This window comes from Symphodus melops (assembly GCF_947650265.1).
Source record: "Symphodus melops genome assembly, chromosome: 19".
In the NCBI taxonomy this organism is placed as follows: Eukaryota; Metazoa; Chordata; class Actinopteri; order Labriformes; family Labridae; genus Symphodus; species Symphodus melops.
This window is the reverse complement of record NC_136709.1, coordinates 6,413,721-6,943,050: the sequence shown is the minus strand read 5'-3', so window position 1 is coordinate 6,943,050 and position 529,330 is coordinate 6,413,721. Positions and strand designations below refer to the sequence as shown.

The following is a 529,330-nucleotide window of genomic DNA, read 5'->3' as shown; positions in this document are numbered from 1 at the left end:
CAAGTTGTTGTGAAAAATAAAGTCTATAGTGTAGTATGCTTCTGATGCGAGTTCACAGCACACGTTCACTGCACGTAATCCACGCACGCTGTCCTAAACACAGCTACACTAAAAACAGCTACTTTATTCTCTAAATTAGAGCCCTTTAGTGGTGAGGAACATACAGAAAATTCATGTGCTTATTCTACAGCCCTTATCGGACAAGGTGAAGTGTTAATTTACAAAAAAAAAAAAGATTTAACCTGCAAATATGCTATTTAATCCGAAGCTCAAACCCCGGTGTGCAATGTCGTCTCTGGGAATTGAAGTTTCCTCACTTGTGACATCGGTGAGGAATAGTGAGCTGTCCGCCACAGTCGGAGCAGGTAAGTCCAAGGGAGGCTAGGTGCAATACGGGCCTCATGTCCCCTTTGGCGTCCACACACACACACACCTATACGGGTAAAGGTGATTTAGGAGGACTATTTTTTCAAACCAGTTTTCTGCCACATTAGACAGTCCCCCCTTTCCACTTGTGCTAGAAAGATGTAGTAAATCTTGGAAAATCTTGTTTGAGCTATACAACAAGAATCTCACTTCAAAATATAAGAAAACACATCAGAACTCAACATATAAGAACCTGACACCATGGTGTATTAAGAGAACAACGATAATGAGGTACTTAGCTCCGCCCACTGTGATTAGCAGGCCAAAATGTATTATAAGGACCATAGCCATACACATACACGTAAGTCCTGTGTAGTAAAGGGTCAAACATGGATAAATGGAACATTAAACACACACACGTGGACTGTATGAGACAGTGCCTTCACTCCAGTATTAGAGCAACAGAGTCTAGTCTGGAGTTTTCTGCTGGGTTCTTTGTCCTTCTTTTAGCTATATGCTGGGTTCTTGGTCCTTTTAGTTTTCTGCTGGGTTCTTTGTCCTTATTTTAGCTATATACTGGGTTCTTTTTGTCTCATGTACATTTATTCTATATAAGCATGTCTCATGTTAATGTTTACTGCACAGGTTTAATCTGGAATTATCTTTACTCTTGTGTAAAGCACTTTGAATTGCCTTGTTGTTGTAATGTGCTATATAAATAAACTTACCTTGCCTTAATCACATAGGGGCTGCTAAATCTTGTTTGGGGGATTGTTGTATACAGAGGGGAGGGGGACAGTGGGTGTGTATTGTAACTAATGTCTTTTGTCCTGCCTGTCTGTATACTGCTACTGGATGCCTTGAATTTCCCTCGGGATCAATAAAGTATCTATCCATCTACCTATCTATCCATCTATCTATCTATCTGGACACAGACACAGATTAAACAGACACAGGTGGACTATGTGAAAAAGTGCCTTCTCTCAAGTTTTAGAGCAACAGAATCTATACTATTTGTGACGAAAATGTAAATAAATGGCAAAATTAAATTATGTATGTTTACACGTGTCTGACTTGAGAAAAGAGTAAAACAAAAATGCCTTCTCAAAGAACTTTAATCCTGGTCAAGTAAGAAAACTAATACAAAGAGCTGAAAATAATTAAAAAAAATTCAACAATCCCAGGATCCTGGATCCAGCATCTTTGAAATTCAAATGCAATTAAAATGGACAGGGTCATGTCAGAAAAACAAAGCTTAACTTCTTAAATGTAATGTCACAACTGACAGACAGCAACATTTCCTGAACATTTTATCTGGGATTTTCTTTTCTTTTAAAGGTCACGCCTCGACTCCTCACAAAGTCTCTGATGTTCAGAATTGAGCGACCGGCCAGGGCAGGATCCTCTGCCTCCTTACATTGCTGGCATTCAATCCCAGTTGCCGTTCCCAGTTTTGCCGTTTTGATGTGTTCTGCAAAATGCTTCATTACTGCGGCAACCTCCATGGGAGACCATGGTCTTTTTTTTGCTCTTCAAGCGCTTTCCAATGAAACTAAAAAAAAGACAAAACAAATCATCAATGAAAACAAACTCGAACAAAAACATTTTTAAAGTGAGGAAATTTGTGTTACGTAATTTAAATACTTATTGTAACAATGTTTCTTGGCTATAAATCATGTATTTGATGGAACATCTGTTTATTCCCCTTTTAAAATGTGCATTCATAAAGAACAAGAATTAGTGGTATGCAGTTTAGGAGAATTGAGTATGTGGTTTGCAGAGATGGTTAATTTCTGCCAATGCTAAAGAGCTCTATTTTGTCTCTTGCTTGGTAAGGTTGGTTGATTAGATGACTGAATTCTGAAGAAAAGACATTTTGGCAAATTAAAAATGTATTCATTTAAAAAAACCTTCCACCTCATGCTGGTCCCTACCCTCATTTTCCAGTGAATGAGATCCTGCTCAGCACCTTCACACTGACTCAACCATAAGATGTTTCTCTACAGGTGCAGCATCAGCATAATTTGACTATGATCCAACTGCCATAGGAATGATCTGGAGTCATTGCATAAAATAACTTGGTGTTTAGTGACTTTTGTGTGTAGCAGCATTTACCAGATTGTTAATTTGCTTTCTTTTTTTTTTGCAGGGTTCTTTGTGGTTCCCAGCTGCACTTTCAGATTGCACTAAAAAGGAGAGAAAAAGATAAAAAAAACAAAACAATGGTCAACAATAAGGATTAGGTTTCTTAAATACTGTGAAGTAGAAGATGATCCTCTATGGGGTCAAGCAACTAATGGACCATTTAAATTATAAATTTAGTCTTTGTTAGGTGAAATCCACATTAACGGCCTGGACTTATCGTTCACAGTGACACATATGGATGCATGCTATGTCCAGCGCAACTACAGCTTCTAGCAAAATACATGGAGCTGAATTATGCACTTAAATAAGACTCCAGTGGTGAGTGGAAAGTTGACCAGCTAATTCAGTTTCCGCAAAACGAGGTTAAGAGCAGAGAGATAGAGCACTACCACAGAGCAAACCAGGAGACAATTTACCAAATAATAAATTCTGTAGTAGATCACCACACCCTGTTCCCCTCCCTTTGAAGTGACATGAATAGACATGAGCCCTTGTGTGTCAAATCCAGTGGTCATTCAGCGTACTTTACAAGCTGACAATCTGGCATTGTATTCTGAGTTAGTGTCAAATAAGATAACTGAAAACGTTCTCTTAGCCTTAGAGAGATTTGTAACCAGGCAAGGACTGTGTAATTCAGGTAATGCTGAGACATTTGAAAGAGCAGACCAAGATCTGAAAGAGCTGAGGAGGTCACTCAAAGGATAAGAGCTTAAAGAGTTCTTCACTGACAAGGGCATCTGGACATTTAAAGAGCTGTTGTTTATCAGGGGGTGATGTGGATAAACAGTTCAAGATTTTTGTGTGCTTTAAATAAGCTGAAAAGTAAAGTTAAAATATGGTTTAAGTTAAAATATTTAAATTTACCACTAAAATTACTACTGTACTCTACCATCCACATCACTTGAAATGAAGCTCACGTGCCTCCCAATAATCTCAATTGTTGCTGTGACAACTAAATTGAAATAAGTGAAGGAGGTCTGAATGCACTGCATTATTTCATAACCTAAAAACAATCAAAAGGTGACATTAGACAGGAGAGCAAACCTTGTGATAATGGTGCAGACGTGCCTGGAGGTTCCTCGACAGGTTGCCTATCCATCAGCAGTCTTGCAGAACCTTTATTCAAATGTAATATACTCCATTAAATACATACACACAAATACAAGATGAGTAGAAATATTACAGAAGGACTTTGGTTAACTTGCCATGTGCAAATAATGAGATATCTAATGTTTCTTTGCCTCGTCCACTGAAACGTTCAATGAAATTCAAAAATCAAATTGGCATACTACACCCATCGCCATCTTTACATGTGACCTCATATTAACCCACCTGTAAAATGCAAACCAACTGTGTGCAGTCTGTTTGCACAAACAGTCAATTGCAGATCAGGGGCCTGTACTAAGAAGCGAGTTCAACATATCCAGGGTCTCTTTGGGTTATCTGGCTTCACTAACTCTGACATCAGAGATCGTGATCATGAGTCCTACGATGCCAGTTATCAACCTGATCCGTCAACCCAGGGTTGCCAAGAGCGTGTTCACGTAAAAGGGGCGGAGTTAGCGTCATTCAACCTATCACAATCATCACCGCGTCTGGTGTCAGCAGATCATATCTACAAACATATTTACAAAAACTGCCACCTATATTAACAATATAAATACTTTAAGACAAACAGCCTCCCAAGAGACACAGCTGTAGGAACAAATGCAGGAAGGACAAAAAAAAAGAAGGGAAATCTGTGAATAAAAACGCACCCATTGTTAGTTCACCTTAGAACTGACTACCGTATTTTCCGTACTATAAAAGCCTTTAATTTTCTCAAAAAACAGTGTGCCTTATAATCCAGAGCACCTTTTATATGGATTACGGTAATTCTGGTTGTTATGACTACCGTAGTAAGGAGCGTGGAGTGATACACATGTGCTTCACCTTAACATTACAGTGTGTGTTTATAAAGACCCCAAAATGGCACCAAGAAACACGCTTACGACGCGGACTTCAAACTCAAAGCTATCAGTCACGACATCAGATTGTGTTTTTTTAAGTGTTACAACAGAACAAGGCTGGGAGTCAATGTGAATACGGTACGCTCATTAACATTTGAACAATGTTTATTGTGAATGTGTTTAATAAAGTTTGACTGATTTGTTTTATTTTGCTTAATGCGCCTTATAGTCCGGTGCGCTTTATAGATAAAAGTTTGAAAATAGACCATTCATTTACAGTGCACCTTATAATCCAGTGCGCCCTATAGTGCGGAAAACACGGTATAATAATTCCTGTTTCTGGTCTGAACTGAATGTGTTGCTCTGACTCTTTAAAGTGGAGAGGAGAAAAGGTTTTAAAAGTTATATTTAAACTGCAGCTCTGACCATCACAAACAGAGCAGCATGGAGAAATTAAACTTTAATGAAAATACAAAGCCACAAGAAAATATTTATAATGGTTCATCTTCAATTCAAATATTTTCAGTCTCTGTTAAAGGATATCAGTGAAACATAATCATTAACTAAACGGACTATAGTCTAATGTAAAATCATGCGGGACACATGAAGTGTCCTCCCTCCTCTCCATCAGCTCCGGGAGCTCAACGATCTAAAGATCTAATTGGTCAGTGGGCGGAGCTTCTCACAGTTTGATCTCTTATCTCCAACATAACCTGCTCCAGAGCAGGTCAGGTGTTCAGCATCAGTTACCGTAGTGATATACCCAGGTAAAAAGTAATCGACCCTCATAGGATTGAAAACCCAGGGTTAACCCTGAAGTTACCTCGCTAAGCTCAAATACTGCTTCGTAGTGAGATCTAAGTCTAGCAGGCCCTTACTGTTTTCTTGTATTTTAGATAACATTAAAGAGCATATTGCAGGTTACATTTTTTTGTAAATTAACACTTCACATTGTCTGATAATGGTTACAGAATAAGTACATTATTTTTATCACATTATGTTCTTCAACACTAAAGGGATCTAATCTAAGAGGAGAAAGTAGCTGTCTTTAGCATAACTGTTTAGAGCAAGCTTTTTTTTCTTCTTTCAACAACGCGCCATATGATGTTACATAAGGGAGTCGCGCTCTGTCACTCTGTTTTGATCGGCTTTATGTGTACGTGCATGAATGAATGAATGAAGCCTTTGGGGGGGGGGGGGGGGGGAGATTTGTCTTGCACCGAGAGCAAAAAATACTATACAAACATTCAGGCATGTTCGATTATAGTTTGGAATTTGAGCGGCACACATTCGGGCACATAGTGTACGTGTGTTTTGGATGAATTATTCCCACAACCTCAGAAACAATCGAACAGACACGTTGAATATTTCGGCATCAGGCCCAAAAGAGTCTCCTTATTAATGATTTAAATCTCTGGGTGTTTAACATAAAACAGGCTATACACAGACAAGCATTTACCGTAATGATTTGATCTGCTGGAATCCTGTTATATTCTCTAGTTTGCACGTAATAGACATCAGTCTGTATTAATATATGTAGTCATACGATTTATTATAAATCTAACTCTCTTGCAAGCGAGTGTGCACAATGGGGAAAAAATGAAACATGCAGTTTGGTAAAAGAAACAAGCTTTACATCTGTCAGTCCTCTATCCCATTAAAAGTTTTACACTTTTTATGTAAGTGCAAAAGCAAATGTATTAAACTGTGTTGTGTGTGCGCACTGTTGTGCATGCTTGTGTGGATTATGTTCAGTGGACGTGCGCTATGAACTCACATCAGGAGCAGCCTGTACCATAGACTTTATTTTCTATAAAATAAAGTCTCTCTCTCTCTTTTCAATTTATCGAATGTGATTACAAACTTTACATATGCTGATGTGAACACAGCACTCGCCCATATATGGCGAGCTGACACCTGTCACTCAGCAGGACGCCTGCTCCGGGTCTCTCCTCACACCACAGCTTCTCTCCTGAGGCCGTTATTCCTCTAATCCTGCCTGTTTCTGCTCTCTATCACATCTAACAGGTTCAGAATAATAAACCAGCGGACCATTATAAGTAACGTCCTCTGTATTGACGGGAGTGACACTCGGATCCATGATTTTCAACGTTAAACAGATGGGGATTCAGCAGGACTCCCTTATGTTACGTCACAGACGAATGTGGAAGTAAAGAGCAAAGACTAAAACGTCTCCAGGAGACCCTGTGGGTTATTCATTTCTGAATGTCTTTCAAAATAGTATTGGTAATGTATTTTCCTATGATTAGTTGACTTTTGTCTTCAACCTGCAATATGCTCATTAACATTTCCTCAATTTGTGTCTGAAATACAAGAAAACAGTAAGAGATTACACAGTTACTTACTTGCAAGTGAAATTACAATTGGTTAGGGATACATCATAGCAAGTACTTAAGAAGTTAAAAGTCTAACCATCTGGTGACAAATACATGCCTGGTGCTTCCTCAACAGGTTTTGTCATTCTTTTCATTTCTGTGGAATTTGTAATATAATTAATCGTGTGATTTCATGAAACAATATTGAATTATTTTATTTTTTTCAAAATCACCCTTTACTTACCAGTCTGTGAATATATGAGATTTCCTTCATCGACCCCTCTCTCAACATCAAATCCCGTCTCAGCATCAGACCCCTCTCAGCATCGACGCCCATCTCAGCATCAACCTCACTGTCTTCACTTGAATTGGTCAACTGTAGGTTATCTAAGAAAATAAATGGCATTACCTTGATGAATAATGAGATTCAAATGCTACATATGTCTGCTCCATTTTAAAACAAACATTTGCTAGGAACAGTGGCATATATGCCAATAATGGCATTACCTTCAATTTCAATCTCCTCTAGCGTTTTGCCTTGAAGGTTTTTGAGAGCCTTTCTCCATTGCAATCAGGAGTTTAGAAATTTTCGCCAGCTGGGTAGTTGCCTCTGGCAGTCTGTAATACTCCCGCTGAACGCGTATATTGTGGCCAAGGAAGTCCGCAACCTGGTCTAACTCATGATCCTTCAGGTTCAAGATCCGAGACAAAGTTGCAACATGTTTGCGTAGTTGTGTTGACCTCAGGAACTCAGGGTTTTCAGCCCCACATTCACTTGCATAGAGCCTTAAACAGTCCTGTCCTCTGTAGGGAGTGAGACAATGAGGTCTGGCAAACAAACTGGTTTTCTGCCAGAACACCACAGTCTTTTCGTTTCTCTATTAGGACTGTTATGGCTTTCACCATGTCTGGTGGCAGTAACACTGCCACTTTACGGCCCCTTTTACCCCTCAACTCAACACTGCTGAAGTGTTCACAAAGGTGCAGTTCAAATGGTGTCAGTCCAACAGCGACATCCTTGTGCAGGGCACTTGTGTCTCTCTCCAGAAAGCCATTCAGCGTCATCTTTGAAATTTCTCCGCCATGGTGGCTTTACTAAGTTCACTATATGATTTTGTTGAACTGTGGTCTTCCAAGTTCTTCAATGCTTGTTCGGTAGTCTTCTCCAAATGTCTATGAAGACGCTGAACATCCTCCGTGAAAGGAAGAGTGGAAGGCTTGTTGAATTGGCGCTCATTCAGTGTAGTTAAAGCGGTGTGGGAGATGAGTTCAGACCACTTTGTAGAATAGAGGGTTTTGAAACACTGCGTTGACTTAATCAGGTTACTGTCTTGTGCCATTAGTGCTCTGCAATGTAAAATGTCACTGACTTTCTGCAGTGAGTGACCCAACTTTAATGCAAGACTTGGAGTGCGGTAGCAGTGCTTTTCATCATCGTAACCAGACACTTTCTTGACAGCTTTGATCACCACATCAAAATTTACAGGTCTCACAGCATCCTCAAGAGTAAGTATTGAGAATTCCTTGCGAAGCATAAGCAGTAGTCTTCCACTTTCTCTGAGTGTCTGGCGAATAGTCAAATTTGGTGGGATCCTGTCCATGTTTATTAAAAAATGACTGGGCCAGCTGAAGAATAGAGAAGTCACTTCGCACAGTAGCAGTAATCTCATCATCCCTCATGGTGGCTAAAATCTTCCAAACACCTGGGGATATTTGCTGACATAGAGCTGACTCATTCATGGAGGCCAAAGACAAGACTCTTGTTCTTCCAATCTCTGAAACTGGTTTAGAAGAACACTTCCTGACATGTCGCCACAGATCTCTTTTAAGATATAGTGCCTGGCAGTACATGCAGTGAATATAGTCTTTTGCATTGTATTTTGTCTTTGCTGTGCGTCTTATTTTTAGCGTTCCAACTCCACTGGCTAAGACCTCTGAATTATGCTTGTGGTTTCCTTTGTTGCGTAGCTTTATAAGCATTTTCTCACGTTGTTTGGACTTTCTGGAAAGACTTAAAACTTGAGCAACATCTGCATGTGTTTTCTCGTGAATTTTTAGGTGACATGTAAACTTTGTCTGTAGTTTTCCACAAATGAAGCAGTAGGTTCTATTTCTAAGAAAGGTGGGAGTGGCTGTGACCTTTTCAGCACCAGCATCAGTGCTATCAACTATTACGCCTTCAGCATCAGCATTTCCTGTTTCGGCAGTGACTCCACATCTTCTGATAATGGTTCTGCAGCTTCAGAAACTGTCTCTCTCTCTTCCTCTACAAATCTTTCTTTGTGGTGTCTTCTCTTATGTGAAGCAGACTTGCTGGTGGACACCTCATAATTCTGTAATTCTGAATGTCTGTGATGGATTTTTAAAGGCTCCTCTATGCTGTCCCATGAGCTGTTTGAATCAGCTGCGGAATCAGGCACATACTCTTCTTCTGAGGATGCCACCTCACTTGAACTTTGTTCTTTACAGACCTAATAATGATCAAAGAAATACAATTATATTTTGTGTACTTGGACAGCATTTCACTGAGAATAATTCTACTAAACCACTTACCTCTTTCAGAGGTTCAGTGATCACATTGTGCTTTACATAGCAACTGTTGTGCCAGGACCCGTAGCAAACTAGACAGAGAAAATTAAGAATTAATAAAGGCAGAGAGTTAATAATGTCATGGTAAGTACTTAAAAAGTAAGTGCAGCTGCAAATGGCTCATCTCAAACATATAGCAAAGTTACACATGGAACTGTTTTTAGAAAGCGTTCCTGTGGCATAATGTTTAAAAGATATGTTGTTTCAAAAAATTACCTTGACACCTCACACCTGACCATTTCAGAGGTGCAAAGGATCCTCCACATACAAGACATTTTTCTAAACTTGACATTTCTTCAGGCATTAGTTCATGATCACAGTCCTGTAGACCAAAGGTGAAATCAAAAGATAAGAATTTGATCATAACTGACATTTGTGTGGTGTAGAATATCAAAACCAATGAATTGTTTGTATTCTGTTCATCTTTGTTAATGAGTAAGACATGAAAAATACATTATTCCTGTTTTGAAACTCTTAAATCTACATGTCAAACTTTTTACAATTTATAATTCAGAGGAAAAAATATACGGGTATAGAAAACCACAGCCTGTTCTTCAACAGTACAAATGATGACAAATGTTTAAAAACAAACAAAAAACCCACAAATCTACACTCAAAAGGGACTAATATAAAGGCAATTTATACAGTCATGAACATATGGTGACAGTCCATCAAGGATATTGTTAAACTGTATGGGGTCATTTTGCAGGGAGTCATCACAACATTTCTAAAAAAGTGATGGAAGAAATATAAGCATCAAAAACATCTGAGAATTCTGATCTTCAGAAGACTAAACTGGACCTCCTAAAGTCTGAACCTGACATGGTGAGGATTACACAGGACCTGTATGTCTGATTACTACTTAATATCATTTTCATGAGTTGAGACTTCTACTGTAAAGATATTGGAGATCAAAATTACCTCTGGCATGATGACTGCTAAGGAACCGCTGGCTTCCATGTCAGCAACCTGACACAACACCTCTTTGGAAATCTGAAATGGAAAGAACAATCACTGAATATGAGTTTGTTTCTAATGAACTAAACTAACAGACCTCCTAAAGTCTGAACCTGACATGCTGAGGATTACACAAGACCTGTATGTCTGAATACTACTTAGGATAGGATACTACATTATTAATTCAGGTGTTACAGCAGCAACAGTGCAGAATCAAAACAAGTCAAAAGTTAAAAAAAAAAAAAAAAAAAAAAAAGGAGTCAAAAACAGAGTTAAAAATTAAAACCGCAAGCGGTGATGAAGGGACCGAAGCACCCCGCGCATGTCGGCGCGTGTCGCGACTGCGAGAGTGCGGCCGCGGGAGTGCAGCCGCGACACGTGGCCAAGCAGCAGGCCTTACAGTCATCGAAGGTTAAAAAATAGGAGTGTGCCGAGACGTCAAAGTTTGATGCCACGCCGTGGCCACGCCCTTTGACGAAATAACGTGCGGAGCACAACGAGAGATCTTCAACATGTCCAGAACACACTGACACTGAGTTCACGATGATCGGATAAACGCTGTTGTAGGAGTTCGTTCAAATAGCTAACCTGTGAAAAAGGAATTTCAGCCATTTTTCTTGCATTAAAAAAAATATAGCGGACTTCCTGTTTGGTTATGACTATGGGCGTAAGAGGCTTTTATGTATCTCCTGACATGCCCAAAGAGTATAAAAAATCCCATGCATGTAGGACAAAGAAAACTCTATGGGGAGGCCATTTTTAAGATTTCTTGGGGGCGCCACTGAGTCATTTAGCCACGCCCCCTTATTATAACAACATGACAAGTTTTATTTTTCTACAGGGATCATGTGTCTGATGTTTGGTGACTCTACACCTATATTAAGACCCATAACAAACTACTTCCTGTTTGTGACGAACAACGCGTCCGTATGACCACGCCCTTTGAAGAAATAACGTGCAGAGCACAACGAGAGATCTTCAACATGTCTAGAACACACTAAGATTGAGTTTGCGATGATCGGATAAACGCTTTTGGAGGAGTTCGTTCAGATAGCTAACCTGTAAACCGCGAATTTCAGCCATTCAAAAAAAATATGGCGGACTTCCTGTTGGGTTTTGACCATGGGTGTAAGAGGATTTTATGTAGCACCTGACATGCCCAATGAGCATAAAAAATCCCATGCATGTAGGACAAAGAAACCTCTATGGGGAGGCCATTTTTAAGATTTCATGGGGGCGCCACTGAGTCATGTAGCCACGCCCACTTTTTGTGCAAACATGTCTAGTTTCATTTTTCCACTGGGATCATGTGTGATGTTTGATGAATGTATGATTATATTAAGGCCCGTAACAAACTACTTCCTGTTTGTGACGAACAACGCATCCGTAAGACCACGCCCTTTGACGAAATAACGTGCGGAGCACAACGAGAGATCTTCAACATGTCAAGAACAAGCAGATAATTTGCGTCCATCGGATAAACACTTTTGGAGGAGTTCGTTCAAATAGCTAACCTGTGAAACGCGAGTTTTCGCCACTGAAAAAAAATATGGCGGACTTCCTGTTTGGCTTTCACTATGGGCGTAAGAGGATTTTATGTGAGATCTCGCATGCTTAATGTACCTAAAAATTGTCGTGCACGTACGATGAAAAAACCTCAATGGGGAGGCCCTTTTGAAAATTTGAAGGGGGCGCCACTGAGTCATCTTGCGAAATTTTTTTACGAAATGACAAGAATATCAAATTTTTCGCCAGACCCGATGATGTTGGAGATTTTGATGAGTTTTCATTCACGTTCAAGCCGTCAAAAATGGCTCAAAAGAGGCGGAACAAAAAAAAAAAAAAAAGAAGAAGAAGAATTAAAACCGCAAGCGGTGATGAAGGGACCGAAGCACCCCACGCATGTCGGCGCGTGTCGCGACCGCGAGAGTGCGACCGCGGGACTACAGTCGCGACACGTGGCCAAGCAGCAGCCCTTACAGTCATCGAAGGTTAAAAAATTGGAGTGCGCTGAGACATCAAAGTTTGATGGTACGCCGTGGCCACGCCCCTTGACGAAATAACGTGCGGAGCACAACGAGAGATCTTCAACATGTCTAGAACACACTAAGATTGAGTTTGCGATGATCGGATAAACGCTTTTGGAGGAGTTCGTTCAGATAGCTAACCTGTAAACCGCGAATTTCAGCCATTCAAAAAAAATATGGCGGACTTCCTGTTGGGTTTTGACCATGGGTGTAAGAGGATTTTATGTAGCACCTGACATGCCCAATGAGCATAAAAAATCCCATGCATGTAGGACAAAGAAACCTCTATGGGGAGGCCATTTTTAAGATTTCATGGGGGCGCCACTGAGTCATTTAGCCACGCCCACCTATCATAACAACATGACAAGTTTAATTTTTCTACAGGGATCATGTGTCTGATGTTTGGTGACTCTACACCTATATTAAGACCCATAACAAACTACTTCTTGTTTGTGACGAACAACGCGTCCGTATGACCACGACCTTTGAGGAAATAACGTGCAGAGCACAACTATAGATCTTCAACATGTCTAGAACACACAGACCTTGACGTTGTGTCAATCGGCTATAGGCTTTTGTAGGAGTTCGTTCAAATAGGTAACCTTTAAAACGCGAATTTTCGCAATTAAAAAAAAATATGGCGGACTTCCGGTTTAGTTTTGACTATGTGTGCAAGAGGATTTATTGTAGTTCCTGACACTATTAACATACAAAAAAATTGTCATGTATGTAAGAGAAAAAACCCTCTATGGGGAGGCCTTTCAGAAAGCTAAAATAGGGGTGGACCGAGACATCAATGTTTGATGGTACGCCATCGCCACGCCCTTAAACGAAATAACGTGCGGAGCACAACGAGAGATCTTCAACATGTCTAGAACATAATGACACTGAGTTTAGGATGATCGGATAAACGCTGTTGTAGGAGTTCGTTCAAATAGGTAACCTGTGAAAAAGGAATTTTAGCCATTTTTATTGCATTCAAAAAAAATTGGCGGACTTCCTGTTTGGTTATGACTATAGGTGTAAGAGGATTTTATGTAGGACCGGACATGCCCAATGAGCATAAAAAAATTCATGCTCGTAGGACCATAAAACCTCAATGGGGAGGCCTTTTTGAAAATTTCAAGGGGGCGCCACTGAGTCATTTAGCCACGCCCACTTTTTATGCCAGCATGTCTAAGTTTTATTTTTCCATTGGGATCATGTGTGTGATGTTTGATGAATGTATGACTATATTAAGGCCCGTAACAAACTACTTCCTGTTTGTGACGAACAACGCGTTCGTATGACCACGCCCTTTGAGGAAATAACGTGCAGAGCACAACGAGAGATCTTCAACATATCGAGAACACACTGACATTCTCATTGTATCAATCGGATAATTGCTTTTGGAGGAGTTCGTTCAAATAGCTAACCTATGAAACGCGAATTTTCGCCATTGAAAAGAAATATGGCGGACTTCCTGTTTGGTTTTGACTATGGGTGTAAGAGGATTTTATGTGAGATCTCGCATGCAGAATGTGCCTAAAAATTGTCGTGCACGTACGATGAAAAAACCTCAATGAGGAGGCCCTTTTGAAAATTTGAAGGGGGCGCCACTGAGTCATTTTGCGAATTGTTTTTACGAAATGATGAGAATATCAAATTTTTCGCCAGACCCGATGACGTTGGAGATTTTGATGAGTTTTCATTCACGTTCAAGCCGTCAAAAGTGGCGTCAAACTGACGGACCGAAAAAAAAAAAAAAAAAATCATTTGAAGAATTAAAACCGCAAGCGGTGATGAAGGGACCGAAGCACCCCGCGCATGTCGGCGCGTGTCGCGACCGCGAGAGTGCGACCGCGGGAGTGCAGCCGCGACACGAGGCCAAGCAGCAGGCCTTACAGTCATCGAAGGTTAAAAAATTGGAGTGAGCCGAGACATCAAAGTTTGATGGTACGCCGTGGCCACGCCCCTTGACGAAATAACGTGCGGAGCACAACGAGAGATCTTCAACATGTCTAGAACACACTAAGATTGAGTTTGCGATGATCGGATAAACGCTTTTGGAGGAGTTCGTTCAGATAGCTAACCTGTAAACCGCGAATTTCAGCCATTCAAAAAAAAATATGGCAGACTTCCTGTTGGGTTTTGACCATAGGTGTAAGAGGATTTTATGTAGCTCCTGACATGCCCAATGAGCATAAAAAATCCCATGCATGTAGGACAAAGAAACCTCTATGGGGAGGCCATTTTTAAGATTTCTTGGGGGCGCCACTGAGTCATTTAGCCACGCCCACTTATCATAACAACATGACAAGTTTAAGTTTTCTACAGGGATCATGTGTATCTTGTTTCATGACTCTACGCCTATATTAAGACCCATAACAAACTACTTCCTGTTTGTGATGAACAACGCGTCCGTATGACCACGACCTTTGAGGAAATAACGTGCAGAGCACAACGAGAGATCTTCAACATGTCTAGAACACACAGACCATGACATTTTGTCAATCAGATAAACGCTTTTATAGGAGTTCGTTCAAATAGGTAACCTGTAAAAAAGGAATTTCAGCCATTTGTCTTGCATTGAAAAAAATATGGCAGACTTCCTGTTTGGGTATGACCATTGGTGTAAGAGGCTTTTATGTAGGTCCTGACATGCCCAATGAGCATAAAAAAATTCATGCACGTCGGTCAAAAAAACCTCAATGGGGAGGAGTTTTTTAAAATTTCAAGAGGGCGCCACTGAGTCATTTAGCCACGCCCACTTTTTATACCAAAATGTGTAGTTTAATTTTTCAACTGGGATCATGTGTATGATGTTTGGTGACTCTACGCCTATATTAAGGCCCATAACAAAATACTTCCTGTTTGTGACGAACAACGCGTCCGTATGACCACGCCCTTTGAGGAAATAACGTGCAGAGCACAACGAGAGATCTTCAACAGGTCGAGAACATACTGACATTCTCATTGTGTCAATCGGATAATTGCTTTTGGAGGAGTTCGTTCAAATAGCTAACCTGTGAAAAAGGAATTTTAGCCATTGAAAAAAATATGGCGGACTTCCTGTTGGGTTTTGACCATGGGTGTAAGAGGATTTTATGTAGGTCCTGACATGCCCAATGAGCATAAAAAATCTCATGCATGTAGGACAAAGAAACCTCAATGGGGAGGCCATTTTTAAGATTTCAAGGGGGCGCCACTGAGTCATTTAGCCACGCCCACTTATTATAACAACATGACAAGTTTAATTTTTCTACTGGGATCATGTGTCTGATGTTTGATGAATGTATGACTAAATTAAGCCCCATAACAACCTACTTCCTGTTTGTGAAGAACAACGCGTCCATATGACCACGCCCTTTGACGAAATAACATACGGAGCACAACGAGAGATCTTGAATATGTCGAGAACACACTGACATTCTCATTGTGTCAATCGGATAATTGCTTTTGGAGGAGTTTGTTCAAATAGCTAACCTGTGAAACGCGAATTTTTGCCATTCAAAAAAAATATGGCGCACTTCCTGTTTGGTTTTGACTATGTGTGCAAGAGGATTTTTTGTAGGTCCTGCCATGGTTAACATACAAAAAAATTGTCATGCATGTAAAAGAAAAAAACCTCTATGGGGAGGCCTTTCAGAAAGGTAAAATAGAGGTGCGCTGAGACATCAATGTTTGATGGTACGCCATGGCCACGCCCTTAAACGAAATAACGTGCGGAGCACAACGAGAGATCTTGAACATGTCTAAAATACACTGACATTGAGTTTACGATGATCGGATAAACGCTGTTGGAGGAGTTCGTTCAAATAGCTAACCTGTGAAAAAGGAATTTCAGCCATTTTTGTTGCATTCAAAAAAATATGGCGGACTTCCTGTTTGGTTATGACGATGGGTGTGAGAGGATTTTATGTAGCTCCTGACATGCTTAAGGAGCATAAAAAAATTCATGCACGTAGGACAAAAAAACCTCTATGGGGAGGCCTTTTTGAAAATTTCAAGGTGGCGCCACTGAGTCATTTAGCCACGCCCACTTTTTATGCCAACATGTCTAGTTTTATTTTTCCACTGGGATCATGTGTGTGATGTTTGATGAATCTATGACTATATTAAGGCCCGTAACAAACTACTTCCTGTTTGTGACGAACAACGCGTCCGTATGACCACGCCCTTTGAGGAAATAACGTGCAGAGCACAACGAGAGATCTTCAACATGTCGAGAACACACTGACATTCTCATTGTGTCAATCGGATAATTGCTTTTGGAGGAGTTCGTTCAAATAGCTAACCTGTGAAACGCGAATTTTCGCCATTGAAAAAAAATATGGCGGACTTCCTGTTTGGTTTTGACTATGGGTGTAAGAGGATTTTATGTGAGATCTCGCATGCTGAATGTGTCTAAAAATTTTCGTGCACGTACGATGAAAAAACCTCAATGGGGAGGCCCTTTTGAAAATTTGAAGGGGGCGCCACTGAGTCATTTTGCGAATTTCTACTAGAAATGACGAGAATATCAAATTTTTCGCCAGACCTGATGAAGTTGGAGATTTTGATGAGTTTTCATTCACGTTCAAGCCGTCAAAAATGGCTCCAAAGAGGCGGAACAAAAAAATAATAAAAATAATTAAAACCGCAAGCGGTGATGAAGGGACCGAAGCACCCCACGCATGTCGGCGCGTGTCGCGACCGCGGGAGTGCAGCCGCGACACGAGGCCAAGCAGCAGGCCTTACAGTCATCGAAGGTTAAAAAATTGGAGTGAGCCGAGACTTCAAAGTTTGATGGTATGCGTGGCCACGCCCTTTGACAAAATAACGTGCGGAGCACAACGAGAGATCTTCAACATGTCTAGAACACACTAAGATTGAGTTTACGATGATCGGATAAACGCTTTTGGAGGAGTTCGTTCAAATAGCTAACATGTCAAACGCGAATTTTCGCCATTAAAAAAAAAAATGGCGGACTTCCTGTTTAGTTTTGACTATGTGTCCAAGAGGATTTATTGTAGTTCCTGACACTATTAACATACAAAAAAATTGTCATGCATGTCAGAGAAAAAAACCTCTATGGGGAGGCCTTTCAGAAAGGAAAAATAGGGGTGCGCTGAGACATCAATGTTTGATGGTACACCATCGCCACGCCCTTAAATTATATAACGTGCGGAGCACAACGAGAGATCTTCAACATGTCTAGAATACACTGACACTGAGTTTACGATGATCGGATAAACGCTGTTGGAGGAATTCGTTCAAACAGCTAACCTGTGAAAAAGGAATTTCGGCCATTTTTGTTGCATTCAAAAAAATATCGCGGACTTTCTGTGTGGTTATGATGATGGGGGTCAGAGGCTTTTCTGTAGCTCCTGACATGCTTAATGAGCATAAAAAATTGTGTGTATGTAGGACAAAGAAACCTCAATGGGGAGGCCTTTTTGAAAATTTCAAGGGGGCGCCACTGAGTCATTTAGCCACGCCCACTTATTAAAACAACATGACAAGTTTAGATTTTCTACTGGGATCATGCGTGTTGTTTTTGATGACTCTACGCCTATATTAAGCAGTGTCACAAACTACTTCCTGTTTGTGACGAACAACGCGTCCGTATGACCACGCCCTTTGAGGAAAAAACGTGCAGAGCACAACGAGAGATCTTCAACATGTCGAGAACACACTGAAATTCTCATTGTGTCAATCGGATAATGGCTTTTGGAGGAGTTCGTTCAAATAGCTAACCTGTGAAACGCGAATTTTCGACATTGAAAGAAAATATGGCGGACTTCCTGTTCGGTTTTCAATATGGGTGTAAGAGGATTTTATGTGAGATCTTGCATGCTTAACGTGCATAAAAATGTTCATGCACGTACGATGAAGAAACCTCAATGGGGAGGCCCTTTTGAAAATTTCAAGGGGGCGCCACTGAGTCATATAGCCACGCCCACTTTTTGTGCCAAGATGTCTAGTTTTATTTTTCCACTGGGATCATGTGTGTGATGTTTGATGAATGTGTGACTATATTAAGGCTCGTAACAAACTACTTCCTGTTTGTGACGAACAACGCGTCCGTATGACCACGACCTTTGAGGAAATAACGTGCGGAGCACAACGAGAGATCTTCAACATGTCTAGAATACACTGACACTGAGTTTACGATGATCGGATAAACGCTGTTGTAGGAGTTCGTTCAAATAGCTAACCTGTGAAACGTGAATTTCGGCCATTTTTGTTGCATTCAAAAAAATATGGCGGACTTCCTGTTTGGTTATGACTATAGGTGTAAGTGGATTTTATGTAGCTCCTGACATGCCCAATGAGCATAAAAAAATTTGTGTATGTAGGACAAAAAAACCTCAATGGGGAGGCGTTTTTGAAAATTTCAAGGGGGCACCACTGAGTAAATTAGCCACGCCCACTTTTTATGCCAACATGTCTAGTTTTATTTTTCCACTGGGATCATGTGTATGATGTTTGATGAATGTATGACTATATTGAGGCCCGTAACAAACTACTTCCTGTTTGTGACGAACAACGTGTCCGTATGACCACGCCCTTTGAGGAAATAACGTGCAGAGCACAACGAGAGATCTTCAACATGTCGAGAACACACTGACATTTTCATTGTGTCAATCAGATAATTGCTTTTGGAGGAGTTTGTTCAAATTGCTAACCTGTAAAACGCGAATTTTCTTCCTTGAAAAAAAATATGGCGGACTTCCTGTTTGGTTTTGACTATGGGCGTAAGAGGATTTTATGTGAGATCTCGCATGCTTAATGTGCCTAAAAATGTTCATGCACGTACGATGAAAAAACCTCAATGGGGAGGCCCTTTTGAAAATTTGAAGGGGGCGCCACTGAGTCATTTTGTGATTTTTTTTTACGAAATGACGAAAATATCAAATTTTTCGCCAGACCCGATGACGTTGGAGATTTTCATGAGTTTTCATTCACGTTCAAGCCTTCAAAAGTGGCTCCAAAGAGACGGACCGGAGAAAAAAATAAAAAATAATAATCATTTGAAAAACAATAGGGTCCTTCGCACTGGTCAGTGCTTCGGTCCCTAATAATCATTAGGGTTACAATAGGGTCCTTCGCACTGGTCAGTGCTTCGGTCCCTAACAATAGGGTCCTTCGCACTGGTCAGTGCTTCGGTCCCTAAAAATAATAATCGTAAGGATTACAATAGGGTCCTTCGCACTGGTCAGTGCTTCGGTCCCTAATCATTAAAACCGCAAGCGGTGATGAAGGGACCGAAGCACCCCACGCATGTCGACGCGTGTCGCGACCGCGAGAGTGCGACCGCGGGAGTGCAGCCACGACACGTGGAAAAGCAGCAGGCCTTACAGTCATCGAAAGTTAAAAACTTGGAGTGCGCCGAGACATTAAAGTTTGATGCCACGCCGTGGCCACGCCCTTTGACGAAATAACGTGTGTAGCACAACGAGAGACCTTCAACATGTCTAGAACACACTGAGATTGAGTTTGCGATGATCGAATAAACGCTTTTGGAGGAGTTCGTTCAGATGGCTAACCTGTGAACCGCGAATTTAAGCCATTCAAAAAAATTATGGCGGACTTCCTGTTGGGTTTTGACCATGGGTGTAAGAGGATTTTATGTAGCTCCTGACATGACCAATGAGCATTAAAAATCTCATGCATGTAGGACAAGGAAACCCCAATGGGGAGGCCAATTGTAAAATTTCATGGGGGCGCCACTGAGTCATTTAGCCACGCCCACTTACTATAACAACATGACAAGTTTAATTTTTCTACTGGGATCATGCGTGTGATGTTTGATGAATGTATGACTATATTAAGGCCCATAACAAACTACTTCCTATTTGTGAAGAACAACGCGTCCATATGACCACGCCCTTTGACAAAATAACGTGCGGAGCACAGCGAGAGATCTTCAACATGTCGAGAACACACTGACATTCTCATTGTGTCAATCGGATAATTGCTTTTGGAGGAGTTCGTTCAAATAGCTAACCTGTGAAACGCAAATTTTCGCCATTAAAAAAAAATATGGCGGACTTCCTGTTTAGTATTGACTATGGGTGTAAGAGGATTTTGTGTAGGTCCTGACATTATGAATGTACAAAAAAATGTCATGCATGTAAAAGAAAAAAACCTCTATGGGGAGGCCTTTCAGAAAGGTAAAATATGGGTGCGCCGAGACATCAATGTTTGATGGTACGCCATCGCCACGCCCTTAAACGAAATAACGTGCAGAGCACAACGAGAGATCTTCAACATGTCTAGAATACACTGACACTGAGTTTACGATGATCGGATAAACGCTGTTGGAGGAGTTCGTTCAAATAGCTAACCTGTGAAAAAGGAATTTCGGCCATTTTTGTTGCATTCAAAAAAATATGGCGGACTTCCTGTTTGGTTATGACCATGGGTGTGAGAGGATTTTATGTTGCTCCTGACATGCTTAAGGAGCATAAAAAAATTCATGCACGTAGGACAAAAAAACCTCTATGGGGAGGCCTTTTTGAAAATTTCAAGGTGGCGCCACTGAGTCATTTAGCCATGCCCACTTTTTATGCCAACATGTCTAGCTTTATTTTTCCATTGGGATCATTTGTGTGATGTTTGATGAATGTATGACTATATTAAGGCCCGGAACAAACTACTTACTGTTTGTGACGAACAACGCATCCGTAAGACCACGCCCTTTGAGGAAATAACTTGCAGAGCACAACGAGAGATCTTCAACATGTTGAGAACACACTGACATTCTCATTGTGTCAATCGGAGAATTGCTTTTGGAGGAGTTCATTCAAATAGCTAGCCTTTGAAACGCGAATTTTCGCCATAGAAAAAAAAATGGCGGACTTCCTGTTTGGTTTTGACTATGGGTGTAAGAGGATTTTAAGTGAGATCTCGCATGCCTAATGTGCCTAAAAATTTTCATGCACGTACAATGAAAAAACCTCAATGGGGAGGCCCTTTTGAAAATTTGAAGGGGGCGCCACTGAGTCATTTTGCGAATTTTTTTTACGAAATGACGAGAATATCAAATTTTTCACCAGACCCGATGACATTAGAGATTTTGGTGAGTTTTCATTCACGTTCAAGCCGTCAAAAATGGCTCCGAAGTGGCGGAAGGAAAAAAAAAAAAAAAATCTTAAGGAAAACAATAGGGTCCTTCGCACTGGTCAGTGCTTCGGTCCCTAATTAGGGTTACAATAGGGTCCTTCGCACTGGTCAGTGCTTCGGTCCCTTAATATAGACTAGCCTGATGGCTGTACAACAGCTTTTTACGCATCATTTAACCATGTTACTTAACATCATTTTCATGAGTTCAGACTTGTACTGTAAAGATATTGGAGATCAAAATTACCTCTGGCATGATGACTGCTAAGGAACCGCTGGCTTCCATGTCAGCAGCCTGACACGACACCTCTTTGGAAATCTGAAATGGAAAGAACAATCACTGAATATGAGTTTGTGTCTAATGTACTAAACTAACAGACCTAAAGTCTGAACCTGACATGCTGAGGATTACACAGGACCTATGTGTCTGTTTGATTCTAAATTTGACTTTAATCTTCCAATGTACTAAACTAACAGACTTCCTAAAGTCTGAACCTGACATGGTGAGGATTACACTGGACCTGTGTGTCTGTTTGATTCTAAATGTAACTTTAATCTTCCAATGCACTAAACTAACAGACCTCCTAAAGTCTGACCCTGACATGGTGAGGATAACACAGGACCTGTACGTCTGATTACTACTTAAACATCATTTTCATGAGTTCAGACTTCTACTGTAAAGATATTGGAGATCAAAATTACCTCTGGCATGATGACTGCTAAGGAACCGCTGGCTTCCATGTCAGCAGCCTGACACGACACCTCTTTGGAAATCTGAAATGGAAAGAACAATCACTGAATACGAGTTTGTTTCTGATGAACTAAACTAACAGACCTCCTAAAGTCTGAACCTGACATGCTGAGGATTACACAGGACCTGTATGTCTGAATACTACTTAGGATAGGATACTACTTTATTAATTCAGGTGTTACAGCAGCAGCAGTGCAGAATCAAAACAAGTCAAAATTAAAAAAAAAAAAGAAGTCAAAAACCGAGTTAAAAATAATAAACAAATACAATTCCAGGTAATGGCGGGGGGTATATACAGAGGACTATAGTGTGGACTCAACAGGATAATTCTGTGTAGTGAATAGCATGTTATAGTGAAGAATTTAAAGTGACATTGATCAAAAGGTTAAGTAAAAGTATATACAGTGATAACTATAATAAATATAGTGCAGTTTGACAAGAGTATATAGTTATGACAATATAGGAGTATAATGTAATAAAGTAATATATAATATAGATAGTATAGATATAATATAATAAAGGTAACAATAACATTGTAATAATAATATAGTATACTATATACTGTATATAAAGAGAATATATATAAATACAGACTAGCCTGATGGCTGTACAACAGCATTTTACGCATCATTTAACCATTTTACTTAACATTTTCATGAGTTCAGACTTGTACTGTAAAGATATTGGAGATCAAAATTACCTCTGGCATGATGACTGCTAAGGAACCGCTGGCTTCCATGTCAGCAGCCTGACACGACACCTCTTTGGAAATCTGAAATGGAAAGAACAATCACTGAATACGAGTTTGTTTCTGATGAACTAAACTAACAGACCTAAAGTCTGAACCTGACATGCTGAGGATTACACAGGGCCTGTGTGTCTGTTTGATTCTAAATGTAACTTTAATCTTCCAATGTACTAAACTAAAAGACCTCCTAAAGTCTGAACCTGACATGGTGAGGATTACACAGGACCTGTATGTCTGATTGATTCTAAATGTAACTTTATTCTTTCAATGTACTAAACTAACAGACCTCCTAAAGTCTGAACCTGACATGGTGAGGATTACACAGGACCTGTATGTCTGATTACTACTTAAACATAATTTTCATGAGTTCAGACTTGTACTGTAAAGATATTGGAGATCAAAATTACCTCTGGCATGATGACTGCTAAGGAACCGCTGGCTTCCATGTCAGCAGCCTGACACGACACCTCTTTGGAAATCTGAAATGGAAAGAACAATCACTGAATATGAGTTTGTGTCTATACTATATACTGTATATAAAGAGAATATATATAAATATAGACTAGCCTGATGGCTGTACAACAGCATTTTACGCATCATTTAACCATGTTACTTAACATCATTTTCATGAGTTCAGACTTGTACTGTAAAGATATTGGAGATCAAAATTACCTCTGGAATTTGATTCTAAATGTAACTTTAGTCTTCCAATGTACTAAACTAACAGACCTCCTAAAGTCTGAACCTGACATGGTGAGGATTACACAGGACCTGTGTGTATGTATGATTCTAAATGTAACTTTAATCTTCCAATGCACTAAACTAACAGACCTCCTAAAGTCTGACCCTGACATGGTGAGGATAACACAGGACCTGTACGTCTGATTACTACTTAAACATCATTTTCATGAGTTCAGACTTCTACTGTAAAGATATTGGAGATCAAAATTACCTCTGGCATGATGACTGCTAAGGAACCGCTGGCTTCCATGTCAGCAGCCTGACACGACACCTCTTTGGAAATCTGAAATGGAAAGAACAATCACTGAATACGAGTTTGTTTCTGATGAACTAAACTAACAGACCTCCTAAAGTCTGAACCTGACATGCTGAGGATTACACAGGACCTGTATGTCTGAATACTACTTAGGATAGGATACTACTTTATTAATTCAGGTGTTACAGCAGCAGCAGTGCAGAATCAAAACAAGTCAAAATTAAAAAAAAAAAAGAAGTCAAAAACCGAGTTAAAAATAATAAACAAATACAATTCCAGGTAATGGCGGGGGGTATATACAGAGGACTATAGTGTGGACTCAACAGGATAATTCTGTGTAGTGAATAGCATGTTATAGTGAAGAATTTAAAGTGACATTGATCAAAAGGTTAAGTAAAAGTATATACAGTGATAACTATAATAAATATAGTGCAGTTTGACAAGAGTATATAGTTATGACAATATAGGAGTATAATGTAATAAAGTAATATATAATATAGATAGTATAGATATAATATAATAAAGGTAACAATAACATTGTAATAATAATATAGTATACTATATACTGTATATAAAGAGAATATATATAAATACAGACTAGCCTGATGGCTGTACAACAGCATTTTACGCATCATTTAACCATTTTACTTAACATTTTCATGAGTTCAGACTTGTACTGTAAAGATATTGGAGATCAAAATTACCTCTGGCATGATGACTGCTAAGGAACCGCTGGCTTCCATGTCAGCAGCCTGACACGACACCTCTTTGGAAATCTGAAATGGAAAGAACAATCACTGAATATGAGTTTGTGTCTAATGTACTAAACTAACAGACCTAAAGTCTGAACCTGACATGCTGAGGATTACACAGGGCCTGTGTGTCTGTTTGATTCTAAATGTAACTTTAATCTTCCAATGTACTAAACTAAAAGACCTCCTAAAGTCTGAACCTGACATGGTGAGGATTACACAGGACCTGTATGTCTGATTGATTCTAAATGTAACTTTATTCTTTCAATGTACTAAACTAACAGACCTCCTAAAGTCTGAACCTGACATGGTGAGGATTACACAGGACCTGTATGTCTGATTACTACTTAAACATAATTTTCATGAGTTCAGACTTGTACTGTAAAGATATTGGAGATCAAAATTACCTCTGGCATGATGACTGCTAAGGAACCGCTGGCTTCCATGTCAGCAGCCTGACACGACACCTCTTTGGAAATCTGAAATGGAAAGAACAATCACTGAATATGAGTTTGTGTCTATACTATATACTGTATATAAAGAGAATATATATAAATATAGACTAGCCTGATGGCTGTACAACAGCATTTTACGCATCATTTAACCATGTTACTTAACATCATTTTCATGAGTTCAGACTTGTACTGTAAAGATATTGGAGATCAAAATTACCTCTGGAATTTGATTCTAAATGTAACTTTAGTCTTCCAATGTACTAAACTAACAGACCTCCTAAAGTCTGAACCTGACATGGTGAGGATTACACAGGACCTGTGTGTATGTATGATTCTAAATGTAATTTTCATCCTACTTTATATTCATAAATATCGTGTCCACAGAAATCTATTGTCATAGTTTCTAACATTTTGAATAGGATTGAACAAAAAAAAATCTGCTCTCATTAGCACTCTGCTATTTCTGAATACCTGTCTTCTCCATGGCCACTTGAAATCACCGTAATTGTAAGTGATTTCTTCCCCTGGAGAAATATCCCTCAGTGCAAATAAACGCAGATGGGGTCTTCCATCCACTGTTGTAACTTTCATTTTGCTGTTTGGCTTCTTTTCCTCATCATTAACCAGCCTCCCTAATGATCCGTCCTCTCTGGCAGCATCGACACTAAAATATCAAGTTTAACATAACATTTATACCTTGTACTGTAAGGGAAGCATTGAACATATTCATGTCAGCATGTCGGAAAATATCCCTCCAACAATTCAAAATATTCATCAAACAGTAAAAATGTCAATACTTGGCACTGTATTTCATGATTTAAATTATTTTAACTGACAAGGCAGGCAAAGTTTGCATCTCTGTGTTCGGATACACATTTAGAAAATACACCTGAAGACAGATACATACCATAACTTCTGTCTGTTGAACTTGAAATCAAACATGAAAACCTTCAGTGCGTCATGGTAGACTTTTACCCTGTTTTCTTGTTCTTTTTTGGTAATGACTTCCCCTCTGTACTCAACAAGTTTTGGACTTCTTGTTGCTCTCCTTGGCCTGGCTGCTGCCATCTCCTGCAAAGATCAGGTGTTAGTGACAACAACACATTGCTGTAAACAATGTGAGAGACAGATAAAACACATACACACATTATATATTGGGTAGAGGAAAAAATAATAATTTCAAATGTGACTATTCATTTGTCTATCTATGTATAATCTATTCTGGTAGTTATATAATTGATAACCTAATGTTATTTAATGTCTATATGCTGTATCAGTTAAGTAACTTTCTATGTCCCATGTCACTAAACGTTTAAACCCCCAAAAAAAAAAAAACGGATGATTTTTAAGCAGCAAAAAGTTTGGCATACAAACTTGACATTACTTGGGCATGTTTGCATCGCCTAAAATGGCGCTCACGTGAGCAGAGAGTGCACGTGGCGTGAAGGCAGGGATTAAAGTAAAAAAAAAAAAAAAAAAAATGTTTTGACTTAAATTTTTTTTGGCATGCCCAACCCACATGGTGTGCATTATATAGTGCTTTAACAGTAGCCCACTACATCCAAAGTGCTTTCTCAAGCGGCTGCCACATAGGCACCTGCACGCATGCGATAAATCAGAATGACTATTAGAGATCTTTCAGCTCACAGAACCAATTACCTAAACTTCAGCATCAGTGACAGAAACAAAAACCAAACACCTAAACACAGACACTAAATGGTGACAATGTCTCAAAATGAAGGAACACTACACCAAATCCTCTTTCTAAAGAAAATCAAGTTCAAAATAAGAAGTTCTCCTCTCTGCCTGATCATCCCCTGCCTTTCTTGCTGCAGCAAATAACTTGATTGACGCTGCCTCTTAAAAACTATGTTACATCGTTCCTCCGATTCATTTATATGCCGTTCTAAAAAATAGAACAAACGAAACCAAATAAAATAGTGCATTCAAAGTGTACCGTTGATGCCTGAAAGTTTTCCTGCGATGTACCTTCGCGGACATATTGCATGTGCAGCGGGCAGGTCTTTAAAACTTTGTGCCTCTGCTACACTGACTAGCATGCTCGCTAATTACAACCATAAATATATGATAACGAGCTAAACTGTCGTAAATCAGATGCGTGAGTGCATCCGAACGTCATCAAGTAGCCTATATCAGTTTGCTTAATCACATGACAATGTTTATAGAAGTGCTATGTATAAAAGGTTTTGTATGGGTCTTACCTTCTTCTCCACATGGTCAGCAGGATGAAGCGTGTTCAATCAAGTCAAAGTCTCACCTGAATTTACAGGACTGTACCAAATTCATGGAAGAGGAGGGGGTACAAGGAAAGGATGAGAATTCTTTTCTTTCTTCTAAAGAGCAGATCGATTTAGTCAAGAACAAGAAAAAAACGTGAGAATGATATTTTGTTATTTTAATTCAACCTTTCAAAAATAAATAGTTTATCATACATTTAGCTTTTACTAGAGGCAGCAGTCAAATGGTATCTCCCACCAGCAATCTTTTATCTGTTGCCAGCATTATAAAGGCAGATTCAAGTACAATATAAAGTAAAATAAAATTATATTAGGGATAATCAGACATAATTTAAACACATTTTAAATTCTAATAATATGATATACACTTTACATGAAAGGTATAAATGAATAAAACCTTGCCATGATTTTGGCATGGCTCAGTATGTGACATTTTAAAAAGGTAGTCAACACTGGAGCATCCAATTTAGTATTTTATTTAAAAATATATTTTAAAATAAACAAATAAAACCCCTGAAAAAACTAAAGGATGTGGAGACCCAGTAAAACAGAACAAATGGTATGTTAACACTCAAGCAGCAGTAGAAGGTCTTGAGCAGTTTAGCACGTTACTTGAGTGACCGCAGAAAGTAGATGCACAGGGGGGCTTAGTAGGTTTTTCTCTAGGCTTGAGGGACTCGCGTCCTGATGCAGCTACATACCTGGGCTCACAAACCCTGGTTTGTGTGTTACGCTATTTTATACAAGATAGATAGATACTTTATTGATCCTGAGGGAAATTCAAACAACTGGACAAACATTTAAATGTATTTAATTACCTAATTTGTTATGCATTTCAACATAAATATGGCGATGGCTGACTGATGATACTGATAAACAAAAATCAAAATCCCACAGACAAAAACGTACCCCTGCTAAATTCATCCCTGCTGAAGTTGTTCATCTGTATTGGTTCCAAATTACAAAGATGGGAATAAAAGCAGGGTTGAAGAACATCACCTGCTAAGAACCAAATGTGGGTACATTTTTTGATTTGGAGTATATTTCAGAACCCAGCAGACCTTTTTCAAAAAGATCCATGGCTGCAGTTTTGTTTTTGGTGCATTTGCCATGATGAATATGCAATTTGGGGCATTTCTGCTGTGAGCAAAATACTGGGAGAAGATGATGTAAATGTTTCTTTTCGTAGGCACAGTGCAATCGGCCAAGCCAGGAATGTTTGCAGTCTTTCATTTTGCATCTTTATTCAACACGTTTAAAAAAGATGTGCAATCCACCTGCAAAAAAGATCACTTCTTTTATTGTGATGAGGAGGACAGATGCTAGTAATGGGCACAGCAGTTCTTTAAAAAGTACTGAATCACTTGAATCAGTTCATCAAAAAGATTTGTTCACAAGATTTGCTCACCCAATCATTTAGTGCTTGGCGAAGCCCTGGTTCCCTATCGCCCTAATCGCAGTATACGCTCTTGAAAAATGAACACAATCAAGTCTGTGGGTTTGGGTGGGATCGTGGGTGGGTATCCTTATCTTTCAGTTATTGTAAATTTTAAAGGAGATTTGTTGCCACAGCTGTGTGATTTGTGACTGTATTGAAAAGATGAAAAGCAAACATTTCTATTTTTTGCGTTACCCTTTTTTCCTTGAGCCTCACTGCATAACCCTTCCCTCTGAACTGATACAAGGAGGAAGTATTCATGAAAGTGAGTCGTACATGTATCACTGTGTGAGCTTTATTAATATAGACTATATTCATATGGCATGAAGCAGAAATGACCTTGTTCATATGAAATAAGATGTTACAGAGCTGATAAGGCACAGCTCAGCTCATGACAAGTGTGCATGGTTCATTCACAGTGTCTCAATACACTCAGAAGCGTGCAGATGCCATGGCTATCTCCCCTCTCCAGTTGTCAGACATAAAAGCAAGAAAATCAGGCTTCTCCAAATTGTAATCCATCTCAGGCCCAACCTGCTCAAGGATATGCATCACAGGGTGAAACAACACATGAACTTGAAAGATTATTTCTCTCAACAGAGGCAGTAAATGCTATAGGCTTAGTATGCATGGTTTTGCGCCGAACTTAACAGGGCATTCACAGTTCCAATGACCCTACATTTACACGAGAGACAGATCTTACTGGGATCAACTGTACTGGCTGTGCACAGACCACTCTGGCTCACCATGAGTTGGACTGGCTTCTTCACCCCACTGTTCACCTGCTGGTTGAAATCCACTATGTTTGCCTCCATTTCTCCACAATCCCTACACTCAACATTTACTAATCTGCTCAAGTAGAAGCCTCTACTGCTGTCTTAACTTTATTTACATTTTTAAGTTTTTAAGCTCCCCTAGAACAATCAGATCTTACTGTACAATGCATCTTATGTGCCAACTAAGGTTGGATATTGGTTACGTTTTATCCGATACAGTACCTACAGTGTATTTTTTAAATGGTTCTGGTGCATAAATGGTTCTTGAACCGGTACTTAAAAAATTAAAATGCACACTTTGGGTTAGTCTAAAATCAATACCATTTACTTCCAGGGCCAAATAGAAAACAACAGCAAGTTAAATCTTTAAACATTATAAATGCAAGTAACACCAGATCGTTTATGTCAAAACCGGTGCCAAATTGGTACTGCGTTTCGATAACCAATCCTAGTGCCAATGTCCTGTAAAATACATCAATGGTTAAAATGAGTAAAAGAAGTTCTGAGGCCCTTTGCGCGCAAACAGGTACTGAGAGTCACCTACTTAGCAAAGGAGGCTGTCACTAATGTGGCCCAGGCCCCCACGGAGGTTTACTATACTGCGTGCATAGTGACTTCTGGCACTATGCACATTCAAGATGCATTAAGTGTGTCCACACCTGTATTTAAAGCTGTCCACTTGTGATCCAGTCTCAAAAAATGAATGTTAACACCTCCAAACAGAGGCTTTGTGTTTCATTTCTCATGTTGATCTTACCCATTCAAAGCCTGGTTTATACTTCAGTTTCATGTCAATGCATAGGTTATGCCGTAGCCTAGACTCTGTCATGAACCGTTTGGGCTTCAGTGTCTCTCCTTCTCTTGTTTGGTCGCGATGCCATTTGACCACCGGGCAAATGGTGGGGATCACTGCGCGAAACAGTGGACATATGATGCTATCAGGTAAACCAATCACAGCGCGTTGCCTTGACATGTAGTTACAGCGGCGAAGGTGAAGACAGACATGTTGTGTTGATTTGATGCAGAAGTATAAACCAGGCTTCAACCTGTAACTTGAGCATTAGCTGTAAAATCCAATTGATAGAAGTTTCAACGGTTAGGTTTAGGCATATAACGTATTGGTTAAGGTTAGACAAAAGGTTGGATTTAGGCTCCCAACTAACCTTTATAAAATCTCCAGTTTTTTAGCATAGAGAGTAATCACATTGCTTACTCATCCTGTGTAAATAGCCGCACGTGAATTAGAAAGACAGTGTAAGAATTATCAGGACCTTCCAGTAGACAACCAATCAGAGGCTAGTAATCACATTGCTTACTCATCCTGTGTAAATAGCCGCACGTGAATTAGAAGGACAGTGTAAGAATTAACAGGACCTTCCGGGCAGACAGCCAATCAGTGGCTCAGAATAATACACACTGTGTGAATATTCATGAGGCCTGCAATTACAAGAACCCAGTTCAGCGTCATGTCTCCTTTGGCGTCTGTCGTTCCATTCACTCCTCTTCAAGTCTATGCAGTCCTTGATGACAGAGCCTTCGCCTGGCGGAGCGTTGGGTGGCGGTGTCCTCCAGCTGGGTTGGATTTAACACACACACACACACACACACACACACACACACACACACACACACACACACACACACACACACACACACACACACACACACACACACACACACACACACACACACACACACACACACACACACACACACACACACACACACACACACACACACACACACACACACACACACACACACACACACACACACACACACACACACACACACACACACACACACACACACACACACACACACACACACACACACACACACACACACACACACACACACACACACGAGCTGTTAAAACTTCCCAAACTTACACAGTCAAACCTGAAGCATTCACATTCTCTTCACTAAAATTTTATATTAAGACTTTGATATATGTCCTCCATGACAGAGCCTTCGCCTGGCGTTAGTTCAGCTGTGACATGACACCAGGGAGTCCCCCATGAATCATTATCTGTGCGTGTGAGAGAGAGAGAGCAAAGCCTGTGCAAATGCAGCACTGATGTCGATTTGTTTTTTTTCCTGATCCAGCCCAGTGGTCAAGTTGTTGTGAAAAATAAAGTCTATAGTGTAGTATGCTCCTGATGCGAGTTCACAGCACAAGTCCACTGCACGTAATCCACGCACGCTGTCCTAAACACAGCTACACTAAAAACAGCTACTTTATTCTCTAAATTAGAGCCCTTTAGTGGTGAGGAACATACAGAAAATTCATGTGCTTATTCTACAGCCCTTATCGGACAAGGTGAAGTGTTAATTTACAAAAAAAATAAGATTTAACCTGCAAATATGTTATTTAATCCGAAGCTCAAACCCCGGTGTGCAATGTCGTCTCTGGGAATTGAAGTTTCCTCACTTGTGACATCGGTGAGGAATAGTGAGCTGTCCGCCACAGTCAGAGCAGGTAAGTCCAAGGGAGGCTAGGTGCAATACATGTCTGCTTTGGCGTCCGTCGTTCCACTCACTCCTCTTCAAGTCTATGCAGTCCTTGATGACAGAGCCTTCGCCTGGCGGAGCGTTGGGTGGCGGTGTCCTCCAGCTGGGTTGGATTTAACACACACACACACACACACACACACACACACACACACACACACACACACACACACACACACACACACACACACACACACACACACACACACACACACACACACACACACACACACACACACACACACACACACACACACACACACACACACACACACACACACACACACACACACACACACACACACACAGTTGAGCTGTTAAAACTTCCCAAACTTACACATTCAAACCTGAAGCATTCACATTCTCTTCACTAAAATTTTATATTAAGACTTTGATATATGTCCTCCATGACAGAGCCTTCGCCTGGCGTTAGTTCAGCTGTGACATGACACCAGGGAGTCCCCCATGAATCATTATCTGTGCGTGTGAGAGAGAGCGAGAAAGAGCAAAGCCTGTGCAAATGCAGCACTGATGTCTATTTTTTTTTTTATTCCTGATGCACCCCAGTGGTCAAGTTGTTGTGAAAAATAAAGTCTATAGTAGGGATGTCCGATAATATCGGCCGATATTGACTAAAAAATGTAATATTTGGAAATATCGGTATCGGATTTTTACAACCGATATTGGAACCGATATTGGAATTTCCGAGTCTGCATGAACGCAGCATGGGACGTTTATGGGCGCGCGCTTGATGACGTTAAACAACAACATATTGTAACGGTTCATGTTGTAAAGTCAGTAGTTGATAATGTGTCATAATTCCGATTATGTGGAGAGTCAGTGAATGCACCAGCGAGAACGTGTTGAGTGGCTGTATGAGAGAGTTGGATTGTTACGGCAAGTTATGTGTTCTCTGCTTTAAACGGCGTGGTCACGGCCGACAGTGACCGGGTTATTAAAAGTTGTTATTTGAACGCTCTCGTCGTCCTTTAACGTCCGTACGGACGCTACAATATACAACACGCTGGACTCGTGGCTAACAAGTTAGCTCACCCGGTGAATGAGGTGTCCGTGGTTTGGAACTATTTCCAAGTGTCAACTACGGATAATGAATTTGCAATGACTGCAAAGCGTCAGTTATGCGAGGAGGAAACAAGGTGTCTTCCTTTAATACATCATTTAATAACCCATGTCAAGAAGAATCACGCGGAGTTGCATGGTACATTTGCGCAGCAAAGTGATGAAAAGAAGCAACAGCTGAAACCGAAGAAAACCACACAGAGAATGAAGTTGCAGCTCAAGCACCTACAAGCGAGACAGCGCAGGTGAGTAATTGATTAACTTAATCATCAAACTAAATTTAATCTGCTGTGCTGAGTGCGTCACATTAAAAATATACATTACATACAATGAATACAATAACCATTTGGCAGTCAGTGCTTCAAAGAAAAATAAATAATAGAAATTCTATTAAAGAAATGGAGGAATTCTATTATACATTTATTCCCTGTCTCTCTTTTTTATTCTTTCTTTAGGTGCATGCATACCTAGGAGAAGCCATCCCCTCGAAAGGATGCCCTTTGGAGTACTGGAGGCATCAGGAGAGAGGATTTTGTTACTCTCAAAAGAGATTGAGCCCAGTTTGAGTATATTATTTGACAAGTTATAGCCAGTCATTCATTGACTATGTTTGTTTACAACTAATGGACTGAAGATATGCCTCTTCCTTTTTTTTTATATTGTCTGTGGTGTTGTTTGAGGCTGTTTGTTGTTGAGGTTTCTCTCTAACACTACATAAATATGGCACTTTTTCCCATAATTTAAGTTGTTCTCTTATTTTTCTCAGTGTGTACATTTGGAAAGCCATGTTTCATTCACATATGCATCCAGTGGGGCATCACAGCAAAATTAGGCATAATGTGTTAATTCCACAGGAGATATTTTATGTTGTTGTTACCTAACAGTTTTGATGTAAAAAGCCTGCATATATCGGTATCGTTGATATCGGTATCGGAAATTAAGAGTTGGACAATATCGGAATATCGGTAGAAAAGCCAATATCGAGCATGCCTAGTCTATAGTGTAGTATGCTCCTGATGCGAGTTCACAGCGCACGTCCACTGAACATAATCCACGCACGCCGTCCTAAACACAGCTACACTAAAAACATCTACTTTATTCTCTAAATTAGAGCCCTTTACTGGTGAGGAACATACAGAAAATTAATGTGCTTATTCTACAGCCCTTATCGGACAAGGTGAAGTGTTAATTTACAACAAAAAAAAGATTTAACCTGCAATATGCTATTTAATCCGAAGCTTTAAATAAGTGCATATGAAAATTTACTGAAAAGTCGAAATTTGACTGAAAAGTGCGAGCACTTTTTTTTTTTTTTAAAGGTTTCCATTTAATGTATGACAGAGACACCAAATCAATGGCAGAATACATCACTACACAGGATTCAACTGTTGACTGGATTGCAGAGTTGCATCCTGTGTAATGATGTATTCTACCATTGACATTAAATGGAAAACTTTAAATAAAGATTTTAAAAAAAAGCACTCGTACTTTTTAGTCAAATATTTGTGTAACCTTTGAACATTGAGCAATATGATTTTCAAACATTTTTTAGCTCACCAAATTTTGTTTAGTTGTAGTAATGCCACACTAACATGGTGTGATGAATTAAAACATAATTTTAAACCAAGCTTTTGAACTACCACATTTTTGTAGTTTTATATGAATATAAAAAATCTGTGGAGTATTCAAATCTCGAAAACCCCAAAACTCGCAGAAACAACAGGAAACTGTTCAAAACAAAAGCCTGACTAAATCTTTAGTATCCTTTTGCACTTTCACGCTGAGCTGCTGTGATTCGATTTTTAACATAATACTTAACAGCCCTCCAGGTTCTTGTCTTCAGCTCTTGCAGTGATGTCTCCATGCAATCCAAACAGTCTGCTTTACCAGGAACTTTCCCCGAGTCTATGAACACCTTTAGTGTTTTTTCCACTGCACAAACTTCAACAGGTGTCCACATCCTCTTCTTTGAGGTTTCTATGACAGGAAGACAGAAAAAAGACAATTAGATCTATAGACCCCATTGCTAGTCTCACTCAAACTCATTCAACAAATTCACATTGTCTTAACGTAAGATTTCAATGACCAACCAGCTTTAATAGTTGATCAGATGTGTAATTACATCAAGCAATGTCCTGAAAGCTGATATTTTGATAGAAACTAAAATGGACTACATCACCAGTTGTACTGACTGATGTGGTACTAAACCAATTACGTATTTGTTTTGGTGTTTTTCTACAAATGCACCAATTAAAGTTACTATTCAAAGTAACAAGCATACAGCAGCGACATCTGTTTAAACTGAGCCAGGTATAGAAGATCATTTTAGCTCGTTTATCTTGTTTTCCATGTCCAATCTTTCATTTCTTTCTTTGCTTTTACATAAAAGCATCATACAGGATAAGAAATGTACCAACTACAACTTGTTTTAATAATGCTAAAAATAAAATTCAATTGCCTCATTAAAAATGTTATTTAGCAAATTTTGGAATACTAACACATGATTATATTAATTTTTCTGCTTTTGTAAAATAAAGTTACAAACAAGTAGCAAGAGGGAGGGCAAAATGTCAGTTAGTGTATAAAATACCTTCTTCATGAACATCAGTGATGGATGTCAAAGTCTGTATCTTTGGTGCAGAAGGGCCTGCTGAAAATAATGCAGAAAGGCAGCACTGTTATTTTGTGAATGTTAACTTAGTGCTGTGTCGCATACTGGTGTCCACGTTATATCATCGGCCCACTTCATGACAGTATGAATTTTCAGAACAGCGGTATAACGTCATTTCTCATATTATTCACCTTCCGGGCGTAGGGTATTTAGCTCCCGTTGCTCTTTTCGCACCGCCTGTTATACAGTTGTGTGGCCGGGTTTTCCATCAACTGCATACCTTCCTTACATCGCGTCATTAACAAGATATGTGTTAGATGTTCGTTCGTCTGTCGTCTCTCTTCACTGGGGCGCTTGACTCTTGGGTAAGTAACAGCAATAAATCTCTGTGATTCAAACGCCAAAACTTTATGAATATCACTGTTGTCCCTGCACAGACGTGAACGTGAAAACGCAGTATTTATTCAGCTCTCTCTGTCACAGCTAATAGCTGACTGTCAGTCACAAACGGATGAAAGAACTCGACTATACGGTTCAAATCTGTCAGATTCTTGTTTACTGAGTGACACACAGCCCCTCCCTTTGCAGAGTGACAGACTGACAGCAGGAGAGGAGGACTCTGAACACCTTAAAAGGTGTAACATGAATATGATTTATTTTATTGGAATAAATTAATATAAGCCCCAAAACATCTTATTATGGATAGTGATGGGCAGGGAGAACGATTAGATTAATTACCAAACTACTGGTTTAACCAAATCATGAAAAAAATAATGTAATAATGTTAAAAAAATACCGTGATACAATTTTTTTTTTTGCCATACCATCCAGCACTATGTTAACTTTTCCTAAAGTTTATCAAGTTATGATATTTAAAAAGTAGCATGCACAGCTTGAGTGTGAAATACCTTTCTCAAAATCATCCTCATCTAGCTGGACACACTGCTGCCTTCTTGGTGTAGAGGATGCTGTTAAAATAACAAACAATAACTCAATCCTTGTCTTTTTTTTATTTTTCAGTGTACATTAACGAGGAAAGAATGACATGTGTAGTTGGTTAGTAGGTGACCTAATGGTGTGGCATTATGAAGTTACCAATAATGCTGTCTTAATGTTCTTTAACCACATGCATCTCCCTCCTTGCCCCTCCATAAAGAAAGACATACAGCACCATGTACTGTACAGGGCACTTGCCCAGAAGAAAGACTTAAAATGTAAAAATCACCTGTCGATTGACTGCTGAAAGATGAGTCCTTGTCTGTCTCCACGTCTGAGACCTCACTGTCCACCGCTTCCAGAACTTTTTCTGAAAAACAGGGTTCAAAAGTGTGAAAAAACAAACATCTCCTCTAAGAGAAATATGACTGTAAACTGAATAAATGTCTTTACCGTTTGGATTTATTTGGATTTGGTCCAGGCTCATTCCCTTGAAATCTGATAGGCGTCCTTGTTCAAGCGTGCACAGGACTTTGCTGACTTTAGCAAACTCCAGAGTTCCTTCAGGTAGTCGATAATACTGTCTATGAACCCGAATGTCATGGCCAAGAAAATTTGCAAGCACATCCATCTCATGATCCTTCAGGTTCAGGACCGTGGACAGTGTGGAGATCTGCTTCCTCAGCTTGGTTGAGGAAAGAGTTTCAGGATGTTTGGCTCGACATTCCTTTGCAATCTGTCTGTCAATCTGAACCTCATTATTATGTGCACGATTTCCTTTGTTTCTTAACAAGTCCAAATGCAATTTCCGTTCTTTTGAGTCCACCGGAAACATTTTTGCTTGTGCCACAGCTGGTTCATTGCTGTGTTTGTGCATCAAGTGTCGTGCCATTTTATGGCAGTGCACAGGACAGTACAGACAGTAGTGCTTTTTATTGTAAACTCGAGCACCATCTTTCTTTTTCTGGAGCTTCAAAACAGACATTTCCAGAGCTTGTTTCACTTGAGAGTCCACTCTCTGCTCTCCCATCATCCTTAGCAGATAACCTGCTGGACACAGTCTTTCTGCAGTAAGTCCTCTTTGACGTCTTTTTTCTCTTCAGTTTCAGCGGTGAAATCTCAATTCTAAGATCATCTGATCCGTCTGAACTGCTTTTCTTTGCTGAGTCTTTTGATGGATGGTATTCATCCCCACTAGTCTCAATGCAGCTTAAAGAGGTGTCCGAGTTAGCAGGCGCCCCAGAGATTGGGTTAGGGTTAATTAATTCTTCAGTGAGCTGAAAATATAAATACAATACATGCTAAATTTTGTACCAAAACAATAACCAGTCATAAAACGTCTATGAGTCCACTGCCAAACTTGACAGTCAAACTTTGAGTCAGTGTTAAGTATTACCGTCAGAGTATCAACAGCAAAGAGGTTAAATAGAGGATAATACAAAATATTCAGTATGTAAACTTACAAATATGGAATCAGTTCTTTCCAGTGTTGGAAGTTCTGGGTCAGCACTGAGAGCAGAGCTCGAGCTTTCAGGAGTGAATATCTCTGTACTGTTACCACTGTTGAAGCTTGTTTCCTTTGTTGGAAAAATAGTAATACAAACCACAGTCAAAATTGGCCACCATAATACACAGAAAGGTGATATAACACAATTAGATCCTTTGATTAACATACTGTTCTAACTTTAAAAGCAAGAAGTTTTCATCAAGTTAGCGTCAAATTAAATGTCAGGGGCTGCAGTCGGCCAGACCCAGTTTAATGGCAGTCTGAGGACCTGGCTGTACTTAGGATGTAAACAAAACAGACTTCTGATTAGTTTATAAGAATCAATAACTGACAGCGCAGAATTTTTAAGACAATGTGTTCAAGGCCCCTTCACACAAGGCATAAGTGTCTCTATTCATATAAATGCAGCTGCACATCCACTGTGCTACGATATGTTGTATGTTCTAATTTCCTGGTGGGTTGCTGCTGATTTATAACAATAACTGTTGAATACGTACCAAACTGTTGAAAGGTGCTAGATGTTCAGGAGAAGGTTCTGATGCAGCCTGCTCCTCTGCCTCCTCCTCTTCATAAGGCTTCATCACGAAGGGCTAAAGAGGTAGAGCACACAGAAGTTACTGCTACAGTTTCTGATGTTGTGTTACACGAGGTAAGAAGAACATCTGATTGCTGTCTGTACACACACAGTGAGATAGCATCATGGTGGAATGGTTTGGTGCTGATACAATGAACTAGGGCTGAACATTAGGATGTGGTGCAGAGATCGAGATGACAGAGTCACTGCCACGGTAAAAACCACTGACTTAGATAGTTACACATTTGATTCAAATTCCAATTCTGCAACCTAAATCAAGGAAATCCTGATAGACTCTATTGATTCATTTCTTAAACACATGGTAGGTTGGTGCTGTACTTGTGTATACATTGGGGGGGTTGAGAGGATTTCTATAAAAATGTATTCTGATACAGTTACTAGTTAAAAAATTTAATCAGTAATGTAATCCAAGTACCATAATATTAAAGTAATGTAACTTGATTACTTTCAATTACTTTGGATTTTTCCAATATAGAATAAGCTAATAAAATCAAAAGAAACTAAATATCAATAAAATGACTAATGTTTGTGTATTCTGTAAGACAGCTGAACAATGTAAGCTTGTAAAAGAAATTGAGAAAACCAAGGTTAGGCAGTAGTTTATAGTCCTACAATGAAAATGTTCAAGTCTTGACCACATTGTTCAGTCTATTAAGCAAAAAGTAAACTGCTTCTTTTACATGACAGACACAATATGCTCAGTTTTAGTTCACAGTATGGATTAAGAGCTCCCATAATGCTGTTTTAAACGCACAGTGTTCACCTGCTACATTTTCAACAAAAAATGTCAAAAAAATGAAGGATAATGAACATCATAATGTAAATTCAGAAAGTGGGCCTTTTCCCAAAGAAGCTGCAATGGTAGTATTGTATGCCGTGGTTAGCATTGCTTTCCCGGGTTTGTATTTGACACGCAAACGATACATAAATGTAAATGTTTATGTACGTGAGAGAAACTTTGCCAGTGGTGGGTGTGTGGTGTGGGATTTTCACATTGATGTGAATGCATAGGCACCAACTTTAATTACAGGCAAATCAGCGCTATTGTTTAACAAAACAATCCATCCCAACCCCACACACCATATCAGCATCACAGGTCAATATCACAGGTTTTAAGTGAAAAAGATATACCGTAAATTCCAGACTATAAGCCGCTACTTTTTGGTCATGTTTTTAACACTGCGGCTTTTAAAACGATGCGGCTTATTTATGGATTTTTCTTGGGGGAGAATGAGCTTGTGCCGCAATAACATTTGACCTCGTCACATCGGATCTTAATATCAGTCATTTTGCGCTTCATGCATGCACCCTCATCATGGAAAACACACAGAGAAATGCATATGATGCAGCTTTCAAGTTAAAGGCAATCGACCTGGCTGTCAAAGAAGCTAATAGAGCTGCTGCACGTAAAGTTGACACTGAGGCTTCGTATTTGCGGATGTTACCGGTAGTATGTATTTAATTAAAAGTTGAAAAAATGTTTTTATGTCACGTCTTTCTGTGCAAATAGCTCTGTTATAACGTGGACACCTGCGGCTTATAATCAAGTGCGGCTTATATATGTACAAATACATTTTTTTACTTATTTTTAGCCGGTGCGGCTTATATCCAGGTGCGCTCAATAGTTCGGAATTTACGGTATATCATAAAATGTATTAAAATTGTAATCCTGCAAAATAATCCCAAATTTACTAAATGTCATTGTCATCTGATGTTATTTTTCTGTAACTGTAGCAGAATACAGTTACCTTTTTTATTGTATCATAATCGCATAACGTTGTTACATGTATTCCGTTACTCCCCGAGGCCGATCATGCATTATGTGTGTGGAGTGGACTTCCTTGAGCTTACTGAGCTGTTGGAGGCTGGCACTAACTCGGATGTCTTATCCTGTGGTGACGTACAGTCCCTTTCGTGGTATTGCAGTCATGAGGACTAAAATATAGACACCTGCATGACCTAAAAAAATAACACACAACTAAAACATATTGTGTAAGAGGCCCTCTGAAATAAGTTAGAGTCATTACACAATATCAAGCTTTCAAATGTTTGCATGAACAATTTTCCCCTATGTCTACTATCTACCACAGACAGGTGCGAGGAATTATACAATTATGCAATTTCTACCATAATATAAATGACCTAAAAAAATGCAGGGCTGGTGATATTCTAAATTTTCTTTTCTGGCAACAACTGAGTACAGTTTGCTTGCGTTCTTACTTTCATGCGACATCAATATTATATCAGATGTGAATAACAAAGACCAATCATCTTTACCTCGGTTTGGTGATCCACATACTCCATGTACTTGGATAACCATTTATCATGATCTCTCAAACGCTGTAAGCGTGCAGAAAACCTGGATAGAGTACTCTGTCTGCAGGACATAAAAACAACAACAAAACAGTCAGGGAGTGCAGGTACATTTTTACTGGAGTTATGTCACTGGTCTGATGCAGCTGACAAGCTGCTTTGTTTACATCACATGCACATTAATTTGCACATTAACACAGCAGACTGAGGGTATCTGCTGTTAGCTACACACACAGACTGTGTTGGCTTGTTTCGTGCAGGTAACAAGCCGTCTGGGCTGCTGTCAAAACAGACTGCGTGGAAGGCAGTATATCTTGCGAACTGGATCCTTTTATTTCTTTACAGACAAGGTGAAAAGTATGGCACAAGACCAGAAGGGAACATAAACACAAAACACCATCGTCTCCTATATTTCCCATAAACCATTGTGCTTAAAGGAGCATGCTCATGCACATGGCTAGACTGTATGTAAACGGCCAAAATACACCTGATGCGTTTCCGGTGCTGCTCCGTTGTCTAACTTGGTTTCAATTAAAGTCAATGTGAACTCACACTGGATCCGCTCCATCACGGTCAGAACACCGTGACGGCGCGTCAGCAGTTTCACACAGCACACTATCAATAAATATTATACCTTATCCTTACTGAAGAGGTACTACTGCCAGTTTCAATTGAATAATTTAGGTGCCAGAGCTTAGCTCCAGACTCCCACTTTAACCCCTGGAAATGTCAGCGCAAAAATGTAATTTATCAGAAAAAATTTACAAACATTGTTGACTTTCTAGCTACTATAGAAATGAGTGAGGTCTTAGCAGCTAACGCGCTAGCCACAATGCTAATCGTTATTTCTAGCTAATATAAAAACTAGCGAGCTCTTAGCAGCTAACACGCTAGCCAAAATGCTCATTATTATTAATAATTTATGTGACAAAAACTGTAAACTTACTTAGTTTTCCCGTGTGTTAATGTTTGCTGTGTCCAACCGTCTCTCTCCAACCTGACTGACCTCCTCACTTTCCGTTATGTTGTGTGAGTCGGGGAGGGGCATAGGTCAGATGGGGACTGCGCATGTCAGGAAGTGTGTCCGACCCCCCTGTCATTGCATCATTAAAACAAACTAGAAATAAAATATTTCAGATAATTATCCTACAATATAACTTAATTAAGCTGTGCTGATGTCATCATCCTGTTTAGAAAATAAAATTATGATCCTGTCTGTTTTACAAACCCACAATGTCACTCTGAGCGGGGGATGGGCCGCGATTTTTGGGGACCGCAAAAATCTGGAAGTGTGTGTCAAGTTTATCATATTTACTGTGTCGAATCATAGACTGTAAAAATAATGGACGGGACAAGGTCCCCTGTGGAGTGAAGCTTTTATTTTTAGAGCTCCCGCTACTGACTGGCTGCAGTATAGGTCATAAACCCCGCCTCCTCAATGATAACAAACGGGATGTGGGACAAATTGTTAAGTTAAAATACTCGTCACATAATTTTTTTCCAGACGTAAACTCTGCTGTGATCATTAGATAGTATCACCCTTCATGGTGTTCAAGTGCTCATTTTTCTGTGAAGTTTGTTTTAAATAAGTTATTTGAGGTTAAAAAACGGGATTTTACGTCATACATGGCGATGATTGACAGCCGCGGATCTTGCGTAGCGCTCTTGGTAAATAAGTAGTTACGTCGTGAAGCTTTTCTGTTCAGTATTTTCGTGTTTTTTGAGCTGGTGAAAGCTGTTTTTTCTGCAAAAACTAATGTCACGGACCTGTGGACTCTAACGCATCTTTGCAGTTTTTACGGTAATTAATAAAGTTTGATTTATGTGTCATTGCTTAAAGTGTTATGAGCGAGCTAACATATTAGCAGTCTAAGCTAGGTTACTTATCAGGTATGATTTATCTTTTTATTTTACTTTTTAACATGAGAAAACCTAATAACTGACATGTTGTGTTTCTTGATATTGTTATATCGTTTTTGTGAGTGGAATTGTATTTACAACTGAAGTGTATTTTACATGCGACATACTATAATATGAATAAGTATGTGAAGTGTAAGTATACTGCTGTAATATGTGAGCTGTTGGTGAAACAAATGGTGTTCTTAAGGTTAGAGATTTGTTAGCATCAAAGACAATGAAGGGGTCTATTTGGGGTCATTCCTTAAGACTGTGAAAGATAAACAATTTAGTATTGAAATGAGAACAGACACTTAGGATACATTAGGGGAGAAGTTAACCTCATGGTGACCTGTGTAACCTTTGAAGTCATATGTCCTGAGGAACCACAGGGGGTGCAGGACTGTAGGAGATGCACACCTGAATGATCAAAGCCTAAATGAAGTCGTAAATGTCCTGATGTTGTTGACCAATGCTGCATAACTAGGGTCTTTTCTTTGTTCGAGAGGGATCACAATTGGCTGGTGACTCTCCCAGGTAACATGGCTAACCTGGACTGATGCTGTTTTTGTAAATACATTTCTTACAATACAAGCAAGTCAGTGTCAGCGGATATTTCTTCATCATCTACACATCATCGTCAAGGAGGGGACTTGAGAAACTACACAACCAAAACATCGTAATTAAAATCAGCTCATAGATGCCGTTCATTGACTGTACAGTTATGTTTCAGTAATCTGGCCTGTATAATTACTGATGTGTACATGTTTACAGTCTGTGTAAAGAGTGTGTTATACAGACATTAACACGTCACCATGCAGCCTGATATTTATAATACTGTATAATGAGGTAGAATATTTCTCTAGATATCAGGATAAAACAAAAGTAAGCTCTGATTTAATATAACTTCTGTCTGATTTAAGAGACTAACAGAAACGTGAACGCAAACAATCAGCGGTAGTGTAATATAATATTAACCGAGCATCATGCTGCTTAAACCTGCCAAATATTCAGCATGAGCTTACACACACACAGTACCAATCCAATAATCACAAGTTGATCATGTTGTACATTTAATGACGCTTATTAATAAATTGTGTTATAACTTGACAAAACCTGACACAGACTACAAAAACAGGCTGCTTGTTATGGTGGTTAGGAGACAGACAGGCTCAATAAAAGAAGGCATAAAGATCACGTTTCTCCCAAAATTATGTATTAATGTTTTTTTATTTTGCATCTATAATCATTAATGAAGATTTTATGTATTTTAATAGGTATTTCTCTCTCTCTCTCTCTCTCTCTGAGTGGATGTGCTGAGAGTTGGTGTGTGAGAGCGTGTGGAGCTCTTGAGTGAGTGTTACGCTAATGTGTCTTATCTATGTGTTAGATGTTGTATTGGGTGTTTGTTTATTATTAGTGTGTGAGATTGGTTAGTTTAGTTGCGGGTGTGTTTTTTGCCGACCAGTTTTGCTGGTCGGCGTGTTGCGGTGTGTTTGCACGTGTTGAGGAAATGGGGGTTGAATTTGCAGGTTGAACGAGAAAGCACGGCGTAAAGATCGCCGGTGCTTCTCGTTATTCAGTGAATGAATGCACTTTGGCTGTTGCTGAGATAGTGGGCCCGCAGAGTGTTAAATCTGCGGCCCGGATGAATGGAGCGGTGGTGCTGTTTTTAGACAGCTTAGAAAAGGCGAACACGGTGATAGAACAAGGAGTGGTGTTAAATGACACGTTCGTTCCCGTGTCGTCTCTGTCGCTGCCTTCTAGGAAGGTTATTATATCGAACTGTCCGCCGTTTATTTCTGATGACTTTCTACAAAGAGAGTTATCAAGACATGGGAAACTCGTCTCTCCCATTAAGAAGCTGCCGTCGGGTTGTAAAGCCCCTCAGCTCAGTCATGTGGTCTCACACAGACGTCAGGTCTTCATGATCTTAATTAAAAGAAACGGGGAGCTTAACCTTGTTTTTACCCTGACAGTGGAGGACTTTGATTATGTGATTTATGTCACTTCAGAAAATATGAAGTGTCTACACTGTAACAGGGAGGGGCATCTGATTAGAACATGTCCTTATAGAGATAAATCTGAAGGATCCAGTGCAGGTGGGACACAGACAGGTGAGCAGACACAGGGTGGAGGAGATAAGGAGCAGACAGGTGAGGAGACACAGGGTGGAGGAGGAAAGGAACAGATGAGTGAGGAGATACAGAGTGGAGGAGGTAATGAACAGACAGGTGAGGAGGTACAGAGTGGAGGAGGAAGGGAACAGATGAGTGAGGAGACACAGAGTGGAGGAGGAAAGGAACAGACAGGTGAGGAGATGGGCAGAGAAGGTAGAGAATGGGCCAAGTGTTGAAACAGAGCAACAGGCAGCAGGCAAAGTGAGGAGCTGCACTGAGACTGCAGAGGAGGAGATGAAGGAGGAAGAGTCCTCTATTCGTACTCGCTCCAAAAGGAAATTAAAGAATGGTGACAGTTTTTCGCAAGAAGGAACGAAAAGAATAGCAAAAAAAGCAAAAGGAAAAACAGTAAAAACATCAAAAGAATCTGATCCAAGTTCAGAGGTCAGTGCTGATGAGGAGTCTCTTGTTACTGACAGTGAAACACATGAAAATAGATTCTCACAGAGACAGAAAAACAAACGAGAATACAGTGCAGGAAAAATCAAACTGTTTCTACAGACAACAAAGAATAGGTGGAGGGTTAAAGTAGAAAACTACTTCTCGGACAAAAGACTCTTCTCTGAGGCAGCCAGAGATCTCGTTAGAGATAAAGGCAGAGGAACCTTCACTGATCAGGAGACACATAGACTAAGAAAGCTGTTGCCTAAACTGAGAAAACAACTGTTTGTGAAAGCTGCTGCTCCTGCTTCTGCTGCTTCTCCTGCTCCTGCTGCTGCTGCTCCTGCTGCTGTTACTACTGCTTCTCCTGCTCCTGCTGCTTCTCCTGCTGCTGCTGCTGTTGCTACTACTGCTTCTCCTGCTGTTGCTACTACTGCTTCTCCTGCTGCTGCTGCTTCTCCTGCTGCTGCTGCTGCTGCTGCTGTTGCTACTGCTGATACTGCTGCTGCTGCTGCTACTACTACTGCTGCTGCTGTTGGTGATGATGAAGAAAAAGGAATTGTTGATGACAACGAGGATTATTAGGATATTGATGATGATGATGAAACCACAGAATTCTAGTTTATCTGTCAAAAAGTCTTCAAACGTCCCCTGCCTTCATGTCCTTAAATGAAGAGCTGGAGAGTGTGGTGTGCTGCAGTGAGTTCTACTGCAGCGTCTGGGTCCTTTTCTGCCGGCTCATCTTCTGTGCTCTCTGCTTGGACAAACTCTGTAGGAGTGACTATGTTGTCCACACTGTCTCTTGCCTGCTGTGCTGCTGGATCACCTGCACCAGAGGCAGCTTGTCCCTGCCTCGATCCCGATGGGTTAACACTAAGATCTGGGACCAGATCATAGAGAGGCCACTGATTGAGGACAATGTACTTTACAAGACCTTCTTTTTTAAATGAACTCCTCCAAAGAGTCCAGCAGGTTACATTGAATCAACAGTATATATGAACAGGGCAAGTCCTGGAAGCTAGCTTACCGTGATGTGAAATGTTCACTCTGTTTTTGTCTGTGTGTATGTGAAAGGGTTATTTATTTATTTTTATTTATTTATTTTGTTATTTTATTTTGAAATGTGGTTTTTCTAGAGTGTGCCAAGTAAAGAACAGTACATTTATTGTAAATTACTGAGGAAAGTACTGATTGAACTCGTGCAGCTCTATGGCAGCTTTCTAAAGAGCATCTTTGAATATTACTTCATATTGAAGTTAAGTGTCATCACCATGTGTGAATAAAGTTTTTTTTATAAAAAAATCTCTCTCTCTCTCTCTCTCTCTCTCTCTCTCTCTCTCTCTCTCTCTCTCCCAGCTCGTGGACAGCGGTCTGATGCAAAACAGTGGGCCGAGTGTTGCGCCTGAGCCACAGAGGACGCAGCTCGCATCTCCTGGGCAATGTTTGACAATTCATTCAAAAGATGAACGGAAGAAAAGAGAGGCTGTTTAATACCGAGGTTTTTCTTATAAGCCACATTTTCTTTTTGTTATATATAGATTATTCTGCCATAACTTTAAAATACTGTGCATTCATTTGCCTCTTTCAAACCTGTATAACCCACAAAAACCTTACATACTACCTCCATCTAACTGAAGAATCAAGTGAAAGAAAGTAGCTTAAAATACCACACTATGTTTTAAGCACAATCTGTATTTGTTAAAGTTACAAGACTAGTGTTACATTTCATGTGATTAAATAAAATATAATAATGTAATTGCCTTCTCAGTCGTGTCTGTATCATACCACTCTACTGTCTTTATGTGCATGCTGTCTATAACACTAACCTGCATTAAATGTGAAGCACTTGAGTGTTAAAGTACTTATCTCCCAGCTGTGACTTCTGTCATTGCCCTACAAGAACATGAGACATTCTATGTTTTTACAGCTTAAAACAGGAGAGAAAAGGTTTAAATCAATAACTATTTTATTTGATTTATAACACATTGGCTGAACGGTGGTTCAGTTATAAAAGTGAGGAGGTTACTGGTTTGAATCCCTGTCTGACAGGAGTCTCTCTGTGAGGAGTTTGCATGCTCTCTTCCTTCCACAGTCCAAAGGTGTTCACCGAGAGGAGAACCAAGTAAGGGAGACCATCAGGTGAGCTGGCAGGGGTATATATGCATCAGGAATCTTTCTTCTTCCTTGTGTCTAAAATGAGGATAATAAAAAACAATGAGATAAACATCTTAGACAAGGAAAAGAACCAGAGAAAAGGTCCATACGAACAGAAACCTTAATGAAACAGATTCATTTACCAACTCCACAGTTATGCACAGAAACACATGTACTCAATTTTTGTGTAAATGTACATAGAACTGAAGTAACTACTGACAGCCGATATAACTTTAGTACTATGTGCACCACTACTTTCCATCATATAACATATTTTCACCAGTATATGTTAGGTTTTTTCTCTCCATACATCAATGTAGGAGTTGATATCTGTAAAATCCACCTATTAAAGTCAAACCTATGATATGGATTGGCATATGTCTGCTCATATACAATAATTATTTCTGTAAGAGATTCTAATATTAATTTGATCTAATGAATATTATTGTAGCCAAAAATATTGATCAAGATTGCTCGTGAACCTTCTCAATTTACAACTGCTGCTATTCAGTGACTGTTGGTATCACATCTGGATGTTACAACTTTCCGAGCAAACCTGTTAAAAAAATACCTCTAGATCGATTGCTGCCAATAGAAAAAATGTCATCTCCCTACAGAGTCTTCCAAAATGTAGAATCCTCTTCACATGAATGAGTCTCTTATAGAAGTATACACTGCGTTTTCAGTCCTTAACAAAATAAGAAAGTAGCCTTTCGGTTTGTGTTGTCCTTTAGACTACTGACATTTAAAGAAGAAAAGGAAATCTCTGACTTTAACTGAAACATAAATTGTATGTTTAGTTTTTTCCAATAGTTTGTTTTGAACAATAAGAACCAATCTCTTTATAGGTGTTCAGAACTAAGATGTTCCTCTGGAACAAAACATCATTCCCTCATCTCACTTATTTAATGTCTAATATCAGGATCCATCCATCCATTTTCTACCTCTTATCCAGGGCCGGGTCGCAGGGCAGCAGCCTCAGCAGAGACGCCTGGACATCCCTCGCCCCTGAAGAAATTCTGGGCAGAGGAATCCGTCTCTTCCGGTAGGACCCCGAGGCGCTCTCAGGCCAGCCGAGAAAAGTAGTCTCTCCAGCATGGCCTAGGTCTACACCAAGGCCTTCTCCCAGAGAGAGGCGTCCAGGGGGCATCCCGAACAGATGCTCGAGCCACCTCAACTGACTCTGGTGAGGGTAGGAATGAAGATCGGCTGGTAAATTGAGGTCTTCGACTTCTTTCAGCTTAGCTCCTTCTTCACCACGATAAACTGATACAGCGACCACGACTGCGGACGCTGCACCGATCAGCCTGTCAATGTCATGTTACATCCTCCCCCTACTTGTGAAAGACCCCAAGATACTCAAACATCCCACCTGGGCAAGGACTCCTCATCGACCCAATGCGCACCAGGAACAGTTCCGACATACTGCTGGCAATGTGAACCAGGCTCCTGCTCTGGTCATACAGGGAGCGGACCGCCCTTAGCAAAGAACCCTGGACCCCATACTCTCGGAGCATGCCCAACAGAACGCCATGGGGGACACGGTTGAACGCCTACTCCAGATGGGCAAACTCCCATGAACCCTCGAGCACCTGATGGAGGTATAGAGCTGGTCCAGTGTTCCTTGGCTGGGACGAAAACTGCATTGTTCCTCTTGGATCTGAGGTTCGACTAACAGCCGGATCCTCCTCTCCAGTACCCTAGAATAGACTTTTTCTCAGGGAGGCTGAGGAGTAGTTTCCACATTTCTACATCATTTCAGGAGAACTGCCCCAGAAATCCTCCTGATCTGGATGTTCACATGTGCACCTCACAGTGGGGGACTATATTTCCAGGATCACGACAAGGTTGGTAGTGATTAGTATCAGAATCGTTTTTTATTGCCAAGTACATTTACATAGACAGTACAAACATATTGAACTCATTGTCATTGAGGGCTGCATGAGTATGACACGTTAAGAAATGTTGGAATCTTTTTTTTGGTAGTGCTTTCAAACACTAATGTAGCTATTTTAGACTTACAAAATCAGATTTTCCAAGAAATGCAGTAAATTAACTATTGGAATGGGTGATGATCAGTTAGACGACTTTATTTACTGTAATAGTACAGAGCAGAATTCAGAACATGCTATAGCTAGTCCACACCCTCAAAGTTAAAAGAGCACAAGACAACTTACATTAAGCTTACATGTTTCTTCAAAATGATAACTAGTGTAGGACATATGGGTGTAAAGAAAAAACAGTCAGACGCAGCAATGTTTTAAAAGTTCTTTTTAAACAACATTATCACATGTAAATGTTATCTATCATCAACCAATTTGTAAGACATTCTTATAAATCAACCTCAACCTGGAAATACAGAATAAAAGTAGATTAACAAGTTAATTAAGACACTGTGACACTAGTTGGCTGAGTAAAGAACAGTAAGGCACATAAGCCATCCATGAAAAAGGTAGTTCCAACATTTAAATAACAAATTTCACCCATTTACAACTATAGTTGTTATAGCATAAAAAATAAAAATAACATTGCCAGAATATAACGGTACATCATTTCAGAAGCCTTATAAATGTAACATGGAGGAATCCAAATAAAGATAATTGAAACAAAGTGCTGGGCATTATTGAACTTGGACCAGTTTTATGTTTGCTTCTTTACATTATTTATATGTAATATACTTCATGACGTTAGTTGATTTTTATGTAAAAAATAAACACTTGACTTAGTTTTGTATTGAGTTACAACGCAGGATTGAAGAATTGAATTATTCAAGTAAACTCAATTTATTTAGGTTGATCTAAAGACTCATGAGTTCAAAGGTGGATTTTGTTACTTTTAGCACGCTCAACTTTATGAGAAGTTCCCCCACGTATTATGGATATATATATATATATATATTTTTTTTTTTTAAATTGTGCTGTTAAGGCAGTGCTTTTGTATCACACCATTTTAAAAGCATTAAAGCTGATAGAATAGTGACTTTCTTTCTGAGATAGCTGTCTCAGTCACCAAGATGTCCCTTCTTATTTTCAATAAGGAAAGATAAAGAGGACTGCAGCTACTTCTATAAGACATAAATGTACTAATTTATTTAAAAAAAACAACAAAAAAACCAAACAAAAGTTGCAAGCAATCCAGAAAGCAAAAGCACACTAATTATAGGATACACTATTTAACATATATTTGACATACATCTGTACTATTAAAGATACAAAACAATAAAAATAAAAAATAATGTAAAAACAATCAAATAGATAAGTACAATGAGAATTTGCACATGCACCACAAAATTCATTATCCCAGCGGTTCTCAATTCATCTAGCCTCAGGACCCAACACCAACTCTGTGAAAAATTGCGACCCAAATTTTTGATATTTTTTCGACCAATCACATTTATTAACCTAAAAACTGTGCAGTTTGGACCTCAATCCTCTGCTTCTGTCACAAAAGACATGTGACAGAAGCAAAAAAAAAGAACAAAACAAACATTTCTAAAAATACTTTTTTTCCCCACAAGTTTTTTTTCAGGCACACATTCACGACCCACCTCTGGGTGCATGTGTTGCACCAGTTGCGAACCACTGACATAGATCATAGGTGGTCCCCACCCCACCTACTGTACCGTTCTTTTCAACTCAAACAAAAAAAGTCTCATCCTCATCACACACACAAACGTTCAAGATGTAAACACTGTACAGAGCTGTCTTTCACCACAACCACAGGCACTGTGACGATGAAATGAAATGTGAAAAGTGGCCACAGATAACAATACAATCCATTCCCCTCTAAACAAACCTCATGCAGCACCAACCAAGGTTGGTTGGTGCTGCATGACATTCTGTCTCAATCAGGGGTGCATTTTATAACTATGGTTGTAGGTTTGTCAGGGGCTCTTGCTGTTATTTTTTTTTTTACCAGTTAACTTATTCATAAAGTGAAATTATAAGGCAAAGGATGCTGTATGTTCAGCTTTACTGAATAGCACCAGATTGGTAGAAGTGGGTAAAATGTTTTTCTTTTTCTTTTAGCATTTTAGCTTTACTGCAAAATACCAGTATTTTGCAAAATACCAGTATTTTGCATAAAAATGATAATCGAGAGATACGTTTTCTTTGAAGTTGGAAGTTTTCTATTTCACAGAGGATGGACTCCATCCACAAAGCTCCATCACACCACATTTACAACTACAAACTTTAATATAAAGCATATGTCAATATGTCAGTAATGCGACATTCCTTTTTTTACTATTTGTTAAATAACATTATGCTGATTGTACCTCTAAAAACAATACTAAACTGAACTATATTGTCAGTTAGTTAAAATGTCACAGACTAAAGTGGCTTGACTTATTTTCATAAACTGTGTTTCAGAAAATGGTGTGGTTGTATGCTTTGGCAGTGCAGTATAGACTGGATTCATTACATTGTAGTAATTTGGGCCTCTATCCAACATAAAAAATAAATACAATTTTCAAACATGCCTTCTAATGCGAATGATCATTTATATGAATTGGCAGGAGACACATTTTGATCTCGTAGAGTTACCTTGAGATAACGCCTGTTATGAATTGACGCTATATAAATAAAGATTGATTGATTGATTGATTGACCTTATAAGCTTAAAACTGTGACATTTGCATCATGTCAATAAAACCCTATCTATACATTTTGATTTGACTTGTTTAATAAACATATTCACTGCATTAAGGTATTTGCATATTTTTGTTTCCAGCCCCCAAAACAGAAATAATTTGGACCAATGACTAATAAGTTTGGTGCATGAGCAGTGATCATAAAAAAGCGAAAAGTGACTATAAATGCTCATTGCCCAAATTAGTTGTTTAAGCCACACCCATGACCTACGGAACTGACATCTGAAACATTACCCACATTAAAACAGTGATAACTACATGGCGCTAAAAATATCGACGCCTCTCATGTGAAACAAATATTTATGTATACACTTTAATTTTCCTAGGTCTAGATTCTAAATAACAACTTCCCTTTAACCTGTTTAGAATATATTGCACACAAGCAGAAGAGGGTCATTTTTCAACGGCCTAAGGAGGAGTTGTAGTTTTTTCTGATCTGAATCAAAATTTCAGTTGCTAAGTAGTCATTTTAGTACCGTAAATTCCGGACTATTGAGCGCACCTGGATATAAGCCGCACCGGCTAAAAATAAGTAAAAAATGTATTTGTACATATATAAGCCGCACTTGATTATAAGCCGCAGGTGTCCACGTTATAACAAGAGCTATTTACACAGAAAGACGTGACACATTTTTTTAAAACATTTAATTAAATACGTAGGCTACCGGTAACATCCGCAAATACGAAGCCTAGCCGACGGTGTCTGTAACACTGCTGATGAAAAAGATGACCGTAATATATTTCACAAGAAAAAGTCCATCCATTCACTGACTCGGAATGACTTCATTACTCACTTCCTCAGTCTCTTTTTCGTTGTCGCTGTCAGTTTCAACTTTACGTGCAAGCAGCTCTATTAGCTTCTTTGACAGCCGGCTCGATCGCCTTTAACTTGAAAGCTGCATCATATGCATTTCTCCGTGTGGTTTCCATGATGATGGTGCGTGCATGAAGCGCAAAATGACTGATATTAAGATCCGACGTGACGAGGACAAATGTTTTTGCGGCACAAGCTCATTGTCCCCGAAGAAAAATCCATAAATAAGACGCACCGGAGTAGAAGCCGCAGTGCTCGAAGTGTGAGAAAAAAGTAGCGGCTTATAGTCTGGAGTTTACGGTAAGTAATTTTCTTGGTCAGAACTGAATCTTGGCAGCAGTCCCAGCTCAACCAGTTGAACAAAGTTTTCGTAATAGAAACTTGGAAGATTGTTGTAGGGCTGTCAGTTAAATAAAGAACATCACATCCAAAAAACTGTAAGTCATACGCAACGCCAACATGGACAACTCAACGTCCCAGTGGTTCTCAACTTGTCTAGCCTCAGGACCCACCACCAACACCTATGTGAAAAATTGCGACCCAAATTTTTGAAATTTTTCCAACCAATCAGATTTATTCATTGAAAAACTATGCAGTTTGGACCTCAGTCTGTACAAAACATGTGAAAGAAGAAAGAATCTGAAAATAAAATAAATGTTTAAAAACACTTCTAAGACTTTTTTACTAAAATTTTGTTCCAGACCCACTGAAAATGGCTCTGGGTCCTGACCCACCAGTTGAAAACCACCTTGCCTATCCCAATGGCACAACTGCTTGACTATTTCAAAAAAAACTGCTCTGAGCAGTTATCCTATTCAAATCATTCTCTTAATTTTCGTTTACTAGGACTTCAACAAACTGTGCCAGCGGCAAACCTGCTGTCCTTTAGATTCCTTCATCTGACTCCAGTGGGCTAGCTCTTCCTCTCCAGAGCTGTTGAGTCCAAGCGAAATCCAGCCAATCATTTCCTTGCGCTTCATGCTGCGCTTGTTGTAGACAGAAAAGATGAGAGTGACATCCGACAGTTGGAAAAGAGCTACCTGGAAGATGAACGTCTCTTTGTAAGTTGGGTTGGGCTGACCCCGACAGATGGATGTCTTACACTTGGACATCTCGTGGCCCATGGAGTTAAGCAAGGTTAGTTTAACAAATGTATCTGAGAAAGAAACATGCAAAGAAGACAATTAGTTTGTTTTTTTGTGGACAGGCAACTGATTTTAGTAATGGAGCATTAGTGCAAAATCCTTGTTCATTTAGTGTATCATCTTTGAAATAAGCATTACACCTGGCTGCAGACACATTATCCCCACAGCATGTTCCTTGTTTAATTAATGTAACTTAAGTAATGTTCAAGATAAAGAAACTGTATGAAGAAGAAAGTGATTTTTTCTTTTTCTTTTTTTTTAAAGATTTTTTTGGACAGAGGCGGAAATCAGGGAGAGAGAGTGGGTAGAGACATGCGGGAGGGCTGAACCAGTGTGTGAACTATGGCCTTGATACATGGGGACATGCACACTGCCGCTGTGCAGCGCCCCCAGAAGAAAGTGATTTTTATTATAAAACACAAAACAGCTAAAAGTGCTCCTGATAAAAGAGTGAGAATCCAAGAGTGGTCAGGTTTCAAAAGTCTTGCTGCGATGTATCCACTAAAGGTCTAAAATAGAGTATGGGATGATTGAAGATCAAAATGAAGAGAAGCAGTTCAACCTACTTCTGCCTGGGCATTAAGGACGTCATTCTTTTAAAGCAGATCATGACATTACAATATATTATCAGAAAAGTGCTGCAGGAGCTATTGTTTTCTCTGACTTTATCAACTGGCATGTATCTCTTTTACATTTGCAACAGTTTTTTGACAAAGGGCATATTGAAAATGTCTGTGATTGAAAGTTAAAACAATACAAGACTAGAAATTTTAATTTATGCTTCACGGGAAGGGTATAAACTTTTTACAGAATTGATTGCTTTATTGATTCACAAAAGTCAAGCAAAAGCAATGTTTTCATGGTTGGATATAATATTCGAATTTTCTAAAGCCTGGCTCAAACTGTGCGATTTTTCCCTGATTGTATAAAAGTCGGGGTGACATGTCAGCTCACACTGTACAACGATCGTTTACAACTCACGACTAGACCTTAACCTTACTGTACGACCCGATTGTGGGGCACAACCTGAGAGCTCACACTGTACGAGTGTAGTCTGGACAGGTATTTAACAATTGTTAATACATTTGTATTTAAAACTCCAACAGACTCTAGGATAGGATATAGGAATAGTTAACACAATCATAAATATATGTGGACAATGTTTCAGAAAAGTGCTGCAGTGATAATCTGTGCCGTCCTATGAACCGCAACCTAAACAAAATAAGGCGGCATATATGGACCTGCAGGTGACTGCGCATCACAAAAGACAGTGGGTTTGTGCATTTTGCAGAGAGAGGTTACATAATATTCGTTACACTATATCACAGGTGTCAAACTCCAGTCCTGGAGGGCCAGCTTCCTCAGACTTTTAGATGTCTCCCTGCTCTAACACACCTGCTTTAAAACAATGTGTTGTCATCAAGCTCTGCAGAAGCCTGATAACGAGTCACTCATTGGATTCAGCTGCGTCCAAGCAGGGAGACATCTAACAGTCTGAGGAAGCCGGCTCTCCAGGACTTATAGTTTGACACCCCTGCACTATATCAACAGGAAGACAGTCATATATTCTGTTCATCTAAGAAGTCCTTGTGTGTCATGTGTTAAGTGAAGAACTTGTTCGATCTTGCTGATGTCACAGAGGATGATGTAGGGCAGGGGTACTAAAATACAAATCTTAAAGGGCCAAAAAGATTTTTTATTGATTTATTGAGGTTGGTCAGGCCACATGCAATAATACTAATATTCAATACAAATTTTCCTTTTCATTCAAAATGACAACAAAAATACAAACATAAAATACAAAAATAAAATGCAATTTCCATTTTTGTTGTTGTGTCACAGGGCCGGATTTACTAAAGGTCCTAAAACATGTCCAAACTTAATACCACCCGCAAGAAATTTGCTATCTGCTCTACTAACAGCGTACAGTGAGTATTATGTCTTTCACATGAGCAAAACAACATTGGACAAGATTGTCCATTTAGTACCTTTGCCTTAATGAATATGCAATATGGGGCGTTTCTGCCCTAGCGTGCAAAATTCTGGGACGAGAAAATGCAAAGAAGTTAACGCATTGTGATTTTACTGTAGCAAATATGGCAGAAATTGTGGTGATTGTGACTGAATTTAACACCTTTAAAAGAAAGGTGATAACCCAGGAACCCAGCGTTACGCACAACAGGCTGAGGTTATTGTAGTTAGGAGGAGACATAGGCTCAATAAAAGAAGGTATAAAGATTGTTTTTCCCCCACCATCTTAACATGTTTCGAATAACAGAAAAATTAAAGGGATGCATTTATTTTCTATTTCAATTCAACAAAGATAAACTCCATACATTAACTAATATAACTGAACATGCACAGCATCTGCCTTCAAAAGAATTTCAACATTACCCATTAAGTCTTCCTATTTCCCTCTTTTCGGCAATATTTCCATTCAAACTGGGCACTTGCTTTTTCTTAGGGTGTGCGTCTCTCTGGTGCGCTCCTCTCCCTATCGCTCTCATCTCCTCACTCTACAACCCCCTGCTTCTGCACTGTGGGAGGGTTGGGTTGGGGGACCTTACCACCCTTCTCTCCACTGGCTCTCTATAAAATCTAGAATAGAATTTAAAATCCTTCTTCTAACCTACAAAGCTCTAAACGGCCTTTCTTGAAGAGTTAATTGTACCGTAATTGTACCATTCAGAACATTACACTCCCAGAATGCAGACCTGCTTGTGGTACCTACAGTCTCTAAATGTACTATGGGTGGTGGAGCCTTCAGTTATCAGGCACCGCTCCTTGGAATCGTATACCAGTCGGGGTCCGGGAGGCAGACACACTAGGTACTTTCAAGAATAGACTTAAAACTTTTCTTTTTCATAAATGTTATAGTTAGGGCTGGCTTAGGTATAGACCAGCTCATAGTTATGCTGCCATAAGCCTAGACTAGCGGGGGAACTGGCACCAGGAACTCTTATCTCTTATCTCTGAGTAGCTGTGACGTCCTGACGTACTACGGTGAGCGTATTGCATCATCACTTCCTGTTGTGTCTCGCTCTATCGCTACTACCGATCGATAGCTCGGTAGCTAAAGCTAGATTGTTTATCCTGTGTATTTTCTTACATTTTGTCTCCATTCACTGCACACTCTGAGTAATCGAAATAATCACCAAGCACCCCTGCTAGCTATCTATAGATCTTTTGTTTGCGTTAAACTACGTACTCTCAGGCTAACTTAGCAGTTAGCTTCTCCTACTATGGCTTCTCTCCCTGCCTCTCCCTCTCCTGCTCTCTCTTGTTCTGTGTGCCAGATGTCTAGTTACTCCTCGTCCTCCTTTACTGATAAAGGTATCTGTATTAAATGTAGTTTATTTATAGCTTTGGAGGCGAGGGTGTCTGAGTTAGAGAGCAGGCTCCGCACCTTTGAGTCAGAGTCATCTTATGCAGCAGCAGTTAGCCAGCCTTCTGTAGCCGGTGCGGGCCGACATAGTGTTAAATCTCCCCCGGTAGCTCCCGAGCAGCCGGGAGGCAGTGGCTGGGTTACTGTCCGAGGGAGGCATAGTCACAAAACGAGGCTCACGACTCCCCACCAACCACTTCATGTTTCAAACACATTTTCCCCACTCAGCGACGCACCCGCTGAGACAAAAACTCTGATAATTGGAGACTCCATAGTCAGAAACGTGAAGTTAGCGAAGTCAGCGGGCATAGTTAGGTGTATACCCGGGGCCAGAGCGGGCGACATCATGGCTCACTTAAAGCTGCTGACAAAGACTAAACGTAGATTTGATAAAATTGTAATTCATGTCGGCACAAATGACTCCCGACTTCGCCAGTCGGAAATTACTAAAGTTAATGTGGAGTCGGTGTGTAGTTTTGCTAAGACGATGTCGGACTCCGTAGTTTTCTTTGGTCCTCTCCCTAATTTGACCAGTGATGACATGTATAGCCGCATGTCTTCATTCAACCGCTGGCTATCGAGGTGGTGTCCAGTAAACGATGTGGGCTTCATAGATAACTGGCAGTCCTTTTGGGGAAAGCCTGGTCTGCTAGCTAGAGATGGCATCCATCCTACTCTGGTTGGTGCAGCTCTATTATCTAGAAACGTAGCAGAGTTTATTAGTCCCAAACCCTGACAACTCATCAGAGTTCAGACCAGGATGCAGAGCTGCAGTCTTACACACTTCTCTGCGCTTCCTTTAGATCTGTTTACCTGCCACTATAGCTGTCCTTGTGACTGTAAATCTAACTGTAACTCAGTTAGATCTTCTTATAGCTGTAACCCCACTTATACTATAGATACTGTGTCTGTTCTCCGCCCCAGACCTGTCATAGGCAATTCCAGCCTCAATAAAAGAGGCGTAAATCATCAAAATTTAGTCAAAATCAAAACTACAAATACGATTTGGCAAAAAAATCTAACAATTAAATGCGGCTTACTAAACATTAGATCCCTAGCATCTAAATCTCTCCTGGTAAATGAGCTAATATCAGAGAATCATATTGATCTACTTTGTTTAACTGAAACCTGGCTTTCTCAGGATGAATATGTTAGTTTAAATGAATCCACCCCTCCCAGTCATTTGAATGCTCATATAGCTCGAGACACTGGTCGAGGTGGTGGAGTAGCAGCTATTTTTAATTCTGGTCTTATAATCAATCCTCGACCAAAGCTGAATTATACCTCTTTTGAAAGTCTTGCACTCAGTCTTTCACATCCAGTCTCTAGAACTTTTCAGCCAGTTCTAGTTGTTATAGTTTACCGCCCTCCTGGCCCATATTCAGAATTTCTATCTGAATTTGCAGAATTTCTATCACACATAGTTCTTAGCAGTGATAGAATAATTGTTGTAGGTGATTTCAATATCCATGTGGATGTTGTTAATGACAGTCTTAGCATGGCTTTCATGTCTCTATTGGACTCTATTGGCTTCACCCAGGGTGTAAACAAACCTACCCATCGATTTAACCACACCCTGGATCTTGTTTTAGCTTATGGTATTGAAATTAACAGTCTGTCGGTTTTTCTGGAAAATTCTCTGATATCAGACCATTTCCTAATAACTTTTGATTTCTTTTTACCAACCTTAACTCCTCTTAATAAAAAAGTGCTCTCTAGAAATTTAAATGATAATGTTGTAGCTAAATTTAAGGATGCTATTTCAGCTGCCTTTGTTTCTGTTCCATCCCCTAACCTAGTTGAAAACTCCTATAACCACTTTAGTCCCTCTCAGCTAGATCAGTTTGTAGATAGTGCGGTGGATTCACTTAGAGTTACTCTGGATTCAATCGCTCCCCTAAAACAGAAGCCAATCAAACGACAGAGATCAGCTCCATGGTACAATTTAGAAACCCGTACTCTAAAACTAACGTCACGTAAATGTGAAAGAATTTGGCGCTCCACCAAAACGATAGAATCTCGTTTAATTTGGCAAGATAGTCATAATCGATATATGAAAGCTCTACGGCAGGCCCGCACGGCCTATTACTCGTCTCTTATCGAAGAAAATAAAAACAACCCTAGATACCTCTTCAGCACTGTAGCCAGGCTGACAGAGAGTCATAGTTCATTTGAGCCATCTATTCCTTTAGCCCTTAGCAGTAATGATTTCATGAGCTTTTTTAATGATAAAATTCTAAACATTAGAGACAAAATTAGCAACTTACTACCTTTACTTAGTGCAGATTCCTCCTATATTTTCGATTCGGCAGAAACGGCTCCAAATTCTGATACTAACCTCGATTGTTTTTTTCCAATTAACCTCGCAGAACTAAATTCGATTATTTCTGCGTCTAAACCGTCAACTTGTCTTTTAGATCCAATCCCAACCAAGTTGTTTAAGGAAGTCTTTCCTCTAGTTAGCAGCTCCATACTAGATATGATCAATATATCTTTAGCAGCAGGTTATGTACCCCAGTCATTTAAAGTAGCTGTAATTAAACCGCTCCTTAAAAAGCCTACTCTTGATTCAGGAACTCTAGCTAACTATAGACCTATATCTAACCTTCCTTTTATCTCCAAGATCTTAGAGAAAGTGGTAGCTAATCAGTTGTGTGATTTTCTCCACAACAACAGCTTGTTTGAGGAGTTCCAGTCGGGATTTAGAGCTTACCATAGCACTGAGACTGCACTTGTTAGAGTAACAAATGATCTTCTGTTAGCCTCAGACAGGGGACTTCTATCTGTGCTTGTCCTGTTAGATCTTAGTGCTGCTTTTGATACAATTGACCATCAGATTCTGTTACAGAGACTAGAACAATTGCTTGGAGTTACAGGGACTGCTCTAAGTTGGTTTAGATCCTATTTGTCAGATAGATCTCAGTTTGTGCATGTTCATGATGAGTCCTCTTTGTACACCAAAGTTAGCCATGGAGTGCCTCAAGGATCAGTGCTTGGTCCGATTTTATTTACATTATATATGCTTCCTCTAGGTAGTATTATGAGAAAACACTCCATGAACTTTCATTGCTATGCAGACGATACTCAGCTCTACATAGCAATGAAGCCAGAAGACGCCAACCAGCTTCGTAAACTAGAAGCCTGCGTCAAGGACATCAGGACCTGGATGACCAGAAACTTCTTACTGCTCAACTCAGACAAGACTGAAGTTATAGTGATTGGTCCTAAGAACCTTAGAGAGACTTTCTCTGCCGATATGACGGCCCTTAGTAGTATTAGTGTAGCCTCCAGTACCACTGTTAGGAACCTAGGAGTTCTGTTTGATCAGGATATGTCCTTTGATTCCTACATTAAACAAATTTCAAGGACAGCTTATTTTCACCTTCGTAATATCTCTAAGATCAGGCAGATCCTGTCACAACATGATGCTGAAAAATTAGTTCATGCATTTGTTACCTCCAGGTTGGATTACTGTAATTCTATTTTAGCAGGGTGCTATGGTAAATCTCTAAAGACCCTCCAACTCGTCCAAAACGCTGCAGCTCGTGTTCTTACTAGAACGAGGAAAAGGGACCACATTACTCCTGTATTGGCTTCTCTCCATTGGCTCCCTATAAAATCTAGAATAGAATTTAAAATCCTTCTGCTCACCTACAAAGCTCTAAACGGTCAGGCACCATCGTATCTTAAAGAGTTAATTGTACCGTACTATCCATCAAGAACATTACGTTCCCAGAATGCAGGCCTGCTTGTGGTGCCTATAGTCTCTAAAAGTACTATGGGAGGTAGAGCCTTTAGTTATCAGGCACCGCTCCTTTGGAATCGTCTACCAGTCGGGGTCCGGGAGGCAGACACACTAGGTACTTTTAAGAATAGACTTAAAACTTTTATTTTTGATAAATCTTATAGTTAGGGCTGGCTTAGGACCAGCTCATAGTTATGCTGCTATAGGCTTAGACTACCGGGGGAACTGGCACCAGGATCTCTTATCTCTCTCTCCCTCTTTCTCTCCCAGCTTTCTCACCTTATAGTAATAAGATATGTCTATAGTGACAAGCAGTAGCTTGTCACTATCTTTTGTATTCTAACCTCTCCTTTTGAGCTCTCTTAGGTTCCTTGAGCTCTCTTAGGTTCCTTGGGACTGTTGGTGAGGATGGCCTGCCCAAACAACCCCCCCCCCCCCTCCCCCTGAGGATGGCCTGCCCAGACCCCCCCCCCCCCAACCTATCCCATCCTATTCTTCTTTCTGCATCTTGTCCCATCTCCCCCATCCCATTTTCAAGCCCAGCACAGTTTAGCAGATGGCTGTTCCGTCATGAGCCCGGGTCTGCTGAAGATTTCTGCCTGTTAAAAGGAAGTTTTTTCTTGCCACGCCATGACGGATTAAGCTGGGCTCTTGTAACATAGCCATAAGTAAGGTCCTTTACCTGCTTTTTGTAAACATAACAATGAGCATGGTCTTGTTACCTGCCCTTTTGTTAATGTTAACAGACAAACAGTAAGGTCCTTTACCTGCTTTTGTAAAGTGTCTTGAGATAACGCCTGTTATGAATTGACGCTATATAAATAAAGATTGATTGATTGATTGATTGATCTCTCTTTCCCTCTTTCTCTCTCTCTTCTCTGCTTTCGTATCTTATTTCTGCTTGTCACTATCTTTATATTCAAGTTACTAACCTCTCCTTTTTCTGGGAGCTCCTGAACTCTCTTAGGTTCCTCGGGACTGTTGATGAGGATGGCCTGCCCCCTCCCCATCCTATCCTTCTTTCTGCATCTTATCCCATCTCCCCCATTCCATTTCAAGCCCAGCGTAGTTTAGCAGATGGCTGTTCCGTCATGAGCCCGGGTCTGCTTAAGATTTCTGCCTGTTACAGAGAAGTTTTTTCTTGCCACGCTGTTGAGGTTAAGCTGGGCTCTTGTAATATAGCAATAAGTAAGGTCCTTTACCTGCTTTTTGTAAACATAACGATGAGCATGGTCTTGTTACCTGCTCTTTTGTTCATTTTAACAGACAAAGAGTAAAGCCCTTTACCTGTTTTTTTGTAAAGTGTCTCGAGATAACGCCTGTTATGAATTGATGCTATACAAGTAAAGATTGATGTATTGATTGACAACTGCTTATTCAATACCTCCTGCAAGGGCATTTATGTCCGATCAGACACAGCGCTGGCCAGCTGTCTGGTGTGCAACAATTGACCGAGTGGTACCACAAGGCGGACTCATTTTGATTCTACTCCAAAGTAAGAGCATTCCAACAGCGATGTTAGGAGCAAAGATGGTCGTGTCTGTTAAGCTTCTAACTCCCTTTCCCCATCATCCATAGTCTACACTTTTGACCTTAACTAAATTAATACGTTTTATCGGACGAACGTTAGACCATGATACCATACTTCAACTAGTTGAAAAGCAATGTATAATTTCTTTTGTTCACCTTCGTTAAATATATCAGTTACTGTTGTTTAGACGTATTTGTAACGAAACATAACGTATTTTATCCATGTTTGTTTAAAACTTGAATCATTGTCGTTTTTTTTGTTAGTTGTGTGTTAGAGTTTTGGGAAATCCCTTTGTGTGTCGCCGCCGCCAACTGTCAGCTTAAAGAGTGATGTTGTCAGGCTTATGACGCGTTAGTCAGCTGTGGGGATTCCCTACATGAGCTGAATCTTTAACGTCAGCCAACATTTAAGTTCCTGTTCTACCGATTGTTGCCGCTGTGCACAGTGTTATGCTTAAGCAGTTGCCACTGTGCAACAAGTAATTTTTATATAGGCCTTTTCTAAGTCGCTTTTGTTTGCGAGATTCTGAATAAAAGTAAGGTTTAGCCGGGAAACACAAACTATGAGTCTCTAGTTTAATCTCGTCACTGCACGGAAACCCCATCATTAGTTCACAAAGTAGTTAATTGTGAACTTTTAAAACGCAATTCGTTGCGGGGGACATTTGGACGTTCCTCTCAGAGAAGCAGGATCCATCGCTGCTTCGACAGCTGATCGTCTGCGTTAATTATATGCATGTTGAGAACTAAGGTGTTAGCCACAGAGCTAACTGAGCCAGAGTCATCAGGACTCTTCTCCTTCGTGATATTAGACCCTTAAAGAGTACTTTAAGTCACTACTTCCCCTAGCGGTGGCCATAGTAACTGTTGTTGACCACCTCCCTGGTCCAGTTTGAGCAAGAGCTCCATCTTGTGGCTGCTTTGAATAACTATGATTACCCAAAGTTGACTACTGAATGACTTTGATGACTGACTGTCCTGACCACATAGGCTTGTGAGTTCCTTTATTCCCATTGGATGGGTGCTTGATTAAATCAGTTTGAAAATGTAATGATTCATTTCTCCCTGTGAATGCCAGCAACTTTAATTACATATATATATAAATAATGAAAGGATTAATGTTAATTAGCATTTAGTCAAAATAATATAAATCGATAACATAACATAACATAAATCTGAAGAGAAGACTAATTTAATTTAACCTAGTACCCTCTCTTATCTGTTTTGTCAGAAATATATATATATATTAATATATATGTATATTAATATATATATATATATATATATTAATATACATATATATATTAATCTGAAGAGAAGACTAATTTAATTTAGCCTAGTACCCTCTCTTGTCTGTTTTGTCTCTGACAAAAGATCGTTATTTTAAGATCATTAAGATCATTATTTTGACTAAATGCTAATTAACATTAATCCTCAATTTCTCCAAACTTTAGTCTAACGTTAATAATTAGGGTTAGGTGTTCAGTCTTATGTTAGATTTAAAATGTCCTAGTACCAACTTTGAATTTAAGTAATACTCCAATTTGCTGGGTGATATTGTCCATAGTTTTATCCTGACAATTTTCTGTTACTTGGTGACAATCAACACCCCAATGAACTTAGACTTTAACACAACAGTTGTTTGAGTCACCTAAATCCTAAGATTAAGATTTTATGATCTCTTAGTATTGAATTTCCAAATAAATTCAAACTAGAATTCAATTTTAATCCAGGTTTGATCACCACTCTAGAGATTTCCTCAATAAATCCTTTCATTTAGTTTTTATTTTTCTCATCAAAGGTGCCTGCTAATCAGTAACTAATACTGTAACTGCCTGTTGTTTAGAACTATTAGCTCAAACTGACAATTGACAAAACCAGAACTATTAGTATGCCTCTGGATTGTCAACCATTCTTTTTTTTTTTTTTTAAAGGTTTATTTTTGGCCTTTTTGCCTTTATTGATAGGACAGTGGATAGAGTCGGAAACAGGGAGAGAGTGGGGAGAGACATGCGGGAAGGTGGCCACAGGCCGGACGCGAACCCGGGCCGCCCGCGCGAGGAGCAAAGCCTCGCAACATGGTACGCGCGCTGCCGCTGCGCTATCGGCGCCACGATTGTCAACCATTCTTAATCTTGTTCAATTAATTTAATTCGATCCTTAATACTAGACTTACGGTAAATCCTAGTTTAGTTTAGTTATAATTCGATTTAAAATTTCAATTTGAAACTTTAATCTAATTGGATTTAGGTTTTTTTCCCCTCTTCAACGACTTTCATTCAAAATGTTTATTTTAAACTTTTATTTTATTCTTTTCTTTTACTTATTTTTTATTATTATTTTTCAGTTTTTTCCCTTCTTTCCTTTCTTAATCTGGTTGACAGTTGACAAAAACTAAACATGGAGGCCGCCGACAGCGCACCTCAAGCTAGCATCAGTGACCCGATGGATCCTTTAGAGACTGTTTTGATGGACCTAACTGGATGACCCAAGGGGTAATTAGGTAATAAGGCTAGTTTTGAGACTAGAATGTATCTCAAAGACCTTGAGTACCACCTACAAAAATTTCCAGGTGCTACAACTGACGACAGACTGTATTTGATCAGGATGATGTCCAACTGTGTTATCGGCAGTTTTATCAAATGTCAGCCTGACCAGGAGTGACTACAAGTTGCTTTGACAGACGTTGATAGACGAATACTCCGACAACATCCATCCAACAGGGTTGGCTGTTGCTCTTGCAGTCAGAAAGGACAGAGGTGAGTCTCCTCAGCTGTACTACAGGCGCTTACTTCAAGCTTACTTCGGTCCTAAAAACCAACCCGAGATGGAGGAAGACGTGAACTTTAAAGTACTTTTTTTCAAAACCTCCATCCCACAACTCGCCATCAGATGATGGCGAGTTGTAGTATGGAGGTGTCGCTGCTTGTCGGCGCACCCTCACCAGTCAACAACTGTGTGAGCTTGCCTTAAGAGGCTTTGCTAAACACTGACAAGTCTCTGCCAAAAAGCCTGATACAAAAGACATGCCCTCGAACTTGAAAGAGCAACAGAAGGTGTTCGCTAAAGTCCTTCAAGGTCAAAGGAAAGGTCACTCAAAGATCACAAACCTTTCTGACCAGTGAAGGCAGGAGGGTTAAACCAAACCCTGGGTTTCGTAGCAATTACCACCAATCAGAATCAAATCGTTACTTCCCTGACACCCATCGACCCAAGTTTCCACCCACACAGTGGAACAATCGGGACAACCAGGACACTCGTGACAGTAGAGCCCAAGAGTGGCATCAGAGCTACCACTCTTGACCGAGGGATCAATCGCGTAACCAAAGGGTCCGAAACAAGTTTCTCAATAACCAAATGAGTGGAAATGATCATTTAAACCCTCTGTAGACTTGTGAGAATGGCATGAAAGACCCTTTAACCACAATTTTTTTCAGAAAAAGAGGTAGAAGCGCTAAAAAAAATTCCTAAAACAACAAGCAGAAAAGAATAAGAAAGCTAACCTCCTTGCAGACATGTTGGGAGACCCTGAAGCGTAGAGGAGGACGACCTCTATCGAAATGGTATTGACAGCCCGGGTATGGTAGAAACTTCCATTGATCTTGAAACCCTAAAACCAGAGGACAAACCAGCCAGTGCAGTCTTGGTAGTCAGTGCTAATCCCACAAACAACTCCACCGACAGTGCTCTTGAAGTCATCCAAGGTTGTAGTAGGATTGACTGGTTTTAAAGTTGGGAGTCAAGTCTGACAAAGAAAAAAATACATTTAAACAAAATATAGTCAACCTGCACAAAAATAATAAAGCCAGAGCCAGGAATAATTAATGAACAACAAAAACAGTCACCAACACAAACAACTCAGCAATACAATATTCATAAGAAACAATTTATATTGCCGATGTAACTCCAGCCAACCAAGACGGCTCAACGCGGACTTAAAAAAAACGCTTTTATATTACACAGTCACCTTCTCCTCCTCAACTGTTTTTTTCTCTCCACTCACTCCCTACTCCGTCAAAGAGGACTGGCACCTATACTAATGCCTTCCTGGAGGACGGATCCCAATTTCCGTGGGGATCGGTGGATTATTTCCCATTAGATACTGACATGAATGTGGGTGGATGACAGGGAAAGCCAGGAATGGAGGTGTGTTTTTCTGTCAAGATGTGTAGTGATGTGATTTTGACATTTATGGCCGCGACAAGGTGAACCACCATTCCAACAGTTCTTGTGTCATCTGATCGAAAAGAGAAGCATGCAAGTTCTACCTGTCAAATGTCCTTGAAAACAAGGTTGAATATGAAGCCCTCCTTGATACAGCGACAGATGTCACCTTGATGTCATTTGCACTCTTCAACAAGGTAAGTAAGATAGCCCATCAGTCCAGAAGGGAATTGAAACTTCAGTCCTGTGTAATGAACATCCAACCTTACTCAAATGGTAATACAACCATTAAACCATTAGTGATTCATCCGGTCTATGTGTCTCCACTCAGTTCCATCCCTCTACTTGTCAGCAAGGACCTGCTCAACCGCTTTGAGCCGCTCATTGACTTCAAACGCTCGAAAATCTGGGCCCAGGTTCGCAGTTTTTTGCCTGTATCTCTTCCTGGACAAAATGCTCTCCATCATGGACAACACACACCACCCTCTGCACAGCAACTTCACCGGGCAGAGGAGCATGTTCAGTGACAGACTGCTGTCACAGTTGTGCTCCACGGACAGACTCAAGAACTCTTTTGTCCCCCTGGCCATAAGACTGTACAACACTTCACTGTCACGGCAGGGAAGAAGCACACAGTGAACCCTGGACTCATTTTTCACTTTTTTTCTCACTCCTCATCTGCACTGCTGAGCTCAGAGTCAGCCCCCAGTGGACACTTTAATGCATATTGATAGTCACCTTACTGAGCACTGGTCACTTTAATGATAATCACCCTAATCATGTCTGCTTTCATCCTACTGTTGTGGTATGCTACATCTGTAATGGTTGACATGATCACTCTAACTAGGTCAAGTTTCACTCTATTGTCTTTGACACTTAATGCTAATCTGCTCCTCAATAGTTGGGTACTTTAATGGCAATCACCCTAAGCACTCCTGTGTATTGTATTGTAACTAATGTCTTGTGTCCTGCCTGTCTGTATACTGCTACTGGATGCCTTGAATTTCCCTCGGGATCAATAAAGTATCCATCCATCCATCCATCCATCCATCCATCCTCCTACCACCACGGCTCACTGTTTCACTCTTGAGAGTGAGGTAGGCACACTTAATAGCCAACACGGTCTGCAGCCGCTGAAGCTGGCAACGACCTTGGCACGAACACAGACACCTATTCGAAAAGCGGACGGTCCCCATCTGACAACCTCGCTCAACGAGATAACTTCCTCTGTACTTTTTCCAACCTCACTGGGACAGACGAATACTTGTCCGATAGTGACCCCAGGCATCCACCTCAAAAACACACATGTCGAAGATGTGGCCTTGACTCTCTGGGCTGATCAAACTGCATTAGTCAAGAGTTGTTCAACTCTTTGACACTAACCCTGATATCCTATTCTATTCAGGTGTCTAAAGTCTTCCTCTCCAACCCCATTCACGAGCGACCATAACCTCTGCCTTGAAGGTGTGTTGGAATCACTGAGAGCTAAGTCATAACTTCCTGGTCGTTCCCAACCTCCCTCACCCAGCTTTCATAGGCAGTGACCTCCTTGTTAGGCTAGATGTACAAGTCAAGACCATTAACAACACGCTGTGGTCCTATAAAACTGTTGGAGACAACACGGCCCCAGCTCTTGATAACCTAAAATTGGGTCAGTCCATTGCAGAAGTATGTCAGGTGGCCAACGCATTTCACGTGGTCATACCGGCATATACGACAAACCTCCATAAGATTGAACATCGGACTGGGGCAACATTGACCCCACTCACAGGTGTTCATTCAACAGTCATTGCTCTTCTTTCACTTGGGCCTACCATTCAAGCCACTCCCTTGATGGATCTATGCTCCAAATCCACACACCTGCTGGTAAAAAATGATTACTGTACAGAATATACTGATCCCCAAGTCCACCCCACTGGGCTGGCTGATCAGTACAAAATTTTATGACTTTGAGCTGAGAATTCCGGTGATAGGAGATATACCTCCACCGTTACTTTCCGGCAACAACGACGAAAACGTCTTCCCTGCTGTAAAACTAACCCAAGACACGGTCTGCCAGGTTGATCTTGCTGACAGTACACAAATGGTTCTCCAAACAGTCCATGTCATGTCAGTTGACTCAGTTGACCCGACCCAGACACGTATCTTGAGGCAGAGCCATCATGGTCAACTTCGGACACACCTGTACCAACCAACGTGATTTTAAAACCCAAGTGGATCAGGTGGTGGTGGAAGTGGACGCTCTACAGTCAGACAAAGAACGCGAACAACTTTGCGGCATTCTGCCCAAATATGAAAAGTCGTTTGCAAAAGACTCATTTGATTGTGGGCTCAACAATTCAGTACGCATCCCAATGCCACCTGCTGTTCCTCCTACGTTCGTACGCCAATACAACATACCCTTAGCATCGTATGAACCAGTGCAGGACATTATTGATAACCTTGCATGGGCATCATTCGACCGTGCAATAGCACATACTCAGTGCCCGGTGCTTAAAACAAACGGCATGTGGCGACTGACTATTGGAAGTTAAACCAACCACTTCCCCTGTCCAGGTGGCCGATGGCACAACTGAATCGGGAACTTCCAAAGATTAAAGACGCCAAATACTTCTCGTCCATGGACATTATGTCTGGGTTCTGGACCATTCCTGTCCATGTGGCAGACCAGCTGGCCTTCACCTTTGCAAGCCGACAATACACTTTCACAAGATGTAGGCGACTGATCACGTGCTCTACCAATTTACCAGTGCCGGAGCCAAAATATCTCTGTTCATATGTCAATGGTGTAAGACAAAGGTAAACTATGTGGGACTTCTAGTCGACTCAAATGCCGTAGAATCACAGACAAGTAGGGTGCAGGGAATTATGAACATCAAAACTCCAACTAACATCTCTGAGCTATGCAGTTTCTAAAATGTGTGCAACTACTCCCGCCAGTTCATACCCGACTACGCAGACATCGCAAAACCACTCAGTGATCTGTTAAAGAAAGAATCCCCTTTCACATTTGACGAACCTCAAAAAGAGGCCATGCAATCTCTGAAACAGCGACTATGCACAGTTCCTTGTCTGGGCTACTCAGACTACCAGAAAGAATTCCATCTTGAAATTGGATTCTCTAGCCATTGTCTAAGTGCAGGACTTTATCAAGTCCATGACTCAGACGAATGGGTAGTTGCATACGCCAGCAAAACCCTAGCCCCACCTGAGATTAAATACACAGACTGTGAAAAAGCTCTGTTGGCCACAGTCTGGGCCATAAAACACTTCTCCAACTATCTTTAAGGCCAAAAGGTGATCTTTGAAACCAATCACCAACCAGTCACCTTCCTTAACAGCCAACGATTTAGAGACGGAGTAGTGACAAACTCTCGAGTCGCATCTTGGTTGACGACCCTGCAAAGTTTTGACATGGAGGGGCGTTATTCTCAAAATCGCAAAACGCCCCTTGGCATGGAACTTGCAGCATGAGATGAGATGAGATGAGATTCAACTTTATTGTCATTACACATATACAAGTATAGTGCAACGAAATGAGGTTGAAGCTGGAGACACGTTCAACAGCCATCCCGTTGATGTGAATGGGGTTGTGCGTGCTTCCCTTTTCTCTCCTGAAGTCCACGATGAGCTCCTTCGTCTTGCTGGTGTTGAGAAGCAGGTTGTTGTCAGCGCACCAGGTGGCCAGATGCTGTATCTCCTCCCTGTAGGCTGTGTCATCGTTGTTGCTGATGAGGCCAATCACCGCTGTATCGTCCGCAAACTTGATGATGGTGTTGGATCCATGTACAGGTCTGCAGTCGTGGGTGAAGAGGGAGTAGAGGAATGGGCTCAGCACACAGCCCTGTGGTACGCCTGTGTTGAGTGTGATGGTGGAGGAGCAGGTGTGTCCTGACCTAACATACTGGGGTCTGTTGGTCAGAAAGTCCATTATCCAGTGACGGAGGGAGGTGTTGAAGCCCAGGTCTCCAAGTTTAGTGTTCAACTTGGAGGGGATGACAGTGTTGAATGCTGAGCTGAAATCAACAAACAGCATTCGTGCGTATGTGTTGTTATTGTCCAGATGTGTGAGCATAGAGTGCAGCGCAGTGGAGACTGCATCCTCTGTACTCCTATTGCTGCGGTAGGCAAACTGGTATGGGTCCAGTGTGGGTGGGAGGCAGATTTTCATGTGTGCTAGGACCAGTCGCTCAAAGCACTTCATAATTATGGGTGTGAGTGCTGTAGCGCGGTAGTCATTCAGGCCTGTCGGGCTGGAGTGTTTCGGCACAGGGACAATGGAGGTGGCTTTGAAGCATGCTGGCACAGCTGCTTGGGTGAGGGACAGGTTGAAGATGTCCGTAAAAACCCCAGTGAGCTGCTCCGCACATGCTCTAAGCACGTGCCCAGGGGTGCCGTCTGGACCAGCAGCCTTTCGGACGTTGATCCGGCTCAGTGCAGCGTGGACGTCTGTGGTGGTGAATGAGAGGCCTGGATGCCCTGCCACATGCGTCTGGGGTCGGAGTTGGAGAAGTGTTCCTCTACCTTCAGCTTGTAGCAGTGCTTGGCCTTGATGATGCCCCTCCTCAGGTTTGCCCTGGACACGCTGTAGGCCATTGCATCACCTGATCTAAAGGCGGTGTTGCGGGCCTTCAGCAGGAGACGCACCTCCTTGTTCATCCATGGCTTCTGGTTTGGGTACGTGGTGATCTGCTTCCATGTTGTCACACTGTCGATGGTGGTGTTGATATAATCCAGCACAGAAGAAGTGTAGGTGTCTGTGTGAGAGCCCAAGATAGCCTGAGAGGCAAACATACTCCAGTCTGTGTGATGGAACTTGTCCTGAAGTACAGAGTCTGTCCCCGCTGGCCACACTTTAATTGTTGTCAGTGATATCTTCACACGTTGGATGAGTGGGGAGTACTTGGGGATGAGGAACAAAGAAAGGTGGTCTGACTGTCCCAGGTGGGGGAGGGGGGTCGTGGTGTAGGCTCCTGCAATGTTAGTGTAAACATGATCCAGAGTTTTGTTTCCTCTTGTATTGCAGGAAACATGCTGGTGAAATTTAGGGAGCACTGTCTTTAAGTTCGAGTGATTAAAATCACCTGCAACTATAAATGCAGCCTCCGGGTGAGCAGTCTGTTGTTTACTGATGGCTGTGTAAAGTTCCTTCATAGCAGCTTTTGCATCTGCATCGGGGGGGATGTAAGCTGCAGTTACAATAGTGGAGCTGAGCTCCCTTGGCTGATAGAAAGGTCCACATTTAATCATGAGAAACTCAATGTTGACTGAGCAGTGTCTCCCAATAATGACAGAGTCTGTACACCAAGTTTTGTTGATATAAATGCACAGTCCTCCTCCTCTGGTCTTACCGGAGTCCTCTGCTGTTCTGTCTGCCCGGAGTGTGTGGCGACCGGCTAGCTTGATAGCATCGTCCGGTACTCCATTGTTTAGCCATGTTTCTGTGAAGATCATGACATTACAGTCCATAAGTCTCTTGCTGTGCATGATGCGAAGTCGTAACTCGTCCATCTTGTTCATCAAAGACCGCACATTAGCGAGGAAAATGCTGGGTAACGGGAGACGGTGCAGTGTTAGCTTTAGCTTAGCTCTTATACCTCTGCGCTTCCCCCGCCTTTGTTTATGGTCTCGACGCCGCCTGCGAGCACTTCCGCCCGGCCGGGTGGAGTGCGTAGCCTCGGGTGTTTTGGCGATCTCGGGGATGAGTCGAAGATTGTTGATTGGATCGTCAGGGAGATGTATTCCAATATCCAAAAGTTCCTGTCTGGTGTAGGATGTTAAGGCGAGGCTGTTCCGTACGAACAAGCCCGAAATTAACAGGATAATTACTGCAAAATTGCAAATCTGAGAGAGACGCTGGGCCTCGCGATGCGCTCGCGCCGCCATCTTGGTCATCAACAATGCCAACAATGTTCTGAAGAGTCCCTATCAGAATCATTCTTGCCACCTGACACTGTACCCCCTGAACCATCAAACCACCATTACTTTGACCCCTGTCTAAATGTCTGTCTGTGTGGACATGGTCACAGCATGTGGATGGATGCTCATTCCACCATGAAACTCAAGTTAAATCAGGGGTAGGGGTTCTGTGGGTCCACGACACTCCATGCAAACCACAATGTTATCAACTTGGGTCACAATTGTCCCAATATGCCGAAATTGCAGCAATCCTGATAACCTTGCAATTAGCACATGAGAAAAACGTCAAACATCTGCACTGACTAACTATGCTCGTTTGAGTTTCACCTCCCACTTACCATTGTGGATAAAACATGGCTTCATGACTTCAAACTGCAAACCGGTCAAACACAAGGAACTTTTCATGGCATGCAAACATGTGCGATATGCAAATCTACTGGAAAAAGGTCAGGGGTCACTCCTGGTACAGACAAGGATCTAAACGACCGGGCAGACAAACTGGCCAAACAAGGCGGCATCATCGGCACACTCTGGCAGTTTTACGAAAATTCGGTTCACGCCCAAATCCACGATTTGTGTTGTTACACATTCACGCACGGCAACAACATCAAATTTTCAACAACCGTCTCCAGTTTCAGCCTCGGTTTCACCTGCCTTTGCCATTTCAGACCTCTTGACGCTGCAATATGACGATTCATCTGTTCGTGCTATAGTCTTATTCCTTTCGGATGCTTCCCCTCCGTGGACGATTTTGACTCCAACAACAATTTAGCGTTCCTTTTTCGGGCCCGTGCCTCTTTCAAAGTCATCAGTGGTCTACTTGTACATGTCTCTGACACACTCTCCGCATCTGCATTTGTGGTGCCTCAGAGCCTAAGAGGGGTGATGCTAACTCATGCCCATGACTCCCCTTGCGCAGGCCACAGAGGCATCAAAGCCACCCTGAAGTCATTACAGGAAGTTGCCTACTGACCATACATGCAGAAGGATGTGTCGGACTACATCAATGGTTGCTTGGTCTGCTGTCAGTTCCAACTAGCAAACACTCTCCACCGAGCACCACTACAGCGATGAGGTGTCTCCTTCCCCTGGTCAAAATCCACCAGAGGCAACAAATCCTTCCTCACAGTGGTATGTGGTGAATACCAAATGGGTAGAATGCTTACCTGCACCAAATTACAGTTCAAACCACCGCCTACCTCTTGATGAATCTTCTCAAGGTTCGGCCTGACAAGCAGAGTTAACTCAGGCAGAGGCACACACTTCACTGCCGAGGTTATGCAGCAGCTATGGCAGCTGGGTGTGAAAGCTAACTTTCACATCAGTTACCGTCCACAGTCATCAGGAAAGGTGGAATGGACTAACCAAACAGTGGTGAACATCCTAAGAAAGTACGTGTCCTCAAATCACAAGGATTGGGATATTAAACTTCCCCTTGTCTTCATGGCCATCAGGGCGACACCCCATGAGTCAACCAGACTCTCACCCTTCAAGCTGATGAAAGGGAGGCAGATGACCCTGCCCCTTCATCTGCTCTATCAACCAGGTGAGGCCAACATCGCCATGGCCTACACCACACATCAGTACATGACTGACTTACACGAACACTTAAGTGCCACCTTCGTTTTTGCCCAGAAAAGTCTGGACAAGAGTGCAGAAGGACGCAAAGCCGACTATGACAAAAAGACATCTTATGATAAACTCCAAGTGGGAGATAAGGTGTGGTGTTACATTTTTGCTCAACTGACAGGGAACGACAAACAGAACTCTGGAAAACCTGGTCGTAACTTCCTTCCTCATTGGGCCGGTCCTTACGTCATCACAGAGGACCTCTCCCCTGTGGTGTATGAGCTCTAGATGCCCTCCAAAAACCCTTCCAGTGACTGGAAGTCTCACCAGTTGGGCTGGAATGAGCTGGATGAGGAAGGTGATCAGGCATGCTGAGGCAGATGTGACTCACAGGTTTAAACAATTGCAGAGATTCACGGTATCTCAAAATGAACAGCTGGGACAAACTAAGAGGTCAAAAAGGTTTATTGGAGCCCTACTGGCTGCCACAGCCGTAGGCTCTCTGTTTAGCATCAGACAAACAGACTCTTTCAATGCAGTCACCCTGGCAACCGACAAACGTCATACAGTATTAATGAGTTAGATGCGGAAATCCCTGAAATTGAATAACAATTACACCTACAGCAACAGGAGCTCCAAACCATTGGAGAAATCGTTAAGGGAACAGTCTTGATAGTAAACGCACACAGTCTCACTTTAAATCGAACAATCAAGGCCGTGGACGCACTTCTATCGGTAATGCAGGTGGATTACGCTCACACACAACTCATAAATATGCTAATGACAGACATGTTGAGAGAGATTGGGTCATCAGTGGATAGTCTGGCTATAGGTCAGATTCCCCCATATCTTGTCCCTCTCTCTCTGGTACAAAACCTCCTAGCTAGTGCCACTAAAGAAGCTGTCACACGCCATCAGGCCCATCTAGCCTACACACTGGTAGTGCTCTTCCCCTTTATCTAAACCCGGAAAATGGAGAAGAAGTCTTCCTCATTAACCTTCCCATCATAGCTTTAGATAACATTTATCGGCTCAAGAATGTGGTGAACCTGGCACCTAATCTGCCCATGTGCACCCTCACCAAAGAAATCCATTACCTTTGTCCCAGCAAGCCATTTGTCCATGACAGTACTAATGGAATATGTGGACTTAAGCCCATGATGGCAGACACCCGTTGTCCCACAACCGCCACCTCTCGATCCCAGGTTACCACCACTCAAATTGAGATTGTAGGTGACAGATAGCTGATGAAGACTCCATTTAAGATAGCCACTCTTACTTAACAGCAGGACACCACCACCCAGGGTCCCCTACCAGATGAAACGTTATGTATCAGCGTACCTGAGAATGTCATCTTACATATCGATAATATGGCCATATACTACATAAACTCTGAACAATATGAGAGCGACATCTGGATAAAAAATGTAGATCTATGTGTGGGCAATCAACCGGTGTTATGATGAATGTGGCCGAGGTTATAAATGACGTATGTGGCGCAGGGGAAAGGAGGAGGATCAGACTGCCGCGGGGGAAAAGCGCCAGGAAAACTCTGCTGCAGCTGATGTTCTGTTCATAGTCTATGATTTAAATGTATTGGATAATAAAAGAACAGAGCGATGAAACACTAGGGAAAGTGTCTGAAAGATAGACTAAAGACTACCTCCGCGTCTTATATCAAAGAAGTAGGCAATAGAAACAAACAAGAACACTGTGCTGCTAACCAAACAATTATTTCCCTTAATGCGCAAGGCAACGGGAGCCTTTTATGTCCAAAAAGCCGTACGATTTTTAGAGCTGGGTCGGACTGAGGTCTGGTTGCTTTCACACCTCAAACGAACCATACCAGGGTTCATTTGGAAGCGAACCGAGACCACCTCTTTGGCTGGGTCTCGGTCCGGCTGTTTGGTGCGCACCTGAGTTTGATGGTTTGTATTCACACCAACTCAAAAGATCCGCACCTGGGTTTTGGTTCGTTTCAAGCGAACCAAACAAGTTAGGTGTGAATACACCCTAAGAAACCATCCTTCCATTGATCAATTATTCTTAGGCAAAGTCAACCATCATATTTTGCTTTACGCAGACGACATTGTTTTGTTCCTCTCCCACGCTGAAGAATCCCTCCCTCCCCTACTTGAACTTATTTACACTTTTGGAACATTATCGGGCTACACAATAAACTGGGATAAGAGTGAATTTATGCCCCTGACAGGAGACCTGAACTCAGACTTCCTTAAAAACCTGCCTTTTCGCATTGTCACAGACAAAATCAAGTAGTTAGGAGTTGTTGTCCCTAAAGACCCTAAACTAAATTATAAACTGAATTATTTGAACATGATTGAGATTCTTAAATCCAATATTGAGACCTGGAGGCTGCTTCCGCTGTCTAATTAAGATGATGGCACTCACCAGGTTTACCTATTTCAGAACTTACCTATATTTTTGCCTAAGGCATTATTCAAGCTATTGGATTCTTTGATCTTGCCTTTCGTATGGGGTTTCAAGGCACATCATATTTCAAAAAAGCATATCACTAAGCTCAAATCTGCAAGAGGCCTTGGTCTCCATGACTTTCGGTACTATTATTGGACTGCAAACTCTAGAGCACTAATATATTGGAAAGATGCTTATCCAGGTAGCCACGACCCCTTCATGGATAGCAATTGAACAGGATCGATATAATGGAGCTAAATATGTGCCAGAACAGATAAACTTGTGAATTTGTTTTGAGATGTCGTAGAAAGCAGTTTGAGAATGTGAAGATATAAAATTGCAACTTGCATATCCAAATGTTCTGTTGTGAAAGAAAATCACACACACATGAACTAAATTTGTGGTAAACAAATAGACATTACAACTAAAAAATGCAATAAAAAATTCTTCAGGTGTTTTTATTTTATTTGCAAGTTCACATTTTCTCCACAAGTTCATCAATCTTCTGTGTAACCTCAACTTCGTAGCTACAACTTCACAAGTTCACTTCCGCGGGTCGCAAATCTCATCAGACAAGTACACAAATTTTGGCACATTCTTGCTGCGTTATTTGTGCCAAAAGTCACGTGAGGAGGGGCGTCTCCAGCGATGGCTCAACCAATCAGAACGGAGAATAGAACTCCTCGATTCCAGATCATAGACTGTATCAGTAAGGTGGAGAAAATGGTAGGCAAATATCTTTATCATCCAAACAGCGTTAATAGTCTGTGTGCACCACAACTTGCATTTGTTCAGCTCTTGATAGTTTTAATAACTTTAATCAAACATTTAACGGAATGTGACTATTTGTCATTTAAAAACGAGTTGAGCGAACAGAGCTAGCGTTAGTGAAATGTTTGAACAGCATTGAAAGAAGTTGCTGCATGATTGAATCTGGTTTAATCTGACTGGAAATGACTTGTAACAGTTTCTGTGTCTGTTGTAGATCATCGGTCCATCATTCAGTGTGGTTGAAAGCTGCACAACACGCTGCAGTCTGTTTCACTGGGACCTGAATGAAACCACACACACATGAAATATTCATCTGGAGGTCCACGGCAAACATGCCTTTCTATTCAAAGGTTAGTATGTGTGTGCCTATATACAACATAGTGTATGTGTGTTTATTATTCATTGTTTGTCACTGCCATTTTTGTTGCTTGATATGCCAATAATCATCATTATAATCTTAATTATGAAGCACGTTGAAAATCACAAGTTTACAAGGTGATTTGAAAAGTCAAACTAACAGGTGAATGAAAAGCAAGGAGCAGATCACAGCCCTACTCTTCTTCTGTTGTACCACTGAGTCTTAAAATGAAACTATTGGAGTTCATTAAAGTTAGAGGAGCGCATTACTCATGTGGGGTAGGGTTAGGGTTAAGTAAAGACTGCCATTACTGGAGATGTAGTAGTCCTTTTTGATTTAAAGCTTCACCTTATGATGTTTTAAGTTCAATAAAAACTAAATGATGCTTAAATAACAGAAATGAATATCATGAGCAACAGTACATGGCTTGATTAAAGGTGCTGGGAAAGGTGAAAATGTTTAAAACTGTCACGATGTAGCAGGCAGGAAACAGGAGAGGAGGACCCAATTGCAGAAAATAAAGATTTATTTAACAAAAAGCAGCCTCAAAATCAAAAGGCAAAAACACAAAACAAAAACTTACTCCACACAAAATCCGAAAGGCAAGGAACAAACGATCAATGACAGACTACAACTACTCACGACAAAAGACAAGACAATGAACCGACAAGAAACTGAGGCAAACCCAGAGACTAAATAGACAAGGGGTAATCAGACGCAGGTAAGCCTAACGAGACATGTGAGGAACATCAGGGTAATCACAAAGGCGGGAAACACAAGGAACAAAGAACACAAGACAAGAACACTGAGGACAAGTACAAAGTAAAACCTAACACTGACACCACCACCAAAACCAGATCTACAAAATAAAACAGGAAACACTAAAGACTACACTTAAAACACAAGACAGGAAATAAACTAACAGGCAACATAGGAGGACACAGGGAAACACACTCAAGACTAAAGTAAACAAGACTATGAAACATTAAAGTACACAAGGGAAACAATCCACACTAGGAAACAAATAACACTAAGGACAGAATGAAAACTAAAACTAGAAGAACACAGAGACAAAACCAAACCATGACATAAAACATGTTTTAGATGTCATTGTTTAAGGTCAAGATTTCCCTTGTTTTTATTTTTGAAGCTGAGCATGCCTGTCCTTTTAAAGGCAGAGGAGTAAGTCGAGCCTCTGTAAGGTGACGGCTGGCTTGAAGAAGAAGTGGAGACAAGAAGTGGTAGTATTTAATGCTTCTTACCCAAAAGAGATGTCCTTTCTGTGGAGTATTCAAACAAGCAGTGTGTAATTTTGCTAAATTCGTAATCATAATTAAGATTATGATAATGATGATTATTGGCATATAGGTAAACAAATCAAGCGACAAAAATGGCAGTGACAAACAATGAATAATAAACACACATACACTATGTTGTATATAGGCACACACATACTAACCTTTGAATAGAAAGGCATGTTAGCCGTGGACTTCCAGATGAATATTTCATTCAGGTCCCAGTGAAACAGACTGCAGCGTGTTGTGCAGCTTTCAACCACATTGAATGATGGACCGATGATCTACAACAGACACAGAAACTGTTACAAGTGATTTCCAGTCAGATTAAACCAGATTCAATCATGCAGCAACTTCTTTCAATGCTGTTCTTTAGACTTTTTTAGACTTTTTATTTTATTGTCCCCGAGGGGAAATTCTTTTCCACAGTGTACAGTTTTAAGGGCAGCACGCCGACAGACGCTGTTCAAAGATTTCACTGAATATTTTCACTGAACGGCTGAAACAACGTTAGACTTTTTCCCCTGTATTACAAACTTTAACCCTTTAAAAACTCAAATACCTCACCTGTAAATCTGTAAAATCTCTCTACAAAATGTTTAATAAAGCCCATAATAGACAGTATGCTGACAGGAATAAAGTTCATCCTTCATGAAAACATATGAAGCTAACGCTAGCTCTGTTCGCTCAACTCGTTTTTAAATGACAAATAGTCACATTCAGTTAAATGTTTGATTAAAGTTATTACAACTATCAAGAGCTTTCTAAAGAATCTAGAATTTCTGAAATTGCTGTGCACCAAGTCCACTGACATGGCAACAAAATGAAGACAACACCTGTGAATCTGCAGGAATGCATCTGCAGGTTTAACAACATCAGTTACACAACTAGAGTCAGAGTAACAAGTTGTGGTGCACACAGACTATTAACGCTGTTTGGATGAAAAAGATATTCGCCTTCCGTTTTCTCGAGCTTACTGATACAGTCTATGATCTGGAGTCGAGGAGTTCTATTCTCCGTTCAGATCGGTTGAGCCATCGCTGGAGACGCCCCCTCCTCACGTGACTTTTGGCACAAATAACGCAGCAAGAATTATTCTCAAACTCATCTAAGTACATTTATTTTCAAGTCTGTCACCAAGACACTAAGACAAGCCTCAATTTAAGACAGTTTATCCGATTATGCCAGCTAGGTATGATCTAATAAAGGTAAACAAATGGTCTTGATTGTAATATTTTTATTTGTAAAACTTGAGTTAAAAAGAAAAAAAAATACAAAATTAAAAAGTGGTGATAAAGGGCCCGAAGTACCCCTGCATTTTGGGGTGTGTTGCAACGGGGAGAGTGCGGCTGCGGGAGTGCAACCGCGACACGTGGCCAAGCCACAGGCTTTGGGTGGGCATGGGCTAAGAGTGGGCTTCGTTGTTGGGCCCCACATTGCCAGTAGGTGGGCAACAGACCCTGTCAACACACCCATGTGGAGCCCATGTGGGTCAGATATGGGCTGGTGAATGGGCCCCATCTGAGTCTCGGTTAATTTTGTCCGGGGGTTCCATGGTGGCCCCATGTGGGCAAGCCCAGATGGGCTCAAGGTGGGCATTAAATAGGCCCAAGCTTAGACCCACATGGGCGACCCAGGTTTCTCCCACCTGGGGCCCAAACTAGCTGGGCCCCATGTGGGCTTATTATGGGTCCCTGATGGTGCCCATAAGGGTAGTAACCATTATTATTATGGGCAAACAAAGGCTCTTTTTACACACTCATGCAATACAGTTATTGTGTTATGCCAACATCACGTGACACCTCTGATGAAGGCTGCAGAAGCAAAGTCAATCAATCAATCTTAATTTGTATAGCATCAATTCATAACAGGTGTTATCTCGAGACACTTTACAAAGAAGCAGGTAAAAGACCTTACTCTTTGTCTGTTAAAATTAACAAAAGAGCAGGTAACAAGCCCATGCTCATCATTATGTTTCCAAAATGCAGGTAAAGGACCTTACTTATTGCTATATTACAAGAGCCCAGCTTAATCCGTGGCAAGAAAAAACTTCCCTTTAACAGGCTTAAAATCTTCAGCAGACCCAGGCTCATGATAGAACAGCCATCTGCTAAACTGTGCTGGGCTTGAAAATGGGATGGGGGAGATGGGACGAAGGATAGGATGGGGGGGGGGGGGGGGGGGGGGGGTAGTTTGGGCAGCCGAAACTTGTCAGGTAAACAAAAAATGTTTGGCCTTTACAGACAAACCTTATTATAAAATAATTCTAGCTAACCCGGCATCCATAAAACAGTCAGCTTATCGCATAAATCCAGAGATCATGAGGTCAATGGAGCTTCCCCTGCCTTCTAGATACGAAGTCTGACGGCGTCCAAGATTTTGTACCAATTTCCGTAAGGTAAATTCGGTAACAGTACCAGATGCCGATCCCTTGCCACTGATTGATGATTGCATCGATGAGATTGGCCCTGCAAAGTTCATCACTAAGTTGGATATGTTAAAAGGCTACTGGCAGGTTCCATTAACCCGATGAGCATCTGATATTTCTGCCTTTGTAATGCCAGACAGTTTCCTCCAATACACCATCATGCCTTTTGGCATGTGTAATGCCCCTGCTACCTTTCAGTGGTTGATCCATCAGGTACTGGGTGACATTGCTAACTGCAAGGCATACCTGCCAGCCACCATGCTACATTGGTTGAAGTTTTTAAGCGTCTTTCTGCTGCATTGCTAACCCTTAACCTAGCAAAATGTGAATTCGGAAAAGGTTCTGTGCTCTATCTAGGTCAGCAGGTCGGTTATGGTCACATTCATCCTGCAGAAGCAAAGATCGAAGCTCCTGCTTTATTTCCAGTACCGACCACAAGGAGAGAGCTGCGCTGCTTCCTCAGGATGACAGGGTACTATTGCCAGTTCTGCAGGAACTTTTCAACTGTGGCAGCCCCACTAACAGCACTGACCATCCCACTGAAACCTTTTGTTTGGTCTGGTGAGTGTCAACACACCTTTGAATGCTTTAAAGGTCTATTGTGTTGCGCTTCTATTCTATCTGCTCCAATTTTTTCCAAAAGCTTCAAACTTGAAATTGATGCCAGTGGGACTGGAGTTGGGGCTGTTCTTGTGCAAGAGAATGATCAAGGCATTGATCACCCAGTGAGTTATATCTCATGCAAATTCAACAGGTATCAACTCACATGTTTCTCTCTGTGCAGGTCAATTTAGAAGGGCTGCACCTGGTAACCTGATTGCTGCTCAGACTAGAAGAGGCGTCTTATAAAACTCTCTGCTGCCAGACTACCTGGGTGCTCTCTGCTGTCAGATTTGTTGGAATCTCTCTGCTGTCAAACTTGCTGTGATCACTATACTACAGACTTACTGTGATAAACCCCAGTGAGCCAGGCGACTTCAGACCAATCGCTCTGACATCCCACGTTATGAAGACCTTCGAATGGCTGCTGCTCCAACACCTCAGACCCCAGGTCCAACACGCACAGGATCCCCTGCAGTTTGCATACCAGGCAAAGGTGGGCGTGGACGATGCCATCCTCTATCTTCTACACAGGGCTTACTCTCATCTGGACAAAGGGAGCAGCGTGATGAGAATCATGTTCTTTGATTTCTCAAGTGCTTTCGACACCATCCATCCCCTCCTACTGAGAGACAAGCTGACCGAGATGAGGGTGGACTCGCACCTGGTGAGGTGGATCACGGACTACCTCACAGAGAGACCACAGTACGTCAGACTGAAGGACACTGTTGTCAGCAGCACCGGAGCACCACAGGGGACCGTGCTCTCCCCTGTCCTGTTCACCCTGTACACCTCCGACTTCCAGTATAACTCTGAGCTCTGCCACATGCAGAAATACTCGGACGACACTGCGATAGTTGCTTGTGTCAGGGATGGACAGGAGGAGGAGTACAGGAGCCTGATCGAGGACTTTGTTACGTGGTGCAGTGACAACCATCTGCAGCTAAACGCCTCCAAGACCAAGGAGATGGTGGTGGACTTCCGAAGGAACAAACCACATCTAGAACCTGTTTCCATCGGGGGGGTCGACGTGGAGGTGGTCAGGACCTACGGGTACCTGGGGCTGCAGCTGGATGACAAGCTGGACTGGTCGCCTAACATGGACACTACCTGCAGGAAGGGACAGAGCCGTCTGTACTTCCTGAGAAGGCTGGGGTCCTTCAACATCTGCAAAAAGCTGCTGCAGATGTTCTACCAGTCTGTGGTGTCCAGCGTCTTCTTCTACGCAGTGGTGTGCTGGGGAGGAAGCTGCAAGAAGAGGGACGCAGCACGCCTGGACAGACTGGTGAAGAGGGCCGGCTCTGTGGTGGGCACAGAGCTGGACTCACTGGTGACAGTGGTAGAGAGGAGGTCTCTGGACAAAATGCTCTCCATCATGGACAACACACACCACCCTCTGCACAGCACCTTCACCGGTCAGTGGAGCACTGCTGTCACAGTCGTGCTCCACGGACAGGCTCAAGAACTCTTTTGTCCCCCTGGCCATCAGATTGTACAACACTTCACTGCCACGGCAGGGAAGAAGCACACGGTGAAACCTGGACTCTTTTTTTCACTTTTTCTCATTCCTCATCTGCACTGCTGACCTCAGAGTCAGCCCCCAGTTGGAAACTTTAATGCATATTGATAGTCACCTTACTGAGCACTGGTCACTTTAAAGATAATCACCCTAATCATGTCTGGCTTCATCCTACTGTTGTGTTTAGCTACATCTGTAATGGTTGACATGATCACCCTAATTAGGTCAAGTTTCACTCTATTGTCTTCAACACTAATGCTAATCTGCTCCTCAATAGTTGGGTACTTTAATGATGATAATCACCCTAATCACTCCTGGTTTCACCATATTGTCTTGGACACTTAATGCTAATCACTGCTCCTTTATGTTGGTGAGCCAATTTACATTCCTGCATTGACTGTTTAACGACTGTACTCACACCTCTGGCACTATCTCAAACACCTCTGTACATGCACATGTAACTAGTTTCTAGAAGGCCAGCACTTTGTTTCTAAGGTCCCTTAACTGTTTACAGGTCTCTTTTAACCAACACATGTTTTTCTCTCCTCACAGGTTATGTACATTATGCTATATAAGTTTTAAGTGTAATTGCTAATGCTAACTGCAAAGGTTTAACATATAATTATGTTTACTCTTAGTCACATAGGGGCTGCTAAATCTTGTTTGGGGGATTATTGTATACAGAGGGGAGGGGGGACAGCGGGTGTGTATTGTAACTAATGTCTTGTGTCCTGCCTGTCTGTATACTGCTACTGGATGCCTTGAATTTCCTTCGGGATCAATAAAGTATGTATGTATGTATGTATGTATGTATGTATGTATGTATGTATGTATGTATGTATGTATGTATCTATCTATCTATCTATCTATCTATCTATCTATCTATCTATCTATCTATCTATCTATCTATCTATCTATCTATCTATCTATCTATCTATCTATCTATCTATCTATCTATCTATCTATCTATCTATCTGATAAATATTTTTGTTTGTCAAAGGTTTGTGGTGAGGCTGGGCGAGGTAAGTTGGGGTACCCATACACTCCTGAACTTACGTCATTATCTTTGTTAGATTCACTAGGTAAGGGTGGTTTGTGCCACACCTGTATTTATTCTCAAGACTTTTTTAGAGATGGAAGTTAGGTGTTTGTTTTTTGGATTCTATTAATTTAGATAGAAGACTAGTTATTTGGTCCTGTTTTGTTTTGATAAATGTATTTAGCACAACTACATTGTCCAATTCTCACCCTCTCCTCATTGTTTCTTCGTTGGTTTTGATTGAAATAAACATTTTCTTTTCATTACAATTATTCTTTGGATTTGTCGTTTTCTTTTTGATTGTCATTTGCAGCTCTGTAGGTTACAGGGAATAAAATAAAATAAAACATGCTCATTTCCACTGTTTGCCATTTAAAAAGAAATAATGTGCAACACTGAATGATGGTGTCATCCAATCAAACCAATCTGTGCAAGCATTTCACGACTCAGTTTAAACATTAAAAGGCTTCCAGGCATCACTGACACTGACAAAAAATACAAGACACAGGTTTCAGAGAGTGGCTAAAGGGCTGCATGCAAAACAAGACATACTGTGTACATACACAAATTAGGGTAGCAGGATTTAACAACAAGCCACTATCTTCATGGATTGCATGTAGGTTGTCTGAAAGAGAGCCCGTGGGAAATTGCTATGTTTTTTAAATCTTTCGACAAGAAATGTTGTATTTGTACAAACTCTACATTTGGGAACCCATAAAAAAGAATGTTTTTTGTAATGGGTTTGGGGAGAAGATGGGTACTATTGTCATATGTTGGCTACATATGAATATGAAGCCAGGAAACTGTTAGTAAAAAAACTAGAAAAGGAGGAAATAACTTTATTTAAATCATGCAAAACTGAAGTGTAAACATGTTAAGCTGCATTTAACAAGGGATATGTTGCACATTATATTTTGGCAGCCAGGAAATTAGCAGAGATTCGAGTAATATTGTTCCCCATAGAATCAGTACAGCTGTTCGCACCTATTTCTAGTCTTAAAGCTCTTGATCTTCTCAAGACCACTTTCCTGACTAACAGCAACACCCAGTGACTCTTATCATTAGCTAGTATTCTCGTTCGTTTTTGGTTGCTACATCCTTTCCTTATTACTTATAAATCATTATTTTTAGAAGTTACTTGAAAACGAGACACAGATCCGAATTAATCAGATCAAATAGAGGACGTATATCTAATAGTTATACAAGATAAATCTCAAGTGTCAAGCAATATAAAATGCTTTGAATAATTGACTATATCCATGGAGATAGTATGAAAATACAAATGATATAACAGTAGACCACACTATATGCCAGAGACAGAGACTCACCTCTGATAATATAAACCTGTCCACCTATCAAGTGTTTTAGACAACAGAATAGCCCATCTGACAACAGGGATTGGACAGCAGTAAAAAAACAAAACAATGGATCAAGATGTTAAGAATGTTTAAGGCTGAGATCATTTTATGTGCAGACGTAACAGAACGTGCGGGAAAATGGAATCAGAAGGTTGAAAGGAAACAGCACAAGGTTCAACAAGGTTGAACTTTTTTTCCCGTTTGAACTTGCTGTATTGATCCCCTTCAAAATTATTGAGGAGGCTAACCAGGATATATAGGGAGCAAGCCAAGGATCAAACCAAAAGGGAAATGAGACACAGCTGTGATAAATGAGAGGATCTCAAATATCTCCATTATATTTTCATTTGCAACTGAGTCAGAGATAAACTATGGATAGTTTGTACCCTCTCAGGAATAAACAAAATTATGTTTGTTAATTATGTTAACTATGTTAATTAATTTCTTTCACACCAAAATTAATCCTACTTTTTTTATACAGGACAGTCTTTATGTTTTTAATTCCCATTTAAAATTACTTTCAATGATTTGGGAATGTAGGTCTGTGGAAATAAAAGAAAAGCCAGTGGTCTGGATGGCTGACTATTGTGTGAAAGAAGGAAAATCTACATCTATAGAAGTTTGTTCGAGAGGAACTTTATCAGTTCCTGTAGAAGCTACTCAAGTTTTGATCTCATGATGTATTGAAGGCTATCAAGACCCCTATGCACAGGCTAAATGGGCCTCATTCACCAATATCTTTGTAAAAAAAAATTATTAATTTGTTTTTGGGAAAATTAGGAAAACAGAATATGTTCTTAAATTACTGAATTGGGTTAGGGTTAGCCCTAACCCTTTTTATCTCCTTGATTCATAAGTTGCTGTGTGAGGACAGTAATGGCTACACAGGAAGAAAAATAGATGCTTGTGATGCAATAAATATAACTAATGTATGTGAATTGAAGTGTCATCTGTATGTTATTTAATTTGAAAGACCATAAAAAACATTTGATAAATATTGTATTAACCCATTTAGGCCAAAGGCCACCTCAAAAAATAGCCTCTAAAACCTATGTATCATTTGAAAATAACCTCCTAAAACCTAAGAAATTTCAGAAAAAACTAAGCATAATTCCAACATTCCAAAAATATTTCTCTCAACCTTCGCAACAGATAGAGACAAATACAATTAAAATCACTTTAGAGGATAAACCATTGACTTTAAATTACTACCTTTGCACTAAAGATTATGCCTTTTTAAAATCCTCAATAAATAACAATAAAGACAACAATATGTAACAATTTTGCATCAAGTCTTAAAGGTAGAATTACACCAGCATCTCATCCAGTCTTAAAGTGACAGTATAAACGTGCAAGCTTCGCATCTGGTCTAAATGGGTTAATTATGAAACAAAACACTGTACTGTAAACAATTGTACATTAAAATTAAAGGCAATAACCAGTCATTTTGCCGAACTCTGTCAGCACTCAGATGTGCTTAAGAGTACTCTTAAGGCCCTGACACACTAATGGACACGTCGCCTGTTGGAAAGCGTAGTTTTTGCGATGTGTCCAGCTCAGTCGCTACTCGCTGGTCCCAGTTGGCTTTTCTTTGACCGATTCCACAATTCCACGTTTAAGTGGAATTGGCTGTTCAGCTAAGTGAAACGGGAGCCAGCGCACAAGAAAAAAACAAGAAGCTCCTCTTGTGTGCTTGTTCCACTATTTAATGACCGAGGGTTGACAACGCCAATTCCTTTTTTATATTTTTTCATCATACTCAACTCAAAGCATATAGGAGTACCTGTATTACGAGGACAGAGTGAAAGTGGTGAGAAAATGCTCCTCTCGTATTATTATTATTATTGTTATTGTTATTATTATTTATCTGCATTCTTCCCTTTTTAGGATTGAATATTACAGACTACCGCCGTCTGCTGGCCTTGAAAGCTATTGCTTCTCATTCATGCACACGTGGTTGTAGTATTTGCAGTGTGTTCGAGTGCAACTTTATTTTAGATTTTTTTATTTTTGGCCTTTTTCGCCTTTATTATAGAGATAGGAAGGTGGATAGAGGGAAAGGAGCTACAGGCCGGACGCCAACCCGGGCCGCCCATGCGAGGACCACAGCGCTGCCGCTGCGCCACCAGTGCCCCGACGAGTGCAACGTTTTGGCCATGACAAAAGGCGTTTTGTGCCGATGCAACAGGCGGCCTTCGTCACCACTAGTTCTTTGCCATCTGCTTAATGTGTCAGGGCCTTTAAGTCTTCCTTATTTCTCTTCTTACCGAAGAACAAATCCCACATGAGAAAATATTGTATTTTACTTTTAAAAAGTATCTAGGGTGGATTTAAGAACAATTAGTTCTTAAGAACAGTTGGTGAATGAAGCCCAATGAAGCTCTTATCTGAAACAAGCTCAAAAGGATTTCGACATTTCTTTTCTCTTTTGGCAAGTAACAAAGTTAAAAACGTTGAAAAATACTTACTGGGTGGCTTGTTGGCAGCCAGATTTTTAAAATGGATACCTTTGATGACCTCAACAGAGAGACGTCCTGTCGTGGCATTGTACACCAGGCCAACAAGGATCTCTGGTGTGGAAATCTGACTAATTGACTGGAATGATGAGGCGCTTTCACTGCATGTCATATCTGAAAGGCTGACCTGCGATTCACCACCCTAAAAATGTTTGAAGACAAACAGAACATTGTTTACTGAAATATGTTTTGGTCATTGTACCATTGGTTTGTGAAATATTTCGATATCTAGCCCCACAGTCAGAAAACATCACAGTAACGTGAAGGCTGAAACTTCTGCAACCTTTGTCCATTTTGGTTTTTTTTTATTATTCTTTATAATTGACATTTTTTGAAATTATATTTTATGTATTGGTTATTGCTTCTCATATTCTATTTTATTCAATTAACTTGGTTAAATGTTTTTGCACCAACACACGAAGACAAATTCCTTGTATATGTAAATGTATTTGGCAATAAACAAACGATTCAGATTCTGATTAATTGTATTCATTATTATATTCTTTTCTCTTATAATATTCAAACAATTTCAATAACCAGTTTTTTTTTTAATTTAACATCTATTTAAACAACATTTTTATCGTCATAAAAGGAAAATAAAATAATTTCAATAATTGTAGCATGAAAAATGTTCTCTTGGGACGCTATATATTACAAAAGAGCAGGTTTGATGTATCCAAATCATTTTAAAAAATGTACTGCTGAATTGCATATAATTAGGTATTTCAAAAGGACTTGAAAGACAGAATCAACTTGTTCCGACTTACCAGAAGAACACAGCATGGGTCTAATATGACAGGCACGGACATTCTGCCCTGAAGGTTGAGCTTGGTGAGGTAAAAGACCTTTTCGCCGAGCACCTTCTCTTTTTTCATCCGCTGCAAACTATAAAGACGGAATCGGATGGCATAATTGCTTATCATCTCCGACTCCACATGGCTAAATCTGAAGGTCTCTGTGAAGATTGGGCACGGACCTCTCTGGATTCCTGTCCATGCCCTCTGCTTCTTGGTTGGCAGCAGCACGAGATGGACCTTCCAAGAGATGTTTCCAGTGTGTCGAAGGGAAGGAAGGTCAGATACTGCCATGATGGTGACTGCTAGCTGCTGGTCCTTAGATTCATAATCAAACACAACATCCAACGTGCCATATTTTGCAAGTGGATCTAGATCATAAGCTTTTGATAGCTGAGCGGCTGATCCACGGGCTGACAAGTCCTAAAGAAAACAAGGAGATGTTCAATGTTTATTATACACCAAAATATACATTTCTAGTTATATCTTTTATCACTATTCTGTAGTAACCTCTGGACTGAGGACAGCTGTACTGTCACTTGGTACATCCTCCTCATATCCCTTGTTAAGGTAACTTGCAGTCTCATGGCCTTCGCTGCCTTCACTTTGGCATTTGACAAAGGACAAATGGGGACTTCCACTGGTGAAAGATAGATAACACTTAGCATCTCCCAGGTCCGACAGTGTACAGGACATCCTGGGCGATCCATTCTCATCCTGATAAGGAGGTGGCTGAAGCTCATCCAACGGAGGGGTTTGTCTCATCCTCTGGATGCAGTTGGCTGTTGTAGGTAGAAACGTCAGAAAAGTGATAAATTATGAAAAGTTCACACATTTTGTTGTTAGAAAATAAAGCCTTTTGACTTCATTGAATTGTTTATTGTTTAAGTACGATTACAAGTCAAGATTCACAAACCTTGATTTGACCAAGAAGACCACAAAATGTTGTTCATACTAATGACTACAGTTCCTAGATGAAGACTTAACATGCAGACCATTTTTGTGCACCCTTTATCAAACACTAGTTGCCAGTGCAATGTTCTTGAAACATCTCATTATTCATTTGATAGGTATCATGACCATACATATACATACGCACACTTTTAATTACCCAGAATAATTACAATAACATACAAAGTAGAAAACAAACAAACAAAAACAAATATATCACAATATTAAGAGTCCCACCTTTCCTCAGGGTAATATGAGGAAACTTACAAAAATGTTAATTGCTATGCAGATGATGCTCACACGTAACAATGACAATTGATGAAACTAATCAGCTATGTAAACTAGAAACGTGCCTTTAGTGACATTAGGACATGGATGACTTGTATTACTACTTAACTCAGACAAGACTGAAGTAACTGTGCTTAGCCCTAAAACTTCAGACCTTAAAAGAGACTTTTTCTAATTTCTAATAGTTTCACATGCATAAGTATATCAATGTCCCTGCCCTCCCCATCATAAATATGTAAAGGTAAATAATTTGTGTCTTTATAGACACGCCCCTCAGCCTATGGAGGGCGCACAAAAATTAAGTTAGAAATAAAAAGAAAAATAAACTCAATTCAATTCGGCTCCTACACACCATACATTCATTTTGATATCGATTGTTTCAGATTCACATTAACGCAGGTTACATCATATATTTTAGGTCCATCTCTTATCAGGTTTAAAGGAGTGGTTACCAGCGGTCGGTAAATTTCTGAAGTTGTACATTAACGCATACAAGGAATTTGTCTTGGTATATTGGGAAATAAAGCCAAAATTGTAAGAAATTAAATAGAAAACATGTCCAATATAAAGAATGATATATTGATTTTTTTTATTATTGTTTTTTTTCAAAAGGTATAAATTTAAGTTTAAAATTACAAAAGATTGCATGTAAGAAATGTAGTGATATTCTACATCCTCATTTTATGACCATTAATGTTTGAAAGCAATAACTACATTTTCAAGTTGATCATTCAAAATTTTTGTAAGAAAGAGTTTTTTTTTTATCATTATTTTTTTTTATCTAGTTCAATCACTGAGGAGGACCTCCTTAAGGCCATCGAACCGACAACAACACCTTGCTGTAGAACCGACTTCAACCTGAGGTGCTAAGGCAGCTCCGGACCACGGAACTCTCGGGTGAACCCGAACAAAAGGGTGTTGCGGAAAATAATCATTAATATTACGTTAAATGGATTAACAAACCTCGTAAGAAGAAGGGCACCACCTGGCTCACCAGGAACAAAACTTATTGATTATGAAATCAATAAGTTATGGAAAGTTATGAAAATCGATAAGTGTATTTCTTTATTAATTTCTTTAAATCAGTCTCAAATTCTTTGGTCAGGAGTTACACAAAACGTTCAACCACCAATAATCAATACGAAACACTTCTGAATTTTATACGTGATTACTTTAATGAATAATAATGAACAAAGAAAACAGAATAACGGAACGATACCCAATGCGTCAGATATGCAGAACACCCAGAGATAACAAATATTATTTGTAACTAATCCAGCATGGCACAGTGTTTAAAGTCTGTCTAACCAGATTATTGATTAAATTCGGAAAAATTATTGAACGGCAAAAAGAGAGAAAAAGGGGAGTTGGATTAAACTGAAGTGAGAGTGGGACTTAATCGTGAGCACGCATGACACGCATTTCTCTGTATTGACAACAAGCTGTAGAGCGTCTTACTTGTTGCAGACCCAACGAACTCGCCGAGTTGGTACTGGAGTAAGGAAGCGGGTATTGGAAGTTCCGTCTCCGATCACTGCAGTCCTGAATTACCGCAATAATTCTGGTCGTGTTCTGTTGTTAACGGGTCTTCAGAAATGTGCCGGCGCGTCCGCTCTGTCCCACGGAACTCAGGATATTGTCCAAAGTTTGACGATAAACTTATCGTCCACTTTTTGAAAAACAGGCAAATGTCCAAAAATCGATAGAAACAATTCTATTAAATTGCTCTTTCCCGAGCATCGATAGAATGTTTCTTAGCTGGTGACTATTGAGAAAAAACTGGAAGCGTTCAAGTCCTTAAAAGAAAAATGATAACTCGAAAATTTAAAGTTAGAAAACAGAAGAAAAATGCTGTTTTCAAAGTTCCGTCCTGGCTACAAAGTTCCGATGGAGTATAAAACAAGGAAAAATACGTGAAGGATCCAACAGGTAAAAGAGCAGAGAATACAAAAGAAGGGGCAAAAGAAGAGCGAGAAACGTGCGCGTTTCAGTTTAAAAAGCACCTAAGATGATACACGCCCCTCCGCTGACGCGAGTTTTAGGGGAGGGACGAGTCAAAAAAAACAAAAACTCGTACTTCGTTAGAAGTTAATAAAATCTGAATTAGCCATTTTAACACTACACCATACTGGAGCATTACTACTAATTTTGGATAAAAATAACAATGTATCGTTATAACCTTTAAAATGAATCCAAACACGGACTATCATTGAATTGTGACATATGTAGAGTTCGCCAACTTCCATTGATAGTTTCAATAAACAATGAGACAACATATAGAGACATTAAAATGAAAAGGAACATAGTATTAATCCCGAATGCAACATTTAAACGACCAAGATTAAGGTACTGTTTATTTACGAAAACATTGATTTAAAGGAACCGCTAGATGGCGGTAGCGGTCCATGAGAATCCTTGAGTTGCAGCAGGGGGATTATACATTGACATGATTCTTTTTGTAACTTTACGGGAGATTACCCGTTTTGAGTACGGTTTGGACGAGGAAGTTTATAAACATGTGTGTAGAAAGATTCTTGACCTAAAAATGGAAAATACATGTTAGTTGATATACATTTGAATCATGAAAACATCTGGTCCCTTTCTTTTTATTGGGTTCAACCAAAAGTTAGGAATTCCTGTGGGTTAGAGGGGGTCATGTAAATCAGGTGAAAGTGTTATCTTAAAGTCATTTAAATTTATGACCCAAAAAGGAGGAACTGGTTTCAGCCAGGGTTCAGACGGGGGTTGTGTATTAGAGTCTTTGATGATGTTGTCCTTTAAAATCCACAAGGTGAGAAGGTTCTTTAAGATGGAAAGTGGTGAGCATCTGTGACAGATTGCCGTGTCGGAAAACAGGGTAGAGAGTCATAAAAATGTTGATTTAAGTCAGCACAGATGGTGAGTGTGAGCAGACTCGAAGACTCCAGTGGAGGCCCTTTTGTGACTTTGGATAGATAAGGGATTATTCGTAACAAGGGCATCGTCAGAACTCTGTGTTACCAATTGCCGAAATCGTCCTGATTCTACCAACAGTAAGAATGTTCATGTCACAGCTGGTGTTACTAGCATAGAGAATAGTGTCTTGGAAACACCTGCGATCGAAACTCTCTTTCTCATAATTGATAGTTTACCCTTTTTGTGTCTAACCAAGGTATAGTCCGTATTTGACGAACGTTGTACAACCATACCATACTCAACTCATTAGAATACCAGTTAAAATTTTCCGTGTTCACCTACCTCAATTATATTAATTATTGTAGTTTTAGACATCACATTCATAGTATTTTTTATTTGTGTCACTATTATGTTCCTGTTCACTTTTCTTTCATTAAATTCTGCACATAAAATTCAGAAGTTGGTCTGTGGGATTTTCTAATTCTAAACTGCTCCAGAATTCATGATTCACATTTGAGATTGATTGATTCATCACCAATATAGTTTTCTAATGGAATATAGTCTTCCATTAGATTGGAAGTGGTGCTATTTTTCGAGCTTTGTTAAATATTCATATTTAACAATTCATTTTCGGTACAAAGCTAAAGTCTGAATCTCGGAAACAGAAGACATATATTTGTTGTTTTTAGTTCTCTCTCTGTGTGATACATGCATAGAGTGAGTTTTAACTTCTAAACTATTGCTATACAAACAAAGCAGACTTTGTTTTTCTCACCCCAGAGCTAATGCAGCTTTAGCCACCCAAAACATCACAGACTCATGAAATAAACTGGATCACATATCACTGGACTCTCCCAAATTCATCTTGGGCCACCGACCTCCACCCCAGACTTTCGAAGCTGTGAACTTTGTTATCTACCCCCCCCCCCCCCCCTTAAGCCTGCACTAGCCTCACTCCCTAATGCTGTTTACTGTTTATTAGGGCCTGAATCACTGACAAGTGCGAAGGACCCTATTGGAATCCAAAAGATAATTCGGACTCGAAGCACTGACAAGTGCAAAGGAAACGAAACAAAACGAAAATACAAAAATTATTTTTTCACCAGACCCAATGAACAGGTGAGTTTTCATTCATGTTCCGGCACTCAAAAAAGGCAGCGAAGTCACGGAAGGATAAAAACCCTCCTAAAGGTTCCTTTGCACTGTCAGTGCTTCAGCCCCTAAATATAACGCTTCTGTACTCAATAAATGTATGCTAAAAAGAAAATCGAGTCATCAATCAAAATAGATAAACATACCAGTGTCTGCTGAGGCTTCGCTGCTGTAGCCATCGTAATTAGCAGTAACAGGGCTGTACTTGTGCCGACAATGCCAGCTGAAACGATCTGAATGTTTCTCATTAGCAGCTGGCTTGGCTCCTCCTCTGTGGCCTTGAGAACGGCTTACAGCTTCTTGATACTGAGCCATTACTTCATCGTCACTATCCGAAGATGAGCCCTGAAGATCAGCATCGATGGCCTTGCCTGTTCAGGTTGAAGACAGTTAGGTTGGCTACTGTGTAAAACACTTAAACCCTTTGATCTGTTTACATACACATGCACTTCACAGCTGGATATTTTCGAAAAGGCAGGGAAAAGGCTTAAGTTGTGACCAGCTAATGTTGATAACAAACAATGTTCAAAGGCTAGAGCCTTTTAACCTGTATGAACAGCAGCTCTGGAAGACAGGAAAATCTCGAAGAAACAGAAGAGACTGGAATGCCTCAATTTCCAAGCATTCCTCAAGGTTTGTCTCTTATTATTTTGATAACGAGTAAAGGATACCTGGATTCTGCAGCCTTTATTGGAGGACATCTCGGGGGAAAAATGGCCCTGGCATGACACAACCCAGGAGATAGTTTGTGTCCCACTCCTCCATGCCTTTTATGCACAATCTTTGTCATATTCACTGGCATTTTTATCTTTTCCGCCATTCCACTTTATCACTTGCTTGTCAAGAGATGCTTTTGGCTGGTATTTTTCTAATCTATCACAGCCCCTTTAAGATTTTCGCACAATGACAGCCATTTGCCGGTTTTCTTTTCTACCATTTCTTTGTTCACCATTTAATGCATCCGGATGAGAGCAAGCACTGCTGAAAGCTTCACTATACCTCCAGGAAAATAACACTGAAAGAACTCTCCCCCATCACACGAATACAAATTTTGCTCTGCATGCATGAGCATAGTTATATATATATATATATATATATATATATATATATACACACACACACACACACACACACACAGATATATATTTATATATATAGACCGTATTATCCCCTGAGGTGATCAGATGATAGCATCTGATCACCTCAGGGGACTGTGCTCTTCCCTGTCTTGTTTACTCTGTATACCTCTGACTTCTAGTCTGAGTTTATTTTTCTAGGGCACTCGAGCCAAAGGAGAGATGAACCTTGGTAGAGGTCCCTATCTGTTCCCTAAGCTCCAAAACACGTATACATAAATGCATGACTTACTTTGTGACTCTGTTTTTTTCCTGAATTCATCAAGGCACTGAAGTCTTCCTGAGTTCTCCACTGCCAACTTGTTATTGAGGTACCAGAAGAGGAGAGTCATGAGCATGATGAAGAGTCCGATTGTAGTCAGAAAACCAAGCACCTCTGGAGACACTGTAATAAAGACATGCAGTATAAGTGAGATTATTAGTTGTTGGATATTTTTAATATTAGCAAACTGTTGCACACTATGGCTTTACTGTGCCATTCCCTCTCTGGCCATTACGGCCCACGGTCACATTGCATCAGGACTAACTGTGCCTGAGCACGATTTTGCACATAACATCGTAATACAGCACATGCAAGTTTTATGTTATTGGTCAGTAATCAGTGGTAGCTAATCAGTTGTGTGAGTTTCTCCACAACAACAGCTTGTTAGAGGAGTTTCAGTCGGGATTTAGAGTTAACCATAGCACTGAGACTGCACTAGTTAGAGAAACAAATGATCTTCTGTTAGCCTCTGATAGGGGACCTCTATCTGTGCTTGTCCTGTTAGATCTTAGTGCTGCTTTTGACACGATTGACCATCAGATTCTGTTACAGAGACTAGAACAATTGCTTGGAGTTACAGGGACTGCTTTAAGTTGGTTTAGATCCTATTTATCAGACAGATCTCAGTTTGTGCATGTTCATGATGAGTCAAAGTTAGTCAAAGACACCAAAGTTAGCCATGGAGTGCCTCAAGGATCAGTGCTTGGACCGATTCTATTTACATTATATATGCTTCCTCTAGGTAGTATTATGAGAAAACACTCCATAAACTTTCATTGCTATGCAGACGATACTCAGCTCTACATATCAATGAAGCCAGTAGACACCAATCAGCTTCGTAAATTAGAAGCCTGCCTCAAGGACATTAGGTCCTGGGTGACCAGAAACTTCTTGCTGCTCAATTTGGACAAGACTGAAGTTATAGTGATTGGACCTAAGAACCTTAGAGACTTTCTCTGCCGATATAACGGCCCTTAGTAGTATCAGCGTAGCCTCTAGTACCACTGTTAAGAATTTAGGAGTTCTGTTTGATCAGGATGTCCTTTGATTCCTACATTAAACAAATTTCAAGGACAGCTTATTTTCACCTTCGTAATATCTCTAAGATCAGGCAGATCCTGTCACAAAATGATGCTGAAAAACTAGTTCATGCATTTGTTACCTCCAGATTGGATTACTGTAATTCTGTTTTAGCAGGGTGCTATGGTAAATCTCTAAAGAACCTTCAGCTCGTCCAAAACGCTGCAGCTCGTGTTCTTACTAGAACTAGGAAAAGGAACCACATTACTCCTGTATTGGCTTCTCTCCACTGGCTCCCTATAAAATCTAGAATAGAATTTAACATCCTTCTTCTCACTTACAAAACTCTAAACGGTCAGGCACCATACTTTCTTAAAGAGTTAATTGTACCGTACTATCCATCAAGAACATTACACTCCCAGAATTCAGGCCTGCTCGTGGTGCATATAGTCTCTAAAAGTACTGTGGGAGGTACAATTCCAAAGGAGCGGTGCCTGATAACTAAAGAGTTATCAGGCACCGCTCCTTTGGAATTGTAGTGTATTTTACATGCAACATAATGTAATATAAATAAGTGTAAATGTGCTGCTGAAACATGTGAGCTATTGGTGGGACAAATGGTGTTCTTAAAGTTAGAGATTGGTTTAACATCAAAGACAATGTAGGGGTCTATTTATGGGGACATTCCTTAAGATTGTAAAAGAGAAACTATTTAGTATTGAAATGAGAACAGACACTTAGGCTATATTGGGGGAGATAAGAAGTCACCTTATGGTGACCTGTGTAACCTTTGAAGCCAGATGTCCTGAGGAACCACAGGGGGTGCAGGACTGTAGGAGAGGCACACCTGAATGATCAAAGCCTAAATTAAGTCGTAAATGTTCTGATGTTGTTGACCAATGCTGTATAAATACTAGGGTCTTTTCTTTGTTCGAGAGGATCACATTTGGCTAGTGACTCTCCCAGGTAACATGACTAACCTGGACTGATGCTGTTTCTTGACTTTGTAAATAAATGTCTTACATTACAAGCAAGTCAGTGTCAGCGGATATTTCTTCATCATCTACACATCATCGTCAAAGGAGGAGAACTTAAGAAACTACAGAATCGTCTACCAGTCGGGGTCCGGGAGGCAGACACACTAGGTACTTTTAAGAATAGACTTAAAACTTTTCTTTATGATAAATCTTATAGTTAGGGCTGACTTAGGACCAGCTCATAGTTATGCTGCTATAGGCCTAGACTAGCGGGGGAACTGGAACCAGGATTTCTTATCTCTCTCTCCCTCTTTCTCTCCCAGCTTTATATTCTAACTTCTCCTTTTTCTGGGAGCTCCTGAGCTCTCTTAGGTTCCTTGGGACTGTTGATGAGGATGGCCTGCCCAAACAACCGCCCCCCCCCCCCCCCCCCCAAACCTAACCTACTCTTCTTTCTGCATCTTGTCCCATCTCCCCCATCCCATTTCAAGCCCAGCAGTTTAGCAGATGGCTGTTTCGCCATGAGCCCGGTTCTGCTGAAGATTTCTGCCTGTTAAAAGGACGTTTTTCTTGCCATGCCATGACGGCTTAAGCTGGGCTCTTGCAATATAGCCATAAGTAAGGTCCTTTACCTGCTTTTTGTAAACATAACAATGATCATGGTCTTGTTACCTGCTCTTTTGTTCATTTTAACAGACAAATAGTAAAGCCCTTTACCTGTTTTTTGTGTGTCTCGAGATAACACCTGTTATGAATTGATGCTATACAAATAAAGATTGATTGAAGATTGATTGAGAGAAGCATGCAGCTACTTTACTCACTTTGCAGCTTATTTGAATCACTTAAATCAGCTACAACTGTAAACTAATTAAAAAAATAAAAGAGATGTGTGGTCAAGCCTTTGTCCGGACATCGGAGAACAACACAAAGAACATGACAGCTACTTTGTGACTTGTTTCTTCATAATTAAGGCTGTCAGCTTTACCCGCATGCTCTTGCATGAAGTGTTCCATGCCCAAGCACACCTCTCAGAAGTGAGGCAAAGCCAAGGAAGTGTACTGTGTCTGAGGTCACATTGGCTATACGAACTACACTCTAGGGTTGAAGCGTGCTTAGGCATGGTACGGGTTGCCAGTGTGACTGCATCCTTAGTTGAGAAGTAAGACCAAGGCCAACATGACTGTAGCTTTGATCTAACACAAACTCTAATGCTTATAATTGTGATTCTCAAAATGAAGACAACTCACACTTTACTGATTTGATAATCCCGGTTCTCATCCAACCTCTACACTCTATTAGAATATCTTAGAAGGTGGAAGTATCAGAAGCACACAAAACTCAACGCTATGATGTTTTTTTTATTTTTATTTTTTTAACAAATGACATTGACATGTATTTTTTTAGGGCTGGGTTTGTGTTTATGCTTTCTGTGCACATATAACCAGAGGGAGAGAAGGGGAAAAGAAAAAGTAAAATAAATAAATATATAACAATTAATAATAATTAAATATTATAAATTAAAAAATAAACAAACAAATCTCATAATTATAAACTTACAACAGTTGAAAATATATATGACAAATATAAGAACAATATTGTCATAGCCCTGTTCTGCCTCTCAGTACTTTTCCATTCAGACTGCCTCCCTCTCACTCTACCAGTCAGCCACACCCTCCTCATCAGCTCACCTGCTCTCTCAGCTGCAGCTCATCAGTAATTAGGCAACTACATAAGCTGCTGCTTCAAACTTTTTCATTGCCAGATCGTGATCACATCCATGCCTGTCCTTCCAGTGTTTTCCCTTGGTCTGATCAATCAGTAACAATAGTAACAAGTAATAAATTACAACATTAATACTAATAATGGTATGTAGGAAATACAAGCAACAAGGTTTTCTAAATAAAAGAAATCTAAACGGTTGTGTGGATAAACTTATGGAAGTCATTAAATCAAGGACGTCGCCCAGCATGGCGGAGCCAGGGCCCCACCCTGGAGCCAGGCCTGGGGTTAGGGCCTGCAGGAGAGCGCCTGGTGGACGGGCTGTAGCCCGTCAGGCCCGGCCAGGTCCAGACCGAAAGGACGCCAGTCCTCTTGTGGACTCACCATCCACAGAGGAAGCCGTAGGGGCCGGACACAGCTTTGGTACATGGAATGTCACCTCACTGGGTGGGAAGGAGCCTGAGCTGGTGCGGGATGTTGAGAGGTACTGGCTAGATTTAGTTGGGCTCACCTTCATGCACTGCTTGGGCTCTGGAACCCAACTCCTCGAGAGGGGCTGGACTTCACTTCTCTGGAGTTGTACGCAGTGAGAGGTGGCAGGCTGAGATAGGGGACAGGTCTCTCACTGTCATCTCGGCCTACGGCCTGAAAGGCAGTGCGGAGTATCCGGCTTTCTTGGAGTCCCTGGGAGGGGTACTGGACAGTGCTCCAACTGGGGACTCCATGGGGGACTTCAACGCTCACATGGGCAATGACAGTGAGACTTGGAGGGGGGTGATTGGGATGATCGGCCTCCCTGATCTGAATCTGAGTGGTGTTCTGTTATTGGACTAATGTGCCAGTCAATTTGTCCATAACAAAGACCATGTTCGAGCACAGGGATGTCCATAAGAGCACGTGGCACCAGGACTCCCTAGGCCGGACGTCGATGATAGACTTTGTGGTCGTGTCATATGACCTCAGCCCGGAGGTCATATGGGACGTGGCGCGCAATGACAATCACGTGATGTCATTGATTGGTAAAATGTTTGTTTTTAAAATATATCAACAGAAATGTTGCTGTCCTATGAATAAAATGTTCATTTAAAAGGGTAAGTCAGTGGTGAGGCATCCACAGGGATGTACACGGTTAAAAACCCATTCATTTGTGAGAAAATGCCTGTGTTAAGAAAAATTATGTAAATCATAATGCCCGGTGGGAGGGGCATTTTGTTTAAAAAGAAGGCTGCTTGAGACCTTCGGGTCAGTTCTCTCCAAGTTACAGAGAAGGTAACAGCTTCAGGAGAAAGTTGTTCAATACTCATGTGGGAGTTTTGTTTTCTTGTCTGGGTCAACGCTGCACTTGAATCAAACCAACATAAACATTTCTTGTGCCTGTAAGTTTTTAAAGTTTGAATAAAGTGATTTCCTCCTCCACTCCAAACCGTAACTAGAAAATTTGCATTTCCCTGCAGAAAATGCGTGTGAATGCTTCCTGCTGAAATGTTGCAGAAACACTGCTGAATGAAGAAGAACTAGCAGAAGTAGAGGAAAACACACAGAAAAGTAGAACAAGAAGTCGAAGAAAGTACAAGTATCTGTACGAGAACAGAAATTGTGCTAGAATAAGAAAATGTAGTAAAAGAAGAAGTGGAAGCAGAAAAAGAAGTACAAGCAGAAAAACAAGACGTAGAAGAAGAGGAAATAGCAGAAAAAACAGTAGTGAAATTAGTACAAGAAATAAAAGTATCCCTACAAGAACAAGAAATACTGATAAAGAAAATGTAGTAAAAGTCGTGGAAGCAGAAAATGTAGAAAAAGCAGAAGAATGAAGAAGTAAATGAGAAAGCAAAGCATTTACAGTATAAAGTTCAATGCATGTGTGTGCATGTGTGGGGGAGGGTGTTTGTGTGTGTAACTGCAATCAAGAGTACCGTAAATCCCAGACTATTGAGTGCACCTGGATATAAGCCGCACCGGCTAAGAATAAGTAAAAAAAATGATTAGTACATATCTAAGCCGCACTTGATTATTAGCCGCAGGTGTCCACGTTATAACAGAGCTATTTGCACAGAAAGACGTGACATAAAAACATTTGTTTAACTTTTAATTAAATACGTACTACCGGTAACATCCGCAAATACGAAGCCTAGTGGAAATCCTTGATGGAACAGTGTCTGTAACACGGCTGATGAAAAGGATTACCGTAATACATTTCACAAGATAAAGTCCATCCATTCACTGACTCGGAATGACTTCATTACTCACTTCCTCAGTGTCTTTTTCGTTGTCGCTATCAGTTGCAACTTTACGTGCAGCAGCTCTATTAGCTTCTTTGACAGCCAGCTCGATCGCCTTTAACTTTCACTCTATTGTCTTCAACACTAATGCTAATCTGCTCCTCAATAGTTGGGTACTTTAATGATGATAATCACCCTAATCACTCCTGGTTTCACCATATTGTCTTGGACACTTAATGCTAATCACTGCTCCTTTATGTTGGTGAGCCAATTTACATTCCCGCATTGACTGTTTAACGACTGTACTCACACCTCTGTACATGCACATGCAACTAGTTTCTAGAAGGCCAGCACTTTGTTTCTAAGGTCCCTTAACTGTTTATAGGTCTCTTTTAACCAACACATGTTTTTCTCTCCTCACAGGTTATGTACATTATGCTATATAAGTTTTAAGTCTAATTGCTAATGCCAACTGCACAGGTTTAACCTTTACTCTTAGTCACATAGGGGCTGCTAAATCTTGTTTGGGGGATTATTGTATACAGAGGGGAGGGGGGACAGCGGGTGTGTATTGTAACTAATGTCTTGTGTCCTGCCTGTCTGTATACTGCTACTGGATGCCTTGAATTTCCCTCGGGATCAATAAAGTATCTATCTATCTATCTATCTATCTGTCTATCTGTCTATCTGTCTATCTATCTATCTATCTATCTATCTATCTATCTTGAAAGCTGCATCATATGTATTTCTCCGTGTGTTTTCCATGATGAGGGTGCGTGCATGAAGCGCAAAATGACTGATATTAAGATCCGATGTGACGAGGACAAATGTTTTTGCGGCACAAGCTCATTGTCCCCCAAGAAAAATCCATAAATAAGCCGCACCACAGTAGAAGCCGCAGTGCTCTAAGTGTGAGAAAAAAAAGTAGGGGCTTATAGTCCGGAATTTACGGTAACTGCAGTCAGCTGGGGGGGGGCGAAAAGTCTCCCTATTCAGTGCTTATTTTAAGGGGTAAAATGAAGAGTTGGAGTGCTTATTTTAAGGGGTAAAATGAAGAGTTGGTGGCTGAATGATGATTTTATGAGCAAGAGGAGAAGTAGCTGAAAGCGTTGATGTAATTTTTATGTCTGGGATCCAAGAAATGTCGGAACTACAGCGATGTAAAAACGGAGACATTTTTTTTGTCGTGAGACATGTATCGTTTCGTTTTAACATTGTCTTGAATGGAGAGATTTTTGGACCACCTGCCGCTTTGAAGCTCACAGTGTCCAAACCGTTGCTCCGTTTGTCCTGAAATTTGAATGTGAGCGAGAGGACAAGTTTTCCTACGTGAGGGTAAATTTAGTCATGTGGTGTGAAAATTGTGGTCGCTAGAGCAATTTGTTCGGGAGATTGTGAAAATATCTGAAAACTCAGCCTCACTCTAAAGACGACGTCACTCACTCTAGCTGGGAACCTCCCACCACATACACACCCATTGAAAAACGGGGAAGAGAGCAAAAAACATCACCAAACATTTGGAGGTATAGTTTAAAAAGTATACAAGATAGCAAAACAATGTAAATGTAGTAAAAGTAGTGGAGAAACGTGTGAACGTTTTAAAGTAAAAATGAAGTCTCTACGTGAAACACAGCAAAAGTTATAAGGCTGAGAAGAAGGTGGAAAAGTTTAAACGTTTCCCATTCATTTCAATGGGGCAGAATTTTGTGGAAAAAGTGAAATAACTTAAAAAGTAAAAGTAGTACAAACGTGAAAAGATATAGCCATCATGTCCCGAAGAAGCCGCACAATATGATAGTTGAACAGTGAAAGTAGCACAAACGGTGCAAAAGTAGAAGCGAAGCCAAAAACGTACGGAAGTGGGAGAATAATAAGTATAAAGAACTGGATAACAATAGTGTGAATGCTTGAAGCATTAACTAAAAGGATGTTTTTTTGGGGGGAGTGATTTTTCTAAGCTGTGAAACACACAAGCAGGAAGAAAGCCTTAGATTTATGTTCTGAGTCCTGATGCCCAGACCCCAGTTACATACAGAAATCTGCACTCGATTGATAACAAGAATCAAATCATTAGCATTACATTGCGTCTCTTGTTTAAACTGAATGGGCTATCAACCGAAGCTCGCCCTGCCTCCACTTTCTCACACATTTTCAGACTACGCGTTTCTGTCTCTCAGTTGGCTGCTGAGTAAAAAAACAAGACACACATGTAATCAAGCAGTAAAATAACACTGCTTCATTCTTTTGTGAGGAATTTTGGATTTAATTAGAATTATGTTTTACATTCAAATATCATTCAGTATCCTGCATTTAAATGAGACCCTCAGTGTGTCTAAGTGCCTGCAGATGCAGAATCGTGCAAAGACAGACCTGCCCCTTGAAAGCAAACCAGCAAACAGAATCAAAGTTTCTACAGATGCATTAAGCATGGTGTCAAGCACACATCCTGTACAGATGGACTCAAATCATGAGCGTTTCAGTGCATCTTTTTGTCCAAACGTAGTGATCCATCGTAACAGCTCCCTGGACCACTCAGTCACTCTGTAAGGGCAAACATTCAGCACACAGAGACACAAAACCTGTAACAGAGATTTGACCCATGCACAGATAATCCCCATCTCAATGATAAATACAACTTTATAAGGAAATTTGTAAAATAACTGAGCAGTTTCTAAGCCCAACCATGGTCACTGCGCCGCTGATCATGTGCCATGACGCAGGCTGGAGCCGCGCGTGCTACTGTACATCACAATAAATAAACTCAGGATACTGCTGTGTCATAATGTACATTACATGTACATAGTGTGAGAGCTTCACCAAAACGGTAGAGATTAGGCTGCCCGTGTTGACTATGAGTGGATTTATTTATCCGCACGTCGGTGAAAGTGATATGTGCGTTTAGACCCAAAAACAACAATTTTAACAACCTATTTTAAGGACATTTAAACAATGCTCATCAAATAGTACACATGTAAAAGGTTTGCACATTAAAGTTATTGTTATTCCAGTTATTGTGCAATAGATAAGTAATGAAAACATTTAATGTCATAGAGAAAGTCATATAGAATATATTTAATATGACTTTGTGCAGCAACTGATGTAATTCAGGATTCACCAATCTGAGTCTGAGTTACCTAAATTCAGCTCAATAATACTGTAGGCTGATGTGTTGTTGTGAGGTAAGAGCCATCTACTGGTGACACCCTACAATTACATACACTGGCATTTACAGTGTAATGCAGGGGTGCCAAATACGTCAATCGTGATCTACCAGTCGATCGCGAAGGCAGTGTGGGTAGATCGCAAAGCATTATAAAGTAGACGTCAGCCTATCGTCTGTCCTCACTGTGAAAAAAAAAAACCGGCTCAGCGCTCTGCGCCTCCATATTTTCCCCTTAAGTTTCCTTTCATTAAAACCAAAAGTAAAGATGGTTGTGATATGACTGTATTTGCTGAATGAATATTAAAATATGTAACGTAGTGTTAAAAGGCTGCATCAATCAAGTTATCATTTGTTGCAGCAAGAAAGGCAGAGGATCATCAGGCAAAGAGGAGGAAAGGTGAGAACTGTAATAAGCTCAGAGAATGAGAAACATAGTGAAGGAGCCTACAGATGAAACAGATAAAAAATAGAGATGTAAATGTAGCCTAAGCTGGAAAACAAAAGGACATGCAATGAATCAGAATATTTCAAGGCCATGTTCAGTCACAGTGAATTATCCATCAAGAATATTATTTGGATGGATAAGTAATAATGTGACTAAACATGGCATTACAGTTAAAGTAATCAGTAAGCATGACTCAGTAGTATAATTGGACTTTTGATTATAAAAATTCAACAGAGGATGAAACAGGAGAGAGACATGAAGACCAGGACCCAGCCACCTACAAAGACCAGAGTCTCTCTCTCTCTCTCTCTCTCCATAACCTATACCAAACACTTAATATACAGATACAGAGCTAAATTATAAATAAATATATGTTTTTCTTTTCTTTTTTTTTGTAATCAACTTTTAATTTATTTATTAATTTTCAAACAATAGAACACCAACAATACAAACCAAATACACTGGACGCACAGAACAACCCTCCCCATCCCACCTCCCCAACTCCCATGGAGCACACAGACCAACATAGAAATGTTTGCAAAATCAAAGCAATTGAATAGAATAAAGTAATAAACAGGATTCCAAGTCAGACATACAGTGCTACCACAGATGCGCCTCAGAAGTCACGACAACGATGACTTGACATCCTCTACAGCTTTTTTCCACAACTCCAATGTTCGTGGCTCAGAATTGTTAATGCGAGCCGATGACCAGTCCAGGTAGACCACCTCAAAGAAAGGTTGTAGCCAATGTTTTATTGATAACTGGTGTGGTGGAAGCCACTTTAAAACTATAATTTTTTTCGCTGCCGTCATGCCAGCCAACCAGAGTTTACGTTTTACCTTAGTGATCTGGAACCTGGAGTCATCATTTAAAAGGAGTAGTGCCAGTTCCAGGGGGAGTTTCCTCCCTATCAGATCAGACACCTTATCCACAACTTTAACCCAGAACCTTTGCACATCGGGACACTCCCACAAGACATGCATTAATGTATCCAGAACACCCTAATTACAGAATGTGCAGTAGGGATTGGGGGCCAAGCCCATCAGATGCCTCTTACGTGGAGTTAAGTAGGTCCTATGACAGATTTTGTAGTGGATTAACTGGTGATTTGGATTTTTAGATGATCGAAAGACATTTCCCCATACAGCATCCCAATCAATGGTCTCTGTTCCTAGATGTATATCTGCCTCCCATGAACTGCCTGTGGATGATTCTGTAGGGGCGTATGACATGAGATTATTATAAATATAGGAGACTACTTTCTTTTGAGGAGCTCTCTTCATCAGTAATATTAAAGGGTGAGTCCTCAATTCAGCCCCCCAAGGCACCTTGAGTGAATTAAGTGCTGACCTTACTCTGAAATAGAGGAACTGCGAGCTTCTTGGAATACCAAAGTGGGACATTAGATCAGGAAAATCCATAGGCGCTGCGTTTAGCTACCAATCGGGCACTAAAGTCAGAAAAATAAGCATTTTCTTACCCTCATACGAGAGTTGCCGTTTCTGTATCGCCAGCTTAAGTACACGTTCCCTCTCCTGATAACGGTGAAAGCACAGAATGAAAGGTCGGGGACGTCCATCAGGGCTCGGCTTGGCCACTAAAGCTCTGTGACATTTCTCCAGCTCCGGTGGTTCCGTAAAACTTTCGTCGTTCAGCATTTTCATCAGAAGCTCAGACATAAATTTCTGGGGACACTGTCCCCGCTCGCTGTCCTCAGCAACACCGAGGACCCTCAGATTCAAACGCCTCTGCCTGTTTTCATATCCATCCAGCGTATCTTTTAGACCTTCGTTTTCTTTGGCGAGGGCCTATATTAGGTAGATCATTTTGACTTGGTCATTTTATAAGTAACTCCCATGCCAAAAAAGTGTGAGCACCCCTGGTGTAATGTATGCAAAGAGGTGGCTCTCTCTTTTCCTGCTACTTGATGCCTTGAATTTCCCTCTGGATCAATAAAGTATCTAGATCTCTCTCTCGCTCTCTAAGTGGCTGGAAACCAGCTTACAGGCTACTGCCCTGGAGGGGAAAATCCTGGTGGCTGGAAATGTATATTGCTTGTTTTTTGGCTTATTTCCATCGACCTAGTTGCTTGTTTATCTCATGAGATCTGCAAACACTGATCAGCTCCGGAGCTAAGACACAGCTGGGAGGCCGCAAAGCAAACCCAGTAGAAGCACACAGTGAATAAAGTGAAACCTATCAACTCCGCCTCCGGAACGGAAACGGACCGAACACACATATGGTGGAAGTTGAGCAATAGGCTTCTTAGCACAAAAATGAAATTACCTAATGACAGTTTCCCATTGCGGTGCTTGGAATGGGTGTTAGAATGCGGGCACTTTTAAAGCAGGCTATGCATGATCTGAGCAGCAGCATATGGATCAACAGCAGCAGAGTTTCAGCACAGAGCCTTCATAACCGCTTTGTCATCTTTTGCATGCAGCTGAAGTTTTATTTCTTTTGTCCTTTTTTCAACGTCATATTTTAAAAAACATGGACTACCAAACGAATGCCGATTACGAGGGATGTAAAGATTAATCGTGACACAGTTAAAAATCATTTCAAAGTTGCCACGGTTCATGTCGATACTTTAAAAAATGTATTTATGTTGTATATCCACTATACTTTCGTATTGCAACTAATAATGGAAGAACACGAGACCAGGGAAGTTGCACTTAGCGTGTATTACTTTTTTCCTCAGGACTGAATACCATGACAAAAGAAGGGGGCGTGACGTTATCTTAGAAGGGACAAACTTAGGCTGTCAATACACAACATATTCTTCCCCCTCTACTTTTGGTGTTCCCTTAACAAAAGCAAAACATTTAACTATCACAGAATCTTCTCTTAAAGGTCTCTGCTTCAAAGGCACTCTTTTCAATTATGTAACAGTCCTTATCAACTGGATATCTTGTTTTTATAATTAACTTTTAACAACTTCAATGGCTATAGAACTTTTGCCTGAACTGGGGAAAGAGGGTAGACTACCTCAATTCCCAGACTGAACCCTGATGATTATTCTGCCCCAATGTGAAGAGGACTACAACAACAGTCTATCAGGAGGTCATCTGACTCTTCTAGGGAAAGTACAACCTGTAGGTAAGTCAGTTACACTGTCTCTTGGTGGTGACTGTACAAGTCCTGGTACAGGAGAAGTGATGTCAGGTGTAAGCACCTGAACAGGTCTGGGACAGTGTCCATTCCTGAAGGTTGCATCTGGGGTGTTTCTGGTGATGGGTGCACCTCCTGGTAGGTTTCCAGCTCTGGAACAAGGGATGTGGCTGAGATGAGTCATCACAGGAACCAGAAGTGCGGAGCAATTGATCATTGTGTCTTCTCCAGATGAGATGATCACTGGCTTCTACTGTACACAGGACCTGTTTTTGCAACCACTGTTGCAGGCATCCACTTTATCCCTTTGGTGTAATTCCAGGAAAGCACACTGTCTCCAGCTGTGAAATTCCGAAACTTTGCTTTTGTTCTTCTCTCCACTTGAGCTCTCTGTTGAAGGTGCACAACATCTTTTGTCTTTTGAGGTCTCAGGAGGTCAAGTCGAGTGCGGAGCTGTCTCTTGAGCATAGCCAAGGCAGTAGACACCTTGGTGGTAGCATGAGGTGAGTTTCTGTAAGACAACAGGAAAGCACTGAGGTGCCTGTTGAGAGACTGTGTGCCGTGAGATGGTCTGTACAAATCCTTCAGTGAGCCCATTTGTAGGCTGGGTGATACGGTGCAGACTTGATGTGCTGAATGCCGTTCTCCTCCATGAATGTCTCAAACTCTTCAGACACGATTTGTGGGCCGTTATCACTAACAAGCTGTTGTGGCAGACCGAAACGGCTGAAAATAGACCTTAGCTCTTCGATGGTTCTCTCTAAAGAGGTGCACTTTATGACGATAACCTCAGGCCATTTGCTGTGGCCGTCGACTAGGACTAAAAACATGTGGTTCTCTAATGGTCCAGCAAAGTCTATATGGACTCTTTGCCACGGTTCTTCTGGCCAGTCCCACGGGTGTCAATACACAACAATTTATTTGTAGGAAGAAAGCCCACTATTTTCTAATCACAGTGTCGAACTCAGGAACTTTGAGGAGGGATACAGTATATTGAAGCACCATCTGGTGTTGGGTTTGTGAGGGGTGATTTTGTTTCATGTCAAAGTTATTGGAGCATGGTCACATATGACTATGGGGTGGATCTTTGTAGCTGAAATATTAGATACTGTTGAAAGATCCCAGACGATTCACCTCACCACACCGGTCTGAAGCAAGGGAGACTGCTCATCGTCAACAGCTGAAAGCTCGGCTGACACTTTTACCCTCTCACAGGAGAATTTCCACTCAAGCTGAGTTCAGGCTGAATTTAGCTAATCACGAAAGTCATATTTTAACTTTTATAAACCTTATCATAAAAAGTTGATATGTATTACATGCATAAAGTGTACTTATAACATTGTAAGGAGTGTTATATTATGATGTGTTAGAATAGTTGGCGGTCATAAAACCGCTTGTGTAAGTGCAGGCTGTAAATCTTATTGGGGGTACTGGACTGCCCACCTAGTGGGGTGTGTACAAGTGCCCTGTTAGAGATGAGAAACACACATATAACCATATATGTCTTGTTTTGCTACATTATTTTTGACGTAACCCAGAATGAATATTGAAATTTTCATGACGTAAATGTTGAGAGTCAACTATAGTAAATAGGAGGGAAGCACAAGCTTCTCTCGCTGGTTCGGTCTTCCTTTTTGGGACATGACTTTTGCTCTACACTTGTTCTGCACCTGTGATCAACTGATTTATATTCTCTTTTATTTAGCTCTAGTCACTCACTGTGAGAATAGCACTCTTTTGTAGGATTTGTATTATTTTGTAAGCTCTGTTTTTAATCAATTGTGTTATTATAAAATAAAAGGAAACCTTCCATTGTAAGGACTTTCCAACAAAAAACCTTTTCCTTTTAGATCTTATATTTTTCTCTTGTTGGACCACGACGGACCAAAGGGATAGAAGACTAAGGTAAAAATCTTTTTGTCCCCATTGTTCCAATACCAGAGAGGAAAACAGACTGGGGAGGGACACTCCGCTTTAAAGTGGTTAGGACCCACTAGGGTGTGAGAGACCCAAGGAGAGTCCCCTTCAGGCAACGGCTGCGAAGGAGGCCTTTCCAGTATTAACAGCCTATGATCTGACCATAGAGGGGAATGACTTCAAAACTGTAATAACTCAATAACTGTATTTCTTTAACCGCTCCTAATAACCAATAGTGATGTTCTAGTTCAAGGCAGCAGCGAAATCTTTATGAAAGGCAGTTATTGGTCCTCCTGACGAGATTCACACTCGGCCCAGACCAAGCAATCAAAGTGAGGCAGGGTGGAGGTTTCAAGGTCAAGTAGTAAATAAGAGCAACAAACTAGGATATTAAAATAATTCCTAAAACTGCCAACTGCTTAGCCGAGATCCCCGCGCTCTCGCAACAATACTATTGAATTGCTGGTGAAAAAAAGGTCAATGCATGAGAAAGATGGGTCAACCGGTAAAAAAGTGTATTGTCTTGTAGATGGATATTGCAGCTGTCAACTATCAACTGTTGAAAGATCACAGACAATTCACCTCACCACACCGGCCAGAAACAAGTGAGACTGCTCACTGTCAACAGCTGAAAGCTCGGCTGACACTTTTACCCCCTCAGGAGAATTTCCACTCAAGCTGAGTTCAGGCTGAACTTAGCTAATCACAAGTCTTACTTTAACTTGCATAAACCTTATCATGAAAAGTTGATGTATTACATGCATAATGTGTACTTATAATATATTAATGAGTGTTATATTATTATTATGTGCTGGAATAGTTGGTGGTCATAAAACTGCTTGAGGAGAGCAAGCTGTAAAGAATTATTGGGCGTTATGAGCTGCTCACATAGTGGGGTACGCAGGAATGCCCTGCTAGGAAAAGGGGAGTTTCCTGCAGCTGACTGAGACACACCCAGATAACCATATATGTTTTGTTTATGCTACATACTGTTTGAAGTAACACAAAATGTAAACTGGAACTTTCCATGACATAGATGTTGAGTCTGCCACAGTATATAAGAGGGATGCACAGGCTTCTCTTTTTCTTGTCTTTGTGGTTTACACTTGTTCTGCACCTGTGCGCTAGATTTTTTTTTTATAATTACTTAGCCCTAGTCACTCATTGTGAGAATAGCACTCCTTTGTAGGATTTGTATTATTTTGTAAGCTCTGTTTTTCATCAATTGTGTTATTATAAAATAAAAGGAAACCTTCCATTGTAAGGACTTTCCAACAAAAACCCTCTCCTTTTAGATCTTATATTTTTCTTTTGTTGGACCACGACGGACCAAAGGGATAGAGGACTATCCCTATTGTTCCAATACCAGAGAGGAAACATAGACTGGGGCAGGGACACTCCGCTGTAAAGTGGTTAGGACCCACTAGGGTGTGAGAGACCCAAGGAGAGTCCCCTCCAGGTAATGGCTGCGAAGGAGGCCTTTCCAGTAGTAACAGCCTATGATCTGACCATAGATGGGAATGACTTTAAAACTGTAATAACTCAATAACTTTAAAGGTATAGAAGCTGAATAAACTTGTGTTGGGGTTTTCTCACGGTGGCACCATTATGTAGGGACCTTCCACGGGGCAACATTATGTTGGGGTTTTATGATGTAACATTTAGTTGTCGAATTAAATTAAATAATTAAGTTTACTTAATTATTAAAATAAATCAATAATTATTATTAAACTGAGTTTAATAAACCTTGGGGCACCACCCTGTAAACAGGGAACAACCAAAATATTACAAATTCAGTCTCAAATTATTTAATTAAATACCAATATCATTAATAATTAATAATCTGTATTTAATTGAAGGTGTGAAATCCGAACACAAACCCTTTCACCCAGCCTAAGTCACAATGCAAATACACAGTAATCACAAACAACTGCTCTTTAAATTATAACAGAATTTATTTAACAAAGAAACATCAAGTTAATCAATGAAACTCAATCAAACAAACAACTATTATAAACTAAACTACAGGTAACAAACAAAAACAAACAAGCGTGGCACGTGTGTGTGTGTGTGTGTGTGTGTGTGTGTGTGCGTGTTTCTGTGAGAGTGAGTGAGTGAGAGAGAGAGAGAGAGAAAAATCAAAATGGCAGCGCGACCACGTTGTGATGGCGGAATCAGAACACAGGTCTCCTAACCTGGTCTATTGTCTAGAGACGGAGTCAAACTCTGTCTCTACCTGATCTATGTTTCTGCAGCGTCTGGAAAGCCACAGATCTCTATGTGTGTGCGTCTGCCGAAAGGTGCGTATGTGCGTAAAGGGAGAGAGTGGGAGAGAAAAGAGCGCACCTCGAAAGCTCAATCTCAACCTGGAACTCACGCACAACTCAGAGCATAGTTAACTTCACTTACCAGAAGCCAGTGGCCGGATTTGTATCAGACGGCGTTCACACTAGTCTTTCTGATAATGAGTCTATTACTCGGTTATGACGCGAGAGTTCACAGAGAAACACACGGGACGCAGCGGCCCAAATAAAGAAAACAAAAGAGGTTTTACTCTCACACAGTGGTCAAACACCAAGCAAATATTATCACCGTTTCACAATAATAACTCAGTTATTAAACACACTCTCTATATCTAACTGCCCAGACCTAGCTAAGCCTCACTTGTAACCGTTTGTCCGCGGTTGATGAAGGAAGAAAAGGGGTCCTGGAACGGCCTTTCGCCATCCTCCTGCAGTTGTATGGTGATGGCAGCGCGTCCCAGAGGGTGAGCAGTTCCGTGGTATCCTCCGTCGAGCGAGGTGATCTCCGTGGATGTCCTTTCTTTAAAGGACGGAACGAGACGTAATCCTTACGATCTCTCTCAATACCGTTTTAATACGGGAGAAATAAGACGCTCTTCTTAGAGATGCGTTCAAATGGATGATCTAAGCTCGGAATTTAGGATGTCAGTATGCTTCAAGGCCTTGGGTTAGCTGCGCGCCAAAACTTTTGAACAAAGAGAAGCGTGCTGTGGAAACAGGAAGCAGAGTTGTTGTCCTCGGACGTCGCCAGACGACGTATGAGAGAGGGAGAACACTAGTTGTCCTGGGATTTTATCCCTCCCAAACTTCACACCTATGTGTTAGGTGTGGCAAAGCATTCTGGGAGTACCTGCAAGGCATGCTGGGATAAAGAGTCTTTTGTCCTGTTCTCCAAACGTACACAGCCTGAACTTTGTCATCCTGGCTGGACCCAACACTAGGATATTAAAATAATTCCTAAAAAAGCCAACTACTTAGCCGAGATCCCCGTGCTCTCGCAACACAACTTAAGTCATTCATGAACTGTTCAATTGTTACTGTAGGGTCAGTGCTTGGTCCCCTTGTCTTCTCCAAATCCACCACCTTTCTTGGCGCAATAATCCAGTCTGATAGTACTGCGATGCCCAACCTCTCAAAGAATGAGCTCCTTGTCACCCAGCCAGTCCCCCACAAACATCACAAACCCATGATGTCACGGACCACTGTCTCATTGAAGCAAGCACAATCGCCCCTCAGACTGACGGTAGCATTCCAAGTACGGTAAAACAAAACAAAGCCAAACAACTAACCAATAATGAGAAAGCAGATCCGCCGACCAATCAGATCCAACGTGGCACACATGGGGGGAGGGGCACCCCCCTTTTTTTGTGGGGGATTCTGAGCATTAGAAAAACAGGCAGATGAGAGAGCCTTCATGGAGCGGCAGTACATGAAAACAACTCTATTCTAACAAGCAATTCTGAACGCACTTTAGCAGACAAATTAATTACATATATAAACCCCAAAAAGGGCATAATATGGGACCTTTAAGAAAAAAAAAATGAAGACCAAACTCATTCATCACCACCCATACACTTCAGAATTATGATAGATTAATACATTTTTCATTTTTAATGAAATAGAAAAAAGTTCAGAATTCAGAATTCCTCTTATAATTGTTTATACAGATTTCTTTCCCACTTACTTCCCACTACTTTTAATTATCTATGTATAGTAAGCATGCTACTACTACACTGTTTATATTTTCACCAGGCTTTGATAGATTGGAACTTGATTTGAGATGTACTCAGAGAAGATCTCTGCAATCATGGCTTCTAAAATCCATCTTTTTTGCTTTAAATTTAGCATTTTGAGTCCCCTTTGCTACCAGCACTCTTTATATTTCCAATGTTAATCAATAAATCAATTTGCAATGCAATACGTCTGATTTATATAACCCGACCCAAATTATATAAAATATTGAGTCATCAAATTAGAATTTGCCACAGTAATTATGGTTTCGATGCATCTCTTTTTATCTGGACCAACTTTCTAGGGATCACAAGAGAGGGATTTTTTTCCCTTTTCCCTGTTTCTACTTTTTTTTAAATTTCTTTTAACTTTCTGTTGCAGAAAGAGCTTTAGGTTCTAGGTTTTTTTTTTTTAGCTTTCTTAAATAGCAGGTTTTTGAACAGTAGGTGCTCCAGCTACGTTTTAAAACTACAAAAACTACTTCTGTTTTTGTCCGTATTGGTGAATAAAAAAAATAATGCAAGTACAGTACATAGTCTGTCTGTGGCTTATGAATGGAGACGTGACCCTGGTGCAGTCCTGCACAGTTAGAGCCCCAGCAGAGAGCTTCCCTCCATTTGTCTTTCACAGAACTTGATGCAGTGGGAAAAAGTGAGACACAGAGAAAGAGCAAGATGTTGTATGGACTCGGGATGCCAATTTATGGTCATCTCTGTACTCGATTACTCGAGTACTCGCAGATTTTTATTTGCATGATTATTTTTTTATCATGACATAAACATCCAGTAAATAATAATGAATATTTAAACAGTATGAAAGTGATTTTAGCAGGGTATAAAATATAAAAATATAGATATTGCACAGTATGAATGTGATTTTAGCAGTATATGAGATATAAAAATAAATAAATATTGCACTGTATGTAATGTAATTTTCGCAGGATATAAAAAAAAGAAATATTTTCACAGTATGAAAAATGTAGAACTACAACAAGATATACGATATAAATATTGCATCAAATGAGATGTAAACTGTAGCAGAGATAAAATAAATATAGCACAGTATGAAGTAAACTATAGTGAAAAAAATATACAATAAGTATTGCACAGTGTGGGGTAAATTATTAAATAAATAAACATTCCAGTCTGAAATGTAGAGTATTGCGCATTCCAGTAGTGTTTGAGGGTGTGTGGTAGAGGTAGGATGGTCAACGCATGTCCAGGTTCAGTGTGGTTATGGCTCTGGGGAAGAAGCTGGGCCTTCTTGGTGATCTCCACGATGTTCGGGGTCAAGGAGAGGTCAGCCGAGATGAGGGTTCCCAGGAACTTGAAGGTCTGGACCATCTCTACACAAACACCGTTGATGTAGAGGGGAGCTGGGTCTGCGCGGTGCTTCCTGAAGTCGTGGATGATTTCTTTCGTCTTTGTGGCATTCAGTGTCAGGTTGTTCGCTGAACACCATGTCGTCAACTTCAGGATCTCATCCCTGTAAGCAGACTCATCTCCCTTTGAGATTAGTCCAACCACAGTGGTGTCGTCTGCAAACTTGACGATGGTATTTCCAGGGTGGGTTGGGCTACAGTCATGAGTGTAGAGGAGTACAGTAGTGGGCTCAGTACACACCCCTGTGGAGAGCCGGTACTGAGTGTGTGGAGGAGACGTTTTTGCCAAGTTTAACAGTTTGTGAGGAAATCCATGAGCAGTTGTGGGGGTGGAGGCCTAAGTCTGACAGTTTCCTGACCAGAATGTCCGGGATGATTGTGTTGAAGGCTGAGCTGAGCCGATGAAGAGTAGTCTCACATAGCTCCCCTGGTGTTCCAGGTGGCTCAGCGCAGTATGGAGAGCTATGGCTATGGCGTCCTCTGTGGATCTGTTTGCTCTATAAGCAAATTGGTATGGATCGAAGGTCTGAGGAAGGCTGTCCTTGATGTGGTGAAGAACCAGCCTCTCGAAGCACTTCATGATGACCGGTGTTAGAGCAACTGGACGGTAGTCGTTGAGGCTGTCCGTGGATGATTTCTTGGGCACGGGGATGATTGTAGCTGTCTTCAGGCAGGATGGGATGGTGGCTTGAGACAAGGAAAGGTTGAAGATGTAGGTAAAGACTTGTGAGAGCTGGTCTGCACAGGCCTTTGAGCACCTTCACTGGTATCCCGTCTGGGCCAGCTGCCTTCCTGGGGTTTACTGCTCTTAGCACCCGTCTCACTTCATGTTCCTGTACAGTCATTGTGACGGTGCTGGGTGCTAGTGGCTGCGAAGGTGGTGTGGGGCTCAGTTTTCTCAAACCTTGAGAAGAAGCAGTTCAGCTCCTCTGCCAGCGAGGCGTCTGGGTTCCCAGGAGTGATGTTGCAGCCCCTGAGGTTTGTGATGTGCTGTATGCCTTGCCACACCTGTCGTGGGTTGTTATCAGAGAGGTAGTGCTTTATCCTCCTTCTGTAGGCCGACATAGCATCCTTGATTCCTCTCCTCAGGTCTGCTCTGGAGGCACTGTACAGCTCACCGTCACCTGACCTGAAGGCAGCGTCGTGCTTCCTAAGCACCATTCAGACCTGGCTGGTCATCCAGGGTTTCTGGTTGGGAAAAACCTGGACGCTTTTTTCCACAGTGACATTCCCAATGCAGTACTTGATGTAGGACAGTACTGCTTCTGTGTACTCTGCCAGGTCCTGGTGTTCAAATACATCCCACTGAGTGTTTGCAAAGCAGTCCTGTAGCTGAGAGAGAGCGTCATCCGGCCAGGTTGTAACAGTCTTTGTGAGGGGTGTAGTTCTCCTCCTGAGAGGGGTGTATGCCGGGGTAACTCAACAACTTTATTTATAAAGCACTTTAAACAGCCATAGCTGTGACAAAGTGCTGTACATACATTAAGAGCACAAAACATAAGTAAAACACTAACAGGGTTAAAACAATAAAAACAATATAAAATACTAAAACAGAACAGAGTCTCATGCTAGGTTGAAAGCCAAAGAATAAAAATGTGTTTTAAGATTAGTTTTAAAAATGGATAGTGAGGGGGCGTGTCTTTTGTGCAGTGGGAGATCGTTCCAGAGTTTGGGACCGGCAGTAGAAAAAGCCCTATCCCCTCTGAGCTTCTGCTTAGGCCTCGGCACATCCCGGAGCAGCTGGTCAGCTGACCTGAGTCACCAGGCAGGAGCGTAGGGATGGAGCAGCTCAGAGAGGCAAGGTGGGGCGAGATCATTTAAAGATTTAAAAACAAATCAAAAAATATTAAAATGAACTCTGTAGTGCACAGGCAGCCAGTGGAGGGAAGCCAGAATGGGAGTAATGTGCTCCGGTGAGGAGGCGAGCAGCAGCGTTCTGGACTAACTGGAGACGTGAGGGAGGACTGGCTGACTCCAAAGTAAAGTGCGTTGCAGTAATCCAACCGAGATGTAATGAAGACATGGATTACTGTTTCAAAGTGCTTGTGCAAAAGAAAGGGCTTCACCTTTGCCAGCCGCCTTAGGTGAAAGAAGCTGGACTTAAGAACTGCACTAATTTGCCGATCCAATTTAAAATCACTGTCCATCTGAAAGCCCAGGTTTGAGACTGTCGGCTTCATATAGTGTGCCAAAGGGCCCAAGTCAACAGGGGGGGTTTCAAGAGAGCCACTCAGGCCAAACACCATTACTTCAGTTTTGTTTTCATTAAATGTTAAAAAGTTCAGAGACATCCAGGCCTTAATGTCTTCAAGACAAAGATCGCACAAAAAGGGAGAGCTGTGAGCCGCTGCGTCCGTGCGCGCCGCCATTTTGGATCGACATATGTACGACATATGTACTTCGTACTGTGTTGCTTAACACTCTCACAGACCAGCCTTTTACCTGTTGTTCTCCATGATGGTAGCTTGTACTCCGGCTCAACAAAGACCTTGTGGTCTATAAAACTTAATGGATATCTCCAGTTACCTGAAGGCTCGCTCTTGTGGGCGTTGTCAACTTGGTGTTCAGTTCGATCAGTGGGAGTGGCCTGCAGCGCGGTGCATTCTGGGATTGTAGTATTTGATTCAAATGAGTTTAAAATAGCTTTTTAAAACTGCTTTTTCTCAGTCAAGAAGGCACCAAATAAACAAAATAGTTGACATTTCTGCAACATAAATGATCAAATTTCACTACATACTCACGTTTTAATGTGGAGTGAAGTATCCCTTTAACATGTTAATTTCACCATTATAGGCTAAGTGCGCAGAGTTGGAAACACTGATAGGACAGTTGGCTAGTGTTGGGGTTTTCAGGAGCGAATACCTGACCAACGGTTAGGTTGGGTTTTATGATGTAAACTTTAGTTAATAAATAAGTTTATTTAATTATTAATATAAATCAATAATTGTTATTAAACTGAGTTTAATAATACCTCGGAGCACCACCCTGTAAACAGGGAACAACCGAAATATTACAAATATCAGTCTCAAAATTACTTAATTAAATACCAATATCATTAATAATTAACAATTGAAGGTGTGAAATTCGAACACAAAGCCTTTTCACCCAGCCTAAGTCACAATGCAAATACACAGTAATAAAAACCACTGCTCTTTAAATTAGAACAGAATTTATTTAAAAAAGAAACATCAAGTTAATCAATGAAACAACTGTTATAAACTAAACTACAGAGACAAACATAAACAAACAAGCGTGACGTGCGTGCGTTTCTTTGAGAGTGAGAATTTGATCTATCAAAATGGCAGCATGACCACTGTGGTCACGTGACGGTGGTTACTGAACACAGGTCTCCCAACCTGGTCTATTGTCTAGATCCCGAGTTAAACTCTGTCTCTACCATATCTGTTTCTGCGGCGTCTGAAAAGCCACAGATCTGTGTGTGTGTGTCTGCCGAATGGTGCGTGTCTGCATAAAAGAAGGAGAGAGAGAGAGAGAGAACAGCACACCTTGAGAGCACAATCGCAGCCTGGAACTCACGCACAACTCAGAGCATAGTTTACTTCACCGCCAGAAGCCAGTGGCCGAATTTGTATTTGACTGCGTTCACTCTCGTCTTTCTGATAATGAGTTCTATTACCCGGTTATGACGCTAGAGTTCACAGAGAAACACACGGGATGCAGCGGCCCAAATAAAGAAAACAAAAGAGAAACCCAAAACGCAGTGGTCAAATACCGAGCAAATATCACAGTTTCACAATAGTAACTGAGTTATTAAACACACTCTCTAGATGTAACTGCGCAGACCTATAGCTAAGCCTCACTTGTAACTTCTTTTGTCCGCGGTTGATGAAAGAAGCAAAAAGGGTCCTTTGCTGGGACGGTCTTCAGTCGTCTCCGTGCAGTTGAATGGTGATGGCGGCGCATCCAAGGGGTTGAGCATGGGCCGTGGTGTCCTCCATTGAGCGAGGTGATCTCGGTGGATGTCCTTTCTTTACAGGACGGAACGAGACGTAATCTTTACGATCTCTCTCAATACCGTTTTAATACGGGAGAAATAAGACGCTCTTTGTGGAGATGCGTTCAAATGGATGATCTGAGCTCGGAAATCAGGATGTTGGTATGCTGCCTTGGTTTAGCTGCGCGCCAAAACTTTTAAACAAAGAGATGAGTGCTGTGAAACATGATGCAGAGGAGTATCTCCGGACGTCTCCAGACAACATGTGAAAGAGAGTGAACAATGGGAGACAACCGGTTTCATCTCTCCCAAACTTCACACCTATGTGTTAGGTGTGGCAAAGCATTCTGGGAGTACCTGCAAGGCATGCTGGGATTAAGAGTCTTTTGTCATAGTTCTCCAAAGGGACACAGTCTAAACTTTGTCATCCTGGCTGGACCCAACACTAGCAACACTTACTACTGGCCTGCAGCTCACTCAGGGTCCACACCATAGACTGTTCATATTATTTATAATACGGTCCACATTAAGAATGGTTTGGGATGTTTGATCATTTCTTTTCTCCAGCGTGTTTATAATTGGGTCATATTGTGTCAACAGTGAAGGGTCGTTGGTGTTGCAGATTTAGCTGCACTCTTCTTTGGTACAGTTAACAGAACTTGTTACTCGCTTTTGTTGGACTGTAAACATCCAAAATGTCTCCAGACTCCTTGTTAGGCATCCTCGTCATCTTGTAGACAGTATTTTCTTGTTTCTGTTTTGAGCTGGTAGGCTCATCACTTTCTTAAAGGCAGGGTAGGTAATTTCCAAAAACCAGCATGGTTTTGAAAGTAGCATCCTCTCTGTTCTCTATATTCATTCACTCCCTCCCCTCTGTGCTCCCTCAATTGCCGCACCCCTCACTTACATGCACAAGTGCCAGTCGTCCAGAAGTGGACCAATGGACCAACGAACCAACTCATGTTTGAGTGTAGGCTCATTCATGCATGGGGTAAAGAGGCTTGATTGGTTTAACATGGTCGAGTGCCGACATTTGTTGAAGCTTTTATGTGTTTACAACTGCGACAAATGACAGATTTTTTCGTTTCTTATTCAGAGCATATGAATTATTAATTACTATCAGGACCAAAAGACAATTTCAACCAAAGTATTTAAAACTATCTGGAGAAAATTACCTACCTTACCTTTAAGTGATGCTAACGCTAATTTCAGCTGTGTTTTAATTCAGCTACCCTATCCCTGCAACATGACTACAGTACGTCAGACTAAAAGACAGCAGCACAGAGCGCCATAGGGGACTGTGCTCTCCCCCGTCTTGTTCACTCTGAATAACTCTGACCAGTATAACTCCAAGCTCTGCCACATGCAGAAATACTCGGACAACACTGTGATAGTTGGATGTGTCAGGGATGGACAGGGGGAGGAGTACAGGAGCCTGAGTGAGAACTTTGTGACATGGTGCAGTTCTAAACATCTGCAGCTAAACACCTCCAAGATCAAGGAAAATGGTAGTGGACTTCTGAAGGTACAGCCAGATCTACAATCTGTTTCCATTGGGGGGATCGGCATGAAGGTGGTTAGGACCTATGGGTATGCAGTTGGATGACAAGGTGGACTGGTCACCAAACATAGACACTACATGCAGGTGAGGGACAGAAATGTGTGTACTTCCTGAGAAAGCTGGTGTCTTTCTACATCTGCAAAAAGCTGCTGCAGTTCTTCGCGGTGGTATGCTGGGGAGGAAGCTGCAAGAAGAGGGGCGCAGCATGGCTGGACAGGCTGGTGAGGAGGGCGGGTCTGTGGTGGGTACAGAGCTGGACTCAATGGTGAAAGTGGCAGAGAAGAGGACTCTGGACAAAATACTCTCCATCATGGAAAACACCCACTACCCTCTGCACAACACCTTCACCAGGCAGAGGAGCATGTTCAGTGTCAGACTGCTGTCACAATCGTGCTTCACAGACAGAGTCAAGAACTCTTTCGTCCCCTTGGCCATATGACTGTATAACATCTCACTGTCAAGGCAGGAGAAAAGCACACAGTGACTCCAAGACTTCATTTTCCTTTTATGCATATCTGACAAATTTATTTTTGCACCGAGTTTGGACATTTAATGACAACAGAGAGAGAAGTATAGCTGCATCTACATCAAACACGCTCACAACTAATCTTTTAATCCCAAGTTACAAATGATCTACTTCTAGCCTCAGACAGGACTTCTCTTTGTGCTCGTCTTGTTAGATCTTAGTGCTGCATTTGACACAATTGACCATTACACACCTATTACAGAGACTGCTTTAGGTGGTTAAAATCCCAGTTCTCAGTATGTACATCAATGATAAGTCCTCTATGAACACCAAAGTTAGTAATGGAGTGCCACAAGGTTAAGTGCTGGGACCGATATTTCTTTTCATTTCATATGCTTCCTCCACATTATCAGGAAACCCTCTTTCGTTGTTATGCAGATGATGGTCAGCAGTGTTTTCCATACACAGACGATCTGGGCCCAAGTATATTTCCTCTTTTTATTTAAAGGGATACTTCGCCCGTTGAAACATTATTCTGTAGTGAAACACTTTTTTTGTGAACTTTTTCTGAATGGGAAAATTGGACCACCTGAGCAGCACCTGAATGCAGCATTATTTTTGGACATTGACAACAACACTTGATTCCGATATTTCTTCCAGAAGGAATTGGCATCTTGGAAATTCAGAAAACAAACTCTATATCTGTGTCCAAAGGCAAACAGTGATAGCACTGACACCACCAGTCCACCCAAGTTCGACTTGGCCCGGTGTCTTTATCTCACAGCCGCAGACCTGTCTGTCCACAGAAGCTGCCTCGAGGCTCGTAGAGAAAGCCACGAATATCCGATTCGAGCACAAGACCTTCAAAATCTCCTTCATTCATATCATTTTGAAGTTGAAACTCATAACTAAACATGCTAAAGTATTCAAATTTTGTGATATGGTCCCTCATAGTAAAATGTTTCACATACTAAAATATGATACTTATTGTACGACCATGTGGTGAGATATTAAGCGTTTTATTTTCAATGCTAATAAGTTTGTAACACTTAGCCTAAGAAAAATAATGTCCACACAGTCTGATCTTCAAATGCAACTGACTGTTTGCCATGCTGCAACCTATGGTCAATTCAGAACTTCATCATATATAACTTGTTACTTTTATTAGTACTGTAGGCAAAACACTTTCGATTTCGCAAAATATTTGATCAAACTTCACCAAATTTAGAAAGTTATGTTATGATTACATTTTTTTTTTGAACTCTTTATTTAGACTTTTTCAGTTTAACATAGAACATTATCTGAGACACGATCAGTGGTGCGAGAAAGAAAAAGAAAAAAAAACACAAACAAAAACCAAACATGTTGCATACATAAATATTGCTGGATATGATGCAAATATACATCAAACATACATTACACATTGCAGTAATAAAGAAAAACAAACAGAAAAACATACAGACATAAAAAATAAAAAATACAATAAATCAATTAAATAAATAAATAGATTCACTCCATATCAGGGCCCGTTTTTATTACTTAAGGAACCACCTCAACAACCCAAATAGTTCACAATATCAGGTATTTTCTGACCATGCTCCACCTCCGATCAAAAAGCTCCATTTTCAGCTGTAGTGATGCAGTCATTCTTTCCATAAGATACACCTGTCTCAACCTTTGCTTCCATTCAGCCACAGTTGGTGATTTAACCTTCTTCCAGTTTGCTGTTATATTTTTCTTGGCAACTAATAATAAAATATGCAGAACATATCTTTGTTCAGCAGTGAAAAGGTCGACCGGTATGACACTAAGTAAGTAAAACAGTACATTTGAAGGGATTTCTCTTTTCATAATTTTCGTCTTTAATATTTTTCCAGTACTCAAAAATAACTGGACAGTCCCAGAATATGTGCGTATGATCTCCTGTTTTACCACATTGTCTCCAGCACAGAGCTGCTGAGGGATCTTTAACAAAATTTGAAATAGCCAAAGGAGTATGAAAAAATCTGGTTTTGAGTTTCCAGTCGAATTCCCTCCACTGCTGACTGTTGATACCTTTATGACTGCTGTTACAAAGTTTGTCCCAAAGTTCATCTTGTATTATTGTATTAGATTCCAATTCCCACTTTACCTTAATATTATAAGTATTCTCACAAAAGTCTGATGAAAGTCTTTTGTAGAGATGGGAGACATGTTTACTTAATGGAAGACGTTTTTCCAAGATTGTAATAAAATATAGTTCTATACTATTTGGGGTTTTGCCAATTCGTTCTTTTTCTTTATGATTTGTAATGTAGTGCCTAATTTGCAAATATCTATAGAAATCATTTGAGGGAAGGTCAAATTGTTCCTGAAGTTGGGTAAAGGACTTTAAGTGTGTTTCTTCAAATAACTGGTTAAAAATAATGAGACCTTTAGCTGCCCATCTCCTAAAGCCATGATCTGAAATGGAAGGTGGAAAATCAACATTGCCCACTATGGGCATAGCTCGAGACATTGATCCACTGTCTTTAAGCATCTTTTTAACTTCTGCCCAAACCTTTATAGTATGTTTTATCCATTCATTTCCAATCCTCATTTTATTGACATGTTTCAAATCCAAAAAAGGCAGGACAGATAACGGTGCACCTTTAACTTCACCTTGTTCTATTTGGGTCCACTTTGCTTCCTCGTCTCCGCTGATCCAGGTCACAATCGCTGCGAGCTGAGCTGCCCAGTAATAAAATTTCAAATTCGACAATGCCAGACCTCCTTTATTTTTAGTCAAATAAAGTATTTTCAGTCTAATTCTGGGTCTCTTGTGTTGCCATATAAATTGAGATATTAATTTGTTTAACATGGTAAAAATGAAAACTGGAACTCTTATGGGCAGCGATTGGAATAAAAACAGGAGACGAGGAAGCAGATTCATCCTTATGGTTTCGACTCTGCCAAACAGAGACAGGGGGAGGACTTCCCAGCGGTTCAGATCGCTCCTTACTTGTATAATTAGCTTATTATAGTTTGCTTCAAATAGTTTTGTGTTTTTAAGTGTTATAATAATTCCTAGGTACCTAAATCCTTGTTTAGCCCAGTGAAATGACACTATGTTGTTAAGTTGATTTGGCCACACTCCTGATATCATCATTGCCTCTGATTTATTCTGATTAATTCTATATCCGGAAATGTCTCCATACTCTTTTAAACACTGCATGAGTCGAGGTATTGAAGTAAGAGGGTGTTTTATAAAGAGCAAGATGTCGTCCGCAAATAAAGACATTTTAGGAATTCTCCCCCCACCGTCCTCAACCCCCTCAATCTGAACGTCCTGCCGTATGGCCTCCGCCAGAGGCTCGATGCTAAGAGCAAAGAGGACGGGGGACAGAGAATCTCCCTGTCTTACTCCTCTCTCTATGTCGAAAAAATCTGAACAATGCCCATTTACTCTAATTTTTGATTTGGGATTCTTGTATAGCAACCGAAACCAACTAGCAAATTTTTGACCAAATCCCATCTCAATAAGTGTTTGTTCTAGAAATTGCCAATCTACCTGGTCAAATGCTTTCTCAGCATCTAAGCTGAGAAGCATTGACGCTTGTGTATCTTTTGCCATAAGTGACTGCAGGTTTAATGCTCTCCTGATATTATTTGTCCCATGACGGCCTGATATGAACCCTGTTTGATCTGGATTTATTAGTTTCTTAATGTATTTTTGTATTCTAGTTGCCAAAATGGATGTTAATATTTTGTAGTCCACACATAAGAGACTTATAGGGCGATAACTAGAACACAGCAGCGGATTTTTCCCTTCCGATTATTAGGGACCGAAGCACTGACCAGTGCGAAGGACCCTATTGTTTTTCAAATGATTATTAGGGACCGAAGCACTGACCAGTGCGAAGGACCCTATTGTAACCCTAATGATTATTTTTAGGGACCGAAGCACTGACCAGTGCGAAGGACCCTATTGAAACCCAAATGATTATTATTATTTATTTATTTTTTTGTTCCGCCTCTTTGGAGCCATTTTTGACGGCTTGAACGTGAATGAAAACTCATCAAAATCTCCAATGTCATCGGGTCTGGCGAAAAATTTGATATTTTTGTCATTTCGTAAAAAAAATTCACAGTTTTTTCATCGTACGTGCACGAAAATTTTTAGGTACATTCAGCATGTGAGATCTCACATAAAATCCTCTTACACCCATAGTCAAAACCAAACAGGAAGTCCGCCATATTTTTTTTCAATGGCGAAAATTACACAGGTTAGCTATTTGAACGAACTCCTCCAAAAGCAATTATCCGATTGACACAATGAGAATGTCAGTGTGTTCTCGACATGTTGAAGATCTCTCGTTGTGCTCTGCACGTTATTTCGTCAAAGGGCGTGGTCATACGGACGCGTTGTTCGTCACAAACAGGAAGTAGTTTGTTAGGGGTCTTAATATAGTCATACATTCATCAAACATCACACACATGATCCCAGTGGAAAAATGAAACTAGACATGTTGGCACAAAAAGTGGGCGTGGCTAAATGACTCAGTGGCGCCCCCTTGAGATTTTCAAAAAGGCCTCCCCATTGAGGTTTTTTTGTCCTACATACACAATTTTTTTATGCTCATTGGGCATGTCAGGAGCTACATAAAATCCTCTTACACCCATGGTCATAACCAAACAGGAAGTCCGCCATATTTTTTTGAATGCAACAAAAATGGCCGAAATTCACGTTTCACAGGTTAGCTATTTGAACGAACTCCTACAACAGCGTTTATCCGATCATCGTAAACTTAGTGTCAGTGTATTCTAGACATGTTGAAGATCTCTCGTGCTCCGCACGTTATTTCGTTTAAGGGCGTGGCCATGGCGTACCATCAAACATTGATGTCTCGGCGCACCCCTATTTTACCTTTCTGAAAGGCCTCCCCATAGAGGTTTTTCTCTTTTACATGCATGACAATTTTTTTTGTACATTCATAATGTCAGGACCTACAATAAATCCTCTTACACCCATAGTCAAAACTAAACAGGAAATCCGCCATATTTTTTTTTAATGGCAAAAATTCTCCTTTTAAAGGTTACCTATTTGAACGAACTCCTATAAAAGCGTTTATCTGATTGACAAAAAATCAGTGTTTGTGTGATCTTGACATGTTGAAGATCTCTCGTTGTACTCCGCAAGTTATTTCGTCAAAGGGCGTGGTCATACGGACTTGATGTTTGTCACAAACAGGAAGTAGTTTGTTACAGTGTTTAATATAGGCGTAGAGTCATCAAACATAACACACATGATCCTAGTAGAAAAATTTAACTTGTCATGTTGTTTTAATATGTGGGCGTGGCTAAATGACTCAGTGGCGCCCCCATGAAATTTTAAAAATGGCCTCCCCATAGGGGTTTCTTTGTCCTACATGTATGACATTTTTTATGCTCATTGGGCATGTCAGGAGCTACATAAAATCCTCTTACACCCATGGTCATAACCAAACAAGAAGTCCGCCATATTTTTTTTTTAATGGTTCAAATTCACGTTTCACAGGTTAGCTATTTGAACGAACTCCTCCAAAAGCGTTTGTCCGATCATCGTAAACTCAATCTTAGTGTGTTCTAGACATGTTGTAGATCTCTCGTTGTGCTCTGCACGTTATTTCGTCAAAGGGCGTGGTCATACGGACGCGTTGTTCGTCACAAACAGGAAGTAGTTTGTTAGGGGTCTTAATATAGTCATACATTCATCAAACATCACACACATGATCCCAGTGGAAAAATGAAACTAGACACGTTGGCACAAAAAGTGGGCGTGGCTAAATGACTCAGTGGCGCCCCCTTGAGATTTTCAAAAAGGCCTCCCCATTGAGGTTTTTTTGTCCTACATACACAATTTTTTTTATGCTCATTGGGCATGTCAGGAGCTACATAAAATCCTCTTACACCCATGGTCATAACCAAACAGGAAGTCCGCCATATTTTTTTGAATGCAACAAAAATGGCCGAAATTCACGTTTCACAGGTTAGCTATTTGAACGAACTCCTACAACAGCGTTTATCCGATCATCGTAAACTTAGTGTCAGTGTATTCTAGACATGTTGAAGATCTCTCGTTGTGCTCCGCACATTATTTCGTTTAAGGGCGTGGCCATGGCGTACCATCAAACATTGATGTCTCGGCGCACCCCTATTTTACCTTTCTGAAAGGCCTCCCCATAGAGGTTTTTCTCTTTTACATGCATGACAATTTTTTTGTACATTCATAATGTCAGGACCTACAATAAATCCTCTTACACCCATAGTCAAAACTAAACAGGAAACCCGCCATATTTTTTTTTAATGGCGAAAATTCTCGTTTTAAAGACTACCTATTTGAACGAACTCCTCCAAAAGCCTTTATCCGATTGACACAACGTCAAAGTCTGTGTGATCTTGACATGTTGAAGATCTCTCGTTGTGCTCCGCACGTTATTTCCTCAAAGGTCGTGGTCATACGGACGCGTTGTTCGTCACAAACAGGAAGTAGTTTGTTATGGGTCTTAATATAGGTGTAGAGTCACCAAACATCAGACACATGATCCCTGTAGAAAAATTAAACTTGTCATGTTGTTATAATAAGGGGGCGTGGCTAAATGACTCAGTGGCGCCCCCATGAAATCTTAAAAATGGCCTCCCCATAGAGGTTTCTTTGTCCTACATGCATGGGATTTTTTATGCTCATTGGGCATGTCAGGTGCTACATAAAATCCTCTAACACCCATGGTCAAAACCCAACGGGAAGTCCGCCATATTTTTTTTGAATGGCTGAAATTCGTGGTTTACAGGTTAGCTATCTGAACGAACTCCTCCAAAAGCGTTTATCCGATCATCGCAAACTCAATCTTAGTGTGTTCTAGACATGTTGAAGATCTCTCGTTGTGCTCTGCACGTTATTTCGTCAAGTGGCGTGGCCACGGCGTACCATCAAACTTTGATGTCTCAGCACACTCCAATTTTTTAACCTTCGATGACTGTAAGGCCTGCTGCTTGGCCTCGTGTCGTGGCTGCACTTCCGCGGTCACACTCTCGCGGTCGCGACACGCGCCGACATGCGTGGGGTGCTTCGGTCCCTTCATCACCGCTTGCGGTTTTAATTAGGGACCGAAGCACTGACCAGGGCGAAGGACCCTATTGTAATCCTTACGATTATTAGGGACCGAAGCACTGACCAGTGCGAAGGACCCTATTGTTTTTCTAATGATTATTTTTGTCGTTTTCTTTTTTCTTCCTCATCTTTGGAGCCACTTTTGACGGCTTGAACGTCAATGAAAACTCATCAAAATCTCCAACATCATCGGGTCTGGCGAAAAATTTGATATTCTCGTCATTTCGTATTTTGTTTTCGCAAGATGACTCAGTGGCGCCCCCTTCAAATTTTCAAAAGGGCCTCCCCATTGACGTTTTTTCGTCGTACGTGCATGACAAATTTTATACACATTAAGCATGCGAGATCTCACATAAAATCCTCTTACGCCCATAGTCAAAGCCAAACAGGAAGTCCGCCATATTTTTTTTCAATGGCGAAAACTCGCGTATCACAGGTTAGCTATTTGAACGAACTCCTCCAAAGGTGTTTATCCGATGGACGCAAATTAAGTATCTGCTTGTTCTTGACATGTTGAAGATCTCTCGTTGTGCTCCGCACGTTATTTCGTCAAAGGGCGTGGTCATACGGACGCTTTTTTCGTCACAAACAGGAAGTAGTTTGTTAGGGGTCTTAATAAAGTCATACATTCATCAAACATCACACACATGATCCCAGTGGAAAAATGAAACTAGACATGTTGGCACAAAAAGTGGGCATGGCTAAATGACTCAGTGGCGCCCCCTTGAGATTTTCAAAAAGGCCTCCCCATTGAGGTTTTTTTGTCCTACATACACAATTTTTTTTATGCTCATTGGGCATGTCAGGAGCTACATAAAATCCTCTTACACCCATGGTTATAACCAAACAGGAAGTCCGCCATATTTTTTTGAATGCAATAAAAATGGCTAAAATTCCTCTTTCACAGGTTAGCTATTTGAACGAACTCCTACAACAGCGTTTATCCGATCATCGTAAACTCAGTGTCAGTGTATTCCAGACATGTTGAAGATCTCTCGTTGTGCTCTGCACGTTATTTCGTTTAAGGGCGTGGCCATGGCGTACCATCAAACATTGATGTCTCGGCGCACCCATATTTTACCTTTCTGAAAGGCCTCCCCATAGAGGTTTTTTTCTTTTACATGCATGACAATTTTTTGGTACGTTCATAATGTCAGGACCTACAAAAAATCCTCTTACACCCATAGTCAATACTAAACAGGAAGTCCGCCATATTTTTTTTTAATACCGAAAATTCGCGTTTCACAGGTTAGCTATTTGAACGAACTCCTCCAAAAGCGTTTATCCGATTGACACAATGAGAATGTCAGTGTGTTCTCGACATGTTGAACATCTCTCGTTGTGCTCTGCACATTATTTCCTCAATGGGCGTGGTCATACGGACACGTTGTTCGTCACAAAAAGGAAGTAGTTTGTTACGGGCCTTAATATAGTCATACATTCACCAAACATCATACACATGATCCCAGTGGAAAAATAAAACTACACATGTTGGTATAATAAGTGGGCGTGGCTACATGACTCAGTGGCGCCCCCTTGAAATTTTCAAAAAGGCCTCCCTATTGAGGTTTTTTTGGCCTACATGCATGAACTTTTTTATACTAATTTGGCATGTCAGGAGCTACATAAAATCCTCTTACACCCATGGTCAAAACCCAACAGGAAGTCCACTATGTTTTTTTTGAATGGCTGAAATTCACGGTTTACAGGTTAGCTATCTGAACGAACTCCTCCAAAACCGTTTATCCGATTGACACAAGGTGAATGTCGGTGTGTTGTAGACATGTTGAAGATCTCTCGTTGTGCTCTGCACGTTATTTCCTCAAAGGGTGTGGTCATACGGACGTGATGTTCGTCACAAACAGGAAGTAGTTTGTTACAGTGATTAATATAGGCGTAGAGTCACCAAACGTCACACACATGATCCCTGTAGAAATATTAAACTACTCATGTGGGTATAATAAGTGGTCGTGACTAAATGACTCAGTCGCGCCCCCTTGAAAGTTTCAAAAAGGCCTCCCCATTGAGGTTTCTTTGTCCTACATGCATGACATTTTTTATGCTCATTGGGCATGTCAGGTCCTACATAAAAATCCTCTTACACCCATAGTCAAAACTACACAGGAAGTCCACCATATTTTTTTTAATGCAAGAAAAACGGCCGAAATTCCTTTTTCACAGGTTAGCTATTTGAACGAACTCCTCCAAAAGCGTTTATCCGATCATCGTAAACTCAGTGTCAGTGTGTTCTGGACATGTTGAAGATCTCTCGTTGTGCTCCGCACGTTATTTCATCTAAGGGCGTGGCCGCGGCGTACCATCAAACTTTGATGTCTCGGCTCACTCCAATTTTTTGACCTTCGATGACTGTAAGGCCTGCTGCTTGGCCTCGTGTCGTGGCTGCACTCCCGCGTTCGCACTCTCGCGGTCACAACACGCGCCGACAAGCGTGGGGTGCTTCGGTCCCTTCATCACCGCTTGCGGTTTTAATTAGGGACCGAAGCACTGACCAGTGCGAAGGACCCTATTGAAACCCTAATTAGGGACCGAAGCACTGACCAGTGCGAAGGACCCTATTGAAACCCTTATGATTATTTTTCTTCTTTTTTTTTTCTTCCGTCTCTTTGGAGCCACTTTTGACGGCTTGAACGTGAATGAAAACTCATCAAAATCTCCAATGTCATCGGGTCTGGCGAAAAATTTGATATTCTCGTCATTTCGTAATAAAAATTCGCAAAATGACTCAGTGGCGCCCCCTTCAAATATTCAAAAGGGCCTCCCCATTGAGGTTTTTTCATCGTACGTGCATGAAAATTTTTATGCACATTAAGCATGCGAGATCTCACATAAAATCCTCTTACACCCATAGTCAAAACCAAACAGGAAGTCCGCCATATTTTTTTTCAATGGCGAAAATTTGCGTTTCACAGGTTAGCTATTTGAACGAACTCCTCCAAAAGCAATTATCTGATTGACACAATGAGAATGTCAGTGTGTTCTCGACATGTTGAAGATCTCTCGTTGTGCTCCGCACGTTATTTCGTCAAAGGGCGTGGTCTTACGGATGCGTTGTTCGTCACAAACAGGAAGTAGTTTGTTTCGAGCCTTAATATAGTCATACATTCATCAAACATCACACACATGATCCCAGTGGAAAAAGGAAACTAGACATGTTGGCACAAAAAGTGGGCGTGGCTAAATGACTCAGTGGCGCCCTCTTGAAATTTTCAAAAAGGCCTCCCCATAGAGTTTTTTTTGTCCTACATACACAAATTTTTTTATGCTCATTGGGCATGTCAGGAGCTACATAAAATCCTCTTACAGCCATTGTCATAACCAAACAGGAAGTCCGCCATATTTTTTTGCATTTAATAAAAATGGCTAAAATTCCTCTTTCACAGGTTAGCTATTTGAACGAACTCCTCCAACAGCGTTTATCTGATCATCGTGAACTCAGTGTCAGTGTATTCCAGACATGTTGAAGATCTCTCGTTGTGCTCCGCACGTTATTTCGTTTAAGGGCGTGGCCATGGCGTACCATCAAACATTGATGTATCGCCACACCCCTATTTTACCTTTCTGAAAGACCTCCCCATAGAGGTTTTCTTCTCTGACATGTATGACAATTTTTTTGTATGTTATTAATGTCAGGAACTACAATAAATCCTCTTGCACACATAGTCAAAACTAAACCGGAAGTCCGCCATATTTTTTTTTAATGGCGAAAATTCGCGTTTCACATGTTACCTATTTGAAAGAACTCCTCCAAAAGTGTTTATCCGATTGACACAACGTCAAAGTCTGTGTGTTCTAGACATGTTGAAGATCTCTCGTTGTGCTCCGCACGTTATTGCCTCAAAGGTCGTGGTCGTACGTACGCGTTGTTCGTCACAAACAGGAAAAAGTTTGTTATAGTAGTTAATATAGGCGTAGAGTCATCAAACATAACACACATGATCCCAGTAGAAAAATTAAACTTGTCATGTTGTTATAATAAGTGGTCGTAGCTAAATGACTCAGTGGCGCCCCCATGAAATCTTAAAAATGGCCTCCCCATAGAGGTTTCTTTGTCCTACAGGCATGAGATTTTTAATGCTCATTGGCCATGTCAGGACCTAAATAAAATCCTCTGACACCCATGGTCAAAACCCAACAGGAAGTCCGCCATATTTTTTTTGAATGGCTGAAATTCGCGGTTTACAGGTTAGCTATCTGAACGAACTCCTCCAAAAGCTTTTATCCGATCATCGCAAACTCAATCTTACTGTGTTCTAGACATGTTGAAGATCTCTCGTTGTGCTCCGCACGTTATTTCCTCAAAGGGCGTGGTCATACGGGCGCGTTGATCGTCACAAACAGGAAGTCGTTTGTTATGGGTCTTAATATAGGTGTAGAGTCACCAAACATCAGACACATGATCCCTGTAGTAAAATTAAACTTGTCATGTTGTTATGATAAGTGGGCGTGGCTAAATGACTCAGTGGCGCCCCCAAGAAATCTCAGAAATGGCCTCCCCATAGAGGTTTCTTTGTCCTACATGCATGGGATTTTTTATGCTCATTGGGCATGTCAAAAGCTATATAAAATCCTCTTACACCTATGGTCAAAACCCAACAGGAAGTCCGCCATATTTTTTTTTGAATGGCTGAAATTCGCGGTTTACAGGTTAGCTATCTGAACGAACTCCTCCAAAAGCGTTTATCCGATCATCGCAAACTCAATCTTAGTGTGTTCTAGACATGTTGAAGATCTCTCGTTGTGCTCCGCACGTTATTTCGTCAAGGGGCGTGGCCACGGCGTACCATCAAACTTTGATGTCTTGGCTCACTCCAATTTTTTAACCTTCGATGACTGTAAGGCCTGCTGCTTGGCCTTGTGTCGCGGCTGCACTCCCGCGGTCGCACTCTCGCGGTCGCGACACGCGCCGACATGCGCGGGGTGCTTCGGTCCCTTCATCACCGCTTGCGGTTTTAATTTTGTTTCTTCTTTTTTTTTTCTTCCGTCTCTTTGGAGCCACTTTTGACGGCTTGAACGTGAATGAAAACTCACCAAAATCTCCAACGTCATCGGGTCTGGCAAAAAATTTGATATTTTCGGCATTTCGTAACAAAAATTCACAAAATGACTCAGTGGCGCCACCTTCAAATTTTCAAAAGGGCCTCCCCATTGAGGTTTTTTCATCGTACGTGCACGAAAATGTTTATGCACATTAAGCATGCGAGGTCTCACATAAAATCCTCTTACGCCCATAGTCAAACCAAACAGGAAGTACGCCATATTTTTTTTCAATGGCGAAAATTCGCGTTTCACAGGTTAGCTATTTGAACGAACTCCTCCAAAAGCAATTATCCGATTGACACAATGAGAATGTCAGTGTGTTCTCGACATGTTGAAGATCTCTCGTTGTGCTCTGCACGTTATTTCCTCAAAGGGCGTGGTCATACGGACGCGTTGTTCGTCACAAACAGCAAGTAGTTTGTTACGGATTTTAATATAGTCATACATTCATCAAACATCACACACATGATCCCAGTGGAAAAATAAAACTAGACATGTTGGCATAAAAAGTGGGCGTGGCTAAATGACTCAGTGGCGCCCCCTTGAAATTTTCAAAAAGGCATCCCCATTGAGATTTTTTTGTCCTACATACACAACATTTTTTATGCTCATTGGGCATGTCAGGCGCTACATAAAATCCTCTCACACCCATTGTCATAACCAAACAGGAAGTCCGCCATATTTTTTTGAATGCAACAAAAATGGCAGAAATTCCTTTTTCACAGGTTAGCTATTTGAACGAACTCCTCCAACAGCGTTTGTCCGATCATCGTAAACTCAGTGTCAGTGTATTCTAGACATGTTGAAGATCTCTCGTTGTGCTCCGCACGTTATTTCGTTTAAGGGCGTGGCCATGGCGTACCATCAAACATTGATGTCTCTGCTCACCCCTATTTTACCTTTCTGAAAGACTTCCACATAGAGGTTTTCTTCTCTGACATGCATGACAATTTTTTTGTATGTTAATAATGTCAGGAACTACAATAAATCCTCTTGCACACATAGTCAAAACTAAACCGGAAGTCCGCCATTTTTTTTTTCCAATGGCGAAAATTCGCGTTTCACAGGTTACCTATTTGAACGAACTCCTACAAAAGCCTATATCCGATTGACACAACGTCAAGGTCTGTGTGTTCTAGACATGTTGAAGATCTCTCGTTGTGCTCTGCACGTTATTTCCTCAAAGGTCGTGGTCATACGGACGCGTTGTTCGTCACAAACAGGAAGTAGTTTGTTATGGGTCTTAATATAGGTGTAGAGTCACCAAACATCAGACACATGATCCCTGTAGAAAAATTAAACTTGTCATGTTGTTATGATAAGTGGGCGTGGCTAAATGACTCAGTGGCGCCATTTTTTTGAATGCAACAAAAATGGCCGAAATTCCTTTTTCACAGGTTAGCTATTTGAACGAACTCCTCCAACAGCGTTTATCCGATCATCGTAAACTCAGTGTCAGTGTGTTCTGGACATGTTGAAGATCTCTCGTTGTGCTCCGCACGTTATTTCGTCAAAGGGCATGGCCACGGCGTACCATCAAACTTTGATGTGTCGGCGCATTCCAATTTTTTTAACCGTCGATGACTGTAAGGCCTGCTGCTTGGCAACTTGTCGCGGCTGCACTCCCGCGGTCGCGACACACGCCGACATGCGCGGGGTGCTTCGGTCCCTTCATCACCGCTTGCGGTTTTAATTATTTGTATTGTGTTTTTAACCCAATGTAAAGCGTCCTTGAGTGCTATGAAAGGCGCTGTGAAATAAAATGTAATGTAATGTATTATAATTACTATTATAATGGCTGCAACAGCAATGGCTCTGATGGTAGCTTAACCTTGCTCTACCAGCTCTCACACTGCAATTACTTAATCAATTGCTCATGCTAGTTTTTCATTTATTAAATCTTCTATCAACTGTATTTAAAAACAATGAACGATAGCAGTTAGCACTTGACAACAGTATAGCCCAACAACAGTAAAGAAAGCTCAACCCCAGGACAGTGGAATGGACAAAAGAATGAAAACATGTTTAAATATTGATAAATGGTGATGAAGAAAGGGGAGTAGGAGGAGCCATGTAAGGTCAAAGGTCAACTTTCAAGAGCTCTGGTGGGCCCTACCTTTTCTGACGCAGATCAGCTCATGTACTCCACAGTTTCGCTCGCCACCTGGAAAGACAATTTGATTTCATGAGACCTGCTGTAAAGGGGGGGGGATACATAAGAAAAATGGAAGCACATCGAAATATGGTGGAACATTTTAACAGCTTTGTAAATAAGGACAAGAACAACAAAGAAATAAGACACTGAGATCGGGGATAAAAGTTTGATAGAATCATCAAACATGAAACAAGAGACATGATGTAAAACTTTTCATTGTGCCAATGAGTGGTATATACATGAGGTCTGCCTTAATAGTGGCGTGACAGCTGTATCTCAGATGTGAGAAAGACAGTGGTGTATCTATGAATCGGGTTGTTTCTGCCTTTCAAGACCAAAAGAGGGGAGACAGATCATCCAAGCCAACATTGAGTCAAATCAAATCAAGTTTATATGGCACATTTACAACAGCTTCAGCTGACCAAAGTGCTTTACAGGCACACAAACAGATGATACTTACCAAGACTAAAAATAGTCAGGGACTCAAATTATCAAAAGGGTAAGAAACAACCAGCCTTATAAATGCAGTAGGTCATGCGTCAGGATAAGCATTAGGAAATTGTAAGGAAAGGGTCAGGGACCCATAAGAAAGTGTCAGGGACTCATAAGGAAAAGAGTGAGGGAGTGAATAAGGAAATGGTTAAGACAGCGACTCCTAAGACTCATGATTCACGGGACACATCATCTGTGGTGTACCTTTGAGTCAAAGGGTGTTTTAGCCTTTTAACACTAGACACCCTCATCAAAGGTGGCCAGCTACAGGGTGATCAAACCCAAGCTTGTGTCCCATGCCCAATCATGAGAATTGCCCAGTTGTTTATATGGTGCAGCTCATGGGACTACACACACTCTTGTGGTTGAAGAGGGCTGATACTACTGGCTTAAAAGATCGCTCAGCAGTTCAGATAGACGTATTGAGGATTTGAGAGGCTGTCTGTGGTCGTTGACAAGTTGCTTCATTATCATTTATTGATGGCTGATACTGCTGGCTTGGGAAAGACTGCTAAGCAGTTCACATAGAGTGGAGAACGGGGTGGGGTGGATGGGGGAATTAGTAAGCGGGTTATGTTGTTGCTCTTTGAGCCCAGCCCAGCAAGGGTCCTTTTGCGGAATCCGGATCCATGGGCTGCTTCTTTGGGCCGCTTCAGAGACTGATCTTTTTGTCTGCCGCAGGCAGGGCCAGTCCATGGATGACAAGGTCTTTCAGCAGCTTGATGGTGGAAGAAGCTACAAAACCTCTGCATTCAACTTCAACCAGAGAGAATTTTGCTTTCAATCCTCGTTAAGCATCTGCTTCCAGTTCTGTGTAGTGCAGTTTCTTGTGCCCATAGGTCTCTTCTGTTAAATTCTCCCATGGGACTGTGAGCTCTGTGATGTAGACACACCTCAGTGATGGGGACCAGAGTAAGTCAAGTCAAGTCTGGCCTAAGGGTGGTAGCTGCAATCTCAGGTGAAAAGATAAGTTGCTGTCCAATATTGACGAGCATCATCCAGCTCATTGTGGCTAGTGTTCCAACTTCTGGCTTAGTTGGGGGATGGTTGGGCTTTTTTTGTCCTCTCGGATGAAGGTTTGGCGCCGTGATGGAATTGGTTGCTCTCAGGGGCAAGGAGTTGGTTGTAATCCTCATGTTCTCAACAGCTGCTGCCAGATCCTTGAGGACCTGGTTGTGCCTCCAGCTCTAGCAACCTTGTGTGAGGCTGTTCTTGCAACCGATCAAGATGTGATTGAGAGTTGCTGGATTTTGACAGAGGGCACAGGCTGCGTCCTCGCCATACCATTGGTGGTAGATAGTGAGTGGCCACACCCGAGGGAGAAGTCCAAATTGCAGGCACCCAACCTTCAGCTTCCCTGGCAGAAGGGTTTTGTTGATGTTTTCCAGACTGTTGGTGATGTCCTGCCTTATTTGCTGCAATTGGTCTTTTTCTCTGAGGCTTGCGTTGTACCATCTTCCCAGGCCTTTGACAGGTTGCTCAGACACTGTCGGTATTGGATCGTCACTGATGAAGAACTTCACGTTTTCAAGCTGTCCCTTGACTACGGGGATGCTTTGTGACTTGCTCGGCTTGATTTTCATCCGGGCCCATTTTATTTTCTCCTCCAGTTTTCCAAGTAGCCGCCTGGTGCATGCAGTAGTGGATAGAGTGGTCATGTTATCCATGTATGCTGTATCCATCCATGCATGCTCGGATAGGTGTGTAACAATATTCTGCATCCTGGCTCATGAATGCCATGATTAACATGATCTTCCAGTTAATGTGGAAGAGCATTAAATCTACAGTTTTGCTGAAAAACATATGTCAGGAAGCTCCAAAGACATTCCTAAAATACTGAGAACAACAGGCTGTTGATTAACCATTGTACCTACTCTCAGTCAAAGACCAACCAAAGTGATTGATGGTTTGAACGCTCTCCCGTTAAGAACTATGGACATCAACAACTCTTCAAACAGGAAACCCAATACGCTCCAAACAGACTGACTCTGTCTCTCGGTAACTTTATGACGGGTCAAGAGTTCAAGAGTTCCACCTAAACATTTCGATATCTTCATGACTTCCCAGAAAACAGAATATCTAGATCAGTATGGGTCTATATGATAAATATGTATGATCAAATAAGTGTACATGTCTGAAATTTAAAGAATGCCTGTTTTGAATGTCTAACTGCCTAAGGGAACCAAAACGAAACAATTTTAATAAGAATTGGACATAGAGGCGGCTTCCGGTTTGGCGAGCAGAGTGATGGCAGCGTAGAGAACGTGCTCCCGACAATTTGGGTTAAAACTTTCCCACCGCAACCCGGGTATTTTTAAAACATAGTTTGCAGTTTGTTTAAAGTTGGTGGGACTCGAGAATGCCTATGAAGAAAATTAAGAAGCCAACGCAGGCTGAGTTTTTCGACGGTGACGGAGCTAGCTTAACTCCCTCACATAGCAGCGTGATGGAGGATGATGAGGACGCACGTTCACACCTCGAAGTGGGTCAAAGGGAGAGGGGAGACCTGGGCCTCATATTGAAAGAGCTGAGAGAGTTTAGAGAAGACAACAGTCAGCAGTTGAAAGCAATTGGGGAAGAAATTAACAAAACCAGTGCTCGGCTCGGAGAGGTGGAGAACAGGATTGAGGCAGCTGACACGCGGCTACAAGTGGTGGAGGATACAGTGCAGGAGCTGCTACAACTTCAGATACACTTGGACGCTAAGCTGACGGATTTGGAGGGACGCTCCAGACGAGAAAATATCAGGATCCACGGCGTTAAAGAGGGAGCAGAAGAGGGGGCCCCGTCAATGGTGGCGTTTGTGGAGCGCTTGCTGCAGGAGGGTTTGGAGCTCCCGGAAACATTTGAACTACGCGCGGAAAGAGCGCACCGTCAATGTGGATCACGACTATGCGCCTGATGTCTTCAAAAAGCGCAGGGAATATGCTGAAGCGAAAGCGGTCCTGAAGGCGAAGAAAATCCGATTTCAGACGCCGTTCCCCGCCAGATTCAGAGTTTTCTACCAGGATGGAGTTGTGGTGTACGATTCGGCGGCGGAGGCGACGGAGGATATGGAGAGGAGGGGTCTCCCGGTGTCGGTCATTAAACACCCGGACTCACTTTTGGAGAGGATCCAGCAGTTCACATGGCACACCGTTAAGAGGCCGAGGAACCGGGACAGAGGTGACAGGGCTTCGGCATTTAAGGAAAAGTTACAGGCTTTCAGACGCCAGGACTCAGGGTGACTGTAAGTGATCTGTAAACTATTGGGTGCCAGCGAATTTTGATTTTAACGAGTGAGTCCGGTGTGACTTTATTTTTATTTATTTTTTATTTTTTCTCCTCCGGGAACTCCCAGCAGAGGGCTGACTTAGTCTGGTAACATGTGCTGATTATCAAAGGTGTGCGGTATGGGCTATATATATAACTAAGAGTATAATGTAAACGTCGGGTTAAGATGTTTCTCTATTTGCTGCCGGGACAGAGACAATACAATGCATGAAGGCCCTCTCCCACCGGACAGGTGGAGAGGCTTTACCTCAGAGCCCTTTATCCATCAGGGCTCCATCAGGGTCGATATTAAGACCCCACAGTTGGAAGTCTTATTTTCTGTCTTTACTGTTCTTATTGTGTTCTATGGGTTGTATGAGTTTTTGTTGTTAGCTTTAGTTATTGGCAGACTGTGTGGGGTAACCTGTGTTTTATTTTGCTACTTATGGACACTTGTGGTGAGTCTTGGTTATATGTCATCTCTCTTCTCAATGACCACTGAATGCAAGAAGTTAAAATAGCTACTTATAATGTGAATGGCCTTGTCAACCCCATTAAGAGAAGTAAGATTTTAACTAAACTAAAGAGAGATAGGGTTGAGGTGGCGTTTTTACAGGAAACACATCTATCAGTTACAGAGCATGCTAAATTAAAACGATTGGGCTTTAAACATCATCTTATTCGACTGGGCATAGGAGAGGGGTGGCAATATTGATTTCAAACAAGACCACTTTCGATCCCATTTTTGAAAAAAAGGACGCAGAGGGAAGATTTGTTTTTGTGAGGGGAAATTTAGGGTTAGGGTTACTCAGGGTCACTAGTTACTCTTTTTAATGTCTACGCTCCCCCTAATTCTGACTGGCAATTCTTTAAATGGATATTTGAGTTGATAACAGCAGAGACCCAAGGGGTTCTAATTTGCGGGGGTGATCTTAACATTAGACTGGACCCCAAACTGGACTCCTCGAGCACAAAGGTAGCCCAACCAAAGTTAATAAACAAAAAAATAAACCTAGCTATGAAGGAGATCGGTTTAGTTGACATATGGAGAGAATTAAATCCTTCAAAGAGAGACAACACTTTTTTTTCTAATCCACATTCGGCGTATTCGAGGATTGATTATTTTATTACTTTCGCTGGGGATCTGAATAGGGTTGGTGGCTGTGATGTGATGTGGGGAGCATGGACCTTTCGGACCATAGCCCTGTCTACTTAAATCTTAATCTGGAACAATATCAGAGAGATACCTTATGGAGGTTAAATATGTTTGTACTGAATCAGATGAAGGAACAAATTAAAAAAGATATTGCTGAGTACTTGGATCAGAACGATAATGGTGAAGTTTCCCCTCCAATGTTATGGGACGCATGTAAAGCAGTGCTTAGGGGTAAGATAATTGGATACAGTGCTCACCTAAAGAGAGTGAGGCAAAAAAAGCTAGTTCAATTGGAAGGTGTATTAAAACAATTGGAAGAAAATCATAAAGACACAAATGACCTGAAAATTAGAGAGTTACTTAGGAAGACAAAGAATGAAATAAATGAGATCTATACTAAAGATATACAAATAAAGTTACTTTTTACAAAACAGAAATACTATGAAGGGGGAGGAAAAGCCAGTAAGCTATTAGCCTACAGGCTGAAAAAACAACAAGCAGAGAATTCGATTCATAAAATTAAAAATCCTATTACTCATACTACTTACTACAAATTAAAAGAAATACAAGATTGTTTTGAGAATTATTATAAAAACTTATACTCCCAACCTCAAACTGACAGTAAGAAAATGGAGGATTTCTTTCAGAAAATTAATTTGCCTAAACTGAATACTGACCAAAGTAGGAATCTCGTAGCTGAAATAACGGAGAAAGAAATTCGCTCAGCCATTTCTCATCTTAAATCAAATAAGGCTCCAGGTCCAGACGGGTTTCCTTCCGAGTGGTACAGAGTTATGGAGGGTTCTTTGGTCCCTGTGTTGCAGTCCACATTTAACTGGGTTCTTAAAGAGAACAGCATACCTCCCTCGTGGAGGGAGGCAGTTATTTCATTAATACCGAAGGAGGAGAAGGATAGGTCAGAATGTGCTAATTTTAGACCAGTTAGCGTATTAAATCAGGATTATAAAATCTTTACCCATATATATTGCAAACGTATAGAGGGATTGCTACCACAAATTATTAGCCTGGACCAGACAGGTTTTATTCGAGAAAGACAAACTCAAGATAGTATCAGAAGGACTTTACATGTAATTAATCATATAACAGAACATAAGTTAGAAGCAGTGTTAGTGGGACTGGACGCAGAAAAAGCTTTTGATTGTGTTAATTGGTCTTTCTTGTACAGAGTTTTGGATAAGTTTGGATTTCACAGTAAATTTATTGAAACAATACAGGCTCTTTATGATAATCCGAAGGCAAGGATTAAAATTAACGGGGCTGTGTCCAATTCTTTTTCCTTGGAACGAGGAACAAGACAGGGCTGCCCAATCAGCCCTCTCTTGTTTGCAATCTTTATTGAGCCCCTAAGCAGATGGATCGTTCAGGATGACAATATTAGAGGAATAATGATGAAGGGGGGAGAGCAAACTATCTCGTTGTTCGCCGATGATGTATTGGTTTATTTATCTGACCCTGAACATTCTTTGCCACGTTTATTTGTGCTCTTGGAACATTATGGATCCTTCTCTGGATATAAGCTGAATGTCCCGAAGACACAGACTCTCTGTTTTAAATACATCCCCTCTGTAAATGTGAAAAATAAGTACAATTTGAAGTGGGATTCGAATTCCATTAGATACTTGGGGGTAAATATTCCAGTAGATTTGACAAAGTTGTTCTCACTTAACTACCTCCCCCTGAACGAGAAGATTGGGGAAGACTTTAAGAGATGGGCTCTTGTTCCTTTTCTGAATTTTGGATCTCGCCTGGATTCTGTCAAAATGGTTACCTTGCCGAAATTGTTGTATCTTTTCCAGTCTCTTCCACTGGATATACCTGACCAATATTTCCAGGAATGGGACAAGCTTATTTCGAGGTTCATTTGGCAGGGGCGGAGGCCTAGGATCAAATATCAGAGTTTGCAATTGGCAAAGAACAAGGGTGGGGTCGCTCTCCCATGTTTAAAGGATTATTATACTGCTGCACAGTTGAGGCCATTAATAAACTGGTGCAATCCAGGTTACTTTGCTAGATGGAAGGAGATTGAAAGTGCTGTATCAGAAGAATTTCCTATTCAGGCTGCAATTGGAGATAGGGGTCTGACGGCTAGTTTAAAGGCTTTGGGTAACCCATGGATAAGTTTATCAATTGGGATTTGGAACAGGGTAGTGGCTCAAAATAATTTAAAGGAGGAGTTGAAGATTTTGAGATGGTGTGCACTTGATCCAGATTTTTTGCCTAGAAGTTGGGACGCAAGATTTTTGAGATGGAGTTCACAAGGTTTAACAGCTTTTTGTACGTTTTTACATAAGGGGACAATGAATAGCTTCCAAAATCTTAAGAGGCAGTTTGGCTTAGATAAGGATGATTTTTTTAGATACCTCCAGGTCAGGCATTATATTAACCAAATGCAGAAGGGAGGTACTCAGGGAGGCTGGGACAATATTCTGTTGAAGGTATTTATGGAGGCTTATCGGACTGGCTCTAACCAGAAACTCATCTCGAAAATCTACAAAGGGTTACAACAAAGAAAATGTAGTTCACTGTATGTGAAACAAAAATGGGAACAGGAGGGAAATCTGGTTTCAAGAGAGGAAGATTGGGAGATTTTATGTGAGACACAATGGAAAACTTCAAGTTCAATGTTATGGCGAGAGTTTTGCTGGAAAAACCTTATAAGATTTTTCATCACCCCAGCTCAAAAGAAGCACTATACAAATTCCTCTGGATGCTGGCGACAATGCGGATGCCTCGAGGCAAACCATTTTCACATATTCTGGTCTTGTACATTATTGATCCCATTTTGGCAGGAGGTATTTAACATTTTGAAAAGGGTCTTTCAAACAGACGTGCAATTTAAATTTGAGTCGTTATACTTTGGTGACATTGGTTCTGAGAATGTTTCTTCTAATGTCAGGTATTTGTTTCGGATCCTTAGTGCTGCTAGTAGAAAAGCTATTACTAGGAAGTGGTTAAAACCAGGAACACCCACAGTGGAGGAGTGGTTTGACATAATTTATTATGTATTATTTATTTATGTTTAGGATGGAAAGGATTACTTTTGCTTTGAAATTACAACAGGAAATCTTTTTGAAAAGATGGGAAAGATGGTTGGATTATATCACGCCAATACGTCCATCATTTGTTTAAAGTGGATAGGTTTTTTTTGTTTAGTTTTTTCCTTTGTCATTTCTTACATATAACTATCTGCATCCCCTCTGTAGAGGGATTTATGTGTCATTGAGGTCTACCCCCACATGTTTGTTTACTGTGTTCTTGTTTCTTTTTCTTGTTTGTTTGTTTTTTTACTATAATTGAAAAATCCTATGTTACGGGTAGTTTAGATGCCTAATGAGTCCTTGCACACTTTTGTACTGCTGTCTGTTAGCCCAGGGTTACTATTCGGGTGGAAACGAGTATCTTTGTTGTACAATTGCAGATGGCTAATTGAAAAGTTTGGCATGTTTGGACTTGAAAGAATTCAATAAAAAGAGAATTTCAAAAAAAAAAAAAAGAATTGGACATAGAACAACATTGCCACCAAGTGGACAAAACATTGTGGGATGTGTAAGCTGTGTAAAAATGTCTTTTGTACTCTCATAATCATAGGTTGTGTAATTTAGTTACAGAAGATGTTATTTAAAGACAATAAGTTTTAAATACTTAATCACATAAAAAAAAAAGTTTTATGTGATTAATCTGCTTTGTTCAAGGTGTTTCTTGCATAAATCTTATTTTTCCAACTTCAGGACGAAATTTACCGACTGATGGTCACCACTCCTTTGAAACCTGAGATGTGACCTAAAATATATGTCCCCTACATTGATGTGAATCTGAAAACAATTGATATGAAAATGAATGTATGGTGATTTATATATGTTCAGTCCTTATTCTTAAACTTAGTGAGTAATCTAAACTCAGTTAAGACAACGCCTATACATTTAGGAGGAGGCCCTGAAACTCCCCCTTTTCCTGCCCTGATAAAAAACCCTGAGCAGAAGAGATACTATGCTGGCTTTTTTTCCTTTATGAGCATTATGAGCTTTTTACCTTTCAAAGGAGCTGACTCCGTTTCAATCAAGTCTAGCCAAGTCCAGCAGCTCGGTCCTGCTGCAATTTTTCTTAAAGACGGACACCTTGTCTGTCTAATTGTTCTTACATTTTTAAGATTTCGAACCATAGGAACGATTCCTACTGAATTAATTTTAATTTGCAACTTTTTACGCACACATCTTTGGACTTTGATCCTTTCTTGCACAAGCAAGGCATTTTAAACTTTTCTTTGGCTCACCACGTGTTTGGAAGACAGTTTACAGATTTTGATTAAAACCGAGATGGCCATGAGATTAATCTAAGAAGGAAATTGAACATTCAAAAGATATTTTTCATTTTGATTCACTTGGGACGCTGAGACAATGCAAGCCAAATCCTGCAGCCATCATCCCGAAACTTCCACCTTTAAGCTCCAGACTCAACCTTGGCTGACTAAGGCCCTGTTTACACGGAGACGCTGTGACAGTAAAACGAAACAGTTGAATATCGGATTGGCCTTTCGCTCACATAGCGTCGGTGTTTCACGGGGGTGAAAACGCAAGCTTTTGAATTCGACCTCCAGAGTGGAGCGAAACAAATACGGGGGGCGCATCGCAGCCATGTGAACGAAACGGAGCGGACTCTCTGGCTGCGATGACCTCACCACACTTCCCCCCATACATTTGGACATGCGCAGTAGTCGAGAACAAACATAAACAACCATGGCGGCGGATTCGCCTGTGCTATGTGCTTCAGCAGCTATTCGCGTTGTATAATCAGAACCTTGATATGATACACTGTGTATGTCGCCGCCGAAAGAGCATCGAATACTTGCGGCAAATTGTTCAACCTTTACCCAAGCACAGGGAGACCATACGCAGCATTTATGCAAGACTTGGGGAAACTAGCCGCTGAGGAGGATGTTGTGGAGGAAGTGGTTGTACTGGTGAGTGTCACGTGCGTCGCATTGTAAAGTTCCACTGCCCACTACTGGCCGGGCGTGAGAACTACATCATTTTCACTCCGGCAAGACTGCCGTGTAGACAGTCTGTACTTTGAATCCGGAGTGGAGTCGTTTCGGTGCGTTTCTGTCACAGCGTCTCCGTGTAGACGGGGCCTAAGGTGGCTGATGGACTTGATGAAAAGGGCTGATTGGTTCAGTAAAGAGAAAAAGAGTACCTGCGCGAGATCCACATGAAGGAGGTTGGGAAGACTTCAAAGTACAATCTGCTCTGAGTTGGTGTTGTAATAAAATAAATTTGGTTGTGTCCTTAAGCAATCTGAGTCCAAAATTCCAAAACTGAGTCCAAATTCTTTAATCACCTTTTTATCCTTTACTCGTTTGCTGGCTAAATCTTTCAAACAAGAACGTTTTAAATCGTTAGATATATATAATTTCACCAAACATGTTGAGATATACCGTAAATTCTGTACTACTGAGCGCACCTGGATATAAGGCTTATAAAAATAAGTAAATAAATGTATTTGTTCACATATAGGCCGTACTTCATAATAAGCCGCAGGTGTCCACGTTGTAACAGAGCTATCTACACAGAAAGCCGTGACACAATTTTTTTTTTTTTAATTTTAATTAAATACGTAGTCTACCGGTAACATCTGCTAATACAAAGCCTACTGGAAATCCTTTATCGAACAGTGTCTGTAACACGGCTAATGAAAAAGATAACCTTAATACAGTGATACATTTCACAAGAAAAAGTCCATCCATTCACTGCCTCAGAATTACTTCATTACTCACTTCCTCAGTCTCTTTTTCGTTGTCGCTGTCAGCGTCAACTTTACGTGCAGCAGCTCTATTTCCTTCTTTGACAGCCAGGTCAATCACCTTTAACTTCAAAGCTGCATCATATGCATTTCTCTGTGAGTTTTCCATGATGAGGGTGCGTGCATGAAGCGCAAAATGACTGATATTAAAATCCGACGAGACAAGGTCAAATGTTTTTGCGGCAGAAGCTCATTGTCCCTCAAGAACAATCCATAAATAAGCTGCATCCTTGGAAAAGCCGCATATATATATATATATATATATATATATATATATATATACACACACACACACACACACACACACTACTGTTCAAAAGTTTGGGGTCACTGAGAAATTCTTGTTTTTGAAAGAAAAGCACTGTTTTTTTCAATGGAGATAACATTAAACTATTCAGAAATACACTCTATACATTGTTAATGTGGTAAATAAATATTCTAGCTGCAAATGTCTGGTTTTTAATGAAATATCTACATAGATGTATAGAGGCCCATTTCCAGCAACCATCACTCTAATGATCTAATGGTGCATTGTGTTTGCCAATTGCGTTAGAAGGCTAATGGATTATTAGAAAACCCTTGTGCAATAATGTTACCACAGCTGAAAATAGTTTAGGTGGTTAGAGAAGCTATAAAACTGACCTTCCTTTGAACTAGTTGAGTATCTGGAGCATCACATTTGTGGGTTCGATTAAACTCTCAAAATGGCCAGAAAAAGAGAACTTTCATGTGAAACTCAACAGTCTATTCTTGTTCTTAGAAATGAAGGCTATTCCATGTGAGAAATTGCAGAGAAACTGAAGATTTACTCCAACGGTGTGTACTATTCCCTTCAGAGAACAGCACAAACAGGCTCTAACCAGAGCAGAAAGAGAAGGGGGAGGCCCAACTGCACTACTGAGCAAGAAGACAAGTACATAAGAGTCTCTAGTTTGAGAAATAGACACCTCACAGGTCCTCAATTGGCAGCTTCATTATAGTACCCACAAAATGCCAGTGTCAATGTTTACACTAAAAAGGCGACTCACACAGACATTGGATAGAGGAAGGTCTGAAAAAAGTGTTATGGACAGACAAATCTAAGTTTGATGTGTGTGGATCACACAGAAGAACATTGAGACGTAGAACAACTGAAAAGATGCTGGAAGATCGCCTGACGCCATCTGTTAAGCATGGTCTGGGGTTGCTTTGGTGCTGGTAAAGTGGGAGATTTGTACAAGTTAAAGGGATTTTCAATAAGGAAGGCTATCACTCCGTTTTACAACACCATGCCATACCCTGTGGACAAAGCTTGATTGGAGCCAATTTCATCCTACAACAGGATAATGACCCAACGCGCACTTCCAAATTATGTAAGAACTATTTAGGGAAGAAGTAGGCAATTGATATTATGATACCTATTATGAAGTGGCCAGCGCAGTCCAGATCTCAACCCGATTGAGCTGTTGTGAGAGCAGCTTGACCGTATTTTACACAAGAAGTACCCAACCAATCTAACTTGTGGGGAGGGCTTCTGGAAGCATGGGGTGAAATATCTCCAGATTATCTCAGCAAATAAACAGTCGGAATACCAAAGGTCAGCAGTGCTGTCATTGCTGCAAATGGAGCATTCTTCGACAAAAGCAAAGTTTGAGGGAGAAAATTATTTCAAATAATTATTTCTAAAATGTTCAATGTCTTGACTATATTTACTATTCATTTTGCAACTCATTAAGGTTCTGACGTCCTGACGTACTACGGTGAGCGTATTGCATCACTTCCTGTTGTGTCTCGCTCTATCGCTACTACCGATCGATAGAGCTAAAGCTAGATTGTTTATCCTGTGTATTTTCTTACATTTGTCTCCATTCACTGCACACTTTGAGTAATCGAAATAATCACCAAGCACCCCTGCGAGCTATCTATAGATCTTTTGTTTGCGTTAAACTACGTGCTCTCAGGCTAACTTAGCAGTTAGCTTCTCCTACGATGGCTTCTCTCCCTGCCTCTCCCTCTCCTGCTCTCTCTTGTCCTGTGTGCCAGATGTCTAGTTACTCCTCGTCCTCCTTTACTGATAAAGGTATATGTATTAAATGTAGTTTATTTATAGCTTTGGAGGCGAGGGTGTCTGAGTTAGAGAGCAGGCTCCGCACCTTTGAGTCAGAGTCATCTTACGCAGCAGCAGTTAGCCACCCTTCTGTAGCTGGTGCGGGCCGACATAGTGTTAAATCTCCCCCGGTAGCTCCTGAGCAGCCGGGAGGCAGTGGCTGGGTTACTGTCCGAGGGAGGCATAGTAAGAAAACAAGGCTCACGGCTCCCCACCAACCACTTCACATTTCAAACTCATTTTCCCCGCTCAGCGACGCACCCGCTGAGACAAAAACTCTGATAATTGGAGACTCCATAGTCAGAAACGTGAAGTTAGCGAAGTCAGCGGGCATAGTTAGGTGTATACCCGGGGCCAGAGCGGGCGACATCACGGCTCACTTAAAGCTGCTGACAAAGGCTAAACGTAGATTTGATAATTGTAATAATTGTAATTCATGTCGGCACAAATGACTCCCGACTTCGCCAGTCGGAAATTACTAAAGTTAATGTGGAGTCGGTGTGTAGTTTTGCTAAGACGATGTCGGACTCCGTAGTTTTCTCTGGTCCTCTCCCTAATTTGACCAGTGATGACATGTATAGCCGCATGTCTTCATTCAACCGCTGGCTATCGAGGTGGTGTCCAGCAAACGATGTGGGCTTCATAGATAACTGGCAGTCCTTTTGGGGAAAGCCTGGTCTGCTAGCTAGAGATGGCATCCATCCTACTCTGGTTGGTGCAGCTCTATTATCTAGAAACGTAGCAGAGTTTATTAGTCCCAAACCCTGACAACTCATCAGAGTTCAGACCAGGATGCAGAGCTGCAGTCTTACACACTTCTCTGCGCTTCCTTTAGATCTGTTTACCTGCCACTATAGCTGTCCTTGTGAGGCGTAAATCATAACAATTTAGTCAAAATCAAAACTACAAATACGATTTGGCAAAAAAATCTAACAATTAAATGCGGCTTACTAAACATTAGATCCCTAGCATCTAAATCCCTCCTGGTAAATGAGCTAATATCAGAGAATCATATTGATCTACTTTGCTTAACTGAAACCTGGCTTTCTCAGGATGAATATGTTAGTTTAAATGAATCCACCCCTCCCAGTCATTTGAATGCTCATATAGCTCGAGACACTGGTCGAGGTGGTGGAGTAGCAGCTATTTTTAATTCTGGTCTTATAATTAATCCTCGACCAAAGCTGAATTATACCTCTTTTGAAAGTCTTGCACTCAGTCTTTCACATCCAGTCTCTAGAACTTTTCAGCCAGTTCTAGTTGTTATAGTTTACCGCCCTCCCGGCCCATATTGAGAATTTCTATCTGAATTTGCAGAATTTCTATCACACATAGTTCTTAGCAGTGATAGAATAATTGTTGTAGGTGATTTCAATATCCATGTGGATGTTGTTAATGACAGTCTTAGCACGGCTTTCATGTCTCTATTGGCTTCACCCAGGGTGTAAACAAACCTACTCATCGATTTAACCACACCCTGGATCTTGTTTTAGCCTATGGTATTGAAATTAATAGTTTGTCGGTTTTTCTGGAAAATTCTCTGATATCAGACCATTTCCTAGTAACTTTTGATTTCTTTTTACCAACCTTAAATCCTCTTAATAAAAAAGTGCTCTCTAGAAATTTAAATGATAATGCTGTAGCTAAATTTAAGGAAGCTATTTCAGCTGCCTTTGTTTCAGTTCCATCCCCTAACCTAGTTGAAAACTCCTATAATCACTTTAGTCCCTCTCAGCTAGATCAGTTTGTAGATAGTGCGGTGGATTCACTTAGAGTTACTCTGGATTCAATCGCCCCCCTAAAACAGAAGCCAATCAAACGACAGAGATCAGCTCCATGGTACAATTTAGAAACCCATACTCTAAAACTAACGTCACGTAAATGTGAAAGAATTTGGCGCTCCACCAAAACGATAGAGTCTCGTTTAATTTGGCAAGATAGTCATAATAGATATATGAAAGCTTTACGGCAGGCCCGCACTGCCTATTACTCGTCTCTTATTGAAGAAAATAAAAACAACCCTAGATACCTCTTCAGCACTGTAGCCAGGCTGACAGAGAGTCATAGTTCATTTGAGCCATCTATTCCTTTAGCCCTTAGCAGTAATGATTTCATGAGCTTTTTTAATGATAAAATTCTAAACATTAGAGACAAAATTAGCAACTTACTGCCTTTACTTAGTGCAGATTCCTCCTATATTTTTGATTCGGCAGAAACGGTTCCAAATTCTGACACTAACCTCGACTGTTTTTTTCCAATTAACCTCGCAGAACTAAATTCGATTATTTCTGCGTCTAAACCGTCAACTTGTCTTTTAGATCCAATCCCAACCAAGTTGTTTAAGGAAGTCTTTCCTCTAGTTAGCAGCTCCATACTAGATATGATCAATTTATCTTTAGCAGCAGGTTATGTACCCCAGTCATTTAAAGTAGCTGTAATTAAACCGCTCCTTAAAAAGCCTACTCTTGATTCAGGAACTCTAGCTAACTATAGACCTATATCTAACCTTCCTTTTATCTCCAAGATCTTAGAGAAAGTGGTGGCTAATCAGTTGTGTGATTTTCTCCACAACAACAGCTTGTTTGAGGAGTTCCAGTCGGGATTTAGAGTTTACCATAGCACTGAGACTGCACTAGTTAGAGTAACAAATGATCTTCTGTTAGCCTCAGACAGGGGACTTCTATCTGTGCTTGTCCTGTTAGATCTTAGTGCTGCTTTTGAAACAATTGACCATCAGATTCTGTTACAGAGAATAGAACAATTGCTTGGAGTTACAGGGACTGCTTTACAGAACATATTGCAGGTTTAAGACAAAACTTAACTAATCATAGGAAAATACGTTAACAATACTGTTTTTAAAGAAATTCAGAAATTAACTAGAAAATTTGCATTTCCCTGCGGAAAATGCGTGTGAATGCTTCCAGCTGAAATGTTGCGGAAACACTGTTGAATGAAGAAGAATTAGCAGAAGATGAAGAAAAAGTGGAAGAAGAGGAAATAGCAGAAGAAAAGTAGAAGAAGACAAACAGTAGTAAAAGTACTACAAGAAGCTGAAGAAGTTAAATTATCTGCAGAAGAACAAGAAATAGTAATGGAAGAAGAAGATGTAGTAACAGCAGAAATACAAGAAGCAGAAGAAGAGGAAATGGCAGAAAAAAGTAGCAAAACTAAACCAAGAAGCAGAAGAAGTAAAAGTATCTGCAGAAGAACAAGAAATAGTAATAGAAGATGTAGAAAAAGCAGATATACAAGAAGCAGAAGAAGAGGAAATAGCAGAAAAAGACAGTAGCAAAACTAAAACAAGAAGCAGAAGAAGTAAAAGTATCTGCGGAAGAACAAGAAATAGTCATAGAAGAAGATAGATAGATAGATAGATAGATAGATAGATAGATAGATAGATAGATAGATAGATAGATAGATAGATAGATAGATAGATAGATAGATAGATAGATAGATAGATAGATAGATAGATAGATAGATAGATAGATAGATAGATAGATAGATAGATAGATAGATAGATAGAGACAGGCAGGACACAAGACATTAGTTACAATACACACCCGCTGTCCCCCCTCCCCTCTGTATACAAAATCCCCCAAACAAGATATAGCAGCCCCTATGTGACTAAGAATAAACATAGATTTATTAAACAATAAACAACATTTAATAAACAAGATGTAGCAAAAGCAGAAATACAAGAAGCAGAAGAGGAGGAAATAGCAGAAAAAACAGTAGTAAAATTAGTACAAGTAAAAGTGTCTGTACAAGAACAAGAAATAGTGATAGAAGAAAATGCAGTAAAAGTAGGAATAGTACAAGTAGAAGAAAGTATCTGTACAAGAACAGGACACTTCGGACATATTGCTCGCAGGAGCTGGGGATCGAACCCTCAACCTTCTGATTGAAGGGCGATGACTCTACCAACTGAGCCGCAGCCGCCACCAAGAACTAAATGAAAAAGTAAAGCATTTACAGTATAATCAAGACTAACGCCACTCGAAACATCTCCCTATTCAGTGCTTATTTTAAGGGGTAAAATGAAGAGTTCGCGGCTGAATGATGATTTTATGAGCAAGAGGAGAGATAGCTGAACGCGTTGATGTAATTTTTATGTCTGGCATCCAAGAAATGTTGGAACTACAGCGATGTAAAAACGTAGTCAATTTTTCTTTCATTTGACATTTTTCATTTCTTTCAACATTACCGTTAATGGAGAGTTTTTTGGACCACCTGCCGCTTTGAAGCTCACAGTGTCCAAACCGTAGCTCCGTTTGTCTTGAAATCTTAATGTGAGCGAGAGGACGTTTTCCTACGTTTTGAGGGTAAATTTATTTATTATTATTATTTATTTTTCGCGCGAATATTTCGCACGTTATTTATTTTTTTCGAACCTATTGTTTGTCAATGCACGCTTTCACATCAGCAACGTTATGTCGCTGAGCGAAATTTCGGCTTTTATTTTTTCGGACCGAGGTCGATTTCTACAAAGTTTCGCTTGCGACGAGTACACATCTGGCCAATGAAAACGCTTGTTGTAGGCACGTCACATACGAAAACATTCAACATGGCGGATCGCTTAGTCATCTTTGTTTCACAGCACCTGGTGCTTTTCGATAAAAGACATAAACACTACAAAGACAACGATTTGAAAGACAATGTTTGGAGGAGAATAGCTTCGGAGATTGAATGTGATGACGGTGTGTGTATAATCAAGCTCACACTGATGTGAATTGTCTTTGTTGTAACGATAGCCGACACAAAGCTAACCTTCTCGGCTAACTCCAAAAACGATCTTTTGTCACTGTTTAAAGTTATGTCGGGTGTCTCAGCTGTTACAAAAGGACGACTAGTTTTATGCAGTGTGTTTATGGATTAATTGTAGTGGACAGGACTCAACAGATGCTGAGTCTGGGCTAAACTGCCCCATCGGGAGATAATAGAGTCCTACTCTGTATAGGATCCTCCTGGATTTCTCTTTTAAAGATGTTTGTCGTTTAAATACAAAATACAGCACTGTACTGACAACAGTGTGATCTATTGTTTGATAGTAACATGATATAAACCAGCGAGTGTCTAATCAGAGCTAATCATAATACAATTCTGTTACTGTTCAGTTGAGGAAGTGAAAAAGCAGTGGAAGAATCTGAGGGACACGTACGTAAGAAAGAAGAGAGAGGAAGGAGATGTGAAGAGTGGTCAGGCAGGCGGAAAGCAGAAGAAGAGATGGAAATTTATGGAGGCTATGTGTTTTTTAGCTGAGTCTACATCTTTCAGATGGTGGGCTATAAACATTCTAGCATAACACCTCTAATTATAATTTATCAGACAGGCATAGTACTAATCACATACTTTTTTTTATAGCACTCAGAGCAATGTTGATATTGAGGAGGAGCAGGAGCAGGAGGAAGTCACAGGGCCAGCTCAGCATGTTGACCAGGCTGAAAGTGAGGGCGAGTGTGGTGCTGTAGCTCCTAGGCCAACGAAGAGAAAAAGCAGTGACAGCATGCTGGAGGATTATTTGAAGAGGAAGGAAGTTAGGGAGGCAGAAAGAGAAAGAGAGAGGTTGCAGAAAGATGACGTCACATTTTTTCTCTTGAGTTTGGCTCCCTCAATGAGGCGTCTTAACCCAGAAAAACAATCATGGGTAAAACTCAAGATGCAGGAGTTGTGCCATGAGGCAGAGTTTGGGGCTGTATATTCCTCACAGCAGTTCCCAAATTTAACTTTTCTTTAGTTGTGTAAGGCTTTTTAAATATTCTTGTTAGGTTTTGTTATTTATTACTCCTATTCATTAATCTTTTTTATTGTTCTCATTGTTTCCATATATTATTCTTGTTAATGTAAATACTTATTGTAAATATTTATAAATTGCAATTATTCATTCTGATTTATTGTTCTAATCTATTAAATACTAATTAATTGAAAAAACATCCTGTGTGCATTGACTGAAAAACAAAATGGTGTGGTAAGACACATAGCTTTTTATTATTCCTATTTACAAATCACAGTTTAAACTTTGAACAGTTGCTGAACACATTTACAGAAAGGTATGCGCATGACAAAAACAATGAAGGGCATTTGATTTGATTTAAATTGGCTGAACATTAAACTAACTGATTAGGGTGAATGAAAATGGCTTTACAGAGCAGAACCCCTGCGAACATGTGCATATTGCCAGGGAACTTCTCCTGCTGGGGAGTTGAAGTATTGGCAAAATGTCTCCCGTGCTCTCAGTGCCTCTGCAGAGGCCCTGTTTTCCCACAGGTTCCTGATTGGTGCTTGGATGCTCTCTCCAGCATCATCATCATCACCTGGTTCTCCATCATCTGGATCGTGATCCCTTTCATCAGCACGCAGGAAGTTAGAGAGGATGCAGGTGGCTTTTATAATGCTGTCTGCTGCTTCAGGACAGACTTGCAGCCGTCGACAGTAGACCCTCCAGCGCTGTGTGAGGATCCCAAAACAGTTCTCCACAATTCGACGGGCTCTGGAGAGGCGGTAATTAAAGACACGATAGTCCTCCTGTAGGTGACGTCCTGGATAGGGCCGGAGAAGATTAGGCTTTATTGGGAAGGCCTCATCAGCCACAACCACAAAAGGTAATGGCCCTAGCTCTGGTGCAGAAGGAAGAGGGCATGGTGGCGGGACATCAAGCTCACCTGCCTGGAGGGCTTTGCCAAAATTGGACTGAGCAAAGATCCCTCCGTCACTGTTGCTGCCAAAACCACCGATATCAACAGCCAGGAATCTGTAATCGGCATCAACCAGGGCAAGCAACACAATGGAGAAGGTCCCCTTGTAATTGTGGAACTGTGACCCCGAGTTGGGAGGTGCCTGGATGACGATGTGTTTGCCATCTAGGGCACCTATACAATGTGGGAGGTTCCACCGCTCTTCAAACCTCCTTGCTGTCTTCAACCACAGATCCTTGTTAGGAGACGGCATGTGGGAATCTTTCAGCTCCTCCCAGATGGCTTCACAAGTCTCCCTCACAATTATTGCAACCGTTGAAATTCCCAGCCGAAAACTTGCAGCAATTGTCGTGTAGCTGTCACCAGTGCTTAGAAATCTGCAAAGACAATCAAAGAAACTGTCATTATTTCTTAATAATATATAAAAAAACTGAACCATATCAGAATCAGAAAAAAAACGTTATTAATCCCAGGGGCAATTCTGTTATTAAATGACAACAGTTTATCCATTTACTAATAAAGGACATTTAACCAGTACAGAGAGCCCCACATTATTAGTCAGACTGCCCCAACATAACACAGACATTGATTATTTGTGTTCATAACATTTTTTGTTAAATTACTGTCCTCCATAATGTTGCAGTTTCAAACATGTTGATCCCTTGATTTACTTAGATGAGGCTTAAAGCAGCAGCTGACTTGTTAATATAGCATTGCCTTAATGAGATTTTTTAATTATGATAAAAGATAATTTAGTGTATTTCCTCCTGTTAGCTTCCTGTTTTTTATTGGTTATCAGGTTACTGAAGGTAAATAACTGTATCTGCAGGTAATGTTTACATTTTAAGAAGATAGACTTCTCATCTAACATGGATTCAGTGTTCATAAATCATTATTTCATGTTTGTTTCTGTATGCGCTGTATCAGGCCATGAGATTAGAGGCAGACACAACAGAGGAGCAAAATTTCCTCCAGTATGATTTTAAGTTTTCCTTTTCAAACAATTTAGCAAGTGCTGAGTTATTTTGTCTTTAATATCCTATCGTGTAGCCTAGTAAAAGATGGAGACATTAAACAGACAGCCCATCACGAATGAATGAACAAGATGCGCTGTGCGCACAGCTGGAGCTGTGACTCAACACAAGCGATACATTTTACACCAGAGTATCTTCTTACCTCAGACATACGGCTAATCGCTGCTCCGGGTCAATCGGGTTCCTGAAATTGTTGCTCTGCCTCCTCAGCTTTGGAGCTAGCTGTTGAAGCAGTATTTCAAAGTGTCCCACAGACATCCTAAAGTAGGTCCTGAAGCGGCCGTGGTACAGTTTCAGTTCCTGAACCAAACAGTGAAACTCGCCAAGTTCTTCTCTCCTCTTCAAAATCGGATGTACCCACTTTCCTCGTTTTTTTCTTTTGTTGTTGAGCAAAACAAGCACCAGATCATCATCGCTTGATGTTGTCGAGTCCATGATTGTTTGCTGTGTGTGGGTCTTGACTTGCGTGGCGCGAAGTTTTTTTTAGAACGTACATAATTTATTCGTAAAATCGCGTCGCTCCCGATGTGCATAGACAGGCGCGTCAAAATTCGCCTCCGAATTATTTGCAATTTCGTGCCGCTTTTTCGCGTCGCCCTTGGTGTGCAAAGGCCTTTAGTGTGAACATTCCACCACATACACACACATTGAAAAACGGTGAAGACAGCAAAAAACATCACCAAACATTTGGAGGTATAGTTTAAAAAGTATAAAAGATAGCAAAACAATGTAAATGTAGTAAAAGTAGCAGAAGAACGTGTGAACGTTTTAAAGCAAAAAGTCTCTACGTTGAACAGAGCAAAAGTTATAAGGCTGAGAAAAAGGTTGAAAAGTTGAAACATTTCCCATTCATTTCAATGGGGCAGAATTTTCTGGAAAAAGTGAAATAACTTAAAAAGTAAAAGTAGTAAAAACGTGAAAAAATATAGCCATCATGTCCAGAACAAGCTGAACAGTATGATAGTTGAACGGTGAAAGTAGCACAAACGGTTGAAGAGCAGAAGAGGGCCAAAAAACGCACGGAAGTAGAATAAGTATAAAGAACTGGATAACAATAGTGTGAATGCTTGAAGCATTCACACTAATAACCCACAGGGTCTCCTGGAGACATTTTAGTACGTTTTCGCACGTCTTTGCTCTTTACTTCCGCATTCGGCTGTGACGTAACATAAGGGAGTCCCGCTGAATCCCCGTCTGTTTAACATAGAAAATCATGGATCCGAGTGTCACTCCCGTCAATAAAGAGGAAGAAAATATGTATTTCTTTACATGTAATCGTCCGATGGCTTATTATTATGAACCTGTTAGATGTGATAGAGGGCAGAAACAGGCAGGATTAGAGGAATAACGGCCTCAGGAGAGAAGTGAAGTTGTTGTTGAGGAGAGACCCTGAGCAGGCGTCCTGCTGAGTGACAGGTGTCAGCTCGTGATATATGGGCTAGTGCTGTGTTCACATCAGCATATGTAAAGTTTGTAATCACATTCAATCAATTAAAAAACAATTTGTAGAAGGTGCAAGTGCCGATCATTCACCTTTACATTGTATGGGAGTTGCTCGTAAAAACAAATCTGTACAACGTATTACGGTACCGCGCTGTGCGTGAGAGAGAGAGAGAGAGAGTGGCATAGAACCCGATTACACAGCCTGTGCAAATGCAGCACTATGTCTTTATTTTTTATTCCTGATGCAGCCCATTGCTCACGTTGTTATAGAAAATACTGTGTATGGTGCAGGATTCTCCTGACGTGAGTTCACAGCGCACGTAATCTACACAAACATGCACAACAGCGCACACACTCCACACTTTAATGTGTGCTTTTGCACATATATTAGGCTTCGACAAAAAGTTTTAAATTTTAATGGGATAGACGTAAAGCTTGTGTTTCGGTTTGTTTCCAAACTGCGCGTTCCGTCTTTCCCCACTGCGCGCACACACACACGCTCTCTTGTAACAGAGTTGGATTTATAATAAATCGTATGACTACATATATTAATACAGACTGTCCGGTGTCTATTACGCGCAAACTAGAGAATATAACAGAGGATTCCAGCAGATCAAATCATTAAATGCTTGTCTGCGTATATAATATTTTATGTTAAACACCCAGAGATTTAAATCATTAATAAGGAAACGCTTTTGCGCCTGATGCCGAAATATTCAACGTATCTGTTCGATCGTTTCTGAGGTTGTGATAATAATTCACCAAAACACACTATGAATAGTCAAGCTAATTACACTATGCACCCGAATGTGCGCCGCGCAAATTATAAACTATTGCAGGGAGGCATCCTGTCTGTTCTCACTCACTACCACGTATCATTACACCTCTTTAATCATGTGATGTTTTAGCATGTGTTTTTGTACTTTTATTCTTTTGTGCTGCCTTCTAAATGTTTGTTTGTAAAGTGTTTTATGCTCTCGGTGCAAGACAAGTTCCCCCAGGGGCAATAAAGGCTTCATTCATTCATTCATACACATACGCATAAAGCCGATCAAAGCAGAATGACAGAACACGACTCCCTTATGTTACGTCGTATGACGCGTCATATAAAGCGAGTTCTAAACAGCTACGCTAAAAACAGCCACTTTCTCCCCTAAATTAGAGCACTTATGTGTTGAAGAACATACAGAAAATTGATGTACTTATTCTACAGCCCTTTTTTACAATTTTTTTCAACCTGCAATATGCTCTTTAAGTTGGTTTAGATCTTATTTATCAGACAGATCTCAGTTTGTGCATGTTCATGATGAGTCCTCTATGTACACCAAAGTTAGCCATGGAGTGCCTCAAGGATCAGTGCTTGGTCCAATTTTATTCACATTATATATGCTTCCTCGAGGTAGTATTATGAGAAAACACTCCATGAACTTTCATTGCTATGCAGACGATACTCAGCTCTAATTAGCAATGAAGCCAGAAGACACCAACCAGCTTTGTAAACTAGAAGCCTGCCTCAAGGACATTAGGACATGGATGACCAGAAACTTCTTACTGCTCAACTCAGACAAGACTGAAGTTATAGTGATTGGACCTAAGAACCTTAGAGAGACTTTCTCTGCCGATATGACGGCCCTTAGTAGTATTAGCGTAGCCTCTAGTACCACTGTTAGGAACCTAGGAGTTCTGTTTGATCAGGATATGTCCTTTGATTCCTACATTAAACAAATTTCAAGGACAGCTTATTTTCACCTTCGTAATATCTCTAAGATCAGGCAGATCCTGTCACAAAATGATGCTGAAAAATTTGTTCATGCATTTGTTACCTCCAGGTTGGATTACTGTAATTCTATTTTAGCAGGGTGCTATGGTAAATCTCTAAAGAACCTTCAGCTCGTCCAAAACACTGCAGCTCGTGTTCTTACTAGAACTAGGAAAAGGGACCACATTACTCCTGTATTGGCTTCTCTCCATTGGCTCCCTATAAAATCTAGAATAGAATTTAAAATCCTTCTGCTCACCTACAAAGCTCTAAACGGTCAGGCACCATCGTATCTTAAAGAGTTAATTGTACCGTACTATCCGACAAGAACATTACGTTCCCAGAATGCAGGCCTGCTTGTGGTGCCTATAGTCTCTAAAAGTACTATGGGAGGTAGAGCCTTTAGTTATCAGGCACCGCTCCCGTCTACCAGTCGGGGTCCGGGAGGCAGACACATTAGGTACTTTTAAGAATAGACTTAAAACTTTTCTTTTTGATAAATCTTATAGTTAGGGCTGGCTTAGGACCAGCTCATAGTTATGCTGCTATAGGCCTAGACTACCGGGGGAACTGGCACCAAGATCTCTTATCTCTCTCTCCCTCTTTCTCTCCCAGCTTTCATATCTTATTACTGCTTGTCACTATCTTTATATTGTAACCTCTCCGTTTTTTTGGGAGCTCCTGAGCTCTCTTAGGTTCCTTGGGACTGTTGGTGAGGATGGCCTGCCCAAACAACCCCCCCCCCCCCGAGGATGGCCTGCCCAGACACCCCCCCCCCCCAACCTATTCTTCTTTCTGCATCTTGTCCCATCTCCCCCATCCCATTTTCAAGCCCAGCACAGTTTAGCAGATGGCTGTTCTGTCATGAGCCCGGGTCTGTTGAAGATTTCTGCCTGTTAAAAGGAAGTTTTTTCTTGCCACGCTATGACAGATTAAGCTGGGCTCTTGTAATATAGCCATAAGTAAGGTCCTTTACCTGCTTTTGTAGTGTCTCGAGATAACGCCTGTTATGAATTGACGCTATATAAATAAAGATTGATTGATTGATTGATTAAAAAAAAGTGTGAGTTTTCATGGAAAACACAACATTGTCTGGGTGACCCCAAACTTTTGAACGGTAGTGTGTGCCTGCGTGCGTGTGTGTGTGTGTGTGTGTGTGTGTATATGCAGAGTCCGAAGTATAATGTCCCTTTTTCACAATATATCATAATTGCTTTTTCAATGTTTTAATAATATTTTTTCCTTTAATCTCTGTTTCATCTGTTTCTTATTACATTATTAAACTGAACATAAAATTCAGAACTGTGTTCCTTGTGTCTCTCTTGATAGAAACTGCTCTAGAATTTATACTTCTGATATGAGATTGATTAAATCAATTAATAACTGATTAATTATTCATAAAGTAATATAGTTATTCCTGGTAATCCAGGTGGTGTCCAATCTACGAGGTATGTATTAGATTATAGTAGACAAATTGTTTATCCCTTTACAGGTGGAAGGCGAATCCGATTCTTAATCTGCTCACTGCCCCACTACCCATTTTGAGGCCCTGATGATGGTCTCCATGGCCATTGCGAAGGCCAGGGGGGAAATTGTACAGCCTGCCACGATGCCTACTTCTACTCGCTGCCTTGTAAAGTAAGCTGTCGTGAAGCACAGTTGCAGGTCTTCAAAGTAGGCTTTTCCTAGACTAGTGACAGATGCTGGAACGTGGAAGAAGTTGAAAGATTCCCAGAGAAGGTTATGGGGAACTGATCCAAAGGCATTGGCCAGGTCAAGAAAGATGGCATTGATGTGCCTTTTGTATTTCTTTGCTACTTGGATTTGGTGCCAGTTCATAGTGGTGTGCTCCAAGCAACCAGAGAACTCAGGAATGCCAGCCTTCTGTATGGAAGTATCAACGTACTTGTTCTTCTCCATGTAGGTTGACAACCTCTGTGCTGTCACGCTGAAGAAGATTTTTCCCTCAACATTGAGAAGGCCGGAATTGACTTAAGTCTGTTGCATCCTTCTCCTTGGGAATTAGCACCCCTCCAGCCCTTCGCCATGCCATAGGTATTAGTTCTTTCTGCCATACTATTCTTGAGAGCCTCCACAGATAGCGTTGAACATCTGGTGCATTCTTGTGGAGGTTATACGGTACTCCATTCAGTCCAGGGGCTTTTGCACGCCGTACTGTTTGCTCTACTTCCTTCCATTTTGGAGGGCCAGTCTCCAAGTTGAATTTAGGAGGTTGAATAGGTGGGATCACATGTGGGAAAACTGTTTCTGCTTTTTTGTGTCATGGTGGACCTTTTCAACATGTTCTTCCAGCTCCTGCTTTGTAATTTTCAGGGTTCTGCTTTTTTTTTTTTTAAACAACAGTTTAACTGAAATAGGCCATTCATCAGCTGATCAAAAGTTTAAGACCATAGCCTTTAAAAGGCAAAATCTGTGCAAAATCTTTTATTCTATTCCATGTTCTGTTAAGTGATCAAACTGTCAAGACCTCTTGATTGCAAAAGCAAAAAAAAAACAACAAAAAAACTCACTGCCTTTGAACGTCGTAGAATTGCTGAGATGCATAAACAAGGCCTCTCACAACAAGCCATCGCTGCTGAGGTTGGGTGCAGTAAGACAGCCATTTTGCATTCTTACAAGACCCTGAGGGTTATGGAACAAAAAAGTCAAGTGGCAGACCGAAAAAAAAATTCACCGTCGCTGAGCCGGAGGATCAGATTGGCTGTCCATCAAGACACAGGACGATCCTCGTCCGAAATTAGAGAAAGAGAAGGGTTTAAAAAATGAAAAACGTCTTCAAGGCCACGTCTCCTTCAACGCCACAAAATTGCCTGTTTGGACTTTGCAAGGGGCCGCCAAACATGGGACATTCAAAGATTGAAAAAAGTTTTATTCTCCGACGAGAAAAAATGTAATCTTGAGGGTCCTGATGGCTTCCAACAGTACTGGCATGACAAGGTGATGCCTCCTGAAATGTTCTCTATGCGGCACAGTGGAGGAGGCACCATCATAATCTGGGGTGCTTTTTCCTTCAATGGAACAATGGAGTTTCAGGTTTTGCAGGGGTGTCAAACAGCAACTGGCTGTGTGGACATGTTTTCAACACGACAATGCTGCAGTTTACAACGTTGCCTGACAAAGGACTTCTTCCAGGAGAATAATGTCACTCTTTTGGGCCATCCTGCGTGTCCCCCTGATCTAAATCCGATTGAGAGCATTTGGGGATGAATGGTGAGGGAAGTTTACAAAAATGGACATCAGTTGGATCAGTGGATGCCCAACGTCACCACTAGCCTCCTGGAAACACTCACATTAAGCATGCCAAAATGATTTTTTTGAAGTGATTCACAATAATGGTGGAGCTACTCACCTACTAGTACTGTTTTTTTTTTACTATTTCTGTTTTAAGGGGGTTTTCAGGGTTTTGTGCTATGGTCTTTAACTTTTTATAAGCTGATGAACAGTTTGTTTCAGTTAAATTGTTCTTTTCAATAAATTGCCTCTTCAAAACTTTTGGTTTCTTTCTTTCTCCCATTTCTTCTTTTTGCATTCTGAATGCAAAATGACCTCCAGCAGGCCACAAATATGTATGTCTGCTCAAATGGTCAGAAACAGATTCCATGAGGGTGGTATGAGTGCCCTATGTCCACAGGTGGGGGTTCACACTGAGCACATGTGACAGGTGTGACAAAGTCTAGAGAATGTTCTGCTGCCTGCCACAACCTTCATAATGACCGGTTTGGTGGTGGATCATTAAGGGTGGGTTGTCGCTTTTCCTTAGGGGGCTGCACAACCCTCCATGTGCTCGCTAAAGGTAGCCTGACTGCCATTACGTACCGAGATGATTTCCTTAGACCCCTTGTGAGACCATATATGCTGGTGTAGTTGGCCCTGGGTTCCTCCTAATGCAAGACAATGCTAGACCTCATGTGGCTGGAGAGTGTCAGCAGTTCCTGCAAGATGAAGACATTGATGCTATGGACTGGCCCGCCTGTTCCCCAGACCTGAATCCAATTGAGCTCATCTGGGACATAGACTGTCAAGGAATTGGCGGATGATTTAGTTTAGGTCTGGGAGGAGATTCTTCAGGAGACCATCCACCACCTCATCAGGAGCATGCCCAGGCACTGTAGGGAGGTCATACAGGCACATGGAGGTCACACACAATGCTGAGCCTCATTTTGACTTGAATTAAGGACATTACATTAAAGTTGGATCTGCCTGTTGTGTGTTTTTCCATTTTAATCTTGAGTGTTACTCCAAATCTAGACCTCCATTAGTTAATACATTTGATTTCTGTTGATCTTTTTTGTATGAGTTTTGTTGTCAGCACATTTAACCATGTAGGTTATTTTTTTTAATCAGTGTAGTTATTTTTGTTCTTACAATTCCAATCGAGGTGGCAAGTGTTGGCTTTACCCGACGCATGTTGTCCTCTGTGATGTGGGGCCATCTCCACTTTCCTCTCTGTCCTGTCCCCGTGGTCCAGCTGCTCTGTGTCATCATTCTCTGCAACCTCTCCGACCCGCTTCCCCCACATAAATCACCATGTCCTTCAACACTGGTGCCGCTTTTGTCAGTGTAGCAAATGTTTATGTCTCTGTGTCCAAAAACACTTTAAGCTGGGCTAGATATGGGGATTGTGCCTTCACATTTTTCTCTTTCAGCTTCTTGATTATATTAATTGATGACCTCTGTTGTGCAGTATTGATAAAAGTAAATAGTTTGTCCCTCGTATGTAGACTTCTGTTTCCAGGCTTGCCGTAACACATATTCCTTAACTTTGTAATCCAAAAAGTTTACCATGATCGCCTTCGGTGGGGCCGCTCTGTCCTTGGGTTTAGCTGCCAGTGAGCGGTGCGGCCTCACAATGCGCATTTCTAGGTCGTCAGCAATTTGGATTTTGGACTTAAGTCACGTTATGAAGTCTATGGTATCGTTCTTCTCTGCACCCTCTGGAATGCCGTGAATCCGTATATTGTTGTGTGACTCCAAGTCACCACACATAACAAATAGTTTGGCCATTTGCTGGAGTAGGAATGCGTCAGAGTGCTCCAGTCACGTCACCCTGTCCTCCGCATTACCAATTCTTTAGTCTGTTTGGCCTTCCAAGTTGCGCACAGGTAAACAAGGGACTTTGGCCTGTTTTTCTCTGGGAACAGGCAAACAAAGGACTTGGGCCTGTTCCCCTCTGAAGAACCTGATTATAGTACTCACAGCTATAACAAAGAGCTTTAAGACTCATAGTCCCAGAAGCCTTTGCAATACTTCACACCTACATGTAAAAAAGAAGGGGGACCCGAAATCTCTCTCCTCTCATTGGAGGGGACTGAAAGTGCAGCCCCTCCCATGAAGCCCAGGTTATAAAACTCCAAGACAACCAGTGTCCATTCTCTTTCCACACGTCGAACTCAGACGTCCAGAGATACCCCTCGGCATCCTGTTTAGTAGCACGCTTCTCTTTGTTTAAAAATTTTGGCACACAGGGAACCTCAGGCCTAGTAGAAGACCAACACTCTGAATTCTGAGCTCACCTTGGTAACTTCAATGCCACTCCAAGTAGAGCGTCTTATTACTACTGAATTAAAACGGTATTTAGCCCTGCAAAGCCAGGACATCCATGGAGATCACCTTGATATATATATATATTATTGCTATATATAGATACCCTGTCCTCGCTCACCCTCTGGGACCCTCTGCCATCACTTCATCTACCCAGAGACGGCTGAAGGCCGCTCCATCCACGGACTTGTTTCCTCTTATCAACCGTGGACAAAAGGTTACAAGTGAGGCGTGCTTAATTAGAGGCGTGTGTGTTTAATAACTGAGTTATTAGTTTAAAACTGTGATGCATCTGTTTTGTTAATGGGCTGCTGCGTCCAGAATTTTCTAGTTGAAACTCTGTGTTTCTTGTCCCAGACTGCCGGGTCCAGAGGTTAAACTCCTTGGATTTTTCTTATGTTGAGCCGCTGTATCCCTTTTGTGTTTCTTCGTGAACGGTAGCGTTATAACTGAGCAATAGCTTCACGATCAAGGTGACCAGTGTAACGCTGTCTAACGGAAATTCGGCCACTGGCTTCTGATAGTGGAGTTAGAACCCGAGTTGTATGTGAGTTTCTGAGTGTGGTCCAGACCTTGGACACGCTGCCTCTATCTCTCCTCTTTTTCTCGACTAACACATACACACGCACGTGGCAGACACATAGCAGACTGTAGGGGCCGTAAATTGTCAGAATCACATTACTACACACCTCAATTCATGGCTTCCCCGTCATCCACCCATATTCATCTCATTATCCAATGGAAATAATCCACCGTCCCCCGCGTAATTGGAATCCGTCCTCCAGGAAGGGCATTTGTTTGAGTGCCAGTCCTCATTGAGAGGTGGGAGAAAAACAGTTGAAGGAGAAGGTGACAGCTAGGTTAGAGCATTTTTTGAAGTCCACGATTAGCCGTCTCGGTTGGCTGGAGTTACGTCGGCACGATCGCTCCTTGGATTGGTTTATTCCATCTGGGATCAGCTGGCTCCGGAGTCTGGAGATGTCGGGTCCAGCGGAGAAAAGACCAACTTATTAACTTACTGTTTACTTTGGTACCGTGAGTACCCAGTGTTTTTCTTTTGTTTTGTGTGTTATTTGCCACACCGCGACAAGAGACGCTGGTTATTTTGAGTTTATTTCCTTGTTTTGTGTCGAGGCCCGTGGTAAAACCGCATTTTTGTTGTTGTGTTGTGAGTACCTGGCACTGGACTGTTGGTTTTGGGAAAACACAAATAGACTTCATGCCCCGAGTGGATTGAACTTTGAAAGAGACAGAGACTGAAATACACGCACGCATCATTTCTTTTCTTTTGTTTTGGAACTATGATTTATTATTCAATATCTGTTTCTTATGAACATTGCATTGCTGAGTTGTTTGTGTTGGTGGATGTTGTGGTGTTCAATTAATTGTTCCTGGCTCTTCCTTAATTATTTTGTGCAGGTTGACTATTTTTTGTTTAAAATTATTTTACTTTGTCAGAATTGACTATGACAGGCACCCCAACATTAAAACTGGTCAATCCCGCTACAGCAGCTATAGCTCACGGCAGCAACAGTTCACGCTAAAGACTGGTGTAGTTTTGAGTCCTAAAACCATGAAGTGAGTTAGCATTTTAGCGCCGTGGTTCTAACCTCTAAAAGTCAATGGGGATTTTGAATGAGTTTGTGTTTAGACGCCTGAAATAAGGTCTGTGGTTAACACAAGCTGAAGAGATGTTGATGTTTTATTAGATAATCTATGTGTGCTAAGACCCCATTTGTGAATTTTGAAGTTTTTACGCGAACTTTAAACGGCGGTTGCTAACAAGTAGCTAACTGAAACTACAGTGGTTGTTGCAGACGTTACACGCCATCCCGCCGGGAATTCTCTCCCTAATCCTGCTTACAGCCTCTAGTCATGTTTTTCAGTGCTCTTGTAAATATTAGGTTAATAAACAACTTATTAAGCTAACGTTTAGCTATCTTGTCAAATCCGCTGATTAGATCGATGAATCATAACGGTCGTGACGTCATTATAAACCGAGCGTAGTTCGCTAGCGCCTAATGTTAGCTTTTTACTTCTCTCGGCTGCATTAACTCTTCAAACTTCATATAAATGATGTTCATCTGTAAAGATTATCCCGCTGAACAAAACAGCAATGCATCAGAAACGTGTGTTTGACACAGAGCTTTTTTTCTGCAATGATCCAAAATCCAATGCAAAAATCCCATAGGCGAACTTTCGTAGGAACCACCGGCGCCATTTTTTCGGGTTGGCCTACAAAAATACATCATTACTATACCAGTCTATAGCAGACCAATATAGAGTGACACAGTCCCACTAGAGGGAATAAGGGCCTGTGATGCCTGTAATGTTGTATTGCAGGGGAGTTTCAAATCTGTGTGTGTGAGAGATAAATAGAGAGGAACGTGGAGGAGGACGAGAGTGTGGGATGGACAGAGAAAGGCAGAAAGCATGTGTCAAAAATGTGGCTCTTCGTCTGACTGGTTAGCCACCCCAAGGCTAGATGATAAAAAACAGTTATATTACAGAATATTCTCTTTCCTATTGTATGATTTTACTTACTTTTTGCTTAAAAAAGAACGCAACAATGAATAGTATCAAATCGCAATAGTCTTGATTTATTAGTTTAGAATCGCAATATAAATCGCATCAGTGACCAAGAGTCATGATCAAATCAAACTGCCACAAAGGTATATCATCCCAGCTCTAACTCCCATGATGGTGGTCATGATTCTTGCTATATATATTTAAGATTCTTGCATATATATATATATATATATATATATATATATATATATATATATATATATTAATTTATTAATTAATGTGTAAAGTTAATTCACTGTTGCTGATGTCAGTCAGACCTGATACAGTTCAGTTTTGTTTAGACACCAAGGACAGCTGGGACAGTGTCAACAGCTCTCCCTGATATCTGCAGGGATGTTTGGGAGAACTTGTTGTTCACTCCAAGCTCCTAGACGTCACAGATTATTCTAGGTAGGTCAATGTGGCACGACCCTGTTATGGAAAATTTTACTCCATGTGTACTATATGCTTTGTACGAAGGTATCAGAATCTGTCATATAAAATGCATCTGAAATGTCTTAGAATACTACATACACAGCCTATTGGGTGTTTTGTTTTCCATCATTTCATTCCCTTTATTCTGTTTCTCACACTCTGTACATGTGGGAAGAGTCACCCAGGCTCTTTGTCTCTTCTCTCACACTGGGGGATAGATTGTGCCCAGCCAGGTGGGCAGTGGCTCTATGTGGCGTGATGGGGAAGTGCTCTGTGTAGTGTGATGGAAATGTATACGTTTTCATGTTTGCGTTTTCTCGGGGCCTCTTTCTCTCCTCACCGTGTGAGAGAGGGGTCTTCGAACGCTTATCTTGCCTTCGAATAAATGTTCGTTGAGATCACATCGATCTTGGGTTTCTTTTTTGGATAGATCTTCTCACTCCTTATTTTCACTCTTTGGTAACGGGAAACATTCCACCACAACCCTGATGACCCTGAGTATTCATCTAATGTATAAACTTTCTTCAGCATGAACCATCTGAGTCTAAAGCTTATTGTGCGTCAAGTTTAATAATTTCCTCGACTTGGTCTCTGGACTTGATTCCCTGACTATTTTTTGACTATTCTATTTTGACATAAGTTAGATCTCAAAATCGCTGCTTCCCTTCCGGGTTTGGACCTTAAACTGTGCACAGAGGGGTCTGGAACTGCTCTCTTAAGACCTTGCCCTATTCCTTCTAATAAGGACAGTTTGGAAAATTGAGAGGCCAGTGTCTGCTGGAGGAAAGATCACAGTGACTAGGTCCAAGATCGGAAAACAACAGGAATCAATTCAGGTCAGTGTTATCTTTCAATATAAGTTACTTAGGATCTTGGATCAAAATATAAAATATTGGAAGTAGTAAAACTTCAAACAATCTCTGTGGATTAAAATTAGACAGACTTGTTATTTACTATTACTGTTATTATCATCAATCATAAGAAACATAAATTAATGGATTGATCTTGTGATAGAGGAACCAACACATGAGGAAAATGAGAAGTACATGAAGACAAGGAGAATCTAAAATACCTAAAATTATGGAAAATAAAGTATGGTGTTACTGATCTTGGAAGACCATACTGAATTGGTTGTGAAAGAAAGTCAAGGACAGTAAGAATGGTAAAAATGAATGGTTAGAATGAAGCACAAAACTGGATAGATGAAGCAATGAGATGCCAGGCAGTAAAGGACAGAGAGAATGAGAGGAATCAGAGGAGTGAGAAATAGGAAGAAAAAGAAGGAGAGATGATAACTAAACTGTGTTCTCTGCATCTTTCTGAGAAATTTCACCAACTGGGACAAGGTCATTGTCAGATAAAAACAGAAGAAGATGATGGCTTGGGACCGAGACCGGATCCCCCTCCCAATACCAGCCCGTTCTCTCAGATAACCCTGAAATGCCATCAACCCCTCCCCAACCTGCTCCTTCTGTAAAACCCTTAACACATTCTGCCCAGTCTCCAGTCCTCCTCCAGTAGTGCAGACTACGCGCTGCTCTCTCCAACGTGCACTCAAGTGTGCAACAAACTGGACGAACTTCAGCTACTGATCGGGAGAAACAGAGACTTTTATACATCCTGTGTTCTGACGTGGCTATGTGGACTGATATCGGACTCTGATACCCGACTTGCCAATGCATCTGGCAGGGTTCCAACTCTTCAGAGCAGATGGAGACAACTTTCTGGGGGAAAAAAAGGTGGTGGAATCTGTTTCTATGTCAATAGTGGCTGGTGTTCTGATGTAACAGTGATCCAAAGGTACTGTTCTCCCAAGCTGGAATCTTTTCCCATTCATTATACATCTTTGTATTCTCCCTGCGAGTTTGCGTCATTCATTTTGGTCGGTGTTTACATCCAACCAGAAGTCAACGTGCAGGAGGCACAGCGTGCTCTCACCGACCAGATATTGTGTGTGAAGTGGAAAAACCCGGACTCCTTAGTTATTGTCCTCGATGATTTTAACAAAGGTAATCTCAGTCATGACCTTCCTAAGTATAGGCAGTTTATTAAATGTCCGAACAGAAAGGGAAACGTTTTGGATCGCTGTTACACTACAGTTAGCAACACTTATCACGCCATCCTCCATGCTGCACTGGGCCACTCTGACTACGTCATGGTCCATCTGATACCTTCATACAAGCAGAAATGAAAGCTTTGTAAGCCTGTTGTGAGGATACCAAGAAGAGGACCAGCTGTGCTGTGGAAGAATTAGAGGCGTACTTAGACTTTACTGACTGGGATGTTTTCAGGTCTGCCACAAACAGTCTGGATGAGTACACAGTGGCTGTGATGTCAGGACTTATGTGTAACATCACGCACTACGGTGAGTTATAACAACGACAAGCCCTGATCCACAGCTAAACTCAGATGGTTAAAGCAAGAAAAGGAGGTGGCTTTTAGGAATGAGGACAGGGAGAGTTTAAAAAGGTTAAATACACCTTCAACAGGGTGGTGAGAGAAGCAAAGCATCTTTACTCTAAGAAACTAGAGCAGCAGTTTTCAGATAGAAAAAAACCCCACTCTGTAACCTGCATCTTGCCAACAATCTTAAGTTCTACTGTCACTTTGAAAGACAATGGGAAAGCCCAGAAACCAACAACTCAACTTCACTACTTACCTCCCCCATCACTGCAAAGTCACAGGCTATTGTGACTGATTGTAAATGTGAATGTTTGACTCATTTGTAAATGTACTTGGCAATAAAACCAATTCTGATATAGAGTCTGATGACATTGTGTTGTATTTCCCCAGCAGTGGAGTGTGTTTGATACATTGTCAGATGCAAGGCCACTTAACATCCTCCTCTCTGACAGTGCAATGAGAAAATCCATCTCCACTCCCACAACACGTCTGGCCCTGCAAATGAGTTCATTGAGTCTGTGAAGTTTGCTACCCTCTGTCTGCTGCCCCAGCACACAACAGCAAACAGGATAGCACTGGCCACCACACACTAATTAAACATCCTATGCATTGTCCTGCAGATGTTTAAGGACCTCAGCCTCCTCAGAAGGTAAGGACCCCTCTTATAGATGGCCTCCGTGTCCAGTTGATTGTCCAAGTATACTCCCAAGAACATGTAGTCCTCCACAATGTTAATACTGACACCCTGAATACAAAAAGGGGTCACCAATGCCTATTCCTCCTCAGATCCACCACCAGTTCCTTTTTTTGCCAGGTTGAGCTAGAGATGGTTCTGCTCACACCATGCAACCGGCCTCCTTTACCTTGCTGATGCATCCAACTGCAGCCGAGTCATCAAAAAACCTCTGAGGGTGGAAGGACACGGTGTTGCAGTTGAAGTCTGTGATGTAACTTGAAAGCTACAATGCTGCGACTGACATGCAAAGAATATGTTTATGTGTTTATATATAAATGACAACAGAAATTCCTTTCATCACTGCATTCAGGCAGTGGGTGTTGACACACAAGGGTGCACAGAGCCATTTCTCCAACTTTCACATTTCTCAAATCAAAACCACACAGTGCATCTTTAAATAACTATATTGCATCGTCTTAACCAGTGTTGAAAGTAAGTTCAGGAGTGTACCTATTTAATTTTTGAGGGAAAAAATGCCCTTTTCTGACTTCGAGCCCCTGCTTCTCATCTAAAATTTAGCTGCTACGTATATGACAAGCCTGTCAGAAAACTTTACTGCCAAAGTAAGTGCTAAAAAATCTAGTTGTTTTTAAGCAGAGCTATACAGCAGCTGTGTGTGGGAGGAAGCCCTTCTTGCTCTTTCACTCCTCTCACACTAACCACACACAATACTGGTTAAAAAGACATTTTCTTTTATCTGATCTTGAACATGTTCAAGGTAAAAGCTTTTTAAGACTTTAGCAGCAATATGGTCAAACCAAAAATAACAAACGTGCACCAAGGTTGAGAACAAACAGGAATCCCTTTAAACTTGTAGTAAAGATAAGCCTTATTCTCATCTCTAATTGCAACATTGGGCCGATTACTAAATGTTTGTATGTCTTAAAACGTGTGCAAACTTGATACCACCCTCAAAAAATATGCTATCTGATCCACTAACAGCATGCATTGGGGATTGCGTCTTTTATATAAGCAAAACAATATGTATTGTCCATTTAGTATGTTTTCCTTCATGAATATGCAATATGGTGCATTTCTGCCCCAGCGTGCAAAATACTGGGAGGAAAAAATGCAAAGAAGTGAAGTTAGTACAAGCAATGTGATTTACCAAGCCAGGCAGAAAATGTGGTGATTTTGACAGTGTCTAAATTTAACACCTTTGAAAGGAACATGCTAAACCAGGAGCCCAGTGTTAAGCATAACAGACTTCAGTTAGGAGGAGACATAGGCACAATATAAGTAGGCGTAAAGATTGCTTTTGTTCCCCCCACATGTTTTGAATGACAGAAAAATAAATGACATGCATTAATTTTTGGTTTTGCTTCAATAATAGTGAAACAAAAGAAACACTATGATTAAATAAAATAACTGAACATTCACAGCCCCTGCATTGTAAAGAATTGAAACATTGACATTTATGTCTTCCTATTTCCCTCTTTTCTCCAACATTACATTTAACTGGCCAGTTCCTTTTTCTCGGGTAGGACGTCTCTCCGACAGTGCGCTTCCTTTTGCAAAGGCATTTATGTCCGATCAGACACAGCGCTGGCCAGCTGTCTGGTGCACAAGTGGCGCGCCTGAGCACTGTGCCACAGCTCGCACCTACTGCACAATGTATGACAATTCATTTAAAAATGAAGGGAAGAAAAGAGAGGGCCTTTTTAATGCAGTGGTTTTCTGATAAGCCAAATATTGTTTTTGGACGTTCATTTGCCTCTTCTACTAATACCAATTTTGCACTTGCAGTCATCCTGCTTTCGCACACACGCTCGCACGCACGCACGCGCGGCACGCCCCTTTTAACTTTTAGTCAGCACACAGTTGATCCGTGATCCATACAACCCAGTCGGGAACACGTGATCCGGTCAAACGGTCGGCTTTTCTCTGTTCACTCTCTCCGTGTTTGCAGCTAACATAACGATAGCAACGTCCTCACAGTCTCTCGCGCGCGCGGCACGCCCCTTTTAACTTTTAGTCAGCGCACAGTTGATCCGTGAGCCATACAACCCAGTCGGGAACACGTGATCCGGTCAAACGGTCGGCTTTTCTCTGTTCACTCTCTCCGTGTTTGCAGCTAACATAACGATAGCAACGTCCTCACAGTCTCTGTCATAGAAGCGTCTATGGTCTCTGTAGTCTGTGAGCGCGCTGAATGCACGCGCTGCAGGAGCAGACAGAGATACACTTTTAACAATATACAGGCTGATTATATGAAATGTCTAATGTCTTCAAAGCTAAATCAAGACAGAACTTGTTTGTGGAATAATAATTTAGCAAATATATATTTAAAGTTTCTCAATCTCCTGATCTGACATAATGATTGATTCTGTGATTGATTCAACAGAACATAATGCTTTCTCAGTTAAATGTACTGTAACAGATGTGTAGGCTACACAAAACAGTATTTGCTATTTCAGCCATTAAAACGTGTTTGGCCTGTATTTTTCATCTACCTGCCGCCTTGACCAGTGAATCAGAAAGTGAATTTGGGACTCTGTCAGTAATATGGTGAGCATCATCAGCAGCTGTAGAGCAGAGGTGGTTGGCTGTAACAAGCAGGCGTTTCCATGGTAACTGCAAAGAAGCAGGTTTGCAGGGACGACCCAAGACGAGTTATCGTCTTGGGTCGTCCCTACAAACCTGTTACAGCCAACCACCTTAATTAAGCAAAAGTATAATTTATTAGATTACTCGATTAATCGACGGGATATTCGATAGAATACTCGATTACTAAAATATTCGATAGCTGCAGCTCTACACATAATTATGTCTTTTAGACTTGGAACAATAATTTATTCTATGATAGGATTTGATCCATAATTTTTCTCACTCACTAAGTCTGCATTAATGTGACCCTAACACTCGTCTGATTCAGAAGGCACACCAAAGGCCCAGTTTGTGCAGCTGAGACGGCTGGCAAACATTTGAAGATTTATTGTACTCTCCTTATCATAATAATTACCAGTATCAGGTCCACACAATTCAAATCTAGTAAAAGATTTTAAATAAACCACGAAAACTGTAATTTCAAGTGGTTTTCATAGCAGCCCCAAGCCCGGCTCCCGCTGGAAAAGTAAACAAGATCTGTCAGAGACGCTACCCAAGGTAAACATGAACTGAGCACCTTAAGTCTTACATTTTGGTTTCTAACTCCACATAGGTGGATATACGAATGTCAATAGGTATAATATTTTTTGTTTAATACATAATTATCAATAATATCATAAAAGTCTTCCAGCTAACACTGACATGGCATCAGGCTAGCAGTAAGTAGCTAGCTGAGGGGTGCTAAGGGTGATGCAGCACCCCATGAAATCAGGGACAAGAAAAACCATCAGCAATTAGAACTTTAAAACTAGATTTACATGTGATGTACTGTAGTACATGTAGTAGCCTTTCATTACTTTTTTGGTCCATAAATGAGACAGTCTGGACCTTGTTTACAGTAGAGGGAGGGAGGGAGGGAGGGAGGGAGGGAGAGAGAGAGAGAGAGAGAGAGAGAGAGAGTGAGTGAGTGAGTCCGGGAAAGTTTCAGTGCTCATATTGCACACAGACAAAAAAAACAAAGGTTTGATTGATAATGTGCTCTACAGTTTACAGGTTTACCAGTAAAGTATGCATACTAATGGCAGACTGCAGTCTCTGTTAACACACTAGTGCAATCCAAACTTCTGCAATGTGCAGAGTGCTCATCTCTCTGTCTGCGTGTCACCCTCCCTGTTCTGTTTATTAAAAAACGATTAGCTGATCATTAACCACGTCTAAACTTTCAGTGTGATATTTGAAGCTTGTGGGGATAATGAAAATATGAAAATAAAATATGAAAATAATTCATATCAATTAACAATTTTATGAAGCCAAAAATATACGGATCACTTGTATTCTTAATTTCATGTTTATTTTCCAAAACTGATCTAGAGCTTCCCAAAGCTTTCTTTACATTCACAATTGCATTAAACTGTAGGCTATTCCTCCAAAACCATGTAAGATTTAACATGTATTTAAAAAGGCCACATTCGGGCAATGATTCACAAGGACCAGCCCACTTCAACGTTAACAACATTTTCAGGAACGCTACTTGTAACAAGCAAACACATATAGGCACAGTTTCAGTCTAGGCACGCTGTTTAAATTAAGAAACAGCTGAAATATATCATTCGGTCCTTTCAGCATCTTCGTGAGAAACAAAGATAACCAACCCAGTGAGATAGATATATTTGTCTATCCACTTTAACACAGTAACAGAAAAAAGGGACGTAATTAAAAGGAAACATTTCAATTAATTACAGCAAAAGCAACCGCCGTTCTCTTGAAATTACAAACACCACTGTCCTATTATTTTAAAACATTAATGGCACGTCTAATTTCCATTACAAGTTAATTACAGCGACAAGAAAGAAATAACCGGCCTGCTTACCATCATTCGCCATGATGTTCTGGTCGGCATCCACCAAAGCGGCACTGAAGACGGGGGAGCGGGCCTTTGGATGAAGGAGGGGAGTTCAGAGTGTGGTACAGTCCATTTGGCACCGTCGAGGAAGCTGTGTAAAACTGGCGCTGCCAAACCTACCTGTATGACAAGATGTGAATCGAGTACACACTCCGAGACTGTGGAGGGCAGTGTTACAGTCTGTGTAGCCTATAGCTTGTCGGAAATTCATTAGAGGAGGAGGAGGGGGGGGGGGGAAATCGTGGACGTCTTCTACCGGCCCTCTGTTGGCACGCAGTCATTTCTTTTCCTCACATCGTCTCTTTAAGGAACTGGTTTCTTGGACGCAAACAAGCAGTACACTTCTTCGTCAGATTCTTATCTGAGATCCTGGACTTTTCGTGTGACATTGGATAAACTTACATACTGGTAAAATGACACAACTGGTGGTTCAGCAACTTCAGTTTACATAAGCCTACTTCCTAAATCCTAATATGCACAGCAGTTATGTCTTAGAGCACAAATGTGTTTCCAATATTAAAGGTTATAGGCAGGTGTAAAGATTAGGCCTACTAAGTAAAGAGGGAAGATTTGAGTGACATTATGTAGTGTTTTAAAATGTTCATTTCTTTTGCATAAATGTGCTTTGGACAATTAAATTATCTTGCCAAGCCTTGCCAAGTTCTTGTTGGTTCACTTTCGATTCAAATTAATTAAATTAAATTAAAACACTTCATTTGTCCTCAGGGTGCAATTCAAAGGCACACAGAAAGGTGCAGGTAGATTAACCTTTTTAAACGTAAAAAACAGTTAGTTGCTTTTTATTTTCTCCCATAAGAGAAAATAGTTTTAGACCAAGACAATCTCACGTTCACATCATATTTCACATACAGTCTAGCACATCGCAAAAAAAACAAACAAAAAAAACAGGGCAAAACACAAAAGTGTGAGCATAACTTCACACACACACTGCATTTACACTTTTGTACACTCTTCCTTTGCACATATGCCTGTACAACATCATTAATACTTTTGCACTGATTATTCTATTGCACTTGCCTATAACATTGATTTTATTGCACAGTCCCTTGATGACTCTCTCTCTCACACACAAACACACTATCTTGCACTATTTAATGATTTAAAGAAGGTAGTATGAAGGACAGTTTATGTATTTACATAGTTGAATGTGCTGTCAACAAAATCACACAAAAATTATCAATGGAAATCACATTTATTAACCAATGGAGGTCTTGATTTGGAGTAACACTCAACATTAAAGTGAAAAAACTCTTCAGGCAGATCCAACTTTGATGTAATGTCCTTACCTGTATGACATTACCCACATGCCTGTATGACCTCCCTAAAACGCCTGGGCATCCTCCTGATGAGGTGGCGGATGGTCTCCTGATGGATCTCCTCCCAGACCTGAACTAAAGCATCCACCAACTCCTGGACAGTATGTGGTGCATTGTGGTGTTGGTGGATAGAGCACATTCAAATATGTAAAGAAAGTATTTAATAAGAACACTTCTACTCGTTCAGATCTAGGATGTGTTCTTTTAGTGTTCCCTTTATTTTTTTGAGCAGTGTATAATGCAACACATGCCAGCAATAGAGCCAAGCATTGGCTGATCTTATTGTATTTCCAGATGAGGCCTTAAGGAGGGATGTGAGGTGTCCCCGTCCACAATGTAGGGTAACGGAAGACCTCCTGTCTAAGGCTAATGAGGCAGCCGCCTGTATTGAGCGGATTGGAAACTCTATGTCCCAATTTATTATTGCCATCTCAGCCTTCCTGCTGTAGGCTTCACCAAATGCATGGTGCACGGTCCCTGCAGGCTTTTGCGCTGATGACTAGAGATTTAGGGCTGTGTGATGTCCACACCGTCCAGGCCAGCAGGATGACCCTCCACAGCGTTCCCATGGAGCATGGTGAGCTGTTTGGATCAGCAACTCGAGATGCTTTTGAATGGACCATCTCAGCAGAAACATGCCTCCTCATATTTGGCCGAGGAGTGCCTTGGTCTCTCCTCAGTGCCCAGCTTGTGCCAATAGTCACCTGCACCCTGGGCAAGCAGCCCAGCCCTTTTATAATATCCGGGGAATACTACTCAACTTAATTTCTTGTTGAAAAAGAAGCATGATGGACTTCTTTATTTTTTTTATCTCAATTACACTTTATATTGTTAAATAAGGGATTTATAAAAAGTGTTTCTTTATTTTTGCCAAATTCCTTCCATTGCATTTCATATGCTTTTTGATTTGTTTGCAGTGCATGTGGCATAGAAGCATTACATTGCTGTCGCAAGCTTTAAGGTAAATTCAGTAAAAGTATTTAACTTCATTTCAATCTCTGGGAGCACAATTTCTAAGGCAAAAATGTGGCTCTGAAAACAAGAATCAGTTGAGTCCTGTCTGGAAGTTGGTGAAGAGTTATTGACTGTGTTTACAGTGGCTACTCACAATATGAATAGGTTAAAAGAAACAAGCCAAACGATATCTGTCCCCGACATAAAAGAATCCCAGTTTGAAAAAGAAAAAAAAATCGATGACAAATAAAAAGTAAAGAAAACACAGTGCGCACAACTTACTTGTGTTATTTAATCAGTCACTGTGAAGACAAAAGACAGATTGAATTTCTAAGATCTACTGTACAAATGTGAAAGAAGACAAATAAATGGACCAGTGTGAAAAATAAATTGATTTACAAATGCCTCGTTTAACCAAGCGACACTGATTGTACAGTAGTTAATAAATAAGCCCTGTGAATCATCTTGATCCCTGCAACGGCACATTAATAGCAAGAGCTGGTCCTGCTCAGTTGTGATGATGTTCAAATTTGAGTAATTTAACTTTTTTTTTTTTTGCCATTTTAGCAACAAAAAAAATGGGCACCACAGCAAAGCCATTTCACCTGAACACACCACTGGTGGAAAGTGTCAGCATGTCCAAACAAGTAGGGACCACTGTGTACTTAAAAATGGAAAATTCACAGCCCTCTGGCTCCTTTAAAATTCGTGGTATTGGACACCTCTGCCAGCAGGTAGGAATCCTTAGTCCTAGTGCTGGTGCTTAAAAAAGTTTTTCTTGCCAGTTTTGATTGACTGGGGTCTTATTAGCAATTAAGACTTTTGCCCTTTTTCTGTCATTTCTTTTTTTTTTCTTTTAGTTTGCCAGAGAATTAAAAGGAATTGTCTGCTCTTCAGGTGATATCTCTTTTTTAGTAGCTTTTTATACATACAAATTCAGAACCTTTTGCTGACTGTTTCTTTAAATTGTATGTAAACATTTTTAAGGTGGAAATGCAGGTATGGCTGCAGCCTACGTAGCCCGGAAAATGGGTGTACCAGCCACCATTGTGGTTCCTTCCTCTTCTCCGCAGTTGGTTGTTCAGAGACTCCAGGATCAGGGTGCTACAGTCAAGATTACAGGCAAGGTAAATCATTTTCTTAAATATATTTCATTATTTATTTATTATTATACTTTTTTTTTTATAACTAACATGCCCAAAAAAGTCTACGGAAGAAGGCACTTTTGTTGTACCAACTCTCAGATGTGACTCCTTGGACAAATGAGCCTGCTAAATGAAATTCTAGAAATGTTTAGCTAAGAAAGCTAAGTAAAATGTCCTTCTTTCCAGGTCTGGGATGATGCCAATGCAGAGGCACTAAAGCTGGCTAAAACTGAAGAATTTACTTATGTTCCTCCATTTGATCATCCTTTGCTCTGGTAGAATAATGCTATGTTTCCAGTTTTCTACCGTGCAATGTTAATGGATAATAAAACAAACAAGTAAGCATAGTTAACATGCAATTTCTTTCTGGATCTCTTTAACAAAATCCCAGGCAGGGCCACGCCAGTCTGATCACAGAAGTTGCTGTCGCGCTTGGTCCAGATATAAAGGCAGGAGCTGTGCTTTTATCTGTGGGGGGAGGCGGCCTTCTCTGTGGAGTGATCCAGGGCCTGAAGGATGTAGGCTGGACAGATGTGCCAATAATTGCCATGGAAACTGAGGGGGCAGATTGTTTCAATGCTTCATTGAAGGCAGGGAGGGTTATCACACTTGATGACATCACAAGGTTAGTGGTTACCAGATTTCAGATGTTTTCTTTAATGATGGATAAAACACTTTATTCTCATCTGTCTGTCCACAGTGAAGCTAAATGTCTTGGCGCAAGAACTGTTTGCAAGAAGGCCTTTGAATACAGCCAATGCAGTGACTTTACAATAATTTCAGAGCTTGTAACTGATCAACAGGCTCTTCTAGCTGTTGAAACGTTCCTAGGTTAGTGATTGAATATTATAACACAATCCTCTAGAGCGAACTTAGCTTAACGTTTTGGGGGATTTTTAACATTATTTTAATTTGACTCATGTTGTAGATGAGGAACGTGTGTTGGTGGAGATGGCTTGTGGAGCAGCACTGGCAGCTGTCTACACTGGACTTATTCAAAGGCTACAGGCTAAAGGTAACTATTCTTGACTATCATCATTACTAGGGATGCACTGATCACATACTAAGTATCGGTATCATGGTAAATGGACTTGAGCTTGTATAGCGCTTTTCTAGTCTTCCGACTACTCAAAGCGCTTTTACACCTACCCATCACACCTACCCATTCACACCCATTCTCACTGATGGCTGGTTATATGCCCATCTAGTAACTAATTCCATTCACGCCACATTCATACGCCCCAGACGCAGCAGGGGGAGCAATTTGGGTGTCTTGCCCAAGGACACATCGGACATGTTGCTCGCAGGACGACTCTACCAACTGAGCCACAGCCGCCCGTATCAGCCAGCCGTATCGGTCCAATACTAGAGAAAAGTATGGGATCAGATATATCAAACATAGTACAATTTGTCCAATCCGATCTTTACGACTCTCCCATAGTGGTAGAATCGTCATATCTCAACCAGAAGGTCAAGGGTTCGATCCCAGCTGAGAAACATCTCCAACCACTGCTTCGGTGGCGGTGTATAAATAGATTAGCTACTTCTCATGAATGATACTACATAGCAACTGCCATCAATGTATGAATGTAGGTGCGACGCACAGTGTAAAAGTGCTTTGAGTAGTCAGACGACTAGAAAAGCGCTATATTAGTTTATTTACCATTTAGCATTACTTTAAGAGAAATGCTGTAAAGTGAGAGCCGAGCATGCCGCTGGACATGTCACGTGAGCAGAAACTAGAATGAAATTGAGACCGGTCAGCAACGCTGTTGTAATGTCAGCTGTGTAGACTTACTGTACTTTGGACTTAAAGAGGAAAAAAGCAAAATGTATTATCGATGAAAGGAGCAGCAGGCTTATAGCTGAGAAGGCCTGAAATGTTAATGTTTTTGAAGACCCTGCTCCTTATGTTTAAGTTGTGCCACATAAGGACTGTAAGTCATAGGACTGTACATATTGTAATTGTGGTTTTACTCGTTCTTCATTTTATACTAGTTTTAAACATACAGTTCAACCCAAAGATTGTATGTGAAAAAAGAAACAGAGCTTGCACTGTTTAATTTTCTACCTTTAGATTTGTTATGCATTTCTTTTTTCAGTGCAGCTAATTTAATATTAGGTGTAAAAGCCTAGAGTTTCTGTGAGTGCCTTAAAAGATTCTGTTTAAGAAATGTGTACTGTACATTTTCTTCCTGTGATGCCGTTATATATATTGATGTTAAGTTATAGTTATTTAAGTAATACTGTATATCATTGAGGAATATACAGACTACACTGAGTGCTAAGCCATGTCAGTTCACACATTTTTTTGTTATTTGTTGTAATACTCAGATGTAAACTTTTACACAAAGTTCCACTTTAGATTTTATGTTTAACAGTGCTGAGTCTGCAGACCAAAGTTTAAGTGAAAGTTTAAATATGGCGCAGCAGGCATACTGCTACATACAGACTTTTTACAGTTTGACCATGATGTTTTTTAGATGGATTTTGTTTTCTAGATGGCTGTCTTAAGCAAATCCATACACATTTATTCCCAACGCATTTCTTAACTAGTTTTTTAAGATTAAAAAGTTAATCAGTTTTGGTATCGGCAGTTACTCAAAGTTGTGGTATTGGCGATTTTACTAAGCCTTTAGTGTTTTTCTAAATGTTTTGCATTTAAACGTTTAGAAGTTACACCTTTACTATATTCAATAAATACATTTTCCTGGACTTCTTTTTTTAGGTCTGCTGCCAACTCCCTTGGGCCCCCTGTTGGTGATAGTTTGCGGTGGCAGCAGTATTGACATGAAGCAACTCAGCCAACTCAAACTTAAACTACAGACTTAAGCTACTGTATTTGTGCCAATGTGGGTGTACAGCATTTTTGCTGAATTGGGTGGAATTATCTTGTAAAGGAAATAGGGCTTATTCTTTTAATATTGGTGTTTAATTTTGAAATTGCTAAAAATATCAAAAATAAATACCTTTCTTTGAAAAACTACAGACAGAGTCTGAAATTACCTACATTTACATGCTTTGTCTTTCCTGAACACTTTTTCTTCACCCCATTGTAAAATGTAATAAAGTAAAAGAAATGTGTGATGGAGGATGTATGCACATGCCAGTCGTGGTACTCAAGAAATCTGACTGCAGTAACACTCGTCATATGTTGATAATCTGGTGGGTCTGCTGTTCAAAATCTGTGATTTATCGCAAATGGATTTGAGGAGTACATATATAGAGTAAGCCAACTTGTTCTGACCTGAATTAACGCAAAAAAATATAGCCAACTATGTAATCTAGTCTATGTAATGAAGTTTGGAGTCCATTCCTGGCTCAATTACTGGATATAAAAGGATGATGCTGCCTAACTCTACGTGATCTTTTATTTGATTCAGGTATGTGTAGACTTCTTTGGGTGTTGTGTATTTGCTTTTGTTTTTAGTTTTATGCAGCTATGTTTTGTGTTGGAGGTCTGGCTTGAGCTGCACATTGTTGCTGGACTGCAAAGTCCTTTTTTATTTATTTTTTTGTCTGTGAAGAAAAAAATGTAGGCTTGGCAGATGAAAAAAGGCACAATCTAAATTTGATAATGTAAATTTAACATAAAAAATATAAAATAAATAAAGGAATGAATTCTGATAACTGTGCTTTAGTATCTTTAAATTATTAAACTATGGACTTTACTTGATTGTACTTTTACACACACCTTGTGGACTGATTATGTACTCACACAATAGTCTGAATAGCCTCCTCAGCTGCAATAACCGAATCAAGTCCTGGGCTTGTTCAGATTTGTTCGGATCAGAGGCATTCTGATGAGGGAATTCTGTAAGTGTGCATGCCTCATCTCACATTTTGGTTTTGTTTGCAGGAGGCAGGAGTTTTTTGGGTGCATTATGTGTTCAAATTTAAGCTGTGCGTTTGTTATTTTCACCTTAAAGGGATTCTTCACCCATGTGCGTTAAGCTTTATATCATTAGAAACCTGGTAGTATTTTTGAATGGTCGTGCATCCCATCTGCATTTTCCTCCTGAGACTGGAAAGTGTAGTATCTGGTTGTAAAGCTAGCCATCATCATTTGGCGTCATTGTAGGCTGTGGTTAGAGGGGTTACATCGCCAGTTCCTTATATTTCAACCCAATGAAGCTACAGACCTATTACAGATCAATCAATCATTATTTGTATAGAGATCAATTCATAACAGGTGTTATCTCAAGACGCTTTACAAAAGCAGGTAAAGGACCTTACTCTTTGTTAACATTAACAAACGAGCAGGTAATAAGACCATGCTCATCATTATCTTTTCCAAAAAGCAGGTAAAGGACCTTACTTGTGGCTATATTACAAGAGCTCAGCTTAATCCGTCATAGCGTGGCAAGAAAAAACTTCCCTTTAACAGGCAGAAATCTTCAGCAGACCAAAGCTCATGACAGCCATCTGCTAAACTGCGCTGGGGATGAAATGGATAAGATGCAGAAAGAAGGGTAGGATAGGATGGGGGGGTTGTTTGGGCAGGCCATCCTAATCAACAATCTCGAGAAACCTAAGAGAGCTCAGGAGCTCCCAGAAAAAGGAGAGGTTAGTAACTTGAATAAAAATATAGTGACAAGCTGTAACAGGATATGAAAGCAGAGAGAGAAAGAGGGAGAGTGAGATAAGAGATCATGGTGCCAGTTCCCCTGGTAGTCTAGGCCTATAGCAGCATAACTATGAACTGGTCTATACCTAAGCCAGCCCTAACTACAAGATTTATCAAAAAGAAATGTTTTAAGTCTATTCTTAAAAGTACCTAGTGTGTCTGCCTCCTGGACCCCGACTGGTAGACGATTCCAAAGGAGCGGTGCCTGATAACTGAAGGCTCTACCTCCCATAGTAGGTGGCACTCTGACGGTGCTGCAGTGGAGAGGGTGAGCAGCACCAAGTTCCTGGGTGTGCACATCTCCGAAGACCTGTCCTGGAGCCTCAACTCTGCATCACTGGCCAAAAAAGCTCACCAGCGCCTTTACTTCCTCCGCAAACTGAGGAGAGCAAGAGACCCACCCTCCATCATGCACTCATTCTACAGAGGCACCATTGAGAGCATCCTGTCCAGCTGCATCACCGTGTGGTACGGCGCCTGCACCGTGTCCTGCCGTAAGACTCTGCAGCGCATCGTGAGAGTAGCTGAGAAGATCATTGGTGTCTCTCTTCCCCCCCTTCTGGACATTTACAACTCACGTCTCACCCGCAAAGCCACCAGGATTGCAGGTGACCCCACCCACCCGTCTCACAGCCTCTTCAGCCTGCTGCCATCTGGGAGGAGACTGCAGAGTCTCCGTGCTAGAACCAGCAGGCTCAAGAACAGTTTATTCCACCAGGCAGTCAGGAGACTCAACTCCCTCCCTGCTCTCCTCCCCACTTGTCCCCTCTGCCCTCCTTCGGGGGGAAGGAGGGCAGAGGGGGGAAGGAGGGCAAAGGGGGGAAGGAGGCAGAGGGGGGGGGGCCCTCTGCCTCCTTCCCCCCTTTGCCCTCCTTCCCCCCTCTGCCTCCTGCCACAGTCTGCCCCTACAGCATCTGACATCACCCCCCTCCACCTCCACCCCCCGCGTGCTCCACTAATTCACGCACTCTGAAAACTCTGCACAGCCGTTTATTGTTTATGCTATTTGGACTATCTGCACTATTTGCACTATTTGCTACTTTACAACGCACTACCTCACTTTTTTAACTTAATCTGCACTCTGTTTATATTGTTAATACTTTAACTTATCCACATACTACCTCATGGTGAAATACTCACAAGTGCCCTTGTCTGTCGATTGTCTGTCGTTCGTTATTTGTTGTCCCAAATGTCTTTAGTTAAGTTATTTGTTTTATAGCATTGTTTTTTATTGCTAGTTTTCTTAGTGCTCTTTTTATGCACTGCAGGTTTGCACTGGGGGTTGGGGGGAATTGCAATTTCATCTGTGCTGTATGTTTAACATGGAGCATATTTGACAAATAAACAACCTTGAACCTTGAACCTAGTACTTTTAGAGACCGTTTAGAGTTTTGTAAGTGAGAAGAAGGATTTTAAATTCTATTCTAGATTTTAAAAGGAGCCAGTGGAGAGAAGCCAATACAGGAGTAATGTGGTCCCTTTCCCTAGTTCTAGTCAGAACACCAGCTGCAGCGTTTTGGACTAGCTGAAGGGTCTTTAGAGATTTACCATAGCACCCTAATAAAAGAGAATTAAAGTAATCCAACCTGGAGGTAACAAATGCATGAACTAGTTTTTCAGTATCATTTTGTGAAAAGATCTGCCTGATCTTAAAGATATAACGAAGGTGAAAATAAGCTGTTCTTGAAATTTGTTTAAGGTGGGAATCAAAGGACACATCCTGATCAAAGAGAACTGCTAAATTCTTAACAGTGTTACTAGATGCCACGCTGATACCACTATGGGCCATTATATCATCAGAAAAAGTCTCTCTGAGATTTTTAGGTCCAATCACAATAACTTCAGTCTTGACCAAGTTGAGCAGCAAGAAGTTTCTGGTCATTGTTAGATAGTTGCCTATTTTATCCTTTTCCTAAATGTTGTAAATAGAAATCTGAGTCCTTTAAATAATTACCTCGGGGTCGCCGGTGGCGCAGCGGCAGTGCGCGCGATCCCATGTATTGAGGCTCAGTCCTCGCGTGTGCGGCCTGGGCTCGCGTCCGGCCTGTGGCCCATCTCCCGCATGCCTCTCCCCACTCTCTCTCCCTGATTTCCGACTCTGTCCACTTTCCTCCCTCTATAATAAAGGCCAAAAATAAATCTTTAAAAAAAATAAAAATAATAATTACCTCGAATCTCTCTGCGCATTCTTTTGATGGGATGAGAGTAACGACTGAAGACATCTCTTTCAGGTTAATAGAGTTTATTAACCTGATGAATCAAGAAGTACAGAGTCTCTGGGTTCAAGCACTACGTGTCCCTGACAACAGACAGATGCTGGATCAGTTTGCGAAGTCTGAGCCCCGGCTATTTATCCCTGAACACCTTTATACTCTAGACAGAGATTATCTAACCAAATATGCATTTTCAGATGTGTGGTTTCTCTCATTGGTGCATCATACTCCCGCATCCTTTCTCCTATCTGTAGGGGAAGACACTTTCTACCTGTTTCTCACAAGAACCTGACGTCTAGTCTGCGTAAAAAAAATCCTTTTAAGGAGATGATCATTAAAGAGATTAACTGCCCAGGCTCACACTAAACGTATGTTGGAATGTGGGGAGTCATTCTTACAAGTTTTCTTCACAAAGACAACTTCATAATCTGATAAGTCAGAGAGTAAAATTAATACACAGAAACTTGAAATAAAACATGACAAAATAACTGGTATTATGTTAACGTAAGGAAAATGCTTCATACTGTGGATATCAAACCATTCCTTTGTACTGGGTGATCAAACCTTATCTGATTTATCCAACAATACATTGCTGCAATGAGCACATTAAAATCACACAAATATAAGTAAAAAAGCCTAATATTCTAACATCATCCAGGTTCTAATGTCTTTAAGGCAGGCTTCCAGCTGGTTGGTGTCTTCTGGCTTCATTGATATGTATAGCTGAGTATCGTCTGCATAGCAGTGAAATCAGTGGGTGGGTGGGACTTCAATGCCAGTTATCTAAAAGCAACATTCGCTATCTTGCTAGGAAGCTATGCTAACAGGCTCTGTGGAGAAAGTTGATGAGCACCGACAATAGCGATAAAAGTAGTTTTGAAAATCAAATTGATATGGATAAAGGGGATTTTGAAGGTCTTACACTCAAATTGTTTGTTTGTGGCTATCTTTACGAGACCCAATGTAGCGACGAACAGTTGAGGCTGATGGAGGAACAGGATGCTGCAACCAAGGTAAAAGTACCTGCCTGTCAGCGACTAGTGGTGTTCGAAGTGTTGTGGAATATGTCTAATCGAACTTTTGACACCAACGAACTCCCGGGCTATCTCACTCAAGGACGACATTCCGATGTTAATGATTTGACAACAACCCTTTTTCTCCAGGGGGGGTTGTAGGATTAAGGCCGGAATAACGTCTAGGGATTTCTCATCAACATTTTTCAGAGAAACCAGACCATTTGTGGAGGCGTAAAACCCTGAAGTTATCTGCCAGAGACCGGCAGAAAAACATTCTCACCCGAAGAACTTGATTAACATGACATGAGAGTGTTTTTCCCTGACCTGGAATGTATCAAATGGAGTTTTACGACCGGCGGCTGGGACGATTGATAGGATCTATGTTCAGGTTTGGGTATTAAAGAAAGCTTGTTTGATCTCTCAGTCGGAAAAACTTAATCAGGACATTAGGACATCAGGACATTTTCATACCACCTGGATTCGTCTACGACAATTTATCGCTGAGTTATCAGAAATTGATTTCCACAGTAAATGACCATGCGCTCTCTGTTACAAGTTACATGGAGCACTACTGCACTCCAGAGGTTGAAACCTAGAAGGTACCTTAGGTACTTTGAATGCTCTTTTCCTCTTAGGATAATTAAGTGCATTGATAATCATTAGAAATTATATATGCAGATATTATCTTTTTCCGTTTTCTGAAACCATCTATGTGCTTGCTGTTATGAGTGTTGTTCCTTGACGTGAATTTTAAAACCTGCATACCCACATAAAAGCTGGGATAAGTTAATTGTTCATGTTGGTTTTATATCATACCATTACAATGCCATCTTTAATTCAGTATAAGAGTTTGTTTAAAGTATAGTAGTAGTAGTAGTAGTAGTAGTAGTAGTACTTGAGTATGGTGTAGTGCAATACGTCTCAAAGTAATAGTTTTATTTAACAAATAAAACTTTATTTAACAAATAAAACTCGGTAAAAAAAAGTTCTGTCCCAATGTCTAAGTCACCAAAGAGGGCGGAAGCGGTCTAACCAACATAAAAAGCCGTGGATGAAGTTGCGCTCGCTCTCTTGTCTCATGTACTCATCTTGTGCTCTTGTTATCCCCCTTATCTCTTGAACTCTTGTTCCTCCATTATTCAAGATGGGACAACTTTCAGCGCGTTCATTTCCAACTTTAATTTTTACATAACTTTTACCTTTTATGAACTCACGTTTTTGTGCTTCTCATTTTGATTCAGTATTTTTGGCTGCACATCTAACGGAAGGCCCTGGAAGACCTTTTGTTAAGGCTTGTGCATGCACATTTTTAATTCATTCGTTTTTTCCAATTTTGGACATTCTTGGAATTACTATTTTTAACCATTGACTCTGAAACGATCTTGTTACTTAAACTAACTGAATTGGCCTTCCAGTTAGTAGAAAGTTAATGATCGTTCATCACCATCAACATTTTTGGAGGAGTTTTGATTTGACCTCTGAGGAGGCCCGTGTGGAGACTAACAACCCGACTCAACCGCGTCCCAGAATCGACTCCGACCTGAGTTGTCAAGGCAGCTCCGGACCGCAGAATTCTCTGGTGGACAAAAACCAAGAGCTTCGTCAGAATTTCTCGGTACCACAAGGCGGATTTGTTTTGATTCTACACCAACAGTAAGAGCATTCCAACAGCTGGTGTTAGCTACGCGTAAAATGTGTCATGTCATGTCTTTCTTCAAACTCCTCATATTCAAACTCACTCCCCATCATCCGTAGTCTACACTTTTTGTTCTTAACTAAATCAATACGACGATACCATACTCAATTAGTTGAAATACCATTTATCATTTCTTGTGTTTACATCCATCAAATATATCAGTTACTGTAATTTCATTTTCATAAAACATTTTATCCATGTCGTTATTATGTTATTGTTCACCTTTCTTTCATTAAATTCTGCACGTAAAATTCAGAAGTTTGTCCGTGTGATTTTCAGGTATAAGATTGATCCAAAAATTATGATTCAGATATGAGGTTGATTTAATCAATAATTAATAACTAATTAATTTTTCACGATTAATATAGTTGTTCCTGGAAAGTCAGGTGGTGCCCCTTTTCTTATGAGGTGTGTTAATCATCATTTAACACTAATTTATCCCCAACATAAGATTCCTTCTGGAAGAAATCTCGATTGGAATTATTTGAGGAAACTGTAAAAAGGGCACCACAGGAACGAGTCCTAAAATCCGAAAGTGAGTTAGCATTCAAGAGCCATGGGGTCTAAGCTCGATTATTAACCAAGCTCGATTATTAACCACAAGCTAGAGCTTGTGGTTAATAACAGCTTAAAACATTTTGCAGTTTTTGTTAGACACGAAAAACTACGTTAAGTCATGCCCCAACTTGATTTTGAAGTTTTTACGCATCCTTAAAACTGTGGTTGCTAACAAGTGGCTAAATGTACAGGGCTGTGGTGGGTGACTTTGTTGCATGGTGTGGGGTGTGAGCAGAACCATCTCCAGCTCAATGTGACAAAGACAAAGGTACTGGTGGTGCATCTAAGGAGAAGGAAGGAACCGGTGACCCCTGTTTCCATCCAGGGGGTCAGTGTGGACATTGTGAAGGATTACAAGTACCTGGGAATATACAATGACAATAAACTGGACTAGTCCAAGACGACCACAGTCGTCTACAAGAAGGGCTTGAGCCGCCTCTACTTCCTGAGGAAGCTGAGGTCCTTTAACATCTGCAGGACGATGCTGAGGCTGTTCTATGAGTCTGTGGTGGCCAGTGCCATCCTGTTTGCTGATGCATGCTGGGGCAACAGACTGAGGGTAGCAGACTTCAACAAGCTAAATAAACTGATCCGCAAGGCCAGCAATGTAGTGGGGTTGAAGCTGGACTCTCTGACGACAGTGTCAAAGTCGGATACTCTTAAGGCTGCGTTGTCATGGTTTTGTTCTGTTTTTGATCCTGTTTTAGTTTTCATTATTTCTCGTGTTCTGTGTATGTATGTTCCTAGTGTGTTTTACTTTAGTCCTTAGTATGTTTCCCTGTATCCTTGTGTTCTTCTATGTTGCCTGTTAGTTTATTTCCTGTCTTGTGTTTTAAGTCTAGTCTTTAGTGTTTCCTGTTTTATGTTGTAGATCTGGTTTTGGTGGTGGTGTCAGTGTTGGGTTTTACTTTGTACTTGTCCTCAGTGTTCTGGTCTTGTGTTCTTTGTTCCTTGTGTTTCCCGCCTTAGTGATTACCCTGATGTTCCTCACCTGTCTTGTTAGTCTCACGTCTGATTACCCCTTGTCTATTTAGTCTCTGTGTTTGCCTCTGTTTGCTGTATCTACCTCATTCACTTATGTCTCCCTCTCACATATGCGTGCACGCACACACGCTGTCATTTTTATGTGGCTGCGTCGAGCTCTTTCATCTTTTCAGAAAGGCGCTGTTGACTTCACGTTTTGCTCTTTTCAGTATGTCTGATATTCCCTTTATTTTATATTTTCCTACAGATTTATATTGCACCCAGATCGTCTATGCCCTGTGTCTGCTGGATTTAAAAATGGAGTCAAATATTAAACGAGCAGTAAAAAGTGGCAGATCAGTGTCAGCTACACAGCGGCACTTTGTCAACAATAAATGTTTTTTAAAATTCTGTCACAGTCACAGTGGAAATGCACCTACGATGTAAAGACCTGGCCAAATTGCAGGATTTTCAAATACTTCATTGTACATTTATTATGACTACCTTGAATTTCTATCTATTTAAGGTATATCTATCTATCTATCTAGCTAGCCAGATTAAACAAGATTCTCCCGTATTGGTAGAGCGCCAAATTTCTTTAAATTTACGCAACATTAGTTTTAGAGTACAGGTTTCTGAGTTGTACCTTGGAGCTAGTCTCTTCCATTTGATAACCTTCCGTTTTAGGGAGCCATTGAATCCACAACACTATCTACAAACTGATCCAGCTGAGAGGGACTAAAGTTATTAAAAGAGTTTTCAACTGAGTTAGAACATGGTACTGAATCAAAAGCAGCTTAAATAGCTTCCTTAAATTTTATATGATTTTGTTTACTAAAAGAGATTTAGATGCCAAGGATCTAATGTTTAATAGGCCACATTTAATTGCAAAATTGTATTCGTAGTTTTAATATGGATACATTTTTTATGATTAACACCTTTTTTATTGAAGTTTGGATTGCTTTTAACAAGGGGTCTGGGCCGGGAAACAGACATAGCATCTATAGTATAAGTAGAATTAAAGTTATAAGTGGAGTTACAGTCCGATCCCGCTCTACTGCAGAGCAAAAAATGAGGCGGAGACCCATCTGTCTGGGAAGATTAACTGCAGCAGGATAGAATAAACACATTAGCCCGGTTCTATGATCTTTCTGCTTTGGCAGATCATCAGCACCTTCAAAACTTTCAATATCTAAGACTGTTAAATCACATACCAGTATATTAAAATATTTTCAAAATCTAGAAGTTTTTGGAAGGAATCTCATGACCCCCCCCCCCCCCAGGGGGTCCTGAACCCCCACTTTTGGAACCACTGCAAAAGGACAATAGATGAGTTTGTAATATCTATAGAAAAAGACGTTTTAAATCCAATATGGATTACACTGACCGAGTATGATGGAAGAAAGAAAGGATATTGGCTTCTGTTCATTCCTTGTATGGAGCTTCTCATTATGTGATATAGGGTACATTAGACCGGTAGAAGGGCCCCCAAATGACTGTTTGCCTGGAGCTTCCAAATTGCTAAGTTCACTACTGACTAACATGGCTTAGATTTACATGTCAAACAAGTACTTCTGCATAGAAATATTAAAACCAAAGAAAAAGAAGAAATGCAAGGAAGAAGAACAAACTCAACTGCATGCACAAATTTACAACAAAAACAGACCACTTAAAAAGGATGAAATTACATGTATTCTTATAGACTGTTTCATGCAAAAGAATCAACATTCTCTCAATTTATAGCATTTGCAACATTACAAATCTGTCATAAATTTTGTTTTAAAGTTTAAAAGCACTCTCCACATTCAGCCATTCTCACAACATTCTATCGTCTACCGACACATTTGAAAGCTAGACAAATTAATGTTAAGGTTGTTCTAATTTGGTATCTGAGCACAATAGATCTGGATAATGCAGTATAGTTAACTGTTCCTTTCATCATTTGAACATTTTGTTTACAACTCTCAAATTCTTTAGAAATCTTTGGTTACTCTCTCAGGTAGATTGTGAGGGAGGATTTGGCACATTTCAGGAGAATCTGCCTGTTCTAGGTCCCTTGGTGGTAGCCATTACAAATGGTAAAGGCAGCTTTTGGCTCAAATGAAGTATTGTGTCCATTTTCATTGCAGCACACACAACAATAACCAAGAAATGAGACAAATGAAAGACAAAGAAACTACCAAAATGCAACCAATAAAGGAAAGCAAATGATACTCAAATATGGGATGACACCTAAAGAGGAAGCCCAACAGATGTTTTCTTGAATATTTTTCATCTTAAGAGAGGTCAGAGGATATTTAGCTCAAAAACTTAAATACTTTGTGAGGTTAACAGCTCCAAGGTGGATTCACAGTTCAGGTTTGAACTAACCTGTTATGCTATTCTAGCTAGCTAGCCTTTTCTTGGAAAGTATTATCTGAAGAAACTACCATACTCTTATAACATAGATGATTCATTTATGTTTTTAAGACTTGCGTGGTAAACTTAAGAATACGATTGTCTAAGAATATATACTGGCAATCATTTTAAGTATGCCATCATGGGTAATATCCCTAATGCACAATATCAATTTGGAAATCTTTTCATTGTGAAATATATGCAGATGTCAAGCAGGGAGAAAATAGAGAGGAGGAAACGTACTAAGCGGCAAATTTAGAAGATAAAAGTTAAAGTATGAGAAATCATGGTCCAATACATTTGGTTTATATTTTTAAACTAGGTTTTCTGTTGTATTACATCTCTCTTCTGACTGTCTGTTTGCCACATCACTTAAATACGCCATTATATGGCACCAAAATGGTTTAATTTAAGCACACAGAAATTTAAAACATTATGGACAATTAAGCAAATGTTACCAATTTAACCACTCTATAAAAAAGGAATTGATAATCAACAGGCACAGTCACTGTTGTCACAAGTATAAGGATGTTTTAAAGGGCTTTAATAATTCTCATCACTAAGGTTAAGTCATAAAAAAAGAGCAATTTTATCAAAATCATCTTTTCTGGCATACTGAAAAAGGTTATTGCTTTTTTAGCAACATGTGGGGCACATTCTAAAACAAATTTCAAAACCATTTTACAAAGATTGATGAACTGTAGGAGCATGATGAGACATAGACCCTGAGAACTTTTATTGGTCTAGCTGTGTGTGACTTTCAATCAGAAAGTTGGTGGATATTGGGTTCAAACTGTCTTCTTACAGACATGGATGAAGTAGCACGGGGCCTGGGTCTGGTCAGGGACATATGTCTTAAAATCCCCGAAGACACTGTGCTCCATTTTGCTGTGGAAGGCCTCTTTCAGCAAATTTTTGAAGCTTTCCAGGCAATGAGGGTAATAGGACAGACGGAATTTACTGTGGATGACAAACAAAGGATGCACACATTAAAATTCCTCAAAAACACTACAAAGGCAGTTTTGTGGAGTTTCTGAAACCTGAAATCTTTCGAGATTGTTGAGTTTTGTGTTTTTCCTACTAAAAATATTTGTCACAAGAAAGTTATAATTGTGTTTAGTTTCAACCTTAGTTTTCAGAGTTGGGAAATTTCCAAAATAAGTAAAACAGGAGATATGATCATTTAAAATAAAAAAATACCCGCGTATCCTTATTCGTTTGGATATGGGATGGCACAGGCGTTTGCATGTGCGTGTGCCTGTGTGTGACTCTGTCTTCATCATTTTTCGTTACATCAGAAAACGATTAAAGAAAAAAAAATGCCAGAACATGCTGGCGTCCTTTACAGCATCGACGCGTATGATCTGAAGTCAACCGCTTGAAAAATTTGTGGGAGTTTGGCGAGCAGACACGGAGAAAGGAGGTTAGTGATTTTTTTAAAATATTTTACATGTGTACTATATGGAACTCTGGGAAGTCAAAACTTTGTTGTGGCGCTGTCAAATTTTGTACATAAACTATTTCAGAGTGTCATTACTAAAAAGGGTGTGGGGGGGACCCCTTTTGTCACACCTGCTCTTATTTGTAAATAATTGTATATTGGTAATTTATTTTCTCAATTTTACTTTTGTATGTTCACTTTTGCAAACTGTATTTACATTTTCAAGATTTCAAATGCTTCATTAAGCATGTTTGTGTCGTTTATTGCAAAAATTAATATAATTTTTCAGATTGTCTTTTATGTTTTTTGGCAAAATGTGTTAATACAGTATGTCAAAGTAAAAAAAAAAAGTCAAATCATATAGGAAATGTGCTGAAAAATATGATAGCAAACATGGGTATGGTAAACATTTTGTAATGTAATGCATGAAGACAAAATCAAAGTATATAAAAACAGCAAAACTAGGCTCAGGACTCTAAGGGTTAAAAGGATTTTACATTTCTTTATTTTACATGTATGTATATTGATGCATCTACCAGATAGAATGGGTTGCATTTTGTTTACAGTAAGTAATCAATTTGCTAGATTATAATAAAAAAATGTTTTCAAAAGATGAAAAAATCAACAAAAAATTGTTCAGGCTGAATTGATGATTGCTTTACACCATTATAATGCTAGTATACTGGGTCTCTAAGGCTGATTGCTTTCTTATTGGTGGTTTCATGTTGGATCTTTATAAGTAATATACAAAGAATACATCGAGACCTGCTCTATAGGTTAAATACCATAAAATAACCTGTGTTATGGTTTGTTGTAAGATAAATTAAAAGGTTAAAATTCATAATTCAAACAAGCTATCAAATCCCAACTTTATTAATAATTAATACTTATCATTTAACTCTATCATTAAACAAATGTCAAGGACAACGCATTTTAACCTTTGTAATATTTCAAAGATCAGGCAGATCCTATCACAAAACTTGGCAGAAAAACTAGTTCAATTTAATTTGTCAGCTCCAGGTTGAATTACTTTAATTCTTTTTTATCAGGGTGCTCTGGTAAATCTCTTCAGCTATTCCAAAACGCGGCAGCTCATGTACTGACTAGAACAAGGGAAAGGGACCATATTACTACTGTATGGGCGCCTCTTCACTGGCTCCCTATTAAATCTAGAATAGTTTAAAATCCTTCTTCTCACTTACAAAGCTCTAAATGGTCAGGCACCATCCTATCTTAAAGGGTTAATTGTGCCTTACTACCCGTCGAGAGCATTGCGCTCCCACAATGCACAATGAATAAATGTAAAAAAGAAATGTAATACGGGAGATTAAGCCTTCAGTTATCAAGCGCTGCTTCTCTGGAATAGTCTACCAGTCGGCGTTCGGGAGGCAGACACACTATGTACTTTCAAGAATAGACTTAAAACATAGTTAGGGTATAGACCAGCTCATAGTTGTGCTGCTATAGGCCTAGACTACCGGGGGAACTGGAACCTTGAATTCTTATCTATCTCCCTCTTTCTTTCTCTGCTCTCATATTATATTACTGCATGTCACTATCTTTAAATGTCAGTTATTAACCACATCTTTTTCTGGGAGCTCCTGAGCTCTCTTAGGTTCCTCGGGACTGTTGGTGAGGATGGCATGCCTAAACAACCAATCCCCCCTCCTCCCTTTTTTTCCAATCCTATCCTTATTTCTGCATCTTATGCAGCTCCCCCATCCCATTTTCAAGCCCATGCAAAGACTTCGCAGACGGCTGTTCCATCATGGAACAAATCTCTGTTGAAGATTTCTTACCGTTAAAAAGGTTTTTTTCTTGCCACGCTATGACAGATTAAACTGGGCTCTTGTAATAAAGCAATAAGTAATGTCTTTTACCTGGTCTTTTTTAATGTTAACAGACAAAGAGTAAGGTACCTGCTTTTTTTAAAGTGTCTTGAGATAACACTCGTTATGAATTGACACTGTACAGATAAAGATTGATTTATTGATTGATTAATGTTTAGGGGATTTCTGCTGTGTCATGTTGAGCAGTCTCTTATATCATAAAAAGCAATGATGTAAAGTGTTATCCTATGATGCTGTTGACCTACCTGACTTCAGGAAGATTGTGAAGTGTGGCCTTTGGAACCTGGATGGTGTAATCCAGAGTGATCATATGGGGCTTATTATTGACCCACAGCACAGAGGTGGAGATGTCCTGAGTAAGATCACTCTGAAACACACATGCAGTTACATTATTACACATATTGGATAGTACAAGACAGAAAAAATACTTCTCAAAGCATCTCCTCCTCCATTAGTAAAGGCAGAAAAGTGAACTGACACCTAATAATAAATCAGACAGGAAGACATTCGGAATTGGTTAAAAAGTGACGCTCCAAAAGGAGGTCACTGGATGGTCATTATGGAGGAGATCTATGCAATGGAGAAAATTACTTTTTAACTGAGAATCAAAGCAGGTTACTTTGCACAAAAATTGAGGAAATGGCCACTGCTAACTGACTGAGAGTTTGTAGGCCCCTTTTGTGTCGCTTTGTGTTGTTTATGTTCTTTGTTCCAACTGTCTTTATACAAACAAAACTAAATAAAAAGTTTTGTTTTTTTAAAGTTTTTGAATTGAATTGTTGAACTTTAAACAAATCCATCTTTCAATTCATCTTTTTCTGTTACACTTTTTCAAACCATGTTTAAACAGGGTTTTTTTTTTTTTTTTTTTTTAACAAACTAATATTCCTTCTGTTTCCATGAGGAAAATGTTTGAGACATCCACAGAAATTCTTTAAACTTCGTAAAAATATGACATTGATAGGCCCTATTGCAGCATCCATTGAGTTTTTTTCTTAATAATAAGCAGGTAGCTAACAGTTGTACAACATTTTGGAACTCAAACTAACTAAAATTAAAAAGGCAGTTTTAATCACCAGTCGTCAAACACTATCTTGACAGTTATCTATCTCCTAAGAACACGTGCATTTTTCAAGGCTTAAATTACATATTTTATTGATCTACAATATGTGTACCTATGTGATGCACATTGCCAAAGCAAAAAAAAACTACAGAAAATACTGTGACTGAACACATTCTGTGTAGACACAAATGGATCTTCAAAGCTAGTGCTGCTGTACTATCTGCATTCACATTTGTACTCAATTAGAAACATACATTTGGATACAGGTAGAAAGGGTTGGACTGTTTGCAAAACAAATTAATCTACACGTCAATTTGCACCATCACTAACAAACTATCTATTTCTCTATTCAGATACCTTGTAGTAGATATTTTTGCCTTGTGGTGCTCGACCAGTCTCCAGGATGTAGTCATAGTTGCGGTGGTCAATGATCAGGATCCCACCCGGTCTGACCATACTAGCAATGTTTTGTAGGGCCAATTTCTGGTCACTCTGGTCCCCTGAGAGCAATACAAGATAATTACAATAAGAAACAGTCAACTGCACAGCTTGAAGTAAAAAATATAGGAAGCACCACATTAAAGATATCGTGATTTTGGCTGGATAGGGTTTGAAACTTTCCCCCCCCCCCCATCATCTCTCAGTTACCTTTAAAGTCTGGTAAGTGGGCAAATGAGTTGCCCAGGCAGATAACAGCATCAAAGCCATCCTCTGGTTTTTGAATATCCTCTGATAAAGTCAACCAGTTGGCCTCTTCAATAACTGAGAGGAAACCAGAGTAGACGACATAAAATAAATCACAGTGATTGATTCCTGATGAACAAAACACAAGTTGATTTGATTTTTAAGGATTAGAGTTATTTTTCTTTAGATGTAACATCAACTCAAAAGAGCAATAAGACAAACTTTATTAAGACTGCAAGAGGAAATTCAGTGAAGTCCAAAATAAGTCTCAGCCGCATGAGAAGTCCTTACCCCACTGGTCAAAAGCTGGCTCTTTTCGTCTCTCCCATCTTGACTTAAGTGCATACTTCAGCATTTTATCACTGGCATCCACACTCACCATATTAAAACCCTCCTCCACCAGCATAATGGAGTCAACCCTACAAAAGAAAAAAATATATATTATTAGCTTTAAAGTTAACTTTTAAAAAGCCTCTTATGATAACATGTCTTACTACAAGACACACATCTTTCTTAAAAGTTGCAATGGTGCATTTATTGAATTTATCTTGAAAGAATATTACTGAAGATGTTCTGATAAACGTGTTTGAAAAGACTGCATCAGGGTCCAATCTAGATGGGGTAGCATGTTTTGAAGCAAGTAATAATATTGTCTCAAAAAGAAATTCAATAAAAACTTGGTTACTGTAAAATAATCAACAGCAGCAAATTATTAAAAAAAAAAACAGAGAAGTAGGTTTGCGAACATCAATTAAAGACTTGTAATGGAGAGTATATAAAATATCTCATTTAATTTAAGATTTTTTTTAGCTTTGGTTTACTTGCAAGTAAGCATGAACAAAACCAAAGTGGAACAAACCTGAATGGTTCAGAGCACCTACTCTTGCTTAAGTTCTCACTAAATCTGATAAAAGAAACACTGAAAAGCTTGCACATTTAGAAAGCCAAAAATAGTGAGACTATTTGTAACTGCATTGAGCTGGTTACTGAGACATACTATGGAATGGGGTCAGGGTGCCTTACAACCTCCATAGCAGATCAACACTACCCAACAGCCAGTAAAAAAAAAATTACTTTTAAAACAAACAACTATTGCACTGTTCATGGGGGAATGTTATGATGAAGATTAGCACAGTATCAGCCAAACAGAATCTTAATCTTATATGCAAGATTATGATGATTTGATATTTAAAGTTTTAAAAAAAGGGGTGTCTATTTGTCTGAGTGTAGCAAGTGCTTTCGCTGCTGTTGCTGTCCCTGAACAAACACTACATACACTATCAGCAGAGATTAACTGGGTGCAGGGAACCAGTTAAAACTAACAGTGTACACCCAAACACATGCAACCGCAAACCATTGGATAGACCTCTTCACATCTGTTACAACCATTTAACAACTTGCTATGACAGACCTAGATTGGATGCACCTGATCAAAACCAGACCAAGTAAGCAAAATAACGTGTAAAATGGTCTCAGTACTCAGCTATTGCTGCTGGAGGTAGGACATAGTGCAACTCTGCATTTCTATTCACTAGGTCTACACTCCAGCTTAATCCAGGTTTTTTTCCAGTCAGCAGATTGATATTCCTATTCAAATTGTTATTATTATATACACAATACAATTAATCATTTATGTTTTATCATAGCACATGATGAATATTAAAAAATCTGGTCAGTAGCCAACATAGGGTAATTTCAGAAGCTCTATGGGACAAATCATGATTTACTTCTATGCATCTTTTATTTTGTTTTATAATGCTTTTGTTTTATAGTGTCCAGGATATTTTCAATAAACATAAATGACAACCATAAACGTTTCGAGATTATGTTCATTATTAGGCCTAACATGGCACTGCATTAGTCAATCATTAGCTTATGTATTTTCTTATGTGTATATAGGGCACTGCACAAGTTGCAATTTACAATTTTGCATTATGGACCACTTTGCACATGTTTTAACATTACAACTTTCAAACATATTAAAGGCTATATACCGTGCTTCTTTAACTAAACTATAAATGCGTAATCTTACATTTTAAAATATTAATTAGACAGTGCGTTTCGATGGAGTGTTGTATTTCCGGCTGTCAAATGGGTACGCTACTAAATACATTTATTTTTGTCGAGTATGTTAGATGGTGTGCCATGCCTGCAGTCTAACATGTGCCACATTCTGCCACACCGATTGACATTACCCAGTTCCGCATGCTACGTCCAGCACTTTCTGCACCCCATGTTCTTTTAGCAAAGATACCACCCAGCTTTTGTATTCCTGTGTCCTACTCTGCGTGTCTCCGATGTACAGCTCCCAGACTTTTGCTGCTTTGCCGTCGGCATACTGATCTGGAAGACCCTCGGCGGCCACACCAAGAGAGCGGGTCCTAAACACACCGTCGACAGACATGCTGCTGCTTTCAGTCTACAAAGCTTTTCGTCCTAGCTTAAACAGGGGGAAAAAATCAAGGAAATTAGCAAAAAGGCTTTTCTGAGTTTAATTTGTTCAACACCAGCTACAGCAATTCTCTCCACACGATAGTGCAGATTTGGTTCATATTTGGTTCATATTTATCCGAGCAAAGAAAAGGGGGGGCAAACTTTAACCCAATGGCGCTCTTGTATTCACTGACGCCTTCTTTCTGAGAGGATGGGCTATAGGTAGGCTGTTGCTTCCGTGTTTACGTTGCCAGACGTCGCTGACGTTTAAGGACATTTGTTTTAACCATATACTAAGCTCCGTGGATCATTGCTTGTAGCAAGAATATTTTTTGAATAAATGCCCGAACAGACGAAAGTCCTTATTTCAAACTATAATTAGCGTAAAAGCAGCAGCCGCCCGTACGAAAGTAAGGAACGTGGAGGATCTTTTAAAGTAGTTAAGAAGACTACAGATTCCAAAATAAGTAAAAGGAATCTTTGAGCAGATCAATATTCTGTTGTCATAATAAATAGCCCATCAGGACTCTCGAAAATGGTCTTTTTTTGTGGCAGAGGAAGGCTGCGCTTCTGATACAACCTTTTAGAATAATAATTGTACCCATAGCCTAATTTAAATCTATTTACAAATATAGTAGGTATACGAGTTCAATCTTGAGGGGAAAGGGGGGGAAAGTGTTAAATGTAAAAAAGTGAGTGTTTAACTCCGTAATTATCAGTTAAATGCATAAACAAGATCACTTGTCAGCCATAACAAAGTGCTCAGTGATTTATGTTAGTCTATTTTTTTGTAGGTCTTTCCTATATGTGCCTGTTTTTGTTTCCTCCCAAAAAGTGAACTCCTCCTGTTGTGATTGGCTATCAGTTAACAAAGGATCACAACCAGCTGATGTAAGTTTATGTCAGTCAGAACCAGTGCTTTCAAGGTTAGGTGCACTCACTGGCCTTATCAACAGGCCTTCAGTACTCGTATGATATGCTCTGTCGGAGCTAAACACAAACACATATAGTCACGAGAGAGTTTGTGTACCTTTACTTATGTTAAATAGGTTGGCATGGTATTAAGGTGCATTTTGCCTTTTTAAAATATCCTTCACTGTTTTCATCAGCCCTTTCTTTCAATTTGAATAGTCTCATATGTCAAATTACAAAACTACAGAAAAGCTTAAATCACTGAGAACAGTGTGCTGAACTTGTACAAGACAGCATGCATCCAATTAGTCTGAAAAGGGCTACAGTGTACCATACACAAGTACCACAAGGTGGGAATAAGTAACGCCAAAGTTTTACAAATGTCTACTCTAATCCCATCCCAAAATCCTACCAATTTAGGACAATCCCCAAAAATGTGTGTGATCACCTATTTGTCCACATTTCCTCCAACAAACAAAGGAGATAATTGATGGGGTTTTAAAGAATCAAAGGTTGACTTTCCAGACGAATTCTTTCCATGTTGGACTACTGGTCAATTTGTGTCCATTTTCACATACTTGTTCCCAGGTATGATCTTCAATCACAATGATCATTTCCAATTCCCACTTCCCCTTTACTTTAAGAGTTGCCCACAGAAAATAATGTTAGCAAACCCTTATATACTTGTGATACAATCTTTTCACATTTTTCTTTTTTCATGATCTAGATCTAAAGACTGGAGTGTAAGAAGAGATCATTCCTTGTGAGACATTAGATGTCCTCCTCAGCTGCAAAAACCTAAAGAAATCTGTTGGGATTAAGTTAAAATTGGCATGCAGTTAACTAAATGACTTTAAGGTTTCCCCCTCAAATAAATCATTAATGAAAATAAGATTTTTAAATCGCAAGTCAAGTTGTCTAGGTAAAAAATTTATTATCTCTGAATTTTGTTCCTTGTCCAGACCTCCTTTGAACAAAGCGCTAATGTTTGCAGAGAAACTTCAGGGCACGAACGTTGTTCAGCCATGTTGTTTCTTTATTTTGTTCAAACCATTAAACTGCCCCACGTAATTGCGCTGCCCAGTAGTGTAATTTAAAAGTAGGTACATTTAAACCACCATGTGTCTTACCACTGGTCAAGTTTATAAATGTGATTCTTGGTCTCTTATATTTGGCATCTTACACAGAGGTTTTAAAAGTACAAGTTACTTATTAACTGTCAAATGTCATGGTGAATTTGTACCAAGGATATTTATGACTATTGTTGTACTTACATTCTCTAAATGTACTATGGGATGAAGTGTTCAGTTATTAGAACCGTCTTCTTTGGAAATAACAACCACCCAGATTCCGTGAGGCAGGCAACCTCTGTATCTGTAAGCTTAAAACTTCATTTTTTGATAAAGTTAGGTGTTGGGTCAGGTATGGATCGGCTCCAAGGCACATTGGAGACGGTCCTGCATCTCCCCCTCCCTATCAATGCACTCTGCATGTAAACCTTAGATGAACTATATCTTCCTGGGGGCTCCCTTGTCTTGTTGGTTACTCTGTGTTCTGCAGCTATGAACCCCTCCAACTGCTACAACTATTAATATCAGCCATACATACATCATTATTAACATACATATTAAAGTGAATCCTGAAGTTGCTCAACTTCAACCAAAATAATTAACAGTAATCAATCAATCTTTATTTCTGTTTGACATTTAAAACAACCTTCAATTCAAAAAACTTTATTTGCCCCCGGGGGCAGGCAATTAAAATTCTTGGTTGACCAAAGTGCTGTACAAGCAAAAAAACAACAACACTGTAAAGATAACATATTCGCTCCTCGTTGTTTCCTCATCAATAAAGTGGCTAATGAAATATCAGGAAATCATGATGCCATGTGTGACTTTTGTTATTGGTTGTTCCACCTGTTCTGTAATGTGTTTAAATGAACACCAGGTGGCACTCTAACAACACCAATGATGATAACATTGAATGTTTAAAAAAAATAGGTTAGAAATTCCATGAAAAACAACATGAGAAGGAATAAAATAGACATCAATTCACACATTTTCTTGAAAACCCCTATTTCCCTAAAAAAAAATCATACATGAATCAAACAATTTCTTTACTAAAGTAACATAAAGACCTTTAATGTAGGTTTTCCATTTTGGAGTGTATTGTCCTACTCCATTTTGACTTAATGCTCATAACCTGCTCATTGTTTATCTGACAGTTTAATCCCAAAACTGTTCTTGAAACATATGTAATACTCATGAAACATAAATTAATTTCATAAATTGAGAACAATTAAAACCATAAAATATCAAGCAGTATATCAAAAATCAAACTCTCAGCTTCTACTAGGTCAAAAACATGATGGAAATATTTCAGATACTGTAATGTTTCCTCAAAGAGATCACAGAAAACAATTACAGGTCTTATGTATATATTTAAATTCAATTGTCTCAGAAAATTACAGTTTGAAAACATATATTTAATGACACGTTTCCTCTTTTCTGCTCCTACTTCTTATCATACATTATACAAGGTATAGGCACTAGGTGGCATATTTCCTCTAATTGATAGTTGCAGTTCCCAAAAATAGGATAATTAATTCATAAAAGTAAAACCTGGATAGAAAAGTTCAGAATGTATACTCATTCTGAGAAGTTCCCTTTTGTTGTGAAACCTTTTGAAATGTAAAGTAAACTAAACAGGTTTCCCAAAATGAAAATGGTAAGGAGAACAGCAGATTTAATGGTATTTATTTTCAACACTCTATATTGTCCATAGGGGCAGTAGATGTTTGATTAAAGTTCTGTTCTCTGCCCCTCTGATGCTTAACTGCATAGAACCTTATGACAATTACAAAGCCAACTACAGTCATAGCTAGTACAATCCATATCCAGAGAAAACCACCGACAGTAACAGAAGAATCCTTAATTGTATTATTGTTTGCAGCTGTTTTGACAGAAGCTACGGTGATAGGAGTTGTGACCACAAGACCTTTGTCGTACGCTGTTTTGATGCATTTTACTTGATCTTTCAGTACATATCCTTCCCGACAGGAACAAACAAAACTTCCAAAAGTATTGTTGCAATCTTGTTCACACCAACCCATTGAACATTCATCAATGTCCTCACAAACGTTGTCGGTCATAAGATAGCCGTCAGGACAGGAACATTTTTTTTGCCAACATATTGCTGGGCGTTTCTGGTGTGGACAATGTATTTTGCATTGCCTGGGGTCATTGCTGTCCTGGATATATCCCTTGTTACAAAAACATTTATAACCACCTCCTACATCTTTGCATTCTTGTTGACAAGGGCCAACTGAGCAGCCTTTAGAGCTTCGGAAAAAAGATTGCTCTGATATCTTCTGCATTTTGCATGAATCTTTGTGCTTCATTTTGCACAGATACCCGTCAGTTGTTTTAGTGCACAATCTTTCCATTAACCTTTGATTATTTGAAAGAAATACACAGTGTTGGGAGCAGACTTTAAAATTGTCATTCCAGGTGAAGGCAGGTGGAACAAAGCTGCTTTTACTACCAGAGGTCCACTCATAACCTCTGAGTGGAGCTGATAGGTTGCTGCAGACGCCATCTGGTAACCGGAGTCCAATCCAGAAGTTTCCATACAATTCTTGAACCAATATGCCAAGGATGTTCTCATCTGTCTCAGTCTGAAATGTCATTAGTTCTCCATTCCTTTCATGGCATGCTTCCTTGGCTGTCTTAAAGTCCACCCTTTCTTGGTATAAAGAAACACAGTCATTTCCAGCGCAAAAAGGTCTACAGGTGCCTATCTGCTCCCGGCAAAACCCTTTCTCAAGAGAAAATAAAACAATCATGAAAATATTCATTGGGATTACCTTCACTGGCAAAACCACTGTCAGTTTCAAGCAGGTCATGATGTCTTGTAGGGGTGACTTGTTGGCTGAAAAAAGTTATGGAGAATGTTGAGTCTGTGCTGATCTACTCCGGAAGCAACACCCCTAAGCACAATGACAAGAGAGGAAGGAAATGAGATAAAGCTGGACTGCCTTTTTTCCATGGGACGTGGAGGCAAAATTCAGCAGCATACCAACAAAGAAACAACAACTGTTTCTCAATCATCTCAATCAAAACATTTATTTTGGTTTATTCTAAGAGCTTGACATGACATATCTTATATAACATAGATGTCATTGATTAAATACACTGTATGTGCTTAACAAGACATAACATTTACACATCCATCAGAAGTTAAGAAAAAAAACAACGGTTTTTGGCAATGGTGTAGCATTTTTAATTTCAATAACAACTTATCTTGACTGATGATCATATTTAACTGGTCACTTTCAAAAACCTTGTGCCTTAACCCCTTCTTGTCTCATGTAGGTGTGAAAAAGTAATCACACCGACATACTTTTAAAGGAATATGTCCCAATCTTTTGGAAACATCTGACATTTAGAGTATCAAAAAAACAATTTACACTTTCAAGACCCATACAATTAAGACTTGTATTTTTTAACCATTCTCTGATCTGCTGTGTTCCTGAAATGTACATTTCCTGGGCATTTTCTTCTGTTAGACATGTAACCCCCCCTCCCCTAACGTTATATCTGTACAATGCATACCCTTACTAGAGATTGCAATAACAACATAAATAAACATTAAATTACAACAATAAGTCTATTTATCATAAACATGTCATAGGTCATCAGTCAAAATAGACTCATATAGTTTCTCTAAACGTGGATCAAAACCAGAGGATACCCAACAATAGCCATCTGCAGTGGTATTTTTTTTGGCTTCCTTTTGCAAGTGACTGCATCGAAAAATTGCAATACCTACAGTCACTGCGACCAAAAGTAGCAAAGGAATAAGTGAACCAAGGACACAAATGATCACCCTCGAATGAACTGTCTTCGATAAACTTGCCACAAAGGATGTGTTGCTCTGCTTATCACTGTTCGTGACATTGGGACCAGTTAAAACATCAGAGATGTTTTCTTTTCTTACCCCTACAGTTTGGTTATCGGATGAAGCAGTTGATGTCTTTATTATGTCTGGAACACAGGTAGATCCATTGGTCTCCATGTGGAAGCCTTGGTGGCAGATGCACAAAAAGCTTCCTTCAGAATTAATGCATTTATAATTACAGAGATTACTGGCACATTCATTTATGTCTGCACACGAATGTTCATCCTCAGATAAAGCAAAGCCCTCATTACAATAACAAGAAAAGGATCCTATACTATTTGAGCAGCTGTGCTCACATCTTGACTGCAGACACTCATCAATATCATGGCACTTTCCCTGAACCATTTTGTAACCCTCTTTACACATACAGGTGTAACTGCCAGGACTATTTATGCAGAAATGGGGCTCACAGATCTTTGACTGGCACTCGTCAATATCAATGCAGTTGTGCTGGTTAACAGTCACTTTAAAGCCATCTTGACATTTGCAAGAATATCCAGACTCCCCCATTACACAGTGATGCTCACAGGTGTCAACGCTACACAGGTCTTTCATGCTACAAGTAAGTCCATCTTTGTCTAGGTGGTAACCTTCTTTACAAATGCATTGAACCTCACCTGCGTCCTGAATGCACACATGTTTACATTCACCGTTGTTGACCATGCAATTTCGCTTTCCAGTTTTGCAAAATGGACCAGGGTCTGTCCAATACATCTTGTCTGTCCCCTTGCACACGGAGTAATGAACCGTTTGGTCACTGCATTTAATTTCAGCATATGTTCCAAATGGAACTAATTGCATTTTACTTCTTTGCGGCTCATCTGAGAATGGTGCTTTGTAGATTATTTGTCCTGGCCCCAATTGAGCCAAAGGTTTACACATTCCCTTAAAAGGAAATTGACACACATAAAAGGCAGTGCTTTTGCAAGGTCCGTCAGTCCATTTCAGTTGTTTTTGACCGAAAGAAGAGTAATGAAGGCTTACACATCTTTCCTCTGTGCATGTTGGAATAGGTTCTTTTTCCCAGACGGAGTAGTTGGATTCTTCCTTCCCAGATATCCACTTAAACCCTTTGAGAGTCTTTTCTGCTAACACGCAGTCCCCTCTGTGCAGTTTTAATCCAATCCAAAATTTAGTTAGCCTGTCCTGATGTCTTTTGACATGTGAGAGAAGTGAGTGCAGCATTTCTTCTTCTTCTGTCCCTCTGACAGTCATCAGATAACCTCCGTTGTGGACACAGCTCTGATTAGCTATTTCAAAGCTGACCCTGTCCATATTTAGTGTGTAGCAAACCTTGGAGCTGCAGAGCGTCTCATGTTCCGCACCTGATAAACCTTCAAAGCTTTTCATTAGCTGGAGTATAAAAACCAGCAACATTATTGCCTCCAACCTCAGCACATGAGCTACTGTCCAGCAAGGTTCAAAGGAGCTTTGGGAAAAAATGTGTCCAATATGTGGTTGTTAATCCGTTTCCAAAAACAAGTGGTGTGGTTCTGAAACTAACATCCATGCCTTTGTATCCTGTCTGGGATACAAACTGAGGACGGAAACCATGTTTAGTTGCAGCTCGGAGTCCTTTCCCCTTCCACCCTGCTGACCAGTTCCGGTTTGAAAAAGAAAACAATGGCAGACGTTGCTGTGTTTTGATTGCTTCTCCAGATGTCTCCGGCCACAATAGCTTTCAGGCATTCAAGCTGACTCCCTAAATTGTGAAGCTGTACAATACATGAACATGCACGGCTCAGCAGTTCTAAGGCCCTTTGACATTTTAAATAGATGTGTCGAAAGATAGACAATAGCTGCAGAGGTCACCCTGCTAGACTAGAGTTGATTAACACGTTTTTATAGTTATGTTACATGTTTTATAATTTAGTACCATAAATACCTAATATCAAGTAAAGGTGCAGTACAAGCACACGTCTTTAATATTTTCATCATAAAAATTACAAACCCATCAAATTGACCACAAGTACAATGTTCTTGGTTTTTTTAATGTTAATCAAAACCTGTAAGATTTAATTAGCTCAGATAATTTTAGACATTAAGAGAACAAGATGCAACATATTAAGAGCTGTTTTTAATTGTTCTTTCCTTATTTATGTCCAGCGTCTTGTTTAAACAGATGTCTGTGTTTCAGAAGCCTAGATGCACTGTTCCAGAGAACTTAAGGCCCAGGACATTCATGGGTATATCAGGCAACACTTCCTGTTTAAATTCAGGAAGTGCCACAAGTAGAACTACAGGAAACAAAGTAAAACACCCCTCCACTAAAACTAAGCCCACACCGCTATGTAACATAATGTTAACTATTTTCCAAGTTCCCATTTGTGTGTGTTCATGCTGGTACTGCATGGTATTGATCCTTGGAAATGTATTTGTCTTGTAGATTTCACTCCAGAATGTTAGGTCAGGTTGTAGTTGTATGATAAATTTGAATTTCTTGAATTTCCCTCGGGATTAATAAAGTATCTATCTATCTATCTATCTATCTATCTATCTATCTATCTATCTATCTATCTATCTATCTATCTATCTATCTATCTATCTATCTATCTATCTATCTATCTATCTATCTATCTATCTATCTATCTATCTATCTATCTATCTATCTAAATGATAAATGGATTTGAGCCTGTATAATAGCACTTTTCTAGTCTACTAACTAAACAAAGCACTGATACATACGGTAATAGCAGAGCAATTAGAGGATCACAGGATTAACTCGTCCCATTTATACCCATCCACATTCAGATGATGCAGCAGTAGGAACAACTTGCCTTTCCCAAGGAGATTTTGACATGTTCTTAACATGTTCGTACAAAAGCTGGATTGCAAACACCCACATCTTCCAGTTGAGAGGAAACCACAGCTGCCCTTGCATGCGAAATGGGGGAAAGTTGAAATGGGTGACCGTTAGGTTCTTGTGTCACTACTTTAACATTCATTAAAGATTAGAATATTTCTTGATTTGTTGTGTTTAATCTACGAATGTGAAAATAAAGTTGCTGGGTTTTTTTAAAAAATTAAAGTCTTGCCTGAACCCTACAGGGTTCCATTCATGAATCTGACAAAGGTTTTTCTTAGGAACTTTCATGAGCTCTGATTATTGAACTTTTTTTTTTTTTTTTTTACAGTAGATCACATTATTGATCACGATCTATATACAAATTGGCATATCAAATCAAGTAGCATCCTGGTTTGATGTGTGCTGCTGCTCTCTTGGCCAGGTCACCCATGTGACAGCGATCTAAATGTTAATGGTTAATTACCTGGTATATAAACTTATAAAACAAATAAAAATAACAAGAACAAATTGAAGCTAAGTAAAGATGTTTCAATTTGTGGTGTTGGGCACTTTAAAATAATGTGAATATTTCATGTTTGGGTGTAAGATATTAAGTTGTTCAAAGCTGTGCAACAAACCCCACAATATTTTAAATAAAGAATTTTTTTTTTCTATCCTGACTATATTTTAAACGATTTCTGCTTACTGTCATTCAAAACCTTAAAGTTCACCAAATGCTCAAAATGCATTTAAATGCCAGTTAAGATTGACCTTTTCAGTTAATTGCATGTGATGACAGCTGGGGTGCCTGATTTCCACACAGATTATATCTGACTGTCTCAACATGTCTGGATGTCCATAGTAGTTTATTAATATTCTTTTAGTGAATAATTCAACTGTGTAGTAAAGCTACTGTATCTAGACAGTAGCTTTACTACTTAGGAAAAAAAGTTAAAAACTTTCATCTGCAGTCCCTGGCTATGTACAAAAAATCTTAAAAGCAAACAGGAAAATGTGGCACAAAAACATAGACATGAGAACACACAAGTATTAAGAATAAAACAACACAAGTGTTAGTTAAAACATAACACATACATGTGGAAACAATCGGTAAAGCAGAACACAGACATAAGGTTAAAATGTGTAACATATAGCACATTCAAATACACAATCACTTAAACACAGCAGACTGTATATAAGCACAGACAAGGAGCGCACAGTAAGAACAGGCAAGGAGCATATATAAGCACAGACAAGGAGCATTAGCGCACAAAGAAGACAAAGTACATTAATCCAGATTATGGCAGCATGTCTGATTTTTAAATAGTCATTGTTTTATACATTTGGAAAAAGGATTTCAGGGATGTGATGTTCCTTAGTTCTGTGGGTATAGTATTCCAAGTACTGTATGTGCTACCTGATGAGAAAATACTGACTGCCCAAAACTACTCTTGGGCAGTCGTGTTTTTCTGCAAATTAGTGAATAAATTAGCATAACAACATGTTAATATTGGTAATAATGATAAAAACAACTAATGATATCTGTAAAATCAGGGGAGGTGATGTCCCATCCACCTGTGGCTATCCCATCGGCCATCTTCAGGGATATCTAAAGTTTATTCTAGAGTATTTCAGGGTAAGTCTGGCAAACTCACTTAAATTAATTTTAGTCTTAATTTTTATTAAGATATGTTTTAACTTTGTATTTCTTTTTTTGAATCCTTTTCAATTCAAAACATTATTATTTAGATTTTTTTTTGTTATTTTAAGATTTGTTGTAAATTTTTTGCTCCTAGTGGGTCATCCCGAGACCTTCATAGGACTGGCCCAGTGAGAGCTTAATCTCTCACAAAGCAGCCTTAGGGAGTCTACTTTATTGGTGGCTTGCAGTTAGGAATTTTTATGTTTTAGTTGATGGAAATATTGGTTATACTATTTCCCTTCCTTCCCCCTAGTGGTCCCATAATCGTAGTTCCCTGGGTTTGTAGTACAAGAGCACATTTTCGATGCAAACTATACAATTGAGCAACAATTGACAGCCTATCACTCTAAAGATAAATGGACCATATAAGCATAATAAACCTATGAACAGACTAGGTCAAGTATTTTGTGGGCTGGAAAAAACTTCAGTCGGTTGCAGTGTCAGTCAATCAAAAGAGAAAGTCTCAATCTATCTCTTTTTGTGTAGCTAGGAGACTGCAGAGTTTATAGGATTAAGCACAAGTTGACACCAAGAGGGGCTCACTCCAAAGAAAATTACATATCTTGAAACGAAACACAAGACCACTTGCCTTAGGCATTTACAGGCAATATATAAGTGACAAAGTAGCTCCGCTCAACTGTATATCCACCCACTGCTTCTAACTCACGACACTGAGGTAAGGTCTTCCAAAACAACTTTTAAACCAGTTGATTTAGATTTTTTTTTTCGATTAGTGTGTTTGTTATTGGCATATAGCCCAAAACTCTTTGGTTGCTCTTTCTCTCTCTCTGTGCCTCTCTTTGTTTTGTTGCTCAATCGAGACAGTCTGCTTTTCAATATAGGGCTATCTACTATAGCAGGATTTGTCATCTACGACAGCTTCAGTTTTTTAAAGAATTTAATTTCCTTTTACCTTATCTCTTTTGATAAATTATTAAGATCAACTTTTATAAAAAAAAAAACGAAGGAATTTAAAACAACATACAAACATATTGCAAACCCATTGGGCCTAGAAACAAAATTTAATGATCCTAAATTGGGTTTTACTTTTTTTTTTTCAAAGTTCAATAAATGTTGACCCTGGAAACTGGAATCGTTTGGAGTTGAAAATGATCAAGCAATATTCCTCCCTTAAGCATATAACTTCCTGATACAGCTCATCGTCAATTAAGATATGAATATGGATTTCTTGATTTTTAGATTTTTTTTTTAGGTCTTTGTATTTAAAAGAATCTTTGAATGTTTTCATTATTTGAAAATGGTCCTGGATCTCATTTTTCTTAGCTGAGTCAAAAACCTGTGACAATGCCTCCCCCCGGTGTGTGTCTGAACATCATGGAGGCTCGTCACAAGAAAGAAGGTTACGGGAGTGTTGACAACCCTGAGAAGTTTCTCAACCAAGACTATCAGCAGCTGAAACAATACTGCCTCATCCAAGGAGTGAGATACATAGATGAGATGTTCCCCCCCGACAGGAACTCCATCGGTGCAGGGATACTGAGTCCCTCTGACCTGGGCCGAGTGGTGTGGCTTAGACCAGCGGTGAGTTTTTTTGTGTGTAGGTTTTAACAGCAGAAGAGGTGTATCAATGATGCAAAGTAGCGTATTTTATTCTGTCACTGGCAGGTAACTACATTAATTATGGTGAGCTAAAACTTATCATCTTCTCATTGATTTAATGTTTTGTATTTTAGAATAATCATGAGACTCTGCACCCAATCCCTACCTGGCTGAATTTAAGTTGCATGTTTTGTGTGTCACTAATAATAACTTGCCTATGACATGAGGTTTGTTTTCAGGTCTGTAGTGAAGATTCTTAAGGTTCTTATCATGCCTTCTGTCTGACACTGTTTCCATGTTCAAGGGCTGTACTAAGGGGCTAAAGTACAGTAATTTCAATAGTTAACTCTTTATGGCCAGTTTTATTTGCAGTTAGTTCCTTTCCTACATGTGCTGCAGTGCATGGATAGCAAAACAAAAGGGAAGATTATATAAAAAAATAAAGACTAGTGTAAAGCATTTAGTCTTGATATGGAAAACTACAATTACTGAGTCTAAGTCTCAGTCCCAAAGTTTGTAAAGCTGAATGTGTGAAAGCAGTTGTTTTGAATGGAATTTGACTTCAGACCTAAACAAAAGACTTACACTAAACAAGGATTTTAATGGCTGTTATGATTACCAAGAATAATTCATTTACGTCTTGTTTGTATTGTCGTGTCCCTTTAAGTATCTTGTTTTGTTCAATTTAATTGGTTTGTTTCTTTTTTACACTCTCTTTTTTCAGAAAATCGCTCCTAATCCAGCCTTCATAGTTGATGGATTGTCAAGGTTTGACTTTGGTCAAGGAATTATAGGTAAAGTCGTTTATTATTTGTAAGATTTTCCTGTTGTTCATTTTTGTTTTCTGACTACTCAATGACCAATATTTCCTCAGGAAACTGCTGGTTTCTTGCATCTATTGGAGCTCTGACATTCCAGGAAAAAATCCTTGGGCAAGTTGTCCCTCTTGAGCAAACATTTGATGAAAACTATAGTGGGCTGTTCCACTTCAGGGTAAATACAAAGCAAACCTATTTTTGAGTGGGATGATTTCATTTAACACTGACCAAAGTCTCACATCCTGCAATATAATGTGTCTTCTATATAATTTAAGTTTTGGTCACAAATCAAAAACTTATATTAATCTATAAAAGGGCACACTTTGGCACTTTCATATTTAACAGTGTGGCTTTGACTCAGTTGGTAGAGTCGTTGTCTCTCAATCGTAAGATTGAGGATTCAAATCCCCATCACACTATTTTTTTGTTTCAGGTTATCTGCCATTGGTTAATAAATGGATCTAATGTTGAGAGGAACTTTATTCCCTTTTCTTCTAACATTTCAGTTTTGGAGGTTTGGGAGGTGGGTGGATGTGATTATTGATGACAAGCTACCAACAATCAATGGAAGCCTTATCTTTGTTCACTCCAAAGACCAAAATGAGTTCTGGCCTGCTTTGATGGAAAAAGCATATGCTAAGTATGGAGAAAAAAAACACTTTCAATATGTTTGTCCAGTTTCTATATCCATCATATTAATAGTTCACACCCTTATGTTAGGGTGTGTGGTTCTTATACCGATATGAATGCCGGAACTCCTGCAGAAGCCATGATGGACTTCACCGGTGGTGTTCACATGTGTATCCAGTTGTCAGATCCCCCTCAAAACCTTTGGGAGCTGATGTACAGGGCTAGCCAATCCAAGACCTTGATGAGCTGTGGTACATTTCAAGGGGTGAGTTTAATTCTTCTACCAATAACAATACCATACCATACCATACCCTTTTCAAACTTTACTTTTTTTTTAAACTTTCCTCCACCACTAGATATTCCTTTGCTTAAATATTAAACAATAGCTTAGTGCTTAGCTTAGCAAACCAATAGAAATAGGAAGAACAGCTTTAAATAATACAGTCTCTGTGTTAAGCTTGGCTAGCATCTGCCATTTCTAAGCTTCATTTGTACTACATAGTCATGGGTTTGGTGTCTAAAGTCTTATCACACTCTTGGGGAAAGAGTGGATAAATGTATTTAAAATTACTTCAAGTTCACCTGACTTTTGTTAATGATGTATTAGTTGATGTATGCTGTTGTTACATGTTCATAGAGGATACTGTCACACTGTCTTGTAGTCATTTTCACCCAAGACTTCACTTTTATTTATAACCTTACATTACCCAACATATTGTTCTGCAGGGTTTTAAACATACATCTGTATTTTTATTAATAAATTGTCTTTGGCTTTTAGGAAACATCTGCCAACACAATATTGTTAAATGGGTTAGTCCAAGGCCATGCATACGCTGTCACTGGTGTTAAACAGGTGAGGACTTTTATTCTTACAATTACAGTAATTCATTTTTCACCAACGGATGTTGTTCATATAGTTCATAAAAGTTTCTGGAATTATTATTGTAAAGATGGTTATAACAATGTTTCTGTCATAATGATACTGTTCAGTTGATTAGCCAAGGGAAACTGGTCGACCTTGTGCGCCTGTGGAACCCCTGGGGCAAAGGAGAATGGAAAGGAGACTGGAGTGATCGGTAGTACTAACTTACACTTGACTTTCTCACTCAACACGTTTGTAATTAAATGTTGCAGATTAATATGGAGAATTTTAGTGGCAAAATAAGAGGATTTTTGCTTCTATTCATTGTAATACACACTTGTATTCAACTTTCTTTCAAGCACATGTGAGGATTATTAGTATTATTATCATTATTATCGCTTTGCTTATCTTAACCTGGATGTAGGAGGTGTTTTCTGACAGAAAATCCTCCCCAATGTCTTTTAGCAGTCAAATGTATCACTCACTGTAAACTGTAAACTAAGTCTGTTCACAATCTGTTTCATATCCAAAAACAAAACAAACAAAAAAATGTGAAACACAAAAAAAACTTACAGGAACCTTAAGAATGTTTTTGGCCACTTTTCACAACTTCTTTTAACTGCAAACCCAAAGTGTTGCAATTGACAGGGATCTTGTTCTTTTCCTCGTACTCCTTTAAGGTGTATTCACTGTACATTGCTGTATGTAGGCTGTAAAAGTATTTGTAAGGTCAGTTTTAAGAGGGGCTTTGAGGAGACAATTCAAACTGTCTTTGGAAAATTTCTCTCCGGCTATTTGAATCTGGTTTTTCCAGTCTCAGTGAAAAGAGCACCTGTGTTATCTTACCCTGAAGGCAGCACAAAAGATTATCTTAAAATGCACTGCATTCCCCACTAAGTGACATGTGTTATAACTGGCCTCTTCAAATAGTTGATCATCAAACAATTCCTTCTCTCCTACTTTTTGAAAACTATCTCCAAGGTCATTCCTGTGGAAAACTGTGAGTCCTGAAGATCGTGAAATGTGCCTTTCAGTGGTGGATGATGGAGAGTTTTGGTAAGAACACAGTATCCAGTCTTTTAAAAAAAGAAAAGAAAACAACAACAAACAAAACAAAAAAAACCAAATGTATTCTTTTTGGAAGCGGAGCGATATGTAAAATCGCTTCGCCATGCATGCTCACTCATTAATAAACAATATTGCCAACAATACAATAAACAATAAAACAAGCGTGCAATATATAGTCTTGCTGACTGAACTTTCACTAAAGCTACAGTTGTCAAAGCACTTTTCTTGTTTGCCCCTCAATGTTCGATGTGTCTTGTGATCAGTATTTATTTTCATCAGCATATTGCTCTGATGTCAACAGGATGAACCTGAAGGACTTCTGTGAGTTTTACTCGGATCTTGACATCTGCTCCTTGTGTCCTGACTTCCTTGATGGAAATCATTCCTGCCACTGGAATAGTTCTTTATATGAGGGAAGATGGGTCGCAGGAACCACTGCTGGAGGATGCATGAACAATCGAGGTATATCAAGCTCTTTTTCTTTACTCCTCAACATTGAGTCCATATTCTAATATTGATTAAACAGGTACTATGTTAATACATTAATGTTTCATCAAAAATACTTTACACAGATTTACATGTATTTATATGAATAAATATTATACAATTCACTTGGGCCTTGGGCACACTATATAGGCAACGGAAGTTATAAACATCATGCAGTTAAAAATAATACAAATAATAGTTGTAATAAAGATAATTTTGATACCTTAAAGGAAAGGTTTTTTTTTCTAAAACTAGCATGATTTTGAAAGTAACATTCCCTCAGTGCTCCGTCTGCACCCACCCCCTCCACTCTGTGCTCCCTCAAAAGCCACGCCCCTCACTTACATCCAAAAGCGGACATCAGCTCATCACTTGTTGAGTGTAGAATGGTGGCGCCATCATAAATCTGTCTAGCCCCGGTTAAGCCCCCTCACATATTTTGGTCGTTTTGTTTTCTTTTTAAACAAGCTGTAAAATAACACCCCAACAAATTAGTCAAGCTCCCACTCAGCACTGAGAGAACAAACATCCTGGTGGTGCCAGCAGGGAGACGTGATTGGTTTATCAAAATGGCACCTTGTGGTAGACATTAGTCGAAGTTTTTACAGGCTAACAACTGATATCAATGACAGGTTTTCTTTGTTCCTTTTTAAGAGCGCACAAGTTATTAATGTCTGCCAGGACCTTAAGACAATCCAATCAGGAGAGACTTAATTGAAAATGAACAATTATTTATTAACAACGAAATGTGCAACAATTATACAATGAAATGTATGAAGTCTTTAGGGGGCTAGACTCCATCATGACAACTTCATGAACTCTGAGCGATAATGAGGCAGACACAGGATAGGATGCCCCCCTATGGAGTCTAGACACTGTGGTGCTAAAGAGGAATGGAGGTTGTGATGAGTAGTGGGTTTCAGCCTGGCCTGGACTCTACTTAGCTGGATGGAGGTGACTGGGGTGGTGGAGGGTTGTATGCCTAAAGCAACAGACTTGACTGTGAAAGGGAGAGAGTTTTAAGCGTTTTGATAGCAGTAGGTTGATTGGTTGAGAAAGTTTGTGGCAGAGTCTGGTTGGTTAATTCCGAGATGAGACACTCCCATGATCAGCTGCTCACTAGAGAAAGATAGAGGTAGTAGTAGGTGGTGTGGTTTAAGAATGAATGAAGGGGTGAATGAATGAAAGAATTACGCCAGTCTTCCTGTCTGAACTTACACTGATCTCCATTTTCAACCAAAATCCTAAAAATTGTATCTGGAGAAAATTACCAACCCTGCCTTGAACTTAAATACAGAATTTCTGATGAAGCAAATAACTTGAAAAGTACAACACGACAGAATAAACAAATGTTATCAAATGTTTTAATGCTGTCCTATAATGCAGTGTTCATTCTGTAATAAAAACATTCCTTACAATAACATTTTGGATTTTAATGTCAATTCAAGACAGTTTCTGGACTAATCCTCAGTATCGGGTCAGAATTGATGGTGATTATTCAGAGAAACATGGTGGAAAAAACATGTTGGTGTCTCTCATGCAAAAACCTGACAAGAGGAACAGGCGCCTGGTCCAGAATCTCCACATCGGATTTTCTGTATTCGAGGTAATATGTTTTTGTTTTTTTTCTTGAGTAAACATTTTGATGATTTATTTAATATCCACATTTTTGTGACTTGCCAGGTAAGGTAACAATATTTCTTCAATTTGTTGTTAGAAAATAAAACAGTGACTTATTTGTTGTTTTTAACAGAGATTTTTGTCGACAGGCCTAACTGTTTGCTAGCTGAAAAGGAAAAAGTACAATTTGAATCTACAGCTTACATGTTTTTAGCTTTATTGTTAGAAACTCAACAACAGCAGGACTTCAGAGTTTTAATTCATGCATTCCAAATCAACAACACATCATTATATTTTAAAAATAATTCACATCATACACTTTTCTTGTTTTATAGAGCTTTAAAGCTGAGTGCTTGGTCAGATTCTATCTTTAATTTTGAGTTACTGTATATTCATAAAAACAAAACTGTGTAAAATCTTATATTGATAACATATTGCTCTTTGTCCCATTCTCTTCTTAAGGTGACTGAACAAGTAAGAGGCCATTTTATTCAGAATAAATCCTCCAACCAGACTGTAGAGCTCTGGTATTAGAATAAATTGCAGTAAATTGATACGTCCATTTGTAATCACAGAACAAGTCTCAGACCGGTAAATTCCCTGCCTCATTCTTCAACAACAACACACCTGTTGTGCAAACTAAAACCTACATGAATGCTCGTGAGGTGATGGAGCTTTTTATGCTGAAGCCTGGTGAATACTTGATCGTGCCATCCACCTTCAATCCGAATGAAACAGCATCCTTCATCCTGACCATTCTGTCCAAAGCAGAGACCCATGGCTAGTAAGCTTCCTCTCTTATTCTACTGTGTTTCAGAGTTTGAAAACAAAAAAAATACAGAAATGGAAAATCTATATAAATCTATAAACAAATTCTGATGTTTTGTGTTGGGAGGAAATACAATGCATTAACCCTATTTGGAATGTACTTGGTATTTTCTGACAGTGAGAACTCTGGTGACCACAAACATGAGCCAGTTAGAAAGGTGAGTATACAGTATATGAATCATTTAACAGTAATGAGGTCCCAATAAATCTGATATTACACAATATTCACTACCTTTAAAAAAGTTTTTTGAAGTTCCTTCCTCATTCTCTCAACTTCCTTTTTTCAGCTCAAAAACGCCTCAAATGTGCAGGATGATGAAAACAAGAAACAATTATTCCGCCAACACTCTGACAAGGTAATAATTGTCAATCTTAAATGGGTCTTGTTGACTGAATTATTACAACTTGGGTCTTATTATTTATATCTTCAATCAAAAACATAAAACAAAAAGAAGAATAAAGTAGGTGTATTAGTGTTGCACAGATGTCTTTACTTGCTTATATGTCACAGGGATTTAAAGCATTTTTTGATGCTAATATTGGTACCAGAAAAATTCTAGTTGTCACCTATATGTGTCACGACTGGGACAGAAACACAAGAAGGAGGACCCAAGTGCAGCAACCAAAGAATATTTAAACAAAAGCCAAAAACAACTAACTCGAAGAATATTCCAAATTGTACAACAGAGCCACTAGGAGAAAAACAAAATAAGTCCAGGAGTAGCAGAACCAAAAGCAAAACAAAAATGTACTTAAATAATAAATCCAGAAAAATCCAAACCAAATAAATCCAGGGAGAAGAGGGAGACAAACGACAAGTTACAGACTTCAGATTACACCTGACATTCAAAGGATAAACTACATACCACACCAACAGACTACAAAAGACATGGGGTAATCAGAGACATGTGAGGCTAATGACACAGGTGAGACTATCAGGGTAATGAACAAGGCGGGAAACGCAAGGAACACAGAGCACAAGACCAGAACACTTGAGGACAAGTACAAAGTAAAACCAGACACTGAAAACACAACTTAAACAAGAGATTACAAAATAAAACAGGAAACACTTAAAACTAGACTAAGAAACATTAAAGACCAAACTAAGAACCTTAAAACACAAGTAACACAGGAACCAAACTTACAGGCAACATAGAAGGACACAGGGGTACACACTAAAGACTAGGAACACACTAAAGACTAGGGGTGCGTTCGGATTGTCCCTCCTATCCACGTTCACTCGCATTTTTTCCTTAACCCCGGAAGCAGTTAAGTGGCGGCCATGATAAGAGCCGGTCGAATTCTCTAAAAATTAAGGAAAGGTGGCTCAGTGCTTCCTTTATAACACCCTTTACCATAGGAAACACTGGACCATCCTTTACGAAAGGAGATAAGACAATGCCGCCCCACAATTCATTGCGGCCGCAACTTTTAAAGCAACTCGCACATCCGACCCATATCGGAGCGTTCACGAAAACTAATGATCTGTCAGAGGAGAAATGTGGAGACAATCTGCATACTGATTTGACTTATAATTAGTTACAGTCATTGTATTTATTACATTTCTTTGTATTGTGTGTGTGAAGAAGGTGAACCTTGCTTGGATACATTCTTGTATCCTGTTTGTGGAGATTATTTGCAGTTATTTGATGATGATTTATTGTAATAGGCCTATTACTCAGATCATAGAGGTTAGCACTGCAATAATTTACCTTAACTTTAAACTTAAATCTTCCAGATTTTAAATCCAGATTTAAACTCTGAACGTGATGTTGATGTTATAAAACCATCAAAGTAAATGGTAAATGGACTTGAGCTTGTATAGCGCTTTTCTAGTCTTCCGACTACTCAAAGCGCTTTTACACCTACTCATTCACACCCATTCACACTGATGGGCTGGATATGTGGCCCATCCAGTATCTATCCATTCACGCACATTCATACGCCCCAGATGCAGCAGGGGGAGCAATTTGGGGTTAAGTGTCTTGCCCAAGGACACATCGGACATGTTGCTCGCAGGAGCTGGGGATCAAACCCTCAACCTTCCGATTGAGGGGCGACGACTCTACCAACTGAGCCACAGCCGAAGTGAAGTTTCCTGGTATCTAATAAAGCCTACCTTTTATTTTTAGTCACACCCTGTGGTTTTTAGGATTATTTCACCGGTAATTTTTAGATTAGCTTTTTGTAGTCCATTTTCTGTAAACTGTAGTTCCACCATGGCAGACTCGCGTCACTAACCTCCGCCGCCGTCATATTATTATTACATCACTGAGTGAAAGTGCGGTCGGATTGTCAAAAAATCGCGATTGCCTTTTCCTAAGTCCTTTATGAATTCTCCTAACACCTTCACTTAACCCAGTGACGTTTAAGGTTAAGGTAAAGTGGATAGTGAAAGTAGATAGGAGGGACAATCCGAATGCACCCTCGGACAAAATATAAATCAGAAAACACTTACACACAGGGAAACACTTGGGAAAACATGAGAACTAAAGACGAGACAGGAAATCAAAACTAAATCATGACAATATGTTTGCAATATTCAATGTGTTTGGTGGTGTTCAGGAGTCTTTAAACTTTCCCTTAAAAGCTCTGTAACTTTATGATCCAGTCGATATCAACCTTGAGCAATAGTATATAACTTAAACAACTCAAGCTGATTTGTTGTTTTCGTAGGCTAATGGTAATGCTCTTTAGTTTTCACGTAGCTTTACATTGCATATAGGCTACATTATCACGGACTGACCATGTTCTAAAAACGCTAACGAGACATTCAAATAAGCTGTGAGTATATCTTATTGTTTTTTTATCTAGTCCCTCATTTAAACAGCCTTTATATGCATGGTAATGAGCACGCTGGTCGTCCCATCCATGTAAACACGATGTCGAAAATTGGCTCCGAAAACATCTTTCATTCTTGATTATATTTTGTTTTCCTTGTATTTCTAGTATGAAGAAGTGGATGCTGAGCAGCTGCAAAGACTTCTAAATGACAGAATCCTAAAAGGTTTGGATTAGCAAACAATCTTGACAAAAATAACAAATACTAGCTCATGTTACATCAAAAAACATACTATTAAATTTATTTACACGCATATGTTGAAAGGGGTAGGGATATAAATTTTACTCGTGCCTACTCCTTCTGGGACACTGTTTTTGAATTTTTGGTTTGAACTAAAATCTTTCCTTTATTCATTTATTCATGCTATTTTAATGTTTAGGTCACATTTGTCTCTTACTGATTTTTCAATGTTTTTTATTTTTTATTTTACAGGCGACCTGAAATTTGGAGGATTCAGCCTTGATGCCTGTCGCAGCATGGTTGCTCTGATGGATGTATCCAGTTGTTAAGCATATGAAAAAGAAAAAGAGCAAGAGCAATTAAATGCTTATACAGCGCTTTTCTAGTCTTCTTACTTCTCAAAACACTGTTTACATTGTAGGTCACACTTACCCATTAACACTTTATTTACAAACTGATGGAAGAGGTTGCTATATTAAGTGTCCATCAGTAATAACTATTCCCATTCACACACATTAAAGTTGCAGGACCAACTTAGGGTTCCATTATGCCCAGACACACATCTACATGAGGCTGTATAGGAGCTGGAGACTGGATTTCTGATCTTCCGGTTGAGAGACGACCAACTCCACCACTGATCCACAGCCACACTTTTAGTTGCCATAAATCTAATGTCTTGTTGTTTACCTTAACAATGGAATGAAAAGACATCGATTACTGGAAAACTGAATGGTGAAGAATTTCTTCGTTTGTGGAAGAAAGTTGTTACATACAAGGTAAATAGAATCCAGTGTGGGTATCAGGAACCAATTCTTTTTGTGTGATATGCATCATCTATGTCTTGATTCAACCTTAACTATGTAGACATCTAAGTATAAAAACTGTAGGATATAACTTCACACATTGTGCTTCCTTTACCAGGATATTTTCTTCCTCACTGACGTTTCACGAACAGGAACACTGTCAATGTGTGAACTGAGAAATGCATTCGTAGCCTCAGGTAGACCAACTAAGTATTCATTGTTTTGACTGATAATACTTTCATCTTATGTTATATAGCAACAGAAAGTATCCTCTCCAAATTAGTGTGACACTTAACTTGTCGTTAAGTTTTTACATTCTGCCAGATTCATTTTTCTTAAAGCTATACTGTCAGCCACAGAAAGCTACTTTCAGTACAAAATAAACAGAATTAAAGGGATACTTCACCCATTTGCATGAAGCTTTGTATCATTAGAATCATGGTAGTAGTGTTGAATGGTTGTGAATCCAGTCCTCATTTTGCCCTGAGACGAGAAAAATATGTTTTTGTTTGCCTGAAACGTTTCTTTTTATGACGCAAAAATCGTCATATTGCGTCACGTAAAGAATTTTAGGCTGGCAGGGAAGTCTAGTTTCTCATGATTTCATCCACTGAAGCTATAGAAATATAGTCTTACCTTGGGTTTCGGCTTCCTCTGTTGCCGTATCCACCCGCAGCTAATGTAAACATTGCATCGCGTCCAAATGTCTAATCAGCAAGTGGTGAAAACTTACTTCTTTTCCTTGTTCAGATTAAACAACCTGGTACAAAACAATAATTCACCATTTCGAAAGAAAAACAAACAAAGTACATTCAGAAGTCATACTGGATCTGCAAACAAGTTAGCTTATAGCTTGCAGCCTCAAGGCTTGCTTTGGTGTTCAGTGGGATATGTGAGAGTGGCCTGTGGTGCTGTGCATTCTGGGAGTTGTAGTATTTGATTCAAATCAATTTAAAATAGATTTTCTGCTTTTTCTCGTTCAAGAAGGCACCAAATAAAACAATTATTTCACATTTCCACTGCATATGTGATACATATATGCATACATATATGGCCCAATTTCACTACAGATTCATGTTTCAATGGGTGAAGTATCGCTTTAATTGGTTATAGATAGATGGGAATTTTATTAATCCCTTGGGAAGGTTCCCTCATGGAAATAAAACAGCTCGGTGCTATGAGCAACTGGAGATGCTACCATCACTCACAGTGCTCACGACTTATAGGTTATAATTACATGTTTAAAAAGAAAAAGTAAATGATGATGATTGTGAAATTTGATTGATTCTAAAACATCTACTAAGCTCTCTCATCTGTGTATGTTTAACAGGTATGAGTGTCAGCGATGACATGCTAAACTTGATGGCTCTGCGTTACAGTGACTCAACTGGTCACATGACCCTGGAGAGCTTCATTAGTCTCATTCTGCGTTTGGACTGCATGCGCAGTAAGTGCAGTCAAGTGAAACAAATGACAGAAGCAGAGAAGCCTTTTCCAAAAAGAGTTTTTCCACAACCATAACTCCTTAAAAAATAAGTGTCCTCTTACTGGAACAATTAACGTGATGCAGCTTTATTTGTTTTGTTCAACAGAAATCTTCAAAGAGTTGTCAGATGGAAAAGCAATGAGTCTGCGAGAGTCGGAGGTAATGAAAATACTGTTATTGTCTATGGATCTAGAATAGTCTCATAAATGCAAACAGAGATAAATAAATGCACGAAAAAGGACTCACAAATGTATTTGGGAGTTATATATAAATATGACTCGATACACAAATGTATTTTCAATGCACACACAAATGTGTTTCAATCCATATATACATACAAAAAAATTGACATATAAATATAAGATTTTTGCTGCCGCCAAGGAGATGGAACATACACAACATACATACACATTTCACATAATATACGTCTAGGGTTAAGGAAGGATCTATGGTTTTCCCCATGGGAAAACCATAGATAGACGTATATTATGTGTATGGTTTTCCATAGATATATGTTTTTTCCCGTCTCCTCAGCTGAAGCGAAAATCAGGATTGCGCGCTGTAATGACGTCAGCTTAAAAAAAACCTTGCACTCGTGATTGGCTGTAAAGCAGTAAGCCATCTGATTGGCTGCAGACAACCCCCTTTTAGAAAAAACGCATTTGTGGATCGGAATCGCGCTAGATGAGTCTCAAAACTCCACACACAAATGAAGGGAGGTTTACCAATTAAAAGCACCGAGAAAAATGCGCGTTTGACAATTCATATATAAATGTAACAACTTCCAAAAACGTATTTTTGATTTGTACATTTGAGAATCATCACAAATGATTGAAACAGATTTGTGTGTGCATTGAAAATGCATTTGTGTATCAAGTCATAATTATATACAACTCCAAAATACATTTGTGAGTCCTTTTTCGTGCATGTATTTATCTCTGTGTGCATTTATTCATTATGAGACTATTCTGGCTCCATAACTGTCAGCTGGTATTGAAGTTAGTTTTCTACACGACATCAGTAAAAAACAGTGAAAAGGAAGACATGTATTTCTCTGTGATTGGATTTACAGTTTTTATCATACAATGCACTGCATTAATAAACTGTGTTATATTTTCAGTGGATCTACATTTCAATGTACACTTAATCCAAGGGATAAAGTACAGAAGAAATCGTGGATCTATTTGTCAACAACTAAGAGCATAGACTGAATAACTCATTACATTCTGTTTTTTACTTTTATACTCTGTTAATACATTGTCATTTAATTATAATGCAAATGAAACAAAAAACACATTTGCAATATGAAGCCAAAACCCTAATTGAGCGATCCCTTCTGATGTTGTGCTGAAGATGAAATCTTGTTGTGGTTACTGCATTTCTGCATTTGTAAAGGAATGTTAATGCAAGCACACCACTTTACTTTGAGCATTATGAAAATAAATATATTGTTCAAAAACATTTCTTATTGTTAAATGGGCTCATTTGATCTGTTGTATGAATGTAGATAATTCAAAATTCTGGAGGTGTGTGCAGGTGTGCATGTAAAGAGTTTGATTTGAGATGGAGTACCCTCATAATATCCATAAAAAGTCATAAAAACTTAAGTGATGTTCTGAGTAAAAAATAAAAAAATGTTGTGACGCAAACAAAGACTTGCAACATTTTGGCTCCCAAAAACATTCTGAAAAGGGATTTGACTATACAGGGGGCAAAATTCTAACAGCTTCCTGTTGTCAGTTAAGAGGGATAGCGGAACAATTGGTCGCAGGTTACATATTTATTTGCTATGTGCATTGAAGGAATACAATGTTTCAAGTGCAGCACCTGAGGAAGAAGGTTGGGCTTAAATCTTTGTGTTCTTTAAATGCACATAGCAATAGCATTGTGTCACATATGATTTGTGACACTTTAAAGGTCAATGACAGGGCTGACAAAAAGAAACATAAAACCCCTCACAAAAAAATATTTCCAGACAACTGAGTGTCACAAATTCTTCTTTCAAGCACATTTTTATACTGTCGAAAAGTAACCTCGAGTTCCAGGAGGGGACCTACAGGAAGATACTTTCTGTGAGATGACAAAGCCTACAACCATGTCCCCAGGCATGTCACATTATATGAACCTTTATCCCATATTCATTACACAGTTTTTGGTTTAAATCGTATTTATGTCCTGACAGTAATTAAGCTCTTCTGTGGTCTGAAGAAGGAATGAAGAAAATCTGTAGCAGCTATAAAAACTTTGACCAATGTCGGATGAAAGTTGTTTTTTTATTAACCAATCAAGCCTCTCAATATGGAGCCAGAACAGTCTCATAATGAATAAATGCACACAGAGATAAAGGACTCACAAATGTATTTGAGAGTTGTATATAAATATGACTCAATACACAAATGTATTGTCAATGCACACACAAATGTGTTTCAATCCATATATAAATACAAAATAAAATTAATGTAACAACTTCCAAAAACGTATTTTTGATTTGTACATTTATGAATCATCACAAATATGTTTACAAATCTTATTTTTATATGGGTTTTTTTTTAATTTATATATGGATTGAAACACATTCATGTGCATTGAAAATGCATTTGTGTATTGAGTCATATAACTCCCAAATACATTAAATGAGTCCTTTTTCGTGCATTTGTTTATCTCTGTGTGCATTTATTCATTATGAGACTGTTCTAGCTCCATACCCTGTCTTCAATACAGTATTTAAAGCCGGTTTGTGCAATTTAATTTTCCTTCTGATGTTGTAAAAATGACTGCATCAGCAGTGAGTAATGTTGACTGAGAGAGAAGGCACAGTGGAGCAGTGGAACAAGAAAACAAGTTCAAAGCATTCAGGGTTTAAGGCACCACCCCTTCAGGACTTGACACCCAACGCCCCCGCCTTTATCGCCTACTGTATGTCTTGAGCAGGTCCTGAACTCATGCTGTTCTTATGTAACATGTCCCCGCCTTGCTTCATATTTCTCAGGGTGAGAGAACAAAAAATCTCATGTTACCTTTGACACAGGTTCATAAAGGAACATCTTCTGATGACAGTAATAGCCTGAGGGGCATGCAAGCATTATAAAAAGAAGTGGGCTCAACCCATTATTATAGACTTCTGTTTCTGGCTTCATAGGTAAGATTATACTCTTTATTTGCCATTCACATTATCAATCAATTAATCTTTACTTTTATTTACATTTCAAGAACAAAATGTAAAACATCTACTGAATTCAGTCCTTAAATTGCCATACTATATAATCAGACATTAAGGAAACTTGCTATGTTGATAGCTTCTCTGACAACAACGCCAGTATGTCTTCCTTCTGCGTTTCTATTCTGAGCCTGAATGGTCTGTATTTTTAATCTGAAAAGTTTAAAGGCACCCCTAACATAGCCATTTTGAAAGGCACTTTTTCCAGATATAAGACCAGTAATTGTGACAAACCAACAGGTTGGAAATGGGCAAGTGAGCTTGATCAGTTCATTTATTCTAACTGGCCTACAAAGTCTTTCAGGTTTCAGGACTAGAAACATGGTTAAATAAGGATAAATGCTACATTTTTAAAGGAATATGGACTCTAGGGAGGAGGGGGCCTAGGGGGTGTATGAGACCCTGGAAACTATTTTTACTGCAATCTTTTCATGACCCTGATTTACTGCATGCATAGAGATTAAACTTGTAGGGGTGTGTGTGTGATTGCCATTGCTTTATTCATCTGATTTACGAATAAGAAAAACAAACACTTAATTTATAAAAGCCTCAGTGTTAAATGCAAGAAACATAATATGTGTTGTTTGACACCCTTGACTACCCCTTTAAGTCTTGGGGTAGGGTTTTGTCTTTATGACTAGCTTGTCCAGGCAAGCCCCGGAGTTCACTTCTTAGAAAAACCCAACCTGTGTTGGCACTGATTCCATGGGAAACTGAGCAGACACCTTATGGGCTGAAAAATTAAGTTGATGCACTCTACCAATAATTAGAACACAGCCTTTTTCAGGAATGGCAAGACCAAAAGACCTTGTGTTTTATGCAAAATGAATGAGAAGAACAAAACTCAACACAAATTATATATATTTTTTGTAGTTATTTGAACTCTAGTAAAGCTGCAACATATTATGAGCAGAGTTCCTGGTTAATTATGAAATGTGTACATGCTGGTTTTTCTCACATTATTGTCTGCTCCTTTTCTGAACAGAGCTGAAACAGCACAGTAATGCCTCCACCAGGTGTGTGTACAAACATCATCAATGCACGTCGCAAGAAAGACGGTTATGGGACTGTCGTCAACCCAGAGCAGTTTCTCAACCAGAACTTCCAGCAGCTAAAACAGTACTGTCTCATCCGGCGTGTACGATATGTTGATGACATGTTCCCCCCTGATAGAAACTCAATTGGTGAGGGGCTCCTGAGCTCTACTGACATGGCCCGAGTAGTGTGGCTGAGACCAGGGGTAAGTGGTTTTTGTGGCCAGACTTTTAGCTGTTTTCCAATATTACTTTAAGTTCATGTTTCACTTTTGTTTTAGTAATCCTAAACCAGCAGAAAACTGCATTTATTAAGTTGGAAATCATCTCTGTGGTTATACCAGCATTATGTTTATTGAAATATACATGTTGAAAACAATTCAAAAACTCACATCAAGTCCTTTTTGCCTCGTTGCTGATTATGCAAATAAAAGGCAAATGCTGTTGGTATATTTTGGGTGCAAAATATTAAACATTTTTAACTCAACTCTACGACTATCTTGTAGTTGTTGCATAGTATGGTGCCGATTCCCAGTTACAAAACCAACCAAGTATAAGCATACTTACAGTTTTGATTAAATGTTATAATAAAAAAAGGACAGGATTAATTTTTATTACTGTACTTTAAGTAATATCTTTAACTATTTCTGTCTTGTGTTTTTGTGTTTTAGAAACTTGTTCCCAATCCATATTTTACTGTTGATGGAATTTCCAGGTTTGACTTTGGTCAAGGCTTGGTTGGTAAGAAATGTCCTTCATTGGTAATGATAATAGTTGCACAGAAGACAGCACAGAATCATTAGGGATATATGTTTTGCCATATGGCCTCTAATAGTATTATAAATAGTTTGTAATTTCTTTGTAACACAATAATCTTCCTTAGTACAAGTTTCTCACCAAAAAAAACACGTTTTGTTTTTTTTCGACCAGGGAACTGTTGGTTTCTTGCATCTATTGGAGCACTTACATTCCAGAAGTATATCTTTGAGCAAGTTGTTCCTCTTCAACAAAGCTTTGAAGAGGACTACTGCGGCCTGTTCCACTTTCGGGTAAACCAGCAGTTATTGCCAATTGAATTTTTATAGAAGTCAGCAAATCATTCTGATGAATTCTACACACAATCTCTTAGTTAGATATACATGTAACACTGTTGTTATAAGGATACGGATAAGGATAATCTTTATTGATCCCCCAATGGGGGAAATTTGGGTGTCACAACAGCTCCAAAAAACAGTAAAAACAGGGAATATAAACAGCATCAATAGCAAAAAAAAAATGGCTATGAGCAAGTTTACATTAATTAAATAAAGGGGATAAAAAATACAAAGACCTAAATAATACAAGGCATAAACACTATCTACACTTTCGCACGTGGAAAGACAGGAATTAAAACACAGTGTGTAACATTAATGATAAGATGATTATAGTACAGAGTCATGTCATGTGGCGGTGATGTTGTTAAACAGTCTGACTGCAGATGGGATGAATGACCTGCAGTAGCGCTCATCTTCTTCTCATCTTCATCTTATCATCTTCTTGCTAATGACTACAGTTCTGGAGATTTGGAAGATGGGTGGACGTTGTCATTGATGACAAGCTACCAACAATTGATGGCAGACTAATCTTCGTTCACTCCACGGACCCAACTGAGTTCTGGCCTGCTTTACTGGAGAAAGCCTATGCAAAGTATGGAACAGTATTTTGTTTCTCACACATGGTATGCAATGTTTGAAAACTTACTAGCACATTTTTTATATTCATGTAAAATATACAACTTCTTGTGATAGAGTTTGTGGTTCCTACGCTGACATGAATGCTGGAACTCCTGCTGAGGCGATGGTGGACTTCACTGGTGGTGTTCACATAAGTGTTCAGCTGACAGACCCACCCCCCAATCTGTGGGAACTGCTGTGCAGAGCTGGCCAATCTAAATCACTGATGGGTTGTGGTACACCCCAGGGGGTAAGTTAGGATGGATTTATCCAAAAAAAGGGACAAAACTAGCTGAATCTTATTTTTTATTAAAAAAATAAGATTCAGCTTAGTTTTGTCCTTTTTTTGCAGGGTGCAACTCATGTTATTTAAAAAAATCATGTTTTTAAATAAATCAGGAAAATCAAATCACAAATGTCAGTCTCTCTGTTCTTACGTGTAAATAAAAGCTGGAGAAGTTTCAACATGTTAATTTACCAAGGATTAATTACTTACTATAGTTCAGTGGACTTTTTTTATTCCATCTAAATCTTTTAGGAGACATCTGAAAACACTGTGCTACCAAATGGATTGGTCCAAGGCCATGCCTACACTGTCACTGGAGTGAAACAGGTGAAGAATTGCATGTTTTCATTGCAACATACTGTATATATAACACAATAAATTCAGTGAATATTAACTCGGAATATTGATGATCAGGTGATAAGCCAAGGTATGCTCGTAAACCTGATGCGTTTATGGAATCCCTGGGGTCAAGGGGAGTGGAAAGGAGACTGGAGCGACAAGTGAGAACCACAACAATGGTTTATGATTGTGAAAACAATGCAAAAAAACAACTTCATTGTCTTATAAAGGATGCATAGTACTAAATTTACTTTATATAAAACTTATTTTAGCCTATGTAACATGTCTCATTATGTAACACATTTGCCGTTTCTCGTCATTCACTGACTCACAAATTCTTAAGGTCCCCTTTATGGCAAACCGTTAGTCCTGAGGACCGTGAGCTGTGCCTGTCTGTGGCTGATGATGGGGAGTTTTGGTAAGAATATCATTAGTAATTAATATGTCATTACAATTTTTTACTATTTACTTACAAATGAAAAAGGGATAGCAACGTTTAATTGAAAAATTTCTGTAACATATCAGTAAAAATGCACTTTTAGAGCTTACAAAAATGACCAAATGTGAACTCCACTTAGCAGTATCTCAGTGGGGTGGCTCACTCTCCAGGGACTTGGGTTGGGAATTGGAGGGTTCAAGTCAATGAGCGGAGCAAGCCTGGAAATTGGTCTGGAACCTGTCCACTTCCTGAGCAATGCCGAGGTGACCTTGAGCAAGGCACTTAGAAGTGCTCACTGTGACAGACATCTCACCATCAGTGCATGTCCATAGGATCCTGTTTGTTCAACAGAGTGTAAAACAGAATTTACCCTTGGTGGATCAATAAATACAGCTTCTTCTTCTTCTACTTCTTTAAACAGGTTGAATACCTCCTTCATTTAAAACCCTCTTTAAAATATAAATATACAATACAAAAGTATCCGCTAATATTTTTGTCATGCATTTAATGATTTAATGTATTTGGAATAGATGTGAGGCAAACTGAGGAAGCTACATGGAGAAATTGGTTGATCATTGACAATAAGAGACAGTAGAGTCATTTATAGTGTGGATGGATTTATCCATTTGTTTGTAATTTGAAATTATTTTGGTTATTATTACAGAAACACCTGATAACAGTTATATATGTATTACCTATGTATTAAATCTATGAAAATTGGTTGATGGATCAAAACATCTCAAGTTAAAAAACAGTTGTCTAAATATACAATAAATGTTGACAGGATGGCCCTGACAGACTTCTGTAGGTTTTACAAAGATCTTGACATCTGCTGCCTTTGTCCTGACTTCCTGGATGGAACCTCTTCATGCCACTGGAAAACCTCTTACTACGATGGCAGATGGGTTGCAGGAACTACTGCTGGAGGATGCATGAATAATCTTGGTACTGTCAGGATTTCTAAATCTTCAAAATATTTGTAGTTCTATCTGTTGACTGCTGAAAATTGAAATTGTAAAGATAGTTGCATATTTAACAAATAATTATAATTTGAGTAATAACAGCTTCATTCAAGGAAAAAATAACTCTCTGAAATATCTTTATAAAAAAGCCATCCGTCCCAAATACAATTAACATTGCTCCCTCTTTTTTTCTACAGTATATTCCAAGAGTTTTAAAGTCTCACAATGTCTAACCAGATATGAGTCATGAATATCCATTAGTACAACACCTGCATATCTACTCTTTCTCTCTCTTCACCTCTCCTTCAACTCTTTTCTATCAATTAAAAATGTGAACAGTATTGTATATTCTGACAAGAGAAAACAGAAATAGATAAAAATGGATTGTTGGTTTAAATATTGCTTTTCACATTTGCAACCCTTTGTGCCTTTTAGAGAGCTTCTGGACTAATCCACAGTATCGGGTCAAAGTTGATAAGTTACTCAGCGAGTGTTCTGCCAAACAAGGAGAAAACAGCATGCTTGTGTCTCTCATGCAAAAGCCTGACAAGAGAAATAGACGCCTGGTGCAAAATCTCCACATTGGATTCTCTATATTTGAGGTTAAAAAAAACATCTTCAAGTTTTTTAATTATGATTTCTTAATAATTCTGCTTAAAAATAATTTATTTTACATAAGAAACAGTAAGATGATTTTTTAAACTAAAACAAATCAAATATTTAATTAAGCCCTTTTACAAATTATTAAAACGCATTAATTTTATTTGCACTTTATAGATGTTTATTTTGACATATAAATTAAAGTTAATTTTTATCTGTGTCATCCACCCCCCCACCCCCCCACACACCCCTCCATTTTTCTTCTTCAAAGCTGACCAAAGAAGTAAGTAGCATTTTTTACACTATCCTCAGGAACTGTATATTCCCTTCGTGTAGCTATGGAAATTGATTTTCTGTTATTGATATATATCGTCTTTTGTTTGTTTTCATGATTTTATAGTATGAGACATTTAAGGGGAAGTTCCCAGCCTCCTTCTTCAAAAGAAACAAAGCTGTCGCTCAAACGAAGAGCTACATGAATGCACGTGAGGTGATGGAGATGATAAGTCTAGAGCCTGGTGAATACCTGATTGTGCCATCTACCTTCACTCCCAATGAGACAGCATCCTTCATCCTGACCATTCTCTCCAAGGCGGAGACCCATGTCAAGTAAGTGACTCTAACCAACCTTTAAGAGCGCCTTGTTTGTTTTTTTTGTTGTTTTTTTTAAAGAGGATGCTCTTTATTTTTTTTTCCAGGAGTCTTGTGCATGTTTAGGCACATCTATGTGCAAAAATCCAAAGTCCGCGAAAACGCAGCTTCTCCACCCCTTAGCAGTAGCAATAGCCACATGAAACGCTCAGCCCCTAGCTCCCCTTGTTGAAAATGTGTCTACCGGTACTTACATCACAAGACAAAGACATCACTGATCCAAGCCCATTGGCTCATTGTTGCAAGCATAAGCTCCCCTCAGACTGACTGCAGCATTCCAAATATGGTAAAGGGTGCTTTTTAGGGCAAATATTGGGATTCACTGAAAATGCGATTAATTTCAATTAATTAATTAGAAAGCCCTAATTTAATTAGATTGATTTTTTTAGTCAAGTCCCACCCTTAATTTTATTTGTAGCAAGTTGAGTGCAGTGGTTCTATTGGAGAAACCCCCTTACCACCAAGGCAATGAAAGGGTAAAATTGGAGAAAAGAGAAGGAAGGAATAAGTTAAAACGTTAAGATGGCTTAATGTCACATTCCTTGTTAATACTGGGTTAAATGTATTAATGCATCATATTTTTTTCCTTTTTAAATCCCAATACGATCATATTGTCATATTTATTAAATAAATATTGTTGACAAATTGAATACGACTACAAGTCATCAGAATCAGAAATACTTTATTAATCCCCGGGGGAAATTCGGTTGTTACCTTTGCTCAAAAACACAGTACAGAAGTATAGAAATAATTTAGACTGTAAAATAAAATCGAATAGAAATACTAAAATAAGCAATAAGTACCAGGTGGAATAATAAGCACAAATGACTTAAATATTGAACATAAAAACAATATTTACAGTTACTAGTATATACAATGCTGTTCAATGTGGATATTGCATGTTGCATTTATAGGGTTCAAATGTTTAAATATTGGGCAGGGTTATATATTAATGTCATATATCTTTTATTCTCAGTGAAAGCTCAAGTGGCCACAACCATGAACATATGGAAGTGGAAGAGGTGTGTAATGTATTGAAGCATATTATCAGTGTTCATATTTCTAACTAGAATGGTGCAGTATATCCATTCTTTCATCTGAAAGCACTCCATTTTTTTGCAGCCCATGACACCAAACAAAGAACCAGATGAAGAAAATAAGAGAAAATTGTTCCGTCAATACTCTGACAAGGTAATTGCCTTTAAGGAATAGTGCAACATATTAATGCATACTTATGATGTGTGTTCTGCTAAGGGCTCCACCTTTGTAGACTTCAGGAGGTTGAACAGTGTATTCCATTTACTTTGGAATTCAGATCTTGGAACTGGGAATGATGTCACACCTGAGTTAACTGCATTCCAGTTGCATGTCTGACAAGCTACAAGGACACCTCCGGGAGTCCTTTTTTTGTTGTTAGCTAATATCAGACGTCAGCAACACATGACGTGTAAGTTTCTGGCTGAAAATAACAAGAAAATACCTCCACAGAGACAATTGATTACATTACACAATCAGACGATTAAACTGCTCATAAACACAACATTTATAACTTAAACATCCCTGGTGATGCATGTAGCTGCCATATTGGATTTGAACTCAGGCTACTGAGGGTTTGTCAGAGTTTCCAAGCGGTAATTCTTCGGGGGGGGGACTTCTGTATCTAACAATTTCTTTTTGTATTAATAACACTAAACAGGTGAACTTTAGAGGTGATGGTAGGCAAATGGTATTTAAATTGAACACTTTCAGTCATTCTGCTTATCTTGGGAAACTGCTGCTGTAGCTCACATTTACGTTATCAGTTCAATTAAATCCAATTGAAAAAAACGTTATTTATCCCCAGGGGGCAATTCAAAGGCACACAGAGCAGCAAATTCAAGATTCAAGATTCAAGATTTTTATTTGTCACGTGCTCATACAAATGTGCAGTGAAATGTAAGGACTTTTCTGCAGGCCATGCAATAACAATAATAGCAATAAACACACAGTTTCGCAATATCGCAAAATGATGAACGACAGTGCAGCATTACTAAAATTACACAAAGAAAACAGAATGTTGATAAAAAGTAAAGTATTGAAATTTAAATATATATATATATACATAAACATACAGAGCGATGTACAATATATTGAACTGAAATATTTTTGGGATTTTTTTTCGGTGTTGCTTTTATTATCTTCTTTGGGATTACAGGGTAATCTTTTGGATCAGGCTTTTTAAAAATTACTATTGGAAGTCTTTTAGCTACGCTAACTTACTCATATTACGACAGAGATACCAAAAAAACTTGTTCTTTTTTCTATAACAGTATGAAGAAATTGACGCTGAAAAGCTCCAGATGCTTCTCAATCAGGAAATCGTAAAAGGTTTGGATTGTAAAATTCAAACAGTAGAAATAAGAACATGAGCTTAAAACAAGCTTGATTTGAACTATAATGTTGACTTGTTCAGGCCAAACTAATTGTTTTTTGTCTTCTTATTCAGGAGACTTGAAAACTGGAGGCTTCAGCATTGATGCATGTCGCAGCATGGTTGCTCTGATGGATGTATCCTCTTATCTGGTGTTCTCAATGTAATGAGGAGGATTTTTTTTCTCAGTAATTAAGTTACATAACATGTAAGTTGTACACATGCCAGAACCTGCCTGCCCTTTAGTAGGTTTAACACACTGGATGATTTAAAGGTCATGAACGTCTCATGATACGACATGTACTGCTTTAATACCTTAATGATAGGTTTCAGACATCTATCACTGGCAAACTGAACAGTGTGGAATTTGTCCGTTTGTGGAAGAAGATCACCACATACAAGGTAAAAGAAAACAAGGAGGTGGAGGTTAAAACTGTTTTAGTAAAACAAAACTTAGGGATGACTTACTAAAAGTGACAGATGAGGGTTCGACCTAATGAAAGATTTTGATCTTGTTTTTTTCATGGCCATGGTTTGTGTATTCTTGCTGTGCTTTCTCATGTCTTTTTGTCTTCTTTGTAACCAGGACATTTTCTTTCTCACGGATGTTTCGCAAACAGGAACACTCTCACTGAATGAGCTCCGGAATGCAATTACTGCTTCAGGTCAAACATTTATTTGGTTCATGCTATGATTTTCCATACTATGTTTGGAAAGAAGAAAAATGTAACCTCAAAAGATTTCTCTCCTGTGAAAAAAAAACAGGTTAGGATGAGAATCTTTCCATTTGTGAAAATAGTGGTTGAAAAAAAGCACCATTTGGCTCTGACATGTACAAGACATGTATAAGTGTAACTCTAATGTTTATTCACCTGTCTTCATCTACCATTCTGAATTATGCCAAAAAGTGAGGTGTGCTATCGCGTAATATTTTGCCAACTGCTGCCGTGCCAGTACGGCAAACCAAAAATTATGAGAAACATAACATGAAATAATAATGATAAAAAAAAAACGTTATGGCAACTTGCCAAACACACTCACCCAACCAAGTAATACAATGTTGCGTGCATTCAGAGAGGTCTATTCATTCCTACTTGCTCATCTCTTTTGACTTCTCACAGCTGGCAAAATATACCCTAAAGGGAAATGTCCCTGTACTCCAAAAGTACAATTTGCTACTGCAGTATACACTTGTGAAAATACAAATGTTTACGTTTTACTGGTGTATGCAAAAACTTTTTTTTTTTGCTGGCATGCCAAAACACATTCAAGTAATGTTTAGTACTATTGGCTTGGAATTCATTATCTGTACTTTCTAGTTGTACCGAGCACAACTTGATCTTGATCTTGTCTGTAGCCTAAAAAATAATTTATTGATGTATTTCTGTATAATTTTAATCCTTTGCTTTTATAGTGAAAAGGTTACACATTGTATGACTAAAATGAAACAGGAAATCCAGCACTACAACATTGTTCAACAAATATTTAAACTAATCAGATTAATTACAATAATAACATATAATATATTAACCACAACATTGTCCTATTCTTATGTTCCAATGAGCAATACAGAGTTAAAGTGTGTCATTAAAAAAAAAAAAAAAAAATCATCTGAAGCTAAATCAAAAAGGACATGTGCAAAGAAAAATCTCAATTAAATCACACTGTATCTTATCTTTTCTCCTACATTGCTTAGGAAAGAAGCTCAGTGATGAGATGCTTAACTTGATGGCTTTGCGTTATGGCTCAGTTTCTGGACACATTACACTGGAGAGTTTCATCAGTCTCGTCCTGCGATTCGACTGTATGAACCGTAAGTAAAGTACATTTTGAATTTTGAATTTCCCTAAATCATGTTCAGTTTGTGTTTCAATGTTTTAAACACATATGCAGAAGGTGAACTGACCAAGTTCATAAAAGGTCTTTGTGCTAACACCCTTATACAGAATCCCATTCACCTTCACACCTATACGCACACTATTTCAAGAGGAAAAACACTTAAAAACCTACAGGAATACTGTTATAAACCCTTGCTTTACTTTTTGAGACAATCAATATGTATGCAGCTGCAAATGTGGTGAGTGAAAGCTTGACTTTCATCTAGTTCAGAACATTATGTGTTATGATCAGTCCCAAAATCCATGCAAGGTTGTACCAGGATGCTCCAGGTCATTTAGTAACTCAACCGTAAATATACAAATATACACCAAATATATTTTGCCGTGTATATTAAAGAAAACTTCCAGAATTAGTTAGTAGATTTTTTCTCCCCTTGAAAAATATCATTGGCATCATGTATAAATTGAAAGAGTAACGGCAATTGCAATGAAAAAATTGGTAAGGGTTGGTAATTTTTATTTGGAATGCAACATTTCCTCAGTGCTCCAACTGCAACCGCCCCCTACCATCTGTACTCCCTCAAAAAACAACGGCCTTAAGTTACATGCACAAGTGCGATTGGTCCAGAAGTGGGTCTCAGCTCATGGCTTGAGTGTGTGCTTGTGCTTGCATGGTAGGTAGAAAACGAGCATGGAGGCAGTGAGGCATGACACGTTTATTAGACTGGTACCTTGTGGCAGACATTGGTCAACGTTTTTACAGGCGTACAACTGCTACAGATGACAAATCTTTTTCAGACCACATGAATTATTGATTTCTGTCAGGACCTGAAGACAATTTTAACTCAGATCTTAAAAAGTCTATTTGGAGAAAATGACAGACTCTGCCTTTAAAGTTCTGAAAGAGGTTGAATATTTATTATATGCAAACAGGACGCTGCTGTTGGTGAAAACATTTGATTATGTTAAAGCACGAAATATATGTAATTAGTATATTTAATATATTATAATCCTGAATGGTTAATTACATTTTTTTGTCTATGTACTGTTTCAGATAAACGTTTTGTTACTGAAGCACAAGGACCAAATCATTCACAATGTTGTGACAAAATAATATTTGGGAAGAAATTTTAATCTGGTGGTCAGATCCAATTTATATTTATTAATTTAACAAAAAAATCCCTGTATCTTTTCCTTACTAATTGATGTCCTTCTCAAAAGAAATCTTCAACCAGCTGTCAAATGGCATGAGCTTGAATCTCCGTGAAAATGAGGTAATACAACTTCTTCTGAGCAATCTATATATCTGTTGTTTCGAAAAAAGGGAGAGGGTATCTCATTTCTATTTGTAATCTAATGCAAAATATCAGTTGTTTGTTTGTTCAATGGGATCTTTTACATTTATTTTGGCTCATCTGTTAATAATTAATTAATAATTGAACTAGTGCTGCAGATATATTTCAGCATGTTTATAATCGACTTATATATTTTCAGTGGCTGTACCTTTCGATGTACACTTAACCTGGCTCACAGAAGATGATCTGCAATATTCTTAACCTGGAACACAGAATTAGCTGCAGGAGAAACATTTTAAGTGTATGCAATTATTTCTGTCTATGCTAATGTTAGGGATGTAGCAAAACCTGTGTCTTCTGTTTCATGTCATCTTACCTTTCCTTAACCCTGAAAAGTAAAGATGGAGTGCAAATGGAAGGAGAACATAATGTGTAGTGCTATTTTAAACACTTAGGGCCTGATTTACTAAGATCTCAATTAAAGAGTACTAAATTGCGTGTTCATTGCAAAAGTTTGCTTGGCTTGTGGGCGTTTTGTGGGTGATTTACTAAGAACATTTGCATGAATGACGTCAGGCGCAAAGCTTGTGGAGGCGGTAGTACCACAGCGCAGCAGAAGGGGAGAGGGATGTAGAGTGAAGAGATGAGCGCCCTCTGGAGAAGCTCTCCGGAGTGCACCAGAGACAGGCAACCCGAGAAAAAGAAATGCCCTGTTTAAAATGTAATGTTGGCGAGAAGAGGGAAATAGGACATGTCAAGTGTCAATGCTTGAAATTCTTTAGAATGCAGAGGCTGTGAATGTTCAGTTATAATTTAATCAGGGTGTTTCTTTTAAACTATTATTAGCAAGATAAAAAAAATAAATACATACCATTTACTTTTCTGTCATTTAAACATGTTAACACGTATTTTATTGAGCGTATGTCTCCTCCTAACTGCAGCCTGTTGTGCGTAACACTGGGCTCTTGGATTTGCACGTTCCTTTCAAAGGTGTTAAATTCAGACACCGTCACAATCACAATTTTTGCCTGGCTTGGTAAATCACATTGCGTGTACTAACTTAACTTCTTTGTAGTTTCTCCTCCCAGTATTTTGGACGCTGAGGCAGAAACACTTCGTGTTGCATATTCATAAAGGCAAACATACTAAATGAACAATACGAGTTGTTTTGCTCATATGAAAGACTCAATCCTCACTACACGCTGTTAGTAAATCAGATAGCACATTTTTTGCTTGTGGTATCAAGTTTGCACACATTTTAGTACACGCAAACATTTAGTAAATCAGGCCCTTAAAGTAGCTCCGGAAACACAAACTTTGTGAAATCATTAATGATGTGTTGTTACATCCTTAGTTACTGAAGGGTATAATAACAATTGGAGAGTTATTCAAAAATATAACTGACAGTGCTTTTTCAAATTTAAATTGTAGGCTTTCTGATGCTTCATCGTTTTCATGTGGGTTACAGTGTTTATCTTTTTATTGTTACGTGGAGATTGGCATTCCTAAGCCATGCAGGGGTTGGTCAATAAACTGAAGTATTCCAAGAACTACTGCATGGATAGCAAGGAATGTGGAAGAAGTATATATGTTCAAGACAATTAAGATTTTACAATAATAAACCCTGTATAGATTGTCGGGATGCTACTCTCCAGAGTTTTGGAATTAGACCTTGAAACTTTGTTGACAAAGCAATGTTTTTTAAAAGGTTATCACCTTGGTTTTCCCTTTACTTTATATAACATTGTCATTATACTGGCTGATGGGGATTTTTATATTTTCTCCAACACCTGCTCCACTGTTTCTGGCTGTTTCTTTTTTTTTTATTAAAGGTGAGAGACAATACCAGATGCTTTTGACAAAATGATCTAACACTAATAAAGATCATAGTGTATGTCATACAACAGACTGTAGGTTGAATAACCAACAACAAATGAGTGTCTTCCACATTGAGGTGACTTTATGTAGAGAATCACTTTGCTGTCTGACATGTCGGTTTTCCTTCATCAAGTTTCAATAAACTGTGCTTAACACTGCTTTTCTTTGAAAGCATGCTGGGTGGCTTCTTTCAAAGTTAGTGCTAGCAGAGGTGGAAAAAAGCCCATAACTATTCTACTCTAGTAGTATTATAAAAGTAGTATTACTTTGATAACATGTCACCTAAGTACAAGTAAAAGTACCAGTTTAAAAATGTACTCAAGTAAAAGTAAATATATGCTCAAATTGTATGCTAAATATATGCCAAAATATTGAAAGGATTTGAGAAGGCTACCCTTTAGTTCACAACCAAAGTCCTTACTGACTGAGCCATTGCTAGACATTTCATTGATGAACTGAAATAATTTATAAAGACAAAAATAAAGTGAACACATCATGGCAAAAATGCAGGAGTAGAAGAAATGTAAAAAATGTGGAAAAAGGTGTAACACGGCACGGTAACAAAGGTGGGCGGCTGTGGCTCAGTTGGTAGAGTCATCGCCCCTCAATCGGAAGGTTAAGGGTTCGATCCCCGGAGCAACATGTCCGATGTGTCCTTGTGCAAGACACTTAACCCCAAATTGCTCCCCCTGCTGCGTCTGGGGTGTATGAATGTGGCGTGAATGGATAGATACTGGATGGGCCACATAACCAGCCCATCAGTGTGAATGGGTGTGAATGGGTAGGTGTGATGGGTAGGTGTAAAAAGCGCTTTGAGTAGTCGGAAGCGCTATACAAGCTCAAGTCCATTTACCATTTAACACTGTTCAGTGCCAAATTATACAATTTTCCATCTATATATATCTTTCTCACTCAAATGTGATAGCTTTTCTATTGGCTTAAAATAAACAGAATTAAAGGGATACTTCACCCATTTGCATGAAGCTGTGTATCATTAGAAACATGGTAGTAGTGTTGAATGGTTGTGAGTCCAGCCCTCATTTTGCCCTGAGACGAGAAAAATGTGTTTTTTTGAAAGTGAACAGTGACCACCTTTATTGCCACAAACATATGGCAATGCAAGTGAATGAACATAAAAGATATTAGCATACAAAATAGAGCTCTTCCAAAGTACCAAAAGATCTGAACTAAAATAAATAAAACAAAGAAAAAACAGTAGGTCCAAGTTTGCTTTCCCTTTGCTGCAATTCTCCTTTAAGGGAAAGGAGATGAATTTTCCTTTGACTTTTTGGAATGCATGTCATGCATTCTGTGCACGCTGTTTATATGTTCCTAACACTACCCGGGTAGTTTGAATGTGTTAGTTCTTATCTGGTTCCTGAATTAATGAAATGAGTCGATGGTCCTGATGTCCTCTGAGGGCGGACCCATGGCTGGCCACACCGGGGTTCTGGTCCGTGCACAGTCAATTGTCTCTTGGGTTGGCTCGCCACTGAACCCGCAAAAGGTTCAGATTCTGAATGAGCCAATCCAGGTCCATGATAAAATTTAAAAAAAAAAAAACAATCGGAACTCACGAGAGGACCAACAAGACAGATGTGGGTCCTCAGCTTCACTTTCACACACACAAATCAGTTCCGGGAAGTCTTAAGCTTGTTCGGAGCGACCTTTCAGGACGACGTCTCAGCCCGAAAAGGAAGAGACCTTGAGAGTGCGGGCTAACATAGAGATACAGAGTAGTTGCGCCACCCACTGTTCTAACGTGAGATTACACCTCTAACTGAGATATGTTGGTTTAGTAACTCCATATTCATGTGGGTTACACATACAATCAAACTACATTCGGTAAATTGATAATGCAAGTTTCATTTTGTAGTCGAAATCAGTATTTAAAATAGATTCATGTCTGATCAGATGTTCCCTCATCCCAAACAAAATGAACCACACCACAGCTGTGGGAGCAACCCTCAGTTAGTTGGTGTCCATCTTAAAAAGGACACACTTCTATAGGGCATGCAGAAAACATTGTCTCTCTCTCTCTGTGAGCACTATATGTCTTATGACAAGGCAAGTTCATTCATTACAGGGGGAAAAAAATATATATTTTTATTTTTTTTAAATCACTAAAAATAATTCACAGTCACAGAGAAAAAAATAATTCAAACATTCCTTCTGCATTTTTACTACCTCATTTAGATCTCAGATTTAAAGGACTCGCTTGAGATTTTCCCTGAATTCTGAAAAAGTCTTGACAGGATGCATGTTTTTTAGGTTGTATGCAAAAACCTCCAGCTTTAATCTCAATTTCTTTTGATGCTTCTTCTGTGATTCATCAAATGCGCTGACAACAATTTACAAGCTTGAGACTAGTTTACGTTTCTCCCTTCTTTTGCATTGTAAAAGAGTCATGTTAAAAATCAACATTTCTTTTTCATGCTTGCACACCAAAAGGTGGCATTAATGAGTCAGCTCTAAAGAGGGGAGGTCATTCTTTGTTGCAGGTTTAGTAACGCATGTTGCTATTATTTCATTGAAAATATTTATGCTAAATTAAACAATGATTTTACACAACACTCAATAAAAACCATTATTATTCATTTTATACTGAAATGAGCCTTGGAAAAAAAGTTGTGTTGTATGTTTAATTTTTCATTGACAGAATCACAAAAGGTATTCGATACACTGGTCTATCAACTAATTTATTTCAAAAATTAATAATTAAAAATATTCAACAAACACTTGATTTAAAAAAATGAAATTATAAAATTCAACTACAACACAATTCTCAACAACATTTAGTTTTAAAGGAAATGTATCCATGTTTGAAATTACAAAGGCAACAATCTTAAAATTATGTGATGTTCCATTGTGCTTTTTCCCGACACCATGAATTATTTCAGGATCTGTTCCATTGACTGCAAAACCTTAAGGAATATTCCCTGTAAAATAGAATAGAGATAAACAAAACAAAATCAAACTCCACTGATGCAGCAAGCATTAACGATGTTTTATTCAATTCTTTGCCTGGCCCTCATGTGTGTCATGGATCAAGTGGCCACATGAGTGTGCCAGTGAACCAGTGAACTCCTTGTACTGATATACTAAATAACTGTCTCTAAAATAGTCCTCTGCTGTGTGTTTGTAAATGTACAGTTTGTATGGTTTGGGTAGTCTGCAAAAATCCCCAGGTGTCTGAGTCTGAAGCAGCAACATATTGTGCTTATTTTGCTTAATCTTGGGTGGCTGAACTCCTTAATCAAAAATGTTTCTATCTCCAAAAACCTTTGGAGTTATAAGTTATAAGGTATTTCTGATTACATTACACCTGCCATGACTCTGATTGGACTAGAAAAGCACATACATGCATTCTCTAAGAGTCTTACTTCACACAATAGTATGCGATAATACAGTTTTATATACAGTATTTTGAAAACATGAAACAGTTTCACACAAGCCTGCATACACGCCCCCCCCACAAACACACACACAAACATCCAATTTTCTTTGAGACTGAGTTGACACTTTTGATTCTTTCTTAAATTCACATTTCCCTCTTATGTTAACCCGATCAATCATTTTACCCATCCCCATTAATTGCAGTTTAAATTTAAGTTGTTAATAACATGGTATAGGCTTTTTAAAGGAATTAACATTCTCTGTTGCCAAGAAGGTATGATATGGTTGAAAAGGTAAGGGGAAGTTTTGATTAAATTATCAAAAAAAAAAAGTTTTTATTGTTAAAGCTTTAATATATTTTTGTTATGAAACAATTTCTTCTGGTTCAAAAACATCAGTAGATTGTTTTACTGCTCCATACATTTAATAGCTGTGTCACAATTTCAAGGGCTTTAAGGCAGCTCCAAAGGCTGTCCTAATTTGAGTGCCTTTTCAATTTACAGTATGCTTGAAATTAGTATACAGTACATTTATTAAGCCTAACTCAAAAAATTCAGATTACATAATTTACATAAGCAAAACTACATTTCTGTTGGGCAGTGGGCCCATCAGAGAATAAACCTTCATCGAGTGCTGAGGCTTTTATGTTATTAATTAGTTGTGACAAGAATCTCATCTTCATGCAAACAAGGTTCCCATAGATACAACAAAGAAGTCATTACAAAAATATGTTATGAATCACATCCAGAGGAAAATAATTTGTGTACCTGTACATTGTGGTGGATAATCACTCCATTGATTTCCTTCACAAGTAATTGCAGCAGCACCCTTTAACTTAAAACCATGGTAGCAGGAGTAGAGGGCGACAAGTTTGCCAGTCACAGAGGATAGAATAAAATCCCCATTCTCGATCGCCCGTGGAGTGCCACATCCCTTTAATGCTGTAATTGAATAATAAAAGCTGTATGGGTTCATTTGAAGACAAACTTAAACCACTGTGCCTCAATGCTAAGACTACATGTATGTGACAGAGTTTTAAACATACCTTGACTCTTCTCCTCTCTCCAAGCTTCAAAGTTCATTGACGGCATATGCTCACACGAGATGTAATCCGAGGGGTATTTCCTCAACCAAAAAGAATCTGGAACGACTTCCTGTATGTTGCTGTTGTCACAGATAATCCGAGACAGAGACCCTTTTAAAAGCTCAACCTTCTGTTTTTGGCTGAATATTCCTTCAGCCTCCCACCAAAACCTGTAAAAATGGACAATCTATCATTTAAAACTCAAAATGGGTAAATAAATATGAATCTTAGTGTGTAAACCAAGTATTTACTTTATTTACTTTTTTACATTTTTATCTCGTAGACGTGGAATTGTGGTCAAACTGTTAGGGACATAACATTGATACATATATTTATTTCATTATTAAATAAATGTAAGTGTACCTATCCCCATCACGAAGTGCTTTCATCTGCCTTCCGATCAGGCAAGCAAAGAGAGGACCAGTTCTTGAGCCCGGCAACACATCTTCAACCAGTCCTCCAAGCCACACATCAATATTATCAGGATGTTTGTATATTTTCATTATCTTCTTTGCAATCCTGTCACTCATAACTTTTTTAAAATCATCAAGTGTGTAAATGGGTTTCAGTCCACAGAAAGCTCTCCAATCATTGTATCCTGAAAACATATAATCACATTTTTTTTTTTTAGAGGAATAACTCAACATCCCAAATTTAACTGATAGCAATGTGTCTGATTTGATGCAGATCCCTCGTCACATAGGTGTTTTTACAATGGTCTCCCATGATGTTCTTGCACATTGCGTTCAGCTTTTTAATGGTTTATAATGTGTTCTTTATGTCATTGTGGAGGGACATGATGTTTCTGTATAGTGGTAATGTATTACGTTGTATTTTAAAGGTGTATGGTCTTTGTCACCTGCCAAGGGACTACAGATATAAATAAACTAACTCTGGTAGAGCTCAGTGTTGTCTAACTGTCCCTGTCATAATAAACATAAAATGAATTAGAAATACTGTCACAGTTTTGCTCCTCTGCTCACTTGTCTGCCTTCAGTTACTCAGTACTTTTCCACTGACCCTGGGTGCGTTCGGATTGTCCCTCCTATCCACTTTCACTAGCATTTTTTCCTTAACCCGGGAAGCAGTTAAGTGGCGGCCTTGTTAAAAGCCGTTCGAATTCTCTAAAAGTTGAGGAAAGGTGGCTCAATGCTTCCTTTATAACCTAATTTAGCACAGGAAACACTGGACCATCCTTTATGAAAGGAGATAAGAAAGTGCCACCCCACAATTCATTGCAGCCACAACTTTTAAAGTGAAGCATCCAACCCATAGCCGAGCGTTCACGAAAACTAATGATCTGCCAGAGGAGAAATGTGGAGACAATCTGCATATTGATTTGACCTATAATTAGTTACAGCCATTGTATTTATTACATTTCTTTTTATTTTGTGTGTGAAGAAGGTGAACATTGCTTTTATACATTCTTGTATCATGTTTATGGAGATGATTTGCTGTTATTTGATTTCATACGTGAAATTGTAATAGGCCTATAAAACCTTGTTTATAAAAAAGAAAAGGAAAAGGGACACAGATCATAGAGGTTAGCACTATAATTTATCTTAAACAACTTTAAACTGTCTTAAACCCAGAGGTAAACTCAACGTGATGTTGATGTTATGAAACCATCAAAGTGAAGTTTCCTGCTATCTAATAAAGCCTACCTTTTATTTCTATTCACATTCCCAGCAACGCTTATTGGACTGATTACCCGGTTTTGATTATGCCTGCCTTTGAACTTTCTTCTGTCTTAGCCCTCTTGGAAAAGTTTTCCTTTATTAACTGTTTACCTGTTGCTAACCTTGCTGCCTCGATAACATCATAAGCCTTCTGTTACACGTGTGCTGCTTCTGGGTTCTCAACATTGTTAAAAATGCAGTTGAAGGTGAAATTTTTTTTGTCTTATTGCCTTAAAATAAGCGAAAAGCGCCTTCAAACACAACTTTGGTTGTGTATTGGTTGATCGATTGTTTAGAATGAAATCATGAACATGATTGGTTTGATGAAGCAAAGAAACTGCTCTTAAGTTTTAAGGATTTGATAAGGAATGTATTGTCGTTAACTTGACAAGCTTACTTAAAAGACAAGTGCAAGACTTACCTGGAAGAGCATGATCTCGTCCTCTTTGCAGATTCAGTGATGCAAGGTCCAGATGTTGTGAAACGTTAAGGACCACCAGCCTCTCCGTTAGTTCTTCTGTCAACAGGCTATCTGCAGTGACAGCTCGGGCTGCAGTTCCAATTAAACCCCTAAGAAGTGGTTCAACTCCACCTCAAACAAAAGCAATAAAACTTAATTGTATTTAGTCAATATTGTAAATAAATGTTTATGTGCAGATGCAAACAATTGCTTAAGATTGTTTTAAAGCTAATGAAGTCCCTGTTAAAATAGATTTTTGTATGTATGTTTGTTTGTATGGCGTAAAATTGTTTGGTATTAATTTTATTGAAAATAAACTCAATTTTTAATGAGAGTTTGGATTCCTGAGTAATTGATCTACAGCTTTAGCAGTAATGAAAATAACAGAAGAAATGTCTACAGAAATAGAAACAAAAAAAAACATGTAATTGGTGTATTTCTTGATTTGGGGAACAAGCATTTGATACAATAAAGCATAAAATATAAATTTCACAATTACATACACTGTGAGAGGAGTTCTGAACTGGTCAAGTAGCTATTAAATAAACGTAAAAAACTAAGTGAATTGTTTTTGTATTACATCTGAGTATTTGAATATTAAATGTGGAGTCCCACAAGGCTTGGGTTTGGGGCCTAAACTCTTCAATTTGTATATCAAGGACATTAGTGAACTTCTGTGAAAGTTACTGCAGTCTGTTTTATTTGCAGATGACAAATTGTTTTTACTTAGGACAAAAACTCTAACAGGAAGTATAGAAATTATGTACTGAAATTGAAAGCATGGTTTGAAATATGTTATCTTTAAACTTGAGTTTTTGATTGTTAAACAGAAAAGGGATAAAACGTTGTTTAAATAGAGTTCATATTGAAAAAGTGTCTTTTTTAGGTTTTATCATGAATGATAAATTAACTTGGAAATCACATATAGCTTAAGTTCAAACAAAGTGTCTAATAAAGACTGTTGTCTTAAACAAGGCAACATTTCTGTTGAATTATATGGTACTGAGGATTTTGTATGAACTTATTTTGACTTTCTGAATGTGGTTGACACCAAAAATCGAGTTATTGAATGCAGCCTCTCATCTGTCCCCTCCCCACCCTGCTCACTACTAATCAGATGAGCTTATTCAAGTCACCTGAATGCCTGACACAGAGAATACTTTATTCATCCCGATAGGAAGCTTAATTGGAATTAACTTACCTTCTTTGATTATTCTCCATGGACTGAAAAAAGTGTTTTTCAGATTCAATTGGGGGAAGTGCTCATGGTCCTGGAAGCTCGCATTAAGTCTGCTGATAATCGGAGAGACAGTTGCATGACCGAACCTGAATGCAGCAGTGGCAAACACATTGGAGGCAGAAGGATCAGTTGTTGGATCATATCCGCCATAGGGTCCAATGTAGTGTTCGAATGATGTTGTTCCAATTATCTTCGGAATATAATCTCTTATGGTTATTATCTGAAGGTGGAAGAAAGAGGGATCATAAACTAGCAGAACCATTTATTTTACTTTATTTTTGAGGCAGGATTTTTTTGCATTACAAGAATGTTCTATGAACACAGGTACTGTGTGAATAAAAATAAAGGTTACTTCAGCATGTTTTTCTTTACTTAATTTCTTGTGAACCTGTACAAATATCTTTTTTTTTTTTTTCTTTTTCTTGTGAACCTGTACAAATATCTTACAGATGTAAAGAACTCTGGCTTAATGAACCGGATGATGTGACCTTAGTACTATGTCACTTTATTCTGCTGCTAAAACCTGCCTACAAAAACACTGTCAGACGAAGGCCAAGGAGGATCATCATACTAGACCAAACTCACGTTTTACAATAGTCTCCCAGAAGTATAATAATACATTTACTGTAGCATAAAGATTGTTCGTTCGTAGGCTTTCTTGTCAAATATGCTCCATGTTAAACATACAGCACAGATGAAATTGCACTCCCCTCAACCCACAGTGCAAACCTGCAGTGCATTAAAAAAAGCACGAGAGAATAACAATAAACATGACAATTAAATAAAAAATAGCAATACTATAAAAGTAAAAAATTCTAGCAAAACTTAACTGAAGACATTTGTGACAAACAAATAACAGTCAACAGAAAATCAACAAACAAGGGCACTTGTGATTATTGCACCATGTTGTTGGAGCTACATATCAGCAAAAGAGAAGTTAAAATATATGATTCTCATGTTCATTTATTATGTATTACTGACTAACCCTAAACTATAATAAAACAAATACAGCTATTGTCAAATACCTGATGCAAAGCGCCAACTATCTTGCGAGTTTCTTGGTATATAGTCTCTGGGCTCCAGTGATAATTGACATGTTTCAATGCCTCTGCAATCCGATTGTGTTCTCTAAGCCAGAGTGTATGTAAAGTGGTCAGGGGCAGCCCCTCATTGACCCGAGTGTCTCCAGCACTGAAACACTCAACTCTGTCTCCGTCTGGATCCTGATGGCAGGAGGATGGCACTGTGGTTACATACGGAAGGAAGGGTCTTCCATTGGCATCTTTGAATTGGTTGTTCACAGCAAGTTTTCCATTAAAGCCAGAGAGGTCACGAAGATTATTCTCCTGTTTTGGAGTGCTGCCATACACAACTGAAGCATCCATGAATGATGTGATTGAATTTATCTGTTGTCGCTGCACAGCTATTCTGATATCAAAGCTGAAATTGACAACGCAGGCAGGACTGGAGCGAAAGAAAGGCTTGCAGTCCTGTTTACCAGTCACACTTGTCTGTAGATAGAAGAAAATAAAAATGCAGATACATTTTTGTATTAAAAGCTTCAGATACTACTTTTCCTTTTTTTAAAATACATTGGAGTCTTTCTGTAGTTGTGGTTTTCAGCTTTCATGATCAAAGAGGTATAATGTTGTTGGTGGTTAATGTTGGGGGAAAAGTGAGACTATTCATAAAGACCAGTAGAATTCTGGAGTCTACATAGACTTTATTGGGAGACAAAAGATACTTAAGATCAGAAAGTATGCACAAAGAGAGTATCATTTATAGTTTACCTCAAATATGGGAAAGCATGGATGTATATTTTCACAAGTACTCAAACAGTCTGTGCCAGCCCCAAAAGCAACACTGCCAGTTCTTTGAGGGGTAAAAGTGATATCATGGTCAATATACTGGCCCCACTCCACCAGCATTTTTGTATAGACATCATCTTTCTGTTTAGAAGCGCTCCTCAGTATGTTTTTGCTGATATCCCGTGGCTGTTAAGAAAGAACATGTTGTTATTTACGATACCAATGAGTACAATATGCAATTTTATTTCAACCAGCAATATCTGCATTGAGATGTCTACTATCAGTCAACATTAATGTTTATGATTTAATCATTAACAGATAAAGTTACAACGGAAAAGTTAAACGGCAGAAACCAAAGAAACAGCCATCTGCTGAATCATGTTGGGCTTGAAAAATGGTTCAGAGAGAATCAGGAAGAAGGATTGGGACAAACAGAGCAACAACAATAATAAAGAAGATAATTCCATAAAATGTCAGGAATTATGCTAAAACTGAGTGTGGCTTAAGCAACAACAACTAAGTGCGTTAATTTTGTATGTTTGTGTGTGAAACATGTCATGCAGTCATGGTTAAGAAAATAGCTTATATGTTTTTATGAGCTTATTCATTCATATATTATTATTGTTATGTTATTGGGAGAAAAATAGTGTGCCTTCATCTGCGCTAACCCAAAGTGCCAACAGTTGCAGAACAAAAATGGCCTTGTACTAACTGTAGAAAAGAGGAAAAAGGTCTGCACACTTTTCAGCTCCCTATGGATAATTATATGAAACAGGGCAATGTTTTGGTTCACATGATCTGATCCAAACATTGCTTTGTTTAAGTCAAATTGATCATTGGGAGCTAAACATAAATAGGTTAACGGTCTAAACTTAAAAAGGCTCTGGGATGCATTTTGGTTAACACAAAATATCGACTTAGCATTTACCCTAATAGCTTGTACTGCAGTTAAACTGAAAATGAGTTAATCAGAAACCGGGATACTATTATTGATCACGTATACAGGGATATAAATAACCAGGTTTGTTTGTGAGCACGTAAACGTCATATCCAGAATATGATCAAAACCGGGATACAGCTCATAATCAGGATACTCAAGTCCATGTAAACGCATTCATTGAATCCCTTGTATCCAGGATCTTAAGCCCTGTTTCCACACAGCGGTGGATAAGTACAGTATGGTAGGGTTTGGTTCAGTAAAGCCTGATCCTGTTTGCGTTTCTACAGCAAACCATGCCCGATTTGGTAGGCGGCTTGCCCATAGCCACTTCAGCTACGTAATAGCGTCACATGATAGCAGCTAAGCGCTAACAGCTAACCCGCTAATAAATTCAACCAAAGAGAAAAATGTGACACAAACAAAACAAACGCTGGAATACATCCAGCACTTCATCTACTCTGTCATTGGCATGTGGCTGTTTATCACACAATCCAGCTTTGTTTCAGGTAAGACTGTGCTGCTAAGAGAAAAACAGGCAAATATCGACTGGATATTTAAACATGGCGGGGTTGTTTGCCGCTGTTAAACGGGTGACAAAGTGATGAGTCTTTTGACAAATCAACGGACTGCAGTGTTTAGCTCCACCTTTTAGGGTTGGATATTCTTGTCACCACAGCAAAAGGGTCCCAAAAAGTAGGATGGTATAGGTAGGTAGGTAGGTACTTTATTGATCCCGAGGGAAATTCAAGGCATCCAGTAGCAGTATACAGACAGGCAGGACACAAGACATTAGTTACAATACACACCCACTGTCCAACCTCCCCTCTGTATACAATAATCCCCCAAACAAGATTTAGCAGCCCCTATGTGCCTAACATGCCGAACTTAGAAGAACTGAACTGAACCGCTTGGTGGAAACGGGGCTTTACTCTTTCGGTCACTAATAACAGCCCATGACATAGGTACTGTAAGGGTCGGAAGGAAGGTTGACTGATAAAATTGAAAGCTTCTTTTCACCACAACAGGTCAGTACAACGCCCACATTACTGCCTGTCAGTCTCACAACCTTACCTTACCTTTTTTTTTTAATAGCATCAAGACTTTTGTACCTTTTGGACAAGCATCTGTAGATTACCTGAGGAAGTTGGTATCCATTATAAAGCCATCCTCTGTTCCAGCCCTTCGGTTCTCTTTCTCCATCTTCATATTCAGCTGGAAGCCATCTAACCAAAGGAATGTTTGCTGCTCCCCAGAGAGGATTTTGCCTGACAAAAATATTAATTGGATTTTTCCAAAGTACTGCAATGCAAAACAGGATTTTCCCTCCCATAGCCCATTTGCTTTCCCTAAGGTTATTACAAGTTTTGTTTAGAACATTTTCAAGACATTAAGCCATATCTATGTTTTGGTTCAAATTTTTAAAAGTATTCTTTTTTAGTCTATTTTATGACATAACAATTCATTTCTTGTACACAATATGGCAATCTAATTGGTCACGTTTCATAATTTTAATCTTTAAAATTACAAGATTTCTGCTAAAATTAAGATGGAAAACATCTCATAAATTAAGCTACATGACCACCCAGATGAAACTAAATGTAAATACGTTTTCATTTCAGTTAAGTTTAAGAGCAACTAGCAGTTGTAAGAAGAAACTGCTGTATTTTTTTCTTTTTTTCCAATTCGACCATTTTATGAAATTTTCAACAAAGCTTTAGAAAGAATCTGCTAGTCACCTGTTGTTGCAGAGGCCAGATATTGAACGGTATTTGTTAAGATGACTGTGCTGACATATGGTTGGATGGGTTGCAGGAGGACACCGAGACAGCTCAGCAATCAGCTCCATATCCTCCCACGAGAGCAATGCTGGTATAGTGACATAGCAAAGATATTTAAAGACAAAATAGGTGGAATTTAAAATAAGATAAGCTACCAATTATTTATTCATCCCACAATAGGGAATTTTACAGTGTTACAGAAGCAAAGGCATATATCGCAAACAAAATAAAAGACAATGCACAAGTTAAATAAAATAAGGAAATGTGAAAAATGTCCAAAATACAGATATAAAAAAATCTTGCCATCCTTAAAAGTATAGGGGAGGCAAGAGTTACACACTGGCATGGTGCTGTAGTATTAGTCCAGACTTATTAGATCATTCAGTTATTTGTCAAGTTGTGAGTGCAGGGTGTCTGTTTACATAGTTTTCCTTTCAGGATAAACTTATCCTGAAATATTTAATGGAAAAAAGCAATCCTACCTGATGTCATTACATCCCTTGTATGCCTTTTTCTTGCTTTGTTCTTTAGGACTTGCAGGGTGGTTTGGAAAATTTCTGCAGCTCGTGAAATCTCCAGGGTTTCAGCTTCAGTTTGCCGAAGGAATGTAAACACATTTTTTGATGGCCTGGGAGTGTTTCGCCTGGGTACAAGAAAGATACAAATAAAAACTGTTGGTATCTCCTTGCCTTTCCTGGACATAAACTGTCAGAAAAAGAGGTTATTTGTTATCCTAATGACTATTACCGTAGCTTGGAGTGGACCGAGTGTGCATTTACAATTTGAAGGCTTTCTTGATATGAGTGGAGAAGCAGTTCTCCAATTGTTGTTGCTGGAAAACGTAGACAAAGCAATAGCACAATAACACACATATAATATTTTCATCAATTTGTCTGTAGTACCATCTGAATAACTTCATGGAATGTACTTTACACTTTCATTAAAGTACTCTATACTTGCTTTTATTAGCACTTGATAATTTGGTACAATTGCATAAATGACAATTCAATTTCATTATCAATGCACAATCATTTTTGCTTTTGAGACTTTAATTACAATCCCATAGTACTTGTTTTCTAGTGACATTGTACATTTAATCAACTATGTTGGAGTACAATTAGGTAGTTGTAATTTCTTTGAGTATTTCCATATTCTATCTCTTAATGCTTTATCTGAACTAATTTCAGAAGTACATTTTTATTTCACCATAAGTATATACGGTATATGATTTTTCTTTCCAGATATTGATCAATCATTCAAACCTAATAAGAATAAAAAATAGATTTTAAAGTAAGATAACATTGGAATTTAACATCAAACCAGAAGCATTTAAAGTAATAGAATTAATTTCACATTACAAACAGCAACAAGTAATTTGCACATTAATGTATCACAACTTATGGACTGGTGATGTTTTGTTATATGTTTTCCTTATATGCCCTTACATGATGAGCAATATTTTTTTATGTATTAAGTCAAGTTACAAATAAATGAATCACTATAGCTCATAGACTCTCAGAAAAGTTCTAGCATGGACTTTTAAAATTTCCTACCTAAGTCTCCACGGTTTAATTTTTTCTCTCCATTCTATGAATTAATACAAATGAGAAATACATTTTACTTCGGTTTAAATTAATTGAGTAAATACTTTCACCTGCAGCATTATATCATGACTGCTTTCATCAATTGTTCCATTCTTTAAAAAACTAAATATTGTAAGTTTTCAAACATTTAACATCAACACTAAAACAAACCACAAAAAATATACTCACAGTTCAAATAATTGGTTTCATCTGCTGAAAAACTTCGAACAATAGTGCAGAGAAGCATAACAAGAAGAACATTATTTAAATAAGCCATTTTTGTGAGCAGTTTTCATAGGAAACAAAAATCATGCTAGTTAAAGAATCAAACAATGTGTGAGCTGTTGAGCCCGTCTTCCTACACTAAGAAAAGTTTTCAGTATTTCAGAGACTCTTAGGGTTTCTCTTATCCTTGGTTGACTGGTTAAAAAAAACAACCAGCCATAACATCTTTTTTTTCCCCTTAATTGCCCTATTGTCGAGAAGGTCCTGGAAACTTCCAGAGAAACAGTTTGAGAATCTTGCTTATATTAAATGATAAAGCTATTGTTTTTTTTACAGGAGCAAATGTGGATAAATGGTAGTCTGTCGTCACTCAACCCAAATGTTTGGGATTGATTATACAGTTTGTGTTGAATTGTCCTTGGACAAGACACATAACTCAAAATTGCCACCGCTGCTATGCCAGCAGTTCTTGAAAGTCGGAATATTATTGATCAACCTTACATAGCCTGTCATTAGTGTGAATGTAATGGGAAGGTGGAAAAGTGCTTTGAGTGGTTAGATGACAGAAAAGCACAACCCAAGTTCAAGTCCATTTACAATCAGATCAACTCCTTTCAGGGATGTAGGCCGACAATAATGGCTCAGAGCATACAGTATAACAATATAAAAGAACTAAGCTTTTGACAAACGATTCTTAAGATAAAGTTCTGTTTGTCTCACCCACATTCATATTTTATGTTCATATAACTATTTAACCTCCATCACTGATACCAAATGCCTTTAGAGAACTGTTGATAATACATCATGACTTCCAATATTTAGACGAAGACATACATTTGTCAAAAACTAAACACCAAACCATGTGGTTCAGTATATTGTCCCTCATTATTATTGTCAGCTTGATCCATCTTGGGCATTTTGTGCAAAGCAGCAAAAGTTACATTGGTAAAGAAAAACTTCCTTTTAAGAGTCCGAAATCTTCAGCCAGATCTTGACTAAACTGATCACCACCAAAACGGCTCCGTGCTTGAAAAGTGATTGATTTTTATTCAATATCCAACCCTCTATTCAGGCTTAATCTTGAAAGACATTGACCATTAATTCATGAAGTTATTAAGTTGACTAGAAATCCCTCTGCAGTAAGTAACACTTAGCTTAACTTAACCCCTAACTGTGATCATGCTTCAACTATTTCAAAATAGACCCATCTCTCAAAACAAAAATGTCTATTACTCTATTTACTTGCTGTTACCTTTCCATCAAAGGACCTATTGTTTATAAAAAGTAATATATCAGCAGTCAATACATCAGTCTTCATGGTTTCATGGCATCCTTCACTGTTCTTTTTTCCTCAAAAGCAGACATTTCGACAGTAACAAGTCGTCGCAGAAGGCAGTGCCTGGCTCCCTTCTCAATCACATTTTTACAAATGTACAATAGTTAAATTTCAACAGCAATAATTAAACATTAGGACCAATTTCCTTGTTGCTAACATAGATCCAATTTAAAGTCATTGTCATGGCCACAATGCAGACATTTTGAAAAATATTCATTTAGGAAAATTGAATGTTCTAAAATAAATAGGAATCAAAGCAAAAGGAATGTCTACTGCTTTTGAATTTTTACTGCTTTTGGATGCAGACTCTGGAGTTTAGTGACATTGAGAAAGGCAATGACAGCAGGATTAAAGACACCTGACTTCTCATACTTCTCATAAACACAAATACTTCAGTTAGCATTCAGAGTCTCATGCCATCAGCGTAGACAACTGTAAAGGGTGAAGGACCATTGACAGTTAAGTAGGTGCTTGAAATTCATGCTTGACATGGTGCTAATGTTGTGGTAGCAGCTGGCATTACAAAATGTCATCACAGGTTTAGCTCTTTGTGTGCTCCTGTCGTCACAGTTTTAACTCTTTGTTTGCTCCTGTCGTCACAGTGCCTAGTAAAAACTTTTTAACAAGTGTCATAATAAAATAAAGTAAAGCAAGAAACAGCTAAAGAAAAATATAACTATGTGGTATCAATTTTATGCTATATACAGAAACTGTCATGAGACCAAGATTGTTCAATCTACTGTCTGAACAATAAATGTAATTTCATGATAATCTCTTGCGCCACATCTTTTGTAATTTATGTCATAAAGGCTTGCTTCCATGCTAACAAGTGAAAAATAAAACTGACAATAGCACACAATTAATAGTTTAAAAGCTTAATTATTTAGTAACAAAAAAAATATGTTTTTGGTGAGCTGCTGAGATCTTTGTGGAACACTAACATCCCCACCAAAAGCAGGCTGCCTATGTGGAGTTTGAGCAAATAAGCTTTTCTCCATGAATAGTGACAGTTGAGAGCAAATGGGCAATCTCTTTGTTGAACCTCTCTGAAAAAAAGCGTTAAAAAAAAAAAAAGTCAGATCTTTCAGTTTTGCATCAGAGTTCAACACATTTTACAGATAACGCTGATGGCTTTTTGCCTTTTTTGACACAAAAGAAGGACACAATGACTAAATCATCATACCAGGACTTAATACATTAGCCATTCTATAAATTCTTACTTCGACCCTTTTATTGGACCATATCAGATACCTGTGAAATCCTTTTCACTGTAAATGGTATGTCAATATGACATCAAATATTCAAAAACTGAAATGGAAATAAAGGTTTACACTTGTATTACTTTTCAACTATTATACTTTTCAGATAATCTTTGTCACATGTTGGGGCAAATATAAATTCCCCCTAGACAGTAAGCTATTTTCTTTTTGTCATTGAAAAGGTTCATATTCCCAACATGTTGGTGTAGCACTATTTTGAAGACATAAAAGAAATCCATACATTTAGTTAGCAAAAATGAATACAATGCGTACACTATGTGCCTCTCTACTATGTTCTACAAATATTTATTGTTCAAAAATCCATAAAAAATAGGAAGAACATGATATACTTAGCCATGGGTACTGTGCACAAGTTGCAGATTTACCAAGTGTATAAACATGAGGAAGAGTCTTTTTAACCATTCATGTTATTTCCAGGGAACATTTGACAGCATGAAGTGAGAGGGTCCATTGAGGCTACTTTGGCAGCGATGAAAGAATGTATACAGTGAAGGACAGCTGTTAGATTAGCAAACTCTAGTTCCTAAAAAAAAGAAAAAGAAAAGAAAAACAAGTCAAGGACAGAAGGTATAAGCAAGCGACAAATCCGTTGGAACATCGAGGTCTTCTTAAAAAAAAAAAACAGGTGTTTACATTTAACACTGTCCATGAAGCACTTTAGGCAGTCCTGCTCACTCAACATTACTCAGACATTCTACTTTAAATTTATAACAAAATTCTGTTGCAAGTTATACCAGTTTTTTTTAACATTTAATCAAACAAAATGAATTTAACAACACTTTACCTTCATTTCTATTTGCTTGCTTTCAGTATTCTTGAAAATAAGTTTTACCCTGGTTTTCCCATCATCCGAGGAGCCTTTAAGTTGGGAGAACTTATATTGCCATAGTACAGTCTTCAGAGAGAGACATTAATTAGAAAGGACAGACATACACAACATTTAAATATGATGTCTTACTACAGGGAGACCTGGTCAAAAATTTTGTAGCTGAAATGAAATAACCTGTTTTAAAAAAAATCAGTGCTTTACCACTCTTGTACATTTTCTTACTAATCACGTAGCAAGGTTGCAAAAATAACCTCAGAATTAACTTTTCATAGAGTACATTGAATAAGGAAAATATGTCATGTATAATGAAGAAATTAAAGAAGTCAAATGGCAATTAAACATAGTAAAGTGACACATAATCAGAATGTCTACAGCAATTTTGAACCTTGTAATACTTCACCTTTGTACTTCCCTCTGAGCAGGTGAAGCCTGATCCAAAATCGATGGTGAAGTAAAGTACGTTCCCTTGGCTGCTACACATGTAGCTTTTGGACTGTAAACAGAGAAAAGATAGTCATGAATTCTCTTTAACATGACTTTTCTTTGCAAAAAATGACTGCATTTTCCAGTATAAGCAAGAAACCCTTGCCATTTATACTGTAATGCACTATCAAAATTGACATTTAGTTGTTCAAAATACTCTAAGGAGGGACAATTGCTCAAGCCCTCCAAGGAACACCATAAACATAATAAAGAGCATATAGCTCATAGGCTTAACAATAGCATATTGATATTTTAATTCGTATGTGTTGTGTTTACACTGACTAAGAAAAGGATGATTGGGGTAGAAAATCCAAAACATTATTAACATTATAAAGATTATTTCGAAAATTATTAGAAAAATCTTCTGATTGTGTTTACAGAAAAGGCTATTTGGAATATAATGTGGAAATATATAATTTTTGCCATTGCATTATGTGTTAGAAAAAGCAGTGAATTGTATACAGCACTGGTATAATACAAAAGCTGCAATGTGCTGTAAATAAGGCACTGTCACTGTAGTTTGTGTCTTGACTTGGATTTGACAAACAGCTGTATGCTAGCTTCTTCTTCCAGTCACTTCATGTATGACTGTTGTGGTGTTGTAATGAGTAGTGACTACACACAAACATTAAAAGGGATTCTTTACAAGTGTTCAATTTCCAACACCTGCAGCGTGTGGAAGTGTATAAAAAGATGAGTTTATAATTATAGAGACTTTGGTAGCAACCTATGCCATCAATGTTTGAATATGGTGTGAATGAGTAAGTCTGACCTGCAGTGTAAAAGAAATTTAAGTAATCAGAAAATGTGGTGTAAAAAATGCTTTGAGCTGTGCTATATTTGCTCAAGTTTATTTAACTAAGGCAGAGGCTTTTGTCTATTTATAAACAGTTTAAGTGAGTTTATATCGGTTCTTCAAATCATTTGTTATGTTTTATTGTTGGGTGACTTCCATGTCGGTGTAGTGAATTAGAAAATAATACATAAATCTTCCAAATATTAGTAGCCCCAAATGGGCACCGGTCAATATTTCATGATAACTATTATAATGTCTACTGTAGGACTAGTTCTTCAAATTAGTCCTTCAGGAAGTTCTCCATGAGATAAATGAAATAATTGGTTAACTAAAGCTCTAGTAAGAAGTAAAAGAGTAGCACACCAAGGATCTTCTGTTAAAGGATTTATTCAGCACATTTGGAGCTAATTAGTTCTTCCTCAAGATGGACATGTGTTAAAGAAAAGTTTCTCTATGGTGAGAACTGAAGGTGCCAGAATGGAGACTGAAAGCAATGATTTGTGGCTCAGTCGGTAAGGGGAGATTGGTTGAACTATCAAGTATTAATTTCTATTTCCAAGAGTACAAAAGTGTCAGCATTTATATTACTATACAATTCAAAGCAAATATGTCATTATGAGTTTATAACACAGATTTTTGTTTTACACATATGCTAAGCTTGCTCCATTGATATGTTCTTGGTTCTCACATTGATAATATGTTCATTTGATATGTACAATTCTGTAGAAGAATTATCTGAAACCAGGGCATTTTGGATCAGTTATTTAAAAAAATGTATCTTAGATTTGTGAAGTTTCTTCCCTTGTTGTGTTAGTGAAAGCAGTCTCTGGGTGTTAGTAACACAAGGTCCTGGATGAATCTCAATGCATTGGAAATTAGGGTTAAAAGTTTACTACTAGACTTAATGACTTTTTCATGAGAATTTCTTCCAAAGTAATCCAACTTTCATTGTAGAGGGGAGCCAATTTGTCACTTTGGAAAGCAAAAGCAGATGGTGCAAAGTCTAACTATATCAGGGCTGCCAAATGATTACATTTTTAAAAAAGTGATTTGTTTCTAAATTTCAAAAGTTAATCTAGACTATTCAAATGTGTAAGGTCTCTTTTGAAATTCCACAATTTTGCATTTTAAACCAGTGTATGTTGTGGTTTGTTGGACTGCTATAAAAAAATCCCTCCCCTGTTTTTAGACAGGACTGTCTATTATCTAAAGCTAGAATAAAGGGTTGGTATGCCAGAGGAGGCAATTTAGTGACTCATTGATGGACTACTTCTTTGGACCCACACTTGAATGCATTTTAATAGTAAAACAAAGCAATAAACGGGAACAAATGCAAATATCAGGTAATATGTGATTCCCATGTAAAAAAAAAAGTAAATATCTCTAAAATGGTTTACCTTTAGACTTTGTTTTATTGAAATAATGTTGATCATTATACCTGCATTAGTGTCAGTATATGCTTTTTTGTTGTATCAAATGTTGTGTAATCACAATAAAACAATGTTGTTAGATCAATAGATAGATACTTTATTGATCCCAAGGGAAAGTCAAGTTATAATGAGTAAATATTCTACCATGTTATTGTATAATAACATCCATGTTATTAACTATCTTAAGGAAGCCATTGACTGATGTGTTGTCATACTCACATCATAGACATTGGTCTTGGCCAAGTAGCACTAACCGCAAAACTAAATAAAATCCGCTACAGTAGGTCTAAAATAGTTAGTTAAAATGATTAATTCATAGTTTTAAATTTCAAAAATCGAAGGCCTGTTGGCATTTTGTATCTGCCTAAAACCAAACAAAGTAGTGTAACAGCTTAAATAGGTAAACATTTAAATGAGCAACAGACAAAATGTGCCATGTTGCATATGAAAATACTTGCATGTATTCGCTGCACTTCCAAGAAGACAGCTTTTAGGAAGGCCTGTTCCCAGATAGCTAGGTCAGTGGCCAGCTCTACCTTGAAGGTGTGGCTCTGGCCGTGGCCGACCAGAATACTGAAGCAAAGAGACTCATTTTCTTGCTGCTCGGATGACTGCTCGAGCCCCAAGTAGAGCCGAGCCTGGAGCCAGCAGTCCTCTGCCATCCACAGCTGTAACACGAAATGTTAATGATTACATGTTTGGAAGTAGTTCTTGCTGTCCCTTCACATTTTAATGATTAATTCAGTGGGTGTTCTCAGTTTAAATGGAAAAAAAAAAAAAAAAGTTCATTTCCTAGTTTGAGGATCGACTCGAAACATGAGAGCTCTGTTAGGTCATCTCACTAAAACATTTTTGCAAGACACATTGGTCAGAAAGAAAAGAAAAACAAACAGCCATGTATAATATGAGAAAAACTCAAATTTTAAACAGCTTATGCAAAGTACCAGCACGCTGCTGAAACATACCTTGTGGACTTTGAAAAGTACCTCATAGACGTTATATGTTGTTTCAGCTTGTCCCCAATCAGCAGCACTTACCTGAAAAATAACCATCAAGGAATGTTAGACACAGACACTCTTTATTATAAGCACCTCCTTAAAAATACTAAATGCAAATGGAGAAAGCACCATGGTTTGTTTTCATTCCTGAGTGAGTACCAGTGCTGGAAGTTGTACCAGTATTATCCATAAAGTACGTAGGTGTCTCAATAGTAAAACAGATATATACAGTTATGTAGCATGTCTTCGGAACAAAACAAATGGCAGGTTAAAGGGCCTAAAAAGGGAGATATTTTAAATGATCGCATATGAAATACGTTTTCCATACCACTATGGTGAAAAACATCAAATTTATCTACAAAAACATGCAAGTGTTCTAAATTAAAAGTCTGAAAGTACAACTTTGAAAAGCTTCTAAAGAAACTAATGCAAAGGTAGATCATATATGTTTATTCTTAGTATTAGACCTGGCTGAGGGCTTTCCTTCACATGGTCTTATAGTGTTTCCAATCAAATTAATAACATAACATATAACTTAATTAATGCTATCTAAATGTGAATTCAGGGTCGGATGAGATATTTTTATATCAAGGGCATGTCTTGTGTATCAATGTACTTATTATTGTGTTCATTATTTGATTCTGTTTGTTGTTTGACTTTTTTCTCAAGAAAATCTTAAGTGGTTAAAAAAATAAAACAGTATGTTTACATAAAGAAGTCCTTTTGACACCCACAAGAGGCCAATACAAGATAATACATTTCTGGGTAAGAGTCTATACATTTTTTTGTTGGCAATTGGCCCTGCATTCTGATCAAGATACAAATCTTACCCATTCAAAGAAATGTTTTTTTTTTTTTTTTTTTTTTAAAGTTGCATCCAAAAATAACATTAATTTCTTTGCCAATGGCATGCTGAGCATAAAAGGACACAGCAGTGGCATTTAGATACAATTTTAAATAGTTTTGTACAATAGCAAGTTCCTTTCTTTATTTCAACCTCTGCCTTTCAGGGATGTTGGGGATAGTTTCCAATAAGGTATATCTACTGTTTTACCTTAAAAAAGTCAAGGAATTACCCACAATGCTATTGAAAGATCTGTAACTATGCTATTTTACTTTCAGCTTGTCATGCCTGCTTGTCGGCATATTCAAGTTCATTTTGACACTCTGCTTCAACAATACCTGACTCTTACTTGTTTAATGAACACACACAGCTGCAGTAACCATCTTCAATCTCAAACTACAATGGTATGCTTTTCTGGTATGAGCCAGTCTAACAGCCATAACGTATGGTACACAAAGGAAATGACTAGTGGGCCAAAGGCTTGATTCAACTGGGGAATATAAAGCTGCAGATGCATTGCATTAGTCCAGAGCAGAGCAATTATGCATACTGTATAAGCATAGAGAAAAAGTATTATCCATACCGTAGGACGAAACACTTCACTTGAAACTCTCACTTCAGATTAAGGTTTTATGAGAGGGTAGTTCCTTAGGCTATACTGTATGCTAGTATATTTTTGAACTGGCACTCAAGCCTTTTCTTATTACTAAGAGGTTTCCCAGCAACAATAAGATACCTCATGAAGTAACTTTGTGCCGTTTTATTTAAGCTACACTATCATTCTGTAAGTTGTGGGTTGGTTTTTAATATAAACAATAGTAATAGACAGTTAAAGGTCAGGATCCTGAGAATTGAGTTGAAAATCATTTTAGTATGGCTAAATGGAGTGTTTTACAGATGGACTGGTGCAGTATTAGCAGTGTTACGAGAGGGGTGCTTCCTTGAGGAGACAGAGCTTGCTCAAGGGATTATATATCCCATCTGGCCAAGGAATACCTGGGGATCCCTCAGGAGCATTTGGGCATTGCAGTGTCACATTGGGCATGTGTTTTTTTGTCGTCATGAACTGTAGAAACAGTTGAATCCACAGGTAATTCATACAGCTGCTGAATTTTTACTCTAAAAATAGAATCAGCAGAAATATTGGTGTGAACTCCATTTCTTGGTAATGCTCACTTTGAGTTTCCCGCATTGTTAGACCCTAAATACTCAGCTAAGGGCAATACTATTTCCTCCTCACTTGTTCATGTGTACATCCAGCTTTCATTTTAACTCAGGAAAGCAGATCAAGAGGGCCCTGATTTAAATATCCGGCCATGAATATGGACAATTTGCCAAATGATACTCCTACCATTGGATTGTGTTATATCGGCTTCGTTTCATCTACTTAAACGGGTTTCCTCTTCTGTAAAATCAGAAAAATAGGTAAATCAGGAGCTGGGCTGAGCGGTTTTCTTTTGATTTTGTGTATTGCTCCATAGACTGTCTAATAAAATACTGTAATCTTCCATCCTCTATGTTGGTTTTGTAGGAATCTAAATCTAAAATTAGGTCAAGTAGGAGTTAAGTCTTCGGAAGATACAGTTAGCTTGTCAAACAGTGTTAAAGGGGGATGAAGGTCTAAATCTGTGGTCAAGACAAGCCAATAGACACTGCACAGCACATAATTGGCAACACCACACCTTGACAATGTAAAAAACATCTGTATGTAATATATATGCTGAAACTGCCAAAGCAGTTGCAAACTACAGTAATGGCTACAGGGCTATCACATTTGCAGAAATCACATGAAAAACTACTGATATTTCCTGAAGGAGTGTGAATGCAAACAGACACATTTTTCGTTTTGAATCTGGATTCTCCTGCCAGACCCCTGGTACAACAGTGCATTATTGATTGTTTAAATCTCTAGACATACTGATTAGTTATGATCTAAAGTTGATTATCTGTATAATCAAATATTTTCTATTTCATAGGCTTAATGTTCTATATATAGTTTCCTCTGGAGAGTTTTCTATCCTTTTAAAGTAACTTTTGTTTTGATTTTTCGCAGTATTTTCTACAGAGATATTCCTGTGTGCATGAAAACATTTAACATGTGTTCACTGAAAGCAGCCTCTCTAATCTTTAAAGTAAATTAAAAAACATGAATTCACCACACACAACTAAAGAAATCTCCGGACAGCTCACGCTGCTCAACATTATTTAAAAAGCAATACAGCCTACAGAGCTCGTTTGATGTGGAGTGTAATGTAAAATACATTTTAGAGGCCATATCTTATACAACAAATCTGTAAACCCTCTATCTGTCTGTCTTAACAGGCACTGCAGTATGAAAAGTTCCTGACAATTATGCAAATTTTGAAAATGTTCGTACACAAACCTTGTGCGGGATTTGAGCGTACCCTCCGCACTTACGTCCAAATTGATAAGTGCCGGACTTTGCGCGGAAATGACAAATTTGTTTTCATTAGAATCAGTGACATTTTTCAAGACTGGTTAATTTCTTATCACAGTCAAAAAATATAAAAGCTTTTTTTGGAATGCATTTTGAAGAAAGAAAGTCGTGTAGACCATTTAAATGTAACATTACTTTATGAACCTGTAAAATCTTGCAAGAATTTATTTTTGTGACAGGGTACTTCAAGGAGAAAACCGCTCACTGGAATATGTCCACTGGATTGTGTTACCACCATAGCACAGTAAGTAAAATAATTAACATTTTAAATTCAGAGATTGAAAAAAAATTATATTGCACATTTAAGTGCAATGCATCCGTGAAGTGATACAAATTTTAAGGTCAAATAAACTTATTTACTCATTTATTTTACAAATAATAGCCTTTAATGGTGTATATCCGTTTCACTGCAATGAAACAGTTTGTGAAGAACACAACAAATTAAAAATGATCTCCAGTTACTGCATTACCGTCTCATCTGAAGCATTTAGTTTAATGCAAATGGTGCCGCTTGTATAAATGACACAAACCATGCTGCAGATTTTGGGGACGACCAAAGATCAGTGAGCAGTAACATAAAGTCCTCATCTTTTTTTTGCATTCAAAACCGAAATCAAATGCTGAATAAATGTCTCATGTTTACACTTTTTCTTTCTTTTAATTTCTTTACATTTTTTTAAAAGGCATTTGAATGATACCTTTGAAGTATAATTTATCATAAAAAAATGTTTTACCGGTGGTCTCCTGAAGATATGAAAATATGGTCCTCTGAGCGCCAGGAACTTAAATGTCAAGGTTCTTCCGGCAGCGCTACCCTCTGGGCTATCACATGCCCAGCCCATGTAAATAATCTGCAGAGATATAGAGGAACACTTTTACATGATTTTACTATTTGATCAAAAAAAGGTATACACGTGAAATCTGATCTCAATCAACAGACCTGAATAGCAAGATATACATCGTCATAGACAAGATGCTGAGGACTCGTAAACATAGTACATCATTTTCATATAATTTGAGCAGTGATGTCCCTATTAATGGATGCGGTTAAAATGAAAAACTTAAGTTAATCATTTCTAAGAGCAGCTGTATTGAATAAGGCAGCGGAGTTTCAATTTTGCAGCCAAATGACAGAAGTACGTAAAAAAGCACTGTGTAACAGCAACCTCAGACTAAACGTTCTTTATTTATTTAGCTTCAATAAATGTAAAACCTTACTCAGACAATTCACTATAGTTTTATTTCAAGATTAAGTTGTTTTAAATAGTAGTTTACTATAAATTAATATCACGATACATTTGGCATGGAAGAAAACCTCGGATAAAATTTCAAATTCTTCAGCTGACAAAGAAGAGGGGTGGACTTGCACTCCCCTGTCTAAAGGACTACTATAAAGCCGCACAGCTAAGGATCCTCTATTGTTGGTGCAACTCTGACTACCAAGCCAGATGGAAAGAAATTGAGGAAAATGTGTCCGGAGCGGTTCCTATTCAGGCGAGGCTAGGAGATAAAAGACTAATTAAAAACTTAGTCGAATTAGGTAATAATTGGATCAACTTACCTCTGAAGATTTGGTTAAATGTTATCACTAAAAATAATTTATTGGAAGAGATAAAAATTCTTAAGTGGTGCTCTCATGATATAGACTTCACCCCAAACAAGTTGGACGTAAGTTATAAGGGATGGGCACATCGGGGTCTCTCATCATATTGTACTTTCTTTGACCAGGGCAAAATGAATGATTTTCAGACACTTAAGAGATTACATGATTTAAAAAACACAGATTTTTTTAGATTTTTGCAGATACGTCATCACATAAACAGTCCAAAAAATGGAGCTGCTTTTGAAAACGACCTACTGAAAATCTTTATTAGTGCATATAAGGACGACTCAGGGCTTAAAGTAATATCAAGACTTTACAAGGGGCTCCAGGGTATCAAAACAGTAGGCAGCACATACATCAAACAAAAATGGGAAAAGGAGAGCAATAGGTGCATCCCAGGGGAAGTTTGGACTGATTATTGTGAAGCTCAATGGAGAATCTCAAGCTCACTTCTCTGGAGGACATTTGGATGGAAGACTCTTTGCAGATATTTTATTACCCCTGCTCAATCATCTCATTATTCAGGAACCACCAGCTGCTGGAGGAAATGTGGCTCTCAGGATGCTAATCACTATCACGTGTTTTGGGACTGTCCAAAGGTACACTCTTTTTGGCGCAAGGTTCATTCCGAATTAGAAATTATATTTGAGACAAAAATAACTTTCAATTGGGACGAGCTTTTTTTTGGACTCCTATCTTCAACGAACACAAATACTACAACTAAGAAACTGTTTGGAATACTGAGTGCAGCAGCGAGGAAAGCAGTCACAAGGAAATGGCTTAAACCTCATACCCCATCTATTAAGGAATGGTATGACATTATATATGAAATATATGTAATGGAGAGAATTACTTTCTCTTTGAGGCTCCAGGACTGTAAATTTGAGGAAATTTGGAAGACGTGGAAAATGTATATTTCCCCGAGATGCCCGGCCCATGTTTGAGGGGGAGGGGAGGGAGGGAGAAACCTATTAAACTGTGTTTCTGAGTTTTATTTTTTGTTGTTTGGTTTGGTTTTTCCTCTTCTTTTCTTCCCTTCTTTTATAATTTTATATAACACCCCATGTTTTGTTCTGTTTAATGTTGTAATATGATAAAAAAAGTAAAAAAGAAAAAGAATAATGGATCAGACTGTGAAAGAATGTAACCTGCAATGACAGTGTGTTGGAAATGCAATGATCCTAAATAAAGAATTATAAAAAAAAAATAGTAGTTTACTTGTATCACAAATATAAGTAAGCCAGAAAATTTGACCAAAAAGATAGTCTGTATTTCTCCTGGCCAACAACTACACTACAAATGATGGACCAAACTTTTTAAAGGGGACATATTGTGAAAAATACACTTCTACAAAGTTTCTGAACATATCCCCTCTCCTCCTGTGGTATCTCCACCCATGGACTCCACCTCCAGCCGAGAGCAAAACTTTGGCACAGGTCTGCCATTTTTCTTGTCACTACAGAGGAGTGATGAAAACTCAGGGGGGGGGTCATTGCATTTAAAGAGACACATATGTTAGTTCAATAACTACAACTTAAACTGCGCTTCATTCACCACGTTTACTTCAACTCTTGTTCTACACCAAGTACAAACAATACCAACTCCCACCACACTCAAGTGCGCCCCCTGCTTCCCACCACCAGTATATAACATAGACTAAACAACATACACCAAATCAGAGCGTTTTGAGAGAGCTGGTTTCAACAGAGTCAAAAGCCTCCTCTGGTGCTTGATTCATGTTATATTTGGATCAAAGCACAGTACAGATGTTTTATTTAGATCACAGGGAACTGTTTGAAAAGATGAAAAAAGGTGATATGTCCTCTTAAACAACTTTTTGCCAATTTTTTGAATTGTTGGACTGGAAAGAGTGAGGCCCACACACCTGATCATCTGATGAGCAGTATTTGTTGATTAATTGTATCTATGTGAGAAAAAAAAGTGTTATAATCACAAAACACAGTCATATACAGTATATTAGTACAAAAATGTATCCTGACCCCCTAAAATTAAAATGTAAAGAAGACTTGAACAAGACATGGGTTAACCGATTAATATAAACAGCCTTTACATAACCCAGGCAAATCTATCAGGCAGATCCATATATTATAGACTGATCACTTTAGTTATTTATGTTTTTGCCAATCTCAGATAATCAAAAAGTAAATTGTATTTAATCAAATATTTATACTACTGACTGGTACATCTTCCCCAAGGTTTCAAGCCTTACACATCCTGGGTATTTATAAATTACCTGGGCTACTCCAACAAAACAGCTTGTTTTTGTTGTTGAATAACACAACAAAAAACATAGGACAATCAAAATAAGAGTTACAACCCTTAACTAGGATAAGTCTATATGAAGAGGAAATAAATATCAGTTTTAGGGTGAGAAAAAAATTATTACAAAGAATGGATATTTAAAGGTACATTTTTTGTTGTACAAAGGGAGCGCGAAAGAAAACAGCCAAATAATTTGATGATCCTTGGTCCCTACCTTTAATGAGAAGGAAGAACTTCCACTTGTATGAGACACTCATTTAAGTAGCCTAATTTCTGGATGTTGTTTTGTTTACTTACGAGACTCAGACTCTTCTTTTATTCGTCAGTCCCAAAGGGAGGGGAAGCTTAGCAGTAACAAATGTGTAGATGAGGAAAATCCAGTTTGATTTTGCTATCTGGCCACACAATAAATCACTGTTTTGCTCTGAATACAATGAAATACAGATATAAAGTTAAACTCCAGAGACTTTTCTACCTTTTCCTCTATCACCAAAGTCATTGTCTACATATTACTTTTCAAAAGAGCAACCACTGGTCAATGCATTTGTTGAAACCTAGAAAATTAGGTTCATTATTATAAAATGTGTGTTTCTTTTATTTCCTCTTTTAAGGTTGTGGGGTTCCTAAAGATGCAAAACCGTGACAACTGGATTACTTAAACCACCTTGTTACAAATCATGTTATCTGTATTATTTTTTTATTCTTACATTCATACCTGATCAGCTTAAATTGCTACAACCTCTAGTCCAAAAGTTGCCCAAAATGAGAGACAGACTGTGGATTAACTCCAGCCACTATATGCCCCTTAACCAAATCCGGTTTAAGGTGAATAGCATGTTATAACAAATAACACAAACCAAGGCTTCAGCATTAACAGTGTATTTTAATGACAGCAGCATGCCTTCCAGGAGGCTGCACAGCCCATATTGAACAGGGACGTTTAGGTTCCTCTGGAAGGGACACAAAAACTTTCCATAAGAAAAGGAGCATACACAAAGATTAGATTTAAGTGATATATTCTGAGTGGGCAAGGGTAGTTTTCTGGGCAAATATTCTGTTTTCAGCAGATTAAATACTTTCAGAAACATATTTCATTTTATTCAGGTCAAAACAGTGATTTATGGTGTGGCCAGACAACAAAAACAAACTGCATTTTCCATATCATCAACACGTTTGTTACTGCTAAGCTTCCCCTCCCTGTGGGACTGAGGAATAAAAGACGAGTCGGAGCCATCCAGAAATTAGGCTACTTAAATGAGTGTCTCATACAAATGGAAGTTCTTATCAACATCCTTCTCAATAAAGGTAGGGACCAAGGATCATCAAATTCATTGGCTTTAAGTTATAGTGAAACTTCCTTCCCAATCCCAATTAATTTGTTATTGAACTCTTTTCTTTTCATTCTCATTTCTACAGGAAGGGTTGCTTCTGCATCCTACTGTATCTCCTAGGTTATAAAACCATGGTCAATTAACTGATATCTTATAAAGCATTAAACAACGAGCATCCGTATTGAATCGGTTTAGTGTTTTTAACAAAATGGCATGAAGTGATTCTCCAAAACACGCCTAAAACACACAATAGCATAGTGTGTTAAAACTTTAAATGTTCTAGGTTATTCAAACACCCTTCCACCATGAGGTATGTATATGTTCATCCAGAATTAATGCCTATAGGCAGTGAAAGACGATGAGTTTCGATGTATGCATTGATTAAATTCAGTTTTGTTTAACATGTTTGGAGGGACTCCATGCTCCAATTACAACAGACCACGACTGATTGGACCATGGTCTGGAAGCAAAAAAAGGAATGAGCCTGTGAATAATATTCCACTTATTTTGATTCCCTAAGTCATTTCTCCGTTTTTTTTCTATTATTTTTATTATAGACTAATGAAACCCAACTAAACCTTTAATGTTCAGAGACGGACTTACATTCTCATGTTTCAAGTCATTGATATTAGTAGATATTGCTTGAAGCCAGTCAGTGCTTTCTGCTGCAGAGCAAAATTGAAGAATATTGGAGCTGTCTTCATTCATGACATATACTTCAAAACAGTTGGACCTAGAGGAGCAGAGAGGTCAAAATTAAAGAGGAGATGTACAGAAGATGGCAGGCATTGCAACAGAGTGAAGCTGAAGCTGTTAGTCATTTTTTTCAAGTTACTTTGAAGAGTAACTAAACCCCAAGAAAACTTTTTTTCAGCTGAAACCATATGTATATGGGTATTAACTGGTCATATTCTTGACATTTGAGTACAACGCATTTAAATTCTACACTATGTATTGGAAACATACACAGTGAAATATACACTGCTGTCTACAGGATTGAAACTCTGGTCAGGAGGTAGTATTAGTCGGACCTGTGCATTTTCTGAAATTCCAGGGAAGATGCACTAAAACTCTGGTGTTTAGTTACCCTTAAGATGACTTGTACTGTACTTCAAGCAGCAATCTTCCATTCTTTCTCCCAGGATACGAACAATAAGTTTTCCCAAACATCCTTGTTGAGACTCTCTAAGCTGTCCTTGGTTTCTAGACAAAACTGAAATGTATCAGGTCTGACTGACATCAGGAACAGTGAAATAACATTACACATTTAGTAATTACAGAAAGTCCATAACAGATGCCACTGTGACTTTAGGAAGTGCTGCAGTACCATCAGGACAGGCCGAGTGAGACTTGACACTACAACACAAAAAAACACACCATGCACAAAAATTGAGAATGATGGTTTAATGTTAGTATTAGTTTACCTGCGAAACGTTGGGGAAAAAAAGGCCCTACTTTACTCTTTTACGTTTAAATGAATGAATGTTTGAGGAGCATAATGTGACAAATAGGTAGATTTGCTATAACATATTCAAGCAAAGAAGTGTAAGAAGAACATTAAATTGAGGACCCCAGAAAAAGTCCAGCATGTAGAAGTGCTTGTAGAATATGTTTTTCTTTTGAATAGAGCCTGCTATGAAATTGTGCTTTTTTGCTCAGCAAAGCCAACTTCCTCATGGCAATTAGACAGATTGTAACAGTATTGTTTTGTATTGTACTGTCTCTTCTTTTCTTCAGAAGATAAATGCAGAATTTGAATCCCTTTAAAAAAAAAAATCATAACACAGCTAACTTTGTAAACATGTGCAACAGCAAATAAGAATTATGTTGTGAGATCATATGCATTTCTGGATTATATCATTTTCTTTGTGTACCTTTAGTTTTATTACAGTGCTTTACTTATACATTACAATTGCCTCGACTTCACAAAGCATGTCAACTTTCCCACTCATAGTCATGGTCACATTCTGGACTAGGTCTGCTCCACTGGTCTCACAATTCATTAACTGTCAAGTCTCAACCTCAACATCTCCAACCGTCTGGCCATATCCACGGATATTGACATCCCTCTCTGTCTAAATCAACCATCAAAACTAAAACTGTGTCATTCACACTCTCTGCACCCTGGTACACTCTGGAACTCCATAAAATGGAACCTTGCAAACACTAGCTCGAAAGACTCCAACAAGAAACCTGCTTTAACATTTCACATCCAAGAATACTCTGACCATCTCAAACAATACATTGAAGCTCTTAGCACTGCCTTGTCCAACTATTACAAGCACTTAATTCACTCAGGCTCCTCCAACCCCAAGGCTGTCTTTTTTGCAATAAACAAAGTCAAACCCAGCGATAAAGACATCTCTTCCTCCTTCACGGTTTAAAAATGCGACGCTTTTCTGCCATTCTTCCTATCCAAAATTGACACCATTTACAGCAGCTTCAACCCTCTCACTGTCTCCTCTTCATCCCAACTGGCACCCTGGAGCCTTATTTCCCAACCTCTTTCTCAGTTCTCCACTTTGTTCCCAAATGAACTATCCACCATCACAACCAGCATTAAGTCTTTCTCCAGTACTTTTGACCCCATCGTATCCAGTCTTGTTAAAAAACTGTCTCCCAGCAATCTTGCCACTCATAACCACAGTTATCAACTCCTACCTCTGCTCTAGTTCAGTAGCCAAAACACTCAGACTGGCAGTCGTCCCCCCGTCTTCAAGAACTTCCGCCCCATCTCCAACCTCCCAATTTTGTCAAAAATACTGGAACGTGTTGTCGCCACTCAGATAAAAGCTCACCTCTCCTCCAACAACCTGTTTGAACCATTCCAGTCCAACAGTCCTCTTTAAAGTCACCAACGACCTCCTCCCCTCATTTTAATCTGGCCTCCTCAATAACCTCATCCTTCTCAACCTCAATGCATCCTTTGACACCAACAGCCACAGGATTCTTCTATCTTGCCTAGAATAATCACTCAACAACACTGGTACTACTCTTTCCTGGTAAAAATCTTACCTCACTGACCGACAACAGTTTATCAACATCAATAATTGCTCCTCCTCTTCCATAGCTCCCTTGTCCTAAGGCCTCCCCCAGGGTCTCGTGCTTGGTCCCCCTCGTTCATTATCTTGCTCCCCCTTGGTAACACCACCCGCCAGCATGGTTTCTGATTCCACTACTAAGCAGATGACATCCAGCTGTACATCTTCACCAATTCAATCACCACTGTAACCCCCTCCCCTCTGAAAAACTGCCCCAACAAAATAGAAACATGAACGCACACCAATTTCCTCTCACTCAATTATACAAAATCAGACATAACAATTATCGGCCACAAATCCCTCACAAACTCCTTTCAAAACTTCTTCCACACAAAAGACAACTCACTTTCTCACCATTCACTCATATCCGCAATCTTGGGAGTCATCTTTGACAGCCACCTCTACGTTGATCACTACGTCACCCAGCTCACAAAAACCGCCCTCCAATACTCAAATTCTCTGCTGCTGAAACCCTAATTTATCACATTCAGACTCGACTATTGCAATAGCATCCTTTTCAGCACATCATCCAAAGTCCTCAATAAATTCCAATACATCCAGAACTCTGCTGCACATCTTCCCACCTGATCCTGTGATCACGTCCGTGTTTTTTCATGCAACCTCCTTACCTCCAACGCCAACTTCCTGTCTCCCCCACTCAGAATCAAGCACCAAACCTGGGAGGACAGAGTCTTCTCCATAGCTGCCCCTTCCCTCTGGAACTCACTCCCAACACATACTCAACATTGCACTGATCCTTCTACTTTTAAATCACTTTTCAAAACTCACCTCTTCAGACAAGCTTTTAATGAATGATTACGTGTGCTTTGTTTAACCACAGCTTGATACTTTTCGATTTTTGTGTCTCTTGTTTGTCCTTACTGTTCTGACCTTTTCTGTCTTTTTAAACTAATGTACAGTGCCTTTGAGTTTTTAAAAAGCATTCATATATAAATACAATTTATTATTATCATTATAATTATTAGAACATTGATAATGTCTTCTGGTGAAGGCCTCCCAGCACATATTTACCATATACCATATTTCTAATACGCTTATCAAACTCTTATGTTTCGCTGCCAGTGTCCTGAGACAGTGGCTTTCCAGGACGGATTTTCAATGGACTTAAATATTGGTTGCATAAAGTTGCACTTAAAGACATTTGCCTGTGCATACTGTAGATATTGGCATTACATTCTTAATAGAAATTAAAAGTAACTGCTAAGCCAACAAATATGTTGGTGAACTGTGCACCGTACAGGTGAGTTTTATCATTCTTACCTTACCTTAAATTATCTGTGGCAGCTTTGTATCTCGAGACTCTTGCAATCATCAAGGGTATGGAGATGGCATCCAGCCAGCGCTTCTCATACTTTGGTTCATTAGCTGAATGTGAAGAAGGGGAGGAAGCCTGCATGGAATATATGAACAGGACGATTAGCTCTTGAAGTCTTATTTATGATAGAGGCTCTGGTCTAGAAAAAACACCTGTAGGATAAATATGAACAAACATTTCATTTCTTATAGCTGCAAGTTCAAAGAAACTAATGAGGTATAAGGTTTCTGCAGTGTCCTGACCACACTGATTTTTTTACACCACCGGTCACAACGCATTCACATAGTGATGGTAGAGGCTGCTGTATATGAAAGCATACGGATGGTTACTTCTGATGGTCTCACTACATAGCAACCACTGCCATCAGTGTGTGAATGGGTTTGAATGGGTAGGTTGACATGTCATGTAAAAGCGCTTTGAGTAGTCAGAAAACTAGAAAAGTGCTATACATGCTCAAGTCCATTTGCCCTTTACCATCGAACTCCCTTTCTTTCAGAAGACAACTACTTTTCTGCTGAGCCACAGCACATTACAGTACACACTAGGGTAAATGCAGCTCTAACTGCCTATGCAGAAAGCTGGTCTTTTTGCTTCAGGGAGAACACAAAGACAGGGAAACTGGTATCTCATCTATCCAGTCCGGGGTCCTCAAAACATGTTTCAAATAAGCAGCTGCCCTCCTGTTATGGCACATATCTTCAAATAATTAAATTCCCTCTTTTTGAGAGTTTTTAGATGCTTTAAGTACACACAGTCAGACAAAAACATAGGCCTAAAACAACTGACCTGCATAAAGGACCAATAGCAGTGGCAAGTTATGTCTAATTCATGTTGCCATCAGCGGCCTCAATTCTCAAGGGTGTTATTTCACCCTTGAGAATCCCTTTTAGGACACGTGTGCATTAATAAGAACTGGGAAATAAAGCCCTGACATGCAACTGTATACACAGTTAAAAGCTCTAAATAAGTTTTCACAAACTATAACAATAAACAATCATGCCAAACATCAAACCCTAATATTATTAATGTAATATATATGTATAGTTGATTGAATAAATAAACAGGCTTGTTAATTTTATCTGTAAAACTTATTTTTAGGTCTCTCTTTCCTAAATGTTTCCTGAGTCCATAAAAACTTAAAAAAAAAAAAAAAAAATCTCAAAACCTGTTAGATACTTAAAACATTTCCAATGCAAAAATGTGCATATATTATAATACCTCTTTTGGATTTTCACTGAAATTGTAAAAACATAAACAGTGCTACATTTTAATAAAGGTATTTTGTCAGCTTTAAATAAACGGAGGTTTTAATATATTGCTAACTTTTAGAGTGATTAAAGAGTGCAATGGAAATCAGCCAAAAAATGAGTCATGTCACTAAAGTTTAAAGTAAGTGAACGTTGCTGCACTGAATTAAGAATAACCACAGCTTTATGAAACCCTCACAGTTTTGGAAAGTGTGGTAGAGTTTATTACAACGACTGATTCCCGTAATATTTATTTAGGTATGAAAGCTTCCAAAACATTTTCATACTTCACAATGTATTTTAATGAAGTCCCACTATGACCCCTGAGAGTGCACAGTGCATCATAAAACAGTCATGACTCTTTCCTTTCACTTGCAAAGTTCGGGATCACGTTGTGAAGGGATTCTGCAAGATGCCACCTATTGATCAGTTTGCAATATTATAATTCTGATTAAAGAGACCTATATATAAAAAATGTAGGAATTCATTACGCAAGCAGCTGTTTTCTCCCACTTTTCTCTCACTACTCTCTCCTTTGCATTGCAGCAGTGTTACTTTTTTCCTTCTAAAAACCGTGCATATTTGCAGAATATCTGAATGTAGATAGTAGAGGGTTAAAGTACAAGGATCTCTTTTATCTCCTGTTGCCATGGTGACTCATTGCATCAAGGCTATTATCGTTGGCTTTTTATACTCATGGTGCCCGTGCTGAACACTGAGTGAACTTACTCAAAGTAGACTCAACAAACTCAAATCTGCTGATCTGAAAGCAAACACTGAGTTTCCCACCTGATGGTAATTCAATAGGAGCTGTGAGTTTGTTTAACCTGCTTTCTGAGACGGGACCCTGACCAGTTCATACACACAACAAACAGTAAAGACTGAACAATCACAATACACAACAAGTCAATAAACAAACTTCCATCACTCCAGCGAGATTTTAAGGGTATAACACATGCGTTAAAAAGCTAAGCTACAAAGTTTATACAGCTCGATAGGCTTGAATGTCTGAAGGATTTCATCCACAGGGGCCCCCACCCTAGAACAGCCGTTTAGCTGTTTAGATATACAGCTTAGATGTGATGTTTCACAAGCTCAAACCAATAATTTTAATAATTCAAACACATTTAAATCAGCATTGCAATTTTTTTTTCTTTTCTTACTATGCTGTTTCCGTTCCCATTTATGTGTAGGCCCTTGTCATCAAGAGGACAGGACATCCGGCTGTGATCAGTGGACAGTCCAGGAGAACCTGATAAATAAAGACAATCACTATATAGTTAAACGGTCCTGATGAGTAACTTTAAAATTAGACCTTAATAACACGTGTCTAATTTTTATAATTTACCACTAATTAAAATTGCAGCCAATCCATGGTGGCTTGCAAAGTGTAAACATTGAGGGTACATTTTTTAGCTTCATTTTAGTGATTTGTTTTCAAGATACACAGTAAATCACAGACAGCATACGCATTTTCTTTGATATGAAATTAGCTTAGATGATTAAATACTTGCTTCCTGATTTGGTTACTCTCAACAAGCAGGTCTTGTGCATGAATTCTACCATGAAAGAACAAAGGATGACTCAAAGACAATTGGACTTGGACCAGTAGAATAGGCAACAATACTATTCATCGCCTGACCATGTACCATATACACTGCTCAATAAATAAAGGGAACACTTTGACAACACAATGTCAATCACACTTCTGTGAAACCAAACTGTCCACCTAGGAAGCAACACTCAATTTCACATGCTGGTGTGCAAATGCAATAGACAACAGGTGGAACTTATAGGCAATTAGCAAGACACCACCAATAAAGGAGTGGTTGCAAGTGGTGACCCCTGGCTGATGTTTTGGCCACTTTTGAATGCAAGCGGGGCTTTCACTCTTGTGGTAGCATGAGACGAAGTCTACAACCGACACAAGTGGCCACAGCTCATCCAGGATGGCACATCAATGCGAGCTGTGGCAGAAAGGTTTGCTCTGTCTGTCAGCGTAGTGTCCAGAGAATGGAGGCGCAACCAGGAGACAGGAAAGAGGTCGCAGGAAGGCAACAACCCAGCAGCAGGACCGCTACCTCCACCTCTGTGCAAGGAGGAACAGGAGGAGCACTGCCAGAACCCTGCAATATGACCTCCAGCAGGCCACAAATGTGCATGTGTCTGCTCAAACGGTCAGAAACAGACTCTTAAGAGATACAATTAAGTGACATTAATTGCTCTACTCTGAGCTCCTCCCTGGTGATCAAGCTCCTCACCCTGACCTCTAAGCGTGCGTCCAGCCACCCTACGGAGGAAGTCCATTTCGGCCGCTTGTATTCGTTCTTTCAGTCATGACCCAAAGCTCATGACCATAGGTGAGGGTAGGAACTTAAATTGAGAGCCTCGCCTTTCGGCTCCTTTGTCACCTCGATGGACCAATACAGCAACTGCATGACTGCGGACACTTTCCCTTATCCCCCCCACTCGTGAACAAGCCCGAGATACTTAAACTCCTCCACCTGGGGCAAGGACTCCCCACCGACCCGGAGAGGGCAAGCCACCTTTTTCCGGTCAAGAACCATGGCCTCAGATTTAGAGGTGGTGATCCTCATCCCAGCCGCCTCACTCGGCAGCAGACCGCCCCAGTGCACACTAATTGGTGAAAACCTCACCCAAAACATGTTTATTTAATTGAGCTCTGCTTTCAAACAGATGAAGTTACCTCTGCTCAAAGACAAAATAAGTCATAACATATTTCTGAGGGATGGAAATTATCACAGGATACCACAGGATGCATTGCCAATGCCAAACAGTGGGTTCTGTTTCCTCCCTTCCACTATGACGTATGAATTTTTAAAGATGACTTTGCACCTACCAGGAGTAAAATTTGAGTTTTAAATTCTACCTACAGTACATTGGAACAATCTCAGCTTGAGCTCCCGACATGATAGTCGTTTGTAAACTCTGCCCTAATTTAGAATTTTTTTTTAAACTAGGCTACTTTTCTGATCTTACACAAAGCACCATTTCTCATCTGTCCCACCTTCCAACCTTATTTTTCCACTTTTTGTGTCACACATGGAAGAGTTCAGTTTCCTTCTTTCAGGAGCAGGGGATCACAACAATTGTTTCTTACAAAACTGCTTTGCTCAGGCAACTCTGCATGAAAAAATTGCTTTATTCCTTGATAAAATTGCATTAATTGTGAGAGTTAAAACTATAAGACACTAACCTAGAGGCAGTTTTAGAAAAGAGGGAACTTCTCGCAGATACTGGACAGTGATGGTGACCTCATCTCCAGCAGTGCGCAATAGGTGAACCTTTGGGGAGAAAAAAGCAAGGGGCAGAAATATCATGATATCATTATATACATAAAAGAAGTTAAAGCCCAATAGAAGTACCTTATTTATTTGTTTGTATTGTGAGGACAATGCTTGTAGGCATTGTTACATATAAATAAGGTGCAACCGATGCAATGTATGGAATTCTAGACATGGCTAATATGCAGTCCTTGACCCTGTTTATGCTTGTTGTACAGTAAATAACACACATACCACAACACCGTAAAATAGACATAAAAACTGAAAATTGCATCAGACATAGATAAGCAGCAAAATAGATGCATTAGTAATAAAAGAGAAAATTTAAAGGCCATTGTTTCTAATTCATCATGCTGCAGAAAAGTGATGGCTAACAACAAAGAGAAGCACCTCATTATGTGCGTTTGCGTTCCTGAAGTGAATGTAGAGAACGGCTGATGAGGCTTCACAAGGAGAAAGAAATGACAGACTACAGAAGATTGCGGTTATGGGTGAGTGCAGGGAGAAAATATATAAAAAACAACAACAAAACAAACCGCGTAAAATTGCTGTCAATCATTATCTCCCTTTAGTGTCAGATTTGGTAAATCTCCTTCTCAATATTTTTAATTTGTCAATGCTTCAACTTGAACAAAGACAGCAACCTGCAAAGAAAACAAGACAGAAGGTTTACTTTAATCTCCATATTGAAAGCCTCTGGGATTTGGTGCTACACCTGGAAGAAGGATGGAACAGCAATGAACGGATAAAGAGGGCTTTTACAACAGCTAATAATGAATATACTCACAACTTCCTCATGAGTACAAGGCTCTACATTTATGCCATTGACCTAAAGAAATCAACAGAGAGAATGGAAAGGCAAGTACATAAATATATTGCAGAGAAGTGTGCAGTTCATGCACTATGTATATTTTAACATTGCTTTTCAATAAAAGATTTTAAAAAACTATGGAGGCATTTAATGGAACCCAATAGAGACCACACAAATACACAGAAAACTACAAGGTCACAAATTTTACGACAAAAGTTGTATCACACAAATTAGACCCACATAATGACCAACAATCTTTCAGACTTCTTTGTGATAGGGGTGGGATGGTCTGCATGTCTGCATCTGTAAGTCTAACTTCTCGGGCTGAGGTTAAACCTGTTATCTACTGATATTATCAACATTAAAAAATTAAGTCTTTTAACCAACCCTATAAATGCAATCATCTGCAGTGTGATGATGAGGATTTCAACACAGGTTCATCATTTTCTCCAATTGCACTTTTTAAAATTTTGGTTGAAATTGTCTTGCCACAAGCTATCAATCTGACGAACCAATCATGCCTCCCTGTCTACCTGCTTGTTCTCTACCCCTTGCGTACGCTAGCCTACACAAAGCGTGCCACAGATGGAATTTATGCTGTGAGGTACTTACAATTGAATGAGAAGTGTGCATGTGAGGGGTATGGCTTTTGAGGGGGCACAGCGTCTCCCTATTTCTACCAAGCAATCCGATATGGATCAGTACAGTTTGGTATGGTTCGGTACAGCCTAATCCTGGTTGCGTTTTCACAATCAACAGTGCCCTATTTGGTAGGCGGTGTGTAAGCCGGATTTCCATACCCTCGTCAGCTACGTGTTAGCGTGACACCATAGCAACGCGGCTCAGTGTGCCCCGCTAATCAATTCAACATAGAAGAAAAAGCCGACACAGGAAACAAAGATCAACGATGAAAGCATCCAGCAATTTAACTACTTTGTCCTTGGCATGTGTCTCAACGAAATCAAGCTTTGTTTTAGAGAAGGCTGTGTGCTGCGAGGAGAAATGTAGCCAAAAGAAAACCTCTACTGGGTATTTAAACATGGCAGGATTGTGTTTGCTACTGTCACATGGGAAGTGACGATCCTTCCGGCCAATCAATGGTGTTTAGCTCCACCTTTAGGGGTTAGATTGATATAAATCACGAAATAACCAACCCGTACCGTCCTACTTTTTGGTAACCTTCTGCTGGGGTGCCAAGTGTATCGATACTAGTCTAAGGGTACAGAAAGTTGGAAAGGTACGGGTTGGTAATTGGGACTATTTCCCGGCTTTAGTCTATGGAAATGCCAAATAATACAGGCCATACCTAGACAAACCGAACTGAACCTCTTAAAGCCCTGTTTCCACCAAGCAGAAATGGGGGTATGGGGTGGGTATAGGCAGAGCTCGAAGGGATTGCTACTTTCAAATCATGTTAATTTTTTAAAATGATCAACTCTGTCTTTAAACAGGTCTACCTTATGATTTATACTATTTTTTGGCTTCCAATAAATCCATTGTGTACTCATAAAAATCCAATAAACCTAACAATCGTCAACTGAATTTAATATCATTTTCAATAAGGAGAAACGTTTTATTCATGTATTACTAATGTAAATAAATATTCAAAAGTTCATTCTTTTGGCATTGATTTGAGTCAACTTCAAGCAATGCAATGCAACGTATTTACCAACCTGCAACACGGCATCTCCAACAAATAGCTTCCCAGTCTGATTGGCTGTAGGGGTCAGAGGACAAGTGTCAGAGGTTAACAACAACATTGTAAAATAATTGATCATTTCATACTTGTTATGGTGTGGAAATAGCAATTAATGTCCCCGACAACATGCTGCAGTTCAAAGAAAGAACATAGGAAACCATGAAATGCAAGACTAATCTGGATACAAACTCATCTGCAGGGACAAAGGAAGAAACAATGAAAGCTCTTTACCCAGGGAATGATAAGACATAGCATCTCATTTTAGAAGAGGTTTTAAGAGAGATGTGTGCACACGTAATTTAAGTAATCCCCTCCATCTAGCTGGCAGTATGGTCCCATAATTAAATCCAATCACTGTTTTCTGCATCAGTTTTTTTACTGAGGGAAAAACGGCACACCTAATTAACAAAAAAAGTGAGGACTATATAAAAATGCATCAGATTTGAAACCCCCCTTACATACTGAGTCCATCAGTTACCACTGTGTGCATAAGACATTATGTAGTATGTTTGTGTCAAAAAATCTGACAGGACTTGGTTAAAGTTTTTGAAGACCCTTCATGGAGATCATAATGGCCGTGTGAAGACACTCTATGCACCATGCAGCAGTCAGTATAGAAACGTCACTCTCCCTCCAATTGGCTCGGGCTGAATTCTTCTGAGAATATCCTGAGTTCTTGGACTTGCTGCGGATCAAATAATCTGGGTGAAGTCACAGCGAATAATTTGTTTGCTTGCATTGCATACATATATGTACTGCTAATGCAGTACAGTTTATGTCTCCTGTATTTCTGAAGGGAAGCCTTCAGACAGCTAACAAACAGCATTAATGATGCTATTCAAGTTAAAACAAAGCCTAAAATGAATGAATGAGTTGTTCATTTTAACTCAAATACAATGAAATAAAAAAAGTTGTGAAAGTGAGTAGTGGAGAAAGTAAGTGAAGTAGTGAAATGAAACTGTCTTACCTACTTGATCTTTAAAAATCTTTGAAATAACCACAGGCACTTTGTGCTCTGCCCCTCCCTGAGAAGCAGGAGAGACAAAACAGAAAAAAAAAACATTGTTAAAAGGCTGTTTTAAAACTCTGAAAAAAAAAAGAAAGATTTCTCACGCAGTCATGCCTGTAACCCAGAACTTTTTCATATCCACTTTATTCTCTACATAATAAACAAGTATCTGCTTACTTTGATGCTTAAGCCCAGACTGCCAGAAGCCTGTCTTCGCAGTACAACAGTTCTGTGCTTTAGAAAGTGGGAGTTTCTTATTGGCAAAAATAAATCATGAACATTGAAAAAGTATTCTGAAGTAATATAGCCTGAGTAACAAATGCAAGACTCTGGCACACTTACACTTACTTGGGGCTCACTTCCACTTGTGCAAACCACATCCATCTTCTGAATGGTTAATACATCTTTGGTCAGTTTTAAGCAGACATCATATGTATTGTTGGTCTCCTCATTGAACATCAAAGCAATTCCAGATTTTGTCTGTTGGAAGTGAGAAGAACATTGACATTTTACAAAGCTGAGCAATTATGTGCACAATGAACATATTAATCCTCTTTTCTTAATCTGTGATCTATTTTGGGGTAAATTGGTTTTGCTTGAGTCTAAAATTGTGTGTAATAAAACAAACAATAGTTGCTTGCTTTTAATTGCCTAGTTTTTGCTTTATGAAAAAGTGATACTCAAAAGTTACATTAAGAAACAGAACAAGACAGTTTGACTTTGAAGCGGAAAAAAGAACAAAGTTGTCAGACAAAATAAAATCAATATTTGGGATTCTACTTTCTTATTTTATTTGTTTGTTGTGAAAAGTGTGCAGCCTTTTAGCTGTACCAGAGTTATCCACGAGCTAATTTCTAGTCTCTGTGCAGGAGACAGACAATGTCTCTGTTAAGAAACAAAACATACTAATATCTTCATAACAATACACAAGCAGTGAACAATGACGCTATATTAGTCCACAGTGAAATTCACACAATATAATATAAAAACAATAATGGCTAAGAGCATTTGATTCAAGCTACACCAAAAGTAGGCGTATACAGGGGAGGTTGGAAACCTGTCACAGTGGTGCCAGGACAACAACCTGCTCCTGTACATCAGCAAAACCAAGGAGCTGATTGTGGACTTCAGGAGAGGACAGCAGAGGGATTACACCCCACTGAGAATTGATGGGACGCTGGTGGACAGGTTGTGTAGCCTCAAGTACCTGGGGGTGCACATCTTGGAGGATTTAACACGGGTAACCCACATAGACAGTCAGGTGAAGAGGGCGAGGCAGCGCCTCTATCACCTCAGACAGCTGAGGAAATTCAAAGTCTCTGTGAAGGTCCTGAAGACTTTTTATTCCAGCGCGGTGGAGAGTGTGTTGACTGGAAACATCACCCAGTGGTAAAAGCACTGTATGCAACCGAAGAGCCCTGCAGAGGGTGCTAAAAACAGCAGAGCGCACCATGGGTCCCTCCAGGACATCTTCAACAGGAGGAGCACAGCCAGGGCAAATGGATCATGAGTGACCCCCCACCACGAGGGAAACAGACTGCCCATGTTCCTACCCTCTGCCTTCGACAAATCAAGGCAAACACAGAAAAAGCTTCTTTCCTCAGGCTATCCGGACTGTTAACTCCACTCTCCTTGGTTAAAAACATAAATCTGCACTTTGACACCTCTGGACATTGTTTACATTTTTCTATATTTTTATACTTTTCGTACATTCAATAATCTTTTGAACATTACTATTTTTACTGGACCCTGGTCACTTTTACACTTCACACACTGACACTATACAATGTTTACAGTATTCTATTCTATATTTATTATTTTGTACATTCAAATATTCTATTCTATTATTGCTAAACTGAGTGTTTATTGTCATTATTGTTATTGCATGGCCTGTGGAACAGTCCTTACATTTCACTGCACATCTGTATGATCATGTGACAAATAAAAATCTTGAATCTTGAAAAAACAACAGCTATACACAATATATATCTCCACAGCACTACATTATCATAATAACATATCGATACACTACAACAGGCCCATAGATACTTTTAGAAGCAGCTACATTTTTTATTCTTTAACAATTTCCCCCCCCCCCCCAAATCATTATGAAACAAAATTCACGAGGACTTTTGTGGAAGCTTAATGGGCACAGCTTTGACAACACAAAACAGTGTTGACAAGAAATGGGAAATGGTCTTCAGCTATCGTGCTTTTTTAGTCTTTCTAATCTTCTGACTGCGCTTTTACTGTACACTACAGGTCACACATCCATTTACTCGGCTATGTACAGTACTTTAAACTGACCATTATAATTAATGTAGCACCTGTGGTCCTAACCTGGTTGGATAGATAAGATACTAACATCAATCTAGGTCCTAAAAGAGTATGCACCTTTAATGACTGACAAAAAGGAGTTGGTGTTGGTTTGAACAGTTGACACTCTTTAAAGCCTTCTTAGCATAAAAACCATTTACAGTGATGATTTATAGGAAAAAAAAAAAGTCCTTTCGAGTTGGACTTGAATTCTCCTCTATAAAGATGAATTGTGAGAAAAGTTCAACGCGCAAAAGAGTTCAGCTTCCGGGAAAAAATTCCAGAGGTGTGTTTTCAAAGTCAATGTCTACTACTACTACTACTACCCGGGTAGGTTAATAAGAGTGTACGTGTCTTATCTGGGATAAAAAGAACAAATGACTCAAGCAATCCAACGTCCTCTGAGCAGGTCCTGCAGCTGGCCACACTGTGTGACCGACCTCCTCACTCACGGGCTGGGCTCGCCATCAAGTTCATCTCTTTTCTGGTACTTCAAACTAAACAAAAAAACAAAAACCCTACACAAATAGTGCAGAATTGTAAATTATCAAGTTCTTATTCTGTTTCTAACATGAGACCTCATTAACTTCTACTTCAATCAGCATTTTTCAATGTATAGCCAAAATCTAAGGAAATACCTCTAAATACATTCAAAATGAAATGCTGTGTATTACAACAATTACCTTTTCACGACAAAAATATAGTGTCTTTCATTTAATCACCATATGTCATGGTATTTTAGCAGATAAATGAATTATCAATCTTTATAATCCTTTATACTCTTCATATTTCCTTTCTTTAAACTCTTTTAAACAAAGATTTGCATTTTAAAATTTAAGTTTTGACTACTGTTACACATAACTAGTGCAACAAATGAGTTAAAACACATTTGAAATGTGCTTTAAACCTTTGAAGTGGTGCTGCTCTGAACCATAGCTTAGTTTAGTAATTAGCATTTGCTAGCTTCTAGCATACAGTTCCACATCAAATTACTAACCAGACAAATACAATAGATTAGCCAGTAGCAACTCGCGCTAGCATCCCGCGTTAGCATTAGCGACCTTTTTCAAAACATAAACAATGACATAAAGTGCACAAAAATACAGTGGTAGCTTCAGAAAGTCATCTCGTAAATACCTTTGATCTTTTAGCCCTACCCAAATTTCCCCCACTGGGAGATCAATAAAGTTTATCCTCATCCTTTCCTTTAGTATCTAAACTTAAACAGCTTATATTGGTCCATTCTCTCACCAGAGGCTAGCAAAACATTATGCTAACTTGCAATAGGAGCTCAAACTCACCTGAGATTCATAGAACACTGACCAAAGTTGTCGTCCTCAAGTTTACAACTTGTTTCTGCTAGAAACAGCAAACTTATTAACATAAGAATATTCCTTAGACTAGATTAATCAAGGTTTTATAATTATTTTACAGCAATCATGCCGAAGTTCCGTCCGCTCGTGGCTGTGAACCTCACGTCTGCAGGGTGATTGACAGGTCAAGAAGCAGCAACTTCACTGCACTCTCTACTGCTATTCTCTCTATTACACCTATATCCAAACAACAAATATAGGTTTAGGAGCCCTATATTTCATATGGGTTACATTTACAAATCCCATTCATACATATAAAAAGCAGCAGTAGCAACTTGGCCAAGGACACAACAGAGGTATTGTTGTAGGAGCTGGGGATCAAACCCCCAAACTTCTGGTTGAGAGATGACCAATTCTGCCAACTGTACCACAGCCCGAAACCCCAACACATTCATTGCATCACTAAAAGTTAGAAATATATGTCTAACCAAATGCTCGACTGTTAATGAAAACTTTTTACATTGTCTGAGGTTTAGAGCAATCCAAATTAACATAACTGAACAGATAAAAAGCAAAGTGTGGAAGAAAAACAATTCTTGGTCATGTTGCCTCTTAATCAATATCAGGGTGTAAAACAATGTTTGAGGTTTACAAATCTAGAGTAGCATAAAGGTGAATTTGTATACAATTTGAAAAAAATACTTAAATCATGAATCCTTTATTAATATGCTTGTGGGAAATCTTTACATAGCACACAAGTGGAAGGATTAAATAGAAATCTCAACATCATAAAGACATATTGCATGGGGGTCTCTACTCAACTACAGTTCACTCAGATAGGGACTGTAAGTACAAACCCCAATTTCAATGAAGTTGGGATGTTTTGTAAAAAGTAAATAAAAACAATGATTTGCAAAACCTTTTCACCCTGAATTAAATTGGATACACCACAAATATTTGATATTAAATGTTCAAACTGATAAACATGATTGTTTTTTTGTTGTTGTTGCAAATATTCAGTCATTTTGAATGTGATGCCTGCAACACATTCCAAAAAAGGCGGGACAGTGGCAACAAAAGACTAGGAAAGTTGATCAAAAAACAGTTCCACGGATGAATATGTTAATTGGAAATAGGTGAAGGTCATGATTGGGTATAAAGGGAGCATCCCCAAAAGGCTTAGGTGTTCACAAGAAAAGATGGGGTCAATGCTTTGTGAACAACTGCATGAACGAATAGTCCAACACTTTAAGAACATTTCTCAACATACAATAGCAAGGAATTAAGGGACTGTATCATCTACAGTCTACAATATTATCAAACAATTAAGAGAATCTGGAGAAATATATGCACATAAGCAGAAAGGCATAAAACCAACATTAAATGCATGTGACCTGAATTTCCCTCGGGATCAATAAAGTATCTATCTATCTATCTATCTATCTATCTATCTATCTATCTATCTATCTATCTATCTATCTATCTATCTATCTCTCAGGCAGCACTGCATTAAAAACCCACATCACAAGGATATCATCACGTGGGCTCAGGAATACTACAGAAACCCTTGTCAGTTCACAGTTTGGTACTACAGTATATCTACAAGTTCAAGTCAAAACTCTACCATGCAGAGTGAAAGCCATATATCAACAACACCCAGAAACGCCGCCAGCTTCTCTGTGCCCGAGCTCATCTGAGATCAATCAATCAATCAATCAATCAATCTTTATTTATATAGCGTCAATTCATAGCAGGCGTTATCTCGAGACACTTTACAAAAGCAGGTAAAGGACCTTACTGTTTGTCTGTTAACATTAACAAAAGAGCAGGTAACAAGACCATGCTCATTGTTATGTTTACAAAAAGCAGGTAAAGGACCTTACTTATGGCTATATTACAAGAGCCCAGCTTAATCCGTCATAGCGTGGCAAGAAAAAACTTCCTTTTAACAGGCAGAAATCTTCAGCAGACCCGGGCTCATGACGGAACAGCCATCTGCTAAACTGTGCTGGGCTTGAAAATGGGATGGGGGAGATGGGACAAGATGCAGAAAGAAGAATAGGATGGGAGATGGACTGATGCAAATTGCAAAATACCTGGGTACATGGGTTTTTTACATTAGATTTACAAATAACATTTAGACATTTATGAAGAATTATATGAAGAAATGTAAATAATTGACATGTCAACAAATATAAACCTCATGGTTTGTATGGTGTGTTTGAATGATGTGCATTGGTTCTCCTAAACAAAGTTTGCAGACAATTTAGGTTTTCTAAGAAAACCATTGCAGTTGGTTATTTAAAAAAAACAGATCACTTCATTGGAGTTTCTGTGGAAAAGCCAAGATCTTGTTTCAGTTGCATTTACATTACTAAATAAGGCAGGGAGTACAAATTAATAATCAATAACCCAGTCCCATCATTGGCCTTGGAGAAGTCCCTTATCGTGCAGACAGGTTCACTGTGCCCTTGCATGTTACAGATCATCTCTGTTGAACGGGTGGTTGGCAGCTAGGGCTAGCTTAGTGTCAATGTCTCAACAGAAAAGACAGTCTTTGAGTCATTTCCTTTACCACTTTGTTTTACTTTTTCACAAGGTTTTCTCAGCATAAAGCTCGCAATGTGTTTACAGATGACAGCAGGCGAGTCTAAACAACCAAATCATAATTATGCATATCGGATCATTTTTTGCTTATTGTTTAATGGTGCATCTTTTTGCAAAGTGAGTCAGTGCAAAGTCGTTAGATTCCGTTTCATAATGACACGTGTTTCTTGGACAAAACTAAACTAAAAGCAATCAATGTAAGCCATGATTACCTTGAAAGGAAAGTACTGCTTTATTATTAAGTTAGTGTATGTCTTTTTTTTTTCCAGAAATTGAGCATGTTCCTTCTGGCACATTTAAAGGGGACATATTGGGGAAAATCCAGGAGTGAATGATGATGGGAGACTCAGGGGGGCTCATTGTATTTAAAGAGACACACAAACCAAAAGCGTTCTAAGAGAGCTGGTATATACCGGGTCACAATGATCCTCTGGTGCTTGATTCATTTTATATTTTCACCAAAGCACACAACAGATGTTTCATTTAGACCCTACCATGTCAACACACCCATGTGGGGCCAATGTGGGTCAGATATGGGCTGGTGAATGGGCCCCATCTGGGCGGCCCAGCTGGGTCCCGGTTAATTCTGTCCAGGGGTTCCACGGTGGCCCCATGTGGGCAAGCCCAGATGGGCTCAAGGTGGGCATTACATGGGCCCTAGCTTAGACATGGGCAACCAAGGTTTCTCCCATCTGGGGCCCAAACTAGCTGGGCCCCAAGTGTGCTTATTATGGGTCCCTGTAGTAGCCATTATTATTATGGGCAAAAGTCCAAGTTTGTCCATGAACAAAAGTTTTGCTCTATGCTGCGGTGGAGTCAATGGGTGGAGAAAGCAGGGGATTGTAGAGTTTAACACAATCCAACTTGTGTTGATGTCACAAATTGAGAAAATTTCAAATAGCATTTTTCTGTTTTGTCAGACTTATGCAGATCACAAACAAAGGACTGGATTAAACTGATTTTCTGGATTTTGTGGGTCAATAGACATTCAGACTACCCAAATGTTATAAAACGGTCAAAGTGGATTTTTCATGTCCCTGTTAACAACACAAATTGTAACAAATTTATGGATTATTTTTAAAACCTTTTCCCTTGAGACCTCTATTGAAATAATGATTTCCCTATTTATGCATATGTCTTTATGGGTTTATTTTACTTTAATGTATAATTACTGTCTTTCATTTGTACTTCCCTGTTTGTACTTTATGTTATTTTTGTTTACCGGACTTTACATGTGTGTTACTCTTTTTCTTTAAATTAAACACATACAGATTGTATCTGTATGCGTTGTCTCTACAAACAACACATACAGATACAACCAAAAATCTTTTATTCTAACAATCAAAACTTTACAATCAGATCAGACTTGTAAATACATCTGGTCATTAACATGCATTAATTGTTCTGCCTTGGATCTTAATATATGCTAATGAAACACTTACAGAGAACAAGTATCCTTTTACTGAATTAGAAAACATTTCTTTTGAGGTCCCAGACTGTCAGTCGCAACCTTAATTCGATGTATCAGTATGTATGTCACTACACACTCTCATGAAACATTCAGAGCCATCCATATAAGACTGTAATTACTGCCTGGTTTTGTAGTTGGATAATTGAATATGACTGTGCAGCAATAATGTATAACTTATGTGTCCTTGAACTTCCTACTGGGACTAATTATGAGCTTTAAAAAAGCTTGGTCTATGATAAAACATTGGAGTCTGCCCTTTGGCCATTTTCACAACCCTCATGGGTTCCCAGAGTTCCTAGTATTAGTTATTATGCCATATGGAGATTGGAATATTAAGTGTCAAGACATCTGACAACAAATTATACCTGTACATAATGATTTAGTCACCAATTTATAAAATGTTGACTAAAGCAAAGTAAGAAATTGTTTAACCATGTCAAACTTCATCATTCATAGAGATGAATCTGTTTTTTGAATTAGCTGCACACTTTTCTTACTGAAATACTCTGGGCCATTGCAGTACACTCTCTTGTGAGCCACCATGCAAATGATCCCAATTAAAGTAATTAAGCAAACTAAGTATTCATTTACAACTAAATTGTGCTACCTAGTTACAATTTAGGAAAATCTTAACAGACTTGGCAACAGATTTAAAATTCAAAGACACAAATGTGGAAATAATGCTTGTCTGGTTCACTTATGTTGACATAACATTCAAACACAAGGTCACACAATTGCATATGGACAGATATACTGTATGTTACTACTACATACTTACTAAAGGCTCAGTTCATATGCATTAAAACAGCCAAACTGAGGATCCATTTGAAACAGTTTTCTGCCAACACAATTTGAATACAAGCCAGTTCCAAGAGCAACAGACTAAAACATGAGGTTAGTACAAACAGTAAATAAGAGTTGACATACATTTGACTGAAAGCAGGAAGTCAAGAAAAACAGAAATGCTGCCATGAAAACAACAAAACCTCCTCTGGAAAACAACATATGATGGATATGCAGTGCAAATACAATACATACAAATTCAACAGTAAAAAAAACCCAAACAATATTTAACCCAATTTTTTTTTCCAAAGGTTTATTTAGGGGCTTTTACTTCGAGATAGAGATGATGTTAAAAATCAGGGAGAGAGTTGGGAATGACGTGGGAAAGGAGCATTAGGTCAGATTTGAACGGCTGCCCGGCCGACCACATTGGAGGACCAGCGTCTCTGGGGCACATGCACTAACCACCAGGCTACTGACGACTAGGAATGTTAAGATTAATCCTGATAAATCGATTCAAAAGTGTCAAATTTCACATCGGTACTCTGAAAAATGAATCGCAATAATATGGTGAGGTTCAGCAGCAGTAAAGCAAAGGCGGTTGGCAGGTGCAAAGCAAGATTTTGAAATTCAGGAAACACCATCTTTTAAAAAGGAGGTTTCAAAGCATTTTGGCTTCATCAAGACAGAAAATGAAAAAGGTGAGATGACAACAGGGGAAGACAAAAACTCTGTGCAAATATTGCAAGCAGACAGGGGACTACACAAATAGCACATCTAACATGATGCATCATTTAATCGACAGCACAATGAGAAGCTCCAAACATCTTCCCTTGTTCAGAAAAAAAAAAACATGCAAAGGCCAAACCACACTGACAAGCGGATTTGCAGCGCCCAAGGAATATTTTTTTCGGTCAAAATGTGTCTTGTTTCATTTTGTAAAATAAATCGTGAACCCCACATCATGAGTTTAGTGAATCATTCCATCACTACAGACCAATATTATTTTGTATACGATTATTCAACCTCTTACTTGCATAATGTAATGCTTTTGGTTAACTATTGGTCAAGGACCTTCACAAATGCAGGGTCTGCAAACAGAAACTAACTAAACACAAATAAGTTTTAAATTGACACCATGATGCGAAACTCAAGTTAACCGCAACTCTTCAGGGTTGAGTAAAAGCCATGCAGATACTGATTTCTCATATTGAAACAAAGACATTCTGCTTACTGTAGGCATAGTTTTAGCACTCAGTCTGGAGAGTTCAAGTGTGAAAGCTGAATACTGAGTAAATTTAATCAGACTTCTGTCCCCCAAGGCTTAGGTACCCCTTTTGAAAGAAATGCTTTCTGAACAAAAAGTGCTCACAAAGCAAGACTCACAGAACTGATGAAATTCAATACTGTGTTTCCCATGGAGGAAGGGCAATGGCTAAATTCCAGGAAGAAATATTCTCTAATTCTATGTTCCAACAAAACCAAAAATTCACATAAACATAAAACTGAATAGCTTTACATAAAACTAAAAAGATGTCTTTTTTTCACAACATCAATTGAAAAGTATAGATCGGCTGGCCATGCAGAGTAAATGCAACAGCCAAAAAACAGTCAGTACCGTTGATACAGTACCCTGCCGTGGACTACATTAGGCTACCTTAAATACATTTAGTATAGGCCAAAATCAACATAAAGATATTTGAAGATTTTCTGGCTCTAATAAGCAGTAGCCTAGCATAAAAATAGTTTCTTGGCAAAGAGCAAGGTCCTCCGTTGGATTCGGCATAAGCAATGGAAAACGGTAAACAAAGCAACATCGTTTTTCAGCAAATATTGTTCTAAAGTTGAAGCTAAGCACACGTAGACCGTTGACTCGAATAATCACGCAACCTCGATAAATAATAAAGAAGCACAAAACCATATAGAATGCGCTCTTTATTAAAAGTTATAGGCTATGCATTTTAAATTACAAGCACCAAATTTTGCTAGTTATTATGGGACATGCGCGGAAACTTCCTCCATCTTAAATAGCCTATCACTAAGCTTATTGTGAGTCACAACGTAATGGGCAAAACACACTTAATAGTCCGTTCTTAAGAGTCTGTATCCCTCTATCGCCTACTGTACATCAAGTAATAGAACTGCACGCAGACTGATGTGCTCAAATAGCCTACCTGCCACTACGCAAAGGCTATGGCACATTGCATTGGATAGTGGTGAAGTAACACTATCCACATCCATGATATTTAATGTAAATAAATGGTTGACTTGCCGAAGTTGGAACCATATGGCTGGCAGGTCGCTCGATCAGCTCCGGTTGTTGATCCCTGGTTACATTCATTTCACATAAAAACGCTTTCTCTGTCCGCTGACTTCGACGGGAGTTTCTCAAGTCATTTACCAGGCTAAATACTGTAAGTGTGTTTCACCGGCATCCCGGTCAACGACGGAGGAAGGCTGAGAAACCATGGCTTTAAAAAAACGCCAGTATCCTGAACAATTTTGCCTGGTTGGTTATAGAACCAAAATGAAAACGGAGATCGGTGCAATTATTGTCTCTTTGGCTCAGCCTAAACTGTCAGCACAGGCTCCTCTGCTGCTGCTCATCCGTCTCTCCACCTGCCGCCTTTCCTCTTATTAACCATTCCTGCGTCAAACCACGGGACATGAACCATTCGCTGAACCGTTATTATAATCCTGACAGCTAATTAGCGAGTTACCATCATATTTTGTGGATACTATTTTGTGCATCATAACTTCTAATTTGCAGCAGTGGCACTGGAAAGGTGGAAATTATGGATTAATGGAGTCACTGCTTTCTCTGGTAGATGCAAAATATCAGCATGAACATCTGAGGGCGAAGATAGACTCCATTATCTTTGTGCTCAGATTCAGGTGCTACCTCATCCTAAATCTTTGGAACTTGGCACACATTGAGTTATACATGGGAGTATCTATACTTCGTAAAGGAGGGCAGATGTGTGCGAAAATAATTTGTGAGCAAACTTACTACCACTAATACCTCTCAACTGGCCTGGTAAATCGACTTCGACTTGTTGGGAGATCGAACCCCTGATCTTCCGGTTAGGGGCTGACTGACTCAACCACTGTGGTGAGTTGTTCAGCACTGCAAGGCTCAACTTAAAACTTCCAGTACTTCAGGAACATGATATAACTTTCCTGGGAAATAAAATGGTGGAAATGAAGCTTCAGTTAAGTTCAGTAAGGAAGACTTAAGTGATCCATGATTCAGGTCTTTCTCATTCACCCTATCTCACACCATCACATTTCCACGGTCAGTGGGCTAATCAGCTGTCCTGTTAGACCTCATCTAACCAATGGCACGGCGTTCCTCCCTCGTTTTTAGCCTATCATCGTTCAGCTCTCCTTTTAAATATGATTCCTTCTCTTCCCTTGTTCTTTCATGCTGGCGTTCGCGTACCCTTCCACCTCCCCATCACCGCCATCTCCAGCAGCAGAGTCATCTTCCATCAATTCTTCTCCCACTCGGTCACATCAAATCATCAGTTCTCCACCACCAGGGTCCGGACTCCATGTGGGGATCTATCCTAATGACGAGCAGAACTTCATTCTCGAAATGCATCATCCACCCCACAGAGTCCAAACGCCAAAGCTTCTGTCAAGTCACATCATTGTAATAAATACATTTCTTAAGCTCACTTGTCTCTCCTTATTGAATGAAATGACTTATTAGTGAAACCACGATAATTACTTCAATAACTGCAACTAAGTTAAGGCAAGTTTACACACTACAGAAATACAATGGTCAAAGCACCCCAGGATTGTATGCACAAATTGCTATTAGTTTTTGCAATGCATCCTGCATGATTGCTTCTTTGGCCATTTCAGATTAAACATTGTCATTTACATGACTTTTAGGAACTAACCTTTGTTTTGTGTTTAATCAAGGAGACACTTTAACAAAGGCTTTGTTACCAGAAGTAATCTTCCTGTGCCATTTTATGACTCAGATATGTTACTTTGAGTTTTGAATGTCTATCCTTTGTTTTTCTAATCTGTAGTTTAAACTTCAATAATGAGGTGAGATGACTGTATTTCTCCCCACAAATGAAAGAGCTCACAAACAAGAAAGGCAACTTATTTTTGTGTGCTTTAGTTCGAGCATATGTTTAGCTCTTCTGTGTGGAGATTAATAGACTTCCATATGCAGGTTTTTTTTTTTGTTTTTTTTAAACTCTGTCAGCCCCTATCTCAGCTGTTTTTACTCTGAGTCACTCTCTGGCATTTTGAACTTCTGTGATGCTTAAATTTGTTTCAAGGCCCTTTCCTAGTATTGAAAGTCGTTATTTCCAAAAGTGTTAAGAAGCCTCATTCACAAATGGTAACGGATGTAACTTTCTGCTGAAGTTTGAAATTTTTCAATCAATCAATCAATCAATCTTTATTTGTATAGCATCAATTCATAACAGGTGTTATCTCGAGACACTTTACAAAAAGCAGGTAAAGGACCTTACTCTTTGTTAACATTAACAAAAGAGCAGGTAACAAGACCTTGCTCATCGTTATGTTTACAAGAAGCAGGTAAAGGACCTTACTTATAGCTATATTACAAGAGCCCAGCTTAATCCGTCATAGCGTGACAAGAAAAAACTTCCCTTTTACAGGCAGAAATCTTTAGCAGACCCGGGATCATGACGGAACAGCCGTCTGCTAAACTGTGCTGATGTGCGTTGACCTGTCTTTGTCTCAGTATTGAGTGATTGTTGTCTTGCTCACACTAAATCCTTATAGAATACTTCCTGATGAATTAATCATTTTACATTTTTATCTGGAGGTAGTCAGTTAATACATATTTTGAATAATTTTCAAAAACTTTCCAATCTGATTTTGAACAATACCCAGAATTAAGGGGTGCTGGGCATTAAGGACACTGCTGCAGATTAATTCAGCGTCGACTGTATCTTTCTTTGACTTTACAACCTTTTTTTTGTTAAAGTTGTTAACTCATCAGACAGTAATCCTTTGCAGAAAATTACAGGGCAGGGTTCCTCTTCAGTTCAGAAAAAGGTTTTCTACTTTCTTAAAATGTTCAGACTCTGTTTGCAAATTGGCACACCACTTTTTTGCTGGGGATTTTCTTAAGAAAAGAATTGCTCCTCAGAAAAGCAGAATGTTTGCTATGCTATTTCTAGTTTTAAATGGCAAAAAAACTGCTGGATGGCGATTGGGATTAGAGCTGGAAAAAACCCCCAATTCCTATCCTCAAGTACAAATGGGTTAATTACAAAAACGAATCTTGAAAAAGAAGATGGACTGATCGACGTTCTTTAAAGAAATAATAAAATGCAATAAAACAAGTTAAAATTGACAGACTTTTTAAAATATACTCACACTATAAATGTTTTGAAGCTTGCCACAAACATAAATCAGATTAATTAGAGGATCTAATGTCTAACCTTGAATCTTTATCAAAATACAATATACTGAAAATACTGACAATGAATTACAACTATGGTTGGATGGTAAAATCTTCTAAACCTGTTCCTGTATTACATTTATGTTGCCAGAAGAAGTTATTTGGATTTATTCTTCACCTATTCTTGGTAATTACTATGGTACTGCACAGACAAATAATTTAAACATTAATAATGGATCCCAAGTTACTCTGACTTGTTTGTGTTTTGTTGCACTGTACATCATGAAACAGAAAAGACGACAAGTTACAACAGGGTCGTACAGCACCCTGGGCCACACTGCTAGCATGGCTACAAAATCCAATCTATCCCATTTTTATGAACTGCAATCATAACAACATTGTTCCACACTCTGCGTTTTGTTAGGCTAAACTAATTGCTGAACAGTTCTGCCGAATTAAAAAGCTACAGTAATGCAACCTTGAAGAATAAATTCCAGAGGTTCTTCTGTGGGCTTTATGTTGATAAATGATTGTTTGGTGTCTTTTTGTCTTTTTTACCTTACTCGGGCTCAATTTTTATTTCATAATTTTTTTAAATTTTACTCTATTGATCCTGAGGGGAAATTAGGTGTTTCCATGCTGATGGACATGCAACACATAGGCATATTTATGCATGTGGACATGCACTAACGGAGAGACATCAGCTGGTGTGGCGTGGGGGGCCTTGCTCAAGGGCACCCCAGTGCTCAGGAAGTGTTCTGGCAACTCTCCAGCTACCAGATAAATTTCACACTGGGACTCGAACCGGCTACCCCCCGGTTCCCAACCTTCCGAGGGACTGAGCTACTGCCGGCCCTAAATTTACCTACATTTTCTGATATTGATTAATTTGTATAGTCCCTTATAAAATAATAGTATCAAGTTATTAACATATACGGCATGATGGAAGGTCTAAAGTAAACGTTATATAAAAGGTTATTTAAATCCATATTTCAAGTCCTTTAAACCCAACCAAGACTTCGAGTAGTGCTACTGTATATGCTGGAAGTCTGTCTGTGTCACTATTTTAGCAGCTTAAATTAGAGTATAGTTTTCTCCTACAATAGAGAGAAATGCAGAGTTACAGACACATGTCTAAGTGGGAGTCTGTACAGAATCAGTATCGTTTTTTTTATTGCCTAGTACACTTACATGTATAAGGAATTTGTCTCGGTATATTGGTGCAAAACAGTTAACTTGGAAAATAAGGCTACAGTAAAAGACGATGGATGGGAGAGCTGTGGGAGTTTTCATGAGCAGTACGTCTGTGAGAGGTTCCTAGGCAAAGATAAAGGTCTAATAGAAAGATGGGTTCTAAGACAGCGCAGTACTGAGCCAGATATCCACCTTAGTGCTTATGTGAGTTGATTAAGAATTCATGTTCGAATCTCAAAGCTGCACTAAGGTCTAAAATATGTAAGACATAGCAACCTCCTAGTTGCATTCATTTAGGGTTTTTTTTTTTTTAATTTGAGGAGGTTCTCAAATTATTCTCAAAAGGTTCTGGTTCTTTGGGGTCATCTAAAGGGAGTTTTATTTAAATATTGTTTTTTGATAAACATAGTTTGAGTTATATCCATTAATATCATGATTATAGGGCCCTAATTTGGACTGTGTATTTGTCAGAACTGTTTAAATTACAAATAAAGTAGAGAATAATAAAGAATCAGTCAAAACACCTGCGCGTAGACACACAGGGTGCTTTCAATCAGTCTATTTAATCCTTTTTACAAAAGGTAAAAAGGTCCTTGTTGAAAAAAAACATCTTATATAATAAAATAAGTTTTAACTATTACGGATCAATAAACAAGCTGTGAAATAGCAAACTAAGTAAACTAAGTGCTAAGATTTGATGTGTTTTATTAAAACACTAGTCTTTATGAATTAATAAACAAGCAGAGGCAAAGAGCAAAACTGAGTTTCAGCTCCCTCCAAAGTTTTCCTATTGGATTTAGTTCTGGAGACCGATAAGAACCACTCCAGAACCTTGATATGCTTCTTATGGAGCCACTCCTCGGTTATCCTGGCTGTGTGCTTCGGGTCATTGTCATGTTGGAAGACCCAGCCACGACCCATCTTCAATGCTCTGACTGAGGGAAGGAGGTTGTTAATTAGAATCACACAATACATGGCCCCATTCATCCTCTCCTTAATACAGTGCAGTCGCCCTGCCCGCTTCGCACAAAAGCACCCCCAATGCATGATGTTTCCACTCCCATGCTTCACAGTAGGGATGGTGTTTTTGGGACGGTACTCATCCTTCTTTTTCCTCCAAACACAACGAGTAAAGTTTAGGCCAAAAAGTTCTATTTGGTCTCATCTGATCACATACTTTCTCCTGTTTGAATGTCTGATGATGATGAGGATGACAGTTTGATGAAGAGAGAGTCTTGTCAGTCACAAACACGCTTTACATTTACACTTATTTATCTTCAGAAAGTTTTATCATTTAGATTCTAATCAATCATTTTCAGTATTCCTGACACGTAAATATCTTTGTTTATAAAATAGAGAGTTTATTGTCGAAATATAGGCTAGGCTAAGTTAAAACTGTATAATAATAATAACAAATAATAAATTGACAATTCAAAATAAAATCTTCTAGTCAGTAGAAATTGTCCTTTTGGTTTGAAACAGACTGTAGGTTGTTCTTCAGGTGTTTGTTATCAGGTAAAGAGACTAAACACTGTAACTGTGTGTGTTTGATTAGAAATAATACAGGGCGTGTTTGTGTGGACATAAACAGCTGTTAGTCTGACTGACAGCTGAACGTGATCAGCTGCTGTCGCGTCGAGGAAAGGACGTTTCATGTCTCTTAAAACTGATTTCCTCAGTCCTCTCTCCTCGACTTTGTTTCCTCCGTGCATCTCTGGTGGGCGGGACTAAGACGCAAGTGGAGGAGACAACTCGGAGGACATTCGGTGCAAATAAGAGAACTGAAACACAGCCTGACTGACTGTGGAGTGGACAGGTGTCTTTAACGAGCTCAAACAGGTGCTACTAATTTAGAGAAATAAGTGGATACAGATGGGCACATATATATATATATACACACACATATATATATATACAGTATATACACATATATATATATATACACACACATATATATATACATATATATATATAATACACATACATTATATACATATTCACTCAGTGTTGATATGTAATTCGTTTGCATAGATTATTTGACAGTCATAGATGGAGACAAAAACATTGATTGTCAAAATACTACTCAACAATACACTAAAAGGATGTTTTTCGAAAAGATGTGACAGTGTTGAACACCCTGTATTGTTAGGCCAGGGGGATTTGAACCTGCTACACTGCTATCATACACAGAGCAGCAAAAGCGATGTCAGTTATTTTTAAGGAAGTCCACTCTACAAGCTAACTACCAGACTGTCTTTCAGGACTTCAGTCATATTCTTAAAAAAAATATTAAATGGAGGTCAAGCCGATGGAGTGTGACAAGCACTTAGAAACTCAATTAAAAAGTAACACTAATAATAAAGAGGCTACAATCCTTGGTGCACTGTTTTCTTTCAACCTGTGACCATTTGGTGAACCCCATATTTACTGTCTCTTCAGAAGTCCAATTTAGCAAAAGGCCATAAATAATCTTTAAAAAGCAACTTGGTTCTAAATTGACCCAATTGGAGTCAAGTCTCTGTTGTCCTGTGTTGGCACATTGTTTTTGTGAGGCAATGCTTAGCATGGCAGAGATGTTAATAATTATATCGAGACTTTGTTCTTGAAATCTATTATACTGCTGGTATTAACGCTGATAGAGTGCCCACCAATGATTTTTTGCCTAGGGCCCCAATAGACTGTAAAATCGCCAGTGATTAATAGAAAGCATTTGACAGAACCAATGTAACGGTTTCCTTGTATTATGCATTTAAACTACAATAAGCTATCTTTCAATATTGTTTCTTTATTTAACATGCACCATTTTGTTATCAATTACTTAATCTTTGGAATGAAATCCAATTCTGTTTTGAAAAAAATAGCTTAAATCATACCATGCTTGAACAAGAACTGGAAATAAAAGCTGTTCAAAATTCTGGTTTCTCTATGACATTTCATGTTTTCAACTAGTTTTGATTTCATAATTCAGTAGCAGAACATATTGCTGTTGGAATCAGATTTTCGGCTTACTGATTTTTGACTCCATCTACTGGCCACTCATTTGGCTTTCGTGATTTTTTTGTTTTCGTGTGCATGGAGCTCTGTAAAGTCAAGAAATACAATGTGGTGATACGTGTAACATAAGTGTGGGCAGCAGGTGGAACAAAAATAAAATTAGATGAACAGCCCAGGCAAGCATAAGCAAAGACTTAAGTCGGCTCTCACACTATGCTGTCTGGGTTTTCTCAGGTGACACTGCTGTACTCTCACCACAGACATCACAAGGGAAACCCACTGCTCTCTGGTTCTTAAATGAGCCGATATGTTCTTCCTTGCCAGCCAAAACATAAACAAAGCAAAACCCTAGCATGGAACCAAAAGTAGAACATAGTTCATGGTGAGTAGACATCACACATATCTTCAGAAACAGTAACATTGTTAAAATATTGTGGTGTGGAGTTGAATTATTCAGAATATCCTGCATTAACACAGCAGGCTTTTGACAGTTACGAAGACAAGACGGTTTGGATTGTATTTGACAGGAAAGATGAAACACATCCAGTTTTAAATGGCAAAGTGAAGCAAAAATGTGCACCCATTAATAGGCTACTGTAGATCCAAAAGGTGATCACAGCCCGAAGAAAATGCGGCTGTCTATTAAAGTTTCATTTGAATATCACAACCAAACATAGTAGGCTACATGTATGCCAGCTCTTTCCTGGAGAAATCTCGTCACACGTATACTGTTTTCACAATAGCAGAAAATTTCTAGCAGTAACTGACACGATTGCCATTGAAGTTGTAATTAACAGGAATTAACAGTCACACTAAACCGCCAGAAATTCCCCTAGATTTTCAGTATCATGATGTTTTTCTTAAAATTTTTTTTTAGTTTTAATACTTCAAAAGAAAACGTCAAATTTTATTTATAATTAAAAGGCAATATTTTTTATTACCAGTAAGTAAGGAAACCAGCACATTAAAGAAACATAGACACTGGTTCTGCTGTTTGAATAAAAAAAAGAGAGACAAAATTAAGCTTGACACAACAAGCTAATACACATTATAGACTTTGCATTTCACATAACCATAAATAGTAGTCTTAGTTAAAATTATAATTACAACTTTATTTCATCCTCATGACAAAGTGGTTGATATGCAGTAACCTCGAAGAATTTATTTGTTCACATTAAAAAAAGAATTTAAAAAAAAAAAGAAAAAAAAAAAAGAATCAAGAACTCTTTGACTGAACTATTCTTAAATATCGTACACAATACTACACAAGCATATCTACCACGTGTTCCATGGGAAACATTGAAGGCAATGGTTTAAGAAATAATTTCTCATGAAATATTTGTAAGCCTTAAAATAAACTTTCAAGCGATTTCAGTAAGGTCATTAACAACAGGTAAAAGAGGCAGGGTTTTACAATTAAAGCTGTCAAATAAAACTAATATTTGCTACTTTGTTCAAAATATACAGAAATTAACATTGGTGCAAAACGTTTCAGTCGGAGCCGCTAGTGGTTTGAACCACAGTAAACAACTATGCTGAATTTCACAATGTGTAGTAGGAAGATGTGTAGTGCGTGACAAAAATGTTGTACAGCATTTTTATCAGCCTTTGTAATACAGTTATCCAGTGTTGTGACCGAACTTTTGCACAGCTTGAATATGGTACGAGTGTTCCTCAGTGTTCCTCTTTGTCTCTGCCTTTCTTTTCTTTCTCGTCCTGCAGGGCGGTGCCCAGCTTCTTGATCAGCACTGACAAGACCTTGTCCAGTGGATCCATAACACCCCTCTGCAGCCACTTGGGAATTGTCGTCCTGGCATGGTGGAAGCCCAGTTTTTGCAAGATGTAGTCCACACCAACTGGGTCAATTTTTCGTCCAGTCCAAGAGATGAGCCTGAAAAAGGGGGGATATGATGCAGTTTTGTCGATGCTAAACAAATGACTGACAAAATGTGCCTTGTTTTTTTTATTTGGATACAAGTGCTTAGTTACTACAAAAAATATGTTATGACCACTATGCCAAAGAGGCTCATACAGTGTCAGAAATGCCCTTGCCCTTTTCTCCCTTGCTTGTTTAAATAAGCATTATTCAAGAATGAGCATTCTGACTCAATTGAACTCCATCAGGAGAAGTTGTGCGTCTAGAAACTCTACAAATGCTTGTGGTGTAATGAGGTGGAGCTGACCTGAGAGTTGGCTCCAAGTGCCAGGTGTTGCACATGAACTCCCTCCAGTCGACCGTGGTGTAGTTAATGCCGTCATCGTTGTCCTTGTCTGAGGAGCTTTCGTCATGCAGGGCCGTGGGGCTCTTCTGGCCTGGCCGAGCCATAAAAGTCCGTGGAGCAAAAAGCGCTGAGGACACATGCGGAGGAAGAAAGCAATGACATTTGCACTTTCCCACGCTGCACTGCTCTGAGGTTTTCTTGTTAATATGGTAAAAACATTTCTGAACAATAAATACACAAGTCAAACAGCTATTTTTAATAAAGAAGCAGAACGACTTGATAAGAAGGATAAAGGCTCAAATGAAATACCCTTGTGCCCTACTTTAATTGACCAGGATTAAACTAACTAATATCAATCTTGAAAGCTTGCCATTTTTGTGTTTGTTCTTAAGTTGCAAATTGCACAAAATAAACATAAAAATATTCTTTTTTTTTAAACGTAGAATGCCTGCTAACTTGAGTAAAAAGTGCAGTACTACTAATCAGTTACAATCTAACAATAGAAATCCCATTAAAATGCAGCCTGCATTGTGCTCTCTGACCCCCCCCCCCCCCACTGTGTGAAAATAACACACGCAGCTTCCTGGGTTTCATGCTGTTTTCAAATGAGATCAACAGCATACAAACAGATTCAAAAGGTACAGAAGCTGACAGATGTAGTTCATCTTATTATTTCTTCTTCGCTTCCTTCAAGAAGCTTTGGAGGATATTTTTGTCTTTTAATACAATCATTTTCATTGCTAGATGTGCTGGTGGTGACTCATGGATTTATCCCAGGAAGTTGAACATCACTATATGCATTGCTAAGTTAATCTGACTGAATGGCTAAGAGAAGGAATGGATAAATGAGTGTAGTGAAGAAAAGAACCTTTCTCCTTCTCCTTCAGGTATGCAGACACCAGGTCGTGAAGAAACATGATGAGCTCTGCGTCCATGGTGACACAAATGTGGTCTGTGAATTCTGTCACCACGCTGCACTCCACTTTGGGTTTGCTGTCGGAGTCTGGAACACAAATCAGTTGACTTCAACTCAACGATGCTAAAGATTCAGCATTGTACTATCCACAGACTTTCTTTCAAACTTGTCAAAATATTTCCTCTGCAATTAACTGCATTAGAAATCAACCAAGGCACTGAGTTACGTAAATTTGGTTACGTTAAGCTATAAGCCTAAAGTGCAACAGACAGAGTACAGGCATGTGAACTTTGACAGGAAGTGTTGGCCTTATAGTTAACAAATAGTGTTTGACCTGTTAGACCTGTTTTGGAAATGTACATTTTTACTGCGAGAGTAGGAGCTCATGTTCTACGTATAGGAAACTAAAAGTACCTCAAGCCTTAAAAACCCTGCTGTTATGGAATATTAGAGGCAGTGTGCTTTGTGTATACAAGGAATGTGCAGTAAGGATTTGGCACACCTGCCAGAGGAGAGTTCAGTTGCAAGAAAATGGCTCAATTTGAGACTCATTTCTTTGAACCAGGTTGAAAACAATAACGGATGTTCAGCAAATAGATGACATTGTGCTGAGACCGTCAATAAACAAATATTTATTGACAATCTATGACAAAAAGATTCAAGTCTGATTCTAAGCCTTGATGTAACATTCTTTTCTGGGGTCAGGTCCTAACCTGTTAGAGATGGTTCATCAGGATCTTGGACATGGATGGACTTGAAATCCAGCTGCATTCTTGGCAGAGCAAAGATTGTCTCAGTTTCGTGGTTATAGCTCGAGGAGCTCCGGAAGCTGCTCAGAAGGCTGGAGCTTTTGGCAGTGGCTCCACTCTCTTGGTTGTTGGCTTCAACATTCCTGAGCAGGTTCAACTCTGAAACAAGAGATAAGACGCGTTTATTATTATTATTATATTTTTTTTTAAAGTTGAAGGTCTCGTTTGCGCTTTGTTGGGCATCGTCTAAATGTATTTTGCTGGTATGGTAACAGGCAGCAGCTGCAAAGGAAGGCAGACAGACAGTAGCCTCCATGGAGCCTGAAAAGATAGTCACAAGTCATCTGCTGCTCTCCATTCCTGTTTTAATTGCACACCTAGCTAAAACATAAAGGAATCATAAAACACATGGAAAAGAAAAAATAGATCGTGAAATATTGAAGAAACAGAATACAAAGGTTTTGTGCAAAAATGGTTACCTTCATTCCTCATGGCAGTGACATAGTTGAACCATTCTTTGACTGTGGCGACACCATGAGGGGGGTTTTCATGACGACGGCGGGTTATTTTGGTTATAGTGGCCATCGGGCTTTCAAGTGCACCACAAGGTTTTGTCACCATTGTGTTGTGACCAAGATGGAAATCCAGTGTTTGAACAATGTAGGTAGAATCATCTTTGGAGCCTGGGAGTGACAGAAAAAAAATACTCAGAGGGATTATAGCGCTGAAGCGTATATTACACACATGTACCTGATATTTAATTTGATTTGAATCCCATTTATACAATAGAAAAATATTTTGTCTCACCATCCTCCCAGATCTTCTGTGCCTCTGTCCAAAAGGCTATGTTGGGCTCTTCCAGGTGGAACAGAGCCCACGACTTGGAGCGGAAGTTAGGCCCGTGGAAGCAGGCCAGGGTCATGTGGTTGCCATGGAGGCTCATTGAACCTCCCAGCTGCACAGCATCCTCAGGAAGGGGCATCTGGAAGAGGGAGATGTGGCACCCGGCAATAACCTTCAGCACTCCAGGCCAGTGGCGATGATGGGCTGCATCCATGTCTGTGACAGTTAGGAGACAATTGGACCTAAATATAATACATGCTGCTCGTTCTAATTTACTAGGTTAAGGTTTTGATGCATTTGGTGGTTTGTATATAAAGACACCAATCTTTGTATTTGCATGCAGCTTGATCATGTTGGATTATATTGAGTTAATAACAAAATTGGTACAGCAAATGAGTCTCATACAAATAACTTTGGTTCCTCCTCATCATGCCGGTCTGCAGTATAAGAAAGGGCACACTTACAGAGCTCTGCGGATCCTTTCTCAGTGTTGATAACGGGGGTTTTGGGGGGAATATAGGGGCCAGGGCCCCACGTAGAGAGGGCACGCTTGCTGGTGTCGAATTGCTGAGTGAAAAACTCCTGCAGTTTCATGCCTATCTTGATGAGGTCTGGTGTGGTGGAGCGTGAAATTATCACCTGGAAAATGTCCCACTGCAAGTCTCCATGGACAAAGATCTCACTGAGAGTAGAGAAGGAGAATATAGAGGAGAAGGAAAAGGTGAGACACGGGAACATTAAAGTTTAACATGGTTCAGATTGTAGAAAACCTCAATAGAGAAGTCTCTTGGCGCAGGAATGTGCTCAGAGATTTGTGGCATTATAAGCTCACGATGACATCATTTCATACCTTTTCTCCGATAGGCTGGTGTCAACAGTGCACAGATTGACCTTCCACTCATCCTGCAGCTGAAGATCAGCATTGCTGAAAACTCCCATTAGAATACTGGAGCCCATGTAGTCGACACGGGCCTCTGTGGAACCCATGGTGATCTGGATCTTATGACTAGGCTGCTGGTTGGGGTGCTCAGAGATGTGGGCTAGAAACAGACAGTTATTGGTCATTTTTATTGTGTGGGTTTTTTGTGTTTTTTTTATTTTTATTTTTTTATTTAAGCCCTCAATCCAAATTTAGGGCTTAAATCAAAAGCATAAGATTACACTTTTCTAGAAGTGGGTATTCACAGAAGCCCTTGTGCATTAAGCATATACACATATATATACATATACACATACACACACACACTTTATTAATCTCGGCCTGAGCTACTGCCGTCCCTTACCTATCCTGGAAATAGCAATCAAACTGGATAAATGGCATGATGTACAAAAGGAATGTATGCATGTTTTAAATTAGCTAAACTACACACCAGATGCCTAACATACAATGCATACTTATTCATCCATTTAAAAGAGAGAAATGTGAGTCTACATCGAACTCCACATTTTACCGTCAGCTCCAAGCATTGTGTGCAAACTCTACACTGAGCTCTGGCTGAGGTACACATCCACAATTTACACTCTGCTAGAACAGCTACTAATGAGTTGTGGAAAAACACCATATGTCTGAGGGGTTGATTCTTTGGTTACTTACAGACCATCTCCAGGGTGTTCACGTCAATATTGCCACCCACCACCCCACCCTTGGAGTCGAGCTTGGATCGTCCGAGGCCGACAGACATGCTAATCTCGCGGTCCCGGTTGCTGCCTACAGACAGTCGGCCTTGACTCTTCAGCCCGCTGGTCGTCCAGCTGCAGAAGTAAACACAACTGTGAGCAGTCCTGAAATGCTGCTGAATAATGCAGGAGTGCTCTCTATAAAAAAAAACATAAATGACTCTCATTGGGACTTCCACTGGAAAAATCACTGGTTAATGCAGCTTTATGTGCTTTTGACAGTATGTCATCTAGTGTTTTCTAAGTTTGGCAAGTAAATGTCATATGATGTGGAAATATAAAAGCACAGCTACACATCTTACTCAAAGCAATATTTGCTGGTTCATTTTTTGTTTAAATGACTGAAGAACATTTTGAAGTTTCATTTAATACAGATCTGGAGAGTGCTAGTGTACTCTGACGAGAAGAGGAAAAACGGCTAGAGACGTACATGTTCATCAGGGAGCCCACAAGCTTCCACAGGTAGAGATGATTTTCACTTTATGATGACATAGAGCTCATAAAACAGTCCTGTCTTGGTGACGAGTGTTTTATCTACCACTGATTCTGCTGGATTGTCTTGCAATCCTGCCCCAGCAGTAAAAAAAAGCTCTGAAAGCAACCTACCTTAATAAAATACATCCAATGTACAAGAGATGAATCAAGTCTATAAGAGTCAACCCATAAATGGATCAGTATCAGACACATTTCTACAGCCGTACTGCAACTGAATACTCCATTAAAGGTGAGTAAAAGATTCTTACAATCTGTAGTCTGTAACATTTTACATTCACCTCCCCTTTCTCGATAGATCCTTTTAAAAAACATTTGGTTTTACTTTAACAACCGTACAGCTTTAAGTCAATTAGCTACATATAAAAGTTGTTTTATTAACTGTTTTTCTAAATGAAAGAAATCCCTCCAAGACTCATTTAACAATTTGCTAATAGAGTAGTGTTTAGCAAAAGTCAGAGAATCTTTATGCACAATCTTTTAGCGCAAGCAAGCAACTGATATCTGTTTACTGTATACATAGTGTTTTTTTAAACTCTTGCATCATGTTTAGTTTTGCATTTCTTCTATTAAACATGAAATAAAATGTTCAAAATTACAATTACAAAACATTTCTTACCATGAAACAGCTTTTTCCCCAAACAGTATGTAGTACATTATTTATATGACATTTCCATGCATTTGACTTAACAAGACGGGTATTAAAGCATCTCCACTAAAGTCTGTGAACTTACGTATTGTTGCCCATGACGTTGCTCATGTTCATTTGGACGGTGAGTTGTTTCAAGTTGATAGCGAATACAACCAGTGTCTCCCAGGGCGAACCCTGCGGGCCGGCTGCCTTACCATTTTTACTGAAGGATGGAGTGGATGTTTTTGTCACAGAATCTTGAAGAGAACAATTACAGATTACAATAAGGACAGGATTTTGCATGTCATGGCACCATTGCAGTATTTATTTTTAAATACTATTTTCCCCCACACCTTTGTTTGATATCTGAACTCTTCTTCTTCCTCTATTCAACTTATTCTGAATTGCAGCAAAATAGCTTTTCTTGTCAGTTCCATTGGTAACTGAAGATGAAATTTTTGTTGGGGTTCTTACTGGAAATACAAGGAGTGTTTCTAATTACCTCTCCGAGGAGCAGCAGAATCTGACACACTCCTGGTGCGTCCGGGAGCAGGGGATTTGAGGTGACCCAGGCCTGGAGACATGTTGCTTCCAGAGTGTTCTGAGAAGACATTGGGGGATTGAGGCATGTGCTGTGTCGCTGTGCTTCCATCCCAGGTCCTCCAGTAAGCTTTCCGGCAGGACTCGGGGGACAAATGTTGGGTGATGTTTTCAGCCGAGTCAGGGGTGGCGGGGCCAGAGGCTGGTAAAGGTTTTGAGATAAACCAATAAGTGAAGGAGAAGAAAGCTAACTCTTAACATAAACCACCTGCTTAATGGTTAATATCTTTTACACAACAGCAGAGTGGTGAAATCACAGCATACATCTTTAACGCTCATACCCACCCACCCACACCCACCCACCCCCACACCCACCCCCACACAGCCAGTAACAGGTTGAAAAGTCACCTGGAACTGGTAGGTTGATCGTCTGGTCTCCCAGGAAGAGACGCCTGGCAATACTTCGACGGTACCAGGCTCTTGGGAAGGCAAGAATCTCACTCAGGCGCCTCATGTCGTACTTGAAGGAGGCCGAGCCAATGTCACACACAGCTAAGGGAGAATATTACATTTGATTATATGAGACACAACATGAAATCAAGTGTCCCACAGAGCTGATGATAAGGCCTGTGCCAAATACTTTGTTATATCCCCGGAAGATTCTGCACTCTGCATTTTTATTTGGGATAATAAAGCTGAATATAGAAGAACCAAATGAAGCCTGTCGGTTTTTTAACGCACCACAAAGGCTTGTGAAAATATTCTGACCCATCCTGTTTGGACTAGAGTAACAGGAAGTTGATGAAAGAGTTATACTAAAGGACAATATTCAAAATCACAGACTCAGTCAGAATGATCTTTGGCATGTCTTTGGGATGAAATGTGTTTTTCTGGTGCTGACTATGTACCTGAGATGTTGATCAGGGTGGTGTCCATTTTACCACCTTTAGGAGGAATGAAGCTTTCAACAAAGACGGGGCCCCCGCTACGCCTCATCCTGGATAGGCTGACCTTCACAAACTCCAGGTTAATACTGAGAGAGTCTTTTCTCCCTGTTACTGAAGAAGGCTCTTCATCAACAGCACCTAAAGGAACAAGAGCAAGAGTGCTAAATATTCTACAATAAGTGGCACGAGATAATGTTATACATGTATAACAATACCATTTTGTTTGACGTTTTGCTTCCGCAAAAATCAATATTAGCACTAAAGTAAGAAAGAACGTATTTTATGAGACACTGCAGCCCTGTGTCATAAGCACAACATAATATAACCCTTCCATACCTAAGGGCCCTGGACCAGGAGGCAGGCCTGTGACTGCAGATTTCTGCTTTCCAGCGCCATAAGGATGGAAAACATAAAGGGAGAAGTCAGACATGCAGGCAGTGAAGCTGAGGCCTGAAGAGTTACTGGGGGGCCCAGTTAGGTCTGACTGGCTGCTGCTGTGGCGGCTCCTGCCGAGAGGGCTCCCCAGCAATGGTGATGCTGAAAGGAGACAGGGGTGGAAAAGTAAAAAAAAAAAGTAGTTAAGACAAGCAGTCACATGCAGGGGGAATTCATTATGTAAAACGTTCTCATATGCAATGAACGACTACAGAAAAAAAAGAAATAATACAAAGTTTGATAGACTTTAAAAATGATAAACTGCAAATGTTTCAGTCTTGAGGATCTACGATCTCAGCAGAATAAAAAAAAATCACCAGTGATGCTCTACAGACCTTTACTGGGAGGTGGTTTGGGGATATGTTGTGCTGGTGGAGTAGAAGAAGGAGAATGAGATCCCTCAGTGGGATGGGCTCCTGTCGGGGTCTCTAGTTCTCCACGGTTAGAGGAGAAGACCAAATCCAAAGAGGGAAGTTTGAGCATGCACTCCACCCTGGACATGGGCAGGCAGCTGAAGCGGATCTGAGAGGGCTGAGAACAAAAAAGATCTGCTGTTGGAAAGTTTCTGAATCCTTTTGTTTTTCCAAACAGTTTTTTTTTGGGTGTCAATGAACACATTATTTCTCAAGTTATGTGAAATAATTCTACAACTTAAAGCACAGGATTCATGCAATAAAGGAGCAATATGTAACACTGACACCTAGCATTTAAAATATTAAAAGGCTTTTGTGGAAGGATGAGTTGTTAGTATTTCATGAAGTTTTTTCTCCATGGAAAAACGATAACGTCCTAAAACTTCACAACTATAAACTTCTGTCAAGGACATTGTACAGAATTCAACGATTAAGAAGCAAATCAATCTATCAACAAGATTCAATTCCAAGTTAAAAGGATAGGGAATTCATAATTATTCAACCTTCACTGAACTGTTTTGGAACATCTAATGTTGTAAATGCTTTGGAGAAAGTGAGCTGCAAAGTAACACTTAGGTAGTCAGTACCTGGACTCTGACGTAGACGACAACATCGACGGGGAATGATGAGTAAGCAGATGTGGAAGAGGAAACCAGGGAAGTGGTGGACTCCTCCAGCTGCTCGACGGTATCAAACTGACCCATGTCCTCCTCCTGGGAGGCCACAGCTAACGGGACGTTTACAAAAAGAAAAAAAAAAACACAATCACAACAACGTTTACCTCAAATGCTGGGGACAAGAACACGTGAATGCAAAAGTCTTCTCACAGGGGAATTAATAAATCCATGCTAGCAAAAGAAGCAAACCTGCATAATTCCTATCTATTGGAGTGATAGGGATCGTCTCCAGTGCTTTTTCCAGGAAGTCAAGCAGACAGGGGCTGATGACCATTTCTTCTGGCAAAGTTTGGAGGGCCACCCAGGCATACAGCTTGGCTGTCTTCACTCCTCCACTGCCCTTGCCTTTGGCTGCAAAGAGACATCAGAGTTTTAGTCACCTGCAGCCTGGACTTCACGTTGACCATACTTTGGAGAGTTAATTCCTGAAACTATTTTAAAGTTGTCTTTGGTTTCTGAATCAGTATGCATGTGCCCATGAGTTGAAAGGGTCCCCCCTGGGTTCAGGCCTCAAAGGAAAGCTTGAAGTCACATGCACTTGCTTCAACGGGTCCACGCGTGGATATAAATCAACAGATCAGAGAGGCGGGGCAGTCTACTGACGGTGATTAGTGATGGTACGAGGGCATGCAATTAAAATGAGGGAATGCTCAGTACCTGATGGAATAGGTGGGGGCGGGGGAGGTAGGAGCGAGTTAGTCTTGGTTTGGACAGCATTGGGAGGGCCGCTATCTTTCATACCATACAGCTTGGACTCTTTGGAGAGAGTGCGCGGGAGAGAGGATCCACGGGACGCATTAGGGGACTCCGTCTTCAGTGTTTTTGAGTTGTAGTGCAACTGAAGGACAGAATAAGATTATTTATAATTTAAAACATGAAAAAAAAAAATCACAGAGTAGACGTCTTTGACTGCTAAAGTTGTAAACTGAGGAAGATGCTGACCTTAACGTCTACTCCTGGAATGTAAAATACGGTAGTTTCCATGTCATTGGGTTTGGTCTGCAGGGAGGAAGGACATTTCTTGCCAGCTAAGAGGTGTGTGGTGGAGGTGTAGGTGGGCTGCAGCTTCTTTTTCTTGGGGGGAGACTCCTGGTCCAGACTCCTGAGACTTCGCTCACAGCTCCTACAAAATCCACAGAGAGGATGTCATTCTTATGCCTAATTATGCTAGGTAACTGGGTAAAAATAAAGTCTGAGGAAGAGCTACAAAATGTTTTGAAAAAAATGTGGATCTATCTAAGACTATGATTTTTTTTTTTTAATCTCATTGTAATTTTGTATGTTTCAGGGCAGGAGGCAGCAGGATATTGAGTCACATTCTATTTACAATACTGTTCTCTCTACAGGATTTATTAGAATAACAAATGTGCCTTTCATCATACCTTTCCTCGTGCTCTGGCTGCTGAGTAGTGGGATGAAGGACACACTTTCCACTGTCAATCTCCACACGGATATCAAGTTCAAAGTCAATGTTTCTTTCAGTTGTTGGGCCACTGAAGCTGCGGCTGGCAGGTGTGCTGGGCCAGCGCTCACTGAACAGCTGACTCACAGCAGAAAACCCTGAGGACTTCCTGTGAGACGCTTGGCTGGAGAGAAGTGAGGGGATGTGTTAAAAAAATTGAAGTTTTATTTTAAGGAGAAAAAAATCCATACAGCAGGAAAGTAGTATTTCCTTGTGATGAATGTTCCCCAACTATTCATCACAAGAGCGCTTGACTAAGCAATAACAAAACAGAAAGACTCACAAAGGCCTTCGGAAGCTTGGCGGTCTCTCACGTTCGAACTCATCCTCCTTTTCAGAGTCGTCTGACGAGGAAGAGGACAGGTCATCCCGCCTCATGTCGTCGTGCTGGAAGGGAATTGTTGGTGAAAAGACAGCTGGAGTGACAGGAGCACTGAAAGCAGAGTGCTGGCCGTCGAAAATGGATGGGGGATGAAGATGAAGGTGATGATGAGGATGGCATGGCTCATCAATGGAGAATGACGACAGGTCCACCTCTGATTCCTCAGGAAACTTTATAGAAGGACACAGAATCAAACTCACACTAGAGGACAGGACAACTCTTCTTACTTAAAATAATTTTTAAGTAGTGAAGTAACTCAAGAGTTTTGAAGTGATCTGTTGATTGGACTTTTATTCAGGATGATATCCATATCAATAAATGCTGGATAGATTTCTAGTTTTATGTCCAATGACAGAACACTACAACGCCATGCACTTACTTTAAGACAAAGTTCAAGAGAGACAATGAAGATGAGAAAATATTAAACCCAAAAAGAAGAAAAGGCATAACACACTCAAGAGAATGGAAAAAACTCTTATGAAAGCCTCTCCCTTTAGAGGCCTACCATCTTTAGAGAAATCTAGACAGAGTCCAATAGCCCAGAGAAATGTGTGGAAAGAGCGTGACAGCTGCTGGACGTGTCTGAGTGTCTTTGTTGTCCACTTTAAAACTAGTGATCTTTATAGCAGATAGTTTAAAAAAAAAAAAGTCAGCTACATCTGTGGGTACATGGAATGCTAATGCTTAATGACAATAAAAAAAAAAGACTGACAGGTTAAACTTTTTTTGGTTCTCATTTTAGAAAGCCTTTCAGAGTCAATGGGGTTCCTCATCATGAGAGAATATTGCAGGACTTGTGTATTGAAAAATGTTGACATCAACCCAGGATCCTACCATAAGTGAATTTACTTTCCATCTTTAACTGAACCAGCAGAAGTGAATATATCGGAAAACATTCACAATAATGTTACTGTATACTGACTGCTTATGGGGAAGCCTCTCACCAAATTGATTGATTAAATCAGAGAAACATCTCATTGGCTTGCTCAGGAGTTCTTTTTCAATTTCGCTGTTCACCATTTTTTGAATGATGGCTGCCTGAGTGAACAATAATGTACAGCTTTATACATCAAAAAAAGCTCAATTAAGTTCTTGATATTCTCTGAAATGCTTCCTTCTTTGACTTTGAACATATTTGAAATCATAGACTTTACATTTGTGAGACCAAAGGAAACTATAGATGTACACTGCTTTGGAATAACAACTCAAATCACATAGAGCAGAACATTAAAGGTGCACTATGGAGGTTTGGTGGGGGAATTTGAAAGTTGGAGAAGTGAAACAAGTGTTAAGAGTTCTGTTCTTTCTTTGCCTAGTAAAAGGAGTCTTTCTTACCATTGAAGCTTTTAGATTAATCCGAGTTAAATCATAAAGTCCCTGTCAATAATGTTGAAAAGTGTAAGTCAGTGGAAAGAGAGTGGTCAACAGCACTACTCTGTACACTATCAGTCACTTGCAATAGAAAAATTCCCCGGTATATCCGGTAAATGTTTAATTCCACAATGACATTCTTTAGAGCCAAATGTATGTCTGTGTCGTTGGAAACAACTTGATAGTGTAAGATGATGTTGGAAACAGGAAATGCTGTAGAGAGAAACAACAGCTAAATGACTGTGCTTCAAAAGCCAACCATGCAGAGCTGTTAGAAATCAGTTCATTTTTATATTGAACAAAGTTCATTTTCATTTGAATGCAGTTTCAGAACAGGATGAGAATATGAAACTCTCTAATTATATCAGCAGCAATCCAACAATGATTGGGTTGGATTCATTAAATTCTTTTCAATTCATCTTTTCCAGATAATGGATGCTACTGGAATTATATTCAGAGTTAAATAATATGTCAATATGGTTCCTCGTGTATCAACACATTCATCATAGCGTCCCTAAGGACACAAGGAGCCAGCTGCAGAAAATGATCCTGAAAATGAACCAGTTCTTTCAAAGCTCAGAATTCATCATCCTGTTTCGATTGCATATTAAAGTTTCATCAGCAAAGTCAAGGTGATCATAGAGAAGATGAGGAAACAGAGGTTTTTGTTGGTGTTTGTTAGGAGTTTTGTTTTGTTGTAGTTTATCTTTTCAACCATATACCTTAAACACTTCTCCTGGACTGACAGGTGCATGGGGAGTTTCCAAGGCCAGATTATTCATCTTCAATTGAGCAAAAAAGTGATTAAGAAAAAAAACACAAATCCTGAGAGCACTTTGATTTCTTTTTTCTGCCATACTGTATGTGAAATGCACTGTATATTTGGACACCACCTGCGACTTCGCAGTTGTATGCATACATCATGCCTTATGAGCAACGATCACACTGACACACATGTAACAATGAAGGATGAAATGATGATTTCAACATTAAATACCAGAAAAAAAACTAGAACTGAAAATGACTACAAATATCAACTTCATGGTGTCACAAAAAAATATCAAGTGTTAATTTGGAAAGAGCACATTGGAGGTTATATATAAGTATTTTGTATATTTTATTTTAAAGAAATATGTTTACCGTTTCCTGGATGTTGAAGGTGACTCGGGGACCCGGAGAGGCTGCATCCACACGCATATCTGCTAAATCATCCACATCCCCAATTCTGGAACTAAAGTCAGACGGTTATTACCGGTAAATACATAGATACAAATACATACAGTTAAAGTCTAATGTTATATGCTTCTGTATTTTTGAGTTCGGATTTAAGAAAATATTGTGACCGATTACTTTTTATACACTTTTCATCAAAGTAATAAGTGGTTGTCCTGCTCTTTGGTCATTGTCCCACAGTTTGCCAACTGATTTAACATCATTACTACATAGTCTGTGTTAACCAAAAAATAACTATGAGCAAATGAGAAACACACTTTCTCTCCTCTTCGATGCAACTCGTGAGTCATTTCATCCTTTTAAAACGAGAATGAATGGGATATGTGTCCACACGTGTAGTGTCAACAGCAGAAGTGGCAACCAGGCACAGGTGTGTTTACAGCTAATGTCTAATGATGAAGCACTCTTGACTTGGTTATTTCCATAATAAGGAAAGTTACTACTGCACTATTATGTACCTCTGTCTGTCCATCCTTTTCAGAGGGGGCCGGCCTGCAGCTGCAGAGATGCTTTTTGAGCGATTGTAGCTTGGTTTGTAGCCAAGACCCCACTTATCCTTCAGGGAGGCCGCCTTATGGGGAAAAAAAAAAGGTAAGAAAGTTCCAATGACAGTCATTAAGGTATGTCATATTTTTTAATGGCACTTGTTTTGAAGTGAAGCACTTACCCTCATGCTGGAACGTCTCAGTTTCTTTCTGACATCTCTCCTGATGTCATTGACAGCTACAGATTCTAGCTGCTGATAACGCTGGATCTCTTGGTTGATGGTGCCTTCACTGGCCCCCAATTTTCTGAGGATTAGAAGAGTCAATGGTTTTAATAAGGCAATGAAATGCAGGACCTCCACCCGTAAAACCGTTCACAATCACTTTCTAATAGATTCAGATAATATAGTGGGTGAGCAAGCGTCTTACTTGAGGTCATCGATGACCTTGGCCTGTTCATTCAGCTCTCTGATATCTACCACTCTCTTGGTGAACTTCCTCCCACGTGCATCAATCACTTGGTTCCCCAACACCAGCTGCCTTCTGGGGTCAATGGTCTCCTGATGGGGTCAAAGCATTGATAACAACCAAACACATTTCACTTTGTGAAAGTAAAGAGATCGTGAAAAATGACAGGAATGTTCACCAGGCATCCACTGAAAGTAAGAATGCATTCTTCCCAAAACTATGATTTCTGATGTGTTATTGTTGTGAGTAAAATCAAAAATGTGTCATGCATGAGTTAGTCCCATATACCAGGTATTATGAACCACAAAATGTCACAAAAAGAAGACTCCGCCACCAAAACCACCACTCCACTCAATGTGTAACAAAGCTTTTTTTTGCCAAAGGAAATTAAGTAAAATTCTATTAATTCTTTTCAACCCATCAATAGGGAGTGCAAGAGTGACACTCTTCTCCCTTATGATACTATCACGTTAAAGCATCAAATAGCATAGCAGAATCCACAACCATCATCTTGTGACTGCAGGTGATTAAGAAGTAATGCCAACTTGCAGATGATTTTATCAATCCCAGAGAAAAGCTTAACACTGTAGGGGGCTACATACACAGGCCCAGGAGAGAGGTCTTTGGGCCCTGGCACTGCCTGCTCGGAGGCGAGGCGATGCACAGTTTAAGTAGTCAGCGGGGACAGACACACTCTGAGGCCTGGGGTTGAGGCCTAGGATGTGGTTTACCAGACGTTTCCTTAAGGTCAGTCGAGGGCTAAACTGGCTTCCTGGACTCTGTAAACAACGGTAGGGAAAGATGGATGGAGAAATCCAGGAACCAGCAAGTCCAGTCAGACTTTACCTCCAGAAGGTGTTAGGTAAGCCAGGTAGGTTTTGTTAAAAGTAAATTTTACAATACAACACTTTTAAACTTCTGTACAATTCTAGAATAAATCATACGATATGGACATCTGTTTCAATACAACAGAAATAAAAATGGAAGTCCTCGGCATCCGATTTATTAATAATAATTTTGTAAAATTTCTTTCATTTGATTACTCATGTTTTCTTATAGAAACATTGCCAACTTATTCTGGAAGACAGAGTTACCTCCTCTGTCATTTGACTCTTTGTAAGACACTTAAGTGGAACTTTCCCATCTTTAAGAGATGAAAGGACATGAGAAATGGCAGTATTTGAGTTCCTCAAACGTTGGTAATTTTATGATACAATTGACATAAACAATCAGGGATTGTGTCTTCTAAAACAACTGAGTATCAAGTTTCAAAAGTATCAAGGTTTGAACATTTTGACCACCTTAAAAAGATAAATCTATGAAAGTTCAATGTTTGGAATGTTGTTTTTTAGAGCTAGAAGGGGAAATAAATGCCAACTGTCCTGTCGGTGAGATATGGAAGTTTAGTTTAATGGAAAGATTAAAGGAAGATACCTGAAAAAAGAAGCAATATCTGTTTACACTATACTAAAAAGAAGAACAATTGTTGTTATTTACATGCGTACATACAGGCACAGTGACCCAATGTCCTGTCACAACTGTAACACAGCTTTGCACACAGCAAAGCTAAGCTAGCCAGTAGCTTCTATATTGTACACACACACACACACACACACACACACACGAGGAGTAAATTAACAAACCAAAAAGATTAAAAAAGAAAATGGATGTTCATGTGTAGTAACTGACTAACCATGTGGATAGTCGGTGACATGGTGTCGGTTTCATCCTCATCTGAAAGATCTGCCATGTTGACGGAGTTTAGGTCGGCGATGTCATCTACATCCTCTTCCCCTGTCAGTGACGTCAGTGTGTTCCCCAGTGCATTAAGGCGCTTGCCAATGTTGGGATCCATGTGAACGTCGATACCGCACATTTTCCAGAGCACATTCAGAGTCCAGGTGCCAGCACTACTGCTCTCTGTTTTGTTTGTTTTTCGGGAAAAGGAGGGAAAGATAGCAAGCCGAAAAAAGACATTCAAAATTGAGGATGAAATGGTTTCAAAATTGTAATATGTCTCAGGATAATTGTGCCGCTTTAGAGTGGTATTGATGATTAAATGCGGAAGAGGTTAATTACAAAGACTTGCCTGCAGAGGGCTGCCCTGTAGTCCTGGAACATACTTCATATGTACCATCAGGGACGACACCTGTAACAGACCGAACACAGGAAGAATAAGTACAAACATTTTAGAGAAGCTATTACATTTACCACTTAAAACATCTGTTCAAACGAGCCTTTGTCTAATCTGTCTCTGTATTGTATTTTTAGGGACCGAAGCACTGACCAGTGCGAAGGACCCTATTGTTTTTCGAATGATTATTATTATATTTTTCTTCTTCCTCTTTGACGCCCTTTTTCACTGCCTGAACGTGAATGAAAACTCACCAAAATCTCCAACGTCATCGGGTCTGGCGAACAATTTGATATTCTCGTCATTTCGTAAAAATAAATGCGTAGAGTCATCAAACATAACACACATGATCCCTGTAGAAAAGTTAAACTTGTCATGTTGCTATAATAAGTGGGCGTGGCAAAATGACTCAGTAGCGCCCCCATGAAATTTTTAAAATGGCCTCCCCATAGAGGTTTCTTTGTCCTACATGCATGAGATTTTTAATGCTCATTGGTCATGTCAGGAGCTACATAAAATCCTCTTACACCCATGGTCAAAACCCAACAGGAAGTCCGCCATTTTTTTTTTGAATGGCTGAAATTCGCGGTTTACAGGTTAGCTATCTGAACGAACTCCTCCAAAAGCGTTTATCCGATCATCGCAAACTCAATCTCAGTGTGTTCTAGACATGTTGAAGATCTCTCGTTGTGCTCCGCACGTTATTTCGTCAAAGGGCGTGGCCACTGCATACCATCAAACTTTGATGTCTTGGCACACTCCAATTTTTTAACCTTCAATGACTGTAAGGCCTGCTGGTTGGCCACTTGTCGCGGCTGCAGTCCCGCGGTCGCACTCTCGCGGTTTGCCTCTCTTAGCTGAATCAATTCTATTGACACAATTTACCATATGTCCGACAGAAATCAAGCTGTATTGGTGCTACTCACAAGCATTCATGACCATGTCCCCTCGGATCTCAGGCTTCCAGTCATCCCAGGAGGTCTCAAAGCCCTCAGCAAAGCGGATGCAGAAATTCTTGAAGTGGCCTTTGCTTACCAGGGACTCCGAGGAGCATGCAGTGATCAGTGTGCTCTCAATTGTCAGGACCATAGCGGAGCCAGTGTCGAAATCTATGCTATGGTTGGCCTGGTAGGGAGGCAGGGGAGACAGGTTACACCGAGCTAATGGCAGAGTGAAATACATCGAAAAGAATCCACCTCTATTTGTTTGGAAAAAGGCAAAGCTAGCTGGTAACACTTCATTCAACAGCACAGTCTGACCACTTTATCAGCTCAGTCCTTTTATGCCAAGTCTATGATATACAACACATTTTCTGTGTTGTGGATCCAGACATTAGAGCCTGCAATAAAATCCACAATTTACAGACCTTTGATCCTTTATATACGCATATGAGTGAAATGTTACCAAGCTATTAGTTTATTAGACAGTGTTTGATTGCAGGATTTGAAAAAGAAATGTCCTACATTTCTTGATTAACTCAGAACAATTTTCCAATATTAGGGTCTGGTTATCATCCCAGTCTCAACGAGAGGCCGGTAAAGTCCTTTGACAGCCTATCTAACAAGTTTTCAATAATTGTTACAAAAAAATAAAATAAAAATAAATAAAAATCAGACCATAATTTTGGAGCAATTGTTGCATAATAATCCACGTAACGTCAAAAGGCTACCATGCGCACCACTGAACTATATCCAGAGCTCAAATTGTGTGTACAGTTTTTTTTTTTTTTTTTTTTCAATTTCATGGAAGCCTCTGAGAGATCAGCCGAAATAATGTCCTTGTTTCCATATTAGCGCTGCTCCGGCTATCATCTGGCATAAGCGTTAATTTAAATGAAATAATTACACACCCAAAACACCCCAGACACCAGCTCAACGTCATTAGTTGTTACACCAGCCTTGTGAAGGAAATCTGATTGTTACAAAATACAATTTTTTATCGAGCAAACACTTGGGATGCAGTGCACTTGTGTCATTGAAATGTACTGAGCACAGAAGTCATTGTACCACAACAAGCCATCAACACAGATGTAATAAATTATAGGTTACTTTTCGTGAATTTTTATGGCGGCCTACTGATGTGCTGGCCCCAGCTTCAGAGTTGGTGCCCTCCGTAACTGGTCCTCTCTATGGAAATAAGTGTGAGATAACAGCTGGTATATCTCGTCACCATGGACATACTTTAAGTAGAACAAGAAAACTGAAACGGACCATTAATCTATATCCAGTATCTCTCCATATTAGTTTGTATTAGTGCAAGGTTGGTCATGTTGCTGTTTTATTAACACAGTGAAACGATGTTAACAGATCAATTTGAATTGTGTGTTATTTACTAAATGACCAAACATTTCACAAAAAAAATCAAATCTGGCATCTCTCTTGAACTGAGTTATTGTGAAACCAAAATTGATTTAATGGAAAAAGAAAAAAACTACAAATCAACTGACAATTTTCCCCTGTAACCAAGTCTGTTGTGCTGTTAAGATGAATATGTCTTATCTTGCCATTTAAACACCAGCGAGCCAACAAGTGTCTGTCTAATAACAGTGCACTGTAACAGCTGTAGATGGCTCGCTAATAGGGCTCATTACAGTTGTTATTGAAGGAATTGAAGGTTTGTGATTGGGCAGATCAATTGAAAGTCTCCTCACGAACACTATGGGAAAAAAACATAGTCCAAACTAATACGGTTGTTTGTCCTTTGATAAAACTTCTGTTCAATTGTGTTTTCATGCTATGAATGAAAGCAAATTTATGTTGTGAACCTTGTAACAGCAAATTTTAAAGAGCTGAAAAGTGCTTCAAATACGCCTTTTTAAACTTCCTCATTGAAATATCTTTTCATTGAACAATGTAAAAAACTACATTATTTCACTCCTACTGTAATACAACCTTGTACATCTCATACGCTAAATACAACATATCAGCAAACCATCAATTCAATGTTGAGTACTAAAAGCTGTCATAAATAGAATATCTCTTTACAGTGCCATATAAGAAGTGAAACTTGTAAAGGGTCTGTGGCTCTCTGATTACATTTTCACTTAGTTTAAAAACATGTCTGCAAATACTTTAAAGGGACACTTCACCCATTTACATGAAGCTGTGTATCATTAGAAACACGGTAGTAGTGTTGAATGGTACAAAGCTTCATGCAAATGGGTGAAGTATCCCTTTAAATGAATGAACTTTAAGCCTTTTTTCATATACTGAGCAACTACAGTATTTAATCTTTGAATTCCAAACAAAGCAAAGTAGATTACCTGGGATGTGTTGGTGATGGGTAGACAGATGCCAAGGTCATTGACTGTCAGCTGAAGGAAGAGCGTACTGAAAGCCTGGGCTGACGTCTGCTGGATGCCTGGCAGCTTGTCCACCACCTCTTTGGTGGCCATGTGGATGTCTTTGTTGAGAGCCAGGCGCTGCTCATTCCAGTTGTCATAAGCTGCTTTGTAATTCAGCCAGAAAAGCACAGCTGTAGGAGGGCAGACAGATCGGGAAAAATAACTTCAGGGTCCAGAAGGTTCATTACTTCAGGTAGACATAAAATAAAACCCTGAGGAAATGGTAACAATTTACTTTCACACTGCAAAAACAACTCCAGAGATACAGTTCTATCGAAACGTTAGCGTTATTTCTTGTAATATAAAGATAAGACAATTGTTCAAGAACGTTTTTCATTCCAGCAAGCTTCAGAGTTCATGATTTACTTTGCTGAGACAATAGGAAACTAAACCAACTTTAAAGATGCATTCACAGTACCACAATCTCTGACATACAATATTAGATGTGATGCATTAAAACAAAAAGAGAACCTCTGTCAAAAGCCACAGGCTGTGCAAAAACGATTGGCCTGTTGAGCGTGATGAGGACAGCCTCCTTGTCTGAGGAGCCACTGATCTCCTCCTGCAGAGCATTCCGCAGGCCAATCCGAGTGCGGAAGTATGCCACCTGGTGGAAGTCGGAGCCTGCTTCTTCATACACCTGCAGAATGAAGAGGACGTGGCATGAGGCAATGAACAAGATTTTTGGAAAAGTGTTCTGCATGACGTCACATGGCACCGAGATGGTTTCTGTTATCAATTAGAACCATAAAGCTTTTGTTTCATTATCCATACCTGGTGCTTAACAATTTGTCCAAGAGCCAAGTTGAGGTCAACTTGACATTTGCCAAACAACTTGAGGTAACTGCTGCTGCCACCAGGCTGAGCTTTGCACTGGATTCTGTTGGATAGCTCCAGTTCAATCAGGCCCGTCTCAAAGCGCACAGCTCGCATAGAAGGAGTGGTGGCAGTCATCTGGACTCCCTGGTTTTAAGAAAATGTCAATTAAGAGCTTAAATTACTAAGCAAATGTCATTTGAAAGAAAAACAATTATTTCAAAGAAAAGTTTAATCCTTAATCACCCAGTTTCTCGTGACCCATTTGCCACTTTGGATTTCATGGCTTATAAAACTGATCATACCTTGAACATGAGACTGAGAGAATAAAGCAAGATTTTTGGTTTGTCCGCATCCGTTGACGTGTCATGCTCATTCCACAGCGGTATGGGTTGTTCTCCTCCTGCATGCAAAGAGAAATTAAATCAGACTGTTGCACTGACACTACATTTAGAGACTCCTTCCTGATTTAAATAGTTTATGTGCACTTGTGTTGTTAATAATCTCTACCCAGAGATGGAATAATATGACCACCTTTATTCAGCTTCCAGTTGAACAGTAATATTAAAATCAGGCCTTCTGAGTTAAAAGAAACTGCTATCTATTAAAATGATTTCATGTAAGCTTAAGAATGCTTTGGAAACATTCGGTTCTCGCAGCTTTCACAGAAGATAAATTACTGATTTGTAAGGCATCTTTTCATTCAGCAGCAAAGAAATGGTGCAGACTTACACAGAAATGTGCAAAGTCTGTTAAATTTGCCCTTTAAATTAACCCTAACCTGAAATTAAAAAAAAAAAAAAATGGAGCAGCCTCTAACAAGTCAAACCTCTGTCTGTCCTTGTTTGATGAAAACTAAAATAAAAAGGTTTTATTTTTAACAACATTTCTCTCAACCATTAATCAAATTTAATTCAGTTGGGAAGGTGTTTGGTTATGATGATACTACTACTACTACTAATAATAATAATGATAATAATGATAGGGTTATACTTTTTTTGTAATTCTTATTGAGGGAATCATTAGTGTCCTGTGGTCTAGAATTAAAATTCATATGAACTTTTTTTCACTGTTATTCCTAGTCTGAAAAATACTGCTTAAAGGTCCCATATAATGCCCTATTTTGGTGTTCATACAGCTATATTTCTCTACTTAAGTACGTTCACAATCGCTAATGTTCCAAAAAAGCGTCTATTTTTATGTAATGCTGCTCCATGCAGACTCTCATCTGCCTGTATTTCTAAAGCTCTGAATCCCCCACGCTCATGGTCCCCACGTGTGCAAAGTCTGGGGCGGCTGTGGCTTGGTAGAGTCGTTGTCTCTCAACTGGAAGGATGAGGGTTTGATACCCGCTCCTGCAAGCAACATGTCTGATGTGTCCTTGGGCAAGACATATTAACCCAAATTGCTCCCCCTGCTGCGCCAGGGGCTTGTGAATGTGTATGAATGGGACAGTAGCAACCACTGCCATCAGTGTGAGAAAGAGTGTGAATGGGTAGGTAAGTATGACGTGCGCTTTGAAGTCAGAAGACTAGAAAAGCGCTATGCAAGCTCAAGTCCATTTATCATTTATCATCTGATTGGTTAGCAGATCTGCTCTGTTGGTCAGTCATTTGGCATGGTTCTTGAAAAGGTTACGTCCCTTTTACCATATTGGGAATGCAGACTGTTGCTCTGAGCGGAGCAACATGTGCTTGCTTCAATGAGCCAACGGGTTTGGATAAGTGACAACACACTGGCAATTTTCAACAAGGGGGGATCATTTTAGGAGCATTTTATGCAGCTACTGCTATAGTAGGAGAAGCCACATTTCTGCTGACTTTTTTAAATTTATTTTTTATTGCACATCGATGTGCCTAAACATGCAGAAGACACCTGGAAAACTCACTAAAGAGCATGTAAAACCTGAAAAAAAAACGTAATATTGGACCTTTTAATTTTACACCAAAGACAACCTAAATGACATTACAGTATTATGGATTTGTGGCAAATGTTGTATACATTGTATTTTTTACTGTATTCAAAAACATAGTATTTATACAGTACCTGAGACTTTCTGAATGACCTCATTGACCTCCTTCATGAAAACCTTCTGCAGGAAGACCAGGTGGTTAAGCAGGTCAGTTGTCAGGTTGTGCTCAAATGAACCAATCTGTACAAAAGAGAAAAACAGAGAGGGAAAATAAAAATCACCAAAGGCTGCTGTGTTTATACAGTCTGGTGGCTTATTAGTGTTAATTTATGGTCATGGAAAACAAATGTGAAGCCCTCTAAGAGACATTTTACCTCAGCAACACATCGCAGGTAGTTGCCTTGAAGGTAGTTTCCTTGCTTTGCTGGGAAGTCATCAGGTCCCCAGCCCTGATCCGAGTGGCTCTCATGGTCCTCCATGATGTATTCCCCTGACATGGTGACTGGTGGCAGGGTGAGGCTTGCTGATGGTGGCATGGTGGACATGTCCACTGGGGACACCTTTGACTGGAAGCAAAGCTTGTGGTTTGGCAACTCAAAGGTGAAACTGGTTTGTGCCCCTGAACAGAGGAGAAGAAGGGGAAACAGTTGGGTTTATGTTAACTCCTTTTACAGTAACTGGACATACCCCAACATAGATACAAATCATAGGAAGACAAGTTTCATGAGCAATCATCTTGCAAATCAACGTCAGATCTTCTCTTAAACGCACCTGTCATGCCATGGCTCTTCATGCGACCCATTTTATACTCAGCTTTAAGTGAGGGCAAAAGGGCTGCCCCAATAGTGATGCCGTCCATCATAGCACTGAACTTAAGGACAATGGGCTTCTTCTCCAGGCCTTCAGGGAGCTGAGGGAACTCATTGGCTTCTACTGGGGTCTGATTGATGCTGGATGCTTTGTCAGAGGGTTGTGGGGTAGGGGTGTCCTCCCTATTTGGAGGCTGACTGTGAGGGGAGAGGAAACAAAAAAACATTCAGTTCATATTTGGCTCATTATCTACAAAGGTGTTGATTTAGAATATGTGAATATGCGCTCTTTGAAGTGTTTCTTTTTATGTTAATTCCGGTAAAATGGTTAGTCTTGTCGGCTTCAGTCCTATGATTTAAAAAAAGTACAGAACACACATCGAACCAACTCTCAAAATTGCTTTTACTGCTTTTATTAAGTTATATGTGTTTGTGTGATTATGCAAAGCTTTGCAGATACTGGCTCACATTCCTGTGAACATCCAACTGAAGTTGCTTAATATCCACAGCACAGCTACAACTCTATAAATATATTAACATAATTCAGAATGTTACCATGGAAACAAACCACACAGAAGCTTTGAAAGCAGTTAACTGGCAACCGTGTGGATGTGCTGCAGTTCCCTATCACAAATGATGAAAGCACTCCTTTGAGATAGTTGCAGGTGTGACATAAACATTTCAAAGATGTATTACTTTAATAGTGCAATATTGAGACTTGGTGCAAAAGATAAGGTGGACATACGTGTTTGAGGGCTGGCGGATAAGGTCAGAGATCTGTTTGGAGAGCTGGTGGGAGCTGCGGACCATCATGCTGTGCAAAGTAGCAGGGTGCTGAGGGATATTGATCATGATGGCCCCCACTTTGAATACAGCTGCATTGTTTGTCTTCAGTCCTCTCTGGGCGCTGTACAATGCCTGCGACTTGGCGATGTTGCATTTGACCACGGTTCTAAAATGCAAAAGCAAAACCCGATAAGCAATATGTCTCTCTCGAGTTCCATGAAATGTGAACGGACGCACAATTTCAGTGGTAAAACAACATGCAGATTCAGGACATCATTTAGTTTATGGATACAATTCAACAGGAATAATAATGACACATGAATGGAATAAGGATTTGTACATTATAATGGATGATTGCGAGGTCTTTTCATACAAAGAAAGAATGTGACCCTGACTTGTAGAAAATACAACATGACATTACAGGATTGTCATGTTGTATTACACATTATGAGATGGCTTATGAATGAGTTACTTAAAATACTGAAATATTAGACTGTCAAATATTTCTGTATTTTTGAAACAGGTAAGTAGAAGAGATGTACACATCACTTCAACATCAAAAAGGAATGGTAACTGGTCACTGTATCCAGGAAGTGGGCTTTAAACATACACACACACCAGAGCAAGGAAAGTCATGAGCGACTCATGAAAATATACATGATTGAATCAGACAAATGAAGGATGAGCAACCAGGGCAGCTGTGTTTCTGATATATTCATGAGATGAACCCTGAAGTGCAGCAAAAACATACAGAAACTCTTGTTTAGCTGTGCTGGTGGGAGATGTTGGGAAATCCTCCAGTCTTTGCAAGTTGTCAGAAAAGAAAAGACAAGGAATATACAAGGAGACAAGTGTGAAACAGATCTTTGGCAGCGAAAGGTTAAGACAGTTTTCCACAAGCAAGAGGCCAATTGGAGGGACGTGGTTAGCTGTGAGGGACATCCTCCCTTGCTTTTGTTTTGGAGACAAAAGCAGAGTGCAAGTTACATGGTTGGGACATTATCTAAATATAGTGACAACAAATCTAACCAGGTACATGTAGTTGTTATACAACTAACTGTTGTTATTAATATTCTTAGTCGTAAACACTCTTTTCTACCTACACCTGAATGTTGGGCAATTTAATAAACCAGCTACAACTGGTAGGTGCCAAATTGTCCTGCATTTAGAAATTCAAAGAGTTGAGTGCAGCTGGGTGCAAACAGTATGCTAATAGGATTAGGTGGTAGTTTCAAGCTTACACTGACTGAATGCATCTCTTAATAAAAGTTAGATGAAAAAAAAGGCTCCTAATGAGCCTTAAAGATCTGCAGTGAATCGAAGCATGCCGTAGATACATCAGTCAGTCTGAGTGTATGACTACAAGGCTGATAATAAACCTGATTAGGTTAGTTTTGTTCTGGTTAAAACACTTGGAATTAAAAACACAAACTGCTGGCTGGACTAAAGTTGGTAATTGGCCCTGACTTAATCCTGAAGCTTTTTAGTTTGAACTCTGGGGCTTTTCAGATTGACTTGGCATTAAAGCATCAAAGTGCAAGTCTTTCTTTTTTTGTTGTTGTGCAAGGCCCAGATAGGTGCTTTTCTTTCTTTTCACTTAATATTTGGATACCAGTAACTATCTTAAAAAGCAATTAACTATTTTAAAGAACTTGTAATTAACTGTAACTGTTTACCCCAAAAGTTCAATATACACGGTAACTACAACTAAAATAAAAAATAACAACTAAAAACACCAAAAATATGAAATCATGATAAAAAGGTAATTTTTAACATCATATTTCAATTAAGAAACTCAAATCCGCCAAGGTTAAGCATCGACACAATGTACCCTGAAACTCAATGAATAACTGCAGTAGTTTTCCTTTGATTCCTGAACGATCAGCACATTTAAAAGATTTGGCACGTACTGGATGTCAGGTGTTATTCCCTCCAGCAGAACGATGTTAACCCCGCCTATGTGAGCGGATGCACACGTCTCAGTCATTTTCTGGTGCAAGATATCTGTGAACAAATGAAAGACAAATGAAATCAAACAAAACAAAAAGGAAGCAAATCATTTCTGTCTACCTTAATTCAGACATTAAATGCATCACATTTTGTGAAGTCACTTGAAACATGTTTTTTTTCTGGGAGATTTTAGATGTTAATACTTTAGAAAACTGTCAGGTCGAAGACTGCAAAAGTTTGAAATAAAAAACTGTCTATCAAGCTTGACTGATCTCAGACATTTATTACAACAACTCTGATCAGGATTTTCTCTTAAACCAGCAGGAAGAGCACGTGCACAGGTAGCCAGATCACATTAAGTGACAACGTAAAACAAATCAATAAAGAGCTTCATAAATAAAAAAGAGAGTATCAACAAGTAGAGCCCACACAAATCCTCACCTTTCATCTTTTCCTTCAGGGTGAAACTTCCATGAATCTTCTTTAGCTCAGCCTCCATGGTCAGCCCTCCGATGTCGGCCTCTAGGTGGGTGCGATTCACCATGCCAATGCCAAACACGATGAGGGTGACGTGCTGGGGCTCAGAGCTCACCAGGCTCCGCCGTCGCCCCCCTGCACCCAGAGGTTTGTTGGGGGTGGCAGGTTCTTGCTGCTCGTTCTCAAAGATCACTTTACAGAAAGGCTCTGCGGAACGAAGTCCACCTTCTGCAGAAGGAAAATGCATGACGTAAAGTTGTTCAGTAAAAATACAAAAATAAATCATTGTAGATGTCGAACAAAAAATATTTATGGCATCAGAAGAAACCCATTTGCATGAAAGAAAATCAATCTCACAAATAGAGCGCCTGACATAATCAACATCTTTTCTAAATGTGTATGACAGCAAACAGAAATTAATTCAGAAAAAAAAGAGATAAAGGAGAATAAAAAGATATGACTTCTCCAAGGCCATAACTTTGAAACTAATGTGTAAAAGGAAGGTAAAAAGGAAAAAAAAGCACAGTAAAGCAGAGAGGGATGAATGGGTGGGACAACAGATGGAACTTCAAAAATGGGCGTCTCTGCTGGAAGCTGATTCCCACCTGAAAGGCAATTCTCTGGGGAGCTTTTCTCCAGGATTCCAGTGGGATCCGAGATGAGGGAGTAGAAGTTGAGCAGCTTGTACATGTTCTGCCAACATTCTGCCGATGGCTCGCTCTGCTCTGACACTGTGATGGAGTCAGAGTCATCCATCTGGATAGTCATGTGGTCGGCCACGTCACGGGACCCCTTCCTTGACACCTGAAGAAGTGACAAAATATTTCACATTATACAACAAATAGAAATGTCAAAATATGTGTGTCAAGAAGACCGAAACAAATAATGACATCAACATAACAGGAAAGTTAATCATTATATTTACACAGAGATTTGTAAAAGCCTGCTTATACTGAACACAGATGATTTCGGGAGAGTTTCGTCGTCTGGACACCAGAATGTAACAAAAACCAAGCCTTATTTTCTTACAAGATATTACACACACAGCTTAACAGACATTAAAAAATGTTGTTCCTCAATAAATATCAACCACTCTAGTTTTGTGATTTTAACCCAAGAACACTGTTGCTAAAATTAGTAAGACCATCACTAATGTCAGGTGATTTTTACCCGATATAACATGCACAAAAAAAAAAAAATCAATAATCAAAAGGTGAAAATACATGACAAATTACAGTAGTTTTTTTTATTTTTATTGTCAACTGTGCCATGTCTCACAAATTAAAAAACAAAATACTATGTTCTGGAATTCCAAATCTTTCAGTAATTTTGACTTTTTAACTTTCAAAATTACTGAATAATTTGGAATTCAAGAACAAAAAATCCTTAAAAAAATTATGAAACTGCAAACTTGGTCTTTGGTCCACCCATTCCTGGGACATGTGAGACTTCAATGGTGCAGGCACATTCTTCTTGACACACAGCTGCAGGTGAGAGTAACTATTGCTGGGTGAAATTCACCTGAATACATGCCTGAAACCCTACACTTTAAAAGACAACAAAGCTGAAGCTAACCAGGGACCCATGACACTTAGACAATATAATGAAAATCCTGTTTATATGGTTTGCTAGGGCGATAGCGTTCTAGGGTAGGAAACATGTCAATAAATGGTAGTTATATCTGTAGAAGTCTGTCAGTGGACTTTTCTTATTCTCTTATTTTTATCTTAAAAAATGTAGACTTCAAATAACGCAGGTATCAAGTTTACTCTCTGCATAAGCTAATAAACCCCTTTGACTTATTTTGGAAGATTTGAGTCATTTGGTTGACTGTTTGGTTTTATTTTTCAAAAAAAGACACCTCAAAAGTGTAAAATAATGTCTCTGAATTAAAATTACCTTAGACGTGCGTCGCTCTGAACGCCCTAAGGAACTGCGTCCTCGTGGCTCCCTTCTCCCTAATGTGTCCATTCCTGATGGCGGCCCGTTAGGAGGTAAACCTCCAGGAATGCCTGCACTTGCACCAGCTGCTCCCCCCGCAGCACTCAACCCTCTCTTGCTCTTTAAGGTTTGAGTTCCGCTGCGTCCTGCTCCATTGAGGCTTCCACGGGAACTGCGGCTGAAGTCTGAAGACCTGAAGTAGCGGTAAGGCCGAGCCTTGAAGGTGGGTGTGGGAGAGGCTGAGCCGGCAGTGTAGCGGCTCAGCTTGATATCAGTCTGCGTGGCTTTAATGTCATCGATCATGGTGCTGAACTGGTGGATGAGGCGCACCAGGGCCATGTCGACGCGCTGGCTGATAGCCTGGCAAGCAGTAGTGAAATCACAGTGGAATGTGTTGTAGTGGCGGCGGTTGAGGTCATGGAAGGAGAGTGGCGCTGCAGTGGGACCCTGTGGAGCACTGGCCGACTTCTCCATCACCACTGCATTCAGGCTGAATGTCTCAATTAGCAGTGCTGGCTTAAACTCCAGCGGAGGAAGGTTGACCATGCCTTGTCTAAAGACAGAGTGATATACAGTACTTGTGTTTAGAGCGACGTCAACACTTGAACATAATACCAAGGAATTATGAATGTAACTCTGAAATTCCATAATCATGTGGTATTGTTGCAACTTCCATGTGTTTTTGATTGAAGATGTGTTTTACCTCCGGGATCTTTTGTTTTTCCGGTCTTTGGAGGTGTCCGAGTCGACAATGTCTGCTCTGAGACACTCAAGGTTCCCAGAAAAAGACAGATGCTCCCCAAAATACATCTTGTAACTAAGAGGAGTGGTGTCTTGGGCCTGAATGCCTGTGTAGCTCAGCAGAGGCTTAAAAACAACCTGAGGGTGAGAAACAGAGAGCATAGAAAAATTAAAACACTATTATTATTTTTTTTTTAGAGGTTATTAGTCATCTGAGTAGTGATTCTTACACATACTGTAGATCCTCATGCAAGAAGAGGGACATGTCAGGTGAAGACATACAAAGTGTAATCTACCATACCCTGATGTTTAGTAAGGGTGTTAAAATTAATTAATTGCGGACGACAACGATTCTGCATCAACATGGTGACAGAATTATTTCTTGTAGATTTTCAGTCTGCAGCTAACCTATATAATCTATTTATTTGGGTTTACAATTTAAAGAAACTGTTGATATTGATTTCTAAAGCACTTTCTAAATGATAGAAAAGAAGTTCATATGTACAAGTGCTTGTCTTCAGTGTTAAATAATTAGACATGACGCAGGTTTTTAAATAGTAAACAGATTTGTCCGATTCTGAAAAAAGAAGAAGAAAGAACCGCATGCATGTCGAGTTTAAGATTAGACAGAAGCAAGCAAATATGGACAAGTGTATTTGCAGCACCTGAGCATCTGCCAGCTGAACAGCAGCTGGACACTGGTTGCCCTCCTCAATGTCAGCAATGTCGTCCTGGCTTGTGCTATGCTGGGAGTGCTGGGAGTGGGTTCCATCCAAGGTATTCTGGTCACTGGAGAGCACTGTGTTGAAGTCTGACGCTGAGGGGATTGTGGGTAGGTTACATGTCCCACCTAAGGAAGCAGAACAGAGGTTTGGGATGGGATGTGATCTAACACCAATGATCAAGGAAGCTCGTCATGGGGTTTATTCTAGCTTTTACACAACACTCTCCATCCATGTGGATGATTCCAAATGTTGGTAACACTGAAATTGAGTGGGAGCTAAGAGGAAATAATGGAAAGGAAGGAGCTGCGCTATGAACGTTTAATACAACTCGCCAACATCACAAATATGTTGACTAGGAAGGTAGCAGTAACAAAACTATGTATGCATCACAACAACTCTGCTGCAGCCAGTAGCACACATGTAGAGAGACTACCACTTAATATCTAACATCAGCCCATTTCGATGAACACCAGACTAGCACGGGTTAAAGTTGGCGTACTGTATCGGTGCATTCTTATTTTACAGCTGTCAGCGGGTGCTTGCATCATAGCTACTGAGTAAGTCTACATTTTCAACAAATAAAAACCTGAATAATTTGTTATATGGTAGAAAGTTTCTATATATGATGGATTTAAAACAGTTCAATAAAATTCTGTTTTCTTTTTGTTCCATTAAGCTATTTTGCCTCAGCATGAACGAAAGCTAACCTTATCAGCACATCAGTAACCATCACGTTTTAAGGTGTTTCTGCAGGATAGACTGACAGAGGAAGAAGAAGCTATTGAACTAACTAAAGGGGGGAAAACACGTCTATATATCGCTAACTAGTTCACCAACACAGAGTCACCATCCCTAACCTTCTGGACTGTTAACTGTCGGTAGTGGTTGGTACTGGTAGTGGTGGATGACAGGAGAATCCAGTGACTCTAGTTAAATAATAACATTACATTTACATTTAATGGAAGTTATCAGCTGTTAAACTCTCTGTTTTAGGAGAATGGTACATTTGCATTATAAATAAAATGACAAAGGACACAGACATATGTTCACATAAATTAGCCAAACTCTAAGTTTTATATTTGTTTACAATTAATGAATGATCATAGTCAAGTGATCAATACCCCTCCCAACTGGAGCCCACAGATTCACCTGTCTGGAGGCTGTTGTGCTGGGAGCGGTTAACGGGGGACTCCTGGACTCCTGCCCCAGTCCTGTTGCCGACAGCATTTGACATCCAGTTGTAAAAGCTGACGGAGGCGGGCTCAGACAGCAGTGGGTGCTCAGTCAACATATCTGTTCCTATGCTGTTTCCTGAGTCCCAGGAGACAGAAGGTAAGAGCACATTACATCACGGAGGAAACTTCCAACTGAACGTGACACCAATGCTGAATGCTGTTCACGAGAAACTTCACCTTACATCACAGAGAAACGTGGTTCATATTCACTTGAATTGTTTTGTTTTTACTCTCAAAAGTGTACAAGTCAATAACTCATTAAAGACTGATTCTATAAATGTGTAGAAGCTAGCTAGAAGGAAGATCACATTTGTGTTTTTTTATTATTTACACTATTGAGCAGCAGATGTCAGCCTTGTACCAAAAGTGAAGCAGGCCTTTAAATGTAACTAAAAGAGCATGACCAGATCCCAGGCATGAGTACCTGTGCGAGTGAGGGAGCTGCTCTTTGCAGCAGCTGCGGCAGCAGACGGTTCATTCCTCTGGGGCATGCCCTCTAGCAAGTTGTGCAGACTGCGAAAGCTGCCCGTCAGGTTGCTTAGGAGGCTTTCCTTCCTGGGGCTGTCCTTGGCTGGCAGACCTGCGCGGCTCACATGGGCCGGTGAGTCAGCTGCTGTGTCACCACTGGTGTAGCTCAGAGACTGGTATGGATGGGAGCCCTGGGTGTGACCAATGTACAAATTACTTAGGAGTTCTTTTATGGCATTTTATTCCATGTTGTATATACCTTATTCTTTTACATGTATATTTCTTAAGAGGAAGTATACTGCTGTTTTAGTTACAATTATATTTCATTGCGCCATAAAAGCTATTCAAATTCTTTGAATTTGTAAACTACTTGGCACTACACTCAATTAAGGTAGGGAATCTTTGGGTGGGTCAACTTCGATTTGATGCAGAATCTATTTCTGATTCAAAATTATTCCGGATTCAAAGTCTATTTAGGAATTAGTCCCTACTAAAGGATCTACTCCAGTCATCTGTGAGACTGGCTACATTTCTTGATGCTTTATTTGGCATTCTAATGAGTTAAAGAGCTAGCTTCAGCACTTAGCAGTGAGTGATTACCAGTGCAGTGAGTTGCACCGCTTTCAGAAGTTTTTCTCTATCTCTTAATAAATACTCTACTGTATATTAAATGATGCAGTATCAGAACAAAATTGGATAATGTTCAGTTGATATGACACATTTGATGACATGCCTAGGGTCTCTGGGAACTTTACAATTGGTAATTGGAAAACAGTGATGCACAAAGTGTACCTTTATCCTTAGTGCAGACTCGTTGTGTGCGTGGGACTTGGACAGTTTCCTCATGATCTCCACACCGCTTACGGGGCCTGAGTTTCCTTCTTTGGGTGGGGGGCGGCTGCATGCTCCCTCCAGCAGCATGGTGTGTTCACTCACTGTGGCTTCACAATAATTACATCAAATAAAACTCCTGGAAGAGCTGTATGACTGCTACTAAACCAAAATATAAACATATAGTGCATACACAAAAGGTCATGATCAGAATTCTATAAACACCCTGAAAAATGGAAGTCCCCACCTGCATCAAATTCAAATTCAGCTCCATCCGCACTGGTGTCACTCTGCAGTGCAGCGCCGTTGTCCAAGCCTAAAACTGTCTCGACCAGGTTCTGCTGAGGCTCCTTAGGCTTAGTGAGCTGATTTGGCCTCATGAGACCAATAGCTTTGAAGCCCTGAGTAACCACGATGAATTTCATCCATTGCCTAGCCAAAGCAACCAGACCCTTTTTTAGAGTCACAAGTGCTGGAACTCCGTCATTCTGGGATGAAAAGGAGAGGGTTGTATAAGTGCCAGTGATAAATTAACTCGAAGCAGTAAAGGAGCGCCCAAAAGGCTACTTTAAATTAATTGTTAGGCTTAAATGAAACCACATAGCATATATTTTTGCAGCCATTTAACTGTAAAGGATGTAGTTTTAGGGTTCCCCCTGCATTAGACATGATAAAGAAGACGCTCTTTAAAGACTTCATATTTACCATGGTGGCCTCCTCAATGACTGAATAGTCAGCCTGCTGCAGATATCGATGAAGGATGTTGCAAAGCATACAGGAGGGATTCTCATGCAAGTAACGAGCTCGTTTAGTCACTCGGTTGTACTTGCTTCGGATGGGGATGTGAATACTCTTTTTCTGATGGGGAGCGATCAAAAAAACAAACAAAAAAACAGTGTAACTGTCAGGTTAGGGAATCCTTTAGTTTTACAAATCAGATCAAAAGAAATCGGCACTGATTTCATTCATTTTCAGAGAATATTGGATAAACGTGATATTTGTTTGAGCCTACAGACGTACTGCTTACCTCTAAAGCTTCTGTCATGATGCAGCCCATGACAGCACACACTCGTAGTGTGCCCTCCATGTCCAGTTTACGCAGAGAAGATTTGAGCTGGTCAATGGGAACCAACCAGGCTCCAATGGCAGGTGTGGCAGTGCTCAACAGATTCAGTTGCCTTTAAAGGAGTCATAGGATAATGAATCAACAATTAACCGTTCATCTACACAACAACTAATATATTCATATATTTAGGATTTACATCTGTTTTGGACATTATACTTAAGACATTCACTTTGACTGACCATTGTGTCAATAAGTTTAGCCCCTTTTTTTCTCAGCTTAAGGGAGGCGAGAATAGAATTTCTTTCTCAAAAGCATCAAAAACCATGATGTACTGGGAAAGCCGAGTTAGAATAAATACTCTTGCAGTTTGATCAGTTTGATGACCTGTGATTCTGGCAGGTCTGCACCAGCAGCAATGCTGACAGCATGATTCTCATTAAAAAACCCTCTCCAAAAAAGTAATACTCTCCCCAGAAGACTTTCACTTCTTTCACAACACTTGCACAAACAGCATCTTTGTAGTAAGCTTTCAGTACTCCAGCCAGACATCGGTGAATTATGGTTGCTTTCCATTTAAAAAGATCTACCGTACTTATTCAAAACATGGCTCATGTTTCGTGACGTGCCCCAGATAAAAATCCCTTTGTAGATAGCAATGATATCTAATAAAAAACGAGGTCATTTGTAATGTTTATGTAATGTGCAATAATGTTGAGTTAACACCAGACACAAGCTAATACAGTTTAACACACTCCACAGACTCTATATTTCATAGGAAAAGCTCGACACATTTTATCCTGATATCCCACCAGTGTGTAACTGATGTAAATCTCAGATAGGTACTCTAGCACATTCTTTCTGGGCATGTAGTAAACTTCATGTAACATGTATGCTAACTATTAAATTATAGGAATACTGTTTAAGTACTAACAGATAGCAGACTATTATTTGGGCTAGGTTCAGAAGGCTAGGTTTGTCTCTAGGAGTGGAGAGGAAGACACTGAACACAGGTTCGCTTTTTAGTGATATACTGTATATTATAATTGTGAACAAACATTAAGCAATACAAAAATAAGAATGCGAATGGCCATTCGTCAAACAACAGTATGTACAAGTAAATATGTTATGTAAACATTGATGGATAATTATGGCTCACAGAGGCTGGTCCACAAAAATACCCAAAAAAAGAGTTCAAGGTTTGCCTGTATGGTAAGCGCTACCACAGCTCAACGGCCCCACGACTGAGTGTCCAGTGGGGGAAAAGTCCATGTGTGAGTGAGTGAGTGAGTTGTGGGCCGTTGGTGAGCTGCGAGGGGGACAAACCAAGAAGCGGGAAGAGGGTTGCTGCACAAAAGAGCCTCCTACCAGCCCGGCCTGAGCAGTGGAGGTTCAGTTGGTTAGGTTCCAGCACAATCTTTGGGCCTCATGCCAAGATTAGGCTCTAGCTCGCCATCGACCTGGCCAATTCTGCGTTTCAATCAGTCACGGCTCGGTTTCACATGCTCGCCGGCGGTAGTCGGCTCCTGCAGCAACTTTTCCAGCGTGTGCCCCTCTCGCTCCTCCTGCTGCCAGCCGCAGCTGGGTTTCTATTTGTAATTAGGAGCGCACGTCCGTCACCTGACGGCGTGACGTGATGACGTACAACGCACTACATTATAAAAAGGGATAAATAAATGAATGCAGGTTTTCCACCTGGGTTACACCCTCCCCCCTTTAGACCATGCAACTCCTGATGCATGCTAAACATCATAAACACAAGGTTGCATAAGGTTAGCTGCTGCAGCAGTACTAAGCACTCTGCTATAAGCATCGACAAAGCCATGAAACAATGTCTGTACGACCGAAATAAGCGGATTACCTAATGCCGCATATTGAAGGCGACTAGGAGGCTGACGCTGCCGAACAGAACGTCTGACGACAGGACTCGATTCTACGACCGGGTCAGGTAAGTTTGGAGCTTCGACCGATACTGTGGGTGGACTGAGCAATTGCTCATTTTGGCTAGGTGACGTCTCTGCTTGGTCAGGGAGCACTGGTTCTTCAACTGGAAGATTTCCAGGAACACAGGTAGGTGGTGTTCCTTCAGGTTCAGGTAAGTATTCACCAGGCTCAAGCTCTTCTCTCACAGGTAAAGAAGCTTCAGACTCAGCAGAGGACTCCCCATCGGCAGGTAAGTCCACAGTTCCGGGAACAGGATTCACAGAGGACACAGGTGAAACAGCAGCCCTGGGTAAAGGCTGCAAACTGAATCCAGTAGAAGGTTCAACAGGTGAACTGTGGAACTGGAATGTGGCTGGCTGGATCTGGACTTGAAGCACATTCCATTCATCCACCTCCTCAACCAGGTCTTCAGTGTGATCAACACTAGCTGGTTTCTGGCTCCGGGTTTGAGGACGACGTGGGGGTGTAACTGGCACAGGATCTGGATTGCCACATGCTGGCAGGAAGGAACATGGGAGGAGTAAATCCCGATGTAGCGTACGAGTTGGTCCATCTGCCCTGCTCTCAGGCCGCACTGTGTACACGGGCAGGTCTCCAGCACGCTTCACAACAACATACACATCTCGCTCCCATTTGTCTTCAAGCTTGTGTTTGCCACGAAGTCTGACATTGCGCACCAAAACTCTATCACCTTCCTCCAGACTTGACGGAGTGACTCGCTGATCAAAGCGGGCTTTATTTCTTTCACCAGACTTTACAACATTTTTTGAAGCAAGGTGGAAATCTGGACCGCAGGTTCTCAACGTACTGGGAATGAGAAGTGGACTGATGGTCCTGCACAGGCAAGCCAAAAGCTAGATCTACCGGAAGACGTGGTGAACGGCCAAACATTAGCTCGTATGGTGTAAAGCCAGTGACATCGTTCCGGGTGCAGTTGTAAGCGTGTACGGTTTTACGTAGTCCTTCCATCCAGCTTTCTGCTTGTGCTCCAGCGTACCCAGCATGTTGAGCAGGGTGCGGTTGAATCTCTCAACTGGGTTTCCCCGAGGTTGGTAAGGGGTGGTTCTAGTCTTTACAATCCCAGCGAGTTGGCAAAGTTCTTTGATCAACTTCGACTCAAAATCGGTCCCTTGATCCGTGTGGAGGCGTTCTGGTATCCCATAGAACACAATGAAGTTCTCCCATAGACATTTTGCCACTGTCTTTGCCTTCTGGTTTGCTGTGGGAATAGCTATTGCAAACTTTGTAAAATGGTCCGTGAGGACAAGAATGTCTTTTGTATTACTTTGATCCGGTTCAAGTGACTGGTAATCCATGCAAAGCAACTCTAGGGGCGAGTGGTCTTGATGTTAACAAGGGGTGCTGATCGTTCAGGGAGTGCCTTGCGTCTCACACAACGGTTGCAGGTCTTAATTTTGGTTTCAATGTCAGATGCCATGCGAGGCCAGAAAAACCGGGAGCGCACAAGGTTTAAGGTTCGCTCGATGCCCATGTGACCCATGGTCATCGTGCAAGCTTGTGAACACGACTGACCTGAGCTCCTCTGGTAACACCAGTTGGAATGAGACTTGTTCTCCGTCTCGCCTCCTTCGGTACAAGATACCCTCTTGCAGCTCGAGGCGGGTCACCTCCCTCAGCAACAGCACAAGGTCCAGCAATTCCTGTCTTGCCGTTGGGGGAACCTTCTCCCCAGTCTCCATCTAGTGGATGACCTCTCTTACTACTGCATCAGCACGCTGCTTTTCCTTGAGGTCCAGGTGCGACAGGGAAGGAACAACTGGTAGACCATGGAGGTCCTCGCTGGCATAGCAGTCAGGAACGGCTTTAGCCGACAGGCTCAGGGACTCGACCAAGGCGATGGGACTCTCCGCCAAACTGTTGGGCTGACAGGTGACAAGACCACGGAGGCAGATGGCAGAAATAATGTCTGGGTCGAGTTCTTCCGATTCACCAGGTTCAATGACTCGCTCTTCGGTGAACTTATTGATTAGGTCCCAATCTTTCTGTAACATCGTCAGGTCAGCAGGGTGGCCGTGAGGGCGTCGAGATAAAGCGTCAGCGTCGAGGTTCTGCTTCCCGGCTCGATATTGCAGCTTGAAAGTGTAGGTGGACAGGGCGGCAAGCCATCTGTGACTCGCGGTGTCCAACTTCGCTGTTGTTAACAGGTAAGTGAGCGGGTTGTTGTCAGTCACTACCACAAAGTTGGCTCCGTACAGGTAGTCGTGAAACTTTTCACACACACTCCACTTCAGCGCAAGGAATTCTAATTTATGTGCAGGATACCTCGACTCACTTGCTGACAGACCACGGCTGGCATAGGCAATTACTGTAAGCTGACCCTCTTGTTCCTGGTACAAAGCTGCTCCGAGCCCAGTGGTGCTGGCATCGGTATGTAGGATGTATTGCAGCTTCGAATCAGCAAAACCAAGGACTGGGGAACTGGTCAACTTCCCAATGAGCGTTTCAAACGCTAGCTGGCAGGCAGGGGACCATCGCTCTCCGAAGGGCTGTTTTGGTTCCTGGGTGTTTACTGGACTGGACTTTTTCTAGGCCTTGGAGGTAGGTGTATAGCCATGCGTCAAATCATTGAGGGGTTTTGCAATGGCAGAGTACCCTTTGATGAACCTCCGGTAATATCCAGCGAAACCTAGGCATGACTTGAGCTCTTTCAAAGTTCTTGGAATTGGCCAGGATTTCAGAGCAAGGATCTTGTCTGGATCAGTCTCGACTCCCTCCTCCGAAACAATGTGTCCCAGGTACTTAACAGATGTCGGCGGCGGTAGTCGGCTCCTGCAGCAACTTTTCCAGCGTGTGCCCCTCTCGCTCCTCCTGCTGCCAGCCGCAGCTGGGTTTCTATTTGCGCGCGTCCGTCACCTGACGGCGTGACGGCGCGACGTGATGACGTACAACGCACTACATTATAAAAGGGATAAATAATTGAATGCAGGTTTTCCACCTGGGTTACATTCAGTAATATTAGAATTGTATTTTTCAGTTTCATTCTGAGGCTTTTGGTAAGAACTTAGTCCCCTGCCCCATGGTAGCGATCCTGGGGGCCACAAGTGTTGTTTCCTCTGCCAATAAACCTAAAAGAAGAACCTTTCTATCTGGGAAGGTGATTGCAAAAAAAGTGATTTTACGTTTATGGAAAATGGATTCCGTGCCTTCATATCATTTCTGGCTGGGAGAATTGTCAAATACTTTACATCTGCAAAGACTGAGATTCTCCAATGAAGATAGAGGAGACAAGTTTGAAAAAACGTTGGACCTGATACTGAATGACCTTAAAAATCTGAGGCATTTTATTGTATAAAACCTCACTGTGCAAATGAGTATGTGATTTTGTATTTGTCAAATTAATTTATCTTAACTACTATTAGACTTTTTTTGTTTACAGTACATAACTATGGCCATAGTATATTGTTGCTGTGATCAAAGATGCGCAGTGCTCTGTATGTTTTGAATGTTAGGTGTTATTGTTAGGTGTTCTTTTCTTTCCCCTCTCTCTTTTTTTCTTTTAATTGACAATCAAACACACACACATATATATATATATATATACATATATACATATATATATATATACATATATATATATATAATTAAATGGTGTTAATATGCAATGCAAAGGAGAGTGCACAGCTTGCCAAAATGTTGGTAAGTTTCAGAAAAGTCTTTACCATAAAGGTAGCAAATACAAAGTAAGAATGACCTCAGGAGTCACAGGGGATTAACCAAGAACTTCCCATGAACTATATATTTACATATTTAAAGTTATGCCCATGAAGTCATACCTTGAGATGGCCTGTGAAGGTGAACGCACATTAGTGGGAGCAGCAAAGCTGAACCAGATCTCTCTGATGGTCAGCTTCATGCTGCTGGAGTCCGGAGGTGGGGGCATGAGGGGAAGGTCTTTCTTTAGGTCGTCCGATTCCACCCCTTCATCCTACAGAGTACAACACGATATGACAGGAGGATGAAACTGAAGGGGCCTCACTGATGACAGTGATGCATCTATGTCACAGATGTACTACCATCCTCTGACTGGAAACCAAAACAAGTGTCAACATAATGGCTGATTTTGAAATATGTTGTTTAATCCCCTTCTTCTTTTAGGACAACCTGAATGCTTTAAATAAATATACATCTTTGATTTAAAGTTAGACAATGATTGTTGAGCTTAGTATACAAACATGCAGACATGCAGAGAAAACAAGAAGTCCACTCAAGGAATATTGATTTTGTCTTTCGTAAGTGAAAGTTTGTGGTCAGCCAGCAAAACAAACAAATGAGGAGTTCAATTATGTGGCAGACTCAAAAAAACAAACTTCAGGTTGTTCTGGTTTTTAAAGGGTATGGTGGATTTCTAAATGCATTTTATCCCCAAATCAACCTCACATTAATGAAGAAATCTTTTCACACCTGATCATCGGAGTCTGAGTGTTCATTCACATCAGAAGCAGGACCGATGGTGTCATTTGGCAGGTTGTCATCAGAGACATCAGTGCTGTATCCACTGCCTGTCTGTGAGCCAGTCGAACCGTTGGACTTAGACATCCCAGTCTTACCCCCAGTTTCTGAGCGCCCCATCACACCAAATGCATTGTAAAGAATGGCCCCTGACTGACGGCCTCCTGAAACATGAAGTGGAAAATGTCAATAAACAAAGGAATTTCAAGATGTCCTTTTAAAAAATGCATCTTTATTTTCTTTTTCATATCTGTAATCTCAATGTAAGTCGTGAATTCTGCTCAAGAGTTTCGAATTGTTTACCTTTGACTGTGAGGTTCTCTATGCCACATTCAAACATGATCCAGCCCCATTTCTCAAGAGTAGAACGTCCAAGATCTCCTACTGTGGCCTGAGTATCCGTTTCATCCACAAGTGAAAACTCTTCCATTTCCTCCAAGCCAAACAGCACTTTGGACTTCTCAAAAGGTATTGCAGTGATGGCACATGTGCCTATGTCTGGAAAAGAGGCATATACAATGTTGGTTTTGTACCATTCAATGTATTCTTTTGAAAAAAAGAAAAAAATAATAATACTTGAAAAAGGGGAACCTAATCTTAAAGAAGATCATTTAAAATGATGTCATGCTACCCAATATGCACTGAAGTCAAAAGATTTAAGCACTTGCCTGATACTGTCTGGAGACATCTTATATTCCTTTAATCATGTGTGTAAGTATCTTATAAGAGATAAGGCAACCATTTATTTATTCATTCATTCATTCACACCAACCTGTGGAGTCAAGGCCCCGCAGCTGGCTGTGGATTCGGTGGATATTCAGCCTGGCAGCGATCTCCTTGCCTTTCTCGATGCCAGCGTTAGAGCGCAGTGAGCCAGATGACTGAGGCTGCATCTTGGTGGCTGAGGCATACTTCTCCAACATGACTGAAGGTCTCCCATGTTCTGTTGTGTTTGGCGTCTCCTCCACAATACCCCTGGAAGCAGCAACAAAGAAACAGATCAAGCGGCTGCATTTAAGCTGGAGTCTGAATAGTTCAATATTTGGTGATTATGTCTGCATGTGCTCTGAATAACCAGTATCAAACTCAGAGTCAGTGTTTCTTTCCACTTGTTTTCAATGGGTTCAATGGCGCTCAATTTGAAAATCAACTTTTCAGAAAGGTATGTATAACATTCCCCCGTATTTTAGCCTCCTACCAACATCCTCTTTGCTCTGTGTCTGCTTGGGGTAAAAAACTATCTTAAAATATAAAACCTGCAATAAAGAGTAATGCAGCCAGTCTGTCAGACAGCGGCTGTTGACAACACACTGTTGTCATGGAGACCGGATGAACGTGCAGCACTTTTCTTCTTAGTGAACAAATGTTTCATGCAAACACTCCCGAGCACATGATGTAACACTATTTTGCAGCCATCTATATCTGGGTTACACTCCGTTTACGAAATAAGACTACGGTTGCAAGCAAGATTAGAGTTTACAGGACCAAACGAAACCAAACTGTACTGAAACAAACCGGACTGCTTGGTGGAAACTGGGCTTTAAAATGTCATTTTAGGCATACTGATGCACATAAACACAAACACATTAGGAGTATTTGAGGCCAAACCTGTTCATTCTAAACTGAGTTGCGATCCTGTCGAAGCACAGTGCCACAAGAGACACATGTGTGACACACTTATTGGAGCAAGAAGGTGACCCCTCCTCTACAGAGGCCTGCAGGAGGCAAAGATTCACCTGCAAGAAAGAGAAAATATACAAGGCTCAGTAAACTAAACTGTATAGTAGTGTGGTCTGCTGTGGATATTGTCGTCTAAAAAATGTCTTAATAAAAACATGATAACTAATGGGCAACCCCAACAGAAGTGTTTAAAAGTACAGAACATTTCTCCATGGGGATGAAAATGTAATGAACAGATTAATCATACAAAGTGTGATCATTTTAAGGATGCTCATTATATGAGAGAATGCAGAGGGAAAAATAATTATCCAAAAGTTACAAATGAGGAACATCTATAATGTACAGAGTTACTTTTGGTAATCACAGACTCCAATTTGAATTCAGTGAAATTAAAAAGAAACTTATGAATGATCTTGATTGCGTTGACTGCATCTTTAAGATGTTTGGCTGACATCATTATTTCACACAAAGCTGGGCCCAATCATTGTGTAAATGTAAAGCGATCCACAGCGACAATCGTGATTTTGTGCCTGCTCTTGAACATTTCTCAGTCAGAGCACAGGAACACCACTGGTCTCTCATTATTTAGGGTCACGGGTCTTACCTTGGGAATGGAGACGTTGGCTTGGAGGCCCTTGATTTTCACATTATCTGGCTTGACTGACAGGTCCGTCTGGCCATGGGAGATGTTGAGGGATCCAGGGGTTGTGCCCTCTGTCTTGGACAGCTTGTGCTCCTGCTTGCTTGTTTGGCTCTATGGGGATACAGATCCAAAAGAGTGAGTCGTTAGTCATTAGGCTAGAAAGTCTAAGATGGATGTCTGATTCAATTCAGCCAATGACACTTTTTTGACACTGTTACAACAATTACAGCATTTCCTTTAAGGTTGAAATAAACTAATGTCCATGTGATTCAAGTCAGTAAAACAGAGTTATCAATTTAATGTCGACATTCCTTTACTTTGATCATTCAATTTCCTGTGTAAGTTCGGTTGTGAGCTTTGTTGTACTTACAGACTCAGTGACAGTGGACTTGCTGATTTGATAGGCTTCATTGAGGACTTTTCCATGTAGGTCATCCAGGATGGATGCAGGATGACGGATACTGGCAAAGTGTACCATGGATTCAATATACCTGAAGAGATCAATCAGACAAACAGCTGGAATTTAACACAAACAAAAATGTTATGCATTTGTATGTCTGCGATGGTTTCCAGCAAAAAGGGGTTTGAAAACCTACAAAAACTCCTGTCCCAAGTAAAGTGAAATCTATTTTGTCACTACATTGAGGCATGTCACTGTTTAACCTTTAAGCAATAGCTAATTAAATCACAACCTTGCACTGGCCATAAAAAGGATAGTACGACTCTTGTAACCCAGCATCAGCAGCCCTTGGCAAACTTAAGATTCACACCAGTATGTACCTAAGAGAGAATGCAGTAATCCCTCACTGAGAATGTGTACTGTAAGACCTACTTAAATAGAGAAAGACTGTTAAGAGAAAAGATATAACCTGTTCTACACAGAATTGGAAACTATGCTGAATGAATGTATTTAAAATCAGGACCTAGTTAAAGCTTAAACAACAAACAGAGGTTAAGATTAAAACGCAAAAAGAATGTTTTACTACCTGTCCAGGGATTCAGCTACGAGGGGCGTTAGCACCACATTGATGGCTCCCTTCACCTCCACTATGGCCGTTGTCCTGGTCTGAGCTAAGGGCTGCTCTAGCGTCCAGTCATCCGTCGTTGTGTCCTCATCAGTGTTCTCCATGGCCCTCTTATCCAGTGGAGTATATGGCGTACTGGAGAAGAGGAATGACACAATCTCTGATCAAACGCTGTAAATTAATGATCTAAAACAGAGCCCACATTTCTATATGAGAGAACGGCGCCAATTTAAAATGATCTAGGTGAGGTTAAGAAAACAGAAAACTTACTTTTGTACCCAAACATTTAATGCCATTACCTATTGTTCTCTCCCATTAGCTGAAGTCCTCTGTCCAACAGAGAGCTAGCAGAGAGGCCCTGCTTTATCACCTGAATGTAAAGACATGCGTTACTCTACAAAACTGCTAAATTGAATTATGAATCATTGACATTATATCTCGTGTGCAGAAAATAGTAAGATCCAATCAAAAAGGTTAGTTATAGTATCACATGCTGAAAGGAGCCAAATGCCAAAATGCCAAAAAACCATTTAAAGACCTTGAAGCTGGGCACGGAGAGCTGGTCAAATGAGGTGGAGCTCTCTTCGCTGGTGGGTGTGTCCAAATCTAGGGGGCGGTGCAAAGAAGATTTGGAGGTCCTCTTGTTGGTGGGCTGCTTGACAGACCAATTGGAAACCTAAAAGCAGTTCAGTGAAGCATGTTTTAATTGGGCTGCACAGTAGTTATAGTTTTGAATGAACAATCTCTGCCTGTTAAAGTATTTGTTTTGACATTTGAAGGACCCAGGATTTAAAGAAAAATAATGTGAAAGACTTTGCCTGGTAATGGGCTAGATAAGTCTGGTAGCACGCCATGACGTGGGGTTGACGGGTCACAGGTCCTGGTTCAGCTGTCTTCTCCGCTTCCACCGAGCTCTCCTCCTCAGCCAGGGCAGAAACGAAGGAGGCCTGGGATGTGTGGCTAGGCAGCGGATGGGGCGGCAGTGGAGGCAACATCGGGGGCAAGGGCAGCGGGCGCGGCTCAGTGATTAACTCTCCATTGAGAACATAGTTAAGGGGACCCTCAACACTGTGGTAGATGGAGCTCCGACTGTCAATGTATAGAACACGTGAAATCAATACAGAAATAAAATCAGTTACACATTCAAAAAGCATGCATGTCCTCCAGACTATTTACTGATCTACTTATCCGTTTATTGTTTTGGAATACAGACTTCAGGTTCAACAGCCTCGAGTCATTCTGACACCTTTTATGAGACTGAATTAACAAACTTGTGTTTGTGTGGAGGCGTTTTTTATTAAAAGCCTGATGAAATCAATGTCAGGACATTTCCAGCGAATAGACAAAAGACAAAGCAGGAATAAAACAACAATGAAATCCAATTTGCAAAACACATCAGCAGTCAGAGGCTGCCTTTGGATCGAACCTCTTACATGCTACAAAACCTTCAAGAACATTTGTCTCATGATCGAATCATGCTAAAAATGAAAACTGCAACATGTTTGGCTTCGGGAGGAACTCTCTTAACACAATGAAAAGCAAAAATTGTTTGGTATTAAGCACAACACTGCTCATCCAATATAACGTGCTATTTTACAAATGCAGTGAAGAAGTCAGTGGGTCCATAATAACTAGTTTGGTGCAAGTTTACTGGCTGTTTTTAACTCCAATCCACAATGGTTTTTCCGAGTACCGGTACGCAAAGTGTTTAAGACCTTGCTATTTGAAACACTACTTTAGCTTTTTAATACAATGGAACTTAAAGGTCACATATTGTCCTTCTTCTCATCCAGAGCTCCCCAAAACATGTCTGTCAGACTGAAGAGGACAGAACAAATGCGTAGCTGTGGGAGTGTCAAATCCACTACGGGGAGTCACCCCACCCTTTTACCCTTTATGACATAAAGGGTAAAAGGTAAATGGACTTTAGCTTGTATAGTGCTCATCTAGTCTTCTGACAACTCAAAGTGTTTTTTCACTGCAGGTCACATTGAAATTCTGATTGCAGAAGCTGCTATGAGCTAGGGATCGAACCCCCAACATTTCTGTTGGGCCACAACCAGCCAGCGGAAACTCTACAAATGGCCTGTTTTGACACATTTTTCTGAAAAGGGGAGCAGGCACAAGATGGAGAAGTTGAAGCGTTCACATCACTGGTTTTTTTTGTGAAAGACGAGGGACACGCAGTGGTGCGAAAATATAGCAAAGTTCATTTTGCATTACATGTGACCTTTAAAGAGAGACATGTATTTCATTACTCTATTGAAATGATCTCAATCTTAAAACTTAAATTATCCACCAGAAATGCTTGAGAACAGCCTCTTTAACATTACTTAAAAGGGAAACACTTCAAGCAGTCTGGCAAGGTCAGAACTTGCTTGACAAGTCATTAATTCATCTGAGAGAACAGATGAGAAATGAACGAGTCTTTGATGTCACTGTGAGCCGTTTCTCCCCCTATCTGACTCTGCCATCACCTTAATCCTGTGCTTAACCTTGTACTTGATCTGACCAACCACCCAGTCGTTGCTCAAAGTTTAAAACTGCAGCACGTCAAGAACTTTAGTAAAACATGCTGCAGCTCAAAGACTCGGAGATGTGCCAATTTCCTAAGTATTTACTAAATACGTAAGCTGACCTGTAGTTGTCCATGTGATATGGAGGCTGCTGTGGCTGCTGCATCTGCTGCCTCCTCTTTTTCTTGCGACCTGGGTATGTCCCTGGACCCTCATCAGCACTGCTTATTGGCTCAAAGTCCTCAGCAGCGGAGAAATAGGCCTCACTGTCGGCCACCGACATACTGGAGTCAGCCGAGCGGTACTGGTGGAAGGTGTTGGAGTCCGCTGAAGGCGTAAAGGGAAAGGAGCCATAGCTCCTACGCTGACGTGGTGAATCCAGGACATTCTCATCACTCCGGGAAACCTCACTGCTAAACTGGACTCCACCAGACAAGACTGGTGGAGGCTTGTCAGCAAAGACGGCAGCTGACAGGCTTTTGGTGCTGCCAAGCCGACCTGAGTGTACAGATGACTGCCGCTTAAGGGGGGAGCAGAGGGGGGAGCGCACAGAGGAGCGGTCCTGGGAACTGTTGGGTGAGACAGGGGAAACCTCAGGGACCTCCCCTAGGGTGCTGCACAGAAATGAGAAATCAACATTTACAAGCCATTATTGACTATGTGAGGACATGAAAGTTACATATCCTGGTTGTGCTGCCTTCAAATGTTTTGTGTATGCTCCGACTGCTCATATTTATGTTGCAGCATTAACACTAACATGGTACTGTATGTTCTAGCAAAGCATCATTTTTGAACCTACTCAGCAGGGCTTTTGCCATTCATCTGGAAAAGGCGTTCCTCTGTGCTTGGGGATGGAGAGTCCCTCTCTCCGGCCAGCAGGGGCAATGCAGCACTGGAGGAACTATTTTCTTCAGAGGAAGAGGCAGAGCTGTGGGAGCGTTGGGGCACCTGGAGACTCAGGTGTTGCTGAACACGCCTCTCAGGCAGCTCAGGTGGCAGACATGGCGAGTGTGTGTCGGTCTTCAGTCCTACAACTCTCCCTACGAAAGTGCAGATTTTGTTAAGCAGCACATCAATGATTAGGTAAAGAAGATGATGGTAAAAAGTTAAATTAATTACCATCCAACAGAATACATGATCGTGAAATGAACAAGTAGATAAGCAGAAAGATGAAAAAGCAAACCATGGTATTGGAAGAGCCCGAAAACAACTTTGAGAACATTAAGAAATGTAATCTTTAGTCATCCATACCATCAACTTTTGGTACTTCCTTGGTAATAATCCACTCTCCAGGATGTAGCAAAGACTGGCCATAAGACATGTCTGAGTCTATGCTGGAAGAAGTAAAGGCAGACGAGGACGAAGGAGTAAGCTCTTCAAGCTTGAAGAAGTCCAGGCCCATGTTGGTACCTCCAAAGAACCGGCAGCCTCCGAGGCAGCCACAGCGATTCCTGCTGCGCTTGTTGCGAATGCCTGAGTCCTCCGGCCACAGGAACCAAAGTCTGAGGGGAATGAGAGGGATGTGAAAAAGAAATGGATGTTGAACAGATGGCAGGAGGCAACACAATTCATACATGCAATTGTGCTAGCTTTGTGTTAGCTGTATTTCTGTCAAAGTGAGTGCAATCAGTTAGATTTGTGAATTTTTTTAAACCACATGCAGTGAATTTAATTAACAAAAAACTGAATTAAATTGCAGGCTATAAAAAAGCAGCCGTAGTGGAAATTGTTCCCTGATGACTTTTTAGGAGGTCTTTGATTTATTGAATCTATTATCACAGCAGTTTATCAATCTTTATCTTTGCATATGAATGCAGATATACAAAATATATTCGACATTCAATCATTCATAAAATGCCTCTGCCATCAGTGTTTGAAAGGAAATGTGACTCAGAAGTCTAAATGAACTTAGTCAGAAGATTGGAAAATCCCTACACAAGTCTGATTACCATTTATTTAAATTAGAGTGATCTAAAGAGTACGATGATATGCTTTGCTGAAATGCCTTGACGGTGACTGAGGGACAAACCCCCACCCCCCTCCATTATTTACCTTTTGGATAGAGCATCATGAAGTTCCAGAAAATGCCTCTGGACTTCACACTTGGCTGGGTGGTCAGCAGCCAGGGCAATGTCTGCTGTAATGAGGTTCAGGTTGACTGAACCTGCCTCCAGCCAGACTGAGCGTCGCAGCAAAGGGGGCTGACCGAGACCTAATGGCTGACCCAGACCTTGACCCTGTCCAGCTGGCTGCAGCCTGGTTGCCTCACTGTGCTGCTGCTGCTGCTCGATGTACTGCCTAATGTTTACGTCCTGCACCACAGCGCTGATGCCCTCCCCCACTGCTTGGTTGTGGAGGTTACAGTTTGCAACTCGGATGTTAGCCGTCTGAAAAAGGAAGAAAGAAAGAAACATTTTAAACACCAACAATAATCAAACGGCTTATTCATACATTTGCTTTGGTTTAACCGAGTTTAAAATCAAATGCTTCGTAAAAATAGCTTCATTTGGAATACATTTATTAATTGGAGCTAATAACCTTTATGTTTGCAGCACAGCCATGCTCCACAATGAACAGATCAACTCCATCCATGGCCAGTCGCGTCATGGTGTACTTCAGCTCCTCTGATGTTCGGCAGTGACCTGGCAAGCAGCTCATCTGCAAAACAAGCATCAATTTTCAGCAGAAACTAATTAGTGACAGCAAGGACGGGATCAGTCTTTGCTTTACATTGGAGTGTCACAGCCCGTGGTCACAGCTGCTCAATAACATTTAAAAACATCCTTATTAGTATTACACAAACAAGCATTTTGTAAACAGACTTGTTTTCCTTCAGAGTAACTTCAAACTGTAGTGTACTGTATGTACAACTGCTGTGAGCATATCGATGCTTTATGGTTCAGTTGCTCATTTGAGTCCGAGTCTTGATCAGTTTGCAAGCAGTGTAAAAGTTGTGATTTCAGGGTCATGCATCATTAGAGAAAAGTTCAAAATTGTTTCCATTGATTCTCTGATGCTGATTCACATCTTTAGAACTATAAAGGTTCTACTGTAAAAACGAAACTAAACACCTCCAGCCATAATGGTCAAATGTAGTACTTTCCAACGTGATTCAAAATCACAGCAGCAAATGGATTTTAAACGTCCCATTTCATGCCCTTTTTGGGGTTCACAAATCTAGTTCATGTGTCTACTAAAATACATTCACAATCACTAATCACTAAGTTCCAAGTGTGATACTTCACACTTCAATCTCCAACAGAGGGTGCTAGGGACCGAGCGTTTCATGTGGCTAAGATCCGCAGACTTTGAATTTTTGCACATACAGTAGATGTGCTTAAACATGCACAAGATACCTGGAAAACACACTACAGAGCATATAAAACCAGAAAAGCAGATTATGGGACCGTTAAGTAATACCAGACATCAGCAGATAAAAAAAAAAGAAGTGAAGCTCAGATCATGTTCTGCTTTTCATGGTGTTCTACATTTTTATACCTTGGCATCGCAGATGCGCCGGTCAACGCCGTGCTGGCAGATGACAGAGGGCTTAGGTTGTTCAAGCTGGAACTCTCTGGACACCCCATGGAAAAGGAAAGTCTCACCCCACTCAATCATACTGGCTACCTAATAATCACAACACACGGGGAAATATCAGCAGCACATATTTAGAAGAGAAAAAAGAAAAAAAAAAAAAAAAATGATTATGTGGCAGGTCATATTATAAAATTAATATTGCTGTAATTGTAGGAGGAACAAGCACAAGGAAAAGCCAAACGATTATACTATAAAAGGTGAAACATACACAAAGTAACAATAATTCACTGTTCATTTGCTGGCAGAAATTCTGGATTTTTTTTAAATCAGATATACATGTAGGAGTGCACACTTTTCATATAGCATTATTTTGTAAAGGTGGTTCATAAAAGCAATTTTTAACCATTTTTTCAGTCCAAATAAAACACACACACACACACACACACACACACCTGTGGCACAGTGACCCGGCCAGTGAGCCCCCCAGCCTGCATGTCAATAAGCCAGGCGTACTCGAGGGTGTCACTGCCCAAGGGTATGCCCTGAGCAGAAAACATGGCATGGGCTCTCATCTGCAGGCCAGACAGACTTAGGTGGCCATCTCTCAACACCCCGTCTGCGGTAGGACGCTGTGAAACAATCGACACAAACAGATTTTTTTATTGTTTTTTATCTTACTAACTGCTTCGCAAGGTGTGGTAAACCGACAGCAACAAAAAATAACAATGCTCAGCTGAAGTGACAATCCTTCTATAATATCCATGCATATTTCTTAGAAAAAGTTCTGGTTATCTCAGTGAAGGAGAAAGATGAAGGCTACAATTTCTCTGTCAGGGATTAGGGAAAGATATTCACTCTGTGCAGAAAATAAGATCCAACTCATGGCTCAAGCTTAGAAATGCTGTGTGGTTATACAATATGCAAGTGCTTATGCAAACATGTGTCTGGTGAAAAGCATGTTTTACATAATGCAACACTGACCCGTTAGCTTTATTCAGGGTATTTTCTGAAGAATGAGTCATCCCTTTAGTTGCCACATGAAAGAAATTCTGTTTGTATTCATGTTTAACAGTTTTATTCATGAGCTGTGCCTCATATTTGAAGTTTGCATTAATCTAACTTATGACACGACCTTGTTGAACATTTTTAAATAAAGTTGATCAAGCATTAATCTGTAGATTAAAGTCGCCTTTTTCTTTTAAAGACTGCATTGTGGAAAGTCAAGATAAGCAGCACACACATCAACCACCATAAGTTTGTGTTTCTTACCTGGTAGTTGTCACTGACAAAGATGTGAATGGGTGACAGGAGCAGCTGAAGCATCGTCTCCTTGTAACCTTTTTTCATCTCAAAACAAAGTCGCTCCAAAAAACCGGATGGACCCTCAGGACCCTCGCTGCTGCAGTGCTGAAGGTGGTGACAAATAAAAAAAAAACAACAACACATGAATAAGTGTGAACTCCATTAAGTCATTTCATGAACAAACGCAGGTAAAATATAATGGCTAAAGGTTCGTCCCTTTGCAAGCTAGAAAAAAAATGAGAGAGTTAAATGTGATGTAAAATATGAATCTGTGTCCACTTTTAACATTCTGTACAAATAATTCTAATGTATTTTTCATTTCTTTTCGTAAAAAAAAACAAACAAAAAAAACACTTTACACTATGCTGATGGCGATCAGTTTTACCATTGGCAGTCGGCCGTGAACTTTGTAAAGATTGATGTACACAGTGATGTCCCATGGGCGCAGGTCTAAAGGATGGATGTCTGAGGTGTCCTTCTGTTCACTATCCTCCATTCCCAGAGGAGACCAACCAAGGCCTGAGGAGGTGCAGGTGGATAACACAGGGCTGGATACCGCCTCCTCAAAGTCTGTGTACATGTCGTCTTCACCAAAGTAGTTTTCCTGTAAATGGCAGGTAAAAGGCAGATTGGAATGCAGTTTGATGAATTGAAGACTTCTCATTGATTCCTCCCACACTGCCTTTCCTGGTGTTTTTATTATTACTGAGCATTCTTCCATTTAAATTGAACCCCTAATTACACTCAACATTCTACACTCCAAGAGGTGGAAAGTTTCCGGTAAAATTCCGGAAACTTTCCATGGGAAGTTAAACTTGGGAATTTTGGAAATACTCCAAATCGGAGATTTTCGATAAGGATAATGATAATCTTTATTGATCCCCCAATGGGGGAAATTTGGGTGCTCCAAAAAACCATAAACAGCATGAAACAATAGACTTAAATAATACAAGGCATGTACACTTTCGCTCGTGGAAAGACAGATCAGGAATTAAAACACACAGCGTGTAAAATGGGAATTAACTGGAAATCAAAGGTAATTTAATGGAACTGCATCAAATCCATGCATAAATGTACACATTTTGTTTTGTCCTAAGCAGACATCTATGCAAAATAATACAATTAAAAAAACATTTCAACAGGTTTACATTATTTTAAATATTACCACAAAATATCATCAAAACGTACTTCCCTTTATGTAGTACACAGTCTAAAATGTGTGGCTTCAACAGTCTTGCACTCTGGGTGTAAAGTCAAACTGGACTTTGGTCCGTTTAAAAGCAAAAATTATGATTGAGTACTTCGATCAATAAATTAAATTAAGTTTAAAAAAGAAACTGCATAAGTATAGATTTTATTTTTTGTTAAGATGCGCTAAAATTGGACCTGACCAGAAGGAACCAATCTTTACAGCAAGTGCACCTGGGGCATTAAAAAAGACACGCACACAGGAAAAGTTTGATAGTAGAGGCAGGCCAACAGGTTAAGACGCCAAAACTAAAGAGAGATAAAACCACAAAACTAACTGTGCAAAGTTGAGAATCTACAACACAAACCAAAGAGGCAGCCGGTAAGTGACTCCCGAAAGACTGTTTGCAGGCATGGACAAATCCGCAGCTGTGCCGGTTCAGGCGGCGCTGTTTATTTGATAAGCCATTGATAGTGTGTCTCTTTATTTTTAAATAAGGCTTTATGATTTATTGTAGTATTTGTTTAATTGAGAAAACGCTGTTTATAAACTTTTGCTGAAGCACGGTAAAGGTAAATGACGGACTTGATGGATTAATTAATTGATTAATGATTTGATATTGTTGTCACGGGTGAGGTTAATAAGGCGGTTTTGTTTATTTTGCATGTGTGATTAAAAACATAAATAGAATATTTATTTGCTAAAAAAAATTGGAATAAGTTTAAAATATAAAACATTTGTTAAAAAACAGATTATTAAAATGAGTTTAAAATACAAAAACATTTGCTAAAAAACAGGATATTAAAATGAGTTTAAAATACAAAACATTTGTTAAAATGCAAAAATGAGTTTAAAATGCAAAAATCCAAACAAAAATGGATTAAAATGTGATTAATATACGAAAAAGTACGTTTAAAAAGTGGAACATTAAAATGTTTTAAACCTGTTAAAATTAGTCTTGCATGTGTCTCAGTTAAAATGTTGAAGTTATGTTGATTTTAATGTCATTTTTTATTTATTTTTGTTTCCAAGGTTTGTCACCTAAACGGAAACCTATTCTAAACCTAAAGTGAAGCAGCCGAAGGCTAAACTCATGAACTGAATTGAACTTCAAAAATAAAGGAATTGAAAAGGAAAACGTTTGAGTGGAGTCCAGTCCAGGTGGAGGATCATTCCCTTTCAAGTTGGGAAGCACAGGAGAAACTTGACACTGGGCTCCAACTGTGGTCCAAGGTTCTAGAAATAATCTTTGCATTGTGATGGAGGAGTGCACAGTGCACGTAGGGGGCGTGGCCTAATCAGCCTTGCATTAAGCAGTGTGCTATGTGCATGTGATTGAGAAATAGCATAGAAATCTGGTTGTTTTAATCAAGATTATTCTATAACACATTTCCCCAACTTTATTTAAGGGCCAACCTTTAACTTTCTAAATTCCTGAAAAATTCACAGAATTTTGCAACCCTACTCAACATCAATAGACAATGAATGATTTAGAAATGTTTGAGCAAATCGAGGTGTATTCTTTTTACCGTCTGACTTGAGAATTTCCATACCTTGATGGAGATAAGTGCTCGGAGCAGAGGCCCGTAGAGGATTATTTGAGAATCAGGGGACATTTCCATCTCCACATGAAGTCTGTCAGGAGGGAGCTCTGAGGGGTCGGTGGATGCCCGGCTGTGGGCAGTTGAAGCTGATGTAGACGTGTAGCGTGACTGTGCTTTGTGGGGTACAGAGGTATGTTCAGGGGGACGAAGGGCTGACAGCATGGATTCCTCCATCTCAGACACTTCAGACACAAATGATAGACCAATGAAAATTGATGAAACATAACCTAATACATCAGAGTGTAGTGTCTCATGACTGACTCCAGAGCGAAACACCATAAAATGACACTACAGTGAGAGCTTACATGACTGTTTGAGCTGCTCATCAGCTTTCTGGGGATATATGGGATGCCAGGTGTAGTCAATGATTAGCAAGAAGTTGGGTACACTCCAGCAATCCACCCAGCCAGCTCTAAGAAAGGGCAGAAAAAACATGCTCACTCAGTACACAGTCATAATGCTGGGTTTATCATCATTTCAAATGGATATAACAGTTCATCGTTTGCTTTATGAACCATTCCATTCGAGGACATTGAGTAGAGATGAAAGACAGCAAATGGGTCACGCCTGATTACGCTGCCGTACAGAGTGCACCAGCCCAGACAGAATCCAATTGTAAACCTCCAGGGAGTGAGCGGGTCTCCTGCAGAGAAACATCAGTACAGTCTGGCCTGGGGCTATACGTAATAAACAATATGGATGTTGATATATAATGTACATAGTGCACGCTGCATGTGATATCTGACTAGCAAAGGATCCCTGGCAGTTTTTTTTTTACTTTAAACATCCTAAAGGTTTTCTCTTATATCGTAAAAAAACCAAAAAAAACTAGACTACACGCGATTGATCTTAACACAGCTCCAAACATCATAGGGGGCCTAAATGGAGGGCAGTGCAGTATCACTGCTTTTTTGCCGACATACACATCTACTGAGAGACAATTCCCAGGTTTAACTCACTCTGCGTGGGTTATGTTCCTCCAGCGGGACTTTGTGGGTTTGGGAGGTGGAGCGCCTTGATTCTCTCCTGGCATGAACATGTCTGGGGGCAGCTTGATGTTCTGGTAGTCTTTGGCTAGGGTGAGAAGGGGGTAGCGGCTGGGATGGCACTCTGGTAGGGACAACCGCATGTCTGTATCCTCTGCCTGAATACAAAACACAAATACTTGAAAGCATCCACAGAAAATCAATTCAGGGACCACAAACTACACCTTAACCTGTGAAATCATCAAAAAAATATGAATAAAAAAATAACGTTTTCCAGAAAAACGAAAACTCTTCACAATAGAGAAAAAACTGAGAATAAGCACACATTTATTTTCAAAATAAATCACATTTCTTCAATCATGACTTACCTTTAAACTAAAGCGGGTATTGCATGTGGTTGGAACAAACTCATTGAAAGGCAACGTGAAGTCAATAATGAGCGTCTCGCCGCATGCTGCCAGGTACACTATAGAAGATCAATAAAGCAATTGATTAGTCTAACCAGCCGTTCCCTTACACTAAGTGTACACTGTATAATATATCATGACTTAATAGAGCCAGGTCCCATGGTCGGGACTCAACTCAAGTTATTCGAGAAATCAAGTTATTCGTGAATAATCGATCGCTTTTTTTCCTCTTTATGTCCTTATTACTTATTCTTAATAAATTAATACCAGTGAGCCCATCTTTTATAAACAAAAAAAAGAATATTAACTAACAGCATAACTTTTAAATATCAGCAAAGAATTTGGTATTTTGTAGATATTTGGAGGTTTTCACACAGCTGATAAAACACTTCAGTGTCTCGAGATGGGATTTCTTAGGCTGATATTCAAACCTCAGTCTCATTTACAGAACATTCAAAGAACTGGTAAAAATGTTTATTTTTGTAGATTTGTTTTGATTTTGAAATATTGCGTCTTTGAGTTTCTCACCATTTTCCTGCTGCTTGGTGGAACAGTCGATCCAGTTATGCTGGTTTGCAGCCCAGATCATCTCAAACTGATGGAAAAGAATCTTGAACTTCCAGGAATAAGGGACGAAGGAGTAGATGTCTGGAGCACTGTCACTTGCCCAGTCCTGGATCAAATCTAAAATAGTTAAAAAAAAAAAAAAAAAAATTAAATGTATGGGTTATTGGAAAGATCCTAAACAACAAGATTAAATACTCCATGAGGGGGGCGGAAAGGCTGAGTTCAATTCCAATTCTTTATCCCTTCTCGGATAAGGAGTGGGACTGAAGGTGGTTTTGGGTGTTAAATGGGGGAGACTAGAGGGTGGATGGGTTGATTTACATTTTGTATATTGTGCAGTTATTTGTACTGTTCAAGTTAAAAACCCAATTAAAAAAATAAATCAATAAAAATAAGAACCAAAAAAGGGTAAGGGATGAAGTGAAAACCTTGGAGGTTCTCACATGTTGTAGTTTTAAAATCTAAATAGCTCTCATCATGTCTGTTTGCTGGAGGACTCACCAGTGAAGAAGTTCTTTTGGGCGTAGATGAAGTGGTAGGTGGCCTTGTAAACTTCAATCTCACACTGCCATGACTGGGGCATGTTCCATACCCGCGGGTAGCTAGCTATGACATGAAACTAAAACAGCAAAAGACAATATCAGTAACAAACTGTATCGAGGTACCGCACATGCATTTGCTTGACTTTACTTTGCAACTTAAGCTAACTTTTTCAATTTGGTCCAGCTTCAAAGCAAAAAAAAAAAGAAAAGAAAAGAAAAGAGCCTTGTACTTACAGCAAGCATCTCAGCCTCCAGAAGAGTCCTGTACAGCATGCTGCTGGTGGTGTCCACGTGAAGCAGTTGGCCTTTGATGGTTGGAGAGTAACCTGAGGGGATCAGAGACAGAGAAGTAAGGCCATTAATTCTCCAAACGTACAGCTGGCACTAACTTCTCTCCAATAATTTCATTTTCCAAGCACAATTGAAAAGCTCTGTACGTTAACTTTATTTCTGGGGACAGAGCAGAGTCATGACTGATGACTGACTGAATGTTATTAGCTCGGTGCGTACCATTGTTTTAGATATCTTACAGACTATCAATGTCAATAAATTCAGCATACTCCTAGAGGAAAACTGGAGACCTTTAGGAGTCAGCTCTCCAAACATTAAAAAGGTGTTAACGGCCTCGGTACTGATAATAATACTCATTAATTATCAATAACAGAAATTCTGCACAAATTGGATTACACATTTTTCAAAGCATGGTAGTACAAAGTAGGGAAGCTAATTGCTGATTTTCAAGACATTATGATAGTGGTAAAAGGGATCACAGCTGATCTGATATCAGCACAGATCATCTCGCACAAATCAGGCCGTACAAGAACATTGGATCAAAGTTTAAAACATTCTTTAGAAGTCTTCATTTCATTTCTATTAAATTGAGGTTCTTCAGGGACTTTCACAGGAACGTGTTGATATTAAATATCATTGTGTGACTCTTCTGTTGCGTTGTGTTCATCATGCATAAGCTTGTGGTTATGGGTCAACATGATTATAAACTTATCATTAAAACCTACAAGCCTGTAGCAGTGAGCTTAGCCACACAAACTCTGTTACACAGCATTGTGTTGGGTCCAAAACCTGAAGATTTTATCAATTAACACAAGCCCCCCCCCGTAAATCACTGCAAACTTGTTAATCACAGAAAGATTACTATGTTTTGTTTGTAAAGTTAATTTCCCTAATGGGGGTTAACAAACAGTGTGACTGAAACTTTGAAGCTGTGATATTGCAGTCTGATATTCTCAGATTTTTTAAAAGCACTTCAATAAACTAAGTAAAAAACACTGTTTCATGTTTTAAGAGCAAAGTATGTGTTCATGCTGACTCATCAATGGTGTTTTTCCAACCAGTAGTCAGAGCAGTAGATCACAAGGATCATCGATCGATGAAACACTGGAGATGGCATATACTTTTAAAAGCAAGGAATGTGTTCAATCGATCCTATAGCTGAATATTTGAAACACACACACTTACCATTCTCTCCTACAGTCATTGGGATGTTTACTTCCAGGTAAGAGCCTGCGCCCACATTCACATGGATAGCATTGGTTTCCTAGCAACAGGAATCAAGTCAGAGCATCGGGGGAGAAAAGAGCAAAAAAGGAGATTCATGCCGACTGTCAAATAAGCAAATGGTGCCTTAGTACTGAAAAGGAAAAGTTCACCATTCTGAAACCAAATTAGTACAACATAAGCCACTAAATGACAATCTTCTCTGACTTAAGCCATTTCCCTTTTTTATCCAACACACATCTCTGTTTATATTAAGTATGCACTCCACATACTGAGCTTTTTGAAAATCCTTGCACTGCTCAGGGTTGAACATTTGAAGGAGCATAAAACATGAACCAATATCAATGGCTAAAACATGGTGAGGAATAAAGAGAGAGAAAAAGAGAGCAGCAGGTAGAGGAGGAAAGATCATAGCTTGGCAAGAATAGAAGAAAAAAGAGGAAAAAATAGATGAGCACACAACAGCACTCAGGACTCACTCTGTTTTTGGTAAAAAGCAGATCGATGGTTGCGTCAGCAATGATGTTCATGCGGAGCTCAAAGGCCTGGATCTGCCTGGGTTTTCCAGGCTGAGCAACCTCGGTCACTTTCATGTCCTGGTAGTCAGCGGGAAGGAAGAACTTCCACAGACAGTCCCTGAGGGAAGCGAGAGTTCACGTTAATGTCAGGCTGTATCATCAACCGCAAACTCTGAAAGTTGAAACATTTGGAATTGAAACCTTTTTTTTTTGTGCATTTAATCAGATGGGCATTCATCAACATAGAATACTTTATAGCAGTTTTGAATATTTTGTTGAAGTAAATCCTAGGATATTCAGACCAAAATTTTAAAACATTAACTGAATTGTGGCACATTCGTCCGCTTTGGCACGATCGATACTCACCTCTGACGATCTGCCCAAGGGCCGTAGTTAAAGTCAGTCCCTTTTCCACAGACGATGTCCAGACCCCAACATGGAGGCAGGTCCTGAAGCTTATCATCCTCACTGCATGTTTCTGCTTCCTCCACACCTTCCTGCTCTACGGGCACCAGACCTTCATATACACAGGGAAAAAAACAAGATCAAGCCCTAAGCACTTCTCTGACACATTTAGCTTGGCATATATATTTTTGATGTTATGTTAATAATTAACATGCTTAAAAAAAGAGAAAAGAACAGGAAGCATCAGCAGACAGGGTTTTAAGAAAAAAGTGTGACTTAAGGACAGAGTGGAACATGGCAAAGGAACAAAGAGAGTGTAAAGGTGTGTCTGAGTAAAAGACAGGGCTAGCAAAGGCTAATCCAGAAGGTAGCACTGCTGCCATTTGTTACATTATGCATTTTATAGGCATGAATATAAAGTCTAAACTGGACATCTTGAAACGGAAACGAGAGTTGATAAGCCACTAAATTCAAAGAATGCTACAGGAAGTTGTTTTTTTTGGTCTTGTGTTCAGTAGGGCTGGGAATCTTTGCAATTTCCATTCTTGGGCTAACGATTCTACTCAAAATGATTCTGGACTTTTAATTTCTTTTCTTTTTTGAGGGGGGGGGGTTAATGTCATTTGTTAAGAGTGGTCGGTTAGACAACGCACAACCTGATTTCATCCTTCTCATTCGTTTATTCTTTTAAGTACAGCGTTTCTTTGTGTGGTATGGAGTGGTGTGGTTGAAAATTTGTTTGCCCTTCCACTCTTTTCCCCCGAATCTTACACCTGTCCCCAATTAAAGGCCCCGGCCACACCTTCTCATGACACCGCTTACCCCCGATGCCAGGTAGCCATGCCCACTCATAATAACAACCATGACAAGTACATTGAAATAATAACAAATGGGAGCGAATAGATAAATGGCTTTAACACTCCGCCCCCAATTGGCCATTATGTGACAAACACAAACACAATCTCCAGAGACAATCCATCCCCCCTCCCCCCCACCATCACCAGAGACCAGGTGAGCAAGGAGCTGAAGAGACTCCGTCCCAGGAAGGCAGCAGGCCCAGACAAGGTGTGTCCCAGGATGCTAAAGGCCTGCTCTGCTGAGCTGGGGGAGCCACTTCAGCACATCTTCAACATGAGCCTGACCTATCGCTCTGACATCTCACGTTATGAAGACCTTTGAGCGGCTGCTGCTCTAACACCTCAGACCCCAGGTCCAACACACACAGGATCCCCTGCAGTTTGCATACCAGCCAAAGGTGGGCGTGGACGATGCCATCCTCTATCTTCTACACAGGGCTTACTCTCATCTGGACAAAGGGAGCAGCGTGATGAGAATCATGTTCTTTGATTTCTCAAGCGCTTTCGACACCATCCATCCCCTCCTACTGAGAGACAAGCTGACAGAGATGAGGGTGGACTCACACCTGGTGAGGTGGATCACGGACTACCTCACAGAGAGACCACAGTACGTCAGACTGAAGGACACTGTTGTCAGCAGCACCGGAGCACCACAGGGTACCGTGCTCTCCCCTGTCCTGTTCACCCTGTACACCTCTGACTTCCAGTATAACTCTGAGCTCTGCCACATGCAGAAATACTTGGACGACACTGCGATAGTTGGTTGTGTCAGGGATGGACAGGAGGAGGAGTACAGGAGCCTGATCGAGGACTTTGTGACGTGGTGCAGTGCCAACCATCTGCAGCTAAACACCTCCAAGACCAAGGAGATGGTGGTGGACTTCCGAAGGAACAAACCACATCTAGAACCTGTTTCTATCGGGGCGGTCGACGTGGAGGTGGTCAGGACCTACGGGTACCTGGGGCTCCAACTGGATGACAAGCTGGACTGGTCGCCTAACATGGACACTACCTGCAGGAAGGGACAGAGTCGTCTGTACTTCCTGAGAAGGCTGGGGTCCTTCAACATCTGCAAAAAGCTGCTGCAGATGTTCTACCAGTCTGTGGTGTCCAGCGTCCTCTTCTACGCAGTGGTGTGCTGGGGAGGAAGCTGCAAGAAGAGGGAAATCTGCCTGGACAGACTGGTGAGGAGGGCCAGCTCTGTGGTGGGCTCAGAGCTGGACTCACTGGTGACAGTGGTAGAGAGGAGGACTCTGGACAAAATGCTCTCCATCATGGACAACACACACCACCCTCTGCAGAGCACCTTCACCGGGCAGAGGAGCATGTTCAGTGACAGACTGCTGTCACAGTTGTGCTCCACGGACAGACTCAAGAACTCTTTTGTCCCCCTGGCCATAAGACTGTACAACACTTCACTGCCACGGCAGGGAAGAAGCACACGGTAAACCCTGGACTCATTTTTCACTTTTTTTCTCACTCCTCATCTGCACCTCAGAGTCAGCCTCCAGTTGGACACTTTAATGCATATTGATAGTCACCTTACTGAGCACTGGTCACTTTAATGATAATCACCCTAATCATGTCTGGATTCATCCTACAGTTGTGTTATGCTACATCTGTAATGGTTGACATAATCACCCTAACTAGGTCAAGTTTCACTCTATTGTCTTCAACACTTAATGCTAATCTGCTCCTCAATAGTTGGGTACTTTAATGACAATCACCCTAAGCACTCCTGGTTTCACCTTATTGTTTTGGACACTTAATGCTAGTCACTGTTCCTTTATGTTGCTGAGCATGCAAATGGCCAATTTGCATCCCTGCATTGACTGTTTAATGACTGTACTCACACCTCTGGCACTACCTCAAACACCTCTGTACATGCACATGTAACTAGTTTCTAGAAGGTCAGCACTTTGTTTCTAAGGCTCTTTAACTGTTTACAGGTCTCTTTTAATCAGCACATGTTTTTCTCTCCTTCACAGGTTATGTACATTATACTATATAAGTTTAAGTCTAATGCTAATGCTAACTGCACAGGTTTAACCTATAATTATGTTTACTCTTAGTCACATAGGGGCTGCTAAATCTTGTTTGGGAGATTATTGTATACAGAGGGGAGGGGGGACAGCGGGTGTGTATTGTAACTAATGTCTTGTGTCCTGCCTGTCTGTATACTGCTACTGGATGCCTCGAATTTCCCTCGGGATCAATAAAGTATCTATCTATCTATCTATCTATCAAAATAAAATCATAAAGAAGCCATTAACTCAAGATTGTCTTTGGGCAAAAAGGGGAAGAGAAGAAAAAGAAAAAATCTTCAAGAGTTCGAACAGTTCACCTAAGTCAAATGTTCATCCTGGAGAGAAAATTAAGTTATCCTTTCGGAGTTCATCACAAAACAAATGCATGGCAAATATTCATTTATCAGAACTTAAATTTGTAATATTCCGCAGGATAATTAGATAACACCAGCAAGCCGGTTTACTATATGTACACATACACAGGAGAAAATGTTATTTGATCCTTCTTAGTTTCTTAGCTCAAATTAATCATGATTTGAAGGTATTAAAGCAATTTATAATAGTCAACTTAAGGACCTAGTCAAGTAAATCGGTCTGTCAGGTGTGTCGAGTCTGTCAGGTCATGTCTTTCAGGAAGCACAGCTTCGTAATTGGCCTCTCCAGCATGCCGTTCTGGGTCTTGACCTTGACAGGACGCATGTGTCCTCTCTTGTCAGGAAAGGTTTCCATGATGCATCCCATAGGCCAGGAATTGCGTGGTGAGCTTTCATCGATGATCAGCACTATATCTCCAACCTTCAGGTTTCCTTTTACCTCGTTCCATTTCTGTCTCTCCTGCATCAGTGGAAGGTAGTCCCGTGTCCAACGTTTCCAGAAGAGGTCTGATATGTATTGGACCTGTTTCCATCTTCTTCTGGAATAGATGTCACTCTTTTCAAAGAGTCCAGGTGGAAGAATGGGCATTCCTCTTAGTTGAAGCAAGTTATTAGGCGTAAGAGGTTCTGGATCCGTCGCATCTTCAGATATCACTGTAATGGGGCGGTCGTTGATGACCGCTTCCACTTCACACAGAGCTGTTTGCAGGCATTCATCATCCATGGTTTGTTCCTTTGTGATGGAGTAAAGGATCTTTTTAACGATTCGGATGAGGCGCTCCCATGCACCTCCATGGTGAGAACCATAAGGAGGGTTGAATGTCCACTTGATACCTTCGGTGTGCATCGATTGTTGGATCTTGTTCAGTTTAAGGTTAGCGAGTGCTTCTCTGAGTTCACGTTCCGTGCCAACGAAGTTTGTACCATTATCAGAGACGATCTCCTTTACTTGACCCCTTCTGCAGATGAACCTTCGGAGTGCTGAGATACAGGAGTCTGTATCTAGGGAGTAAGCCATCTCCAGGTGTACGGCTCTACTGGCAAGACATGTAAACAGGGCTCCGTACCTTTTTACTCTGCTACGGCCTCTCTTCACTTCAATGGGACCGAAGTAGTCTAGACCAGTGTGGGTAAAGGGTGGTAAGTCCGGTGTTATGCGTATAAGGGGTAGGTCAGCCATCTTCTGTTTCATTGCAGCACTATGCCATCGCCTGCAGATTACGCAGTTGCGGGTTATCTTTCTAGCAGTTGAGTTGGCTTTTATGATCCAATATTTCTTTCTGAGCTTTGATAGCATTTGGTTTCGTCCAGAATGACCTACTAAAGAGTGAATATGATTCAGGAGTAGACCTGAGAAATGGCTGTCGTTGGGCAGAATGGCCGGATGTTTAGTTTCCTCCGGCATTGCCGACCTACTCAGCCTGCCTCCGACTTTCAGGATTCCGTTCTGGAGGACAGGGTCTAGTTTGTAGATCCTACTGCTCCTTTTCACAGATTGGTTCCTTTGTAAAGCAGTCACCTCGTCTTGAAAGGATTGCTGTTGGACATAGGACATAAGAGATTCCTCTGCCTTGGTAAGATCCTCCACTGGTAGTTGTTCAGTAATGTTAGTTTTTACGGATATTTGTGTGACCTGCTTTTTTCTGTAAACTCTTTTCAGAATCCATTTGATTTTCAGGAGCCATGCTGCTGATCGGATCAGTTTGTGCCATTATGAGAAGTGCTGAATGAAGCGAGTCAAAGGGCCTTGGCTTTTCAAAGCAATTGTAGCGAAGATAGCAGCAGGTTTCTTGATCTCCGGATCAGTGTCGGAGATTACAAGTGGTATTTGAGCCGGCACTGGCCAATCCGTTTCAGGTTGCAGAAGGAAGTCAGGACCTTTTAGCCAGCGTCCCTCTCTGAGGAAAGTCTCAGTTGTAGTACCTCTTGATCCAATATCCGCTGGGTTGAGTTCGGTTCTTATGTGGTGCCATTGTGACTTAGATCTCTGATGGTAGATGCACGGTTTGCCACATAAGTCTGAAATCTCTGTGTGTCATTTAGGATGTACTTCAGGACAGAGGTGCTGTCTGTCCAAAAGACAGAGTCGGTGAGATTTAACTCGAATTCTCTTTTTAGCATTCTGTCGATCCTAGCGGCAAGGACAGCGGCTGCAAGCTCTAGCCTTGGGATCGTTACCACCTTCAAGGGGGCAACTCTTGCCTTTCCCATCACGAATGATGTGTAAACTAATCCGTTGCTGCTCGTCATTTTCAGGTAGGTGGCTGTCCCGTAACCTCGCTCACTTGCGTCACAGAAGTGATGCAGCTGGGCGCTACAGATGTTGATGTTTGACGATTTTTAGCATCTGTTGACCTTCAGATTATGGATCAGGTCAAGATTTTTCAGCCAGTCTTTCCATTTTTCTGCAAAGGCTGTTGGAACTTCTTCGTCCCATCCGCAGTTCAGCCTGCAGAGTTCTTGGAGTATAATTTTTCCTGTAAGCATAACAGGTGCTAGAAATCCAAGAGGATCGTAAACCGAGTTCAGTACTGACAGGATGCTTCTGCGATTAACTGACTGTTGTTTAGGGGTTATCATGAAGAAGAATGTGTCAGAGTCTATGTTCCATCTCATGCCGAGGGCTCTCTCTACAAGCAGCTTGTCTCTGTCGAGATCCAAATCTTTTACCTCCTTAGCTCTCTCTTCTGCTGGAACAGCAGTAAAGACAGATCGACTGTTGCTGGTCCACTTGGTGAGCTTGAATCCACCAGTGGCACATGTAGCTCTCAGCTCCTGTACTAGAGAGACTGCTTGTTCTTCTGTGAAGACGGACTTCAGACAATCGTCCACATAGAAGTTGCGACGTATGGTGTTGAGGGTCTCAGTGCCACGTTTCCCTTCGTTGTCATCGGCAGTTCTTTTCAGTGCGGAATTAGCACAGCTCGGAGATGAGACTGCTCCAAACAGATGTACCATCATTCGGTATTCTGCCAGTGGTTGACTGGTGTCACCGCCAGGCCACCACAGGAATCTAAGGAAGTCTGTATCATCCTTGGGTATCCTTACTTGATGGAACATTCCTTCAATGTCTCCCATCACTGCTACTGGTTCCTGTCGGAATCTGAGGGGTACACCCAACAAGGTGTTCATAAGGTCAGGACCTTGAAGCAGCCCCGAGTTCAGAGACGTACCTTGGAAGGAAGAGGAGCAGTCAAAGACCACCCGGATTGTCTTTTTTCTTTTGTGGTAGACGCCATGGTGAGGAATAAACCACAGTCTTCCGTCGTTCCGGGTGAGCTGTTCTTTAGGTACTCTTTCAGCGTATCTTTTCTTCAAGACGTCATTCATGAAGGCAATGTAATTGTTCTGAAATGCTTCGTCTTTCTTGAATCTTTTGGTAAGACTTAGTACTCTTTGTTCTGCCACCTTTCTGTTGTTAGGTAGACATACGTTATCCTGGCGAAATGGAAGTTGCATTTCATAATGGCCGTCTTTCTTTGTGATTGAATTGTTAACTATCCTCAGGAACCTTTTGTCTTCAAACAAATGTTCTTGTTTCTCGTTGTAGGCCAACTCGGAGAAGTCCTGATTGTGTTGTTGGACTAGCAGTTCCTCCAATCTTGACACGGAAATACGGTTAGCTGTAATGCACGGTCGGCCATGCATATCTGTTTGTGCAATGCTTCCGAGCGGTCCATTTATCGTCCAGCCTAAGCGGGTTAGGACTGCATAGGGCCCATCACCTTGACTGTTGATGACCTTTATTGGCTCTATTGCTTTTGGGACATTTGCATCAATCAGCAGTGTAACTTCTGCTCTGATGGAGTTTAGGTGAACGTCCTTCAGGTAAGGCCATCCTTTTATATCTGTCTCTGTAGGAATGTTCTCTCGACTAACAGGAATAGCATTCTGTGTGAAGACCTCTGAAAGTTCTATGAAGTCGCTGTCATCTAGGCTGCTAACTTCCAGTCCGCCTAAGGTATAGGTTTTCACAGGTTTTTCTTGTCCCATTGTTCGCAGTAGAATCTCAGTTTTTTTTCCTCTCACAGATAACTGTTCCATTAGTTCCTCAGTACAAAATGTTGCAGTGCTGCCGGGATCCAGGAAGGCATATGTTTGTATGACACAGCTGCCTTTGTTGGTTTTCACTTTTACAGGTATGACTGCCAGTCTATGATCCATGTTTCTGGCCCCAGTGTGCTCAGTTGAGACCATAGCGATGGTAACAGGATTGTTCTTGATGGGTGCTTGTTTTTCCTTTCTCTGTAATGTCTACTGAATTAAAGTTTTTAATATGCAGTACAGTGGGATGTTTCTTTTCACAGGAATGACAGGTAAGGCGATTTTTGCACATTTTACTCATGTGACCTTTAATCAAACAGCCAAAGCAGAGTCCATGTTTCTTCAGAAACTCAATTTTCTCTTTGTGAGAAATCTTTGACATAGCTTGGCATGCTTCCATCACGTGATCTCCTTGACAGAATGCACAAGGCCTTATAAAAGCATCCTTGTTGACTGTACTGGTACACTGTAATTTTTCTCCTCTTACTTTTGTGTTATGAACCATGTTGGGTTCTGTGCAGGTTATAACTGGAGTAACTGCGGTGACAAAACTTTTCTTGCTGCTTGATTTATTGTACAATGAGTCAGTTTTGTGTTTTCTTAACTTTTCACCTCCAGTTGTATCTTGAATATCTCCAAACACAGGATCTTGAATGATTTTGGCTTGTCTTTCTATAAAGGTTATCAGATCTTGAAACCTTGGTCTTTGCTGCGTTCTTTCCATTATGTCGCATACAGCAGATCTCCGGGAGCTTTGAAACCAGTTGCTTCATGTTAGAAGGCAGGTCCAGTTCTGTCATGTATGGAAGATCTTGGACTGCGTTGCCGCAGCTTCTTAAGTAAAGAGCGTAGCTGTGAAGAGCCTTTCCATCATATATTCGTATTGAGTTCCAGTTCAAGGCCTTGTCAATGTATGCTGTTGTTATTTTGAAGTCATCACCAAAGTGATGTTTAAGCAGGCGTTTTGCTTCAGCATAACCACTTGTGGCATTCATATGAAAACAGCTTCAAACTAACTCATTTGGCTGTCCTGAAGTGTAATGCTCCAAAAAGTACAGTCGATCCTCATCACTGTTGGCCTTTTCCTCGATGTTATGCTTGAAAGCTTGTATGAATGGTCGGAAAGCAAAAGCATCACCATTGAATACAGGCACTTCTCTTTTTGGAAGTGAAGCCTGTCTCTGCTGCATTACAAGCAGGTTTGCTAGATCCGTTTGTCTTTGCATAATGGTTGTGAGGTCGAGGCTTTGATTCATTTCATTTTTAGGTGTAGAATGTTCTTGTTTATATGACTGATCAGGCGTGTCAGTATTAGATTTATGATGAGTTATAGTTTTTGCATGCTCTTCTGGTTTTATTTTGCCGTGTGATTTTGGGATCTGTTGAGCCTGAATTATTCTTTGTAGTGGGGTTTTTGGTATTGCTCCAAGCTCTGCAAAACCGAGATGTGATAGGCTTCCGTTTGTTCTTGTAAACAGGACTGATTTTGCCTCCAGTGATTCCTTTGGGTCAGGTGGTTTTTCGTTCACATATTCATGTTCATCCCGACTTATTTCCATCCTTGTCAGTCCGGGTTTTGAGTTATGTTCCATGTTGTCATTGAATTCTTGCAGGGTCTTCATTCTTGCATCAGCTGCAGCAATATCTGCTTCTAATTCCAATGTTTCCATTTTTGAACAGAGTTGAAGCTTCTCCAGTTCCAGTTCATGCCTTTTCTTCAGAGTGTCAGCTCTGGCTAATAGAGCAGCTTTGTCTGCTGCAGCTCTAATGCGGGCTGATGAGACCGATGAGGCTTTTGAGCTGCTCCTTGATGCTTTAGATACGCTGTCTGTCCTATCGACAAGGGCCTGTAGGTCAGACTGGGATTTTATCCAGCGCTCCACCTCACTCATGAATGCAGTGAAATCAGACATTTTTGGATTATACCAATCAAGAGTTTCATTTATTCTTGCGTCATCAGGCAACAGTATCTGAACAGATTCATGGCACACTTTAAATTCATCAAGCAGTCTTTGAAGTTCCGCGAAACCTTCTTGTACTCTATTAATATCAGCACTTTCTTCCATCATTGTTTTAATTTCATTTAGTTTGCGCGTGCAATGTCCGAGTTTACCTCTGCGTGATGTGCTTAGTGATTTATACTGTCTACTGTTCATTTCAGCTTCTGTTTCTGTGTCCACGAGATCCCCTCCTGCAGCCATCTTCACGGATTCCCCGCTATTCATTTGTTTTATTTATAAACACTTGGCCGGATTCGTTTAATTATCTTTATTTATTAGCTGTCACTTTGTGTCCGGCACGCGCACCCAGCGCTCTGTGTCGGGTACGCGCAGTCACCGCTTAGTGTCTGTCAAGAAACCCTCTGGTTTATTAGCGCTTTAATCACTGGATTCATGTGAGCACAATAACTTATTCCATAAGATGCTTTGTGTTTTATCCGTGCGTTACAAGGAGAGACTATCAGCTGATTGCGCAGCGGCGGCGATCAGCTGTGTGGCTGTGTTCGTGTATTTCGTATTTATTAATTCATGTCACCGTGGGGTTTCTTTATGCACATCCAAACATTTACCGTAAATTCCGGACTATAAGCCGCTACTTTTTTCTCACACTTCGAGCACTGCGGCTTCTACTCCGGTGCGGCTTATTTATGGATTTTTTATGGGGGACAATGAGCTTCTGCCGCAAAAACATTTGACTTCGTCACGTCGGATCTTAATATCAGTCATTTTGCGCTTCATGCACGCACCCTCATGATGGAAAACACACGGAGAAATACATATGATGCAGCTTTCAAGTTAAAGGCGATCGACCTGGCTGTCAAAGAAGCTAACAGAGCTGCTGCACGTTAAGATGACACTGACAGCGACAACAGAGACTGAGGAAGTGAGTAATGAAGTCATTCTGAGGCAGTGAATGGATGGACTTTTTCTTGTGAAATATATTACGGTCATCTTTTTCATCAGCCGTGTTACAGACACCGTCGGCTAGGCTTCGTATTGTAACGGTTCATGTTGTAAAGTCAGTAGTTGATAATGTGTTCATAATTCCGATTATGTGGAGAGTCAGTGAATGCACCAGCGAGAACGTGTTGAGTGGCTGTATGAGAGAACGCTGGGGGAGAGAGTTGGATTGTTACGGCAAGTTATGTGTTGCTCTCCGCTGTAAACGGCGTGGTCACGGCCGACAGTGATCGGGTTATTAAAAGTTATTATTTGAACGCTCTCGTCGTCCTTTAACGTCCGTACGGACGCTACAGTATTTGCGGATGTTACCGGTAGCCTACGTCTGTGTAAATAGCTCTTGTTATAGCGTGGACACCTGCGGCTTATAATCAAGTGCGGCTTATATATGTACAAATACATTTATTTACTTATTTTTAGCCGGTGCGGCTTATATCCAGGTGCGCTCAATAGTACGGAATTTACGGTAGTATATCTTCTTTAATGCTTGATTTGCCACAGTCAGGAAGCGGCGCCTCTACTCACGGTACCGGCGAGTTCCTGGCTCTCCGAGACACCAGAACAGCTGATCGATCCTTATTTTCCTGGTTTTCATTCATGAAATCCTTCTAGTATTGCTCTCTCCCCGTGATCGGACGGGCAAATTTTCAACTTTATGTTAAGAGTGGTCGGTTAGACAACGCACACCCTGATTTCATCCTTCTCATTCGTTTATTCTTTTAAGTACAGCGTTTCTTTGTGTGGTATGGAGTGGTGTGGTGTGGTTGAAAATTTGTTTGCCCTTCCACTCTTTTCCCCCGAATCTTACACCTGTCCCCAATTAAAGGCCCCGGCCACACCTTCTCATGACATCGCTTACCCCTGATGCCAGGTAGCCATGCCCACTCATAATAACAACCATGACAAGTACATTGAAATAATAACAAATGGGAGCGAATAGATAAATGGCTTCAACATCATTAGTACGTATATTTTTTGCTTCAAGTATAAAGTTTAGAGGAGTTAGGTAAGTCATTTAGTAAAGCAGGGATGAAACAAAAAACATCACTGACCTTGCTAAAAGTGTGTATGTGTGCGTGTGTGGTTGTGTGTGTGGTTCATCTGGTTCACCTGGTTCATCCTGGTAGTAGTAGATGTCAACATCGTTGGACTGCATTACCACAAAGCCTTCACCCATCAGTCTGGGAGGTCTAAAAGAAGGCGCGTGGTCACAGTTTAGAGGCGAGAAACTTGTTTCATGTGGAGGATACATGTAAATGTTCAATGGAGCTGATTCTAAATCATTTAGTTTCACAGACTCTAAGCAGGGACCTTCAAAGCACCACATCATTGATTAACTGGATTGAGCTCAAGTCTACGTGGATGCTTTGTCCTGCCAACAAAACACTCTTTTTACGGTTGTCCTCCCGCTTATGTGTTTTGGCTGAACATTCCTATATAACTTTCAAACAAGTCGAGGTCCATTGGAGGTTGAACTCACTAATGGCTTTTACACAGTATACAGTTGCCAAGTTTTTCTCAAGAGTGACACCTTGGCCACTGTGGGTTGATACATTAATAACACTTTAAACATTAATTCAATCAACTTAAGTGCAGATCATGGTTGGTCTATCTTATCATGTTAGTTAAGACAAAGTTGCCAGGCCATCAGAATTCAGAAGACAAAACTGATTTCTTATTCAAGCTCTCTGTCACCGTTTATGGCAGTACAGTATTGATGGTCCAATCCAAAAATAGTTATGAACTGCATGCAGAAAAAAGTGCAATATTTGAGCAAATTCCCCGGGGGGGGGCGTCGGCGGTAGCGTAGTGGTGCACGCCCCATGTATGGACGCTCCAAGAGAATTTTTGTTTTGTGTCAAACTCGTTAAGTACTGAAAACAATATAAGTTAACCAACAATGCTTACAAGTTCTATAGATTGTTTTAAAAATACATACTACATTGAATCCCTTTGTGTTTGCTGTCATATTCATTTCCAGACAGAACAATCTAACTTTCATTCAACCAACAAGCAGTTTCATTGTTGTCTTCTTTTTTATATCTCTATTTTATACTTTTGTATCTTTTGGGTTCCTATTGCTGCAGAAAGCCAGCGAGGGAAGTGTATAGTGAAGCCTCTGTGTAACTCCCCCAATCTAAAGTTAACTAAGAACTACAAGAAACAGATGAATGGCCTCTACTCCTATGTATCAAGAAATGACAAAGGTCACTTTGCAGAGACAAAACAGAAGTCCGCCCTGGTTTCCAGAAGCAAACATCACCGTCAGATGAAAGCTGATGAGTTCAGAGATTGGTCAGAAAGTGACTTGGACTTACTCGTCATTCTGCATGCCAAGGTAGCGTGGACTGGGAACCAGCATGACGCGAACATTCTCCAGCGAGCCCTTGACGATGTGCATGTACTGGTCCAGGTGACTGGATGGAGGCTTGGTAGCATACGTCAGGAAGGCGTCCTCGAAGTTCAAACATAGTGTTTGGGGTAGGTGGTGGTTTCCAAAAGCCAAACGTCCCTGGAGGAGAACAAACAGACAATGCAACAAACATACTTGAGACTGACGTATATCGAAGATTTCTCAATTACAATCTTATTTATTTATTTGTTTTTTGAACAATTTAAAGAACGTTTACAATCATACTCACCGTGCTGATGTTAACTTTGATTACAGGGATGAGGGAGCGCCAAGATGACGAAGGGTCTGGACTCTCTGATTTGATGTTCACACTATACAAGGAGCAGAACATATTCAGTCCAAAACTAATTCATTAGTGCTTAAAAAGAAATTTGGTGAGAATGATTTCGTTGACATCAGGTAAAATGACAATACTGCTTCTCTCTGCCAACGAAGATAACAGACAGAAAATGAGCTCATCTGTGCGGCTCTTCCAGATAGCTTGTCATCACATTTATATTCATCAATTATCTCTGGGTGAAAAAACTGCTGATTCCTTTCTAAAATCATCATCATCAGTCAAGACACCAGAGGAAGCCACTGCAGTCCTCATCAATTAAAGGTTTCTGTTAAATGTTTTTTTGCCACTTTTTAACACCTCAAATGAATGATGAATTTCCACAGACGTTTAACCACTGACATTACAAATAGGAAAAAATGTTGCCAGAGCAGAACCTTTCTAGGGTTTTGCTTGCGTCCTCCTGTCCCCGCTCTTCATCTTTTTTGGGTGTGATGAGTGTGGGTTCCAGTCCGAAGGTTTCTTGCAGTCGAGCGTAGAGGTCGGTCCGGTTGTAAACGTGGAATTCAAAGCCATTAACTGTCACGTAAAGCCTGGTCTCTGCCTTGGGGTCTGACAACAAGACAAAGACAGGAAAATCAGAGCTGACTTTGATATTGCCTTCCTTAGGTGGTTTTAAAAGCTGTTGCATCTTGGTAGTAAAAAAAAACAAAAAAAAACGTAGAAACGTAAACTTTAAAACTTATGATAAATAATTATAGATCATTCCCGTTAAATAAAAACTTTTTCATCTAAGTGGTGAAAACATTATAAAATTATAAAAAAAAAAAAGTTCAACACACAGGAAACACATTTCTGATCTTCTCACCATGCTGTTTCTGTTTTGGGTTATACATTTTCCACCAACGAAATATGAGGAAGCCGTCTTGTATCCTGAAAGCAAAAAAAAAAAAAAAAAAAGAATGAAACAGTGATCAAGCTTTGAGATAATTGTTTAAGGAGAGTAGAGGAGTAGCGCCCAATGCAGCACACGTCAGGTTACCTGATGGACATGTCCTGATTGATGTAGTAGACATCTCTGAACATGACTTTCCCTGACAGCACAGAGAAGGAAAAGGAGCCTGTGGAGAGACAAGACAAAAGTGTTAAACTTTAAACACAACTTTAAACATTAACAAACAAAGTAGTACGAGAGTGGTGTAAGGCTTGGTTAATGAAAAAAGAGACCATCTGGGTGTTGCTGGAAAATTCTCTGATAGTTTGTTTTTCTGCCATTATTGGGGAGATAAGGCAGTTGATAAGAGTTGGAAATAGGGGGCGAGAGAGAGAGTGGGGAAAGGAGCCACAGGTTGGGTTTGAACCTGGGCTGTCAGCTTTTAGGACTACAGCCTCCATATGCACAGTCGGGCACAAGCACTAACATCTGCGCCACCAACGCCCCATTTCTGGGAAAGGTAATCCCCTTTTTTTCTCTCAACATTGAGAAGAAATTAAACATCGGAATGTACAGTAGTTGTAGAACAAGAAGATAAGAACAAAAGATTTTCCTGCATAAAATCTGCTTACTGTCTCTCTCTCTCTCTCTTTTTCAATTTCTGCACGACAAGAGAGTGACAACTGTAATTATCTCTACTGACATTGGACATTCAGCTCCCTCAAAAAACAACACTTGCTTCCCCTTTGAATCAATGCAGTAATGTTTAACTTGACACTAAAACTTGCTCAACACAAAACAACCAGGGTCTGTGAGAGTCCCTGAAGTTTTCCTGCAAAAGTTTATATCTTTTTTTTCTCTTTTAACTATGTGCGCTACTTTTTTGTAAATACTCGAGAAGCACAACCTATTTATTAAAAAAAAAAAAAACTGTGGTTGAAATAAAAATAAATCTGCATTTTTAAAAATATATCATGCACAGGTGTAACTGATGAGGTACAAAATAAGCCATGCCTTTCTCATAAAGCCTTTGTAATCCGTCATTCACTTCCTATTTGATCACACTGACTGTGGAGCTGCCATATCTGTCAATAAACTGATGGATGGAAAATGTGTCAGTGCGAAGTAACCATCACTGTGACAGGCACACCTTCTTACTGTGTTCATTTTTGGTGTGTACAGAGACACATGACGAGACCTACTCTTTAGAAAAGGAAATGAATGTTTGGAAGGAACCAAACACCAACATAAGAGTAGAGTTACACATGAATACATGCCGCTTTATTAAATGAGCTCTGTGTCAGTTATGAGAAGAAATTCAATCTGTTGCTGGTTGCGGTTTGTTGTTGAGACTCTACAGAGATAACCACTGAGAAAAGCTGGATCATCATGAAATATTCAGTAGGCCGAGTCAACGCCTTGAACTGACTGCTTTCTATTCATCTCTGTGTAACAGAGCTCCTGATGAACACACACCGATATGAATGTAGCCATCCTTGTAGAGTCTGTTGATGATGAGGGTCAGGATGAGGCCGATGTTGCGGGAGTTGTAATATGTCAGGTAGATGATCCATCCACACGAGAGAATGGTGGCTGAAAAGCAAAATTAACAACATGGTCAGGTTTGTTAGTACATGACAATAGAGGGCTTACATTTGTACAGTTCAAGGTTTTTTTTTGAATTTGCATTAGTGATGGGAGTCTACAAAAATATAGACTTTACTTTAAAGATACTTTAAATTTCAGCCACCGGTCATGTACTTGTCAATATTAAGTTTATTAGCTACAGGAGATGCCAGTCAGCTCCACCTGCTTATTGACAAACTAGTCAGAGCGCCGGCACAGAAGCTTGGCCACACATCACTGTAGACAGGAGCCATTTCCTGTATATCAAGTAAATGAGCTAAAAAAAACAACACCTAGAAGTCAATGACAATAAGAGTACTGTATAGAACATTTTCAGCCACTTTTTAGCACAACATCAGTGCACCACGTGTCTTCTCTGTCTGCATTAGGCGAGCTCACCAGTAGGGGTGGGGTGGAAAAATAAATAAAAAAATCGATTCATCTAAAAATCGTGATTCTTATCTTCTGAGATTTTGAATAGATTCTGAAACAGATTTGGGGAGCTAATCAGTCGCTCCCTGCTAAATGTTAAAGCTAGCTCTTTAACTCAGTAGAATGCCAAATGAAGCAGAAAGAAATTCAGTCAGTCTCACAGACGACTGGAGTAGATCCTGAAGTACATACTCAATATAATCAAAAATAGATATCGGAATCGAATCTTGACCCCAAAACGGAAATCGAATCATGAAACACCCAAAGATTTGCAGCTCTGCTCGTGTCTATGACTTAAGTGCTTGATATATAGCTTATACAAATTCACTTCAACATTCTGTATCATCCCTTGTAAACACAAGACGTCACATTTAGAGAGAGTTTGACTTATAAGGTCAACATGAAGTGACTGATCCTTTCAATACAGTGTGCCAAACGCTGCCGTTCATTGCAAAATGATCACAGCAGTCAAGGTGTCGAAGCAGCATGAAGCAAACAATGATGCAAGAAACGTAAGGCAAAGTTACACAGAGTATAACAAAGATAAGCACTTAAACAACCTTTGAATGTCAAAGCTTAGAAGGTGGTGTCCTTAACAAAGTGCTAAAAGCTCTTAAACGTCAGCCCTCTTTAAAGAAGTACCTTTTTGTTTTTTTAAAAAATGAGATGTGTGTCATGAATCAAAGTCAGCACAGAAAGCCAAAAATAATCGAGACCAAAGGAAGCTTTCACACATCACCGTGGAAACTGCAAAGCCACTGAACTTGATTCAGTGATAGCATGGTACGACCGCTTGATCATTTTAATCAGACTGCGGTCACAGGTCACTCACCAACAAGGAGCCAGATGAAGTTTGAGTTGTGCTTGTTGAGAAAATCATCAATATCCAGGACGCTGGGGAAGGTGCTTTCATTGTTTTTGGCAACATGCCCATCCATGGCTACAGGTTCTCAGGATGAAGTCTAAAACTGCAACAGAGAAATGTCAAATTACTTTCAACTGAAACTCAACTGTCTGCCTCTCACATTAGGGCTGTTTCTACTATTATTGCAATTTCATGCTGACTTACAAAAGGTAATCGTGATTAATCGTATTTTCAATCACATTTTGGAAATTACAATATTTTGTATTTCAAAAACCGTTTTTTGAAATTATTTTATTGTGCATTTATCTTACGCTAATGTGACTTTTCTTCCCGTTTTGTTTTTTTTTACATTAAATCACAATTTGACCTCAAATAAAGAAAAAAATGAACAAATTAAGGTGGAAAGTAAATGAAAAAACAAACAGAACAGTGAGTGCTGTTAGATGTTTGAGTTGAGAGGGGCAATGAATTTGATTTTTTTTTTTTTTGCATTTAATCGCATCGCCATTAACACATTAAGGCTGACAGGTCATTCCTGTATGCTTTTTAATCCCATTTGCAGCCACTGAAGTGGTGGCAGAAAAACTAAACATAAAATACATCAATTACAATAAAACCATCTTCAAGCTAATAAAAAAACAGAAGGTTTTATTTTCTATAAGAATATTTGCAAAGAATAACATAATGTCAATATTTCCAAGTGTTGTGGATTTAAAATCATTCTACTTCACTCCATAAATCACAAAAAAGCTTTCAAAGATTCAAGATCAAATGGATCAAAATAAACACAAATGCAACAGAATCAGGCTTAGGTTTTAATCATACATACAGAAGTTGAATAAAACAATAGGAAATAATTGTTGATTCATAGATATAATGTGTCACTTAAAAAAACTGCTGCAACCACTCTGTGAGTCACTTTTGGTGATATTAAAAAGGTACAGACAAAATGCTGACTCCACTAGTGACATTTTCTGTCAAGAAAAGTAGCAATAAGATTCTTTTGCAGATCAGGGATGAGTTATACGCCCATGTCTTTTGTCATGTATAAAAAAACAGATGGATTTGTTTTGACAATTAAACAAGGGAGGAGAATTAAAAAACAAAGTGGCTACATAAAACGCTTCGTGCAAGAGGATTATTACGTGATTTATGTTATAATGCATCTGTGGCCAGACATCGTTCTTTAAGACACTAAATCATGTGTATAGTACCCTTACTTAGTCTGTACGGGAGTCCTTTAAGGAAAAATTCTTGCAGTAATTAAACACCTCATGTGATCAGAATGAGCTGTAGTTACTTGGCATGTCAAGAGGATATAGGCTGTTTGTTGACGTGGACTTACGTTACAACAGAAGGGATTACTGTCTGTGTTTTTCAGAGGACTGGTGCTCAGATAAGTGCATGCTATCCTTCAGGATCATAAGCTTTTACTCTTTAACACACACCAAGAAAGACATGCAGGCACAAACACACACACATCTCATCCATCACACATTAAAGCAGCTTTGAATACAACACCTGAGATGAAATAAACCGGGAGCTTTCTTTGACTGCAAACGTTACAATCTGTCTGACTAAAATGACACTTAAGAAATAATATAGAACGTTTGATTTGAAGCTCTGCATGTTACAGTGCATGACCTGCAGGATGCTTGTCCAATTTTAGTTTAATATTTGGGGTTTTTTCATAAAATATAAAAGAAACAAATCGTTATTTAGGTATACAGCTTTGTAAAATATTTATACAAACAAAACTTTCCCTTTGTTATCTGATTTAAGTCTACTCGTGTGGATCTGTTACTGCCTCGCTGTTATTTCATTCAACAGATTGCAGTTCATTGAACTAAGACGTGTGTCAGTAATACTCTGAGTTATGAGAGGTGAGCACTGATCATGCAGCTATTCAAGAAAGGTGAGTTTCTGCCCGTCAGTGACTCATCACAGAAAGTTGTGAGGAGACTTTTTTAGTTTTAAAGAGGAGGGAGGTTTGTTTGTAGTTAGCCACAAAGCTCTTCACGGACTTGTTCATGCAATCACTATCAATCCTCCGAGCAGATACAGTAAACATCAGTGCACCATCAACAAGTCTCATCAGAGCAGCACAGGGAAGTAGGTTTAATCTGATCACTTAGTCTGAACATTTTAAACGACACGGAAACATACATGTACTATTTATACAACTGCATCACTTAAGATCAAGCCTTTGCTTCTCAGCACAACACAAACACTCATCAAATTAAACCTCAACATTAAATCAAACTGTTGTTGATGAAGTTGTGGTGCTGTGTGCATAACAAGAAGATAATAAAAACAACAAGTAGGCTATCATGACTGTCTCTGTCTTTGTTTACATATTGTACTGGCAAAGCTGTCAGTGACACGGTTATATATCATGAAATAACTTTGTGTTGAATTATAGTTGAACAACAACAAATTGAACATTTCTCTTGACCACAGATGACTGCTGGGATTTAACCATACCTGGACCTTTATACCTAGCTAACGTTAGCTAATCCCATGTCTCTATTTATTTTCGCATTACAAAGATAAAATGTTGCCCAATACATCCCATTTTAACCTTGTGAAATGTAACGACAAGGGGCTAATAAGCTGACTAATAAAACTAAACACCTCGTGTTTTTTTTTTTGTTTTTTTAGGATAGTGGATAAAGCAGACATTGAGCTAACCGCTAACATCATAATGTTAGCACTGAAGTTAGCTAGCAAGGTAATGACAGCAGGCCGCACCCTTTAACTTCTCTTTAGTCGAACTGAAAAAACAATCCCCTTTGTATCCACAAAATACCTTAATGTCCACAATAAAGCATGTGGTTTCATCTTTGATCCGGTCATCCAGGAGTCGATGTCCCTTTGTCGTGTCAGACATTGGTACAGATAGCATCCTCTGTTGAATATTTACCTGGCAGACAGCCAGTTAACATCTCTTCCTGTTTTGTCGTGAACAACCAATAGGGGAAATGAAAAGCCAAAGATTGACCAATTACAGGAGAGTATGAGGAAAGCCACGCACAATTAACAGTTAATCTGTCCAATCACTATGAATGTTTTGGAACAGTGGGAGTGTTTTGAGCGCACGAAGGGAAGAGTTTTTGTATGTTTAAAGATGTTTATTTCTTATACTGTGTTAACTAAATGTTCCCAAAAAATAACTTTACAACGAAGAACAAAAAAGAACAAAAGAAAATGAGAATGTTGAAACAAAAAGATTTAGAGCAAAGATACAAAGGTGGTTTATCAACTTGAGAGTTTGTATTAAGTTAAAGGCAACCAGATCTCAATATTAAATGACATTCTTTAATACGTCTTGTTTTCTGTGAATAATAGAATAAAATAAATTGTTGAGAATTTCATTCCCTCTATCATTAAGTCACCATCAGCACAAATGCATTGAGCTGGTCAGAACACTAGTGATAAGGAGGGCATTTAAACAGAATACATTCCTGAACATGAATTGAATGTTGGTAATCCATTCAATAATTAATGCATTTGATTGAAACTAAATAATGAAACCCTGTGTTAGTTCATAACAAAATTACAATATGATCCATATTATAGTTTTGTGTTCTTATTGGAGCCACACATAGACTTATACATTCGTTGTTTATCAGAGGATGAGTTAACATGTCGTTATAATCATAACATTCTGGGAAATGTGCTAAAATGGCCCAGAAATGGCCCAATTAAACAACCAACAACTGGTAATGATTATGTGCTCTTCTGCTAGCTTAAGTATCCCTTTAAAAGACTCTTATAAGAACAAATACCTGAAAGTGTTAGGAAAACATGTAGGTTGTTTTAAAGGTTTTTTGCCTTTTAGTTGTTCCTACGTCACTTCCACAATAATAGATAATACGAAAGAAAAAAAAAATTCCCCTTGATCTCTTGTCCCATTCACTACAATGTCAAAAACCAGAGATATGTATATCAAGCTTTTTATCTCTTTGACGTGCTCTCCAGGGTACTGTTTAATGGAAGAGGCTGTTGTCATGCCTTCCTCCAGACATAACAACAAAGCATCCCTAAAGAACATGTCGGAGTCTTTTTACTAAAAAGATACCAAACACAAGGCTCAGAGCTTTTCCCTGCCAATTGAGCGTTCCCTGAAGACTAACCTATTTTGGCTGTGGCTTTAAAAGGAACCATATCGCACATTAATAATTTGTTCTGTCTTGTGAATGTTTTGCCATTTAATTCCTCAAGGATGTTCTTTGTACAGTTACTTAAGCTATTCTATTTGTAATGAACAGCTTCAAATATGTGGTTCAGGGCCCACTGGAAGACATCTAATTAGAATTTTCTTGCTGAAGGCAATCCAATACAATAGATGGACTACAATTTTCAAGCTGATTTTTTCACCCATTGGTTTACAACAATTTTTTTTCTTACATAACAGTTAATTCCTGTTTCTCAAATCTCAGGTTTAATTGAGTCAGACCTTGTGTTTAAAGGAAGTATGTGAAACAGAGAATGAGGTTTCATTTCTCGTATGTTGTCTGGTCAACTATGACATAAGGGATGTTCTTTTTAGCAAAAATTAAAATACGAGGATTTTGGCTGCAGGAGTTATACTTTAGTAAGGTTAAAAAGATATTCTAAAGGGGGCGCTGGTGGTGCAGTGGTTAGTGTGCACGTCCCCATGTATGGAGGCTATAGTCCTGTGGCCTACCCTCCGCACGTCACCTCCCTCCCCCTCTCCCTGACCTCCAACCCTGTCCCTAATCTCTATCTAATAAAGGTATAAAAGGCCAAAAGTAAATCTTAAAAAAAGAAAAAGAACATCTAAGCACTCATTTCATTTACATTGAAAAGAACACCTTAAATTTTGTGTCAACACACATCTTAAAAAATGACAATAACAATTAAGTAAAGACATACAGACATACATGCAATCAGTGCCTCAGTCAATTTTAGCCATGATTTTATGTCTTTAGTAGGATTGTATTCATTGGAGGTTGTTTTAAAAGAAAACCTAATGATTAGTTCGTTTAGTTACACTGCTGTTTTTTGTCTTCTGTATGTATTCCAAAATAAAATGTAATCATGAACAGAATCTTCAAAATATATAAACCTACTGTTTAAATCTGGTTCTATTTTATGCTATACACATGACACCAAGAGATGAATTGAAGTACAGAGTGATTATATGTCAGTCATCTACATCTCAGAAAGGTTAGTCACAATCACAGAACAAGCTCTCACACGAATCTGGTGCATATTTAACTGATCAACCTGATACAAGTCTGAACTCAGGATTAATTGAGAACAAATGTTACTCAAAGCACACTGCATTGCCACATCAACAGGATATCGCCCTATGTCATAATATGATTTATTCACCACATAATAACCAACGACATTTGGTACTCTTAGGCCTTGTTCACATTACACCTCCAAGTCTGATTTTTAGCATAACTGTATAGAGCCACAACAGGCTTCCAAACTCACTGAAAATGATTAACTGCCAGCACCTAACTCACAGGTGTCAAACTCCAGTCCTGGAGGGCCGGCTTCCTCAGACTTTTAGATGTCTCCCTGCTCTAACACACCTGCTTTAAACCAACGTGTTGTCATTAAGCTCTGCAGAAGCCTGATAACGAGTCACTCATTGGATTCAGCTGCATCCGAGCAGGGAGACGTCTAACAGTCTGAGGAAGCCGGCCCTCCAGGACTGGAGTTTGACACCCCTGACCTAACACCAAGCTAAATTGTCCAAGAGACCCAGAAAACACAAACAAAAAGAGAAGGCTGCAAGAGAGACTTTTGATAACACATAAAGGCTGGAGTCAAAATGAGACTAACCAGCAACCCAAGTTATACACTGTGCAACAGTTGGAATTTAATACCTACAAATATCTTAGTTGGTGTTTATATATACACCCAGACAAACTGAGAAAACAGGGAGAATCTCTTACTACCTCTGAAGGTGAGATAATGGAGACTCGGGTTATATAAAAGCTCTCCACACCTGGGCTTAATCAAAGCCAATCAGTGTGACACACACCTGATTGCAGTGAGTTGAATCTCTCACCACTATCATGGAGCTGACAGAGAGTGCCCTCACACTATGTGAAGGTGACCAGATTGAGTAAGCTTTATGGTATAATGTATTTTACGGTTGTATGTGTAAACCTTTAAAATACCCCGTTATATCTGCATTCAAACAACACAGAAATATTTTTTGTTAACTCGTGATTCGCTCCCAGTGTTAATTGTCCACAGCAGTAAATATAATGATTCATGACAGCTTTAATGCATATAATGTTAAGAAGTAAATGTTAACATGAAAAAATGGTGAGCTGCCTGCTTGGCTACAGTTCTGTTCTAAATTTGTAATCAGATAGAAACACATTTTAAAATGCTTTTAAACACTGTGATATTTTTTTTTGTAAACATATAACCTGTACACATAACAGTCCTTTTTACTGACAGATCACATCTTCAGTAAATAGAAGTCTACTGGACGTAGAAGGTAGAATTGCTGACACATTTTTCATATCTGGGTGGTCATGATTGTCCCTGTAAATGTGGGCAAAGTTTTTAAAATTCTAAAACATATTTAAATGTCGAAAAAAGCCCACTAGAAATTCTCCATAAATTATGTAAAAGAAATGCTTGCTTTTGAAACCAATGAACAAGATTTTGCATTTTTATTTATTTTGACATTTGTACTATAAGTTTACTGTAAAAAGGTGATCCCAAATGCAAACAGCTGTGTTGTTGTAATAAGTGGGAAAACAATCAATGCAGACCATTTCATGCACAACTAGTGTACAGAGGTGTATTTAATGAAGGCTCTAGCAAACAAATACAGAGATAAGTTTTGTCAGAGAGGACTGTGATATGATTTCATTTGCATTGCTTTTTGCCTCTTATAAACTGATAGAAAACCTTGTGCTTCATGATAAGTTACAACCTTGAAGTGAAATCCCTTGATATGCATGATTAACATTCAGCAAACGGGTTCAGTAATATGCTGTTTTAAATGGAGAGCTTGCTGTACAATATAACAGTCAGTTCTAATTAATATAGGAAATGAATACATACTCTCTATGAACAGGAGTCATACAATAGATCAATAATTTATTCCGCTGTGAATAATTCAATTAAAAACATTCTGAAAAAGTCACATAATGCCTACACCTGACACCGGCAATATAAAACCTTGAATTCTAATGGCTCAATAGCAATAACAATCAGTCTATCTGGTCAAGACACTTTTTTCATTTCGGCAAGGCAGAAAGAAATATTCATGCTAAAGGCAGTCCTCTCTCCAGTGTACACATGTGCATGCATTTATATAATTTTAATGAAAGAAAACAAAAGCACAAATTGACTGTATCCATTAACTGTTGAGAACAGGAGGTGCAGGCAAAGGATGAAGTCAAAAGCTCATGAGAACATCTCGTTCCTGCATGCTGGTGAAGAATGGCTTCCCAAAAACAAACGAGTGCAGTCCCGCCCTCAGCTTCTCAGCGAAGGCCATAACAATGTTCAGGTCTCCTTCGACGGTCAGGTCCAGGTCAGTCTTTAAATTGCGCAATGATCGAAACGGCTTCTTCCCTTTTTGCCTGTAAAGTGAGATGGGGACACATTGTGGTGTAAATGTTAACAAACTGCAATAGTCAGGGTCTGAGGGCTTACATTAACATCTCGTCAGATTGCAGCTGTGAGCAGAAATGCCATGCCACAATGAATTATGTATGCTGTTACAGGATGGCAACTGAGCATAAACAATCCTGTCAAGGCATGTGTAAAATATAATGCCCCTCAGACCTCAGGCTGTTAGCAACACCATAAACAAGCCTGCTTTCACGCTTCCACATGAGGACACAAATAATGGTTTTGCTTAGGTAGTTAGTGTTGTCTCTGGGGTGAGGTATATTTTCAAGCATTAACTATGCATGAGAACAAATAATTCTCTGCATTGTAAAGATTGAAGGAAAAATACAATCAAAATGATTTTTGTAAGACAAAATCAAGTGAAAAATTCCTATAATATTTCTTTGTATCTTTATTATGTAATAATAAAAATATTTTCAAATATTGTTGGGATTGAAAACCACAGTGTAACAGTGATTCTTTTCAAATACTAGAGCTGTTCTTGTGATGTGCTACAGCAAGTTTGAGAGAAGTTAGGCGCTCTTTGCTTTATTTAATTTGAAAAACTCCAGTCCTGGACAATCACTATCACATCTGTAATATTCCACTGGCTGTGTCATCCCAGGTGTTCTTCTTCAGGTTTGTATTATTTGACTTTTTTGAAGAAAATCTAGTTTGGGTCCACCTGCTTCCTTCAGGTTGGTAAAATGAACTGAAATTAATACATGTTCCTTTATCTGCCACTTTATTGGTACAACTTTCTAGCACTGATTGGACTCAGTTTTTACCCTTAGAACTGCCTTAATTCTTCGTGGCGTAGATTCAACAATCTTTTGGACTGAGATCTGGTGGAGGCCATGTGAGTACAGTGAACCGGTTGTCATGTTTTAAGAAACCAGTTTGAGATGATATGAGCTTTGTGACATGGTGAGTTATCCTGCCAGAAGTAGCCGTCAGAAGATGGCCACTGTGATCATAAAGGGCTGGACATGGTCAGCAACAATACAACAATAGGCTGTTGTGTTCAAATGATGCTCACTTAGTACACAAGGACATTGGTAGTAAGAAGTGGATATTTGAGTTGCTGTTGCCTTTCTATCAGCTTAAACCATTTTAAGTTGCATTTTCGCCCAAAGAACTGACGCTTGCTGGATATTTTCTTTTAATACTATCTTTCAAACCTTGAGATGGTTGTGCATGAAAATCCTAGTAGTTGCTAAAATTCTCTGACAAGCCCATCTGGCCCCGTTCTGGTGCTGGGTTTGAACTTCAGAAGATCATCTTGACCATGTCTACATTCCTAAATACATTGAGTTGCTGCCATGTGATTGGCTGATAAGATGATTGTAATAACGAGTACTGGTAGTTGAACAGCTGTATCTAATAAAGTGGCCAGTGAGTGTTATATGATACTTAAAAATTAAAACACCACACTTTTGATTTCAGTTCAGATAGGAGGTATTCAGGAGGTAATGTAATGTCATTTTGTGTATTTTGCATTTCAGTTGAACACTTCATTGAAAGGTATCCTCCATGTGAAGCCTGGCGACAAAAAAGTTGAGGAGAAATCATATTTACATTTTTGATGAATATGTTTATCTACCATTAAAGTAGATGAACAATCTGAATTAATCAATATAAATGCTCAAGTCTTCAAATAGATTTTCTACAAGACATAAGCCAAATGGTGTAGAAGAAGAAGAACAATAAACAGGGAGTGTTTGCGGTCCAGAAAGGAGTGGGAAGGTCAGTTCACTGTAGAGGAGCACAGAAGGAGATGAGTCAGGCCCAGATGGAGCAATGACCAGGTTAACACATGGACAACGCAAGAAACAAAACAAACTGGGAACATTTGACACATGTTGAGTTGTAGTCACAGATACATTTTTGTGGGCTGTTTTCATGGACAAAGAACATTGGGTGGCTCCTTTAGTCTGAGATAACTCAAACCTGACTTGGAAGATTATTTTTCATTAGCATGGTATGAAGTTATAACACGGTGCATCAGAAATGTATTCACCAAATGTTGAAATAAATGACTAAACAAGATAAGCCAAAAATTCACAGACTTCTAATGCAACCAAAGGTATCATGTTCATATTACATGGAATCTCAAAAAATCATTTATGACGGATCACTGTCAAGAAATCCACTTTTACCTAAAAAAAAGAGTTTGAATTAGAGTTTCAAATTTAAACAGAGCTCATTTACTTACACAATGAAGAGTATGAATGAAGTGAATTTTACCTAAAAAAAGAGTTTGAATTTCAAAAAAATTCAGATTACATAATTTACATAAGCAAAACTACATTTCTGTTGGGCAGTGGGCCCATCAGAGAATAAACCTTCATAGGAGGCAAATAAGGTGGTGCACTGGATTTGAGCCTGGAAATAAACAAACAAACAGTATAAAAGGTATTGACATCATACTTATATAAACATCTAAAGAGCAGCAAATCCAGAAAGAACCACGTTAACTCCTGTGGTAATATTTGAGTTACACTTTGACTCTCCCTTCCTACTGGAGATGTGCCTGTTTTAGTTGGTTAAATATATGTTGTTTTTTGTGTACTTTAATATGTTTTGTTTTGTTAAACTACCCTCTAAGATGCTTGATTTCAATTCATGTTTCATTTCATTTCCTCAAAAGATTCTTCTGGTTTGAACGTAACGCGTGTCTCCACATAGCTGAATAATCTCCTCCTGAATCCCCACCTTGATCGACCCAGTTTTCTGAGACAACCCTGAGCAGTGTCCTCAACCAGGACTGACAGATTATTCTGAACTAGAGTTTCTGTATTGGGGCTTTTATTCATTCTTTTTTCTTGTCACGTTGTCCCTGTGCGATTACAGTATCGACAAACCTGTACAGGAAAACCTTGGGGAGTATATTATTCTTGGGTATTTCTGGTTCTTAAACCTAAAGCAAGCACCATCGACGGCAGGCGTCCACATCATGACCGGTGGTGATGTCACTATTAAAGCAAAGTCAGTGGCCCGAGTGCGAAGTTGATGTAAAAGCAGAGTCCAGAAAATAGGCAAATAAGCTCTGGTATTATTATTTTTTTAGTTAATCTGTGGATGAGGGGTAGTGAGTGTTGTGCTTTGTTGAGCTACAATAATCCTTTTTTGTTATTTGGATTAAAGTCGTATTAGTGACAGCTCTTACGTGTCGTCCTCAATGTACTTGAGCAGCGTAAGGGCCTTCCTGTGGAGCAGCAGCAGGAACTGGGCCAGATAGGTACTCCGCAGGGACAGGCCTGGCTTCAGCATGAACACCTGGGTACAACACAGGATGTCAATTAGTAGTCCAGGCTACGACTGTGCTGAAAAGCTTTAAACATCACACTGCCCCCTTCCTTTGTGTTCACCTTGAGAGAAAAACACATTGCTGTTGACAAGAGAGAACTTTGAAACCACAATTCTGGAAGAACTTTGAAATAAAGAATCATTGTTTGGGACCCATGACAATTCATTTGACTGTTTTGTATCTATAGGCTCTAGGAAGTAGTATAGGGAGGCAGAGATACACCACATCAGTGAGTGCCTACATAACAAATTTGCTGGCGCATATTTGACTGTTTTTCTAATAACACAAAATTACCTGGCAATTGTCTGCTCTTTTGTGAAATTTGCTTTGGTGGAGGTGAGTGCCCATTCTTTTGCCTCAGTTTTTAATCACCCTCCATCCTTTAATCATTGTGTTAGCCGTTGGAATATTGATTTAAATGAAATATCCTGAATATATTGTTATTTTAATTAACTAGGAGCCTAGTTTGCCGTGCACAGCAATTTAAGCTATTTTACATGCACATGCATTAAGCTAACATACTTAGGATCTGAAGTGGAAAGGGAAGTGAAAGCAGAGTTTTGTCTGTGCTTTCCTTTTGCCAGGTATGCTTTGTTCTGTGTAGACATTGTATATTTAATGTAGATTATTTTATATCCCTCTTTTTGTAAAATTCCCTTTGGGAGAGGATCTGGTGCGGACTGAGAAGTTATAAAGGGAGTTTTGTCTGTGCTTTCCTTTTGATGATTAAAAGAGAGAAAATGTTCCACTTCCCACTTTTGTATACTGCAGTTAAATACTAAGTTATTAAAAGACAAATCATATGATGTGATTATGGTTGTATTTCATGACTTAAGCCAATAACAAGTGGCTGAGCATACAGTAGATACTCGAGATCACTTAAGAGACAACTTTTAGGATTCTGATTTTACACTGAAAAGACAAAACATATCGATGTATGTGAATAAAGTACACTTTATTATTCTGACTTCAGAAGAGTTACTGTACGTAGAGACCAGATTGATAATCTAAATACGATCAATCACAACAACTATTCTTGGGGTTGTTATAATTATAACTTTAAATCTTTAATAAATTAATACGACATTTCTAATAAAGTTATGTTAAACATAAAAAACGCTTAAGCTTATTTTCTTTTACCAACTGTTGGAACCACAAACTATAGACTGTATATTAAACTGGACGAAACAATTGCCAGTGAGTGAATCCAGACCAGTCGGTGCTCCCCCTGCTGACTGGCTAAGGTACAGGTCATAAACAAGAGGTTTAAAAACCACCTCAGCTCCAGCTCTCAGCCTGTTGCTAGGCTGACAGAAAGTTGGGCTGAGACATCATTTCCAGTATGGCGGCTGCTGCCGATGAGCCTCCTTTTGAGTGATGTCACTTAAGCTTACTACCAGTAAGCTAAATGTGTGCGTCAGTTAGCAAAAGGTGGCTGCACTGTCACTTACTTATTTGATGGTTTGTTTGACTTCTGCTGTTCCATCAGCCAGCTGTTTTCTGTTCATTTGTAGTTTGGTTTTTTAATAAGACAATGACAACAGACATAAACGATATGTAAAGTGTAGCTCCTTTCTTACCTCATCTATGAACGACTTTACTAAAGTGTCTTTATGCATGACGTCTTGAAATATATTCCTGAGGAAAAGGGAAAAGGTCAAAAGGCTTACTTTTAAAAAATCTTCAAATTGATGAGGCTTAATATAAATAATATAGACATAATATAAAATAAGAAAATGAAAATGAGTTTATTTTTAGTTGTAAATGAACTGTGTATGCTTACAGGTCAGGTGTGAAGGTCTCATCCGTGTGAATCACTGTGTCGGGAGCTATGTCCTCCTCACTGTCTGTCTTCCACAGTGCGCTGAGCTCAGACCGCATGTAGCGCCGCTGGTTGTACGTGTGCTCGTGGCACGGTGGCATCTGCTTGACTGTGTTGATGTCAACATCGATGTGTGTGGTGGGATAGGGGGAGTAGAGAACCTGGCGGAACGGCAGGACGAAACTGCCTGTGGAGTCCTGGGAAATACATGTGTTGTTGAACAAATGGAAGTTGTGATATAAGAAAGCAAAGTTATTTATCAGAACTTTAGAAACAATACAATTAAAATACAACACGAAGGAAAAGAAACTGCAGAGCTCTACCAAAACATGAGCAAAGAAGCTTTCATAAATAATTTTATATTTAGCAAGGAATAAGCTTCCTATTTCCTGTTTATGTTGTTCTCCCTTGGCCAGTATTCTTTTTCCTCTATACATTTTATGTGAAAATCTACAAGAAACCCCCGCAGGACCTCGCCGACACAGCTGATGTGTGATGTACTGACCCTTTAGGACCAAACTAATAAGCTCTTTCAAGTTTCTTCTGCTGCACTCATTCTGTTCTTGGTGACAAACAGTGATGTGTCACATCCACCCATGCAGCATTCAGTCCCCACAAAAGTGCATCTTTTCGTGAATTCTTCCAAAAGGTTGTTTGGACCTTGATACATTTCTCAAGTATAACCCTGACCCCAAGTAACAACCTCAAACCTCAACATTTAGAATACATTTATCATGTGTGTATCATGACACAAGCATTATAAGTTATGACACAAGCATTATAAGTTTTATTCTTCAAAAAAATCCTTAAATCATATGTTGTACATTCTAGCAATAAAATATTGTATGGCAACAATCTCAGAACATCACACCAGATAATATAAAAAAGCAGAGCAAAACAAAAGAAAAACCGTGCTCTCATTCAAAATGCACTGCACTGCCATTTTAGAAGGAACTGGTGGCTGACCTTGAGCAGACCCTGCACGAACAGGCCAGTGTCATATTTGAAGGAAGAGTCAGCCTTGCAGAGACGAGAGCACTTCCTCTCAGCTGGGGTGAGGAAAAGGCAGAGAGTCCGCACAATCTGAAGAACATTTCAAAAATTACACCAAAAGAAAAACGTGCTTCGATCATACAGCTGGGGGAAGAAAAAGAAAAGTGGTAACTTTACTGACTTCATTAAAACTACAGCACTACAATGAATATGTAAACGCATATGAAGTTATATACTGTTAGAAGATTTCATGTTGAGTGGAAAAGAAATCAACATTTCTTTCATTTTTTTTGTTTATTTGCTGGTGGTTAAATAAAAGGAGGGGGATTCTTGCACACTGTCAGCTACATTTCACAAGAAGGTGAGAGCCCAAAACAACGACCTGAAATGTTATAAATTAATTTAATAAAACCCAAAATGTAACAACTGGTCAATAATGTAACACAATGCTGAGTCCTAACATAGTAAGTTCTGTCCAAAATGTAACAAGTTGTTACATTATTAGTAGAAAAATATGTTGCCTGCCCCATAATGTAATCACTACTAAAAGTTAATATGTTTTGGGCTCAGCACTTTGTTACATTATCAACCAGTTATTACATTTTTGGTTTTGTTACATTTTTTTTTATTACATTTCAGATAGTTGTTACATTTCGTGCTCTAACAAGGCCACAAATTGATTTATCGATATCAATTTGGCATGAGGTTGGAGAAAGGTTGTTTGATATAACAAGCAATTTCCTTATAACCATTACAACATATATGACATCTAGCCATTTTGTAATATGTTATACGCCTTTGAATAAACTCCTTTAATTATGGCTGCATCAGTAACTGTGTTGCTGTTCCAGAGACGGAACAAAGTACATAAGGGACTCATTAAACACCAAAATGCAGCACAGCACACTTGACATTTTGAATTATGTGGACGCATTACAAATGTGTCTGTGTGCAGCCACTAATATGGTAAATATACCTTATTAACTTTCTCTGGGTTGCTTCCGACCACTATTGAACAGCCGCATGTCTGCAGATGAGAGCTGATGGACCTGAACCAGAAAGACAGAGACATGCAAATTAGAGGCAATTAACCAGATTAGCATTGCTCTAATTATTAATTACAGTTTTAGGAATAGTGATTACGCCAAAAGAACTGGGTGTATCGAATATTTATGAGGCTTTACATGGAGAAAGAATAAGGGTGGATTTAACCTACTCTGGTCAAGTGTAGAGCTACGGTAGACCAGCCTGGAATCTTAAAACATACTTATCATCTTCGATTACTTTTATTCTAAGAAAAAAAAAAGAAAAAAAAAACACCCGCAGATAAAGACATTTTTGTTCACAGGTGCTTTGTCATGTCCACAGGATGCTGAACTAATCCTGCACACTTCGGAGCAATTGGGAGCTTCATTGCCAGAATGGACTTTCCAGACTCTTGACACGAACAGTGATTTAGCTTTCGCCCTTCTCTGGAGGGAAACTTCGCCTAAGTGGAGAGCCATTACTCATCATTGGAAGGTTGATGGGTGTTAAATGGGCATTGTTCATCATCTGTCTCCGTTTGCCTGTACCAGAGTGCTTACTTGTGGAGGAAATCCTCGTGGCAGCTGTCCCCGATGTCATCATCATTTAGCACGGTGTCTTTTATCTACGCAGTGGGAAGCCAAACAAATGAGTCACTTTTAAAATTGGTCCAAACAAAGACAAAAGTGCTTATAGGCACAATTATAAAACTTACTGCTCTAAAAACAAGATACAAAAATAACAGCATGTAACAGTATAGAAAACAGTATGTGAGAATCTTCGGACCTTCTCTGAGTAACTTTTCTATAGCATTAGATGGAAGAAAAGTGAATCAAACTTAGTGGAAACTGAGGCAAAGAACCTGAAAAACATGCTCCATTTATATAAGGGAGAGTAATTTCTTTGTGTATTATTAAGATTATGACTGTTTCTAGACAATTTCTAACCCCCCCATGTTAAAACTTAATTGAACACTACAGTCTCTAGTTCTTCTATTGGTTATCATTTTTGACATCTGAGAGGATGAGGTAGGATGAAGTGTGCGTATGTCACGTGTGTGTGCTACTTGCATCTATTTCTTCTGGCACGCTGTGCGTCTTCATAGAGGCCAAGAGCTCCATGATAGGGACAATCTCCAAGCTCAGAACTGAGATGATGTTGTATCCCTGTGATAAATGCAAGTGGAAAAATGTAATTCAGGCACTACACAAAAACTGAACTTATAAATTAAGGCTGATAAGCTGCAGGCCATGACAGAAACACTGTAAAAGTTCATTTTGAAACTTAAAACCAAATGCTAGTAGTAGTCATGCTAGTGATTTAACCTGAGCATAGAAAACAGTAATAGTAGTAATGCTGGACTGATAACATGGCTAGTCCATTTAAATTTCATGTTCCTTTTTTTTGGCTCTTAAAAATTCTGCCTGGACACAAGAAAGGGCTCAATGTCAAAACACGTTTTTCCGTGTAAAGTGTATTTACTGTAAAGTGTTTGTTTGTTTCTTTTTTCCAATTTCTTTTTCACTCACAAAATCCAGACTCCAGTATTTGTCAGACTTTAAAACAAATCACAAAAACAATTCAACTTTAAGTAAATCACCAATAATAAGAACATTAGATATCTTGATATTTTAATAACCAAAGCTCCTTACCAAGACTATATTTTGAAAAGAAAAGAAAAAAAAAAGTAAAAGGAAATGTGTCAAGTGTTCACAAATCTAACAAGCAGGTTTCAGTGTTTGGACAGTATTCAACAAATAGGTGTGAAGACGATTTTTCTCTGACCAAAACAACCTGAGGGTTCATTTTCTCCGCCCAGCAGCCGGTGAGATTTATCAGCTATAAAAAGGGCTGGTAGCAGTACTCTAATTTTATTCAGGTTTTCAAAGAAAACAAGATCAGCAGCAGAAAAAGTGGATGCATTTTAAGCCCTTCTTTTATTAAGAGTTGAGTGTCCTGTTATTTTGTCCGCACGTTATTACCTGCTCACTGGCCATCTCTGTGGGAGCACTAAGACCTAATTAGCGAACTTACTCCTTTGTGTTGGGAGACTGCAACTTTATTATTCTGCCAATGTTGCTACAGTCCCAATTGAGTAAAGCAGAGGTGATGGATTACTTAATACCTCTTTAAGATCAGGACCTAAAGCTGGATGAGGTTTAAAAGTGCGTTTAATGAGTATAAAGGGTAATAATTCGTCTGCTCTTATGTGAATGTCTAAGAGTGAGAAGTCAAGAGATCAGCAGGAAAAGAAGGTTACCTTCTGCATCCAAATGCGTCCCCTGCGGATAACATGCTTTAGCCTCTCCACGCAGATTGTGTGCAGAGGCAGGTAGAAGGCCAGCTCTGTCTGTGGCAGTATAATGGACAAGGCACATGTGTTCTTGTCCCCCTTCAGCTCACCGTCAAAGATGAGAGACACAATGATGACACCCTTTTCTGCCAAGACAAAGAACTTCACATCCACAGCACCACACTCAGCACTACGCAGAATCTCCCCATTAAGTGTATGATTGGCCAAAAATGTGACCTCTCCGTCGCTGAGGAACATCAATTGGTCACCCTTTGGGGTCCAGATGTGGCGCACCCGTGGACCCAGGATGTTGTCCCAGTAGGCAAAGGTGGCAGCAAGGAGAGGGCATTCCCCATCTACTACTACCTCCGACTTTGCCACAGCAGGTGACTGGGGTGGACAGCCAGCGGACATTGGAGTTGCTTGGAGAGGTCAAGAGCTCCAAAGTTGTGAGAGTGAATGATAATGAACCTACAATAAGAACAGAGAAAAACTGCTTTATTTATAGTATTACTCATGTGTAGCATCATACAAACAACATTTAGTCAGGCAGGTAGAAATTGCTGCATCTTATCTGATTTACTAATTGCAATAAATTCCAGACTTTTAACCCACTTATACAAGAGGTCTTATTGATTTGGAAATGAGAGCGATTTTTTAAGAACATTATTGGGTCAGCTGGTACTTCTGAGAGCCACCCAATAGTAGCTTTGCTTTCTGTACATACAAATAACAATATACAATCTGAATGCTATGTCCAGGGACAAAGGTTTCATTACAAATGACAAAAATGAGCAAAGCATTTATGATTCATTGTTTTATTTTAACAACACATACGTAAGCAGAAAGCATTAGTCTGTTTAGTGGAGCCTTCTGTCTTAATGACAGAACCAGTCAGGAGGAGCCAAAAAGACAAAATAATGTGTCTCATTACGCTTTTTTAAAACATTTTTTTTAAAGTGCCAAAGACTTATTCAGGCTTGGAACAGGCGATTCAGCTGTTTTAATTCATGTAGCATTGGCAAAAACAAACCCTGTTTGAGCATAGGAATAACCCCGTGACTTACTTTGTTCTCTCCTTTTCCGGCTCGATCAACTAAAACGCCTTCAGCAGAGTTTCTAGAAGAAGTGTCTCATATCGCTGAAGAGGCATCATGTCTTTTTTTCTGTTACTGCCATGAAATGCAACATTTAAATCATGACTTGCCTGCTTACGCATCCGTACAGTCTATGATCCGTACGAGTCAGCTGTAATTTTGTCTTCAAAACACTTCCTAGTACGTCATCAATACGTCAACCATTGTTTGAGTTCCACAGTGTCCTCTAGCGGATGAGGCAGGTAGTGAGTCAGTGATGTCATTCTCTTTTCAGGAGGTAACCTGAAAACAATGAGAAATTGTAATGCATTTGCAGAAATGCTGCTCATACAAATAGATGTATTGAAACAAACCTTTTTATTCCCTTTTCCTTTCTATACAGTTTCTCCCTTTGTTTTTAAAGTGTGCGTAACTGAGTGTGCTGAAATGTGCTATAAATAAACTTGCCTCGACAGTTAGTCAACATTATTGCACCCTACGCCTGACACCTAAAAGCCTTTCACAACCTTTTCACAACTGCATATGCCTGCAAACTAGATGAGCTGTGTCTAAAGTTGTTTTATTTAACCTTTATTTATCTCGGAAAAGTCCCATTGAGGTTAAAAAACTCATTTTCTAGGGAGTCCTGCCAAAATTACACTCACAACAGACAGACAGCAATTAGAATGATAAAAAACAGTTAAAAGCAATCAAAGTTATAAAAAACAGTTACATGTAGAGGAGGTTGTCTCATTTGATCTCAGCCTGGATTTAAAGAAATCAATTCAGTTATTTTCAAGTCTTTTTTGCAGCATGTTCCATGTCGAAGGTGCAGAGTGGACGAAGGCCCCATTTTCCCAGTTCTTTGCGGGCAAATGGAACAGAAAGCAACAGCTAATTATTTGAACTTAAACTGTAAGAATCAACACTTCTCTGTGTGATTAGGTTGCATATATAGGAGGGGAGTAGCCCAAGCATGGCCTTGTAAATAAAAGTGAACCAGTGTCCCAGCTTCCATATTTACAGTGTTATTTCTAAGGAACTTCAATTCCGAATCTGCAAACATTTATCCTTCATAACGTATACACAATTACAAAATGAGGTAAAAACCGTGCAATCGTGCATTCAGTTGTTTATAATCTGCCTTGCTTTGCAACCCACATTGACAACATGATTCATCCCTGACCGTTTGTTATCAGCAAATATTAGCCTACTATAAATACACTGAAGATTCTTTTTATATTGGTGTTCTTAAGCTGAGCTAATTGTCTCCAAAAACAGTGCTGCTTTCTCTCATTACATACTGTACTTACTGATTTTCAAAACATACATACTCTTTTCTATCAGTCTTTCATTCTTCCAAATGCTAAAATATATTTTTTTAAGTTTATGGATTGCTTTGTCCAACAGTGCTTTTGATCCCTTCTTTGATTTATTCAAACTTAGTCAATATGTGGAAAGTCAGCCAGAAAGTCAGCTGAAAAAAGTTGGCTCCTGCTTAAATTTCTAAGGTCAATGTCCATTATTAGCCACTCCAAATTGTGTACCTCCTGGCTGTCCTTTTGTTGAAAATACACTCAGGGAAAAGCTTTGCTTAAAAACTGCATCGGGATAAAAGGCTTCACACATTTGTGTGCCTTTCAAAGTCAAAATGGTACTAATTTTATCAAAGTACTGAGCTATATTTGTAGTTCACTGTGGTTCACTGTTAATGTCTGTGTCAAAAAAATGAAATTTTTGACATGACATTGAGAAAACTTGCCTGCATTTTCAACCTGTTGTAGTCCAGGAATTCCTTTTTTTATACTTCTTATTTCTCATTATCAAACATTAGAGTGATATTATGATATTAGGTTTACCTTTCAGGCACGAAGCTCCTGTAGATAACCTCAAAAATGCAATCAGACTTTCTAACCACCCAAGAACCAACTTACTGCTGCATTAGCACACTGTAATGGCGTTACTTGTTCTTTACAGGTTATCTTGTTCCAGGGCCTAGGCTCAGTCAACCCCCATGTCGCCCACAATATCAATATCTGTAAGACCAACTTTTGGAGGTCTTTCAATTCCCACCTGGATCTGAAAGTGCTCACTACAGTCTTATTTTCACACATTTGTATGTTATAAGTAACACTGCATTGCTCTGATGTTCTCAAGGGTTCTGTCAGAGAACAAAACTGAATGTCTAACTTCAGTGCAATAATAACTCTTCTCTATAGTCTCTTGTGTTCCTATCTGTCTCTCTTTGTGTCTGTGCTGTGAGGAGCTGGTAACAACAACAATACTATATACAGTATCAATAAAAAAAATGAATGCAATAAAAGACAAATGTATTTATTAAGAAATTGAAGATTTGTGTAAATCAGATCTGGAGGAGTTCAGTTCAAACAACTTTATTAATCCCTCTTGTAACAATTGGTTTGGAGCAGTTTATACATAGAGAAACATAAATAAAGAGACAATGAAGTACAGACAAACCATTATACAATAAAGGTAATGAGTGAAATAAAGTTCATAAGGAAGAGTCACGTGTAAACAGGATGAGAAAATAATTAAGATTTAAGATAAGATTATATATATATATATACACACACACACACACACACACACACACACACACACACACACACACACACAACATCCACCCAGCTGTCTGTCTGTCTGTCTGTCTGTCTGTCTGTCTGTCTGTCTGTCTGTCTGTCTGTCTGTCTGTCTGTCTGTCTGTCTGTCTGTCTGTCCGTTCGTCCATCTACTCTTAGCAATTAAGCCTGCTTGGAAAAAGGTAGCGACAGCCAGTTTGATAAAAAAGTAACATTTCTGAGAAGAAACACTGTATATTTTATTGAGTTATTACTAACTTAAAAAAAACCCCAGTGACACACTCTTTTATGTAAATACTCTACAAGATAACTACCTCATGTTTACATCATCATCCCTTGCACTGCACTATTTAGTCTTGTACATATTACTCTTTAATTACCTGTTCATATTTTAAGCTAATTGTTATTGTTTAATGTTTACATTGTACAGAGAGAGCACAGTCTTCCTTGTGTGTTAAACATACATGGCCAATAAAGCTGATTCTGATGATCTAAGGCAGATGACCTTTGTCTTCAGATATGAGGTCAGCTTTAGACAGTGTATTCAGTTAGTCCTCTACTCTTCACTCTCTGACTGAATTGTTCAGACTCTTAATCCGTCATATGATTGATGCCCGAGTTGTCATTATTTTTTGTTGTTTAGAACAGTTTACATAAACCACCAGCCTGTTTTTCTTTCAATATATGCAGAAGCTTTCAGAGTTTTTCTCTTGTAACTCAATCCTGTGGAGGCATTGCTCGATGAGACTCAGAATGTCATCCTCGAGAAACTTGTAGCCATTGGCTTTCTTCCAATCAGCATAGCAATGATGGCAGGATGCCAACTAGAGATAATAGATCTTTTGGATCAATCCGTATTCTCACGACAAGGGGATAGGGAATGTCAACACCCTTCTCTAGATATCCATGAAGCTGAGAAACTTCTTTATGAAAACATCAATCAGAAGTTTTCTCAAATCTCTATAATCTTTCTACTTCAATCCATTAAATATAGAGCTCCCAACTGTAGCTTTGAGTTAAGATACCTTTAAGATCAATTTGACTTTTTCCAACTAATTTTCAACAGTATGGGCTTTAGACTCTCTTTATGTTTTACCAATAACATGCTTTGTTTTTTTAAATTCAAGTACTTAAAACTTGAGTGTCATAAAGCAAGCCTCGGTCCTTAGTTTTCTTTTGTTGTCAGTTCATCTCTATGTGCTCTTGTGAGTGGGAGTCAAACCTGTACAGTATGTGCAGCCTATTTCCAATTCACAACTCCTTCATGATGAGTCTGAAAATACCTCTAATCTATATTTAAATGAAGGTTGCCCACGCTAAAAATCACTGATTGAAAACAACGTTCTCTTTCACAGTTTCACACGTTTTCAGCTGAGAAACTAGCAGTTGAAAATGCACAGACCTGACTGCTAATGATTAAGCACTACATTTGACATAGCACTCATTGTATCCCTGCAGATAACTTATTATACAGGTGTTTGTGAATAATAAATATAGCAAATGGCAAACCTTTTTGGTTTGTCAGTTGGTAGGTCAAGATGTGTAACCAAGACGTGTTTGAATTCACTGAAACTCAGTATATTCATTCTTGGTCCCAAGGTGTGTCATAAGAACTGGCTTGTTGCGTGTCTGACTATCCCTTCAGTTCAACCAATAGCTTCCATATGTGAATCTGGGATTAACATTTCCAAAACTATTTGTCATGAAATTTAGTACACATATTCTAACCCACCCCAGGATGCATTGTAGTAACTTCACTGAGCAGTTTCAAGTTTTGTTTGGTTTCCTCGTAAATATTTGCAAAAAATAAAAGATCTTCCATTTAGAGACATAATAAGAAACACAGAAAAAGGATTGTTTCATATGAGAAAACCAACACTTGGGGAAAAAAGGCAAGCAACTGGATATTTGGGATTAGTGTTATTGGCAAATCTTAACTTGCTAAGAATCATATCGGTTGGCCTTATGCTGGGCACATTTTCACATAAACGTATAAGTGAATTGGCAGCGCTTTTTTCTAATTGGACTTTGATACAACAGCCTCCTGATTATACGAACTTGCAATTCAAGTTAAATTTCACAAGTCGTTTTAAATACAAAATCACATTTCATTATTGTTCAGTGCGCTTTAAGGTAACCATGTTTTTTAAATGATGTTGATGAAGATGGCAAATACACTTAATAGCCTACAAATTGAATACAAATGGATGTAATATGTGGTTGGCTCGGTAAATAGCTCATGAATTGCTAATTTAATTTGGATTTAACTCAATTTGATTTGGAATTCCATGTACAAAGAGCTTAATTGGATGACTGAACCGTCATCTGTGCTAAAAACTCTGGGGTTATGGAGTCTGTGTCTGTGTCTCTGTATCTGTGGTTCACTTCATTAGTGTCAGTGTTTTTGCTCAGGGAGATGTGATTGAGCGGGGTGACAGCACAGCATCTCTTTTCATCTGACATTAGACAGACAGTCAGGCTCCTGCTTCCGCCATTGCCGGCAGCTTGATGCCCACCGCCAACATCCATTAGGATCGGTTTAACATCAGTACTTTCCCCACTAACCCACATGACCAAGAGAAATGGGGCAAAACTGCCCTTGGAGCACCCTCCAGGGCCCTTATGAATCATAGCTTCCCTCATTCTGCCACCCCACTCCAGCCTGTGAAACAACTTCTTATTTTCTTATCATTGCTTTCTTTTGATCAGAACATATAAAACAAATTGGATACTGAAGCTACAAGCTGAGTACATGCCTTGAAGGTCAAAATGACATATACGATCACACGGTGTAACACACTGACATGCTAACAAATAGATAGGGAAGGAGTAAAAAAACCCAACAATACAGAGGAATCAAATACAGTCATGAAGATACAAAGTCACTCTTATGATCACACTGAGTAAAGGCTGATCCAGCCAATTCCAATTACTTCTCATTTTGTAAAAAGGGCAAAGCATGGACAGGCTACAAGGCAGTTCCTTTGTATGGTTTCAAAGCAGGCTCCAGGTTTGAAACAAGACCACAGCAACAACAGCGATCTTTGTTGCCATTCAAAAGAAGGAACTTCAAAGAACCTCATTTTCTACTGCCCGGCTGTGCTGTGGCTGGCTTCCACAGACCAATCATTATAATTAGTTTAAAACAAGACAAGAATAGACAGCTACACAGTCAAACACAGCAAACTGATGTAAAATATATTTATCGAATACTGTTACAATGGATGATAAGGAGATGTTTGCATGATCAGAGCATTGTGCTGTTTGTGTAAAGTGTGTTGTATATTTATCTCAGGATTTGTTTCTAACTGGTCTGTTTTTCTACTGGTGTCATTTGGGTCAACGGCAATCTCGGCTGAAGAGAAAAAGGGGCACCCTCAGACCCAGTCATGGATTTTCTGTCTTCATTCTTTTTCTGGAGACTGTTACATAGTTAAGTCAAAATAATTAATACATGCTGGGGGGTGGGGTTAGGGGTGGGGTTGAGGGCTTATTTAAAGTTGCACATCTTGAAATACTGGATAAGGTGTTTCCTTAACTGCATGTTAGGGTTGGACCAGGAGATAGTATCCATGGTCAATGCCTCTGAGGCACCTACTGTAGGCTTTGACCATGGTGTGTAGTTACTTGTAACAGATGTTTTGAGTCTGTGTTTCACTTTTACTTTAGATTAAATTATCCAAGAACTTTGATATTATTCTAGTTTTCATCAAAATAGTACCCTTTATAAGCCATTTGTTCATCCTGTGAGCCATTAAGCATCCGAGCTCATCACCTTTGCAAGACAGACAAACTAATTTACTACTCTTTGTATATTTCTAACCATGCAATAGATTAAGAACACTTCATACTCTGTGTTTGTTACAGTGCTTCACTTAAATCTGACAAATCATTGGCTGAATTAATTATAGTGAACAAAGGTGGTATTAAGAATTTCTGGATGGCAGCACTTCGAATGTGTCTCCCAGGAGTAAACCTCAGCTGCTTACCCACATGGACAATATCAGAATTTTGTCAAAAACCTAAGACCATGCCTGACATGTTTTCATAGACAAAACTGAATATCCCTTTTACATAATGTCATTGATGGCCTCATTTGAATGCATTGATTTTAAACGTTGATAAACGATTCATTCAAGAATCTGTTTTTGTTTATTGTTGCTTAATTTTAACTCAACATACTAGTACATGTTTGTCATAATCTATGAAGAAAATATATCTTTTATGACTGTTCCTTTATGACCCAAAGGCACTAGTTATTCTAGTCTATACCTACTGTCTGTGTTTGTGTTGGGATTTCACGCCTCACGTGCTCATCATGCTTTATTTGTCATGATATAAGCTTTGAGCCTTTTGAACACCTGCCTCAGCACTACCCTTTTGCAGTGATTATATAATATGTTTATACTAGTGTTTTCTGGTCACTCTCTGATGCAAATATGCATTTGTATACTAAGTTGACTCATGCAGCAAGCATTTGTTTATTCTATCTCACTGGATGTGATGAGGAATGTTTAAAATGCTTTGCGCATGCTCTTTGCAACTGACTTCCAACCTCTGCACTGACTCACAAGTAAACTTGAAATAAATGACTCACAAATACAAAATCTATGGGTGACATATCATTTACATACAGCAGTCCAGCAACAGCCACAGTAGCTCAGTGTGTTGTATACATATACATTTATTTGTCTTTTTGTGGCACACAGCTTTTAAACAAAGCTCCTCTAGTTTTCCCAGTCTTTTCACTCTATGCTTAAGAATGTATTTTGACTCAACTTGCCATGTCCCTCTAGCAATACGTATATGCTGGCAGCCTGCTGCTTTCTAAGGGTGTTGTTTTGTCCCTCTCAGGTTCTCTTGGGTCAGGACCAAAGCTTCCACAATCTCTTTGAACTTGTTTTCCAATTCGCTATGTCGAAGTGCCGGTGGCCCTCGGTGGGGCTACTTTAGTTAGAAGTCAGACCTCGGCAGTCTGGCACAGAGTTTAGCCCATATTCTGTAAAACCTGTAAAACTTTTTTTTTCCTTTTACATCTTTGCCTACCACTTATAGAGTTTTCTATTGCTATACGATTTCTTAAAATGAGATGCTAAATCTCAATGAGGTTTTTTTCTCGCTAAATAAAGTTTAAATAAAAAAGTATTCATCTTCACCGATAATAGCAGTATCTATTAAATAGCAGTTCCACATCGAACATGTCGTGCTAATGTTATGCTGTTTCACAGCTGTCATACGCAAAGAAGAAAACATTTTCATTTGGCCATAAGCGTATGCCTTTAGCTTTTAATTTATCCCTTAAAATCCCACTTATTTTTTAACCCGGTTACATAAAAACATTCTAGAGGATTATTAGAGCAGAATATCATGATATCAGTTTTATTCGAAGAAAAAGTCTTAATACAAGTCTTGTTATTTAATATATTACATTATTATCATTTATGTTTAATTGATAAACGTTTCAAACTGACAGATCGTATCTACAGACTTCTTCCTAACAAGTTGATTTATTATTTGTGGTTTATTTGTGCCATCTTGACCTTATTACCATTTTGCCCCAAGACATTGTTAGGTGTCAACCCCAGTCTTCAGCTGATTAAAATTCCTCTAGACAACCTTCTTATACTGCTAAGACATTAAGGGACTCCCAGTCGTTTCCAAACAGTGACTGTCTTTGGAGGGAAGTCAAGCAGAGACAACCGTCCGGGTTTCCCATGCGCCTTTTATCCTGGATCAAACAATCAAACAGAGTACATGAAACATGCAGTTCCTGTACTTCTTCTGCATATTGCTGCCTTTTTGGGAGATAGCTGAACATGCTATAATGATTATTCAGGCTGCTTCTCTCTCCAGACGTGCTTCAAGTGACATTCTCTCGTCTTCAGGCTCAGTCCAACTCATCTGGCAGCTCCTACTAAGGCAGGGATGTATATATATTTAGGAGCAGCTGATCCTTGCCACCCCAATACGCTTGAGCTTTTCAGCTCATCCTGTTATTTTGCAAGCAGGAACATTTTTACATAGTCATCATGGTTGTAGTATTGCCCATTATTCTCACACAGAATGGAGGCAAATCCATTCTTAAAACTAGCTGCCATGCATGATTATCAGTGTGTGCTGCTTGTTAATGAGCACAGAATTTTTTTGCAGCATATTCTCTGCTCTCTCAGAGCTCAACCCACCTAAGAGCACTGCATATAATTAATTGATTTCAAATACAGGTATTTAAGGGCCTGAAGGTAAAAAAACAAACAAACATGAAACTCATATAAGCATATCTGATGAATGTATCTCCTCTACATACGCCTCTCATTCTGTTGGTAATTGCACAAACCCCCTCAGGTCCCTGCCATTCATTCTGTCTAATTAGCTCTTCTGACCCTCTAAGCATTGCTCTGACCTCTTCACCCAGTAAAGGAACTGATGCCTGCCTCAACCTCGTCACTATGACTACTGACTGGAAAACAATTTCTGCCCTTACTTTAGGCTAGATCTTTGCGACTTTTAGAGTTTCTAACGTTCTTGTGTAAATTAAAAAGAGCAAATAACAGTTGTATGTTACCAGGCTGCATGTTGGTCAAGTCTTTATTTGACAAAACATGTAATTGTAGTCACAGTGCTGTTACATTTACTGCTGTAGGCCAGCTGTACAAAATGGACTTTATTAATTGATGACTCACTGTAGAAAGAAAAAAAACAACACAAAAAACTAATGGAAAGACGATTGTGTGTTGTGAGTGCAACTCTTGGTAGAACAATGGGTCTATTTAAAGCTGACTATGAGGCTTGTTATACAGAGTATAAATGTTTGAATTAATCAGCACCTAACTTTGCTTTTCTTCCTCTTTGATTTAGTATTTGCAATAGGAAACAGGGCAAGGAGTCATAACTCAAGAATTAATGAATTTATAATCGTTCATCTTGCTTACTGTCCAACTGCCGTGCAACAGTCAAAAGAAGAATTGCCATGCAACCAACACGATAAACCAATATGGGAAAGCCCAGCTGGTTCTCGCAATCCTTTATCGTACAAAAAAAGGTTATTGCTCTGGGTTTTTTTAAGAGCAATACTGCAATGATGTTTCGTAAAGGTTAGCTCCAACACTGAGCAGCCTACAGGGCTCGTGTTCAAATGGGTTACACATTACACCCAGAGGACATTTCTAATATGACTGTAATTCCCTGCAGTTTCAGCACAAACGATACAGCAAGCCTCTAGTAAGTCAGCTGTAATTTTTCATACACATGTAACCCTCTGTAGGGAGGGTGTCTTCATAAGCTCCGGGCTGCGGCTAATAGAACTCAGGGGAAAAGTCCGTAAAATGACGTCACATTGAACCTTTTCTACCCCCAAAGGCTGTGTGAATACAATCCACACCCATGGGGTCGACTACAAACGCAATGTGATATGCTTCTTTTCTGTTATTGCTCTCATCTTTCACACTGCACCCTCAATGACACTTGCCACAAGCTGTGTTTTAACAGGGCAGTTCCACTGAAATGAGATGAGTGGTGCTCAGTTTTGAGAAAAGCAGGGTTAAATGGGGAGCTGATCACAAGAGTGATTTCACCATCCATAACAATGAGAGCAGAGCTGCTGTGCAACATGAAGTGTTATCACCTTACATTAACATGGAAAATCTGCACTTATATCAAAAAGCTTTTGCCATCCACCAGTTTCAATGTGCATTTCAATACCAATGCCTCCAACAGAAAAATGTTTCATTTTGTTCAAGGGCTGTATAAAATAACACCTTTTAAATGTGGTCAGTCGCTCAGCATAACTACAAATGTTTGAAAACAAAAATAAATCTCAAGTGAGGTGATGTCAGTATATGTTGTGATATGCAACTATTAGAGAATAATATTTTAAAACATGCATCAAAAACAGTAATTAAAAAACATGCCATTTTATTTTGTAATGTCTTCTCCCTGTGCTTCTCTGTGTTTTCTTGCACCCTTTAGTTCCCTGTGTTTCATCAGTGTTCAATGTTTTACTTGTAGTTCTCAGTGGCTACGGTTACATGGACACAAATAATTGGAATAAAAGCCTGATCCGAATTAAAATGCTGAATGTAGACACGTCAATCAGAGCAGACTGATCCAATCAGCCTCATTCCGAAAGAAATTTCATCCCAATCGAGAGGGTGGTTTATGCCGATCGTTGTTCGGATCAGGATCCATGTACACACTCGATCTGATCATGTCTGCCTGACTGGGGTCAACTGGTCCTGACCGGTTGACGTGTTTCCATCAAAGCCTGCTTAGAGTCTGTGATCAGCGTGCACAACTTCATAAATGATCGCCGTGTCATTTAAAAGTTTAGTTTCCACTCTTGATCCATGACGACTACCCTCTCTCAACTTTGGATCATATTTGTGTTTTATATATTAATGTATCATATTAATGCCTTTCATACGATTTCATACAACCTTATTTTATACAAATATTACATTGCAGTAAAAAAGAGCAATAGTTGGCATCTTTCCCAGCGAGCTACAGTAACTGCTAAGTCTGCCTAAAAAACAAACATTTTTTACTGTCAGCTGAGACAAAGGATAAAGCAGTGTGAATAAAAGTGAACTCAGAGCTGAGAAGAACTAATACAGCCTGATTTTAAAGTAGCCTAATGTCGAAAAGTGGCAGCAACTCATTCATATTTAATGTATGTTTACAGTTGATCATTAATTTGAGTAGAATGTTCAATTCAATAATCTAACCAATACGATCACGTTTAGAAAGTCACAACAAAAGTTAAACAACGCTGCTGGAAATGTTTCAAATGTCTGAAAGGTGGAAACAGTGAAATCGGATTGAAGAAATTCTGCACATGTAACTGCAGCCAGTGTTTCCTGCCTCCCTGTGTTTCCCTCCTGTCTTGATTACCCTGATTAGTCACCTGTCTCATTAGTTTCACCTATGTCTGATTAGCCCAGGTCTATTTAGTCTCAGTGTTTCTTTCCCTTTGAATCAGATCATTGTCTTTCGTAAGCTGTGTTGTTCTTTTTCAGTACCAGTTGGATGTTTCCTCGTGGTCCCTGCTCCTATGTTTTTTCGTTTGGTTTTTATTGGATTACGTTTTAATCGTGAGTTTTGTTTTTCCTTTTGTGTTTTTCATGTAAAGAAAATCATTTTTTTGTTTTTATCTGCAATTGGGCCCTCCTTTCTTGTTTTTCAACCCATGTCCGTGACAATTACAGTCTGTGCATACCATGTTTATTACCGGGTTAGACAATATGTAATTTATAAGAGTCAAAGTATTTTTTTCATTTGGAAGTTGTCATTGTATTCAAAATGTCAACAGGATTTCCTTTAACTAGTATTTGTAGGTAAGGCACCAACTGTGATTTACTCTTTAAATTTTCTGCGACAGTTCAAGTTCAGTTGGAATTGAAGACATCTATCTTACAGTCCATTGTTTTCAAATGTTTTTGGGAATGCACTAATTCATCCCATCCACCCACACACATGCACACCAAATAAATACTTCTATCACACTAAACATTTGTTCTACTTAATTAGAGAGGATAATTCTAATAATACCCAAATAATTAGGGTACTGATGATCATAAAGATGTCTTTCTCAAAAAATGAAAAAGTTATGCATTTTTTTCCCCTTTTTTTTGCCCCACTAAAATTTCATTGATTGCCATAAAAACAACCAACCCTCATTAATGGGTTGGTTGTCACAATGGGTCCAAGTGTCTTTGATGGTTTATAACTTGTTTGATGTAATGGAGGTGTGACTACTGTATGATGTGTTAAGAGTAATTCATACAAGAGTAAAATGTGCAACAGCCAACTCCGGTCTCCTCTACAATGCTTTTTCAGCATGTGATATATACTCAACAAAAATATAAACGCAACACTTTTGTTTTTGCTCCCATTTGTCATGAGATGGACTCAAAGATCTAAAATTCATTCCAGATACACAATATTACCATTTCTCTCAAACATTGTTCATAAATCTGTCTAAATGTGTGATAGTGAGCACTTTTGCTTTGCTGAGACAATCCATCCCACCTCACAGGTGTGCCACATCAAGATGCTCATCAGACACCATGATTAGTGCATAGGTGTACCTTAGACTGTCCACAATAAAAGGCCACCCTGAAATGTGCAGTTTTTGCTTTATTGAGGGTCTGGGGACTCAGAACCAGTCAGTATCTGGTGTGACCACCATTTGCCTCATGCAGTGCAACACATCTTCTTCGCATAGAGTTTATCAGATTGTCAATTGTGGCCTGTGGAATGTTGGTCCACTCCTCTTCAATGGCTGTGCGAAGTTGCTGGATATTAGTGGGAACTGGTACGCGCTGTCGTATACGCCGGTCAAGCACATCCCAAACATGCTCAATGGGTGACATGTCCGGTGAGTATGCTGGCCATGCAAGAACTGGGACATTTTCAGCTTCCAAGAATTGTGTACAGATCCTTGCAACATGGGGCCGTGCATTATCTTGCTGAAACATGAGGTGATGTTCATGGATGTATGGCACAACAATGGGCCTCAGGATCTCATCACGGTATCTCTGTGCATTCAAAATGCCATCAATAAAATGCACCTGTGTTCTTCGTCCATAACAGATGCCTGCCCATACCATAACCCCACCACCACCATGGGCCACTCGATCCACAACATTGACATCAGCAAAGCGCTCACCCACACGACACCACACACGCTGTCTGCCATCTGCCCTGAACAATGTAAACCGAGATTCATCCGTGAAGAGAACACCTCTCCAACGTGCCAGACGCCATCGAATGTGAGCATTTGCCCACTCAAGTCTGTTACGGCGACGATCTGGAGTCAGGTTAAGACCCCGATGAGGACGACGAGCATGCAGTTGAGCTTCCCTGAGACGGTTTCTGACAGTTTGTGCAGAAATTCTTTGGTTATGCAAACCAATTGTTTCAGCAGCTGTCTGAGTAGCTGGTCTCAGACGATCTTGGAGGTGAACCTGCTGGATGTGGAGGTCCTGGGCTGGTGTGGTTACACGTGGTCTGCGGTTGTGAGGCCGGTTGGATGTACTGCCATATTCTCTGAAACGCCTTTGGAGACGGCTTATGGTGGAGAAATGAACATTCAATGCCCGAGCAACAGATCTGGTTGACATTCCTGCTGTCAGCATGCCAATTGCACGCTCCCTCAATGCTTGCGCCATCTGTGGCATTTTGCTGTGAGACAAAACTGCACATTTCAGAGTGGCCTTTTATTGTGGGCAGTATAAGGTACACCTGTGCACTAATCATGGTGTCTGATGAGCATCTTGATGTGGCACACCTGTGAGGTGGGATGGATTGTCTCAGCAAAGCAAAAGTGCTCACTATCACACATTTAGACAGATTTATGAACAATGTTTGAGAGAAATGGTAATATTGTGTATCTGGAATGAATTTTAGATCTTTGAGTCCATCTCATGACAAATGGGAGCAAAAACAAAAGTGTTGCGTTTATATTTTTGTTGAGTGTATGTTACGTGATCACTCGTTGACTTCTGGAGTTTCTAATGAAATGTGTCAGATATGGTGAGAAAAATGCTTAATCTACCTACTGTATCTGTAGTCATATACTTATACCAAAAGCATGCACTCATGTAGATGTAGAATTAGTCCATCACCTTAATGTATAGGTATAACAAATGTCAAAACCTGGGTGTACCTTCTACAACTTTCGTGTAAAACACATAGCCATCCAGTCATGCTTAATAACGCAGGATCAATGAACATTGACTTTTAATTGAACTCAAACTGTTATATTTATACGTTCAACTTCTCACAAAGGGACCATGGTGGTTTTCTTTCTTAAAGCTCTTTTCTCTCATCTATTAATTACACTTTATTTTTACCTCTGAGCCCAGCAGAGCCCTCAAGTCTTCTGGAAGTGGTCTTTTAGTTGTTCCAAGTGTCCAAACTAAAACGTACGGTTTTTATTACCAAGGCCCCTCTGTCGATGGAACAGTTTACCTGGAAACCTGAAGAAACAGCACAATATCAATATTTTAAAATGCAAACTCAAGACTTACCTTTTAACTGAATAATTTGTTTATGTCATTTAATTTTATATATAAAATATATGAACTTATTTTATATCAAGATGATTTTGGATGACTTTCTATTTTTTTAATTTTCTAAATTTTATAATTTTGTGACTTTCCACTTTGAATTTTAACATTTTAACCTCCAGTGTTTCCTCATGAAGAATTAATGATAGCATTCCCTCGGTCCACAGTAGGTCTTAAGACAAATATGCCAGAATTATAAGATAAAATCCATGACATAACAAATATGCAGGTACGTACACCTGTCATTGGTGGATGGAAAGCTGCATGTGACCAATAAGAATCTTCTATCTTATTTCTTACCTTAGTTCTTGGATTTGGGGTAGGGGTGGGGGAGGGAGTCATGAGGTTGCTGTTCGATTTATTTTTATGTAAAGCACTTTGTGATGACCTTACATTAGCTGTTAATACCTTTAAGGATTGGTTTGGAAGATTTCACAACAGTTAACATTTTTGACGCATTTCCTGGCCTGGCACTATGAATGAACTTATGTCCTTATACTACTACTCCTCAGGCAGGAACCCCTTATCATTCCACCCCCACACTTTAAGATTAAAGGTGTCCAAGCATTTGCTGTTTTGATGTCATAGCTGTTGAAAAACTACTGGTGACTTGCTAAAATGATATCCTTTTTCTTTTTTCAAAATAAATCTTTGATAAAACATTTTCTTGTTATTCTAATCAGAATCAGTTTTTATTGCCAAGTAAATTTACATATACAAGGTATTTGTCTTAGTGTATTTGTACTATCCACTGTCTTTATTGATTTGTTTCTTGTAAGTCAACCATTGTATAAAGTACTACCTCTTTTTCTCTGTCTTCCTTTTTATTTCTAAACTGTTGTGTATGTTATTGTTTTTCACTTTGTAATGTTGGTTTTGATAAGTGGTGCAGAGATAAGCTTTATTATTACATACTTAGCTGCAGAGCATTAGCTTCTATGGCCAACAGGCTGTAACACAACACTTTACAGGTCTTTCCTAAAGCCCCTCTGAGGTTGCTTTGTGACATAAACCTTATGTATCTCCAGGCCAGCTCAGTTACTGACTGACCTTTCATTATTGTCTGTACATTATAAGTGTTTCTCAGGGGACTTGGAAGAGCGACTGCACCAAACTCCAATATTTTTTATTGATTCATGTTCTGAGGAATGAATCAAAACAGCACAAATGTCTGGAGCCACCAGACAGTGTAATGTACTGGACATAATGATCAAACATAACTAAGGCAGGGGCATTTTGGAAACAATCTATAAGTAATGCTTTATTAACATATGTTATTTTTCATGATGAGAAGCTATTTGCAGTACATGACTTTTAAAAAGACATGTCGTTCATTTCATTTCTTCAGCTTCTTCTTATGAAGAAAGGTGATCTCGTGAGAAAGGATGAACTTTCAACCCCACTTGCAAAATGAAAGTCAGGGACAAATTCTTTTCATTTCAGTCACTGGCCCCACAGGTCAAAGATCTCACGCCAAGATGGCTCGTTAGCATGGGAAACCAGACTCTGTGGAGAGAAGCAGCTCCTCTTTTAGAACCAAGCTAAAGTCCCACTGATGCAACATCCAGGCACAGAGAGTCTCTTTCACGTTGATTCATGCTCTTTGATAACACTGCAAGGCAGTGACAGGTTCTTTATGAAGGTCTCTTTATGATGTGTGAAATTATTAATTTAGGGGTACACAGCCCTGAGAGTGAACATCTCTACTTGAATGCCACTAAACACCCCTAACTCATTTTAATTCACTCAAAACATCAACACACTGTGTTAACGGAAAGGGCTTCGGAAAGATTGGTTGAGGTTTTAATCACTGGTTAACACAAAGATAATAACAACAGTGTTTCTTCACCAGATCACTGACTGAGCAGGGGAATCCTTTACATTCAAATATAAATGACATACTGTTCACAGCTTTGGAGAGCATGACTCATTTAATAACTGATTCAGAAATCCCCCATCTATCGAGAGATATAATGTGAGGGAACAAGACAGTAATAGAATCATTACATTTCCTCTCCATTGTTTAGAGCACTCTATCAGTAAAAGGGAAACTGCAACAAAAATAATGAAAGTCTATTGGAGGGGCTTTGATGTTGTCTTCATAACGCCAAAGCAGCAGCCTGAATATTCCCTGTGAGCTTTCACACTCAAAAAGAAAGACATTGTTTTTACCATTAACATGATGGCATCAAATGCTGCCAGAAAAAGAAACTGTCTGATAGAGCCGAATGCCAAATTAGCATTTTCTTTTATCAGATTGTCAGGTGATGCAGTGAAGAAGGCAGCGTTTAAGAACTCTTTATAGGCTAATCATTTGGTCTCAATGAGAATGTGCTCATATTAGCACAGGTAAGACATGCAGGTTTGCACTTTTAATGGGTGTCAGGTCATTTTAAGTGGTATGTTTTTTTTTCTTTTTCTCGCAATGTTGGCTATAAACATGCTGTTGCTCAAAGTGCCCCATTTCTGATTTCCTTCATTTGGCCCAGTTTGGATGTTTTCTGATTAGTGTGTACAGCAAAAAGATGCATGGAGTCGCAGTTTTCCAATTCCCAGCAGGATTGCAGGAAAGTGTGCAGCACAATCAGATCCCATGGTGTGCAGCAGCTTGAAAATGGAAACATATTCCAGATTTTTTTGTCAGCACTGCCATGACTGTGTTACTTTGAGATGATAATGATCTTACATATATAATGTGAGGGAACTTGGGGAAAACTAAGATGACAGACATTCTATATTAGAATTATTGTTCCACAACTGCATCAAATCTCGTTATGATGGTGACTCGAGCCATAGGAGAGGCTGCGTATGCTATCATGTTCAAGATAGCAGCCTTTTACAAGCTGACGTTTAGCATTTACAATGTAAACCATTTTCTTAATTTATTGTAGCTCAAAATCATGTTGACAATGGTTAATTGGAACTTAAAAGAGCAGAAACGTGTGGGAAAATAATTTTTTTTGTAGGTAAAAGCTCAGACAGATAGACAGATAGACAGATAGATAGATAGAGACAGATAGATAGATAGATAGATAGATAGATAGATAGATAGATAGATAGATAGATAGATAGATAGATAGATAGATAGATAGATAGATAGATAGATAGATAGATAGATAGATAGATAGATAGATAAAAAAAATTATGATAACAAATAGGAAAAGAAATTCATAGGAAAAGAAAATATGTTCAATCCGTGTCATCTTCACCAATTTAAACTACTTACATCAATTTAGGGGTATGATTAAGATTTATTTCCTTTTGAAAATATACCCATAAATTTGTCATAAGAAAACAATTTACAACCTTTAACATTTTATCACAACATGATCACACAAGTTACAACCCACATCCCTGCAATACAAAGAATTGCCCTTAAATGTTTTACTTTTTTTCTAAACACTTAAAACATTTTCAACAAAAAACCAAACAATACAAGATTCCACTACAACTTTCAAATTGCCATCTATTAAATACCCAGTGCCCCAGGGAAGAATACGGACACACTAGCTTTGAAGTGGTGCGATCAAAGAAAAATGAGAGGGGGAGAAATTCAACCCATAAATCTGCGAAGCTCAACTTTGTCTTGTCCCAAAAAGGGTATCGGCCAGTAAATCTTTGCTGTGGTTTCTGGCCACAGACTTTTTTTTTATCATATCAAGGGATTTGTCTTGCAGGAAAATCTGCCCATGATTTATTGTGCTATAAAATGGGTTCAACATGCCATTTCTAGAGCTAACAGCTTTTTCAGAGTAATAACACAACTGACAACTTCTTTTTTTTTTTTCTTCAGGAAAAGCATCTAGTGTTGCAGGAAAGTGAGCTCTTTGGTAAAGACAAAGCTCTTAATTCACATTGTACCCACAGGGGTATTTGACTTGTTCATTAAGATAAACAAAAAAAAATCCCCATCTAATGCTGGAGTTATTCAAAGGGGGATGATGACCTATTTTAAAATGTATGCAGCATTTCTCTTGAATATCATAATTGTGATTTTGCATACAAACATAGATAATCCTCTGTTTTCACAACAGTGACAATACTGTTGTTAGAATGATGGAACAGAGGCCTGAAAAAAGCCTTGATCCCTTTCATTCATTTTAATTGTTCCATCCAACAAGAAAGGCAATGCGTGCACATGCACAAAGAAACGCACAAATGCAACATGCGCACACTGATGCACTCACACATACACACACTTCTGCACACATGAACACAACACACACCTTTCATACTGCAGCTAATATGGGTATTACACAATTTAGTCCTGACATGTTGCAGCGATGATAGCTCTACTGCCACACAAAGATATCCCTATCACTCCCAGCGGCTCCTTCTTTCACCTTGATGTTATGGTGAGTCGACAACATCATTACTCATCACATCACTGAAACACATGCCTAGTGTAGCACTATATCACTCCCATATTGATATGTTGGTTATAGTATTATATTCAAAGTACTGTATGAGAACATTATTTCATATAAACACGTCCACTGTTTCATATATCACTTTTTATATTCACATGCCCACTTTATCACTAGATCACTGTCATTTTGACACCCACTATATTGGTACATTACTTTCGTTTGTCACAAATCCACTCTCATAAGGAAAAAAAAAAGTATTTTGTTTTTCATGTGATATGTGGACAATTTTTTGTTTTAGTTTTCATCTTTTTCAGATCATTTTCATGTTCACACGTCTTGGGCCACTTGATTCAGACACCTCCGCTGATGCCCCATTGGACTTGCGAGGGACATACTCAATATCAAAGTTGCTCTTATGGCGTCCTTTCCCTCGACTCCAGACAAACAGAAGCAGGAAACAAAAGATAACCACACCCAGGAAAGACAGGCAGCCCATAGCTGTAGATATAATGATAGTCTTAATGTCTATAGGTACTGTCATGTTGTACAGTACTGTCCCATTCCCCCATGTGCTGTTAGAGTCTGTCAGATAGTTTGAGCTCCTGTTGCTATGAAATCTGTCCCGAATGCCCAGGCTCTTCACAGCTAAAGAGGCAGACAGGCTTGCGTTGCCAGCAGGGTTACTGGCAATACACAAATACACACCGCTGTCATGCAGCTCCGCTGTCTTGATCTCAAGGGTACCATCTGATTGAACTTCCACCCTACCAATGCTCTTGGTTGTGATGTAACGTCTGTGAGGTGTAATCCAGACCACTGAGGGCCGAGGTGCTCCTTCTGCCATGCAGCTCAGGTGGGCAGGTTGACCCTCATCAGTCATCAGCAGCTGGGTTGTGTTGGGTCCAATCCGTGGTTTGGTGCAGGTCATGTATCGGGAGACCAAAGGCTCCTTGAGGTCACGTAGAGATTTTCCCAAGAGGTGCTGGGGGGCACTGCACTCAGGCTGGACATCCAAAATCTGCAGAGAGGGAGGCTTGTGGCTGTTGAGCAGCCAAAGCAATCTACAGTCGCACACTAATGGGTTTCCACCCAGACAAAGTCTCTGGAGGCTGTCTGGTGAGGCAAAAACTCCTCTCTCCAGAGAGTCCAGGTGGTTATCGGACACATCCAGTAGAAGCAAAGATTTGAGGCCAAAAAATGCTAAAGGCTCAATAGAAATCAGATGAGCCCCTTGAAGCCGAAGCTCTACTAGGTGTGAGAGTTGACCCAGCTCTCCCTGATGGATGTGCTGGATGCGGCAGTGGGACAAATTGAGATGTGTGAGGTAGTGCAGGTTGTGCAGTGCTGCTCCAGGGAAGGCAGATAGGTTAGTGTTGGTTATAAACAATGTTGTGAGGTTGAGACCATGCAGAGAGAGGGGAGGCAGTGTGTCCAACCAGGGCCAGTAATCAATCTCTAGTAGGCGGAGTCGTGATAACCTCTTAAAAGAAAAAGGCTTGAAAAAACCAATGCTCAGGTAGCGCAAGTGTAGTTCAACCAGACTATGGAGATGTCCTAGAGCATCAGTAGGAACTACTGTGAGATTTGAACGTTCCAGGGTAAGACTTTGAAGTCCAAGTAATCCTGTAAAGGCCCGCTGAGAAATAAAAACTAACTCATTGTCACCAACCTCCAGGGACGTCAACCTGCGCAGGTCTTGGAAGGCATGATCCAAGAGAACCACCAACCGGTTGTGGCTAAGGTCAAGGCGGGACAGATTGGTCAGGCCTGACAGCACACCAGCAGGAACCAGCTGTAGCAAGTTACTGCGAAAGTTGAGTGAGCGGAGAGCAAGCTGAGAACGAAATGAGCCAGGCTCCACAACACTTATGAGGTTGTCGCTGAGATCCAGGTCTTCTAGCTGAAGGAATGAAGAGAAGTTGTCTGGTGTAATGATGCGTAGCTTGTTCTTACTAAGGTCCAGGACACGTGTCTCAATAGGGATTCCTTCAGGGATGGTGGGCAGGCGCTTGCGATGGCAACTAACTGACTTGCTTTGCGCAGAGCACTCACATCGTGCAGGGCAGCTCTGAGCCAAGCTGACCAAGAGAAGCAGCAAGGCCCCACCCAAGAAGAGATGGCAGTGGTGCAGGGCTGGGTGTCGCATGTCTCTTTTACCCACGTTGCCCCCTGTCATGGCACAGCTTCTTGTACATACAGAGCACCATCACGAACAAGCCCTGGAAGACACAATACATGAAATGTGTCAATAAATTCGATAACCAACGAATGCCAAACTTTTTTTTTTACCTGGCTTGCCTCTGGCCTTTTTTAATTTTCACCCTATACAATTTGTTTTCGGTTAACGTTTCTGTTTCTCTTTAAATGAACCTTGTATGGCAAGGGGATGTAAAATTTAATTAAAACTCACTGCAGGACAAGACAGCAAGAGAAATCTCAGCAGCATAAAAATGTAAACATTCATCACTTTGGAAGCACAAAAGGTTGCATGCTTTCTCCGGGTGTTTTCATAGGAAGGAGGATAGTTTAGCTTGATGGCAGAAAATGACCCTCTTAAAAATGCAGCGAGACTAAAAGCCCATGTGGATTTATTGTTGCTGCGTGATTTGACACTTTATGTTAGTGACAATTTTGTTTCTTTGTCTGAATCTGAGGGGGTCTGGTAATGACTGACCTATATGGTAAGTGTCACAACTAACATGCAAACTATTTTGTGCAAAATACAAAAAACTGAAATGGAAATCAAATGTGAATCCTTAGTAAATCTTCAGCACTATTTGCCAGGCAAACATAACCCCAGTAGGAGGAATGGAAACAAATGAACGGCTACTTAACAAGTTATCATCATACATCAACAAATCATACATCATAGATAGATAGATAGATAGATAGATAGATAGATAGATAGATAGATAGATAGATAGATAGATAGATAGATAGATAGATAGATAGATAGATAGATAGATAGATAGATAGATAGATAGATAGATAGATAGATAGATAGATAGATAGATAGATAGATACTTTATTGATCCCGAGGGAAATTCAATTCATCTCACAATCTCATTTTTTATTGCTTCATTTTGAACAGGTTGCACAGAATTTCTTCCTTTTAAAATGTGTTATGTTTGGTCATATGACATTTTATTTAAAAAAAAATAAAAAAAATTACAGATGCATAAATTAACATATACTGTAATACCCACAGAATTCATGTGCTTCATTGCAACAACACATTAGGCCTACATCTTTTTCATATTCCCTATACTTTGCATTTTGCAGCACTACTAGCATGGCATTTACAATCCAATAAGTTTCAATGAAGGATAAATTAAAATATTGTTGCTCTTTTTAAATTTTGAATTGTTGGGCATACTTTTTACATTTTTCATGCTGTACCATATTGATTCAAGATAAGGAAACAGAGTTCATTTACTAAACATAATGTTATCTGGAAGCTTTACTTCTTCACAGATTGGAGGGACAATCCTTAGCAGAGGAACACCTTCCAACAGCCACAGGTTGTTGAATTGACAGATGGCTAAGTAGACAGAGAAGCTGACCATAATTGCCCCATTACCAGTCGTATCAGCATTCTGCTCATGGCTATCTTTGGCAATTAGGTGTGCAAAACATAAGACACATCTGTGAGCAGTGAGACTTTGAATGCATCATAAAGGCAAAGAAAAATGATAGAAATATGAAAGGCATCTTTAAAAAAGCTATTGACTGCTAGCACAGCTCTTGTCAATCACAGCAAAGCAAAATCCTGCCAAGGTAAGCAGATGATGAGCACACAGGCAGACACATACCTTACTTTGATAGTGAAGTGAGTGACATTCAGAAAATAGCTGAGATGAGGCAGAGAAAGCCGGTGAGAGCACACACACTGCACTCTTCTTCTTTCCCAAAGCACTCACCCCTCCGCCCGGCTCAGTAGCTGCACTGCTTGCATCTCCATATCTCTGCTCATTCTCTCTTCTTTTTTATCTCTCTTTTATCTTTCCATCTTCTTGTTCACACATCTTCAATCTAACTCCCTTTTCTCTACCTGGTCCTGGCTGGCCTGGCAAAACCCCAGTCCGTTCATCAGTCCCTGCAGGCTGGGTTTTTATCGATCGCAGCGCAGAAACATCAGATGCCAGGAATGTAGCCTTTAACAAAGAGCAGGCCGTTGCCACAGCAACTACAAACCCTGACTCCCATCCGCTCTATGTAGTCTGCCAATCAAATTAATGAAAAAGGGAACAACATAAAGTAAGGAGGGTCAGATTTTTTCATATCGCTTTATTCCTTGTATTGAGAGACAACTCAAATTGAATAAATTCTTGGAAATTCTGTTTCATTGGAACATCAATCCTAGATTTAGGTGTTTCCGATCTGTCATTCTGGCTGCCTTGCTATTTGTCGACCTGTCTTGTTGCCCATCCATCTGGTGCTCTGGTAACTATATGTCTGTCTATCTACCTTATTATCTATCCACATGTTCACTCCTGTCTTTGTGTATTTATCAGTCTGTCTTAACCTCTCAGCCTCTGTTTCTGGCTCCCACTCTGTTTAATAATTACAGTCCAGTTGTCTGTTGCTGTGATGGGGGGCAGGTCTGGTTATCTGTTCGTGAGTTGTGTGTCAGGCAGCACGCAGTCTGTTCACTGGCCTGCTGAGAGCTGTTGCACACACGAAAACACCATAGCCATGGTATTAAATTCTTATGGGGGAAAGTACATGATAGAATGAGCATATTTATGCCAGAGATTTTTAACTTTCATTATTATACCTTTACAAAAGTGCAGCTTCTCTGGAAGGCCATACAAATACTTTATATATATTGAATTTCCAGGAGGAAATTGGTTGCATCTGTGTTCATACAAATTCAGCAAATTTACAATAAATTGAAAAACTTATAAACCATGACCTTAAATTAAAATATTAAGTCATAACCTTCGAAAAATCATGTAGCTCTAGAGTCAGCTAAAGTCCATGCTGTCTGTTTGATGTCCCAACCTCTGTTTGTCATTAGGAGACCCTGTCCTGAAGCTGCTTTTTTTTTTAAAGATTTAGATATTTGCCTTAAAACATGTCTCTTATACTGCAGCATCAACATGTAATGCCACGCTGTATGGAAGAAAATTCAGTAATATATGAGCCTTCCAAAATTTATGACAGCATGTGTTTTCAGTAGGTATAAAGTCGGAGAAACAATGATCCAAAACAGAAGCAGCTTTAAAGTAAAAATAACATAAAGCAAATCCCTTAACAATGGCAAGAATTTCAGTCTCACATCAACATCATTGACATTAACTTAAGTGCTCAGAAATAGTCTTCTCAATCAGTACTGCAAGTTTAGCCTCATGTTTCACATCAACCAAAGACTTGGAAACTTGCAACTGGAAGTTGCTTAGTCATAAACCCAATAAAATGTATTACCCAGTTTGCATTAGTGGGGCTGCCTATTGTTCTAAAAGCATATTATTCTGAAATCCCAATAGTCTTAAAAGTTGCCCTCAAGGACCAGGAGCAAGTTTAACCAGTAGCAGGGAAATTACCAAAAAGTCATAACGAAAAGCTTCATGTCTTTTAAAAAGGATTGTGTTCACCATAGTTTTCTGAATAATAGTTTTTTACTTTTAGAATAAAGGTTGTTGGACAATCAGTCTTTTAGTTTATTGGGATTTGCTTGAGTCTATTGGGATTTTTTGAATAAGAAACTGTTTGAACAATGCATTTCATTGACCCATAAAAGTATCGTTCAGCTACTTATTTGGTATTACATTCTCAATTTCACTTTTTTTTAAGCAACAGACATTTTTAAAAGAAAACAAAGTCCACTTCTTGCTAAGATCCAAATTTGCAGACAGAAAAAACTACCAATAATGGAAAAACCTTTGGTGGTTAAAAAATTAGAGAATTTAGCTACTAAAGAGGCATTTTCTCATAGGGAAGCTAAAAGAAGTGTGGTTTCCTCAAGGAACCTTCATAGCTGTTCAAATAATTGTTTGACTTGTACAAGGCATATTTGAGTGTAGCTTTCACACTTGGTCTGACCCAGGCTGATCTTGTTGGCACAGAGTACACTGGAGGCCAGTTACTGTATCCCTTTTAACACAGTCATATTTTTAGAAATCGCTTGGAGCCAACTGTGTCATAAGCAGGATTGAAAACCTAAAAGATCCCACAGAATTCTGAGTTAATGTTAATGGTGAATGGGGTCATTTAGAAGGGCAGCCTGCAGGGTTGACCGTTTTGGGATTTGGTTCTGAATTGGATTAGAGTCAGTAAAACTGTAGAAAATCTGACAGCCGAAAAAGGAGCTGTAGGGTGATGCATGAGTCATTTTGAGTGTGAGAGGGAAAGAGAGATGAAGGAAAAATAGAGAACAGAGTTTATGATAAAGAAGCAATAAATGGAGGAATGACGAAAGCCACATTTACGTGATCACATAAAATCCTTGTTTGCATGAGTTGACTGGGATTTCTAATGTGATTTTAACCGAGTTAAGCTCGAGAAACTGATTACAACTCTTCCTGGAGATCTCTGTAATACATGAGCAATGCTCACTGCATATGTTGATTTTAATCTGTGGGCCAATCTGTCAAGATGAGCACCATTAAATCCCTGTTCATTATCACACTACTTTCAAAACCCACAGTCTTTTACTGAAGCAGAGGAAATGCATTTTTGACTAAGAAGGGCTTAATTGAACCATACCAATGAATTTTTAAAACGACATAAATTGCAGGATTGAAAGCAGGGAAATTATAAATGAATAAATAATGAATTATATTGACAGAATATGTGCCTGACACTTGTCCTGTTACCTTAAGGTGCTAATTAAGGAAATGCTTAATTGTCTTTTTGTGCTGAGTAACATCTGCAGTTCAACTATAGGTTAAAATAACTGTATAAGCACAGTATCCTCAATATGTGTGGTCTAAGCTACTTTACATACATGGTTTTTGTGGTTACCGTGCATAGTGCTCTCGACTATAAATCCTTGCAAATACGAGGTTTTGAATTAATCTACATGGCTGCAATTATTCTGCACCCAGCACTTTGGAAGAGGCCATTATTATTTTCCTCAACATCAATTGTATTCAGTTCGCTTCCACTTCAACCTTTGCAAATAAAAAAAACAAAAGAAAACTTGGGCACATTTTACACTTGTTTGCTCATTTTAAGAATAGTTTTGTGTTTCTTTTAAGTTTTCATTTTTCATTTGGATCAATGGAGCCATAAAAGAGTGTACAATATTCATTCATTCTATTGTTTTCCCATGAAATATTAAACATAGGCCCTCTGTCTCACTGTTCTGCTTTGCTCATCTCCAGTTATAATAGTGGCATGAATAATGGAATTATTTCACATGAGAGGGTTCACATGTAAACGATTATTGCCGCAATGTGAGCATATAGCATAACATACTCTGAATGATAATTGGCCTGAAAGGACAGATCATTAAACCCATCATCCATTTTGCATCCTTGTGCCGATGCACAAACAAACATGCGTGTGTAGGACCTAATTAAGGTGCTTTAGAAGAAATTGGATGTGAAGGGACCTTACTGCAAGGCTGAGAATGAGCAAAGCATGGGGGGCACATAATTGTATTCATTAAGTGTTTCTCATAAAACAAAAAGAAAATCCCTGTTGATTGCTCTTTAAATGTCTAGTCCATACCATTAAATACTAGATATTAAGAACAAGAGTCAGAATAGCTTCAGGGTATAGAAACATTTGTGATATAGATTGTGAAATGCACAAGAAAGCCTCCCTCAAACATTGTACTTTTTGAATAACAGTAGCTCGGTTTAAAGATAATTCTCTATGTATTTAATATAAAAACACAAGAAAAATATGCATAATATGCTTTCCCGAGAAATGTAGCTTTCTGCTCAACCACTGACCACCACGCAGCAGGCAAAATGTCAGCAGGGTTTTCAGGATGCTATTGGGATTTGGAAGTTGAATCATGTTCTTTGTGGTTAATTAGTGCTTGTGCATTCAAACCCTGCCAATTAAACAGGTCCTTTCTGCACCACTGGCCATGTTTCCTCTGAAGCGATGCCTTGTTGAGCCATCGGCAGCGTATCCTGTCTTCCACCATGTGGCTTGCTGTACGTTTGCTCTGCTGCAGGATCATGGGGACTGTTGCTTTACCCTGCAGTCTGGATTTAGAAAAACCCAGTTAATACTTAGTCAGTGTTTGCTCATACTGATAGACAGCAGGAGGCCCACATAGTGCTTCTAAACTAGCCTCCAGATCCAAGACACAAAACACAAACTCTTTGTTACTGAGTATCTGGGCTGTGGACATGAATAATGTGAACAAAGCCTTCCTCCACCTGCTCTATTTTTTTCACAACAGCATGTAGCATTTTTTTTTCTATTTTAAAAGCCAAGTTAGAGAACATTATTCATAACAGATCAGCTATCAGAAAGGGAATATTGCCAATCTAATTGATTGGACATCATGTTATTTCTATCACGCTCGAATCAGCAAAGTTTAAAATTAAAATTCTTACAGGATGCAAGCAACACGAAGATAACTTAGGATTTCCAATTGATAAGCTATTTCAAGCAGTTCTCAACAAAAACATTGAGTTTTCATGGAATGGTTTCACATCAGAAGGCTGTAAATGGATGCTTGCATTTTCCAGTCTTCTGACTACTCAAAGCACTTTCACACCACGTCACCTACTCATTCACACACTGATGGTAGAGGTTGCTCTGTAAAGTGTCCATCAGAAGTAAAATCCTATTTGTACACACCAATTTATACACCACCAGTAGCAACTAAGGTTGAAGTGTTTTGCCCAAGGACACTTTGGACTTGTTGTTGAAGGAGCTGAATCTCCAACCTTCCAGTGGAGAGACAACTGGCTATATCAACTGAGCCACAGCTACCCCTGTTGTTAAAAATCGTATGCACTGCCAGGCATAGTACAGTAAGTGTACTAAACATTTCTTCAAACTCCAGACAGGGAAGAGTGCAATACTATGGAATAGCTTGCAAATCCACATTCTATTTTCTCGTAGACACTTGCGGGAGATATTTATAGTGACATTTTTTTATAAATGATAAATTATGTTTTATAATCTTTATTTTTTTTACAGTGTTTCTATTGGTAGAACTTAAATGTAGATCCAAATCCATGCTTTCCCATAGATAGATAGATATTTTTCAATTAACACATTTTCAGCATATACTACATGAATACATACGAACATATAACCTACAATCCTTCTTGTAATCCATCATTCCCATTAGAACTGCCCTCATGCAACTGAAAGCCTCCTGGACCAAAACGTATAAACTGCTGAACACTATCGGCTTATGCTTGCTCACTGTCAGAAGCTAAAGGACTAAAAGAGTCTATTAAGGTCTTTCCTAATTGTTTTATAAACACCTTATCTATTAGCTGCTTGCCACATAGTTAATCAGGTTTTTACTTTCACAAAACAGGACTAAATCTGAGGTTAATGGTACTGACAATTGTGTACAAAAACACATTGTAAATGTAGCCTTTATGCTACTTTACATTCTACCTCAGCACCATTGCCATTGAAGGACAGTGGCACAGTAATGATATTGTGTGAAATGATTACTAAAAAAGATGCCATTGCTTTCAATGGCAGCTTAGGTTTCCTGCAAAATGAATAATCTGATTTTCAACAATGTGTCGACAATGTGTTGCCAGTGCATATAAGTAAGGCAGGTACAGACCCTGTATCTTCTTGTTGCTTATAAATCAGAGTGTTACTTGAAGGACACACACCATATAAGGTTTCTGTCTAATTTTAGTCTCTGGAGGTGGGACTCATCCATTTTGCATGGTATATGTATACCCACACTGACTTGTAGCCCCCTTCCCCATTCACCCAAATAAGATTTGTTCCAGCACATGACACCAGTTTTTACTGCACCCATTACAATTATGTTATCTTTGCAAACAAATTCCATGTAATTTGTTTTAAAAATACACATTAGCTTAGTTCCAAAACCTCAGCATTTGGTAGAGTATTGCTATATTCAATTCTCTCTTTGGCTTAGAAATGAGGTTTGGTTTTATTTTCTGTTAAGCTCTTATGAATTCTTAACAACCATATTAAAACGCCTAAATAGTCCACATACGTGGTTTCACTGAACTATACATGAATTATTCCTGGGCTTAAATGATACCTCTGTTGCCTTTGTGCCTTTTATTAACAGATGATGCCAAACCACAACTGCCAAGTGTCATGGGTACTTAAACAGGTCAAGTGTTAACTTACATCCATTCCTTTTACTAAAAATAAAGAGGAAAAAAAGCCCACTGACTCTTGTTGTCAACATTTATATGTTTACCACAAAACTCAGGGGAGGCATTTGTACTGTTCTAGTAGGGGCCTGTTGCAATTATATGCTGCCTGTATCGATCGCATGTATTGACTAAAGTGTGTCCTTGATTTTAAGATTCAACAGATGCTTCTCTGGATTTCTGAGGAAATGAGAACAATGGAAAGTACCTCATTTTAAAACAGCAGGGAGCCTCATTTATTAGTTTCTTAAGATGGAGAAAGTGTAAATGACTAACTCCTTTGTGTGTCTGTGTTGCAATCATAAGAAATAAAGCTTTAATATCAGTCAGTGGGAACAGCTGGATCAAATTAATTAGAGAGATCATAGGTAAAACAATACTCTAACCTTTATATTAACTTACATAGTACTTATAGTATGTTTAATTGCACTGGATTGTTTACATAATATAATAATGTGAATTTAATACAGGGAGAACCTATTTTGTTTGCTTATCACAAAGTTATGTTTTAATTAAAAGACAAGTTCTTACAAGTGTCTGTTAACAATTAAGCTTGTTAGGTTAGCTTAACATGGAGAAAGAAAGAATGGCTACCTCATTACAATGCTATACACTTAACAGGTTGTCTTACTGTTGCCACTGTACATTTTGGGTTACAAATATGCTGCACTTTTTTTGTGCAAAAAAATAAGTGTGGTGTCTTGAAAGGAGAAGTTAAATTCAGATTGGTCAATACATCTCATTTCAAGACACCTGATAAGTAGCCTATATGCTTTCCCCAAGCAAGCACAATCTTGGCAGATTTTGTTTTACTTATTACAAGCAGTTCAGACCTTAATATTTGCTTTTTTTATCTAAAAAAATAGCCAAAAGTGTCGTAAAATAAGTGTTATGAAATGGTTTTGAAAATAAATTTGAGAAATACACTTGCTAGACTCCTGCCATTTGCAGGAAATAGATGGCTCTTGTCTATAAATTACAAAATGGCTGCCTAGTTTTTGGGTTAGGAAAACTGTAGTAACTCTACACAAAAAACATAATATATGATAGACCTAGAAAACCAGTTGCAAAGCTGTAATTTGCTTGGAACGTTCTGTATTTTCTAATAATAAATAACTTTCATTTTCAATTCATAGTCAATTTGTAAAAAAAAAAAAAAAAACACTTTTCTTCATGTTTAGGCTTGAAGGATGAATTAAATTAATTTCTACTTGCACCTTTGCACACTCAGCAGCCAAAGATATTTTTTGCCAGTCCCTGGGCATATTCATTCCCAGCTTCAGTCCTCTCATTCAGTCTATAAAGCTGATTTGTCTTTCTGAATGAGAGGCGCAGTGTTAACAACAGTAGTTGCATCAGTTTGATAACTAGACTTTCATTTTTAAAAGAAGTTTATTTCATTTGCAGTTTTAAAAAAAGGTGAGTGAAGACATTTACATATAGCACAATTCCTCTGGATCCCTGAGTAACTTATTTCAATGATAAAAAGGATTTATTCTACGATTAAAACCAGCAATATCCTGTAAGCAGCAGAGCATGTGAGACTTAAATATGCTCCTATTCACATCTATTTTCCTCCTAGGACTTCAACTCTTTTCATTCCCTAAAAAGTCTGCTCCATTTAAAAACTGTGTCAGTAATGGGTCCTGATAGCCTCTCTGTATGCTGCTCCCCATATTTCTAGGAGGCCGTATTTGACCATATGATGAAGGTTGATAATAAAAAGTTTCATAGAAATCTCAAAGCTCAAAGTATGCTCCTTTTTCAGAAAGATGTTTGAACTCAGGTTTAAAGTTTAAAAAATGGCACAGTCTTCCAAGTTTTTTTAGGTGAATGTTGGTTTCAAAGGTTCCATTATCACTACATTTGGAAATAACCAACATACATGTTGCAAGTGAAGAACACTGCCAAGAATTTGTGATATTTGGAATTCAAGCTTATTCAAACTTGGAATAGCGTTTGAATACTAAGTCAATATTTATGAAGGAAATACATACAACTAATAAACCAGGTGTACTAAAGTTCAAGACAATGCTGAAACCTTTTTTCCTGGCAGTCATGATTTCTTTTTGCCTTTAGAAGAAAACAGATTTTCACAGTTCAGTCAGTCATCACATGAATTTTTTTTTTTTGGGCTGGGAATCAGAAATAATTCATGGCAAAGTCCACAGAGCAGCTGTAAATATTGGCTGTGCTAATTTCAATGTAAGCATGAACTTTCTCCCAGACCCTCCTATCATTTCCCTGGAGAGCCGTTTAGTTAGTGTCATCTCTTTTTACATCAGACCCTCAGAGAGGGATTAGGGTAGTCGTCACTGGCACTGAATAACATGGGAGGATTAGCACTTCCGCCTGTCACCAAATCATTCTGACGGATTAGCAATTTCCATTGTCATTCCAAAGAAATCACTGCAGCTGCGAAGGAATTCAAGTTGCGGTGACAGCCAAGGTGACATTGGAGTGAAGAGAGATTCGTTTTCTTATTGGTCCATTCTAGCAGTGTGTGGCACTTTGCTCAACCAGGACAACCTTAGCATGATGGATGTTAAATGGAGTGGTAAATTGACAGCATGAGCTAAGCAGTCAAATACCTTTATGTTCGCTGAATGACTAAATCAGTGGCAGATAAAAGGTCACTTTTGATAGGGGCCCTTCAAAGTAGCTTTGCTCTGAAGTGCCCCCCTATGCTTTAATCACATCATTGCTCTACATGGGACATTTCACTTGCAAAAGCTGAGCTTTTCACTAACAAATTCACATCTTTTATAATGTCTGACTGCTTTACAAAATGATAACTTCTCAGATTATAGCTTCTCTGAAGACATTATGGGTTTATTATGTATCCTCCTTTCATATTGAAAAACTTCTTTAAGCTGCAGCTGTTGAAATAAATTCTTTTAAGCTCATAAGCAGGCAGTTAACTTTAGAAAACTAGCATGATTTTGAAAGTGCCATCCTCTCCACTCTTCATATTCACCTACCTGCTCCCCTCTGTGCTCTCTCAAAAGCAACGTCCTTCACTTACATGTATGGGCAGCGTTGGTCCTGAAGCAGATTTCAGCTCATGCTTTGAGTGTGGGCTCGTGGTCAAGTGATCAAAGTTTGATCAAAGTTTACAACTGCTACAGATGACAGTTTTTTTGTTTCTTTTTCAGAGTATATGAATTATTAATTGCTATCAGAATTAAAGACAATTTCAGCCAAAATATTAAAAAGTGTATCTGGAGAAATTTACCTACCTTGCCTTTAAGGGCTAAGTGGCTTGTGAAGAGCTGTCAGCTTGTTAAAGGGATATTTAGTTCTGAAATGCACCTTAAGATATGCAGTTATAGATATCTCAGGTTTTCATGTACATACTTGTCTTTTTTTTTTTGCTAACAAAATATTTTCCAGTGCAAAGTTTAAGCTGGTGGATAGATGATTTAACCTGCAGTTTAATGTTAAGCAACCAGTTTAATGTTAAGACAAGTTGGAGAGGCGTGTCAACAAGTGCTGTTCTTGTGATATGATACTTTCAATATTTTGATACATTTCAAATAACTCTAAAATATTATGACTTATGACTTGGTTAAATTTGTCCTGAGGATTGTTCCGTCCAACAATTTCTGAAAACTGTCAAAATCCCCATATCTAACAAATGATTGAATCAAGCATTGATTTCTCTTTTCATTCCACCTTCCAGTTTGGGCCATTTGAAGTCAGTATAACCTTAAGGCTTGAAGAAAGTCACATTTATAAGTTCATAGCCATAGCATTTGGATCTGTCTATGTGCTCCTGAGGTTAATTGGAGAGACTAAAATTGTTTGCAAGTGATTGTACCTGAATGTCTGTCCTTAGGTAGGTCCATTTGTCATTGACTGGGGACCAGTCAACCTCCCGCCCAAAGACAGATGGGAATAGTAATAATAATTATCATAATAATTAGGGGTGGGATTTAATGTGTTAATTACATTTAATTACTTACAAGAAAGTAACGTGTTCAATTTTTTTAATGCATTTAATCACAGTTTGCCTCATAATGGCGCAGAACTGTTTGTCATTGTCCACGCTAGCCCCACTCTAGCCCCCTGTAGCCCTGCCACAAATACAAACAAAAGGCGTTTGCAGCCCAAACTACAACAAATGACTGGCTTCAGGACCAACATTAGTAATTCAACGCCTGATAAACTTACAAATTTACTCGCTATATTAATTGCTCTGGACTGCAGACCACTATTAGCGGTAGAAGATAAGAGGTTAGAAAATGTGTGATCTAACTTTCAAGCTGCTTTGCAAAAAAACTATTTCAAACAAGATCCAACAGCTTTATGAAAAGGAAAAGCAAGTAAAATTGGATGCATTGCATTCATTTATCCACTAAAATCCATTTAGATTGAGAAGTGTCGCTTTTAAGGGCAAATATTGTGATGCACTTGAAATGTGATTAAATTCAATAAATTAATTAGAAAGCCCTGAGTTATTTAGATAACATTTTTTAATCACCCTAATAATAATTCTTCGAAAAGCGCATGGTAAAATAATTGGGACTGGTATAGGATTGAGGATTTTCTCATTAAACAGATATACCCCTGCTCTGGATTTTATCAGACAAAATACACTCTCTCACTTTTACAACATTGCATGCATTTGGTTACAATTTATGTAGCAAAGGCAGGAAGGTGAATTATCATCTATTACTGTCAGCTTGTCTAAAGAGATGTCCACAGGGGCACAGAACCGCCGTTGTCATGGTTACAGTGATGCGGTAAATGTTTGAGAGATGAGGATCACTGTTTGGATCAGATTAAAGCACCCATACTCTTTGGTTACTTTGGTTTGATGTTAGATCTAAATGGTTTTGAAAAAATGGTGTTACATCAACACACTAACAAGAAGAAGGAATTAACATCAGTCATTGTGACTGAACCCTGACTCTTATTCTCAAACAGAACAGAAACCCGTTTTCTGATTGCTCGGGTAAAGTTTGACCTGACATGATCCTATATTTTGCTATCATCATAAATATAACAGTGCAGGTGGAGTCACGTGAGAATGAGCAGTATCACCTCACCAACAGACAACCCACTATGTAAAGCAGGATTTAGAGCCAGATCTTTCTACTTTATGCCTTATGTGAATACAACTGAATGAGCTGTACATCAGGTATTCTTTGTATGGTCATAGCTGTAGTTGTTACTCCCTTTGGTAGGCCTTCTAGATACTCATTAAAGCAGATATTGAATATCTTATTGTTAGGTTATTAAATTGGTTATGATTTCTTTCTGCAGTTCCACAGAAACCAATGTGACAAACGTCAAATTTCTTGAGCTATTCAACTTCTTAGATCAAAGGATCCAATAATAAGTTTTGACAAAATGGGAGTAATGAAGTAATGGCTTCACACAACTGCTTCCCAATTAATTAATTAATTAATTAATTGCTTGAGCAATATTTTCCAATAAAAATGTGAAGCACTTCTGATCTCATCAGTCAGTCTCATCATCAGTCTGTTCTTTGTTTTACACTGGTACTGACACAAAAGCAGCAACTGCACTGTACTGCTCATGGATTTATAACTACAGTTGTGACAGAAGCCTGAGGATTACTGTGACTGAGACAGAAAGTCTCTCCTGTAATTTGTTAAAGGAAGAATTCTGCTCCACAGACTTAATGTTCTTAATGTGAATGTGTTTTGGTGTGTGTGTGTATGGTTAGTGACCGCTTTCACTGAATAATACCAGCCTTTCACACCTGCTACATAATTGGCTGTCTGCAAACATAGCTTGAAACTGGCAAATTAAATCCCTTTGGGAATAGAGTGGGTTTGGACTGGTTTTATGTTCACAGAATGTGCTGAAATCCCAGGCTAACTCATATTCACATATTGCATGAATATTCCAAAACATTATGCACAGTCTGATATCCACTTGAAAGCCTTGAGACTAAGTGAGAATGAACATTTCTGCCATGCACAATGACTATGGTATATAGTCTCGACAAGAATGAAATGGGGTTTTCAAAGAGTTTCCATAATTATTATATAATGTGTAGCCATCTAACTGCCTGGTATCCTAAAAAGCAAATCTCTTAGTGTAACCTCGCTCACAGACCTTTCAGTCAAGAAAATCATAATTAAGGCGACTACTTTTTGGCAAAGTTGGGCCATGATTTTTTATTTATCCTTCTTCAAACTTTAACTCTAAGCATGAGCCAAGCTTTACCGAAATCATGCTTTTTACAAATTGTACCATTTACGATAGCCAAGCATGTGCCAGAAAATCAATATAGAGAAGTTGAGGACAAAGAGGCGAAGTTTTTGTCTTGCAGGAAAGAGAACTACTGGTGGCTCACATCCATTAGAACCTCATCTATTTTCTATCAATGAAACACAGAGGGGCAGGGTAAATAGTGACAGCTGCTTCAGCAACCAGAGACACTACTAAGCATTGGGTTTTGCCCATTTCAAGTACAACCCCTATTCCAAAAAAATCTGAGGTTGTGTAAAATGTGAATAAAAGCAGAATGTATTTGCAACTAACATTGAAACCCATATTTGATTCAATATAGCACTGGGACAATGTATTAAATGTTGAAACAGAAATGTCATTGTTTTAGTAAAATTATGTTTCATCACTTTTTCTGTTAACAACAATTTGCTCTCTTTTGCTATAAGGCTTCCCAGTCTCCTTTGTCATATGTTGTGTTTTAAAATTCACCAATCGTATTTTTCAAAATAAGAAATTATATAAGATTTTTAGGGTTGAAAAGTGTGAAAATAACACATAACGCAAAGTTATTGATTTTGGAGAGATGAGTGTCTTTGCAAATCAAGATCAAAAACAGCAAAGCTCATGGATTGAGGCTAACCATGTGGAAATGCTAAGTGCACTTAGCACATGTCCTGGCAACCTGAGTGCACCCAGTATACTCTCTTTTTAACGATCCATTAAGAGTGATAAATGATCAGAAACATTACAACCACTTAGTAGCTTCTAGAAATTGCATGCTTACTGTTCAGAAAGCAATCAGCAACAAATTACCTGATTATTTCCATTAATCTTTTTTGTAGTTAAACTTTTTTTTGTGTTTCCATTAAAAGGGTGATCAGCTACAAATTACTCCAGAGACTGCAATGCAATGCAGCCGCATGCTATTATAAAGTATAAGATAATTTACAAGCCGGATGACTCATGCCCAGGTTATTCTGTGCAATAAACATAAACACTTTTAATAATATCTATATATTATATAGATATATCTCTATATCTTTTAAAATGTATCGTGTATAAAGCATGAGGCACTGAGCCATCTGAGGAAATGGAGGTACGAAAAAGTCAATTACAACACACCAAAGAAAACAGTGATACATACAGTGAGACACTGAAGATTAATGTGTCTGTGAACTTTGGGGAAAGTTCAGTCATGGAACATAATTGTTATTGAAAGTAAATAAACAATTCTTTTAATGTATCCTAGTGTGAGTCACACACACTACTGTAAAGGCCAGATTTACTAAGATCCCAATTAATCTGCAACCTGAGAAAAAAAGAAATGCAGGCGAAAAGAGAGAGAGGCTGCGAATGGTCAGTAATATTAGTTTAATCATGGTATTTGTCTTTGTTAAAAATTATTGAAGTAAAATCAAAAATGCATGCCATTTATTTTTCGGTCATTGAAACACGTTAACGTGTGTGAGGGGAACAAAAGCAATCTTTACGCCTACTTATATTGTGCCTATGTCTCCTCCTAACTGCAGCCTGTTATGCGTAACACTGGGCTCCTGGTTTAGCAGGTTTCATAGGTGTTAAATTCAGACACCTAAATCACCTGTCTTGGTAAATGGCATTGCGTGTACTAACTTAACTTCTTTGCATTTTCTCCTCCCAGTATTTTGCACACTGAGGCAGAAACGCCCCATATTGCATATTCATGAAGGCAAACGTACTAAATGAACAATACGTGTTGTTTTGCACATATGAAAGACGCAATCCTCACTGCATGCTGTTAGTACATCCGATAACACACTTTTTGCTGGTGGAATCAAGTTTGCACACGTTTTAATACACGCAAACTTTTAGTAAATCAGGCCCAATGTGTGCAATTACAGGAGAGAAAGAGCTGTTTTCCAGAACATCCAAATAATCCTTCAGATTTATGTGAAATGGACATGAGATTGTAAAGCCCTTTCCTAATGTCAAAGCATTTTTACACCTAACCACTCACACACTGATGGCAGAGACGGCTATCTTAAGTGTCCATTAGTATTAACTAATCCATTCATACACATTCATGCACCATTGACGTAACAAAGCAACTTGGGGTTAAGTGTTATGCCCAAGGACACATTGGACATGTAACTGAAGGGGCTTGAGATAGAACCCCCTGACCATCCAGCTGAGAGATGGCCAAGGTTTGCCAAAACCTTTTCATTTAGATTATTTTCTCAGGACAAAGCAGGTGGTAAAATCTAATTAAGAAGAAGGATGGAATATAGCAGAGACTGTAGAGGTGGATCAGTATGCTGTGTAATTTGACTATCTTGAATTTCCCTCGGGATCAATAAAGTATCTGTCTGTCTGTCTGTCTGTCTGTCTGTCTGTCTGTCTGTCTGTCTGTCTGTCTGTCTGTCTGTCTGTCTGTTCTGCCGAGAACTTGATGGATTAATGATGGTTTTTAACAATAATAATAAGTAAGGTCTTTTACCTGTTCCTCTGTAACAAAATAATACATTTTGTCATTTTACCTGGCCTTTTGTAGTATTAAATAATAATGAGTTAGGTTTGTTACCTGTTGTTCTTCAAGTGTCTCGAGATGACGTATCATTAATTGGCAATATGAAATAAAGACTCATTGATGAATGATCATCAGCATAATAACATAATGGGTCATATGGTTTCAAACATCCCAGCAAAGTCACTCATTAAGATGAGAAATAGAAATAGCCCAAGAATAGATCCTTGAGGTCCTCCACAACATTATTCATTTAAAAATACAACCTTTAGTCTTAATTGTTTATGTAGTCACAAAGCCATGTGTACAAATTGCAATTAGCCTTTGTTAAAACAAGGATTAGACCATCTTCAATTGCATTATTATCCTAAGTTAAAATTAACAAAATTTTAACTTGTTTTAACTTTTAACTTAAATTATTGTTTGTAAGTTGGAAGGGACTCATGAATGTTGAATGATTTTGTCCAGATCTACAATACAATAGGTGTTTACAGGAAAGATGAACTTATATGCACGTTTACACGCTCTACAGGGTCTAGCATTTCCAAAATGTTGGACTTAGGCAAAATAATATTGTGTCTTTATAAGGCCAGGATCCCATTCAATACATGATGCTGACCTTTGCAACTTGAAGGTAACTAGAGACAACCCAAAAGAGAGTGAAAGGACATGAGTCAGATGTCCAGTAATTAATGATGCTGCTTCTTTTAAATGCTTGGCCTGGATTTCATCACGAACTGCTGCAGAGCTAAAAAAGTTATTAACGATATCAGTCATACTACTGAATGACAGATTTTGTGCAACTAGCTGTTGTTTTAAATGTGTCTGAATAGGATTTCTTTGTGGAAAAACCAGTTAGATTTGAACAATGATAGTAGAATTTAGAAGCATCAGTGTTCCAGCAGTTTTAGAAACCTTTTTAATATTTATTGTTCTTCAACGAGGATCATACATATATTTATAGGAACTATGGTTTAGCACCAATTTGACAGTAATTAACAATGCTCCACACATGAAGAGTACAAAATAATCTGTATTAAGTGAAACATTTGTGAATAATATAAATTTGAAATATGGTATGTTGCTTAATGTTTGTTAATTATGGACTTAAAACATTTTATTAAAAAAATGCTCAGAGCATTTTTTCTGTCTTTAAACAGTTGATGTAATTGATAAGTAGTTCATGAAGCCAAATGAAACTAATAGATATGTTGTAAGATCATACAGATCATACAGACCATACTGTCCATTGGTTTGATAAAATGAGCTGTGGGAGAACCATTTTCTCTTTTGAACAGATTTAGTCTTTGAGTAAAGCACAGTTTCCCATTATCATTAATAACATCCAAAGCAGGACCAAGAGCATCAATGAAACTCATATCAAAGTATGGTGGGTGGCATATAATTTATCTTGGCAGCATCATTCAGCAGATGGTTCTTTGTGTGCATTAATAAATTCTTTATTCAACTCTAATACCCCATTATTGTTTGAGAGGACGTTTTGATACAAACTTCAAGCCCTTTTTAAAACTAAACACTACTATGTAAAACAGTAACCTTTTGGAATAAGACTCCTTCCACTGCATATAAACTGGTATCACTATTTCTCTCTTAATCACAGGCAAAAAGTATATACAGCAGTTTATAAAGAAGGATAATGAAGATTTGTAGCAGAGAGAGAGAGAGAGAGTAAGCATGAGAGAGAGTCCATATTGTTGAGCAAGAGAAAGAGAGCCAGAAGGTGTGAAGTTTGTCAGTTGTGTCAATGTGACAAAAACACTTTCTTTCTTTTTGTGATGTCTTAGATTGTTTGTGTTTTTTCAGAGAAATGCATGTACCACACTGCAGATTTGAATATGTTAAGAATGAAAGACTGATACATCTATATATTGTATGCCATTTCTAAGAGGAAAACTCTTGGATAATAAAAAAGAGAGAACTATTCACAGGTCACATCTATTGCACATCAAGAAACTATTTATTACTTTACCCATGTAAAGTTCTGGATAATATTCCCTTTAAAAAAACAAAAAACATACCAGTACCACAGCAGGACATTTGCTATTAATGCTGTTTATTGTGCATGCAGGCTGCACTTTGTTGTTATGAGCTTGAAATGAAATGAACAGAACAAAAGAGTTATTCTATACATAGAACTCATTCAGCAAAAAAATAAGCCAGTGACTCAGTTGGAGATTGGGAAACCCAAGATGCATTTCAGGAGTAAACAGAGTGAGAGTCCTTGAGATTTTGAATTTTTAAACTATTTATGGATTGCATTTATTTGATTAATTAAGTAATATGTTTAACGATAAATTGTAAATATTCTGAATGAAATGTGAAATCTGTTAAAAAAAAAAAATTAAAAGAGCACCTCTTTTTCCATGTTTAAACTGAAATAAAACATACATTTTAAACTTAGGTTGATCATATACTCTAAAACTATACCAGACTGTATTTAGTGTCCCAAAACCACTTAGTCATGAAAAGTTAGAATAAAATTTAAAACACAGCCTTAATTTACAAAAGAATAAAGGGTACAAATAAGGAGCAAGAGATCATTTTACTAAACAGCGATTTTCAACTTTGACAGTATCTGTATCTCTAGCAGGGGGGGGATTTTAATGAACAGATATTGAAATGAGGAACTGTCAACACATGCCTTCATGACTTTAACACCATTGTGACAAGAGAACCCTTTTCCTCTTTAAGCTAGTGTAAAAAGCAGATAAAACATTTTTGCATAATGTACTATTTTATGTGTTATTGTGTTTTTCATTTGAGAACAAGAGGAAAAATAGGTAACTGAAAAAAATTAACAATTAATACAACATTACAAAGTGACATTTGCCTGTTTGACAAGTAACACCTTGCTCAGAGCAAAATATACTGGTGTTTTCTGTCAGAGTTTGAGCTTTGTGAGAGCCTGATGCAGTGAGAAAAACAAGGGACAGCCTTCGACTGCATTGAATCTGTTTCCAATGCTGCTATGCTAATTAATCCCCAAAGCAGCTGAGAAACACAGTGGAAGGACCGCTTGCACATTTAGCAAGATTAGAGGAATGCAACACATTCAAGATGTTCTTTCCTCAAATTGTCACTGTCCCATGAGAAGCTCTCTGTTAGTTATGTGTGACATTTATGTTCCATCCATCCATTATCTATACCTCTTTCTACGTGCAGTGGGTGGGGGATCCAAGCTGTCATCGAGCAAGAGGCAGGATTCCCCCTGGACTGGTCTCCAGTCAATCACAGGGCAAACATATATAGAGACAGACAATCAGGCAAACTCATATTCACATCTACAGGCAATAAAGACTCGCCAATTAACCTAATGACTATGTCATTGGACTGTGGAAGGAAGCCATGGGAGAAGGTCAGATTACCCAGAGGGAAAACCATGCATGTACAGGGAGAACAAACAGACTCCACACAGAACGTTTCTTTCCGACGAAGGATTCAAACCATGGTCTGTGCTGTTAGGTAATTGTGCTAACCACTGTGTCACTACGCAGATTGATCTGCAAAAATATCTCACTCAAAACACTCTTATTGCTTTATTTAAGATGCACTTGCTTTGGCAGACAAGCATAAACATCAAGTTACTTAAAATTCATACCGCTTGCATTAATGCTGCAGTCATCAAGTTCAAGCACAGTTCAAGTTCAGCCTACAAATGCCTGTAAACACATCAGTGTAGACACCGTCAACCTATTTAAAAGTTCAGATACTTTTCAGTGACTTTAGAGTCTGTTCATTATTTATGAATGCCTAATTTTTTAAAAATATATTCATGTATTTTGCATTTGTAAAAGTGTCCTGTGAACAAGATATTTTGGTTTGTATTTATTCAGTTGTCACTTTAATTTCCTTGCGGAACAGAATCAAACAGATGCAGTACCAAAAAGAAAACAAAGGATAAGAATAACTTTGACTATTGAAGGAACATTTCACTTTAGTTTTTAAAGTTCTTGAGAAAGTTTTAGCCCTACATATTACTCTTACAACACCAATTCGATTTTTTTTTTTTTTTTAATGACTTCCAGTGGTTTGACGCCTCTTATTGCTGCAGGGAGGTTGATGTGCTCCTAGTTGTTAAAGTGCAACTTGACATTTTACTGCTGTGTTGGATAGAGGTAAACTGTTTAAGTTATGCTAGGGTTGGGATGATTGACAGTGCCATGTTCAGATTGTGACTTCCAACAGTGATTGAATATGGAACCACCTACTATCATCAAATCATGATTTAGACGGTAAGAAAAATGCAATGTTTGCTAAAAGGCTAAGTGGGTATCTCTTATTGACATTACTGCAACCTGTCGCATAAAATAATTTCCAGCTATAAATACAAGATGGTTGGCAGTAAAAATTCTTCACTCCAGGCTTCAAAGTGCAGTCCACAAGAGACATCAGAGGCTCAGCATCTTCTTAAATCAATCTCTTTGTGAAACTTTTCAGCCTGACAGTTACAGCCATTGCAGTACATTTGGTAATGAGATTAGTTAAAAATGTGCAATTCCTATACTGTATACATATTTGCATAGAGAGAGGAAGTTACAGTCATTTATTGCTTCTTGTGTGTATTCAGGCATTAAACCATCACCAGTGAAGCTCTGGGACACTTGAACACGTAACCCACATACTGTTTAAATTGGGAACTTTGCAATGTATTTCCCCATTGCTATTCTGGGGGCAAAGTTTTGTGTTTTTTGCCTCAGGTAGTAAGTAGTTCCAGATACGAAAGTGTAAATGAGGCAGCTAGCAAGACATAAAAACAATGTTTGAATGTGTGACTCCAGTACTATTAGTTTAAATCATCCCTTTTTGCTACTACAATACCAGTGCGCTGTATTTGATCTCCCTCTGTGCTGCGATATAAAGATCTAGTTTAAAAAGACATCTACAGTGCAACAGTGGAGCTACTTTTCACTACTGTCGCTCTTGTTTTGTATGAACAAATGTCTCATCTGTGCAGCCCAATGAATATCTCAAACATTAAAAATGTGTTGAAATCTCCAATGAATTTTAAGTGCATGCAACGAATATCAAAGTGTTTACACCAAATTAAATGAACACTTCAACATACGTAGAGCGTAGAGCATCTTTTGGTTATTCGGCTTCACTTATCCTGACTTATGAGATCACACTCGGTGGTCACATGAAACTGGTTATCAACATTATGAGTCAACTCACAGTTTCTATGAACGCATTCAGATATGAGGGTCAGTGTTAATAACAAATGACCTCTCACAGACATGAACACGTCTGCCATAAGGCAATACATATATACAGTACACCTAAAGTGTAGACTGAAGTCACCAAAGCTGCTGTGACAAACGGAGGAAGAACCACACAACTCAGGTTTAACACTGAAGTTACCTTGATAACTGAAAGTAGTTCTTTGTAGTACAAGCCTCTCAACAAATAAAAAGCTATAGTTCATGACTTCATAGCTATACATAACTTCATAACTATACTAATTGACAGGCAGCCGTGTTTCAGATGCCCAGTGTGGCAGCAGTAGAGAAAGATGTAGCTCTTGCAGGGCATGTGGCTCTAATGCTGTCATCCTAAAAAGCCACTGAAGCTGTGGCTTTGGCCCTCAACCAGCCTCATGGCCCCGCGGCAAGCAGTGTGCTTTCAGACTGAGGATCAGGCTGAGCACTGGCCTCCACAAAACAGGACAGCTGAAAGGCTGGGGGCTTCGCAACTGGACGCATGCAGACCATACACTGCAGGTTTAATGGCGTTTCTGTTCTTTGAAGTGCTTATAATGATGACTGGTGAGTGCATTAGGATACAGCTCACTTGGCCAGTTATTCTGACAGGGTGGTTACAACAGTATAGCTGGTGTTCCCTGGGAGCAATGCTTTGTACCCTGCCTGGACAAACAGCCTGTTTGTATCTGTGCTCACTGTTTTTATTTGTTTTATTACTGAGCACTCCAGCAAAGCAATCCTGCATCCCGTCACAGAGGTGAATAAAGCCATATTGACCGCCTTAGATTGAAACAATATTTGCCCAGATTTGTGCAATAGCAGGCGGTCTGGTTCCGTCTATCATACATGACAGGCAATCAGAGGTTGTTTTTATTACTGCACATATGATGTCAGGAAATCAGTAAGATTTGTGTTTGTCTATCACCTGGTGTCATTTATGACACTCAGTTTGAGCTTAACATGCAAGAATCTCATTGCCCTCGTAAATGTTTGATGTTGCATCATAAGACCCATGTTATAGATTAACTTATCATTTCTCCAGAAGATGCAGGAGTAGGGTTCTTGAGGGTTTTGCAACACCCCCTAAAACCAGACACAATTAAAACAATCAGGTTATCAAAACCCTTAATTGTAGTTTGCTTGACTCAAATCACTGCTTGCTGTTGGAGAGCTCCATGAAACTGCGTCTGTGTGCCTCCATCTGGTAGCATCATGGTATTGGATCCACCTATGACATGTACAGTATCTCCTGCAGCATGTCTGAACTTACAGCAGGACGGAGCTTTTCTATTGTTTAGCTCACATTGAGTTGTGTTAGAGAAGTTTTCAGCACAAAGAAAGCAAAGATGTAATGAACTAATAAAGTTCACACATGTATGACGTTGTCATATAGACTGACCTCCACAGGGCAATTGATTGGTTAAATACAGCTTGTGATGTTTAATTTGAATTAAAGATTGCTGCTCCAAATACATCAGACATCAACAGACCAAATACTAAAAAAACAAACAAAGCTAAAACAAGCAGTTTTAAGCAGTTGTTGCACAGTCCTGCACAGTATTAATCAAGGTTGACTGAGGAGCTAGTAAGATTCAAATTAAAGAAAAGATGACTTGTCTATTGAATGTACTTTAACATCCAAACATCTCATTCATATCACACTCCAACTTACCTAACTCAGCTCAAACTTTTATTTTCAGTATCAGGTTCGTTACATTTTTGGCTGTGCAGTTTTTGCACTCTAAAGTACATCCCAAAATGCCTCCCTGTTGACCTCTGGCATCATTCTTTTTTTGTCATCCTCTTCAGGAAAACCTTTATAACCTTTTGTTTCAGTTTAGTAAACCCCAAGGGGCTTGTATTTCAACCTTTACCTGAAAAATATGTAACCTATTTCCCAGTCTTTTAACTGCATGTGACGAAAGTGCATTTGTGCTAGAGAGCTGGTGGGAGGCAGAGCAGGAGAGGTCGAGGGTGCTAATGATAGAATATGGGACAGATGCAACCAGAACTCCACGAAATGTTGTGTTTTGCTGCTGAAATAAGCACCAAAATGGAAAGACATAAAGAGAAGGGGAGCAAGCACTATAATGTTACAATTTTAAATCTGGCTTCGGCTTATCTAACTTTTATCTACCCAATCAAAATCCTTGAGAAAGATAAAGAACATGTAACTGTTTTTTTGTTTGCGGCACAAGTTAAGGTTGTATTTTTATTTTTTTTGTCTGCAAGTCTCTCAAATGAGAAAAGTTAAAGAACACACCATGTACATGTTTTGTTTTTTTTAAAATCTCAGGCATCATAAAAAACTAGAAACCGATGCTTAATGAAATCAAGAGGTCTGCAGATTATCGAGTCGTTTTTGAGCTTGATTTAGCACTTTTTTCTTTTTTAAAGTTCCATTTTGGGCCTTTTGGTATTTAATGACAAGACATTTGGGAGGAGAGAACGTGGAATGCAGAAAAGGTTGGATTTCGACACAGAGGGCTACAATCGCTGCATATGGAGCACACAAAATAACTGCTTGGCCATCTGGTGCCCACATTTTTATTTTATTTTTAATTGCTATGGCAAAGAGGAAAGTCCGGAAAGAGAACGTTTTGCACAATATTTACGCTTATTTAAACTGACTCAAAAGTAAGCGATAAATTGTAGTCTAAGAGCTCAGTGGTAGAGTCGGTTGTCTCTGACCTGGAATTGGTCCTGCTGCCAAATGTTCAATGTCTTTATGCAAGACTCTAAATTTAAAGGTGTTCCCACTGCTTCATCGACGTGTACTGATATGTATTTATGGATAAGTAAATACTGATGGACACTTTAAATAACCTCTGCCATCAGTGTGTGACCACAATAACCTGTGGTGTAAAAGAATTTTTAGTAGTCAAAAACTAGAAAAACCCTCTACATAATGAAGTCAATTTACCATTTAAGAGTAGCAGAAACGTTACTGCTACCTCAAAGCTGCTGGCAAATTATGTACATTAGATACAGATCCAGGACCACTGCTGCTTCCTGGCTAAACTAAATAAAGTAGTGTTTTGTTAAAGGTGAATGTGTTTTGGATATTGTGGTTATGAGCCACTCAGGAGAAACAAACTGTATGCTGAACTCCTCGTTAGCTTACACAGTCTGGCAGAAGTACAATAAAAAAACTAAACAATTGTAATGTAGAGCCCAGAGAATATCTCCCTGAGATACACTGCTGTGTTAATTAATGTTCAGCTTAAAATAGGGACCCTAGCTCCTTTTGCACACTGTGCTCTTAAATAATGTAGAAACAGGCTTCTGAAGAACTTGTAATGTTATTATTCCTCTGGGTCTTAGTGACAAAGGACTGGAGGCACACACTAACCTGAGGACGCCATAGTGTTCAAAGCCGTTTTCCCTTTTCATTTGAGTCTCTTACAGGAGTGCATCCTCCAGAGACCTGCCTGTTGCTTCATCTTCTCATTTCTCAATGGGAAAGATTTGTGCTATTATGCGTTTCTGACATTGCTGAGAGCAGAGATGCTTTATATATAGCAGCAAGAGTGACAGGCACTTCTAAATATTTTGACTTTAGGCACCTCAACAATGTTTTCAGTCTGTCGCCGGAGCAACCAGGAGCTTTTTCATATCATACGTGCTGTGCTACTAGAGAAAATATAGACCCCTACAATCACTTACATTCGGGCAACAAATAACCTTATAAGTTATTCATGTAATAACTGCAGTGGGTCAAAGCGGTACATACAGCAGTACTGGCACTGTGCACTTCAAGACTCATTTGACATTTATTATGAATACAATAGTGATAAAGAAATATGTGAGAAAAGTGCAAACAATTCATCACATCTCTAAATCACAGATTATAAAAAAAAAACAAAAAAAAAAACAGTGATATATTTAATGCTACATGTTCTATAAAAAGAAGTGATGTAGCAGTTCCTCTCTTCGTTAAATATCATGCCATCTGTTCATTGTTTATCTCCAAAACTGATCTGGATTCATGTTCAGAAGTGTTCAGCATGTGTTTTGTGAGCATTTACAGAAGGTTAGATAAAATACAAGATAGTGATTTTCTGATGAATGGCCTGCAGTACTATTGGCTGCTACTTTTGTCTACCGTCATGGATAATGAGAACCTTGATTGATCGCATATTTATTTAAGAATAGATCAATAAACGCTTTTTGTCTTTGAAAGGCCTTTAACCTGAATTGATTTCAATGTAAGCTGAATAACATCATCTTTGTAATGCATTATGATAATCATACAATACCATGGTTATGATACTATGTCTGCCTGTTATCATGATTGTAGTTCTGTTTCTGATTTATTATAGCATTTCATGCTGCCAAAAAGAACGTGTCGTCACATGTTGTTTTCCCGGAAAAACTCTAATTTCAAACAATATCTTCGTCTCTGAAAATACCTTTTTAAAACCAAAAACTGCAGAAAATAATAGCTTCTCGCTTTTTTGAGTCTGTTTTGGTTCCACACAAAGGTGTCGAGCCCTTGTGTGTATTTATGCTGAAGAGAAAGAGTGCAGGGCGGAGGTGCAACATACCTGAGCAAAAAATAGACTGTTTGAGAGCTGGAGCATTATTCTGCTTTTGTGAATTTCCCACGCACGGCTGTTACATTTTAATCATGCACTGGAGACAGGGGAACCTTGAGTTTGTTGAAAAGGACGCCTACAGAAACCTACATCTGCAATGCTAATCACACTCCAGGAAAGGGCCCAACAGACTAGCCTCTTGCCTGTCAAAATAAAAAAAAAGTACCAGATAACAACTGAGCAGTGCTCCAATGCTCACTGTCTCGCTAATATATTGCGTAGCTACGTCGGAATGAGCCTTCAATGTCTTATTACTTCAGTCAAATCTGTTCAGAACAAAGGGCCTTGTATTATGCAAGTCAGCATAGCTGTATAGTCCTTTTTTCATGATATTGCATGTGCTGCTGTTTCCATCTTTCCTGCTCTGTGATATTGGTTGAGTTCACTGTATTTGTCCTTGGCGCTTTTATTTTATGTTAGACATATTGTATATAAATCTTTGACATCGCTTAAATTTCAGTCCAGTTAAATACGGCTAAAACTTAAAATTACCCAAACCATCCCAGAATTTGTTCAATATTTTGGTCAGCTGTCTTTTAACTTTCTTAAGTCTTTTAGTACTACACCGGAATAAAAATCACTCAAGAGAGCTTGTAACACCCAAAAAGAAGTTCCAGCAGGAGAGTGGTTTCATCCCCACAGATTGAAGACTCTTCGGTCATTGTAATTCAGCATTTGGAAAGCTGTTCCCTTATCTTTACTCAATGCCTTAATTTGCATAAGAAACGTGAGAAAAGTCTTCAAATCTTTATATAGAAGATTTATATACTATACTATACACAGCATACAAATCAAAAGCTGTATATTAAAGATTTAAATGTCATCACATTTTTATGTTTTATGAAAATGTCATGGCATGAGTTTGGCATTGTTCCACTTTTGATCTCCTGTGGTTTACTTTGGAAGACTGCTTTTGCTTGAGTACATTGCTGTTTGTTTCCTTACTTCTTACCATTCACAATTTAAAAGTGACAGGTTTTCTGTGCTGACATGTAGGCTAAGAGAATGTTGTCGAGCATTTTAGACTTTAAAGAATGAAGGCGAGGAATGAACAATACATGTCTATAAATTAGAAAAAAAATCTATTGACTGAAAATATTATGTTGCTGTTCTAAAACAGAACGTGTTAAATAATGTTTTAGTCCAACAGACACTTGTCAATGAGTGCAGAACATTTTCCAAAGCACCGTTTTTTTTATTGCAGTCTCCACTATCATCCCAGCAGCCAACAGTTGTCAAGTCATTTAAACACATTTGAAAAATACAATTTCATATTAAAGAGCAATTTAAAAGATTTTTGGTCTCATCCTGACTAACAGTATGGCACATTCAGGCAGGGTGAAGCTCCAACATCTATAACCCAAGAGGTGGCTATTAAAGGGTATTTTGTTCATTGTTAAGTAGAGGCATTATAGTTAGAGGGTAAGTATTAAAGCAATAAACATTTCAAGCCCTTGCACTCGCATTATGCATTATGGTTCTACTGAGCGGCCTGGTGCTATTCTTTTATTGTAAAAAAACAAAAAACAGACACCAGAAAAAAGAAAAATGACTTTCAGGGGCATAAAAACATGAAACTTCAAACAGCTCTTTTCATGAATGTAGTTTTTTTCTTCTCGCAAATTAAAGTTAAGCAACAGGCACTGTTTGACTGAATGCTGATAAACCACTTATTCTTGTAGTAGCGTTACATAAAGACGAATGATTTTTACATGTTGGTGCTGCTACCTTCTTCTACACAAAGACAACAGATACAATGTGATGTTATTTGTTTCTTATTTCCAGCGGGAGAACTTCTTCATATGTATAAAAGAGATGATACAATTTTACAAAAAAAAAAGGTGGCTTATTGTTTTGCAAAATTATATGCTGAACAAGAAGACAAAAGAATCTGGATCTTTCTTAACTAGATTTAGGGATAAACATTGATTTTCTGTCACTGTTCAAAACCAACACAATACCAGCAGTATGGTGATGGGAAAAAATTGAGTTCCCCCTCTCTGTCTCCTTTTTGCTAGCTGTGAGCCTTTCAAAAAAATTGAACTGAAATGCAAATCACCAAAGATACTATAAAACAATATATCAGACACACTTGTTGCATCACGTACATTATGGATATATTTTTATACATATTAATTAAGAAGCTTTTCTTTGAAATCCCGATTCGTACATGTGGATTTCCTTTAATGTTACAGAAATTGTAAGAAAAAAAAAAAGAAGTAGTTGTTGTGTCATTTCAAATCAACATGCTGTATTGCAGCCCTGTATTTTCACCATCTTCACTCAAACAGCCAGACAAACTACAAGTATTATAAAAGCATAGCAGTGTTCTTACATGATTAGTAACTTCCAAGGGGAATTCAAGTGACAAGATGGTGTCAACTCATTAGGTTGCTCTTCAAAAGAAGTGACGAGGGGTTTGAACTTGACCATGGATGTCAGTATTGTAAGTCTTTTTTACTGTGACTACTTTAAGACACAGCAAAGAAGTGCCGCAAAGTGATACAGAGCCGACAAAGTCAACATAAAATATCCCCAAATGATTTAAAACACGTCACACCTTTTAAATAATGACGAAAGCATCCAGTATGACGTGTATAAACCCATGGCACGCCCTGCCTGTTACTTCCAAATGAGGAGAAGAGGTAGCGTGAGAAGAGGGAAGGAAGTCTGCAAGGGGAAACACAGCACAGGGAAAGGGAAAACAAACAATAGGAGGGGGGGGGGGGCAATCCCACCTTCCCCTCTTTCCTCCATTATCTCTTTTTCCCATCCCCCTCTCACCCTTTAACGAGGGATAGTTTTCTCTTCGCCTCTCATCTCTCTCCTTTCCTCGTCGTCTTCAGGGACCAAACACACCCCTGTCAGGTTTCCATGGAAACGCCTCACACACTCTCTCTCTCTCGCAGAAGCACGCTCACTCTCTCTCTGTCTTGCAGCGGTAACGCCTGTATCCTCTCTCCCCTCCATTAGCATCCCTCTTGCTTGAAGACAGCAGTGGCGGCAGTTGTCAAAGCCATGACATCTATGTGCCATTGATCCATATTTTACAGGAAAACTTATTGAGACATACTATAATAATTTAGATTAATGGCCAGTGGAAATTGGAGGATTTGTTTGAGCTTTATTAAAATCATATGGCATAGCCATCCCAAAATATTGGTCCTGAATGCTCATTTTATTTTTAGATAGAGCTAACAAATGCATTTCCCCTGAACTTTGCTCTCCATTATAAAGATAAGAACAAGCAGATTACATTTGCACCCAATTACAGCTGCCATGCCGTACTCAATTAATGCCCATGGAAGTCAAATGAGAGACAGAAGCTGAGTCCCCAACCTCAAGCATAACTCATTTATAATTCAGTCCTATTTCTCATACTTAAGCTCAGGATAGAAGTGTGTAAAGTGTGGCTTTTTTGTAAGCACTCAACCGCATGAAAGGATATATCTACACTATATCTTACCCCACATGCTTTTAGAAACCCTGGTTCTCTCTAAGAGGGGTTGAAGGGGGTGGGGGCACAAAAAAGGACTGTGTTCCTCTGCTGCAGGGCCACTTTGACTCACAGCAGAGCACCAGCCGCCAACTTCATAGAGAGCATGTGTCATCCCCGCTGAGCATCTCAGGGAGGGTTTTATCTACCTTGTGAAGTGTGTTGGTGTCATCATGTCATCCAGTGTGGGCTACAGATGCAATCTCTTTGATGTACTTCCTTCAGTGGAAAAATAAAACTACAGTCACATCCACAGACGTCACAGAGCCATTCAACTAAAGCAGAAATTACACTTTTTTTGGTTTAATTTTGAGATCACTTCACTTAATTGATTCCTTTGTTATAGGTGGGAGGAGTGGAAGTGTCGTCATCCACCCAAACTCACACAGTGAATGCACCACATTTTCTTTTCCTAACACTTACATCACATCCCAAACTGAGACAGAGCTTTTATCTCTATTCATCACTACGGACGTCATGGGGACCTCACTGTTGTTTAATACATTTAGTAAATTACTTGCATACACCTCATACCCATACACACGGACTACGCCTGTACTCCGCTGATGAAACCAGGTGTCAATATCATTTTCTTGCCAGTTAACAGTCAGTTAATAGTGACTCATGCAATGAAAGATTTTCATTCATCGTGGCAACAGATTAAAGCGACTGAAGCTCCTATCAGGAATGTCCAAGCACTTCAATGCACAGTTTGGTCTCACGAGTCTTACCTTTTTACCTGCTCCTCCACATGCCAAAATCCACCTTCACGTTTTACATCACTGAGTGGGGAGTCCGAGGTTCAGACTTTGACTGACACACTTGCACCGACTGTGAACGCAATATTCTCAAAGAGTTGGTCTCTTTCCACTCTGTCTTAAACGATCCGGTTTTTTCCTTTCGTATGTTTTTAAAATATGCGTCGCTCTTCGGTGATCGGGCAGCTCATTCTTCCTGACGGCGGTGGCTCCGGGTTTCAGCAGACATCAGTACCGCGCTGGGTGACGGCGGGTAGAGAGAGGATGAGAGATGAAGAGGAGAGAGAGATTCGTCAAGCAAGCAGATAGAACCGTCGCCAAGCAGAGGGGGTTTTGCTTTCAGAGTAAAAGCCTGGAAAAGAATTTGGAATAGCCCACGTCAATTGACTTGATCTAAACAACATTTATTTCACAGTTACATGATTTACAGAAGACATACTTCATGACGTACTTCTCGTGTGACGATTGTAGGCTAGTGTAGTAGAGACGGCAATTGGCTTAATTGTAATTTTAAACATCTGCATTGGATGTGATTGTGACAATCAGTGTATCTCTAATGGAGACTGCCACCTGCCCTCCTTGAATAAGCCTTTATAGCTTTAAGCCTTTATAGCTTTATGTAGGCTACCCACCTGTTGTATCTTTAATTCACAAAGAAATTTGAAACAGTCACATCAAACAGTTGTTCAAATATGTCAAAGGATATATTGCACGACTGTGCATATATATATATATATATATATGCTGTTACTAAATCCTTAATGATGTTAGAATCATGCATTTTCTATACCAGCAATCTGGAAATTCAAAGCTTTAAAAAACAAACAAGAGACAGGCCTATAACAAATCTATTTCAAAACACATTGAAAGCCAATAAAGAGAGGCTTGATGCGCTGTCTGTTGCTATCATTTTTTTTGTGGCAAAACAGAGATTATAGGTTGATCTCAGACAGAGAATTGCTTAATTGTACTTCATGTACAGCAAAGAAAGCAAGGATACAGTTTGTCTAAACAAGAGGAAATGTAACTCTGGTTAAAAATTTGAATAAACTCCTGCTATTACCTTTTTTGACAAATTAAAGGGACAGTTGAATATTACACCAAAGTTCAAAGCGTGGGGCTATAGGGCTGTCACTATGTAAGTGACCTAAGCCTGAGCTCTGAATGATCTGGAAGCCAAAAATGATGCTTACAGTTTTCCTTACAGAGACAGAAATGTTGAGCAGCTGTGGCTCAGTTCATAGCCAGTTGTCCCCTACCGGATATGTATGATGGGTGACATTTAACCCCAGGTTTTTTGTCAGAGGTGTATAAATGTGTATTAATCAGATCAGTTACTTCTGATGGCCACTTAACATAGCAACCACTGCAATCAGTGTGTCTGGACTCCATGGGGGGATTTATTCTGTCAACAGTTCAAAATTTCATTCTCCAAACACAGAGTCCAAGCGCCAAAGTTTTTCTGTCAAGACCCATTTCCATGTTTTTCATTGTTAAAAAAATTATTTGCTTAATTCACTTGTATCTCTTGATTGAATTTAGGATTAAGAAGGGAGGATGGAGATAGCATGGACATTAACAGATAAGTTCAAAGAGCAGTATATATAAAAATTATATAGCAGTATATATAAAAAATATTTGCTTAATTCACTTGTGTCTCTTGATTGAATTTAGGATTAAGAAGGGAGGATGGAGATAGCATGGACATTAACAGATAAGTTCAAAGAGCAGTATATATAATTGACCATCACTCTTTGTGTTTATATTCCTCCAAAGGACAGTACAATTGATATGAATGGGTTGTAAAAATGATGTCTTAGAACCAGGAGGAACATTATCATACGGAGATTTTAATAAAATAACAATTGCCAAATGGGATACATCAAATAATACAGGAAATTAATCTCCACATTTAAATACTGAGAAATTGTCTGAATGAATTCAGTTAATTAGATGTTTGGTGAATGTTGCAACCAAAGGGGACAAACATCACTTTTTACTTGGTTCCCTATGCTGTCATAGAGAAAACAAATGGGAGACATTCGATTCAGAATTGCACCATATCAACCAGAGATACTTCAGACCCTGTACCAGTGTATTAGGTATTTAAGATTATTGTTAAGCTAAAATGGATAAATATACATTGTTTTAAATTCTATAAACCTGCATATGACTGTACAACATTGAATTGAGAAACTATAGCACAGAGATCCCAAATGATATACTGAAAATATAAGAAAACAGTAGTTCTATGTCTGACCAGCTTGTGATTCTATTACTTCTATCACACACAAAGAGGGCAAGGAAACTTAATGTGTTTCACTCATATTGACAGATGTCAGTATCACAACAGGGCAACAATAACCCTATCATGTATATTTTTATTACATCAGGGAATTCTTCATTTCTTTGTACCTGAAATAATTGATGCTGATAACACCGGCTTTGTTTTGGGTCGCCAAACAGAAGCTCATATTAAAGGCTCAGCAATAGAAAAACAAAGCTAATGATGTGTTTGTCTAGAGGCTGACAAAACTTTGGACTTTGTTAAAAAGTCAGTCTCCAGCATTTTTTAATATTGTGATTATTGTGAAGTTATTTTCAGGCATGCATATGTGAAAACAGCTACAGCATGTTTACAGGTTGACACTTTTGGATGGATAAAATGGGGGCTCATAACAGGGTCTGTTCTCCACTGGGCCTCCAGCACTAGGGATTAAAGTTAAAGAATGCTGACTTGACCCTAAAATAACAAAATTATTTCAATGGATGGGTGGCCATCCAACCTTGTCAAGTTTAGAAAAAAAGAGGATAACACTTTGAATTAAGGACGCATAGTTGCTTAATGGGTTGCAAATTGGTAGCATTGCTGCTTGTTTATCATTTTTTAGCACTTATTATTGCCTACATTTTCTGATCATGATCTCATAGGAAGCTATATAGTACATTAATTAGTACCTTAAATTAAAGTATTAACAATTATAGTGACCAATAAGCATGCTAATAAGCAACTAGTTAATGGTTATATTGTGTAATGTAAAGTGTAACAAAATCCCTGTGTCCACCAAGCAGTCCTGTTGAGGTCACTACGGGACCCAGGTATTGGTGTCCCCACCCTCAAAATTTTGGAATGGTACAAAAAACAAGGGATTAGTGCCATTCTTCTTTTTTGGTATCCTTCTGTTCGCGTGTCTAGGGTATCCATCTGACCCTAAAGAGTCCCTTGTTTATTTCTCTTTGATACAAAGCCCAAACAACCAACTCCACTTTAAATAGCTACCAGTAAGAGAATGGGAATTAGGAAAAGGTGCAGAGATAAGGCTTGTTTGAGCTTGAATAAAAATGAATAGTGTGAGTGGAGGGATTACATACCACTGGACCACTTTGCCGCTGGAAAAAGTGGCCAAAAAAATAATGCGGAAGTCCTCACTTAGCAGATTTGTAATCTTTGACCTTGAAGGTATATTCTTTTCCTGGGAGTTAGCAACAACAAAACCACAAATGACACTCTGCTCTTTACAAACCAACAATGCTCCGTGACTTGTACAGATCCTGCCTGATATTGTCAGATTTCTTTCTGCTTCATTGATGTGACAATTCATTTTGTAATTCATCCATCCACCATTACATCAGTCAGACATCCATCCATTTATTTATTTATTCATCATAAGCTACACAATAAATATCATTTCAGAGTGCTCATTTCAAATAACAGCAATTTCTTTGGGTGACCCTTACAGAAAAGAATGATCATGAACACAAGAAGGACCAGAAGACACGATAAGAATAATGATGAACAATCACTGTATGTGAGGAATTAGATCAAATGTCACATTAGCATTAAGTTAAAGTCTTCTTATGGACAACCAGCACTGATCGATAGTCAAATCATTACTCTGTCAACACAGATGTGGCATTATAACAGAGGTGGGCAATGCTAAGCTTATCCCGATTTAAGTGTCATGTTGAAACAGGTTCACATATCACTTTAACCTTGATTATATCCTTTTAAAAGGATGATTTCATTTCAGTCCTACTATCTTAGCCTGCTTTTATTCAACTTTAAAAACAGCTGCAGTGGCCAAAAAGTTATTTTTGTCATTTCAATTTGAGTTTCCATACAAGTCTGCATTCATTTTTGGAAAAAGCACTTGAGTTTGATGTTTTATTTTGAAAGTTTTCATGGGAAGTGCCATTGATATTTTTTCCTGCCTTGTTGCTGCGTGGGGAATCCAGTCTTCCAAATGAATCAGTTTTCTACCAGTAGGCAGGAGATCTCGCCGTGTGGCAAGTGTCTATGGGGTTTATTTTGTTTCCTGCTCAACTTCACCTTTTTTACGTTTAAGTTTTTTCTTACAATCTGCACTATGTGGCTTTCACTCAAGATTGGCACTCATCCACTCCCCATGCCCCATATATTTCCCTTCTTTAAATCACAAGTGACATATACTACTCTTTAACTAAGTCACAGGGGACCCCAGACTCACGTGCAGGATAATGAAGATGTGAAAAGTGTGTCAGTTTTTCTTCTTTAGACATCTATCTTTGTGAGGACCAAATGTCCTCATTAAGGCAGCAAGGGGGGGAAAGAAATCCTCATAATGAGGGAAGTGTTCGTGTTTTTTTACATATTGTTTTGGGGGAGTATTAGGATCCTGAGGAAACATTTGATTTATGTCCAGGTTAGGCAGGTGTTTTACTGCAATGGTAAACCTTAAGGGGAGTGTCAATGAGTTATGGGGATTAAAATAAGTATGACATTAGCAGCAATGCAATATAAAAAAAAAAAATAGAAGTTCACATTAAATCTGCAAAATCTTGATGGGACAAATCTAGATTAAAAAAACAGAATCACTGTATGTCATAACAGTTGGTGCATATGTTAGCTTTATGAAACTATCTATAAAGCTGGAGTACATACAGTATTAGCCTTCTGTTAAAGGTCCTTAAATGACCAGAATGCTATAGTTTAATTGGAAATCTGAAAATGATGTTTTTTCATATTATACTTTATTTTGTTGTTTGGTAAACTAGAAGATAAACAGTACTTTAAGGGAGATAGATCAGAGTAAGGAGAATAAGGCTTTCCTTGGCATAGTGACATAGTATGGGGTCTTTAAGGAAGCTCTTTTAGGCAACCTTTCGGATCCAGGTGTTTTTGAGCAGATTTCTTTCTTCTTCTTTTTTGTCATGCAAGTGACAATTTGTACAAGTCATAATTCAGTATGAATATGTTTTTATGGTTTTACATAATAAAAAAACTTTCAAGAATGGTATCAGTGATGTAAATGGAGGCTAACATATTATCTTACTGAACCATTTTGGTAAAATGTTTGTTAGTTAAAAAGTCAGAGGTGAAAAAAAAAAAAAAAAAAAGCAAATTTGGCCAAATGACTAGGTGGCGCTGAATAAAAATTATTTTAGGAGCCAGAAAAGTCTTTTTGTATTTAGCCAAGCCCAAAGATCTGTCTCACCAAAAGAGGCACATTTCCAACCACTTTAAATCCTGGATTGGCTCCATCAACCTGTCATAAGAGTGGAATGGATCTTCTCTTTAACGTTTGGCAAGAAAGCAAAAAAGTACATTGCTCAAATGCGAAGACACTTGGGTCACTTCATTAAGTAAAAATATGTGAAAAGGAAACAAAGGAATCAAAATATGGAATCATATTTAATAGGACTTTATGTATAGTGTTTTAAATAAACCTCTTTGAAATAAAGGTTGTAATTTTTTTTCAACAGTTGAATTTAGGACTAAAGAGGGTCAAATGAAAGTCCTCACAAGCATCGAAGAACCAAAGTGTGTGTGTGGGTGTGTGTGTGTGTGTGTGTGTGTGTGTGTGTGTGTGTGTGTGTGTGTGTGTGTGTGTATATGTGTGTTGCTAAGGGGAGGATGGCATATATATATTGATTTCACGGTCTTCATTAGGATGTACCTGTGGGGTTAATGTCTCTATGGGGTTCTGGCTAGACAACCGAACACTCCGTTTCCCTCCCTGTGGTGAAAGACTGGTTTGCCACTCCCCTCCTGTGCCTCCTGACACTTTGGACTGAGAAGGAGACTAAAATAGAAACAGTGGAGACAGAACCAGAGACCAAAGAGGAACAGACACAGTTCTGGTGTCTATAACAATCACGCTAAGGAAGAAATAAAGAATGACCTGAAATGTCTAGCGACTGCTTCCACTTATACTGCTCTATTTTTTATTAGACTGCCATTACTTATGATGTAAAAGTCAAATATTTCCTAATATCTTTGATACATTGCTTCCAAGTGTCTCTGTTGTAAAAATACTGTAATTACAACAACTTTGAATTTACTATGCTCCATTAAACCACTTAATTTAAGGCACTGAGCTATGCTGAAACAAGCAAATTCAACACAACGTTTTGGTTTAGTTTGCTGATCTTAAATCAGTTTTCTGATATTAACAGGAAAACAAATGTTTTTATACTAAATATGTTTTAATTAATACAAGTTATGGGGGAAAAAAACAATAACAAATCAGTGAATTGTTTTTAATAATATTCTGATCACGTCTTCATAATTGCAGACTCCCTGCCAAAATGTAGAACACTTTTTATTTGACTGAAGGAGAATAATGAGAAGGCTATAAATATAATCAACTTGCATTTTGACATTTCAGTTTGGTAAACAGAATATATAATTCCACTGTAGTGATACCCCCAAGTGATTTAACATAGAATACCTGACATTTCAATATCCCTTTTTTTACTAATCTAACTAGAAAGGTCAGACGAGGACACAGCATACACAGCCAAATCTGGATGACAGTAAGTAAACCTTTATAAATAGAAGTCACTCTTACAATCATCCTAATTCATCTCTGAATAAACAAATCATTGCTGGTTGCGTCTTGTCTCAGCAGGCTTATTATCTGGGAGAGAAATAATACATGAAGCTAATTAAGAACCGACAAAAAATGTCTTGTATATATTTATTATGATATATGCCGTCATTTTAAGTTGTCAAAAAGGTGTTTTTAATGTGTGTACTAATTTTCATTTTGAACTTTTGGGAAAAAATAGAAGAATATAAATATACACTCAACAAAAATATAAACGCAACACTTTTGTTTTTGCTCCCATTTGTCATGAGATGGACTCAAAGATCTAAAATTCATTCCAGATACACAATATTACCATTTCTCTCAAACATTGTTCATAAATCTGTCTAAATGTGTGATAGTGAGCACTTTTGCTTTGCTGAGACAATCCATCCCACCTCACAGGTGTGCCACATCAAGATGCTCATCAGACACCATGATTAGTGCATAGGTGTACCTTAGACTGTCCACAATAAAAGGCCACCCTGAAATGTGCAGTTTTTGCTTTATTGAGGGTCTGGGGACTCAGAACCAGTCAGTATCTGGTGTGACCACCATTTGCCTCATGCAGTGCAACACATCTTCTTCGCATAGAGTTTATCAGATTGTCAATTGTGGCCTGTGGAATGTTGGTCCACTCCTCTTCAATGGCTGTGCGAAGTTGCTGGATATTAGTGGGAACTGGTACGCGCTGTCGTATACGCCGGTCAAGCACATCCCAAACATGCTCAATGGGTGACATGTCCGGTGAGTATGCTGGCCATGCAAGAACTGGGACATTTTCAGCTTCCAAGAATTGTGTACAGATCCTTGCAACATGGGGCCGTGCATTATCTTGCTGAAACATGAGGTGATGTTCATGGATGTATGGCACAACAATGGGCCTCAGGATCTCATCACGGTATCTCTGTGCATTCAAAATGCCATCAATAAAATGCACCTGTGTTCTTCGTCCATAACAGATGCCTGCCCATACCATAACCCCACCACCACCATGGGCCACTCGATCCACAACATTGACATCAGCAAAGCGCTCACCCACACGACGCCACACACGCTGTCTGCCATCTGCCCTGAACAATGTAAACCGAGATTCATCCGTGAAGAGAACACCTCTCCAACGTGCCAGACGCCATCGAATGTGAGCATTTGCCCACTCAAGTCTGTTACGGCGACGATCTGGAGTCAGGTTAAGACCCCGATGAGGACGACGAGCATGCAGTTGAGCTTCCCTGAGACGGTTTCTGACAGTTTGTGCAGAAATTCTTTGGTTATGCAAACCAATTGTTTCAGCAGCTGTCTGAGTAGCTGGTCTCAGACGATCTTGGAGGTGAACCTGCTGGATGTGGAGGTCCTGGGCTGGTGTGGTTACACGTGGTCTGCGGTTGTGAGGCCGGTTGGATGTACTGCCATATTCTCTGAAACGCCTTTGGAGACGGCTTATGGTGGAGAAATGAACATTCAATGCCCGAGCAACAGATCTGGTTGACATTCCTGCTGTCAGCATGCCAATTGCACGCTCCCTCAATGCTTGCGCCATCTGTGGCATTTTGCTGTGAGACAAAACTGCACATTTCAGAGTGGCCTTTTATTGTGGGCAGTATAAGGTACACCTGTGCACTAATCATGGTGTCTGATGAGCATCTTGATGTGGCACACCTGTGAGGTGGGATGGATTGTCTCAGCAAAGCAAAAGTGCTCACTATCACACATTTAGACAGATTTATGAACAATGTTTGAGAGAAATGGTAATATTGTGTATCTGGAATGAATTTTAGATCTTTGAGTCCATCTCATGACAAATGGGAGCAAAAACAAAAGTGTTGCGTTTATATTTTTGTTGAGTATATTTTAGGTAAGCCATCCATGGTTCCAGTGCCTACTTCATTAGTCTGATGTATGGTTGTCAATTTATGAGGATAATAAACAATATTAAAATCATCAAATCTGGGACAAGGACTGCTGAACATAGTTTAAGAAAAAGAAGGGAATGAAAATATATTTCTTTTGTAAATGAATAAACCTGATGTAAAACAGCTTGAGGGAAAGACGGCTGTAGGTCGCTGACTATCTATACGATTCTCTTCCACTGTGACTTAGCTTGGATGTGCTTGCACCTCAGGGTAGCCAGCATCTGCCTGACATCGTAAGCGTCGCCTGTACTCATGTACGGGCTGTGCAGATGGGCAGAAACAACAGTGACAGAAGGTACACCATTTGGTCTCGCCTCCAAATCTAGAAAAAATACAATCATGCCCTCATGCCAAAGATTTTACATGGCCAAATGATCTCTGGGACACTGCTGGGTGTTTCATGTTAGTGTCATGATGGAGTACACCATACACGTTTATCTGCTGGTTTTAACAGGAAACACAACTCTCCTTCTCTCATGAATACATCTCGTGGAAAGCGTCAATATGCATCACTGACTACATGCATCAAGGAAAAAAGTTGTCAAGTTACATAAAACTTCCCCTGTCAACAAGTCCATCTGCCCTCCATATATGCAGTAGAAAATCCCTAGCTGATTCCTGACCCCCTTCCTGCTGATCTTGTAAGCGACAGGAGGGTTGCATAAGGCTTTCAATGCTAGGTTGTGTGACAGCTTGCCTTTAATGTAAACAAGCAGCAGCTCCTTTCGGTGATGTGATCTGCAGGGCTATTGCCGCTGTCCAGTGGTCCGATTGTGCACAGCTACTTTAAACGGTCAGAAATGTTAAGCCATGCTCAAAAGTAAAAACACAACACAGAAATAACTGGTTTGATTTGGCTATTTTCTTTGTAATATGAAAGTTACTATACATTTAGAAATTATAGGAGACTTTTTACTGGTCGTCATCATCGGAAATATTTTTGACTTTTTAAAATATATCAATTAATGACACACCTCCAGATTAATTAGGAACATAAAGGACCATGAGACCTGAAGGTCAGTGTTGATGTTTTGAGATGTAACAACATACTGGACGTCACATTAGATAATGTCAAACAACAGTTAAAGTTAGGGTTCAGCCACTTACTATTATCTATATGGTTAGGCAGGTTAGGTTAGAGCTAATATTAGAGCTTCACAGTTTTACATAATACAGTTGGAAGGGCTTCATCCCCTATTAATTAATCAGTTATCAATCAATCTTTACTTGTACAGTACTTATTCATAATCTGAAGACACAATCTCAAAAAAAGATCAAGTTAAATCCTTACTCTTTGTTAAATTATTACAAAGAGCCAACATTAGGCCAACCATGAAAACAGCAGTTAACACCATACAGGTACTAGTGGCAAGGAAAAACTTCCTTTAAGAACGTTTTTCAAGGCAGATACCTCGAGCAGAACCAGACTCACGTTGAACAGCAATCTGTGAAATGGTGTTGGGTGTGGACAGAGGGAAAGAAGGAGATGCAGAAAGAGAGAGATTCATACATTGGGACATTGAAGTCCCATAATTTCTGGTGATTCAACTGAGGGAGCTGTGAGTGCAGCAACAAATAAGAATTGTACAAGGTATTTGACGCTGAGCTCTAAGAATGCTGAACTGTGTTAGTTTTGTACAGAAATGGGGTGAAGCCAATGCAAAAGAAACAGCATTAGTGGACACAAACTTTGAGATATGGTCAATGTGACCACTTGATTTTTCACTTTCAGTTTTCAATATGACATACAACCTGTGATACAGCAGGTGACTTTTAGGATATGGTTAATAATCAGCAAAGATAGTTGGTTGGTCAGTTACATCATTTAACTGACTACTACATTCAATGTATCTCTGAACAGAAAGTTAGATCATACTTGACAAAATGTCAAACAATCTGCTTAGAATAACTGTCTCATTGACATGTATCTTGAAAAAACAATATTCCAACAAAATTCTCCTCATAAACATTTAAACATATTCTTTATGCTTTATTAATGGTAGAATGTGAAATGGTTGTAAAGCTTAAAATATCTCTGTTGGGCTACCTGTGGTTTGGTTTAGTTCTTCTCTTGCTCATTTTAAGACTTGCTTTTGTGAAAGAAAGATGTAGGATGTTCGAAGGTAGAGGATAAAGTCTCTGGTTTGCATAGAATGCAGAAGTATTAAACACTTAATCACTGGCAAAGCACATTGTGAGTAAACAGCAGCTGCAAGTAACAATGCAACACCTATTTCTTTATGCTCTGTTGTTGGTCAGATGAGAGCAGCAAAACCTGGTGACTGCCTCTAATAACAAGCTGCTGGGTGTTCAACACAAGTAATAAAGCCATTTTATCACCAATATCCTGTAAATGAGAACACGGACTCAGTGGTCAGAGGATTAGGATTGAGACCGCAGAGCAATAAAAAGGTAATTAATGAAATGACATGAGGGCAAACAGGCTGATCTTATTGTTACAAAGATTTCTGCATACTGTGATAATCTGCTGATAACTGGCAAAATTTAAAGAGTTTCAATTTGTGCTCGGCTCTCTGAAAAATATGTTTTAAGATGAGGCACTATAATGCTGATTTTTTTTCTCGACAACGCCACATAACTTTCTTTCTCTATCGCAGCAAGGGAGACGAGTGTTTACTTGACTGTTCATTATGCTGAGTTATGCTAGTCTCATGGTAATCTTGCAAAATTATTTTCTGTTTATGCCTCAGAGGAGCAATTATACAAAAAAACTGAGATCATCGATCATGAACATCAAGTTAAATAATTTAATCCTTTATACAGTCTTGCACTTGTTTACAAATGACTGAGAGCTAACAGCAGTGAAAGAAAGTGACAAGAGGCAAGGTGGGTGTTTGTAGGAGGCTGCCTACTGACCACAGTGGTTAAAGTTGACTGCAAAGCACCAGAGGCATTAAAAAAAGGGGATTAGTATAACATTTTTTTCTGATTTCAAGAAATGTTACCCTGCAAGTGAATGCAAATTTATTATATAGCCTATCATCCCTCTCATTGATAGCATGGCATGCAAGCCTTCTATTTCCTCTCTGCCAGAAGGGTGAAACAATAAACTGTATTAAGTAATAGAGGCCAGTCCTTGTGTGTTTGTGTAGTCAGTCCTCTTTTCAGGTCTCTATGGTGGAGAGGAAATTGTGGAGCTCAGAGATAAATTGTTTGACAACGTTAGAAATGTGCCTGACTGTCTCACTCTTCATACGTATATCTTTACAATCTCTCACCAATTTTCCATGGTGATTTTCCATACCTTAATTGTATCTAAAGGGACCCTTAAGCACATCACTCATGCAAATAGGAAAAGGGATACTAAAAAAGAGCAGAGGGAGAATGAGAAAAGGACAACATGACCACAGGGAAAATAGAAGGATAACAGAGAAGAGGCTTAAACACTGTATTATAGAAAACGAAAATACAGATACAAAACATCTGGAATGAGGGAAAAAGAGGCAAATTGTCAAGCACAGAGAAGATTTGGAAGTGGGGACAATGAAAAGAAAAATAAAGAAACTGCGAGAGATATAGACACAGATGGTTGTAAAGATGTTGTCTCTTTCAGGAAGCAACTGTGATTGGAATTCTGGCTCTGGTGACTGAGTCAGATCATTGGCAAAGCCCAGAATAAGAGCTGGCTCTTAGACCTAATTAATAGGCTCATTTTCCTGTATGACTGTTCTCTAAAATGTTCAAATCAATTGTCTGTTTGACTTAAAGGAAAGATCCATCCTGTTTTTCTCTTCTCTTTTCTAGTTCTAGTTCAAAAGATGAGTTTTGAAAGAAAGTAGATTAAAGTAGGTGAAATAACTATGCCACCATCAGTAAAAACCTCCAATCTGCAAACACTCTTTTAAACTACCCGTGGATTGTGAGTGAAACAGCAAAAAGTTGGTATGATATTTGTCAGGATATTATTCACCTCACTGAACAAACAGAGAGAGCTAATTTAATATGTCTACAGAGTTTCTCTTGCTCATTTGTCACATATGAGAGATGTGGGGAGAGCACAGGGGATTTCTTAACCAGCCTATTTAATAAAAGTTCATATGCAGATACCATGAAACACCACAAAAGGTTATGCTAATTATCTTCAGTTTTTTTTAACCTTTACAGTTCTGACCTCCCAATGCTCTCAAATGACTGCACAGCACAAATGAATGAGAATCTAATTCTATTGATTGGAAATCTTCAAGCTGTTTCCAAAGTGCTCAGACTCATCGACTGACCCAATTCTTTTGGTCTGGAATAAGCTGTTGAGATTTTTCCTAGCTTTCTTTTCCATGCTGTGGTTTTTCCGATTGTGACAGCCCCGCTGGTTTTTACTAAAGCCATCTAATGGGCTACTGACTAAACCCTGCAATGCCAGGTAAATGTAATTAACTGGAATGAACTACCTGGTAAGCTAGACAACCAGCAGCGCTGTGCCTCCTAATGACTCGGTTGAGAATCGGGGTATTAAAGAAATTACGAAGCAAATGAAGAAAATGCATACTAAATGTCACTTCTTTTTAATGAGGAAAGGAAGAAAAAGGGGTTTGTAAAACACGGCTTGGGGGGCAGCAGTAACTCAGTTGGTAGGCACTCGGGTTGGGAACCGGAGGGTTGCTGGTTGAAGTCCCGATGAGGACCAAATCTGGAAATTTCTCTGCTAGCTGGAGAGATGCCTGAACACTTCCTGAGCATTGCTTGGGTGCCCTTGAGCAAGGCACCAAATCTGCCATCCGCTGCCATCAGTCCCCCCCCCGGACTGATGCACACTGATGGGGGGGACATCAGTGCAGGCTCAGAATTTAAACACCTAATTTCCCCCCAGAGGATCAATACAATAAAAATTCTATTCTATTCAACCACCAACAAATCAACACACCAAAACAGATTGTTGGTAATTTGCACTCATTACAGTTCTGTTGAGAGTGCACTTTCATATTTGTCCAGTGATATAGCAACAGCAAAGACATATCATAACTTAATGCAAAAATCAGAAGCTGCATACCTAAAAAACATGTAAATCTACAATTTTGACAGCTTATGTGTTTAAAACAAATGATATTCAATGTGTTAATAAGAGGTACAGTTGGCATAGACACTACTCACAATAAGTTAGGGATATTGTGAGGTCCTCAGTGACTTTCACAAATAGGGAGTTAGTTTCACTTCGGATATGGAGGCAATTTTATTAGGGTATTATATTACCCTAATAGCTATCACACCTCATTTTGTGTTCTCCAGGTAATGGTCTCACTGTGTACAGTGCGCCTTAAATATTGGGGCCACAACTAAAAAATACAAAAAGGCAACCCTTTTCAATGTGGCATCAATTTCAACATTATGGGGGTATATAAAGTTGTTATTACTGTATGTCTGTTCTCACTGTAAATATGTACTTACCACCTGGTGTATTAAAAAAAAAAGAAACTGGTATTGTCAGTAAGTCATTCCCAGTTCATCATTCAAACAGCCATAAACACAACTTCTTAACGGAAGAGCTGTGCCATCTGGCTATAGCACGCCTTCAGGTTGGTAGCAGGCAGTCAGATATTGCTTGTGAAATTGGTGTGTCTCGAAGTGTCATCTACAGACTTGCAGCAAGACACAGAACTACTGGCAGTGTTCGTGACAGACCCAGGAGTGGAGCACCACAAGTGTCATTGGGGCAAATGGTGGAAACACCCGCTATTGACTTTGTCAATTTAGTTATTTAGGGCTATCTTTGTTATTGTCTAAATTGTTGGGGTAATAAATATTGCACTAATGAAAATGGTGCTTCTTCTCATTCCTTAATAGCCATATCAAAGGGAACTATTACTTATTTAATTAAAATTTAGACCAAATACAAAAAGCACTCTTGCAAATAACAATATCCCTAACTTATTGTGAGTAGTGTATTTTGTTAGTTCTGGACACAGCCATCCCAGCTTGGGCACTTCCCCTGCCTATAATTTTATGCAGCCTATAATCCATAGAGTGTAACCATCATTCCATCCAACATTCTGCAACAAAGCGTTATTATTTACTGTTCAGTTTTGATGAAGTGTTAAAGCAGGACCCTGATTCAGACATTTTCCCGGGGGACCAGAAAGCCCCATTAGCTCCTGTGATCTAACAGACAGAAGGATGAAAGTTAAGGGCCTCCAAGGGTGATCAATAACATGTTCAAATCAATTCTACATCATGCAGGGGATCCAGCAATGTGAAGGGAAACGCTGTGTTTTCTTAGTGGGCTCCATTGACGACAGGAGTTCTGCCAGACTAGCCAAGACAGGTGTTAAGGGAGCTTTGATCAATACTGAAAACTCCACTTTGTGTGCAATGTCTGTTTTGTGTTCTGCAGTTATAATGTCTCCAGGGTTGTTATACATATATATACCGGTATACAGCATGTGTTCAGGTTTGACATGTAATCCAAGACTTCTTGATCACAATCCCACAAAGTAGTCTAACTGCCTCTCTGATTACCCTCTTCATTCATCGAATATGGGTTAACAAATCCAACCATTGATTCTAATACTACTGGGAGAGAAATTAGTGCCAGGAGGGACCCTGGGGAAATTGATTAGCCATCAACTGAATGGTGAGCTGGTAAAGCATTGAGCATCACAAGTGGAGTGCTACGGAAACTACACAATGTAACGTCCTAATTAATGCCTAATCTAATGCCAACATACTCAATATGCAATATGCCTTACTTTGATGTAAAATGTGTAATCTCATTCCTAGTTTAAACTTGTTTAATACATTACTGTAACATACTTAGTCATAGCAACAGCAACACACAAAAGAGGTCCCTGCATGTTGTTTTATGCTTTTCCAGATTGTCTGAAATTCCCTCTTCACCTCAGCACACAAACAATATATTTTTCAGCTGCTGTTACTGCCAAAGTTAATTTCGTTTCCACTGAATTGTGAGTTGCCATCATCTAAGCCCCAGATATAAGAAAAACCCAGACAGACAGTCAAGACCACAGTGTAATCCACAGAACACTGAGCCCCTAAATCACTGCCTCTTAAGATGAAAGCCTGCAGGATGCAGACTCAGGGCTGTAAACAAATCTATCCCTGTACTGCCTACTGGCCTTACTAACACCACTTTTAAGTTAAATAGGGTTGCAGCTCCCTCCAGTGTAAAGTGATGGACAGAAGGGAAATTATTACCCATTAAAACCTGCCTTGGGCCAATGCATCATTAGAAATACCCAGTGCAGCCCAAAACAAGTCAGCTGCATTAACATTCCACACTAAAAACATTTTATGTCTTCAAGCTTTTCCGATTGGTTGATTCGGTGAGTTATAAAAACTGATAATCGAGGTAACATTTTTACTTTGGGAAGTCTATCACGTTTTTTAAGCCTTCATTTTGTATTTCATCCTGCTGGATTGTCATTCTGTCCAATTGTTGTGAAGTCTCACATCAGATGGTATGGGATTTTGATAAGTGCCTCCGATTGGAAAACAAGAAGGCTTTGCGGGCTGCTTGTGCCAACTAGAGACCGCAAAACTGTGCTCAATTCAATTCACCACCACATTGATTGAATTCATAGCTGCCAAGGTCAGTTTCTAGCCTCATCTTATAAAGTGTCCATGTCAGTGGCCTTGTGTGTACCCGTCAGCACTGGAGTACAGTAGCTGGAATAGGGGGGTTTACCGTTTGTGTGGAGGCTACAGATCTGCAAGGAAGCAAAAAAAAAAAAAAAAAAAAAAAAAAGATTTACTGAATTCAAACCTAAATTGTATGTTTACATCTCTGTTCATTGGGGACATAAACTTCTGCTGTTGGCCATTTGCTAATTAATTTAATTAATAAATTACAGGGTATCTATTGTTTCTCACCTTGGTATTCATCTTCATAACAGCATGTCTACTTGGAAATCAGTTCTGATGGAATTTGATGAAGCTGTTGTGGTTAAGAAGCACTGAAAGACCCTTGTAGACCAATCTTAATTGGCGTGTTTTTTGACATTGCTTTCATTTTCTAGGTCTTTCACTGCAGGACAGTTTGGGATGTTAACTCTAAAAGGGTGAGCTAATTCATGTTTAAAATCTGCGTGTGCTTTCAAAGCATCTAACATGAGAAATAAGCTGTCCTTTAAAGGTTACCACTACCATGCAGCCACTTCAACAAGGACCAATTAAAGTTCTTAGTCACTGTATGCTTCATCAGATAAAGAAGGATTTAGTTGTAGATGATTTGCCTGCGGGCTTAAAGAATGCCAAGCCTTGAGAACACGATGACATTTGTCATGTGACATTTTTAAAGGTGGAAATGAGCAGTGATGTGAGGTCATGTTGCCCAAACTAAGCTTTTCTGTGTTCTTATACTGACATTTTAAGGAACCTCAGGATTAGGGTATGTGGGTGAGAAGGTTTGAATTTGGAAGATGTACCAGCAATGATGAACTGTAAATCTTGTATTTCCCTCGGGATCAATAAAGTGTCTGTCTGTCTGTCTGTGTCAGCCACCTGACATACATAGTAATGCTAATCAATCAATAGAAGATTCCTGGACAGTCTGCTGTAGCATGTTATGGAACTCAAAAGTTTCTATTTACAGCCCAACTAAAGTCAAATTTACCAACAGCTTGCAAAGTAAATTACACACTTTAACCAGTTATAATTGCAAAACCAATGTTTTTAATTATATTAACACTTAAATGAATATGTCATGAAATACTTTAAAATTTTTGATTACGTGCAACAGTTCAAGGCAAAAAGGCATAAAACAAAAGTCTAACAAACTAATCAATTGCAGGAAAAATTAATAATAAATTAAAAGTGTTTCATGTTATTAAAGATTACAGAAAACCAATAACGCTGTAGAACAAAGGAGAGAAATTTACTTTTTTCCCCTCCCTAACCAGGCTTCCCTGAATTAAAACAAAAATCAACAGAAATTTCTTTAGTAGAGTATGCACACTCTAAATCTCTTCCCTATTAATACCTCTCATTGCTAGTGTTTTGGAAAGTTCACATTCATCTGTTATCCATGGGTTTTTTTCCTGTAGTTTAGGTCCTGGGTAGGTTTATGGGAACATTTGGCATGTAGTCTGAAGCTTTTTTTTCCAGATTGCATTGCACAGAGTCTTTGCAGCAAAGTAAACATATGCACCAACAACAAATAAGACAAGAAAAATGAAAGAGGCACTTAGGGTGTTTTTCAAACAACAAATTTGTTCTTGGTGGTTGAACCACTCTTGGTAGCCGTGTCCGTGTGAGATTGGTAGCCAATAGTCATCTTCATGGGAAGCCCCAAGCGTTCTTTGTAAACTCGCCTGTTGACAGCAAAACATCGTATGAAGATGCATCGAGCGTCATAATATATATTTATAAAGGTAAACATTCTGTAAACCAGCCTCACCCTATGTGTGTCACAGCTTCCCGATTCTCAAAGTCTGATGTCCAGACAGCTATTTTGTCTCCCTTTGTGCGGATGTTGACGACAGCGCCACAGATTTCATCACTGAAGTCATCAAAAGCCTCTCCAACTAAGCACAGGAGCTGGCAGAGGAGTGGAAGCAAAGTTAAAAAAAACTTTACAATATTTGTATTGTAGTTCAAGGTTTTTAATTTTACTCAAAATGTCGACATATAGTGAGGACTAGTTAGCCAAATCATATTAACCACACAGGGTATTGCACTCTGATAACGTCAATTATTTAAAAAAAAAAAAAAAAAAAAAGATAATAAGCATGTCATCTTCAGCGCAACCTAGATTAAACATGACAAAAGTCCAGGAACTTAAACTATGAATTCCTGTGAATTGATAACTGACCTTAGAAATACATACATACATGAATTATATATATATCTGATCTGATATATGTTCATCAGATGTGTTTTGCGATGAATCCCGGGAATGCAATTAGTAAATCTTATTTGCAAACTTCAACTCAGCAGAAATACCATCAAGATTCTGTAAAATAACAACCTTGCTATGGCAATAGAAAAATATATACATACATATACACACACACACACACACACACACACACACACACACACACACACACACACACACACACACACACACACACACACACACACACACACACACACACACACACACACACATATATTTTTTTGTGAAAATGAACACAGTAAAATCAGAAAATTTCACAGAACTCATCGCCTGCTCACTAAAGTGCTGCTCAGCAATGGGAAGCTCATCTCTGCCCTCTAAGGTCTGGGGTTTAATCTCAAGCTTTTGCAGCCATAGCAGTGTGTGGTATGAAACAAATAGAGTTGTTTAAGCCCACAAATAGCATTGGATACAACTCTGACAATGTAGTCAGAGCTGTTTGCTAACCGACGAGTCATGGCTTACCGGGCGTCTATGTTCCTGTCAGTGACCTTTAGAGCAGCTCACCAGAACAGTTTGTGGACTTCAGACTCCACAGAAATCTCACCAGTTTTCAGATGCTCTTATCTCAAGGTGTTGTAAGGACTCACCACCAATTCAGCATAGAGTAATGTATAACAAAGAATACTTTCTGAAGTCAGCAAAAGTATAAATCGTCATGTTGCTCTTGCAAAGGGATGAGAATGTGTAATAATGATGCATATCAGCAGTGTGACAAGTGCAATGATCGAGTGGTACAACTAATTATGGCTGCCAGCAGGTAATAAATGTCCTGCTTTGGGGAGAGGCTGAAGAAGTGATTGATCACTCGTTTCAGTGAGTTCAACATTTAAACAGGACAAAGAACACGGCTAGTCAAACTTACAGTTTCCAGCCAGAAACGGTCCAGGTCTAATCTTCTCTGCTGCTTGTTGAGCGTGAGCAGCCAGCGGCCGCCACGCTTGTTTCTCTCATCCTCCCACATGGGTTCAATGCCGTCCTGAAGCGATATTTCAAATTGTCAATACACATCCCAGACTCCTGCAGTGAAACTTTAAATACCCTTTAAAAGAGAGGTTTCAGCAGGATTGGACATTGCCTTCAAGAAAAATGCATCTTTTCAAACTCTGCACTGATAACACCAAAAAATACTCATAAGAGGCTCTGCAGGCGGAATGATAATTAAGTCAACAAGTGCCAGGTGACGGCGGAATTAAAAAAAAAACTGGATATGAACTTTAATGTTATAAAACAACACCCCTTCAGTGAAAACTAGGAGTTCAAATCTTGTTTACAGAGCTCTGGGTTGACACAGTCCGATAATGATCATGTTTTCTGCTTGTTTTGATAATTCAGTAGGGTAATGTTAATTTTTTTGAGGGGGTCTTTATTTGATTTCGGTCTTCATCAAAATCTTCCAATTTAGCTAAACTGGTAAAGTGGTCATAAAACATTATTGTTACATTCTCGTTTTATTGCCGAGTATTCTCACAAGCATTTCTAATTTTGAGAATGGACTCGGAGTAGTTCATATAACTGCTGAAAAAAAAAACATCTACCACTTCAAGTGTGAATGGCATCGAGTGCCATATTGTCAGGCCTCCTGCCCTGAGACTGAAGCGACTCAAAATGATTCCATGTGATCCTCTAAATTTAACTAAAACTGTTTCTTTACATGTTTTATTCAGACTGATTTATAAAGGGAATCAATGAAAAATTGATGTTCTTGTACATAGTGCTGAACACCCGATAGAGCAATGTGGACATGGGGATGAAATGTTGAGAACAGTTTTACTTTAATGAGTTCAAATTCCTCACTCTCTGCATACTTACATCAACGATCATTCAGACGTACCTTAAATAAGGAGTAATCACAGCCTGACATGAGGTTGCTTGATAACTGGATGTGGTTGTAGAGACTGAAATGAGGAAAGACAAAAGGTGTCAAAGTGTCAGTTGTTCTGCCTGTCAGCAGACAGTCATAACGTTTAATGGTTTTAGGCGTGAGATTGAGGAACAGGAAAACACAGAAATTTATAGCTCTTACGCCCAGAAATCTTCAACAGTGTCAAATTTAGAGATGAGTCGCAGGTTGGCCTGCCATGTTTTGCTCTTGTCATTCTTGAAGAACCACAGGGACCATCTGTGGGACAAAAGAAACAGAAACGGGTATGTATACATGGAATGCAGGTTTACATTTTTTTTCTTTGGGGGGGGGGCGACACAAACACTTGAAGGAATGTTGGTGTTCATGCGTTTCTTTTCATGACAGCTTATCTGTCCAATCGAAAGGTATCCTTAAATGACTTCTGTTTTGATCTGGTGCTATATAGCAAATTATATAATTATATTCAAGCACAGAGCTTTGGTGCAAACAAGCGGCGTGTGACTGCCTTCACAAACCCCTCAGTAAGTCAGGCTATCGATGTCATGGTCCAATCCATGATGTGTTTGGAAACTAGTTTGACACCAAGTTTGTTTGTTTTTTTCCCAACAGCCGCCCTCTTAAGCTCTCTGCAATGGGAAGCCATTCAAACATATCGATGCAGACTTTATTAACGAGCCATTAAAGCAGCTTGTCTATCAGTTTCATCACAGGCAACAACAAAGTATACTTCTGAAATAGTATGTAGTCTTGAGTTTATGGAAAATGTGTGTACATCCCTAATTAACATGTGTTGTAATATAACTAAACGTTTGATTCAAGGCCATAATTGAGGCAGAACATATTACAGTCATATTTCATTAATGATCGTCACATTCAGAATTGAAATAAATATAAGATATTTCAGGAAAAGGATAAGCGCCCAGTGAAGACACACCTCATCCCAATCATGTGTCAATATGCCCCTACAGATAAGTTACATAACCTACCTCATGGCCCTATTCACCCCTACAACCAAAACAGATGCACGTAAACGTTGATGTGAGCTCCAGGTAGTGACAACGCCAACACTGCCTACCCTCCCATATGGCCCCTCCTGGCCTCTACATGTCAACAGTGGACACTGATGATGATGTTGTAGGATTCAGGACAGCGCTGGAGTTGTTTAGTGGGAACCTCCCTGCACCGGTGTTTGGTCCAATTAGTTCCGAGAAACCTCTGGAAGGTTGCAGTGCTGAGCTCTGTTGTCCTAGAGTTGCCCCGATCAATGCCATGCTCTCTCTCACCATACACTATACCCACATATTGATCTTCTGTATCTTACCTACTCTACCACACGGCCATCACAGCATTGTCAACTTTTTGACAATGTCAACAGACTCAGGTTCTGTTTATGCGTTCTCCAGGTATGGTGTCAACGCTGATACTCCCTTCCCAGTCCCACCACTCATAATGAGAATGTCTCAAACGTTGTGAACTATACGAGCAAGATGCAGGTCTAGAATTTCTGACATTTGTCAGTTGACACTAACGCAACCCGACAGAATAGCGCACTGCTTCGACTCTCTCCTTTCCTCTAACTGCCTCCTGAAGATGACTTTTTTTTTTTTTGTAACTAAAAATAAAACATCTTTAAAAATTAACGAAGATAGGGCCAGTGAGTTGCTTCCATACTTGGATTCAAGGTAGAAAAAAAATAACAACAAAACAAGCTGATAAGCAGAGAAAACAGCATATCCAGCCTTGTTTTCTAAAACTGGCCAGTAAAGACTTTAAAAGCTGATGCCATCAGCCAGCTCGAGTTGAGCTTGCAGTGGCCAGTTGACTGTCGTGAATCTTTTCCCGTCGGGGTTTAAAAAAAAAAAAAGTTTCCTCTAATTATGAGTCTTTGGATTAAGCTGGATTTAAATGGAACTTTAGGAGGAGTATCTTCTCATGCATGCTCACACACATAATTACCTTACATGGAACCGGGCAGGTCTTAACAATTACATAAAACATAAATGCACTTATTTTAAACTACTTGAATTAACAGCTGGAGGGAATATTTCTTTATCTACTCCAATCCAAGTTTTGCAAACCTCACAACTAAGCTGTGGAGCAGAACAAGTGCTTGAGCTCTTTACTTTTCCTTTAGCTGACTGGCTTTCTGTTTTGGACTTTATATTTGACCCTTGCAGAGACAAATATCCTTGTGGAATTTAAATATACATAAAATATTCAATTGTTGCAGATTTGGTATTCAGCACAGGAGGGAGCTGGAACCTATCTGAGTGTGGACTGAAAGAAAACACTGAAACTCTCTGGACAGGTCAACGGACCATCACAGGCAATCAAAGTCTCACTGTGGGGAAATAAAGTCTCCAATCCATCAGACTGCATTTGTTTAGGCCGTGAGAAATAAATGCACTTACATACTGGATGAACATGAAAACAAACAGATAGGGCTACAAGTAAAACTCCGAACCACTGAGTCACTGTCTACTATAACATAAACATAAATAATCATAGTTCTTATACTACAGTTTCAATAATTGAAGTATGAAGCCTATAATTAAAGATACTATCAAAATGCTTCCATCCATCATAATGTTTTTAAATAGCTCTCTTTCACATCTTTCTGGTTTTGCATATAATCTTTATGTTTAAAGCTCGGGGCAGGAACTTTGGAGTTGGGTTGATTTTATCCCCCACAAGTGGATCAAGCAGCACCTCTTACCTCTGTGCTGATCTTACACTGCACTAGTACTTTTCAACAGTCAAATGTATCACTTCATTAGTAAAGGTTTCCATGGAAAGTGTATGAAAAGGCTGTTTTAGTAGTGTGCTGTCAACAGTTTTCCTTTCAGTCTGTGATGATTTTGTAGAATGCTCACGTGTTGATTTTTGGAGTAAAGAGTAGTATGGTTATTTCCTGAGTTATTAAAACATGTTTTTACTTTGTACCACGTACAAACATCGTGGTTAATTGCTCAGCTTCCACGTGGTAAACAAAGCTTTCATTGTTTCTGTTGAACGCTCATTCAGATGTCTGTGCACTGTGCCTTTCATTCAAACAACTGTGTGACAAGTAACTCAAGTACCGTAGGTCTTCTTTGACGTTGATGACAACAGGAAACTATGAATGTTAAACACGTTGTGACCCCAAGATTTGTCAGTCAAAACCTTATATAAACTGGTGAACCAAAGCATTACCCGTTAACTGGCAGTTGATAAGTAAAAGAGAAGTCTTGAAGAAATGGCACTAAATAGAAATGTCAAATGATTACCAAAACAAGAACAAAGATTTTTTTTAATTTCCTGTTGGTCTATGAAAAGCAGAAAAACCCCAGAAATGTTCGATTGTCTTATCCTCACAGTGACCCCTGAGACAGCAGTTTTAATTCCCTGTGTATTGCAGAGCCTTACTTGTTCTGGAGTGGATGCTTGATGTAGGCCTCAGGGCTTACTATCTCCTGTCCACACTCCTCAGCTCCGTCCTCATCAGTCTGGTTTGGACTTGGGCTGCTTCCCTAAAACACGTGAGAGAAACACATATGGGGCACAGGATAGGAGTATTTTTAATCAAGTCATTACTATTACTTGAACAGAGGAAAACGTCGTGAACACATTAATAGGACCTCCTTTGACAGCAACAACACCACTAGTGACTCTACAGTGACTCGTCAGCCATGACAGCTGCATGGTGGTGTAATAAAACATAAGGCAATGTAAAGTACAACCCGTACAAAAACTACGAACTTCTTTAGATTCTCAAAGAATTAAAAAATCATAAATACATTTTCTTTGTTGTAATTTTACAATATGTCATTTTAGGTAGCGTGAAGCGTCCACTGGTGAAAGTTGATAAACGTCAATGTGAAGCTACAGCTTGAGTACTTTAACTTCTTGCAAACATGACCCTCTGCTGGTAACAAGGAGCATTATTATTATAACGCATTAGCTTCACTACAACGCGAGGAAGTATTCATGTAAAAATATGTTTGCTACTGTCCGGAAAGAAACACCACGCAAGTTCTTCGTGTTATTAATCTATATTTGGTAAAACGATGTCTCTTAAATTTAACACATCAAATAATGTTGATAGAGAGATTTAAACAACTTTTAAATAACCTTTACCCTAGAGCTTTCTTACCATTAAACTTTTGCTAAATTTACGTCGACATCAGCCTGAAAGTAGCTGTTATTCTGTCAATGAACGTTGGCATTTAAAAAATAAACTGTGAACGGTTTACTTCAGTGCCCTCGTGGGGTTACGTTGTTTCTGTTTGAAACAGAAACAACGTATCTGTTTATTTAGTGGGTAATGTGCTCGTCGAGTTTACTAGTATGTCATAACAATACAATATGTCCTAACTATTTCTCGGGTTTTATAGAAAACCATAGCTTCGGGGAAGTCATTAACGTTGTCATGAAAGTTGGTGCAGTTCTGACCACAAAGGTGAATGGCACGTCGGTTAGCCATCACGTCAGCCTTAAAGTTTGCAGGGCTCACAAGCTGTTTTACGCCGAGGTCGTGGCACAGACTGCTAACTTGAAACGAGTCAGGACAGCACGTGTGATTGTAACAACGACCAATTTACTGTCAGAGACTATAATTAATAGTTGAGCATTAACTTTTAATGTGTTCTGTCCCTATTATAACAGCATATAGCCTCACAACTGTTATCATATTTTCTTTATTAAAGAAAGTGCTCACCGGTTCGGCGGTCGCCATCTTACAAATCTGTGTAAGGAAAGTTTATGTTGATTGGATGAAAAAGTCCAACGTGACGGCCCGACTGCGGACATGCGCAGTGTGCAGTCACTGGCTAGCTCCTTCGCTGCGACTCCACCCCTCCTGCAGACGAAGGCATGGCGAGCACCGAGGCTAGAAGAGAGTGTGAGACAGAGGGCTGCAGTAAGGACGCTAAACTTCAGTGCCCTACATGTATCAAGCTTGGTATTCAAGGCTCATACTTCTGTTCACAGGTACCGTTGCTTTCTCGCCTTGTCCAGTTTAAAAGTCTGCTCCAGCAACAAACCAGGGCCCGGCGTTTCATCACGCGGCTGCTAGCTGTCAGGCTAGGTAGACATGTGTGGGTGCTTGGTTCACCGTTATAACACCACAACTTCACGAAAAGTAATGATTTCCACTTGTGGGAAAGTATAAATATTGCCGAGGATAAATAATGCTATCTGTGACTGTAATATAAGTTCTCCCCCGAACACAAGGCACAGGGAAAATGATTAGCTAGCTTTAGCAAGCTGTTTGATTCGTGTTGCTTGAGCCAAATTCAACGTTCCTGCTCGTTTGAATTGTCTCTGTTGCTATTACCCATCAGCGTTTATCTTTTGTACTTATACGTTTATCTTTTGTGTGAAGCAGATGAACTGTAATGCAAAAGGATTTTAGTAATGATAATTCAGTTTTTATAATTGACAGAAGAAGAGTTCATGATGCATGCTGGTCTCTCGGTGCTAAGACTTTTACCCTCGTCATGGGCCTTCTTCCAGCCTAAACGAGCCCCCTTTATGAATCTGTCATTTTAACATGTATTCATTCCAGCAAGAACATAGACACTTGACTGAATGCCGCTGTTTAAAGTGTTAATATAGCTTGTTATTAAGCCGAGCAGAATCTTGTTACACAGTTTGAACACGTTGGTACTGACAGACACTTCATACAAACACTTGACTTTCCTGAAATAGTTCTCGGGCTTGTCAAAAGTTTAGAGTTCAAATAGGATTTTAAAGTTTGCCTTTTGTCTTATCTTTTTAATAGGGATTACATTAGGAAATGTGTCTGCAGTTGTAGGTAATGAACCTGAATCCACAGTTGTCCAACTCTGTTTAGCGTGAAAGTATAAATAGTTTGGCCATGGTAGAGCCTTGAGGTTGCCATTACAGTCTTCACTTTGCAACCTGACACTGGTGTTTGTATTCCTTGTTGCTCTCTGTTTGATTTGATTCTCAAAGGCCATTGATTTTGAATTACACAATCACAATTGATGCATGCAGATGCGTGTTGTATCTGAGAGCTGACTGTCAGTTTGTGTCCTTGTTTACATTGCTTTTGTGCGTTTTTATTTCCAGGAATGTTTCAAAGGGAGCTGGGTGTCTCACAAGTTGCTGCACAAAAAAGCAAGTATGTAATCGTGATCACTGTCAGCTCTGTGTTTGTGTACATCAAATTATGAGCTTGAGTCATTCAGAGTTTATTTGGTCAACAGTATTGAATGAGAGGCTGTGCCTTTAGAAACTAACACTAAACTAACTACTACTATAGACTGTGCCGCTGCAGCCTATTCAAAAAAGTTGAAAATGGATGACACCCATTACCATCATGATGCTCAATACTTTAGAGATTATCTGTGTGTTTTTAGAAGAGGACCAGAACCAGAATGAATCCAAGAACTGTGTGGAGAATGACATCAACACAGACCCATGGCCGGGCTACCGCTACACAGGGAAACTACGCCCGTACTACCCCCTGGTAAGTTCAAACAACTATCAAAAGTGAACATATTATTAATGTTCAAACGCCAGAGGGAACAAAATCCCATGAAACATGTACTGTGATTTGCACGTTCCTAAAGGGCTGTTAGGTCTTGTGTGTTTTCTGTGGTTTGGCTTTTCACTACACCCTAAAAACATTGTGTTTAATAATTTTGCTTGCTTTTTGATAATTAAAAAAAAAATCTTCTCCCCTCCTTTTTGCAGACTCCTATGAGGCCTGTGCCAAGTGACATCCAAAGACCTGACTACTCTGATCATCCACGAGGTAACCATGATGCTTTCACTAAAAAAAAGAAAAGAAAGAAAACAAGTTTTTTAATTTATTTTTTAAAGGCTTGATCTTGTTGGCTCATCTTTCCACCTAAGAAGTGTTTGTTTCTTATTTGAAACTTGGAAAATGTAATACAGATATTTCTTTTGCTTTTTTGAAATCTTGGGAAACAACACCTGATCAGTGGTATCACGCTTAAACGCTGACTACGTGTCATGAGATCTGGAAATCACGGCTGACACTTTGTCTCACATAACAGTAGAAACAGTTGCAGAAATCAATAACTATACTTAGACGAAGCTCACCAAACACTTCAACGTTCACCTCGGCAGTGAGTTCACACTGTAGTGTTTGGGCTGGAGTTGCAGTGTTGGTCATTCTTCTGTTTGTTTTTCTCTTCCCAAGAGCTAGATTGTCATGGAATTACTTCTGCGGAATTACTTCTGCTCTGATCTCAAATCGAGGATATTCAACATGTTGGATTATTTTGGCCCAATTTCTCATCGTGTCTGGTGTCCCCTCGAGGGGAAAACCAGCACGAGCCTGTTGACCGTGACTAGCAGCCAATCAGAAAGCAAGGTGACGTAGTGGCGAGGAAACACGGGGAGTATCCAAAAATCGAAACACTTTTGATCTCGGAGGTTTTGCGAGATTTCCCGTCTGATCGGGGGATGTTCGCGAGTGAAATGCGTTCATGCGGGGTGTGTTGATAGATAGATAGATAGATGCTTTATTGATCCCGAGGGAAATTCAAGATGTTGTTACCATGTGGCCGCACACCACACACTGTACGACCCAAACTGCGATTTATCGCCGTGTGTTCTCTCTAAAGTTTGGGAAATCGTCCGACAATTTTAAAATCCTGCCGTGTGAACCAGCTTTAAGCTACACCAGCGCACAATGAATAGGCCTATTAACATTCCTACCTTTGGATAGCACGACAACTGCCAAATTGCACTTGTGATATGTAACATGTTCTCTGAGGCTGCGACCGTAGTGAACAAAGCAATCACACATAAACTCTTAGCATTCATACGTCAAAGCTGTTTTGTTTTGGGTTGTTGGCTAAAAAAAACTCTCATCAGAGTAGCCTGAGTGTCTTCACATAAGAAGGCAATGCTTAAAGAACATTACGTCAGAATACTTCGTCCAGAGCTTTTCGACGTTTTGTAGCAACTAAAGTCTGCTTCCTAACAAATGATTTAACACGGCCACTTGTTCCTTCTTTGTTTACGCTCACCGAACAAAAAGAAACCATGAGAAATTCAAATGTAGTTTTTCTTCAGAAACAAAAATCCGACCTGAAAATGAAAACCTGTCAACCCAGTTAGTAAAGTGATTGTATTGTGACTTGTATTGAGGGGTTCACAAGTGCGCTCCTCACTGTTGATTGTCAAACACCTATAATTGTGACCTGGCATATGATTTGCATCTTTATCTCTGAGCAAGTCATTCCATGTGCAACCATGGCAACCTCTACACCCTTGTCATCTGACTGCATAGCTCCATGCTCCAGGTAGTCATGGTTACCGTCTCCCTTTACTCTCCAGTGACGCCTTCTCAGGGACAAGAAGCACACATTTTACAGACTAATACACTATTCTATTTTAGAAATATTATGAAGCTGAAGTGAAACCCAGAGCATCTTTAAATAACATTGGATAGTAATCATCGTCTATCTATATATCTAAAGCCCATTAGGAAAAACACACAACCATTATGAAGGCATTTAATGATCACCTCCTTTACTTTCTCAGACAGTGCTTCTTTCCCAAGCAGTGGTATCAATACAAGAATGAGATAAATTGATTATCTCAGTCATGCTCGAGGCTCCTCAGGAGGAAGGCTGTCTTTGATGTGTACACAATCCTTACCATCTGTGTTGCTAGGCAACTATCCATGTTCATTCAGTAGTCCTGTTCTTGAAATGATAAATTATAGATCAGTAATATAAGTATATCGGGGGGGGGGGGGGGGGGGGGGGGTGACTTTGACCAGCATGTATTTAAAATTGCCCTAATGTGTTTTTGTAGTCCAAAAATAATGTTCTGATCTTGTTAAATCTGTAGTTTAATTACAGGAAGTCTGCTCTGTTGCTTAGCTAAATGCAGTGACACCTGTGCCTCTGTTCTTCATCTAACCGAAACAGATCTCCTTTGTTCCTCATGATTCGACAGTGTGAGTGTCACTAGAGTCTGCCTCTGCTCAGATGCTTCTTCTGTAGCTTATTCCATGTAGGAGCAGCTCATTTAGTCGTTTAAATGGTGAACTAAGAGATCTGCTCTTAGGTTTTTAAAGTTGAAGAATTTCACAACAAAATATTTGGTTCCATTGTGACTTGTAAATGCTCCCTGTGATACCTGCTTTTTATGTCCGCTTTTTAGAAAATGCAAAGTATTTAGGTTAAAATTGCTCCAGTTAATGTCTTACTGCAAAATTATAGTTGAGATGAAACGGTCATGTTTCTTCTTAATGTTTGAATCCAGCTGTAAAGGTCCAAGCGGTGTCGAAGAATTGATAGACCTAGGACAGCTGCTTTGCAGATTCCCTTATAGGTCCACTCATCAGCCGTTTCTTTTTTCCTGTGACAAATGATGACAGATGCCTGTCTTTGTTTCCCTCACACAGGGATATCTGAGTCTGAGCAGTTTCTGAAGGGGACTTCACAAATCAAGGTCCTTTCTCCAGAAGACATTGAGGGAATGAGAGTAGTGTGCAAGGTAAGTTTTGACTGTTGCTGCTTCCCATAGTACTTTTTCTTTTTGATTGCATTCCAGTATTGACATGTGTTTTTTTGCAGCTGGCACGAGAAGTCCTGGACATTGCAGAACGGATGGTGAAACCAGGAGTTACAACAGAAGAAATCGACCACGCTGTGCATCTGGTAAACTTGAACTCAACACCAGCTGGGGTGGATTTGTCCAGTCTTACACAAGTATTTGGTGTATAAAACCCACTTTTAATTATTATATCAGATTACCCATGCTGTGTGCACCTGTGGGCTTGTAGCTTGTACACCATTGCTCATATAGAGTACATAGCAAGGCAGAGCAGGCTGGCGCTGCATTTTTTTTTCTCCATCATGAGGTCATAAGGTGAAGGTGGTATTCTGTTTAAAAAAAATAAATCCTGTGAAAAGCGTGTTTGTTTGAAATGAAAGAAGAAGAAAAAAATTTAAAGTGTGCGCATATCCAAGCAAATTGCATACAGGTGCAGGAAAAAACAAAAACAGATTGAGTCTTATATACCGGTGCGACTTGCCTGCTGATTTCATGCAAATACAATATTTTGTCCATGTTGTGAAACTTAGAGCACTCTTGTCCTCGTTACCAAATATCAGAAACTTCTGAGATTGGTTTCCATGTTGTGCAACTTCAGATGATGAACATGTTTGAATACCAACAGAAGCGTTGAGTTCACTTCAAGGTGGCTGTTAAAACTTTTGTTTTATAGTTGGCAAACAGACTCGTGCTTGTCCTGTAGAATTCAGCTCTTTCTACACTTCAGGACTTGTAAGGCTGAATTTCAAAATAAAATACTTGACTCCATGACTAACTAGCTTTGTATGTTCAGGCTTGCACAGCAAGAAACTGCTACCCTTCACCTCTTAACTACTACAACTTCCCCAAGTCCTGCTGCACATCTGTCAATGAAGTCATCTGCCATGGCATCCCAGACAGAAGACAACTACAAGAAGGGGACATCCTCAACGGTATGCTTCATGATTGTTGGCTCGTTTTTGACATATTTAATGTGACCATTACTAAATGATGAAGTACCAGAACACTACTCAAACACAAGTAATGTCGCTACTGTTGTATTTCTCAATGTCAAACCAAGTTTTAGGGAGGGTAAAGTTTGGATGTGGGGCAATGTTTTATTTAGGAAGCAAGGGGAAGAAGAGTTTGTTCTCCATGACAAATGGTTGTACCAGCATCCTCAAATGACATCAGCAGGAGTTTGGCCAATTTTAGCCCCTTTATGAATATTCCTGCTCAAGCCATGTCTTCCATCCGCCACTCCCCTCAGAGTGTCTGATGGACTTCTTACCAACAACTCATCTCTCACCGCATGCTCCTACAAGACAAAGTGTTTCATTAGCCTCTAACTGCAGGGGGTTGCTAGTCAAAGTTCCGGCCCTCTTTATTTCTCCTTAAGTCTGAAAAATCCCAGATCACCAACCATCACTTTATCAGCAATATTTCACACTTCATATTTTCTTTGGACTTCGAATTGTTTGGATGTGTACAAACATTTTTATGACACAATACACATTTTTAGATTTACAAAAATGACACTTCTGCTCTGTTGAATGTCATGCAGTGTTATACCTAATGCTAATCTAAATGACATGTTTTCCTTTTGACTCTTTCAAAGTGGACATCACTATATACCACAATGGTTTCCATGGGGACCTCAATGAAACCTTCTTTGTTGGAGAGGTGGAGGAAGAAGCAAAGAAACTCGTTCAGACTACATATGAATGCCTTATGCAAGCCATCGACTCCGGTAAGAATTCCAGCTCCATTTTTTTTACATTGTATTTTGAATACGACCTTTCCATGGAGATTGAAGTGATGTAACTTCACTGCAGTGAATGTCAGACATGTGTATTAGTATATAACTCTGACAAAAAATTAGTTTGCTCTTTACTCTTGAAACTGTGTTTTTCTTAACTTTTGATAAACAGAATAAAGATGCCGCTGGTCTTAAATAGTTACGGCCCTTGTCAGACTGTTTAGTTTGTGAAAACGTACACGCATTATAAACTCAATTTTAAACTCTCAGACAGACTAAAAAATTTGCCAAAACATCGGTGTGTTAAGTAGTCCCTCAAGTTGTCCACTGGAGGCTGGCTGCAGAATCCTCAGAAGTATAAACATGTTAGAATGTCTTTTTTGAAAGAAGAAATAAACAGCCTGGTTATCCATTACTTTTGTATGATTAGCTCATTTCTGTCTTAGTACAAACTGCACAGGTGGTGATTTTATTTAGTAACTCCTCCACTTTGATTAAATGAAGGCTGAGAGTTATTTATAATCAGGGGCTGATCTAATGGAAAGGCGGGACGTCTTGCCTGTTGCCAGGTAAATTCGAGACAGCATTTCCAACACGTGGGGGGGGGCCGTTACGTGACTTAATATCTAATATATATATTAATATCCATCAAGACATACAACACATGTAATCGTTCAAGGTTCACTTTTTTTTCTTCTTTTTTTTACAGTCAAGCCTGGCATTCGCTACAGAGAATTAGGTAACATCATTCAAAAACACGCTCAGGCCAATGGCTTCTCTGTGGTGCGGAGCTACTGCGGCCACGGCATCCACAGACTTTTCCACACTGCTCCAAATGTGCCACATTATGCCAGTGAGTTGTGTTGTTCCTGCTGATGTTCATCTTTCAAAGTGTCGCTGCAGACAGTGACTACAGAATGATTCCTTCATTGATTTGATTTCTCAGAAAACAAAGCAGTAGGAGTTATGAAGCCTGGCCATGTGTTCACCATTGAGCCAATGATATGTGAAGGTGAGTGTAACTGCCTCTGTATGAATAATGTAGACATAAGAAAGGATAGTTATTGAAATATTATTAATCTGGAAATATTGTATAATCAAAGCTTGACCTGAATTTGAACTAGACATGAGGCGATTTTTTTCACATTTTCTCATTGTTTTTCCTCAACCTTTGGGTCAATGAACAGCTAAACTGGCATATCTACCGATAAAGAAAGACTTCACGTTTTCGCTCGATAAAAGGACATGTTCTGTTTTATACCATGTCGAATAAAGAATAAGTGAGACAAAACAAGGGGAGCAAGCTGTTGAATTGATTTGATTTCTGTATAACTGATTTATGTGTAAGCCAAAGCCTCAGGATGTATTTGCGTTTAATGTCTCAGGTGGCTGGCAAGATGAGACGTGGCCTGACGGCTGGACAGCGGTGACCAGAGACGGGAAGCGGTCAGCTCAGTTCGAACACACCCTGCTAGTGACAGAGACCGGCTGTGAGATCCTCACCCGCCGCCTGGACGAAAACGGCCGAGCTCATTTCCTCAGCCATATGTAGGCTAGAGCTACAGCAAGGACTGGACTTTCCAGACACAGACAACCCAGCACACCTGGGTCAAACACACACACACACACACACACACACACACACACACACACACACACACACACAGACACACACACACACACACACACACACACACACACACACACACACACACACACACACACACACACACATCTCAAACAAGAGGCCCCACTCCCAGAGCTCAGGCTCTCAATGTTCTTTGAATTAAATATCGGTTCCTCAAATGAAAATGGAAGTACTTGAATGTGTCTTACATAAAACACAGATTGCTTTTTTTTTTTTTAGTGAAATCTATATCCTCTGAAGGAAATATGAAAGTATTTATAGGTTATGGCTTTGCTTAGTGGTTGGGCTTGAAATCGGGCCTCTTTTGACCTTTGGTTGGTGTCAACCAGAATGTCTACCAGCTGGTTAGTCGTCGTGTGTGGTGTGTGAAGCTCAGGGCAAATCCAACTAGCTTGCCGTGCTTCGCTTCTTTTCTCTGTCTCTGCTAACCTAATTAGACCTTTATGAAATGTATCCCAGAGATGAATGAGAACAACTAGCGATTCTAGAGACCGGGGGGGCATTCCTTGAAATTGGGTCAACAAGTCTTAGAACCATAACAACTAGCCATAAAATATTTAAAAATCTGTAGTATAACAGAAGGCTGAAAAATGAACGTGCAGTCGAAATGAGATCTGAGTTTACAAATCATCCACTGGCTGCTTCTTGAATTCTTACACAGTATAAGAGTTGAAAGGCGACATTCAAGGGAGCTGAAATATACTTGGATAAAAAGATAAACACACTCACATTGCTCCCTTCAGTTTGATGCCTCACAGTAGATTGTTTGCTTAGGGAGAGCGGAACATTCTGAGGGTTAAGAAATCTAGTTTGTGACAAACATATAGTCCATAATGACATTCTGACTAAGTACAAAACATGAACAGCAGAAACGACAATATTGGTTCAAACTAACAAGATAAAGAAATCTAATGAGGTGCTAATAGTTGGGTTTTGACAAAAAAAAAGAAGCTTGGATTACCCTCCGCTTTATATTTTAAGGTTAAGCAATTAAGAACAATGGATCTGTAGACGTTATCAGCAGAAAAGCTTAACATCACAAGTGTTTAATAGGATTATCAAATTAAAAAGTGATAACTTGTTAGAATAAGCAGAGTCCAAAAGGTGTCCTTTTAACATTGTCGTAGTTTTGCAGCCTTCACAGAGGGACATTGCAAATGAATGAGGGGAAGTGGTGATCAGTTAGTTGCAAACTAGAACCTCACCACTAGGTGCCTCTAAATCCTACACTGCTCTTCTAAATCACAGGTACAAGAGTCGTCTCCACCTTTTTATCCAACTTCAAAAGCAAAAGGAGGGAAATTCTTGATTTGTGAAATGGTATCTAAAAATGCAAAGTTTCAAAGTCTTATCTGTTGATGTGTAATAAACTGATTGGAAATGATTCCTTAACAGCTCCACGTTAGTGGCTGTCAGACACCACTAACGGGGGGGATTGTCATTAAACCACAGAACATTGACATAGGTATCCCAAAATAAATATGAACATATTTAGGAACAAGTAATCTCCATGCTGATCTTGTTAATCCTGCTTTAAGGAATACTCTCCAAGTCTCTCCTGTTTACTGATAGCCCTGGTGTAGCAAAGTGAGCCTTATGTGTGAATCTAAAAAATTCAACCTGCCAGGTATATCTTGGCACATTCAGTCAACAGTCACCCATTATGTTGATGTGGGGATTTTCCTGGTGCAGGCAGCATTCATTTCTACATGTTCAGAGGACTTATGTGATTGCAGTTTCTCTGCCATCTTTGTATTTCTTCTTATGGAGTAATAAATGACTCTTATGTATCTGTGTTTCCCAAAAAGTGTTTCATTCAAAAGTCTTAGGTCAATGGAAATAACTTTTACTATGTGCTGAATTGGATGTCTGGTTTTTACTCCATCTTTATTTAGGCTGCACTAATGTGATTTCATCAGTAAACATTTCAGTTGGTAAAGATACATTTTAAGATGTCTTTCTTTATGCCTCTTTTAAAATTAATAAATCACGTGCTATCACAGAATGGCCTTTAGCATATCAATGACAATGGCATTTATCTAAAGTTGTAAAGTTTTTAGTGCAAACAGAAAAATGGATTGCTATACTAACTTGAAAAAATGTATCTCTTTCTTGAATTACAGCTAAAAGCTTAACACTAAATCCTCATATGTTCACCTTATAAACATTAGTTTGAATACTTTTATTCTGAATGAACTGTTAGCTGGATTAGCCAGCAAGGTTCTGTGAGCATTATGTTATCGTAAGACTGCCATAATAATCTCTGCAACATAATTCAGCACCACAGAAAGACTTGGTATGGCATTGGAAAGGAACAACCAAACGGAATTTGTCCATTTTGATTGCTGTCAAGATGACACTATTAAGGTTTGGATGGTTAGATGTCAAATGCCCTCTGGCTCGAACAGAGGCATGACCACACTTTATGCACACTCATGCAGGAGTGGCCTGAAGTTTGATGTGCACCAACCTAGAGGCAACCTCTGATCTTGTAAAATGAATCAATAGCTACAGAAGAGAACAAACCCTGCCGTTCTTCGAGTGTCCGCTTGAGGCTGGCTTTAGCAGCCCCGAAGCAACATTCACACCACAGCCAAAAGCCCGATTTTACAGTAGAAATGAACATATTTACAGCCTGGTACAAAAAAACATGTATTTTGATTTTCTGAATGGTATGTGTTATCCATAGTTAAGCTTGTAGCTGACATGATTGACAGGTGAGCACGTTGTAACAGCTTTCTAATGACAAGCTATACAAGAGAAAAGTCTTAAAAGCAATCTTCCTAGGAGCAGCTAGGAGAGACGATTGGACAGTAGTCCTCTCCTTATTTCTGTCTGAGTAATCAATTATTTGCAAATGGATGGGAAGCTATACCAAAGCTACAGTTTATCTGCAGTATAAACAGTTTATATACACTTCCCATAACTTCATCAGACTTAGACTCGTGTTGCTAATAATCCACCCCAAAACTTTCTGTCGATTCACAAACCTACGCTGATGCCATTTGGTTGTTTTGTGGTTGCACTTCTTATTATTCATGCAGCCTGGATCAAAGATTTTTCAGAATATTCTCGTTTTGGTTCCTTTGTTTTTCTTTCACATGATGTTCTCTCTGTGTAGGGGTATTCCTTCAGGGGAAAACACAGATCAAAGACTTGACTGATGATGCATTGTTCAAATATAACAGACCTGAACAGTGACTTGAAAAGTTATTTATTAGTGTGCAGGATTAACATGGAGTGATAGCTCATTTTCCCTGTGCTCTTCTGCATCTAGAACTGGAGGACGACCCGTATGCTGAAAAATGAAAGTGATATTAGATTGTGAATATCAGGTTATACTTAATTATTGCTACTCAGATTTGAAGAAATGCCCCTAATAGTACAAAAGTATTTTAAAATTCTGCATCAAACATTTCGAAACCTCCAAACTTTATTCTCAACAAGGGGCAGCAGTGACGCAAAACACCCGGGACAGACGAGACCCAGAGGGATGCCAGTACTTTACACACATTAACATAACAAACAAGTTAAAAAAAGTGAGATAAATCAGAGCTTACCATTTCCCAGCATGCATTAGATCAAAACCGTCAGTGATGTTCTCAAAGGGCAGGGTGTGAGTCACAAACTCATCGACTTTGAGCTTCTTGTTCATGTACTCCTCCACCAGTTTGGGAACACTTTCGACACTCTTGTAGCCTAGAAAAATATTAATGAGAACATTAAATAAAGAGATGTAATGTGCAAGCAATGTAATGAGAGCAAGGCTAATTAAACATTCATTGACGAAAATTAGTTTTCACACTCAGCTTTCAAACTGGGCAGTGTGTGCCTTGTTGGAGATCATATTCAGCCTTTTTTACTTTGTTAGTTTTTAATTCCAGTCAACATAGTTTTACTCTTTCAAGAAGTCCAGTGTCAACAGCAATGCTCGCAGGCTTGTAAGGCTGCACTTTTACACCTGTGAGCCTCGAGCTAATTTTAACTCAGGCAGGATTATATACAAATTATGGCAATGCTAACGTGGATGTTTGCATTGCCAGAGTTTAGATGAGATGAATAAAATATCATGGAGACTTTTGGGTATGAATATTATGCCAATATATGGCAATAACCTTTTTTTTTTAAATGACACTTACTTTTAAGCATTTGGAGTTGTATTGACTCCAGTTGTATGTCCAGTGATCATTTATATACTGTTATAATATAATGTCTCAACCCTAAAATGTCAGTGGTTGTGGTATAGTTATTGCTTTCATATCATATACTTCATGTGGTTCATGTTTATCTGCAATATCCTGTACTTTATTATAGTCATCTTGGCCGTCTGCCAAGCTAAACAAACACTGATACTAGTTTGATCAAGTAAATCTACATTAAAACAATTTTCATCGATAAAAGAAAATTTGTTTAACAAGAACACAGAGAGAGATGACAGCAGTGCTGTAGTCATATTCATGATGTGTCGATGGAAAGTATAATGTTGAACTTGTTTTATATCTTTGTTAGAAATAGCAAAACACTAATATTTGGAAATTACTGTTAAATATAAAGAAACAAAATACATGTTTGACAATGAGTTTAGACCATATTTGAATGTAAACCAAGAATGACTGAAGAGTTTTTTAAGATAATCCATCCAATACTCAGAGGTAACAGAGCACTACTGTACACTACACTCTAACATTTGCAGGTGACAGAAATCTGAGCAGGTATTCAAATAGATACAACTGTGTTAATATTTTATATTCTGCTTTGCATTGGAAGTCTCAAAATGCATTTTCAGTGAGAAGTGAAAGTTCATCGAGTGGCAATATAATAAATATTGAGTGTAAAACATTTGAATATTTGGAGAAGTTAATGATTGAATTAGGGAGAGATTTTAGACACTTCTTGGAGTATTTAAGGAAAAGAAGCATTTTACCTCCAAAAGCAGTGCCTTTCCAGGTGCGGCCGGTCACCAGCTGAAACGGTCGTGTGGAGATCTCTTTCCCTGCTGCTGCCACCCCGATGATGATGCTGGTGCCCCATCCTTTGTGACAGGCCTCTAGTGCTGCCCTCTGCCACCAAGGCACACAATCAGTATCACCCAAGTATCACATCAACCAACCTGGAACATACCTCGCCCTAATATGTTTGACGCAAAGCAATATTTTTTTTGTTCTGGGATTGGATGACATGCTGCTGAAAAGATTTTTAACAACAATATTACGCTGTGTTATATTAATTTCTGTCCACACCATGATTGCGACATTGCCAACACATTCAAAGGAGTAGTCCACGCCTCCATCTGTCATCTCTACCAGGACCTCTTGGATTGGTTTGCTGTGGTCCTTCGGGTTCACCATATCTGTGGCACCAAACTCTCGAGCAGTTGGAAACTTGTCAGGGTTGAGATCGACTCCAATAATCCTGGTTGCCCCGGCTGCTTTACAACCCATGACTGCAGCAAGGCCCAGTGCCCCCAGGCCAAACACAGCACAGGTTGAGCCGGCCTCCACCTGCAGAGTGAGGGAAAGAGCAGGCAGGTTACAGGTCAATACATTTCTGCAGCTATTAATTAATTAATTAATTAATTAATTAATTAATTACTTGAATTTCCCTCGGGATCAATAAAGTATCTATCTATCTATCTATCTATCTATCTATCTATCTATCTATCTATCTATCTATCTATCTATCTATCTATCTATCTATCTATCTATCTATCTATCTATCTATCTATCTATCTATCTATCTATCTATCTATCTATCTATCTATCTATCTATCTATCTCAAATAGTCACATATTTATTTCCTCTAATAAATAAATATTTTGCATGTGCTTGCTTCATCAACTTAGTTTTAAAACATTAAGCACATACTGTCTTTACTGTCATACACCAAAAATGGCCGTATTGAATCAGGGTTTGAAATCACCACAGCTGTGCTTAATATAATCTCTTTTGAGTGGAAGCATCTAAACATATTTTCAGACTAATTGGAATTTTGACTGTTTTGCAGGAAGGGTTAGGTTAAGGGGGATCGAAATTAAACCGAATCAGAAGACACCCAAAGATTCCCAGCCCTACTAACCACTAGGATACCTGCCGAGAGACTAACAACCGGATTTGGGCTTTGCGATTTCTCCTCTACACATCATATACTTTACATACAAGCCTAAAGTGCAGATCATGATGGGATGGATCAGAGGCATTAAGAGAATGGTGCACAACAAGGGAATGGCCTCGGTTGCTAATAATAATAGAGTGGCATCATGGCAGAAGGCAAACTCACCTTGGCTGTGTTTAGAGCAGCTCCATATCCAGTGGTGATGCCACAGCCCAGCAGACACACCTTGTCCAGAGGGGCTCTGTGATCCACTTTGGCCAGTGAGATCTCAGCCACCACTGTATACTCGGAGAAAGTGCTACAACCCATGAAGTGGAAGAGGCTCTTGCCTTTGCAGGAGAAACGGGTTGTCCCATCTGGCATTAAACCTCTGCCCTGAGTGAGCCTAAAGAACAAGACACAAGAACATATCTGACCACTGTACTGGACAAAGCTTTGATACCAGAAGGTGAGCTGCAAGGTTTTACATGGCTTTGACAGTATGACGTTTACCTGATCTTTTGACACAAGTTGGTTTTGGGATTCTTACAGAACTTGCACTCTCCACACTGTGGTATATATAAGGGTATGACTGTGTCTCCTAAAACACAACATGTACGTCATTTTATTGTTTGTCATGGTCTTGCAGCATCATTTCTGCGAAAAGAGAAGAGATGGGAGGGAAAACCTGGTTGGAACTTGGTGACTCCCTCTCCAACACTCTCCACAATGCCTGCTCCCTCATGGCCCAGCACAACCGGGAAAACTCCCTCAGGATCAGATCCACTTAGTGTGTAGGAGTCTGTGTGACAGATTCCTGTCGCTACAACCTATAAAAAAACAAGTGGTAGTAATTGTGCCAATCAATCAATCATGGATCATATCTTCTGGGTAATAACTGTATATAAATTCTTAAAGATAGTGATTTTAAATAATTTCTTAAATTAGATATTATCTTATAGGTAAAGGAATTGTTTTCTCAGTGCAGATTTTAGGGACTGACAAAAGAAAACAAATCAGCCCTGATGTCTTACCTTGAGGCGAACTTCCCCACCTTTAGGAGGCGCCACCTCCACCTCCTCCATCATAAGAGGTTCCCCAGCCTTCCATGCTACTGCAGCCTTGCAGCGGATGACCTTAAACCCAAGAGCTTTAGCAGGTCTGGTATCATTCAAGATAAACAGCTCTCTTTGACATTTTACCCGTTCAGCACTTCAGTGGAAGCAGCATTGACCATAAGGGTATTTGAGAAACATTCCCTTTCTCTCTTGTGTTGACTTTGAAACACACTATCAGGGTCACCATCAGTTTTACTACTCTGTTTCCCATTAGTTTTAATATAAAGCACCCATAAAACTGTCTTCTGAACATACTTTGACCCTTTTCCATCTTGTGCAACATTAGTAAACTCTAACCAGAACAAATACTAGAAGCACTCCGAGAGAAATAGAAAACTCTCCTTTGAGTTCCTTTTTTAAAAAATCTTTTAAACAGAAGATTGTGAAACACAGAGCAACAGATGAACTGTTTCTATTTTAGTTTTAAAACAATAATTCACACACATCATTTGATGGTAATTTTAAACCCACCACTGTTTTCCTGTCTTCATTAATGTAAACATTCCCTCTGCCCCGTGAAAACAGAATAAAAGTGCCAATGTTAGCAAAGTTTTCACTTGAGAGTAAAACAAGAGGAATGAGTTAAAATTTTTGATCAAGCACAACATTGAGATATATCCAATGAAAGGCATGCTTACCCTCCCTGCAGTTTCCATGATGTTTTCCAGATGGGCACTTGATCCAAAGGTTACATAACAATGCGGAACGCTCAGAGAAGTTTGGACCAATCACAAATGAGGACCCTTCCTCTGTTGGGTGTGGACTTATCCAAACACTGTTTAGATAGGTGTACTTTCTAAAAGACTCACTTCCTCCCTCCCAACAGAAAACAGAATGTGGGGAAATACACAAATGGTGTTATGTAATTTAAGTCTTATGAGACATTTCTACAGTTAGTTGTGCTATGGAAAATTTTACTCCCATATGTATTATGCATTGTAGAAATGTGTCATATAATCTGTCATATAAAATGTATCTGAAATGTCTTAGAATACTACATGCACAGCCTATCGGGTGTTTTGTTTTCCATTATTTCTTACCCTTTATTCTATTTCTCACCATTTGTACATGTGGGAATAGTCACCCAGAATCTTTCTCACTAGATTCCATCTCCTTCTCAGCCTTGGGAGATGGTAAATAGTCACGTAGGGTCTTTTTCTCACACAAGGAGATAGATCGTGCCCTGCCAGGTGGGCAGTGGCCCTATGTGGTGATGGGCAGTGCCCTGTGTAGTGTGATGGAAATGTATAAGTGTTCATATTTGCGTTTTCTCGGGGCCTCTTTCTCTCCTCACCGTGTGAGAGAGGGGTCTTCGAACACTGATTTTGCCTTCGAATAAATGTTCATTGAGACCAGATCGATCTTGGGGTTCTTTTTTGAATAGATCTTCTCACTCTTTGTTTCCACAACAATTGTCAACTTCAGTCTGTTAAAACATTTTTTGAGTGTACTTCAAGGAACAGCCTAGATAAATAAATTTGGATACGGGAAAATTGTTTTAGATTTATTATAACTTTTAAATATATCAGTTTGAGTACAGTGAGATTGCAGTCCAGGCTTATTCTATCCATTGGGTTGCTTGGGGCAGTCATCTGTTTATTTATATTTTTTAATGTTTCCATGATGGTTAAGAAAGAACTGACTCACTATACTTATACAAATACAGATGATGTAAAAGACTGAAAAGACTTTATGACGAGTATATATTTCATAATACATATATGTACAGTATATTTTCCATATACAGTAGTCTTTATCTTAGATTAAGGTTTAGTGTTCTACTTTTATTTAAAAAAAAAAAAATATGAATATGAATATGATGAATAAAATATCGTGGAGACTTTTGGATATGAATATTGTGCCAATATATGGCAATAAACCTTTTTTTTTTAAATGACACTTACTTTGGAGTTGTATTGACACGTGATATGTCCAGTGATCATTTATATACTGTTATAAACGTCTCTAACCCAGTATAGAGTAGGTTTGCCCTAAGCTTTTGAAGTAGATAAGTTATCATCAAATATAATGTCTCAACCCTAAAATGTCAGTGGTTGTGGTATAGTTATTGCTTTCATATCATATACTTCATGTGGTTCACGTTTATCTGCAATATCCTGTACTTTATTATAGTCCTCTTGGCCGTCTGCCAAGCTAAACAAACACTGATACTAGTTTGATTAAGTAAATCTACATTAAAACAATTTTCATCGATACAAGAAAATTTGTTTAACAAGAACACAGAGAGAGATGACAGCAGTGCTGTAGTCATGTTCATGATGTGCCGATGACATTCAACAAGAATTACAGTAGACCTAAAAACAAGGAGGCAACAGAACCGTCTCTTCAGAGTATTTATTTACTTTGACATGTTTGTCTTTTGTTTAATGATAACACTGTAGATCATTCTCAAATAAACAGTCTTCAAATAATTCACTGATACATTGTCAGAGCCATAAAATTAGAGTGTGATGATGATCGATAATCTTGTTTTGTGCTTTGTTACATTGAAGAATATTAATTGGAGATTTTCAGAAATAAAATGGTAAATGACTGATTTACTTTAGGGTCATCGACAGCAACCTTTGGATCCTACTCTGCAGAAACATTCAGCACCGTCCGAATGCTGCAGAAGAAAAATGACAGAAAAATTAACAGATCTGCATCCATTTGTCTTTCATGCTTTTTTGGTGTGAATGCTGGAGAAAGTAAACTCACCATTTGCCACGCTTCATCATTTCAATGGCATCATTGACCTGATCCAAAGGCAGTCTGTGCGTAATGAACTCATCAACCTTCAACTTCTTGTCCATGTAGGCCTTAACCATCGGAGGAACACCATCCCGACCCTTAAAGCCTAAAGCCACAATCGGTACATACTATAAAGCAGACTACCACTTGTTGGGATATGCAGTGTATTACAGTCATTTAGTTACATGAGGTATTATTATCATTAGTCATTGTAGATGGACCTGTCTGTTTTACCTCCAAACACAGAGCCCTTCCATGTTCGTCCAGCTATCATCTGAAGAGGTTGCGCAGAAACGTCGTGCAGGGTTGTCCAGCCAACAATCACGCTGACACCCCAACCCTGAACACAAGACTCCAAGGCACTGCGCTGGGTGACGAAAAAGCGAGGAGTCAGCTGGCATATAACCACAAAGGTGAGGTACAAATCTGTGGCTAAGCTAAGGGAAAGGGGGCTTGGTAAGTTTATTAAGTAAAATTGAGCTTGGTTGACTTAAATCGAAATACAGATTTTATCTGAAATACAGTTTTTCTTTTGTTCATGTGTGCAAAAAAAATAGAATTTCATGTTCTTTGATCCAATTGTTAAATGTTTCAATATCTACAGATCAAAAGAAAATGTCATGTAAGCATGTTGATTACAGGATCTAGACGAGTAACAGCATTTTGCAGGTTAACAATGGTATTTTGGTGCATCAGGATTAGTTGTTTTAGGAATGTATCTACACTGCCAAGGACAGAGAAAAAACGTTAAATGAAATCTCCCTACCATGACCTCCACATTGCCAGCACATTCCAGGGAGAAGTCCACTCCACCGTCAGTCATCTCAGCTATCACTTGGCTGATGGGTTTACTGTGATCCTTTGGATTCACAAAATCTGTTGCACCAAACACCTTGGCTTTTTCAAATTTATCTGGATTGATGTCAACAGCGATAATCCTCTTGGCTCCTGCAGCTTGGCAGCCCATGACTGCAGCCAGACCCACAGCTCCCAGCCCAAACACTGCACATGTGGAGCCTGGTTCCACCTAAAGTAAAAGATACCCTGGTCAACTTGGAACTCAATGCTGAATGTCTTAGAATGAATAAAAAACTTTTCAGATATTATGGGACACAAAACATGGCCAATGATTTGTACGGTATATCTATACTGTACAAATTATTGGACAGTATGGTATATCTATACTGTATACAGTATACAGTATATACAGTATATCTATACTGAACAATGCATTGGACATGTTTTGTGTCCGCTTTTTCCATTTGCAGAAAAACAGTTTTCGAAAGGTTTTTATTCATAAAAAACCCCCCTTATATTCAGACACCGAATACTATTCAAACATTCACCTTAGCGGTATTAACTGCTGCCCCATATCCTGTGCAGATTCCACAGCCTATGAGGCAGACTTTGTCAAGGGGGGCAGCTGGGTCGATCTTAGCCACAGCCAGATCGTTGACCACAGTGTACTCAGAGAAGGTACTGGTTCCTGCAAACTGATTCAAGTGCTTCCCCTTACAGGTGAATGTGGACTTCTCGGGTGCCATTGCTTTATTGCCAGTACCAGTCCTGTAAAAAAAGGTGTATAAGAATTCTCATGTGGCCATAGGAGCTGCCCCGCCCTCACATACTCCAGTATGACTTAAGCAACCACCTCTACCACTAAACCACAGCCACCTCATACTTGCTCTCATGTGAAAGCAAACGCGTCTAAATTCTATGTCCTATAACTTGAGATCATAGAAATGCACTATATGTAAATGTTTATACGTGAAAACTTCACGACAACTTTAAGTGCATATCTTTGAATTATTACATTTCAGATGAGAATAAAGAGAATAAAATGGATGGAAATAGTTGCTCACCATGCTTTCACACACTGGTTGGTCTTTGGGCTTTTACAGAAACGGCACTCTCTGCACTGGCCGATGAAAAGAGGGATAACATGGTCACCTGAGAGATAGAAACAATGTTTCCATGTGACATATATCAATTCCAGGCTGACCAATACAATTGTAGGTCTCAGTTAGGTCAATGACATGCAGTTGATCATAATATATTTTTTAGTGGCAAACATCTATAAGACTAATTGTCATTTTTTGACTTCCTCACTGAAATATAAAAACACATTTTGAGCCAGAATGTATGTTTCCAATCTTTGCCCTAACCTCAACTCAGCTAAACACTTCTAAGTCTTAGCCACATTGCACAGACATGATATGAATCTACTGAATACACCTTTAGATTTAGAGCAAATTAGTATAAATTCCAAAATGCCAACCTGGTTTTAATTCAGTGACTCCTGGCCCGACACTCTCTACAATCCCTGCAGCTTCGTGTCCAAGGACAGTTGGAAAGCCTTCTGCACTCGTATCTTCAAAGAGGCGGTACAAGTCAGTATGGCACACTGCAGTCGCCACAATCTGCACCAAAGACAGAAAAAAAACAATGAAAACACAGACATGTTGTGAGATCTTCAAATAAGTCATTTGTTTTCTCTTATAGGTTCAGGAGTAAAGTTCCTAGATAGTAATGAAGTTTTTACTTAGTTTTAAAATATATCATATAAATTAATGATTACCAACAGAACTTTTAAGGATACTGTATGAACAAACTGGGCAACCACTGTGATGTCATTCAAGTCTTTTATGGCTTTTAAGCCTCAAGTTTGGCATGTTGTTGTTGCCCTCTTTGTGCTTATGACATGAAGCGACCACATTTAAGCAACTGATGGGTTGATTGTTTTATTCATCTGACTTGCAAGCTGCGGAGTCAACCTCCACTGTTGAATCCAAATAAAAAACACAATGCAGGAGGCTTTGATCCAGTAGATGTCGCCCTTGAGCACCAGCATTAAACCAAAACAAACAGCTGTTTGACGAAACCTCCAGTGTACTGAAGCATTCGCTCCTCTCCAGCAGCAAACCTCCAACCCCCTCTGTTGGCATTCATAAAAACGCCATTAAGCACAAGCGGCGTGGCTTGAGCTGCAGATGGCCTGTATTGTTGTGTTAGTCGTAGGCTAATGTTAGCACACTTTGGTTAACTCACAGCTTCACACTGCAAAGCAGTTGACATGGAATGACAGATCTAAACACACTTACATGACATCCAAATAAGTGGTGAGTAGTCTACTGTATGTTATTCTTCTTTTTTTCTGGTCCTTGACTGAAATAGCTTTATGCATGAGGTCGTCCCTTGCAAGTATGATGCAAACGCGGCTCCAACAACAACACTGCTGGCGGCACTCATTCTTCTCACTCATTGGTAAATGAAGATAAATGGACTTGAGCTTGTATAGTGCTTTTCTAGTCTTCTGACAACTCAGGCTCATTGTAGACAGTCTAAGAGAAACATTTACAATGGATGTTCTTGATTTTTGTTATATTCATGAGGGAATTGTTAAACATTCTTCCTTTAAACTTGAGTAGAAAATAAGTCTCTAGAGATTACTAACCTGTGTCTAAGGATCAGACTCATGTGCATTGTAAGAATCACTATTCCTCACCTTCATACGGACTTGGTTGGGCCCAGGTGGGGCTACTTCAATCTCCTCAATCACCAAAGGCTTGTTGGGCTCCCAGGCCACTGCAGCCTTGCATTTGATGACCTAGATTAGAAGGAAAGGGATACCATGTGAAAAAAAGCAACATCATTGTGTGACCTTTAGAATTGGGACTGGCAATCTTTAAACCAAATTAGGGTGAGTTGCTAAGAAACAGCAATAGGGCCAGAACCCCTTTACAAACACAAGTTATTGGCTGGAACATGATATAAGATAGAGTAGTTCTAACAAATGTAGGTTATTGTTGTTGTTTGCCCATTTAACATATTTTTGCAAATGCAAGATAAACAAAGCTGAACACATCTGCATTTCCTTCATTCTCCATTAGCATGTGGATGGACATGCAAAAGTGAGTGGACACTTATTTACTAGGGAGAGGACGTGCGTATGTACCTCGATGTATGAAGTCTCGCTGAGGGGAAATGGAAGGAGAGCAAAATGTGAGCGACAGATAAAGTGTAATTAACAGATTTAAAGATCTCTCACTCATGTTTGTTACTTTAACTGAGCTTTCTGGGTGCAGGCTTAATCAGAAAAACAATAAAAGGCACATAGATGGGGAGCTTCTGTATCCACGGCTTCCACTTTATTTCACCAGTCAGGTTAACAGCCGACTGGATAACAACCACCACCACTGCTTTACAGCAGCTATAGTAAGTCTTTAGGAGCACCTCACTCTAAAAACGAGTAGATATACAGTACCTTTAAGAAAAACACAACAGTCTGTTACATCAGTCTTCACTTTTTGCAAATCTTTTAACCAATAAAGAACAAAAGACTGCACAGAAGGGCATGATACTGTAGAATTATCATCTATAGCAGCCTTATCTGAGCTATTTGTATAAAAGTTCATAATGAATTAATCGCTTGAGGAAAGCAATACACAAAAGAAAAAAAACACAACATCACATAAATTATATTTGAACTACATTGGATTCTTCTTACCTTACCAGCTGTGGCCATTATTTCTGCAATACAAGTCAAGTTACTGCAGAGTGAACAAGTGAAGGAGGAGTTGAGTGTGCAGTGCAGCTGTAGGAGTGGGAAAGAGATCTTTTATATTGTGCAAGAGCTTGGTAAACATTGAGACGGGCAGGGACTTATCATTTTATTGGGGACCAAGGGAACCAAAAACTAGGTTATAGGTCTGGAGCTCATGAAATGAACAAGAAACAGCTCATACAGTAAAACATATTATTTAACCTATAGAGTTTATGATTGAACAATCATTTCAAAATCCATACATGATTTGTATTAGTTTTGGATGCTTTTTTTAAAATCTCTTGAAAGAATAGCTGACTTTAAAACATGTGAATAATAACACAACACATTTCATTATCTGTCAAGTCATTGTGAATTTTTCTTTTGCCAAGTTGTGGTTTATAACATGTTTTTCCACTAACAGTCATCCCAATAACTCCTGACATCATACTTTTGTTTTACCTCACTTATTAGACCTCAACACAAGGTAAACGAACTTCAATAATGTTTCTATGTATAAATCTGTTATATTATCTGAAAAGTAAATGTGCCTTGACTGTGACCTGCCCTGCAATCACCATTCTCCTATCACATGATCTCCTCCCAACTTGCTCACCAGTTCTCACTTTTCCCTAATCATACCTGTGTAATAAGCATTCCCATATATTTGTTCTTTATGTTGTTATCATGCTAGTATTGCATGTTATCAAGAGGTCGTTTGTCGTTCATGTTCAGGTTATTTAAAATGAAATCATTTGGTTCCATTGACCGTACACAGCCAATATGACCCTTGGACTTCTGCCTTTTGTGTGAACTTTAACTCCATTTGAAAAAAAACAAATGTTTTGGTGTAAACAGAAGTTTGAAGAAATACAGCAAGTGTTGAGTTAAAAAACATTTGATTTATTTATGTTGATGTTTTCTAATATCTGGAGGAAGCAACAATCACAAGGTGGGCAAAGTATTTGGTAAACACACAACCTATGGACTAACCAAAGTCCACAAAACATTAACAGAGGCACATTTTACATTGAACAGACAATGCCTCCTTGACGCATTTATAATCAGGATGTAGATTCTTGATGAACAAAGTTCTAATCACATAATCTTATCTTGGAGTGATACGGAAAAAATGCCATCTTTTAGCACTCTTTTTAGTCTAAAAATGCAGAACAAGATTGATGGTGAACAACAAATCTTGTTCAGGTAAGAACACTACACCTAAAGATCTTGCATACACCATTCTTTGCTGTCACTCTACCCTTGATGCTTGGGTATGTCTTGATGATGATGCCCATGGGCAACTTGTTTCACAAGTGTTATATTTCGCTGGCTGAAGACTGATCTCCCTTCATTTTCTGTCTTTGTAGGGTTGGCAGGTACTTTTTAAAAAAACTGTATTTATCCCCGTGGAGCAATTAGCACAGCAAGTGGTGGACCACAGGAGCAGCGACACGCATACACCCTGACGGAGCAGGGGGAGCAATCCGGGCATGTTGATCGCTTGAGCTGGGGATCGAACCTTCCAGTTTGAGAGACGACGACTCTACCCACTGACCACAGCCGCCCTTACGCTATCCTACAATTTGCCAAAGGGTGTTTGTGAAACTTTGATCTTGCCTCAAATGCATGCTGTAAAAATCTGCCTTTGGTGGGGGGAAGGACAGTAATCTTCTGAGTCAGAAGTGTTGCGAGTGTCTGGAGGAGTTTGTTGGTTGTCTGTTGATCAGGACCAAATGAGCAAGCATTCACTACAGTTGAGACTTTAAATATGAATTTCTCCATGGTATAGCTTTGCTGGGCATCCTTTCAGCAGCATGGAATCCAGGATACATCTTATGAGTCCTATCAACAGCTCCAAACTATTCAAGCCCATTACCATCCAGACTTCCCTGCATTTCTTTGTTGCTGATAAAGGATTGTATCTGAAACATTCGGCAGGATCCAACAAAATTCTCACCACAGTCGAAATGTTTGTTTTGCTGTTGTCCTGTTATGAAGAACTATTGTCAAGCATTATTGAAGCCTGGAGTCCATCAACTCCATGACACTGCTGCATATGGCAAACAATTGAAAAATGCATTGCCCATTGTTTACTGCCCGTCACTACATGCCATGTCACTACAACCATCAATTGTCCAAAGACAAGGACAGAGGTAGGTCAGAACTGATGAGGTCAACAGGTGGATATACTTTAGTCTGTCACATAAATACTCAAAAGGCAAGTGCCTAAAACTACGAATGAAAACCGATGATGAAAAATAGCTATTTTTTAATTGACTAGGGTGTTAGTTTAAAGGCAGGGTTGGTAATTTTCGAAAACGAACATGATTTTAAAAGTAGCGTTCCGTCAGTGCTTCATCTACGAAGCCACTTACACAAGCACCTTTGCTCCAAATGTGGACTTCAGCTTCATGGCTTGCATTGTGTAGAAACTTCGTCGTCTCATGTCTCATTCAGAAGATAATAAACACTACAGTTTTTCACAATATATGTGAAAAAAAACCTGACTATTTTATGACTTAAAACGGCCAACAACAAACTCACAGTATAAACTCGCTTTGAGCTAGTGCATGCATTGGGTAGAGAACGAGGGAGACAGTGAGGCATGATTGGTCACATTGGTACTTCGTGGCAGACATTGGTCGAAGTTTTTACAGGCTTACGACTGCTACAGATGATGGATTTTCTTTGTTTCTTTTTCAGAGCACATGCATTATTAACGTCTGTCAGGACCTAAAGACAATTTTAACCAAATTCTTAAAAAGTGTAGCTGGAGAAAGTCAAACCTGCCTTCAACTACTGTAAGCACACTAAGATGACAAAAAAAATAATATATAGGTCTAATGTCCAATATGACATAATTCACAAAAGAAAAAGTACATTTCTTCCACTGGTTTCAAAGGCGAGACTTAAATTAAGATGAACTTTTTTGAATTTTGAGAGACAAAAATAAATTTAGTCAATTTTAGAATAAGGCTGTAACATAAAATGTGGAAAAAGTGAAGTGTTGTGAATACTTTCCAGATGCACTGTAGTAACTTTGTCTTTTGTACTTATACTTACAAATACATTTTTTACATACTTTGCATGAATTCTACATATATTATGGATGAAAAGAAGGAAATGTGAAAGCAGACTCTTCCAAATCAAAATCTTCGAAATCAAACTTTTCCTCACGTTGAAAGGTGAGCCTTTACTATGTAAGTGATATTACCTTCACCAGGGATATCGATAAAAATGACAGGAGGAAAAAAAACAAAAACGTTTTGGACTGTAAATTCAGGAAATGAGGACAAGAGACCAAAGGTAATGTTTTTATAGTAGCTGAATGTTAAATGCTGCTGCTGATTAACACAGTTGTTGCTCAAAGTACAAAGACCTCATGGTGCAATATTACCCCTTTAGAAAGTGACACTGCGAGAATACAGGCCTTTTTGTGATACCTGTGATTGTAACAAGGCAAACACCCTCTGTAACTTTAAAGATAAGGCTTAAAACGTTCCTTTTTGATAAAGCTTATAGCTGCGGCAGAGATATGGCCCAGCTTGTAGTTAGGCCTAAACTTCACATCGAGCTTCTGCTTTCTCTCACCGCCTATCTCTATGCCTTCACATCACATCACTGCAATGTCACTATCTATAATTCTTCATGTCCCACTTAAGTTATTAAACATGTCTTCCTGGGTGCTCCTGAGGTCTTGCCTCTCTGGATCATGAGTGTTGATGGTCTGCAGCTGTGACCTCCTCCGACTCTAATGGACGAAGCCTGAGTGACGTCAGCCATCTGTTACAGCAGGGGGATCTGGAGGCTCATCAGCAGCTGCTGCACCCTGACTTTACAACATAACAGGCTGAGAGCTGGAGCTGAGGCAGGTTTTAAGCCTCTTTGATGAACTGTCACATCGCGCCCACCTTTCAATCATGTCAGCTACCAAACTACGCACCAAACTATGGATAACATCTATCGTTTTCAAAATCCAAACAGGTGTTTAATAAAATGATTCACCTCCTGTACAGTGTGACAGTGATGACAATAACTAATCAGACCTATTGTTTTTTTGTAAACATGTTTATTTGTGCTGTAAGAGATTTTTTGACAGTCATGCATGTGAATTCCAATCTGCCTGGAGCCAGCTTCAAGCGGACACTCAACGAAGTGCAGGATTTAGCACCTTCATATTGGCTTTATTTTTCAAGACAGTAGGTTGCCACTTGGTTCAACATACGTGAGTCAGGTTTTGTTCTCGTTTTCTGCCTGTTAATAGGAAGTTTTTCCTTGCCACAATAACGTTGCTAAATGTCGCTTCGTGCTCATGAGAGATTAACACTGGAACTTTATAAATAGTATAAGAGTAGGTTCTAGTCCTGCTCATTTTAAAAGGTGTATTGAGATAACACTTGTGCATTGTTACTGTACAAAAAAACAAGTTAAGATAAGTTTTGGGGCTTTTTGCCTGTGTTAGGACAGCTGAAGAGAGAAAAGGGATGGCATGCAGCAAATGGCTGAGCTTGGATTTGGACCCATGGTTGCTGTGCTGAAGGCTGTAGCCTCCATACGTGGGGTGCCCATCGTAACTGATAGGCTATCAGCATCCCACGTTTTGCCAATGAAAGAGAAGGTTGGTTGGATTGAAATTAGGTGGTTGTATCTATGGCTATAGTTAAAACTGTGATGTCAAATCAACATAAAACTTGTGTTAATTTAATTAGAAAGACAATGTGCATTATAGTATGTAGTTAGGCCTAAACTTCACATCGAGCTGGATTAATAGTATATCAAAAACAAATGTGTAAAGGATGTTACAACAGAAAAGATTTCATTTGTTGAGTTGTTTTTTTTAATAACTTCTTTACTACATGACAAGCTGAGCAAACATGTTTATAACTAAGCTGGTGTGATCACGCAACAGTTTTATGGACACTTAAGCATATCATGACAGAGAGAACACAAACGGCAGGAAGCGATGACTCCAATAGAGCTTTTTATAATATCAGCAGATGTTCCCCAAAATCACATGATCTGTAATTCATTGCATAGTGTTAACTGTAGTCAAGCTTTTTTTGTAGTGGCATCATTTCATACTTTGCATGTGCATTGTGGCAAATAAGGCTGCAGGTCATTAAATGGCTCCAGGGTCATTAGAATGAACAATGTTGTCATTGTGGAGAAATACTCAGGACTGTCCGAATGCTGAGGAAAAAGAAACAAGAGAAATTAGAGAACTCTTAAGTTGTATTTTTTGTATAGCTCAGATGTAGGTCTTGAATGATATTAAAGCATAGGAATGTAAATGTACCATTTTCCATGCTTCATCAGTTCAATTGCATCGTTGACATTAGCCAAAGGCATGTTGTGAGTGATGAATTCATCCAGCTTCACCTTCTTGTCCATGTAGGATTTAACCATCTGAGGCACACCATCCTTACTCTTAAAACCTGTCACACAGAACACACATGTAATGCATCATTCATGAAAACATCAAGTTCTTGAATATTATCCAACATGCTCTTGTAATGGAGGTGATGATTCCACTTACCATATCTTGGCTTATTTTACTAGCAGTTGTTTAAATACCGTTATAATAAATTATAAATGCCACAGGGACTTTCTCCCCCAGCAGCGCCCTCTGCTGGGGCCTCTGCTGGGGCCTCTGCTGGGGACTTGAGCAGTGCAACCCATGTTTCTTTCCCAGTCTGTACTATGTTGTCCCCGTGGTCAGTTTGTTTTACTAAGCTCTGCTAAAATACTATTAACCCTTTATAGGGCAAGCCCATTTTTGGTAATTTCCACAAACATTACATATGGCCTGCCTTCTGCACTTCAGTAAGGTCAAGAAGCATGTGATCCTCACTCAGCCAATCAGAAGAGATCACCCTATGTCACTGATCCTGCTATTGTGGCATTTGAACCAAATATGGTAACTTTTTTTTTTAATTACAATTTTTGAAAAATGTTATAACAAAAATAAAGTTATAACCCTGAATGAGGTTTACTTTTTGAATTTCAAAGTATTTCAATGAGTGCCATGTAAAGGGTTAAACAAATATTTTTCCATTTAAGTTCGTTTACCTTGATAAGTCATATTTTTCCATTTAATATTGTTTAACAGAATTCACGAAATTGTTGACGTTTTTTTATCATCATATTGGTGTGTTTTTCATTCATTTGTGCTCCTCAAGTTTTTATAGCTAACATGCAACTTATGATCTCCTTGGTGTAGCTTGCCTATTAGTTAGCGCAACTGTTTCTGTGTTATAGCAATTGGAGCATGTTACATGACGAGTGAATGTGAGACACTTATGTGCATCTGTTATTACCAGATTAAACGGCTGGTGCTAAAACGTTCCAGCGTTTGCATAGTACAGTATATCAAACAACGCAAGAGAGAGTACACAACCGCTACACTCTTTTGTACAGCATCTCGAGATAACACTACATAATGATAATGATTGATTGACAATGAGTCTGAACAGTATGTAATGATTTTTAACTCTTTTGTTTGACACTTTTTTACTCATCTGGGGATCTTTTGGTTACCCAACATCTATTAAAGCTATTGAGAGGAGCTTTCGATATGTCACTTTGGCGATGAACAGTTTGCAGTGGTGTCTTGAAAAATAACCAGCGGTGGGCACAGTTAATCAAAAATTCAACTTTGTTGACCGTAGTTTGCAATTCATCTGACTATAACTGAAGTTAACATTTATGATAACCAGTAGCATCACACCACTATAGATTAAAGTTCTTACGAGGCCATGACTATTTAGAAAACTAAAATTACACGTCAATATGAAAAATATACACACTACTGACCTTCATGTAGGTCAAGCAGCACTTTACAATTAGAGCCCTTGGGCAAGAGCAGACAAAGTACAGTAGGCAGTACACTCTAGTTTAGGCTGTCATTAACTCATCTGACCATATAGAGCAGAGTTTGGATGTTAACAGAAACTGAAATTAACAGATGTCAAAGGTTATCTTAGTCATTGTTGAAATAAAAGAAAACTTTAATAAATTAAGGATAATATTTTGATTTCTGTCTATTTAATGACCAGTCAGTTTTTGTTGGTTTTGTTTTAAATGGTAACCCATCAGTCAAATATTGCCGTTAATTATTCTGTATCAGGTATGACTGAGGGATTCTCACCTCCAAACAAGGCGCCCTTCCATGTGCGACCAGATATCAGCTGAATGGGTCTTGCAGCAAAGTCACTCAGTTCTGTCCAGCCAACAATAACACTGACACCCCAACCTTTCACACAAGACTCCAAGGCACTGCGCTGGATGGAGAAACAGCACAAAGTTAGTGAGAATAACATGATTCCAATTCCAAATTATCACGTTTCTTCTTTTGAGTAAGTCTTAAATACAATCAGCCTTCTTCTTCTTCAATCACATTGATTATGTGAAATCTAAAATCTCAAAGTCAGTCGCAATATTCTATAGGATTGGGAATTTGTTAAATAAACGGGCATTATTTATGTTATATTCATCATTAGTTGTTCCATATTTAACCTATTGTCTGGAGATTTGGGGTAGTACGTACAAGACATACACCCAACCACTTTTTATTTTACAAAAGAGAGCAATACGAATTATCACAAGAGCACAATATAGGGATCACACAAACGATTTGTTCCTAAAATTAAACATTCTGAAATTTCATGATTTAGTGGATCATAAGGTTATATTGACAATGTATAAAGCATATTATAATATGTTGCCTGATAAGATTTTGAGTATGTTTGAAAAACGTGACTGTAAGTATGAGCTAAAAGGAACATGTTTGTTTAAAAAACTGAAAGTAAGAACAAATGTTAGATGTAGAACTACAGCAGTAAGGAGTGAATTTATGGAATTGTTTGCATACAGATCTCAAATTGATTCAAACAATAAGTGGATTCAAAACGCTCCTAAGAAATAATATGTTACTTTCATATAGATAAGTTCTGAAATCAACTTCTATGACTTTATTTTTTCAAGTGTTTGTTCGAAGAGCATTGAGCACTGTCTGACTGTTTTGAATATTTTGAGAGGGACAGGTGCTAATAAGCCTGGAGCTTCAGCCTATACCCTTTGGTTTAAGAAAGTTATGTTATATGTGATGGGTTGTATATATTTGTTATTTACAAACCAATAAACTCAACTCAATCACATTAAATAAAGTCTTTGGAGCAAACTCTTAATCGTCCTACCATGACCTCAACATTCCCAACACATTCCAGGGAGAAGTCCACTCCTCCATTGGTCATCTCAGACAGCACTTCACTGATGGGTTTGCTGTGATCCTTTGAATTCACAAAGTCAGTTGCACCAAATACTTTGGCCTTCTCAAACTTTTCTGGATTGATGTCAACAGCAATAATTTTCTTGGCTCCTGCAAAGTGGCAGCCCATGACAGCAGCCAAACCCACAGCTCCCAGGCCAAACACTGCACATGTGGAGCCTGGTTCCACCTAAAACAAGACATCTATCAACATGGTACTAAAAGATGGACTTCTAAGTGTCACTTACTTTAATCAATAACATATCCTTAGAATACTAAGAAGAACTACAGCAGACGTTATCCTTCAACATTACATGCTGGACTACCTGTAACAGTCAAACATAGTACAAACCTTAGCAACATTAACTGCTGCTCCAAAACCTGTGCAGATTCCACACCCAAAGAGGCAGACTTTGTCCAGAGGGGCAGCTGGATCAATCTTGGCCACAGCTATCTGGTTAACCACTGTGTACTCAGAGAAGGTACTGGTTCCAAGAAAATGCAGCAGCTTCTTGCCCTTACAGGTAAACCTGGACTCTGCCGGTGACATTTCAGCCAGACGGTCAGCCATCCTGAATAGAGAGTTCATGAAATGGATGTGAATTCTGTGAATAAATGATTGTATTTCTTTACAATCTGATCAGTTGAAATATAAGGAAGGCTTTCAAACATAGAGACACAGCATAAACACGTGGCTTTAAGACGTTATTAAAACATACTGGAGAAATACATTTAAAGGACAAAAACACAAAATTAGCTCACCATCCTTTCTCACAGTGGTTTGACTTTGGGTTCTTACAGAAGCGACATTCTTTACATTGGGACAGGAACACAGGAATAACTTTGTCTCCTGGAATAAAAATAAAATCAAAACCTTTGTCAAATACATTTTTAGGATACTTTTAACATTACATATTAATTGGATGAAATGGCACAACTTTTCCAGTACAAACAAAAACGGCTTCCACAAGGTCATACAAGGAAAAACATGAGATGTTGTTAAAGTAAAGCTGCTGACTTTGTGACTTTAACTGACCTATTTGGTATTCGGTGACTCCAGGCCCAACACTCTCTACGATGCCGGCTCCCTCATGGCCAAGGACTACAGGAAAGCCACCCTCGTGCATACCCTCAAAAAGGTGATACAGGTCTGTATGGCACACTCCTGTGGCCACCATCTGTATCGAGATACAACATTTCAATGATAAATGTGATGGGTGAACGTTATTAGCAGTATAGTATTGTGCTTTCCTTAAAGGTGCCTTGTTAATAGTTTTGCAAACCTTCAAGTTCCCCTGTTAATAATGAAAATCCCATGTGATTTTTATGGAGGTGTGCAACATATTAAAGCAAATATAGGAACAAATAGTTGATCAGTACATTATTGTTCTCTTATGTAAGATGGCGGCGCCTTGCCTGGCTGCAGAGGCTCGTGATAGCAAGGGAACTTTACTGGCAAATGAACTGGTCAATTTAGATAATTTCACAGTTAACTTGCAGCATAGTTACTCTAAAGTAGTATACGACCGCCAGGCATTTTTAGATCAAGGGAAATCAAACCATTTTAGACCAGTAGATGCGAATACTCTGGACCATCTTGGTAGCCTCCTAATACTACGCCAGCTACACCCTGCGGCCTGTGAAGCAGCAACGCCTTGTACCAGCGGAGGAGACATAAGCGGTGTGACCAGAAGCAGAAACAGGGATGCCGAGCAGGGCTAACAACCAAGCTAAAAGCTAATACTCACAGAAAGCCGCTTCCTTCCATCCTGCTTTCAAATATCAGCTCCCTGGAGAACAAACTGGACTACCTGAAGCTGGATTTAAATGCAAGACAGGAGATGAGGGACTGCTACACCATATTTCTCGAAGAAACGTGGCTGAAACCATTCGTTCCAGATGAGGCATGGAGGGGCTAACACGTTTTCGGTCGGATATGAGCAGCTCTCTCCTGAGGCGGCAGTGTTTGCATTTATGCTAACAACAACGGTGAGATAGTCTTTTGTCACTGCTCTCCTGATGTAGAACTACTAACAATAAAATGCAGAGCCTTTTATTTCCCCCAGGAATTCAGTGTTATGATCTTCACAGCAGTGTACATTTCTCCCAGTGCCAGAGAAGCCCTGAATGCTTTCTACTGCTCCATAAGTGAACTGCAATCTAAACATTCAGAGGGAGTTTTCATTGTGGCAGGGGACTTCAATCAAGCTAACGTGAAAACTGTGTTTCCTCATTTCCATCAATTTTTGGATTTTGCAAGCAGGGGTGGAAGCCCGCTGGTGCATGATGACACTTAAAACAGCCAGAGCCAACCTGAACCGTACCATTAGGGTGCAAAGAGTGCTCATTGTCAGGAAGTGCAGGACTTCTTTGAGGATCCCACGAACACCAGACGAATGTGGCAGGGCATACAAGTCATCACGGACTAAGTGGCTGCTTGACTTCTTCACAGCAACACCTCCAGTGCCATCTCCCTGAGAACCGGGCTCCCCTCAGGGTTGCGTCCTGAGTCCACTGCTGTTCACCCTGATGACCCATGACTGTCGCGCCAGGTCAACTGCTAACCACATCGTGAAGTTAGCGTAAGACATAACAGTAGTGGGCCTCATCTGTGACGACAGCATTGACTACAGAGAGGAGGTGAAACATCTGGCTAACTGGTGCAGTACCAACAACCTGGTCTTGAACGTCGACAAAACCAAGAAGAGCATCATCATCATAAATCGACGTCGTCGTCCACTCCTTATCAATGCCACAGCAGTGGAGAGTTGTAAGCAGCACAACGTTCCTGGGGGTGCAGATAACAGACTCTCTGACCTGGTCCCTTCACACCAGAGCTCTTGTAAAAAGAGCTCAGCAGCGCATGCACTTTTTGCGTCGGATGTAAAGAGCACATCGCACTACAGAGGCACTATAAGCCCCGTTTGCACACAGCAGTCCGGTACGGATCAGCAGTTTGGTTCGATTAACCCCAATCCCGTTTGCGTTTCCAGAGCCACCCGTGCCCTATTTGGTAGGCGGCGTGTGAACCGGATGACAATAGCCGCTATGTAAATAGCGTAATATGATAGCAGCTAACCGCTAACTAATAAATTCAACAAAGGAGAAAAACGCTACACCAACAAAACCAACGCTAGAAGACATCCAGCAGTTCATCTACTTTGTGACTCTTTATTAAAAACTCAAATCAAGCTTTTTTTCAGAGAAGGCTATGTGCCGCGAGGAGAAATACAGATGTAAACAATCAGCTATGTTACAGTCAATGGTTTAAACACGGCGGAGTTTTGTTTGCCAACGTAACACGGGAAGTGACGATTCTTTCAACCAATCAACGGACTGCAGTGTTTAGCGCCACCTTTTTGGGTCGGCTCGCCATTCTTGCCACCCCAACGGAAGGGTCCCAAAAAGTGGGACGGTTATTTGGGAATCTTTCCCAGGATTAGTCGATGGAAACGCTGCAAAATGCGCGCCATACCGAGACGAACCGAGCCGGACCGCTCAGCGGAAACTTGTTTATAGAGAGCCTCCTGATCAACTGCATCTCTGTCTGATCTGGAGCCTCCAGTGCCACCGACTGGAAGTCCCTGCAGAGAGTGGTGAGGACGGCGGAAAAAAATCATTAGGACTTCACTTCCTCCCATCCAGTAGATTGCAAAAAACGCTGTCTGGCCAGGGCTCAGAAAATCAGCAGAGAGAGCTCCAACCCCAACCAAGAACTGCTTTCGCTGCTGGACTCTAAAAAGAGGTTCTGCAGCCTCCATAGCAGACCTCCAGGTTCTGCAACAGCTTCTTCCCTCAGGCCATAATATTTTTGAACACAACAAAATAATCCCCCCTCCAACCCCCACAATTGGATTACCTCACTGGACTGTAAAACAGACAATATGACACACTAGGGGTGTCCCGATCCGATATTGTATATAGATAGAACGTCGCTGATCCAGCATGCAAAGCCCACATGATCACAACAAAAACGTGCGCGCAACAGTAGGAGAAGTCACGTCGGCCGTGTGTCAGCTGTCATCACGAACGCCATGGAGGAGGTGCAGTGTGAGTGAAAGATCAACAAAAAGAAGGTCCATGTCGTTTTAAGAGACAATGCTGCTAACATGAGAAAGGCTATGGATCAGCTAGGTGCCAAGCTTAAGATGTTTTGCGCACAGTCTTCAGCTTGTAGTCCATGAAGGGGTCTTGTCACAGCGAGCTGCAAGTGATGCACATGCCAACGGGAGAAAAATAGTGGGCCACTTCAAGCATTCCCCCAAGGCTTATTAGTACATAATTGACAACCTCCTTTATCAAAAACGGCCACTCCATGCCTACTCATCTGACGAAAACAACACCCTGCTAGCTATTCTAACAGCAAGCTGTTAGAGAACACCTCAAAGGCTCCTGCTGAAGAGCTATTATTTATGTTATTCTTCAGGGTCTGATCATTTATTTTATTCAATTGTAAAATACTGTTGACATTGCAGTATGTTAAAGATTACAATGTAACACATTGGTTAATAATAAATGAGTCAGTTTTTCTTATACCTAGTGTTGCTGACTATTCTCTTTTTGAGTAACATCACTTGACCAAGCCTTTTCTAACATTACACACTACAAAATAAGTAATAAAAGTATGTATGATTCACACTGATATTGTATTGGATCAATATCGTCATCTGCCGATACTCAGGGCTGCAATATCGGTATCGTATCGGAAGGGAAAAAGTTGTACCGGGACATCCCTATAACATACATAAATAAACATGCAATATATTTATCTGTACAGTAATTTCATACATAGCTCCTGTTTTCTCATCTATTTACATCTACACAGTATTTTGTAAATACAACAATCTTTATGTAAATACTTGATGCTGCTTTCCTATCCTGCACTACGAGCCAATGCAACATTATAATCTTTCTTATCTGCACTGTAAAGTTCACATTTGAATGACAATAAAGGAAGTCTGAGTAAGACAAACAATAGCATGTTGAGTAGGTAAACTACTGTAGATCGTTTTCAAATGGTCTTGATTTAGTTTAGAAACTCTGTTGAGTATTTCACTCTTGACATTTCATATATCGTAAAAAAAGTAAGGACATTTGTGTTTTGTGTATTTTTTTGTTGTGACCATTTTTCTCAGCAACAAATCTATACAGTTGGAAAGCCCGTTTCCTGTTTAAATGGTGCCACTTTTGTGAGGAACATTCATTTTTGGGATAAGCAGCAGAGCTGAGTATGTGTGTTTTCAAAACTTGCCAAATCTTCAAACAGCTTTTTCTGCTGTTGCCATTTACTCTTGTTTTGAGCTTCCAATACCCGTTTGTGATGGGAAACACATGTACTTGAACCTGAACATGGGAGGAACGTTATTTTCAGCAATGACGGCAGTTGGATCATAGGATCAGTGTGGAGAAGACGAGAAGTATGCTACGCTGATTGTTGCACTGATAGGGTTTTGGTGGAGGCAGTGTGGGGCGGCATCTCCCTTACTCGAGAAACAAGGCTAGTCATGCTGTTGTATGCGTGCTATGTGAAAATAATGACTTTAAATCTAGTTTAATCCACAAACGAGCCGTTCGTCTCGTGATTTGGCAACATGTAAAGATGGAGCCAAAAAAATTCCCCCCTTACCCTGCCACAGTCCATTCACTTTCCAGCATAAGGCTGTCAAAACAAGTTGTGAAAACAAGTTGCAACCATTGATCTAGCCACCAGGAGGAGCAGTGATTATGGAAGTTAAAGTGATTACTGCATCTGAAAACAGCTGCACATAATACGATGCTTCAGTCTATAGCGCGGCTCGGTCTCGCTCGCTCTGTGAGGAAAAGACCACTGTGTCAACAACCTCAAAGTAATCCTAAATGTGTATTTTGCCACTGCATTAGTGTTTAATCTTTACTACAGAATTGTTGTATTTCCTTAGTCTTCCTTCGTCCCAGAGCTCTTCTGTGTGCTGCCTTCCAAATTGCATTTGAACAGGTTTTATATATGTTCTTGGTTTAAGATCAATTTAACAATAATTATATATCTGCAACCGTTCAAACAGAGTTGCTAAGCTCTGCAAAGCAGCGGTAAACCGATATTAAAGTGTGATTTTCACAGCATCCCATTGTAGAAGTTCATTGATTTTTCCATTTGTAACTCATCTTGTATCTACATTAGCCTACTTATTTGTATATTTTTTATTTCAGGTTTACAAATTCACTCCACTTCATTTACTTACACCACCAAACGGCTCACGCCGTTCCAGAGTAAAATGAATTTATGAACATTCTGACCATGGGCAAACATTCAGCACACAGAGACACAAAACCTGTAACAGAGATGTGACCCATGCACAGATAATCCCCATCTCTACAACTTTATAAAGAAATTTGTAAAATAACTGAGCAGCTTCTAAGCCCGACCATGGTCACTGTGCCGCTGATCATCATAATAAATAAACTCAGGATACCGCTGTGTCATAATGTACATTATTGTACATAGTGTGAGAGCTTCACCTAAACGGTTGGGATTAGGCTGCCCGTGTTGACTGTGAGTGGATTTATTAATCCGCACGTCGGTGAAAGTGATGTGTGCGTTTAGACCCCAAAAACAACAATTCTAACAACCTATTTTAAGGACATGTAAACAATGCTCATCAAATAAGTACACATGTAAAAGGTTTGCACATTAAAATTCCAGTTATTGTGCAATAGAGAAGTAATAAAAACATTTAATGTCATAGAGAAAGTCATATAGAATATATTTAATATGACTTTGTGCAGCAACTGATGTAATTCAGGATTCACTAATCCGAGTTACCTAAATTCAGCTCAATAATACTGTAGGCTGATGTGTTGTTGTGAGGTAAGCGCCATCTATTGGTGACACTAGTTCTGTGCTCCAAAAAATCGACATGGCAATATATTGTCTAGTGCTCCTTGCCAATACGTGTATCAATACCGATTTTACAGCATCGATACAGCTGTGGAGTAGTGAATGCCATTTTAAAAGACGCAGTTACCATTAAAGCCAGTAGGGGGCAGTAGACGCAAAACCACAGGATACATGGCATGTTCCAAATCAAAACAAACATGAATATTATGGCTGAACGATTTATCATTTTCTGATCGAAATCGCGATTTCAAAAAACGCGATCACGTGATCGCCAAAGCCGCGGTTTTTGGCAGTGCTTCTCCCGACTGACCCAGGAGCTGTTGTGTCAATTTACACATACACGCCGTCTATTCTGCCCCTGCGTGTGTGCGTGACTTCTTTAGCCTGATACACAGCTCGACAAATAGCTAACAGTTTTCCTCCAATAAAGAAGCTGAAGTTTCTTTGTCCAGTCTTCAATAAAGGAAGCAATGTAAAACTAAACAGACATCAAAACAGAAGCATCTCATAATATGCTTAACAACCGAAAGGTCTGCTAGCTTGATGCTAACGTCTATGAGATTTTGAATAGGAATGCTAGCGGTTAGCATCGCGAATGTATCAATTGTTGTTATCTCACGTTCTAACCTTATTAAACGTACTCAAAAGAAACAATGCAAGAACTGAAAATGAAATGATGCTCACATGCAAATGTTTCGGGCGTATGGCTAGAAGAAAATATGGAGACATTGTTGGCTTCTCTTGTTGCATAAATTCTGTGAACTAAGTCACCATGGCAACCCCAAAGGCACAAAATATATCAACACTTATGACCAGATTTCTGTCAAACTGACACTAAAAACAAGAACATCACACCGTCTGTGTGTTTCTTCTTAATAAATAAATCTGAAATCAATTCATAACTTTAGTTTTCATTCAATTAATTTAGAGTTCTGGCATTTAAAGTTTTAACTGGTATGATGTAATTTCCTGTCATGTTTGTAAATGTTACTGTACATTGAGAACATTGCACAAGCTTGATTTGAAGAAAATCATGATAAAAATCGAAATATCTGCCAGAAAACCCGCAATTCAATCTTTTCCTAAAATCATTCAGCCTTAATGAAGATGAGAAACTATGAGCTAAACTGGAGGCAAAGCTTCAGGAAATATTTTGGTTTTTTTTTACAAACCGGAGTTGGGCGTGTTTACAGTGTAATGAATGCAAAGAAGGGGGTTCTCTTTTTGCCTGACTGGCTACTACCCTGGAGGGGAAAATCCCGGTGGCTAGAACTGTACCTCTATACCTACTGTATATTTAAGAGCTGCACTTTGGTCAGGTATGAAAACGACTTAAAAAAAACCTTCTGACCCCTGACACTAACATTTGCTCCGTGTGTATTTAGTTCTACTCTATGCAGCAGTGCAAGTCTTAAAGTAGACGCTTCTCACCTTGATGCGGATCTCATTGGCTTGGGGCGGGGCAACCTCAATCTCCTCAATCACCAAAGGCTTGTTGGGTTCCCAGGCCACTGCTGCCTTGCATTTGATAACCTTAAAATCAGTAAAGCATTGTTATTATCAACTTTACTCGCATATTATTTGGAATTGAGATTGGACAATTTTCTGAATGTTTCTGAAGTGCTTTTTATGAACCCGAAATAAAAGATGGTACTTTGGATATATCCACATTTATTTGACAGGGAAAGCTGAAAAGAAATAGTGCAAAACTGGAGAAAAAAAGTGCAGACATGCAGCAAAGCAACCACGTTGGAAATGAACCCTTCTACTCACTGATTTAGGTAGCCTGCCGCGAAGCCGCTTTTTGCACGGCCTATTTTTAAAAAACACGGCCTTGAAATTTTTGCACGGCTTGACCTAGGCCGTGCAAAAATCTACATTTAATAGACGTGCTTACTACACGGGTTTCTGTACGGTGCCACCCGTGCCCTATTTGGTAGGCGGAATGTCAGGATAACGATAGCCGCTATGTAAATAGCGTCAGATGGTAGCAGCTAACCGCTAACAGCTATCCGCTAACTAATAAATCCAACAAAAGAGAAAAACGCTACATAAACAAAACCAACGCTGGAAACATCCAGCAGTTCATCCACTTTGTCATTGGCATGTGACTGTTTATTACAAGAACTCAATCCAGCTTTGTTTCAGAGAAGGCTGTGTGCGGCGAGGAGAAATACACACGTAAACAATCAGCTGTGTATTACAGTCAATGGTTTAAACACGGCGGAGTTTTGTTTACCAACGTAACACAGGAAGTGACGACTCTTTCAACCAATCAACGGACTGCAGGGTTTAGCTCCAGATGATTGATTTATCAAGGTCTAGGGATCTATTATTACTGGATGACACATGTAATATTATGAATTTATGTGTTTGTCGTTTGTTTTTTAAAGAAAGTGCAGATAGAAGCAGTGGGCCAACAAAGGGCTTAGACAACATGAACCAAGTGAGTGACAGTCAAATGGCAAAGGGGTGTGTCAGGGTAGAGGCTGTACAGTAAATCAACATTATGAAGCTTGGGAAAACTAAAATGTGAAAACTAAAACGTGTAACAATGCATCTTATTGAACAGAATGCACCATTTAGAGACTTATTCAGTTTTCTTCAAAACTAGTGTGTTAGGGAGCACATAACCGCCGTGCCGCCGTTAGTGACACTGAAAAAAATTTGCACCCCCTGTATTTTTTTTTGCACCCCCTGTTTTCCCATTTCTGCCTAAATCACTGCTTCTACTATATTATGGATTCTACCTTGTACAGGTATTGTACTCGCTGCCAGTTAGCTGTAAGGTAGCCAAGATAAAATGCATTGTTTTTCTAATTGAAAAAAAAACAAAAATGTTTTGGATACGTTTGTTTTTCCTTGTCGTGTTTTCTGTCTAGAGCAGGGGTGGGCAATATTTTTTTTTTTTGATAAACCCAAATTTTGTCAGAGGGCCGCACCAACTATAACTTGAACTTTGCTCATTGTCTCTCTCTGTAAAATACAAAATTATATATTTCAAATAACTGGTACTGGCAATCGGAAGAATAAAAACAGTCTGCAAATATGTGTCGAATATACAGAAGGCTTTGTTAAATTGTGGTGTACAGGTCAAATAAGAAAATACAACTATAGAAGTAATAAACAAAAAAAAAGTGCAATTTATTTTTAACTTTGTTATCTTTACAAGCAAAGAAAAACCTTATAAGTCCAAAGACCTTAATTTTTTTATTTCATTTTTTGACTTCAGTGAGAATTCAGTCTATCTTCATCCAGTCTCTTAGTCTTGTTTTTCGTCTTATACACATTAGTCTTTAATTACCCATTTATATTTTTAGCTAATTGTTATTATTTAATGTTTAGATTGTACACAGAGAGCACAGTCTACCAAAAAAATAAATGTCCTTTTTGTGAAACATACCTGGCCAATAAAACTGATTCTGATTCTATCTTGGGCTTCAACAAGGACATTCAAATCTGGCTGAATGTCTAAGGTGGCTGTGTGAATGACAGCTGAGAGGTGCTCATTACTGATTGAGGTTCTGTGTTTGGATTTGTTTAACTTCATCACTGAGAATGCCCGTTCACATACGTACCGTAAATTTCGGACTATAAGCCGCTACTTTTTATCGCGGTTTTTAACACTGCGGCTTTTAAAACGATGCGGCTTATTTATGGATTTTTCTTGCGGGACAATGAGCTTGTGCCGCAAAAACATTTGACTTCGTCACATCGGATCTTAATATCAGTCATTTTGCGCTTTATGCACGCACCCTCATCATGGAAAACACACGGAGAAATACATATGATGCAGCTTTCAAGTTAAAGGCGATCGAGCTGGCTGTCAAAGAAGGAACTAGAGCTGCTGCACGTAAAGTTGACACTGACAGCGACAACAAAAAAGAGACTGAGGAAGTGAGTAATGAAGTCATTCTGAGGCAGTGAATGGATGGACTTTTTCCTGTGAAATATATTACTGTCATCTTTTTCATCAGCCGCGTTACAGACACTGTTTGATAAAGGATTTACAGTAGGCTTCATATTTGCGGATGTTACCAGTAGTACGTATTTCATTAAAAGTTAAAAAAATGTCTTTGTGTCACGTCTTTCTGTGTAAATAGCTCGTTATAACGTGGACACCTGCGGCTTATAATCAAGTGCGGCTTATATATGTACAAATAATTTTTTTTACCTATTTTTAGCCGGTGCGGCTTATATCCAGGTGCGCTCAATAGTCCGGAATTTACGGTAGTTTGATCCAAAGAGGACAAGCATCTTCTAAAAATTATAATAGTCATAGTCGGCCGCTTTGTCCTTCAGCTGAAGCTCCAAGTTTGCAACGACGTCCTCAACCCGCCTGGTGACAGTGCATCAGGAGAGTGGCACGTTGTCAAGTGCTCCTTTTTCTCCATCAGTGCAACAGAGTCCAATAAACACTCCCTCAAAAAACGTCTTACTTTTTCTGGCAACTCGTCCTGACGGCTGTATCTCTGGCTGTGTAACGTTTTGTAAAAACCCCTTGCTGGGTTTGCAAGCAACGTATGTTTACCTACACTCACACGCGCACTGCGTGCGTCCATACAGAAGTGATACAAACGTAGAGTTTTTTCAAAATAAAAGCATCAGAGTTGTATTGCATGCACGGCATAAATATACAGTATATATTTTTAATTTATAATTGGCAGCGCGCGGGTCGGACAGGGACGCACAACGGGCCGGGTGTGGCCCGCGGGCCGTATTTTGCCCAGGTCTGGTCGAGAGGTTTACTTAAACCATGAAAGTAATCATCAAAGCAACCACAGAACACATTCACTGCTCATTTTTTTCACCACATGGTAAACAGCTGTGGTTTCTATTTATTGGATACAGATGTTACTTACAAGAAACAACGAAAACAAGTTTACGGTCCACTCTGGGTATTTGATTAAGATTGTATCAACAAAGTTAGGTTTAATGCAAATTAAGAATAAACGAACCGCTGTGAAAATCTGTCATCAAAAGAAGTTGTTTGCCTTTAAGTATTCATGGTCTTTTTTCTATTCTATTTTGGAACTAATACTTACTTGACTTCTTCAGTATCTTTAATTTACTCACCAGCCCCTGATCTTTCCCAATACCCACATTTGCACAATACTGTCTGGATAGTTTCAAGCTTTGTGTGAGGTCAGTTAAGGACAAGCAGTACTTCATGCAGAGAGGAAAGAGGGAGTAATAGCTGTTTTCTATTTTAAAATTAAACACATTTTGCAGAAAAAAAATAGTATTTTCAATGTGTTATAGGATAAGCATGCATCTTTTGAGACAATTTGGTTAAAACACTTAAGAGTGCTAAAATGCCTCTTTATACCAGTTACAAATGTAGCTCAGAACATCAAACCCATTCACACTCACCACTGAAATATCACAAACACCCACAAACAACTAAAAAATGCTAAAAACGCTCTGTTCACGTAGAAAAACTTGTTTGTCTTGTCACTCACGATGCTAGACTCTAAGCATACTAAATTCTACATCAATCATTCAACATCAAACTTGCAAATAGTATGCATATGTTGAGTTTGAACCTACCTTACTAGCTGTTGCCATTTTTCCTGCACAGTTGAGTCCTAGTGAGTGAAGGCTGAGCTGAAAAAGACAGAGCTGCAGGTCTGCAGAGTGAGAACGGAGAACTTGGAGCAGATATTTAAATAGTGCTGGAAGAGAGGGAGTTGCGCATAGTTCACATGGGCAGTGACTTAAAATGTGTTTTGGTACGCTATTATATTGGACAAATTCATCTGAGTAATCAATTAAACAAAACTTTCCTAAAAATCTTCCCTCTGAAATAAATTAAAGGCATTTTGTCAGTTCCTGATCAAAATAGAAACTTTGCTAAATTGTAACAACGCCAAGAAAAAACAGTGCCTTTTGTTTAAGTCTTGAATAAAACATTAGCACTGTATTGTGTCAGTAAGCCTTCAAAAAGCTACATGCATACAATTTAATCATTTATTGTTTGATACATAACATCTGTGGCCAATGTTGTGTAAGCTGGGAGGAGACTTGTGTTACAGGTTTACTCTCCGTCCACTCTCAGAGCATTTATTTCATTTATTTCCTAACTATAGTCAGCTTACATGTAGGACATATGAAAATACAGATCAGGAGCTCTTTCTGTAGTGCACACTGAAACTCACCACTTACTACTACTTCTGCTCTACTTAATCACATACCGCTACCTTTACTTTAATACTTTATAAACAAGTGCTATTAACCAAGTGTAAGGTCCTTTACCTGCTTTTTGTAAACATAATGAGGAGCATGGTCTTGCTACCTGCTCTTTTGTTAATGTTAACAGACAGATAGTATGGCCCTCTACCGGCTTTTTGTAAAGTGTCTCGAGATAACACGTGTTATGAATTGACGCTATACAAATAAAGATTGATTCAACCATAAATTAATAAACCTTATCAAAGACAGGACCACACTCAATCCTCATTGAGTTTACCAAGTCAAAATGCCATTATTTACTTAAAACACATTAATTATACCCTTACAGGGCATAAAGGCAAGTAACACTAGCTACTGTCATTTTTTACTGCCAATCTACCCTATTAACATGTTACACAGTTGAGTAATGCATGAAATCGAATCCCATAAAAATTACATGCAGTGAGTCCACATTTAATCAGAATTAACTGTCAGACTTTGTCTTAATAATGTGTGTTTTTAACCTCTATGAACTTTTAACTCATTTTGTAGTACACAACCAGTCACAGAATTACTCTGACAATATTCTCACAGAAAAGATAATATAGTTAAACACGGAATCTTGTACAAAATATTTTTATCATAACACAAATGCTCCTTTAACCTTGACTGAGACGAAATAACACTTTGACTGAGACGATAACTCAGGCTGTAGCGTTAGCAGGAGTTAGCAAGTACATACAGTATTAGCTTAGCCTGCTCGACATTACACACAGCTAATCCACAATTCCAAACTGTGGCTCGGTGTATAATCATGCTTCACACCGTTAGTATGTTCCACTCTCATTGTGTTAACCATATGGCTCTAAAGAGTTATTTCACACTTGTAAAGTTACTAGCTTTGTATTTAACTACCGGAGATGTTTCTATCGGCGGCCGCCATTTTAGACACACATACGCAGCGACACGGACAAACGCACACACTTAACCACGGTCAAATACCAAGTCTTTTAATGTCACGATGACAAACTAAAGCTCTGCTAAAATATATTGCTATTGTCTATTACCTGGGTGTTAACTATAGTCAGCTTACCTGTAGAAATATGAAAACAGTTGACCAGGTCACTTGCACACTCAATAGGCTACTAGGCTACTTCTTTTTTATTGGCGTCAGCGACTGACGCTCAATCTAGTGTTAAACCTTGAGCGCCCTCTACCGACAGTAATAACACAAGCAAGTGGAACAGTAGTTTGCTTATGTTTTCAGTATAGATTCCACTCTCGTAAAAAATTTAAAGGGGCAAATTCTTTTTAAACACAGTACCACACTTGTTTTGCATGCAGTGTTATATTTCAACTCTAAAATGACGTTTAGGCATTTACATTGTCACTTATCTTCTGCCCTTTAATTTAGGGGAGTAATTAGCATTGTCAAAATGAAATAAACCAATGTATAAGACAAGATTTTGCAATCAAAACAGGATGAGACAACTGAAGAATCTGCATTTTAGTAGAAAAATTCCCGTCTTCCATGCTACTACATGACAAGCTGAGCAAAAAAACTAAGCCAGTGTGAGCACATGACACATTTATGGACACGTATACAAATCCTGATTGTAAAGAGCACACCAACAGCAGTCAAGCAATACATCCAATAGAGGTTTTTATAAAATCAGCAGAAGTTCTCCAAGATTAAATGATTTGTATAATTTGTTGCATAGTGTTGACTGTTTAGTCAGGATTTGTGTTGTGTCATCATTTAACAGATCTCATTACTAGGCTATGTGCATTGTGTTATTTTGTACATTGTGATTAAACATAGGTCATTAAATGGCTTAATTTAAATGCGTCATGAACACAATGTTGTCATTGTGGAGAAATACTCAGGACTGTCCGAATGCTGAGGAAACAGAAACAGAAGAGAAATTAGACAACTTTCAAGTTTTGTTTTTTGTATAGCTCAGATGTAGGTCTTGAATGATATTAAAGCATAGGAATGTAAATGTACCATTTTCCATGCTTCATCAGTTCAATTGCATCGTTGACATTAGCCAAAGGCATGTTGTGAGTGATGAATTCATCCAGCTTCACCTTCTTGTCCATGTAGGATTTAACCAACTGAGGCACACCATCCTTAGTCTTAAAACCTGTCACACAGAACACGCATGTGATGAAATCATTCATGATATCGTCAAGTTATTAAATATTATCCTTTTGCTCTTTTGTAAAGCACCTCAAGATAACTACATAAATAAATATTGATTGATTGTCTCATTTAATATATATATATATTTTTTTTTAAAAAGGAAATGTCACTCAGTTTTTGTCTTATATAAGTGCTGATCAAGTGCCCAGCTCAAACATTTGACACTTTTTACTCATCTGGGGATCAGCTTTTTGGCCAATCATCTATTAAAGCTATTGAGAGGAACTTTTGGTTTGTCACTTTGGCGATGAACATTTTGCAGTGGTGGCTTGAAAAATAACCAGAGGTGGCAAATTTAAAATGTAACTTTGTTAACCGTTTATCCATTAACTTTAACAGCAGTTCATCTGTCTATAAGTGAAGTTAACATTTATGATAACCAGTAGCATCACACCACTATAGATTGAAGTTCTTAAGAGACCATGGCCATTTAGAAAACTCAAAAATTACACGTCGATATGAAAAATATGCACATAATTAAAAGTTTAACTGCTCTACTTTTATGTAGGTCAAGCCACATTTAACAATTAGAGCCCTGAGCAGAGGCAGACATCTTGTTATTCAAGAAGCCCTAAAGTACAGGAGGTAGTATGCACTAGTTACGCAATTCCTATATAAGAGCAGGGTTTGGATGTTAACAGAAACTGAAATTAACAGATGTTAAAGGTTTTGTGAATCATTGTTTAAAGTTAACTTTAATAAATGAAGGAAAATATTTTGATTTCAGTATTTATATATTATTATATATTTATTTATTTTGGTCTATTTAATGACCAGTAGGTTTTCAATGTTTAAATGGTAACCAATCAAAATGATATATGACATCATGTGGCCATGAAAGTCAAACATTGTCTTTACTTATTCTGGATCAGGTATGACTGAGGGATTCTTGCCTCCCAACAAGGTGCCTTTCAATGTGCGACCAGATATCAGCTGAATGGGTCTTGCAGCAAAGTCACTCAGATCCGTCCAGCCAACAATAACACTGACACCCCAACCTTTCACACAAGACTCCAAGGCACTGCGCTGGATGGAGAAACAGCACAAAGTTAGTGAGCTTAGAATCACATGATTCCAATTCCAAATTATCACGTTTCTTCTTTTGAGTAAGTCTTAAATACAATCAGCCTTCTTCTTCTTCAATCACATTACATAAAAACTTTGGAGCAAACTCTTAATCGTCCTACCATGACCTCAACATTCCCAACACATTCCAGGGAGAAGTCCACTCCTCCATTGGTCATCTCAGACAGCACTTCACTGATGGGTTTGCTGTGATCCTTTGAATTCACGAAGTCAGTTGCACCAAATACTTTGGCCTTCTCAAACTTTTCTGGATTGATGTCAACAGCAATAATTTTCTTGGCTCCTGCAAAGTGGCAGCCCATGACAGCAGCCAAACCCACAGCTCCCAGGCCAAACACTGCACATGTGGAGCCTGGTTCCACCTAAAACAAGACATCTATCAACATGGTACTAAAAGATGGACTTCTAAGTGTCACTTACTTTAATCAATAACATATCCTTAGAATACTAAGAAGAACTACAGCAGACGTTATCCTTCAACATTACATGCTGGACTACCTGTAACAGTCAAACATTGTACAAACCTTAGCAACATTAACTGCTGCTCCAAAACCTGTGCAGATTCCACACCCAAAGAGGCAGACTTTGTCCAGAGGGGCAGCTGGATCAATCTTGGCCACAGCTATCTGGTTAACCACTGTGTACTCAGAGAAGGTACTGGTTCCAAGAAAATGCAGCAGCTTCTTGCCCTTACAGGTAAACCTGGACTCTGCCGGTGACATTTCAGCCAGACGGTCAGCCATCCTGAATAGAGAGTTCATGAAATGGATGTGAATTCTGTGAATAAATGATTGTATTTCTTTACAATCTGATCAGTTGAAATATAAGGAAGACTTTCAAACATAGAGACACAGCATAAACACGTGGCTTTAAGACGTTATTAAAACATACTGGAGAAATACATTTAAGGGACAAAAACACAAAATTAGCTCACCATCCTTTCTCACAGTGGTTTGACTTTGGGTTCTTACAGAAGCGACATTCTTTACATTGGGAGATGCTCAAAGGAATAACTTTGTCTCCTGGAATCAAAAAAACAAAACCTCTTTGTGAAATACATTTTTAACATTGAACAATATATATTAATTGGATTTAAACTTTTCCAGTACCAACAAAAACTGCTTCCACAAGATCATACAGAGGAAAAACAAGAGATGTTGTTAAAGTAAAGCTGCTGACTTTGTGACTTTAACTGACCTATTTGGTATTCGGTGACTCCAGGCCCAACACTCTCTACGATGCCGGCTCCCTCATGGCCAAGGACTACAGGAAAGCCACCCTCGTGCATACCCTCAAAAAGGTGATACAGGTCTGTATGGCACACTCCTGTGGCCACCATCTGTATCGAGATACAACATTTCAATGATAAATGTGATGGGTGAACGTTATTAGCAGTATAGTATTGTGCTTTCTTTAAAGGTGCCTTGTTAATAGTTTGGCAAACCTTCAATTTCTCATGTCAATTATAAAAAACCCAACTGGTTTTTAAAAGGTGTACAAACAACAATCAAGCACAAACAAACAAATAGTTGAGCAGTATGTTAATGTTCTCTTACATAAGACACAATCAAACACATGTTGAATAGGTAAAGTAGATCAGTTGATCAGTTTTCAAATAGTGTCTTGATCAGAATCAGAATTGCTTTTTATTGTCAAGTACATTTACGAGGAATGTTTCTTGCTGTATTGGTGCATAACAAACAGTTAACATGGGAAATGAGGCACACGTACTTAAATAAAATAAAATATAAGAAGCAAATGTCAAATATAAAGAATAATAAAAAAAACACAAAAAAAACACAAAAAACACAATTCTTATGGCGAGAGGTTTTGGTCCTGATGGGCCTCTCAAAGGGGAGAGTCTCAAACAGTCCGTGTGCAGGGTGAGAGGGGTCGGCCACAATCTTACCTGCACATCCAAATTAGAAATCCTCTGGTGAGTATTTTACTCTTTGCTCTTGACATTTTATAAATATTGCACACAAAATAAGGACATTTGTGTTTGTTAGATTTCTTTATTGTAACAATTCGTCTTGGCAATAAATCTTTACCGCTGGAAAGCCTGTTTATTTCCTGTTTAAATCCCAAAAGCTACTTTTGTAAGTGTAGTGGGAGCAGTGTTTTTCTTGTCTGTTTTTCATTGTTGACCTTGAATGCACCCTCCTGAATGTAGGTCAACTCCTCCCTTAGTCCATCCCCTTAATTAGCTAAACCATATAGAGGGCAGATTAACAAGAAACAGAGGGCATAAAAGAAGAGAGCAAGTAATTATGACAAGACTCAGGATTGCGCACAGTAACTTGAACAGTACACTGCACGTCAGGGGAAAACACCCAACAGAACTGTGTGATCATTGTCAAGAGCCAGAAACAATAGAACATATTATGGTAAAATGCAGCAAATACAGACAGGAGAGACAAAGAATGTTGGAAAATCTGGAAAGAATCGGAGGAGCAGGAAGAAGTTTGAAAAATATTCTTGAATGTGTAGAATGTGCGCAGTAGAGGGATGAAGTGATGAAATTTCTCAATGTGACAGGATTGTTTAAAAGACTATAAAATGATCTGTGTAAAGAACTTAGCTACTAAAATACAGTTTAATGTATCTTGAACAGTCTGCATGTCCGCCTTTGAAGCTCAGTGGCGGACATGAACAGCCTGCATGTCCGCCATGTCCACAGGTGGCTGATTGGCTGAAGTTTGTCTGGTTCCATCTTTCATGACTGCCTGGTAGCTGCTACCTTATGTACGCATAATAGTGAAGCCAGTTAGGTGGTACGTGGGTTAAAACCAAACGCTTATTACGTATTTAAAACTACATAATAAAGGAGTTATTATATGTAATGCATTTCTTTTTGTATTTCAGGCCTTTTATCTGCTCCTTTTTGCCTTTTAACCAATTTGGCAGTTTCCTTTGGCGTCGTGTGGCTGTTTTAGTGTTGCTAAATCATCATACATTTTTAGAGTGAACCAACTGGTACTAATTCTTTTGTTGTTTCTCCCCATCAGTGAAGTGGTTGCCGACTGCTGGTGGAGGCGAGGCACTCTTGGTGGTTTGTAGTGGTAAGCGCACTGGGACACAATAGTTTGCATCTGTTTGCTGTATGCCGTGAGTTCACGAGTGGTGAGTAAAGTGCACTCCTTGGAAACAAAACCTCAGATATTAGACATTTTTGATTGGAACTCATTTTTGAATAAAATAAATTATATTGTAGTAAAAGTATTATGCATGTTCCTAAATTGATTTATTTGCCTCATTAACACAATAACTAAAACCACTCTCTTCACAGATAATACAAGTCTAAGCTTTATATATATATATAAAGTGTTTTTTTGGGTTTTTTTTTAACCGCATCTCTGTCTTAATTCATTTGTCTAACCTATTAAGGTTTTCATATAATTCCTGGGGTGAAATTCTCGAGGTGGCCTTGTCAGCTCAATTAAACTAGTTTCTTGGTTATTATACACCATGCTTTAAACTCTCCTAGCCACATAAGGAACATTCATTTGTGGGATAAGCAGCAGAGCTGAGTATGAGGGTAAACCATAAAAAACTCTAGGGACCGAGTGTTACATGCGGCAATTACTACTGCTAACAGGAGGAGAACAGTGTAAGAGAACAACACCTGAAAAAACCCACATAAGAGCATATAAAACCAGAAAAAGCAGGATATGGGACCTTCAAACATAGACGCTTCTCACCTTGATGCGGATCTCATTGGCTTGGGGCGGAGCAACCTCAATCTCCTCAATCACCAAAGGCTTGTTGGGTTCCCAGGCCACTGCTGCCTTGCATTTGATAACCTTAAAATCAGTAAAGCATTATTATCAACTTTACACGCATATTATTTGGAATTGAGTTCGGACAATTTTCTGAAGGTTTCTAAAATGCTTTTTATTAACCCAAAAGAAAAGGTTCAAGGTCACCTTTATTGTCAATTTTTGTGCTGCACATACAGAAAAATTGAAAAAACATTTCTCTCTGAGCCACAGTGTAAACTAACAGTAAAGATGCTACTTTGGATGTATTCGCAGGGAAACAAACCCTTCTACTACATTATGGATTCAACCTTGTATAGGTATTGTATTTGCTACCAGTTAGCTGTAAGGGAGCCAAGATGAAATGCATTGATTTGGAAATAATCATGTTTTTAATGTGTTTTGTCTTGTGCTGTGTTTTTCTTGAGGCTTACCATGAAAGTAATAATCAGAGCAACCATAAAACACATTCACTGCTCATTTCTGTCACCTCATGGTAACAACTGTGGTTTCTATTCATTTGATACAGATGTTGCTTACAGGAAACAACTACAAACAACTAAGTTCCACTCTGGGTATTTGGTTAAGATTTTATCAACAAAGTTAATATGGCAAACTATTGTGAAAATCTGTTATTGTCATTATTTTCAGAAGAAGTTGTATGCCTTCAAGTATTCATGGTCTTTTTTTCTATTTTATTTTTGAACTACAATAAATTTACTTGGCTTCCTCAGTATCTTTTTTTGTTCACCAGCCCCTGATACTTGCCAATACCCACAGTTGTGCAAGACTGTATAGATAGTTTGAAGCTTTGTGTAAGGTCAGTAAAGCAAAAGCAGTACTTCATGCAGAGAGGAAAAAGGGAGTTTGAGATATTTATTTTATTTATTATTTTTTTTCTGTTTTACAATTAAACATTTTATTTCAAAATCAAATATGCTAATGTACTGCTAATCACCTAACAAGCAAATAGTATGCATATTTTAAGTTATGAACCTACCTTACTAGCTGTTGCCATTTTTCCTGTCCAGTTGAGTGCCTAGTGTGTGAAGGCTGAGCTGAAAAAGACAGAGCTACAGGTCTGCAGAGTGAGAACAGAGAACTTGGAGCAAATGTTTAAATGCAGCGGGAGAGAGGGAGTTACGTATAGTTCACATGGGCAGTGACTTAAAATGTTATTTGGCACTCTATCTATCTATCTATCTATCTATCCATCCATCCATCCATACATCTGTTTTTTTTGGCATGTTATTATGTAAGACAAATTCATTTGAGTGATCGATTAAACAGAACACTCATTATTCTCATAATAGTCATTATTTCCTGAATTTCTTCTCAATAATCCGTAAAAACTGGAGACAACTGATCAGCACAGTGCTTCAAGGTGGAGGGAGTAACAGAGTTTGATCCAGCTGCTGTTTTGCAGCGGTTCTCTTGAAGATCTTATTTGCATCTTTATCAGTGTTAACCCCATGACGTTTTCACGGGGTTATGGTAAAGTGGATCGTGAAGTAGATAGGAGAGGCAATCCGAATCCTAGCATTTTTTCCTTAACCCCGGAAGCAGTTAAGTGGTGGTCACGATAAGAGCCGTTCGAATTCTCTAAAAGTTAAGGAAAGGTGGCTCAATGCTTCCTTTATAACCTCCTTTAGCACAGGAAACACTGGACCATCCTTTACAAAAGGAGATAAGAAAGTGCCTCCCCACAATTCATTGCGGCCGTAACTTTTAAAGCGACTTTTGCATCCTACCCATATCCGAGCGTTCACGAAAACTAACGATCTGTCAGAGGAGAAATGTGGAGACAATCTGCATATTGATTTGTATATTGATTTGACTTATAATTTGTTACAGCCTTTGTATATATTTCATTTCTTTTTATTGAGGTGTACTCTGAACGTGATGTTGATGTTATAAAACCATCAATGTGAAGTTTCCTGGTATCGAATAAAGCCTACCTTTTATTTTTATTCATACCCCATGGTTTTTAGGATTATTTCAACGGCAAGAAGGCACATGGGAAACATTTTTAGATGAGCTTTTTGTAGTCCATTTTCTGTAAACTGTAGTTCTACCACGGCAGACTCACGTCACCAACCTCCTAGGTCCTTTATGATTTCTCCTTACACCTTTCCTTAACCCCGTGACGTTTTCACTGGGTTAAGGTAAAGTGGATAGTGAAAGTAGATGGAGGGACAATCTGAATGCACCCAGAGAGCAAGGAAACAAGAAAACACTGAAGACCAGAACAACAACTAAAAACAGGAAACACTAAAGACTGAAACTAAGAAACACAAGAGGCAACACTAGAGAATTAATAAAACAGAACTCTAAAGACTGAAATGAAACAAACATTTCACAAAAATTGACTGTGCTGTCTATAAGTAAAGGCCCAACAATTCTTGCAAACATTAATCTACAAGAATCTATTAAAGTATTTACATCTAATCATGTGGTTCTATTATTCTCACACCTTTGCTCTTCTTTCAGATACACAGGGAAAGAGTCCCAAAACAAAGATGCCGCAGCAGTCTCCGTTACTGACATCCCTGTTTACCATTTATGTAAAGTGGTACATTTAGAAATCAGTACACTTAACTTTTAAACTCACTTTCAGGTCCCCATGTTTTTCATCATAAAACACATTGTACTTTATATCATTGTGTAAGCTGTTGTTTTACACTTCTTCTCCTTGCCAGAGTCACTATTTTGGCTGAAGTTGCACAAAAGCAACCACTTTCATTGCTGCCATGGCATAACACAACAGAGGATAGAACTTGAAAAGTCATCAAGAGCACCTTGTAACCCTGCTCAAGAACCCAAGGCTCCTCAAAAATACCCAAAGTCCATGGAGACCAGCCAGAGAGGCCCCAAAAGAACAAATTGAAGACAGTCAAGACAAGTTGGATAATGCACCTTAGGAAGAGGAATACTTTGTTTTCATGAAACTGCTCATTAGTTTAATAAATTGCAGACATACAGCCGTGTCAAGAGGGTTTCTGCATGAGAGCAGCAGAAAGCAAGGATCTGGAAGGTAAATGTTCGGTGGACTATATAGTAGCATAACAAATCAGGATGAGAAGAACATTTAAAAAGGTAGTAAAATGAGAAAATTTGTAATAAAAAGGTTTTTTTTCCAAGTTTAAAGGGCAATTTCTAAGATGTTCCTTTTATTAACTCGATTGAAAAATATTTGTCTGTACAACCCAAACTTGCGGTTTCAGGGTCTTTTCTGTTACTCTTTCATCTCTACAACCTATTCACAAAGGAGTACTAACATTAGAGATTTTCATACTAGACACCCAGGTCGGAACACACATCTATATCATCCTTAATGAATTATGTGCAGGCTTATTTTCAACATTTAATGTATCTTCTCACTCAGGCCTTAATACTTGCACACACACTTTCAAGGAAGACAGCCAGGTTCATTTGACTTCAGTAAGATCTTGATTGGTTTTATTGGAAGCTAAGTGGACATTATGAAAAACTAAGAAATGTATCAATATTTGGATTGTAGTAGTGCAGTAGCACACAAGCAAACATTTGAAGGAAAAATTGCTTAAACAAAAATAGTTGTTTTATGTGTACTTGTATATTTTACTAGATAATCAAGGTTAATATTTAACTATTGCTCGGCCATGTTGACAGGAATAAAAATCATTGCGAGACACTGGCTGGCATTATGACAGGGTTGGGGGGCGGAGGGCGTTTTTTACTATACTTGCAATGCATGACAGGTTTTATGGAAGGACTACAAGGTAAATGTATTGCTGAACATAAATCCAATCTATATTTGGAAATTTCACATGACAGTTTCTTTTACTGGCTTTCTCTTTTCGAGTGGCATGTTAGTCTTTGTTCAGTTTGTTGACAAAGATTCTCTTCTATAAATGTTTCACTTAGAATGTGATATCAGATTCAGTCCTCCATGCCCTGTCATCAATTTAAGTTGACTTCATGTTAATCATTAATAAGTTTAAATTTTTATTATTTCAGAGAATTCAAGACTGTTTTAACTACATATTCAAGGTTCAAAGGTTCTTTAATCACATTCTTTAAGGCCAACAAACTCATTCAGACATTTTGTTTTTACTGATAATTGAATTTTAATTGTGAGATAAAAAAAAGCAAGCATGAAGAGGTGATATGATGAGGTTTAATTAGATCAACACTTGATCAGTATAAACAGTCAAGATCATAAACAAGATTAAGCTATGTCAAAATGTGCGATCGGGTTTTTTTTTAAGACCCAAACTTGAACTCAATGTTCTTAACATTGTGAGATAA

The 529,330-nt window shown here is 39.4% G+C and overlaps 20 protein-coding genes and 4 long non-coding RNA genes across 45 annotated transcripts in view; 5 read left to right on the top strand and 19 right to left on the bottom strand.

The window, feature by feature from the left end:
- Positions 1–2,497: 2,497 nt before the first annotated feature.
- Positions 2,498–7,872, bottom strand: LOC306840899. Its single transcript, XR_013781397.1, has 4 exons — positions 7,304–7,872; positions 7,041–7,183; positions 3,556–3,627; positions 2,498–2,552 (listed from the first exon to the last, which is right to left on the bottom strand). It is a non-coding gene; the product is annotated as an uncharacterized lncRNA (long non-coding RNA).
- A 1,095-nt stretch (positions 7,873–8,967) lies between these two features.
- Positions 8,968–26,165, bottom strand: LOC306840165 (uncharacterized protein; the record flags this gene model as incomplete). Its single annotated transcript, XM_079369258.1, has 13 exons — positions 26,135–26,165; positions 25,631–25,823; positions 25,112–25,183; positions 24,657–24,728; positions 23,908–23,979; positions 23,363–23,434; positions 22,908–22,979; positions 22,159–22,230; positions 21,704–21,775; positions 10,307–10,378; positions 9,602–9,707; positions 9,350–9,417; positions 8,968–9,267 (listed from the first exon to the last, which is right to left on the bottom strand). Exons 2-13 carry the CDS (start codon positions 25,748–25,750, stop codon positions 8,968–8,970), a joined length of 1,170 nt encoding a protein of 389 aa, XP_079225384.1. The 5' UTR covers positions 25,751–25,823; positions 26,135–26,165.
- A 24,735-nt stretch (positions 26,166–50,900) lies between these two features.
- On the bottom strand, positions 50,901–52,528 carry LOC306840427. Its single transcript, XR_013781326.1, has 2 exons — positions 52,408–52,528; positions 50,901–52,342 (listed from the first exon to the last, which is right to left on the bottom strand). It is a non-coding gene; the product is annotated as an uncharacterized lncRNA (long non-coding RNA).
- Positions 52,529–54,049: 1,521 nt separating this feature from the next.
- syt14a (synaptotagmin XIVa) lies at positions 54,050–176,904 on the bottom strand. 2 transcript variants are annotated; one of them, XM_079369691.1, is made up of 10 exons: positions 176,813–176,904; positions 176,660–176,723; positions 136,769–136,816; positions 96,486–96,638; positions 95,264–95,488; positions 90,342–90,613; positions 89,805–90,254; positions 88,990–89,179; positions 86,492–86,548; positions 54,050–54,419 (listed from the first exon to the last, which is right to left on the bottom strand). In XM_079369691.1, the coding sequence occupies exons 2-10, from the start codon at positions 176,670–176,672 to the stop codon at positions 54,106–54,108; spliced, it is 1,722 nt and encodes a 573-aa protein (XP_079225817.1). In that variant the 5' UTR covers positions 176,673–176,723; positions 176,813–176,904; the 3' UTR covers positions 54,050–54,105. The 2 variants fall into 2 exon arrangements, with proteins under 2 accessions (XP_079225817.1, XP_079225818.1); XM_079369692.1 differs by lacking the exon at positions 86,492–86,548 and having other exon boundaries at positions 176,660–176,862.
- Positions 154,200–155,538, top strand: LOC306840357. The gene is made up of 2 exons (XR_013781319.1): positions 154,200–154,887; positions 154,972–155,538. It is a non-coding gene; the product is annotated as an uncharacterized lncRNA (long non-coding RNA).
- Positions 155,560–157,777, bottom strand: LOC306840356 (uncharacterized protein). Its single transcript, XM_079369587.1, has 2 exons — positions 157,479–157,777; positions 155,560–156,679 (listed from the first exon to the last, which is right to left on the bottom strand). The coding sequence occupies exons 1-2, from the start codon at positions 157,769–157,771 to the stop codon at positions 155,749–155,751; spliced, it is 1,224 nt and encodes a 407-aa protein (XP_079225713.1). The 5' UTR covers positions 157,772–157,777; the 3' UTR covers positions 155,560–155,748.
- Positions 176,905–176,972: 68 nt separating the features above from the next.
- On the top strand, positions 176,973–183,114 carry sdsl (serine dehydratase-like). Of its 2 annotated transcripts, none has more exons than XM_079369704.1 (9): positions 176,973–177,100; positions 179,551–179,717; positions 179,844–179,880; positions 179,971–180,110; positions 180,315–180,403; positions 180,520–180,753; positions 180,829–180,959; positions 181,057–181,143; positions 182,857–183,114. In XM_079369704.1, the coding sequence occupies exons 2-9, from the start codon at positions 179,562–179,564 to the stop codon at positions 182,958–182,960; spliced, it is 978 nt and encodes a 325-aa protein (XP_079225830.1). In that variant the 5' UTR covers positions 176,973–177,100; positions 179,551–179,561; the 3' UTR covers positions 182,961–183,114. The 2 variants fall into 2 exon arrangements, with proteins under 2 accessions (XP_079225830.1, XP_079225831.1); XM_079369705.1 differs by lacking the exon at positions 182,857–183,114 and adding an exon at positions 181,474–182,698 and having other exon boundaries at positions 181,057–181,195.
- Positions 183,115–192,870: 9,756 nt separating this feature from the next.
- On the bottom strand, positions 192,871–201,206 carry gnmt (glycine N-methyltransferase). Its single transcript, XM_079369111.1, has 6 exons — positions 200,832–201,206; positions 198,928–199,055; positions 198,601–198,714; positions 198,310–198,452; positions 197,135–197,256; positions 192,871–194,558 (listed from the first exon to the last, which is right to left on the bottom strand). Exons 1-6 carry the CDS (start codon positions 201,038–201,040, stop codon positions 194,387–194,389), a joined length of 888 nt encoding a protein of 295 aa, XP_079225237.1. The 5' UTR covers positions 201,041–201,206; the 3' UTR covers positions 192,871–194,386.
- Positions 201,207–206,099: 4,893 nt separating this feature from the next.
- On the bottom strand, positions 206,100–208,457 carry cd93 (CD93 molecule). Its single transcript, XM_079370192.1, has one exon. The coding sequence runs from the start codon at positions 208,315–208,317 to the stop codon at positions 206,668–206,670; it is 1,650 nt and encodes a 549-aa protein (XP_079226318.1). The 5' UTR covers positions 208,318–208,457; the 3' UTR covers positions 206,100–206,667.
- Positions 208,458–212,732: 4,275 nt separating this feature from the next.
- LOC306840412 (calpain-1 catalytic subunit-like) lies at positions 212,733–226,071 on the top strand (the record flags this gene model as incomplete). Its single annotated transcript, XM_079369671.1, has 20 exons — positions 212,733–212,969; positions 213,712–213,781; positions 213,862–213,980; positions 214,312–214,445; positions 214,526–214,700; positions 215,214–215,288; positions 215,426–215,511; positions 216,279–216,353; positions 216,667–216,827; positions 218,300–218,457; positions 219,047–219,255; positions 219,418–219,457; positions 219,587–219,655; positions 222,249–222,306; positions 222,574–222,635; positions 223,029–223,097; positions 223,243–223,321; positions 224,455–224,571; positions 224,717–224,769; positions 225,731–226,071. The coding sequence occupies 20 exons, from the start codon at positions 212,733–212,735 to the stop codon at positions 225,755–225,757; spliced, it is 2,073 nt and encodes a 690-aa protein (XP_079225797.1). The 3' UTR covers positions 225,758–226,071.
- Positions 226,072–227,653: 1,582 nt separating this feature from the next.
- LOC306840411 (calpain-9-like) lies at positions 227,654–241,429 on the top strand. Its single transcript, XM_079369670.1, has 22 exons — positions 227,654–227,749; positions 228,813–229,067; positions 229,533–229,602; positions 229,792–229,910; positions 230,414–230,547; positions 230,649–230,823; positions 231,112–231,186; positions 231,274–231,359; positions 231,542–231,616; positions 232,422–232,582; positions 233,035–233,201; positions 233,471–233,482; positions 233,600–233,808; positions 234,827–234,872; positions 234,973–235,041; positions 236,160–236,217; positions 236,336–236,397; positions 236,594–236,662; positions 236,847–236,925; positions 237,957–238,073; positions 239,320–239,372; positions 239,593–241,429. Exons 2-22 carry the CDS (start codon positions 228,831–228,833, stop codon positions 239,617–239,619), a joined length of 2,100 nt encoding a protein of 699 aa, XP_079225796.1. The 5' UTR covers positions 227,654–227,749; positions 228,813–228,830; the 3' UTR covers positions 239,620–241,429.
- A 2,687-nt stretch (positions 241,430–244,116) lies between these two features.
- tpo (thyroid peroxidase) lies at positions 244,117–256,958 on the bottom strand. Of its 2 annotated transcripts, none has more exons than XM_079370354.1 (13): positions 255,429–256,958; positions 254,404–254,488; positions 254,139–254,299; positions 253,615–253,744; positions 253,014–253,143; positions 250,921–251,124; positions 250,156–250,641; positions 249,092–249,350; positions 247,852–248,022; positions 246,115–246,349; positions 245,686–245,921; positions 245,435–245,653; positions 244,117–244,210 (listed from the first exon to the last, which is right to left on the bottom strand). In XM_079370354.1, exons 1-13 carry the CDS (start codon positions 255,514–255,516, stop codon positions 244,197–244,199), a joined length of 2,418 nt encoding a protein of 805 aa, XP_079226480.1. In that variant the 5' UTR covers positions 255,517–256,958; the 3' UTR covers positions 244,117–244,196. The 2 variants fall into 2 exon arrangements, with proteins under 2 accessions (XP_079226480.1, XP_079226481.1); XM_079370355.1 differs by having other exon boundaries at positions 245,435–245,608; positions 245,713–245,921; positions 255,429–256,956.
- Positions 249,378–250,149, bottom strand: LOC306840814. Its single transcript, XR_013781373.1, has 2 exons — positions 249,561–250,149; positions 249,378–249,518 (listed from the first exon to the last, which is right to left on the bottom strand). It is a non-coding gene; the product is annotated as an uncharacterized lncRNA (long non-coding RNA).
- Positions 256,959–258,013: 1,055 nt separating the features above from the next.
- sntg2 (syntrophin, gamma 2) lies at positions 258,014–294,690 on the bottom strand. 15 transcript variants are annotated; one of them, XM_079369677.1, is made up of 20 exons: positions 287,332–287,417; positions 287,201–287,258; positions 286,340–286,396; positions 283,926–284,063; positions 283,761–283,817; positions 283,542–283,599; positions 283,129–283,275; positions 282,549–282,592; positions 280,852–280,893; positions 279,977–280,064; positions 277,923–278,011; positions 275,463–275,587; positions 271,739–271,868; positions 269,407–269,445; positions 266,653–266,769; positions 262,584–262,655; positions 262,077–262,286; positions 259,310–259,402; positions 258,865–258,975; positions 258,014–258,603 (listed from the first exon to the last, which is right to left on the bottom strand). In XM_079369677.1, the coding sequence occupies exons 4-20, from the start codon at positions 284,040–284,042 to the stop codon at positions 258,475–258,477; spliced, it is 1,668 nt and encodes a 555-aa protein (XP_079225803.1). In that variant the 5' UTR covers positions 284,043–284,063; positions 286,340–286,396; positions 287,201–287,258; positions 287,332–287,417; the 3' UTR covers positions 258,014–258,474. The 15 variants fall into 15 exon arrangements, with proteins under 15 accessions (XP_079225803.1, XP_079225804.1, XP_079225816.1 ...); XM_079369678.1 differs by having other exon boundaries at positions 287,201–287,255; positions 287,377–287,397; XM_079369690.1 differs by having other exon boundaries at positions 287,201–287,255; positions 287,332–287,394.
- An 8,060-nt stretch (positions 294,691–302,750) lies between these two features.
- kiaa1109 (KIAA1109) lies at positions 302,751–381,525 on the bottom strand. The gene is made up of 90 exons (XM_079370435.1): positions 381,302–381,525; positions 378,460–378,595; positions 377,046–377,162; positions 375,678–375,756; positions 375,504–375,568; positions 375,073–375,247; positions 374,588–374,669; positions 374,264–374,457; positions 373,056–373,135; positions 361,645–361,795; positions 361,240–361,396; positions 360,722–360,800; positions 359,480–359,571; positions 359,205–359,322; positions 358,665–358,820; positions 358,098–358,195; positions 357,703–357,887; positions 357,049–357,155; positions 356,693–356,925; positions 354,336–354,554; positions 353,918–354,055; positions 353,101–353,277; positions 352,610–352,738; positions 351,650–351,769; positions 351,164–351,498; positions 350,363–350,613; positions 349,911–350,151; positions 349,234–349,725; positions 347,414–347,684; positions 347,134–347,271; positions 346,895–346,965; positions 346,557–346,730; positions 345,941–346,061; positions 345,532–345,681; positions 344,856–344,983; positions 344,020–344,222; positions 343,551–343,745; positions 343,200–343,411; positions 342,572–342,723; positions 336,798–336,948; positions 336,476–336,628; positions 336,018–336,258; positions 335,732–335,880; positions 334,896–335,130; positions 334,386–334,547; positions 333,177–333,361; positions 332,474–332,649; positions 331,729–332,323; positions 330,435–330,633; positions 329,794–330,057; positions 329,313–329,406; positions 328,154–328,204; positions 327,362–327,568; positions 326,579–326,814; positions 326,182–326,426; positions 325,942–326,047; positions 324,201–324,298; positions 323,854–324,042; positions 323,551–323,719; positions 322,999–323,210; positions 320,663–320,861; positions 319,688–319,751; positions 319,296–319,518; positions 318,205–318,381; positions 317,564–317,694; positions 317,317–317,440; positions 317,108–317,220; positions 316,557–316,647; positions 316,139–316,198; positions 313,947–314,215; positions 313,584–313,787; positions 313,144–313,324; positions 312,859–313,039; positions 312,391–312,552; positions 312,112–312,251; positions 311,447–311,642; positions 311,013–311,213; positions 310,638–310,814; positions 310,138–310,281; positions 309,692–309,931; positions 309,293–309,446; positions 307,984–308,141; positions 307,240–307,429; positions 306,854–307,071; positions 306,354–306,605; positions 306,026–306,229; positions 305,511–305,705; positions 304,750–304,884; positions 303,843–304,008; positions 302,751–303,550 (listed from the first exon to the last, which is right to left on the bottom strand). Exons 2-90 carry the CDS (start codon positions 378,563–378,565, stop codon positions 303,334–303,336), a joined length of 15,474 nt encoding a protein of 5,157 aa, XP_079226561.1. The 5' UTR covers positions 378,566–378,595; positions 381,302–381,525; the 3' UTR covers positions 302,751–303,333.
- Positions 381,526–385,280: 3,755 nt separating this feature from the next.
- Positions 385,281–396,855, bottom strand: c9orf72 (C9orf72-SMCR8 complex subunit). Of its 2 annotated transcripts, XM_079369695.1 has the most exons (11): positions 396,627–396,855; positions 395,829–396,030; positions 395,527–395,705; positions 394,337–394,432; positions 393,827–393,891; positions 393,217–393,289; positions 392,214–392,330; positions 391,209–391,444; positions 391,006–391,063; positions 389,285–389,394; positions 385,281–386,084 (listed from the first exon to the last, which is right to left on the bottom strand). In XM_079369695.1, exons 2-11 carry the CDS (start codon positions 395,971–395,973, stop codon positions 385,898–385,900), a joined length of 1,266 nt encoding a protein of 421 aa, XP_079225821.1. In that variant the 5' UTR covers positions 395,974–396,030; positions 396,627–396,855; the 3' UTR covers positions 385,281–385,897. The 2 variants fall into 2 exon arrangements, with proteins under 2 accessions (XP_079225821.1, XP_079225820.1); XM_079369694.1 differs by having other exon boundaries at positions 395,527–396,030; positions 396,627–396,854.
- A 19,111-nt stretch (positions 396,856–415,966) lies between these two features.
- Positions 415,967–449,014, bottom strand: lingo2b (leucine rich repeat and Ig domain containing 2b). Of its 2 annotated transcripts, none has more exons than XM_079369674.1 (2): positions 448,723–449,014; positions 415,967–417,889 (listed from the first exon to the last, which is right to left on the bottom strand). In XM_079369674.1, the coding sequence occupies exon 2, from the start codon at positions 417,844–417,846 to the stop codon at positions 415,981–415,983; it is 1,866 nt and encodes a 621-aa protein (XP_079225800.1). In that variant the 5' UTR covers positions 417,847–417,889; positions 448,723–449,014; the 3' UTR covers positions 415,967–415,980. The 2 variants fall into 2 exon arrangements, with proteins under 2 accessions (XP_079225800.1, XP_079225801.1); XM_079369675.1 differs by lacking the exon at positions 448,723–449,014 and adding an exon at positions 419,483–419,798.
- Positions 449,015–466,127: 17,113 nt separating this feature from the next.
- eif4eb (eukaryotic translation initiation factor 4eb) lies at positions 466,128–474,028 on the bottom strand. 2 transcript variants are annotated; one of them, XM_079369706.1, is made up of 7 exons: positions 473,939–474,028; positions 472,648–472,751; positions 469,402–469,497; positions 469,210–469,273; positions 468,241–468,354; positions 466,875–467,014; positions 466,128–466,788 (listed from the first exon to the last, which is right to left on the bottom strand). In XM_079369706.1, exons 1-7 carry the CDS (start codon positions 473,954–473,956, stop codon positions 466,674–466,676), a joined length of 651 nt encoding a protein of 216 aa, XP_079225832.1. In that variant the 5' UTR covers positions 473,957–474,028; the 3' UTR covers positions 466,128–466,673. The 2 variants fall into 2 exon arrangements, with proteins under 2 accessions (XP_079225832.1, XP_079225833.1); XM_079369707.1 differs by lacking the exon at positions 473,939–474,028 and adding an exon at positions 473,375–473,479.
- A 48-nt stretch (positions 474,029–474,076) lies between these two features.
- Positions 474,077–484,117, top strand: metap1 (methionyl aminopeptidase 1). The gene is made up of 12 exons (XM_079369698.1): positions 474,077–474,210; positions 475,315–475,366; positions 475,605–475,714; positions 475,942–476,002; positions 478,637–478,728; positions 478,809–478,892; positions 479,582–479,720; positions 480,386–480,517; positions 481,236–481,379; positions 481,473–481,538; positions 481,912–482,156; positions 482,261–484,117. The coding sequence occupies exons 1-11, from the start codon at positions 474,094–474,096 to the stop codon at positions 482,076–482,078; spliced, it is 1,164 nt and encodes a 387-aa protein (XP_079225824.1). The 5' UTR covers positions 474,077–474,093; the 3' UTR covers positions 482,079–482,156; positions 482,261–484,117.
- A 1,254-nt stretch (positions 484,118–485,371) lies between these two features.
- LOC306840424 (alcohol dehydrogenase class-3 chain L) lies at positions 485,372–490,063 on the bottom strand. Its single transcript, XM_079369703.1, has 9 exons — positions 490,021–490,063; positions 489,299–489,400; positions 488,953–489,094; positions 488,778–488,865; positions 488,451–488,670; positions 487,415–487,675; positions 487,099–487,234; positions 485,735–485,873; positions 485,372–485,472 (listed from the first exon to the last, which is right to left on the bottom strand). The coding sequence occupies exons 1-9, from the start codon at positions 490,036–490,038 to the stop codon at positions 485,448–485,450; spliced, it is 1,131 nt and encodes a 376-aa protein (XP_079225829.1). The 5' UTR covers positions 490,039–490,063; the 3' UTR covers positions 485,372–485,447.
- Positions 490,064–491,723: 1,660 nt separating this feature from the next.
- LOC306840423 (alcohol dehydrogenase 1-like) lies at positions 491,724–496,728 on the bottom strand. The gene is made up of 9 exons (XM_079369702.1): positions 496,641–496,728; positions 495,639–495,740; positions 494,412–494,553; positions 493,996–494,083; positions 493,480–493,699; positions 492,900–493,160; positions 492,368–492,500; positions 492,101–492,239; positions 491,724–492,008 (listed from the first exon to the last, which is right to left on the bottom strand). Exons 1-9 carry the CDS (start codon positions 496,656–496,658, stop codon positions 491,975–491,977), a joined length of 1,137 nt encoding a protein of 378 aa, XP_079225828.1. The 5' UTR covers positions 496,659–496,728; the 3' UTR covers positions 491,724–491,974.
- A 4,765-nt stretch (positions 496,729–501,493) lies between these two features.
- Positions 501,494–519,192, bottom strand: LOC306840421 (alcohol dehydrogenase 1-like). 2 transcript variants are annotated; one of them, XM_079369699.1, is made up of 10 exons: positions 519,084–519,192; positions 517,370–517,441; positions 513,251–513,352; positions 505,982–506,123; positions 505,708–505,795; positions 505,298–505,517; positions 504,875–505,135; positions 503,827–503,959; positions 501,976–502,114; positions 501,494–501,869 (listed from the first exon to the last, which is right to left on the bottom strand). In XM_079369699.1, the coding sequence occupies exons 2-10, from the start codon at positions 517,385–517,387 to the stop codon at positions 501,836–501,838; spliced, it is 1,137 nt and encodes a 378-aa protein (XP_079225825.1). In that variant the 5' UTR covers positions 517,388–517,441; positions 519,084–519,192; the 3' UTR covers positions 501,494–501,835. The 2 variants fall into 2 exon arrangements, with proteins under 2 accessions (XP_079225825.1, XP_079225826.1); XM_079369700.1 differs by lacking the exon at positions 519,084–519,192 and adding an exon at positions 518,733–518,849.
- Positions 519,193–519,561: 369 nt separating this feature from the next.
- Positions 519,562–526,131, bottom strand: LOC306840422 (alcohol dehydrogenase 1-like). The gene is made up of 9 exons (XM_079369701.1): positions 526,041–526,131; positions 524,984–525,085; positions 522,480–522,621; positions 522,217–522,304; positions 521,807–522,026; positions 521,384–521,644; positions 521,090–521,222; positions 519,999–520,137; positions 519,562–519,890 (listed from the first exon to the last, which is right to left on the bottom strand). Exons 1-9 carry the CDS (start codon positions 526,056–526,058, stop codon positions 519,857–519,859), a joined length of 1,137 nt encoding a protein of 378 aa, XP_079225827.1. The 5' UTR covers positions 526,059–526,131; the 3' UTR covers positions 519,562–519,856.
- A 3,050-nt stretch (positions 526,132–529,181) lies between these two features.
- LOC306840417 (serine palmitoyltransferase 2-like) overlaps positions 529,182–529,330 on the bottom strand; it is a 23,825-nt gene continuing 23,676 nt past the window's right edge. Inside the window, exon 13 of the mRNA XM_079369693.1 lies at positions 529,182–529,330. This exon is cut by the window's right edge and continues 2,897 nt beyond it. The gene's annotated coding sequence lies outside the window, so the exon portion shown is untranslated.

Bases quoted from the DNA above. Each gene is read 5' to 3' on its own strand.
- sdsl (XM_079369704.1), top strand. From the start codon at position 179,562: ATGGGCACCACAGCAAAGCCATTTCACCTGAACACACCACTGGTGGAA. The intron at 179,881-179,970 runs GTGATATCTCTT...AACATTTTTAAG, and splicing joins AGGAATTGTCTGCTCTTCAG to GTGGAAATGCAGGTATGGCT. The intron at 181,144-182,856 runs GTAACTATTCTT...TTCTTTTTTTAG, and splicing joins TCAAAGGCTACAGGCTAAAG to GTCTGCTGCCAACTCCCTTG.
- eif4eb (XM_079369706.1), bottom strand. The intron at 469,274-469,401 runs GTAAGAGCTATA...TCCTCATTTCAG, and splicing joins ACTGTTGAAGATTTCTGGGC to TCTCTACAACCACATCCAGT. The intron at 468,355-469,209 runs GTACGTCTGAAT...ATATCGCTTCAG, and splicing joins GTGATTACTCCTTATTTAAG to GACGGCATTGAACCCATGTG.
- syt14a (XM_079369691.1), bottom strand. The intron at 96,639-136,768 runs GTAGGGCCCACC...TCTTTATTACAG, and splicing joins GCTGATCTGCGTCAGAAAAG to TGTCTCCAGAGGTGCTTGGT. The intron at 90,255-90,341 runs GTTACTACAGAA...TGTTTTCTTTAG, and splicing joins CAGCTGTCCTCAGTCCAGAG to GACTTGTCAGCCCGTGGATC.
- lingo2b (XM_079369674.1), bottom strand. From the start codon at position 417,846: ATGACAGGGGGCAACGTGGGTAAAAGAGACATGCGACACCCAGCCCTG.
- c9orf72 (XM_079369694.1), bottom strand. From the start codon at position 395,973: ATGTCCGCTGGCTGTCCACCCCAGTCACCTGCTGTGGCAAAGTCGGAG. The intron at 393,290-393,826 runs GTAAGCACTCTG...TTTCTGGTTCAG, and splicing joins CACGAGGATTTCCTCCACAA to GTCCATCAGCTCTCATCTGC. The intron at 389,395-391,005 runs GTAAGAAAGGAG...TGTTGTACCCAG, and splicing joins TAAAGTCGTTCATAGATGAG to GTGTTCATGCTGAAGCCAGG.
- LOC306840421 (XM_079369699.1), bottom strand. The intron at 505,518-505,707 runs GTGAGCTAATTT...CTCTCTATTCAG, and splicing joins AACCACTGTGAGAAAGGATG to GATGGCTGACCGTCTGGCTG. The intron at 503,960-504,874 runs GTAGGACGATTA...TTCTCCATCCAG, and splicing joins TTGGGAATGTTGAGGTCATG to CGCAGTGCCTTGGAGTCTTG.
- gnmt (XM_079369111.1), bottom strand. From the start codon at position 201,040: ATGTCTGTCGACGGTGTGTTTAGGACCCGCTCTCTTGGTGTGGCCGCC. The intron at 198,715-198,927 runs GTAAGGACTTCT...GTTTCCTCTCAG, and splicing joins GCCAGCTTTTGACCAGTGGG to TTATTGAAGAGGCCAACTGG. The intron at 198,453-198,600 runs GTAACTGAGAGA...TATTGCTCTCAG, and splicing joins CCACTTACCAGACTTTAAAG to GGGACCAGAGTGACCAGAAA.
- LOC306840424 (XM_079369703.1), bottom strand. The intron at 488,866-488,952 runs GTTTTCCCTCCC...GTTGTGTTTTAG, and splicing joins AGTCACCAAGTTCCAACCAG to GAGACACAGTCATACCCTTA. The intron at 485,473-485,734 runs GTAAGCTCTGAT...TTCATTTTTCAG, and splicing joins CTAATGCATGCTGGGAAATG to CATACGGGTCGTCCTCCAGT.
- LOC306840411 (XM_079369670.1), top strand. From the start codon at position 228,831: ATGCCTCCACCAGGTGTGTGTACAAACATCATCAATGCACGTCGCAAG. The intron at 232,583-233,034 runs GTACTGTCAGGA...TGTGCCTTTTAG, and splicing joins AGGATGCATGAATAATCTTG to AGAGCTTCTGGACTAATCCA. The intron at 235,042-236,159 runs GTAATTGCCTTT...TTTCTATAACAG, and splicing joins TCCGTCAATACTCTGACAAG to TATGAAGAAATTGACGCTGA.
- LOC306840423 (XM_079369702.1), bottom strand. The intron at 494,554-495,638 runs GTGAGGAATAGT...TCTTTGGTGCAG, and splicing joins CCAACCAAGTCCGTATGAAG to ATTGTGGCGACTGCAGTGTG. The intron at 493,161-493,479 runs GTGAATGTTTGA...CTTTTACTTTAG, and splicing joins CAGCAGTTAATACCGCTAAG to GTGGAACCAGGCTCCACATG.
- cd93 (XM_079370192.1), bottom strand. From the start codon at position 208,317: ATGTTGCTGGTTTTTATACTCCAGCTAATGAAAAGCTTTGAAGGTTTA.
- metap1 (XM_079369698.1), top strand. From the start codon at position 474,094: ATGGCGAGCACCGAGGCTAGAAGAGAGTGTGAGACAGAGGGCTGCAGT. The intron at 475,715-475,941 runs GTAAGTTCAAAC...TCCTTTTTGCAG, and splicing joins TACGCCCGTACTACCCCCTG to ACTCCTATGAGGCCTGTGCC. The intron at 476,003-478,636 runs GTAACCATGATG...TCCCTCACACAG, and splicing joins CTACTCTGATCATCCACGAG to GGATATCTGAGTCTGAGCAG.
- LOC306840356 (XM_079369587.1), bottom strand. From the start codon at position 157,771: ATGGACTCGACAACATCAAGCGATGATGATCTGGTGCTTGTTTTGCTC. The intron at 156,680-157,478 runs GTAAGAAGATAC...TTGTCTTTGCAG, and splicing joins CGATTAGCCGTATGTCTGAG to ATTTCTAAGCACTGGTGACA.
- kiaa1109 (XM_079370435.1), bottom strand. From the start codon at position 378,565: ATGGATGGGCATGTTGCCAAAAACAATGAAAGCACCTTCCCCAGCGTC. The intron at 357,888-358,097 runs GTAAGTCATGAT...TTTTGTATTCAG, and splicing joins ATACCCGCTTTAGTTTAAAG to GCAGAGGATACAGACATGCG. The intron at 317,221-317,316 runs GTAAGTGCTTCA...TTTCCCCATAAG, and splicing joins TGAGACGTTCCAGCATGAGG to GCGGCCTCCCTGAAGGATAA.
- tpo (XM_079370354.1), bottom strand. From the start codon at position 255,516: ATGGCTTATTTAAATAATGTTCTTCTTGTTATGCTTCTCTGCACTATT. The intron at 250,642-250,920 runs GTAAACTATAAA...TTCTATCTACAG, and splicing joins CATGCTTTCCCATATTTGAG to ACAAGTGTGACTGGTAAACA. The intron at 246,350-247,851 runs GTAAGTCTTGCA...ATATGTTTTCAG, and splicing joins ACGAGATCATGCTCTTCCAG to GATACAATGATTGGAGAGCT.
- sntg2 (XM_079369676.1), bottom strand. From the start codon at position 285,036: ATGGTGCGCTCTGCTGTTTTTAGCACCCTCTGCAGGGCTCTTCGGTTG. The intron at 280,894-282,548 runs GTTGGTAAATAC...TGATTTCTTTAG, and splicing joins TTGGAGATGCCGTGTTGCAG to GTCAATGGCATAAATGTAGA. The intron at 258,976-259,309 runs GTGAAGTATTAC...CTCTCTCTGAAG, and splicing joins GCTCAGAGGGAAGTACAAAG to ACTGTACTATGGCAATATAA.
- LOC306840422 (XM_079369701.1), bottom strand. The intron at 522,622-524,983 runs GTGAGAAGCGTC...ATCTCGATACAG, and splicing joins CCAATGAGATCCGCATCAAG to ATGGTGGCCACAGGAGTGTG. The intron at 521,645-521,806 runs GTTTGTACAATG...GTCTTGTTTTAG, and splicing joins CAGCAGTTAATGTTGCTAAG to GTGGAACCAGGCTCCACATG.